Consider the following 576716-nt stretch of genomic DNA (forward strand, 5'->3'; position numbering starts at 1 on the left):
TCAAGGATAGGTCATCTATACTTTGCCTTTAATCCCACATAATGAAGAATTTCTTGCTCGTTTAGGTGCTCATCAAGCAACTTATTACAGATTAGGAAAGCCTTATTCACCCAAAGGCATCTGTAATCATGTGACTCTAGTTTCTGTATTCAAAAGCATGGATACCCAAGCATGGATTCACATGTGGACCAAATACCCCAAGCAGAGCTCCAAAATGGCATATCCATGCAGTTAAAAGGGTGCAAGGTTAAATCCCTGTAATTTCAGAAAGATTTTATTTCTTTTTGCTTCACTGAAAGTAAATGAGACAGAATGACTCAATGAAAAGTCCATGAGTCCAATACCTTGTCCTTAAATTTCTGGATATATTAACCAGCCTTAATAAAATGAATGACCTCTTCATATAAACTTTCTTTAACTACTGTAACAGAGAGGGAGTGAAGGGAAGGGGTGAGGGGGAAACTGAAATCCAGCTTCTAAAGTAATGGATTGTATCTGGTTATTTGTCATATTATAATTAAAAGTTGTTTTTTTTTTTTTTTTAAATAAGCTTATCAAAGGTAGATATTTAAAGTATGTGTTTTATTTTGTTTGACCATTTATTTTAATCAGAGTTGCAGAACATTTCTAACAAAGACTAAACCTACTGTTCATTCTTATCACTGAAAATTTAATTTAAACAAGAGCTACAAGTATAATTTAATAAAAGATTGGAAGAAGGAGAGCGGTCTTCTTGAAACAGCGAAAAAAAGTCCAGAAGACTTATTGATACTAGCACAACTCTATAGTCAAGAAAGAGGGACAGTTCTGCAACACTAACTTTCCACGTAAGAACAACAGTGTTATTCTTATAGTAACTCACAGCTCATGAAAAGAGCATTCACTTGATAAATACTTATCGTTCCCATTTAGTGGAGGTATATCTGTCACATAAAAAGCAAGAAATTCCTTCTTAAAGTATGCTATATTACCTTACACACAAAATCACATAATAATAACACTCAATTTTCCTGCTCAAAAAAAGTTTCCATATGTATTTTAGAAACATTTGATTACTTTACACAAACTGCACAACTGCAATGCCATCATAAGGTAGAACATCTTGCTTCTTTTTAATACATTACTCTATATAAGCACCCTCACAAAGACAGCTTGTGAGCATTTCACAAATTATAATAATGGAACCACCTACATGTATATCAGTGCTGACAGATCTGGATCATCTTATTTTCACCTGCAGTAAGTTCAGACTCAGCTGAAAACTAAATTATACAATGAACAGCTTTGTTGTAGGAATATGCATGGCCTTATTTTCCACCAACATTTGCAGAATAAATGCATGCAACTTGGATAGATATTTAATATCAATGGTAATAAACAATAATGATTTTGCAATCTAACTTTTTTTTTCATTTGAATCAACTATTAACTTCATCACTCTTTTTACATACTACACTACAGAGTAATTCTTTTATCTGTCTGAGATACAGCTGTTCAATAGCCATTACCTGTGATAGTTTACTATGCAAAATATAAAATATTGTATCCAAAAAGATCTTATTGGTGTTAGTAGATCATAATACTGGGGTTCTCACTGAATGCCATATCATGGATTAGGTAAAGAATTAAGTAAATGAGTAATAGTAAGTAAATTCAGCTATTATACAGAATACCATTGAGTTTTGATGATCATTTGTAGTCAAGACCTCTGCTATAAGCTGTTCTTAAAGGTCTGAAATAAGAGGACTGTCAACTGAGCTGATAATGTCACTCTAATTTCTGAGCTTTAAAGACAAATATAGAATAAATATAGCCAATTTATAGCCAAATACTGGTCTTAGTCTGTGGACATTTTAGAAGAGTTTATGACAGGATGGCTTGAGTCATATAGAATATGTTTGTAATTCTTACAAGGGAATGACAGTACATTCACAGTATTTCCCTGTGTTTGATGACCTATCTTAACCATTTTTTTTTTCTAAAGAAATATAAATATATACTCTATGCAAATATGAAATAAATTTATGCAACGCTACATAATAATACATGCCTTCCCCTCCTACTGGCATCAGTCACTGTAAAATTAAATAAAACCAGTGTTCTTTGGTAAGCCTCATGAAATAGCATATTTAGCATTCCTAGCTTCTTCTACAGAAAAAAAAAAAAAAAAAAAAAAAAAAAAAAAAAAAAGAGAAAAAAAGCCCAACACCCTTCTTATTCAACTGGCAAAATGACAAATACCTCAAAAGGCAATAGATACTGTATGACCAAATTTAGGCAGCGTGGATTCTTCCTCCTTAAAAATACCACTTCATTCAAAATATGTGAGGGATAGCTGCTTCCTCTGTCATAAGAAAGACTTGATATTATTAGTGTTTTTTTCCAATTTGTATAGTAAAATATAATTCTAGAAGCAACAGGGAACAAAACCTACCTATATTATAACATAGCATAAACAAGAAAAACCTAATATGCATACATATATGGAGCTAATTTTAAATTAGTATCAAGATTAGCTAGAATTTTACTGGTAAGCAATGAAGAAAACTTAACAAATGTTCAGGAAATGAAAGAAAGAGCTGGAAGAGATCAGGAGGAGCTGAAACAACTCCTATCCAAACCAAATGACCTAGACCACATTAATATTGTAAATAGCTCACCAACTATACATGTAGCAGCAATTTGAAAACGAACTGCAATATCAAGTGTACTTTCAAATAATTGGGAGCATGATTAGTTCTCACATGGCAGGCAGTCTAATACTATCTTTCAAGACAGTAAAGACAGTTTGCATTTATAAAATTCTTTGTTACTCAAGTATTTGTTTATATAATAATATATTTTACATAACATATAGATCTAGATTAGACGACATGCTTACTGTCAGCTAGATGCAAACTTATGACAGCTTCAAATAGCTTTTTCAATAACTAAAACATTAAAACATTTATTTAAAAATGTCTCTCCTGCAGAGGGTCAAAAGACTTGGTCTCTATACTCAATTTTGATAATTGTTTAAAAAGGTTTTTTAGTAGTTTACATGTGATGGTTAGTACTAGGGATCATTTTTCTCTTACACACTTGAGAAACAAACACAGAAGAATGTATGGAGAAAATCTGAATGAGCTGGCTTTGACATTTCTTGTACCATTAAGAATACATGTTGGTGTCTTTCATAAAAAAAAAAAAAAAAAAAAAAGCTAATTTAACAACCACTCATTTGAAGAGTAACAGCTATTTCTGTATTACTTCTATCACAGAATTCTAGATGAACAGGAACAAACAAAGTCAATATGTATAGTAGAACGCAAAATTTGACCTCTAAAAATATTCGTAAAGTTTCCCTATTTTTCACAGAGATAGCCGTATTTTGCTGAGTTAATGAATTCAGATAGTGAGCATTTAACCTGGGTTTTTGAAAGTAATTAGCAGCTCCAGTTACCTGAAAGATGGAGCTAAGATGAGCAGGTAATTTTACATCAGTACATTTCTAATTAAAAATGATGTTATTTACAGCCAGTCAATTGAAGCTGTAAGCATCTGTGCCCATAAAGAAACATGTGACAATGGATTGGTGATTATTTAGAGGCTATCCACAATTGCTGAAAACAGTGAGAGAAGGGTATTGAACACAAAGGGTAATTGTTAGCTAGATGAGATTATTGTTCTTGCTTGAATTTATTTTTCAGGTAACTTGGAAATCTGTCATTTAATTTATTTCTATATCCTTGTTGTGTGGAGAAGTGAAACTTCTCAATATTGAGTATAAAACTAAAACAAAATGAGAAAATAATTATATTAGTTTGCTGGAAAAATGCTGAGAAGGGTACTAAAAAAAGGCCAAAGCCGTGGGAGTTTTAAATATGCAAACACTACTCAAAACCCCAAAGTTCCTAAAATACATAAAAATACAATTATAAGGCTCTGATGCCATAGGGCAGTTTCGAAGGAGTATAATTACTGTAAGGAAAATATTTTTCAGACTAACAATTGCATTTATACCACCAAAATTCCCTGTAGCACACAGGCCATATGGATTATCATGCTATATATCAGTTACATTGAACATTGCAATTTCATGACCTGTACATGAAAACTACTCAAAGACTCCAAAGCATTTTAAAATCACTGATCCAAATTTGCGATCTGCGGGCTAAGCATAGAAGTGCCTGTAATACTAATTCTCAGTCCTCAGATAGGACTTCTAAAGCAGTCTGTATAAGGCAATTAAGAACAGCACGTTCATAGATGTCAGTATCAATATGTCAGTCAGGCAACAACATATATCAAGGAGTCCATTGCATTTTTTCAAGACTCTACAAGTCAAAACAGGTTAAAAGGTACTGCCTTAAACTGATATAAATAGGTTGCTGAACTAAAACAAGAGCAAAAGATGAATTTTAAGGTTTTAGTGAGTATCAAACCAATTTGAATATTAACAAAACCAGACAGGAGATACAGAAGTCTTTTCTTGAACTTCAGTAACTAGTCTCTTACAGCTAACCATGAAGTTCTCTGTGCTACTCCACGAATTACATTGGTTTAACCAGGCAGATAGAGAAGTTGATAATCGCAATAAAATTTAAGACATTTTCGTACAATGTTAATTCAAATACATTGTCTTAAAAAGTCTCAAAAATATATTTAACATATTTACAAGTATGTAAACTGTCTTCATTACACTTTAGACTGTGCTTTATATTGCAGTACATTTTTACAACCATGTATGTCAGATACCAGCAATACAATAATTTAAAAAATGTAACGAATCTTGGTGTTTAACAATTTGGTTTCAGTATTTTTACTTAATTAAAACAAAGCTTTTATATTTACTTTCACTTCAAACATTCTGCTTATCTGTGTGATATTGCACTTATCTGGATCTAGTCTCACTTTTATCAGTTAAACAAAATGAAATAATCTAGGCAGTACTGTCATGGTTAACACCTCAGCAGAAAGAATAAACAAGGGAGTCGTGTTTACTCTGTTTAGCAGAGTAACTAAATTTGAAATAAAATACAATTGAAACTGAATTTAAATTAACTTTTTTTTTTCAACATAAACTATCACCAAACAGAACAAAGATGCCTGAAATACCTGATACTGAGAGTTGTATCATTAGTCCTTAGGAATCCAAAAGACAGATAAGCAAATTTTTGTGTAAAAATTTACTATGTACAAATATAATATTTGCATCTACCTTCTTTGCAGAGTATAAGAATATCTTACAGTTTGTTTATCATAGCAATAAATATTTGAAATAGATAAAGAATTACATGTCCTACCTTTGGATGAAAAGGCTTAGGTTCAATTGGTGCTTGGACTGCGCTCCAGACCTGGAATAGGATATTACAAAAATTTGTTCAGTAATTCAATCTAAAAAAAAAAAAAAAAAAAAAAAAAAAGTAGAAGAAAATCTGGAGGCATATGAATTGAAAAAGAAAGAAAGAAAAAAAAAAAAAAGGTCAAAATTAGAAATCTAGGCAATAGTAAGAGAGTTTCTTCAGATCATTTCTACAATGGAGATTCAAACTTCCACCACATGGTCCCAAATATTTAGGTCTCCAAATACCAACTGTTACAACTTATAATTAAAGTCAGTTTACAGCCTTTAATCAACGGAATCAAGATAGCTAGTGAGATGAGATAAATTGCTACTGTATTTACTTATGGCAGACAGCCAGTGTAACTAAAATAAACATCTTGTCTTACCTGAATAGTTTATTGTCAGTTGTAAAGTAATCTGCCTATCCTATTACATTTCTAACAATGCTTGTAAGGAGTTTGCCTAATCTGCAAAATAAAATCCTAAAAATATTATTTCTGCCAATTCAGGTATGACAAGAAAGAATGAAACAAGCCCTTTCTACATACTTCTAGTGTATTTATTATGATTGACACATCAAAGACATGATGACAACAGTACAAATTGTGCTTAGTCAAGAAACAATTGTGTTATTTAGCTTTTCCTTCTGCCAGTGACTGAAACTATAAAAAGATGAACTGGCTGAGGTGTGATGTATACGTTTAATCAATAAAATTACTATTTGCTAAATGAAATAAGAAGGAAAAATACTGGTATTTATTTAGCTAGCTATTCATAATTTTCATTTTCTCAGAAAATTTCCAAACACAATAAAGAGGTCCCATAAAGAGGACAAAGAAGAAAGAGCCAGGGCAACAAATGAGGAAAAATGCCATTGGGTATATCTCAGTGTACTGCAAGTACAACTGTAACCATCCTAAAGAGAAAAGATTAACATCATCTCATCAATAACTTGCATAACTCTGAAGATGAAAACTGTTAGGGAACCAAGAGTTTCATGTATAAGTAAGATAGTTTATTTTGATCCAATTAATATTTAAATAAAAAACACGTGTTCATTCACTTCCTAAATAAAAATGTAAATCACAAACAAACAGAACCTCATGCATTAAGACTCTGCAACTACCTCATTCTCTGCTGTATCACTGTGATTATTAGTGCAATCTCCACAGATTTAATTAATTTACAGAGAGCACTCTGGAGTGAATCTATGTAAAAAATCTTTCTTACTTTTTTTGTCACCAGATAATTTCCAAAATCTATAAATTGCATCCCTGTTTGTGATGCAGTTTCAGAGGAAAAAGTTCTGGCTGAGCAGAAAATCTATTTTTATAGAACAGTACCATCCCTACCATCCCTTTAAAAAGCATTATAGCTACTTTCACTGGTGTCACCATTGTTATGTTTTCCAGCAGCACAATCTTGAACAGCTTTTCCGTAGCGTATCTTCACAAGTTGAGTTGAGAGCAATCTATTTTCTGCAAAATGGCTGCTTTCATTGTATACAGGACACTGAACCTCTTGTGCGGGACCTTTTCACCATGTTGTGATTGATTTTACATTTATTGAAAACAAGTCTGGTCTCTGCCATTTGTTTACCCTTGTATTTTCTCTTTATGCTTTGGTATGCATTTTTAATTAGATGCACTCCAGTTCCTTCACCACTAGCTAACACTTTTATTTGGGAAGCAGTCTTTACTAGCCCTGCAAATATCCGCTGTTCTTTGCAATGTCAAGTCCTTTTCTCACCTTGCTTTGACTTGGTTATCACTTATATCACAAGTAATTCATCCATCTGTTAACTGCTCCAATTCACATTACTTGGCTTTATTTTAAAGATCTTAACAATGGTCAATGGTCTCATCTGGCAGCTGGTTCCTTGTAAAAAATGTGCCTTTCCCAAGTGACATTCTTGTGAGGATCAAAATATTCACTGAATGGGTTTTATCTAGCAGTTTACAGGTCCCTCAGGCTCTCCATAGAACATATTGTATATACGCAGTGCTTTGGGCATGCCATGAGTAGTAATGTGAAGGACCTCACCTTCTTCAATCTCATTTCACTTTTCTCCAGCTTTCTGACGTTTTCTTTTCATACTGTGGGTTAAGTTTTGCCACAAAGAAAAAAAAAAAGATTAAAAAAAAAAGAGATGACATGCATCTCGATGATGCATGTTTAAGTTTAGATAAGGAGCATGCTTTTAAAGCAAAACTCTCTGTTACTCCCGCTTGGGGGCTTTGGTTTGCCCCATGCTTTTAGCTCACTGGAACTGAATTCTCTTATATGACAAAATGCAGAGCAGGAACATGCCTAACATGCTTCAGCTGCAAATACTCATTCAATTCATTGCCTATACTGGAGCTATCCAAAGGGGTGGGGGATCTGACAAAAACATTGTGTTGCCTGTTTAGGCCTCCCAATTTGTTCCTACCAGTCTGTGCCACTTCCTAACACAGACATAGCCACCGAAGTGACAGAAATAGTCAATTTCTGAGCTCTTGCTACCTGCAACTGGTAAAAAGCATTGTGCCAGTTACATAGCATTTTGTAAAGGAATGTTTCAGTTCAACTACAAGAATGTCTTAAGTACTAAAGGAAATGTAAAATGTATTTTTATTGTGTCACAAACAAGTGGAAAAACTCCCACTGAATAAAGAAAAAAACAAGAAATGGGTTGAACATTGTTCCATCCCACAGCAATCCAGAAAAACAACACAGTATGTCCACTTTACATACCACCTTTCTCTTAATTTTCAGTCTTCAATTTACAGTCTTCTACACAGTTATTTAAATAATCTGTCTCTCACAGAGTAGCACCTTTGCAATTGCCAGGGACACAAACCCACTCCTCTGTTGCCTCATAAAAATTTTCCATAGACACCCCCAACACAAGCATTTCCAGCAAGACTGATTTTTTCTTGGCCTTATCTTCTCCAGATGGTTTGTAGATAGTTCTCACAACTCAGCCATCACTTTAAATAGACATAAAAAGACAAAAGTCCAGTTTCCTGTAGGACTGCATATGAAATGTGTACTGACTGGTGAATACTGAAACCTTCAATATAAACAGCACCCTTTGGCTCCATTTTTTGAGGGGAGTTATGGCACACAGTAGGAAATGCTTGCTTTCTTAATATTCCTTACCTTCTAAATTGGGATGGATTATATCCAAATACCTTGCTACCATTCTTCTCACCCCAAATGATGCTGGGTTTATACTTGTCATGATTTAATGGGCGGGTCTATGTTCTGGGAGAGATGAAAATAGTTTTGTTTGCAGGTTTTCATTAATCATATGCTTAATGAATCCTATTTCAAACCTCCAAAAGCCTTCTGCAGCTGATTGTGAAATGCTGAGAATGCTGAAAAAAGTAATCTCACTCTTATTTACTGTCTTTAACCCATATTCTTGTAAAATTTTATTTACCGTCTTTAACCCATATTCTTGTAAAATTTTATTCATTGTGACAAGGCCACTTATTAGTCTGCATGCAGCAAAGAATTGTGCAGGCATTTCACAAGCTGTTGTGGATGTCACAGAGGTCATCCTAAGCACTTTGAGTGCTCGCCAAGTATGACAGAAGAAACCATTTCCCTATATACAGGTCTGCCAAGTCCTTACGTACAGAGCTTCGGTCCAGGGTAAAAGGCTGCATTTTAAAAAACTACCATTCCTCTATTATTTTTTCTATGTTTGGCTACCAAACATAGTTCAAAGCTAAACAAACAAACAAACCAACCAGACAAGTGTGCTGCTTCCGACTCTGTTATTCCCTTACAAGATGAAGTCAGCTCTTGTACACCTCAGTGTACATGCATTCCCTGTGCTGGTTTATATGCTTAAATGTAGATGTGGTTGTCCACAACTCTAACACGCCATCTGATCCTACCATACACATTATATTCTAATCCCAGACTTGCAAATTTTTTTAAATATATATATATATATATCTTATCATAATAAAGTCCTGGACACTTCCTCCTGTCCTAGCAAAAATTGCATTCTGTTTGTTTATGTACATGATTTGCAAGAAAACAGTGGCCAATCTCTCAGTGTATTCCTTACGTTCTGTAGACAATTCTTCAATTTCATCACTCAGATCTGTAAAATTAAGCTCATTAATTACAGAGCTGCATAATTATTGCTGCTTTAACTAAATCATAAGCAGACTTGTGGGAAAACCACATTTAAGCTAAACAGGAAGTTAGGAAAAAATAGTTTGATCCCTTAGCAAGCCTGATTCCTGTTGATCACTTTGCTACAAACAAGGAAAATTCAATATGAAGAAAACTGGAAGAATGTAAGGGTTCAATCAAAATATGTTTTCATGATTTTCAAAAGCCGTTTAAGTAATAAAATAAAATAAAAAAAGAACAAATCTTGAACATTTTAATTCAGTGCTTCATTACAGCAAAATAAATAAAAATATTCTGTGGATTAATGCTGGTTAGACAAAAACAATGAGGGATTTAGTAGCATGCAAGAGAGTGCCCTTCAGATTAAATAACAATTTGGAAGTGTTTAACAACATATGGTCTCTTTTCTTTGACATATACGATTAAGAATATATCTTTTTTATATCAAAATATAAAATACCATCTGTTGTAAGTACCAACTATGATACTTGCTCTATGTATCCAATTAATTCACTATACTTTCTAATGTAAATATTTCTCCTATTTTCTTCTTTTTTCTTCTTCTGTAACTATATTATTTATAAAATTTCAATAAATGTATATATTAAAAAAGTCAATAGTATGACTTGAAATGTAATTAGGAATAACAATGAAAGTCTGTTTCACTTTGTATTTAGAAGGCCCAAATCTTCAGATGGTCTTAAATGACACAGCTCGTCAAAGTCAGTGGATACAGATAAATTACAAAAATCTACCTATGTTGCTTTTTCTTGTCATACACATTATCTCAGGAGAATGCTACATTTTCATAAAGATTTTTTTTTTTTCTCCAGAACTGCTGAGTTCCAAAACGACACAAGATTGAAGAGTAGAAATCAAAAATGAGTATTCCTCACTAAGGCATCAGAATTCCAGTCAACAGAAAGGAATAAAAGAATTACTCTCAAAAACACAGTACAAAATAAGAAAATTTATAATGCATTTCAGTTCAATTAATTAGTACTTTACCTTATTAATGTATTATTATTTTTTTTTAGAACAGAGAACATTAAAATACTCAAATGTCTCACAATATTAGTAACAAGACTATCACAGCTCAAGTTTAGCCAGGTTAAATAAGATAGAATATAACTGCCACTTTGAAGCAGGGTTCAAATTTTCTTTTGTATGAGACAAACATACACTGATATACACGCACACTTCTTTTTTTTTTTTCCCTGAATAATATGGCTGTTCCAGTGATAAAATGCACTAATAGGTTTTGCCTTAATAATATGAAATAGAAATGACAGTCATCATATAAACTAAATTTCAATTCTTTATCATTTTAAGAATCTTCCGAGAATTAGCTCTAGCGGTTCTCTCAGCCTAGTAAAGATCTGAAAAGACATGGGGGAGACAATTATGGGAATATGTTTTTTCAGAAGTTACCCCTCTTAAAATGCAGTATGTATCACGTTGAGTTTCCCTCTTTTTTTGATTCATTTTACTCATCACAGTATAAAAAACCTACGACTTCCAAGATTGCTAAAGAGTCCTGGAAGGGGTGATTGTATGTGGCTATGGTCATGTCAGTGCAATTTACAACACTATATATTTCCACTTACTTCAAGTAGTTGTTTGTGAGCATAGGTGCTGATCATCTTCTAATTTGACATTCTCAGACCTTGAAGGAGTTCTCAAAATCAAATTGTAATGCTGGTCTTGGACATTCATTATGGAAACCTTTTTGGTAACTAGATATATATGCACTATATATATATACTTCTATTGTTTCTGCCGTAAAAAGGTTTTGAGGCACTCAGTTCCAGAACAGTCACATAGCGTTTGAAAAATTATTTCCTCAGTCTCATGTTCTCCTCTTTTATTTTATTTATTTTTGGTCCTGTGTAACATAAGTGTAATAGAAAATTCCAGTTGGCTTTCTCTGCATTATTCATCACTACGCATGCTTTTATCTTATGTCCTATTTGTCTTCTTTGTGTAGTAAAAAATACCACTCTTTCCCATTTCTGCTGCTGTGATTTTTCATACATTTGACCAGCATATTACTCTTCTCTAAATCCTCTTAATTCCTTTAACACCACTTTTGAGGTGATTACATGTGGTACTGTTGCAATTCATCATTCTTTTACCAACTTGACACACCCTTTGGTTCCTCAGCCATCACACTGGGAAGTTATGAAGCACAGGGGTCATGCAGCCACGGCTTGACCCTGCACTACGGCCAAACTGAAGGCGCGGGACTTCACGACAAAGCAGTTTCAGCACCTCAGACCAGATTCCAGTCGGTTTCAGACCAGATTCCAGTCAGCGCCATTTAAAGGCCGCGCTCCTCCAGGTGCCCTTGTGACAGGCAGGGGCGTGTGGGAGCACGAGCACCGCGGGTGCCGCTGCGGCTCCCCGCTACCTGAGGGGCCCCCCGGGCCCTCCTTCGCTACCCCGCAGCTCGCCCTCACGCCCGGGGAGCGGCCGCCCTAACGGCCCTAACGGCTGTAACGGTCGCACCCGCTCGTGGGCACGTGCACCGAGCGCGGCCCCGCCGGCGGCACGCGCCGTTGCCAGGCGGGCCGCGTTGCCATGGCAACCGCCTCCCCTTCCTCCTTTTTTTTTTTTTTTTTTTTTAATGTTTTCCCCTCCCCGCCCGCCCGGTTCCGGGCCCGGAAGGCCCCGCCGCGTGCCCTTTGAACCGGGAAGCGCTCGGCGGCAGGCCTGGGCGGCCGGGCTTTGAATGAGATCCGGCTGATTCACCGCCGCCCGGCCCGGCCCCGCGCACAGGTGAGGGCCCGGCGGGGCCGCCCCCGCGCCGAGGCCGGCATCGGCGGACCGGGGGGGGCTCTGCGGACCGGGGAGGGGTCCGTGGGGGGAAGGCCGGGCCTTGGCGAGCGAGCGGGGCCCGGGGGGGGCCGCGGCGCGGTGGCGAGGCCGAGCCGGGCCTCGGGGCTCACGGCCGCGCGGCGCCGCCTCGGCAGGGGTTGGACTGGATGGGGGGCAGGGGGCGGCCCGCTGGGGGGGGTGGTGAGAAGGGGAAAGGGGCTGCAGGGGGAAAGGGGCCGTGAGCGGCAGGCCCGGCGCAGAGGGAACCAAGTTGGGCGGCGGAGCCAGGCTGTAAACAGCTGGCGGCCCCGGCAGTGCGCAGATGTCGGCACCCAGGCGGCTGCTTGCTTCCGGCACGGCCTGGACGGCCCCGGGAACAACAGCGCCCGGCGGAGACCTCGGTTTCCTTTTCTTAGTTTTTTACGTAGTTGTATTCGAAAGCTATATATAGCTGAAAGGGTACTAGGTGAGCTGAAAAGTTCTAAAGGTTTGTATTACTGTTATTCCCCCAACCCCCCCCATGAGTGCAAGACGAGCCGCCTGCCTCAAAGCAGGGAGCGCACTGGTAAGAAGCTTCTCCTGAGAGGAGCGCGGTCGGTGAGCAGCTGTTAGGAAGCAAGGAAAAGGTCTGTAGAAGCTGCAATTGCTTCCTCTCATCTGGGGTAACGCAGCATCTAGGCTGGTGGGAAAGGACAGGCAGTTTGGATACCTTGAATGATAGAAAAACTGCGTGGTAGGGAGGAAGTGCTCCAGAGCAGTGGTGTGTCTGCTGTCCCTGTGGTGGAGTTCAGGGGAGCTCACGATGTACATGCAGCATAAAGTTAAAAAGCTCATTCTGGGGCTTTGTGTGGTGGTGTGACTTGTTAAGGAATCTTCTTTTACCTGGTAGCTTGGTTTGGGTGCATTAGAGAAGTCAGTCTGGGTTACTTAAGTAACTCCAGCTCAGCAATGACTGCAGTTGAATTAGATGCATTTGTTTGCTGTACTTCTGAAAATCAGAAAGCAAAAACAGGACCTAACCTGCATGCCTTCTAGTCCAGCTTAGGTTTAGTGAGGTCCAGGTCTATACGGTCCAGAAATGACCAGCCTCCAAAGCTGAGCACTTCTTGAAACTTCAGTAGTCATGTAGCTCTGGACTTGCACTACTGAGACTCCACTTATTATATGGTTAAGCTTTAGCTTTAATGAACAAATAGCTGAGGATTATCTGTAATAGATTGTTTGGATTTTTTTTTCCCACTTTTCATACAAAATACATAAGAAGTTTTTTTTCCCCCTGCTGTCACATGAGGTATGGTTAAAGTTTTGCTTTCAGTCCATGTTTGATGATTTTATTTGCATTATTTGATCTTTTCTAGGTGAAATGGTGCTCCTCTGCAAGATAAAGTTCCTTAACTATTTTACCTTCATAGCAGTTTCTTGGATTTGTGTTACACTTGCACTAGAAATCTTAAACTACTTAACTAGCAGCAAATTTAAATTAAAAAAAAAAAAAGTTGGCGATATTGAGCTTCTCACCAGGAGGTTTAAGCTTTGTCTATGCACTTCCAGTATTGTAGTCCCCATGCAACAGGTAGAGCAACTGAGTTACTGGAGGTGAAATGACTTGCATGAAGTCACACAGAGTACACATTGCACAAACTGTGGAGTAAGTTCCTGTCACCTGAGCCTAGCCTGGTGCTCTTTCCATTATTAGGGCAGCCTGGTAGCCTGTTTCCATCTATGTCTGTGGAAGCTGATTTTGATACTATTTTTTTTGACTCTAACTTGAGCTGTCAGCCCAGTAGAATTCTCGTACGCTGGGGGGTTACACCATGGTTTGTTAATAACAGATGAAAAAATAGTGTGCTGTAGCATGAAACTCATGCAGAGATGGAATAATTTGAGATGTTCAAGTTGATTTCAGAATATGGGCTGGAACATGCCATGCACATACAAAGCAACTGTGGGTTTATACCTAATGTGTGCATACATATTATACATAATGCATTATGTTACTTCTGCCCTATGTTGCCTAAGGAAAAATACGTTCATTATTGAAAGTTGGTGTTTAAGTCAACATATATGAAGTGACCAGAAAAACCATGATCAGTAACTAAATGGTGAGCCAAAGTACTCCAATCTGACAACTTTTGTGACTTAGTTATCTAATAATAGTGTTATGAACAAGCCTTAAGCATAGGTGTTTTAAAATTTCTGTTTTTATGTCAATTCAGATATGCTTTGTGTATACTCCCAGTGCACTCTTAATATCCACAGACTTTTCGCTTAGAGGCCAGGACAATTGAAAGAGAAGACTGCAATAGTAGAGGTCTGTTTTGTTGTTGTTCTGTTTTGCTTTTTAAATACCAGACAATGACCAAGATCTTTTAGCTGAGTTGTTTCAGTCATGGACTTACATAAGCAGAGAAACTATTTAATTTTTTTTTTTTTTTGAGATCAGTGTTGTTGCTGATAGCTTCAGTGATGAATGTATGTCGTCTAAATCCTACAGTGAACCAAAATGCTCCTGATTTACCTACAAGAATGTAGTTTTTTGGCTTGCTTTTCTAAAACAGTCTTTGGTAATTATGTTTGATGGTTTGAGGCTTACCAAGCTGTGGTTCCATGTCAGTCTTCTGTCAGTGCTGAGCTTGCTGTGACCGCAGGTTTGTCCTCCACTCCGGCCCCTCAGAACTGTTGCCTCCCCTCACCCAACAGCAGGGTTGGCTGTTGGTAACAGTGGCTGTATTGTTGCACTTCAGTCTGACATTAAATCAAGCTCTTGGTGAACTGTGTCTCTAACATAGGGAGTGGCGAAGGGAGTGGGAGACCCCTGGGTGGGCGGCCGGGTAGAAGTGGGTTGGGTTGTAACTGAAGCTGGCTTCTGGGCTGGTTGCAGTTCTCTTGCAGCCTGTGCTGGTGCAACTGCTGCCTCTTGTGGGCCTGGCTCTTCGGAGCTCTCCTGGATCCCTTCCTTGTGCAAAGCTGGCAGAAACCTAATGCCTCTTCCTGTGACTTGTCAGTGGAATTGCACCCCAGCCTGTCAGCACTGAGAAACTCCGGCTTATTCTTTCTGCTCTGACTTTACAGAAAGGTTAACACCTCCTCCTTTGTTCTGGTGCCTCTTTCAGATGAGGTTCAGAATGGACTCCATTAAGTGACCTCATTTACTTTGGGGAGGGGTGGAAGACAGCCAGAGACATCTTTGGACAGTTTTAGCTTCAAGAACGGTTTACATAAATTTCTACCGTAGTCCGGATTAGCTTTAGAGCAGTCAGCTCTTCCAAGACCTCTTTTTCTGTTATGCCAAGACAACTGTTTCTGGGATGTAGTGTGAATCCTATCAGGGAAATGAACAGGGTTAAAAACAACATTTTTGTTAGCCTATCAGTTTACTGCAAGGCTGCACAAATGGCTGTCCTGGCAGTACTGAGAAAGCAGCATCAAGTTGGTAAGCAGCAGCAGCAGCTTCCCCACTGCTCCTTATGTTAACAGTGACATTGAAAAAAATGTCTATCAAATCATGGCCGCAGATCACTTCACAGATCTGTTGTAAACGCTGCACTGTAAGTGATTGAGCGGAGGCAATTAGTGGGCAGTGTTCTCTGTGGAAACGAGAACGCAACTTTTAACTCCTGAGCTGAATGTAAAGCAGTCTTTCTCAACTTGAATTCAGGCAAACCTGCCGCCCTCAGTGACTATTTAGTCACGCTGCTAGAAACAACAGCAAAAAACACTCCCCGTGCCTACAGGCCGCTGTTTACCTTTGTGCTTAGGTCATCTCAGCTGTGGCAGAATTCTCCTAAAATAGTAACAACAGACCACAGTTTCAGTCTAGTGACACTAGAAATTATTGATTGGCTTTAAATTGCTGAAACACACGTGGTAGGGTTTGTGGAGTGCTTAAGGTGATATGAAAATGCAGTTGGAAGTCATTTTTTTTTTTCACTCCTAAAATGCAGAGTGGCTTCACTTTCAGGAAGTTAATGATGTTACACATAACCTCTTGTTCCTGTGGGTTATTTTGTCTGTTTTTGTATTAAGAATAAGAATTGTTTTATTAGTGAGGAAAACTGCTTTTAATACCAAGAGTACTTAAAAATTTTTGTGTATTTAAATGTTCATTTAAACTGTGTTGATATTTTTTCTGGACGGCATAGACTGGATTGGTGTAACTGCAGTGAGTTGCAGAAAGCTTGACCACTGGATCTCCTGTTCTGCTTCTATCTGTGAAAGGCCATTTCTATCTAGAAGATGCCTTAATCACTAGAAATACATGCCAGGTAGACCCTGAATGATGTCATGATACTCGAGGAAAATTTTATTCATGAGGTAATTAAGTCATGCCTTAATCTGTATGTAATCTGTAGTTGCTGAGGCTTCTGAAAATCCTAGCTGACCAATGAAAGAGCAGAAATTCTACTTCCTTTCTGAAGAATGACTAGTGCTAAAGCAGGAATAGGTCCAAGACTAAGTTACTATGCTTAAAAAAGGGGCTATTAAAATGCCTTACCCTTTCTTTTACTTTTGAGAAACTTAAACTTCTATCTGTGTTACAGATACTTGGGCTACACAATCAATGTAAAATTTCTTATTATACATGTTACTGTTTCTAAATTTTATTTTCTTCTTCCCCTCCGTCTCCTTCATTTTTTCTTCTGTAGGAAAGACTTACTGATTGCATCTTTATAGCCTGAAAGTGGGAGTTGCTGCTGAGTTTGTTCTGCGATCACCTCTTGCTGAGTACCAGGTTAGAAATGCAGAGATGCTTTGTTTTTAATTGATAAAGTAATTGTAGTTATGGTCTAAAATTTTGCTGAAATTGTTTTCACAAACATTGTTTCTTAAACTGAAGCTATTGCTGAGATAATATTTGGGCACAGTGGGTTGACAAAAAATAAAATTGTTTTTAATTTGGATGGCTAACCTAAAATCTTCAGATGTTTACACAGAGTAAACAAATATGTTTAAATATATGTATGAAAGTCTAAATATACTCTAACCTACTAAAACAACTTCAGCTACAAATAAGAATGTAAAATACTAGTTGCCAAAACTAACCAGAGTCAAGCTGTGGAGCTAGCGAAATAATTTGCATTCCATCTAGAACTGGTTTGTGGAGATTGTCTCTCTCTGGTATTGCATTGAGAATCTAAACACCTTCAGTGATTAGTCTGTGATAGCAATATTGGAAATGTTATATCCCTCCAGTTCTGAAAGAAAATGAGACTCTTGTTCTTCTGAAACCTGGGAAGATAAGCTGACAAAAAGTTTCTGTAACTACTGAGTCTAAACCAATTTTAATGATTAATAAATGATTTACTTGCATAATTTCTACTTAAACATTTAAAGTCTTGGGTTAGACTAGAATAAATGATGTAAATAAAATACTAAAGAGATAATAATAAGTATTGCTTATCCCTTGCTAAAGTGAAATGTGAAAAGGCATAATTTTTTTGGATATTTCTTAAATGAAGGTAAGTAAGACACCTCATTGGCTTATGGAAGTTGCAGTAGTGTAGGAAAAACTACCAATGTGTTTTATGGTAACCCATTGTAGGGACTAAGGATTTCCCAAAATAAGCATACAGTCATGAGTGGTTAAAATTGTAGGTTTAGTATCTTAAGCCTACTTCTCAGCTACCTACTCCTCAGCCCTTGTTAGTGTCATGAAAATGAATCATCTTGCGTTTCAATGGAGGGTTGTCTACCCTGGAAAATGAGACATACATGGCTTTAATTTGTGCTCATGGCTGTTTCACCTAAGTGATTTACCCTGTGCTTACACAACAGCTTTACCTTTCCATGGAAATTTTACAACATGATTTCAAGTTTGTTACTTACTGGTAGCTGAGGCTGCAGTTGTAAGGTTTGCATGTGTTAGAAACATGTTTTACAAAATAAAAGAAGTGAATCAAATGAAGCTAGTAGCTATGTAGTGCATTAAAATTGTGAGTGAAATTCACCAATTAAAAATGTAGAGTTAAATTCACAAATAGTGCATGTGTTATTGATCCATATGTCATAGATATTGTTGCTTGAAATGGATGATATTTATATATCATTGAAGAGTTAAATAATCATGTTTTGTTGTAGATTGTAATGGTTCCTTTTTATTTGTTACTGAGAAGCTTAATATATTTGTTTTAAACTTAAACTGATATAAATCTGGCTAGTATTTAGTCAGTAAAACCACTAACTAATTTCACAAAATGAATATCATCATTCCTTCAACACAAGAACTTCATCTTTCATATGCAAAGCCATTTTTTTAAGATAAGCTATTTTTTGCAAATTTAAACTTAGGTTCTTGATCTGATATCATTACGGCAGCCTGAGATTATGTATAATTCTGTTATGCGTAATGTAACATCTGGTTTGAGGATGAGTGTAATTTGGAAATACCATTACTTGCTGTTCTTAATCACTCTTATATTGCTTGAACAGGCTTTATTGTATTGTATTGGGACTTGTAGAGTTAAGATGATAGTTTCTGGTATTTCACTATGTCCTTTCTATTTCATAATTAAAATAAGCTAATAAAATTTACTAATTTCTGTAAGACGTGGAAATAGAAAGGCTTGATTTGCTGAAAGCAGCTGTATAAGAATTTTCAGTAGCTTTTGTCTATTTTATTACCAGATTTTATTGTGTGAAGTCAAGAAACTGCAAAGTCAAGAAAGCAAGTAAAAGAACTGTTACACCTGGGACAAAGCCCTTACTTAGGTAGCTAGAATTAAGTATTGTTTTTCAACAATATAAAGTGAATAAACTGGAGACTAATGAACATTTGTTTAACTTTTCAGTTGGGTACCTTAACATGATTTATTCCTGGAGATCAGTACTTTAAAAAGTACAAGATAGAAAACCTCAATTTTTCTCTCCAAGAAAGTAACGAGTTAGCTGTGTTGATTGGAATAATCTTGCGCTAGAGCAGTGCCTCATGCAACACTGGAAATGTATTAAATGACTGTACTATCACTAGCGTTCTAACTATATACACATTAAATGTTTACTTTACAGTATTTCTTTTAGTATAATGAGTTCATTAAAAAAAAGCTTTTGATGCTAATTCAGAGATCCATAATCTGCTCAGTGTCTTTCACATGTAGTTTTGATGATAACTGACAAGCTGTAAGTTAATTAGCGCAGAACTTACTAATGAGGATGCTAAAATCCTTACTTTCACATTTTTATTGATGCTTTTTGAACAAATTGGAGTAAACTTGACTGTATATCTAATAAGTTTTAAGCACTTCCTGGATGTAGGTGCTGTTCTCAAGCAAAAAAACCTCCCCCAATTAATTGAATGATAGGAAAGTTTTGAAAAGTTTGACAAGAGTACTCATCTTCAGAAATGGGGATAACCCAAAACCAAAGCAATAAAACAAGGTCTGTTAATTAGTATGGAAGACAGCTTCTTGAATTAATATGTGGTGTTAATTAACAGGAAGTCTGATGTTGTGTTGTAATTACCACCAATATTTTTGACATACTGAGTGACTGAAGGTGAATTATATAGATAGCAATTTAGTAAACACTTCAGAGCCTGGGGACATTTTTTCCTTTGTTTCTGTTTTTTTTAGAAATATGGATAGACTTCTACGACTTGGAGGAGGTATGCCCGGGCTGGGACAGGTTAGTATACAGCTTGTCAATATCTTCTCTTCTTAATATTAATCAATTACTGGAATATGCGTTTAATTATGTTTAAAACACCACCACCCCCCACAAAAAAAAATCCAACCACAGAATTCATAATAATAATCTCTGACTCTAGAGATGCTATATAAATGTATGCAAATCATTGTTACAGCCTGACTGTTTTTCTTGTCAGTATGAACACTTGTGTTGGCACTGTGATTTTACAGAATGTTTATAAACCTTTAATTTGGTGTCTGAACGGTTTAAGTTTGGATTCAAAAGCAGTGAAAATGGAGAATAAAATTCAAAAATCATTTTCCTATAATAGTGTTTTTTCCGAACAGTAATTTTGTTCAAAATGGCTGAACATACTCATTTGCTATTTCAATATATCTCTTAATCTTATTTTATAGCTTTTAAGATATATTTCAGTACCTATAATGCCCATCACAACAGTTCTTAAGATACTGAGGTATATGTAAATGTCAGCATGATGATTTCATCACTTTTGGGTAGCTGTAGCCTCTTGTGTTTGTTTTACTGTTTTATGTTGTTTGCTATTGTCCTTGCTGCTGTAATGCTGCTCACAGCAAAAAGACCCCTGTGGCAGCTGTTCTGTTCCAGTGCAAAGCCCACACACATTGTACGGCCTCTCCTACCTCTAGCGCAAGACTTCCTTGCTTTTTTTTCTGGGCCGGTTGGTGTGGCCAGCAGTCTTCAAAAATAAAACCAAGCTGAAGTTATTACATTGTGGTGTGAGATTTATTCCTGGCTACTGTCAATACAGGGGGTAATTTAAAAAAACAAACAAACAAAAAAACTCTGTCCAAAGCTTCTAGGAAGAATTATTTCTTTAAAGAAAAGACAGGTCTTCAGTGGAATTTCCTTTTGGTCTCAGCTGGACACGGTAGCTGGCTTCTTTCTTTTCTCCTGATCTGCCTCAGGAGCTCGGTTCTAAGTCTGGAATCCAGGCTGTCATTCTTCTGGAGGAATCAGTTCTGCTTATCTTGGACTTTGTGATGTGTGTGTTCGTTTCTTTCTGGAATGACTGAAATTGTGAAACCCACAGCTTCTTTGGATTCTGTGTTGTGTTTGTGTCCGGTGTAACTAGGAAATGAGTGGTTTAATACTGAAGCATTTGGTGGTATATTCTAAACTGATTTCCAGCCTCTAGGTGTTTTGCCAAATAAGCTGTAACTTCTTGTGCATAATTTTTTTTCCTTTTTATAGCTAAAATTCTATTCACGCTCTCTTAGTGAATCTTCAAGCAGCTCTTGGTTATTTTTAGTTTAACTTTCTTAAACATTTATTTCTCTTGTTCCTCTGAGCTGCCAGCCTGCTTCATGACTCTTCATTTTTTTAACATCTGCGCAGTCTAATCACTCAAGCTTTCACTTCTTGGTCCTCTCTGAACTTGACGCATATCAAAGCTGTTTTTCAAATTTACAGTTAACTCTCTCGGCTGCGTTCTGAATTTCTCAGCTTTAACTTAAGGCTTGATAGAAAATTGAGGCAGACAATAGAATATGATACTCAAAAGCAGCTTGATGAACTCCTCTGGCAGCTTTGGCCTGCAAAACTGCTCTGTTTGCTTAAATATGGAGTTGTCTCTTAAATGAATTGATGAGTATGTCTTGGATTAAAAAAAAAAAGTGGAAAAGTGAATTGCTCTTTATGCAAGTTGCTGCTTGCGCTGAATCTCTCTGCTACTTTTGTAGTCTTTTTGGTTTACTCAAACAGCAGGAAGGCTATTCAAAACCAATAATCCTGCATCCTTAAGATACATTGTTCATTGGACCTTCAGAGATCGCTTCTGTTTTGAATGTTGATTGATTGAGAGATAATTTAGAGTGAATCAGATAACTGAGGTGGAAGAGAGAAATTGGGAAATTTATTGGAAATGCTTTGTCCTGCTGTAAAATAAACAAAGTTACTACCCTTTGGTTGCCCTGGAGTGTTCTAAATAATGGTATGTAACTTTGTTTTTCTTATTGCTGTGTCACAGTTGCCTTTGAAGGTTCTTCATTTAAGGCTGAGCATAGTGATAAACACCTGTTGGAAAGACCTAAGATTTGTTTATATGTAGCAACTTGTAGGAAAAGAAACACTTTCAAATGAATATTATGTAATGCAATTCATATATATATATATATATATATATATATATATATATATATATTTAGCTAGGGGTTTGATTGGTAAGAGGACTATCACATCATGTTGGATAGTAGTCCATTTGATTTGCTTTGTAACTAATGTTTGAGTAACAGCAAATGCTTGGTAAGCACAGTTCGATCTTGACCGTGGACTTGTTTCTCATTGACTTACTTCAATAGTGCTTGTCTCTTTCCTCTTAATAATGCAACCTGTTCTATTTATTATTCTGTGATTTTTCTTTTTTTCCTATTATTTCTGAACTACAATATGCTGTTCCTGCAGCTAGTTGGATTTGTTTTTACGAATTTATTTTCAAAAGTCTTTTGGTGTCTTATATTCTACTTGGGAACTGCTTTAAGGAAATCATTTTTTTCTTTTTATTGTTTGCTCTATCAACATACTATTGGAAAACGTCCAGAGATATGCTTAGGGTCAATGGAATTTAGCACTGACTATCTTCATATGGCTAATAAAAGTCTGATGAAGGCAATATGCATGCTATTGTTGAAATACCACTTTAGGAATGATAAGTTTTCCCTCCAGTGACTTATGGCTTAGAAACTTTGTGGACCATATCCTCGTTATTAGTCTTAGATGAATGAAGGAATGCCATCTTGGGGTGGGGAAAAGAGGAAGGAAGGAAAAGGGAAGGGAAAAAAGAGTTAGGGAACACAAAGTGATGTGATGTCCTAAACTAAACATCTATTAGTCCTTTCACGTCCCTTCTGTTGTTCATGGAAGTTTAGATTTTGAAGGTACCTCCTTGTGTTGGCCTCTTGTTTGGTCTCTTCTCTTCCTGACTCTGCTTCTTGTCATGTTGGGCTTTTTAGTTATCTCCCCTTTCCTGTTTCATTCTTTTCTGTATTATATCACATTCGTATCCTCATGAAACATTGCTCACCACAGAATTTCACCGGTGATTTAGTACTTGGTTTTGCATTGTACATTTGCTGCAGACAAATTAACAGGCTTTGTGGGGTACGTAAAAGCATTCTTCTTGTGCAGCCGGCATGAATTTGGAGCAACACTCCTCTTCATTTTGTATGCTGAACTATTGTTTGCTAGTGAAATCAGTTCCACATATGCCTCTATTAGGCAATCCTACTGGATACTGTTTCAGAGTGTGAGTAAATTGAGAGCAGAGCTTTTTCCCTGACATGTTGAGAACAATAACCCTAGCTATACAAGTTCTTGTCCATGCAAATGCATCCTGTCTCTTTCTCAGTCCAGGTGTGAGAGGAAGCAGTGAAATAATGATATTTTTTAATTTAATTTTGATTTCTCAAATGATTTTTTTGAAAATAGCTTACATTGCTCTGTCAGTGCAGACGTTCTACTGCAATATATGGAAAATAAAATTGTTCCTCTACTTCTGTATTAACATATTTGATGGCAGGGGAAGGGGAAAATATCCAAATGGGAAGGAAGGGAGAGAAGTGACCTGTGTCTTACAAGGAGTGTTTACACCTTGACTTGGAATATAGAAAATAGAAGTGCAGATAGCTATTTTATTTGAATAATGGACTTGCCAATTAGCCATCAAGTGCTTCCATCTGTGAAATAGTTGATCAGATGGGTTAGCTGGGATGTTTCCAGATTAGGGCATTGTAAATGGCACTTGAAAACTGTCACTTTGATTATGAGGTTTCAAGCATTGCACTGTTTGATGCTGTGGAACCTTTTCCCTCATATTATCATGGTTTTTTAGAACATACTGATCCCATTTACTAAATCTATGGCACCGTGGGAACTTGGGAGACCTGCCACTGATTTAAAGTTCTGTTTCATCTGCTAATCTAGCCAGGATGGTTATTAGAAAAGCGCACTACTACTCGTCTGGTTTTCTGAGAGGCTTCAGAATAAGAGTTTATGATCTGGCCGGCAAAGGTGGGTCAGTAGCTCATTCCCAATTATCAATTAAATGCAGGTTTCCTTGCGTTATGTCATGGGAGTAAACTGATGTATATTGAAATAAATGGTATGTTCTAGTTGGCTGATCTTCATGCTAAAACTCCCTTGTATAATAAAGCACCTTATTGAAATTTGTTTTGGTTAATTGCTTCTTGAAACAGCTTGTTCTTAGCTTGGAGAATACAGGTGTGTTCATAGAATACTGTTGTCTTTAAAATCAGGAACTGTGTTTTTCTTTGGAAAGATATGGAGTGCTTCTTGTAGTTTTTGGTATCTGTTGCACCTGCATGACTTGATTACTCCTGTGTCTCCTTGGTGTGTACACTTCATGTGGCCTGAATTGTGAGGATACACAGCTCTCTGCTTCCCATGTGTTTCCAGCTTCAGATACTCCTTTTGAGAATACTCTGCAAGAGCAGTAAGTCTGAATTACAGGTCTTAAAATACTGCATCGTTGCTGTGCCATCACTTCGATGTTTTCCACCACAAATTCCAAGTGCTCAGAATGCTGCTGGTATTGCTAAAATATCCCGTGTACATCCCAGTTGAAGAAGCTAGGTATATAATGTGGGTGGCTGACCCCGGTTCTACCTTTTTCCTCAGAAGCTATCGACCCATTTAAAGAGTAGGAAGTTTTAAAACTTTCTCAGTGACAAACAGTCACCCACTGGAAACCATCCAACATCAACTCCCATGAAAAGTTCGAAGACCTTAATCACCCATGTGATCTCCTATAGAAAGTCTCAGCTAAATCACTGAATTGGGTTGGAAGAGGTCTGTGGAGGCTGTATGGTCCATCCCCTGCTCAAGCAGGTATCCTTGCTTGATACTTGTTTTATGTATATGATTGTTTTCAGGGAGTGGAAAAAGCACCTAGAATATAGTAAGATATAGTAAATTGTTCTGTTTTACTTTGACTGAGATGAGTAGCTTATTGCATCAGTTAGTTGAACAGCCTTGTATTAAAACACTAAAACTTGCATATCAAATTTAGGGGACCAGTATGGCCCAGGTCTGCTTACACTGGAGATGACAGCTCTGTGCGTAGTATAGGCTTAATCTGAAAGTTGTTGGGCATTGCTAAAGGCTGGGTATATTTTTCCCACATTTGAAATATGGTTCAGTAATTGTAATGTTATTTATATCCAACAGTGCTAATGGGGGCAGGAGTATGGGGACATGCTAGAATCACATTAGGAACTGTCATACAATTGTCTGAGCTGATGGGTACTTACACACAGTGTGTACTTTTTTCATGGTGTAAAAGATGCCTTAAAGTGTGATGGGCCATGCTACAGTCATGCCTTACTAAAAATAACAAAGCTAGTGGGTTGTGCTTGAGCATTATCAGCTTCCTGTGATCTACTATTTTCCTGTAAACTCTGGAGACCATTTTTAGCTGTCTACTCTTGGCCTCAGATTTTAAACTTCTTTATTTCTAATAATTAGGCAATTAGCTTCTCTTTCCTCAACTTAATTGCCAGTGCAGTCCAGCTGACTTTCCCCAGAAGAGACAAAGGAACTTGGGCAAGGAAATGAATGTAGTCATAATGAGAAAATAGCAAAAAAGACTAAACAAGAGCAGTCATCCTTGTGCCTCTTGCATTATACCTGTTCACTTGTAACATTCCATTCTGGAAGCGGAGAACAACTCCTGTACAGTGATCTAAATTGCTGCTTTTTTCTGAAAACCCATGCTCTTGAATGTTGCAATGCTACTGTGCAGCACCTTTGAACAAGGGCTTGTTTTCTTCTTGTGGTAGAAAAGATTTCTCCTCAGGTTTTCCTGGAACCATATGTTAGTGTTCTTTGTGCATTAATGTCAGTGGGTCTTTTACTTTTTTTTTTTTTTTGAAAGTATTACAAATAATTAACCTTCCTTCTGAGTTTTAGTTAACCTGCTTGTGTCCAGAATACCATCTCTTTACAACAGCAAGCCCAAATGTGTAGAACCAAATACTTCCTAAGTGAAGTCTAAGTAAACCCTGCTTAACTGCTGTGCTCCACAAAGTGTGCTTTAGGATGACCTCAGACAGCACACATTGAGGGCTGACTTGCTGCATTGTGGAATTGTTTAGAATAAGATAGTGAAAAGTCCAGATTGAAGCACAACTTTCTGAAGGCAGGCAAAAATTAGTTATCTGCCATGAGGCTCTTATTTTTAAACCTCAATAGGTGCTATAATGATAGGAGTAGATGACAGATTAGTTTTGGTTCTATTCTAGAGTGAAATTAACCTTCAGTATTTTTTTCCCCAGTAGTTTGAAGCTGTGAAGAGTAGTACTTCTCAAAGATGTGTATTTTTTTTGTCCCTGTTTTTATTGCTTTTTTTTGCTAACAGTAACTCTGATAATAAGGAATGTTAATTGCATTGATGCATGCCTTCCCTTATTTTTTCTTGCTTTTCTTGATTTTTTTCTTCTTTTATCTCAATAAAATTTGATTGATACATTTAAGTGGCCTCTTTGTGTAGGAGTTGGGTTGGGAATGTTAACAGAAAATTCTGAGTATTGCAAATTGTATCAGTGGTGTATGCAAATCACTTCATATTGTGGCTACATTTTAACATTGGGTTAATAATTATGTGCTTCTGACAAAACATCAGACTAACTTAGAGTGAGTTTCTCAAGTACTATGTAGCATAACTAAGCTTATATCAAAACTCAACTAGCATGCAATCATTGCTAAATGCTGTTATATTTTCTCTTAGTAAGCTGTAAGCCTTAGTAGTCTTAAATGATATTTTCTATGGGAACATTGGAAAACAGGAATGCTGTTTTTTTTTTGTAGAAGACACTTAAATTTTATGCCTGTCATTTTGGGCAATTAGGTAAGCAAAATAAATTGCTTACTAAAGGTATACGGGAAATATTGGGCGTGCCCATGTAGGTGGATTATTGTACCTCTTCCATGAAAGTAATGTAAGAGAGAGTGCTGGCAGAAGGATGATTTTTTTTTTCTGCTTGAAGTTTTGAATGGACAGGCTAGAAATGTAAGCTAAATTTTATGGATGTTTCTATTGATTTTTTTTTTTCTTTTTTTAACTAAAATTCTGACCAGATTCTCTGGAATATCTCAATGAGCTAGTGAATATTTTTGTTTGAAGTTCTGTTTAATTTAAAACAAACAAGTCAAATAGGTAGTAAAGTTTTGACTCTGCTGAAGAGGTGTTTGTAAACTGATGATCCCAACCGATTTAGCCAACTGCTCAGAGCTATACAAAGTTGTGTTCTGTAATTTTGGCTTTTGAAGAGGAGGGAGATGAAAAATGTTGTATGTTTCAAGTCCATCTATATTGCTTTTGTTGAGTTCTGCTGTAAATATGAACCTGGATAAACCTTTTTTCCTTTTTTTAGGAGGCAAGATTTAGTAAAATATACTGAGGCAGTTTTTTCTTTGATACAGCCTGTGAAGGCTTTCACAAAGATGTTTTTAATTTAAAGTAGCAATTGATGCCATAATATTTCCCTAGTATCCCTACTCCATTTTGGAGCCTGAGACTGTCTGAGACTAAACATATTACTGAAATTTTTATTTCATCTGACATATGGTGTAACAAGACAATGTGATCCTTTCAGAAATCTAGGCTGTTTGTTGAGGCTTATGGTATTTTGTGGTCTGTTATGTATGCTTGATTATAATTGGTATAAAAATGGGCCTAAACATACAAACTGTTTAGACATAATGCTTGCTTCAAAATATAATCCTGTTGATGTGGAACTAACTGTAAAATTGTGTGTGTACTAGCTGGAGAACTGCAATAAAATTTCAAATTTCTACTAATTAGCATGTGATTCACAGTGCAAACTAATATATTTTTATGGATTTTTTCAAATTTTTTGCTCTTTATGAATTAGATCATTTGCTTTGGTGTTAATCATGACAGTGTTAGAACTGTTGAGATACGGGAATGTGGCTTATTCCCTTTTGGCACTTCCAGTGACTGACTTATTATTTTCAAGGGTATTGTCTCAGTACAGAAACACTGCTCCAAAATCACAACTTAAATAAGGTTTCTAGATTTAGCGGTGGGTAAAAAGTACTGTGCTCTTCCAAGAAAATCCTTGTGAATTCATCGTTATACCACTTCTCTACAAAGGGTAAGTAGAGAAGAGTACTTAGGTGACTTCATAAAGTCTTTCTATCATTGCTCATACTTCTGTCTACTTTGCATATTTGCTTGAATTTGTGTCATTTTTGCATGTAATATTCTGTGATTTTTTTTCCTTCCCCTTTCCAAACTATTTGCTACTGGATTTACCTTTATAAAGATGGGAGCTTTAAGATCACTTTTAAGTACCTGATCTTTCCACATATATTTTAACATGCTAAATTATTTTATTGTGTCTGTCATTGCTTTTATACCCTCAATGCCCTTTTCCTCCTTACTTCATAATAAATGTGATGATTATCTGGAACACTTACAATGGCGGTGGTTCAGTAGGGGGAGTAAAGGGAAACGGGGGGTAGTGAATACCTTTTTTTATTTAAAAAGTACGGCAAGTTTTTATGTTTTTTTTTTTTTTGGTTAATCTTTCTCAATTGTCTTCAGATATAACAGCTGAAAATATGTACTGAAGGGGTTAAGTCGGCATGAAAGAATTCATTTCCACTTTAATGACCTAGCCTTGCTGGGTTAGGACGATGGGGAACATGCTTCTGACTTGTACTCCTATTGCCAATTAACACCTCCTATAACAGGTTGCCTCAGCTAGTCATTGAAGCAGAGGCAGTAGAAATAGTTTACATGCAGCTTGTTTTTCACACTAGTTGTTTAATACTCACAGAATTAAACTATTAAAAGGTTCCTTCTTGCCTTACTGGGAAAGAAATAAACACTATAGCGGTCAGCATTTGCTTGTGTGTCCTATGTTCATGTTCAAATTGGTCCAATTGCAAGACAAAAAAGTCATGATAGCAATGGTTCTTATATTTTACACAGCAATATGTTATTTGATGCAATAAAGCTAAGATTTGCTCTACAACACTTTGCTGCCTTTTTTATTACAGCTGCCCCTGTAAAACCGGGTTTCTTTGTTGAAACTGCTCTGCTGTATTTCAACATCATCTTTTGTTCTATTAGCGTGACACTAGAACAGTATTTAAGATCCATTTAGACAATAGAAAGTGTCTCTTTGTGGAGTATTTCTCACTATTGATAGTGTAATTAATCGAGTCCACTACTTCTACAAATTTGAATAAATGTGAAATACTACAAATAAAGAGCAGTGCTCTAAAATGACACTTTAGTTCACATTTAATCAGCAGGTATTTTAATAACATAATAAAATTGGCTAAATAATTGATACCAGTTCACACTAAGAGAAAGGTGGAGTAATATACCTAAAAGTGTTAACAAATTTGCTAAAAGGCCTGAGTAGATAACACTTCAAGGCGTTAGTTTTTATCCTGTTAGAATGGCAAACGCCTTTAACACTTCGTCAACAAGGCCTGCCCAAGTAAAGGGCTGCTTTTTATATTGGATTATCTTTTTAACTGGAACAAAAATTGTATAGTGAATAATTTTAATACCTCACCATAATCTTCTTTTCTAATCTGAATGGAATTCCTTTTCCATTACAAGTCTTGGGAACACTTTTAAGCAAAAATAAAATGCACTGTAATAGTGTTAACATTACTGGTTGTTAATGAAATTGGGATTCAACCACTTTAAAACAACACAAGAATTTGGTTAGATTGTACACAATGACTGGCCTTCAGGCAGCCGTTCACTGGACTGATGTGTATAGCTGATTTGGGATAAAAATCCTTTTTCAGTAAGTAACACTACAACATTGTTCTTTGAGATTATTTTAAGAGCAGTCTTTAAATGTTAGTAATTACTGTATTCTTCAGCTTATGCAGGAATGATTAGGAAAAAGATTATTCTCCTTGCTCTTTCTAAATCCCAAAATTTAGCTCAAATCCCAAAATTCAGCTCAAAGCTGTGGGCAGGCAGAAAGAAGGCAGCATGTTATTTTGCAGTGAGAAGGACAATCTTACGAAACTGTAGTGGGAGAAATGCATGACCTTTGAGTACCATAATGAAACCAAAAATACCAGCAGATCTTCTGCACTACAGATACAAACGCTTTCTTGTTTAGGTTTCTGACACCAGTTAATTTAATTTAGTACTCTGCTTCATGAGGATGGTGCTCCTTTGTTAAAGTTGGCAGGCAGTGAAGTTTATGAGCAGTGATAATAGCACATGCTGTGGAGGGTCAGCATAAAATACTTTGCCTCCATGTAGAGATTAGCTAATAGTCTTTCCCCCCCCCCTCTTTTTTCATGATGAAGGAAATGAATAAATGTCTGTGGAGGACGAGCAGAAACAGGCCCAAGAACTCTCCAGACCTGTAACGTCAGTAGCTGCCATGTGCATGTGCTTACAGGAGCCGTGGTGCTCGCTCCAGCACCATCTTAGAACCTCGGCCCTTTGTGGAGAAGGAGGTGGTCAGAGTGGAAAGAAACCGCTTCCTGTTCCAAATGCCCTTTTTTTTTTTTTTTTTTTTCAAATGGCATGTCTTAAAGGAAACTATTCAGAAGACCCAAGATACATTTTGTTGGGTTTGTCAGTTAGATCTTTAAAAGTTTTATGTTAAGAATCTTTAAAGAACTTTGGCCTTATAATATTCTGTAGAAGGATAAGTGTATACCTGAACTATTTTGTGTGCCAGCTTACCTTTGGTAGGAAAATTAAAGGAAATTCAATCTACTGTGAAGTTAGGTCATGGACAAGTTTTGAACCTATAGACTTTTCCTCAAAATTCCTGAATCAGTACATCCGAATCAGCGCAGAAGTCTGAGAAGTTATTTTAACCTATAACCAGAACAAAGAATGGAATATTAATGTGAGAATAAATACATATGATTGGTACGCTGCAACAAGTTATTTTTTCCAATAATTACTTAGGAATTATAGTCTACAAGGAGAACAGAGTAGACAGAAAGGGAAATCACGAAGTCTTCACAAACAAGCAACTAGTTAATACACACTGTATTATATGAGCCTGGTAGCTAATAAATCAACACTATATTTGCATTGTCGATTACAATTAGGTAATTTTTAAGTTTATTTATTGAACTGGATGAGAAGAGCTGGAGCTTTAATATTTTTATGAACTAAGACGTGCTTAAAGTGCAACAGTAAAGTTTTCAGTTGCTGTCTACTAATGGTGTAGTCATTTTATTTGTGTATGCATATAGTTAAACTACATGTAGTGTATAAAACTACATTTTTACATGCATAGTTATGCTTAAACTACATGTAATGTGCAAAATCATAGAAATGAATGCTATGTCTTAAAAAAAAAAAAACAAAAACAAAAACAAACACACACACACACACTAGGCAAAGTTGGTTTATACCAGTGGAGTGTTCCCTTATGCATAAGCAATATTGCCTTTGCTGAAAATGAGTTGCTGGCTATGGGTGCTGGCAGGAGAACTTTACCATAAAGCAGTGTCTGTGTCTAAAACTTTCTAGAATGTTGAAAGGATCAATAGCAAGTATAATATTAAATACTTCTGGACTGTCACTACTGCAAGCCAAAATTTCAATTCTCTAACAAGTACAGAAATAATGAGAGAGAAAGATTAGGAAGGAGCACGTAAGGCTAATGCCCAGATTTTCTTCCTATCCTTGCTTAAGCTAACAGTATTTTAGCTGCCTTGTTACAGAAACAAAGTGTAATAATATTTGTCTTTGTCTCCTCGCTCTAAGTGTTGACTCTACTGACTGATTTTAAATAGATTTAAAAATGGGAAAAGTTATGAAGAATAATTAAACTCTAACAAGTTGTGAACACAGGTGTCTGTGTAGGGGACAGAGACATGATTAATGCCTCAGCTGCAGGAAGGGTGTCAGTGTGATCTGCCATATTAACAGACATTAGAGAGTACATGCAGGAGAGCCAATTTAAATGTCATAATCTGTGGAATAAACTTCAGTTAAGTTCCTGAGTTTTGAGAAGCCAATCTCAAGCATGAACATTAGATTTTCAGAAATCGCGGCTTTTCAGCTTAAAAAAAAGTGAATGTTGAAATGCACTGCTTGCTTGCAGATAAAATCTAGGAAGAGAAGAAATCTAGGAGAAAATATAGGAGAAATGTAGAATATTTATATGGTGATATCATATATATGGTATATAACGTAGAATATATATGTGGTCATATCACAGTGTTAATGTTACAGTTCTTCCTCGTACAGAGCCAAGGTCATTTAATTTGTACTTTTGCAATCACTTCAGACTCTCTCTGGTGTAAAACTGGTAGAAAATTGGAAAAGAGCTTTATACATGTAGAAAGTTGTTATCGAACTATTTTTTTTTTTAAATTAAAAAAGTACCCTTATCTGTGTCTTCTTCTTTGTTGTGATTAAATGGAAATACAAGTCTTCATGCTTTCCAAGTATTAAGGGAAAAGAAGAAAATTTAGGATAAACTTTAAATGAAGCAGGAAAAATACACTTAAAAATGTAAAATTACATCTTTGGATGAAAAAAACACAGTACCAGAAAACAATTAGGTATTTTAAGCTTCACCAGCCAAGCACTTTGGTTGTAGTAGATTTGGACTAAGTGTTTTGGTGCCCCGTGCATCTGGTTCTGTGCAATGTTCTAATGAACTGCTTGTAAATTTTTCACTGTAAGAGTTATACAGTATATAACTGCGGAATCAAAGTTCTAATTGAGCTTTGCATAACGGCACCATTTCTTTTCCTTCTTTAATTTAATGAGGAGCATCTTTCTTTCCCATACTCCATGGTTGCTTTGTAGCCATTACAAGTTTGTTCTGCATCACTTAGTGCAGAGATAACCTTTTGTCTTTTCATTGGAAATTTGCTGTACACAATTTGTTAACAAAGTAATGAATGTACTGCTAATTGGCTGTAATGAGGTAAGCTGATACGGAATTCTGTATGTAAGAGCAATATGTCTCGTGCTCTTCAAGAAGGGGACAGTTAAACTGCTGCCTCCTGTGTTTTTCATTTTCAGCAGTACAGAGAACCTGTTTCAACCAATCATTCACACCTGGGACAGTTGTGCTAATTTTTAAATAACTACTCGTAAGGCAAAGAGCAAAGTATTTTGTTCACAGCTTTTCCACCTAGGGATCGGAGGTCCGTTTTTTCTCTCACTGTACCAGTGCATCTGCAAAGTACTCCCATAGCCTTTATCTGCAAGTCCTCTTTAGCTGAAAGCTGATGAAGCAAAGGGAAATTGCTGTTTGTGTTGGTGCCAGTTAATCATGCTAGCCCAGCAGCATTTACATTCACACCACTGTAAGAAACACATAGTTAATTGGAGAACTGGCCATATTTTACAGCTGACGAAGGTTAGCTTTGCGGCAAAGCTGACTAATGGAAACTTAATCCGACTGTTAGCCTGTATGTCTTGTAACAGGTTTGTACCCAGTGCAATACTTGCCAGTTTTTTACGTGACTGATTCTGATAAGATTGCTGTTTAGGCTGGTATTGTTCTAGGGATGGGGGAGACGGGATGGAGGCTAAATGTTTTTTTTTATTGCAAAATAGGTTAGTGTAGGAAGGTGCTGTAAAGAAGCATTTGGGGCTTGCGCGTGCTTTTTTTTTTGTTTGTAAGAACTGCATCCAGCACACAAATTCCCAATCTTACATGCATTTTTCTTTAAGTTTCATAATGTGGAACACTAAAGGAAATGTTTAGGAACAGCTGTAACAAATGTAAAGAAAATACTTGATTATTTATTCTTTTCATAGGGGCCACCAACAGATGCTCCTGCGGTCGATACAGCGGAACAGGTTTATATCTCTTCCCTTGCGCTGCTGAAAGTAAGTGTCTTGTGTGTGTTACAGCTGTGTGTGGTGCTGAGGCTGAGTACCTGGCACCTACCCAGACTTTATGGACTTGTGCTCTTTAGATGCTGGTCAGACTAATTTTTGCAATGCATTTAATATGGAGTGGAACTTTCAAAATAAGAAAGTTATTTCTCTTTTTGTGGCTTAATTTTTACTTTCTTACAGTGCCTTACAGTTTCCAAAAGTGCAAATTATTGATAAAGAAGCAAAGGCTGGAAGAACTATCCCAGGTCAAACTTGACCCTCCTGTTAAACATATATAGTTAAACTATGTCATTTGGTCTGAATTCCAGATGTTGAAACATGGTCGTGCTGGTGTCCCTATGGAAGTTATGGGTCTGATGCTTGGGGAATTTGTTGATGATTACACTGTGAGAGTGATTGATGTTTTTGCTATGCCACAGTCTGGAACGGTGAGTTCTTGCAGCTAGGCTTTTTTTTTTTCTTTCCATGTAGTAAATAATTTTTAAAAGCTTTTCCTTTCTTCCCTATTTATTCAATCTTATTTAAGCTGTCTATACCTATTGGATATAATCTGAACATGTCTAATTCACATATTGATACCATAAATTTATGCTTAGATAGTATTTGATTGTTTGTATTTTAAGGGTTTCAATAAAAAAAAAGCGAAAACTTACGTTCTGAAGCAAAGACTAGTACGTATACTGTGCTATACATGAGTGTATATTACTGGAGATCAGTTGTGTACTTATGTGTAAATTATATTGGTATAATACCACTTAAAAGGCTTATGAATTGATAACTTTAAAAACTCATATACTAGCCAAGGGAAGGATTCAAAACTGTAAAGGTTTGACTAGAAATGTGTCGTGTCCTTAATTGTGATGATGCTATAGATACACTTCAAATTCTCTTTGACAGATCTGATATAGTGGTATATCTTAAATGGTATTTTTCATGGTGTGAAAAAATTAAGCATTTTAATTTTGAGTAAGAATATTAATGCTATGAAAAGATATTATAATTATTGGTTCATCGTCTCTTTAAAATTGGAATTGATGGTGCTTTTTCGTTTAACAAATAAAATACTGCTCTTTAAAAAGTACAGATCCCTTTGTAACTCAGAGCTCCACAACAATGAAGTATTTAAATTCTTTTGTCCTGACTTTGTGTGTATTCATACATAGTCAGTATACGTAGAATTAGCAAAAAGCTGTTAGTTCTCTTGAGAAAAATTCATTGAGCTGAAGTTGTGAAAAACAACAGGCCAGAGTTTACAGAACAAAAAGGAGGTAGAAAAGAGGAATCATAGCAGAAATTACTTAAATGACAGTTCAAAATCTTTTTTAGAATTTTAAAACGTTCATTGACATGCATTTATAAAAGATATTTTTACATTTAAGGGTGTTCTAAAGTGATAAGGTTTCCTTTTTTAACAGATGCTTGTAACATTGTGTTTAATTTTTTTTTTTTTGTGAAAAGTAACAAGTAAAAAGATTTGAAGTATTACTTCATGTACAATTACCATGATTTTTGTTTCTTTTTACATCAGGGTGTCAGTGTGGAGGCAGTTGATCCTGTATTTCAAGCAAAAATGTTGGATATGCTGAAACAGACAGGAAGGTAAGTCACACTGAGGAGACCTGAGAATAACAAATACTCCCTGCATGTTGTTTAGAAGAAACAGCTGGCTCTCTGCAAAACTAGTGAAGTAGGAGCTGCTATTAAGTTTTAAAAAGAAATAATTGGTCCAGAAAATGGGTGAGTAACGTAGCATGTAATTCAGTCCACCTCATGCCTTTCAATTGTCAGGAGGTTGTCAGTTATGTTAAATCCACATCTTTGATTATTGCACTGAAAGATTAGAATGCTGCTCAGTTTAGTAAAAGATTGATTTTTTTTCAATTAAGATTTTTAAAAATTACAACGTTTTAGCTTATTTATGAACAATTTGAATAAAAAGAAATGAGAAATTATTTGCTAAAAGATTCTAGGATTTAAACAAATTTTTATTTCACTCCTACCTCAACAGTTGTCGTCTGCTTGCTCAAATTCTTTTACTGTGGGAAAAACTTCAAAATTAATGTTAGCAAAAGGCTCAGCAGCTGAACAGAACAGTGCAAATTGCTTTTTGACTGAGTTCCTAGTTCTACTGCTGGTTTAATTGATATTTAATCCTTTCCCACCGTTAGTTCCCGTTGTCCATGTCTGAAATGGACTTTCTGCCGTGAAAATTCAACCCTTGACGCCAAGGAGTTAAAGAGTAGATATTTGCTCAAGTGCTGAAAGGGTAAAAACTGGTTCAAGGAAGGTGTGGTAACGGTGAAAAACTGAAAGCATGATCTTCTACTGCTAATGTGCATCCCTTAATGATAGCCCTCTTTTGTCACATTTATTCATATCCATGTTTTCACCATAATATGGAGAGTAATTTAAATATTTCCAATGGTGTTTCTTCACAGATCGTCTTAATTTATGCCCTGGTGTTTTATTATTTCTTCTTGTGTTGCATGGTTTTATTTTTAAAGAATCTTGGTGTTCTCTTTGTTTCAGACCTGAAATGGTAGTTGGTTGGTATCATAGTCACCCTGGCTTTGGCTGTTGGTTGTCTGGTGTAGATATCAATACTCAGCAAAGCTTTGAAGCCTTATCGGAAAGAGCTGTTGCTGTGGTGGTGGATCCCATTCAAAGTGTAAAAGGAAAGGTATAGTAGCCTTTTTATTTTTTATTTTTTTAAGGTACTTCAGTAAGAATTAGCATGGAGGCACTGTATATATATGTAAGTTATTGATTTTTGGAGGCCTATTCTCCCTTAAAAACAAATAAATAATCTCACTGTAAATGGAAAAAACATCCTTATCCACTTATTTTGCACCTTACATTAGTAGACCTAAACAAGCTGGAACTCTCTGATATTGTAAGTGCACATAACTGGTCATAATCCTCACTTCATATTTTGCTTTTCAGGTGTGACTCAACATTTTTGCAACTAATAATCTAAGCATACATTGTTTCAGAGATTTCATTTTAGCCACAAAATCTAAGATCAGTTATTAGCAGATCAGAATAGATTTAGCCCCTTAACGTAGGTACCAATAAGGCATTTATTTATAGGCATTACATATGATGGCTCTTAATAGCCTTCATATTCAAAATGCTTTCGGCAATAAAACTTTACAGAAGACTCCGTATCAAGCGTTCAAGATTTTCAGAAAGTGTGCAGATAAATGATTAAGTATGTTAAATGATTATGAAAAGAGATTAACTTGCAAAGCATATTGGGTTATAGTTGTCCTTTGTTGAAATCTCTTTTGTTCTTGTTTAGTTCTCTTTTTATTTCTTTCTAGCCCCATATGCCATTTTCCTATTTCCTGCCTCATGACAGCAGGGAGCAGCTCTATTATCACCTTCACAGAGCTGTCTGCAAATGTGAGAGGCAATTCGATTTTGCTCAACCACAGGGAGAGTGGATTAGAAAAACTACAGAACGTACAGAAATTGGCTAGGTGGTTTACTGCTTTAAAATACTGCTGAGGTGTTTTGTTTGAGCATGCACTCCCATTGTATTGTAGAATAATTATTGAAATGCATCATGGTATATATGGATGATATTAATGTAAATTTATAAATATTTAAAAAGTAAGTATTCATTTTCTCTAAAGCTGTAGTATGTTTCCTGTGAGAAATTACACAGAAGCCACTGAACAATTCCTCTAAGGTTCCCTTTAATTTCATAATAGAATATTGTGAATCTATGGTTTCACTTAAAGTTTTTTTGTTGTTGTTTGTTTGTTTTTTAATTCTGATTCTTTTATCATATTTTTTTATGTAAATACAGGAAATTGAAAAAAAATTGTTTGGAAACTATTAGATGTCAGAATCAATCTTACTGTCTTTTAAATTGCATAAAGAGTGGAAGAATATATTGGTAGTTCTTGTGGAAAAAATAATGCAGTAGAATATTTAATTAGTGCTGACTTTGTTCTGTAAGTTTTGATTTATGCTTGCTTTTATTTTCTCACTCAAGTATGAATGTTGAAACAAAATTATTTTGTCAAAATATAATTGGGGGTACTATACCAAAAATGTAGACCTCTACCTATTAAATCCATTAAGAGGAAAAGCCTCCCAGTAAGTCACAGTACTGTTATACCACACTTCCTCACTAAGTGGTGTGGTTTTTTTTTTGCCACTGTTGTTTGATACAGATGTCATCTTAAATAAGGGTCTTTGTTCTCCTCATGTAAATAATATTTGGAATTTTTATTTTGAATTTTATTTTGAATTTTTGTCCATCTAAGCTATTCTCAGTTACACCTTTTCTTATGGCATTGCTGCCAGTACTTGAGATCACTGGAAGTCTTGTGATGTTTGTTTCTAATGTGTCTAGATGCTACAGTAAGATTAAATTACTTTCTCAGGTTTCACATCTTTAAAAAAAAAAATAAAATTGTTTCTGGCAAGTGCATCACCAAAGTTTAGAAATAGAAAGAATCCCCCAAATTTTGAATAGTACTTCAGATTAATTTCTTGATTTTAGGGGTTGAGATTGGGCTGCGGGATGTATATGATCTTTATATGCTTGGTTGGCAAGTTCACTTGCATTCAAATGTATTTCGATTTTAGATGAACTGTAAGAACAGATTTATAAGAGCTGGGGAGATTTTTTAGGTCAGTTTTGACTGTTTTATTTGTGTGGCTTCCTTAACGTGCTGTCTAGTGCCCCTTAGTATCACAGAAAATTTGAGTAAAGCCTATTTCAGGGAAGTACCTGTGTTTTCTCAGCACCAGCAAAAGAAGAAATGCTTGTTGCTGCAGTAATTTTGTTGCTGCAGTAGCCACTGTACTGGTGGGCTTTTGCTAGTGCATGTAGCTGCATGAGTCCAAGATCATTACTCATTATACCTTTTACCAGCATAACTGTCTGGCAAAAACTATAGTGAACATGTGGCATAGAAGATTTTAATGTGGTGTATTTTGACTGAGATTAGAAGTATTTAAAAACAAAGTCCAAAATAACACATTAGCTAATTTTAAACCTGCCTGAGGGCAGGTCCATGCCCAGGTAAATTGCTATGGCTTGTAGTCAGTGAAGCAGTAGTAGTGGTGCTAGTGAGGGATAAAGCAGGGCACAGGTTATTTTCATGTGTCAGGAAGTTGAAATGAATTCTGGTGAGGAGCCTCAGGTTCACCTCGTCTAACCAAAGCATTAGAAAGCGGTTTGCCCCTGTCACTGGTAGAAAGCTGAAACTTGTTAACTTCTTTGTTAGCTCTCCTAATCTGGGCACACATCTTCTGATTCCAAGTATCTACTAGGACTGTGGTTTGGGACTGCAATTCAAAGATAAAAAGACATAATTCTCATTGTTTAAAAAAGACATTTCTTGTCTTCTTAAAGCCCTTGCACAGAATATGAAATCCACATATAAAAATTAAATTCCCAAATATTGTAGGACACAAGAAATACAGGAAACTCTAGTACTGGTCTTGTAACTTTACACGTATATATTTTTACACAAGCAGTATTCTTTTCCATGACTACGTACCATATATTCAATATTTAGGCTAATAGATTTCCAGTTGCTTGTAAAAACTCATATGTTATACAAAATTTTAACTCAGGTCAGTGTTAGCAGAACCCAGAGAGAAAAAGCATTGTTTTGTCTTTTTTTTTTTTTTTTTGTAATTGATTTTTGTGAATAAATTCAAAGTAAGCATGGTAAAATGTGGAGAGTGGAGCAACCTGTCTAGCTGTCACTTTATCTTGTACTTTTTACAAAACCCTTTTTGTAAAAAAAAAAAATAAATATATATATATAAAATAAATCTTCAGTTTTCCAGTCTGTGAAATGGGAGTTATAATACATATTTAGAATATTCCACAGAAGTAATTTCATTAAAGATCTGGATTAAAGCTAAATATTGACATTTTATATTTCTTTCCAACATACATTTTGAAATCTCTGTACAGAGAACTATATACCTTTGCCAAAAGTTAAAAATAAATTTTTTTGGACCTTAACTTAGCAGCTGTTCCTCACCTCTTAAGGAAAATATAAGTACATTAAATCCACTGTAATGTAATTTCTTTCACTCTACAAACATTATCTATATGTTAACACTCATACGTTAAATATAGCGGTGTTTTCTTTTTAAACTATTTTAAATTTAGTGTTTATTTTACTTGTTTAACTATAGTAGAAACCTTTATTTAGAAAAAGTCACCACTTAAAATGGTTTGCTTTTCTGATAGGTAGTTCATTGGTTTCCCTTGATTAATAATTGCTGACAGGAAGTTTTGTGAAATACAGTCTACAACTTCCTCGTAAGGGGGTGTCGAGAGGCAGGAGACCTTTTCTCCATTAACACCAGCGACAGGACCCGCGGGAACGGGGTTAAGCTGAGGCAGGGGAAGTTTAGGCTTGACATCAGGAGGAAGTTCTTCACAGAGAGGGTGGTTGCACACTGGAACAGGCTCCCCAGGGAAGTGGTCACTGCACCGAGCCTGACTGAATTTAAGAAGAGATTGGACTGTGCACTTAGTCACATGGTCTGAACTTTTGAGTAGACCTGTGCGGTGTCAAGAGTTGGACTTGATGATCCTTAAGGGTCCCTTCCAACTAAGGATATTCTATATTCTATATTCTATATATATCTAAAATGGTCAGGAGTCTGTTTTCTACATCTGAGAAGTTTGTTGGCACATGTTGGTGTTTAGTATGGTGTGTAACAAAATCTCTTGTTCATACAGCAAATTTCATGTCAGTTGCACTGTTACTTTTCCCAGCAAAGCTCTGTCAGAAATATTGGTAGGAAGATCTGTTGTTTCATGGCAAAAATCTATTTTCAAAAATATTTCTTTTCTGAAGAAGACCGGTCTTTGTTAAATTTTTATAAATTGTACTTTGCATGTTTGTCACCTCCTGACAGATGAAAACAAACATGCTGTGCATCTTAATCCTATGTGTGGACTGTATCCTGCCACCACCATAAAAGAGGTTTTTGCTGTGGTGTATCTTAATCTCATTCAGAGAATGCAAGAAGAAAAAAAAAATAACATTTGGGTAGCCAGGTAACAGAAATCATTCAGGTCAGAAGTAAACTCAGAATATCATCTAGTCCAGCTTTGTGTGCAACAAAGGCTCCATTGAGTTCAGACCCAAATCACTTAGGGTTTTGTCTACTTGAGTCTTATGATGCCACAGTCTTATGGGGATATCTGTCCCAATGCTTTATTAGTCTGCAAGTGGCTTTTTTGTGTATGTGTGTATGTTTTCCGGTGGTTATTTTTGTCTCTGAATATAGTCAGCAGCTCCCTATTTCAGTTGATAACTGCTATCCCTTTCTCCTTCTACATCAGTGAAGAACCTGGTTCTGTGATCTCAGTAGCCACCTTTTCTGCAATTTCAAGGTCTGATGCTTCAAACAGAAGCCAGAATGTGAGCGTTAGACTAAAACCATTTTGTTTGATTTTTTTTTTTCCAGTGGGACCTCTGAATTGCTTACCTTGGTTCAATTTATGAAATCTTTTTAATTTAATTCTAAAATGAGTCTAACAAATGTGATGAACAGTTATCATTTATTCTTTTATTTGTTTTTAAAATGTGAAATAAAAATATCCTTTTTGTGCTCCCAGAAGTCCCAAAGAGGTACCATTTTACTGTCTGTATACATGTATGATTTGTCCTGAAATAGCAAATTTCTGGAGAGCTTAGCTGAACTGCTGCTGGAGATCTAGAGCAAAATGGAGTTTGTCCAAAGTCAAGGTCATCTTGAGCAAGGGCAAGGCTTTAAAATCCTTTTGAACTGGTCATGGAGAAAAATAATGCCTTTTAAATAGGTATGGTGGCTCAAATTAGTTACTGTAGAATTATGTAGTGTTCCAGTATATTTTGAATTTTATTTTCCATTATTTGAAATGGACAAAACTTAAATAGGCATAGTATGAAAGACTAGAATGCCACTACAAAACTGATGTATCATACAGTTGAACAGAGGCTTGTTCTATTTGCTGAATGACCTGTTTGGGTGCTATCTTCCATAAAGAAATTCTAGATCTAGGTGTCAACTTGTGTATCAGTGATACGGTTTTGTCAATACCTGATTTTAGTTTTTAACTCTTTGGAGGAATAGAGGGACTTTGTCTGATGTTGAACATAAGAATAGTGGTTTTGTTTATGATTTGATAAAAAGTAGTCTAAAAGAAGAAGCCAAAACCAAGCAGAGAACTAACGATGATTCTTCTGAATGCTGGAATTGCCATCTGTCCTCAAGAATTTTCTTCAGCTGAACATAAGTCTTATACTAGTTTCTAATAGTTTGCATGCTTTCAGACCTCCATTCTTCTCCACTACTATTATTTTCCTTTTGTACCTTTCCTTTTCCCTTGATTGTTTAGAGGAGATAGTGGCTGCTTTTAAGGAGGCAGAAAAAAACAATTGTTACAATGAGATATGTGGAGAGACTAGTATAACACCTGAAATTTGACATTGAAAGTGGCCCATTAAGAATTAAACTTGTGAGAACTTTGAGTAAACACATAGGAGCCACCTATCAAGTTTTTTTTTTTTTTTTTTACAAGGACAATTTTCCCTCCCTAGTTGATGCATTTGTCTTAGACATTATGTTAATAAATCTTTCTGAGAAACAAGGCAAATTCAAGTCATTAGCAGCTTGAAATTATTGGTTAAAAAATAAATGAAACCAACTGTATTGTCACTGCTGCTTTGAGACATGGTTGCTTTGTATTATTATGCAGATAATATTTTTCGATAAAGTATCTTCTAAAGCATGTAATACCTACAATTTTATGTCAGAATATTTTATGCCTGAAACAGACCATTTTCAGAATTGCACTTGCTAACATTATTTTCTAAAATAAAAAAATAAAAATAAAATTCTAAAATACGGAAGGGAGCTTTATGCTGTGTAATTTTGATTACAGCTGTTTGAGATCACGGATTATATTGTCCTGTACATTTTGTACAACATTTAGTACATTGAGATACTCTTACAGTATGTATAAAAAACTTTTGTCCTTGAGTATTGTATCATTACTGGTCATTAATATTGACATATTAGTAATTTGTGAATTTTGAGATTAAAGTGAATAAATACCGTAGCTGAGAAATAACACTGGAGCACAAAGCTTTGATACTTTTCATTATCACAATTTGCATTGTAATAATGCAAAGGAAAGAAAGGAAATGTCACAATTATTGTCATAAATAATTACAGGAACACAATATTATGCATTTGTAATGTGATTGTAGCCTTTTAGTTGCCAAAACTTGAAAACGAAGTCTGCAATTAATTCTTAGAAAAACCTTTTATGGCAATGTTGCATCTTTGTGCAGTTTTCCGTTCTTTCCATCTTTCATCTTTGTGTACTTTTCCATTTACATTTGTCACTAAACCCGGTCAACAAAAGAGTCAACTGATATAGCATCCTGTGATATGGATGGCAATCATCCTTGGCAAGAGCAGGATTACGTCTTCCACGTAACAAAAAGCTAAGTAACCACCAAATAACTGTAGAACTCAACCGTGGCACTTCTTAACATGGAGTGGTGCATTTGGTGTAGTAGCCTCCATAACAGGGACTGAAACTTCCTACTTGGATGTAGTCAAGAACTGAGCCATATTTGGAGAATAAGGAAGTAGACAACATTTGTGTTGGTTTTAATTTACTACTCATTCAATAAAGACTGACGCTTTTTTTCGTGAAGAATCATTTGTAAGAGATGCGTTGCATCTGCACAACTGTGTAGGACACTTGGTGTTCATCTGTGCATTCAGTTCAGGATACGAGTTTTCTAAACCTAGGCATAAATGACTAAGCATTGAACTGCCGTATTACTGCTGCTATACCACTCGTTTTCTACTGTTTTATTTGAAAGCCAGCATTTTAATTGTAATTGCATGAACTCAGAATAACATGTTTTGCATATGTTAATTCCTTTTTTTTTTTTTTAGTGGGATGCTAAAACTGTTAGTATCAATGCTGGTGTTCTAAACGCTGGTGTTTGTTATGCAACATCCTTTGGACTTGCTGTGTTTAAATTAGCAACGTATGCTTACCTATTAAACCATTTACATAGGTTACTTCAGTTCATGCCCTTCCCTAAAACAAAAAAAAGTTCCAAGAAGACTTTTTGTTGAAAAGTATTAAATGTTTAATTTCCTTTTGCCATGGTGGATGTAGAATAGTCCATTTATCTTCATTAAGGCATATAGCTTTAAAACTTGTGGCTTTGCTGCTTGTGAGTTATGGATGCATGCCCTCACTTGTCAAGATAAATGTATTATACTGTAGTTCTCTCCCCTCCCAGTATGGATGTTCAAGTTGTACAGCAGATTTGACCACAAATAAGCAATTCTCTAAGGATAGAGAAGGAAAATGCACATACTCCTAGGAATATATTTTCCAGAGCTAAAATCGACATTTTATAAATAATTTCCATGTTGCAAACTTCAAACTCACAATCACAGCAATTCAGTGATATGCATTTGGCATGAGTCAGTTTCAGTTCTTAGTGCTTTTCATTGGAAATGGCATAAAAAGTAAGATTTCTTTGAATTTTTTATGTTGTGGGCTTACAGGGGACAGAAGATGTTCTTCACTTGTAGCTGTCTAACAGTGCATGGCAGCATAAATAACGAAATGGTCATAAACCTGAGCTGCACTTCTCAAGTCACATGTTCCGTTTCATTTTTAAAGAATCTAGAAACAAACTAAGCAGTTGATAACAGGTCAGTTGCAGGTGATAAAAGATATTTTAGATGGGACATTACTTCTTTTTCCACACCTTGCATAACCATGTTATATCTTTTGCATAGTTTTCTTTAAGCACTAGTATGTTTGTTCATAAACATATGGCATAAACAATACATTGCTATTTGAATTCCAAGGAAACAATACATTTTTAAAGATAGTCACCATATGTGATACATTCTTCACTGGAAAAAATACTGATGCTAGATTATTTTTTTTTTTAATTTAAATAAAAAGGATGGCTTACTTCTAACTGAACCTTATCATTAAAACATAGTAGACCTTGCAAAACAAGAGTGTTTCTTTAAATATTATTTGTAGATTTGCAATTGGACTAATTTAATAGAATCAAGCATGTAAAGTACTCTTGAAATTGTCTTGATTTTTTTCACACAAAGTTATGGAGAGTGTTTTCGAAAAAGTGGTAATCTACATGGCACACTGTCAGAAGAAACTAAAATAAGTCCGGTTATTAAACATTCTAAATTTTAATCACACCATTATTTTTAATAACCATGTTCACTATAAAAGGCCAGATTTTTATCTAGTTACCAATCGAGGAATCCAGCACTTGTGAATAACCATGAATCATATTAATTATAGCTATCCTCAAATTTATAAAATAAACTAAAGATAATTGTAAATTTTGTTTCTAAAAATCCATTATGCAAGTTCTATTCTGGGTTGGTGACCTCTGGGAAATGCTTGAAAAATGCAGTATAGTTATTGTTTTTTAGATTATTATGCTTTTTTGAAGCTAAGACAGATGTACAAAAAGATGCAGTTTTTATTTTGTATTGGCAGCTTCCAAATATTTAGTATCTATTTCCAAGAGCTGCAATTAGTAAAGCATCCATGGTACTGAAATCCACACATCCCACAAGCTAATTATATTTGCAAGGTCAGATTGAATACATATTTTCAGAAAAATAAAGGGTTATATAAATGTGTCTTCTACTTGGCTGTTATATCACAGTTTGTTGATCTGGAGTATAATGTGTACAATTCACAAATTTGTCTGATAACAGAAAGTGGTGTGTGATTGTGTTTATTTTACTAACCAGTATATTCACAGCAATCACTTCCAAATATCTCTCCAGTAAAGATGTGTTAATTACAAAACAGACAAGGTCTTCTATTATATTAAAGCTACTAACAAGAAGACAGCAGGAATCACACATGTAAATAGCATCATCAACCCCTATTTTAGTCCTCTGTTTTGATCTGTGAGTTGCGCATAGACCAAAGGTGCTATTAAAGACTCAGTATATGAAATAGGCAGCATTATATGAACAAAATTTATTCAACAAGAAAACAGACCTTTAACATGAATTTAACAAGCCTGAGAAATTATAAACTCTCATATGCTGCAGATTCATGCAGTGATAATAAACAAAAAAGGAAAGTAAGAGGTTTCCTTAAGCTAGCCAAACTGCTAATGGTTTTGTTATAAGCTGTCTGCTGTTGAAATGACCTCTGAAAAGTCTGAAGACACTTGTACTCAGAGAAATTAAATGGTCAGAGTGGTGAAAGAGTTGCACTGCAGAAGTGCATTTGAAAAAAATCCTACCTTCCTATTTCTGGAAAATATCCCAATCCAACAGACTTTTGTTTAACTTTTATGTCTATAGAAAGAGAATTTAGCATGAAGCTTGGAAATTGTACTTTTTACTAACAGATCACAAGATGCATCAGATAATTTAAGTGTAATGACAACTTAAAATTTTTGGATGAGAAATACCAACTTCTTATCAAAAATCCATGTAACTAAGAGTTTTTTTTTTTTTTTTTCTTTTAATTAATCCTTACAGGTTCTTTGTTCAAAATACCATATCTAAAGTTTCCATCATAACATACAGGATGACCATGTTGCTGTCATCTGATTGCATCATGCTTTACTTCAAGATATGCAAAGATACAGGGCAGACTTCAGCTTGTGTGCACCTACAAGTGCTTACTGGGGCTTAATTAACACGTAGTTCACCCATTGCTCATTAGTAAACTGGACATTAATGAGTCTATTTATTTTGGTATAATCCTCTAAAAGAGGAACTGATTTGTTCTCACCATGAAAAAAGCAATTATATTTGGTAGAAGCCAATATGTAGGAATTGTTGTTGTATTTATGCTTTTATTGCGTATTAGGTCTAAATTTAGCCTCCAGGTTGTTGAGCATGTTAGTTTCTTTAAGATGGTTGCTATAGTGATAGCAGCAAATTCCTTTAATCTTAGTGTAGTTAAAATATTTAGTTATCATTGGTCGTCATCGTGCAACTCAGACGAGAAATACCATCCACCTGCGTATTCGTGGTGCCCTTCTGAGGTTGTAGGAATTACGGTTTGACCTCAGTAGTACCTACCGCTTCCTGTTAGTGCGGCCTGCCCAGCTGAGGAGATGTGGTACTTCAGGCCTCACGCCCAGGTAGAGCCCAAGGCCTACCAGAAACCACTTGTGGTCAGAGGGAAGACACTAGCTTGATAGTCACTGTCATTCTCAAATATTTCAGCAGCTAGTTCTCATGTTTTTCTGTGAAATATATCTGAACATAGCCTTGAGAACACTTGAGTAAAATGTTGAATTTATTATCAAAAAAAGTTTAATCTGTTGTTGTCATTATATTTTCCTTCTTGTTTCACATGGCTCTAGAACCAAACCAAATCCATGGTTTATGAAGCTATTCGTTTTTGGATAAGCTCAACAGTATTTAGTGAATTTCTCATTCAAATTCAATCAAGGAGCACGGCCACTAAGAACTCAAGTTATAAAGCAGCTCCTCACAATTTTGGGATAGTGCCCTGCAGATGTTTCTTGCTCCTCAGGGTAAATTTTTATTTGCTAGATTTTTTTCCCCTTGTCTAGCTTGTCCCTGGAGACCTGCGGTGTGGATTTTTTTTTTTTTTTGCTTGACTTTTTAATTTATACTGCCTGTTTATTATGGTTGGGCATTTCCAGGTGTTCATAAATTGGAGCATCTGGTTAAAATGGAACATGGAGAGATAAATACAATAGCTTGTCACAGGCATTTTGAGATAGAGAAAAATCTGTTAGTAATAAAAAAGGAAAAACACAATTACTTTATATCTTTCAACAATTAAAGTATAGGTATATAGAAACTATTTAAGATCATTTTGAGAATTAATTTTTTTTAAATAATTCGCTTCATCAGCATTAATAGAAGACGGCATTTTTTCTTTACTGCATATTAAAAGTAATTAGTTTTTATTATTTTTCAAAAGGGATTGCCACTGTTAACTGACATTAATTGGGTCGCTATCTAATATTTTAATAAAAACATGTTTTGTACACTTTCTGCAGGCTTTTTTAAGACATGATATATGCAGAATATATATATCATATATTGGGCAGACACAGCTGGCGAGGTAGCTGAGAGTCTGCTCTGTAGGCCATAGTGGTACTGAGTTACTCAACACAGATGAAATAGTTTGGTCTAAAAAAATAACAGTGATGGGTTACTAGTCTTTTTGAGTTTAAAGTTGGATAAATATTAATTTTATTTAAATACCTGCCTAAACAATTAACTTGCATTAATTTTATTTACACATGAATAACCTCAGTGACCTCAATAATTCTATTATAGTCTTAATCAAATTGCATATGTATTTAGTTAACATTGCTGTAAATCAAGAAGAAAATGCTAGAATAATGTAGGAGACCTGATGTCACTTTCTCTGCAGACTTCTAGTAGCAAACAGTGTTTGATTTTGTGCTTGTTCAAGACAAAAGATTTGATTCAGCTCTAATTCCTCAGAATATCAAACTAGTCATATAAATGTATTTGTCGTTGGTCATAGTATGGAGAGGAAGAGAATAAAAATGAGTGCAGTAAAAGCACTAAAATGAGATTTAAACTATTTAGCTAAAAGAACTGGGATAACTCCTCAAAGCTAGACAGAAAAGATGTCTGCGAGTATGGTGAGAGCTATTTGTGGGGCGGCATACAGCTGTGTTTGACCACAAGTCTGGCTTAAAAGACCAGGGCCCAAACAAGAAAGGTCAGCTTGAGGTTAATCTGTAATGGCGAGTACCCAGCAAGAGTAGCTTCACGTGTGTTGCTGGTATGTTCTCAGCTCCACCTGACATAGACATTGGATAGGTGATTGGGTTTTATTCTATGGGCCATGCCATACTATTTCCAACTATTTTAATAGACAAATTCAGCACAGGACAGAATAAAAATCAGTGACGGCTTTCATTTATTTGCAAAGAAATAGCACTGAATGCTACCTACTGTGTACCTTTAAATCATAAATGACCTTGGTTTTCTTTTACTCTATTTTTTATTCTTGAGCATGACACTGACAAGGACTTTTTAATCCATCAGACAGTTTATAGACCCTTTCGTAGTCACAAGAAGCAAAAAGCATCTGACTAGAAGGGAATACATGGGGCAAGTTCCTTGCTGGCTATAATTTTGTTGTCATTTCAAGTATTGTGGTAGTATAATTGATGTGACAGGACTGGGCTTTAGACTCGGTCCCTTAGCTTGTGCTCACTTTCAGTTTTAGTCTCTCTCTGTCATTCATTTTGATTGGATAAGATTTAGGTGACAAACATATGCATACCTTTGAAGCTTAGAGTAAGCATACATAAAAATTCAATGTTATCTGATTATATCATGTATATAAAACTTACAGCTCCATGGAAAAGGTAGTAATTGGTGTCACCTTACAATACAAGGTAGTATAGTGTGCTGATAGCATAGCCAGCAGGAGGCTCTTTTTTATTAATATTATAATTAAATGATTTTCTGGATAAAGGCCAAAAACAGATGAGAGTTGATTGTGCCTTGTCCACTGTTGCTTGGCACTATTAGCTGCATTTTCTAAAAAGAATTGACTTGACATCTTGTTTTTACAGGTTGTTATTGATGCCTTCAGATTGATCAATGCTAATATGATGGTCTTGGGACATGAACCAAGACAAACAACTTCAAATCTGGGTCACTTAAACAAGCCATCTATCCAGGTAAACTCAGTGTTGATAGTCCTGTGAATTGCAGGATCTTTCCAGCAATTTTGGGGGAAGGTGCCTAAAAACAGTAAGCTATAAATTTATTGTTCTCTCTTTAGCATTTTTCTGCAAGCATTTGGAGTTGATGTGATTCATCAATAGAGTTATATATATGAAGAGTTTAAAGTTGGGCCCTAAATTAACTGAGCGTGAATGCCTGTATAATTAAATACTGCAAAGGTTAAAGTACTGAGTTATCAAAATGCAAACTTTTAAAGTAACAATTGATGCCATACTATGTGAGGCAAGATAGGTAAAAGATTATCCATTTTCAGTAATGTAATTTAAAACATTCCTTATTAGCATGTCCGAGCTTTCTTAAATATAAATTATTCTGAAGCAAATTATGTAAAAAGTTTATTATATATTAATGATGTTGCCTTTCTGCTGTATGCATATAAAGTTTCTTGCTTAATATGTAATCTAGATTTAACATTATTATGTCTTAAAAAATCATTTTGAGATGATACAGTAATTTGGAGAAAAAATGGTGGAGTAGGAGATTCAGTGGATTGTTTGGTTGTTTCAACTATAATGCTTTCTTTGAGAATATTGTCTTGTATTTCTCTGCAAGCATTTGTGAAATTCAACATTCAAAGTTTGGTTTCTAAAGTTGATGGTTTGACTAGTGAGACAAAAATGTTGGTCTTCAGTGAAGCAAACTTTTGTTTCAAGAAAAAGCTTCTGATCTGAAGAAAGTATTCTCAAGAGTGATTTATGCTTTTATCTGTGTCATTCTTCTGCCTCAATGTCTTATCCTTTTTTCTCCCCAGAAAACTTTTTTCCCTTGCTATTCCCATGCATTCTAAAAGGCATGTGTTCTGGCACACGAGTCAAAATTCATAGAATCAGAGAATCGTTTTTTGTCTTCTGATCTATTACTTAAACAATCAAAGCAATATCTGCTAGATAAACATTTTAGGCAAAAGACAGTATGTTACTCATGGTAGGACAGACATAGGGGCTAAACTGCTGTAAGAGAAATGTCCTCTGGGAGACTCACCATACCCCTAGCTTTCAAAAGATCAGTTCCTTTTTATTACTTACACATCGAAATCCTTTTTTAAAATAATGATAATAAAATCCAATAGATAACAATCTTCTGAAGCAGAAGTTGTTTGTTTTACTTTTGATTTTTGAATTGGTAAAAAAGTATGAACAGTAATGAGTATGAAATAACCAGTTAATACTCTTGATTGGATGTAGGCAAGCCTGTGCTTGCATATTTCAGGAGAATATCCTAACTGGGCTTTTCTGGACCATGTGTAACGAGTCCTCTTGTAAACCACTGTAGTATTGTTCAGCTTCATTATTTTAAGATCACTGTCACTGTAGCATGGCATATTTTGGTCACAGGAGTTTTGGGTTTCTCTTGTTAGTGTTTTTTTTGTTGTTGTTGGTTGGTTGGTTGGTTGTTTTTTTAATTTCCAAGTTGGTAGTGAGCTGTTGCAATGTCAGTGTTAGGCTAAAATCATGGCTTAAAATGAGACTGTCCTTAAGCACACACACACACACTTTTTTTTTTTTTTTTTCCTTTAAGGACTCAGTTAAGTTTTGCTTTTGTTCTGAGGTCATGAGTGCAGTTCTGACACAGTTGAGCTCAGCAGCAAACTTAACAGAAATTTCAGCTAGGCGACAATTTCTGTTTCTTTCTCTACCGGTAGTTTTAAGGTATTTCTTAATATCTTAGAAATAAATACCCCCTTCATATCCCTTCATTCCTTTTTTGTCTTTTTTCTTGTTTTAGTTTATCAACAGCTTTTTACTTGCTTTTTGTCTGTGCATACAATTTGTAAGTCATGTTGGAATAACGGTTTCCATTCGAAACAAAATGCACGAAGAGCAAGGTTTACTTTAAAATGTAGAGCAAGTGTTTATTTTATGGGCTTCAATTTATTCTGTTGCAATTGCCAAACTACAACTTCTGTTCAGGGTTGAAGTGGAATGATTGTTTACCTTTTACATTTGTCAACTCTTTAAAAGAGTGATTTAGGAAGAGGGGAGGAAAGAGACAGGACAGTTGGAGAAAGTAAGGACAAATTTGCAAAGCTGAAAATTGGCTGAAGCTACTCTCTTTGTACTGTAGCTCAGAATATAGATGTGGAAAGGTTGGCAGTGGTTGTAAATATAAGCACTCAGCATTCTTTTATTTGTAACAGAAAGAGACTTATATTTTAGTAGATGAGATGGCCAAATTTACTGAGAGAGGTAAGATTTGAGAGAAATACCTGCACATATGTATCTGTCAAAAGTTTGAAGGCGGTTAATCACTTTCTTCTATGATGGTTGTTACTTGTGGAACGAGTCCGTGCTTTAGAAACAGAAAGTACAACTGCCAGTTGACAGACATTGAAAGATAGAAATAGGAACAGGTATATTTACCTGATACGTACCTATAGTCCGTGTTGTGCTTTTTTTTTTTTTTCTTTCCCTAAGTGATCTGAAGGTGGCTGTATTTAAATGAACTCTTCCTTGTGTTTCAATGGTGAGTAGATTTTATACAAACTTTCTCTGAATTTTACAGGCACTAATTCATGGACTAAACAGACATTACTATTCCATCACTATCAACTACAGGAAGAATGAACTAGAACAGAAGGTAATTGTTTTAGCTTCTATTCAGAGGACAAAGAATGCTGCTCAAACTACTTAAGAATTGTGGTAATATTCTAATTTAATTGCTGATACTTTCAGTAGTTGTTTTAACTCTACTGCAGTTCGTGGCTTTTCTTCCATAAGAAAGCACTTAGATGTGTAGAATGATGATGAAACCTTTCAAAAACACATTCTAATATTCGTGTAAGTAGTTTGACAACATTTTTCTCCACATGTCTTATGGGAAGTTCTCATGCTGTTCTCCACACTTAACAGGTTTGTGCAAAGTTTAATTTTCAGTGATTTAGGCTGAAAAGTACCAGCTCCATTAGGTTCTCACAGGCTGGAATTCCAGAATACTGAAGAATGTGTTTTCTGAAATGGATTTGTATAACCAAGGAGTCTCAGGTTTTTTATTGGCTATAATCACTTCAACAGTGCTTCCGGTTGGTATGGATAGAGCTCGCAAAGACTACACTGAGCATCAGGAAGTAGTGATGTCCTGCTTAACTCACAAGACACATTTCTTACTTTACACAAACTTTACACATTACACAGAAAAAATACTGTTCAGTAACTGACAAAAAATACTCAGTTACTTTTTTATCAGACTTCCTTTGTCACAAGTAAAATCCTCTAGCTTGACAGTCTCAATCAGGAAAAAAAAGTTTATAGTCTACAGAAGTTAGTTCTTGAGAAGCCAGATTATGTCCTTAGTTATGACTATGCATGTTCATGGCTTTGTTACAGTTATAAGTTGATCTCAGAGTTGGAATTCATAATGCAATGGTCAGAATGGTTTTCTTACTTAAATTTTACTTTTATAGGGCTAAGAATAATAAAAATAAAACCAATTTTGAATAATGGAAGAATAATATTGCAAATCAGGGAGCTGAAAGGAGTTTTCTTTGGAAGCAACACATAGGATGAAATACCTGCTTTCATTCAGGTAGTAGGAATTGCAGGGTTTATAGGTTTTCAAAGACTTCTGTAGTAAATGTTTGCAAATTGAAGGCAAGCTGAAACTGTTTGCTGAAAGAATCTTCCCTACAGTGCTTGAGTGTGCAGAAAATAGGCAAAATAGGCTTTCCTTATGCATAAAAATCAGGAAATTACGTTTGTAGTTATTTCTTCACTTTTTCAAGACTGTCAGAATGTCATCAGAGAGCCAAGTACGTTTCAGATATTTCTAATAGTCCCTGCACTTATCACCATCAAAAATCTGTTTCATTTTATCATGTGGTTTTTAGGGCTCTTTACTTTGTAGGAGGACAAACACAAGTCATTCTTTGGTTGCTTTTGAAGTTCACTTCTTCACAACTGTGGCAGCTGCTTGCATACAGTTCAGGATAATCAGTGAAGCCTAAATAAATACCTCATACATTTAATCAAAGCATTAAAATATTTTTCAAGTTCATCAGAGGTCAGATCCTTTAACCATTCCTTATGTGGTAGCTAAAATATTCACCTTCCTGCTACCTCTTCAACAATACAATTGTGCATTCTCAGCCTCCAGCAAAAATACTGAATTACAAAAGAAAAGCATTCCTGTCAGAATAAATGTGACCCTGGTGTATATGCCACATTTTCATGTTTAGAGTTCAAGAAGTTTGGTCTTTAAAAAATTAAAGAAAGCCTATTGTCTGCTTTAGCAGAATATTTGATTACTGTTGTTACTTAAACATTGCACAATCAATAATTTTTATTATACTCTTACTACTATAAATTAGACATCTGTGTAGTATTTTGAATGTATTTTATGATGCATGCTCTAAACAGTTTTTATTTTGCAGATGTTGCTAAATTTGCATAAGAAGAGTTGGATGGAAGGTTTGACACTGCAGGACTACAGTGAACACTGCAAACTCAATGAAACAGTAGTGAAGGAGATGTTAGAATTAGCTAAGAATTATAACAAGGTATTCCTATCCCATAATGATTTAATTGTAACTGTTTATGAATTGAAGAAAGTTATTACTTGATTTCAGAAGCAAAGATAATTATTACAAGCTTTACTCAAAATTACTTGTAAAAGACTAGACGGTAAGAACAAAACTATCACTGCAGAACTCTTTTTAACCTTGGGGGTTAATCTGATTTGTATAATCTGCTTTCTGCAAAGAGTTTCTTGGGATTTGTTTAAATTAGGCACAAGCATGGCTTTAATGGCCTTATGAAGATTGCTTCCCCCATTTATTAATCAACTACATGAAGTTGCCTATTAACTTTTTTAAAAATACTATGATAGCTCTTCAGGTGTTTTCACCAAGGTTTTGCCGCAAACTAGCAAAATGTTTAATTATGTGTTTTGCTTAGTAATTGGAGTAATCACATTGATTTTGTAGTTGTGCTTGGTGAAGAGAATTTCAGATTCCCTTAGCTCAAAATTGATTGTATTGTTCATTCTTCCGTCAAGGACTACTTGACCAGACTTCAGTATAACAGAATAAGGTTGTTTATCAGTATTATTCCAGTAGATAGGTGGGTAGTAAATATTTAGAACTCATTCTGATGCCTAATTTCATGTTCTTTTTAAATAAATAAATTATTATTGATGTTGTAAGAAAGAAGGATCACAGTTATTTGTGGTGTTTTAATACTGGCATTTACACTTAGAAATATTGTTTATAAATCGTAGATATCTGCAACTTTTCAATAAATAATAAGCTTGTCAGTCATTCTTGATAAATGGTATTTTTTTTAACTTCCAAGAAGTCCTTAAAAATAAAATTCAGTATTACATCCATTAGGTGAAGTTACTGGATTTACATAATACAGACTGTGTGTTTGAAAACAACAGGACATTATAAAAATATATTGACTCTAAACAGTATAAAATGTACTAGTGATCAAACTTCCAGTAGTTGAAACAATGTAGGTGACTTTTTTTTTTTGCTCTACTAGTTTAGTTGTCTTCAATTATCTTTACTGTCAATACTCCTCACTTAGGATTTTTTGCTTAAAAGTTTTATGAATACATCTTGCTTATCTGACAATAAAACCATTCATGAGTATTTACCTTCATCTTTTGTGCTAACACTTAGTAATTAAAACCATGTCTGCTGAAAACCTGAAGTAGCTTTCCTTTTGACTTCTGAAATGTGTTGCTGTTTGATTTTTCCTTTTTTTCTTTTTTTTTTCTTTTTTTTTTTTTTTGTGAAAGAGAATTATATTTGAGAATCTTGTGGTTGGGGGGAAAAAGTAAATGAAATCTGAAACACTGACCTTTTCTGTGTTTCGTTCACAGGCTGTTGAAGAAGAAGATAAGATGACACCTGAACAGCTGGCAATAAAAAATGTTGGCAAGCAGGTGAGGTGCGATGAATTAGAGTGAGGTGGAACGATACGCTTCGTTCATTCTAAATATTAATTTTCTTACATGGGTGTAGGTGATTTTAGTTCTACATGCAATATATTCTCAACTCTCTAAATAATGAATTTATTTTTGCTGAAGATTGTTGTGTAAGGAACAAGGCTTTTGACCTTAGGTAATCTGCAGTATATCTGCAAGTCATGTTCTACATGTGTTTATATTAGATACAGAGGAATAGTGTTGAGATTTCTTCCAATTTTTTTCCTTTTCCAAGGAGATACATAAAGATATCCTAGTCTGTTGTACTGTCAGAGAGACCAAAACCATGACGACTTTTAAAAAACAGTACTACTGAAAACAGATGGGGGTGTAGTTTCATACATTATCATGGCTAAAGAGCCAACTCACCCCTGTCCTTGGTTCACGAAGATACTGTCAGTGTGTAGCTCCGGTATGCACATATGCAAGTAAGCTGCATTGCTTTGTATTGCTGTTGAAGCAAAACAGTTTAGGACCATGGCTGAAACTACTCAATTCATTCTGTCCCTTTGCAAAGTAAGGATGTAGAGGACTTGACAGAAAACCATTTCTACATATCATTTTAACCTAAAGGTTGAGGAAATGTGCTTTGGTGGAGGAGAGAACAAAACAGCTTGGTAAAAGGTTGTGTTCAAAATTCAAGAGGGGCAATGGAAACAAAAAAAAAAAAAGGCTTTAAAAATACTAAGCATGTCATTGAAGAACCAGTATATATTGTATTGTTAGTGGCAGTAGAAGAATGTAAAGGCTTCTGGATTGCTCTTATGTGTCAGCTACTAGCAGCTATGTCATAACACATCTGCACTATTGTTCAGTCACTCGTGTATTTCTGTAGCATTCAGAACAATAAAGTTTATGCACACCTACACATACATAAATATATATAATTAAACATTGCAACAAGGATTGTATTTTAAGAGTTTTGATGTCATCTCAAACATAACTGGAGTTTCATTCGTCTTTTAAATAATTACACGTATGTGGGGGAAAGTACCTATTTTGATGCAGTTCTTTATAAAGAAAAGCCATTTTTTCCTGATAAAATTACTAAATAATTTCTGTTTTTTTTTCTCTGCAACTTATATAGAAAATTTTGTAAACAGACAGCTGCTCGCAATAGGTATATTATGTTATTAGGATGCATTTGCTAAGAACAGAATATTGGAGAACTACATGATCTTTGAAAATGAATTATTTAAGAAAGCTTACATTTGATGGCATTCCTCACACGTTGATTTTCCAGTTCACTTTTACATAAACTCAAATGAGTTCATTAGATTTTGACAATAATTCTTTTAAAGTAGTAGATAAAATTCCCATATGATAGCCTTCCATGTTTTCTTTACAAGCAAGAATGCTACAACAATGCAGCAGTAAAATTTAGAGATGATTTTTAAACATGCTTGATAATTTTGCAGTATTTTCAGATTAATTACTTAATCTTGATTCTGAAAGTTATTTTAACCGTTTATGAATATAGTTAAGTTTTCAACCAGAAATAATGTAATTATTCTATATGAATGCCCACAAGTGCGCACTCAATTGAGTAATAGTGTGTGGGAATGTGTATTTTCAGAATACTGTTCAGGTTTAGCATTCTGTTTGTCAGAACATTTGAACATCTCATTGTGCATTTTCTTGATAGGTATAAATATGTTAATTTTCTCAGTCGACACAACTATTCAAAGACTGTGTTAGATCATGCTTGAGGCTTTACAGGATTAGAATACATATTTGTACAAAGATCTGAAAACAAATTGCAGTGTACCAGAACTGAGATTAAAATATTGGACCTAGTGAGATATATAATGAATTCCACGTGTTGTGTTTTGTCCTTAAAACTCACAGCTGTCATGGTTACTCTTCAGATGCTGGATAGAAATTTCCTTCCTAAACCTATCCTCTGCTTCTCTGAGTGATAGTATGGACTAATTGTTTGGCAATTTAGTCATTTGCTAGGTCTTGTTAGAAAGGAAGATCTGGGAGCTTCACTGGCCTCTCTTCCTTAAGTCACAGCCTTCTTAGATATAAATGAAGTAACTGAAATCCTTCACAGAGATATGTTTTATTCATTTCTCGCATGCTATCCTTTTTATTTCAGGACCCCAAACGTCACTTAGAAGAACATGTGGATGTGCTGATGACTTCAAACATTGTCCAGTGTTTAGCTGCTATGTTGGATACAGTTGTATTTAAATAACCATTTTACTGTTTGTGATGCTTTCTGTGTATATTTGTTTATGGTTTCTAATACTCACAAAACAGAGACTGCTGGGGCTATATTTGATTAAACAGAGACATCTGACTTCATTTGCAGTCTAAGTGCAGCTCAATAACACCTTTCAGTCTCTAATTGTGCAGTTGCTTCATTTTTTTATGTCAGGGTCTTTACAGACTCCAAATAATTCAAGAACACGATGTGTGCAAAAATGTATTACATTTTCATTTAATATTTTGGGAGAAAAATCAGTAGTACATATATATTTTGATTGTTGCAACATAATAAAAGTACATTTACAAGCCTGTCAAGTTCTGGAAGGCCTTTTTTGTGAAAGTGGGGGGGGGGGGAAGAGGGGAATCAATGGTGTAGGAAAAGTGCTGGTAAAACATATTTGTATCCACTGTAGAACTACTGAGATGTTAGTTGCTAGGACAGCAAAAAATCTCTAATGAAATTTGGCTTCCATTGATTGCCAAATACTCTTTTTAAGATTTTATATATACATATATACACACATATATAAAAGCGCTGAATTCCAAGGATATACAAAAAGCAAGTGCTGAAAATTATGATGACAGCTCCCTTTCAATATTATTCAAGCTGTAATATCCACAGAAGACAATTGACCTTAAGAAAATGAATTCAGTTATGCTGATAACTGAATCACACAACTCTCACCAGCGGTGTCATAAATAGCACTATTCTGAGAATAAACATTAAAGTGATGGGGGCTGCTGTAGGGTTATATGAACCCTCCCTCCTGTGAAAGAGGAGGTACATAAGATACAGATATATGGAAGGAGACCCAACTGCAATGTGACATTTTAAACCTTTTCCATGGACTAGAAATGCTTACGGAAGGGCAGGTGGGTTGGCTGCTTGGTTTTAAGCAGACAAAGCCAAGTAACTGTGGTTGGGGAGTGACTGGGTTTTGGGCAGGGGTTGGGGGGTGCGTTTTAAGTATTGGAGGTGCTTAGGCAGATTTGATTCTTTTGTCTGGGTGGAAGCGTTCTTTCTGTATCACTCATTCACAATATCTTAGTTGCTGGATTTTTTTTTTTAACTGCAACAGTTGTGACAGATAAATAGTTTAGAACTCATCTTTGTGTTAAAGATTTTAATTTATTTGACTTATTTGCATCATAAACAAATGGACCATAAATTTATGTCTTATTGTCCACATTGTACCCAGTACTTTCCTATTTATTTGTTCATTACCATTCAAACATTTTCTTTTGTTTGGAATTTCTTATTTAGGCCTTCTACCATTTTAAAATAACTCTCTCTCAAAGTATATTTAGTGTGCATTTACTTCAGAGGGGAACATGCAGATTTTTGCAGCTGCCCTCCTTATGGCCTTCCCTCTGCCCCCACAGTAGGCAGCAGAGTATCAGACTGGGAAAATGGAGACGTACCAAACCATGTTTGATCTGCCTGCAGTTAAGATAAGTGGAAATGTTTCTGGCTGTTTGCACCGAAAACCAGCGTATCACTGAGGAAGGTTGTATTTGGGCCCTGCCATTGTCCAGTACATGCTTCCCTGCTGCACCTTGCGGAAAGACAGGGCAGGAGCTGAAGGGAGCCCGCAGCGGAGCTTTGCATCCCTGTGCTCCTGTATCACCAGGAGAGACACAGATATTTGGGGGGGTCATAGGTAACATGGCACTGTGGAACTGGCAAGGAGCTATCGCAGTGCTGCAGTGTACGCATGCGAGAAAGGCCAGTGCAAGCTGAGAGCCAAAACAGTAAGTCTTGCACATTTTTCTAAATTTATTTTAACAAATGTACATCTTATGGAGGATAGCTGAAGGAAAGCTGCTGGAGATGTGGATCTCCTTAGTATGAGCTTGTGCTGTAATAGCCTGCTTTCTATCCAGTCCTTGGTTTGACTTGGAGGCACAATTTTCCATTTACTAAGATGTTTCATGAATAATCAAAAGGCTGGGTTTTGGGGCATCTTATTTTTGTTCAGTCCTTTAGGAGCTACACAGAGGGATTTGGAAGCGTGCACACATGCTGTAAGCTGAAAAGCAGCAGCCCATATACCATCCTGGAGGAAGAAAGGTTTTCAAGCAGCCACCTTCTGAGCCTCCAGCCGCAGCGGAGCAGACCTTCATTAGCAGCTTGACCCCTCATCACCTGTCAGCGCGAAGGATGGGCATATTGTATTAGCAAACCTCTCCTTCTTTCCATGACGATTCTGTAACACCACCTGCCATTGCATATCCCCCTATTATACCAGTTTAGGAGTTGTGCACTGAAGATTTTTGGCATATATTAACACTTCCATGTGATTGGCAGTACACCACTGAATTCATTGCAGCTCTGCATGTATATGGGTGTAGCAACATAATTCAGGGCAGCGTTTCCCAGGGTTTAGCTGTGTTTCGACCCATCTCCCGCCCATGTATCTAAATCCATTACCTTTTTATCGGTTTCAAGCAGAGAAATGCAAGGGTGGGCATGCTGGTGAAACAAGTGTCAGAAACAGTAGTTAGGGCTGATATTGATAAAACTATTTTCTTAGCACTGAAAGGAGAAGGTAGAGTATGGGAAGTTGCCCGCGCTGTACCATGAGCCTGCGAGTACGCTTACCTCCTCGCGTTTTGCCTAACAAAGGATTTTATTAGAATAATTTCCATGCAGAGGCTGTGTATGCCGGCCTCCCTGAAACACCACATCATTGAACTAGCGCACAGTTTTAAGCAACAGAAAAATTACAAAACGGCTGTGAGATTTGGGAGCATTGAAATACGCATTCTGACAAGCCAGCCTGCTTTCTGCCTTCTCTGGATTTGACTTTGTGAAGTTTCGGCCTGGCTTCAGCTGATTACGTGTCGGGTTTGGTTTTATTATGAGGTGGTCGGGGCCGCGCTAACCGTGAGCAGAATTGGAAGCCGGCTGCTGGTGTCAAGTGGAAAGAGGTGTGCCCCGTGACATACCTCAGGTCCACATCGCTAAGGGGAAAACACTATGAAAAATGAAACAGGAGAGCTCCTCCCGGAGAGGAAAAAAAAAAAAAAAAAGAGAGAAAAAAAAAGGGTGATTCTGGAAACTCATCATCTCGCCTGGGAAGGGGCACGGCGGGCGGCGGGGAGGCGGGCGGCCGAGTGCCCGGCGCGGGGCTCGCTGCGGGCCGCGCCGGGGCTCCCCCCGCTGAGGGCCGGCGCTCGCCGCCCCCCGGAGATCGGGGGCCTCGCCCCCTCCCCTAAGCCCCGGGGAGCTCGGCTCGGCCCTTACGGGGCTGCCCCCGGGCCCCGGGGCTGCTCCCGCCGCCGGCCTCGATCGGCTCGCTGAGGGAGGGCCGTGGCGGCGCCGCTGCTGCGAGGCGAGGCAGCGGGTGAGAAATGTATTACAAAAGCGCTCTCCCCTCCCAGCGCTGTCTGTGGGACTGAGTCACTGAGGGAAAACAGACACCGAGTGGAAAGCGATCCGGACCGGAGGGACGCCTTCTCCGCTGTTTTGCTGACGATCTGCGGCATTACAGCGCCCTGCTAAAATATTTATTTACGGGGGACCCGCAGACAGCACGCCAGGGCAGCGCGGCCGCTGCTTACTGCGCAACTTCCAAGGGGAGACCCGCGGCCGCCGCGCTGGGGGCTCGGGAGGGGCGGGGGGCGCTCGCACTGACGGGGGGCTCCCGGCGAGGGGCTCCGGGCTCTCGGTGAGGGGCTCCCGGTCCCCGGTCGTCCCCGGCAGCGGGGCGAGCGCGGCGCCGCCCGGGTGAGCTGAGGGCAGCGGCGCCCGGCCCCGTCGGCGGCCCCCGGACCCCCCAGCCCGGCCCTCCCCCGGCACCCAGAGGCGGGGGACAGGCGCGCAAGTATTTAGAGAAACGCGGGGCTTTTGGTTTATTTTGCAGCCGTAGTCAAAAATAAATAAATAAATAAAATAAATGAAAAATAAAAATTATAAAAAAAATGCTGGAAAGGTCACATAATAATGAGCTCTTACAGCAAACACACTCTTCCCTTCCCCCTTCGCCTTCCTTCTATCTCACAATAAAATCATCTCCTTCAATTTGCCATGATCGTCGCGACCAGGAGCCAGGTGATTATCCTAATTAATGTCTATCTAATTAAATTACTGTCAGCGGTTAACCAATGGCAGAAGCCGTTTCATCCTCTCCGCAAGCAGCAAGATCAAAAGTGAGTCTTTCCTGATTGCTGCATAGTGTCAATTGGCCAATCTCTTCTCCCAGGGAAGGAAAAAAAAAAAAAAAAAAAAAAAAAAAAAAAAGTAAATCAAACGTTTGGGAAGCATTTGGTGGATGAAGTGCTTTCTGTCTAGTGAGGGTCCCAGGATGTCTAGCTTCTGATACTGAGGAGCCCTTTCAGATCCAGGGACTGAAGGGTTATTACTGTGGTGCTAGAGCTATGCAGCTGGAGCATTGTCTTTCTCCCTCTATCATGCTCTCCAAGAAATTTCTCAATGTGAGCAGCAGTTACCCACATGCAGGCGGATCTGAGCTTGCCTTGCATGATCATCCCATTATCTCGACCACTGACAACCTGGAGAGAAGTTCACCTTTGAAAAAAATTACCAGGGGGATGACGAATCAGTCAGATACAGACAATTTTCCTGACTCCAAGGACACACCAGGGGACGTCCAGAGAAATAAACTCTCTCCCGTCTTGGACGGGGTCTCTGAGCTTCGTCACAGTTTCGATGGATCTGCTGCAGATCGCTATCTGCTCTCTCAGTCCAGCCAGCCCCAGTCTGCTGCCTCTGCTCCTAGTACCATGTTCCCTTACCCCGGCCAGCATGGACCTGCTCACCCAGCCTTCTCCATCGCCAGCCCCAGCCGCTACATGGCTCACCATCCTGTGATCACCAACGGAGCTTATAACAGCCTCCTGTCCAACTCTTCGCCGCAAGGCTACCCCACGGCGGGCTACCCTTACCCCCAGCAGTACGGCCATTCCTACCAAGGGGCGCCTTTCTACCAGTTCTCCTCCACCCAGCCGGGGCTCGTCCCCGGCAAGGCTCAGGTCTACCTGTGCAACAGGCCGCTCTGGCTGAAATTCCACCGGCACCAGACGGAGATGATCATCACGAAGCAGGGGAGGTAAGCCGCCGCGCGGACCCTCTCCGGGCGCCGGGGCTGCTCGGCCGGGGGAGCCGCCCGCTGCCGCCGCCGCCGCCCCGGGGGAGCCGCCCGCCGCCGGGGCCGGTGGTCGCCGGGGCCGGTCCCCTCCGGGGCAGCCCCCCCCCGGCTCCCCGCGCCCCTTCCCCGCGGAAAGCTCGACGTTTCGGGAGGGAGTTGCTTTGGATTTTTGGTTCCCGGTCGCTACCGGGAGCCGGGAGGATAATGCACAGCGGGCTGGCTCCTCTGCGTGTGCGTATCGCTGCCGCTGGCTTGCTTTCCTTCTTTCCTCTCTTTTTTTTCTTTTTTTTTTTTTCCTTTCCTTTTTATAGGCGCATGTTCCCTTTCCTAAGTTTTAATATTTCTGGTCTCGATCCCACGGCTCACTACAATATTTTTGTGGATGTAATTTTGGCGGATCCCAACCACTGGAGATTTCAGGGAGGCAAATGGGTTCCTTGCGGCAAGGCGGACACCAATGTACAAGGCAAGTTCCTCCAATTAACACTTTTCCCGACACATATGTAGGTGAGAATGATTAATTAAAGCCTTTGTGGACTGGCTCTAGCGACTTCTTAAACGAGAAAGGGCCAACGATGCTTTTTAGAAAAAAGAAAAGGAGGGTGGTGGAGAAAGTAAGAGGTGATCGGAAAACGCTGCTTTAATCCCGCTCGGTTAAATGAAGGCGGTTTCCGCAGAAAAATAGCGCTAACTTTAATGGGGTCCTTCGACCCCGCGTGCTGCTGCAGAGGCAGAACCAGGCTACATGCGAGACCCGTGATGTGGTGGTGTTTTTTGTTGTTTCGCTTAGGAAACCGGGTGTACATGCACCCCGACTCCCCCAACACGGGAGCCCACTGGATGCGCCAGGAAATCTCCTTTGGGAAACTAAAACTTACAAACAATAAAGGAGCATCAAACAACAACGGGCAGGTCAGTGGGGGAACCGCAAACGCTCCGTTAGGCTTTTTTTTTTTTTTTTTTTTTTTGCTTTGCTGCTTCAGGCAGAATCCTGCACTCTCCAGTCGGATGTGTATATGCATTATATATATAGTCCTTATTTTTAAAGACCGTGTCCCCAAACGAGGATAAAGGGGCGGCGGGGAGGGAGAGCCCTCGCGTCCTTAGCCGCGGGCATCACTGCCCCGTCCTGCTGCTCTAACCCCGCGGCCCCCTCCCTCCTCTTCCTCTGCCTGACAGATGGTGGTTCTGCAGTCCCTCCACAAGTACCAGCCCCGCCTGCATGTGGTGGAGGTGAACGAAGACGGGACGGAGGACACCAACCAGCCGGGCAGAGTGCAGACCTTCACCTTCCCCGAGACCCAGTTCATAGCGGTCACCGCCTACCAGAACACCGATGTAAAGAGCTCCCCGCTCCGGCCCCTTCGCGCTCCCTGCACGGCCCGGCCGCTGCTCCCGCTCCCCCGGGGCTTCGGCACCGGGAGACCGGGGCCTCCCCCCGCTCCCTTCCCGTTTTGCCTCCGCGTTGTGCCCCGGGGCCGGGCGGGGATCCCGCCGGGAAGCTCCCGCTCGGCGGAGATCAATTGGCGAGGCCATCGATCGCACCGGGGCGATGGAGCAGCTCCCTCGAATTAAAACCTCGTTACCGCCTTGGCCGCGTTTCGGCATGGCCGGGTGGCGGTGCCCCTCTCCCCGGTGACATATGTTCGGGCCGCGGTCCCGGGTTAATTATTTGGCTCGCCGCGAGCCTCAACTCTCAGCTACCGCTCTGCGGGGCGTTTCGCCTCGTTTCTGGGTTTAAATACATTCACGGCCATGCGCTACGCGTAAACACACTTTTGAAAACATGGGGTTAAACGCGAATATTTAGCGTGATTTTTAGAATAAAACGAATCTTAAGATTCGATTTTTGGTATCTAGTAGCATGCCGCAGCTTCGTTTTTCGTGTTTCAAAGGCAATTTGATCGACTAGAGCGAAGCTCGGTGCTTTTAAAAGCGCGGTGGCTGCAGCAGAGTGCATTCTTCGTGCTTTTCACACCGTGTGCTCTGCTCCTCTGTTTCCCTAGATCACACAGCTGAAAATAGACCACAACCCTTTCGCCAAGGGCTTCCGAGACAATTATGACACGTAAGTAAAACCGCATTTTTCTTTCCCTTCTGCCGGCTGCGGGCACCCGTCAAGGGGAGAGGCTGGGGGGCGCGGGCAGCCTCCCCGCCACGCCGCCCCGGGCGAGGCCCGGCCGGAGCCCACTGCTTCTCTGCTCTCCTCAGGGCTGCGGGCACACAGGGGCTGCCCCATTTGGGGCTCAGCACATGCTGGGGAGCCCCCGCACCCGGCCCCTTTCTTTGCGCCCCTTTCCAAGTTCGCGTTGAGTTGCGCGCAAGGGCCCCGCGCAAGGCGCGCTGTGCGCCCGCCGGGTTTGAATAAGCCCGGGCTCCGCAATCCCTGTGTCCAGAGCAAATTTTCTTTTCCGTCTCGTTTTGTTCCCCTCTGGGGTTGGAGAGTTTTTTTTTTTTTTTTTTTCCTTATATATATTTTTTCTCCTTCCTTGCATCTGGGTGGAGCTAAAGGCTGCGAAGTTTTAATCGCGGTTTGTCCCCGCGCTGCCTCCCCCGCTCGCAGAACCGCCCGGGGGCTGCTGCCAGGGCCTGGCTACTGTGGGGAGGCCGCCCCGGTCACCGGGAGCCGAACGGGGACAGCCGGGCCCGGCTGCAGCAGCGCTGACGGCTGCGGCTCGCCTCGGCCCAGGGCATGGCCGGCGGGCACCTCCTGCCCACACACCCCCACAGCCCCTTCAGGGCTCAGGGCGGGCGCAGGGCGGCTCAGAGCCCCGAGGGGGCGGGCGGCCCTGGAGCTACTCGGTCCCTCTGCAAGCCCCGGGGCCGCAGGACGGGGCCGAGCCCCTGAGGGAAGGAGGAAACCTCCTCCTCCCTCTGGAGGCTGCAGCCGGGAGCAGCCTCCCACCCAGCGCCCCAGGCCGCGTGTAGCACCCGCGCCTGCTGAGGCCTCTCGCAGGGCTCCAGCTCCCCCCGGCAGCGGCATTTCGCTCCCAGGGGGGAAGCGACGCCGAGGCCCGAAGCAGCTCCAGATGCTCCCGGGGCCGAGCAGCGGCTCTCCCCGAGGGGACCGCCCCGTCGGGCGGCCGCTGCGAGCCGCGAGGGGCCGGGCGCCGTGAGGGCAGCCCCGTGATGTCGCTTCTTGTGCGGCCTCTGCAAGACCCGCGGCCTTCAGAGAGGGTTCGTGGCCTTCGCCCCCAGCCTCAAGTGCTTTTCCCTTTTTCAGAGGGGAAAAACTTTATAGGGCGTCACTTTACAGGAGACGGGGGGAGGGGGAAGCTTCAATGTTGTCTAGCACGTTGGATTTGTTTAAGGGCCAAGTTTATTTTGGATAAGAAATTCCAGGAGGCGTGGAGGGTTAATTAAAGCACAGTTTTAGCCTGAATTAAATACAGATAGTAGTTATTCATCCATTAAAGTTTTTATAATCGCAAATTGCAGCCCAGCATGGGAGAATTATATATAGGCCACGCAGGGAACACTAGATGCGTCTGGTTCTGCATTTCCTCCAGTAGGTGTTTAAAGATTAGCCTAATTTAAACCCAGTAAAATGTTGATGGTTCGTCTGCGACTCTCAATAATAAGTGTTAAACAGGCGCTATAACGCCGCAGCCCGCCGCTCCCGCTGCTCGCTGCACACGCCCGGGTTGCCTGTGGCGCACACGGCGGGACCGGTCAGCGTGTGACGGAGCGGGGATTTCAAGCCCTGGGCTGAGAGCAGGAAGCCCCTGGGCTAAGAGCAGGAACCCCCTGGTCCCAAAGAGCAGCTTGCCGTGCCCTCCCCGGCTAGGGCCCTGTCTCCCGGCCCCACCGAGGGCGGCGGCGCCCGCCCGTGCCCCCGACGGCGGCGCCCACCCAGCCCTGTCCCCTTCTCTCCGGCAGGATCTACACGGGCTGCGATATGGACCGGCTGACGCCGTCTCCCAACGACTCGCCCCGCTCGCAGATCGTGCCCGGGGCCCGCTACGCCATGGCCGGCTCCTTCCTCCAGGACCAGTTCGTGAGTAACTACGCCAAGTCCCGCTTCCACCCCGGGGCAGGAGCCGGCCCGGGGCCCGGCGCCGACCGCAGCGTGCCCCACACCAACGGGCTGCTCTCCCCACAGCAAGCCGAGGACCCGGGGGCCCCGTCGCCGCAGCGCTGGTTCGTCGCCCCCGCCAACAACCGCCTCGACTTCGCCGCCTCCGCCTACGACACGGCCACCGACTTCGCCGGCAACGCGGCCACGCTGCTTTCCTACGCGGCGGCCGGCGTCAAGGCGCTGCCGCTGCAGGCGGCCGGCTGCGCGGGGCGGCCGCTGGGCTACTACGCCGACCCGTCGGGCTGGGGGGCGCGCAGCCCCCCGCAGTACTGCAGCAAGTCGGGCTCGGTGCTCTCCTGCTGGCCCAACAGCGCGGCGGCGGCGCGCATGGCCGCCGGCAACCCCTACCTGGGGGAGGAGGCGGAGAGCCTGGCCCCCGAGCGGTCCCCCTTGCCGGGCGCCGAGGACTCCAAGCCCAAAGATTTGTCCGACTCCAGCTGGATCGAGACGCCGTCGTCCATTAAGTCCATCGACTCCACCGATTCTGGGATTTACGAGCAGGCCAAAAGGCGGCGGATCTCCCCGTCGGACACCCCGGTGTCCGAGAGCTCCTCGCCCCTCAAGAGCGAGGTGCTCACCCAGCGGGACTGCGAAAAGACCTGCGCCAAGGACATCGGCTACTACGGCTTCTACTCGCACAGCTAGGCGCGGCCCGCCGCCGGCCCCGCCGTCCTTTTGCACAATAACTCCTCCGCGGTTAGCGCACTGACCCCCGCCCCTAGCTGCCCCATCCGTTCCCCCGGCCCGGCCCGGCCCGGCCCGGCTCGGCACGGCCCGGCCCGGCGGGGAGGCGGGCAGGGAGGCAGGCAGGAGGCCGAGCCGCCCTCCCCGCCCGCCCCGCGAGGCCCGGCGGAGCCCCGGGGGCGCGGACGGCCCCGCCGCGGGCGCCCCCCCCGCGCCTCCGAGCCCCGCCGGTCAGTAGGATGTGTAGACTCTCTCCAGCCGTACAGCGCTTCCTTCCTTTTACCACGGATGGATACTAGGGGATGGTAGTAATAGTGGGGAAAAAGAGCCTGTGAAATGCCTGTACATAGGGTTCTAATTTATTACTTTCCTTTGGGTTTGTTTCCTATTTGTTCGGATTCTTTTTTTTCTTTCTCTTTACTTTTGTTTTCACTGTTAAGTCGCAAAACTTAGATCTTGTTTAAATCCCCTCACTCTCCCCCCGCCTCCCCTCCCCAGGTGAACACTCCTTCTAAACGCCTCTGGAAATGCTGAGCGCCCCGTAGCCGTACAGCGAGTAATGGGTTTCTCACTTTCCCCGCAACTCCTCGCATGAAATAATTACGCACTGCCCTGGGCTAACACAGCTACGGAATAGCTGAGCTTTCCCTTCAAAAGACCAGAAATACGTCTCGTAGGAAAGTCGATTAAAGTAGCATGACGCCTTCCAAAAGCAAAATTAACTGCCTCTGTATTTTTTTCTTTAAAAGGAATAGCTCGACATCAGCAATATTATTATTTTTGTGGTATTCCTCCCCCCCCCATCGCCCCCAAGTGCCAAATCCATTACTGGTCCCTGCAGGTGCCAAATATGCTGACAAACTCCTTTCAAATTTCTTTGCAGTTTTTCCCCTCTTTCTTTATATTGCTGTAAATCTTTGTAATGAATAATCTAAAAAAGAAAAAAAAAAAAGAAAAAAAAAAGATATAGACGACTGAATTGTTGGTAACCATAGTGTAGTCCAGTGAAGATGAATTGTGAGTTGTATATTTTACTGCATTTAGTTTTGGAATTGACTTTTTCATAAAGTAGCTAACCGAGATCTGACTTCCTGGGGAATAAAGTGCACATCGAAAGTAAGAGCGCTCTTTCCTGTAAACCTCTGATTCTGGCAGTGACGGAGAAGTAATATCCCTCCAGGTCTCCCCCCCGGCGAAGCAGAATAGTAAGTCTTCGAATTTTGAGTAGCAAATCTATACGATTAACGCATTTTTATATGAAACACAACTGCAAACTGAAATATGCATCGGGCTAAATATTCAGTCTAGGTTACACTCGACGGGGAAGTTTCCTAATAGAAATTCAGGGTCATAAACGTGTGTATATTTTTGACTCTTCTGTAAATCGAATGTTGTGATTTTTATATTTGTTCTGTTATGTCCGTGGAACTGAATAATTTATACAAGTACCTGCTCCATTGAGAAATGTTTCGGTTTTTGCCCGTTTGTATCGTCTGTGTATAACAAGTAAAATAAACCTGGCAAAACGCTCACCTCGTCTCGGGACGCCGCTTGGCAGCGAGGGCGCCGGGGCTCGCCCCCTCCCGGCCCGGCGCTGCCGGCCGGAGGAGGACAAGGAGGAGGAAGAGGAGGAGGAGGAGGAGGAGGAGGGACGGCTCGGGGGGTGCGGGTCTCCCTGCTTGCCCCGACCGCGCCCCGGAGCAGAGGTGAGGGGGGCGGCTGGGTGAGGACCGCCGCTGCCCCCTCAGGGAGAGGCGGGGAGACGGGCCGGGTGAGGCGCCTTCCTCCCTCGCCTGTGGGGGCCGGGACGTTAGGGCAGGTGTGAGGGGTGACACGGCGAGTTTGGGAAGCCGCCGCCGGGGCCTTTGGTGCCGGTATCGACCCTCACGGCCCGGCCGCCCGCGCTGGGCTACGGCTGAAGTGATGGCGGCGGCGGCCTCGTCGGGCAGGGCGGGAAGCGGCCGGGCCGTGAGGGAGGAGAGGGCCCGCGGTGAAGCGCTCCCCACTTACCCCCCCCGCAACTGCTCCCGGGTCCCGGTGCCCCCTCGGCGTCGCGGCGAGGAGCCGTCCGAGGTGTAACACACGAACAAAACTCGTCCCTCTGTCCCCGCCGTCGACCGCTGCCCCCTCCGTCCCGTCACGCAGCCCTGAGGGGCGCCTCCGCCGTGAGCCCCCCGCCGCCGGGCCCGCAGGAGCCCCCCGCCGCGGCCCCTCAGCCCCTGAGGCGGGGGCTCGCTGCCGCCTGCCCGGCGGGTTGCGGCCCGGGGGGCCGGGGCGAGCGCCTGGAAGGGCTGAGCAAAACCCCCGCCTGAGAGCCAGTGGTTAACGCTGTTCCGTAACTATCTCGACAGGACGCTATAAATCACTAACTCTTTCTGCGGGAGAGTGGAAGAGGTAAAGGCTGCAGAAGTAAAAAAGGCTATTTCCTGTCGGTAGGTCCGTTTATTATTACTTATTTTTATTATTATCGCCATCATTAGAGATGCAGGAGTGTATCTGCCATACACGCGTTTGCTAACGCGTTAAAATACCTGCATAAACCTAGAATCAAAGCTGCGGTTTTTGACCCAGGGTATGTAAGTGATAATATACTTGCGGCTTAGTTAAAGCAAAACCCCGAGTTTGAATTCGAGAGACCAGCAACTATTTGCATGAATTTTACATGAAGTATAATTTGTGTTATTATTCTAGCCGTGCTGAGCGGGTTTTTAATTTAATTATTCGGGAAAATAATCTACTCAACTGCCCTTTCTTTGCGTTACTGAAATTACACAAAATCAAGCTCCGAGCAAGACGATCCCTAGAAAGTAATTCCAAGTTCCTATCGGTAATACTTGCCATGATATTTCCCATTAATGCTATATCCCATGTAATACGGTGAGTTACGCTCTGCAGATTTTGCACGAGTACTCTATGCATATTTGATGACACATTGCATATTTTAACAAGGTTTTTAATGACTGATTGAAATGTTTGCTAAGATATTTTTTAAGAGCTGGAGGAGAAATGGTTGCGGAAAATGTGTGTAATAGAATAGTGATAAGGATGGGAGGGTTTTGATTGACAGTATGAGGAAGCAGATGGATGACTAGGTAGGTCAGAGGTAAAGATGCCTTTGACAGCTTTTTAAGTTCCTTTGGCCATTTTGGTCCAATGAATCATGCAAAACATGTGTACATTACTAAACTGATGTCTCTGCATCGTTTACTGTTGGAATCCTTATCTCTTCAAACCCACCCTAACCTTCTTTCATCACCACTTGACGTGCTATGTCTAAACTAGATTGCAAGATCCTAAGAAGGCAAGAATCTGTCTTGTATTACTTGTCAGCAAAAAAAAAAAAAAAAAAAAAAAAAAAATCATGTAAACCTATGGAGCTAGAAGAACAACCGCGACAGATTGGCAGAATAGGCGTAAGGTGGGACACGTTCTTCTTAATTTTCGCTGTCTGGTCATCACTCCCCTCCCCTAGGTAGTGCTCGAGGGAACTGTGGTGAACAATGATTCCCCCCCCCCAATTGGCATAAATCTGAATAAGTCTGATAAGAGACCTAATTGCATAATTTTACTTATAACATTATGCAGTGAGTTCTGTTGCTATAGTTAAAATGGTTTTCTTTGCAGTCCGCGTTTTCAGGTGCTTTGTATGTCCCTCATAAATTATTTTGTCAGCTGGAAATGCTGTGGTTTATCCCTGTGAAAGGTTACTGTTTTCGGAAGTCTTATTTAAATTACATAGGAGAATTTTGAAACCACTCAGACACAAAAATAGAATGCATGTGTATTGGGAAAAGCAGAAAAAAGGATTTTGCATGGAAGTATGCTTTCCAGGTACTGCTTCTGTGCAAACTGTATGCAAGGTTTCGTTTTAAGTATTAAAACTTGTCATGAATGTGGTCTCCAGTGGGGAATGTGTGACTAGCTAAGATACAGGGACAAAGTCAAACGAAAAAAAAATTGAAATAGCAGAGTGATAAGTAGATGGAAGGCAGCAGACTGTTCGCATTCAGTACCCTGTTCTTTTCAGCTAATATGTTTGTAGCAGGTCTAGAGAGCCACGCAGCTTAGTGATAACATTTCATGGATTTATCAGAATGCATATTAATTTGGGAATGCACAAACAAAAACACCTCTTATTTCAAGACCACAATCACTTGAGAGCCTTCTATTTGTTCAGATATGTGTATCTGAAACATATATATCTCTTTGAAAAGCATATATATCTCTGTATCTAGAAATTTTAATCATAGGTAATATTGTCCTTCTTATAAAGGTAGAATAATCATTGATGCATAAAGATCCAAAGCTGCCGTTCCTGATTAGGTATAACTTTTGGCCTGATAAAATATGTTACACAATAAAATCTGTGATGTTTTATTCATGTTACCACTGCAATTCCTCCGGGTTGCTGTGTTTCTAACACTAAGGGGCTGATACATGTACGAATGATCTTGTTGGTCCTAAGCTGACTTTTTTAGGTGATTTTTTTTTTTTTTTTTCAAAATTAAAGGCAGAATGGATGAAGACTTCAGCTACATTCCTTCTGTGTAAACTATAATATTAGACTGTATTAACAGGCATTTATTTCTTAAGCTTTAAATAAGAAACAGCTGGTAATGACTTTGAATCTGTTTTAAGAGACATTTTAGGTAAAATGTTGATAGCTTGTAAATGTGTATTCCTGCCTTAGTCTCTGATCGTGCATGCAAGTTCATATGTGTGAATAACGTAAAGTAAGAGGTCAGTCCTACAAAGACTATTCACTTGTCTAAAAATTCACAGACATAAATGTTTTCAGGATCAAGGCCTTTTTCAATAATTGTGATATTCGTGTACCTTGAAGTGACTGACTAATTTAGAATACACTTAATAATTTGATTTTTTTTTTTTTTAATATAGTAGAAACAGTGCGTTGATGAGTTACCAAAGCGCATCAGACAAGCTTCCACTTCAGTCATTTGTAATACCTTTTGGGGGGGCTTGTTCAGCTATTTTTTTTTTAATTAATTTTAATTTTCTAGTGCTACTCCTAAATTAAACTTATTTTTAGAAGTCACATCTTAATTTCTATAGGCCATGCTACAGAATTCACTTTTTTTTAAGTAGGCTTCTTCCATGGAGTGTATTTTATCCCAGAGCAGATAATACTGGTCTGGGACTGAAACTTCGAATTGAGAGAAAAATTTAGGTTGCTGCAAGGTGTCCTAGTTTAGATGGAGACACCCACCCACCAGGAATTAAACTGAAATCACAAATGTAAGTTAAGGAACACTTTTAGTGATTGATTAACACCCTGCTTACAGCTTACTTACCTTTGTGGAAATGTTTGCTGAAGGGCAGACATTGATTATTGGGGATAGACAACAACCAGACCATCTGATCTCCATCTTCTGCGGCTCTCCTGTTGGAGATGCTGAAGAAATGTGGTGGTCACTCCTTGGCTATGAGGAAAGCTGGGGCTCATCCACACATGCTGCTGTATCTCCTGGGAATCCCATCTCAGCGTCTTGCAGCAGCACTGCCCTTCTTGCCCATTGTTATGTGAGTGGTGCCCACATTTCATTAGGTCAGATCTGTGGTGTAATGCCACAGAGAAATATCTGGTCACCACACTACGTCTGTTTTCAGCAAAGTATTAAAGCATCTGCCCCTTCTTGGTGTTTCCACCACTTTATCCCTGTACTTCTAAAGCACCTTAAGCTTGGTGGAAGCTCCCTTCTGGTAGCTCAGTTTACTTTTCTGTTGTGTTAGCAGAAAGGGGCATTTGACTTGGATGAGATGCAAGGTACTGAGTAAGAGGTGAAAGGTTTTGCTTCATATTGACAGCTCATGAGTCAAGCTATTGAAAACACCGCATGTAAGTGACAAGGGGTAGGGGCATTTTTCAAAGTCACTGAATTGTTTAGTAGCCTACGTTGAGAAATGCTGCACGTTTCACCAAGAAACCTGCAGTGCTTCTGAGTTTGGAGTTATGCCCACCCTTTTGACAGTTTAGGTCTTGGACACCTCATTGAGCAGTTATTTCAGATATTAATTGAGGATTGGGGTTTGTTGCTGAACTGTGGGCAGAGTACCACAGATTAAATCCTCAACTGGTGCAAAATTATGTTATTTCCTTGGTTCAGTAGATCAATACTGATTTGTGTCATCTGATTGTTTCCTCTCGTGTTGAGATACAGCCCAAAGCAGGGGCGGTTTGATGGAATGAACAGGGCCAGGTATTACTTTGATGTACGTATTTGTTTCTCCTATATTAAAAGAATTTCAAAAAAAAAAAAAAAGACCAACTGCTATCTTATTGTACTTGCATTTTTAATTACCTCCGTTTTGATTATAAGAATAATTGAAGCTTTATTTCTGCTTATTGTCAAAGTTGATTTTGATGCCTTAATTGTCTTCATAGATAGATCAAAACCTGTTTGGCTAGTGCATGTTATGCAAGGATTTGTCCCCTTTTTAGGGGCAATATTTATGCCAAGAGGATTCCTTTAGTACTGAAGAAATGTTCAGAAGCTGAATGGAAGGAAATTAATCAGGTATTTTCAGTCCTTCTTGTATCTGTCAAAAATTTGGTAATGTCCGTATCTTTTTTTTCACACATTTTGCAGTCTTATCTAGAGTCGCTCTTTTTCTTTTCTCTTAAATAGGATAAAAAAACTGATACTAACATTCAGTGCTGTATTTTTAAACATTTCAGTGTTCCAGCTGATGTATTTCCATATATTGTTCACTTACAATTTTTCTCTGATCACTGATATCAATTAAGAGTATTTAAAACGTGTTTTTTCTTATTGCAGTCTGATTCATTTTTATAGGTAGACCTAAACTTAAGTAGCATGAAGTGTAACAACAGAAATGGAAAGTGGGACTTGAAAATTCAGTATAAAATTTACTGGAAGAACATATGGATGAAAGATTGTTTCAGGAGTTTATTTCCCTGTACGCCATTTAGATGGGTGTAACTTGAAAGGCCCAAATCCACAGTAGTCCATTAGCAGTATACGCTCGTTTTCCAAATACTTTATAACCGGAGAAACAACACAAATAGTCCTGTGACAGTGTAAAGTTTAGCAGATAGATGCACAGATGTCTTTGCAGGATGAGGACCTAAGTCTGTTTTTCTTTAGTAGTGTTATCTGTTGTGGGTTTTGGGGTGTTTTTTCCCCTCGGTAATGAAAATACAGTTCTGTTACCATGGTCAGATTTCCCATCGATAGCGGGACAAGGGCAATGCCGGTGCTAAATACACACTCTGCTAAACAGTAATTGTATTTAATTTTGACTATAGCTTGATGTCTACAGCTGTCACAGGGAGAGTGTGCAGCTCTGTGTACCCGACCCTTTCCCCAAGGCTGGGTTTGCTCAGCTAAGCACCTCAAAGTAGCTTGGATGGGAATGGTGCTGTTGTTGGGGAAACTGCCCGGTGGTGCAAGGGCAGGGCTTCAGCAAGCCAGACGGTCCCTCTTGCAGGCAGTGGGTTGACCCATAACACAAAACCCACCCCCAGAGAGTTGGTTAAGATGGTGCGTGCACTGCTGCACACCTGAGAGATGAAGCAGAAGCTCTCCAAGCTGACGCACACACACCAGTAGTCCCCTGGTAGCTTCTGCTCTCCTTCTCTGGTAGACCTCCAGAGCTTCATGTGAGCTCCAGCCTCTGCCTTGCTCTCCTCTGCCCTTTTCCTCACTGCTCACCCCAGAGGTGGTTTTGTTAAGGGCTTGAGCACATCGGTGAGCTCTCTCCCTTAACTCCTTTTGAGGAGATGCTCTGACAGGGGTCTTTTCTTGCTGAGGAATAGTGAAAAGGAAGAGATTCATTGAAGGCTGCTTTATTTTGTATCCAAATGTTTTTATTTACATGTACCTAGTTTCTTACAGTTTCAAAGGATTTAACTCAAAATACACACACACACACACACACACACACACACACACACATATATATATATATTTTTTTTTTCTATGAGGGTGTCAGTTTATGGGTTTAACCTGAATTAAACAGGGTGTCTGTTTATGAGTTTTCTCCTAATTGGCAAGTAACAGATGAACTAGTTTTGTGGGTGCTGTACTGCAATTTATAGGGCCACTTCTGATCTGAGCTTGATTCTTTACAGCTTATTTATTTTTACATTTTAATATAATTTTCCAAAAAATTACTAGCCAGAAGATATCTTAATAATCTATCTTAATCATTTTTAATATAAAAATATTAAACATTTCAAGAAATTCTAGTCTATTCTGTATTTATCCAATGTAGATCTTATTGAATGTCATTTTCTAATAATGTTATTTCTGAATAGTAGCAGAATATTCTAGAAGCAATGTGCATTTTCTTTTCTGGGTTACACAAACATTCTGTTTTGCCTTAGAAACCTTTTTATTTTTATTTTTTTTTCTCCATTTTATTTATTTATTTTCCCACTGAGAAGCTGCCAGTATAATGCAGCTTTAGTGCATCTTTTGTATTTTTCCACGTCTTGGTGTCCTCCTATTTTTCATCGGAGGCTTAGGTGCAACTCAGCTGGCGTTTTATTCTATGTCTTTACATTTTTCTTCATTTTATTCTGCAAGGCTGGGTATGTGTTGTGCAGACAGATGAGCATTGTTGTTATATTTGCAATATTTTTTACAAAATTTTATCTTGTATTATAATGATTGCAGTGACAAATCACAGCTGGTCAGAGTCTGGGAAGATTTTTATTGAGCATCTCCACCATCAGATCATGGGGTGTGTACGTCAGTTGGGCTGAAAGCTTGGATGGGGTGTCAGCTATCATTGAATCTCACCTAGATTTATATCCTGCTGTAAATCACACAGCTGTGTGAAGAATAGCCTCTGCAATCTAGGAGATGCCTCCTCTAGATTCTCAGGGCTGTTACTAGTGGCTTTGTTTCTGACAGCTTCTAATTTTCTGTATACAGTACAATCAATTATTTTGCACATATATGCTAAAGCTAGAGGCTGTTTTTTGACTGTGCATGCTACAATTAGTTATGTAAATAGCAGCATATGCTTCAAGTTTCCAGTGATCGCCCTGCCTTTATAGGAGTGTTGGCTCAGGCTCTGCTTTGAAGTTAGCTGGCAGAGGTGGTTGGTGCTTCGTGGCACAGACTCTGAAGACAGTGCTTTCTTCACCAGTTCCCTCTTGTGCTCAGTGTTTTAGTCTATAGCAGTTGTTTATACACTGAAGCCAATACATGACTCCCAATGTGCTAGGGATTTTGGTAGTCAGACTCCTGTGCTTCCCAACATCTGTTTTGATTTATGTATAGAGGTATGCTGGCAACTGCAGGTGTGCTGTTGGACACCTCCCATCTGCATTCATTATTCCATTTCTCCCCATTCCATTTAGGTTACTTCTTTAAGTTTGAAATTTTGTTTTTCCTTAATGAGTTCTAAACCAACCCTTTACAAAAATTTATTTATTTATATATTTATTTTTTTGGGGGGGACATTATTTAATTAAATTACATGATTAGTTATTTCCATATGAAAACCTCATTATTGTAATCTCTTTAGCATCATCAAGTATTCCTGTGTCTTTTTTTGTAAAATGCTTCAGCTGCAGTGTAATCTAAATGGTAGGCTGGCAAAGCAGCAAATTCCAAATGGTGCTTTAGAAGTGCTCACATGCAAATTGTTGTTTTTTTATTTTTCCCTAAAAGATTCTGCTGGAGCCGTGATGAAGCATCCAGTGTGGTGCAGCTTCTGGCACTTGGTTTGTCAGTAGGACTTTTGAGTCTTAAACCACAAGCTAGAGAAACTAGACAGGCTTGCTAAACCTTGCTATCTACTACCTTTGTGCTAGCTCTCTATATGGGAGAATATTCTTTAATGATAATTTTGGTTTGTAGTATTTTATGTTGTGGCACCTACTAATACGGCGCATTTGTTGGATATAGAAGCTTCTCCAAAATTCACTAACTCTTAAGGTAAGTCTGTGCCAGTACTTTTGAGAATCGTCATGTATTACTTGTATCTATGTTGTAACCCCTTATTGCCAAGGGCATATAATAGTAAAGCAGCAACATTATAGTAAACGGGAGCTTAACTGGTATGGTGTTGAATCTGGATGCTGTAAAAAGCCTCTGAAAAAAATAATTCAAGCAGATCTCAGGTGAGAATCCAAGACTTCGCTGTGGATTGATGAAAAAAAGACCTTGGATATTTTAAAGAGTGTGCAGACTAGCTGAAATACTCATTACTAAAGAGCAGTTCAGAGTCTGTTGGGTACATAGACTAAAAATAAAATGTGCTGAGTGGATATATTTCCTCATAGATGAGGAAAGTTCCTAAACTTAAGACTGCAGAAGAATGAATTTATTTCTTCCCCCCTCCCCCCTTTTTCTAAAAAATAAAAAATATATATTAAAAATAAACAGACAAAAAAACCCAAACAGGTATAGCCTGAAAGGTGGGAAAGAAAATTCCATAGCACAGTATAACTAATGTACAGGGTTGGTAGAGAAGACACACCAGGCACCACTTACTGGTAGCACAAGCAACAAGCTTTCATCAGAATACTTCGGCTGATGTCTTCCACCAGGACCATTAATAAATGATCATATGTATAGGACCTTTTATTTTAGGGAAAATCAAGGGTTAGTTGAGTGGGAAGATTTTAATTCCAGTGTATTTCTACCTAGTGTGTACATTAGGCTCTTAGGATACAGAGGTTCATTATCACATGCCTTCTATTTTGTCAAAAGTAAAATATTCGTGGTCAAATTTCTGAATGTGTTCAATGACTTATGGAAGAGTAGATTCCAGTGGCAAGGTGACCTGGTGGTCTAATAGCAGCTGCCTTTAACTGAGATATTGATAATTGCACTTCCAAAAATTACCTTTGCAACACTCTGTGCACCTAAATTAGTCTTTTAAAACCAATTTCTAATAAATACACGTAACATCTATTTATAGGCAAATACTTTGAAATGAACTGTATTTATGATAATCATACCACTGATTAAAGTGCTGAATGTAGAAGCAAGTAGATTAGTTTGACCTGATTGATGGATTAAAACGCTGCTTAAGTAAGTATTTTTTGACTTCAAAAGTAAACCTATTCTCCAAAAGTATTTAAAATGTTAATAAACTATTAAATGAACAAGTAACACTATATTCAGCATTTTTACACCATTTCTACAGTGGGTAAAATTGTAGTATAAAGTTGGTGTATACTCGATAACAATTTACATGTTTATTTTACCATCTGGTAAATGTGTAAATGATATTTTGAGAAGCACATTTCAAATTCACTTTAACAACTTATCCCCGACAATATGTATCCTATCTCATGTACTGACTGGAATGATTTTGAAAACCTCTCAGAGAAATGCAGTAACAAAACATATTATTTTTTTAGTGATGTTTAAGATCAAGCTTAGCTTCAAGTGGAGGTCTTTCACTATTCGGGGAGGATTTTGTTACGTTAGTGGTGTTAAAGAAAGATTTCAGGCTATTTTACACACCACGGTATAAAGATATCATATCATCTTCCCTAAAGAAACCATAGGGTGCATAGGTAGTAATAACAAAACAAATACAGTTTGCTATGTTGTTGTATAACTGTATTGCATCCTTTCCAGGGGGTTTGAATTTGCTATCTCTTGTGTCTAAATATGGGAAGCTCATTATTAGAAGTGTTACAATGAACCCCAAGTGGATTGCTTTTCTCATGTACTTTAACAGCACTTTGACACTGCAGCCTTCTGCCTTTTTATTTTAGTCTTCTGTTTATTGGTCTCCCTGGATTAAGTTGCAAGCACTTTCTTAAATATAACAAACTAGAGAATATTCTGTTGTAGCTTGGCTTTTATGCACCCTTTCCTAGCTGTTACTAATCTTAACTGGGAAAAAAAAAAAAAAGACTTCTTTTTCTCCTCCCCCAACCCCAATAAAATTTAAAAAACCCTGCCCTGAAAGCGAGTCTGCCTGGAGAACACCTCCACACTAATTACCATCTGGCCAATCTGCAAATGAGGTTTGAGAGCAGATTTCAAATGTAGGCTCCAGCTAGTCTGTGGCTTGTATTAGTCTATTAGTATTTATTAGGGGAGTTGAAAGCAACTGAGGAGAAGGCAGGTGTCTTAACTTTTGTAAATCCAGTCAGGTGTCTATTTGCTCCTTCTAGTCTGTTTAAAAAAAAAAAAAAAAAAAGCCTGTGACCTGGTACCTGATCAGCAGTGCTCCCTTAATGTTTGTAGCAGCCAGTTTTCCTTGAGTATAGATTTTAAAGGTTCATGTTTAGAAGAAGAACCACTGGGCAATGGTCTTAAAACACCTGTTTAAAATGCATTGTTGAAAAAAGCTGTGTATGAAATAATTTGTATAAATTCTGGTTAATTTCTATATTGAAGTTAATGAATAAATAAATTAATTTTTTAGTTTTAGTTTTTAGTTATGTGCTATTTCAGTATGTGGGGAGCAAATAGTGATAATAATAAAAATGCCATGAAACTGCATTTTTAATCTTAAAACATATGTTTGTATTCTTTTACAGGCTAATTAAGCACACTGAAATTAACAGTACTTATTTGTTTAATTTAGACACTAAATGCATTTCACTAATGAATTTCAGGTTTAGCATCTTTTTTCTCTTCCTTTTCCCTTATGGAGATTAGACGGGGCCTTTCTTGTTTGTAAATCAGCACAATCAAAGATGATTTAATTGTTAGCAGACTGTTAAATTTTGTTTTTCACCTGTCTTCCCTTTGCTGGCTGCCTGTTCTGTCTCAGCTCTGTGAAAAAGTGCTGTCAACCTTATGTAAACAATAATTTATTATTTTGTTTTTAATGAAAAGAATCAACCCACAAACCCTTTCAACAAAAGAGCAGTAGCTGTTTAGGACACCTGCTGATATAAGAGATCTTCCTACAGTAGCTAATTAGTTCATAGGTAAAGTCCCAGCTGAGAGCACCTGGAACATGCAGAACCGAATCTGAGTTTTGTAGAGCCAACAGCACTTTGTAATATGTAGTGAAAATATCGTTCTCTTCAGATTGGCTGCTGATAACTGTATGGCCGAAGTGGATGTTGAAGAAATTGTTTAAAGGTTTAAAATGGCTTCTCATTGGAATCACTTGGAACAAATGGACGACACTTGGAAAATCTGCTTGATAGCAATCTGTAGAGGTTTCTTGAAATGGTACAACTTTGAAGGTAGGTAGTTTGTGGGCTAGGCCTTGAATACTGGGTAGCTTTTTTTTTTTTTTTTTTGTATCGTATTAGAATTTCACTATAACATTATTTTCTCAAAATACGTTGTTCTCAAAGTATTTGCTGCCATACGTGGTTGGTGCTTGCAACTAGGAATGCCAGCACCAGGTAGGAGTCTGTCCCTTACACCATGATCATACTTACTTGGGGGGAATAAGTTCTTCTGGCTTGAAAAATCTAAGTTGTATGATGGCTTAAAATAATATTTTCTTTTTAGTGAAAAATATCTAAGCCCACTTAAGAAAGATTAATTAAAAAACTGACCTTTCAAAAAAGTGAGTTAAAATTACATATTTAGTTCTCATATTGTTAATAACTGGTGCTCCTTGGCCTCAGAAGCTTCCCCCCTCCCACGCTTTTATGTGTGTCTGCATATTTCCAAAAATTGTAAATATCAAACTATATATTCAGTATTCTAGCTTTTAAAATTGTAAAATGAAATGTGATTTTTCACTTTTATAGATTTTGGTATTGACTAAAATGGACCTTTTTAAAGTGACAAATACATTAATGGAGATTGATAAATTTATTTCAGACTACCATATGGAAAGACTTATTACAAGGGCATGTGGAGCACAAAGCCAATTAAAGATATTCTTTCTTCTTACTGTGGACCATTGCCTTCTTCCCTATATTTCCTGGAAGTTAAACTGAGTAGCATTTAAGAAAAATATTAATCTAAGGGTATCATCATAAATTCTCTCTTTATGTAGTTCTGTTCTTTATTGACAGTCAGATTTGCATCAAAGAACATGACACCAGTGACTTGCTGGCAGCTTAAGTAATTGGGGAAAAAAGTGGTTATTCATACGGAAACAGGAGTTGGCTCATTACAGCCAATCACCTGAATAGCAAATGGTATGGCTGCCAATAGATGGAGAAAAAGGCAAGTCTAGTGGAAAATAGGAGCATTTAAAGGCCAAGAAAAGACATATGGTCTGTCTATGCTTGCCTTATACGCCTGGAAATTATAAATTAAGCTACAATATAGCCCACCACCTTAATGTGAAAATTCTCCATTTTTTTTCCATCTTCATCTTGAGAAAATTAGCAGGCTTGGTTAGTAATAATTGACTTTTGCTTTCATGTCAGTGTTAAAATTCTATGTAAAAATGATACCTGTATTATTCCTGTCTAAAATTTGGCTGTTCTGGCCCTAAAGGACATATTTATGAAGTAAGTTTGCTTTCATAGAAAATGCAGATGTCTGTTCTGTCCTTTACAGGTGTTTGGATTTTCATGAGGGTAAACAAGAGAGAGAATCATTCTTGGCAACTATTTTTGTAAGGTAATCCTATGGTGATGGTGTTGAATGATTTGTGTCAAGAACAGTAAATGCTTTTATGATTATCTCATTTGCTTTTAACTATTCTCATAATTTTAATTTATTGTGGTAAAGCTCTCCTATACTCTTTAAGGTATATAGTATTATTCCTTTCATGAAATAAGAGTCTAAGTCCAAATTGGTTTATGAGTTTCAAATATGCTGGACTTCCTGAGGTGGCCACCTGATCACCTTTCTCTTAAGGCATTAGTAAAAGTTGAGGATACAGTCTTTTAAAATCTAGTTCTCATATAGACATGTTTCATGTGAGAGATCAAATTCTGAGGCAAGGGAGGGCAATTTGAATTTAAAAAAAATAATAAATTATGTGGCCTAAAGCCTGTGAAGGCTCATAGCATTTCTTTATTTATATATATATATATATATATATATATATATATATATATATATGTATGTATATATATATATATATAATATAATATATATATATATATATTTTAATTTTAAGGGCCATACTCTGAAACTCTAATGTTTTCTACTTTCTAGGTAGAACTACTGATCCAGTAACTCACATGGAACTCTGATAGAAGCCTCGTGGCCCTAAATTCTCAATTTTATATACCTGAAAGAGATACTAAAACTATTATTTCAGGTTTGTATTCATGGGTTCTAGAAATATGGAGTATTTTACATATTGCAAAATTTATCTGAAAGTAAAACAAAACAAAACAACAATCTGTTTTGCCTCTCTGAGTAACTCTTGACTTGTTTGTGGTGTTACAGGAACAATGAAATTTTAGATATTCTGTTCTGAAGCAGATTTCAGAGTTAATGGAGGAACAGTGGATGACAAAATGGTGTATTATAACTAATGTGTATGTAAAATTCTACATGTGAATTCCGAAGATATAGATGTTCTGAAAACTGTAGAATTTGGAGCTGTATAAAAATGTGTGTATGCTTATCTGACATAATTTCATCTGTGGAGTTTCTAATTGGGTCCAGTGACATGGTACACTTGCAGCTCTTCCCTTACCCTCGCCAACGTTAGGTTCTTTCACAAGTACTTCTGTTCTGCTCATTCTGACCGCTTCTTTGCGGGTGAGTGACCTGCTGGCTTCATTTCACTGTCTCATTTCTGCACATGCACAATAAAATCATCCCAACTGGTGAACCTTCTGACAAGGAGCTGCAGAAGTGCAGTTATTTCATCCACTTTGAACCTGACACGTCCCCCATGGTTATTTTGGGATGTCTGAGGTGCAGGGCAAGGAAAAGTAAATGTTTGCACAATTCTGAAGAAATGCTGCTAAGAAAAGTTCTTATGAAAATACTGCTTTATTCTGGGATCACCCTGTATTTAAAGGAGTACAGACTATTATTTCAGGAGGTTCCATCTTAGTGACCCTTTTTCATTCACATCCAGAAATCACTCTGTAACTCTTCAATAAACCCTTAACAGGTAAGACCAATCCTAGGTAACAGGAGCCTTTCCCCACCAGTGCACATGGAAATCGCTCGTTTACTGTAGCTCCAATTAATGGTAGTAGAAGTTACACTTGTAAATTCCCCCACGCATTAATGAGGGAACAGACCCCCTCAGTTTAGTTAACCATCTTCCAGTTACCTGGCACTTTCCCCATCCCTTGTGAGATCTCAAATATTTAATTAAAGCCTTTCCTTTTTTTTATTTTTATTTTTTTTTTATTCCTCCCCCCACCCCGCCTTCTCCTTCATTCAGTTTGTTGAGTTGTAATTCTTGTTGGCCTGATGCCTTGGCAGCGTTCAGCAGTTCTAATTGCCTGTATAGTCTGGCCTAGTCATGGAGCCTTTTAACTTTCATTCAGGCTTCCAGCAATATCAGCCTCACTGGTCACAAGCTTCCCACTCAGGTTCCGTTCGCAGCCCTTTCGCTGATTACTTGTTATGTATTTAAAGAGCTCCATACTGTTTATTTCATTTCCTATTTGAGATAGTCTGTTTGCTTAATTTTTTTCTATGCTAATTTAATTTTAAACATATAGGGCTGTCTTCCTGGTCAAACAAGCCAGAATTTTGCATCCATATGTTACATTAAATAATAATAATACAACAAATAATAGTCAGTGCTTTCTACTTCTATAACGTCTACCATTCAATGATCTAAAAGCATTCTTATTTTACAAGTGGTAAAATGGTATCAAGAGACATGAACTACTTGTTAAACATTATGTATGACATCTGTTACAGAGACAGACATAGGACTGAGTAGTTTGGTTTTCACTAATAGCAGTTAGTCTAATAATTGCAATATGCTATAGCAATTGTTAGGTTAAAATGCTCTTGGATTGAACAGGGTGTACCCTTTTGGAGATATGTATTGCAGAGATATTTGTTCTCAGAATATCATATTTGTTGGTGTATAAGATACATAACAGAATGGATATTCACATGGGCTCCATAAAGGTTGTTAGCCCCTGTAATCATCATTTGTGTTGATTTTAGAGTCATTATTATTAATCACAAATAGACAAGACTGGTTATTTTTTGTCTCATTTTGTTTTCTGTGTGAAGACCTAGCACTCTCACATTCCTGGATTTCAGTTTTACTATGGCTATGATAATTCTTCTATGTCTCTGCAGGAATAATATGATAACATTATGACCTATGAAAGTATGATTTAAATGTATCCTCTTTCGATGGTAGGCAGCATACAGAGATTAACAAAAACAAAAATGGGGACAGGTCTTTTTTAAAGGTTGCCTGTACCCAGCAGCTAATAACGGCTCTAGCTTTCAGAGACTACCATGACCTCATCCAAGGTTGCATTACCATATATGATTGCTCTTTAGGAGTCAGTAGCTGATCCTTAATGCCTGCAGTTGGCTTTTAGGATGTGCATGCTTATCTTAATTAGAGGAAATGATTCCATACTTGTGTTCTTATTTCCAAGGTCAGACAATGGAACACAAGGACAAAGAAAAAATACGACAGTATTGATACGTGAGCAAAGGTCAACCAACCAGAGAGAAGCAGATATCACTACTGGATGGAGAAAGTTCCCTAACATGGTGGTAAGCTTAGTGAAATCATCTTTCATAGTTTTCAGGAGTGAAATTAGATTGAAATCTGTATTGTGATAAAAGGTTTACTAGGGTCTTCATAGGAAAAACAAGGTGAACTGGAAAGGGAGCAACTGAGGTACATGGAAGTAAATGGTTATATCATATCCTTGGAAGAAAAAGCTTAGGAAAACAACCAGATTCCATTTTAAGACAAGAACAACTCCAACTGTGATCCTTTCTGAAAAGCAACAATGTAAAAACCTGTTTGCTACAGATACAGGATTTCTTTTGTAAAATAAACTTATCTGGTATGTCTGATTATTTTTATATTTTTTCCTTGTTTGATCAGCGTGTATTCTGAGCTCAGTTTTATGCATAAGTTGGTGCTCATGGATGCGTTTGGGCTTCTCTTGGGTAAGGACTGTGTGGGCTTTTGAACAATAGTCTGCCAAGCAATGTATCATGAATCCTAATTGTTTGAGAAAACAGTTGTTCTTTTTCTCCAGCAAATACTGTTGTATCCACATTATTAACATAGTTATGTATAGTCGTTTTGAAAATCATTCTCGATTTGCAGAATTCTAATGCTTCATACAGTGATTATGCAAAAGTCTCATGTATAAGCAATACCGATGTTACTGGAAGCGCCTCATATAGAGTCCAAATATAGCAGATCAAATCAAAACTGTGCTACATCTTAAGCAACTGTTGACCCATTTCCATATCAAATTGGTTTCTGTCATAGAAGACTTTGCTTTTTCTTTTAGAGATATTTACTTGTTCTGTGCTGCTCAAATACTGCAATGGCGCATTTTATTCTAAGGTCACTTAATTATGGGTCAATTGATTTTTAACTTAGTTTGTTTATTAACAACTTTCTATTTAAGGGACTCTCATGATGAAAGGCTTGTTCCTGCTTTGTAACATGCGACCATGTCACTGACTCCTGTAAAATCAGTCGCCATGATTCAGCACACGCAGAGAGTCAGCATGAGGTGCCCTGCCGTGTGCAGGATGGCTGCTGGTTGGCTTCATCAGCACAGTCCTAAGTCTCTAACTTACATAAATGGTGGGGAGAGGAAATTCTATTTTAAAGGTTTCGCTTTGTTCCTTGTTTATCCTACTTTTTTTTTTTCTTTCTTTTTTTTTTTTCCTCTCTTTTGGGGAGGGGGAAGGGGAAAGGAAGGGGAGAAGAATAGCAGAATTAATAGAACGTGGTATATCAGTAAAATTTCAGAGATTGCTATAAATACCTAGAGTAGGAAGAAGGTGAGTTGTTAGCGGTGTGACTTGTTTGTGTCACTTTGTTAGAACATTAGCGGTATCTTAATATAGATTTCTTTTTTGGCTTCTAATGATACATTCCTTTCACTGGGGAGGGGATGGGTAAAATTTGCTACTGCTGTTTTTCTGGCATTAACTGCAACTCCCTTCTGCTGCTCCCTGCAGCTCTCCCTGGCACGGCCCTGGGCCCTCTAGTGGACCTGCGCTGCTTGCAGCGGTGTCTCTGCCAAAACACTGCTTCTGTTGCTATGTTATTTGTTAGAGCTACGCTATTGTACGTGAAAATCAATGTAGACAACGTTGCTGAGAAGTGAATCTGAGATTCATACGTTTTGTAAAACGGCGTTTATTTCTTGCACAAAAAGTGCCTAACCTCGGCTGTAGGCAGCAGGCCATCTGGGGCCGCAGTGGTCCTGCCAGTGCCCTTACTCAAGTAATCTGTGTGCTCCACAGTGTCAGGCTGTGCCTACACAATCAATTACATTTCAGTAGTATTTGAACATTGTCACTTCAAAATATCTGTTATTTACCTTTTTCCCAGTGATCCACTTGTTTTACTGTTTGTGTGTGCTATTGTCTAAAATTTAAGCATCTTTCAAAATATAAAAATTACAAATATATATATATATTTGAAGAATAAATGCAATAGACTTGTTAGGTGATTTTGATACCTTAACAGCAGCTCTGTGCTGTGGTCATATATTTTTGGACATCAGTGACTATACAGATGAATCAAGTATACAAGAATATAATTTGTAATCTTAGTGGACTTGTATTTTTGTAGTCTTTCCTTTGAGATGTGGGGTCTGGTCACCTGGGAGAACAGTGCTGTTAATATAACGGTTTTCATTAAAAGCCAAACTTCTTCTCTGAGAGAATTGTTTTACATGACACCTCCCAAAAGAAATTTCTCATCTCTGCTAGGGGAAGCTACTGGGTCCTCCTGAAACTCAAGGTCAGTCAGTCAAAAACAGAAACACCAAACATGCGTGGTTTTATATCTCATGTAAAAGGATATGCCATTATGAAGTGCAGTGATTTCCATTACAGTGCCAGGGCCCACTACTCACTGAGAGATATGGGAATTTTCTGTTTATACATTTTCATAGATTAGCCTAAATCATGCTCTGTGACAGCCTGCTCTAGATGCCGTGAAGCACCTGGTCCTCGGTGGTGTTGAGCGATGTGTCTTCCACCTCTGCATGTAGAGGAACTCTGGGAGCATGAGGCTGTTCAGGGGCTGGTGACCCATGAGATGAATTTCCAGTCCTAACAAGTCTGGACAGTAACCTGTAATGGAACATTTTCATATCAGAGAAGGCAGATTTGTTGAAAATTGCAGTCGTAATGGAGGTAGTTTGACTGAAGAAGTAAGAAAAGCCAAAAAGTTTCCCAGTTCCTAGATGGCTCCTTGCCAGCCTGGTATTCCCACCTTATTCCCAGCTTCCATGTTTCTGGTAACCTCTGTATCAGGTTGATCTCACAACTGGAGGGCTTTAGATCCTGATTTCCTCCCTGCCTCGCTGATAGACCTCTTAAGGCTGAAGGGCATGAGTTGATTGTGGCTTTGGTCCCTCTCAGAAGCCCTGGATACTTGATGGGAACTTAAGAGCTGTGAGGCTTTGATGTGATCATGATGGCAAAATCATCAGGTCATGTTTTAACTATTGTTTGCTGTGCTTAGTTATATCATTGTAACTGTAGTTTTAGAATGCTACAGAAACAAATGTTTCCTTTGTCATAGTGTGTTTTATATTGTCTTGATGGCAGACTGTGATTGTGCATCTGTAGTTGAGAATTTTATGGTAAATGCTGGTTAAGGGAAGCAGGAGTTCAAGCTATGTTACTGAGCCTTTCATATCTGTGAGTTCCAAATCTGTCTGAACGGAGAAAAAGCAAAACAAACATTTTCTTAAACTGAAGTAGTATTCTCCAGCTGGAGTCCTGTTAAACATCATCAGATACAAATATTGTGTTCAGTGAACACCTCAAATCAATGGCTATTTTTGAGATGTTCCACTGCACTTGGCAAAATGAGCAAAAAAAAAAAAAAAGTGAAATTAAAATTTTCTTTGGAATAAATAAGACATAGCTGCTATTAGCATTTAGCTCTGTATATGATTAAAAAAAAACAACAACAACAACAACAAAAAAAAAACAAAGCAAAACTATTTGTGTTCAGGTTTGGTGATGATGCAACTTTGAGTCATTCTTAAACCAGAGACATGGATCTGAATCACAGCTAAACAAGTCACATTTTTTTCTTCAGGGATCTTCAGCCTGGCTTTATTCAATGAAACTGAATATGCCACATTAGAGCACAAGCAGATGATTACCAACAATGTTTATTGATGCTACCACTAAGAGAAAATGGCAGACTGATATAAAATAAAGAGACTTAGCAGATGGGATATTGGCATTTGAATTGGTTAAAATAGATTACTGATTTTACCCCAAACCTGCCCTTTTATGAACACTTCAGTATTGTTGCTTGCGAACTGTAAATTGTGGTCATCCTTACAAGGTTATTTCCAGCTGCAGACCTCGACTATTTATTGTTACATATGCAAAGGGTATTTTATTATCAGGGAAATCTAAAGCAGTGATTTCTTGTTAGAGCTCCTGTCAGCACTGACTTTAGACATAAGCTGTTAGCATAGAAAGTTAGGTAAAACATTTACTGTTTCTAGGCATCCCCTCTCAATAGAAAAACAGCAAGAATAGATCTGCAAGCATAATTAGACACATAGCTTTGATTGAAATCGATGGGAATTAGAAACAGTATCACATAGCTGGCATTTCACTGAACCCTGTAACTGAGCAGTGCAGAAAACTGCCTGAGCCTGGAGAGGGGACTCAGAAAGATCAAGTAAAGGGCAGAGCAGTGACCTGCCTCGAGCTGTCTGATTAAAAGCTAAATGTAAATGAAGAATAGGCCTAGGACGGGTGTAAGAACTTAGTGAAGTTCAGGCTACTTGAATCTGGCTCTAGGTGCCTAACTCACGCTCTAAGCTTTTGGCCATGATAACTCTTCCAGACTCCAGGCTAGTGTGAGGAGGCACACAATGCTTAATTAATTCCTTGGTATTAAGATTTTGTAGCATTTTGTGCTGTGAGTATCCAGCAAGCTCTGCAGCTGCTATCTTCATTATTGTCATTCTTTATTGTGGGTCAAGGCATGTCCTTTACATGTAGGTCATCCAAACAGTGCTAACTCACCAGTACTTGCTCTGGTGGCTTTTTGCACTGGATACAGTTCTTATGGGTTGGAAATAACAGTGACCCTTAGTACCCAGGATGATTCATCACAATTGCCAATGCATATTTATAGCAGCAAAAATTCATTCAGTGCTAGTCAAGGAAATCATGTGTGAATTTAAGTCCAGTTGGCAAGGTAGTACAGTATCTGAAATGTTGGCTGTGCAGCAGCTGTCATTCTATGCCAATCTATTCTATCATACAGTAAGCAGGTGGCTCACACATATTGTTTTTACTACATATCATTTTAATTTTGCAATGTCTCACTGAAATAGGAAATGTGTGCTACTGATTTCAATAAGATTTTCTTTACTGAAGCCAGGAGAGCATGTTAATAGCATGCAGCAATTTACAGTGTAGTTAGAGTAATACAGCAGCTGGTGAACCTGTTTATTCCCTTTGGCTGTGGTTGTATATCAGTCTTAAGTGTAGCTAATTAACTTCTATTCATTAGCGATTTTACATAAATTCAGGCAGAACGGAAAATACAAGCCCCAAACAGTTTGTGTTCCTGCAGCCCCCTTTTGTGACGCCGTGCTGCAGCAACCTGCCTCCTGTGTTAGCCACGCGTTGTCCTGAGGCCAGCCCCAGGGACTCTCAGTGCTCTTCTCTGTTTCTGAGACGGGTATTTTTTTGAGGGCTTATCTGCTGAAGGAAGTGTCTTTATTGTAATGTTATGTGCTAGCTGTTGCACGTGATAATGATATCTTGACATATTTTAAATAACAGTTGTCACGATACAGCCCTTTGGTGTTCATCGGCTTATCAGAATTAGTGTTTGTCAGACAAGGCAGGGAGCGACAGCGTCCAACTAGGGACAGTCACAGCATCCTGTGCAGACTGTGATCACTCTGGTATTTTATGATCTTGTTGGCCTGCTTGATTCTCAGTATATTGTTTAGCTTCATCATATTCTGGTTGGGCAAATAACCTTTTATTCCAAAGTAAATGGCATCTCCTACTTGATTTTTATTTCCATTTGAATTTTTTAATTCTGTGGTGCTTATTGGCCTGGGGGGATATCTTGTTTGCTCTGATTATAACTCCTATTCATATTACATAAAGCTCTTGGAAGATATTTCTGTTTATGGGAATTACTGTCAGTAGAACTGATAATTTGTTAAGATTATATATTTTCTCTGTGGGTTGATTGCTTTTGATTTATAAAGGACACAGATAGCAGAACCCTTATTTTGGCAAAGTGCTTCAGAAAGTGTATTCTCTGAGGGAATTACTAGGTTAAAAACAACAATAATCAAAAAAGAAACAAAATTAACAGGAATAATTACTAAGAATTAGGAAGGAGAAAAAAGGACACTAAAGGAATATAGTATATGGAATTGCCTTAGGCTGTAATGTCTCTGAATTCAAGATCTTGCATTTCACTGAAGGTGAATATTTGCCCACATGAGCCAACTGTTAGTTATAATTTACTTGACTTCTAATTGTTTGCCCTTACTTCTTTGTCTCATTTTCTTTGCATTCACTTTGTTCTTTTCTCACTTGCATGTATTTGCTCAGCATCTCTTTTTGTTCCCTCTGACTTCGGTTTGTATTTATCTTGAAAACTTATTTCCCTGTCCCTTCCTCTCTGCTCTAGATTTCCTTACTTCTTATGGCTATGACAGTTTACCAGTTTGTGCATCATTTTATGCTGCTCATCCAGTCTCTCTGAAAACCCCATTGTGACTTGACCAGAAGAGAATCATTAAGGCTGAAGATGAGATCAAATAAAGGATCAATATCGTCCTCTTTTCTAAAATTCACCTATTTTGACACGAATCAACAAATACCATTCCACTACATAACACAATGCTCTGCTACAGCAGCTCCCTGCAGTTGTGTGATTTGAACACTGAGTGGCACTAAAGCCCATGTCACTGAAAACAGAAGGTATCCAAAACAGGGTTTGTAACTCAAGGATGCAAACTGCTAGATAATATATGAGGGTGTCTTTTTTTTTTTTTTTTTTTGTATGGCTGGAAAGAGGGGTTTTACATAAGCAAACTTGTAACAGGCATTAAATATCTGAGACATGTTGCTCTTCCTTTTTTTTTTTATTTTTGAGGAAGAATTTATTTTGAAGGATGTATGGTACAGTTTTGCTAGGGCTGATTCATGACTGACAATTAAAAAAAAAAAAATAATCGACTTTAATTCTTAGTTTCAAGAAGGTTCAATATACTAAAAGCAAGCAACTCTTTTGCAACTCCTGCAACACTGTGACACCCCACTCCCAAGCCTGTTTAGCTCTAAGATGTCAAGAAATACTCTAGGTTGTAAGTGCTATTAAACCACAACCCTTTCTAAAAAAAGATTTTTGGGCAACACAATTTGAAAAATCCCATTGTTCTGATTTTGTGCGGTTGAAAGTTAGTTGAGATCGATCTTTTACTTACTCAAAAGATATGGTTTGATCAGAGGCTTCAAATCTTCCTCTGAAAAAAAATGGCTCAGTAGTATCTGCTTGTATTGTAGGAAGTCTGTTTATTTGTGACTGGTGCATGACATGAATATTTAATTCAGTTTTCTTAAGAGTTCAAGATCATCCCTGCTTTATTTGGAAAGTGTGTCCATTTCACAAGGTTTTTATTTAGTGTTCACTTGAACAAAACACCTGGGACTTGACCTTAGACAGCTGCACTTTGACCGTTTTTACTGGAGCTCATGCATGTTTCACATTTGGCACATTGCCCTTGTTACTTGTGCTAAGGACAAGACCATACCCACTCTGACCTGAAATGGTGGAGGTGTAGCTGTACTATGTACTTAAAAGTGAAACTCTGGGGAAAACGACCAATCTCAGGTATAATTTAGCCATCCTGTTTCAAAGTATGACTTAGATGCAGCAAACGTATCAGACAAATGAAGTGTCTAAAAAACTCCATTACATTCTTCTGCTCACTTATTTTTCTGCTTTTCCCTATGACACGGTGACCATTGAAACTTGTTTAATCTCTACACACTAAATCAGTTTCTTAGTTTCCCACAGAAGCTGCTTTGGCTTTTAATCATTTCCAGTGAGTGACGGGATACATGGTAATATCAACACCTTACTGTTTTCCTTTATCAAATCATCGAATTGCAAATACAAGTGGCATGCCCTATTAATTTAGTATGAGTGAACTAACCAGAATGTGTAGTCCTAACCAGAGTAGTACCTTATTTTTCTTCGCAGATGGTGTACACAGATTATTGTTGTTAGGTAGAGAAGGATTTTAAGTGAGTGGGGGAGAGTTCAGTGCCATGCATTACTTTTTGCTGCCTTTCACCTGTGCACTGCAGCACTGCCTCACTTTTTCACACCACTTCGAGGCAAATAGCAACTTCTGTCAAGCCCTACAAGGTCTGGAAAAGCTATGGTTTCCATAATGACTTGCCTCCACCAAGGGGGGAAAACCTTATCACCACAGTTTAAGGAGGAATCGTAAGTACAGAAGTCTACTGTGTCCTGAGAAGCTTTTTACCTAGAAAGGTAAATACATTTTAATGTGCCATTGGGTTTCTCAACTCTGGTTTGCATTGCTTTCTCAGTGGTTCTGAATTTGAGATAAGGGAAGGTGAGATGTCAGGATTTTGATTAGACTTAAGGCTTGTTTCCCCTCTGAAAGTGGATCTGTAATGTCCAGCAAGTGTCATAGGCACAACTAGTGACCAATAGATTTTCTGTTGAGAGCATCCCATAATAGTCCCATAGAAGAAGAACAGTTTATAAATTGATTCCTTGCATTCATATGCTGAAGAGACTGCATTTTGCTGGGAAATGCACAAAATATGAAAGAAATAATGATATATTTTTAACTTAACTGTATGTTTCACGTTTAAACAGGGGGGGGTCTGGATCTTAAAGAGATGCCAGATAAGGTTTCTATTCCAATGTCACTCTCTGGAAAAAGTTTCTGAATCAGTTCTATACGATGGATATACTCATTCATATGTTCTTATTGCATGATGGTTGACCCAGGTTCCTGTTCAAAATACAGAGTATTTGCTGCTTCTGCAGTAACAGATGAGTTACTACAAATACCCTTATGTCAAGTGTTGTGGACTAGACCTCTCTCTGCCTGCGGTTACATGACTAAAGTGTTTTTGTTTTAACTGTATGTCATGTTTTGGATAATTCACCAGTGCATTGAGTTTCAGACAAATATGGAATTGCCTTTTCACCAAGACTCCAAGGCTCTATTATCTAAGGTTTGTGGCTTTGCATGGTTGCCAACAGCTGTGCAAATTGTGTTTTCTGAATTTGGGCAAGTTCTATTTGTGATGTAAATCATCATTACTTTAAATGACCACAGGTGGTGGCAGTATCCACCTCAGAGATTCCTCATGCTCTTTCTACTAGCAGCATTTGGATACTGCATTTGCTCTTTCCAGACAGTGAGTTCTGCAAATTCCTTAGGAGCTGGAGAATCTTTTTTCTTTTTTTTTTTTTTTACCTTCTTTCTATTTAATGTCCCCAAAAATGTATTTACTGTTCCATGGTATGAATGGAACATATTATTCTCATATCTAAGCCAGCACAATGATACATTGTTGTTTCTAAATAGTTCTGCCTGGAAAATGGGTAATTTATTACAGACACTTCAAAAAGTAGAGAAAAATGTCTTTCATTAAATTGTTTCTTACTACCTCTGGGCTTTAAAATATATTCTTTTCTGATTGATGGTAGCCCTGTGATTTGGACAAACAGCAGCAATCAGTTAAGGTGAAAATGTACTCCTCTCACCTGAGGGTTTGTTCATCAGCTGAAAGCAATAGCAGAACTTGTGAGAATAGTATTCACAAGGGTATCTTGAGATAGATATCCCCTTTGAGATACAAACTTCTTCATTTTTTATTATTAGAATATCTGTTTAAATTTTGTTATCAAAATTTAGTATTAAGTATAATATTAATGATCACATATTGCCCTATCCTTACAATTTTTCTTGTAATGGAGAAATGGGAAAATTTCCACACTGAATTTGCTAAAACCACTTTCAGAAGTTTTTGGAGGTTTTTAAGCTGACCTACAGAACTGTATGGAAATACATTGTTGTGATCTACATTTTGTTTGCCCCTTTTGAGTGATCTTGAAACATAAAGTATCCCAAAAGATCTTACAGGCGAGTGCTCTTCACATATGTTCAGTGTATCTTACGTCTGTTATTCTGTCAGAGTCATCATTAGAGAAATGGAAGTTAGACTTCCAGTACTGCAAATTCCTCCAGAGAAACTATTAAGCAAACTTGCAGTGTACTTGGTGCTACTGCAGTTCCACTGCCAGCTTTATTTGTAGCTTAGTAATTTAAGGACAACCCAGGAATGACCATGTGTGCTGCAGCCATAGCAGTGTAGTTATATTCTCTGAAATAATATCAGAAAACAAAATACCGTGTATCTGGTAGGAGCCGTATAAGCATACAACAAAATACTCTTTACCCTTATCGGGTTTTCCTCTTGTCAACCCTGAATCCAAATCAAGTGATCTATCATATTCCAGAGGTGTGGTTGTAGCTTAGTAAAAAGATGTGAGAAAAGCAAGTCTGTAGAAGGAATACCTCTCCTGGTGTGGTGGAAAAAATGAATATACTTCTGAGCTTGTAATGTTTTCACTAGATCTAGTAAGAGGCAACAAAATTCAAGTAAAATGTTGGCTTCATACCTGTACCGCATGTGTCAAACCTGACATTTGAGCTGTGAATTTCTTGGATCTGAGAGCTGGAACATTATCCTTATGGCCATTGATTCTCAGGTTAGAGCAGAGTGATCTGTTCTTGTGAGAAGGCTCTGGACTCTACTCACTCACCGTCTCTCTGTATCTGGAATGAGCCCTGCACTCCTGGTGCCCCACTTGTCTTGGCTGTAGTGCACTACAGCTTCCCCAAGTCCTAGTTCCCTTTTGGTGGGGATCAAGGGTGCAGAAGGGGACATGGAATAAAAATGGTCTTCTTTTAACATGACTATCCAAGAATGGGAGCTGAGAAGCAGTCTTAAGTTGTTTAGACATTAACGTCCCACAGCCTAAGTTGTGCAAGATGTTCACCGCAGTTTATGATGTAGTATTTGTTAAGGTTTTGATCAGTCTGTTGTTGTTTTCAAGACATGTGGTGTGACATCAACATCAAAGTACACAACAGTGCCCCAGTGCACGTTTCCAGTGGTGCAGTGTAGTCAGTGTGATATTTGTTTGATACTTCAGGTGATCCTGATAATCTCACACTTTCACTCCAATGGGTTTTAAGTTTTCATGTGTGCAGTGAGAGTATTAGAAGAATCCTAGAAGTTTTGACAGCTTCTGGTCCTGCTGGCAGGTGGTAACATATTTTGCATGTATGAAGACTTGGCTCTGTTTTTGAGGAACAGGCAATGATTTCTCATATTAGAGTACATTCCATGTATTGTTGAGCCTAATGCAGTGGCTAGGGAGTGGATTTACATCTGTGTCCTTACGCTTACAAGTCTGGGAATAATGTGGTATTTGCAGAAATGGCAAACAGATTACATGTACTAAATAGCTTGTGTGTCTTTTTTTTAATCTCTTAATGGGCTTAAAGACCCTATAAATAGATAAGAGACAGAAACCCCACACTTGTAGTCTTAGGGATCCCACAGACATGCAGATAAGGTTTTTTGAGAGCTCTAATAAGAGTTGCCTACTGCTCTGGTAAAAGTTTGCACAAATAATTCCTTTAATATTGGTATACTAATACTTCTTAATTTTCTCTTCATACTTGGAATTTTAATCTTATGTCTTCTCATCACAAGGAGGAAATTACAATTGTATTTGAGCTTAATTTTCATACCTTTTCCCAAACAAAGGTTTTGAGCTCAGTTCTGTGATTGCTGCATTTAGCTTCAGTCAAAATTAAATCAAAAGGGGAGCTCAGACTTTACACTGATATTTACTCTGTAAGTGATCTCTTCTTTTTTCATGTATAAGGCAGGGCACCTTGGGAGGTTACTCCAGCCGTGTTAGATGTGTCAAATGTGGTTGTTGGCAGCTAAGCAATTTTTGTGAAATCCTTTTGAAGTCATTGGAGAGGAACAGATGCACCTAGGTCATGATTCACCTTAAATGTACCTTTGGGTGAGATAAATTATAAATGAGAATTTACTTTTTCTCTTTATAAACTACAAAATGAGCCTAAAGTGCTCATGGAAATTCAGGTGGTCAGTGATGCAAACGTATAATTTGAAGAGAGTCCAGTTTGACCTTTTTCTTTATACTGTGGGCCTACAACCAGAGGCATTATTTCAGATGTGGTCTCATGAGCCCCAGTCAGAAGGCAATAATTGTGTCCCTGCAACCCACTGGATGTGATCTTGCTGATTCAGCCTGTGGAGTTGATCCGCCCCAGGTAAAGGATTTTGCACTTCTCTCTATTAAACTTCATGAGGAGTCTGTCAGCCCACTCCTCCTGTTTGTTGAGGTCTTCTCAAATGGCTACCCTGTCTTCCATCATATCAACAACTTGTCCAATTTGAGTGCCTCCATGGATTTCAGGAGGGTTTGTTCTGTTCCATCATCTAGGTCATCAAAATCAAAAAACTTTGGGTGTTAGTGCCAAACTTGACTGACTGGAGATGGGCACCCCTTGCAGCTGACTGCAGTTAGATTTTGAACCACTGACTTAGCCTTTGGGCCTAATAGACCATCCAGCTTCTCAATGGCTTTGTGGTTTACCCATCCAGCTAGTTTTCTTCCTGGTTTCTTTGCAGGGATGCTATGGGGGACTGTGTTGAAAGCCTTTCTAATGGTAAGAGGGATGATACTGCCCTCCTACTTCCTCCTACTTGCCCTCCACTTGACCACAGATAGGGAGGCATCTATCATGGAAAGCAATCAGGTTGGATAGATCCAACATGCTTGATCGAGTTCTGAGCTTTAGGGCAAATGTTGTGAAAGTATGGTAGCAGCTTGCAGAATGTATGTTACTAACACTTGATTCCCAATATATTTTTAAAATGCCATTTTTACCATTATCATACATAATGAAACAGGACTCTACTTTGTAATCTTTGCAAGTGAAATGTAATGCAGTCAAATTCCCAGGGATTGCCCAGGGATTTTTATTACTGACTTCAGTGGAGGCAGTAATTCAGTAAACATTTCACTTTCTACATCTTAATTACATCCCTATCAGGAGGTATAGATTTGGTCTCTGCAGAATTTGAAAGCTAAAAGGAAAAGTATTTCTCTTTAAAGTTTCTTTCCTTTGTAGTAACTATAGCAAATGTATGAAGGAAAGCAATTGCAATTCAGCAGAAATTCTTTCCAAATCCCTATTTTTGACTAGAGTTGGCTACTTAAATAAGGAATGTATGTTCAGCTGACATAGCCCGTTTGACTATATTGGAGCTGTGCCAGTTTATAACAGCTGCTGGTCTTGTGAAATCACCAGCCAGTCAAGATCCTGGATTCTGGATCTCAGGTAAGAGATTATTTTTCCACTATGTGGAAGACTAAAAGGGAACATATATTTCTATTTTGTTAGTAAATCAATATTATTTTTTTAACAGCAAGAAAACTGAGGCTCAACATGTGTTTTTTCCTGTATGTTGTGGTTAAAGCAGCAAACTGACAAAGGTGGTATTTTGAAACAGAGGAAGCGCTACTGATGTCAGCTCTGTCATCTTTGTCAATAATGTGTTAGATATGGATATGGTTGCTTTGTGAGGAGCCACTAGAGAGCTAGAAATCTTGAAAATAGTAAAATGTACTTAAAATGAACACTTCATATTACATGATTATGAAAGTAGTTGTCATAAAAATCTTGTGAATAGCAAGAAAGCTGCTTGGGCTGGAAGTTATGTGTTGATTAGAAAATGCAGTAAGAGGAAGTGTTCGATCATTTGTGTTTGCTATCTGAGTAGGTTCCCTGAGGGAGGAAGAATAATTATGTTTGATAAAAGAACACTGTGATGCTAAGGCCAGGTTTCTGCCAAAAGTGATGGGTAGAGAGGAAGCTAAATTGAGCTCTATAAATTAACTATAGTGATGGTTTGATTACTAAGGAACTTCAGTGTTACATATAACCTAATCTGTACAGACTTAAAAAGAAAAAAGTTTTCAGACGAGATCCTACTGCAACAGAATTTGGTAACAAAATTTCCACGGACTACCTAGAGTCCAGACTTAATCTTTTGTTTGTTATTGTTAGGTTTGTCTGGGTTTGCATAAATTATTTTAATGTATTTTACATAAATATTTTCTTTCATTGTTTTCTTTTGCTTGAAGCTTGGAAATTGATTTGTGGCTTTACTTGAAATACAAATACCTGTAGCAGGTTGCAGATAGGCCATCTTTTAAAGGTTTGTCTTCACTAAAGCAGTATCTTTCTGATAAACCTGTGCTAATACCGGTCTTCTCACTGTCCACTTATGATTATTGTGTGAAAATTTATGCTGCTGATAAAGTCCACTGGCAACCTTCTGTGTGCATTTTTTTGTTGTTGTTGTTTGTTTGAATTAGGAAGAAGGTGAGAGCTGCAGAGTATCAGAGACACATAGATGGCCAAATGAGGTAGATTTCAAACACTTCTACTGTCGGGACAATTTGAAATGTGGAGACAGTGCTTTATTTATTTTAGCAACTAGGATATCTTAGCTCTGAATTTCTGATGAGTTTTTGAGAATCAGACGTCAACCACGAGTTAATTTGGGTATCTTTTTTTTTTTTTTTTTTTTTTTTTCCTTTTGAGACTGCATGGAAATCTAGAGTTTGCTCATGTATCCAGAAGTTAAGTGTGCCTTTGGTGTGAATCTCATTGCTAATACCATGCTAATCTGATTTTGGAGCAAACAGCGGAGACCCTGGCATGGGACCAGGCAAAGTTAAAGTAGGCAGATCATCCTGGGGGGGATGTGTTAGGAAGGGTGAGAAGAGCCTGTACCTGAGCATCAGTTAATGACACCATGTTAAATAAATAGTATTCTGGTATTTCTTTCACATACAACCTTAACTTTCTAAAGCCAAGTGTCGGAGTAACTTCCTTTTCAAAATCTGATAGCTCAGGCATGACACCATATAAACTCTGTACTACATCAAGGACCCACGTGGTTTGGGTGCAGATAAGCCTAGTTCTCACGGCTTAGAGCTTCTGTTTCTGGGATTAGCACAGATAGCTTTTGTGTCTTTAGATATACATGCCAAATATTACTGTTTATATATTATATACGTGTCGAGGCATAGTTCTTTTTATAGTTACATGAGTACATATGGAAAAGCTACTGGCTGAAGTTTTGTGCCGGTTTCTCGAGCACAGTAAGGCCACGTGATGAGTGTGGTCTGTTATAGAGGCTGATAGACCCCCTGCTGAAGTGCTTATAGTCTAAAGCAAGTGACAGACAAAGGATACGATTAGGATTTAAAAGGTGAAAGGAGGAACATGCACTTCATAATATTTACTTTAGTATGTATTTATGAGTCTGAAATATCGCAAACAAATAAAAACACAGCCAGTCTCATTCATCTTTCATTGGTCATTATCTAATCCTTTAGACTTTATTAGGAATTCTCCATGTGGTGCAGTAGTTAAGGGAGGAGTTATCCTGTTCCATGATGTGGAAGGCAGGATGATCCAGAGGTAAAAGGCCTATAGTCTGGCGTCTGACTGTTGTGTTGTTGACCCAAGTTTAGAATATTGTTGTGTTCTTGTGCCATATAAGAATGGTGACTTCAAACAGGTAAGGGAAGCTATATGACAATAGTGTACAGTCTTATCTTGCAGCACGGAATTAGAAGCACTGTAAAGGAAGAAAATTACTAATGCAGTACCTACCTAAAGACTTCTTGGCCTAGAAATAAGAGATGTAGCAAGATCCAACGTCTAGAAGCCCAATCTAAGCAAATGTTGTCTTATGTCTGTAAGATACATCTTCAATTATAATTTGCTGTTAGAATAACTGAGCAAGAAACAGGGAAACCTTCTCCCTCCGTTGTGGGCTTAAAATTAAGATAGCCTAATCTTTATGAAGGATTATTTAGGTCAGTGACTAATCAGGGCCTGATTCAACATATTTTATTTAGAAAGTCGGATTAAATGGATGATATGTCTGAGGAATTTCTTTCACTTGAGAGAGTACTTGATGAAATGTAACACTAGAAAGGGTAGCTACCGTAATAATTGGCAAACTAATATATTAATTCATTTTACATACTACTTTATCTGTTAGTCTTCACAGTTCTTAATTTTATTTTACGTCTTTAAATAGCATTTCCTAATATTAACATACCAAATAGCAAAAATCAAAGGCCCAGCTTAGAATTCAAACACCATGAAAATTATCACCTTTGGCAGACAATCCATTCTGGGGAGAATTAAGGAAGTAACAAATATTTGGTACTCTTCACCAACACAGATTGTCTCACTGTGTTGCAAGAGTTGTAGGATTGGGCTTGTGGACACAGACATATTTCATTGGCATTACTTTTTTGGCTCAAGAATGTGAGAAGTTATATTAGTGAGACAATTATTACAATACTTTTTTTTCCAGTTCTGATGCCAGCCAACAGAAAAAAGAAATTGTCGCCATTGAAGAATGTATCCCAATCAACACTGAAACTTTTTGGATCAGATTTCAGATGAATTAACTTAGAGTCAAATAATTTCAGATAGAGTATATTAGCAGAAGAAAGAGTCATTACTGCTTTCCAATAAAATGAGAAACATAACTGAGTACCACCTGTCACAAAGGCAGTACAATGATCCAGATGGTTATTTATTTTCAGATAGAGAGGAATAATGGAGAGAGGGAAAAGCTGCTGCCAGATTCTTTTTCTTTCTTCCCTCCCCTTTGTTACCTTCTTGTCAGAATAGTTTCTCTAATTATAGGAAAAAAAAAAAAAACTTAGGATTAGGATGGATTGATGGGATGTTCCTTTCTAGTTCACTTTTTTTTCTTTTTTTTTTTTTAGGTCAAAACGTAGTTTGAGAGGTACAGACATTACTTTTTCATTTTGTATGATCAGCTATACAAAAATAGAAAGGAATTCTGAAGCTTAGAAATAAATTAATTTTACTTGAAATACAGGTACCTTGCGAGAGGATGAAAATAACCTGCAAATTTTGTAAAGGTTTCCCTTTGTTAAAGAAATACTTTAATGATAAATATGCACAGTACAAGCAATCAGAACTAATTTGTATTGTGTACATGCTATTTACCAGTATACGTGAGGCTTGAAATCAGGTGGGCATCAAGAGGGCGCAAGCCGATCAAACTCCATTCCTTTCTGATTCCAAATTTTGTGTGAAATTGTTCACTGTGCTGCTAAAAGCTACTGGTGACCTTGCTAGGTCTGACAAGAGTACATGTTCTTTTTGGAGTTAAGAAGATGGTGAGAGTATATAGATGTAAATGAGTGAATTAGCTAGGCTTCAAGGATATTTCTAATGTGAGTACAATTTAAAGTAAGCGATTGTCATGTTCCATTTTGTAAATAACAACTGTGTGAAAATCAGGAGTTCATTCTTCCTTACTAGCGATTTCTCTCCCCCTCCCCCATTCTAGTAGTGACATATTTTATGGCTAAACTGGGAGAAGAGCCAATATACCCAGGACGTCTTCCTAGAACAGGAATTGTATCTTGAGAAATGGTTTAGATAGAGCATTCCTTTTAGCCATATTTTGATCATAAAATGAAAACTGACAGAAAGGTATGGCAGTAAAAATGTGAGTAATACTGGGCCAGTAAGTGATACTAGGCTCCTGTAACAGCTTTTGTGCATGCATAAAACTAAATAAGTACATGAATAGCATCGCTTATTTATATCTGAATACCTTATTGGGACTTAGGTGAGGGAAGGACTCATCACTCTTGATGATCAGGGAGTACTCCTTAGGTTAAAAAAAAACAAACAAACAAACAACAAAACCCACCACCACCAACAACAAACAATAAAAAAAAACAAACAACTTTTATTACAAAGATACAATAGGAGAAGTACTGCAAGACCTCTAATAAGATTAAAATCTGTGATTTTGGAGCTCTTCATTTTGGAGCAGCATGTTACCACAAATTTGCATGTATACAGGCTGTGTTCAAGTGTTCAAGGCAGTGAGAATTGTTTAAATCCATGATCATTTTTTATGTTAAACACGTAGTTAAGCATATGCATTATGCTTCCAAAATGTATGCTATATACCTACAAAGTACTTTGAGAAGGGATTGTGCCCTTTGAACATATTTCCCCTTTTATAGAATACATACCTCCTGTGGACAGATTGTAAGGAACAAAACCTCTGCTCAGTGGTGTTTAAAAACATTGATCGTGGTTCAGGAGAACATTTGACTAACTGGCTTGCTGCAGGCCCAAGAGGTGAGAGGTAACGTTAGGAAAGATAATAGAAATCAACTTCTGCCATCTTTTTCTTTTGAAACATGACTCCAGACAGGGGTCGGGTCAGTTTCTGACCTAAATTCAGAACATAACAGAACAAGAAAAATTCTTTTTCTTTTCCCTGCTGAAGCTTGTTTTAAGAGTTTTATCATCATAAAGCTAAATGTAGAAGTCTTCCTTATCTCATTTATATAATCATTATATATTATTATAATACATGTTTTATATTTAAACTTATATAATTATATATAGAAGATGATGTTAGTCTGATGTATATTTCACAAAGGTATTTGAGTAGCATGTGCTAGGTATTCTTAAAATCTTAAAAATTCAGTGTATCTGCATGTTGTGATTTCACAATACTTGTTCTTACATTCAAGTTTATTGTATTACTGATGACTTGAGAACCTCCTCTTACTGTTCCCTGTAGCCTTATACAAAAGCTTGAAAATATGACCTGACAGTACTCTAAAATTTTGAAAACTATATACTAAAACCTACTCTACCTCATTTTAAAGCTAATGTTTGTCAGGGAGAGAAGCTACCATAAGACTGCCTGGGGATGGCATTACTACTGTGATAGAGTAATCTGCAAAAGAGAAAGTTGCTGCATGTGATCAGGAGTGTGGTTCAGATCAGATACAATCATGAAAGAAGCCACCTTGAAGAACAGAAAAACAGAATTTAATTATAAACAACTAGAGAATAAATATACTATTTGCTCTCTGTTGTGATATACTGCTAGGATGTTAGTGGAGTGGGGGAAGTATCATCTTAGCTATGTGTGACTAAGAATAATGCTTTCAACCCAGTCCTTTACGTGCTTCCATTTGTGTGTGTGGAAAGCCTTTGGCCTTAGAGCTTTTCCTATGGATCCAACATTTTGCATCTTTGTATTAAACTTCTTTGATACAGCTGCTGAATGACTTGCACTTAGACTTTGGCAATTTGTGCCTTTATTGCCATTGTGGCCATGGAGGTCTTGAGATTTTTGCATGGGATAGAGTGGGATGCTATAGAATAATTTGAGGATGTCAAATAATTATTTAACACAGTTTTTCCATATTCATCTAATATTCAATAATGGCAAACTCCTGGCTCTGTAAAACATTGACAAAGAACCCTTGCAAAAGCAACTTTTAACTCTCTTTTGGGGACCCATTCAGTAACTCATTTGTAGCTTCTGTAAATGGTGCTCATGGTCTTGATCTTGTTTCTCACTGTGGAAAGTTAGTGTTGGAGGAATAACATCATGTATGCCATCAGCTGGTGCCCCTCCTCACCTGGTAAAACTTGATTTGTTTTCACTCTTTGCTTTTAGGTGTGAATGTGTGTGTTTTGGGGCCATTTGTTGGGGAGTAAAGATGTGTAAATGGCACTGGGGTTGATGGATTGCAGTACCTTATCCTCTGGGACGCATTTGAGATGTTCAGGCAGAGAAAACTAAGGATGCTTACACTAACATTCATTTCCAGTCTTCCCCACTTCACAAGTGGTATCTTTAAATCCTTTTTGTTTTGTTTTGTTTTAAGAAGGGAAATCACTTTTAAACACATTCCTTTCCAAGCTTCATTGTGACGTTTATAGCTTAATTATAAGCTCCTGCAAATACGGTTTTACTGTGCAAATGCTGACACAGCCTTACCTCTAGTGACCTGAGTGGCCTACTGTGTTAATTACTGTAAATTAGTAACCGTTATTGAAATATACATTTCAGATCTGTCCCAGAATCCGGACCATAGTGTTGTTTGTCTTTCTGTAGAGTGTTACACGTATCTATAACTCTGTGCAAAGACCAAATTCTCAGTCATCACTCAGAAAAACAGCCCTCTTTCTCGTGAGAACCAGCTTTGACTCTGCTTTCTTTATATGTACCTACTGCATGAATAAATTAACTTGGACAATCTTTAGGAAACTTGACAACTGTGTCCCTTGCCAGAGGACATTAAATCAGATTTAGCAAAATTATTTATTGATCTACTTTTAGGCTGCAAAGGATATCCCAAATGTAGGGCACGGCCTGCTGCGTTGCAAGGAAATCAGCGTGAAGAGGGAGTCAGAGGCTTATGCGGTAGCTTATTTTACCTAGGCAGGACTCTGTTCATCTTGACTCTCAAGCCCTCAGCTTTGGGTGGGCATGTTTTGCTGGGGAGCTGGGCTGGGAAGCAGTGAATACAAGAATTTCCATCTTGGATGCGTTGGTAGGCAGTACTGTGCCTGTGTCTGTAACACAAGTGTCATGGGGGCTCATCTGCCCTATACGGGCAGCCAGACCTAGGCTTTGAGAAGCCGTTTGAGGAGCTCTTCGGGATTTTGGTGTGGCTGCATGTAGCCACTGAGAGGCAGAGGCAGGTGGATCAGGGGAAGCTCAATGTCTAGCAGCGATAGAATTGGGTGAAGGAGGGGGTAAGCCTCCTACTAAATTAGCTGTATCCAGGAAGATACGGCACGTGGGTATGTTTTAATAACTTTCAGTTAAAAGGAGAGGGGCTGTTACAGGGGAGAACGGGACAAAGCCCTGTGGGACGGCGCTCCCCGCCTGCAGGCTCAGAGCCGGGGGGCCGCGCGCTGCAGCTCCCAGCTCTCCGCTCGCCTCAGGCACCGGCGCTGCCCGGGGGTCCGACCCCCCCCTTCCTTCCCCGGGGACCCCCCAAAACCCTCCGGAGGCGCGAAGCCGCGTGAAGGCTCCCCCCACACCGCCTCTCCCGGGCTCCCCCTGCCTCCCCAGCGGCCGGGGGGCGGCGGCGGGCCCCGGCCGCATCCCGCAGGTGGATCCGGGCCCTGCCTCCCCCCGCGGCGGGGCGCGCAGCCATGTGACCGCCGCTTCCTGCCTCCGCGCCACCTGAGCCGCGCAGCCCCGCGCAGCCCGGGGAGGGCGCAGCCGCCGCCGCCGCGGCCCCGCCGCCGCATGGAGACCCAGGACCAAGGGGCGCAGATGGAGCCGCTGCTGCCCACGGTACGGCCCCGCCGCCGCCGCCGCCCCCGCGGGAGGAAGCTGTGGGGGGGGGGGGGATTTGCGGGGTGCGGGGGGCCGCCTTCGTGCGGGTCGCAGCGGGTTTCTCGGGGCGGGGGGACGGCTTGGCTCGCTCCGCCGCCGGGCGATGCGCCGCTGTCCGTCCCAGCCCTCCGCGGCCCCTTGCTGAGGCATCCCCCGCCTCGGGCATCCCCGTGCCGGCGGCACCCCTCGCTCCGCATCCCGCTGCCTCCCGCATCGCCTTGCGCAGGCTCCCCCCTGCCTCCCCCGGCGGCTGAGGGGCAGCGCTGGGCAGCGAGCACCTGTGCGTGGGGACCCCGCTCCGCGCTGGGGCTGGCTCGGCGGCTCCTCGGCCCTGCCTGGCTCGCAGGCAGCAGAGGAATCCGCTGAGGTCTGGCGCTTGCACGGCGGGGTCTGGCTCCCTCCGGAGCCCCGCTGGCTCCTCCACGCCGCGGTGTCGCAGTTTGTGGCGCTCAGGGTTCGTGGCTGGGGGTGCGCGGTGCATCCGTGCCTCTGAGCACAGCGGTTCCCGCAGCAAGCATGGAGGGGATCAGCTGGTGGGGTACTTTTCACGCTGTTAAGTCAGCGGGGACCCTCTTTCCTGCCTGCCTTCCCCCAAAGGCAGGGTTTGCAGACGCACACAAGATGTATGTGTGGGTGTCAGTATTGCTCTCGCGTCGAGATGCTGTTTGTGAATGGAGGTTCCTGCCTGGCGCTGGAGATCAGACTGTCTGGGGCAGGGAGAAGTCTCTCATGTGCATACACAAGTGTCTGCTTGCGTGCACACATCCCCAGGAACGCACCGCATAGGTCTGCGGAGGATTCTCTGGCTCTCGAAACGGTTCTGTGTTAGCACGACAAGCTGCACAGCGTTGACAAAGCTTGAAGGAGCCAAGTCTCAGCTGCCGTAGGTTGATGAGAGACACTCATGGCAAGCCTGTTTTTTGTGGGGTCTGTTCCCATCATCTGTTGAGGTGGTCCATTTTGCAGTCAGGTGGCAGGTTGCTACGCAGTGTGAGGTTATCTCTGGCATCTCCTTTTTCCTTGTGGCAGGGGAACAGCTTTTCTTGTTGCTTTCTGGATACCTTTTAGGAATCCTAATTCCTGTTACTTGCCACTCTTACAGCTTATGACGCAGGAGTAGGAAAAGGTCTTGCCTTTTTGACTGACAGACCAGTTGCCCAGTTCCTTTCCATTTAGAGACAATTCACTGTCAATCCAGTTTCCATCTATGATGTTCATGATCACTGATTCTGTGAAGTCCTCTGTGTTTCAGCCCAGCTCAATAGTCCACAGTTGGTAGCAGACTGGCTCTTGCTTGTACCCTGCTAGCCTACGTGCCGCTTGGTCTCGCTTCGTGAATGTGCATCGCCTCCGCTTGTGTGACAGCGGCTGCTCAGGGACTTGGAGGACTTCGCTTTTGGGAAGGGCAGTGTACACAGTTACCTTATTCCACCTGGCTTTAAGTTTGTTTTTCTAGGGCTATACAGAGAGAGAAAGGTGGCTGCGGTTTTTGGGAGGATCACAGAAATCGCAGTATTTCTTGTGTGCCAATATGGGAAGGATTATCCCTTGTTCCCTCTGCAGCCCTGAATGGCAGAGCCCTCCACTGATCAGCACCTGCCCGCAGAGCTGCAGGTCCCCAGCAGTGCTTGTTACGTCTGGGGCTTGGGTCCCACCTCCCATTTACTACAGCTCACTAGTTCAGCAGCTGTTGTGTAAGCTTCAAATGGGGAAAGGAGACATCTGTACTTTACATAATATTTATTGTGGTACTTGTCCTCAATCCTTGCTCTTGCTGTTTCCAAGAGGGTCTCAGTGGTTCCACAAGGCAACCTTGCTTTCCTGCCACAGCAACGATGGTAAAGTCACAGCTCCTGCAGTCTTGGAGATCCCTCTGTCCTGCTGGCGTTTTCACTGTGCATCAGCAGTGAAGTGTCTAAATGTGCTTTGGCAACCTCAGTCTGGCTGATGTCTAGAGCCCTGCATATGGTATGGCAGAAGTGGCTTTTGCGTGGTGGGAGACTTGTACCTGGCTGGCATCAGGGCAGAGTTTAGAGAATAGGAATCGGTACTAACTTCAGCACTTTTAGCCTGGAAGGTAATACCGTGACACAGCAGTACCTTTAGAGTGCTTCTGGTTTAGGGATCAATCCTCATCTTGACTGGAAATAAGTGGAAACAGGCACGAAAGCTGCAAAACAGGTACAGTTCTGTTTCCAAGCTACGTCTGAGTTTGATGGACACTGGGTATGAAGAAAAAGGCTCCTGGCTGAAAGAACTCGCTTCCTTCAAAGGCTTAGTGTTAATGGCTTTGGTATGTGGAACAGAACTAATAGCTTTTTTTAATCTTTTTTTTTTTTTTTTTTTTTTGTGAAACTGTAACACACAATACATTATAATTGCTATTCATAGTGAAAGATAGCAAATGTAGTCTTTGATTAATTTTATCTTCTAATGGTGCTCAGAGATTGTGAAACGTCAATATCATTTCTCATCAAATCCCACAGTGTGCACAAAGTGGAATCTTTATGTTAGTCATACGTTCTTATTGATTTATTATACAAGCTTTTAATTAAAAACCCAACCCTCAGCACTTTATAAAGTGATATAACACATTGTTACCTGTGGTTTTGAGGACTTAAGTGAAAGTAGGTTTTCATTTGCACACTTTTAGTCTATTTTTATAGACTCCTTTTGGAAACAGTTCTTACACAGCTGCAGCACCTCTATTAGAAATTAGGCATCTGCTTCTGGTTTTTTTCTTCCTACTCAATGTGGGCAAATTTGTGTGAAAATTATTAGAAATCTATTGTGAATAGTCTATAAGTGCAATATTGTAGAACTAAGTTAAAAATATTTTTTTTTCCACATGGGGACAGTTTATTCAAAATTATTGAAAATACAAGTTTTGTCTTGCTTCCATCACTCAATATGTATACTAATATGGTTACAAAATGCAGACTCCCGTGCTTTCTATATCATCATCTAATGCTATATTTATCAGCCATCAAGTGTATTTTTATTCAGAATGCTTTAAAATAGTTGTGAGTAATTGAAAGATTGCCATGGAGTCATCATTTATTTCCAGAATGGGAGACACAACGTTCAGGTCTCTATGAGGATCATTTATGGATTTCTTATCAGAGCTGCAGATACTGTTGTCTGTTGAAGTATATTTATATATACTTCAATGCATGTAAACTGACTTGCAAATTGTCACTTAAGACAGTGTATTTATATCAAAAGCTGTTTTTACAGTGTTTACTTCTTCTGGTTCCAGAACTCACTTGTTATGCAAATCAACATCGGCTTTCAAAATGGGGTTGTTATCTGACAGGGGTTTGATGCTTCTCACATACATAAGCGTGCATTGATTTGGTGTGGAGACTTCTGTTGATTATGTTTATGCATAACAAGTTGCTTTCCTGTGTTATCTGAAGACAGTGGTAACAGTAAAACCCATGCATGTAAAACCAAACAGACTCTTCCAATTCCAAGTTCATATACTCTCCTTCCTCACTCAGTCTGTCCAAGGACTTTTTTTTTTTAGTAGGTATAAGACCTTAAAGCATAACATTGCTGATATGTCCACAGATACACATAATAACATTTGTGTACTATGCTTATAGTAGGTAGATGCTGTTTATACCCAGTACTCCAGTCACTGCTGCAAATGGCACACAGCTATCACTAGTTAGGCCTGTGTATGTGGGAGAATGGTATAGCGAGATCTTGGGGAGTAGCTATTTTTAATGCAGCAGGTGAGTGTGGGAAGCTACAGACAGTAACAGGCCAAATTCTTTTGCTTTTGTTAATGCTGAGTGGGACCTCCAGCAAGACTTGCAGATGAAATGTATTGCTCATTATGAGAGCGGATGGCAGAGCCTGACCCAACAGTTTGTGTAACAGTACCAATTCCCAGTTCACTTCCCCAAAATTTAGCATTATAGCAACAGTTAAGGTATTTTTATTGAATGTTGTGGTTCCTATGGAAAATTACAGAGGCAGTGTTACGTTTCCAAGACGAGTACTGAGGTAATGGCACCATTGAAAATAAAACCCCAAAATCTAATTAGAAGAATAAATTTAGGATTAAGTTGCTGGTTTGGGTATTTTTTCTCTTACTGCCTGATTCCCTGTTCTGAGTGAAAAGAGAAAATAAATCTTTTTTTTTTTCTTTTTTTTTTTTTCCCCTAACAAACAAAAACAACTACAAAAAATTTTATTTGCCAATATCATGATTAAAAAAGATTTCTCTGATTCACATGTTGTGCTGTGGTATTACTGTTTAAGAATAATTGGCAGCCTGATATATTTGTACAAAACCAAGGAAAAACTATTAATACTGTGTGGAAATCATTCTGCTTTAATGCATTTCTGCCTGGTTTGAGTTGTTGGCACAATTTCTACTGGTTGAGTATATGTTTCTATTTCCTCTGCTAATAATTGCATCTTCCCTTTCTACTTTTTCCTTTGGAAAAAATACAGAATCAATTTTAAAACAAAATGCTTCCATCAACATCTTTTAATGCTTCTTAAACAAGTCATGTTTACAACCTCAGGGGATGAGAGGTTTTAAGCAGGTGAGGAAAAGTTTAATCTGTTGTAAATTGTCTTGAACAACTATTTATGTATGTGATAAAAGAACAAAGCCAAAGGCATAACATGTTCCTTTCATTTCAGTAATATATTGTAACAGATGTCTTCAGGTCTGTATTCAAAACACACAACCCCAAAACTTTTGAAGAATCATGTAATTGTGAGTGCCTCTGTGATAGTAATGGCATTCGTATGTTGTCCAACTTAGTCAACAACTGAATGTGTTCAACACAATTTTAAGGGAGGTTTAAAAGGTATTCTCATGAAACAAAAAATAAGTGTTAGATATGTAAAGGTGATTGAAATCCACCCTGCTTCTACAAAGTTGTTGATTAGGATAGTTGAGGTAAAAGTGAGAATAGATGCAGTTGCTACAAAAGATGTAAAGAAGTGTTTTGGGTGGGGGGAATCGGAAGGTGAGATAAGGGTAAAAAGGGAGCATGGAGAGATTTGTGCAAACTTGGAGAAGTGAGGAATGGAAAGAAAGAGGGAACTAATTAAGTTGCATGAGGTTGATTTGGTTGATTTGGCACAGGGAAGAAAATGGAGGAACAGGTGGAAAGCCAGTTCACGTCTTTGTATAGCTGGGACAAAACTGGATCATTAATCCTGATTCTTCCCTATCTTTGTTAATTTCTCTGGCCACCTACTGGAGCCTTTTCACTTTGTATAAGTAATCATTTATGAGGCGTTGAGAGGTTAATTACAAATAGATTTTAGAATTCAGATGAGATGCAAAAGATATGTCAGGATTTGCAAGTTCTCAGTTTTAATCAAACAGAGCAAGGACTTGCTGCAAAGAAAGTCATCATTAACATATTTAGGGAGAAATGGAGTCCCCAGATATATGAGATAATATTTGGCACTTGTAAGGTCTTAACTGATTACTACAGTGTTACGTGTAGTGCTTCCAGAAAAGAATGGCAATTGAAGAACAGTAAAAAGCATCGTGAGACTAAAAAATATGAAAAAAGATTTGAAGGAACTGGGACTCCCTAGCCAGAAGATGGAAAGGCAGACAAAATTTTAGTGCATAGAAGGCTGCTGCTGCAGCAAAATAGAACAGTTTCTTCTAAGAAGTCAAAGTTATGGGACAATATTGAAAGGATGTTAAGAAAAACTGACCTGTGCTAAGGATAATGAAACAGTGGAACAAATTGCTTAATATATGTGTTGAGTCTCTGTTACCCAGCTGTAACAACAAGTTAGACAAATACCTGTCAGGAAAGAAGCACGCACGGTTATCCCTGCTTAGGGCTGGGTGACAGGAAGGCTTCATGAGATCTCTTTCAATCCTATCATTCTTTGACAATGGCTCCCTCTTGGCTTTTTGGAAATACTATTTCTTAGATGGATTATATGTTATACTGCAAACAGAGGAAATAGGAGCAGTTTATCTAGGTTATAAATATTGATACCTTCAGATAAGCTAATCTTGACATCTGTGTCTTCAATTACATTAATTTTTGGCACCTTCAAAGAGCATATTAAAAAGATGGGTACCTAACAGTCAACAAAGTTTGAGATCAAAGGCAGGCTTTAAAACCATGTGTGTTTTTAAACCATACAGAAATCGTACATTATTTAAGGATTTCTTTTTGCAAAATCACAATCCTAAACACAGGTTTTTAAGCCTTCATGCAGTCCTGTTGACTTTTTAAAGAGCCTAGGAGTCTGTCTACATTGGTGGAACTACAAGAAGTTCCAGGACTTGTTTCACTGGGAGCAATCAACTTATAGCTGTCATGCTCAAAAATGCTGCACATGGCTAGGTTTATTTTATACCTTTTCTGGGAAACTTGCACTAAAAGGAGACAAAATCTTGTAAGTTAAGAAGTGATCTGAAGCCACTGTTCTGAATTGTTCCACATAACAGTCAATAGCAGTTGTGCTAGATTTTCTCTAGAGGCATTCTTAGTCACCGAAACTATGTAAAGATGGAAAAAAGAAAGAAAGGAAAAAAAAAAAAAAAGAAACCCTGCTATTAGATTCTGGCAAATGGAAAATAGATATTTAAACTATAATTAGTCTGGCAAACTGTGTAATTAAATTCAATAGTAAATGCCATGTCAGTTCCAGAGAGGAAGATCATATGTACATGTAAACTTCCTTTTCAATAGATGAGTGTTCAAGAGTTTTATTTTAGAAATACAGAATCTATCACCAAGAATGAGATTTCATGTCTAATCTCTCCCAGTGAAACACCGAGAACTCTTGCAATTGTGTGGTGTTATGGATGTGTAATAGTGTTGTAAGCATGGATAAGAAATAAAGGTACAATCAGAGAGATTGTGTATCAGACCCTAACTGCTCTGGATATTTTTATTGGTACTAATTTGCCATTGTATTTTTTCTTCATAGAATCAAAGAATAGAATCCACAGGGGAATAAAAAATAATGCAAGATTGTTCTCCTCATGGATTTTAATTTTCAGGTTCATGAAAAAGCTACTGATAAATTTGAATAATTGGATTTATGCTTATAGAATACAATTTGAGAAAAAAAAAGTACTGCATTATATTGGTATGCTCAGTGTTTGCAAGATTCAGTAAAATTTTTAAGTTTGTGTTTTTGAAACATCACGCTTCTGAATGCTAAGGTGGAACTGTTTCATTCCGTAATGCTGTATTTTCATTGTAAAACCAAGCAGGGGAGGAAAAAAAATAAATAAATTCCAGAGTGAGATCCTACTGTCTCTTGTACCTCTGATCAGACCAAAAATTCTATCTATAAGAGTAGGTTTGTCCTGGAGTGTTTTTTTTTCCAGGAGGATTTTGTTTTCAGTGTCTGTCTGTATCTTTGACAGTTTTCCAGCAGCCAAACGGAACCCTATCAATAGCATTATTAAAATTCAACTGAAGAAAAATTTGTGTGTTTCCTCACAAGTTAAGAATCTGATTTTTTTTTTTTTTTTAATGTATACTGGAAACAGAGAAAAGTATGAAAGCTTTCTATTTGGAATCAAGCAGTGTAATGATGTCTAAAACCAGCTTGAGGAAATTGCCAATATTCCGTGACAATCACTAAAGTCTAATTGCAACTCTAGAGATATGATTTTTTTTTTTTCAAGGCTGAATTTGGTACAGTTGAAGACATCATTCTCATTCTTGTTGAATTAATTCATCTGCTTATGTCATGAGACAAAGCCTATTACAACAGCTGTAAAACAGAAGTGAACCTTGAGCTTTCAGCTAACTCCAGAAATTATATGCTCTGCTAAACATAGGAGGCAGTTATTTTTCATTTGATCTGCAATTAAGTGATGATAACAATAAGATGAGAATTTGAGAGGCAAGATCAGCCACTCAGTTGCTCTGGAGATTTGTTCTTTACTCTAAGGTTCAAGGTTGACCTTACAGATGCACTGCTCCAAGAAGCGCTGAATAACATGTGGAAAATGGTTGAATCACTGTTGCCCACATTAACGAAAAAAATTTCACTAGTTCTGCCCAAGTTCAAGGTGAGGAAGTTTGGTATCATCTGTGGAGAATGCAGAACATCTTTTTGTGAGATTGCACTGCAGCATCTCATGCGTATTATTGCAAAATTGAAAAGACTGTAAATTTATCTTCTGAAAATTCATATGGAGGAGGGTACATTTTCCTGGTCTGCTCTGTAGTATGAAGACTACCAAAAATTATAATCTCAAATTGCCTGTGGAAGAGTGTACTTCTTCTCCTCCCTTTCGTTTCATGGTAATTTAGTTAACCTATATCCCTTTTCAGGAAAAATTATCATGCTTTAAGAATTTCTTTTAATCATTTTTGTGACCTATTTAGGGAAGTACCAAAATAGAACAAGAATGTCCTAGAACAGTGCATTATTGTGCTGACAGAGGGGATATTATATGGGTAGATACTTCAAATGATTTTATAGAATAAGAAAGTGCTGTTCTTGCCCCTGCAAAAATCTAACATGCTACAACGTATAAGCTCCAAAGGTATCATCATCAATACAGATGTTTATGTTGTCTCTGCAGATGTGCTGTGTTCTGAGACTTTTCAGAATTCACTCCACTTCTGTGTGGAAAAATTCATAACTCTAGATTGTAACCCGTATTACCCATCTCCTTCAGTTACTGGCATCATTTCCCTTTATTAGAAAAGATAATTAAAATACTTGAACGTAAGACTTCACTGACTATAAAATTACCTTTTAGAAAGCTTCCACATCGTTCTGTTTCTCCTCTTAATGATTGTGTTACAGTGAAATACATAACTATGTCCACTTGTTTTTATTGCAACATTATAATAGCTTTTGAAATTAAATGTGGCAATGAGCTGTAAAAGCACTCAAAGCAATGTATCAAACTTGTCTGAGACTCTCTTCATGTGCAAATTCTAACAGTAAGTGAATTCCCTATCTTTTTTAAGAGAAACATATTGATGAATCCAGAATAAGTTAACGTGTTTTCAGAAATAATAAGTAGTGCAGCAGTCTTCATGCTTACATTTCATAAAATGGATTTTTTTTTCCCTGTAACCATTCAGCTTGCTTTCTCCATTAAAATCAAACTTACCTTATGTTTTTGGAATGACCTGCTACAGTCCCCATCTTGTAGAGGAATGGCTTCAGGAAAAACCCTACTGTGGAGGTTTTCCCCATATTGAAAACCCATGTTCCCCATATTGAAAACCCACAGGACTTTGCTCAGAAGTGGTATTGGAAGAAAAGGTTAAGGAAATTCTAAAGTAACTTTTAAAGAAAAAAAGAAACTTTTGAAGGAAAAAACAGTAAGCATAAAAATTAAATTTATGGGTACACATCCTGTCTGGACTGATAGACTTTGTAGTGAAAGCCTTTTTTTGTTTTGTGTGTGTGTGTGTGGACTTTTAGTTACCTTAAAAGACACCAGAGGAAATGCTGAGAAGAAGAGTAAAGAAGTGTTTGAGATGAGAACAAGGCAGGACTTGCAATTGTCCTTAAATTTGAAATGTTCAGAAATAGAGAGGCTAGCTTAGCCGCTTGTTCTCAAAGGTTCTTTATTCTGTTTAAGATGTTTCTCTTTCAGAAGAACGTGTTTACAAAACCTTCTTGATGCTTGTGCTGTGAGGCTCTGATTGATGCAAGCTCTGAAGGTTTTGTGGCTTGCACTTTATATTCTTCACACATTGTATGCTGCAGTTGGTACAAATCTAGCAAACCGTATCTTGCATTATCAGTAAAGTTGTTTTTCTTACTAATTGGAGCAGTATATCTCACTAACTTAGAGGGTCACAAGCAAGGTGAAATGGAGTCAGTAGAGAAGTAAGCTGCAAGGAGTGGAAAAAATGTTTTAGTGAAAAATCAAATGGGTACAGAGTACTTAAGGGAAGAGGCAGTAGTTTCCCAGGCTGCCCCTTTCTATTTTCAAAAAAATCCCAACCAACCAAAAAAAACACCCAACCAACCAACCAACCAACCAACCAACCAAAAAAACCCAAACATATGCTTGGTTGCTGCTATTGGGAGAAAGGTTGTGTATCCTGCAAAAAGCTCAGACAGCTTCCACAAAGTGCACAGATTGGAGTATATAGCATGGTTGATGAAACTGGTCTCTATACCTAGTCAAAATCCCATGGTTTACTTGAGATATGCATGGTAACAGAATTATAGCTCACAATCCCTAATACATTTCAGCTGAAAAATAAATTTAAAAACAAACAAACAAAAAACAAATTCAAAGCAACCCAGTCCCCTTCTTCCCCCCAGATTTATCCATAAATATGAAAGTTGTTAGTATATGTATGTCTGTGAAAAAAACAGCCGGATAGTACAGGTGGATGCTTCTTCAAAGATCTTTTTTAAAAATATGGAAATATAAAAGGGAAGGTGTCTGGTATAAGTTATTTACTGAAATGGGTAAGATAGATGATATTTAAATATCAGAAAAAACTTCAATTTTTTTTTTGTTTGACTTTTATTTATTCTTATGTCAGTCACGAAGGCATGTACAGTCCAGTCTTGTGTATGTTTTTTGCCCATTCTGTGTCCTGGTTAATTCAAATATAGGTTTTGATGATGCATCAGTGGAGGATCTGAGAAAGTCTGGTGGGAAAGCAGTCTTGTGCTGAAACCATTTTTTTGATCTTAAAGTCTAGGAATTACTGCTTCAGAAGTGGTCTGGTATTTAGAGGAAGGTGTCACATAAAAATGCTGAATAGAGCCTTGGTGACAATATTAGAAAAAGATAATTTCTATAAAACCAGTTCTTAATGACTTTTAGGCTGTTTGCTTTTTGTTATTTCATGTTTGTGTCCATCTGTCCGCCCTTGTCTTGCATACAAACAATGGCTCTACAGAGAAAAAAAAAATCACTGCAAGGTAGGTAGCATCAGAGCCTTCTCTTCTCTTTCCTTAGCTGCATCCTGTGACATAAATGCGAAGTGGGTTTACCCTTAATAAAATGTGCTTTGTGCTTGTGATCACTCAAGAACAAACATAGTAGTTTATTACAGTGTGGGTAAGATGCTATAAATAAATGATTTTTTTGTTTATTTGTTTAGGCAAAAAGTGTGAACTTTTGGAATGACAATCATGTTTTTGTTTTATGGATTCATGGGCTGTCATGAAGGGGTCCTGGTCCATGACTGGCCACTTCAGGTGCTATGACAGTACAAATAATAATAGTAAACTTCCGTATTGGCTTGACTGCAAATGGGTTTCAGGCAATACACAAATAATAAAAATATACTTCTTTTCTCTAGATTGTTGTTCTCCCGATTGCTCCCAGAACTTAGTGAGCTATTGCAGCATAACCATTATGACTGTCATCATATAAAACGTGAGCTGTAAGAGTACAAAATAATAATTCTGAATTATGAATGGAGAGAATTAAGAAATACCTTTTAGCTTGTGCTTTTATTTCTAAATTTGGTCTTTTAGACTAATAACATTTTTAATTTTCTTGATAGAACAAACAGAAAATTTTAGGGATTAGAGGAAGTGCTCTTTTATGGTTATGAAATTAAAAAATTCTAGAGGATTATGATTAATGTAGTTTAAATACTGTAATCCAGATACTGTTATCCTGTTATCTGCTAAACTTAATCATTGAGTCTCAAATTTTTCGTTTCATGATGATTGCAGAAATAACTGTTTATATAGTACTTCCGTCATGAATATTCATTGAAAAGTAAGAATGCCATTAAAATAAATTTGGCAAGATCATATTGAACAAAAAGAAAAGAATTGATAAATAGTCTGCAAACTGTAATGCAGCATTGTTAATGCTTTATAGTTATAGGTTTTAGTAAATTATTTTATTTTTAAAAGAGTGGGTTTATTTCTTCTGGATACATTTTATGTAGAAAATAATACCGATTTATAATTATTTTGAATTATTTCAGGATTCTGATTTTATTTTATACACAATGTAACTGATTATGTTTCTGCAACCATTTAGTATTTTTTCCAACAGGCTTTTCTTGTATGTTAAGAAAAGGTGTGGTTTTGTGTTCATATATATAAAACCATTAAAATCTGTTTCATTCCAGTGGAAATCTTTGAAAATATTTGTGTGGTGGCAAGTATTCAATCAACTGTTTGCTGTGTCTAAGACTGTATGAGTTTTCTTTTTTGTTTCCTAATTAATACTTCTTAATTTTGGTGACAAAATTGATAGGAGATGTATGTTAAAAATATTTTAGGCCTTTGTGTAAGACGTTTCTTCTATTTTGAGTTCAGTTGTCTGCAACAAAATTAATTTTGTATGTGTGCTTTTATGTCAGCATTACAATTAAGTGTTAGTGTCTGTTTAGTACTGGTAATGCTACATTTGAATTATCTAAAACCAGGCTTTGCATTGAGATAGTAGGTGCTCAGCATTGTCTAATGACCAAACTTCTTCAAGGCATGCAAACTTACATTGGGATTTATTACAGTACTCTAAGCTTTAAAGCAGCTTCCACAAGTGCCTTTAAAAATGTTTTTGGTACTTAAAAAAAAAAATCATTTACTTATTAGGAGTGGGAAAGTGACTTGATCCAGAGGTAGTAGCAGAATTCCTTCGCAAAGTCTCAATTTTTAAGTGTTTCATTTTAGATATCATGATTAGAAGGGATAGGAATACAAGTGTTAGAGAAATTGTTATCATTTGGAAGTGCTAAGGTTACAGATGGATTATGAACGTGAGAAATCCAAAACACACGCATTGAGAATAACGTAAAGAACAAGAAATGGAGAAAAAAAAAAGAAGAAAATTCAGTATCAAGTCATTATTGCTAATTTCTGCTCCTATCATAATCTTGCAATCTTGTAGCTTCAACACCAAGAAAACACCTACATTCTATATTTTTATTTAGAAGGTAAAAATAAAATAAGCAAGATTTCATCTCTTATGGTAAAGATGTAAAACGTGAAAATATCAGACTTGGCAATCCGAAATTGTCCTGTGTGTCCTTCTTTTAGTTTCATCTCTTGAGCCAAAGTCATGATTTTTAGGTGCTACTGCTGTCTCTTAGTAACCTTTTCTGTAACAAATTTAATCTCTCCCTAGGATCTTTTTCTGTCCGCTTTCCATGATATTCATTGTTCAGTTTGTGCCACTTTTTGACACTCTACATGGGCATTTCTTCCTGCCATTCTGTTGCTTGTTCTTTACGCACTGTATGCGTGTGTTCAAAGAGGAGGTGAGAGTTCAGTGGCTGCTGATGTGGACATGGTATGAGATGGCTTGCCAGGGCACCTTCTCTGTATTTATTTTTTCTTGAAAAAAGAAAAAAAGTGGAATACTAAATGCTATCTAGCCAGTCCACAGCTTTCTTATGGTAGTGCCTGAGTGGTCTCAGATGATGTCATTGATGACAGCACTGAGTGCTGGCAACCTGAGGCCTGAACTTTCAAGTTCAGGAGTGTACGTTCTGAAACATACTTTGAAGTCGTGTCATTCAGTGTTTCTTGCTAGTGAGGACATAGTTTGTGTTCAAATTGAAGCTCTGTAACTTTGGAGTTGTTCTGGAAATGAGGTCATTCAGGAGGCAGGATATTAAAAGTAAAGAAAAGTGGATACCAAAAAAATCCTATTTCATTATAGCAGAAATAGGGATGTTCAATTAAAATCATTGATCAGTAAGACAAAAACAAAAGAGAAACACTTTCTCACAATGGGTAGAGTTGCAGTGTAAAACTTGGAGTGATGTAGGATATTATGGAGGCCATAAATATAAATAGGTTAAAAAGGAATTAGGTAATTAAACGCAACGATCCTAATTCAACTGATGCAATCATCGGCTTAGGAAAACTTTAAACTGCTGATTACCAGAAAGTGGGACTGTTCTTTTTTTTTTTTTTTTTTTAACTTTTATTAGTAGGAACCAAGGAGTGGGGCAGTCTGAAAAAGCAATTGTGATTTCAGAGATTTCTGCAGTTCTGTTTTTGGTTTTATTCTCAGGGTCTATAAAATAGCTTTTGTCAGTGTCAGCTGGGCAGTGACAGGTTATGTCTTCAATGTTTTTGATGTTTTTGTGGAAAGAGAACTAATTGTTTGCCCTTACCAATGGCAGTCTACCTGGTCATCTGTAGGTGAGCTCATTTAAAACAGCAGCTGATCCAAAATGAGTTGGGGTAGCTCATGCACTGTCTTTACTTTCTTGTGCCAAAGGGTTCATTTTCTTTCTGGTCAGTTACGGTTCTTTTTGTTTTGTTTTGTTCTGTTTGTTTCATTGTTGTTGGAATGGAGATTTCAGGAGAAACATACTCCTGATCAAGGGATTCCAAACATAAGAGAATGTAGCACTAGTCAAATGTTTGCTGTTTTAGCAGAGGGCAACATCAACTTGGAGCAAAGGAAGGGTAACTTTCTGCTCTGTCCACAGATTCTAATTTCTTTGCAAGCAAATGAGCTCTGTAAATGCAGATGTCTTCACAGGCTTGTGCACTGCTGTCCTCCTTTCTAAAACACCTTCCTTTGCTGATTCTTTAGAGTTTTGTTAATGTCATTGTTCTGGCTGTGATCACAGATCTGAGTTTTTAATCCAGATTGCTTTCAAATAGTTTCAGCAATCACTGTAAGTGTGTTGCCAAGCAATTTATAAGATGCAGCTTGGCAGGACATGCAAAGTACTTGTTTTTTACAATGGGCAAGCAGTTGTGTATGCTTTTATAGATTCAGTTATGAACTTCAAAGGAGGGCAGAAGGCTGCCACTGAGCCTGGGAGAGCCAGTGAAGGAGCTGATGATGGATGCCCAGTGCTTTCACTGTAATTGTATTAATTATAGACTGTTACACTTTGTTGATTCATTGTGTTACTAGCTACGTGTAATCTAACTGATGGGCCCTAGATGGCATCTATTCTGTCCCTTTGCTGCTGCTCTGCACACTCTCTTTGCATCTTTATTTCGTGCTTTGGCAAGCAAAGAGAGCTCATTACCTGGATGGTGACACCACATGCCTGTTGTAATGTAAGAACAATATCGCAACATATCTGGGAATTAGAAAATTAATTGTTTTGAAAGTTTTGTTGCTTTGGTCTTTGGATACTGATAAATGATTTTTTTTTTTTTTGTGTGTGTCTCCACTTACTCTGCAATTTCACATAAGAGAATACAGGTCTCTAGAATCGAGCAGTGTAGTTATGCAGTATGCACACTCCTAGTAAATGTTTGTGAGAGGCAGGAAAACTTTGTATGTTGGAAAATGAGCAATATATATATATTTTTTTTCCCCAGTTTATTTGAGAGTACCACTGTATGCAAAATTGATGGTTGTTTCACACACACATTTCAATGGATCAGGAGAGACATGAAAACAGGTTTTCAACTTACACCACTGCAAATATTTAAAAGGAACGTCTATAATGGTGTGCAGAGGTGCTACGATAAAAAATTGAATGCAAATACCTGTAGAATAGAGATGCTTGTGAAACATCTTCCTTGTAGGACTAGGTAAGACTAGATCCTATGTTCAAACATCAGTAAGAAAGAAACGTAAGAAAATATTCTCTGTATCAAGATTGAGGAACTGGTTTTTCAGTTTTGGATTGTGTTGAGAAACCAAGCCTGTGTTCTATTTTAAAGGTTAATGCTCAGGTTTAGATATTTAGGCTTAAGTATATTGCAGAAATCTTTAAGATTATTTCAAACTCAGTCTCTAGGCTTGGATCTAATCTAGAATAAAGAAATATTCAGACTGTAAAAGTTTTTCATGCACAGTTTTTGTTTATATGTATAGTAAGCCTTGTCCAAATTTTACTTGGGAAAGTACAATGCATTATAAATTTATTGAAACCGGTGGAGTTGCCTAAGATTATTATTAAAAGCTGAAAATGGGATCATAATCCCTCCCCATCCCCCGGCACAGGTATTGCCCCCCCATCCCCCGGCACAGGTATTTCTATAGTAATTTTACAGCTTACACAAATGTGTAATAGCATCCTGTTCTAATATGCTAACATCTTCATTGTTTCCATTTTGTTTTTGGTTTTCCTCTTCTTTGGTTCTCTCTTTGTCCATTATGATACACCATCGGGAGCAGGTTATCACTTGGTGTGATTGTGCATATGGTTCTATACAATATTGGCTTTCTAACCCTGACAGCTGACAGCTACAACAGCAGCAGTCTGAAATTAACTTACAAACTCAGGATCCTAATCACTGGGTTTTGTGCTGCTTCAGCTGTCTGTACTTCCAGCCAGCTAAACCAGGACTGTATTACTTGCAGATGTAGAAGTGTGATAGAGCTGATTGATGGGTCAATTCAGGATTCATTCAAAGTTGAGAATCCAGCTGGGAGTTGAAAAAGCAAGAAAGCCTTTCATCCAAATATATACATGGAATATATTGGAGAAGATGAGAATTCCTAAGTCTGGAAATTTAAAGGATTTGTACACATTTTCAAAGACATTTAGATGTCAAAAATTCATGGAAGTTCCTACTGAGATTAGGTTTAGCATAGTAGTTTTATAGAATTAAATTCCCAGGCACTTTATCTGAATTTAAAAAAATCTAACAAATGTAATAATTTTCTTACAAAATAATGGAAAATTAATACTGAAAAAATGTTAATAAATATACAGTCACCAAAGGAGTTATATAAGCAGGCATTGAATCCTCTTGGCTATTAAACACCGACTAGATATATTTTATTGTAGTTTACATAGAATCGTAGAGTATCCCAAGTTGGAAGGGATCCACAAGGAGTCGAGCTCATGGCCCCACACAGGACCACCCCACAAATCAGACCCTATGTCTGAGAGCGCTGTCCAAATGCTTCTTGAACTCTGGCAGGCTTGGTGCCATGACCGCTGCCCTGGGGACCCTGTCCCAGTGCCCGACCACCTCTGGGTGCAGAATCTTTCCCTAACCCCCAGCCTGACCCTCCCCTGTCCCAGCTCCATGCCGTCCCCTCGGGTCCTGTCGCTGTCCCCAGAGAGCAGAGATCAGCGCCTGCCCCTCCACTCCCCTCACGAGGGAGCTGCAGGCTGCCATGAGGCCTCCCCTCAGCCTGCTCTGCTCTGGGTTGAACAAACCAAGGGACCTCAGCCATTCCTCATATGTCTTGCCCTCTAGACCCTTTGCCATCATTGTTTCCCTCCTTTGGATGCTCTCTAACAGTTCTATGTCTTTCCTATATTCTTGCGCCCAGAACCGCATGCAGTACTGGAGGTGAGGCCACACCAGAGCAGAGCGGGACAGTCCCTTCCCCTGGCTGCTAGCAGTGTTGGGCCTGACGCCCTTTTGGCTGCCAGGGCACGCCGCTAACTCACATGCAACTTGCCATTGACCACAACCTCCAGATTCCTTTCTGTGGGACTGTTCTCCAGCCTTCTGTCCCCTGGTTTGTACATATAGCTGGTGTTGTCATGTCCTGGGTGCAGAATCTGGCACTTGCTCCTGTTAAACTCAGTATGCTTCCAGTGTTACACTAAGCAATGAGAACAGATCTCCGTTTAGGAAAATACCTAATGATTTAACTGCAAAACAAGATTAAAATAGACTACTAAACTAGAATTTCCTACAAGCTCATTTAAATAATGTTCGTATTTGTTTTGTCTTAACTTGATCTGCTTTGCCTAGGATGTAGTACAAAAGGGCAGAACCTGGAGAGGGCTACAGAGGTAAGGTGCCTGTGGCAAAGTCTGCTGTGCATTTAGTTAGGCAAGTGATTAAAGATGTTTGCTTCTCTAGGTACATTTTAGCTTTTGTTCCCTTCAGCAATAATGAGTCTGTTCTCAAACTGCATTTTCTTTGTGATCACTCTAATGGGATACTTTCTGCTGACTGGTTTTCATTTAAAAAAATACTATTTTCTCATTTACTTCTTTGTATATGAAGATGTTTAAGTTGGAGGTAGGAAAGATGGGCATAGACTAAAATACAAGTGTACTCTGGAGTGTCCGCTTCTCGTGTGAGAATGTCTTCTGGTTCACTATATCCAGAATGGATCAATATGAGAGACATAAAATTCTAGTCAATTAGCATCTACATGTATATTTCATAGTTCTTATTCTTTATGAGGAGTAGGGAAATGTCAATTCATACTGCTGAAATAATTTTAGAATTGCTGCTACAATTTGTTCTGATGTTTCTAAAATTTTTGAGACTTCTAATCTAAACAAGAAAAAAGTAGTGTGACTGTTTTTTACCGTAGAGTACTCTTTTAAAGCATAAGTGATCTAGTGGCAGTTTCTCTTCAACAACTGTGAGAGCCCTTGAACAGGTGTCTTCCACTTCCAAGGTGAATAATTTCACCCCAGTGAATCACAGGTGGCCTTGCTGGTGGACCTGCATGATACCATGCAGAAGATGGAATTACTGGTGCATTGCAGAGGTTTCTTGATGTTATATAATGCATTGGAAAGGTTGCATAATGGATTACATGAGAGTTGGAAGTTTTTTTTTGTTGTTGTTGTTAATTTGTCTAATTAATTGTCACGGAACTTTATCCAGTTACTACAGTAATTGATACTTCACTGAAATTTCAGCTTTACAGCGTAATATATGAGTGCTTTCTGTACATACCTTCCTGTAAGGTTTTGGTTTTTTTTCTTAATTTAATTTTGCAGTATGCTTCTTGATGGCAGGGTTTTATTACATAAGGAGGTATAGTGTTATGACCATCCTTTTTACAGAAGAAAGGCTTTAGAGACCCCACTGCAGAATTTCTTAAAAAATCAGGATTTGGCTGATTTACTGTGGAAATTCATCGTAACACCAGATTCTCTCCAGAAAAAAATGTTTTTCCGCCTCTGTCTCAAATACTTAGTGACCTGCGGTAGGAAAGCATGCTGAAGCCTTTACACTGTTCATAGAGTGCCATTCAGTTTTTCATGTAACTATGCTCTATTTCTTTAGGATCAGGGTTTCTAGTTAGAGTTGGACATTGATTGCAGATATGTTGAAGATATTGGTCATGGGCTTGGGATGCTCAGGATGGACTAAATGAGGATTGTAAGAGATAGCAAAAAAGGAGGATAGCACCCCTGCATCACTGGTTGCATGTACTGTAACCTATGTAGGTGGAGAAGTAGGTTTAGTATTAGGTTTAATAATTAGGTTTAATTTGTCTGTAGTCAAATTTTGAAATGGAAGGACAGAATAGAAATTTTGAACTGGAAGTGTTTCCAATTTATTAGTATGTAGTTTTTAAATGCTTATCTTGCTCATAATTGGATTTTTTTTTTTAGGTGATTGTGATTTTTTTGCTGTTCGTAATTTGACACCAGCTAATTGATTGGTGTTTCAAAATAGGCATGAAACATTGGCTTGGTTATTTTTTGCATTGGGAAAAATATGGTTATTTTCATAGTATAAATACCCAAGCTTTAAAGGAAAAAAGATTCTACATACCAAAGGATTATGTTCACTTAAGGAGACAGAGTTTTCTCCAACTAGTTATGATTGGAAAATAAATTTAATAGTCTTTCTCCCTCTGGAAAAGACTTGTTAAGGCTGAACGATATACAATTTCTGAAAATAGGGCAACTGTTATTAGAACAAAATGACAAAAATGTAGTGAAAGACATTTATCATCTGAGTAATGTATTTTTGCTTGGAGGCTTACTTATATTTAGGCTCAGTGTTATAAATATCACAGTTGTAAGTTTTTGTTGGAAGAATCACAACAGTAATTGTTGTGATACATTAGTAGCAGATATTCTGGCATATTCCCCAGCACCCCATTGTAAAATTTAGAGGATGAACTATGAAGACAATTTTTTTTTTTAAAGTGATTTTCATGCTTATTAATTTTTAATGACATTTGAGAATGTTCTGAATATTTAACTTTATCCCTTTATTTTTGCAATTTATTTATGACCATTCAAAAATACTTCTGTTTAATTTTCTTGTTGAATTATTAGTGCCTTATGTAAATCCTTGCAGTACCTTTTTTGATTTCCATTTTTTAATCTTGCTGATAGGAAAACAAGATTGACTTTTTAAACTATGTCACACATCAAGGAAGTTTTTTTTCTCTCCTTATGTGGTTATATCCTGCTGACGAATGAACATAAAATGTATGCTTGATTATTATTTAATTGAGTCTCTTTATCTGATTCCTTTAGGTCAGACATATTCTTACCCTTTTAAATTAAAAGCTAATTTATTTGTGAGCCGTTATCAGGAAAATGAGTAAGATTAGTGAGGATATTTATTTCCTGACAACGCAGATGATTTCTTTATTTCTAGTAATTGTACAAGGAAACAGTCAGCTGTTACTTTGTGTTTTGTCTAGCACTTCTAGGTGTCTGGAAAGTTGGGTTTTCATTTAGTATGTTCAGTTTCACAGTCTTACATAATCTAATTGTTTGAAAGTTCTTGCTGAAGTTTAATCTGAATTTACAGTGGAAAATTATTGATGTTGTTTTGAATTATGTTTGCTTATGCCATTCTAAATAATTCTCTAAATAATTCTTCTCAACCCTCAAAGAAGTACAAACTGTACTTTATCATCATCTATCCTTATACCATTTAAGCTTTACGTTTGCCATCTTTTCCTTTTTTAAATGAACATATTTGTTGAACACTTAACAGTTTCATGAAATTAAGATGGTTGCAGAGTATTCGAACATACCTTCTTTACCTGCTCAAGCTCTTTGAGCCAAATTCAAAAAGTAAAATTAAAGAAATTTAAGTTCTGGCCTACAGGCTAAATTATACAAAATCATAAAATTCTTTTAGGAAACTTAAAAGCAGTTAGTTGTCAAAACACAGTCATTGGTAAAACATGATCAGAAATCTAACTGTGAACAATCTGTCCTTTTGCTAAAAGATTATTTGCCATGTTTTTAATTTAAAGAGTATTGTAATGCTTGTCATCTTAGTACCTGAGCTCCTTGCAAGGATGAGGTTACATCATTGTCTCACAAAAGCAAAGCCATCATTGTTCATTCGTCTACTTGGCTTATTCCAGAAATTATGTTATAATGATGGCGAGAGACTCCTTATTGAACTCCTTATGAACTCCTGGGTTCTTGTTGTTAAAGTCATTTTTAAAAATAATAATAAAAAAAATCTCTTGCAGTTATTTTGCGCAGTTGATTAGGTCCCCCATCTCTTCTTTGTGGTTCAAGAAATTTTTGTTTTCAGACGTCTATGATATTTTGTTTCCTAAATGGTTAACTTACTGATACAAATGTTTTCATTTGTAATCTTTGTTTACAAATCTTAAATACTTTTTAAACTATCCTGCATACTGGCAGGCTTCCTCCTGTTTTCAGGAAGAAACAATAATTTATAAAGAAAGGGACTTCCTTGTGTTTGTAATTATTAATTTGTAATCATTAAGAGATGAAACCCTTTGAGTTTGTGTATTTTAATCTTTTGCCAAGTGGTTATTTCAAATTTTGTTTAAATAATATACGCATACTGTCATTGCCCTGTTTCTCCCTTCACTAACTTCATCAAGAATTGTAGTATCCTTAATCCTGTCACCCATTGCATTTTAGTCATATTTCAGTGCAAATACAGCAGGGAAATACATCACATAGAATTAGATCAAGTTCTGCTTTTTTTTTTTTTTTTTTTTGTTCGTTTGTACTCACAGGGTTTCATTTAGATCAGCATCCTTCATTGAAAATAATTATAGGCATAATTAGACTCGTTTGTAATAAATCCTTTTCAGGTAACTATGTTCAGGAATAAACCGAACTGCATGGAGAAAAGATCAGAAAGGATTCATGTGCTGAGGGAAATAACTCATCCAGTAGAGATACATGAATTCTTGCAGAGCAGTTTGATGCTGTTTATATGTTACAGAAACATGTTACAGGAAATGCTGCAAGCTTCTCCTGGCAAAAACTCTGCAGTTCCAAATTCATGAATTCTTCTGAAGGACAAACTGTAAACAAAATTAACTGCTTCTTTAGACACCTCTGTTAATTCTTAATATAAGAAACTGTATATAACAGTGGTGAATATTGTGAATGTGCATGTAACTCACGTTAATATGGTCTGCCCTTTGTACTTAGCGTGCTGTCCTCTCTAATTAGGTGTTAGTCCTGGGCAGTGGTGTGCTGTGTTCTTGAAGGAAGTTTACTTGAGACTAAATTTTCTCAGAAAGGTCATAACTAGTGAGAGGAGAAAGACCTTGCAACTGAGTGCTCAGAAATTGGTGTTAATAAGCTTACACTTAAGCAGTGAGCATTAGGGATAATAATCTTGTGGTCTGTTGTGAGCTTGAGTCCGTTCCAGTAGTTCTCTTCAGGCCCTCCCTGAGGGGTGGCCGCCATTTTGTGGAAAACGGTGGTAGAGCAAAATCTGCAGGTGTGACTGCGCTGTTTTCAGCTGTGTGTGGTTGGGCTAAGGGGAGGTGAAGGGGTCGGGGGAAGAAGCAGATCCCATATTCAAGTGTACCAAAGAGGGTGGATGGTGTTACAGTGTTGCTAGAAAATGAAGCAGTGGCCCTCTCTGTATTTTAGGTGGTGCTGGATGTGCAGACTGTTTTACAGAGAACTACGGAAAGGTGAGTGGGCAGCTGGGAGGCAAGAGCAGTGCTTGAGCCCAGGCCTTGGCCAGGTTTAGGATATGGTCAAACACTGAATTTCTTTGCCCTGTTAAATCCAAGATATGTAGCAGCAGAATTTTAGCCACAAATGGAAATTTAATATAAAACAAAAAAGCCTGTAGGACTAGGTGACTGTTGATTTGCCTAGATCCGAAATATATGTTGCTGAGCTTCACAAAGAAATTAAGTAGTTTACTTTTGTCCTGAGTAGTTTATGAAAGCCAGCATCTCTCTCCTTTGTTACTGTAATTGTTTCAGTTGTCTCCTGATGAAGTACAGACCTTAATATTATTGGGAGGACTAACAGGATTTTTATTTTTTTTTCCTAATCACCGTACATCAAAATGCTTTCTAAGTTTGCTCATGCCCTTTCAAATCACATGAAAAGCAGAGGGATAAAATATGAAAGAAAAAAAAAACATTGCTTTAATGTGGGCCCAGAGTAAATTTTAATTGCATATAGAGCATTCTGTGGGTCAGAATGTGCCAGACATATGTATATATTTTTCCCATCAACGTTTACTCCATGTGCTTAGCAGTATAATAAATAATTTCTTGCTTCTCAATTGTTTTGATAACTAGACTGTGTTATATGAAAGCTTTAATCTCATTTTTCATAAAGTAAATTAAAAAAAAGGAAAAAAGTACTTTCATAGTACAGGGAGAACAGATAACTTGTGCAAGTAAAATCATTTTTTTGTAACTTTATTGGCATCATTAACAATGAAGTATTGCTTTCTGGAATCTGAATATGTAAAATTCTCAGTGACAGCACAGTGTTTATGGGTTTTGAAATGATACTTTCTTTGTTAGAGTGCCAGTTCCTTTGGTATGTGTTTCCTCTGTCACCTGAGGCTATTTTTCCAACACGTAACACATGTGATTTTTTTCTGCTTTCTGAATAATCAGCTTTTCCCTTTTGCTCATTAAGCATAAAAATACAGCCAAGGTATTAACACAATGCAAGGTATTAACAGTGACCAGTCTCTACCAAATAGTAAGTTCTTTTTGTCTGTTACCTAATTAACATACTTTAATTACTTCACTACATTTAATGAACATGTTATGTAAAACTCAACACTTTCTACCTTTAGGATAATCATGACATTCAATCTAATGTGTCGGACTGGACTGTATGAATAATTAGTACAGTTTATATTTATTAATTTAGTATATGGAATAGCTGACAGACTGCATAGAGAGGTGGTGCTCAATACGGGGGGTCAGGCAGAAACCTTCTGGTAAAGGAGCAGGAGGAGATACCCTGGGAAGTCCTTGGATGGGGCAAAAGAAGGGATGAACCAAACAGAAATCAGGACCCTGCTGATGTCAGGTGTCACTGAGCTCTTCTAGGGTTCCACACTGGGAAGGAGCAAAAGAAGTCCTGAGGCTCTTTCTCCTGCTTTTTGTGCCCTTTACCCACCTTCATTGCTTCTGTGGTAGCACTGATTCAAACCAAAACTGCTTAATAAGAGTTCATATAAAATGCAATGCATGTATTTCTTAAACAAACAGCAAAAATCTGCACTTGTGCTATTAAAATCAGAGATAACTATTGAATGCTGTTTTTTCAAGCTGCTTGAAAAATGGTTTTTAAAAAGAACCTGCTGTTTTAATATGGCTTTTGATAGCTGCTTGGACTTTTTAAACATCATGTTATAAATGAAATTATGTACAAGAAAAATGGCAGAACAAGAGAAAAAAAAGATTTTGCTGAGAAGAAATAGACCCTTCTCTTGTCTGGCCAGTGTATTTTCTGTTTTGCGTGACCAGAATGGCCCATTATGCTTGATTGCGTGTAAGAATTTTTGGCTTGCTGAACATCTGAGAGGTTGGTGGTCAGCCTTTGACATTGTTTTGTATTCTATCTGGGTAGTGTACCAGGTGCTCAAAAACGTTTTGTGTGGTTAACACACATGAACATGTCTCTAAAAAGCTTCGGATTGTCTAGAAGTTATTTTTAGAAGATCAGAAGGCTTTACCTCATTGGTAACAAAAGTGATAGGTGGTATAAGTTTCGATGTTAGCACAGTGCCAACTAGGTATAAAGACCAGTGGCTGTAAGGCATTGCACAAAAGTCATCTCGATGACCTGGAAAATAGGCTTAGACTTAGGAATGTCAAGTTGGTAGAAGTGCATGACAGCACAAGCAAGGAAGAGCAACGCATTTTTCTTGAAATAGGTTATGATGGTGCTAGAAATGAGAGGTTTAGATTTTTACTTACAGTGTGGGTTTAGGCATTGTATGCTTGGGAGAGGTAATCAGGTAAGTATATGGAGCGTTTGTTGGAACAGAGAACACATTTCTCTGTGTCGGACTAACTCTTTTTCTCCTGATGGTGAAAGATGTTTTTTGTCTTCAAGCTGAGAAAGAGGCAACAAGCTCAGGTTTATACTACCTTAAATTCAGGCCATAATTTTGTTTCACTAGTCACCTTTCTTTCTTGTTTGCCAAGTGAACCAGCAGCTTGTGATGCGTTAGAACAGGCTATATATAAAATCTATGGTCTATTGAATGCTGGAGGCTAAGTGAAGTTAAGAAAGTAATTAAACAAACAAACAAAAAAACTCATGAGATTTTTCTTTTTCTGTTATGGTCTGAACTGTTTCTTTTGGCTCAGTGTAAAGCATGGTCTTTTACATTAGCATGAATTATTTCTATTACATTTATTCTATTTTTCTTGCTAACACTTAGTGAACTGTTGTTGCTAATTATTTAAATGAGTTATTCATAGGGATTCATACTATAACTGTGATATTTAAAATGCTGTATGATAAACTAGATTTTATAAATTACATGAATAAAAACTGTAATAATGAGGAAGAATTTATGAAATAATAGATAAGAGTTCTCTTATCACCTTGCTACTAAGTGTGTGCTGGCTGTCATATATTTGTTTTTAATATAAGTTTATTTTCTTTGTAGGGTAGGGAGGAGGCTGCAATTGAAATTGACGTTTTTCTTGGCCAGCCAGAGAAAATGAAAGTACCATAGTTGAAATGTTCAAAAATTTTACTGGTGGTATGTGTCAGGTACCATATTTGAATGATTCTTTTCATGATTCTTTTACATACTGTTCCCCTATGAGTTTGCACACAACACTGAGCATGTTAAAATGTACAACTTATCCTCAGAAACAAAAACTAGGTTTACGATTCAAAGAATCGTTATGTACTCATACTGTATAGGGATTTGAGGGTAATCAGATGAAATAATGCAGGTATTCTTGGATTATATATGGGATAGCATCTATTGTGTCATATATTGTCTTGAAAAGTAGTCAAGAACTTCTTGAAGTACAGATTTGGGAGGAACTAAGAAAAAGACCGTTCCTTATATGTACTTAATGAATTTAGAGTACCACTTATTTAAAGTTAACTCAAAACTTCATGTTTTTTTTTTTTTTTTCCCCATATATTCTGTCTCACTTCTGAAAACCTTAATTTTTAGCAATTTATCTGAAAACTTTCCAAATAATGAATGTAATAACATTTCATTACTTCATGTTTTTTATGTAATAAGAGTAGAACTTAGTCAAAATGTAGAGGTCATCTGTTGGAATTTAATTTGGAAGCTTGGAAAAACAAGCTCAATAATTATAATGTTCAATGATTCTGTCACTAGTGTCTCCTCAAGATTTTATTAACAACAAAATTGCAAACAGTAGGCAAGTTTCCTAGAAGTTTTTTTTTTATGGTAAGCTGCATTTAAACACTTCTTTCCTTAAGCTGTCCAAGAATCAGAATAATGTAGAGACATATCTGGTTTGATAGTGTGATACTGATGTAGTTACATATTTAGGTAAGGTGTTTTAATTACCTGATATTTGAGGCATGATATGGCTGAACATGCTAAGAAGTGTGATATTGACTACAATTTTTTAGTGCACTGATAACAAAAGATGGCTTTGTGCAGGAGATTAACAGCATTTTATTCAGCTGAGTTTTGAATGTCCCAAATAGTAAAGTTAGCACCACTTCTTGTGCAGACTGTTCTGACAATTCAAAGTCAGCTTCTAATCATCTAACTCTGGGGATTTCACAGTATTAAATGTCAATATTTATTTCAGTAAAGACAAAGGAAATAGAATAACATTTTTTGCATGAAAAATTGAAACATTTTTTACAATAATGAGAGCATTTATACCTCAGTGATATGCATATTAAAAAGAAAATTGGGTAATGAAAGGAAAAGTGGAAATCCTTTCACTTTTTTTAAATAAAATTTTTATTATTATTTCTCTGGTGGATTACTGTCACATCTTTCCATCGATACAAATTTGGTATTGCTGCAGGCCTTCATTTAGTTCTGGAGTCTGGTCTGAGAACTCAGTGATCAGATTTTAATCTAAGCACCTAAGATGATGTCTTTTGAAACATTGGATATAGCACAGGTTAACGCCATGTGCCCTCTGCTGTACAACGAGGGTGCTGGACAACTGTCTTGTCGTGAGAATGACCTTGCTTCGTAGTTACCCTTTTCTCTGAATTTTTTATAGAACCTGGCTCACAGCTGTAAAATAACTGACAGTTTTAAAAAGGGTTTCGAGTAGGGGAGATTATCAGGCAGTATAATTAATACTCACTTGCAGAAGCAGACTGTCATCTCGTACCACGCAGCCTTAGATTTCCTTCAGAACTTGTCTGTGCTTTTTTCTCCCTGACTTCGAAAACAGTTAAGTCTTTAAGAAAGCAAGAAAGTGGAGGATATATGACGGTCCCACTGATGATCACTGGAGGGAAATGAAAGTAGGAAAGATATTACCTAATTCAGGAACCTCCTATCAGCCATCATTATTCTTTAGGAAGCTGTTCACACCACTCTTTCTTTCTGCCTCTCTGAGGCAGAGGAAAAAGGAAAGGCAAAGTTGATTGCTGCTGAATTTTTCTTTCAGGACAAAGCAGGAGGTTCATTATCATTATAGGTCTGATCATTTAGGTTTTACACTGTCAACCAATAGCTATGTTTTCTGTGTAATGCACAAGAAATCTGGTAGGCAGCCCAAAGTCATGGAATATTTTAGGATCAGTAATGGTATACATTCCTTGTGTGTGTATATAGCATATATGTACCCAGGAAAGAATGACTATGGAGAATCATGGAAAAAAGTCCTTGCACCTTTGGCTAAACAAAGTTTTAACAGTCACACAGTGCCACAGTTAATATTTTTATTTAAGGATAAAGAGTCTTCACAATAGGTGCTGTTCAAGATCTGCTATTGCACTCCAGGTATTACAATTTCACTCTGGTGTTTGCAGTATTCTCTTTTCTTACAGCAGGAAACAGTGTTTAATGTAACTGTGTATTCATTTCTTTTGAATAATATTCACAAGAATTGACTAATTTATTTTTCTTGTTGTTGCTTACCATCGTAACATAAGCATATATGAAATTGCCAATCCCCCTTCAAAAACAAGGAAGTCCCCTTGACTGGAATGTGTCCCTAAGTATTATGTTTTCTGCATTTCGCTTTTCTTTTACCTTTCTCTGGCCTTTCCACTTTGCTTCTTTAACAAGTATCATGTACTGAAGTAGTTAGCTGAAAGGCAGTTTAACTTTAAAAGCAGGCAGTGTCTGACTTTTGAAGCTCCTATGGGAGACTCTGTATCTTCCAACAGGCATTTGTCCTAGTTTTCTATCTTTGAAGCAACCATTAGCTATTTTTCTTTCTTGGTATCTTAATATTTTTATTCTTACCCTTGCATTACTGGGTGTAAATTGTGTTTTAAATATTAAAACAATGTGTGGGCAATTACAGTTTTAAAGCATTTTGAATTGTTGTAGGAAATAATGATTTTCTTCCCTTTTATCCATCTATGAATTTGTCTAGTTTCTATAGCCTATTTAGTTTGTTTCTCTGATTTTGTGATTCAGTCCAGTGTCCTAATGTTAGCATCCTTTGGGCCTACTCCAAGTTTGGGGGACTTCTCTTTCTCCCCTGTCTTCTTCCTACACCAACAAAAGGGGGACTGTCCCTAACCCAGTGCCAAGTTTAGCTTTTAGTTAGGCACGTACTGCTTGAATAGCTTTTCTCTGTCTCCTCCCAGAAACGGATGGAAGGACAGAGCTGGTGCAGTTAATCTTAGCCCGTTTGCTCTCCATGTGCACCATTTTGTTATGACAAATAATATTCAGACATTCCTAATGCTTAGATGTATAGGTAAACTAAGGAGAAGTGCACAGCTGAGTCTGTAGTCAAAGTAACAGTATGCCAGTATTTTTATATACGCTGAAAAAGCTTGTACAAATCTGTCTTATGTTTTTTTTTTTTTTTTTTTTTTTTTTTTCACTTGTGGAATTGAACCACTTTTACTGATTTAGAGCTGTTTCTGTGTATTTTGTGAGTGGATATAGTCTTTTTAGAGGTCTTCCTTTAAGAAAAATGGCTGGGTTTTCTGCTCATGAGTGTATCGGTGTCGAGGCTCAGCAATAGGTCATGGTAATTATACACAGATCAAAGAGATTGAAGAATGCACTTTTTTTTTTTTTTTTTGTGTGTGTGTGTGTGCTGAATCTGAAGTGGAAGGGGCTAAATCCCCAGTGGGTATAAGTTATATAATTTGGTGATGCTATGCTGATTTATGCCCCTTGAGAGTTTGCCTGCAGCAGAAGCTGGAGGTGATGAGAAGAGATTGAATTGAGAGAAAGACCATCCAGGAAAAATTCATCAAATTTGTCATTCTTGAAAGGACCATCATAACATATGGTAAGGCATATCATTTACCTCAGGCTCAGAAGAAAATGATTTCTGCTAGGAGAATATTAATTTTATTTCTTACAGGATCAGCTGACAGGGTAGGCTTTCTCCTGGCTGGTCTTCCCCTTCTGTTTTCTCTAAAGGGAAGGATGGAAGCTTGGAAATGTCTTATCTATAGCAGACAAGCAAGTTGGCATTTTGCCATCATTTTCTGCCAGCAGAGAGGATAATGGTAATTATATGTCAAAATTTAACATTTCTTTTCCTTGAAAGAGAACTTTTTAATGCAAAATATTTAGAAAAGTCAGATCTCTTCTGAGGCGCTTAAGAAGCTAGAATTAGTGAACTGACAATTTTTTCTTAAGAGGAAGGAGTTTTTCTTCGTCTTCAGGGACAAGGGAGAAATGAAAAGGGTTGAAATTGAAAGAAAGGTACAAGTTGTGCAATATAACTAGGCTGCACCTTTGGTAATGCGTAATATTTGGGAGATATGCAGAGCATCATCATCTGTTCTGTTCCTTCTGTAGAAAGGCAGGCAGCACTTGCTTTGTTAATCAGATTCCAACATTATTGATCAAATTGTTATTTTTTTCTTTTGTGAGGAAAATAAATTTATGTTGCCCGGTACAACATGGAATCTAAACTCCACCCTCTGCTTCTGAGGATAGAAGAATGTTTTCTTATGGTCAATATTAGCTTCCCTAGTGGTTGGAGGTCAACCATGTCCTAGTTGCTTAATAAAAGGAGAAAGTTTTTCACAGGCTATGGCATAAGTTAAAATACTGTTGAGGTGCTTAAAAAGGTAAAAACCTTTGCTTTCTGCAAAGTCTGAAAGGAAAATCATGGTCATTTTATATATAACCTTGTAGACAAAAGTTTAAAATTTATCATTTCACAAATTTTTTGTTCTTACAAATATTTAAATCATACAGTCTAGAAAATGATAATATTGCTAGGAAAGAAAACATACAATTGCGAACGATGGAGAGATTTTGTTTGCATTTATTTTTTGTTTCTCCAAGTACAAATGTAAGCACCTATCTCTTTTATGTACACTGCAAGCATAGCATTACTAGTATATGTCTACACCTTTAGACTCTGCATTCATCAACAGTCTGAAACACAGGGGATCTCTGCTTTCTCCTGCATTGTTTTTTGGGGAATGGGTTGCCAGGCATTTTCAAGATGTTTTTGAATTTAAAATATTGGTAAGAAATATTTTCACTTTTTTTCTTCTTTTTATTTTTTTTTTCCACTGTTTGTTATACATTTATTCTAATTTGTCAGCAGCAGTGACCTGGATCATCAGAGAGTGATTACAGGCTTCAGTTTTAGTGCCAGGGTGCAGAAACATTGATTATGGGGTATTTGGCGCGTCAGATTTTGATGCTGCTATATTAACTGTTAGGAAAAGTTGGAACCAAGCAGTTCCTTTGTACATTTTGACTACGCAGTGGTGGTTCAGGTCTGTCTCTGCTCATTTTCTATTTTGTTTTATAAATACTTCAAGTTTCCTTTAAGCACAGTCATGGTTATCCGCAGATGAGCTGATTAGATTTATGTAATGCCTGTTGAAATAATCACAAAAGGAGAGTCTTTGAACAGTATTTCATTTAAGAGAACAGAGCAAGCATATCCATAAATTATCACAAGATTTCACAGAGTTAATAAATTTAAACTTATATTTTCTAAATGGATTTATTTTTTGCCTAGAGAAGGGTTTTTATGTTTTACAACATGCCCCACTCTCAGTAATTTAATGGGAACATTAAGTAAGAGGGAAATATGTAGACTAAAGGAAGGTAATAGAAACAGTCCTTTCATTAGGATTAAAGAGGAATGGGCTATCGTTAATTACTTTTGAGCTTATTCCACTCAAGTACAAAGATATTTTTGAATCTGTGTTGATGTAAATGATCAGCTGAAACTTAAGATCGGATGAATTATTTTGGTTAAGAGAAATTATTTATATTGCTAATACCATTCAGTGTATCAAGAAGAAACCTTGGTGTCTTCAGTACAGAAGCCAGCTGTTGCTGAGTCATTTGTGTTTATTTAATTTTTAAACTTTGATTTATTTATTTTTAATTTGGTTCAGGGTTCTAAACTTATTTCCAGTAGGTTTAGTCTCTTGAATTTTCTCAGTACTGCTATCATTACTAATCCTGCTGTTGATTAAATTTCAGCTTTTTTTCTTCACCCCTGCATTTTCATGATCCTGTCCTGCAAATATATAGGAAAGAAAAGCATAGTCTTGGTCTTTGATTTCTTGCTCTTGCAGACCTTCAGCTTCTGATAGGTAGTGAAAACAAAACCCAAAACAGCATTACAAATTTTATGTATTTATGCTTGTTTCACAATAGTTTTTACCGAATATTTATGCTTTTCCTTGTCTCTGGCATCTTCACAGTTACATAGACCTCCCCTTTAGTCTTTACTTTGTTAAGCTAAGCAAAACAAACCCTTTCAGTTTCTTCTCCAAATTTCCTTGACCTTTGTAGAAGTCTTTATCTCTTGCAGTTTGAATTAATTTTTTTAAGCATAGATGATCAGAATCATGAACAATATGCTTTTAATAAGCTTCATATTATTGCATTAATATTGATATCTGTATATGAGAAATATCTTCTCTGGTAATTTAAAGATTTCATTTCCTTTTCCATAGGGACATCACACTGGTAGCTCGTAATTACTCTGTGATCAGCTTTTGCCCCCTCAGTTCTCCCACTGTGGTTTTCAGCTCCCGAGCTCTCAATTTCTAGCAGAAACTCAGTGATCTTAAGTTCACATCATTGCATTTTGCATTATTAAATTTTACCTCAGTTTTATTCTTGTGGTCCTAAAAGTAATCCAAGTCTTCCTGTTAATGTTCCATTTCTCTTGTATTAGCAGTGTTTTCTAATACTGTCATCAGAAGCTTTTTGAACAAACCCGAACTGTGATTTTTGGCATCATTCATATTGCTTGTGCTGTAGCCACTAATACATGTAGTAAAGTTGTTTCTTCAAAATGTTGCTGAGGAATATGTGTCCGTGTTTTTCTTCCAGCTTGTTTGGTACAGCACTACATCATTTCACCTTACTTTTATAATCTGCGATACTTTTAATTGATCTCAAATGTTCTCTGTCATGATTGCTAGTACTAGCAAATCTGACTTAAATTGAATCTCAAAAGTTGAGTGATGGATGTTCTGCTGTCTACTTGCTACCTGCTTTTGTCAGGTCTCTGACATAAAGCTGGTTTGTGATGGATTCAGAGTGACCATTGTTTCATCTTGCATAATCCATAGGAACTCTGAATTTGCCTTTTTTTTTTTTTTAATTCTTGCTCTTTTTCTCTGAAGAAAAAATAAAATAAGATCAAACTGTATATTGTGAGTAATGCTTCTGTATGCTGTAAAGAGATACCTGTTGATTCTCCAAAGGGAATGGATTATCAGCTTTTTGCTTTAACATTTGTCAAATAACTATAAAACGTTATTGTATTTACACCTGTCTATACCCATTGCTAATGAAATGTTAAAATTTTCACATTTGCAAAATGGTAATTATATTGCCATGAATTAAAATATGGAATATCTTTTGGGAAAAGCTTCTGCAGCTGCGATAATATGCACAAAGAAATACTGTATACTTCTAAGTGCATTTAGAATTTGTACTGAGATTTTAACCTAATTCAGGGAGATATTATTCTATAATGTCCCTTATTGCCTCATGAGTTCTTCACATCTCCAACTGCAGAGAGATTTTGTAGTCCTTGTGCATAGAAATTCTAAATTATGTTTCTGACATCAGTGATTGTATCTCCTAGCTTTGTGTGTTTTCACTCTTTGAAGGGAGATCATCATATAACAGATTAGCATAGAGAGAGCCTACATAGTATTTATGAGAGGTGAGTTGGCAACTTCCAATTTTCTTTATTTGGTCATTTGTTTTTTTCATATCATGTTGCTGGCCTCTGTATCCTGGCTGTGTGGCATGTGGGGTCTTAGCACACATGCTAAGGTTGTCAGCAGTGCATGGACTGTACTCCTGTGGTTGTACTCCCCTATGTAGGTGTAAGCAGCTACTGATCTGAATATAGCATTGAAGATCTGAGTGTTTGCATAGGAATAAATACATTAATACTTAGTAATGATGTATCGACATTTATTTTAAATTATCTTTTGAAATGAAAATATTAACTTGAGATATATTCCTATTCCACACTGATCAGGGAAAGCAATTTTCCTCTTCTTTTATTGCTGAATCACTCCAGTCTATTTTCTGAAGGGCTTTTTGTCTGCTTGCATATGTATTTATATCCAGTGCACATAATTTAGTAATTTTTTTTTGGTTGAAAGTGGATTCATTAATTATTCTGGAAGAACTTTGGAAGTGTCAGCTTTCAAGAACATTGCCAGTGTTTGAAGCAGCGCCCTGACTGCCACTATCATCAGCATTGAAATAGTAGCATCAGGTTGTTAGGCCTCTAGGTTAACTCTCTTGGAGTATAAAAAGCAGTGTCAAGTCTGGCCTGATTTGGTTCCCTCATGCAGTTAAAGCCTCCTGGGGCTTTGCTAACTAGCATCTGTTACTGAAGATGGCTACCTTAGCCAGGAATTTTCTATACCTAACCACATGTCAGTGGAGACCCTCTAGGAATGTGTGACTAAGTGAGTTCCTTTCCCTGTAGGTGAAGAGTCCTTATGTTGAGGCAGTAGCATGCTGTATGAAGTGAAACAATTAAAAATTTATAGAAGACAATTTCTCTCTCTAAAGGGAGATACGTGGTATTCATGGATGAGACCAGTTTGCTATTATCAGTGTCATAATGTGAATGACTGTAAGCCAAACTTGATTAACTGTAAGTTGCTCAAAAGAGCAATTACTACAAGTGTATAATAATAATGTTAAACTAACAGAATATGATCTGGGTGAATTAATTTAGAACCATTTGCTCCTACTTTCAGCTTCTGCTTGTATTTCAAAGTAAAGAAGGACATCAAAATTAATTTGAAAACATGCAAGCTATTTGAGCCAATATAGTTTAATTAAGGATGATTTCTGTCTTTTTCCCCAAGTTTTATTTGTCTGTAAAACTCATTCACTAGGAATATGTGTTTAGCATGTGTTGAGGTAATGTTCCTGTGTGTTTAATGTTATGGACAGCCTGTCACTAGAGGACTTTCTCACTGTGCCAGTGCTAGTAATTTTTCATTGGGTCAAGAATACAGAAGAGTTATGAAATGAAAACTTTTCTAGTTTATTGGTTGCAATATTTCTTTCTAATTCTGTGTTGGGATTTTTTTTTGTTTGCACAAGTTTGTTGCTAGAATGATAGCAAAAATAAATATAAGCAATAATTTTAAGTAAGGATCTATTTTGCTTTACAATTGTATCAAACAGGTCTTTGAATAAAAAGTCTGGTTATTACTGTGTAGTCCTAACTGTTTAAAAATTACTAAGGAGGATACTGTGCATTTGTTAGCTTGAAAGGTCTCTAGTATCAGAAAAAAACCCATGCATGATTGCTTTGTTTGATATCAAAACACATTTTTGCTGTCATAATACTGGCACATTTTCAAGGCATGCTGTTTTCTGGCTGCTAGCAGGGAGTAATGGAAACAATGCAGTGATCATGCAATTTCTTGAAAATAAACACCAAAATACTTAGGCAAGCAATGTTTTCAATTTTAGAGACTCAGATTTATAAGGCTGCACAAAATAGCTGTTTCTGTACCTCAGAGGTATTTAAATGCCTTGCTGCCTGTAAATTGTTTGTAATTTCTTTCTGGTAATTTTCCTTTGGATCAGATTGTGATGCTGCTTCTGAATGGTGATACTGCTTGTTGAGGAGTGGTCATGCAAGCAAAATTTGATAACCTCGATATGTCATTTCATCTGCTGCTTTTCTTTTGTTAATGCAAAGCTGGTTGCATAATATCTAATTTCTCCTTTAGCTGACCACAGATGAAAACAAAATCTATAATGGCAGCTCTAGGTTTTATAAAAAAAAAAACGCTAGTGAGGAGTTGAAGGATGTGGCTTGTTCTGTTTGGATGATGCAGGATTGCTTTAAGCAGTAAGCTTACTGTTTTCAGATGGCATTAGCAGCATCAGTGATATAGCTGTGTCAGCCTCCTTGACTACTGGATGTCTGTAACTGCACGGAGGAAACTATATTTAAGATCTGATATCTTGAGGGTAATGACTCCAGCACTTACTGATGGACAGAATGGCTGTTAATGCTTTCTTCACTAGCCCAGAAGATTTTGAAAGATAGATAGGTCTGTGATGCACTTTTGTGAGACAGGAAATGCAATTTTTGGGGGTCTCTGGAAATAGAAAGGTCATGCAGCTTGGAACCGGTGAGACATTACAGTCTTTAAGTCATCAGGTATGACCTCATAGTTTACTAATATTTCTAACACAAGGGTTTGTTTTACAGTTTTAGGTCATTTACAGTCTCTTTGTCTGTGTAATTGCTTCATGTTGGATTTGCTACAGGATTTATAGGGTAGACTGTTTACATAAGCAGAGCAATGTATATCTTGGAAATCTAATGTGTTGTGAATTGCTATTTGAACAATGTAAGGTTATTGCATATATATTTTCAACCTGTTTTTATTGTGAATATGATTTCTTTTAACTAAGTCACGGTAGCAGGTTATGCCTTTGCTGTAAAGTAAAATGGCAAGGCTGTATTGCAGTTTTATTTTGCTTTGTCTTTACATGGCAACACAATGCTATTGTGTGAATGTGTTTATTTTTCAGATGAAGCACAGTGTAGGGCAACTCTTACCTACAGTGGCAGGTTATTTAAAAGAACGTATCACATTGTGTAACAGAGCTGAGCTATTCTGCAGGCACAGATCTTACTTCATTTTGCAGTAGTAGGTTTTTTTTTTCCCCTTCGTTTCAAATCAGATTTAAAAATAGCTCACTGAACATAACGCTTAAAGTTTGGCAAGATAACTCTCCACTTTTTAATTATTATGCTCAGTGATGCATACTAATACTAATGGGTTGTAAAATGGAAGATTAATAACTTAAATATTTAGAATGTTGTTCAAAACCAAATTAATTTTTACTTATCCTTTTTGTTTATAATTGTTGCCAACTTTATTGCAAGGCTGGTACTTTGGGAGCTGCTAATCTATTGTGGTGACTGATAGGAAAGTCCAAGAACATAAAAGAAAACAAGTATATGGGTATTTTACATAGGAAGATAGTGGCCTAATTTCATGTATGAAGGACAGAATGGTATTAGTTATACTGTTATCACATTAGGTGTTATAAATGGTAGATAATAGCCATTGAAGAGTTCCTATTTTATTGCCCTTGAATACAGCATACAGCAATTATATTTCATAGAATTTGTAGGAGAAGTTTATTTTCAAAAACGATGTTCAGCTCCATCTTAAGAAATTCTAGATGTATTTGCAGAACATTTCCATGGCAACGTATTTGGCCATGTGTTTTAAAAGCTCAGCTGAAGCCTGAAAGTAATGTGCAATATTTCTGTTGCTTGCTTTATTCTTGTGAAACAACAGTTTGCACATGTATCTGGACTGCAGATTGGCAGGGGTGATTAGTACTTCCTGACCCCAAAGCTCAGGGTTAAGTGATCAAGGTTTGAAAATATTTTCATATTTTCACCTAAAAATGTAAACATGGAAAAACACGGATTTGATTTTGCATTTAGAACTGCATTCCAGTTTCATCCCAGTTTAATAACATTTTATTGGAAATGAATATGTGTGGGAGACCACAAAAGACCAAACTTGAGAATGTACAGCAAGTAGTTTCAGTAAAAATGGCTGTCTTCTCATTTTTAATTAAAAACATATTTCTAAAAAATGTTTTATTACTCTTACTGCCCATAATTTATAGTTTCCCAGTCTACTTATCCAGCTTACATTCTTAATAATAATGGGAAAAGACTTCCCTACTCCTAAGCTTGATTAGGTTTGGAATGATTTCAGTATATCTTTCACTTGTTACAAGATCTTTTTAATCTGTTAGAATTTATTTTCAGTGTTTTAATGCATTAGTCACAATGAGTACATTCTGTTTCTTGGCATTGGAATGAAATTCCTGAAAGTATTGGTTTCATGGTATTTTGCTGCTTTGCGGGGTATTTGAGGCCTTTTTAAAAGGACCAATCCTCCCCCCAGCTTCTTTGGTTTTCTTATTCAAGTATAATTTAAAATCTTGACCTACCTGTGTTTTGAAGTTCTTCCTGGAGTTTCCTTTGCTCATTAAAAATAATTAGATCTTCCTGAAATTTTGCATAAGTGGAAGCTATAACAGTATGCCATGTACTTACCCTGGATTCTGTTTTATCATTTATATTAATTCTGCAAATTGTATTCTGTTTTCAAAATGTGACATTGGTAATCCCAAAATAATGCAGTAGACATGCATTGTGGCAGGCTTAGTATGGAAATTATCTACAAAGCAAAATAAATTGGCAAATAATGTTAGCTTGAGGAAGTCTGCGTTTAGGTCATTTCATTTTGAAATACCAATGTGACCAACTGTTTTAAGTGAGTTTGAGTATGTTATTTCAGTCAAAGGGCATACTCCCATTAGATGCTTCTTCATTTGGGGAGACAGTAGAATACTACTCCTAAGGAATCTATGAAGGAGGTAAAGCTCTTGTAAGAGGAGGAATTGTAGCCAGGTAGAGACGCATGAGGGAAGGGAATTAGAAGTTATCTGGAAACTTGAAACTATAGAAACTGTTTTGTTTGTTTAGCTCTCCATTATCCAATGGCAGTGTAAGTGGCATCACCTAACACAAGGGTTTTTTTAGTGCATTCTTTAAAACTTTACCTCCCCTCCTCAGACCAAGTTGATTGCACCTGTGTTTGAAAGTGCACTTTGTAGAATGCTGTGTTAGAAAGGGTCTCACTAACTAAAGAACTCCTTCCCCTTGACCATGAATTTTGAATACACATCTGTGAGTATAGTGTGTTTCCCAATCTTTAAACATTCATATTTTCAGAACTTGATGATAAAGATCTTATGAAGGATTAAAGCTCTGTATGGAAGTTTTAGGAACTGTGTTAACTAGTGGGTTGTGTGAGAAGCCTGGTATTGGTGTCATTTACCAATTCTAAACATGAACGCTCACACACATGTACATACTCAGTTGTGTACGGCCATGCTTTTGCCTACTTCTGATTGCCATTTTAATTCCACACTACTGACTCTTTTCATGCCTAATAGTGCCAATTTTTAAGGACACGATAACACTAGGGCAAATGAGAGATTGCGGCCAAGCTTTCACAAATGGCAAAAGAACACTAGAAACAAATAGTAATTTCAGAGTGAGAATTCAGTTCCTCTTGTCCTACATCAGTCTTCCTCCCAGGAGATGATCCTGTTCCCTAGTCAGATTCTTCTCATTTAGTACTTTAATTCATATAGCCCATCACTGGGCCTAATGACCTGTTTTGGGGTAGACTTAGTGTAAGTGTATCAGAAAGCCCTAAACAGAATGTAGCATAAAATAAGTATGCAATAGCTGCCTACAGGGTCACAAAATACATTGCTCAATGACTCTATCAGTTTGCACTCCAAGAGTATCACCGTGTGATCATTCTGAGGGAAGACTATTTGAAGGAGTTTTGCTGGGACATATGAAGATGTGGAAACTTGCTGTGAACACATCACAGCAATAATGCCCCAGTAATGTGTTCCATTTAAAACAGTCATAGTCCCAAACAATTCCTGTAGAGCTGGAAACTCCTAAGAGGGAGTAGTGGGGAAGGTTACAGATTAATGCAGTAAAAACGAGTGGTTATGCATTACACAGAATGGCATTTGGGAGAAGAAGCAATGGTCTGTCTGTCTCATACCCCTTCCCTGCTCTAGTAACGGTGATAGGAGTTGCTCATCCTGTTTCTTGTTTCTTTGCAAGACTGTGTTTATTTTGATTTATGTAGCTTATCTATAGAAGTTAATAATAACAATAAAAACAAACGACAAGCCAACATTAACGTGAGTGCTGTTTCACTACTGTTATCATGGTCTTTTCCCTCATGATAATTAAGCTAAGCTTAAGTAGAAGCTGAACCATAATTCTGGTAATTTCTGATAGTTTGTATTGATTTTTTACTAATTAATATACAGAATAATCTACATAATGCTTTCCATTGCACCTTACTGATTTCAGTCTGATCCTGAAAGGAAGACCATCACTTGAATTGGTTTTAAAACATACATACCATTATTACAGGATTGTAAGGGATGGTAAATTGGAGAAATACTATTATTCTCATTTTACTAAGGGAGCTTTGTCCCACATAAATAACATGGCTACCCCAAAAACAAACAGAAAATAAAAATTTAGCCTGGCTTGCTACTTTTTGTGGATCACTGGATTGCCTTGTCTGTGAATTGGGGTCTTGGTATTGGTGACAGTCTTTGTAGAACTATTTATCATTTTAGATTCAGACACTAGTAATCTAAGTACATTAAATCAAGGAAAAAATATAATTTTTGCATTTTATCAAGGGGAAAGTTGATAAGAATAAAAATGATTGCAGAATCACAGAATTGTTGAGGTTAGAAGGGACAGCTGGAGGTTATCCAAGCCCCTGGAGCCTAGGGAACTGGAGTCTACCCCCTGCTCAGAGCAGGGACAGCTAGACCACGTTGCCTAGCACCGTGTCTAGTCGGATTTTGAGTATCTCCAAGAATGGAGACTCTGCAACTGCTCTGGGTAGCCTGTTCAATCTAAGTCCTGTCTAAGCTTTTTCTTCTCCAGGCTGCACAGTCCCAGATATTTCAGCCTCTCCTTGCTTGACAGACGCTCCAGTCACTTAATCACCTTCCTGGCCCTGTACTGGGCTCATTCCAGTATGCCTGTGTCTCCCATGTAAGATGGGAGCCCAGAACTAGACAAAATACTTCAGATATGTCTTGACCAGGATGGGTAGAGGGGAAGGTTTGTATTATCTGGGAAGGAAATTTGGATGATCTGTGAACTAGTCCATCAAATATAGGAGATTTTGGACAGGGATCTTTGAACAATGAGGGCTGAAAGAACTGAAAATTATAAATAGTAATATTTTTTAGTAATCCTTTGGAGAAGAAAAGCTTAAAAAACAGCTTTATTTGACTCATAGTAATTGTGTTAGTGATGAAACCTGCTGTTTTAGAATTTCTGATGTATGGAATCAGTGTCCCCAAATGCCAATTGAAATGAGCAGAGAATTAATTCTAAAGGGAAAGGTTGAATTTTAATTTGTTGAAGCTAAGTAAATATTAATGGAACTGTAAAAAAAATATATAATCTGATATGATATAACTAATAAAAAGTATGATATAAGTAATAAAAAAAATGGTGAACTATGGGGAACATGAACTTCAGGGATCCATAAGCTGTGTCTTTAGTCAACTTGCCAAAAATTATTTCTGTTGTAACCTCAGAACATTGACAGAGCTTTCAAATGTTCTCAACTGATGCAGCAAACATCAGCTGGTGCAAAATATTCAGCTGAGTGCATTGAATGAAAAAGTAAAACAGCGTTAAGTTACGTGAGAGAGAGTTGAAGAATTGTAAAACTTCACTCCTCTTTAATAGCTTGCCCTCTCTCCCCTCAGCTGCCTAAATAAAATAATGTATATAGGAGCCATCAGTGATTCAGGATTCTCTCCTGATAACATAATGAGTTTACTTGTCTGAATTGTCTTTATTAAAAATTTTATGCAAGCATACACACAGTCATTAAAATACATGCAAGAAATCATACCCATGTGGTTTGCATCCATGTTTAATGCAATTAAAACTATTTTAATGAAAGTAGTATTGGTTTTATGCCCCAATCCTGTGACTAAAATTTTCCAGCAAAAGCAGTGTCATTTTTCTTTTTTTACTTGACTGAACCCTGCAAGTGAAACAGCAGAAAAATACCTTGTCCTTGCATTTGAGCAGCAAAATGTTTTCCTATTTTTCTTCCAACTTTTCTAGTCCTATTCCAGGAAAATATTTATTGAATATAAAATTTTAGATTTCATAGGTGTGTGTTTGTGTGTGTTTATGGGATCATTAGAAAAATCTAATGTATGAAAAAAATACAAATGAATAGTGTTGTAATACTAGCAGTAATATAACATAGTGATTTCTTATTGCATTGTATATTCTGCTGAAGATAATTACTGGATGCTTAGATTCTACATGGCAGATATAGGCCTGATGGTGTGGTTACTCTTGAGGATGAAGCTCAGTGTCTGGTAACTGTGATTTTATCTTCAGAATATCAGTTGTGGTAGTTGTGCTAATACATGTCAAAATATATGACTTAGATGACCGGGGATTTAATGGAAGGGACTAGACATTGCCAGTAAAGTTTACCTAGTGTATGAAATGTGAAGTGTATGAAAACCCAAATCTGTCTTGGCATTCTTGTTTTGTTCAGGAAGAAAGTGATGACCACTTTCTCCAGTAACTGATTGCCTTGTTACATTCAGCAGGTTTGTTCCCTCTGCTAGATCTCAGTGTACTGTCTCTAGTCCTTCTGCACATAGTCATAAGGGGATTTCTCATTACTGGTAGTGAGTGTCTTGCAGTGACTCACTGGGCTCAGTTATTGCCCAGTCTGCCTTCTGCTCTCCTCCTCCTCTTTCCTGAGTATTTTTCTGTTTTGTAGGGTGCAGATGTGCTGAGATTTCTCAGTCATCTAACTTCTAATGCAAAGATGCATATTTGCTGTGGATGTCACTGAAAGATGTAATCTGTGCTGTCAAAAGTAGTTACAAGCACTGCCTTGTGTCCTGAACATCTATAGTAGCAGCAACCTCAACACAGATCTGGGACATGCTCTGTCCTTTTCTTGCCTGCTTCAACCAATAAGAAGTGTTAAATCGTTTCCTTTTTAGTGTCCTTTGCAATTGCTGAGACAGAGATTAAATTTACATTTTTGGCAATGTCTGTATCATCAGCTATAAACAAATTTCCCTGGTAATCACTTAGACTTGATTTCCCTCATGGGCCTCCTTTTACGTCCATAGAAATGTCGTTATCAATTTTTAGTTTAGCTTCCTTTTAATTTTACTGTCTTTACTTGACTACACTGTACACACCTGTAGATCTCTAATTTAACATAGAAACCTGCAGAATAGCACCTTTATCTGCTACTGTGGATAGTGTAAAATTTCCTAAGGTGAACTGCTTTTTTTTCTGTCACAGCAAACGACATTCAGGCTCTTTGGCTTTGGACACTTCTGGCACACACTTATATAGAAAGCTGGGCAGCAGTGATCCTGTAAAATAAATTGGCTAAGCCCTGGAGCTGATGCTAACCCCATAATGGATGTTCCTGCCTTCCTGTCATGCTCATTGCCAAATCTGTTCCCCTCTTGGTTCACAGTTTATCTATATGGGTTACACATAGTGATGTACACTGATGTAGCACATCACTGGAACAACACTGCTCTTTTCATAAAAGAGCAGGCAATTTCATCATTTCCAAGACAAGAAGCACCCAATGCTCAGTAACCCTCACTTTGGAAGATTATCTGTGTTAATGAAGGCAGGGTTTTGTTTGCTTCATCAGGTTCCTAGTGCAATTCTGATCAGTTTGAACTGATGCATATTTATAACTTACTAGTCTCTCATCAGAGGGCCTCTTACTCTCAGCAGGGACTGCAGATCTTCTTTAGCTACCTCAGTTGCCATGTCTTTCCCTGGAGCATAAGGACATAAAAACAGCTGTGCTGGGCCAGATCAAAAGTCTGCATAGCTCAGCAACTCATCACTGTGAGAATGGCCAAAAACCTAGGTAAGCCTGTAATAGTGGGGCAATTGCACGATGACAGTTCATACCTCCAGGACTTACTGTTCCAGAAATGGTGTCCTTGGATTTGGTACCTTTGATAGATTGCTCTTCACTGAACTGGTTTGCAAGTTTCTTCAACTCATCGAAGCTGCTAGTATCCACTGGAATTCTACGCACTGGACTAGCATGCTGTGTGAAGAACTAAGTATTTTTCTTGGTTTTGAATATGGTTCCAATTGTCTTCATTTAATACTGCCATCCTTGGTGCTATGTTGGCAAAGACATTGAACAGTAATTTCTCTATTCAGCCTCCAAATACCTATCATGTTTTTATAGACTTCTAATACAGCTCCTTCATACACTAGGTGTTCTTATTCTCTACATCTGAATCCTCTCCGTTTCCACTATATCCTTTTTGGCAAATAGGAACCAAATAAACTTGACATTCAATATGTAGGTAAACTTTAGATGTATATAGAGGGAATAATGATACCCTTATTTTGTTCCCTATGTATTTCCAATTTATAGTATTCTATTTGCCTTTTTTTCCTACTGAATTTACTATTACTGAATTTTGATATATGTTCATGGAATTTTTTACCAAAACTACAAGACCGCACTGCTATGTGGTGGTGCCCAGAAAATTTCACTGTGTATGTGAAACTAAGATTGTTTTTCCCTCTGGTGCATCAGTTTACGATCCCTACTGAGCTCCAACAACAGTTTATCATCCTTAACACATTTTGTGTGCTAAGGGCCTTCTGGAGATCTTCATATTCAAGTTTAACTTTATGAATTCTTTATGGATTTTAGGAAATTATCCCTCATTAGTGAACTTTGTCGCCTTGCTGCTAATCCAAAATCATCCATACATGTGTAAGATACCATATGTATGAGTGCAAATCTCACCAGAATTCAAAGTGATGACTTCTGCACTGGTGACCTCCCTCTGCCAGAAGAAATGATGATTTCCTTATGGTTTCTGTTTTCTACATTTTATCAGTTCTTAACTCCTGCAAAAAACTTCTCCTCATATCTTATTGCTGCTTATGTTCTTATAGTTGACTCTTTGGAGGACTCTTGCTGAAAACCTTTTGACTATCAGATTAGACTTCGTGAACCAATTTGTTTTATTTATAGAGTTCTTCACAGAATCACAGACTCATTTAGGTTGGAAGAGACCTTCAAGATCACCTAGTCCAACCTATATCACCTAGTCTTTTCTACTTCAAGGAATTAAAGGAGGTTTGTGATACCACAGGATCAATTCTTTTTCCATCATATCACTGTTACTCACGTGCCCTGTAACTTTATTCTTTATAATAGTTTCTTTGAATCTGTCAGCAGCAGCAGGCTTACTGGGTGATTGTTGGCAAATACTGTTTTGAAATCTTTGTAAAAGTTGATATCATACATGTTGTCTTCCACTTCAAAGGCACAGAGTGATTTCAAATAAGGATGTTACACGCCAAATTCAGTGTCTTACTTGTAGAACTTGGAATATGAACTGGGCTTTGTTGGCTAAGATATCTTGGGAGTACTTGTGTTGGAAAGGTATCCAAATTTAACAGCACTTCTAGGCTGGTTGGATCTCCACAGAAATGTTGTGCAGCGTAACAGCAAAAGGAATAACTGAGGAAGCAGGAACATTAAGAAAGGGTTTAAAATACAAGAAAGATCAATAGAAGTTAATAATGTCAGAATTTCCGTTTTTCTTTTTTTTTTTTTTTATGGTCAGATTGAAAAAGTCATCACGCCTTTGGTAATCTTTTATTATTCTTTGGGATGTGCATTACTTGTGATTACCCTGTGATTAAGGGTGATGAAAAATGAGGAAGAATGAGAATTACCATGAATTAAATTTTCAAGTGAGTAACAGCAATGTCTATTGCAGGGACTATGCACGGGATTTATTGACTTGATCTCTATGCTATTGAAAAGGAAATGTTTCTTATCTTTTACTTAATCATTAAGTGTATCAGTTGCCACCTTTCCCTTTCCCTTTCCCTTTCCCTTTCCCTTTCCCTTTCCCTTTCCCTTTCCCTTTCCCTTTCCCTTTCCCTTTCCCTTTCCCTTTCCCTTTCCCTTTCCCTTTCCCTTTCCCTTTCCCTTTCCCTTTCCCTTTCCCTTTCCCTTTCCCTTTCCCTTTCCCTTTCCCTTTCCCTTTCCCTTTCCCTTTCCCTTTCCCTTTCCCTTTCCCTTTCCTCCCATTTAGCAGACGAATAGGAAAGTGGCATAGACAGAGTGCTAGTTATGTTGAGACTGGCTGCTCTAGTGCCTGTGAAGTTTAGAGGAATGGGCAGGCGTACTGAGCGCCCTGTGAAAGTCAGATCCACTGCTAAAGGCAGAAGTAGGGACGTCTGTTTATTCTGGTTTCTCTCCACTTTTTTCCATCTGTCAGAAACACTTCAGTTTGGATGTAAGCTGTACTGGGAGAGGTAGTTTCAGTCTTTACTGGCCTTAAAAAAAAACTGTGGGCCATTTTGTTTTGATAGGCGGACAAAGGTTCAAGTGAGATTTCAGTTTTGTTCTGCTGACTTCTCATTACTGCTTCTAGTCTCTGGTTGACTTTCCTATGCTCTGTCCCAGTTCAAAATAGATCATTTTGTTTCTAAGCAGAGGAAAGCTCTTATGATGCATGCTTTTTCAAGTGTTCTGTTTCAGTCTATAGCAATGCTATACTTTAAAATAAAAATGATCTGGAATCTTATCTCGCTCCTATACTGCTGGGTTCTCATTGACTAAACTGGAGTTGTGCAAAGTGCAAATGAATATGGGATTTCACCTTTCTTTTTGTGGAGTTACATCTTTATTTGCCATGATCCTGGAGGAGGATTTTGTGGTTGAACCCCAACGTAAATAGAAAACCTTACAGTTTACAAACCTTCTTCCATGGGCGGAATTCTGGTACGTTTAGATCAGGAATCAATTTGAAACTGTAGATGTAATCACACTAGAACATAAATGTTGCAAAGAAAATAAAATTATCACACATAACCCTTAATTCTTTTCCAAGTGTTTATGCTCGTTGCTTTTTAAGTATGCATTACTAGCATAAGTTAGCGTATCGCAGTGACAGGGAATGAATGAATTTCAATTCATTTTTTTTTTTTTCCTCTTAGGCAGATCAGTTCCTAAAGTTTTAACATGTTAGCTGACATCTGTGGCCCCCATATATAGACCGCACCCTTATCTGGGGACTTAAGTCCCTGTGTAACTTGCTGATTTAAAGCAAAACATAAAACATGAGCTAGCCTAGTTCTGTTCACAGTCCTTAGCCTTCTGAAATATTTTGCTTGAAAATAATTACTGGTAAAGATAAGTATCAGATATATCAGCTGTGGTATTTAGCATGGGAAAGAATGAGCAGGCTTAAAATAACAAAACAAGCTCCTTCAAAATAAATAATAGATAAAATCCACAAACACTTCCTCCCCAAGAACCCAGACATCTGTATGCCCAAGGATGCAGAAGAACGCTTAACCAGGGATGTTTTTTACTCTCTTGTGTACTGCATCATGAGAAGAATTAAGCAATCAGAATGCTATTCGGGCAAATGATTCATAAGTGCGATTAAAATTCCTAGGAGAATAGGGCTCAGATTAGTCCAGTTCTACATTGCAAAAGATTTATTGGCATATGTTGGCAATGAATTTCTAATACAGTTATGGAGTACCAGTTTAAAATGCCTCCAATACTGTTTATATGGACTTCGTATGCAATATAAGCTACAGGATGTAAACTTTTCCTGGTATAGCTATGCTACAGTAGATCACCCTTATTAATTAGCATTTTTAATCACCATGTAATTTGTTGAAACAGCTAACGTGTAGAATATGTAGAAAGTAATGTGATAGCTTCAGATAACAGGTTTTAGGAAATATGAGAGCAACAATTGGGATGGCCCAGTTTCTTTTCTCTTGTTACTTTTGATTGCTTTATTGGTGCTTGTTTATCTCTGTTCTGTCAGATGCTTCTCATGCTCTTATGTTCCACGTGCAGGTTACACTTCTATGTCTTGTCTTTCTTGCTTTAAGTGACATCTGCCTCTAGTTCAGCCTCCTCTGTATAGCATTCCTATCACATACTTTTTTTTTTTCTTTTTTTTTTTTCCTTCAAATGCAAAACTCCCTATTTCCTTCATTACTTGCTCTTCGTTTTATTTGTTGAGGTTTCTGGAATGTTCCCGGTCTCAAAGAACCTGGAGATTGTCTTTGCCTCCTGCTGTTCCCTCCAGCCCACAGCACTCTGTTCCCTTGTCTGTTACACTGGCTCATCCATGGTGTTTATGAAGACTGCTCCCTCTAGTAATACTTGCTTTGAATTTGGGCCAAAGAAGTTGGCACCTAGCATGCTCTGAACATAGGTATTTGTTTCTGTTTCCCTCTCTGACATTTCTACCATTTGGCATGCACACAACTCTACCTATTCCCCGTCTCTGTCTGCCTTTGACTTACAACTTTCTTTTCTTAAATTTTCATAATTTCTCCCACTTTGGTTTCCACATGGATGAATTGTCCAACTTGGTAGCTGCCCTGGGGCTGTTTCTCATTTGAATTGTATCCCATGTGTCTAATCAGCGGCACACCTGAGCTGGTCTCTTCTAAGCACTGTGTTCTCTGAGTTCCTTTTCTGAGATAACTGTTTAAACTTTCTCAACATTTTTATTCCCTCACTCCAGAAATGGAACTTTGTAAAAACTTTTTTGTCAGTCTTGATGACTTCTTTTCTGCTCTTATTTCCTTTATTACTCTATGCTTTGCTTTCTTCTGTCAGCATATCAGTTCCCTTTAGTTTCTATTTTCTTTGTTCTTCTCATACACTTCCAAACCCTTCTTAAAATTCATGGTCCTGGCTGACTCCCAGTCTGCACTTCCTCAGTTCCTAATGCCATCTGCCATGCTGCAGAGATACTGCTGAGTATCTCTGGTGAAAATCTTTCAATTCTCATGACTTTCTGTGCTTCTTAGGGATTCTGTTCTTCTAGGATTTTTGTTATGACATGAGTATCTTTGCCTGCAGTTTTCCCTGTTTTGTATTTTTTTTTTTACTAATTTTATAGGCCTCCATTTAGTTTATCTCTTTCCCCTTGTTTCCATGTGAGCTTTTAAAGACTAATCAACCAAGGATAAAATTCAAGCTTCTTCCTCTTCATCTGAAATAGATGTGTGTGTGTGTGTGTGTTTTTTTTTTATTTTATGTTTTATTTTTTATTTTTTTTCTGGTCTTCAAACCTGTTCCCCTGACCCTATACCTGTCCATGCCCACCTTGTGCAATTCTTTTTAAATTGTCTCTCTCGTCTTGAATTCCTTTCCTTACACAAGAAATATGCTCAAATCTTTCTATAGTAAAGACACCAACAAACAAACCAACCTTAAACTTCAGTAGTTTCTTTTCCCCAGTTTAATTTCCTATCTCTGGGTCTGTTTGAATATCTCCAGAGAAAGAGACTCAACAACCTCCTTTCATTCTCCTTTACCCCATACTAAGGTATGCTTTGTATAACTCTCCTCATTTCTTGTCTTCTGCTGCCTTTCTAGAACTGCTCACTTCTGGTTTGTCTTTTGCACTGAAATTTATCTTACTAATGTTCCACTTGACTTCTTTCTGGAAGATTTCCAGGCTAGTCCTTTATTCTCCTCCACTCCATCTGTCATCTCTTTCAGTTTATATGCTGTAGTCTTCACTAAATTTTGTTGCTCTTAGGCATTTGTCATTTTGTCCTTGTTGATTCTCTTTTCAGATCTATTCCATGTTAGGTAGGTCTTCCTCTCCCTCTTCTTCTTTTTGTGTATGTATGCATGTGTGTGTTCAGCTCTCTCAGGGATCCATCCTCAGCCTTCTCATCTTCCTCCACACCTTAACTTTGGATAATGTAGCCATAAACATAATCTTTATGAAGACATCACTGCTATATTTTTTAGTGGTCTTCCACCACTCTGGTTAAATTCAACCTATCTCAGAAAATCTTCTTGGTCTTCAGTGGTCATCTGAGTATAATAATGTCAGAAACAATTCCTGGATTCTCTTTTCTTTCCTGATGCACTCTACTTGCTCTATGCAGCTTTGAGGTCTGACGGTTCCTATTTGTCCTTGTAGCCATAAATCACATTGAAGGCCTGCTCATCTCAACACCATGACTGTTATGATCTCATCTTTCTGTCTGACTTCAATACTTACAGCTTTGATTCACTTGATTAGTGGTTTTAATACCATCTTAGCTTATTCCTCTGCCTACATCACTTGCTTTTTAAAGTCTGTTTACTCATCTTCTCAAATACAAACATACAGTCTTTATTTTAAATGCTTTACAGCTTCCATCCTTTCTCTCCAGGATAGATAATGCTGTCACAAATTTGAACTTTGTATTTGCTTTGCTGGCCTTTGATTTCTTAATTGTCTATTTCTCTTGTATTCATTTGTGCATTTTCTCTTAATATATCCTGTCTTCATTGAAACTCTTCCTCAAAAGTCTTCTGTAGTCTGTAGAAGTAAGTATAACCCGTTAATAACTGGGCAGGTGTGTGTTTGCATCTTACTACACCTATGTTGCTATGCAGTCTTAACCTTTATGCTATTTATTGCTCATATACCTCTAAACTATAACTTGTCTTTTGAGTTATATGACTGTTGAAATAGTTATAAGTAATTTATTTCAAATCACTATCACATCATGTATATATTTGCAATGTGTATGTCAACGGAGCCCACAGATGCTATTCTTCTTTCTCCACTTGTGAACAAATACATATTTAATACCAATACTAATTAAAAAAAAAAGTTGCAGTTGTAAGCAAGGATACTTATAAGACCAAATACAGATTGGGTGATTATTATTATTTGTTTAGTATCTGCATTGAAATCATGCCAAGAAAGGGACCTATTGTACTAAGCCTGGTACAAACTTGTATTAAATGTAAGAGTGGTCTGAGTAGCTTACAGCATAAAGTTTAAATGATAAAGATTGTATTTTTTGAGTATGTTCACCACATAAAAATAAATAAAACCATTCTTTAATAAAAGAAGATGGTGTTGTCTTGGCAAGGAAAGGTATGAAGAGAATACCTACCATCTGCTGAGTATTCTTTTTCATCATCATGTTTATAACTGTTTTTATTTTAGAGCAGTATCATGAAATACAAATAATCATATGTAGTTCAAAAAATGTATTACTTTTGTTGAGCCAGTAAAACTTAGTATTTAGTTCACTTCTGTTTTATTCTCAAAATACCAAATACTGGAGACATCTAGGTCAAGTTTGAAAGGTTAAATATAATGTGATATTAATAATATAGTAAATACATAAACAAGTTGGTAAATACTGTCTCTTTGAAGGGTTGAAAAAAAATTTTTGCTTTTGAAAAGTTTCCCTACCACAGCTGGAATGCAATCCTGACAGTCTTTCTATTTCAGATATCATAGCTATATCCACCAAAAAGACTCCGAAATTCCTAAAATAGGCAATAGTTTGCTTGTGCCCTTTTAAGCTATGATTGAGATTACTGTGTCCTCCCTTGCTGTTTGTGGCTGCATACAGATCTATTGATTTAATGACCTTATGAGAAAATTGACAGTGAAAATTACAAAGCTATCTTCTAACAATAAAATTCCTTTCATATAGATCTCAAATCTGAGTATTAACAGTCACCTCAGAGCCTACTTTATACCTTAGAGTATTTCTTGGCCCATTTATGGAACAAGTTATGTTCTGTAATTTTGATGTAAAGCTCACTATTAAGGTCATATGTTTCTAACTTTTAGCTTGTTTATTGTCAAATATCTTGACTAATCCAGAATAACAAGGTCATAGAAGTGATGATGTTTAAAAATTCCGCATTAAAGCAGACAAGCAATTTGTATGAGTCAAATTCTTAGATCTCTGAGAAGTAGGAAGACCAGTTGAACTACTGTTTAAAATTCATACTTATCTTTGGCAGCACATTTCAAATTCCTGAAAGTATATCTTTTATATCTAGACAGCACTTTTGCTGTCTAGACTTTTAAAATGTACAAATCCCTCATTTTTAGTCCACTGTTACAGTGTATTTTGAGTCTTTGATAGGAATGTTCTCTTTCCAGTGATGTATTTCATTCCGTTGGTTTTCCAGGCACAGCCCATGTATTAAAAAGCGATGTGCAAGTAACTTCAAATTAACTTCAAAGTTGGTATCTGAAATCTATTTATTTGCTGCATTACTTCTCAGAGCATGTTATCAATTTCATTATCCCACATTTCTTTTCTGGCTTTCCTTTTTTTTTTTTTTTTTTTTTTTTTTCTTTTTTTCATTGCTTCTACATTGTTTTCGTAGTTTTTCTTTCTTTCTTTTTTTTTTCTTTTTTTTTTTTTTTTTTTTCCTGATAATGGATGAGAGAAGGGACATAGTATTTGTAAAGTAACAATGATACCAGTGTTGGCTAACTTATTAGGAAGGTTAGAAATGAGTTTGGCTGTGTAGGAATGATGACAGTCAATCTAACAGTCCATCTGGTTTACTGTCTCCAGATATTCCCAATTAAACCGTCCTCAGTCTTGATGATTTTCAGCCTATCTTCAGTGATGTTCGAGCAACCTAAGATGTTGCTTTTCCTTGCGGAGTGGTGGTTGTTTTGCATTGACTATTAGAAGAGCTGAGGGTGATACCATCTCTGATTCAGGCGATTTCAGTAAGGTGCCAAACGTTTTTCGGAGTTAATCTGAGTTTAGAATCTCTGTCCTGGAATATCCTCCCTGCTGCTTTGATTAATAAGGATTGTACTGTGGTTGTAGAGAATATTTGTTTACTGCATACAATCAAAATAATTTGTGAAGGACTGAGAAAGGAAGAACCTCTAAGCATTATACCAATGTTTTTGAGAAAGGTAGGCAATTTATTATTGATAAGGCTGGCTTATAAAAAAAAAAAAAAAAAAAAAGGATATTTTGAATTATGGTTGGCATACATTTGTATATAGAAGATACAGATTCCAGACCAGAACACTTTTGTGGTTGTAAAAGAAGTGAAAAAAGTCCTTTCTCTCCTCCGTGTTGTAGTTGCTGTTGAAACAATCTTGGTAAGTTGGTCATGACCTCCTTTCTTCTTTGTACTTGCTACTTCCACATGAGTAGCTGCTGCAAGAAGACTGACTTCTATGATTCTTCTGTCTGACCCTGTTTCTTTGGAAAAAAATCTGGAGACACATCTGTTTTCTGAGGCTGAAAGCAGGTCCCTTGAGATGGGATGTGGATCCAACTTAAAACCAGTATATCTTACTGCTGATTAAGAATCCAGCAGTAAACATAATTTACTTTTTTTTCCATTTGCTGTCCAGGAGCTAATACCTTATTGCATAGTGGGCTAAACTTAGCACATTTAACTTCTAACTACGTCTAAATACTGTTATCCTGGATGTATCCTCACCTGGCTTCAAGCCAAGAGGGAGCCCAGACAAGCTAAAAATAAATCTCATTTAGGCCTTGGATAAGTCTTCACATCCATCTTCATGCTGCTGGACTTCTTTGTCGTAGTTGACATAGCCATTGCTATGAAGTGAGAAAAGAGGATTTCTGCTAATGGGACTGCATTAGGATGACATAAGACATTCAAATAATAACTACGGAGGAGAAAATAACTATGCCTGAGCTTGAAATCTGTGCTGTTCCTTACCTTGATAACTTTTAAGTATTTTGACAGTGTAGTAAAGAAAAATACAAAGCAAAGGGAATAAAATCTCAGTCATACAAATGTGACCCAACTTCTATACCCCTTCACTAGCAGCGAGGAACGCTATCTTTCATTTATTCAGAGGTCTTGACTGAGACTAACGTTTGAATAAAGATTAGCTTACAAATCCATCAGATACGATATGATAGGAAGGAAAGAATGGGAAAAGTTATAGGAATCTGAACAAGACTGAAAATGTTCAAAGGAATATGGTACTGTAAGTGCCTTGTTCAGGTTTTGTAAGGCTCTCAGCATAATTTAAAACATAACTGATAACTTTACTCCAAGGCACACAAACCATGGCAAATACAATTGCAATTAAATGCAGGTGCTCAAAGCAGGTACCAGAATCCAGAAAGAATTCAACAGTTCCTTGCTTCATTAGTATAACCAGTGCTCTAACAGGTTGAGTGGGAACTCTTTTTTTTTTTCTTTTCTTTTTTTTTTTTTTTTTTTTTTTTTTTTCTCTCCTTTGTTGCTGCAGCCACTAGAACAACAGAATCCTTTTCTGATGGAGAGTGCAGAGAAAGTGGTGCATCTAGGTCCCACTGCAACAAAGCAGGTCACTATTTTACCTCGATGATTGTTTTCCCTATTTTTCTCTTTAAATAGAAATCTTGTCTTCAGTTGCACAGGCATACGAAGAATAGATGTTGCAAAGTAATATATTTGCCTTGCAAATGCAAGAAATGCAGTACTTCTCCCTAAAATGTTTATTCTAAGGAAGACCATTACTTATTAAATAATAAGGAAATACTTCAGTGATTATGCATTCATTTATGCATCAGCACATAGTTGGCTTGTGCATAATGGTACTTAACCAGCACAGGGTGCTTCAGGGTATATAGACACAGGAATTACATGTGAGCAATGTGAGCTTTTAGTTGTCTCTGACTGCTTTGTTTGAATCGTATGTGTGCTTTCTGCTTGTGTATAGTCTAGTTTACTTTGTAACAACAGTATGTGCTTGGATTTAATGTCTGAAGTGATTATCTATGCTTATATGTTTCAGGAATAGCATTTATTATATTAGAAGTGTGCTCAGTCTCAGGTAAAGAGCAAACCAGTTCTTTGGAGCCAGTGCTGATCAGCACAATTTTTAGCAGTGTTGCAGAAGATGGTATTTCTTTATTGAGTCATACTAAACAATTTGTGGCTTTTGCTATAAAAAGAGAGAAAAGAGGGAGAAAGAGAAAAATGCCCTTATGCATATGACATGTAGCCCTGGGGAAGATGCAAATCTGGAATGAAAACTAAAATTGCTTTCTACTGTGTTGCATAGGTTAAACTATGTGGAGTAAGCTGACTGAAGATGTGCTTCATGTTAACCAGTAAATTGCTGCAGAAAGCTGCCACAAAAAAAAAAAATCACCACAAAAATCCTACAAAATAACAGTACAATTAAAGAGAGACTTTAAAAATAATTCTGTAGACCTTATTAAATTATAAATATGTTTTGATGGGTCATTCTTGATAGGTGAATAGGGGTGAAAGTAGAATGGAAAAAGCAATTATATTTCATCAGAAAGATTAGATTCACTGTCCTTTCCACTTCAACAGATTGTTAAATGTGATTATACATAATATAAGCAATTAAACAGTAATATTGAAGGGAGAAAAGAATTATAGCATCTAAACTGTGGGCATACACGTTGTGCATTAAATCAATTTTGTGTGACTGTGTGTTTTCAAGGACAGTTTAAAGGACACGGCTGAACATGGCAGTCACCAGTGATTTGCCTTCTTCAACAGTGAGGCATCCATCTACATCCAACAGCTTTTTTGCCATTTAGGTTAATTGTCTTTACAAGATATTCCCTATATGCTGTTGGCAGCTGTTGAGTTCAAATAACTCACTTTTCTTTATTTGCAATAATGCCATCTTTATGAAATGACAAGCTTAACTTAACCAAAATGATCTTAACAATGCAAATGTTAGGGAGTGAAATAATTACAACACACAGATATATAAATATATATATATATATATAAATAATATACAACTGGAATCTTCACACTGGGAGGGCAATCACTGCATGTATGTGATGTCTGGATAAATGTTTAGAATCTCATTACAGACTATTCAAAAGGTGAACACGGTTTCTGTCACTAGCTTCTTGATAAAATATATAAACTAAAATTAGTATACTAAAATTTCTTCTCCAAAGCATATAAATACACAAAATCACTAAAATTATTTTATGTTACAGCTTTCTATTTTTTATAGGAATGCAGCATGTAATATTTTATTCTGACAGGCATTCCTTAGTTCCAGATGGCATTTGAGAATTATGTAGGGTGTCTAATAATCAATAAGTGGCTTATATGGAGAAGTAATTAATATCATGATTATTTTCCTTATGAGTCAGCAGGTGTGTTATATGCATAATTTATAGTGTGGAAAAAATCAAAATGGCTTCTGCTCTGCCATATATTTTTATAGAAGGAAAGATGCTGAAAAGGATTCTTGGTTATGTTGAAATTTGCACTGAGTGTATTAAGAATGTAATTAAAAAGGGAGAAGTGTTTACCTGAAGGTTTGAAAATCCCAAACTATTTTCTGCAATATTAATGCTCTATAGCTGACTTCTGTTTACTGTTTAAAAAAGTAATAATCCAATTTATTGAAAAGCATGACCAAAAATCAGAGAAGGGAAATGAAAATAGCCGTATGCAAAGAAAATGTAGGGAAAAAGAAGGATAAAGAAAATAAGTGATTTCTGGTTTTCCATGTAAAATGATTGGGTTTTGTGCTATCCATTTTGACTCATCCATCTAAAATATTAGCACCTAATATACAATTAAAGCAGAGTACTAAGGGAAGGGCAGCAAGACATATTCATTGAGACTATTTAACTTTTTTTTTTTTAATTGTCATGTATATTTATTGTTAAACAATCATCTGTGCTGATTGCTACAGTAAACAAGATAATATTCAGTAAATGTTTGTGCAATATTCAGATTTTATAATCTGTGCAACAGTGTCATTTAAGATCATGAGTTTGGTTTTCTTTTTTTAGTAAATAAAATAAATCTGTGTATCGTCAGCAAGACTTTAATCTACTTTCTTGTCATCCAGAATATAAGGAACATATATTGGGACGATGGAACTCCATCATCCAAAAATACCCTGATTCATACAAGTGTATGCATCTGCCTTAGCACATAATGTATTTTAAAATGTTTGTCATGTGCCTTAGTATGGATACACCTTTGGAAGGAGTCACTTCCCTCTTCTTTCCATTCAGTCTTCTACCTTATAACAGAGATATTATTGCGTCTTGAAAGCATGTACAATTTATAAGTGCTGTAACTAAAAAACACCAATGAACATCTGTTATAAAATGATGTTTCTCTGCTTTTCTAAAGGAGTAGTTTCTCCATTAATTATATTGATCTGTGGTGTGGAAGGGCCATCCACAGTTCTGGCAGGCACCAGGTTTAAGGATCAATTGCATTGCAGCACATGATAAATAGCAGCTAGGGCTGTATCAGAGCTAAAGAGAGTCGATTTGGAAGGCTCTCCAGGAAGTCATTTTTCCAGCTTTGGTAGTGAGCCTGTCAATACATAGGTGGAAAGGGCACTTCAGACATTTGTTTTGGGTTTCTTAACCATGAGCCTTTTTATTTCTCCTAACGAATATACCTATCCTGCAACTGTTGCTACAACTTGACACTTCATACTTTGTTATACAAGTTGTTGAAATAAGGGTTGAAAATCTGTATTCTAGAACTCCTGATGACCATCAGTCTTCGTGACTGCACTGAAAAGAAAAAACTGTTTTTTAAGACAGTATAAGACTTACAGTATAAGTAAGTTCAAATACATAATGCAATATGTATTCATATTACAATGAATACAATATGTATTCATATAACAGTTCAAATACAATATAAAAATGTGCAGTTGCACTGTAATGATGCAGAAGACTACTGTTGTCTGTTTTTCTTTATTGACTGTATTTATAAGGCTTTTTCATTAGAATAGATTTTTTTTTTCTGTGAAATATGTGCAGTGGAAGATGCTGTGGTGAAGGTCTTTTCAGCGTTCATCTGGAAAATGTACGAGGCGAAATCCTGGACTGAGTAAGGTTGCTGAGCCTTGGTCTCTAAGGAGCTTGTGGTTTCCACATGAAAGCCTCAGCATTTTCTTACTCTTTTATCCCAGATATGTTATTTGTTCTACTGTGTGTGTTTGCTGATATCTTACTGTTTCAAGGAAATAGTTTTGTCCTCATGTTTTAGGTAAACCATTGTGTGATAACACAGATTATAATAAAATTAAAAAGAGAAAAATGTTAGGCCGTTTATATAAATATATTACACGCTGATTACAGATTCAGCAAAATGTACTTCCACAGGCTTCAGTAGCATTACTCTTGAATTAGACCAACAGAAAGCAAGCGTGGTATATTTATTTATGTTGTAACCTTTGTCCAATCAGTTCTCATAGCTGTGCACTATAGAACTATTGCAAAGTATTAGTATAAATTGGTTTTACTCAAAAAAAAAAACCAACAAAAAATGCCTAAATGTTTTTTTTTATCAATCTGTTTTTTTTCTATCATCTCTTTACATGTGTAAATTGTGCACTTTCCTAAATCGGGTGATTTAGCACTTCAGCTTTGAAATGCTATGGGAATATTAATTATGGCACAGAGCAGTCCAGTAAGGAAGGTAGATAAGTAAGTATTATTATCCCTATTTTACAGATGGGGAAGCTGAGGCACAGAGATTAAGTGACTTTGCCAACACAGCAAGTCAGTGGCAGATCCAGGATTAGCGCTTGGGGAATTCCTGGATCCCTCTCCCATGCTTTAACAGTAGACCACAGTGTTCACTGGATTCAGCGAGCAACTCATTGCAATAATGGACAGTTCCAAGGACTCATACCTGGTCAGTGTGTCCATAAATTTGTTTGCAGACTGCTCCAGTATGTCGATATGGTTTAAACACCAAAGTCCTAGCAGATTTATGCACCATATAACATTTCTGACCTTCATCATCTTCAACTGAGGTGAAAGGAAGAAGCTGCAGAATTTGGTATAAACATGGCATGACTGTGAAAAACATTTAGTCTTTATGCCCTGCTCTGATCATGCTGAAATTGGTGGGCAAAACTGCAGTGGAGTCATGGCTTTAATAAACTCTTTGAGGATGTTAATGTGGAGGTTGGTGGCTGCTTGGTACATTAAAAATCACTCAGAGCATGAATTCTGTCTTCCATGACTGTTATGGTTATTTTTGCCTATACTTTCAGTTTCTTATTGCAACATTTAATAATTTCATAGTTTTCATGACATGCTAATAGAAAGCAGAGCATTATCAACTGACGTTAATCACCATGTGAAAGTGGAGGGGATCTGCCACTGTTATTACTTGGATTGCTGTGGTGCTTACCTTAAAATGAGATTAAGATCTAGTTGTGCTAAACTACTGTTGAGCCCTTCCCTCCCAAGTCCTATCTTCCAAGGAGGCAGCAGCACAGGAATCACAGAAATTACTTCTGGACTAAATTCAGTGTGACTTTTTTACTGGTGAATGCAAGGTGGCCTTCATACCGCTCCCTGGGAAGTGAGAGTGCACAGTGCAAGGCCTGTTTAATTGGACTTTGCTCAGAGTTTGACAAGTGGATTGGCAACAACACAAAACTCCCAATTAAGCTGTTTTTCCCTGTAATATTAATGGAATAAACTCGCTTCTGAGAATGAGGCAAGTCTGAGACTTGCTGTGACATTACAGGAAGAGGAGGCAGGGAAGGAAAAGATTGCCAGAAGCTGAAAATTGAACACATGGAAAAGGAGAAGTCAAAGTGTATGAGCATATTTTGATAAATATTAATGAATTAGTTTGTATTTAGTTTACTTATATGATCTGTAAAGGCTTTAAACTACCCAGAAATGTAATATTCTCCCCATTACAGAAATTCCCCTAACATTGCTTCCATAAGGCCTCTTCAGTATCAGTACAATTCTGGTGGCTATGACTTGCACTAGAATAGCACTACTGACATGGCTGTAATACCTGGCCTTTGCTATCCTGCCTGTCCGTTCACCCAAGGACATGGCATTGTGCCAGCATGGCATGCACGTGCACACACACACAGTTATGTCTAAATTCTTAAAATAATTAATTTTACCTAAGATGATCAAATTGTTTGTGTGATATTATACTGCCCTGATGCATCTTAATAGGTTACTAGCTAATTCTAAATTATTGAAAGACAAAGCAGTTTCAATACAAAGCCTTTTCTCATTGCCAGATTTTAGTTAATACTATTATCTGCTAGAAAGCTCTAGTAAAGGCACTGTAATGCTCTCAGTCTCTTTCTTTAACAGCCCAGATGCTTGCTGCTGACACATTCCTAGGATTTTTCTATATAAGATAGCTACAGCATTACAGCTATCTTAAAAAAAAAAAAAAAAAAAAAAAAAGGAGTCTGAAACAAAACAGCTCTAGAATTCGTGACATCTAGCTCTAGATGAGAATCTTTTTGCCTGGGGCATCTGCTCTTTAAGGAGAGGTGCTCATGTGGTTTAATTTCTTGTTATGTTCTATTGCATTCTATATATAGATATATACTTTGCATGTAACCCTGGTATTTAAATCCCCTTGCTTCAGACTTTCATTAAGATACCAATTTTATATATTGAAATCATGTGGTTATAGTTCTAATATCACCTACTAAAACCCTTCCACTAATGAAAAATATATTTTAATGGTATATTAACTGAATTTTTTGTATAATTCATCATTTTTTCTTCATCATCATATACTCTGTGGAGTAAATGGAAACCACTCTAAATCACTTTGTGAATTACAGGCTTTATTGAGCATGTTTTTTACAATTGGTGATGTCGCACTCATAGGAAAACCAATATTTTGTTCATCCAGTGCCTTGTTGCTAGATTGCTCCCAAAACATATCTATACTTAGGGAATTGTGATTTTTTTTTTCATGCCTGAAGTGACTAAAATGACTAATTTCTATAGTAGTTTTTTAGTCTGAGGACAATAAACTAATTCATCACATAGTACATTTACAGTGCAGTAGAGAATACAGTTAAAGTGCACAATATGACCACAATATAAAATTCAACACAAAATGTGAATTCCTAAGGAAGAATAGCTTTTCTATTTTATTCTAATAGTGCATGCTATTTGCCTTCCTTGCCAATACAGCTTGGTGTTGTAAAGTAAAGCAAAGGCTTTGCAATTCATCAGTAAGTGAAGCCACTGGTTTTCATTGGTATTTCATGTTTTCTTTCTCATCATATTGCCATTGATTATCATTCTCTAGCTTTGCCAAAGTGTAAGGAGTGTTAGTGCTAATAATCTGGAAATTCTGTTTGTGGTTCAGGATATATCCTAAAAACAAAAATAGATGTACTGTCTCTTTCTTCAAGTGCACAAGAATAGAGCTGCTTCAGCCAGACATTTATTTTCTCATTTCTTTCATTGTCCTATTGACTCACGTTTTTCTTAGTTCCTAGTTACTGGAGTTTACTCATTATCTTGCATGTTTTAACAGAACTTCTTCATGTCAAAGTTATCTGTAGTCATACCTCAGTAAAAACTTACATATAAGGAATAGGTTTTAATAATAAAAATGAAACTTAAAGATGTTTGGTTTACAAATGGGAAGAGTAAATAAATAAATAGTAAACACATCCTTGTTTCATAGTACTATTAAGTCTTTCTAATAGATTCCAAATGAGAAGTGGCTGACCTGTTCTTTTTTCTGTTTTGCAGAGAAATGATGAAGAGGCTGTTGTGGATAGAGGTGGAACTCGCTCCATCCTCAAAACTCATTTTGAAAAGGAAGATTTAGAAGGTGAGAGATTATTTTTCTGAGTATTACATTGTCTCTTTCTTCTGAGAATACTGAAACCAAATTCTAATGTGTAAACTACCTGATGGGGATGCAAAAGTGAATGGAATAACTGATGAGTACTATCTCATCAGTTATTTTAAAAAGAGAAATGGTAGTTATTTCTCACAGCAGACAACAGTGGGAATTTGCTAGTTTTCACGGTGCTCTTTAATCAAGTCCTACAGACTAACATGATCCAGACAAACTTTAGATAAGTCTTCTTACCTTTAATTTTTCAAATATGCAAATGCAAGTAGGACTGATAATTTAGTATTTATAATGGCTTCTATACTTTACAATCCTCATGTACTTGCCTTGTCCCATCTCTTGCTGAACAAAAACATTCTGGAGTGTCACAGATGGGACTGATAGATACACTTAATGATATACACTTCAGAAACTATCTAACATCACCAAGTAGAAGGAAATTGGATGTGGTACTTAGGTACGTGGTTTAGTGGGTAATATTGATGGTAAGGGTACAGTTGGACCAGATAATCTTGGAGGTCTTTTGCAACCTTTATGATTCTATGAAGTAAGCGAGAAGTTGTGAAAACTGGTTTATGATATTGGCCTAATAATTCAGATAGTATCTGAAAGAGTTTCATTTCAGTTTATTTACTGGATCCTAAACTTACTCTGGTTATGAGTGCACTTACACTTGAGGTATGTGACCCCAAAGTTGTAATTATTGGGTGACAGTGAATTGCTGTTGTACATGAGTCTCTTTCTAGAATCTTGCTCTTTTATCTTCTGTAGTCTTCAGTCCCTTGATTATATCCTTGGACAACTTAATACTGTTGTTTCTGGTGTCGTTAGAGAAACACTTGGTAGAAGAAGTAGGACCCTCTACCTTCCTTTCTCAATAATCCTGAAACACAGATACTTGTGGTGGAGCCTACCCAGAAAAATGTCCTTTTACTGATGATGATGAGGTGTCATTTTAAGAATGTACAGCTTTCTGGAGAATAACTTAGCTTAGTCACATTGGTAAACTTTAGCATTATGGCAGTCAGAATTACTGTGATGTGTATCTAAGGTTCCACACATAGTTTGTGGAACCTAAAACTCCATCTCAAAATTTGAACAAGTATGTCATTTAAAAACTATGTTCAAATACTATTTTTCACCACCATCCTGTACGTGTAGAGTTGCTCCTGTGAAATATCACTGAAAATATTCTTTTAAAAACTTGATTTTACGATGTTATCAATAAAAATCAGAACACAATAACCTCCAACCTCCCCTTCCAATCTTTCCATCAATTTAAGTTGTTTAGAACATTGAAAAATTCTTTCACTGGCCAATGAGTCTGTTTTTCTTTAAGACAAATCATGCTGCTCCACGGTGTTCTAACAGAACAATTACTCAATGTAAAATCCTTCTTAATGTGGTTAGCTTTCTCAGATAAATTTCATATCCACTCCGAGATCAGATCAGTGTGTCTTTAAATATATAATTACTGAATCTAGAAATACCAAGTGACTTAAAAAGGGTTGAAAAGATTGTAAATTTTAACAATCCAGTTGCTGTTAATAGCATGTCCATTTGTTTCACAGCACATCTAGGCACTTTTCCATCTGGAAACAGTGGATGTGACTCACAAATGTCACCGTCTTATTCTTACCCAATGTACATTGTGATGTGTTTTGCTAAAAATTTACCTTTTTCCTAATTGCATAACTGACTTCTGCTATAAAATATGGAATTACATAGTCAGGTGCTAATTGCAAAGCTTGGTAAAATCATATAATTAGATAATTAATATGTATTATGCAATTAGCTCTTTGGCAGACATTTAATTGGGTTTATGTTTTAAAAATGTAAATAGCTAGTTACTGAATATTCTAGCAAAGACTAGTTTTGACAGGATTTAAGTTTCAACAGCACTGTATCAGCAACATTTCAAAAACTACAACCTGTATGAAGAACTAAGGGTTGTTTCAATCTGAAATTCTGGATTCAATTTCCTCTGCTTAATTTTTTGAAATCATAAAACTATTTTGCTATATATTTTTTTTAAACTTTAGACTATCAGCATTCAAATGTCATAATACAGACTTAAATATGTACTAAAATTTCCAATTTAAATTTCTTGGCCTGGCAGATACTTGCATTTGCCTATTTTGGGGCAGCCATTGTGCAAATATGTTGCAAGTACATATCTTGCTGAAAGCACGAAAATATCATCGTGATTAATGCTGCCTGGAAGAACATCCACAAGACCAGAATTTTACCCCAGTCTCTCTAGATCAGTGTTTTCTTTCCCTGAACAGCAGTTTTTTTTTTTTTTATTTTTCTTTCTTTTTTTTTAAAAAAAAAAAAAAAGGGAGATATGAAAGTACTGTAATTCCTGTTCTATGGGAGCAGAAGAGACACAGTGTTCATCTTAATGCCAATAATGAGACTTGCAGTATATACTTCAGATTGTATCTTTTTGCTTCAGCTTTGTAATGCTTCAGAAGTAGATTGTGTGCAGAGCTCTGGCATTCAGATTTTCAGCATGAATGATTTTTCCACGTAATTCATTTTTACTGAGTTGTCAGCTCAAGATCAGTCACTAATACAGAACAGGTCATTCGTCTGATTGTCGCATTAATAAAGGGACAGAGGAATTGTTCCTAAAAGCAAAACAAGAAGCCTATCTCCCTTGGTTATAATCGCATATTTTGCATGTTACCTTTCAGTGTGTGTACAGAATAAAGTTCCTACTGTAATAAATATGGTCCTATTTTTATCAGTGGTGGAATTCTTAAGTGGGAATTCAGCATTGATTCTGGATACTGAAGTATTTAATTGTAGAACGACAGGTAGTATAGTACCTGTACGGAAAGCAGGTAGGAATGATTTCATTAACAGATGGACACATCAAGAGAGTTGCACGCAGCCTACTCCTTGTTGTTATCTCTGGCTCTCTGCAATTGCTTCAGTTGCCTCTGACAAAATGGGTACATGTACTTCATGTTTCTATCAAAGATGAAAAGTATTTAGATTGATCTGTATGTGTTCGCAGATTTCAGATGCTTTGAGTTCATCTGCTTAGACCTGCTCAGACTTTAGGACTATAAATATATGCAGAAACTGCATAGATATACAAAAGAATTGGCACTAAGTGCACTTAGGCTAAGATCTTTTGTTTATGCTTGCCATATTAGCTAAGAGTGAAAAATGACTGTTCCACTGTTGTCCTTGCTATGGGTGGTCAGCTGCATATCCCGGATCTTTGCAGCAGGATTGCAGAACTGCTGTGGGTGTTCCTGTGGCCTGGTTTGAGAAGCAGCTTTGACACGGAGATGGCTGGAGATGGGATTGTTAGGTGGAGGCCCAGGTGTGAATCAGGAATGAATTCTGGCTCTGATGAAGCAAATCGCAAAATGGTCCTTGACTCAGAGAAGTCAAGATTTTGCTCAAGCTGTTTTTGCCTTGTACATTTTATCTGCCTAAGTATTATGAGAAAAATTTGTCTTGTGGGAAATCAAGTTTGCCTTCTTTTATGTCTCCCAAGATACATAAAACATGGTATCTAGTATATAAATCATGTACATGAGAATATGCATTCTGACACCTTGGATAATGTTTAGATTATGTGAATTGATTACCAAAAGTCACAAAAGACTTCAAGCTAAATTAGGAAATAAACATCACTAGAACAACGCTGAATATGATGCAGAAGCCGATGATTTATAAACCAAAATTTAATTTGAAAATTTGGTGTGCATGTAGAGATCCTTTGTAGAGAAGCAACATTCATGAAGATTAATTTTGATAGTAGATGTCTTGCTGACCAAAAAAAAGAGAAGTCTGAGAGGGTTTCATTGTTCTCTTTTGAACGAAGATATCATAGTTCTTATTTCTTTTTTTGATTTCTTCTAGGTTGTGACAGTGAATTAAAATCATTTTCTTGAAATTTTGATTATGTACAGTTAGGGTTTATGTACGAAAAAAGTCATTGTGATTGATCTCTAATCTACATTTATTATTTAGTAAAAATCAGAGTGGTTCCAGAGCAGGTAAGTAGGTTTCTCAGTCTCAGAAACTGGTTGTTTTTGTAGAAATAACATAATAGTGGACCTGTTTGCCACTGACATTATTTACCTGCAAATTAATGGGACCTAGCAGCTCACAGGACTGAAAGAACATTAATCATATTAACCTGCTGGCCTTACTTCAGCCTTGCCCCTGCATGGAAGAAAGTCAGCTACTAATTCTGCTTGGCTGGACAGGAACACTGACCAAGGTCTCCCCTACCGCTGAATTCCTGGATGCTACAGCCTATTGAAAATAATTTGTTATCTCATCAGTACAGATCCCCTGCTTCAAGCCTCCTTGGCCCTGTTTCCCTTGGGTGCTCTGTTCATCCTGACGGTCTGATCTACCTCGTGCTCCCTGTGACAATGTTGATTATGCTTAGAGGAGCAGAATATAAACCTTAGAAGTAAAAAGTCTGAGAGAGATTTGGGTTAGTCTGCTTGTAATGTCGGATGTGTACAGCTGTAGCTGTCTATGAAAAGGTCTCTTAGAAAGAGCCATTTTACCTTTACAAGCACAGAATTCTTTCACTACAGACTCCAGCTTGTTCCTTTGTCATTTCCAAGGCATGTCTTTCTGTAGTACCTCTCATCTAGTCATCTGCTTTTACCTATGTCTCAAAATATTCCTCAAAATCTCACTTACTTTTTTCTCTTGAGCTGTGCTTTCATTGTTGCCTAGGCAGTTGCCCAGTTTGGTCCCTTTTGGAGGGTCTCTTGTCACTTCCCAGGTGTTCAATGTCCATGGGAGGGGGATTCACCTCACAGATTAGTGAATAATGCTGCTGGACATTTTAGCAAAATCACTTTGAAGGTTCACATGAAGAGTAATGAAATAATGAAAGCAGAGAAGTTACTACATAGTGTTGGCTGAAAGTCATGGTATGTTGTTGCTTTGGGTTTTGAAGTTTGATTTTGCTCTGAACTTCACTGAAAAGAAACCTGCTCAATATTTGTGGGAGCTAATATTTCCAAATATTTCACCCCGTAAAATTCCAATAAGTGAAATTGACATAAAACAACTAATTCCATAATAAAAAGCTATCTATGTTAATGGAAGATGTGTGAACAGAGAAAGGTTGAATTTGTTCTGCTTTGAACTTTGCATAATCTTGTGGGTCACGATCGCAACATGAGGACATTTGTACCTACAAAATATTCCAGTGAAATTTTCACAATCTGTTAGTAGAATCTCACTCTTTTTTACCAGACCATTCACCATTATTAGAGAATGCTGCATAATGTGCATGAAAAAATTGAAACACCACGAGAGAAATATTTAGTCCTTTACATAGCTATTCTTTTTGTTTGTATCTTCCTTACTTGTAACTAATAGAAATATAGGTCACTTTCTTCCTCAGATAAACAGCGGTGGAATGTGCACGCATGTCTGAGGAGATCCTTTTACATTCTGTTTCTGCTGACTTTTTTTTTTTTTTTAATTGTCTGGAAGGTCTGAGGTCTGATCTTGTCATAGGACTGTGCACGCAATGTCTCTGGACTCCTCTGGAGCAACATAGGGAATTAGGAAGTGGACTTCCTAATGCAGTTAAAAAGATGGTTTTTTTTAGTCCACCTACAACCTGGAAAAATGTTTTGTTAAAAGGATCTGTTTGTTGGGAAGGCAGTGATCGATCGGTGTCCTTTAAAAATGTCCTTTAATGATTTTAGAGCAATGCTCTCATGCTCCATATTCAGTATGTCCTTAATGCTTTCTTGGGCCAGGGATATGGTTTTAGAGATTTCTGTATAATTTCTGTTGCATTTTAACCTAGAACATAAGTTGCACATATGTTCTAAAAAAAATGGGGAGACTTTGTCCGTTTCTCCAAATGACAGCATGGCAGAAAGGTGAAAAATGGCCCCTGAGCAAACAATATCCACAGACAGCCATGTAAACTGTTGGTTTAGGAAGCACAGCTTTTGTCTTTTCTGCTTTCTCTTTAGCTCTGCCTCCCTGCCGCACTACAATAACGAATAATGAGTCATGTACTCTCAACTCCTACACAATTCACCATAATCACTTTTTCTCCTATAGTTTTTTTTTTTTTTAACTCTACATGGACTGCTGGTTTTCTGTCTCTACCTCACTGTTGGTTTTGAGTACACAGAACACTGCATTTGGTTCAGCTTTAGCTGGCAATACATAAAAGATGCTTCAAGGCTGTGAATGTTTTATAGAGGAGTGAGAACCCCGCATTCTCCTGCTGAGGTCAGTTGTCACTGGGGACTTGAACCACTGGCAATATTCTCTCTCAAGGCATCTTGACTTTGCAGTGCGTTTCCTTAGTAGGTCACAAAAGCCTGCCTTTGCTCTCTTTCTGGAAATGTTTCAAGAACCATCTGCCCCTGCCCATTGTGCCCATGAGCAGCGACCTGTAAGCCTGGGTCTCAGCAGGGGCCCAAGACAGAGCTGAATCATTGCTGGTGGGAGGAAGCAGAGGCAGATGTACCATGAGCACCAGGAGCTCGTGAATGTCTAGATCCAGAACAGTCCCCTTTTATGCAGCAGGCACCAACTTGCCTGGTTCACTGAAAGAACACCTTGGATGCATGGAGACCTGTGGAGCCTCTACTGATGGGGAAGCAGGGAGGTGAAAGTGCTTTGTGTGTGTGTTCTGCCTACCAAGAGTGTGCATGCGTGTGTGTTTTCTGTGTACAGTTGTTTGGAAGGAGAATGAGCGGAACTGGGGCAAAAAAAGGTCACACTCTTAGCATTCCATTAAAAAGATCTTGATTTGTCTAAATTAAAGGAAGCACGTAAATTCCTTTCTCTCCATCTGTATTTTCTCTTGCAATGTCACGTCCATTCAGACAACTGTAATGGGATTTCCAATTCCCACAAGTTCTTGAGTTAGGCCATCAAACACCATTAATTACAATGAGATATATGTTTTCAAAGCTTTACAAGTTCCACTAAATTAATTTCCTTTCCATTTGTTTCATGAGTAAGCCTAGAACAAGCTTCTGTTTTGAAGACCCAGAATGCCAAGTTTTGAAGGTGTTTTTTAGGTCTGTCATTTTCAAGCACTGTGCTAAAAAGGTTTGCTTTTCTGAAGTTGCCTTCTTGCATAGTTAATTTGCTACTGGTTCTTAAAATAAAATCTAGGTGTAAGGAAAAATTTATTCTGTGGAATACAGTAACCCTAAACAACCCTGTACTTAGATTTTATTTTGAGAAATGTCTCTGCAGGATGGGTTTATATTAATAATGTATGTTTCATTTTTGTCTTTTCTAGGGCAAAGATTTTATACCTCCATGTGTTCACAGTACAATACCCTTTTTCTTCAGAAATTTAGAATAAATCCCAATTTTACATGAGCTTATATGTGCTTTCATCTGTCTAAAAATTAAGTATAGTTAACAGGATCCCTTTAAAATCTTTTATAATATAATTTGGATTTATTAATCCTGTAAAATTAAAAAAGCACTTTATAACAATGTTTTTGTTTCTCTAATCTGTAAAATATTTTTACTTATGGAGTGTTTTAATGCTTTGAAGGTAAACTGCAAGAGGCCAAAGCCTCTTACGCTATCAATGCATAGGTTTAAGTTAACACTATATTCTGAGTTTTGTTCCCTGAGTATGTGCAATTTGATTGAGAATAATCTTTTTTTAATAAATTATTTATACAATTTAACAGTGGATTTGTAGAATTATATAAAGGACATTGCAGAGCATATTAGCCTATTGCATTTCTTTAATAAACTTTCAGATTGTATATTAATTCTATTTTCTCAGATATTTATATTATTTCCATTTATGTAGTATATAAATAATATATATGTAATTTATACAATACATATATTTTATTTAAATGTATTTCAAAACATTGTTTTGATTTTTTTTTCTACCTAAGGAAGCAAACAAGAATGTGTTGAGTACTACATTCCTGTTGTCCTTTGGTATCATTTTAATGAATTCTTTTTATGGAATGCATTTTTCCTCGTTTCATGCACTACTGATTGCAATACATTTGAAATACACTAAAGGCAGCAGTTCTTTTTAAATAATTCCTTGGGTTAAATGTAATAAGTAAGAAGAAAGAGGTATGTTAAATAAATACATTTTCAACTCATGGCCTTTGCTTCAGAAAAATATCCTGACCATACAAGAATAGTCCCCAAAACTGATGTCTGCTTTCTAGTTACCTCTACACCATCCCACGTTGAGGAAATAAACTAGTGTGGTGTCCAGAGCCTGGTCTCCAGCTTCTTTAGTTCTGCCTCTGCAGAGAATTCCTGTCGGCTTTGAATTTCTTTGATGTATTGTGACAAATAGCCGCCTTGCTGTGTTTTCTGCCCCCACTGGAGTCTCCATGGGATTAGAGATCACGTGCTACCTTAGCTTAATGTTCTTGACCTTTTTCAAATGATTGACACTGCTGAATGATTGCAGCAAAGCAGCAATTATCCGCTAGCTGTGTTATGCTCATTTCAAGGAGAAAATAAATGTTATTTGAGATGAGTAATCTGGACTATGTCTTTCTGCTGAGTAAATGTAGGAGACCTGCCTATAGTGAGTCATGATTCCTTTCCCATTTGTTCTCTTTTTTGGTACTTTCTACATGTTTCCCCTGTGCTCTCCCCCTTGTGAATGCTTTACTGTGTGCTCTGATCCTGCTAGCCTACACAGCTAAGGGAGCTAAATCTTCTGGGCTTGATCAGCAATATAAATTCCTCAGGCTCAAAGATGGTGGCAAGCATAGCAATGTGTACCTTCTCATTTACTTTTTGAAATAAAATAGGAAAAATGAAAGCACCCTAACCTACCAGCTATGTATTTATGATGTAAATATGATGTCAGTAAAATACCTTGCACAGGGATTTTGTAGTCTAGCTTCCATGGTGTTTCATTCTTTTTTCAGTCTTTTTTATTTTTATTTTTTTCCCTTCAGTGAATTTCCTACAAGAATTCTGTCAAGGTTTGGCTCATAAATAGCAATGAGTTTTGTAAAGTTCCTGTACACACAAGGCAAACAGCAACTTTACCAAATGTTCAATGCAAAGAGATCCATGTGTCTCTGTGATATTACTGTTTTGGAAGACATTTTACAGAACACCTGTCTGGCTTTAATCAAAGTTCACACACAGAGATGCAGTATATATATATATATGTTTAAATCTGGCACTGTATCACATGGACTTCAAAACTGGGATTTTGTCCTGTATCTGGAAGTTGTATATGTGTGACACTATAGTATCTTTATTGCAATTAATAATATTACAACTACTAACATAATGGTAATTAATATTATTACAATTATAACAATCACATCATCAATTATATTATAGTTATTAATATTTTTATTTTTTTGCCACAGCCTCTTTTTAAAAGGTAACTTTTTTTTACCTATAGGCCATCGAACGTTGTTCATTGGAGTTCATGTGCCACTGGGTGGAAGAAAGAGTCACAGACGCCATAGGCATCGTGGACATAAACACAGAAAGAGAGACAGAGAGCGAGATTCAGGATTAGAAGACGGGAGAGAATCTCCTCCTTTTGGTAAGTTAAATTTTATTTCTGTGTCTTTTAGTAATAAACATCAGTACAACTATGCACGGTCTATCCTCCTGTTATTGTTGTGATATCATTAGGAGCAGAGTTCTGGAGAACTTAGTAGAGGCTGTGTTGTCCCAGCTGAAGAGACAATATTTGTTCCTCTGATGAATGTCAGCAACCAGGGGTGGTTAATGAGTGACAAACTTCAGTAATTCCTATTTCTGTAGGAGACTGTCCATGAGCGTTCACGTAAAGGTAGAGTGCCATGACCACTGAGGTGGAGTAAGTGCTTTATGGCACCAGTAGTGCTCAGTGAAGATTCTGGAGTATTTGCCCCTAAAACAACATAAAGGAGTTGTGTTTTTTTACAATTGTTTTTGTAACAATGCTGGTGTCACTGAAGCTGTAGTGTTTTAACAGACCTAAACGATCCAGATGGCGTTTGCTTTTTTCCTTACATGATACTGTAAGGTGCCGTTATGAGATGAGTCTCTTAAGGACTTGAGAACAAATGGGAAAAAATACCTTTCAATGAACAAACCTTAAAATAACACAAAACTCCTGAAGTTCTCAAAATTTTAAATTCAAAAACACTATAGAAAGCAGAAAAAGGTAGTAATGAATAGATTAGGCAAGCTTTGTCTCAAAATATACAAATATTCTTTGCTATTCATGTGTACTGAAAATGTGTAAAAGCATGTGTACTGAAATGTCCAAGGCTATAATAAGTACTAAAAATAGAATGGAAGCATGTATAGGAAACCCTTTGTCAGTGAGCAAATGAAGAATGTTTTTAAATCATTAGAGAAATATGCAAATGTAGTTTTAGGTTACAGAATGGTAATTATAAGATAATATTTTAATCTTAGGTATATATTATGTGTGTTGAAAGCTTTAGACTAAGTAGATTATAAATGCTGATGGTTGTGTATTTTAAAGACCTTGAAATACTTAGGTATTTCACAAGGATCTTACATTCATGAGAATGAAGCAGAAAGACTTTTCCAAACTTAGATATGAGAAGTTTTTAAGAGTGAAGAAAAAATTGGCTGAATTGGTTCTGTCTGGAATGTATTTCAAATGTATGAAGACCCTATACTATATTGAAATCAGTTTCTTGGAAAACAGCAGAGTTCATAAATTATTAAATAGCTTTCAAATAGAATATGCATATATACATATAATGTCAGAGTAAAGAGAAACAATTGAAAGTTACATTAGCCAAGAAGTGAGATATCTTACTCTATGAAGCGATGTCTTCTGTTGAGTCATCTGGTTTTATTTAAGTGCCAGTATGTGACACGTTTTGGCTGAAAATTTAGCTCTGTTCTTTCAACTTCTGGAGACCTAGGCTTGTGTCCTTCTTAATGTCAAAAGTAAAAATGAACTACACTGGCTCAGTTTAATAGTATTTGACAGTTGTGCAAACAAGATGTGCTCTTCAACGCAATCCTGTGTAGAGTGAAAATCAACCTATATTCAAGTGAGCTCCAAGAGCGGAATAGCAGTAATACAGGTATACTTGTTTGAAATAAATGCAAGACTGCACTTTTGTAAGTCACATTTTCACTTATGAAGGAATTATAGCTACCACTTAAAGGGTGTGTGAATCTTGGCACATAAAAATATTACTTTTATAATGCCCAAGACAGAAAAGATACAGGCCAGAACATCTCAGTCTTCTTCAGATCCAGAATGCCAAAGATAATCTTTAAAATGCTTGAGTGATTACAATTATTTTTCTAAGGGAGCCAAAGACAGAACTATCAAACATTTAGAAAAATCTGGAAATATCCAAATTTTCCACCCTGAAATAATATCTAAGTAGTAAAATTTGAGGATTTTTTCCCTCAGCTATTTGGACTCCTGGAAGCTTGGCCAGAGAAAGAGACTTTGAGCTTTGATACCTGTCCATCCAGGCAGAAACGTGGCATCTTCTATCCAACAGTGAAATAGATTTGTCTTTGTAAAGCTTAAAATTATACCAGAATGGAGGGGTTAATCACAGTCATAGCAGGCAAACAAAACTATTCATTGTTGGTAGTCTACATCCACATCCTTGCTTTTGCTGAGGATTTTCCTTACAGGAGTTATAGGCAGCTTGCTGTGCTGTCAGGGGAGAAGCATCACCTATACAGAGAAAAGAAGCATAGTTTTTCTATAATTTATTTATTCAGAGGCAGTAAAGGATAATTCTCTTACTAAATCTGAATCCACTAAACTGCAATCATGCTTCTTATCTCTCGTTCCCCATGACCCCAAGGTTGTAACAGAACCCAGAGGCTCAGGGAAGTTGCAAGGAGATGAATGAGCTTCCTCTCCTCAATGCATAACTCAAGATGAGGAACTGTGCTACCTAAGAGAACAGATCTGAAATAATCCCTTAATTCACGAATCATTCTGACTTAATTTAACATGCAGAAATGTGCTTAGCTCCCTCTCGCCATAGAGCCCTTTTAACGCATTTCTGCTGAATAGTAGGAGGCTGCATTCTTGGGAACTGGGGAGGAGGATGATAAAAAAAAAAAAAAAAAGCATTTCAACAAGCAGGTGCAAGAAGAAAGATAGAGAAAATAAGCACTGTGCAACCAGCTGATGGAAAACAGTGCTTTGAAGTAAGTCAGAAAAATACATGAGGATTTTTGTGTTACAAGAGAATAAATTAGCAATGTTTTGAAGCGGTGAAGCATGAAAGGAGGTATAATAAAGACAAAAGATGCAAGAACTGAATAATAGAGATGCTGGAAGAAGTAAAGGCCTGAAATATTAAGACATGAAGTGCTCCATACTGCTCAGTTAACCAAGAATGGGATAAAGCTTTTTTTGGTCATAATTTATAGCTGCATAATTTATAACTTCATCTGTGAAGTTTCTGTAGGTGCAGATCTTGCTTTGCTATCACTCTGCAGACAGGGAGCTGCACTGTGCACATGGTGCTGTGGGGCTGTGACTGCCCCCACTCAGAGTGGACAGGTGCACACCTGGTTCCAATCTAGTGAAAAACAAGTTTTTAAACAGCTTTCTTTGTATCAAATGGCTGGAAAACACCTGTATTCAATGTAATACCTATGGTTGGAAGCTTCCTGGTAATCCCTCTGAATCCTGTCTGGGAAAGCTATACCAGCAACTGTCTGAGAGATGGTTTCTGCAGATAATGTATTTGGAACATTCTGATGGCTGCGCAGAAGCTTTTTTTTTTTTTTTTTTTTTTAAATCTCCTACTGTCACTCTTCAAAAATAACCCAAATGTTCTCTGTGTGCAGATTCAGAGTTTGTAGACAAGTAATATGTGGAATATGTATTTAGTGGAAGAAGAAGGAGTGAGCCCTGTCATTTGGGGGTGCAGATTACTTAATGAAATTTTATGTTTGTTTTCCCCACATCTGTGTCTCACTGTCTGTCTGTTGCTTCTTGGTGGGATGAGGTTTCTCAAGAGGTTCCCATTTTGTCATAACAATGTGCCTTTGCATAATTTTCAGATTACGTGGCTTGTTCATGGAGAGGCTTTTTTGGGTAGAAAAATTGGAAGCTAAGCAATTACAACATCTTGACTTCTACCATCTTGTCTTATAATTTCTGGAAGGAAAAAAAGAGAAAAGAGAAATCTAGGGAAGTTACTTACTCTAGTTAAAATGCAGCAATTCTGTTCACTTTACTGAAGAGGGCTATTGGTACAGCTGAAACGTTGCTGTTGTATTTAAGGCCCCAGGTTCATGCTTTAAGCTACCCTCCTCCACAGCTTTCCTGTGGTGCAAGTATTGTGGCTGCTCTGTGAATTAAATTAAGGAATTGATTCAGATTAAAACTAATTTGGCAAAAAAGCTGTCTCTAGGCAGTAGCAGCTCCCCAGTGCTATTTCCTCGGAGGACAATGGGGGCCAGCGCCTTCTGATGCGAGGCTACAAGCTAACAGGGACAGCTCTGTCAGCTCTGCCAGTTGTGGTGGCAATGAAAGTATGGTGCAGATTTCCCTTTGTCTGGTAGGTTTACACTTGGTATGCACGTGGATTTTAGTGTCAATTTTGAGTGGTTTCTGTTTTGGGATAGAATGGGGTAGAATAGCAAAACATCAGCTCTCTTCAGCATGTCTTTTTAAGGACGGGTTTTGTGAAGGTAAAGTGAACGCAGCTGTGAGGGTTTGATTTCAGTATTGTGTGGTGTCTTCTAGGACTAGACAACAGCAGGACTTATGCAAGGTTTTTTTAGTTTTTGTATTTTATTTATTTTATTTTTAACCTGGCTTTAATATTTCTCCAGTTTTAAAGAGGCTTAAGTTTGTAATTTATGATACTAGATGTAGCAAGGGAAGCTGAGCCAGCCTGGAGCTGAACTGAGCAGAGGACTGTACACATGAAGGTAATGCAGGCAAAAATGTGAATTGCAAAGGGGGACTTCTCTAGAGGGGCTAAGGGAAAGTATAACCAAAGGACTAAGTTAACTATGTTCAGTAGCTGATCTCAAACCTCAAAGGGATATTAATGGGGAAAATCAATTTATCTGTGAACAGTACAGGTGTAGGAGAATTCCCCTACCCTTAACTATATGCTTTGTCTGCCAAAGGATGAACTTGGAAGTTTGAATCTCTGGGCAGCTAGGGAACAGATTGCAGTACATCTGGATTATAGAAATGTATCATAACAGCAGTTTAAAGAGTCTAGCTAAAAGAGGAGAAATAGAAGCTTGGGGATTGTCCGTATTGTGAGATACAAAAGATAAGATTATTTGTCACAGCCCTGAGGTAATGGAAACGATTAATGTGAGGAAAATGTAGTTTCCTGAAAACAGAGAAGCAAGCAGGGGAATATAGTTTCTCCCAATCTAACACAGTTTCTAAGATCTTTTGAAGAGATTTTCAGATGTGTGTTGTGTGTTTACTATTTTATAAGTACTTTAGTAATGTAAATTTTCTTTTAATTTCCCTACCATATTTTGTAAGTAAAAAAAATAATTATGATCCCTACATTTGCTGACTGGGGCAAAGTCTAATCCATACTGGATGGAGATGGGGGGAGAGCCCCCATCCGTTGCTTCCTTGGTGAGCACAAGCAGGAGGAGAAGGAATGTTTGTTTGTGTCTGAGGTGCTGCTGTCTTTTCTGTGATCCTTGGAATTTTTCACTCCACCTCCTCTTCACCTGAGGTGAACTGCTGTCCGTGTCAACTATGTTACACCAGTTCACACCCTGTCTGCAGCCTGTCATATGCAGAGAGCAACCAAAAAAATGTTTGTGTGTTTAATGTTGCTTTAATGAGAACGCACAAGGGCATGAGGCAATAACTAAATCTTGTCTACAACGTTTACTATCTTATGCAAACTTCTGTAATGTAAACTTTGTTTCAATGTTTAGTGTGTTTCCTAGCTTAGAAAAATAATTTTTCGTTCCTCTATCTACTGACCCCCGATGGAAAGTATTAGCCTGTTAATACTGATCTGGAACGCAGGTTCCCAACAGGCTTAGAAATGCTGAATCCTATTCTGATAAGTGAGGTAATAGAGTAAGTATTCCCAGAAATACATGTTTGTACCCTTTTTAGAGTTAATCAAGAGTAGAGGACAAAATGTGGAATACATGTGGTATGCACCCAAAGCTGTGTTTCTGTTTGTGGCATGGCTTGGCCAGAGTGCGTGCAGTTCCGCTCTGAGGAGGAGTTCACTGAGAGGAGAGCTGGCACAGGCTCTTTCTGGGCTGGGCTTATGTGGAGGGGTTAAAAATGATTCTTTTTTATCCCAACCCGAGTCTTGCATTCACCTTGTTCCCTAAGGCAAGAGGGAGCTGTGATGATCAAGAAGTATGGTTGTAGTTGGGGTGGCTTAAAAGAGGAAAATGCCAGTCATGGTTCTTTCCGATGTGTGTTTTATGAGGCAGGATGGCAGTACAGGCCATTGTTCCTCCTGGCCTGCACTCGGTGCTGTTCCAGGAAGCAGCTTTACTTGTTGTCGTCTGGGAATTAACTTATTAGCAGTTCTGGCTTTCAGCTCTGTTCTTTTGGCATGTCTGTATCTTCCTTTTGGCTTAGGGATGTTAATGACTTTACATTGAAGGTAATCAAAGTACTGAGTGGTATGTCAGGTTCACTTCCTTCCTGCAGTACTGAATCCCAGCATGAGTGAATTGGTGCTTTTGACAATCCTGTACCCACCTCTTAATTTCTACGCTTTTGATAGGGCTGTGAAGGTACAGATTTTTAAACTTGGAATTCCTAGGTGTTTCACGTGGGTTTTGAATTTGAGGTATCGGAGGTGGTTTGGGTGTCTGTGTGAGTGCTACGTGGGTGATGTGAGCATTAGCAGAGGGCTCCCATGGGCTGGTGGAGCAACAGCAAATAGAAAGCTGCTTCAACTTTTCCTGACTGAGATGGCTCAGACTGCTTTCTGTGCAATCCTAGCAGGTTCTGAAGGATTTCCTGAGCTGGTGATGAGCTGGTGATGAGCTTACTTGGGAAGAACCACCAGCTGCTTATTGTTCAACTTCAAACTCATGTTGATTCTTATTTCTCTATGCTCTGTTATAAAATGGCTAGTGTTAGAAATAATAATTTAACAAATTAGTTCCATTCATTTTTTTCATTTTAGCTGAGTCTAGATTACTTTCATTTCTTTATAAGAGTATGGTTAATAAAATGAAGATTTTTTTCTAACCTGGCTTTACAACTTGAAGGAGTGATGTATTTAAACCAGTTTCTGTTTTCCTAGACTTGAAAAAAATGAGTGTCCTATTTTGCAAATATTTTGCTTTTACACCGAGGATTAAGTTATCACAGTTTGACAGTCAGCAATAGAAGTATCCTTTCATATTGGTTTTGAATCACGCATTACTCATTTTATGTATAACACATTAATGACATATTTGATATTTATTACTCCCATGAATAAGAGCCAAATCCATCTGGCATTACTCATGTGTAATCCTGTTAACTCAGTTTTAGAAGTAAAACCAACAAATCTATTTTTTATCATGTTGCTATTGTTTAATTCTGTTAGAATTTTATCCTTAAAATACAATTATTGTATTACAAACCTAACTTCTTTTTCTCAGTTTCCTTGTCTGAAAACTAAGCTGTGGTTTGCACGTTTCAGAAGCAAATACAAATTGAAGCAAAAATGATATCCAGAATCTAGCAGTTAGTTTCATTGATGTGTTAACAAGGAAAAGAGAACTTTGTGCATTTTTTTAATTTATGTCAGTTTTTAACTGTAGTCAGAAGAATTAGCTATATGTCAGAGAAAGATGCAGAGCAAACCACAGCAGTAAGGTATTGTTGCTACTTACCAGAATTCAGAAATCCTCTGCTTTCCTTCCCACATTGAAAGTGTGCCTTTGCATGAGTATCACAACTGTCATAAAATGGCAGCTCTGCTATACAACTCTACTCATTTATTAGCAGTAGCTGTTGCTGTAAATTAGTTCCTAGTGCTGATTTTTACCAAGGGTACGGGATGTTCTTGGCAAGGCTTGTTCTCATATTCTCACTGCAGTCCAGCTCTTTACCAGTAGCTTGCTTTCTATGGTCTGTCACTAGTCATATGTGCTTGTCCTTTGTACGTTCAGATCTCATTGATTTTTTTTCCTTCAGGGAAATGGTAACAAATTGCATACTTCTTCACTAGAATGCACATCCTACTCTCAGATCACATCTTGATGTTTGCATTTACTTTTTCCTTACCTAGAATGTACCAACATGTGGATATGAATATGTATCCTGGAGGATATTAAAAAAAAAAAAGGTAGAGGCTGGAAAGGGGGTCTAAAATACTGGGAAGCTTGAAATGTTGTTAAAGAAAAAAGGAGAGAACAGTGAGAGAAATGAGCAACAGAAGAAAGGGTAAAGTGGAGCTTACTTCCGATTTTTAATGGTTTTACCAGAAGTTAATTTCCATCCCCTTAGTTGTCCCCCTGCAGCTCTGTTCTCTAGAGCTTTTAGTAGTATTTGAGCCTGTCTCTTTCTTTTCCTACTATCCTATATCTCACCCTGTTTTTTCCATTCTTTGTTTTTACACTGTGCTAAGGAGAATAAACCTCAAGTGAAAACCATTGTCTTGTTGGTGTTTCATTGGTGTAGTAAGTTTACTTCTATTACAAAAGAGGTATCTTGTTGAATTTAATCAACAAGTTGATTGTTGGACATTTAATTGTTTTTGATTAGTGCTGTATTTGCTCTTCAACATTCAGCGAGTTCTATCATCTGAGTTTTTCCAAAATACAAAGACTTGGAGTGTCCTGTTCAGAGATGCTCTTCGCTGCTGGATGGGAAATAGTGTAGCTTGTCTTACAAATATAGTTGTAAAACAGAACGTCATTTAGACAGTGTTCAAGGAATTGCTGAGCTGTTCTGCTGCATAGTAATTTTCTTGGTTGACTGGCAGCCTGGCCCCTATCAGCTGTCACAAAGGACTTCTGGTTCTTCTCAGAAATCTAAAATTTATTAGCAGTAAAAATAACTGTATTTCTAGAGAGAGTGGTTTCCACCCTGAGTTTCTTAGTCTAAGATTTTCATTTAAATAACCAAATAAGTGTTCTTTGTTTTCCTTTTAATTATTATTTTTTTTAGACTTAAAACATTTGAGCTGTGAATGCTGAATATAAGGAATATTAAAGTATTCTGTGAGCTCTGGAAATTTACTGAGTAATATGAAAGAAAAATAGTATGTCTTTGAAGTGGTCTGAAGTGAAGGATTATAAAGTAAAATAAATAATGATAGAAATGTAAAGGGAAGACAGATACAGGAAGAACAAAATGGGGAAGTTGGGACTAATAAACAGCTTGTTCATCTGAAACAACCATTTTAAAAGGGTCAAGTGATGGTTGGAGTTCCCACTTAAATATTGACATTAGAGAGGTTTCTTTAGGATTCTTTCTCCTGGTAGGTAAAACAAAGAATGCAAATGTAGTAGGCCAGGTTTGTGTGCTCTGCTAGGTCTATAGATACAGACTTACAACGTGGCTTTTTTTTTTTTTTTTTTAACAATGGAGTAAACTTCTTTAATCAGCTCTATGCTGATTTTTTTTTTTCTGAGATACCATTTCAGCTTCTGATACTCAGTACTTCTGTACGTCCATATTTAGATGAGTTTACTTAATTTGCTGACTAGACCATTACAGTAAATAGAGATCTGAATCTGAAAGAGTTTGTGTATAAATATTTTTATAATATAAGTCTAATCATGTTTAGTGTGTAGCAGCAAGTCAAGTCAGAGAGAGTCTCAATAATCTTATGAGATTTTAGGAATTTGCTTTCTCTGAGGAAAAAAAAAAGGTGATACTTTTATGTTTCTCCCAGATACTCCATCACAAAGGGTGCAGTTTATTCTTGGAACAGAGGATGATGACGAGGAGCACATTCCTCATGATCTCTTTACTGAGCTTGATGAAATTTGTTGGCGTGAGGGAGAGGATGCTGAGTGGAGGGAAACAGCAAGGTAAGTGTTTACATGATTTGTTAAAAATTATCTGTAGCTATTGGCTGCTGGTGTTCTGAAGAGTGATTTCAAAACTGTGGCAACAGATTCTGGATATACAGCTTAAATAAAACCATAATTTTAATCCTTAAACTGCTAGTGTTATTACAGCATTTGTTGTTTTTCAGAGCCAAATGTTTTCATCTGGATTTATTAAATATAGGTCAGAACAAATATCAAGGGAAAAAATCAAAATAAACATACTATGTATACAAATAATGAATTATTGATTTTATTCATACTTTAGCTCATTATTTTAATATATTTCTAAACTTTATATTATGTTTGAATCCTCAAGAAGCTGATGAAAGGTTAAAGCAGGAATAACATTACTTTTGGAGCAACAAAACTTTCACATATTCTAACAGTGAACAGTTACTTTTGAGATTTCGGATATTCAATGCTGGATTATTTTGCTTCTGCCAAATTATTGTAACAAGACTGCTTAGATTGCATTTTTGCTAAAAATACATTAATACTGGAAAATAAATTTGTTTTTGCATGCTTATTTCCTCAGACATCTAAATGGGGGTATCACATATACTTAATTTCACTGTTCTTCTTAGAAATTTAAATACCTCATAAAGTTGCCCAGAAATCTGTGGACCAGACCTTTGGCTACAGTAGGATAAAAATGTGGAATTGCTGAAAGGATTTTGCAAGATAATATGTATGTGGGCTGTTCGCTTTGCCTTTAATTTTACTGCAAATTCCTACTTTCCCAGAGGGCCACAAAATTTTCTATGACCTTCTCTTCCCTCATGTGTTCATAGGAGGGATGGACAGAAGCTAAATATAAATCTTTATGTGTAGAAAATCCTCATGTGGGGATTGTGCTATAAAATTAGTGTAGTAGTGTTCCTAAATAATCTTATTAATATTCAGAGAGAGAAAATCTAATCAAGGTAATTATTTGCAGTATTCTCATACAGATTAGGGACATATAGGACCCCTTCAAAGAAGGGTATCAGTTTATATAGTGATAAAAAATACCAATGGATTATGTCATTTTTAACATGTAAATAACAGTTTGTTTAGTGTAACCAAAAATTCCTTTTGCAAATTACCAAAGAACTGTGTTTCGGACAAATTAGAACCATTTTCGTTAATTTAAATAGCTAATGAAAATAGAGCTTAAAAGGTGAGAGCCTTTTAATAGAGCTTAAATAGGTGAAATAAAGAGATTTAGATTGATCTATCTGTAAGGATAGCTCTTCCTATTGCAATTTGGCAAGTAAAGAATCAAGATTTGTTAAACAGAAATAAGCTAAGGTTGTTGAAGAAGGAGAGGAAAAAATCAGCCAAGAAAACTGTATTTTGGAGCTCAGAAAGTGCATGATGTACTGAAAGTTGGAGGACTGGCATATAGACCTTGAACATAAATAATAAATAAACAAGGGAAAAAAACTTTAGCTTTACAAATGAGATGAAGAGTGGGGCTGCCATGCAGAAAAAGCTGGTCAAGATAAGTGGTCTTCTTTAATTTGGATCCAAAAATCTTGGACAATATTTGACATAGGGTGGCTTACTGTTAGAAAAGTAGGATATGGCAATGAAATGACCAAATTCAAGATGGAAACAAGCATCAAGGTGCCTTATCTGTTCAAGTCAGAGGGTGCGATAATTTCCATTCTAGAAAGATGAAAGAACACAAACTTCATGAGTATTGTAAATTCTGTCTTTCTGCGAATCTGTCAGGTGGGTTGTTCTACTACAGCAAACACAGCAACACTCTTAAAGAAAGCAGAAAAGTGGTCTGAACAAACACAGGCCTTTTAGTTGGATTTCAGAAGTATGCAAGGCTTAGAACAATATTTGAAAGAAAGAATAATTATAGACTTGGATCTGAATGGAAAATTGCATAAAGTACAATTCAGTGGTGTATCAAGTCAGACTAAATAATGCTTTTTAATCAAATTTTTTTTTTTTTACAAGAAAAACAGTAGATCTGATTTATTTGTTTTAGTAGAGCATTTGATGTGATATAGCAATCAGAATTTGCAATAAGACAGTTTAATAAAAATTATATTAGTGGGTAAGGGGTTAATTGAAGAGGTGCAGCAGGTTGTGCTGAAAGACGAAACTGGAGGAAAGTGACAAGGAACAGAAACAATTAGTCTTATTAAATACAAAGAATGGAATGACTTCGAGTACAGTAGTAAAAATGAGATTGTGTTTAATATGCAAGATCATATACGTAGCAACTAATACATTGGAGATGGGAGAAGGGGTGGTGATGTACAGAGTAGAAAACAGAATAACAATGAGGTGCCAGTACAAAAAAGATAAATAATCTTCTAGTATGCATGACAAGCAGTGTTTCCAATACAGGTAAGGAAATATTTAAGTCTGTGTAGGACATAGAATTGAACACTCATCTGGAATTACCTATGCTATTGTAAAGTACTTTCAGTAAAGTATTTTTGGTAGTAGTGCTTGATCCAAGACTTGAGAAATACTGATTTGATTAAAAGCATGTTATGGAAAGGATAAACACTGAGTTTGTTGCTCTACCATCTTCATTATACTTTGTCCATCTGCATGAAAAATACCACTAGAAGTATTTGTAAGTTCTGTTATGTGGTTTTGGACAGGGTTCCAGGTAGATTAATTCAAAGGCAGAGGGAGACTCAGTCATTAATTGTGTTTAGTGAGAGTGATGTTACTAAGTGGTTCAATATTAATTTCACCAAGTGCTGCTGGAACAAGGGGTTGGATCAACTCTGATGCAATTAATCCATATGTTCCTCTTTTCTGTTTGATTGAAATTACATGAACAATTCAGCCTTAAAATATATACATATATATATATATATATATATATGTATCTTGAGCAAACTTGTAAAACTATTTGAGACATTTTGTTCTCGCTTGATCAAAATAGTAACATATCAAAGGGAGCTGTAGATAAGATTTGACTGAAACTTGGTGTTCTTTATGTAAATGTGCTCTATTCCTATTTCATTTGTTTGGAAGAGTAAGTCCTTTTGTAGATTTCTACCCCACCCCCAAGCACATGGGAGTATCTAGGTTTGACATTCTTCAGTTTCCAATTCTTGACTAACATTTCTAATGAACAAAAGTATTCCTGCAGGTGAATTAGTAGGGGCAAAAAAAGTACGTCAATGCTATAGCCAACGCCATTCAATGATCTGATTTAAGTTGTCCCATCCATGGAACTAGTCATAAAGCACAAGGAAATATCTTGGTTCTATTGGTATAGAGGTGGTAAAATTAGTAAGTTCTTCTGTATTAATTGATGTTAAGATAGAGGAAACATAAATCTTTTAAAATCAATAGTCAATCTTACTGATTTAATAATTTTATATATTGCCCAGCTGTATGATTGTGTAGAGAATGCATGATGTATAGTGTATATCCTTTATATCCTATTTCCAGTAAGTTTGTAAAGAGACAACGGTTTGTCTTGTTTTGTACATACAGTAATGCAGTTGAAAATTACAGGCATTAAGAAAGAAATTGATGTTCAGACCTATCCTATGGTTGCTTGCTGTCATGGCTGGAAAGTAATGGCTAATTTCCAGCAAGTTTTACCCAAACTACTGTGTCTCAATTACCTGCTAATATCAAATGAAAATTTCAGGAGAATATCACTATATTTCCAGAACAGACATGAATATGTTGCAATGAGGAAAATAGACACATTGGAACAAGAAGAAAGGCTTGTATTTTAATGAAGTTGCAGAGTAATTATGAAACTAAACCTCTGTTCATAGTTTAGAAACTAAACTGTTCAGTAAATTGAAACTGATCAGAAAATGGATGAAATCAGGTGTACGAAGTGAAAAGCATCTCCAAACGGAGCAAAAATTCCTTCCAAGGTCAAAAAACCCTTTGGTTTGTCACTTCCGCTTTTGTTTCTGACATTCTTGTTTATTTGGTTCATTTTCTAGTAGCCTACGCAGGGAAAAGCTTATGTGGAGGTTGATACAGATTGTAAGGTTACGCTACTAGCATTGAGTCTTGAGAGGGTTTTAAGTGAATGCATACTCCAGCTCTCTGCTGCAAACATAACAGTCTATTAAATAGGTTGTGTTCAAACTTCACCCACTTCACATTACGCACCAAAATGTTGTAACCAAGTCTACAATGAAGTATGCACGCTCTTTTATTGACTCTTGAAAAAACAGTGGAGATGACTGTAGAAGATCCTTTATATGTATACACACATATGTGTTTAATATTTTTTCTATGATAACATACTTTGGTGAAACTCCCGTGGAATGCTTTGTTCCAGCACATATGCTAACAGAGGAACTAAACCTCATTATTGGTATACCTCTACGAGACTTCTGCTGATGTATCTCTATGAGCAGAAGACATCATATGAATGAAGCTAATGTTCCATGATCAGACCAAATCAAGATAGTTCTAAATATTTTCCAAGCACGTGGTATACATGACATGAAGCTCAATATACAGATGGGATTTTCTGGAAAATTATAAAAGGCTTTTATTTATTAACCATATCAATATGTGGAGTTGAGCTGCAGAAGTAAGTTTTTTTTTTTTTTTTGTCTAAGAACTCGGAAGAGTGGAAAATTGTCAAACTTAGGATCCATATCTGGATTTGAATTTCAAAGTCATTTGTATTGTAGAATCTTGTGCATGAGTTCAGAGAGTTGTTGAAATGTTATTCTGATTAAAAAAAACAAAACAACAAAACAACGCAACAGAACACTTGAACACTTAGTATTGAATGACTGTATGTAATGTTAGAGATTTATTTACTTTGCTGCTGTTTCTCATTTGATATGTTAAAAAGGATTATCTGACATAACAGGAATAATTCTGAAAAGCTAAAAGGTGATAAACATGATTTTCACTTGATGAATAAACTTATGTAACACTTCTTAAAATAGGTGTAGTCCAAATGTAGAATTCTCTCAGCTGGGTATGATTTATGTTTCTGTATTAGACTGTTAGCTCATTAAGTAAAAATGTAGGATTATGTGTTAAAACGCATTAAGTTTTAGTAACAGTAGGAAATTGGATGCAACCCATCCAAATAAAATTAATACTCTTCAAATCGATTAACTGAGGTGGATTTGATCACTATAGCAAGAATAATTGTTTGAGCAATAGTAATAGTTCCCTATGGGTTTTAATGCAGTACTTGAACTTTCCTGTTTGATTAACACTACAAACTTTAAAGTTGTTGTCATGATTTCAACTTTTCTTGTTACGTGAGATATGAGCTCTGGTTATAAAGTTGAACAGGTTGCCTGTTTTTGTTCAGTCACCTGTTTTCAGGAAACTTTTAAGAACATGTTTGTCTTTTATCTGTCATTTCAAATCTACTTGGCATTGGTCAGTATGTTCAAAATAGGACAGACTGTAGTGGTATAATCAGATAAGCAGTGTTAAAGACTAGTTACATGAACAGAAGGCAATGACAGTAGGAGATTCCTGATCAGATTCTGTAAAAATCTATGCTTGGATCATTGTTTTTAGTATGTATGTAGCATGATTTTTAATCTTTTGTTTGAATCAGCATAAAATGAAATGATTGTACACTAGAAAGAATTGGTTATACCCGAGAACAAAGGCAGTAATCTTATAAAACTCCTAAAAGGATTAGAAACATAGGAAACAGAGGGATGAGAAGGAAAACTATGGATGTTTTACAGACCCTTAGCAAGCAATTAATCCATCACATTTAGAATTTTGTGGCCACAAAGAGGTCTAGCACAATTTCAGGTTGGAAATGTGGGCACCTTGAATAAGGTAGGAGCAGTCTTGTCTTAAGAAGTTCAAATGCAACTGCAAAATGAACACCCTCCCTCACCACCTGACTTCTTTGTAATTCTCTTGACTTGACTTGTTATATCTCATCTCCTCAAATCATGGCTTTGAGTTTGGTAGCAGTGGGGTGTATTAATGTGTGTTTAAAGTAGTGATGTTGCTTTTGAATATCCATGTGAAAAACCTTGTTTGCACATGCATATTATAAACTCAATTTTAATTTCATGGTTCAGCTCTCCGGAGGCAAATTTTTGTGTGTGCTGTGTCCTTCTTGCTGTTTCTCTTGCAGAATGGAAAAGGTAAAGGAGGTAGCCCAGCTATGTTTGGAGAGAGAAAAGAGATTGCAGTGAAGAAAGTGGAGAATAGAAGTCTGATGGAGAGGAGCATCTTATGGGCAAAGCTGAGAGAGACGTGGCAACTGGCCAGTACAGACGAAATGGAGAGAAAAATGTTTAAACATGAAGAGGAGAATACAGCTAGGAACAGGAGATAGGAGATTTTGTAGGAGCAGAGAAGAGGGCAAATGATGTATGCACATGATGGAGAAATGAATCACTTGGAGGCAGCTGGTGGAGTTAGAAGCAGGGGAGCACACGAGCAATGTAGCAACCTGCTGGTGATGAGTGGGTCACAGAAGTGGTAGCTACTTCCAGGTTAGCAACAGAAGGGGAAGATTCTGGTACACAGTGACTGCATGAAGGAAAGTATAATATAAAAATAGGGGTACACAGGCAGATTTTAGAGGTAGGAGCAGAATTAGGTGGGGCAGGAAAGGTAGAGGACAGATGTATCTGCTGTCACCGGGCTGCAGGGATTGGAACACTAGAAATTGCTCTGCTTTAGAGGTCTGAAGGTCTACACTTCCCTGCTGTCTAGAAACAAGTGTGAAGGTACTGTCAAGCTGTGAGACTCTTCTCTAGTTCTCTGCTGCCTGGTCCACATAAAATAAGCAAGTGTTGTTGCTGTTGTCAAATGAAAGAGGCTTCTGCTGTGGCTGCAGCTGTTTAAGCCTTGCCAAGCTGGCAGGCTGCATGGTTCCATACAGCAACATCTGTGTAGGCTTGAAAGACTTAATAACTTTAATTTAAAACAGTTTTGCATATGTCAACCAACTTCTACGGGTTTTGTTTGTTTGTTTAGTGTTCTTTGAATATTTTAAGTGCAATTTTTATCAGTAAACAATTAAAAAAAATACAAGAAAGTTCATTTAGCTGTCTAATAACAAAAGACTGATCTCATTATGTGAGTTTCATGTCTCCTTTAACTTTATTGAAGTCTCTCCAGATTTACACAGAACCTGAGAAGAGGTAAATGAGACTCAAAATAGATATGATGATATTACTGGATTCTAAAGTGCTATTTCAGGTATTCAGGTGGCAGTTTTAACCAAGTAAGGCACATATTTTGGGGCTTGAAAGACACACACACACACAGAATCTCTAGGTTGGAAGAGACCTCAAGATCATCGAGTCCAACCTCTAACCTAACACTAACAGTACCCACTAAACCATATCCCTAAGTTCTACATCTAAACGTCTTTTGAAGACTTCCAGGGATGGTGACTCCACCACCTCCCTGGGCAGCCCATTCCAGTGCCTAACAACCCTTTCAGTAAAGAAATTCTTCCTAACAGTACACAAATGTTTACACTGTTTGTGTTTGTGTATGCATGTACGTGCCTGTGAGGTTTTCATTTTAACTGACTGAACTTTTAAATGAAAAATAGCCTAAATTATGCGTAGTATTTTACTGCCTTTGGCTTAGCGCAGTTAAGTAACTAACAGGCTAACAGTTCTTATCAGTGTCTTTTGTGAAAAGCTTATGGTGGTGATAATAGATTGAGTTTCCATGAAGTGTCAATATGTCAATACACATTACTGTAAATGAACAATATCTCTTTACTCTGTTGTGATTAAATTAGAAACTTTCTTTTTGTGTTTAGTCCCAAGTGGAAACTAAATGGAGAAAGTTCTGTGTTTCTTATGCATAGCTTTTGATTTTTTCTACCAGAAATTCTTGTCCTCTATCCTTTTCATAATTGTTCCATCATAGCATTATAATTTTTTGCTGGAGAATTACTCAAAGGTTTTGTAAAATACAAGAATTCTTTCTTAAAATGCTTCTCTTTTTGTCTCTATGACATGTTTAACAGTGTTCTTACAGTACCCATGGCAGTAATGTATATTACATTTCTTATGCATAGTAGAGTTATAAAATTGATTGTTTGCACAGGTGGTTAAAGTTTGAAGAAGATGTAGAGGATGGTGGAGAGAGGTGGAGCAAACCCTATGTTGCCACACTATCACTTCATAGCTTGTTTGAGCTGAGAAGCTGTATCCTGAATGGCACAGTTTTGTTGGACATGAGAGCTAACTCCATAGAAGAAATTGCAGGTATGTATTGATGCTACATTTAATAGTTATGAAAATTAACCATAAAAGTCAAGTAATATGCTGTTTACAAGAAAGCTTTGGCATAAGCATCAGTTCAGTTTAGAAACCCTGATGGATTAACTTCTTTAGGTGAAGTTGAGTACATATTTTCCAACGAATTTGGCAGGTGTGTTTCTAGAGCTGTTGAGGATAGCAGAAGCAGAATGCAAGCAAACATAATGAATGAGCCTTATATCCCAAAAATATGAGATTGAGATTGGTTGCCATTTTCTGTATTCCTGGTGTTTTCCACAAAACTGTAACTAGTTACTGCAGGGAAGCAGAGAGCTGTGCTATTTTATTATCTGGAATCTCTGATTTTCTGTTTATCTACCTTTAGTAAGGGCTGGTCTTGTACTTCTGATGGTTATTGGACTCCAAATCCTCCAAAACAATAAGGAGGATTATTTTATTTGTATATCTTGCTTTATGTCTGCTTAAAAGTTTTACCTTGCCTTCTACATTACTGTGTTGCACATTTCTGAAAATGGTGCTGTATCTGTAAATCATATATTTGATATTTTATACAAATTATACATTGTATTGGTATTTTAGACAAAAATTTATGGTGTTCTGCATACTAGAAACATTGCTTAAATATCGATCATTATGTAACAGATGTAAAATAGGGAAAAGAGAACATGCACAGAGATACTGTGTGAGTGGTTGTTGGGGCCTTATTGTTGCCTTATTAGAGGCACAAAATAGCATGTTAACTGGAAATATAATTATACCAATAAAAATAGAAACCTTTTAAGGTAAAGTTATGAAAGACAGAGCAAGAAAACTTTAATACTCAAGATTATGAAGACAACTGCATTACTGATGATATGAAAGTCTATGTAGGGGTCAGATAAATTTATTTTAGTTAACTATCAGGTAAGAGAGTTATTGTTCAGTGGGTTATGTTTAACAGTGGATTCAAAAATCATTTAGCTGTTGGTAGCTGCTTTTTGCATTTACCTTTCCTAAATTGTTTCTGTCAAACTGACGCAAAATATTATTAATCCAAATCTGCAGTAATTTGTGTGGGTTTCTGCGCTGTGCTGAGATCTGATTCTGCCATGAATCATAGTCTGAATCAGAGCTTCGTATTTTTTCTTGATGATGATAGAAGCTAAACATGAAGGACAAAAAGCAGCTGATTTGCAAGAACAAAGGTGTTTATCAGTATATGCTGCTTTATTATTTATTAAAAAAATGAAGAAACACTCAGATGTGCTTTTTGATGTTTTTTATTACTGTTTCCTTAAATAGTACACTAAGATTTTCAGGTTTGAGCTGTATGGTTTTAATTCAGAAATCACTCAGCAACTTCCACAGTCAGCTAAGGCAGATCCCTTCCAGAATTGTTGTTATTTAAGTAGATAAAAAGGTAAGGATTATCGCAATAAAAATAACTCCAGCAAACTTCCTTCTCCCTCCCTGTCCTCCAATAGGAAGATACTGCATAGTGAAACCACAATAAATTCATGTTTATAATCTCTTAACCCCTAGTTAGTTGTGCTCATTTAATTTTTATTTATTTGTTTACTTAACGTGTCCAAGAACTCCAGGTTCACATTACTAGTTGTGGTTTGAAACTCACGACAGATCGAAGTTGTCCCTCAGTGTAGAATTTCATGAGTTACTGTAATGATGTTTTGAATCAGTCTTGTTTCTGGGATATCTTGATTTGTTGGTTAGGAAAACTTTGTTGTTATTTTGTTTGTTTGTTTTCTGAGAAGAGGTTTAGAATGACTTTCCTGAATTAGCATGTACCATTTGAACTTTAGAAGTATCTTATGTTGTGGCACGTGTGAGTGTATTTCATTGGTTATTTTATTTGATCTGAGGCACAGGCATGTCTTTCTAATAATTTAATACATGATAGGGTTTACATGTGTCTTTGTCTTTGAGAAAGGATTTTTTTTTTCCCACTGCAGATTCAAAAAGCAATGAGTTTTTGTTGTTGTTTTTTAAGCAACTTTTCAGCAGGTTCTTATTGTGAGTGAGTCATTCTCTAAATTACCCATGTTCCGTCTCAGGTTCCTCTGAAGATATTTCCCTAGAAGTAAAGTTGCTATTCCACTTGCTTTTGTCTATTATTATTTGTATTGCTTTCCTCTTCCTCAGTCATGTTCCTTTGTAATTTGTTACTATAATACTATGTATGCAGTTCCTTCTCTCCAGTGTTCACAAAATGTTAGAAAGACTTTGGTACAAATTAGGCAACACTGGTAGGAGGAATTACTTTAATGGTGGTGGTGGCAGCCATGCCACCAAGAAATGTGTATGTTAGAAATGTGACAATTCCCAATAATGTGATGGTGTGCTCTTTTTCCTTATGAACAACTGCTGGACCTGAGCTGGATCTCTCAGGAAATCCTTTCCTGTCTGTTCTACTCAGCTGTTATTCACTGTCAGTAGTTACAATCTTATGTATTATGTACTATACAATTCAAATGTTTTCACCATGGTGTTGGTGTGTATTTCAGTTGTATATGACAGTCCTGACCATGAGAATTTAAAGAAACTAGCTTCTTGGCTTCAGTTATCAACATTCCACTCCCTAGATTAACTTCAGTTCTTGTGCTTCTGATTAACAGTTCATTACCAGAGTTTTGTTGTTGTTGTTGTTTTAAAAGTAATCTGTTGATAATTTTCTGCATTACTGTATTTTATGATATCTTTTGGGAACAAGTATGTTAGTTGGTCACCTGTACCTTCTTTTGTTTTACTTGCCTTAATACTTTGATTAAGGAAAAATGCATGTTGTGTATTTGTATTTGTCAGTAACATCTTGCTATCTGGGCTACATTCCAATTTCAAATTGTACTGTATCAGTATCAGTCTTTGTATCCTTGAAAGAGTTATACTTAATCTACATTGCTAAATTGAGACAAAGAATTCCTATTTGTTTTAGTCAAGGCTTTTAATCTATAAACACTTACTAAAGCATTAAACCCCCAGCACTTAGCCCTTGAAAGTTTCTTTTATTAAAGTCTGTGTTTTAAGACCTTAATGGGCTTGTGGTAAAATCTACAGATGAAAAACATCTTTTATACTGTTTGTATGGCTTTCAGAACATTTTGTATTTCATCCCTGGAAACTTTGATAGTTCTGCGTAAGGATATTTTGGCACCAACGACGTGGTGAAAATTTTTAAATCATCCTGTCTTCCAGCTTGTCCATTCTTGATTAGATTCTTTTTCATTCCAACTCTTATTAAAAAATGACTTGATCTACAAGACTGTAAATTTCTTTGGACAGACACCCAATTTTCTGTGTTGATAGAGAGCTTATTCATACCTATGACGCTAAATTTACAGACAATAGCTTATTGTAGTAGAGACTCCTGAGATGAATTTCCAACATTGTCATCAAACAGGGAAACAGCATGACCATTTCTGACATTTCTCAACTTGTTCTTAAATTTTATGTGACAGTCTTTATTTTTTCTTTGTAAACAGCTCAATTCCCCTGCAGAACCTCCTAAAAGTGCATTTTTATTAAATGTATATTAGGTTGTATTTATTACTGTTCTTAATAACCGACTCTTTTTTCATATGTCTTTGCAGTGGCTCCTGTATCAGTAGCACTGCAAACACAAGGAATTCCTTTGAACATTTGATGTAGTAATATTTTATCGATCACTTCTGTATAGAACATATGCTAAAAGGAAGTCTGAAAAATCTATGTAATCAAAACAATTTATTTTGGAACTTGTCTCTTGAGGAGGTATTTGCCAGAATCTGGCTGCACCATTAGAGAGCAGCTTCTCTGTGTTGTTCAAGTTGGCAGATGAAAATGTTCTCTTTTGATATTTTCATTTAGTTCCTTTGAAACCATGTAGATTCTCAGATTACCATCTGTTTTTTTTTGATTGTAACCACTGAATGAACCCAAAAGGTTCTTCCACTTAACATATGATGCCATTTTGTTTCGTTTGGTTCAAAAACTGTTTGGTCCAGCCTTTAATGGCAATACATTCTCTAAAATATGAATCACAGATCTCGCGTTTTCTTCTAATTGTGCAGAGTGTACTATGAACAAATGTGAAACCTTGTAAAATACAAACTGTGGCCTCAGAGTTGCATGGTGGTGCTTTGGTGACTTGCATATATTTGAAATATTAGCTAGTCCTATTTATTAATGAAAAAACGGACATTTAAAAAAATAAATATTTTCATGCTTCCCAATCCAGATCTGACTGTTTTTTTCCCAAGCAGTCTTTTGTTTGCTCCTCATGACTGAATTTTCAATCTGTGTAACAGCTTAATCTTGTGATTGAGGTCACTGGACTCTGTGCTCAACAACCCAGGGCATTACATCCCAAGTGTGCATCTTCATTGATTTCGGTAATATCACGTTAAGCTTTCAATCTGAAAAAGTCGTCTTTTGTCTTTGTTTGCTTTAAGCTATATTACTCCATCATAGTGATGTATTTAATACTTAAACTGGCTCCAGTTTAGATTCTATTTCACTGTTTTCATTTGTTTCAGCTGTAACACTCATGCTTTATTATGTTTCTGACAGTGCTTTTATGGTAAACTTAGCTTTTATTGCAAACACAATAACAAAGCAGAGGATTGCCTGTGAGCAGTCTGTTTCTTTCAGTTTGACCCTCCACCTCTCTTTTGTTGAGCTTTCACCTTCTCACTTTACACAGGTGTTTGTGTTTGCTTTATTTACAGTTTACCATGTTGTGATTACCTCTACAGAGAAACCTTTGTCAGGTTTTATTCCTTTGTCTGTGGGTGAACTGTAAAGCTCTTACCAACATCTAAGTTGCATGGCTTTTTTTTTTTTGTGTTTTCCCATGTTAACCGCAAATGTGGGAATGTTTCACAAGTCAATTTCATTTTTCATTGTGTGTATAGACAGAACCAATGTCACTCATGACTCACGCTCTACACAAAGATGCAAAATATCTTGTTTTACGAGGCTTCCATTGTTCTTTTGGTAGCATCCATTGTGTTAGGATAGTTCTGGGTTACAGCAGTGCTTGCTCTCTAAGATGCGAGTCGGGAATATTAGCCTAGTCTACTGTTTACAGTTTTGTGAACATGCTAGCCTTTGTTCTTCAGTAAAATTGCAGACTCTTTGTTTGAAAAGCAGACATTTTTCACTGTCTGTGTAACTTTTCAAGTAGTTGAGTTGAGAAGTTGAACAAAGTACATGTAATTTCAGGTAGAGTTGAAAATAGAACCTGGCACTCAGTGCACTGGAACATGCTGCTTCCTTAGCTGAACAGGTTAAATGCACTGGCTTAGATAGCTCACATCTAATCACCCTTGTAAACACCAGAACCAAGAATCCCAATTGTTAGTTTTCTATTGCTCCTAGAGCCTAACTCACTAGGTAAACATATGTATTAGGTTGCAGGTTAGTATAAAAACCAGCATTTCAGCTTCATGTCCTGCATAAAACACTGCTTTATGGTTGCTTGTGTTTCCTCTCCCCTGTCTATAAGGGAAAGAACAACTGAAAAAAAAACCTTGGATTTTAAATTAGGTTTTGTAGTCAGCTGTCACTGCAGTCATGACGCACAGAAAAGCCCATGTGTACTATTCTTTTATCATTAATCTCTCATTTTGTCCTGCAATTGCAGTTATAAAATTTGGAAGATTGAGAGGTGTAAATACCAGTAACCTCACTGGAGAATGTTGAGTTCAGTTTCTCCTGCTGTAAACTGTGAATGCCAACCTATATCAGGAGAATATCAGGATATATCGGGCCCATGAATTCTGAACTTGTATTTTCTCTGGTATACAGCTCAAAAGTAAGAGCTCCAGATCTTGTTTATTTACTCGCCACTGCAGAAAACAGGCCCAGTTTAGCTTATCTGTCTGTCAGATGCTACTTGTAACTTTGCTACTTGTAACAAAATACCTCAGAGGTATTTTGTTACAAATGCAATACTCCTTATATAAATTTATTGTGTTTCACCTCAGAGTTCCCTGTAGTATATGCACGATGTGATGGACATGCTGTGAACCTTGAGCAGCAGGGAGAGAGGTGTCACTTGAGCGTTCTCTTAACTTCTCTTATTTGTTTGGACCTGGGATGGTTCCACATGAATCTGGCTGTGTGTCTCTGTACAGCACCCATAATGAAACTGTGGTATGTACTAGTCATCTCCACAGTGAGTGAAAGAAGCCAACCTACTTTTACATCCTAGCTGACCCTAGGGGTGGGGTAGATATGGTTTGCTGTGCTGAGGTTACAGACGTGAGCCACGCTGTATTTGAACTAATTTGAAGTGTCTGCACCCCTGATGCATTAATTTGCAGTCTGGGTAAATTGTTCACGGATGATGAGGAGTTACATTTGAGTTAGAAAAATATGTTGTTTAGGTGCTCACATTAAGTACTCACATTTGCTTTCAAAATCAATTTTCAGATGGGTACGTTTTATGTAAATAATGTATTGTAATGGAGTCTGAATGGAGAAAGCATTTTTGAAATTACATGAAACCTCAAGTTCCTTTGAATCTTTTTAAGTGACTAGGGCAGGAAGAGTATCTGTCTTTAAAAGCCTAAGAAATATATATCACAGTCCCTTATAAGTCCAGATTCCTTACTGAAGAAAAATTCTGTTTTAGTGTTCCTAATGTCAGAAGAAATTGTATGATAGGAGCAATTAGGTTGGGTAAAGCTATATTGCTGGATATTCCACACATTGTCATGTTGAAAGTTGCTTATGGTTGTGAAACAACCTTGAAAAACATTATGGTGATCTGTATCCCTGGATAGAAGGGCTCACCAAGATTTTTTCTCGTGAATGTTCTTTTAAATTAAAAGAAAAAAATGCCCATACCTTGTTGCTCAGCACAGAAACCCTGGAGAGTCTTTGCTGTTACATAAGTATATAGCTGAGATACATTGCTGCAAAGCTATAGGTCTGTTCTCTTTTCTCTCTCTCTCTCTCTCTTTTTTTTTTTTTTTTTTTTGTTATATGAGAAATGGTCATGTGCTCTAGATACAAAAGTGCAAAACCACAACTTTGGAAAGCAGGGGAATTAGTAATAGATGCTAGGAATTAGTGTCTATTTTGAAAATGAAATGTTAAAAACATTCTTTTTTAACATTTACTCTCAGATCTTAAACTTTGTGGCCCGTGTTTTCAAGCTTAGCTTTGTATTCGAGAGAGTTATCATTGACATTGCAGAGGCTAGGGTTTTTAAAGGATATATTGAAAAACTTGTGAAGAAACTGAAGTGAAATCCTATAATGGTAGGTGTTAATGGAGTCAGTCTTCTTATTACTATTTGAATCTGTTCAAGTTAAAATACAGCAATCTGGCAATAATTTACACTAAAACTATAGCTGCTATTGCAAATAGATTTGTATTTAAAGGAAAAACAACTTGGGAGTATCAAGGTAAGAAAAGTAGCCTTCACTGTTCCCAATTCTGAATTCATCTCCCATTTTTTGCATGTGTCAGACATGCTATAGTAAAGGGGAAGTTGTGAAAAAAAAAAAAAAAAAAAAAAAAGAAAACTTGAGGTAAGCCACTTTCTTCTCAGTTTGGAAGGAAATACAAGTTGTTAGTCACCACACTGGCATACAACACTACCTCCCTCCATGGTTTGTGTGGCTGTTAGTGAGTCTGGCAGAGCATCCACGCAAGGAAGAGGAGAGTGATTTTCTTTTTCCTGGCATTTTCTCTCCTCAAGTGGCAAATCTTATATAGTGACATCATCCTCAGAAATTAATATATATCAATATTTAATATGGAAAATACTGCAATTCCAGGAATGACACAATACAAGTGGAGTTCCACTGATCTGTAAGAACGATGATGACCACAACCGTAAATTTGACTGTTCTAGAGAAGTCCTTTTTTTCAGCTCTTCCTTTTGATTTCTGTTTTAGAGCAACTCAAAGAAGGTAATACTTGTTTATGCATCTTTTTACAATTTGTATTTTGGTCAGCAGAATTAAAAAGGATCTTTTCAATTGTGCTTTAGCATTTATGCCCTAAGTTATATGATTATTACTTACTTTTTTTCCTGTGAAGATGGCCTAGCTCTCACATTACAGAAATTACTGGCCTGTTTTGGGAAGTGTGATATGCCAGTTCGTGTACTATGCCTGTCTAAAAGGGAAGATATTCTTAACTTCAAGGCAGAGGCTGTTTCCCAAAAAGTCATAAAGTTGAGCAAGAAAATGGATACCTTTCTTGGAGATGGTGCTTTTTTTCTTGTGTTGCAAATCTGTCCTTATTCTTGCCTCCTTCTGCAAAAAAAACCACTACTGAAGGCATTCTCTTGAACTCATGTTACCTTCTCTTTTGCCTGTCACTCTCTTGTTATTGTAGTTTTCTCTCTTTTCTGTGGCAGTCTAGAGTAATGGTAAAAATGTGTTTGTCTTGTCTGGGGGTGCAGAGATACCTGACCTGGTGGCATTTGAGTTAACCCTGGAGATAAAAGTTACCTTTAGAGACAGGTGAAGCACTCCAAAAATAAGCTGTATTAGTTTAGGCACAGCACCAGGCAGTGTTACTTCTGGGCATGAGCTGCTTGGTGAGCACAGTTGCTAACACTGGGCAGAATGTAATTGCTGGAGAGGGTCAGAGGCAATGTTGGAAAGCTCTGCACTGCTCTACATGGTGACATGCAGATACATCTCTCATGTTTGCATCTGTTGACAGCTGTATTTGTCTATGGACCTAGTCACGTCTTTTTGTGTGTTGTCATAGAGCTGTTGGTAGCCCCTTCATGTTAAGTGAAACGTGCAGTTAGAGTTCAGTTCTTAAAGTAGCAATGTGTGACACGTTGGATTGTTATGGGGATACTGAGAACTTCAGAAAAATGGTTGTTGGTTTTTTTTTTTTTTTAATGTGTATACAGGGGGTAGTTGTTTTAGCAATTAAACTCTGCATTTAACTAGTATAATTATTTAATGCTTTATATTCTCAATTGTGCTCTTGGCAATTATCAGAGACCTGACATTATTTCTCTAGTGATGGTGCATCTGTGTTTTATTTTTTCTGTTCTGCTTGCTTTGCCACTGATTTTACTGGTAGATATGAATCTGACTCCAGCACAGAATCATGAGCTCTCTGAATTTTCAGTACAAGAAGTTTTTGACTCAGCTTTATTTTATCACTGTTTTTGTGCAGCACAGTTTATTCTAATGAATGTGCAAGGACATTGTGTACTTCAATGCTGTTTTACTTGCTTTGATACAGATTTTTCTTTTTTTCCCTTTCCTTCTGTTAAGCATTATTACTAATTGCTAATAGAATTTCCCAAAACAATGATAAAATGGCCCTACAAAATTCTCAACAATTCTTTCCTATTCAAAGTGTGTAATGCATATTTATCAGGAGTTTTGAATGTGAATATGTTAATATTTTCTGTCAGTGGACTGCAAAAATGACTGATTATTTTAGCAGCAGAATCAGCTTGACTGACACATCCATGTAATGATTCTCTTGCATGAACATAGGCATCGGGCAGTAGAAAGAGATCCTATTAGTTATTTCCCAGTAATGCTTCAAATTTTCCCATATCATCTTACCTCAGGGGAGATACCATGATCAGGCAGGTGGTTTTCCCAGAGCGAGGCTCATTCCCTGCACTCTGGGTGTGCTGAGCCCTGCGATTTCCCCAAATGCGGGAATCTTGACTGCATATATATTTTTTAATTGTATTGAAAGTTCTGTAACTGAACAGAACTAGACTGTAATCTTCTGTGGTAAGTATAAAAGGAACCAAAAAGTTTTCTCCTCACAGTAAGCCGGTCCTTTGTAGCACATAAGGTATTGGTTGTGGGGGTGGTGGAGAGGCACTTTATATACATCATAACCTTGGGTTTAAATACATTGTCTATGGGAATGCTTATAACTCTTCAGAGTTATATAGGTGACCTTAGTATGGGAACGACATAACTTGCAAGGAATTGACTTTGTTACATCAATACCATCATTTATTTATCTATTCATTAATTTATGGGAGTGGAACACTTCTAGATAAAACTTACCATGCTTTAATACTTGTCACATTAAACAAACAGATACCTTTCACTGGTAATCCCATAGGGCAATTATTGTTATTGCAACATCTTTAAGCAAAGTTTTTCTTCTTTCCCCTCTCTTATTATGTTTATGTATTTATTGTTCAGATATGATTCTGGATCAGCAGGTGGGCTCTGGGCAGCTCAGTGAGGATGTTCGTCACAGAGTGCACGAGGCGTTACTGAAACAGCATCACCATCAGAACCAGAAGAAACTGAGCAACAGGATCCCAATTGTGAGATCCTTTGCTGATATTGGAAAGAAGCAGTCTGAGCCACATTCCATGGATAAAAACGGTAATGCGTTGCTTTATTTTGCATTTTGAGCTTTTGATAATATTTGTCTGCCCAGTGTTGTATGTGCTTTGTACCCACAGCTTGAACTCAAAGTGATTATACTCTGAAAAGTTCTTGTGTAAAAACAGTACCTTTTATGTGAGAGAGTGGTTCCTCGTGCATTCAGTAACATGCTTGTTTAAGTTTGAAATTCAGGAATCTGGAACAACTCAGTGCTGTGCAATATGTCCAGGTGAACTAGTTTGGTTTTGGAAGCAGGATAGCTCTGTAAATGTGGCATTCTGTCCTATACAATTGGCATAATACATTGTCCCTAGTGCAGTACCCCTCAACTACATGCATGGTGTTTTAGGCAGAGTGTTGGAGATTTTGCAGTTGAGTTCACAGGGTTAAAATGAGAAAAACATTCTCAAGGCAACACCGTTGGAGAGAAAACACAAGAACTGTTCATTATTCTTTGAGAAAATCACTTTTTAGCAAATGATATTTATGAAAATGCAAGAGCAAGTCTGCAGAGTTGTTCTGCAGTAAAATATTGGCTTAACTTTTTTTTCTTGCTTGCTTTTATAGAAGCCATTATATGCGATACTGTTATTATTGGTAATCATAGTGAAAGATCTTTTCTTATTCCTCTTTCTTATTAACATGAACACACGCATGTGTAATGAAACTCACAGCAAAATTTTGGGTATATGTACAGTTAATTCACTAGAATTATGTACTGCAGAATTACTGGGCCTCCACGCACAGTGCTATTACAACACCCACAACATTTTTGTCTGAGCACCACTGGACTGAGTGACTCTTATTCCAGAAATGCCTTAGCTTTAGAGAAATCTCAATCCGTTCTGCTGTGTCGCTGTTCAGTGCTGTATTGAGCTCACCTGTCACCTGGAGAAGCGGAGAGTGAGAAAACAGCCACAGATACAGGTGCTGCAAGAGGCACCTATATGTTGTGAGGCATAGGACAGGAAGGGGGAGTGAGAAAGCCATAGCGAGGTTTGATCTGGAAACACGAGGCTATCGACACAAAGATTATCTTTGTTTTCAAGGAAGGATCATTTATTTCAACCATTGCTGTTTAAAGTTTTAATAGGTACTTCTAAATCTAGCTGCCTGGGAGAGACTGTCAGATCTAAAAGGCAATATACAATCTCATATGAAGATTATATAAAGTAGAAATATATTTATCGTGCCACAATAACATTTTAAGAGTAAGGAAAAACTAATGTATGTGAAGATGTGATTATTTGTATAGATACACAGAAGTAGTAAAACTAAGTTGGATGCTTGTCTGTCCTTTTTAAGGAAACTTTTCTGTTGGTTTTGTGCAAATTTTGCTGATGGCCTTGAACAGATATTCTAGAGTAACTTTTAAGAAAGCTGATGCTATAATGTTCCTATTCCTCAGTTTCCATGGGAGGAAAGACAGATGCTTGCACTTCTTAAGCTTTTTACAATAGGTCTTACGTAACAAATAGGTCTGCTTAAAAAGGCCCCTCAGGACAAGCTGTGAAAATATAAGATCAATTTCAGTAACCTTCTCTGTATGTTAATAGAACTGATGGATTAGTTCACTCCAGAAACATCTCACTTTCTTCTAGGTTTCTTGTGGGAACCTTCATATCTCTAATTCTCAAAGAAATAGATTCCAATCAGGACAGCATATTGAAAATGCTAGTTTCATATACCCAGTGGTTAAGTGATTCTTTAAGTTGGGGCGTGCATTCTTAAAGGTTTCCATCTGTCTGTGCTTATTTTGCAAGAAGAAAAACTACTGAATTCCAGTTCATCTGCTTTTGTAGAGGTGCCTCAGAGCACTCTAACCCCTCGTTTAAAAAATCACCCAATCACTTCCATTATATTATTTAAATTAAGTTAAATGTACTGTAAACAGTAAAAATCTAAACAGTTGTAGGAACATTTATGGAAAAGTAAATCAGCTTCTTAGCTAAATTGCAGTGAAACTTTCCAAAAACTGTCTTTTTGGACACAGATATCTTCTAATCAGTTTGAAGCACTGCTCTTCTACTTGCATTCCATAAGTGTTAATGCACATTTGGCAGTCTCCTGTACTGACCTCTTCAAAATAGATGATGGCCCTATGATAAAGCAAAGAAGGGTTGTTTTATTTTAAGTTTCTATCTTACCATCCATTACCCTGTTACATTAAAAGGTTTGAATCTTATTTTATTACCCGAATTCTACTAAAATTAGTATTAGCTTTAGAAGAGGAAAATTCCATCTATATTTTTGGTTTTCAAAAGAAACATATTTTTCGTTTTTTCACTTCAAGTCACCAGCCAATCAGCATCCCATGGGCTTAAGAGGCAACTGTTATCCCAGCACTCCAGGATTAAAGGAGTGGGGACTGCTGCCTCTTCTAGCATAGCCCTAGTTACTTCTTTACCCTGGCTAGCATACATGGCATGTAAATTATGCAGGAATCTATGCTGAGATGCTCAACTCTTTGGAACTCTGCTGTCCTTAGAAACTTGGTCAGGGGCAGGAGAGAGTTTTCTGATAATTTTTTCCTGGCATTGCCCCATGATCCAAATGCTTGAGTTCCACTACAGTGTTACGCTCACTGCAGCTATATGTTTCTTTTTTGATTGTCATGAAGCATGCGTACAAGCTTCTCTTCATAACACAAAGATGTGTTGTTAATATAAAGTTTTGAATTAGGTGAAGGGGTGTGTAAAAGAAAGCAAAATAGAGAGTTAAAACCTGATATTATCATCAGGAGTGTGTTGTGAGACACATCATTGTTCCTTGAAGACTAACTGGTAAAGTACAACTGAAGTGTTGTTTTAGCTTGCTAGTTACCCATTTGTGCACAAACATGGTATAGAATATATGAACAAAAATATTCCATGTATTGTCAACAGTAGCAGTGGTGTTCTCTCTTTTTAGTACTAAAGATGTATTAAAATAGTAAAATATTTTATTTTTACTTTTTTTTTTTTTTTTTTTTTTTTTTTTGGATGGGAAGCTTAATTCATAGAAAACTGTAGGGAGAAAAATAAGCAATCTTAAATACTACTGATGAACGTACAGTCCAGAGATACATGCACCTTTAGGAAGGTGAATGATGCAGGGGAAGTTAGAGAATTTTTCTGGCTATAAGAAAATTCTTAATCTGGTTGAATTTGGGTTTAGTGAAGGCAGTGTGACTGATAAAAATCAGTGGTCAAAACAAAAAGTGATCTGTAGTTCATGACATAGGTTGTTCAGAGGAGTAAGTCCCTGCCATCTAGGCTGTGAGGTACATACAGTGGAGGATGTAAAACCCCTTTTTTTGTCCAAGTTCTTGACTATGCTAGTTTACTGGTGTCTCCAATTCCAGATATTTAAGAATAAAGTCTGAAAATGAAGACGTAAACTTGAATTCCATATATGGCTGTGCTGCTGACAGGCCCTTGTGATATCTTTGTTGGAAGATAGTTGTACATATGTTCTCCCTCCATTTTTTCTTTGTTTAAGAGTCTGTCAGGCCATCTAATTAATTTGCTTTGTATTTAGTAGTATTATCTTTTGTTTACAATGGCTTTTCTTCACATCCTCTGCAGGGCTAAGATGTCAGGGTGCTATGGATTTACCATGCATTTTTAATGCTGCCATGCTGTGTTTAACTTTCACTTTTCATTAAGCATCAAAACTGTGAGAATTAAAAGCCTGCTTTTGATGTTCCAATAAAAAGCGACAGTCAAATTTGGCATAAGAGCAGCAAAAATGATTTATTTTTTTAATCCAATTTGACACCAAATGCCCAAAATTATTAGCTATGAGGGTAGCAATAATTTTAGCATAAATGCTCTAAAAGGCAGGTAAAAAATAGGAATCTTTGCCATTAGTAAATCAACTTTAGAAAGTTTGGTTTGGAGAGCAATTTAACTTCTTTTATTGAGATTAATAAGTTTTTCACTCTGATATCTCAGAACTGTGTCTGAGTTCCCACGACATGGTCTTAGAAGTCAAAAGAATTGCAAATACACAACACCTTTCTATTGTTACAGGAATGCTAAAATAATTTTGTAAGCCTCTCCACTTCTATAAAGCATTCTTTAATTCAGAATTTAAGTGTATGAAGCACAGGAAAGTAGTGGATTTGATGATAATGAAGTTATGAAAAGAAGTTTTCATGGTATAATTTTTTTTGACTAGCTATTTCACTTTTATTATAGGCTTCAGAGTGCGTGCGTGTGTGTGTGTGTATATGTAATGGAATCTAGCAGACCTTTGCCGATTAAATTTGAAGAGGAAGGAACTAGGGGAGTGGTGCATGTCAGGATTAACGACTTCCAAATTGTATGTCCATGCACGCTGTTGAAGTGTTCTTTACCCATAATAATGTGATCTTGTGCATGTTTTCTGTTCCGTTTCTGTATGCCATTTATAACTGCTGCTTCTCCCTTGGCATCTGAACACATTTTATTAATGTAAAAATTGCATTATACCATGCATTATATTTGATTTTGACAAATTTTGGAATTCTAAGGGGATGTTTATTCAAATGCCAAAGAACCTGAAGAAATCAATGGCATATTAAATTAGGGATCTTCATTGTTAATGGAATGAGCTGCTGGAGCAGTTTATTTCGACAGGTTCTCTTTCAAGCATTTTTCTAGTTACTTCAGTTAGTATGATTGGCCAGTTTGGACTTCTTCATTGTTTTATGGAAATATGAGCGCTTGCAGAGTTGTTTAAGACTATGCTTGGGCATCTAATTGAGGACAGCATGTTTTGGTATCCCAATTAAATCTAAATTACCAGTTCTCTGATGGCTTTTGTTACTTTCCTCAGTTTCCTAATCTCTCCTAATCATCAGTCCAAGCACTATTGGCATAACTCAGTGCCATCTTACAGCATGTGAAGTTCAGATGATGTCAATACTACCATATGGAGACAGATGGACAGTACTTGGAGCCCCATGAAAAGGGGAGGGAGGCATTCCTAGGTATGTGACCGGGTTCCTTTGTTTTGGGAATAGGTCGCAGTGAATGCCATATGTATTCCCAAGTTCTCTGCCAGTGGTGATTTTGGATCAGGTGAATTGCTCCTGCTTTCCTTGCAGGGAAGCCAAGCCCAATGATGGTTCTAGTTTAAACTAATACTTTATATTCTTTTCAAATGTATGCATTTTAATCAAAATGTATTTTCCACAGGTTACTTACTATATTACTAAAATATAACTTATATTTAAAAACATTTTCATTTGATAATTATCCTTTCTCCACATTTCCTTGTACCCATGATAAAATGTATAATCTGTATGTATAAAACTGTATCATTCATCTTTGTATTTCTTTATTTTGCTCTGTCTTTGTTGTGTCTGTCTCTAACAGGCTCATCTCATCTCTGTATCTTCCTCATCTCCTATCCTTTGGGTTCTGTAAACTCCCTGAAGGTTTGGAGGTAGTATAAATACCTATTCTTGCTTGGGCTTCAGATCATTTCAAATGTACACCCATGTCTTCATCTCAGTTTCCTGACAGCATGCAACTTCTTGCTATAGTGATTAAAATACACTTCAGGCCTTTGTCAGCAGCTGTGGCACATTTATGAGAAGCTTGTGTGGAATAATGTTGTTTTTGGGGGAAAAAGTAATTTTTGATGCTATTTCTTTGTAAATCCATTTTCTTGCATCAATTTGTAAAATTGCAAATCATAGCATTTTAGTTAAAACTGCATGACTCCGTGTGAATTATGTTAGAGGGTTGAGGCCTACCATTAGAAAAATGGGTTAAGTGACTTCTTCCATATCCTCTTTTATTATGTATCATTAGCAAACACCAAATCCTGCTTGCAGTTATATGGGTACAGTGGGAGTGAGATCTCCCATTGTGAGATCTCCATTGATTTAAAATATTATCTATCAAGATACCTAAAAATATGTATACAATTCAGGGTGCAAAGATGGTGTCACTGCTCTGTTATATCAGAATTTTAATATGTACTTAGGAGAACTTAGTGCTTTTCATTCATTGCTTTTTGGCCTAGGTGGACAATGAGTCCATTTAGATTTGGCAAGTTGGTTACCAATTACAGTGAAAAGCCTGAAGGCTATGATAGTTGGCTTGCAAATCAGACTTTTTTTTATTCTGAGTGGGAAATATATATATATGCTTTAGAAAATGTAAACTAATTTTTTCTGCCTAAAATTCCTTTGATGTGTTAGTTGCATCCAATTTGTATTAACTGTGATTTTGTCTGAATAACGCTGTTCTTCGTTTTTGTCCTTGGCATTCTAGAGACCTCTTGGATATTGATTAGTAAATAAATGTCTGAAGCCTTCAATTTTAGGGACTAAAAGTATGTTGTATGTGAAACTAATTTACTAGTATTGATTTATTTTTTTTAATTTGATAAGACTAATGGTCTCAAAATGTTCAGTTCTGTATCTGCAAATGCAAACTTCAATTAGTGTAACAAATATGGACCTGATGGATTTTACATGGCTTGGCTTTGCATGACATAATTGTTTTGTGTGAATTTTTCCTCTATTCGAAGCTCTGGCAATTTCACATTATCTGAAAAAAAATAATCACTTTTTATGTATAACAATTTAGAAGATAATTTTGAAAACTTTTATAAATTGTGTTGATATTAGCTTTTTATACATAGATAAGCCTTAACATCCATTTTAGCATGGTTTTATCTGTTAGGTATTAAGTTCCTTTGTATGTAGGCTGGGTATTTCAATGATACCACACTGTAGATTAGTACTTAAAAAAATCCTAATGGCTCTCTGATGACATCTCAAAGAAGGCAGCTTTTCAGATGCTTTATGTAGATTGACCTCAGGATAAATAAAGGCTTTTAAACTTTAGATTTTATAAGGACTTCTGTAAGACTTGGATTTAGTGTAGCTGTATTTAAGAAACAATTTGATGCAGTGGTGACTGCTAAGGTTTTGGTGGAAGTCAGAGAGGAAATGCATATTGCTTGCTCTTTTTGGTCAATGTGTAGCATGGCAGTTCCCCTTTTCATTCACACAGCTCTTTAATTGGTTGGTGTTTCATGGAACTACCATGATGCCAATAACCATGTCCTTCATTCAGAAAAAACAATCAGCTGCTGAAATTGAAATACACCTGAGGATAAAGCACATACATACTTTCCAACATGCATTTGAAAGCTGAATAATAAATGGAAAACCAGTGTAGCATGGTGATGCACGTGGTTTCCGTCAGTACTTCTGGTCCTACCCCACAGAGAATTTCTCATGTGCTTAAGAGTATTCACCTCAAAAGTCTCCTCTAACATGAAATTATACACAAAATTAAGTTCAAGCCATCTTTGTAGCTCTGGAGTACAGGAAGCTACCAAATGTGAAAACGAGTAGTCTCAAAGTCTTTCTGCAAGGGGGAGGACCACCATGGCACAGCATCTAACTGTTTGAAGTGCAAAATATATGGCCATATAATAAACTAAACGTGTGTACAAGTAAAAATCTCTCCAGAAAAGCAGTTGCTTTCTGCCTTTCCTTTTCTGTTGGAGGGCTGCACAAAGACCAAGTTGCTGATTCTCATTTTGCAGACTGTATTGTTGCACTATGAACACGTGTTCCTGCAGCGTGTTTGATAAACTTAAAAAAAATTCCTATAGATAGTAAAAAGAGAAATTAACTATCTTCTCTACCTTGTATCTTTTGATTGTTTTTCAATCCAGTGAAAAAATGAAATTGTTTTTCCAAGATCTAGAAAGCTGTCTTTTAGTTACAGAGCTATTTAAACGTCTCTTACTGCCTCAAGGTAAAACTTGTGTTCTTTCAGATTACTTCAGCATATGGGAAAATCAGAGTCTGAGGTCTTCTGTTGGCAGAGAAAAAGAACATATGCTATTCTTTAAACTTTACATACTTACTTGTTGTGGCTTTTATTTCCCACCATCTATATTTTTACTACCTAAAGGAAAAGTGGACACAATGTTTAAAAGTTAGCCTTTGGACCATCATGGTAGTTGCTTAGGATGCTTTCAACACCTCAAATTATGGGGGTAAAAATTCAGTAGTATAATAGGTGGTCTGTCTCTTTTGTTGGTCAGAATCTTTTTCTCCCTGGCAGATACCCATGCTCTCATTTTCTTGAAATTATGGGTCCAGAAAAAAGTTCAAATGTAAATCCGTAATTAGCAACAGAAAGACAATGAACTACTACCTCTCTTGCTTTCCTGTGGATAACATCTTTATAACATAATGTGTATATTGGTATGACTAATTATTACAAGTATTACCATTCATAGAGTTCCTAGATTATAGAGGAGTTTCTAAAAGGAAGAAAGTAAGAGTTAAGCAAGTCTAAGGCTTCCTGGGAATAAGCTAAGGTAGAAATGTTCCCTGTGTATTTTATGGCTCCTATTTTAGAATCACTGTGAGGGTTTTTTTGTTACATTATAATATACATTTTTGCATATTATGTACATTATCATCAAAACAATAGATATATGCTATTTTGAAAGTTATAATACTACAGGATAGTTCTTGTAAAATTTTGTAAGACCGTCAAATAACAAATACAGAAAAAAATTATGGTATGAGATATAGTGTATGGGGATACTGAGTGATGATGGTGGAGCAGTGATAGAACTCAGTGGATCTTCTGAAAGTTCTAATTAAAACAGAAATGTTGCATGGCCTTTTATCTTGCATATTTAAGAATTGCTGGCTTCTAATTGGCAAAGGTTGTCCCATGCTAAGCTTAGGAATTCATAGTCTTATTTTTATGTAAATTCTTTTAAGTTTCATTAATATATTGCCTTCTGAAGTTAATCCATAATTTTTGTCATATGAAAATACTAATCTTGACTTATTTTTAACTATGTGGCTAGGTTAACATGATAGTAATGTCTGTTTTTCTGCCACTTTCCTGTTTGTTTCACTGTGGTGCTGAACAAAAGCCCTAATTTCTAGTCTTGTTTTGATCTTTGTCCTGAATCAGAAAGAGAATAAAAGAATTTACATTTTAAAGATTGATACGTTTAATAATAAGATTTTTACTAATACCTTTTGGAACATTCTGTGCCTGTATTTAGTCAAAGTGAAATCTCTCTGGCTAAGCTACCAGGATGCAGCACAAGTCAAATAAATGTTTTGTGGCGTGGGAGATTTGCCTAATGGAAAATGAAATGTTGATTTTCATGGAAATCAACCTTTTCCTTGAGCAAGTTTCTCAACTTGATTTTGCTCAAGCTCAGTTCATGACCAGAGTTAGCCAGGGATACTGCACTGCTCAGCTGTGACAGAAGCTGGACACTGTAGATTTGTGGCCATGGTTGAGATACTTCTGTGTGTCTCCTGTTCTGTTAGGTCTGGATTCTGCAAAGTGCTCCATTTCCCAACTGGCTGAAGATATGCTTAGACTGCAAATGGATTTAACAAAGATGTGAGGGTGGACACACCATGGCTTTTTGAATTGCCCAAACAACACGCCTAGCTTAGGACTGTCTTTATCTTCATATGTCTTGAGCATATGGTCTTTGTTACTATGCAAGTTTAGGTTGATTTTCACCAGAACCAGTGTTTTCACATCATCATTTCTTAGTCATATGAGAGACTATTTGCTATGGAAACAAATATATGCTGGGCACAAGATGCTGATTCTGGGCCAGCTGGACTCTGCAGTTATTCCTGGGTATGTGTTAGGGCAGTAAGAGATAGTTGGCTCATACACTTAGCACTTCTTTCTGTACTTTGTTGTGGTGTTCAAAGCTGTGAGCAGGTCTCTCATGCCAGGGAGAGTGTAAGAGTAAAGGCAAGCAGGGAATGTCCAGTTAACCTATGGGGTTTGCATGATGCCCTACTGCCAGCCCCACACCCTCAGTGTGTGTGTGGTGTCTTCTGGCTATGTACAGGAGCATTAAGTAAATATATGCTTTATGTGACCTATATTTGTTACTTCTGTTTTTTCTTTTTTAGCTTTTATTGACAAATTTTAGCTGGTCACAAGGCTTACTGTTTGCTACATGAGACTGAGACATGTTTAAACTCTTCTCATCTTGAGATGTTTTTAAAACTTCTAAAAAATCCTATACTAAATCCTCACAGAAATTTTTTGAAAATGTTTGCTGAAACATTTGTTTTATACATGTCAATATCCCATTGTTCAATACTGAGATGAAATCATCTTAATTTCCAATATTACTATTTTTATAGCATCCCACTCTTATGCTAGGTTTTGTGGTATATTTTATAATCAGAACATTCTTTTACACGAGTAAATTTATGGATATTAGTAGTCCTGTTTTATTCAGTGAGGAGTAGTCTTGCAGACAGATACTGCCCCAAACTTGGCAGTTCCTCAAATTACTTACAAAAATTATATAAATGCAGGACTTTCTTCAAGTGTAATATCTTAAATATTGTAAGCTTTAATTGGCACAGAAGGTTCGTCTTCCAATATTCAAGAATATGTCTTCCAATATTCAGGAGTATTTTCTAAGTTATGTTCTCCCATTTGTAGCTGCATGTGATAAATGTTCACTTTTGAGAATGTGTTACTCTAACTAAGTATTTAATTAAAATGCCATGTTTGGATGTTTCATTATATACATATGATATGGAATGTGTATAGTTCTTTAATTCTACCAAATATTTCATTGAATATTGCTTTATTTATAGAAGTGAGTGTTAGTATTCTGTAATGGTATTTTTTGTTAGCAGGTCAGATTGTTTCCCCACAGTCTGCTCCAGCCTGTATTGAAAACAAAAATGATGTGAGCAGAGAAAATAGCACTGTTGACTTTAGCAAGGTAAGTGTTTACTGACGGCAAAGAGAGTTTCCTGACTACCAAACAGATCTTTTTAATTAAAAAAGATGAATCTATGTGAATTAGGAAAAGCTATGAAGTGCAAATTTTACTTGAGCATTAAAATTTTTTGTGGCTACTGCAACACACAGTTTGTATCTAACAAAAAAGAATTCTTTGTTTTCCTGATAAATTACTGGTAATAGGAAACCACAATGTAAGAACATAGATACACATTTATTACATAACAATACAATAGGTATGTAGCTGTAGGGGGAGTTTTTAGAAATGAACAGAAAATTGTTTAATAAGGAAGGTAATTCAGAATTCTTACAATTTGGATTTACCTCTCAGATTTGTACTTTTGTAGAAGTAATGCCTGAATGCAAACTATGCTTTTTATAACCTGCACTCGTGGATTCCAGATGTCTCAAACAGAATGTGTTTCTGTAAACCTATAACTTAATACTTCTGGCAAGCCAAGATATTTCAGTACACTTCACAAAAGATGTTAGCTGTTCAGTAGTGGAGATTGCAATGACAGTTCAATGTTAGATAGCAAAGAAAAGCAAACAGCTTCTCAGCTTTAATGTAAAGGAGAATCCTAATTTGTTTAAGAAGTCTGTATGTATCTAAAACAAACTGTCACGTTAGATACAGATGACAGACCTGACAGGAATAGATGGCTTCAACTGACACATTAATACAACAAAGGTTGAGTAAGTGAAGAAAGGTAATTTAAACCAAAATTCTGAAGAGCAGCACTTTGTGTCTGTTGAATCTTAATGTTAGTGCAGCTGAGCTAAAAGTAGAGTTATGTGATTGCTCCATCTGGTGCCAGAGATATTTCCTAGCAGCAGTAGCTATTTGCACCAGTTGAATTCTTGACTGAATATGCCAGACTAGGAATGGTATATGGCTGAAATAAAGATGGGAAACAGATCTTGTTGTCAAAGATGGTGCGAAGAAAGGAGGAGGGCCGGGGATGTATTGTGGACCATGTTTCTTCAGAGGTAGCAAATTGATCTATAAACTGTCACATGCTTTAAAAAAAAAAAAAAGGCAAGCTAATTCTTTAAAAATACTTAAGAATATAGAAAGTCAATTATACTTTTGGTTTGCTGGTATTTATTTTAAAATCATTAACAAAAACTAATTGTTTTTGTAAATGTTCTATTATCAAGGTATAACATTTTAATAAAGGATATCAAATAGAGATAAAGCTGGCCATTCAACATTAAGCTGTGCAGAGATGATGCTCACAACAACCTATTGTGAATGACACGACTTTCAGTCATGCTTTTTTGCATATTTTCACAATTGCTTTGAGTCTTGTTGGATCAAAATCCTGGTCTATTATCTATATGCATAGTTTTTATTCAACAAGAATGGAGCTGCATCATCTGATCCTTCAGCCACTAGTTGTATAGTGCTACAGCTTAGCTGATCAAAAGAGCTCTCCCTATTTGAAGTGTCATGAGAAGAGATCAACGTATCTTTGGGCTAGCTTCAGTAGTGTTAGATAGCCACAAGGATGTCAGGAATGTGAAAGAAGCTTTTATTTGCAGGAATGAAATAACAGTAAAGAATTCTAATCTAGATACCTTTTCTGACTACCTTTAAATAGATGCATGTATCCTTTTGAAGATGCATAAGTGAAATACAATTCCCCCTTGAAATGTGCATTGGGAGTTATTGCAGTAACTCCCAATGGTTATAATTGAAATTATATGCACAGATTGAGAGGAAAGTAGAGCAGTACACTAATTTTCTTTTGAGTATTGTGATTTCTTGCTCTAATTTTGTTCCCCATATTAATTTCATTTACCTTCTACCGCAAAGCACCTTTGACTACCTTGCGCATTCTCTCTTTGCTAATCTGTCTCGCTTGGGCTACTTCTAATATTCCAAATTCTGGAGTTGATTCAACCATCAACAACACGAATATGGCACTGATACAGTGTTGATTGTATTGGTATCTACTTTTGAATTACATGAGACATCAGGAAAAGCAGTGTTGAATGTTACTTCAGTAGCATAAAGAGGAAGACTTAGTTTCTGATGTTTGTACTTATAAATGTGTTGCTCCTCTTCCTCTGGGAACAGCGTGAGGACTTTGTATTCCCAGGGTAGTATGAGTGTGTTCTAAATGGTCTGTCACAGCACTACTTTATCCTGTGTCTGTGAGCAGGATGGGGATGGCAGCTAAACAATTGCTGGTCTCTGCTTCTTCTAACAGAGGCTGACATAATCTTCAACTGTCCTGAAATATGAAATGCATGAACAGACTGCAGCCATGTCCCTTCTCATGGCAACATTTCTGTTTTCATGTGGAAACAGTATTTCTGAATCAAAACTGCAGTTCCAATACTGATAGAGTTTGGTCTTTCAAATACCATGGGAAATAACTGACTTGTTTTTGAACATTTTGGATATGAACATTTTGTTTTCAATAGCTCTGCTTATAAGTAAATTTGATGAATACTTGTCAGGGCTTTCCTAAAGAGTAATGTTGGTTATTTTCTGTTTGTCTTCATGCCAAATTATATTTGGTTTTGTGGGAGCCCTTCCCCTCCTTCTTCCTTCCTCGAGGCGGCCTGGGGGGGAATGGACTCCACATTGGTCATTTACTTTGATGTTTTAATAGGAGCCTTCTGGGGCTATTAAATGCCAAGTCGTGAATGTGGCTCAAGTAAGGGTTAAGATTAAGATGTACATGATGTCTCTCCAAATAAAGACTTCTTGCAATAAGAGATGAATGGTGGATAGGTTAGAAGGAGTGTTTACAGAATGTAACTGCTACACTTGCACCAAACTCACTTGGGGTTACCTCTGTGCTTGTTAAATAGCAGAAGTTACACCTCAGGTTTGCATGTATTTACCCAGTTTGATGCTTTTCTTTGCTTTTGACTGGGGCTCAGTTCAATACCTTAAAGATTTTTGACTCTCGAGCTATCAGTAGTACTAGAAATGTGTCTAGGAATACTTTCTGGTAGACAGTGGATTGAGTTTTGCTTTCAGGTTTGAGTCTTGGTCCTGTGATCTGTATGTTGATGGGACCTTTGGGTGACAACTGTGGTGCACAAGACTTTATTAAATGCTAAATCCATTCATAAAGTAAAATCAGTACAGAGTGCACATTGGTACATGTGCCTGGAAGATTACTTGCTTTCTCTCAAGTAGAAATGACCTAAAATGCCACCAATAGATGCGGCGTGAATCTGTTTGGGTTTTGTATTTAACCCTGGAGAGTCATTTTGTGATTTGAGTGGGGCACAGAAAAATTTATTTCAGTAATACTTTGATGAAGTACTTGGACTCCAACCTTTCAGATTGATTTGATATTTGTCTCATAGCTTAGAGAGGTATTTGTCATTCTAGATTAGCTTATGGTAGCATCTCTTTGTGATCTTAGAAAAATAAGATTTCTTACAGAGGGAACTGTATTATATCTGAATTCTGATTTAGTGCCAGAGCCATTTGCAAGAAAACAATTTTCTAAATATTACCAAAAACTATGCAAACTAGTACTGACAGATGGCTGTAAGATAGACATTAAAATGGTCCACTTTAACAGTTTATATTGGATTTGGTTGCTGTTGTTGTGTTTAGATTAATAAAAGGAAAGCAAATGACAAAATTCATGCATTTTGAAATGTAGGCAATACTGGTGTATAATGAAATCAAACATACATTATATACTCCATTATTTCATGTCGATCTTTGTTATAAACTGTAGGTTGGTACTGAGAAAATAAACACAAATAAACACATTCCTTGGCAAATACCTAGAGCTTACATAGCAATGTTGTAATGAAGCTGCTTCTTTTCTTTTCCTACCTGCCCCCTGTGAAAAGTAAACACCATAGCCTTAAAACTCCAAAATTTTTGTTCTGCTTTGTTCCTTAAGTTTTCTCTCTTGAGACAATTGTGGTGATAGCTTATTTTCTCTTGTTTTCAGAGGTCTTCCACCAAATATGTAAACAAAAATGGATCTCACTTAGAGCAGTAGAAGGAAAATTTGGGGTGGTGGAGCCTGTTCTTTTTCTCACTTATATTATAACATGAAAACTATAAGATATGAATTCATGATCTCCACACTTGTTAATTATGGAAAAATGAGGTGTCTTAATTTCTTCTACTGCTTTTAATTATTCTATTATGAATTATTGATTCTGCTAAGATGTTTGTTAAAATTATTAATAGGAAATTAATATTGGATTCTTACCAAGTTATTTGTTGCCTTTATTTCTGGAGTACTTTAACTATGTTTAAAAGATAAAATTAGTAAAATATCAAAAAATCAGTTTTTGTTTTTGAGAAACATTCTTATTTTTTGAAACATTACATGACAGACAAGAGTAGTAGAAACTGAATAATGAAAAAAATTGTAAATTTAAAATATAATGCCATCATTGGCCAAAACAGGAGAAAAAAATATCCCTGTAAATAACTCCATGATAATTTGATATTGTTTTCCCAGGTTGACCTACACTTCATGAAAAAGATACCTCCTGGAGCTGAAGCATCAAACATCTTAGTTGGCGAATTGGAGTTCCTGGACCGTGCAGTTGTTGCTTTTGTTAGGTTATCTCCTGCAGTGCTGCTTACAGGACTAGCTGAAGTTCCAATTCCAACTAGGTACAGTTAGATTTATGTGTCTTTGTGTTAGATTTCTAAGTATCTTGTGGAGACAGGGTGATATCACCTTCAGTGAGTTTCACCATGTATTGGGTTATGAAATTTGCCACCTGCCCTTTAAATTATGCATAAGTATATTCAGAAACATGCTGTTGGTATGCAAAGCAAGTCATTCCTCACAGAAGTAGAAAAGATAGCTTGTCAGGCTACAAGACAGAATTTATCCTATACAAACAGGTAATACTGCAGATGAAATATTAGGAAGCTCAAAGCAATGTTGTAGACTATTTCATCTGGAACTGAAACTACTTGTGTGATACTGCAGAATTATGTCCAGAAGAAAAAAAAATGATACAGGAAATAATTAAAGAGAAAAAAAAACACTTTGTGATTCGGTTAACTAGGGATAGCAAATGGATGAAAAATATGCTGTAAATACCATGCTCCTCTAAAATTTACTTTGTAGATACTTTCATGAAAGTGAATGTGACTTTTGACCATAAATTTTTACTAGATTATCTTTTTCTTGGTTGAAACCTTTTCTAATAAAGTACTTTGGCTTTGAGAACAGTTTATAAGGAATTATTGTCATGTCTAAAATAGACTTTGGAGACCAATATGAAGCTTTTAAGCAGATCTGCAGATATATTGTTTCCTGCTGGGGCTGATTGGGTTCAGAATTCCAGTCTGATTCTTCCATGTCTGAGCTCACTGGTTTAACTGTTATGCAGGCTTTCAGTTTTTGTTTGGTTTTTATTTTTTGTATACATATATTCTGTGTCTTTCTCCTTCCCTCTTTTTATGTTAAAGTAGAATTCTAGCAGACAACAGTACTGTATTCCAGTTGTTCATGGCGCTTATCTAGAGTATGATATACTGAGAATTAAATCCTTGCTCCTAGTCAGATAGTATTAGTATAAAATAATAAGTATAGTATATAATAATGAGTATTGTATAAAATAAGTATATTTAGTATATATTTAAGTATATAGTATAATATCAATATAGTATAAATTTTGTTTAATTTGTAGTTACATTGGATATGACTTTTTTCATCTTCTCTGATTCATGCATATGTAGAAGGGACATTGAGAGACTTAGCTTTGAAAAAACTTCCAAAGCCTTTCTCCATTTCTCCACTGCCTCTCCCAACCTCCCACTTGGCCTAAAGAAAATTAAGGAATGAAAAATTAAGAAAACTACTTTCAGTGAAAAGTTTGGTTTTAAAATAATTTAATAATATTAAACAGTCGTTTTTTTTTTTCTTTTGCATTTAAGCAAACCTGGAAATTATTTCATTTGAACATATCCTATGCATGTTAGAGAATCCCAAGCACAGAGTAGAGGCTATCTAGAGTCTTCTTAATGGGAGGAAAAAATGATCTTAGAATTATTTTTATTCAGAGGTAATTTCACTACCCTGATATTGCAATAATACTACCATATAATAAAGTAATAAAATTTAACAGAAACAATGAAGTAATTGGCTCTGTTAAATTAAGAAAACTAACATTAAATTTATGTTAGAGTTTTCTGTATTGAGATTATAACTGCATATATTTATTTTGTAAGATAAGGTTTCTTATGTAAGGAGGTTTTGATAGTCTCAAGTCAAGTCTGACTGTGAAGCTTATGACATATTTCTGGAAGTTATTTTCACATTTTTTCTAAGTAGAGCTTCATGTTTAAATATGTATGTGAGGATCTTGAAGGATCCTTACATCCTTCTATCCTTCTATAAATAATATTTCATAGAATGGCTTGGGTTGAAAGGGACCTCAAAGATCATCAAGTTCCAACTGCCCTGCCATGGGCAGGGATGCCACCCACTAGATCAGGTTGCCCAAAGCCCCATCCAGCCTGGCCTTGAGCACCTCCAGGGATGGGGAATCCACAATTTCTTTTGGCAGCTTGTTCCAGTGCCTCACCACCCTCCATGTGAAGAATTTCCTCCTCACATCTAATCTAAATCTCCCCTATTTTTCCAGTTGCCGGGGATTTTGCCTCACTGCCATGACTTCTGAAATATGACATAGAATGTTTTTTCAACTACATCAGCCAGTTCCCTTAGGGCCCTGGGATGCATGTTATTGGGCCCCATAAACTTGTATCTGTGTTTCTTCTAGTCCAATTTTAAATAAGTATTTCTGTAATGTATGTATGTATGTAGTTGCATCCATCTGCCTTATACAGTATTTTTATTTAATATTTTTATTTAACTTGCAGATTTTTGTTTATTCTTCTTGGACCATTGGGTAAAGGGCAACAATACCATGAGATTGGAAGATCAATTGCAACACTAATGACAGATGAGGTATTTTTATTCATGAGTTGGCTTTAGTAATTTTGTCCTGACTGAAAAGGTATAATAGGGAACCTTGTGGTGATTGAAGAGGTGTAATAGGGAACCTGCAATATGTAATTGTCCAGTTGAAATCATGCACAAATAGATTTTAAGTTCATTTCATTGGCCTATAACTGTCCAGGTTATGCTGCCATAAGAAGGTAACAAAATGAGAGACAAGAGTAACATGCAAGGGTATCTTCACTGAGAGGATTCCATTTTACACAGTTAATTTCCAGGGGTATAATTGAGTTTTAAATTCCTTGGAATATTTAGCACCATTTTAGCTGAAACTGCCATGGAAACTATGTACCAGATTTTCTAGTCAGTTGGAGCTGAGACTTCAACTTCAGAGGAGTAGGGGCCATTGTGAAATATTTTATGGGTGTTCCTCTCCCCATCTCTTTCTCTTCTTTGTTTTTCACAGGTGTTCCATGATGTTGCTTACAAAGCAAAAGATCGCAATGACTTGGTGTCTGGAATTGATGAGTTTCTTGATCAAGTTACAGTTCTCCCTCCTGGAGAATGGGACCCAACAATTCGAATAGAGCCACCTAAAAATGTTCCCTCTCAGGTTTGTACATTGTAAAAAGTACTTTTAAAGGTTGTGATGAAATGAAGTTTTGCTGAGTAGAATTAAGTCTCATTAATTTAGCATTTAGCAAAATCACTATATAGACATTTTGCATTCTTTTTGTTGGTTACTTTGCTTAAAGAGAACTGTTTTCTTGAAAACGTAATATAGTGATGACAGTCCATGCAGTTCAATGCTAGGTCTGTCCTGAATAAAGACAGATGGATCTTAAAATTGAGGAGTAAGTGGTCATAAGTGTCTTTGATCATCACAAACAGCCATGGTTTGCTTTTGTTCTAAGCTTATGGTATCCTAGTTTTCTGAAACAAAAAGACAAACACAAATTCCAAATATTCCATTGCATGTGAGTGTATATCCTCCTACAGGTGCAGTTTTCCTCAGAAGATGATTCAAACAAGCAGAAAAGGTTATGAAAAAGGAATCCCTTTTTTCTTGATGGCTTTTTTATAGTATGACATGATTGAGTCTAATTACTCAGCATGGGTTGTTACTGTACAGTGACTGTTCACAAAGATTTTCCATCGTTTATCTATTCTCCCATTCTTTGATGACAGTTCTAATCCATTTTGAATTTTGCTGTGTATTTCAGACATATAGTGTAAGATTTGTTACTCATAGTTCTTGTCAATAGATGCTGCTGGTTATGCTAAGTTGCTAGTGAAGTCAAAATGCAATGACCAGGTAAGAATAAGAAATGATCAAAGCAGTCTGCCTTGCTGTTCTTAAAAATGCTTTCTGATAATAGGATTTTCTTCGATCAATTCTTTAAATTTCTTTTAGGTCACAGTTCCTTCTACTATTTCTGGTTACAGAACTGTTTATGAAGAGGTTATGTTGGTGAATCTAACAATAAAATTTGGATGTTTAGTCTTTCAACTCTCAAAGTCTGTTTTCTTTACCAAAATTGTGTTTGGTTGTAAAGAGCTAAGAAAAGTATCTTTTCTTTCTGGTAGGAGAAGCGTAAGATCCCAGGAGTGCCAAATGGGACTGCAGCCCATGGGGATCCAGAACAACCTGGAGGGCACTCTGGACCAGAATTGCAACGCACTGGAAAGTTAGTGAAATTATATTCAAAATTTTAAGTGTACTAACTGGTATACTTTCAAAGACAAAATAATGGTCGAATTCCCTCTTAAGTAACTAGCTTGGCATATGATTTTTTTTTTTTGAGGCCTTATTCCTGATTTGCATACCATGTAGTTGAAAAAGATAATACTTGCTAATTTGTAGAGAGGACAAGAAAGGTCAGACTGCTGTTAAAATCAGTTAACATTTCTTATTTCTGTTTGAAGGAAAAGTTGGAAATGGTCTTGTCACATATATTACGAATGCTTACAACTATTTTGTTGTTGAATTTTCTGGGTTGTGCAGTAGCACTTTTTTTTTGCCTCAGTAAGCACTGGTATATGAGACTATAATTCCTGTGGTGGCTACAGCATGCACACATCTGAGGGAAGAATTTGTTCGAAGGAATACTTACATTCTCTTGTCTAATATGGTGTGGTGTAAGCCCATCAGCTATCAGGAGTTACCATAGTGCAGCATCATCATGCTGGTAGCTAGTTAGACATTTCCTTTTCTTTGCTGCCTTTTGATAATTAACTGTCATTCCTACCTACACAAGGCTAAACATGCAGTGTTGCTGTACACAGTGCAGCAGAGGTGCGTAATGGTCAGTCTGTCTGTAAGTCATTCTTCTTCTGGTGAATCTGTTATTGTAAGCTTGAAGGATCATTTTAGTGTTTTGGAGCAGGTAACACTTTGTCTCCCCACTTTACCTCAGCACCATCTGATACGGTGTGCATATGAGAAAAAGAGCATTGTGGGATATTTGTTTTAACTTTGTTGTTTATTGTAATGGACTGTCTGTTCCTAAATATTTCATCGTATTTACCGTAGCGTAAATGACAAAATATGACAATTCTTGTTCTTGGAAAGTTATGGCCTAGATTTAATTCTGTTACCAAGTGTATGTAGGAAGAGGTTCTCAAATAGAAAATGTGATGTGCTCTACATGTAGAAGTGTGGGCAAATGGGCACTGTAGTAGCTCTCTCATTAAAGAAATGCAAAGAATTATTTCACAAAAATACTAGAGTTGTATGCGTGGGAGCTAACAACTATTCAGAAGTTGGGTCTGGGTGATTACAAAAAAATCTTAAAAACAGAACCATGCAAATTATTTTGTTTTAAAAACAATTTCTTATTTTGTTTTAAAAACAATTTCCTAGTTAAAGTTACCAGAACAAAGTTCCCAGAAACTTTCTTCTGGGGAGAAGGATGAATTACAAGGGGATGTATCACTTGATGAAGGGAGCATAGCTTCTCTGCAGCTACTAAGGAATATTATGGAAAAAAGTTCAGTAAATTTTTAAAATTAGTTTTCTCTCTTTTATTTTTTAGATTTTTTGGAGGATTGATTTTAGATATAAAAAGAAAAGCTCCGTTCTTCTGGAGTGACTTCAGGGATGCTCTCAGTCTACAGTGTCTGGCATCATTTTTATTTCTCTACTGTGCTTGCATGTCTCCTGTCATCACATTTGGTGGTCTACTAGGAGAAGCAACTGAAGGTCGTATAGTATGTGTTAAATCTGAACTTTCAAAGCAAACTTACATTTGTAGGTTTGTGGTTAGTATTTTTTTTATTATTACTGTTGTTGCATGAGGGTGCAACCTTTAAAACACTTGTGTTTCAGTGTTTAGAAGATGACAAATCAATACGTTGCTAAAAGAACCTGATTGAAAATTTATAGACACTTCAATCTGTATCATTTTCAGAGTGCAATAGAATCGCTGTTTGGAGCATCCATGACTGGAATTGCCTACTCTCTCTTTGGTGGACAGCCCCTCACTATACTTGGCAGCACAGGACCAGTATTAGTGTTTGAAAAGATCTTATTCAAATTTTGCAAGTAAGTGGAGTAGAGCTATTTAAAGTTTCAAACGTATTTTTAAATGAAATGGCTAACTGTGTATGTCCAAATACCATTTATGGAATCCTTATATGCAAGGTAAAGACTTACTCCACTGACTTACTTGTACACAAACATGTTTGAGATGGGTGAGATCATGATATGCATCATTGCTAAGGTGTTTTTGGGTAAAATTAGAAACATTGATCACCAAATTCCAAGATCTGAAGAAATAAGATCAGGAATTTGTTTTGGAGTGGACTGCTTAGGCTTTTGGAGACTGAAAATTATTCAGTGACTGTGAGAAGTCTATTGTTGGTAATGCAAAAAGGGTGGGTTGGTTCTGCTCCCCACCCTCCTACCTGGACCTTGCCTTTCCTCTGCTGCCCCCCAAGCTGTATCCAAAATAAACCCATCCCTAGGAAAAACAATTTTGGACCTGCTTCTTCTACATCTAGGAAACTGTGGCTGGACAGAAGTTAAACTGTATTTATTTATTTTTTCTTTAGAGAGTATGGATTGTCATACCTTTCTCTGAGAGCTAGCATTGGACTGTGGACTGCAATCCTGTGCATCATCCTTGTTGCAACTGATGCAAGCTCCCTAGTCTGCTATATTACACGGTTTACTGAAGAAGCTTTTGCTTCTCTTATCTGCATCATTTTCATTTATGAGGCCTTAGAGAAGCTATTTCATCTCAGTGAAACATACCCAATCAACATGCATAATGATTTGGATCTTCTGACTAAATACTCGTAAGTACGATTTCTTCTCTTACCACTGGGGTTTTTTCATGGGTAATGATGTTTCTGATGTCTAGTGCACAGCAGGAAAAGTTTGTGTTGTGAACTTAACATGTAGAAGCCATTGAGTTAGGCATGATTCTGGCAAATGGAAGTAGTCATTACTAGAGGTATCAAACTCTAATCTTAAGTAAAAATATCTTGACTTGGAGTTTTGGAAGGGTTACATGCATGAAAGTTGGGAGTCCTACAATAAAAGAGAATCTCAGAGCAACTTCAGCTTTAGGTTTTTATTGACATTTTTATTTAACCAGGTGCAACTCAATGAACTCCTAGTATAACTTTGTACTGGTGCTTCATAATATTTTATTGAGCATTCAGGCATATTTTTATATCATATTTGTTTTTTTCTTCAAATTGAGATATTCACCTACATAAAAATTTGATGTACCTCCCTTTATTTTAGACTCCATGGCAGCTGAGGTTCAAGCTCCGAGAACTGGAGAGGATTCAGAGCTGTTAGGTGCTTCTCAGAAGTGATTGATTTTGTCATAATCAATTTGTTCTTAATAAGATTTTTAATATGACTCCATTTAAGCACCTGTGCTTTACTATGTATGACAAGGTTTGACGAGTGTTTTTTTGATTAGGAGTGTTAATAAAGGACAAGATCCTAATCTGGTTTGAAGCCAATTAAGCCTAGTCACCCCAGCAACTAAAATGTCATTAAAAAGCATTTTCGGAGAAGATCCGCCCCCATAAATGTCTTTGTTATTCCACTGAACCCATTTGAACCCTCTGCATGAGCAGGGTGGGGCCCAAAAGAAACAATGCTTGAACAGTGCCACGTCTTCTGTTCAGTGGAAAAACAGGAGTGTCTCAAACAAATGTCTCATTTGCATTGTAAGCTGAGAAAAACAAAACACAGCAACAGAGAAAATATGTTGTCATCACTAGTAAAATAGGTAGTAGAACCTGAATCTGTGTGCATATCTTAATATAAAGAACAAGTTAAAATATAGAAACTGTAGTTAGTTCTGCTGTGACATGCTCTGTCATCATGCAGAAAAATAGTATTTTTCTCTAAGAGTTTAATTGGTAGACAAAGAAATCTTAGTTTGAAGAGAAGGCAGTAAACATCAAGAATAGACCATGAATGCAGTTAGATTATATCCTGATCTCGTTTAACTTAATGAAGTTGATGTTTTACTCTAAAGAGCCTTATATAGAACAGTATTTATGGATTTTCTTTTCCTATACCACTTCAAAGTAGCTGTGTCAGAGGGAAACAGAATAAAATGTTCTCACATTGTTTTGACAAACAGATGTTGAAATACTATACAAAGACAAAATTTTATTCAGAAACCATTTAGCAAGCAGAGCTTAGATGTTAAAATATGTAATGAAAAACAAAAATAGGGATGTTATGTATCCATGGTAAGCTGGTTTTATTTGTTTTTAGCTGCAAATCTATTTGAGATTTCAGAAAGGTAAATTAACAGTCTTGCTTTGTATAGGGGTACAGTGATAGGTATCTCTACATTTTATGATAAAGTTTTATCATTCTCCTTCTTAGATTTAAAATCAATGTATTTGTTTTTATTTAAAATCCCATTCACTGATCAGAATGCCAAAATGATTTTTGATGAGTGCTCTTTACTCGCTGCCTGTTGTTAGTAACTGTCTTTGAATACAGAACATGCAGAGTGGGCACGCACTCACACACACACATAAGAAAAAAAAAAAAAAGAAGAAAAAAGGCAGCAATTGTCACCCTCCAATTGAGGCTATTGACCTGTCCTCTAGTGTTGGAATACCAGCACAAAAGTTTTAGAGCTTTCCAAATGCAATTACTGAAGGACAAGCATCTTCCAGATGTTTTTTGACTACTGCCTGATGATTTCAAGCAAATACATAAGTATCTTGATCAAAATTGTATGATAAAATGGTCATGTACAATTATTTATAGGGTTATCATTTCAAACGTAAATTCTCAGTTATTCATTCACCCTGAATAGTGCAAATAAATTGACTTCTCAGCTCTTACATTATCTCAGCACTTATGGCATCTGTTATATCTTCTACTTGCAGCAACAGCCTATTTATTACTAATAGTATGACCATGGCAACTGACCCCTCTAATGTCAAAACGAGTAGCTGTAGGCATAATTATAGGCAGCATAGTTCTTAAGAGATGTGGCTTATATATTTTTTACATTAAACCTGATTGTTGGAGACATCAGTATGCATATTGATTATCTTGCATCTAATTCACTGTCTGCTCTGCTGTCTAAGAGCCCATCTGCTTGTTCCAAGGATCTGTGCACTGAACATTGCGAAGTGGTAATTCCAGCCTCTTCTGTTCCCTCCCCTCCCCTCCACCATGGTTTGTCTTAGTTCTTCAGAACTGGCCCCAAAAATTGGGAGAGCTGAAAGATGTGCTGTGTTGGAGCATTTGCACCTCAGCTGTCCAAATTACCAGTGCATTCACAAAACGCTGGGTGCATCCTGAACTCGACAAGTCTGCAGCACAGATATGTGCATATTACTCTGTCCAGACACATTGTCCATTTGCCCAGGATGTGAAGGTATCTCAATTATCATTTGCATGTGATCATCACAAGATAAAAAATAAACAATTCAAATTTCAAAAATTCCTGAGTAAAAAAGACCTGTCAGTGGAAATGTCGATATAACTGTACCTATATTGCTGAGGCTAACATTTGATTTTTGCAAGTCATGTTTGGTCCTTGAAAAACTGAATTTTACATTCCTTGATATATCTGGAGTGTGTGAACACCCAGCAAATTAACTGTCTCTGTGATATACAGTGTTTGATAGCGATGATGATTCATCTAGCTAATACTGTGATTTTTTTTCCCTTTCTTTAAATATTCTGGGAAAAAAACAAACCAAAAAAAATTTTGAGGGAAATAAAATTCTAATTAACAAAAATCATAGAACTTACATTGTTACATGATTGCTTTTTCATTCAAATACCAAGTCCGGTTTTCTCAAATGTTATAATAATGGAATGGTTTGGGTTGGAAGGGACTTTAAAGATCATCTGATTCCATCCCCCCTGCCATGGGGACACCTTCTGCTAGACCAGATTGCTCAAGGCTGCATTCAAGTTGGCCTTGAACACCTCCAGGGATGGGGTATCCACAGCTTCTGTGGGCAGCCTGTTCCAGTCTTTCACTCTCATAGTAAAGAATTTATTCTTTAAACATCTATTTGAAACCTACCTTTTTTTTTTTTTTTTTTTTGGTTTAAAACCTTTACTACTTGTCCTATCCCTGACAAAAAGCCCCTCCCCAGCTTTCCTGTAGGCCCACTTGAGGTACTAGAAGACTGCCATAAGGTCTCCATGGAGCCCTGTGGTGCAGTCAGAGAAGCTTACTGGCAGAGCTTGAAACCGTACTGAGATTGAAAATAAAAACATTACATTTTTTAAATTTTATATGCTTAATACTTTCTTTTGGTTCAAGAATTTTTTAATTGATGTATTTAAATAATTCCAAAAGCACTTAACCTATTTGGACCGAGACATTATGATGGTAAAACAAGTATACAACTTTTCAAAAAGGAAGTTAGTTAAAATACAAACAGTCTGGAATATGATTTCAAAATAACGTTCAAGGAAAACAAACATTCAGTCTTGCAAATCAGAGTCAGCACCATATTTCAATTATGTTACCGGGCCATTTTTCCTAAGTTTCAGAGCTATATTCCTTCAAATTTCATCTGAAAAAAAGCCATCATAGTCCATTTGCTTCCAGGTAAATGTAAAGACCTCATCTTCCTTTCTTCAAGGAAAAATCTCTCCCTTCATTCCATATTCCAAAGGCTAACAGTGTTTTCTTAATAGTCTGGTTCCTTCAGCACACATTGCCAGGAGGAGTTCAAGGGACTGATTTCATTTCCCTCACTGTTAAAACTGATTTTCCCTTTTCAGCATATCTGTAAACATTTTCATCTGATGCCAGCCTTTTCCATGCACCCAGTTTACCAGTGAAAATGGGTGCAGAAAGTTACTGTTGCTGCTATGGTTCCTTCTGCATAGACAGCCAGGAACAGTTTTGGCTTATCCTCCGGACCTGTTTGAATAACTCTACATGTCTTTATCAATTCCAGAAAGATCCATAAGTTCCAGAAGGATCTTACTAGAAGACAAGTAAGCTCAAAAACTTACTTGAAGTAAAAATCTCAGTTTTGTGGACTTGAATTTGGGGACTTTCATGTGAAATGAGAAGACTTTTCTGCAGCATCTGACTCCAGTCCTATTTGTAGTTCAAATGGGTAGCAGACTTGAACTGAAACTGGTCCTGTCCTTAAAGGACCAGCATACTCTGTTACAGAAGCTAATTAGTATCTGCTGTTTTGCTAATTAAAACAGCTGTTTGCATTTTTTATCTTTGGGGATTTTAAAGACAAGTTTTTAATTGTTAGTAAAGCCTTGGCAGTTCTTTAATTAGCAATGGGTGAACTTCAAAAGGTTGAGCAACTCATTTCTCTTTGGATGCTTTGCCAAAGCTTATGTAAATCTTTATCTCAAATCTGCAATTCTGTACTAGAAAACTCAGGTTATACTGTAAAATTCCTGTTTTCTGTATTCTCACTGTTGTCTACTAAAAACAAAAGAAGAAAAATAGGTCAGGGTAATGAATATATTTGAAGCGTTGGTCTAAGCTGTGGCCTAGCCCTTCTCCTGTATCATGTGGCCTTTCTAAGGATGCTCTGATGTCCATAGGTTTGCATCCCAGTATTGTTGCCTTTGTCTTGGTGAAGAAATGACTTTGACTCAGGAAAACTCATTGGTGTGCTGCTAGTATCATCTTTTGGAGTACTAGAAAGACAAAGAAAACATTTTAAATGGTTTGTATTTCAAACAGATTGTAACCATATTTCAAGTGAGAAAGACGTATTTTGGGTGGGTTTGACTTCTGTCATAAACAATCTCCATTGCAGGATTTTGATAGAAAAGACTTCACTACATATATCTCCTCTTGCATTTAAGAGCATAGAAATCATTACTAGTATCTGCCATAATAAACCTTAGAAGACTATAAAAAGAGCATTTAGAACAGCTTTGTTTTATTTTTTATTAGATTGCACATTCCCAAATATTTGAAAATCAGCTCAAATTCCTCCTAAAAGTATTCTTATTTATTATTTTACAACTTTAGGTAGAATATATTAATTTTTTACAGAATCCTATCAAATTCAAAAAGACAAAAGTATCTTTTGTTGCATGATCTAATGAGCGTATAACTAGTCCTGATGCACTTTTTACTCTTTCTCTTTGTTATGTTTGTTTGTTACTTTGCATTAAAATGTTGGTCATGATCCTCAGATGATCTTTCAGGAAAATCGGTTAACTTTTTCTTAAAGTGCCATCTTTAGACTATAGGTAATAAGGACTTAAGGACTAGATCAAAAAAAAAGGACAAAGGCAACCTGATTTTCAGTTTGCTGCTGAGGTGCAGTTTTTTTCCCTTAAGATGCATTTTTTTAAAGGAATTTAAATACAGTAGCTGTAGTGTTTATTAAATGAAATATGCATATTTTTTGGTCTGGGCTTTCTATTTTTTCTTTCTTAGTATTTTTTTTTTTTTTTTTACTGTGACCTTTTTGTATTTGTCATGCCATTAGCATTTGTAGGTTGGCATAGCAACTCTTATTTCTGCATTCTCCTCCTCCTGCTTTTTCCTACTCCCATAGCAAATATATCTCCAGTTAGTGAATTCTGTCTGTAACACTGATGCACATCAGTTTTAATGTGTACGTTAAATATTGCTAGGAAAGGAGACCTCTGTTACTGAGTAGATCGAAAATAGAGGTTCTCAAAAGGAAAACAAAATGAAAATCCTGGATGAAAGTAATCTCATGATTTAGAAAACAATCCAGTATTCTTTAAAAGACAAACATTTTAAGATAGCTGTCTATGAATACAGAAGATAAATTATTTCTCTGAGCGAGGTTCAGATCTTGGGACTTTATATACCTTCTGTTTTTTATCAATCCTTTTTTTCAGAGAGGTAGATTCATGTTGTTTTTAATAATTCTTTACCAGAAGTTACTCAATTATTAACAGATTACATTGAATAATTTTAAAGTGATTTCTTGGCATAGTAATATGCATATTACAATCTGTCTTGGTATTGACATGCACTTAAGAATTAGGAGTAGAAAATCCCACTCTGATGTAATTAAGGAGCCAAGATCATGTCAATCTCAGTATCTTTTGCAGGCTATAGAAAACCATTGCTTCTAGAAGTCATTGTGAAGATCAGCTTTGTGCATACCACTATCTGCACAAACAAGCTTTAAATCTTTCAATGTATATATATATATATAGAGAGAGAGAGAGAATATATTGATATTAATCAAATACATTATTACTGGATACAAATTACATTCTTCTTTGTATTCCTTGAGTTGCAGGTGGAATGAGTAGTCACTAATGATGAGCACATTGGCTTCTCATTGGGATCCCAAACATACCGTTGAATTCCAGTTCATGTAATGATTTCTTTGTAGGCAGATATGAATATAGATTTTCTTCCCCCATTTGTAACTTTTTTTCCCCTACAGTTAAGTAACTGTGTGGTATCCTCTGTTTCTTCCCCTAAGAATGTCCCTCTTCTACCCAGAACCATGCTACTGTCATCACCATTTTTTAGTGCTGGTTCTCTTCTGCTTCCTAACAAATCCTGGAATCCAGAAATAATTTTGCTTTATTCTAGGACTTCCCTATCTCTCCTCAACCCAACTGACTTGTTTTATTTTCTCCTTCTGTTGAGTCCAGTAGGTGCTCACCTAGCTTCATTCTTTCCTATTCCCTACGCCCTCTGCTTTGGAATAGGATCTCTGTGTTAAGTAATTCTGCATGGCAATCATCTGGTCTATACAATGTTGTCTTAATCTGGAAAAAATTATGTACAATCCTTGGATTACATTTATAGTATATTTTTGTATTGGAACACTACATTTGAATGATCAAAAATTAATGTTAATCTGACCATATAGTTTGTAAATCTCTTCTCAGATATAAGTGATTTATTTTTTTAACTTTGGAAGTGGGGCGAGATTACAACCTAGAACTATTTCTGAGTGAAAACTTTCAGATGAATAATGAAAATGAGAAATGTCCCACATAACACGGATTTTCTTCAAGATAAACTCTCTCCATAGCAGTTACATACCATAATATTGCTAAGAATGAGTGGACTGCATTCTGCACCTGGCAGCTAATAAAGACCAGTCTTTATGACTGACAGACAAGTTTAACAAAACTGCAATATAACTATAAATCTGTTTTCTAGACTTTTCCTTCGGGATAACAATGTTCTTCTTAGGAGCTGTCCAAAGAAACCCAATTCTTTGTGATTTGTTCACTGTGACACCAGTTGCGTCATCCTCCCCCACCCCCCCCAATATATTAATATAGATGTATTTATGTGTACATTAATTTGTTGTGCTGCTGAGTGCAATATTTAGATACTTCTACGTTTTTTTTTCCTCCTCAACTTCACCAACTAAGCTATATAGACTTCCAAATTTGCAGAATATACTTAGATGCCTACTGATTGTCAGAGAGGGGCTACTTAACTTAATGACTCAATGGTCTAATTCAGGATGGCAGATCTCATTAATAAATGAAAAAAAAAATCATCTTGCCGTGACAGCTGTGCCTTGAAAGGATTTCATGATACTGAGAATAGAACTCAACTGACAAGTCTATTTCCCATCAGTATTAATTATTTTGCTTCCAGTTTCTTTTCCACTGAGACCTTGGTTTCATCGTTATGAATGTTGACATGAGAAGGAGTATGGTAAATATAATGCCAGGGATATACAGGTGTTGTACATATGGGACAGCAGAGGAGATGAAGTCTATGATGCTGTTGTCTCTTTTTGTGTAGCAGCTGGACAAACAGAAGGACTCTTCAAGTACTCATAAGAGTCACATGAAAACAGTATATTTGGAGACAACCTAAACATGCGTGGCATTCTGATACTGCTGAGCTTTCCTTCAGCCTTGTAAATACAATATTAGCAATGCTTATGTGTATGTTATAATGCATTACTTTTAAAATGAAAATAGTGATGTTATCTTCAACTTCCTATGATGTTCTTACTCTGCTATGTTATCAATGCACAGCATACTCATAGAGCATAGTCTGCTTCTTAGGGGAAAAGCTTCCTACTCTTTACCAAATATGTGTTCTGATATTTTGTGAGACATGTTGTTTAACCAAACACATTTTGGAGCTTATTTGTCATAGTTGTCTGTATTTTTTTTTTTTTATAAATATAAATATTCATATAAAGTAAATCTCATTCTCTATATTAAGTGAGCCCAAAAGAGATTTTTCCCTTCCAGGAAAGGGAAATAGTGTGTTAGCTAATCATGAAGAAGCTCCAGTTGTACCTTTTATAGAGCTGAGCCTTATCTAGTATTAATAGATGTCGTTTTTAGTATGTACATGCTGGAAATACAAGAACTCTAAAACAGAACCTTATGAGTTGCATAAAATACTTAGTAGGAAGTGTTTCCCAGCCTTGAAAAGAACATACTGTAAAATGGCAGTTGCCTAGGGATGAGTGGCTGTGAGGCTTCCAAAGGAGCTGCACCATGTAAGGGTTATTTATTTACTCACAAAAACACCATGCAAGTTCTTACATTGTAATGGCAGCAGAATGGGCTCACACCATGCTGCACAGCGTGGGGAGGAGGGTGTGCTCAATGGAGCTTCATAAGCACATGGAGAACGAGCTTGAAGAATTGGGGATGAGAGGTAGAAATTAGGGATTCTTGCACCAGACTTACGTTAATTTTGATCAAGTAAATAGGCCTAGGGAATATGTTTCTTGTTTTGTAGTAAAAAGGTACGCTCAGGATTGTTTTAGTACAGAACCTTTCACCTGACTGGTTACTGAGCAACAGTGATTTTATTGCTGATAAAAGGGGGGGAGGGGACAACTTTACGTGTAAAACAACCAGTTTCTAATTTACCAACCCATATTCTTTTTCCCATTGTCCAAAGGAAGAGAGGTCATACAGACAAGTCTTTTCAGTGCTAATAGGGTTAGTAATGACTGTTCCTTTGGGGGGAACACTAATAGTAGTTTGAGGTGTCCTGAAGCTGTGGTTGTCAAACCCTAGCTCCGATTTTTGAAAACAGAACAAGATACAGAAAATGTCATGCACAGTGAAGTTAATGATGGTTGCCTAAAATTAATGAAACTTAAGAAAAAATCATCAGATTGGCAGCAGAGGGTTTTATTATTATTATTATTATTATTATTGCTATTATTTTTTTTTACTGTAGTGACACCTATGCTTTTGCCACCACAACTAATGTCAGATTCTTTCCTGCCTATATTCTAGCCATGAAAAAAGCAATTTCTTCCTAGCCATGATGAAAAAGAATCAAATTAATCCTTCTGTATCTTTTGGCATAGCAAAGGTGATTGCTGGCTTGTTACCACCAATAGGCATAGCAGTATATGGCTTAGTTGCTACTGTATTTGGAGCTGAGTATGTTGCTTAGAAAATGTACTAATAGATGTATGTACAGTCTCTTGCTCATTGGTAACAGCATAAACTCCACATACATCTCTTGCAGTGGGCAAGTGCCTATGCCTAGCACCTTAAACAATTTTAAAAGGATTTAAGCACATTTGAACCTTCAAGAAGCAATACAATTTTACTTAATTCCACCTTCTGAATAATAATTTATCAAGAAAATAGGAAGATGTGTTAGTAGTTATTAATTCAGTGTATTTTACTTTTTCTCCTGAGAGTTGACCTGTCTGTTAGAGTAAAAATGATGATGAAAGAGACTAATAGTTTTAAGAGATGAAAGTAGAAAGCCTTATTTCTCTAATGTGAGTTCCTCCTTGTCGGTCAGTTGTTTTGGGAAATAGTCATCATGCAGCAATTACATCTCTTATGAAATGCCACATTTTGGTAGTTACTCTTTTATGTTCTGGCACTGAATGGCACTTCCAGTTGTGTATTCTGGGCTGGAGGGGGATTGTCATTCCATCTCCCATTTCTGTGATGCTAAGCAAAGATCTACTCTGACTTCAATTTTACCTCTTTCAGTAGGAAGCAGGATCCGATCTTTACAGTTAGGGCCTGATTCTGCTACCATTGAATGGCAAAAGCTGAGTGCAGAGTAAAGTTTTTTGTCTGTATGGGCAGAGTTTGCACAAGTCACTTCCAGAAGGATGATCTGCCAACAGTAAATGCCAACAAAACTTGGTACAGGCCAGACTCGAATGCTGTGAAGAAGGAAAGTGGTATTGATCTAGCAATGAACAGAGTGATGATCTCATCCGAAGGTGAATTACTTGAGTTGTATTGAACTATGCCTTCAACGGCCAGGTTTCTGAGTTTAAGGAAATAGAAAATTCTGGCTTCTCTATCTTCTAAATGGAACTTTGCAGTTTGCAGTACGTGTAGTTGTACTGTATAGTGTTGGTGACATGCACAGTCTTCCCTTCTAGTGATAAAGTGACTGTGATTGAACAGCCCACGTCACCTTGGCCTACTGTAATCAAATTCCAATGGGCCATCACCCAGAGTCTTCCCAGTCTGCGATCAGCGATGGACCACAGGGGGCAGGGAGCTCCTGTGCTCCCAGGAAACAATAGTAACCTGAAATAGCCACACTTGTATTGTTGCATGAACGTCAAATACTCCTTTGCAGTAGCATAGACATCCCATTTATTGACTTTATTATGCTACCTTAACTCACTGTTATTGATGTGCTTCATTTAATTATTTTGTAGTATTTTAAACATGCATTGAACACGTGTTCATTTTGCACTTGAGGCCTGATCCAAAGCATATTGTCTATTTGAAAGATCCAGTCTTCAATGACTTTTGGCTCAGGCCCTCTGTTTTTCTGAATGCCATTGCTTTTCTTTTTTTTTTTTTTCTTTTTGTTCATGGGCTGTAAGACTTTTTTCTTTCTCTTATAAATAGCTGCATTTATAATAAAAGCAAGGACTTGCACAAAGATAACCTGCATCTCTCCCACTCTCTGTATTAAATGCAGCTGTTTTGTCACATGTATAGTATTGTAATGGAAATACAATAGCACTAATCTGTACACATGATGTAGATGGCAGAAAGCCATATACAGAAAATATCACAATTTTATGTAGGAATCATCATCCTTGTTTTGTGGAAAGACAAATGTCCACAGAGAAAATTGATGGCTTAGCTAAGTGAATAAAGTGATACTCTGCTAGAATTGCAATGCAAATGTGTGCTTAATGGCTCTCTACTGTATAGTTAGATTTTATTCTGTACCCAGTTACTCCTGACACCTTTATCAGAAAAAGGAGTACAGAATTTATTTGCAGCTGTCATAAGCAAGTTAAAATATGAGCAGGATATATAGTACTATAGATTTTTGAAGTAGGATTAATTTGAAGAGAACTGCAAAGCACACTTGACATCTCAGAACCTAAGGAGTATCCTGCAGATTTTGAAGTCTTTGTCAAAGAAAAAGCCTCCCACAGTTGCTTCAGAGGCTTTAAAGACTTAATTTTTGTTTTAAATTGCCTTTTTGAAGTATTGTCCTCCCACACTGCCTCTTCACCTTTATGTATGTTAGAATACACAATTTAGAATGAAAAGTATGCTTTTAAAGTAGCTGTGGGGAAAGGAAAAACAACAGACACAAAAGTTCCCAGAGCCTTTGGTGCTGGTGATCTTGCAGAGATCAGTTGACCAGGTGCTTTGTCCGTTTTTCGCGCTAAGGTGCTCTGGTAAAGAAAAAGAAACAGAATACAGACAGTTTGCATTTCAGAAACGTGTCAGCCCTGGAACTGTGCATAGTGTCTAATCCCATGTAGGGAAATACTGGTATAAGCTAGTGGAACAGGACTGGCACATTCTTAGTGTTAAAAACTCTGCTCAGGAGTATCAGTTGAATAGGAGGAAAATAGATGGAAAAACATGCTGTGGACAGTGGTTTAAATATGTCACGTTACGTACTATATATGCATATGCACCTCACAGCAAATTTTACTCTAGTAATAGCACTAGCTACTGAACTACAAATGGCTTTAAAGCATGCATTTACTGAATTCATTTAAACGAAGATTATATGGCAAAGTAGAGCACAATTTTAATATGTCATGAAGTTGATAATTTGGATTTGTATCAGACACATCTTTTATTATTAAAGAAAAGATACTGTTTTGTCTTTTCAGATGCAATTGTGTGGAACCAGAACACCCTAGCAATAAAACCTTGCAGTACTGGCAGGACTACAATATATCTGCATCTGATGTGCCATGGGGGAACCTCACTGTGTCAGTAAGTGAAATACTGGAATTTAGTAAATAAAGGTATAAGCATAAATAAGCATTTTTTCTATTCTTAAGCAACATATGTATAGGAAAAGTACTATGTTTTTTTCTGATCCTACTTGTTCAAATAAAGCATATAATATGCTTAACTGAACAAAAGTTAACATAGACTTCGTAGAATTCTCTCTTTTTGTAAACATTTTGGTAGATCATTATGCAGTCTTTGATAGTACACATTAAAGCAAGTATGTGCATTTTGTGCCCTGCTTTGGAAACTCCTTGACACACTAGCACAAGAGTTTGACTGAGATTAAGTCTAAACATGTCAAATGATAACGGATTTGTCCTAAATTCTGCCAGATGGCAAAACCAAAGTTCCCTTGTGTAGAAAGACTCTAGAAGCATTTATTTCCCCTAAAACATTCTTCCAGCTGTTCAGGCTATAAAGGAAAGGAAAGGGAAAAATTCTATATAGCTCCTGTTCAGTGGCCAAATTTCTCTTATCTAGGTCTTCAGTCTTATGGATTTCTTAGTTATGCAAATTATTTTACTGGGAGGAAGGACAGGAAAAATATATAGTTTGGGTTAGGTCACATGGATAAGTTGTTTCTAAATGGTACACTTTCCTACATTTAAAGGATTTACTATTTTAGATTTTACTTCTTTGAAGCAACTTTTGCAACCTGATTAAAGTGGCATATTGTGATCTAGCCAACAGTTTTTCTCGCAAAAATATAATTTCATTACAAAGCAAAAGAGAATTGAGTGATAAAGGCATAAAGCTAAAGGTTCAAAAAATAAACCAGAATTAACCCCATCATAAGCACAACCAAATGAAGTGCTTAAAGCCCAATCTGTCTTGACCATCTCCCACAGATTTTTTCCTTCAAAAGCAGGAATGCAGAACTGGTGTCTTTCTATCATGAGTAAGCAAGAGCATTCTTCCATGGCTGTTAATGTCTTGATAGCAAGGACTGCTCCTCAACTCTGTTGGTGTAGCAACAGCAGAGAGAAAGTTGAGAACTGCTGGCCTGAGGGATTCCAGCAATCCAGAATGAATATTCTCAAAACTGCAGCACACTCAAAGAGCATCTGTGCAGGGGCAGACTCCTCCTCTCACTTTCTCAGATCTCTGACAGTGTTTTTCAGAGTACATTTGCAGCTGAGGAGATTTAAAATAACAGATTTTGTTTTAACTATAAATGTAAAAGACCAGCTGCATTATATAAAACCCTTCAAAACTTCTAAAAACCTTATTACCAAAATTTGAGTTTACATGCATAGCAATATAACTGGCCAACTTTTCCTGTGAATCCCTATAATGGTCAAAGAAATATCCAAGTTTTTTCATACTTCATGCGTTTATTTCTTGCAAGCATCATCAGGATACTTCAATTCTCCTATCCTATAGAAATGCAATAAAAGGTTATACCTAGTTGTCTATAAATATTTGGTCAGCCTTACCCCACTGTCTTTTCTGCTGCTCAGTTCTTTTTGTTGTTTCTTTTGTCTGATGTATGAGTTCTAAATTTTTGGAGATTTAGGTTGGTCAGGAAAGACAAACACTTCTTAAAAGCCCACAGTAAGACCCACTAAGAACATTATTTTTATTTATTTATTGTTTTTTTTGCTGTCTAGGACAAACTAAACATGATCTGAGTTTTTATTCTGATGGTGACGAAGTCCTTTCGGTAGGTGTGTAGGTGCCTCTTCTTACACAAGGAATGTGTGTTATGCCAATGTCAACGTCTAGCTCAGGCCAGGATATGTCTTCTATTTGATGTTCCAAAATCTTGAGAATTTCCTGCTAAGTATTTCCTGAAATATTTTTTCCCAGCTAACGTCAATTTCATCAGTCAAAAGTACATCACATTTATCCTAGATATTATAAGAGGGAAAAAAAAAGAAAAAGAAAAAAGTTTTCCACTCCTTTGTCTCATGGCCTTTGAATAGAAATGTTTTGTTTTGTTTTGTGTTGTTTTTCAAGCTAGCCTTTGTTCAAAGACAAAGTTTCTCATAACATGGCAAGCCGCAGTATTGTGATGTGCATTTGATGAGCCAATGACCCAGTTCATTTGAAACAAAGAGATCCTGATTTGTCAGGATATGGCTGTATGGAATCTCTGATTCTGGATGCTGTGTTTTTTTTTGTCTTAATATGCATGGAGGGTTTGGGGAAGGAGAAGGAAAGGATTGCAAGTCCAGAGCTTGCAGCTCCTATTTTTATAGCTACACTCTATTTCACTGCTTGTTAAGAAGTCTTGTTAAGACAAAGAAGTATGATTTTTAACAGCTAAGGATGCTACTGCAGAATTATCAGACACGTTTTCTACTGCACAGTTGATCTTAAATTATATTGGAAAAAATAATGCAGATTTTGGGTTCTGATACGTTTTACCTGATCACATTTTAAAGCAAAAGATAATTTGTGGAATGTGCCGCCCCCGTGTGGTATTAAATGTATTGGTCTCCTTTTAGATTAATACCATACATTCCAAGTTGCTTTTTCCTTGCTTGACCTGTGAAGTTAAAACAAAAGTCAATTCTTGAGAATGAAGCAGGAATTCAGGAGCAGCCTTTCTCTTGGTTGTTTTCAATCTTTCCTTTATTGGAAGGAATTAGGAAGAGCAAACCTGTATTTGAAACAGAAAATAAATGAGTGTGTTCAGTTTGAAATAAATCTGCTTTTAAATTAATGACTTTCTTTATGGTATATTTTAGTCATATACTTTGTCATGTAATAGTTGTTAAAAAGGTGATTCTTTTGAGCGTTCGAGACTTTTCCACATAGACCATATAGAAATACTTGCAGTCTTACTTTTTCAATGAATAAATACCTAAAAATGACTTTACTATTTCTGTTAATACCATCTAGATTGCTTGTAATTTAGGAAAGTAATTGGAAAGAAAGTATCAGCATAAGCATACTTTTCAGAACAATACTATTTTGTTCTCCCTGATAGGAATGTAAAAAGTTTCATGGAGAGTTTGTTGGACGAGCCTGTGGTCATCATGGCCCTTACGTTCCAGATGTCCTCTTCTGGTCTGTCATCTTATTCTTTTCTACAGTAACTCTGTCATCCACACTGAAGCAGTTCAAAACTAGCCGATACTTCCCAACAAAGGTGTGTGCCATTTGTTTAATTCAAAAGTTGTCATTAGTAATGTGTAAGCATGAATGCCATCTGCACTGCAAATTCAATTTGCTGCTGGTAAAATGGACACTGTGTCTGTTCTCTGTTAAAAAATTGTACCAGAATAAATATGATTTTAGCTGTAAGCAAAAAATGTCTTGAAACTCTGAAAAGAAATGAGTCCTAATAGATCCTAAATGACATGAGTGCTTTTGTTAAAGTTGTCGTTTCTCTTGATAATCATAGGTGCGATCTGTTGTCAGCGATTTTGCTGTCTTTCTCACTATTTTGTCCATGGTTTTAATTGACTATGCCATTGGGATTCCATCACCAAAACTTCAGGTTCCAAATGCTTTTAAGGTAATTTGTTGATTAGTTGCACTGCCTTACTATTTTGATAAAATAGTGCACTATAGCAGTTTTATTATATATTCGTAGTCAGGGAGTAGTGATACTATGAAGAATTTGTTGTGCTCACCATATGCTATAAAACTGTTCTGATCAGTGGCCTGTGTAGTTGGGTGGGTCTCTTTCCAAATATAACCAAGTCTGCAGTACCCTAGATATATAGCTTCTCCTTTTGATATTATAGGAAGTTTAGCATTTTTTTCTGTCATCCTGTATAGAGAGATAATTTATTAATTTTAAAGGAAATTGTATCCTAGAAATGTTTTTGTGTGTGTTCTTGTGTAGATAATCCTTGGATATCCTTAGTCATGCATGACTTTCTTTTTGTAGCCCACCAGAGATGATCGTGGATGGTTTATTACTCCTTTGGGGCCTAATCCTTGGTGGACAGTCATTGCAGCTGTAATTCCAGCCCTGCTTTGTACTATCCTTATCTTTATGGACCAGCAGATCACAGCTGTCATTATAAATCGAAAAGAACACAAACTAAAGGTATTCAGTCAAATAGTTCATTTTATTGTCATTTCCTGCCTCAGGTTATGTAATTTTATCTACTTATGTATTTTTATCTACTCGAGGATGCTAATTTATTTTATGCTATGTAGCACTGTTATTAAGCATTGTTATGCATTTTTCCATCAGTCTATGAAGTACGAGTCTTTACTAGTGTGATTTGGTACAGAGATTCTGAATCAATAAAATGCTATCCTCTATACTTTATTTGGAATATGATACCAATTCACCTTAAAAAAAAAAAAAAAAGTTAATCATTTCCTTCGTCACTGTTATATTACCCCTTTAAAAGACAGTGTTTGCCTACTGGACTGGACTTTGAAAAATCAGGGGTTATTTTGCATTACAAGATTTTTTTTCCTTTCTTCATCTTTCTCTGCACTTCTACCCATCTATTTTTTCATATGTCCTCCCTCTTAAAGAATGGAGGAGAATAAGACTGAACTTTAGAGGCACAATGGGTTCTTAAAACAACATAGGACAACTTCCTGCTCTGTTCTCTAACACTTTAGTTGCCTACAGATGGAGAGAGAAAAAGGGACATCACCCCTCTGAAAAACTGTTGGGCAAAATCTAGCAGCAGGTTTCTGTACATGTATATGCAGCGAGCTTAGGCTTTTTTTTTGACATACTTTTAATAAGCAGCAATCCAAACCCAAGTTGCTTTAGCAAATGCATTTGCAACCTTCACTCTGCACTGCCTCTTCTTGGATGATTGTGACATTTGATATGTTCTTTTTTTGCCCTCTTTGTCAGCCTGGCTCTTCATGTCAATCCATAGCATTGCATGTGGTTAACTTGACAGATGCAGGAATTTGCTGCCAAGCTTTGGAATGTGTTTTTTCAGCACTGGCATCTGGGAGTCAGATGGTCCTCCTGGCTGCCCCCTTGTCTTGCTGCGTTTTAGTTTTGCTGGGGTCTGGTGTAGCATCACCTGTTGCTATGCTTCCTTTTCTTCCCATATGTCAGGTTCCTCAGATCATGTATGAATGTGAGGAAATGCTCTCGGATTCTGTATGCATTAGCAGATACATTCCTCATAAATGTGTCAGAAGGTAAAAAAAGGTGTCTCTGTTAGGATTTAGAATTAAACTCTTTCTTTGAGTGCATTGTGCATGTAACTAATATCTTTGTTTGACACGTCTCTGAGCTTGTCAAGATGTGTCTTGGAGATAAGACTCACGAGTGCTTTTGGGGAGTGAGGGAAGGCCGCTAGAGTTGGTTCTTTTCATTTTCTGTATTTTATATGAATTCCCCTTTTCAAATAAAGTAAGTAAATAAGATGGCATTTTCATTTTGATGTGGCTTGCATTTTCATAAACCCAGACACTTCCCATTTTAGAAATTAAAGTTGTCTTCAGAAAGATATGACTTGTTTGCTTCCAGCTCGTTCTTCCCCTCTTTTTTTATACTTCCCATAGCAAATTCTAAATAGTGCACATTTCAGCTTTTGGCAGTCTCTGTAGCAAACCTTTCCAAGTTTAGTTTAGTTACTTTTTTTATGTCAAAAGGCATTTGCATGGGTTTACAGGCAAAATTATGGTTCAACATATTCATTGTTTGCATGAACATCACTGCTTCATCAGACCATGACATTGGATTTGTTGCCATATTGAGGAGGTAACTCACTACCTGACTTTTTTAAGGAAAAATAGCTTGATTTGTTGCTTGCAGCTACGTAGTATTCCTGGATACTTACTAAAATAGAAAAAGAAATATTCCTTCTGTCTATGCTAGCAAACATTTATATCAGTAAGCTTGATGAAGATCACTGGTCGTTTTCAAATATGTAGGCTTTTAAATGTGCCTGAGGTCTGACCAAAATGTTGTGTCCACAACTACAAAAGCAAAGTATAATGCTGGTAAATTGACAAAGCATTTAACTGCTACAGAGATAGTCCAAAACCAAGGGTTTTATACTGGCTTCCCATATGAATGCTTATTATATTACTTCTCAATATTGAATAGGGAAACCAGCACTTGGTGATGATTATGATTATTTTGTAGTTTAATGTATAGTTTAATTATAGCTTAATTTCTCTTAATATCTACCTGCCTGTTCTTAGATTAGATGGAAGTACATTAGGGAACACTTATTACTATGGTGTTTACCATTTATAAAGTCTTTACAAGTATTGATGTAGTTTTCTGGCCATTTAGAGCATAAACGGATTTTGTAAATGTTAACTGGAGAAGTTTTGTATAGGAAAGAATCAAAATTCATGTTTTACCTCCTCTGTAGGGGTGGATATCTATTAAGATAAGTGCTATGGAAAGTTGGCAGTGCAGTTGGCTGTTCTGTACACTAGCATTTGTTGTCATTGAGAGAAGAGATTTACTTAAAACAGAAAAATGTCAGTATTTTCCATTGTCTTACTATTATTGCATTTACAAGCATAAAAACTATTTGTTGCCCATTATTGTGGCACCAAATTATTTTGGATTTATGATATATACACTTACAACAGAAGTGAGTCTAATAAAATTAATCATACCAAATGAACGGTAGGAATTCCCCTTAGATAACCGGTTTGCCACCACTACTGACCCAACCTGGATACCACATAAAAGACAATGTAGCAATTTTCTGCTACAAATCACATAATTTGTAATTGTCTCTAACTGTTCATTAGAAATGCCTGCCAATCTTCTTATTTCAGATGTCATTTTGTAACTTCTTGCTGTCATTGCATTTTTTTTGCAGAAAGGATGTGGATACCATCTTGACTTGCTCATGGTGGCCGTCATGCTTGGAGTGTGCTCTATTATGGGACTGCCATGGTTTGTTGCAGCCACTGTCCTCTCTATTTCCCATGTGAATAGCTTAAAACTGGAATCAGAGTGTTCTGCTCCAGGGGAACAGCCAAAATTTCTTGGAATCCGGGAGCAAAGAGTCACAGGGCTCATGATTTTTATCCTGATGGGCTCATCTGTCTTTTTGACAAGTATTCTGAAGGTAATTTGGGGGAAATATGGAAAAGCTAAATAATAGTGCAGTACACGGAACGTTTCACTGCTGTTACTATATTATTTAAGGACTACCCTTTCCAGGCACATTACTAACTATAATAATTTTGCACAATGATAATCTAGAGTGAAATTTTAATTTCATCTAATAAAATCACTAGGAAAACCTAACATTTTAAAGTCAGAAACCTTGTAATGTAATCCAGTCTTGCTGAAGTCAGAGTGAATTCTGCCATTCACCTATGGTGTATCATTGTCAGGAACCAGTCTTGCTCAGTTATACAAATAAGTAAATGTATTTAGATAATTTAAGAACATTTTCTGAATTCTGGATTATTAAAAATACCTTCACAGTTGCGGGAGACTTTTTGTGGTTAATTCTTGGCAATGAACACAAAAATTCTCTCATGCTGCCAGCACGCTCTGCACTGCTCACCAGTGTCCTGAAACTGGGTGTCTAGTCATATGCTTATGTAATACCATCTATATGCGTAATACTGTTTATAAGAATTGTCAGGCCTCAGTGAAATCAGTGAGTCCATTCACTGCCTTCAGTAAGATCAGAATTTAGACTTGCATGTTGTCACAGTGAAGGCAATAAGCCCTTAGAACTTGAAAATCCCAGTAGTGTTTTATTACGTACATCATAAAAACTTATCTTTGTTGAAACCAAACTGAACATGTTATATGCATTTAGTATTTAAAACAAATACTTTTCTATGGAAATATCCTGTAACCTACACACTTTATACTTAGAGCTTGAATATTTACTGTGTTCTCTTACAGTGTCATTCCATGAAAGTCATTCACCTTTTATAAATGCTTATAGCACAGAACATTTCCTTCAGCAACATGAAACAGTTTGTGTGTATCTTGAATAGCTGTTTGAGGATTATAGTTTTACTATTCAGATACTTTCTCCTGAGCAGTCTTTTAAGTAAAAAAAAAAATTAAGTATGAACCAAACACATTTTTCTTGTAGTTCTGTTAATTTTAATATTGAATAATGTACATTGTCCTCAGAACTGGCCACGAGAGAAAAATAAAACTGTAGAGACAGATTCTTCTTTTGCTTTGTGATCTGAGTAGCATTATTAATTTGTAATTGAGTGAATCTGAGTTTACAACTTGTCTGATTAATGCAGGCATATGGCACTTTGAATTTCAACTGTTTAGCATTTAATATTGTTAAATGGTATTTAATATACTCTTCCCTTTCTCTGCTTATTTGTGCAGTTTATTCCTATGCCAGTACTTTATGGAGTATTTCTTTACATGGGTGCTTCATCTCTAAAGGGAATTCAGGTAAAATGGATATAAGTAGAGTATGTTACTGATGATGCTTTCGTTTAAATGTGTAGCTAATTTTATTATATTATTTTATTCTCTTTTGAATATAATCTTAAAGGGACGTTGCCAGCCTTAAATTCTTGAAAGTGACTCACTTAAAAAGGAAAATGAATTCCCTCTAAATATAGAGTATTTCCTTTAGGTAATGTGCTCCATTTTTTCTTTTTTAAGGTGCTTATTTTTCTCTTCTCCCTTGGTATGTCAAGGGAATTTTGGTTGTGCCTAAAATCTGAGTAAGAACTATCAAGATCTCTTCCATCTCTCCTGCCTACTCATTCACTTGCTTGCCTACTTCCTTTTTAGCTTCCAACTTAGTGCTTTGTAGTGGTGCACTTGATCTTGAACTTGTCTATATGAGGCTTTTGGCTAACTGCCATAAAACTGATACAGGTGAGATTCTGAAGATATTTCCTGTGCACATAAATGCCTCAGGTAGGGAGGTGGAACCACTGCAAGACCTGTGCTACTTAATTTCTGGTCTCAGGTATGTAGGGCAGGCATAGAGAAAGGGCAGCATACCTGTGGTGGCCTTGAGTATGAGCCTCTGGCATGAGCCAGGTGCTTCTGTAGTCAGGTAATGATATTGTATGAACCATTTCTGCTGGCCTACAGCAGTATTAAATGGCACAGTATTAAATCCTTTAGCCCACCTGACACAAACACACTTGAAATTTCAAGTGTGCCTTTGTTACTGAAAGTTGAGCTGTTGATACACATTCAAAGACCACTGAGAAAGATCACACGACAAAAGCACAAGTTGTATTGTGCAACAGGTTGTTGAATAAAAAGAATATAGAAAATGCCCGATTTTTTTCTTTATTTAAATTTTCAATTGTGAGTTTAAAATTACCTTTTTAACCTATTATTCATAGACAAAACTGACAACATATCTTGCTTTTTGATTGGTATTGTCTATTCAGAGACTATTCTTTTATAACTTTGCCTAGGTCTTATTTGGGTTGAAATTCTAAAAAGTGTAGTTTGGGTTTTACTGAGGTTTATAGATAAACTTAATGTGGTTCAGCTGTATCTCAGAACTATGGGCAAGTACTCTATTGAGAAATATTTTTAAGATATGCTAAAATCTGGCTATCTCTACTTGGAAAAGTGCATTCCCCCTCATTTTCTTACTCCCCCAGGTTGGGACAAGGAATTGAGATTTGAAAAGATGGCTTTTGTGGGAGGATGTGCCTTTTGCTGTTTCTGTGAAAAAGAAATCTGCTCAAATCTGGCCAAATTATAACCCTTTAAAAATGCAGTTTTACATGCACAGTAAAAATTCCTGAAACTTAAAATTCCTAAAGATTGTGTGAATACAGCATGGCTCATTCCCCCAGGGAGAGATGGTGCATCACCATCATCACTGAGCTATGGTAGCTGACATGAAGTTTTGGGTCAGCATGGAGACAAGCAAGTTGGAAAAACAAGAACCTTTCTTATATATTCCTAATGGTATTGTAGCTGACTTTCTGGCTTATCTTTTTTTTTTTTTTTTTCTTTGATTTTGTGAAGAAAGAGTGCAGTATGCAACAGAGAGCAGTTTGGGATAAAGTGTTTAGTGAAAAAAAATGGAGTTGCATCTACAGGAGATTAAGACTGAAAAGATCCCTTAATGATCAACATTTTGTCTGCTTAAGGAGCAGAGCTCAATTCTTGGAAAACAAATTTTGAGTATGTAAGAAAGGCAGCGTAATGGTGCATATACCTAATGGGATCAGCAGGCTTCCATTCTTTTTGATTCACAGTAGATTCATATCTTCTTTGAATTCTGGCTTTCTATAACTTTAAGAGTTCCTGACCTGAAATCCTATCAGTAAGTTTTTAAAGTAACTGTTTTCTTTCTGTGTAATGTATTGCACAGTAATGAGCAGGATTATTCTTGTAGGGTGGCTATACAGAATGTAATTTAGTGGACACTGGTACCTCAGCACGTCTACAATCTAAGGAGACAAATGCATAGTAAAAGTGAAAGGAACCTGAGAAGTATGACTAACCAAGTAATTAAATTTTACCTAAATAATATGATTCTCATTCTTACTCAGATAACTTTGGCTCAACCATAGAGAAGTTGAGTCTTTTACCACTGTTGGACTAGCACAGATTCATGGCTTACAGTTGTAACTGATGTAGTCCCTGTGCACCTGAACTTTTGCAGTTTTTGCCTGATTCTTAGGTATTCGCGGTATCTATAGGTAGTGTATGAATAACTGTGTATTTTGATGCTTATTTTGATGCACACTTTAAAAAAATTCTCTTAAAGCTTTTTGACAGGATAAAGTTATTCTGGATGCCTGCAAAGCATCAGCCAGATTTTATTTATCTGAGGCATGTTCCTCTTAGAAAAGTCCATCTCTTCACTGTAATTCAGCTGAGTTGTCTTGTACTCCTGTGGATTATAAAGGTTTCAAGAGCTGCCATTGTCTTTCCCATGATGGTATGAAATATTTTTATTTCCACTAGAATTCCATTTACTTCTCACTTGTGGGTAATTATTATTGAATTAAAAAAAATAATTGTGGAGGGTAATTACAATATTGCTTCTCTTCAGTGTGTGAGGATAATTCACACTTTATAAGCAAAAGTTCTATGTATAAACTCTAGTTTGAATCTAGTTTGCACTTAGTCTATATCTGTGGATAGCCCTACTGTATATTTCATAGAGAAAATCATTCTGAATTTTTTAAAAATCAATTTGATGTTTTTGTTTAAGGTGTAGTGCTTAGTTGTTTTACTGAAAGAAAATTCACTCACTAAGGAGGATTGTTTATTGCATAGAGAAACTTTACTTATAGTTCTGTGTCTTGCTGGGAAAAAGAAAAAATATTCTCTGCTGCTTAACTAATCTTGCCCTGATTATTTCACTTATTGAAAATAAAATTTATCTACTGAACCTCAGTCGTTGTTAAGTCATGCTCTGTCTGAACAAAGGAAGTACAGGTGTTGACATGTCCAAACTAAAATTCCAGGATAAAAGGATAAAATTACAGCTGTAAATTGTGGTCACTTTTGAAAGTGTTTCTCTACAAGTGTAAATATTAGTTTTACTTGTTTAATTTCCTAATTCTTTGAGTAAATGTCTTTACAGGTCCTAGCTTTGGTATTTGTCCGAAAACTCATGGATTTCTTTTTTACTAAACGGGAGCTCAGTTGGTTAGATGATTTGATGCCTGAGAGCAAGAAAAAGAAACTAGAAGATGCTGAGAAAGAGGTGGGTCATGGTTTAAAATCCATGGATTTTGTTGTGTCTTGGGGTGGGGCTTTGTTGTTGTTTTGAAACACAATATCAATATTTCCTTCAGACAATTAGAGAAAGTTCTATAATTAAAGCATATTCAATGCAAAAAGTAGATTTGCTAACAGTGTCCAAACTGCAATATTTTCATATTTTATATGTCATTTTAAGCTTACAAATCTAATAGGCTAAGATGTGGAATCCCATGCTGCTATAATGTAGATAACATCGTATCAACAGCACTGTTGGGGATTCCTCCTGAGACCCACTCAGCTGATGGTGGAGCAATGAACTTGTCTGTAGGATAGCTCTCGGGTACTTGGGGGTACTTTGATGCTTCGCTGGGACTGGTCTCACCCCTGCTGTAAATACTGAGGAGAGCACTGCTGCATTTAAGTGTCATGACATGTCCCAGCTATTTCTGAGCCATACACAGGTTGCATGCCATCCACCTCTGCCCTCCCTGCTCATAACCCTGTAGCAGTATCAAACTGTTACACCCTGGACCAGAATTTCTCTTCTGCTACTGCAGAAACAATTTACTTTCACTTTCTAATGAAAAAAGGACATTGCTAACTCCTGTTAACCAAATATTTTAGTTACAGCCTGTGGCACAACCACCCAGGGCCATGAATCTTTCAGATCTGGACTCCTTGTCTCCTTTCAAAGAATGTACATGAACAGAGGACAAATCCTTAGGCATTTCCACTTGGAACATTCCTGTATTCTGATAGCGAAATGCTGATAACTACTTTATGAACGTAGTTTCCTAATCAGTTTTGCATCTGATAGTATTTCTCCGTAGCCTGTGCTTCATGAATAACTTACTTGCGTATCTCACAAAACTGTGGTAAAGTAACTTTATATGTAGGGGACTGAGGTTTTTCTCCTGTGTCACTGGTATTTATAGCTACCTGGTCAATGTTACAGGACATTAGTACCATGTCCCTAAGTCATGGGTCCAAATGAATGAAGGACGTCTTGACAGAGAAGCACTAACTGCAGGAGCAGTAAGAAGAATATGTCAGTGCCAGGTTATGAGATGTCAGTTGTGTGTCCTGCTCTACCACAGTTGAATAGTAGTTGCTGCAGTGGGAGGTGAAGGTGCAGACTGTGCCATGTGGTATTGGCAGGCTGTGGGCTTTTCAAGCAGGAGTGCTCTGGGAACAGTCAGGGAGACAAACCTCTAAGGTTCCCATGAAGACCTCTGCAAAGACCTGTGACCAGTGAGGCATAAGATTTTGGTGGTACAAGGGTACCGCAAGAACGAGACAATGTGAATGGGTAAATCTGCAATTTATCCTCAGGGGTGCCATGAGGTATCTGAGACCAGTGAAATGATATGGGTAAGGATTCCCCCTGGTATGTCTATATGCAGAAATAGGACATGAGCTAATAAGTTGAACATATAACCATGAAAACTAGTTTTCTCTCCCTTTTGCGTTCTTTTGTGACCCTTGACAACTCACTGCCTCAGCTGTAGCTTGGAGAACTATAACTTTACTTTTTTTGACATATGCACCATACTAATAGAGTACATTTTTGGAAAAAGTTTCTACCTAGGTGATAAGTATCATGATTATTATTTACTATTTAATATGTGTCTGTAAAACTACTAGGTTGAAGTTCAAATGCATGGTTTGTTTTCTTCCCCCTTGAACTGAAGAAAACCAGAGTGTTGTTTCATCACAGTATTCAGCTGTCATAACAATTCACAGTAACCAAAAGAAACCAAGGTAGCTCAGTTCTTGTGGGTCTGGTTATTGGAAAGAATTATTTATTATCCTTATGTTTTGGTTATATGTCACTTTCCTTCCCGTGCTTGATAGGATTGCATCAGAAAACAAAACTGGGAAAATCTACTGGTGTTACTTTATTTCATTCACTGTCTATTTTGAGAGGCTATTTTTACATATTTTGGCATTTCTAAATATTTAGAGCTATTATTAAAACTGTTCAACTGTCAAAAACTTATGAAGCTGTGAAGCCTGGAAATGACAAAATTAACTAGTAATAAAACTTCTGACATGTAGCCTAAGGAATTAATTGGAGAGTTGCTATCACACGGCTTTTAAAAATAGAAGTATTCTACCCACAAGAATATTCAGAAATATAGTTGACAAGATCTGAAACTTATTTGATTGGATCCTAATTTCATCACTTAAGTTGTTTTTATATTTTTAGGCCATGTTTTTCTGAGGCCTTGTACATTTATAGTGGATATTGTATGTGCCTTCTTCTCATAAGTCTTCCTTTATTAGCCACTTTGTTTTAAATCAATTATGGCTATCTGAGACAGGAATGAACAAAAAGAGACTTTTCCTATTTGGAGAAAAAAAAAAAAAAAAGAATTTTTAAACATAGCTGTAATAGTGAAACATGGAGGACACTACAAAAATTCTGTCTCTTTCAGATTATGCCAGTTTACCAGTGTGTGTGAGGAATGTGGGATGTTCAGTGCTATTCCAGAAAATGGCAAGCCTCTCTTTTTGTGAGAGTCACTGCCACGCTTTCCAGCAAACATGAGGGTAAACTGTTACCAAGCCATCTAATAAAGGTGAAGAAGAATAGGTCTCTGGCATCTGCCATGCTCACACACACAGTGCGACAGTTTAGGGCAGGATTTGATGGTTACATCCGTGTGATGGCACATTTAACTTCCTGGGAGCTGCCTCGCTACCCATGTAGCAATTTACTTTGACAGTTCATGACAAGACCTGGGTAGGTTTATGTGGAAGTCTGTGGAATTACCTGCCCACACGGTTGTCTGTTATTTAGACTGTAAGCCACTGTTATTTGAGAGGTTTTGCTTCAGAGATAATCTCTTGTAAAGGCTGCTGCAGTTTTCCTGGCGTAGTGGTGTTGGGAGCCTTGACAATCCTCTTTTGGCACATGCCTGCAGAGCCCTGGGGTGTTATGGTCTGAAAGACAAGAGACTTGCTTTCCTTTGTTCTTGCAAGCAGGACATGGTCCTTGAGAGATGATGTTTTGTTCTCCCTTCCTCCTAAGATAAAGATTTCCTGAAGTTGTCATTATGGGACAAAAAGACTTTTGGTAGATATATCTAATTCTCTCCACTCCCTGTCCTCATAGAAGCCTTTTCCCTGTTTAAATGAAAACTAATGTTGGTGTCTCGTTTTACTACTTTTCATTGCAATAAAATTTTTGTCAGCTTTAAAACTATGTTGCACAAACTTAAATTTGGCTTCCCTAATTTTGGCATGTTAACATTGCTGTGTATATGTCCAGTTACGCATGATTTTTAAAAATACACCATACAGTTGCTCACTCAGTGTAACTAAGTGAATTGAAGATACAACTTTAAAATTTGAGGCAGTTTAATCACAAATATTTAAATTAAGGGTTGGAAAGTATGTTATTACAAGAACTATTAATAAATATGTAAAGAAAAGGGGGCAAAGGTTTAAAGTACATAAAATTTACTTTTCACAAGATCATATCCTGTTTCACATCTAAATTCCTTCTTCCTAGGAAGAGCAAAGTATGTTAGCAATGGAAGAGGAAGGGACTGTTCAGTTACCACTAGAAGGACATTACAGGTAAAATATACGTTTCCTCTTTTAGGTGAGTTGCAATTAAACAAATAAAATAAACATGCCACCATATTTATACTTAATGGTCCCTGAATGTTAGGAGAATGCATGTCTGATAGTAGAGTACAGCCATGTGAACTGAACCATATACTGCAGCATTTAAAAAGCTTGGTCCCTTTCTAGTATTTCCATGTGATCTCACTGTCCTACATCGTTTTCCCTCAGAAAGGACTTGGGTCAGACCATTCATGACAAACCTCAGCTTCTGACAAGCACAGTGTGAAAGGAAGATGAAAACTTTCACTTGCTTGTGAAAGCAAGTCACTTCCTTCACCCTGATGCTAGCAGAGACCAGCAATGGTCTTGAACACACTCCAAAAAACTAGAATCTTAAACTATCATGTTTTAGAACGTTCTAATTAAGATCCTAGAAATGTGAGATAGTAAGTGAGTTAAGAGCTGTCTCGATGAGGCATAATTCAGGGATGGAACAACTGGAAAAGCATGAAAACCTATGTTATAGGTCATAATAACACACCTGGCCAGTCCATAAGGACTTACTCTCACTTACAGTCTTCAGAAAGTTCTTAATAAGGGCATGACACGTCCCCTGATTGGAATCTCTGCAATAACACGATTTCATAGGAACACTATCTCAGAGTGCCCATCTTTTATATTTTAATATGAAGTTATCTTAACATATCCTAAGGCAAATAGATGTATTTTACTACCTGCGTGTCTGAAAAATCACAGCCTATTTCCTGTTTTTGATTCACCAGATTTCTAATGTTCTATTTTTTTCTTCTTCTGTCTATACCTGTTTGTTCCATTTTATATTAACAATACTTAATTTATCTCGAGCTGTGATCTTTATTAATCTGTAGTGTGTTTACATAGGTAAACTTGCCTGAATAGTCTGTAAATTTCTGTACTGAAAGGGTTACAGGCCTACAGTGAAAAAGAACAAAGACATTGGTTGATAAAGTGGTCGTCCCCTCCTTCCCAAATGTGAAAACAAGTTTAGTGAGGTCTTATGGACATTCAAACTATATATAAGCCAGGAAGTCAGGAATAATGTCACACTCATAAAACATTTAAGGCTTTGTTACTCTTGAGTGTATAAATACGTGTTTAGAGCAGTCCAGGTAAAGCTAAGGGTGTAATGGCTACACAGTGCTGCTCAAAGCTACTGATTGCCTTGTTTAATCAGGGAATTTTTATTTTTTTTTTTAGATTGCTTATATCTTTGACTTTCTCAAGGTTTTTGATTACTTTCAAATTGTTTTCAAAGCAGCTGGAATTTCAGAACATAAGTACCTTAATAACTGGAGCTCATAGGATTCTTGTTTAATCCAGCTGTGCCAGTGGCACACTGTGACATCTTGGGCAAATATTTAATTTCACAGAAGAAAAGAGGGAGAGGGATTGGCACCCCATGCCTGTCAGTGTTCAAGAGCCAACTGAATGTTACGCTTCATAATATGCTTCAACTTTAGATTAGCCCTGAAGTCATCAGGCAGTTAGACTTGATCTTCGTAGGTCCATTCCAACCGAACTACTCTAAATTCGGATTTTTTCTTTGTCTATTAGTTGTAAGTGACACAATATATCTTATTGATGTTACTGTGATTAATAGCTGTTGGAGGAGGAAAATACTGAAAAAAAAATTGCTAAGATATATTAAAAGACTATTTCAGTAATTGTTAAGGATTCCTGAAGTTTAACATGATTTCTCAAATTATATTGTGCATTATTTTCATCGCTATCAGTTTTCAAGGGCTTATGTAGAGTTAATAAGTAACAAAGACTAATTGCATATTGCTTTATTGTGTATTTACTTTTATTCTTCTCTAGAGATGACCCATCTGTGATAAACATTTCTGATGAAATGGCAAAAACTGCTGTGTGGAAGACATTGTTGATATCCTCAGAGAATGCAAAAGAAAAGGAGTCAAGCTTTCCTTCTAAAAGGTTTTAAATTTTTTTTTTCTCTACTACATTATGCTTTATATATTGGATTCAAGCCAATATTGGAACATTTTGCTAGGGATTAGAAAGATTTCTAGTATCTTGCAATTTTGATTTTTGAGGTTTCCTTTTACTTCAATTATTTATAGTCAAAATATTCTAAGCTGAAAACACAAATTCACTGTGTATATTTGTAAAGAAAATCACAAATACTTGCATGCTACTTAGTTACACTACAGTGGAAAATGAAGTTGAGCATGCTTGATGCTTGTGTAATGAACCACCAGCCTACACCTGGATATTGCACAACAGCTGTTGTGTTTGTTCTGCCTGCTTTTAGTTTCTTCTCTTGAAAAATAAGTGGTCATTACTGCCCTGGAAATATCTTTATGAAGAGCCCAGTTCTCTGAATGCAATCTACCAATATTTGGAGTGAAAATAATTTAAAGATTGCATCGCTTCAGGTCATTTTGTATGCCTATTTCAGCTGGACTCAAACCAGATATATACCTTTAAAGTTTAATCCAGACAAACGTAAAATGAACCAGTGATGTTTTGTCTGTACTAGAGAATTGTGATGGGGATAAGGAAATAGAAAATACAAGCACAGTGCTGTTGTAAAAAAGATTTTCCCGCGTTTCCATAAATTTTAAATGTAACGATACTTTCTACTTAATTGTTTCATATCACATTTTTGTCATAAGCTCCCCTTCCTAATCACTATAGAAGCTGATTCCCCAAAGGTAAGACCCAGTCCCCCAAACTCTTCCTTTATTGTATTTTCCAATTCAAAGTGGTGTTGCCTATACAATTTGTGTTATTTTTGGGGAGACAGAATAAAAAGAAATTTCAGATAGGAATACAAACATGTTGACTTCAAAGCCTTTAATATTAAAATTTCATTTTTATTATATTAAAAGTAGAAAATGTATATGTATCATATTTAAGTGCTAAAAATAATTTATTAGCATATTCTTGTTAGTGATTTGGTGACACTTTAAAATTCAAAATTCTGTCCATTTGTAATTCTCATGTTCAAAATAAGTTCCATGTTTGAAATATCTAGTTATAGTTTTATGGTGAAGGGATGCATTGAAGGAAAAAAGATACTTTTTTTTTTTTATTTTTAATTTTGTCACCCCAAAATGGCATGCTGCCTTTCAATGTTGTTCCTTTCTCTAAACAGCATAAACAAGATGAACAGTTCATGACCAGAACATCTTCATTTTAAACACCCAAGAAGCAGACCAATCATTTTACTGCTATTATAATGACAGTCAAAATAGCATTGTAGTTCTGATTTATCTTCCACCCTCCACATGGGATGAAAAGGATCCCATAACAGTGAAATCAGTCTGGTGCATGGGCAAAGGATGTACAGTATGATTTTCTTACCATATGTGCCTCTGCTGTGAAAGTTGGGAGACAGAGAAGAAAGTGATATGGTACATTCACAGCCAGTGGGTATGCGGTAGTCTTATTTTTTTCTGGTAGATATTGCTTTCTTTGATAGTATGAATGATTATGTGGACATGTATTTTGTTTTAACCTGAAATTTTCAAAGATCCTTTGATCAATGAGCATCTGCAAAGACTGTGGCTCAGACAATATATGGGTAAAAGATGATTTGGCCTTTATGCTGCAGCAAAATAGCAGATACACCTTTGCTCACATCAGCAAGGACTCAGGTGAAAAAGAACTAAGGGATCAGGGTTTTAGGTTAATACTAAACTACAAAGATCTCAGAGATCTTAGGTGAGAAGGGGTTATACAAACAACTTCTCAGTATGATGTGAGTATCTGTCATAAGCCCCACCCCTGGCTCTTTGAAGTAGGGGGGAGAGACAAAGTGGTATGTGGTAATTTTTACATCACAGATTCATAACAGTATTAAGTCTCTGAAGGGTGGACTTGCATGAGATTTACTTACTTAGCTGTTACCTAACAATACAGGCACATGAAATCTCCCTTAATACCTCAGTTTTTCAATATCAAAGTGTCTTAGGGAGCTAAAAGTCTGCTTTTGGGTATGGCCTTGTCTTGATAGAATTGATCACCAAGGCTGAAACATACCCTTCTTTGGTAATATGTAATTAAATAGTCCTGTCTTTGTCTATAATATTAGGCCCTTCAGATAGTTTCAAAACACACGGAGAAAATCTGGTCATATATAAACAATGGTCCTAGCTGCCCTTTTAAAATATTGGAGGAAAAGCTATTATGTTGTAGCTGGCACGAATTCTCTTTTCTGCCTGAAGCTACCAAGCAAGTCTCATATCCCAAACCTTCTTTTTCATGCTTGTTAGAGTACTTAGTGGGCAGGGAGGAAGAGTGCTTAAATACCTTTGCAGCTCCACCAGGTATGAATTTTAGTAGTAAAAAATTGGACTTGTCCTTTTCTTTTTATTTTCCAAATTACTCTAGGCATTAATTAAAGCTCCCATCTGCAGGAGATGCAAAGCTTAAATAGAAGGAGACTTTCCTGGTATCAGTACACATAAAACCTTGCAATAATACAGACTTTAAGACACACTACGCATGCTTAGTGTTTGCTTTACTAAGCAAAGGTACTTTCTGCTGGCTGTACTGCTGCAATTTAAATTCACCCCCTAGGAATTTGTTTGCATACCCTTTGTGTGCAGGAAGTGTAGCACACCCAATCCTATCACTGTTCTACAGAAGGTGACAGATTTGGCAGTTGAAGTGGCAGAAGTTGGTATTCTTTAGCTATTTCCATTAACACCTCTGGAAGCTGCCATAGGCATAGAAGCAAGCTTTGGCTGAACTGAATTGTATCCTTAAAGCAATTTTTATGTGAAGAAAAATGTCGGATGATTGTAAAATTGTTCATGAATCACCTTAAGAATTTGAGAATTGATCATGCTTTCTTTTAGCCTTGTGTAACTCAGCCTATTTCTTATTCATTCTAGTTAAAGAATTATTCCCATGAAACCTGGTAGGTTATGTGCTTGGTACAGGTTTGTTCTCAGAAACATGTTTAGATACCCTGCCACTCTTTGTTGAAGGCTTGATTTGCCTGTGTTGTGGAAGCCTCTTTGCATTTTTGTAGTGTGATTAAGACTCATTGCAACAACAGGACTTTAAAAAAAAATTATTTATTTACATTGTTGTAAATTAGGACCCTCTTCACAAAAATATATAAATAAATCTGCTTTGCACATGTATTGTTTTCTGTAGGCAAATCAACATTGTTTTAATTGGAAAAAAAGCAGAATCTAAATTTGAACTCTGCTTCAGAGTTCCTGGTAATATGGCTTTTATGGGATCTAACTTTCAGGCTTATTTAAAAAACAAACAAAACAACAACAACAAAGGAAACCCACCAAATGCGTTATTCCTTATATGTATACGTGAGCAAGTATACACTAAGCTGAGCTCCAAGGGGGGAGTATTGTCACCCCCCCTGCCCCTCTGCTACTGCCATTGCCTGCTCTCTCCAGTGAAAGGTGAAAGCCAAATATTACAGTTATAAATTGGCTTGCCCTTCTTTAGTCCTAAAACATTCCTTCAAAAATGTATGTTGAGCAATGTAATACATGTTTAAAAAAAAGTAATACTTACTGTAACCTCTTGTTTGTGCCATTAAGAAAATGCTGGTATTGTCTGGGAACTGTATGTTACCATTACTTAATTAACAGTTGTATTTGCCAAAAACAAAGAAGTGTCTATCTTTGCTTGCATGCTGGGCTGACTTGTCTGTCCGTACGTCTTAAATTCTCTATCTATCTCATCACTAAAATGCTGGCTGATGTCTTCTGCACCATTCAACACAGCAACTTTCACTTGCTTCCCAGTTTGTGCTATGCCGCATGAAAAATTAACCAAAATACCAGTGCAGTATCGGTTTTCAGGTAGATCATTAATCTGTATGATACTGCTGTTGCAACCTTTTTTTTTTTCTTTTCCCTTTTTCTAGTGCTGAAATCAGAAAAGAGAAGAAAGCTGACTCAGGGAAAGGTGTTGACCGGGAGACTTGTCTATGACTTGTTCTTCAGTTAATTTTTTTTACGAATGAATGAAAGGAGTGCCACAACCACTAAGTATAACTGATTTGATCTTGTAACTTTTGTCTTTCATCTCAAACTAGCACAGGTAATGTAGTGCAATATTTATCTCATTACCCTTTGTCTAAATGTCTACATTGTCTAGTATTTGTGCAAAAGTCTGCAGTAGCCAATGCAAAAAATCTTGATTTCCTTTGCTAGTGTTGGCCATTTATCAGTATTCATATCATACATTTAACAAGCAAAGTTTCTTTCAAATTCAACTTTCTTCTTAATAGATTTGTACTGTATTTTGCTACTTTTCCTGTGTGAGAATACTTAATCTTCATTCAAGATGAACTTGAAACACTTGTTAGATTTCTTTTTTTTAAAATCACTTAATTGGAGGAAATGACTTTAGGAGACCCAAGTTGACTAGTTAAGATTTAAGAATTTTTTTTTTTAAGTGAGAACTGATCTGACTCATGAACAAACTACTAAGGATAATCCTTTCCTCCTCAAATTGTCATTTTGAAGTCATGGATCACTCTTGCAATGGAGATTGCAGGGTCAGATTCTGTATTTGTGCAGTTTTCCTTGATTTAATACAGTGTATTTAATATTGAAATTTGTATGTAACTGGAACATAGTCATATATATATAAATAATATATATATTAAAGTATCTATTATAAACATTCTCTCACTTTGGTTGAAAAACACCACCACATCCTTTGATGTGAAACATTGGTACAGTATTTGTTAAAATGCAACCTGTGATTACAGTATCTTGTATTGTACGAATGTTGCTGTGGTAGGCCAAACAACTCCGTTATGTCATTACTGAATCCATTATTTTATAATAGGGAAAATTTTGTAGATACAAACTATACCGCCCATGCAATTGTAACACCTGCCCAATGGTTTTCTTCTTTATTGCCTAACATACAGCCACATAAAGTGCATATTTATATTGTTCTATTAACAACTGTAAACCTGTTAATTTCAGAGTTTGTGTATAATACTTAAAATGGGTATCCTGCTATTGGTTTTGTTACAGCTCTTTTCACTATTCTATAAAGTACATATTGATTAAAAGATTAGAAACAACATTGCTAAGTAAAATGTGGCTTTAAAGCTACTGCAAAGACATTTGTCATTAACAGTTTTGTTATTGCCTGATCCTTCAAGCTGTTCTTTTCTGTAAAACAAGGACTATGAGATTAGGTATTGAATTAATAGAAATGTGGAGCAAAAGTTTTATGGATTATTTGAAACTTACTAATTTTTAAATTTTTTTAAGATAAATTTTTAAATGATTAAATGAAGGCTGTCACTATTGCTTTGAATCCTAAGAATGAGCATCTGCAGTCTCATAATCTTTCTAAGAACTCAGCTACAGGGCTTTAACATCCCTAGCTTTCAAAATAGCTAATCTTTCCATAGTCCTCATGTGACTTACTTTTCATCTCCAGCACATTTAAAGTATTCCTTCTGATGTTTTTGTGTGTGTGTGTGAGTGCGTATGTATGTTTTACTACTTCAGCCATAAATGATAACTGTGTTTTGCTGCAAGCCAGTAGGGTCACTGTTCTAAATTTTACTTGACATTATCAAAGCCCATTAAAGACCATTTCTATGGGGGTGGGGGAAAGACATGTAACGGACATAAGGAAGGATTTACATTTAATTAAATGTTTGTATTTATAAATTTAGGAAAAAATGCCAACGCATTAAGGTTAAATGCTTTGTTTTTGTGTACTTGATGATAAATTATAATATTCCAATTGTTTTAAGGTTAGTATAGAAGTTCAATACTGGTTCATCCCGAAAGCAGCCTGGTGGTGTTTTAATATGTTGCTGGCTTTGATGCAGATAATGTATACAATCAAGATGTATTAGTTTCACTAGACCAACTCTTAGAATATTAAGAAATCACTGTATTCAATGGCATTCTGTATTTCTGTTCAGTATTCCAGGGTGTTTTTTTTAAACAGTCACTCTATTCTTGTGTGAATTTAAATGCTATTCCAATGTTAATCTCAACATTCTGAATCACACAATATAAATGTAGTGCTATATTTACTTCTAATTTCATATTCCTGGTCAAAATTACTCATTTCTTGGATGTAATTTATTACAGAAGTTTATGTGTACATGTGAATAGACTATTGTGTTTTTCACAATTAAGAAATGTTACGTGAAAATAAATATTTATCCTAACTAATTTTCAATTTTTATTTTCACACTGCAAAATATGCAAGTATGCAACGTTGTACAGTATTTTAAATGGCTACCTGATGCTTGAATATGCCTCACAAATATCTGAATTATATAACTCAGTCCTACTTCATTTCCAAGTGGGATCTTATTGAAACATGCACTATAACTAGCATTGGCTAGCTGTGTGTAGTTGGTGGTGGTGTAGATGGTGTGCCTCTAACAAACAGAGTAAGTGTGCCATCAGGGATTGCATATAACTGACCTGTTCCAGGAAGAGAGTGGGAATTAGATTCTGATTTACTGGTCATGAGTTGTTTCAACTAGCTCATGGGAGAGATGATGTGGAGCAGGCAGCAGTAGTTGGGTCCTTTAACAGCTCATGAGGTAAGTTCATACGGCTTAAAATTCCTCAAAGCAATAGTACTTAAATTGTCTAATGGTTGATCATTTGTTCAGCTACTGCCTATGGTGGGAGCTCCTGCTATTCTTAGAGCCCCAGATTTCTGCTCCTGAAAAAATCCTGTACCTGTAGGCCTTAAAGCCTACTACTTTTGCCAATCCCCAAATACTTAAATTATTAACTCTGTCTTATTAAAACACCTTTGAGCTTCACTAAGTTCTGAACCAAAGAATGGAAGCCTCCCAGACAGAAAACTTTAACTCATGCTTCAGGCTTCTGCTGCCTCTTAATATTTTAAAAAGTGTTAACTAGCATATAGGTGCCTAACTCTAGCATGTGATAGTACTTTGGCCACAACCAGTTGACTCAGAACAGAGCTTTGTATATTAATGAAGCTAGCTGGCTTTCTTCTGGGGCTTAAGTTTTAGGTATTTTACCTGTGCTCATGCATTTTTAAGTTGAAGTGCTATTTGTCAGTTCCCTGAGGTAGCTCTATTATCTTATTGTCTGCATTATTCTTGGAGCTGGGGAAGATGTACCAGACCAAAGAAATTCAGGCCTCCCCATTCTTTATCTCCCTGTATGACTACTTTTACAGTCACATCATTTACATCATGATACATACATACATGCAATCACATGCTAATCATATCTAATATCATGATACCATGAAGCAAAAACAGAAATTTCACTGTAAGTCTTAGAGTTAATGTATTTTTGTAACATTCTAGGAGTTATTTCTTAAGTAGCATTTTCAATGCCATAGAATATACATCCTTTTGTAACTTAATGACTTATTATTTTAAAGCAGCACATTTTGTAGAACAGATGCAACCTAGTTATATGATTTATGTGAAATTAAGAAAATATGAGTCTTATTTTCAGATGGTGAAGCCTACCTGGAGTGCTGAAGGTAAAGCAGAAGTTTACGGGTAAGCTGCAAAGAAGAGCAGGTTTGCTAAACAGCATGTTCATGTGAGACCTACAGTCTACTCCTCACTTTAACTGACAGGTCATGCAGTAGTGCTTTATGCTAGCCTACTCATTGGTAAATAGGAAATTAAAAAGAAAAAAAAAAAAAAAAAAAGAAAAAGCAGTTTCTCTCCTAAAAAAGAAACAACAGTGAGCTGCTAGAGTTCCCAGATAACAGTTTACCAGAGCAGAAAGAAATTCAGTGCTGCTGGTTTCATTTAAAATCTTTAGTGAAAGCTGGTTACAAACATTCCTTGCAAGATTTTTTCAGCTGTAATCTAAGAGTTTGCAGAGAAAATACTAACTTAAGGAACTGCAGTTAACAAAGTGTTTCCGTCTGCATAGAAAATACTAACATTGCAGCATTCATGGTACTATTTCTAAAGTAATCATTGATCATACATTAAGGTAATTTCTGCAAAACCTGTTCAAAGTTTTATCTGTGTTTTCACAGAAATAATCACAGGGCTCTTATTTTGGAAAACATTGTTTTTATTCCTCAAGTGATGATCATTTCAATTCCTATTTGATGTTATTTTCACTATTCATTATACCACATAGAAACTGTTTTTTTTGGTTTTCAGTTTTAGACAAATAACAAAACAAAAAGTACTGATTCAAGAAAGTACCATGCTTGCTGGAAGTCTACAACTTACTTACATCCTGGTGATGTTAATGACCTGATTAAATGCAATCAGTAATAGTAGCTTAGCAACAGAAATCTTTATAAAAATTAGCACTTCATCATATATTCAGGTATCCCAAAGTTTATACTGGCTCATTGTCCATTAACTACAGAGTTTTATGGAGAAAACCCACGACTAACCACCAAAATGCTGGTGCCATTCCTGTGCTAGGGCAGTGAGAAACATTGCTTTATGAAATGGCTCATGTGAGTATAAATATGCTTATGTGCTTGACCGGTGATGGAATGGTCTTTGTCGGTATACCACTGCAGGAAAGAAAATACATAGAGAATGTTACCTCTTGCTACACCCAAATCATACAAATCAAATGTCATAGACATCATTAAAACAAAAACAAACAAACCAAAAAAATATTCAGCCAGCTGTTGAGAGGCCAAATTCAGCATTGAGGCAAAGGGGTAGGAAGCCACTGTGATTTCTGTTCCTGATTTTTGTGGGATACACCAGCTAGTCATGCTAAGTACAAAATATATACATTACTTGTCCATATGGAGGCTAGATATACAACCTCAGTTCAGAGGGTTGTCCACTCTCACCACCTCAGCCCTTCAAGGACAGCTCATATACATTGGTGCACCTGCCTTCATTCTGTACTTTATCTATTGTTCCCAAAGTCTGGGAAAAAGTAGTAAAGGAAGCACCAACACCTTATTGTGGGAGTTCCCATGCACAGTATGCTGGCGCAACTATGCGGTCTTACAAGTTTAGTAGAGAAACACTGAAAATGATGGACAGGATATGTTGGGTAAAGAAATGGACTTAGCTGAAGTTACCATTTTCTTATATAGTAAGATAGAGTACACCCACAGTTGGCTGAATAGTCTCTAAGATTGGGACTAGCCTGACTGAGAACACAGAAAAATTAACAAAATGAAAGATTAGGTAAACAGGATCAAATATGAGAAGCAGCTGCTTCATTTTTTTTCTCTTATGCAGTAGATACATGGAAAGTTATGTTAAGATTTAAATTACTGAAGGTGAAATGCAAGTATGTAAGCTTTCATTTAAGATGGCAATTGATTTTGTATGTAACTACAAGCAGCTGATGGCACCATTCTTGTAATATAAGTTCATTTGTAATATGATAAACAAAACACAGACATACCATTGCCTGAAAATCCACTTCAGCTTCCACAAGAGCTTTGGCTATCTGTGCTGCTTGCTGAAAGTGAACATTATCTGAAAAAGGAAGGAAAAAAAGGAAAAAGGTAAACAAAATTTTGATTCTGTACTACTATGGGGGAAAAAACAAAACAACGAACACAGAAGACTCCCCAGCACTGCTGCCTGAAACACAAATTAGTTGCAGAAAGCTGTATTATTTTATTGACGTAAATGTAACAGCCTTGCCCCTTCATGCTTTTGTTTTGTCAGTAGTAGAATTGCAAACCTGTCTGTAATACTAAAATGTCTAATTAACTGCAACTCACCATCTGCTGTTCCATGAATAAGGAGATACTCAACTTCCTTGAATTTTTCAGCTCTGGCCATTACTGTTGAACTCTGAAATTAAAGAAAAGGAAAAAAGAAAAAAAAAAAGGTGCTATTTGTTAGAAGATGATTTGCTACCAACTGACTGATTCCTGTTGACACAGTCTGGGGTTCCTGAGATAAAAGCAACAACCCTTGCCCACCTCCCACAAAGTAGCATGTTCACATACCCAACAGCACTGTGCTCACACAAACCATTCTGCACTGGTCTGCAATTATTACCAAGGGTTATGTCTGAAAAGTAACAGGCAATTCCAGAGGGGAAGGAGTTTTGTGAGTGAGATAGACATTTAATGCATTGCTAACACGTTGTTAGCCTGCAGCACACCACTTGCCATAGGTTTTCTGTGATACTGCAGAGAAGTTAAAAAATGTTGCCATGGCAACAGTGCACCCTATGATAGTGAGGAGAAGATATTACAGAGACTACGTCCATTATCTTCCCCACAAAGATGTATACTACAGACTACCTGTAGCTAAATTCAACAGAGCCTGTATGTCCTCATTCTCAAGTAAATATGGCCGAGAAGTTTTAAAGAACACTCTCCCCCAAGTGTGATACAGACATGCCTGACAGAAAAAAACCACAAAACACTAGACCAAATCTATAAATAGAAGTCAAGCTGCATTTTAGGAATTAAAAGATAGTATGGCAATGAAAAAATAATCAGCAACTAACTCAATAAATTCAAAACACTTACTTAAGTGACACACTTACGAGGGCCTGAGCACTATAAGCAGGTGTACCAGGTGCTAAAGAATGAGGGAAGTAAAGACTTCAGAGACTGCATTTGGACAAGGAAAGGGAACAGGACAGTGTTTTGCCATGAGGGTGGAAAAAAGAAAATGGACAATGTAAGATAGTGGAGGATTGATAAACTACCCAAAATAATGGTACAATACGCTGATGAAATTTCCTTCCACTAGCACTATTATATGGGTTCTCTGCTGAAGATGCCTGAATCCCTGTGGAGGTTCTCTCTATAGTACTGCAACTTAAAAGCTACTATGACAAAGAAAACAAGTAAAAATTAGAAACAAAAGAATGCATAATTTTTTCCTCATACAAAGGCTGTATCCTTGTGCATGAATTTGTATTTAGTACACAAAAATGTCAAATACATTATATACCAAGAAACAGAAATGTTTTGCTTTTCTTATATAACCGCACACACGCAAAATATCTTTAAAGCAAAGATAAATATTAAATCCCTTTTCCCTTCTGCAAAAATAGCATACTTCAAGCTTTCATAAATGAAATTTGTTCTCTGTGATGATTATTCAACCACATTTGAAAAACAAGTTCATCGGGAGAAAAAAAAAGCAGCAACGAAACACCTCCAATCCATAACACTGTATTTGCTATCTTTTGATAAAGGAAGGATGCAGTTCAGCAGAAGTCCCATATAATGTATAGAAAGCCGTGCACATTGGAAGCATAACACCATCCACTGAAACATGTTGGGATCATACAGTAGGAATTGCTAGGTAAGAGCACCAAAATCTGCAGAGGGGATTTTGTTTCAGCAAGAAGCACTGGTACAGCAGCCAACCAAAAGAATGATTTACAAACATCAGCCCAGTGATTAAAAAAGAAAATGACACATGCAGTATCCTTTGAATGAAACAAGTTGCCTTGTGCGCATGTGCAAAATGATGGATCTTTATAAACTCTCTTCCAGCAAATAAACGCTGGCATAAGGGACAGCACACCTTCTGACTGGAAGGCCAACTTGAGGTACAATTCTGGGAATCTGACTTTCCAAAAGCAGTTTTAAAGAAAATGTCACTTATTTTCCCCTTCCAAGCATTAAACAAGCAAAAATACTTTAGAAGTAAGGTGCACATAAAAGAGATACTTTTTTTTTTTTAATTACTTTCAAATGATTTACGACTTGCTGTACCCATACTCAACACAGAGAGTCCCTTCCCTAAAATGCACTTTAAGGACATAGTATTTCTTCCAAAAAAAAAATAAAAAATAAAGACGGTAGGGTAGGGAGCAATCTGAAGTTAGACACAGTTAACTCAAAACAACAGCTAAAAAACAAACCCCAAGTGGACTGTATGTAAGTACAACTTAATTTACCCTTTTCCTTTTCATAGTTACACTGTCATGACAATGGTTCTGAAAAGGGACTGTGTAAAAGTGCTGAGAATTAGGCCCTGCTGAGTGTAACTGGCTTTTCTAAAGATCACACAGCAGTCAACATTTTATCAGCACTCAACAAACAAGTTAAGGTTTGGCTGAAACTGAAGGTCTCTCTCCCTTTAGCATATTCTCAGATAATAGAACAAATGTCAAATCAGTACAAGATGGCATATTTACAAAATTGTACCCTGTTTTGCATAACCTAATGATGCAGCAGTTCTTAAGGACTGAACATTTCAAATCTGCTAGAAAAGGATTGCCAAATCTATGACTGTTTCAAACACTTGCCAAAAGCATATCAAATTCAGAGTGAACTGCAAAATAATCTCACAAGTTGAACAGTCTCTTTGGTATGCTTAACGTGGCTACTGCATCTGACCTCTGTAGGTCTGGCCCGTTTTAGTCTCAAGTCCTTTACGTCAGGGACGGTTCTTCCTAAGCAGAGTTTTTTTCTCCCATTCAGCCTAGGTTCTGTACTGATGTTTTCACAATTATATTGGAAGCTCCACCCATGCTTGCTCCTTTCTTTTACAAAGCTCTAACTTTAATACCCTACAACTCACCTAGAAGGCACTGATCACACCTAATTAGCCTCCTCAAAGGATCGCGAGCCATCCCTCAGACTGTTAACAAGCCAGACTTCTCATCTATCAATGTGCACCCTACCTAATGTCATAGTAACACAAAGGTAGGGTGTACCTCTCAACACCACTAGATATCATTTCTTGAGATGATATCACATCATGGTCATTAGCAATACTCTGTGCATTAGGAAGGCACCAGCAGCACACATCTGCTCTAAGCAGATGTGTACACAGTCCCATTTGTTTTAAACCAGGGCACACAGTGCAGATTTTATGCAACCTTTCAAGTCAGGTTTACACTGGATGCAGTAGGATAGACAATATATGATGCAGCATGCAAACCTGACAGTATGAAGTTAACAGTTCAAAAAATGCTTTAACAGGTTCAGCTAGGAGAGCTTTTCAGTACATATTTTGCATCAACTTGCTAAACAAATTCATTTCGGGAAATAACCCTTAGCAGTGGGTAAGGGACCAGGAGGCAGGCCAGGGGTCTGGGGCACTGAAGAAAGGGGCTACAGCCCAGCACATTCCTTGCTTGAAGTCAGTAATGATCTTCAGTAACAACAAAATCCCATGACTCTTCCACTGTTGTTTTATGAAAAGCAACAAACCCACCTCTCGAGCTACCCACCCACCCTTCCAGGTTTAAGTGGAAAAGCAAATTCCAAGTAATGCATTATTTGGGGCTTTTAGCAATGAACGAAGACTTCCTCAAATTGCATTTTCCTGTCTCTAGAAGGAGCAGTGAAGTGTGACAATCTGATCTGTGCAATTACCCCTCCTCCATCTAACCACCATTCTCCCCAATTAGTCCTCTGAGTAACACATTTGAAACCTTTAGCTCTTTGGTACTGGCAGTTTCAACGTGGCCATTGCCAGCAATGAATCCTATGCCAAGAAAATCCGACTCCTGGCTTGAAAGGATTAAACAGTCCTCTGTTGCCATCTGTGCCGTGAAGCTGGTGAATGACTTTGTGCACCCAGAGCGTTAACGTTCGTTCTACACAACGACAGTAACTTCTATTTACACTGCTACCTCACAGACCTCCTACTGTTCCCACTGCCTTAAAGAAACACATTTGGAAAAAGGCAGGCGGGCTGCTGCAGGCTGTTGGTCAGTCCCCAGTGGGTCTGAGCAGCTCGTTGATTCAGAGAGACATAGTACAAAGTCTCCCAGCAATCACAGCTGATTTCCTCAGTTTTGACCAGGGCTTCTCATACAGCAACTGATAAAACTAGATCACTGTAGCAATATGGCAAAACAGGCGTTCCAGTCCGTATTTCATCGCATATATGCATATACTTAAATGTTTTACCATACTTTCAAGTCAGCGCAACAACCTCCAGCCTTCCCCCCCAACCATGACACTGATTTCAAGCCCCCCCCTCCAAGACACAATCATTCCTAAGCTGTTTTCTAACCTATTTACCAAGCTAAAACGAGAGAACGCCCCCATCTCTTTTGCTTTAGTATACGTGTTTGGTTCCAGCATCACCAGGGCTAAACCTCTCTGAAAAATCCCAATGACAAAGTACTCCTCAGATCACTTACTGTTCTCCAAGAGCTGCTGTATTTCGACCTTGGGTTGAAATGTAACACTTTACAGAAGGCTTGGGCAGCTCTGCCCTACTCTCAGCTTCCTGGAATTTCAAAAAGCCCTTTAGGCAACAAAATGCAGCTACTGCAATGGTACACAGAGGAGCAATGTTACTCCTCTTTAATGAACATAAACAATCAACAGGTATTTTGATGATGATGTTGGCTTCCAGCTGGTCTGCAGTTTGGGTATGGGATCAGAGTACTGACAGATTTGCCTACCTGTAAAGGATTCCTAAGAGATTTTTTTTTCCCTGACTGAAGTTTGCAACATGGATATGATGTGAACTTTCCAATTTATGATGTTTTTTAAAATAAATTTCAGAGAAATGCAGTGCATTTTTTTTTTAAATAAAACATAGTTTTCCCATGATCATATTAAATTTTAAAGCAAATTTGTTTCCTGGTGATTAAAATAAAACTGTTTTTACAGCTAGTTTTACAGTCTGTAAAGTAGCCAAATGGAATTGAACTTAAAAAAAAAAACAAAACAACAAAACAACAAAAACATGACAAAAATTACAACAAAAACCAACACAAAAAAAACAACTGAAAAGCCACAGCATACAGCAAGAGGTAACTGCCTTGTTTGAATCCAAATGCATGAAACTAGAGCCTCTAAAAGCACAATGCAACAATTAACACTGGAATGATGAAACACTTAATTCTTCCCCTGGGGAAGAAACAAGATTGTGTAAAGAACAACAGAGTGGCTTAGAAAAGAAACAACACATAAAAATGAAATTAAGTGACTTCTTTCTTACATTGTAGTTTTTCAGATTATCACTTTCTATAGGAAGGCCCATGTATCGCTCCGTGTATATTGAATCTGTAATAAAAAAAACAGAATATACTACTTAGTTTTTCAGTATTTCTGCCTACCAGAAATTTCAGTCTGTTACACATAAAAAGAACGCATACTGGAAATTAAGAAGAGATAGAAGATTTAAAACAGATTTTCCACAATGAGCCACGTAGGTAACCATCATTATTCAGAATATTTAATCTTGTTGCCATGGTCACCTGAATGCTGAATATTAATAAAGTACTTTGTGTCAATGTTACCTTATTGTTATTCTTTCAGTAAGCCTAAGAAAATAGCTGAAAATCTTTCAGTAAATGACTGGCATTTGAAAAAAATAAAGCTGAGAAATTTTATGTAAATTTTTACTAGTTAAAATCTATGAAATGAAAATATAGTAGATTGGGACTCAGCTAGTATCTATCATATATATATATATAGTCAAAATTTAGTATTTGATTTTCCACAGATTTTTCAGCATGATATCCTATCACATTTGTAGATCTGCTGCTTTATTTTAAGTCATACAAACCGACACTATTTCACCATATTCTAATATCCATTGGATTTCTTACCAGTGTTGTTACAGGTTTTTGGTGTTGAATATACATGCCTCCATAACCCTTTCTTTTATCTAATCAACTCAAAATGTATTTTAAAGGTACTGATCTTTATTTAAAATTAAAATAAATAAATAAATAAATTCCCTGACATTCTGTAATATTCATGTCTAAAACACTGAAAACATCTCTACATCCCCAATAGACTACTAGAAATATCCGTCAGTATGCTCTGAGCTGCTGACTTAGCCAGAGCACACAATACAGTCTTATACAGCCTCTGTGCTAGATGCAGAATAAATTATACCTTTATTTAGCATAGATTTGCCATGGAAAGCTTTCCTTTGAAAGTTTTTGGATGCATCAAAGCAAGAAAAATATCAATATATAGTCACATTGTATTAACACATACTATATTGTCAATTACATATTTTTTTTTTAATCTGGGAGGAGGTCCTCTACAACTGTTTTTATAGCCTCATGCAATATACAACCTTACACAGTATAAGCCTGAGGCATGTATAGACTAGTCCACTTGTTCAGTTTTAGCTCACATCAAGCTATGCATAAGACTAGATTTATAAAATCTGGATTTTATACTCTAAAAAGAAAAATACAGAGGACATTCAAATTCTGTTGTCATTTTGAGAGACAAGTTTAAGGACTTAAAATTTGATGTTAGGTCTCACAGTTCTTTTTTAAAAAGTAGCATTTTAAATACACAAAGACTACTATTGATGGATTGCTGACATTTAGTACTGGTCTCAGCTCCTCAGAACACGTAGCAGCTTTAGAATACAACTGCAGACACATTGTGGTATTACTACAAATATTATAACAATTTTGCATCGTTAAAGGTCATAGAGATTACACGGAATTGTGGATCTGACTTTTTAAAATAAGAAATAAAATTTGAAATGCAATTTTAAAATAAGAAATAAGATTCTGAAATGCAATACCCATGAGTTCATAAAAACAGACCAAATGGCATTTACATGGCATCTAGTAGATAATCAAAGTTCTGCACTATGAATCAACACTTTGCAGCATGTGCACTGCAAGACATATGGGAATCCTTGTAACAAGGAAGCCATCACATACCATAATATTGCCAACGTGACACAGGGGCAACCGCTATTCCACACTTGAACACGCCGCTTCCAGAGCCAAGCACCATGGAGGTCACATATCCCCCATAAGACTGAGAAGAAAACATTGCTGTTATTTTAGTCAGAAAGAAAAGGATGGGGCCCATCTGCTAAACGGTTCACCAGACATTTATAGGCTCAGCATTTTTCATATTAATGAACTCCATTCTGAATTTGGGTCAGATCTCACCCAGCCTGCTCAGTGGGGGAAACAGGCATCAAACAGCGCATGGCAGCTGTGGCTCTGATGAATGAGTGCTTGCTGTGGAAAAGGGGTGCAAACGCCACTGAACTGTGACTCAGCTTGGAATGACAGTGTTTGGTAGCACCGTAGGCAGCAGCGAAAGACAGGAAACAAGACACTGCTGAACCGCTGTGTCCCTCTCCATGCTGGTGAAGTGGGTGGAAGCAGAGCAGAGGCCCACAACACGCTTGATGAGTAGTTGCACCAGGGCACCCAAAAATTTACAACTCCCTCAGAGTAGGCCTATGGCAGCTCACTTGCTAACTCTCCTCCAAAGCGTCAAGAGCAAGACTGTGACTGGGGAGTGAAGGATCTTCTGCTGAGTCTGTGGGAGGAACTGTGCAGCAATACACTTCTTGGAATGCACAGAAAATTCACTTGCAGTCTATCCTGATACACAGATGAGTAAATATCTGACACACTTGAGCATTCAGGCAGCAAGATACCTAAACAATGTCACCGACTGCCCAAATGACTGCCCTCACTGTAGTTTGAAGAGGTTATTTAAGAAAATGTGACCACCCACATTCAAAAAGAAGAGTAATTTTTGGATCTCGTTCTTCTCTTGTAAATAGATTACAGGCAAATGGTAACTTTAGTTCAAAACCGCATGTTTGCTCCAACTTCAATACTCAGGTCCTCTCAATGAGATCAGCAAGCTAACACATGTACTTACTAATTATCCATGTATGGGTAATTACATGTACTTACTAAAAACCCACATATGAATACGTTATCTAACCTGGCAAAATGAATGTACCTAGTGAGAGGCTGACAATCCGAAAACTCAAGAAAAAGAAATTCTGTTGGCCCACAGGTTTGATACCCAGGATACGTAACCCCCAACCTAGCCCCAGGAGGACTGCTCTTCAACTAGTCATCCTGAGACTCATAAGGAGTAAGATTGGAATGCATTAAGTCCTCCATTTCCGCAGAAAAAAAATCCCTCCTGCTACAGTTCATTACACACTTGACTTCATACAACAAAGTGGTGTTTATCCCCATAAGAAAAGGCATCACTGGCATCATCTTGCCACCAAGAACTTATTCACTGGTGCCCACCATCAGCAATTTAGTTCAAAATCCTGCATGCAGTCCTGCACATACTTAGAAAGCATGCAACAAACACACCTTGACACCAGAAAAAATGTTACAATTAAATAATAAGCCAGCCAAACTAATTTGAGTACTTACCCAACCCCAAATAGCTATTCTGTCCTTATCAACAAAGCTCATTTCAGAAAATTTTCTAAAAGCAAACAGAATAATTTAATGCTTAATGGATTGCAGGTCTCTGCCATGATACAGATGTGCCTATTTTCCATCATGTTGGCCCTTTTCACCTCTATGAATAAGCATGTCCCACTTCACAATGACTGTAAAACCTGGAAGGTCTGCAAAAACACTTAAGCACCCACTGACATTTGTATCATTTGCTGGAATTAGGTTACATCCCTCAGTTGTCGCTGTCTCCCCACACACATACTTCTCCCCGCCACTTTTTTTTTTGTTTGTTTTTTAAGTAAAAAAGCTACATTCAAATTGCAGCAGTAAGGGACATCAGCATCTATAAATCCAAGTGAGGGTTTAAAAAAGAACAAAAAAAATCTGAAACACTATTTGTTTAAACTCATTAACATTTTAAAATCCCCAAAGGCAAATCCCAGAAGTTGAATTCTATATGATTAAGAGTCATACTGACACCATTAAGTTCAGTGAGGTTCTACAGCATGGATCAAGTGCTGAAGATCAACTACAATATAAATGCTGAGAACTATAGCACATGCAAGTCTCACTCACAACAGAAACTTGTAAAAAGCTTGGAGTAAAACTTTTAGCTACCCATTCATTCGTAGTGTGCTTTAGTTAATGATGTGACAGTTACCACCTCTATAAAAACAGCAATATGGTAAACTTGTTATTAAAGCCTCAAACTCCTTTCTTTTTACGCATAAAATGATGGTTGGCCCATAAATGACATTCTAAAAAAATGAATGTAGAATTTATTTATGTTTTAGCCAGTAATTTCAAGAAGTCCATTCAAAACATTCACCTGTTTCCCTGCACAGTAAGCATGGAAAAGAAGGAACACTTGTTGACCATTTCACTGTAACTCACCTGGCTGCTGAAATTTGATCTTCCACTTCATAGGTTCCCAGTTTTCGGTTTATTGCATGCATGATTTCATCCCCTTGGTATCCACTTCCTCTGCCATCGAAGGTTGCTACAATGATCTGCTCTGTACTTGCAAGATATGTAGCCCAGTTAATCCGGAAGACATAATCAACTTTCTGACTACAAGGTCCTGCATACCTGGATGAGAAGTCCCAGAGAATTCAAGCATTTAGTCTTCACATAGTCTCTCATGGAGCATTTGAAGCACAGTTATTCCTGACAATTTTCAGCAACCAAAGAAGGGCGAACTTTTAAACTAGACTGAGTAAAAAAGAAAAGCATCACCAACTGACCCCACACGCATACTTGCTTGGACATTAAAAGCAATATGCTTTTTGAAATTTAAATTTTGTTTTATTGCTTTTTAATGTAATAAGAAACTTTATTAATTTTGACTTTAAATGGCTTATCAGAAATCTGAACCAAATTCTTCCTTGTGTGTGTTGACATATCTGAGTTTCAACGTGATGATATTCAGCTATTTCTGTTCTGTTTACTCATTTATCTGGTTAAAGTCTGAAGTCAGCAAACAGCTTTCCCTAAAGGAAAACGAAAGGAATCTATCTTCTGCATTTTTACTGTTTCATCAGTGAAATTAAGTGTTCCTTTCAGTCTAAGCAAACTACTTTTACACACATTGTGAAAAAGGAATAAAAGATCTAAATTTTAACTTTAAAATAAAGTACTTGGAAACACTTGAGCACTATGAAATCAGACTAAGTACCTGGATGGTAAAATTATGTTTGCAATGTTGGACTCTCTAGCTGCTGTCCAATAGAAGGCCCACCAGAGTAAGAAATGAACAAGCAAGCGGCTCTTATTGCTCTACAACCCATTTTTCCCAGTTTTGAAAGCAAAGAAAAGCTATTAGGAATTCTCGATATCTAACTTTGTTTCTGCACAGTACAGATCCTCTCACTGCTGCAAGAATTTCTTAAGATCACTATGAAGCAGAAGCGATCCTGACAAAGGCAAGGGTAAGTTGATAAAAACAGAACCAAAACCAAAAGAAATCTTAACAAGCAAAGAGCACTAACTGCTCATTAAAAGGTTAAATAGGCAAAAATTATATAATATAATTTGGTAGCATTGTAATAAAGATGTATCTAAAAATTAACAGCTGCTTTCTTTGAGGAATAATCTCTTGGTAAACAAAGGAAAAGGTTAACATTTCTGTTGTAATTAATTGCTAATTTTCAGTAATTTCCAGTTAGAAGAAAACATACCACCAAGAACAGAAATGCTTGAGGAAGAATGGGTGAAAAAGCACGTGTTTGCAGTTTGACACATCTTGTTTTATGCTTTTAGTTTGCTTCTCAGAATAGAAAAAAAATGAGTAGAATAATGGTCTGGTCATTTGTTCACCTAACTGCAAATAACTCTCACATCTTAAATTCAGATTTAGCAGCTTTCCTTTTCTCGACAAAAAAATGATTTTGTGAAATTTTTTTTCATCGTTTTAACACAGGGATAGGCAAGCCATGGTAAAGTTTGTATTAGCTTATTTACTGGCTTGACCTGACATGCCTTATCTCACTTTCTTCTCTTACTCCTTGAATTTGGTAAGCTGCAAGACAATCACTTTACCAAAATGTAGAAGGCAGATACAACAGATATTTTGCAGAGTGAGGGGGTGCTCCAGAAGCAGTCACAGACAAAAGACAATGGTTCCTGAGCTACTCACTTCTTCCTTACAATGCTGCTGCACAACTTGCTCATACAGTAAACAAGCAGCAAAGCCAAAGCAGCTTCTTAGGTTTGCACCCTTCAACATTTGGGCAATTGCTGATGAGCATCCATGCTTGCACATCATCACTCACCTCATACAGGACTGGCACTGAAGGTACACTTACGTTGTTTATTAAACCTACATAACTTTAAAGTTAAGGGCTTAGCACACTTCCTCCAGACTTCACAACACTGCTTATTGACTAATAGGTTCTCCCAGGATTTCACATAATATTTTGAGAAAGTGAGACAAGCCAAGATTACTCGAGTTGATAAAGGAAAGGCTGTGCCCAATATTTGAAAGAAAAAATAAAAATACATCTTTGCTTTTCATCACAGACAAAAATCTAGTTTGGTTTTCAGTTAGCAGATATACTTGGACGAGGAAGGGGCTAAATCTTAAAACCTTATAATTATGACTTCTAAGGTCTAAAATTTAAGAAAAAACAACAAATACAATTTTGACCACAGGATGCAGTTTGTCAACAACAGTCGACTGTCAAACATCACAGAGAAAATGCAATGCCATACTTATGACTTTACCGTTCAGATAAATAGCTTATTAAAGGTTTAATTTTGGAATGTAGTTTCATTCAAGATTATTCCTAAGGAACTCTAAGAGCAGAGAAGGTGGTAAGCTAACACTAACATCCTGGCTTTTAAATAAGATACAGAATATACCTGCTTCACTGCCACCTGCAAAATAGGCACTTGATAAACATTACATCATTTCAGGGTACGGGAATCTATCACAAACTGGGATGCACCTCATTTTCATTCTCTTAAAATTCCTTCAAGAAGTAATTGGCATGTTTTCTTATCTTACTAAGAGAATCTGAAGTACATGAAAGTGATTATTAACATGAAATTTCCATGTATCTCGAATACTCACACTTCAAGGAGCAGAGGGTACTTCTTTGATGAATCAAAATGGGGAGGCAGTATCATTTGATACCAGAAGTCTGAAAATGAAGAGTGTGTGACTTTGGTCAGTTCTCCAGTGAAAAAATTCAACATGCATTGTAATTTATACAAGGACACATTTGAGTCAATTAAAAATAGCTTTGTCTGAACTGTCCTAACATATACAGATAAAGAAAGGTTCCTAGCTAGTCAGTAATATTTTACAGCAAAGTTAGCAGAAAGTCTATAACTGGAATGTTTAAAAAAAAATATATATATATAATATTTAGGAAATCAACATGCTGTCTTGTAGCATTATACACTTACATGTAAAATTAAGTATGTCTGCAGTGGGAAATCTAACACTAGCTCACAAACGTTTCTCTACTCTAATTTTTCTCCCAGCACTAAATTCTAAATATTATCTACCTTCCAGATAGGTTTGCACAATAGTTTGCAAACCATCACAGAAACATACCCAAATATCTATTTCTCAGGCAACATTTTTCTGATTCCATCCATGTTACTTTTTCTACCAAAGGTGTCAGTGAATTAGCTTATTATTCTAAATGCACACCAGGTAAGTTTTGCAATTGGTTTGATTGATCTGCTCATTTTTTGCTTGATTGATTGGCTCATTGATCTTAAAATGATGGATACTGAAAAGGAAGCATGAAATAACGATGATGCACTGCATTAATGGCTAGAGTGCAAGTATTAAAGGAATTCGTCCTGATATGAAAATACAAGGCATCAAAATGATGAAAAAAAAAAAGGTAAGTCTTCACCTAACTTCTTTTCCATCATCTGTGTACTCTATAATCATGGGAGTCATCTTTAATTTTATAAGTACACACACGGATTTGCAAGCAGACTCAGAACTTGAAATAGGACTACATAAATGGACTATTTGTGACATTAAAAATAGATTCCCCTTACCCAAAAGCTTCTACCCTGAAGAGATGAAGTAGTAAGAACAAAGAAGAATAAAAAGATGAATACACAACTGACAGCACGAAACCTCCTCTTTAAACCTCCATCTTGCCTGGAAGATTTCATCTTTAGCCCTAGTAAAAACGTGACTAAAATAAAAGACAGAAAACACAAAGATAAAGACAGTTATTAAATAAATAAGATAACAGTGGAAGGAGGGAGGCATCAAAAAGAACAGTTCACAATCATTGAGAGAAATCAATACAGTTTGTAAAATATAATTTCATTAAGAACATTAATTTATCAGGAAGAAGTTTGTCATGAAGAGAAAAGCTAGCAGCAAAGGCTGGAGCAAGAACAGTTAAGACAGGTACCAGGCCTACCACTGCCATTCTATCTGATGTTCCTCAGCCAAGGAGCATGCCAAGGAAGCATCTGTACCCAGACATGCAAATATTAGCACTATTAGCAAAGTGTTACTGGTTCAGTTTCTAACATTTCATTATTCACAAGTTGGTGCAATCTTGAAGCATGAACATGCTTTCAACAATGTGACTATTCAATCAAAATATTCTCCAACAGAAAGTCAAAGGTAATCTTGAAGTGTAGCCTAAATAGTTTTGTAAGCTTTCTCTTACATTGCATGTTCATTTTTCAATAATAACTGTATTTCTTCTCCACTGTCCCCACCTGCTGTAACCAAACAAATATTTGTGCCCATAAATTAAGGCTCACTTGAATACGTAACTTAATTGAACATGCTTATTAACTTTGTGCCCTCCTCCCCCCCCCCCTCCCAAAAAAAAAAAAAAAAAAAGTTGGTGGTAAAGGCTAATATTTTTCAGGTAACTATCATTGAAGAAAGGGGAGCTAAGCCACATCATGAAAATTTCCAAGATACTATGCTATGGGAAAAAAAAAAGGAAAAAAAAGATTTTTTCTTTTTTATATTTTATATCAGGATGTTTGGGGATTTAAAAAAAAAAAGAAGTCTTGTCTTAAGTACGGAGTAACTGCAAAAATATTTGTTACACCCATCTTTTCAGTCATGCTTTCTAGCAGAGGAGCTTGAAACACTTGGAGCAATGGGGAGAAAAAAGTAAAGTGTGTTTTTTGAACTTACTGTATCCACCTACAGTAATGGAATCAGTTTTTTTTGAAGGCATCTGAATATCTTTCAGTGAATTGTCCAGTTCAGTGTTATTTTCCAAGTACCTGAGGACTAAACAACAGACTTAGTAAGAGTCAAAGAACAAACATTTTATTTTCAAATACATTACTCTCTTATTATGAACCACTTTAAAATTCAAATTGAAAAGACGGCAACCTACTTTGCAGTCTCAGTTTACTGCAGTTTTTGTTTTTCTTCTCATAATTCAATGTTTACAGTATAGTTTTTCTTCAGTAATTTATCAGTTTCTGCATTTTCCATCTAACTGCAGTTTCACAAAAAATGAACAATTATGCAGTAAATAAGACATGCACCAGTTACTGTTTTCTAGCACAATGTAAAATAATGTTAAATAATGTACAAATAAATGCATGCTGAGCTATATAGTTTATCCTTTTGGTAAACAATAGTAGAGAAAGAAAGGGTAAATTTCATTTCAGACAAAACTGAGATGTTTTAATTATTATACTAAGCAATGAGAATAAAATCAAAATAAATTTTCAGTGCAAGTTCCTGGTTTAACACAAATCATAATTTAAGACAATCTCACACCTTGGTCATCACTGCTTCTGTGCAGAGTAGACATGGGCAGGCCAGGACCTGTTAACAAAACACAAAACCTTAATGTTTGCACGCTGTCTCAAAATAAAACTCTCAAAGTAATTGGAAGTCGGGGAATCACAAAGGCTCAGGATGCATTTCCATCCAATCTGCAGAGACTGCATTTTCAGTTATTGGGGCCCAAACTCAAACCACAGCATCACATAAAATACCCAAACAATTTTGCAGGCAAACCGTGTGATAGTGAGGTACCGAGATACATATTTTTCAAGAGGAAATTTCAAGGAAGATCTTATTTTTGCCCACCTCCGATTAATTTATCCCTTTTACCTAGTACAAACACACTGGGACTGCAGTCCCAATGCATAACATATGTTTATACTCACTGGATTCTTTGAACAGTACTACCTATCTTAAGTTTGTTCCCACAGATAACTTCACCCAGCCTGTTGCTTGCCTTGCCCTCACATTTCCTCCCATTTGCTTCTACCAGCAGAGCTCTCCATGCACAGCACATTCCCTCAGATTGCACAACTGTGTGCAGTGCTCTATAGGAACAGCCTGCAAAAAAAGAAGCAAATCTTCCTGCAGAGCATTACCACTAATTTTCAGTCTGCAAATGCCTCACTGGCAGAGAAATTTCCATCTATTATCTGGCCCTGAAGTAAGGCTTTACTTCCCTTTGTCACAAAACAATTGTGATAAAGGAAATTTAATCTGAAGGATAGGCTGGTTTTGCTCATTCAACATGCTCTGTAGTAGATGCAGTTCACTATCATTTTTAGAACATTGTACATGGCACCTATTATAAGGGCAGCTCCTGAGGAGATTCAGGCTTGCACAAAGGACAGGAATGTTTTGTCACCCCTTTCAGGTCTATTAATGGATCGGACTATCATTTTTTAACCTTGTAATTGTTATTAAGGTGCTTTTAAGCCTAGGAGGGAGTATGTTTTTCTGCTGCCAATGCATCTATCCAACAATATCAACACACATAATTGTTACACAGCGTGTATCAAGATCTTGAAAAAGTGAACTTCCCCACCCAACTAAACAGCGAGTCATTTTTATGTCAATTAATTCTGGATGTACTCACCATGACAATTTAACTGATAATACTGTGCATCATTGCTGAAGGACACAGAATAATACTGGCATCTTTCTTGATTCAGATCACAGCTAACACATTTAGTAGGATTTGGACTGCTTTCCAAGAGCACTCTGCAAAGTAGATGAGCTTCATTTCAGAGATAAAATACTTCTTTTTAAACTGTGCTCAACAAAAATATATGTTTTTAAATAAGATGACAATGAACTTTGATACAATTCAAAAGCAATGCCCTTATTGACATAAATAACAGATAGAGCAGTCTTTAATTTTTTGTTTTTAGTTAATACTGGAATTATCATAGCAAAAGTAAAAGCATGAGAGGTTTTCTTTAGGGGCAGGTTGCTTAAGGATTGTTGCTTCTTTTCACAATTTTCCTTTATCAACTAAATTTACAGAAAAATACTACATTTTTCTTTTTTTTTTTTTTACAGTTCATACTTCTATATTGCTTTTAATTAAATATCATATATAGAATCCCACATTAGACTGTGAACATCCCAATCTTTTACTTCATAATACTTTTTCTTAAAATTTTCACTAACAAGTTTTTACTCATACTGTAGAACATATTTCTTACTTATAAAGATTTCTTCCTCCTGGAGCCCCACCATTTTCATTACTAATGTAGTACCTAGAAGAGCAAAACATTGGTTTTGGTAAAGTATTTAAAACACATTGCAATATTTAAAGGATTATCTCACATGTTTAGATCAGATTTTTACTAAATTAAATAGCACCTTCTTGTTCTCCCTCCTACTTCATTGTTACAAGACCTCCTGATAAGAACCCATATATTACTTACAATACTTACAAAAAGTTATTGGTTACAGCTGCTATGCTGATCACTTCCCATTTTCCTGTAGTAATAGGTAGTGGAGCCTGGACAGGGAAAGAAAGGCAAGATAAAAACTAGAACATGAAGATCCTTGATCACCAGCAGAAACACCAGTCAGAAGTGGCAGTCCTACAACTTCTAACTTACCTCTGAGCCATTTATGTAATGGATATGCTTGTATCCTTCTGCATTGCTGAATACTCTGTAGTAGGTAGTATTGTCGGGTGCAAAGTAAGGGGCAGATGGCTGAAACTTGAACACCAGAGAGATGTCTATTAAAGCAAACAACAAAACTCCAAAACCAAAATGATAAATTTAGGTTTTGATATCTCTAAACAGAAGTTTCAATACTTAAAACAATATTTCATTGAGATATTTTGCCTGCTGACTTAGTAGGTAGAACCTGCAGCTAATATCCTGACAGTAAAAAACACTTAAAATATTTCCTAGCACCTTAGAGGCAGAATTTCCCAAGTATTAATTCTCTGGTAATGATGGATGCCCTTCCTTCTCTTGAACTATAGCTGTTCCTAGTTTCCTAAAATGAAGGAAACAATACACGCTTCTACCGTTAAAGTCATTGCTTTATTCTGTCCAACATGAAGCTGTGACCTGTAGCAATGTAAACACTGCGAGCACATTTTCTTTGAATTTCCATTTTAAAACACACATTTGTGAACACATCTCTGAACTTTGAAGTTTTTTTTTTTTTTTGTAAGCTTGACAATGAAAAAGTTCCCCTCTTTTTCAAAGACAACAAGATGCTTTTCAAGAGGATCTAGGAAGTAGGTGAATACAAAACGCCAGAGGAGCCAAACTGGAATGATATGTTCATGAAGGAGCTATCCAATTATCAATTTGGAGGGATGAAAATGAATTAATTCTTTCTACTGACTGTATTTTGGATATGCTCCACATAGTAAAGAGAAAAACAGGAATGAAACTGAGTCAAGTGAAATAAAAGCTATTTCTGTGATATGTGTCCAAAACATCTAAACATTAATTAGCCAACAGAGTCATCACAATCGCTCTGAGATGTTATACCCATTTTTGAAATGAAAAGTGAAACAGAAAGATAGTCTCTTGCCTCCAGTCACTCTGTAAGCAATAACAAAACTTGAGACACCCTCACAGACATTCTCCAGATAGTTTCACCTTCTTTCCTAGCAATATTTTTGCACAAAACACCCTGACAAATACTTCGCTAGTTTCTCTCCTACCACGGTCTTGCTTTTTCACAGGGTGACTTTCCTTCAAGTCAACTAGCAAGCTCTTACTTAGCTCATGAACTGGAAGCCTTACTGCAGTAACACAGGCTGTGAAAGTTCTGAGTGTTCTTAAATTAAGTAAAATTTCATCTCTATTTTATAAAAAAACATAATACTTGTTATATAAAGAAAGAGAGAAGTACATTTTCATGCATGTATACATAAATTTGTACATAAAACATATGAAACATATATAAATACATGTGTATATACACACATGCATACATATATGTTATATATTTTAAAACATGCCTTATCAGTCAAGTGTCATTTTATCATCTGTAAGTAGAAAGAATAGTAAAGCCATAAAGATATCTTTCTTATCCACTCTTCGATCCTCCCTACTTTCCGCTCCCTTCTCAAATCCAAGAACCATACAGTGAGATTATCTTTTCCTTCCAACAGCTCCTAAGATGTAGGCTGTCTCTTTAAAAGAAAGAAAAAACCAACAACCTAGTTTAATGGCACAGACTCGCATTTTGCCCTCTCATTTTGCACAACTGTTTACAAAGTCTGCAGCTTGATCATCACATTGTCTAATTGTGAAGCCTTTGCTGCAGAGAAGCAAAATGTGTCAGCGCTAAGGCCTTCCTTTCCATATCAAATTTGACAGCAGGTGGGTTGATCTCTCATCTTCATACTGCGGATGATTTCATCCCTGCTGTTGCCTCCCTCTTTGCATTTCTTTAAACTTTCATTTTTGACTTCAAAAGTGAATTAGTGACTAAAGCATAATCAGTGTGTGGAAAATGCGGGAGTGGAAAGTGTACTCTGTGTTCTCATCAAAAACTCTAAAACTCATTTCTCCCTCCAAGTCTGAACTTTTGCATCTCTGCTTCACTTCCCCCAGATCTTCTGTGTAGTTCATTAGGTGCCTACTCTCTACCATGTACAAAAGGATTGAGAGGCAGCTTCGAAAACATCATCCAGACAGTAGCAATTGCTTTGGCAGAAGTGTATGAAAGTCTTAATCTGGTCAGCTGTATGCATCTTGTCCCCAGTTCTCTCCAATGGATATTTGGGGTTGAGGAAAAATATAAATAAATGTACAAGCAAACAAAACAAAAGAATAACAAAAATGAAAACAAACACACGGAGAACCTGGAACTGCTTGTTCCTGAACAAACCAGGGAGAACCTGAAACACTAAAATTGATTCTTGTCCTCTAAACCTCCCCTCCAATTCAATTTGAAGGTTATGGGATACATTTCTTAATGCTTTATCCCCTAGATCATTCTGGAGGTGGCAGAAAGACTGGATAGCAGCCAAACCAGCATAGCTAGCAACTCCCCCATTATAAATGGAATTCTGAATCGTGGCTCCTGTATTCTCCTAACTACCACTACTGAAGTAATAGGTCAGAATCAAAAAAGTGTCTGGAAGGAGCACTCTGCTTTTTGACAAACTGAACATGATGCACAGGTCACGGAGGATGTTACAGCTTGAGCCCACAGCGCACTATCAGCCCAGACTAGGGAGTTCTGAAAGCCATACCCACAACATTTTAAAAATGGAAATGGGGATGTGTTATGACTCTGTTTAAGACCATTTTTTCCTAGGTGGGTAAAATGAAATGAGTGAATGGATCAGACCTGCACACAAGAACATTGCAACTGGTAAGAAGCTCATAAGAAAATTTCTTAATTATCAGTGTTATTTAACATGTTGCAGTTTTAGAAATTGAACACTCACTCTGCCAATCCAGCCAGTTGTACTTTCTTCCGTACGTTGTTTTTCCTAAGAAAGATAAAACAAACAATCCCACAACATTTATGTTTATTTTATAGCAGCCTATGTTTCTACAAAGATAAATATACAGAGATACTCTACTCCTATCTAGTCTCATTTATCAAACATTGTGACTCTCCCACCTCAGTTTTCTCACCTGTGGACATGTCCAATTTCTAGTAGTATTTTCAAAGTCACAGACTGTGAGGACTGAAAAATTCTGAATTCTTCTGAGCCACTGCAAACAGATCCTTTCATCTGTCACCCACGTTACAACGCTCAAATAATGATCCCTAAAAACAGCAGTAGCATTAAATATTTAAAATCCTGTCTGTAATAATATATCATACAATAACATTCAGTAATTCAGTGAATGAAACTCATCTGGCTATTTTCATTTTAATGTATTCTTCCAAGGATAAACACTGATGCAAACCTAATTGTGGCATTTTTGTTGTTGTCAATTGTTTTTGTTGTTAGCAGATGCATTGGTTATTATTACTCATACAAAAAATGCAAAAGAATTATAGTTTGTACATACACACTTCCAGGAAGACTGCAATTAAATCCTAGCAGCCAGATCACTATTCTCTGGTGCATGAAATAACAGCTACTCCAGACAGTCCATACATGGACTTAATTCAATGTACTGTGTGTATCTAAAGGAAATTCTTCTTAATATTAAGTTGTATGGGCCTTGTATCTTGGAATTTTAATCTTTGCTGCATTAACTTGATTGCTGCTAAGCACTTGAAGCAATACACATCTTAATTCAATTTAGTACTTACTTCCATTAGTTAGAATTGGAAGGAGAGATTACACCAACAACAGATATTACTATTTGAATATTTTGCTTTCATCTTTAGAATACCAAATAATTGACATGAACTACTGGACTATCCAAAAACAATAATAAAAAAATCATGGATCATTTTCTTGAATATTCTTGCATATTATTTTTAAAAAAATACCACATAAAATTTAGTGATTTGTTTACCATTACGATCTGTTAGATGTACTCTTCTTTTCTTATTTTAGATCTCTCCTATCTCCTAGAAGCCTTATGAACTAAAATAAAATAAACCTCCCCTCCAAGGCAAGTATGCATTTTCAACCAGAATTTGCACATTTGACTTAGTTCCAAGTTCATGTTCCCTTTTTCCCAAAGTTAGTTAACAAAAATGCGTGGGAAGTTTTGTGAGAGCGAATATCTTCATGATCATAAAATGGGGGAAAGAGAGAAGAGGGAAAGAAAAAAAAAAAGGAAGTGGAAAAAAAATGTGGAAAAGACTACAATTAACATGGATGGATTAAAAATATATGCCAACCAGTTACCAGCCACTTTTAGGTTTATTTCTAGATTGCAGCTTCAAAATCATGTTTGAAAAAAAGTCTACTTTTGCATTTATATTTGACTGGTAAGTTTATAGGACATTTAACATGGCTGCTGTCAGTGGCTTCAATGACAGTAACAGACCAGTAATGTTACAAAAGATCTCTGCAGGAGCTTGTTTGGAAATCAATCAGTAGCTTCTCTTGATTTGTAAAAGGGGAAGTAGCTGCACAGTTTTTGTTGCTTCAAAGTTAGGTAAGTTAACATTTATAGATACTAGTAATCGTTTAAAAATAATTAAAAAAAAAAAAAGTAGGTTTAGATTAGATATTAGGAAAAAACTACTCAGAGGGTGGTGAGGCATTGGCATGTGTTGCCCAGAGTAGGTATGGATGCCCCATCCCTGGAAGTGTTTAAGGCCAGGTTGGATGGAGCTTTGAGCAACCTGGTCTAGTGGCAGGTATCCCTCCCCATGGCAGGGGGGTTGGAATTGTATGAAAATGTGTATTGTATGGAAATGTATATAGGGTCCCTTACAACCCAAACTATTCTATAATACTAGAAATCATCCATCAAATAGGATGAACAGTAAAAGAAAATAAACTAAAAGAAAACAAACAACAACAAAACACAGAAGGAGAGAAATGCTTGTAAGTATAATAAATATTTAAGTTTATTACAGAGATTAGGAATGCACCTTCAGTTTTCAACAACCCATGAAATATAAATTTTCAATTACGTTGAAGAATACATTATAGCAGTTTTGCATAGCCCTTCCTCATTTGCTGCTTAGAAAAGATATTCCTGCAATCACCACCCAGAATTCTTTACTCTGATTACTTCTTATTTTTAGGGCAAATCATTTCAGACAAGCAGCATTCATTGCCTTCATCCTCATGTTTACCAACAAGAACCCCCTGTACCCATGATGCCAAATGGTATTTAAATGCTGCATGGGTTTCATGCTGGCCATTCACACAAAAAGTAACAGGTTTCATCTACCATCCTAAAGCAGCAAAACAAAGCCATTCCAGATTCTGGAAGCTTTCCTTGTCAAAAAATAAAATATCCTAATAAGGGTACAGAACAACATTCATAGAAACTTGTGTATTTCTATTAGTACAGAGACATTATACTGGTGAGGACTGATATGAAATACCATTGATATTCCAATTATAACTTTTTTGTCATCTAGTACAAAACGAAGTTTCATGCACTACCTAACAGGCCTGTTCCCCCCTCCCCCCCGCAAAGTTTATCAATATACCCTGTGATTGCTTCCACACCAAACATCTTCATAAGTGCAAACCTCTAAAAATCACTATGATGCTGTTAAAAAGAGAAAATAAAAACCAAGATCTAGGATACCAATTCCCATATGCATGCATTTTAAATCAATTTAGCTGCTCTTTACAAAATACATTTATATCATGTTGTGCATTTCCAGTGGCATTTTGAGAAATACAATTTTCCATTTACTTTGAGAGGTGCTGGTTTTCACCATGTTTCCAAAGAAAACAAACATTTTAAGTATAAATCAGAAGACAACCATGATACCTTGCCTCAGCAAGAAGTCTGCTTCCAATGAAATCAAATCTTCACTTTCCATTAAGTTTTTTTTTTTTTTCCTCTTTCCAGTGAATTGGAATACATACATTATAATTTGATTATACCAAAACTTGCTCACATTAAAGTTGTACTGTGAAATGACTTCACCATAGTTAGACTCCACTGAGTGTGATGAGCCAAGAACTTGTCACATTCTGAATATAACATACATGGAATATGCCATCTATATATAATCACTAGAAGGATAATCTGTGTGCACATTTTCTCTGGTAAATCTTGTTGCTACCAGAGCCTCATGACTGGGTCAAATGACAATATAAACTGAAGGAAGATAGGGTAGTCACACATAAAAGCTCCTCCTCTTTCACCAAAGGAAACATGCAAACATTCAACCAAAATTTCTTACCCTGATCTTATTTCTTCAGGTGGAGAAATTTCAACAGAGTCAAAACTAGGAACCAGCGTATTCACAATGAAGAATTGCACTGTTGGATTTTTAGCTCCTGCCTAAAAATAAAATATTTCATTGTACTTTCAAAAACAGAATATTCCTGACAAAAAAAAAAATAATTATGTTTGAAACTATAGACAAAAGAAATTACTATAGACAGTCAGGTAGAATCAACTAACTTCAAACACATGAAAAGATGAATTCCCAAATGCAGTTTTTAAAGTAAATACATAATTTACTTTTATTTAAAAAAAAATTAAAGTGCTAGCTGTGTGACTCTAGGTAAGGAAGACTACTACATTTAGAAACATTCATAATTACACAGGACTTGCTGTACCCACAGCAATATTTGACCGTGTCTTGTCTCACATGCCACACAGTATCTAGCAGTGAATTAAATGTTATGTTAACAGACAGAAAAGTGATTCCTCATGGAGACTGATACCTTACGTTAACTGATTATATAATAGCCACCTATACCATAATCAAAGCTGTGGCTGCAGCATGTACCCCACTATTTTTAATGTAGTGCTAATAGGTTCTAACAGCGATGTAACTGTGTCACTAAGGGCTTCTTCTCTAGAAATGCAAGTTAGCTAGTGAAGTTTTCATGGTAACAGTTAACTAGCTGTAGTTGACCTATGTCCAGAAGTCAGCAATACTTCAAACAGTAAGGGCTTGCAATAAAAGGTGCTACTTAATTTGGCAGTTCATTCCACACCTGCTACACCTACATCTCTTCACAGGTGGCATGCTCAGGGCAGAATCCCTGTGGTTATCAGTAAGCCCAGCTGCTTGCTGTGACCACCAATGACTCCATGTGGAGGAGGCTCCAAGGAGACAGGCAAAGGCAACATGATCATGAAGACTGGGGAAGGCTAGGGAGAAACCTAACACAGTTGCTACAGAGAAAGCTGAATTCAACGCAAAGGGGATTGGAGGGTCATTTTTACTCCAGATAAACATCTGAATCAGCTGAGTGGATCAGCTGCCTATATCAGCTGTTTTGCCCATTAATCAAGAGTGCAACTATCCTCCTGAGCTGGCCAGACCAGCACAGCAGGAGATACATAGCTATCTTTCCCCATCACAGAATAGAAAAAATGTGGTGAGCAGAAAATGCTGAACAAAGAGATGGGCTTGAGCTGGTTTCAACCCATGTATTCCTTCCTGGCAACTGGGGATGCCCAGCATTATAGCAGTGCACTTACTTATTATAAAGACCAGTAATAAGAACCCTATTTGTGTTGTGATTCAGCAGTGCAGTGCAACTGTTGTACTCAAAGTGAAGTTTGTAATTGCATTATGTCTTAAGTGTATTGCTGCATCTCTCTGCTAAATCAAAATACCATGGAACATCAAATAACCTCAATAGGTAAATGTTGTACTAAACATTAAGCACTCCATGTGTGGAATGTCTGAAAGAACCCATCTGCAGCATATTGGACTCTGACACTCACACCATTTAGTCCAGTGCCAACTGTGCCATGAGCAATGAGCACAGTCACATGGAGGGAAGAAGCAGCTGCATGCACAAAAGTTTTCACTCACAGCAAGAATTGAAAGAGTTTTAGATATGGGCAAAGAAATTTGGTAAGCAAATTCTTCCCCTTCGTCCCAACATACAAAGCATATAAGAACTGAAAAAAAAATGCATTATTTGAAGATCTCATTCTCAATACCATGCGCAACACGAATATAACATTGAACTGCCAAATGCTTTTACCTAAGATATTTCATTATCTCAACACCTACTTGCCACCTCTCAAAATTTTTGTGGTGAAACAACAAACCATTATTAATATTATTATTATTTGCTTTCCCCTGGAGATAATAAATACTTTAATATTGCCAGATGCTGTTGACTTCAGAAAGAGTAATCACAGCAAGCTGTTGAGGAGAGACAGACAATATTTTCATTAGCAGAAACTGATTAAATGAGACTACTCCCTTAATGAAACTGTTGAACAACTGTGTTAAATAAATAACACAGACCTTGGGATATGGAATTCGAATAGTCTTTGGATACTGCAAGGTGTCTTCAGAATAAAAGGAATACTCTATAACAGGAACTTCTGTATCATTAAATCTTGCATATGCCACAGAATTGCCATTTGGAGACCACCACAGAGCAGAATGCGTGCCAAACATTTCCTCTGAAAGAGATGCAAATGCATTTAAATTACAATTGATAAGTTTGTTCTTATATCTGAAGAATTGTTCTCATTAGTTTTTAATGGGATTTTTTTTTTAATTGAAGTACCAAAGCACAGAATGCTTGTTGGAGTTCTGAAATGAGAAAAAGATCAGTGCTCATAATCTATCACATGAAGCTCATTCACACACTACAATTTTTAGTGACCTGCTGCAAGTTAAGCTAACTCCTTTCTGTTCTTAGATATGCTGAAGAGATATAAAGCTCAGGTATGGACACATGGTTCTGTGAATATGCAGACTTGCATTATTTTGAACTTTTCAATTATAAGAAATGAGATATAGCAGTTATAATAAAATAGGTATAGCAAAACCAAGTTTTTGTATTCATATGCAAAGTAAATTGTGCTTGATGTAGTTACCTTCATAAACCCAATCTGGTATTCCATTGAAAATTTTATTTTCTTCTCCATCGCTAGTGATTTGCACAGGTGCTGCTGTTGGTGAAGCTTTTATATAAATATTATTATTCCAAACATATGCCTGCAAAACATCATTGTGATAATGATTTCTGTCACAGTTAATCTGCTCCCCACCTTTGCCACATTTAATGGGCTATTTACTTTTACTTCAGATGGCAAAAACTGTCTTTTGAATTTGCATTTGGCCAAACATCACTGATACTTAACAAACATTAATTACTAAAACAAAGCAAGTATAGCAACCTGACTTTATGCCAAGATGGAAACAAACAAACAAACCACACAGAAGACAAACAACCCCACACCAAACCCACCCCAAAAGAGCAAACCATCTTGTTTAAGTGGCACTATTATAGTGTCAAGAAAGCCTTCATATTAATTTCCTTTTGAGATACAAGCTTATTTCAGTAATTGTTTGTTTGTCTTTACTTATTTGTCCCTCCATCAAAAGAGTATTTTGGTAAAATATTGATGAGAGTCTCAGAATCACTAATAGATCTCCAAAGATGGTCTATTTCTGAGTAACACTCAGAACTCCTTTATATTTTTGGCATCTGCCTCTCTTTCCAATCCATTTTTCCCTAACAACTGAACAACAGTGTTTTATTCTAGAGCTTCCCTCTGAGATGCAGAAAGCTCTTTTCAACAACCTTTGCTGCTGTGACTGGGCTCCATAATTCCTACACTACAAGCAATAAGAATGTATAAACACCTCATGACTGCTCTTTAGGTCAGATCCAACATCCACATAGGGAATGCACAAGCCTTAGAAACACGGTGACTATCAAAACTACTATGGATTGGGGTGGAGATTAAACAGAAACGGACTGTAAAATAGAGTACATTTTGATCCTCTAATCCCTGTTACATTCATCCATCAAATAAGGTTTCATTGTTTTAATTAGGAGATAAAAGTCAAAATGATGAGTAAGTAGACAGCCATAATGCTTCTGTCTTTGAAAGGGGTTAGCTACTGTCTGCCACTATAAAAAACACTAAGTTCCTATGTAGACCATGGGCCACTATCAGTTTCAGGAATGCCTTTTCATCAAAGAACAGAACACACAGAGGGATATTTGAATATTTCCAGCAACTGTAGCCAGTCAATTTGGAATCTAGTTCAGCTACTTCATCTAGGAGTAGGTAAATCCAAAAAGCCCAAGGGCACAGTTGATGTGAACTTTTATGTCATGGATACAAAAATAAACAACTGTGTAAGTTTCACTTATCCTTACTGACCAGTTTGTGACCAACAGGAGACCAGGAAATATATTGTGTATTATTGTGCAGTAGTGTTTCATCTACAATGGAACTGGAAAAAACAGAAACAAAACACAAATAGGACAAATCAGTAAATTTTCACTTCCTTGAAAAATACTGTTAAAATTATATCTCATGGAAAAATTACTAACCTTGTATTGAAATCATAGATGTAATATGAAGCTGTGTAGGAATGCCTCCACAACTGCAAAAGAATTAATTTAATATTAAGAAAACAAAAATGTCACCAGGGCACAAATCTCTTACAGCTTGAATTATCACTGAAATCTGCCTCACATTTCTGCTTAAGACATATATAACACAATGAAACTACAAGAGTAGTAAGTCTCCATAAGGCTTAAGAAAAGACAGAAAAGAATCACTGGTCCTCTGGGGTCATCACTTCAAGTACTATGATAGAGGCCACTGACTGATTAAGTGCAGAAATACAGAGGCCAGATATGCTGAAGATTTTCAGAAATTCTTGTAACTATATGGCAGACTATCAAGACTATCCACAGTTAATCCTTCTCCTTCTGCCTTACTGGCACAATTGTCTTCTGCCTGCTTTTACAATAATACCGAATTATTTAACTTAACATCCTATTGTTTAGTAGTCCTCACAAGTTCCAGCAGTATTTCTGTAGCAGTTCCTGGGTTCCTATTTCCATTCATATTGTCACAGAAATAAACCCTCTCTCTCAGAAACCTTCTTCTTGAAGTCTGTATCACTGGGGGCACTTACAGAGACAGATGATGATGATGATAACGCAGACACATTTAAATGTACTCACTATGAGGAGCTGAAGAGGTTTGATTTAGCCCACGGTGTTGACATGCTACAATAATGCTACCTTCTATGATAGTTCTTCAAGATTTGTAAGAAGATATAAAACAATATCTCAGTACTACACAACCAGATGGCTATTACATAAGAAGTGTCCACATCCTCATGATTCATTTTGTTACTCTCTTTTCTTGCAATAAATATTAATAACAACATAACTTTCAATCCTACTACTACATAAAGGTTAAATGACGGTTTCAGCATTAAAGTAAAATTAACTCTTATGATTGCAACAAATAAAATATAATAGAACAATAAATCATGAGTGGAGGGGATGTCTAGGGTAGCTGGAAAAGTATAAGACTTTTGTGACCTGCTGTTACATTGCTGTCAATGTAACAAGTATACACATATATAGCATATATATATATATATATATATATATATGCTATACACATATATAGCATATAGATAGATAGATAGATATATCTACAAGCTTATGCATGCAGCCTGTCATCTCTCTGCTTTTCCTTTACCCACACAACTCCTTGGACACTCACACCTGTCTTCCATTCTAGTTTATCCCCCCAGATTAACCCTCCAGCTTCACTCTCTGTATATCTTTCCATCCACTAACTTTTTATCTGGCTTTACTCACACAGTCATTTCTCTTCTGCCAAGCTCACAGGTCTTTGATACCCTTCTCTTCTAGTTTCCAAGCCTGATGCCTCCAGCCAGTCACTATCAATCTCCTCCTCCTCTTGTCTGTTTAGACTTCAGTGTTCCCCTACAGACATCCATCTTATTCATCTAAACTCATGCATTTCCCACACACTCTTTCAGCCTCCACAACCCCTACTTCCAAGACCATCTTCTTGCTCAGTTGTTCCCAAACTTTCACTTCCCAGTTTCATTCTCAGAGAATTATAGTCTATTTGTACCTTTGTATAGCTGTACTGCAGAAGAGCAAACCTTTGGTCAGGGGACAATATAACTGTGGTTGCTTTGTACTTGTCCTGTCAACAAAGTGCAAAGAGAACATATTAAGCACTGATTCCAGAGAAAAGTGTAGAATAAAATATTAAATTTAATACCTTCCCCAAGTCTGCATATGTTAAATATAAGTCAACATACTAATGTTGTATTTGACAAGATTACGGAAGATGTTCCTGTAGCAGCATCGAAAAGTTGGATGTCCCCATTAGCTGTTTTGTGAAGATACTGATTTCCTAAAAGAACAAGAGAGATACCAATAAACAAGAAGGAAAACATTCATCAGTCATTTATCTTTTTTGTTGTTGTTACACGGGAAATAAAATTTAATAATCTGGTCAAAATTTTCTTTCCACCTTTTGTAATGAAAGGATGCTTATAGCACAATAATGTTCACAAAATTGGGCTGACAGCCTCAACTTTTTGGCACCTCTTTCCCTTGGGTTACGAGGCATATGCAGCAGGAAAAGAGCCATGTATGTCCCTGTTTCCTGATAGCCTGCACAGGAAGCTGACACTTCACAGTATAACACACTTATATGAATATACTTATACACAGAAGTAAATATGAGTAAATATGTTTTTTTTAGCAATACAAGAAAATAGTTCAACATGAACACTATCTGGTATTTAAGGAAAAGAAATCACAACTCTTTGAGCTATGCACCATTCTGTAAAAGTACCATTAAATAACTGAACATTTTTTCAGGATATAGTAGTAATTTCTGAGTATTATGTGTTTATGGTAGTATATTTTATTCAGATTCATGCTATGTATAGAAATAAATTACCTGAAATCCACTGCAAATCATGTGTTTTGTACTGATAGTCACTGTTCAGGTAATTCTCTAGAGTGTATGTTTTTCGTGAATCAGTACTTTCTGAAAGAAAGAAAGAGTGATAGAAGAGAGATTTGGTATTATTACAAATTGTTCCACCTCAGCTTCCTAACCTGACTACTAAAACAAGTGTCTTTTGTTGCTGGTTATTGATGTGTTTTAGCTGATCAGGTGTGAAGTACCAACACTGAGGAGGCAATAAAGCTTTACTGCAAGATAAATTAATCAATTGTAAACTAAAGGAATATTGATGAGATCACTGAATAAACACAAAAATTATGAATGCCTGTTCTCTGTTGGTATTTTATTTTTGGATACACTAGAGCTGTTATCCTTGGATTTAATAAAAATACCTTTTTGACAGTGACAAAATAAACAAAAAATGCTTATCCTTCTTATCTCAGGAAATACATACATGTACTCCTCAAAAATTGAAAAGAAGTGATCTTAGTGCCTTTCCCCTCTATGCTCACACATTGGAACTTAGCTGCAGAACCCAGACTGCTAATACTTGCATCAGACATTGATTGTGGGGTTGGTTGTGTACAGCAAAGATGTACATGCTCATCAAAGAGTGGTGGACAGGCATGGCCGTCCAGTTCAATATGTGGCATCCATGGGAATAGATGTACAGCTCTTGAACGATATATTAAAATTAAGTGGTTGCTGTACTTTATTACATAAGACTTGCTGTTTCTGGTCCCAAATTCTTCCATAGTGAATCATCTATCATGAAAATTAAATTTGAGAAATATCTCAAATGAAAAATCATTAAAATTGTCAATTACCATCTGATTAAAGAAAAAAAAAACAAAACACATTAATGTATACTGCTAAGTTTATAATGAAATAGCTGGTTAATATTTATTCCTGTGTTTTTCATCAAGGTATCTAAGTATTTTAATGATTGTTGTGACATCACTATTTTGACTGCAAAATTAAAGCTAAGTAACTGGATTACTTTGAAAAGACTAGTGAAACTGAATGCAGTTAAGTATCTGAGATTGGTCATCAGCTCCAGTGTGCCACCGTCATTTTCTATATTTATTTTTTACTGGCTGTAGTGCAAAAGCTACTTATTCAAAGTCTAAAAGGTTTGAATAACACATTATATACACATATAGTTTTTGAAATTCTTGCTTCCCTCTCACTCTATTATTATTATTAACTGAAAAAAAAAACACACTGCTGTCATACAAATCTACTCAGTAAAGAAGGGAAGCACTCATTATTTCAACTTGCACTATCATTCCATTTTTTTTGTTGTTACTATCAGCGCAAATCAAAATATCCAGGATAAAATCAGTTGATAAAAACACTCCAGTACAGGTGTTCTGACTAATCAGTCAGGGTAAGAACCTGCCCCCATCAATTTTGAGATTTCCAGTATTTTAGCTACTTTTCAACAGACAGTCTCTTCTTTCAATATGCTGAAGAAGAAAAAAGAATACAAGTCCTTGGGGGGTGGTGGGAACAAAAAATACTTCAACAATTGCTGCAGGGTATCTTTCTGTAGGTTGAATAAATATGACATATGGAACATGACAGAAAGACATTTATATTAGCTATTATGGTTTTATTTTTATTTCCAAACAATAAGCATATTACCTATATACAGCACAGACTGCACAGCTATTGCTGCAGTAAAAGAGCCTTAACAAAGCTTTTAGATTAAGACTGCTCATCAAAGGTTAAAAAAGAAATGCTTGCTCAGTTCCATGTGAAATTTGCCTGTTCTAAAAATCACCAGTCTAGATTTCCTGCTCATGATGTTTCCATGAGAATATTAATTTCTCAGGTTAATTATTCTATATTAACTGAATATTTAATTTGATGGATTATGAACAAGTGTGTATTTGAAATTCATGCACAGTTGTCTAGTTGGGAATATCACTTCTCTCCTTCCTAATTGAGTAAGTGTCATTTTCAATTAGAAGGGCTTCAGAAAGCAACAAAATTCTCTCTTGGAAAAGGAGGAGCAATTTAAGACAGGTGGCTGATGAACAGGTTTAGGGATTTTTCCAAACTGCTGAATGTTTTTCTCCCCCGGTGACATACATATTTTGCTGAGGTCTCATTACTAAAAATCAGGCCACAATTAAGATTTGTTGGCTGTGTACAAAATTAAAATTTCATTTTCTGTCAACACCTTCCACATAGTAACTGAATATGAAAACATACGCCAAGCTGTAAGGGTATAGTCAAAAAGTTCTACTTGGAGTATTTTCTTAATTTGCAAGATAGACCACTACCAGTATATTCTTACTTATCCACATTATGCCACTGACTATATATTGCATTCTGCTGCATTTTGGTTCTTTTAGTTTAGACTCTATTTGAAAAAAAAAAAAGGTGTCAAATAGGCTTATTTTGACAAAATGAAGTACCTGTTGACATTCAAAAACTTATTAGTGGCAATTAAAGATTAGATACAGGTCAATATTTGTACATATTTTAGCAAAATGGCTTCTTTCACTGCAGTTCTTCAGAGAGTCTGTGAAAGCTGAATTTTCTTGCTATTTTGCTTTCTTGTCTAACTCATATGGAGGCTATTTTCTGCATTCTAAGCAACTAGCTCTTTATATCTGCCCTATTCTCTCCCTCTTGCACCTCCCCCCCCAAGAACACATACATATTTACCGTTGTTATAACGATATACTAGAAATAGTTACCTCATAATACCTGTCACAACAGGAAAAAACTTAAGGTTTATTTTTTATTTTTGAAACCATTTCACCTTTTCTCACTAGAAAGATTGAGTTGGTTTCTGTAGGTGTAAGGGATTAGGAAAAGAGTTAAGGAAATACAGTTAACTATTGTATGAAGTTTGTGGTGCAACACAGCACAATACCCAAAAATTACTTTTGGTGAATGTATTGTTTATTCCCCTGTGTCAAGACACATTATTAAAATTTCTATATACCATGCAATAGAGCAAGAAATCACGTAACCAGCTAAAAATAGAAATAAAACTATAAAAGTAATAACACCGGAAACTTTACTCACATTCAGTACAACCAAGAAAGACTTGAAGAACCACAAGGGAAAGATGAGTACAAGCACGACAACAATAGTGAGAAAGAAAGGGATAGAGAAATGATACAAAACAGAGAAGGTGAGAAAGTATCAGCATTTTTACATGACAGCAGAACAAAGGCTAGAACTATCTGAAATCTAAGAATGTAGTTTAGAAGCAGTGTGAGAGATGCAAGAAGAGAAACCTGATGCAGGACACCCAAGAGAAAACCAACCAGTCAATGCAGTGACACCAACCTAGGGCAGTTCCCCAGGTATCACTGAGGCTGTGGAGATTGTCCCAGAGAGGGATAATCAATAGCTCTGGTATCCCTCCCACATTTGCCCCATCTCACGCAAACTAAGGAAATAAAAATAGCAGAAGTGTTCCATAGATAGCAACTAACTGCTGGTAAATTTGTTTATATGCATTACTCAACTCTCAAATTAGGGTAGATAAGAGAGTTAAATGACAGCTAGAGAAGTCAAGGTCATATAGCAGGAAAACATGTCTACCTTCCTTCAGAGGACAAAAATTTCAGATGAAATTGAGCAAGCAATTGTGTCTCTCTCAAAACAGCATTCAGACTAAGAGGATCCTGTAATGCTATGCAAGGTGTATGAATAAATGGGGAAAAGGGAACAGCTACAACAATCAGATTCAAAATAAGAGACTGTTTGGTCAGACAAATCTACAGTATGTTCACAACAGACTGGCTTATTAACCTACTGTATCTTCCTAACAACTTTGGAGAGCATTTCAGTCATGATTTTGACTAAAGTCATTTGAAGCTACGTTACTGGAAATAACTTCTGTTCACTGTTTATATAATGCTTCCCTAAAAACACACAAACTCAAGATTCTTGTCTAAACCTTATTTTTTGAATCTAGACTGAAAAAAAATTCCACTTCAAAGATCGATTTCTAACCCACAGGTTAAAATTCATTTACACATTGTTCAGCTTTCTCCCTGAACACCTTTAAAACAAAGGCCTTTCACAAATCATGGTAATACAAGACTCCTTATTCCCAAGAAAACTGGGACAGATCACAGCTACCAGATTAATTCAACTTGTGGCACAGGTCTTCAAATATGAATCGTGTACCAGCCAGACATCTCTGTATTTTTAAACATCCTTTTCAGTTGCAAGTAGGGTGTTGACATAGGCAATAGATACTCCTCCACACCATCCAGTCACAAATCTGCTTAGCATAGGACAAATTGCAGATAGGATAAACAGGGTAAGACTGTTGATATGTGACCATCCCCAAAAGAACAATAAGAGCTATTTGGAGGCTTCAATTTCCTCTTCTCTCAGTTATACATTAAACTAGCTGTGAGGAAGATCTGCAACCTCATCTCTCTCGAGTCCTTGAACCGAGAAGCTGTCTCAGCAGTCCCAACATTTTTCAAATCCGGGATGACAGGAAGAACTCATTGGACTTTTGCTGCCAGTAATCCTTATCTCTGTATTTTTTTCCAGGCACTAGTAAAAACTAGCTCACTAGTCAGATTTCGAATTCATGAAGTTTCTCCTCTCACACACCTCAAAGTCATTAACTTTCCCAGAACCCGTTACGCTTTTTCAACCTCTTCTAGGCATATTTCCTCTCAACAGAGCACAGCAGCCCATGCACAGTATCACCTATCACAGTGATAAACCTTCTCATTTAGTCAATATCTCACTCTCTCACAGTTAGATGTCTGGGTAAAATAAACTGATTTGTGACCAGACAGTTGTACACGTCTGCATACTATTTGTGTTGTTTGTAACTTTCTTGTGGCAGCAGAACGCTACTAGATATGACACTGTCTCCTTTCTACTCAGCATCCTCTCTCACTCCTGGCTTTTCCTGAGCAGCTGGCCACCAGAACCACTGCTAGAGAAGAGGTAATGGCGTATGGCCACTGGATATTTTGAACTGCCTTTTGTATAAAAAGTTAGAGTAAGAAAAAACAGAAGTGTAAGTAAATATAGAAATGAGTCACGAGCAGACAGGCCACGTGTTTTAAGAAAATATTCATGCCTTAAGGGTAACCAGTTGCTACAGTAGTCACCTCTTGAAGAGCTCCTCAAGGCATAACAACACCTTCATCAACAGACTTCAAATATGACTGACTCCTGAAGCTACTTCGAGATTAAACTGTTTGATGCAAGCAGTCCTATATTTTATTAAATATAAAAATAAGGTGGCAAAACAAGACCCTCAAGATAAATACTGAAGGGCTGCTGTTCCCTAATCAAAATTAGGGAACATTTTTGCAAATATAAGTATGAAGTACTTATATTATTAGCCCATGCCAAATGGCTTCAAGAGAAGAAACAAAAGTAACACATTTCATTTCACAAGCCTATCATCCAGCCAACAAGCCAGAACACCTCTGGAGTGTCAAAATTCCATAAGCTTTCAAAACACTGGAGCCCATTTATCAAACTAATTTTGTGCTGCATGACTAATAAGCTTATGAAATTAAAGTACATGGAGGAGTATGGCAAGGCAAAAACCAAAGGTAAGAAATCTAAACTCAAAATATCTATGTGTATCAATAATCATTTTCACTCCCAGCACAATTGCTTGAACCATTAGGATGAAATAAAGATTTGACTGCATTTACAATTCCTTTTATCAGAGCATGCTTTGATTTCACACAGTCACAGTCATGCAAGCTGCTGCTCCTCCTTCCAGTTTTGCCACCTTTCATTTTGTACTCCGGTCAGTTCCTGTACTGACCCAGAAGACATCCTCACCTGACTTGTGCATCCTCACTTCATGCATAGGAACAGTGTAATCAAAGTGCACTAACATATGAAGAGCTATAGTTATAAGCGTACTACCTGTATACTCTCAGCTAACAGAAAACACAGGTTTAGCACCTTTCAGTCAAAAATTCAAAGTTCCTGAACTTGCAGTAGTTTCAGTTATTATTCAGATGTTACAACTGACCTCATTTGGGAAAAGTCAGAACTTCAAGTTTTCAAACTGGCACCTCTCCGTCTCTGTCCTTATTTCAGACAAATGGACCTACTGAATTACCTAGATGTGCTAGATAATTTCCCACTCATTAATTTCAGCCATTAGCAAAAAGACTGACACATTGCCTTACTCTTTCGCAATAGACAAAGTGGCACAAGCCAAGGTTGATGGTATGGTAGGATTCTGTATTTCATACAAGAGAGGTGCTTCTTTAATTTTTTTTAACTATAGAACTCAAAGACCAATTCTAAATTGCTGCCACTTCTACAGGAAAAGGATTCCTGTGCTACAGCCTATGAAAGAAGACCCATTTGATTTTCAGTAAGATAGAGCATTAATATTAAGGTAGACTAGTAGTAACCCTTCAGCAGAGTAGAGGCCTGTACGCTGAATTCTTTGGCTAGGCACTATGTAATGATGTACACATGCATCTGATAAAGTATTAAGATCTTTTCAGTTGTGATTTCCATAGCTTCTTAAAGTATTTTCTGTCACCTCGAAAATCTGCTTTTTTAGATTAGTGGCAAAAAGCACTCAAAAACTAGCAGAAAGGAGAGTGCATCCACTGATGCAATTTTAAGCCCAGAAGATAAATAAACCAGATATCTGGACTCTGAAAATCTGGTTACTAATGGCTGTGATATTATTAATTACAGAGATGAATCGCCAAAGATTTATATGTAACCTATGCCATATGAACAGTACAGTGACACAAATTTTGCTTCTTTAATTGACATAAAAATAAACACCAGAACTTTCTATACACATAAGCAATTGCTACATTTACTTCTGAACACACAAAAAAGATCAACATACATATCTTCATACTTTCTGGGATCAACCTAACAAACTTAAGACTACTAGAGGTCTGATCTAGAAAATACTTTGACTTCTTAAAGTTTGCAATGCTGAATTCTACATATTATACAGCTCAGCTGTTAATCATGAGAACATAACGAGAGTCATTAATCTGCAGCCTGGCCATACCAGGTGGGAGCAATGTATTGCTGGATGAAGATTTAATGCTGTTTTACATTAACACCAAAGCTACAATGTCAACCTGGAAAGTACAAACTGATCAGAGTCCAAAAACACATTCCAAATCTTTTCCTACTTTTTTTTTTTTTTGACCTCTGTAACAGCATTGTATAATTTCATTCAATAAATGTTAACAAATAAAAAGTTGTGCAAACAAAGCAAGTCAGGAGGAGTATAATCTTATCTCTTCAACACACCCTAGAGGACTTAACAGTTTGCATTTTACTTTCTGTTCTACAGCTTTCAGCTGTGCTAGGAAAAAAGTGCTGAAACTCGTAATACTTGTAACTAGCATTTTCTAAGTTTACACGGGAATTAAGCGTCTTTTTATTTTCTCCCCCAAGCCCTCTAGGTGAGACACCTTCTTGAAGTACCTCCCAGTTTCACAGCGCCAACCCTACCAACGCACGAGTACAAACTTTCCGCAAAACTCCAACCGCGAAGCCCACCCCCGTGCGGGGGCAGAGCCCCCCCAAGGCCGGCAGAGACCGAGCCCCGGCAGTTTCGGGGACCCCTCCCTCCCTTCGTCCCAGCCCGGCGGCGGACTTACTGCCGGTGAGCAGAGCCACGGGCACGGCGATGACCGTGATGACAACGGCAACCCCCAGGAGCCCCAGCAGCCACTTCAGGAGGGTCTGCAAGGAGAAGTCTCGTCAGGCGGCAGCCGCACAGGGCCCACGACCTGTGCCACCCGCCCCGAGCAGGGGGTGCCCGGGGCCCCCCTCTCCCGGACTCACCTTCATGGTGCGATGGAGCAGCGCTGTGAGGCGGCGGGCGGGGCCGCGGCGGCAGTTCTGGGCTCGGGGGCGAGGCGAGGGGAGGGGAGGCGAGCAAAGGGCCTGCCTCGGGGCCCTGTGAAGCTGCTGCCGCCCGCGGGACCGGCCTCGGAGCAACGCTGGGTGCTTGGGGCCCGGGGCGGCTGCCGCTTGCAGGAAGCGAGCAGAGGCAGGCGCTGGGGGCTGAGCGAGATCACGTTTTTCCTGCTAGCTCCGCAGCTTCGCGGGGTTTCTCAGAGCTGTGGTTTCGCCTTCGGTTCAAACGCTGTGAGCGGGGTAACAGAGCTATACGTTGGAGAGGAAGGACCCTTGACACTGAAAGGATTTCTGTAGGAAAGCAGATAACGCCCACGCGGAGGTCCCAGAAGTGAATTGTCTTCAAACGCCAACGGCAAAGCTCTTAATGACATAATAACACCAGCATTTCAGGTTTCTACTCTTTGAACTTCTTTCTCTCGAGTTCTGGAAAGACTGGTAAAAATGCAGTAAAGAATATTACATTCTTTAGTACTGGTTCTTGTCATAAAAGGTAGATCGTTGTGTAAGTCTGCAAAATGGAAGTTTAACAACAGAAGACAAAGTTTGCAACATAGTATCTAACGTGATGGAAATTCACAGCTTGCTTATTGCTAATTTTGTTGTACAGGTGAGCCCACGGTGGACTGTTAAAAAGTAAAATTATAGTGAAGTGGCAGTCTTTCATATTAGATAGACTTTCAGAAGTCTTACAGGTCCATTTGAATACTCAGTATCTATCTAGTACACTGTACCATTATGTGCCTGACTCACTAACAAGAAAAACCAAAAAACAGAAACCAGCCAACCCCCCTAAGGTAAATTTTCCTCTTCCCAGTGAGCAGGAATCAAAACATGCATATAACCAGCCAATGTATGCTTTGTTTTCTATGTTCAAAGCATTTAAACGATGACCATCCTATGTCTCAAAGAGTAGCATGGTCAAGGTATAATCTCAGTCCTCTGGTAAAATGCACCCGAATACTCTCAAGCTTTTCTTAGCCAAGTTGCAGTTTAATAATATATTGAGAGATTATCTGCAAGCTTTTAGTGTTTCTCAGTGATTATTTTAAGAAGGAAAAGACCTCCACTGACAAAACATATGCCTAGCTTCTGCTAGCTCCAGTGGGTACAGAATTTTAAATACCTTTGCAAATTTGGATTTATGTTTCTAAGACCAAAATGTCTATTAGTCTGCTGTGTTTCTGACTCTGGTCATCCTAAGGAAGTTTATGGGACCACATTGTGTACCGAGAACCACCTGAATTTTCCATCAAGAGTAAAGATAGCAGAATATGCTTTCCATTTAATTGCAATGGTAGCTAGCATTTATTTTCTACACCTTGGAAGAATCTTAAGTTGCTCTTGTTTAATCAAAATATCAGTGATCCCAAAAATATTTGTAATGGTCGTGCTTCTGGGTGCTCTGTCGGATTGTCTTTTGGGATAGCCTGAGACCTAAAAAGTGTTTCCAGCCAAATATTTCAAATTCCTTTCTACTATGAAGTTCTTTTGCAATCAGATGTGTTAATATGATGCCAAGAGATTAATTAAATGAATATTCAGCAGTGGCTGCTACACAATAAAAATTGAGAAACCATAGCTGTTCATCATACTGTATGCTGAACACAAAAGTATTCATTAAGAATAAGGTTAAGCAAGTTGTATAACTAAGAAGAGCTACTTACTAGAAAGAACTAAAATGCAGCTTTCAGCCTTAAGGCTGGCTTCCCTAAACACTTGGTGGACATGCCAGATGTGATATCTCTTTCAGGCTTCTAGCCTCAGTAGAACTCAAGGCTCTGATATTTAATTGAATCTTCCCTCCATAAATATCTGGAGAAGTCCAATAGGAAAAACAGAAAAAAATAAGCTCTGTTCTGCAGAACAACAACAACAAAATTGTTTGGGACTAAAATATATACAGTCTGTTTTACAGATGCAATAATGTATTCCAGATGTCTCAACATGTGGCTACAGGAGACAAAGTGAGTGCTAGAAAAAGTTTTACACTAATTCCATAGCTCAATTCAAACATGCTGTGAGGAAGAGAAAGCAAAAATGCTGTTAGCACTGAAGAGTGTTCATGCTCCAATTGAGTGAAGTGTGTCTTTTGGTAACAAATATATATATATATATATATTTTTTTTTTCTTTCCCCCCCCAGGAATTTCCTTTTTATGCTGAAATAGCATAAGGACAGTTCGGTAATTCATCATTACAATGAGAGTACTGTGAAGAGAGTTAACTGTAAATCAGGAAAACAAATAAGAAAACAAAACAAAACAACTTGCTTCCTGTGGTTATTATCATTGGAACAGTCATTTTGATGTGGCTAATAGCAGCTGTCGTTTAGTTCTTTCAAGTTTATGTATTTTTCTTTAAAAAATGAATTTCCTGGCAACTGAAAATTCTTGTCACATGCCCACAGAGCACAGTTGAATGGTTATAGTATCTCAAGTTTATGTTCTTTTTTTGTGTGTGTGCGTTCAGAGGAAAAGAGTTTAAGAAAAAAGGGAAAGAAAATTGAAATATGATATTTAATTACAATTTTTTTTGTTTGTTTCTTTAACATGCTTATTTTTCCAGATACTTAACAAATAGACTGGAATATAGGAAGGAAGCTGTAGAATTAAGGTCCAAATATAGTTAATAAAGGAGAAAATACTGGGAACACTTTTGAATATAAAGTCACTGGAATTCTGGGTAGCACAGAGGATTCTAAATATGTGCATGAATGCACAGAATATGCAATTTTAGAAACTGCATATACACAACGAAGTCAAAGTATCTGGTGCAGTGGTACTGTTTCCATACATCTTAAAGAAGGTATAAGGTTCAGTTTTCTAGTAGAGTGAAGAAGTCAGTGGGGAGAGAATTAAAACAAACAAAAAAAATAGTTGTTGTACCATAAGCTGCATCTATGATACATTTACAATGTGTTTCCCATAAGATGGGATCCATAGCCTAACTCTGTAGACATAAATCTTACTCAAGGTGTAGAGGGGCATCACAACAGTGTCATCCTTCGTAGCATAAAAGTCAAGATCCCTTATGCACACCTGATTTTACACACATTAGATTTTAACAAGCTGTATGCAGTTTTGGTCCTTGACTGAAAAGGGTGAAAGAAGGATTAATGTTTCTGAGAGTGGATGAGGGCGTATCCCTGTATGTAATGCAGCAACGTGCTCCTGAGCAAGATTCTCTTAGGCAGTCACACTTCCCTTCCTTTACTTGTACAGAGCAAATTGAAGCCCCCCTCATACAAGCAGAGGACCACAGGGAATGCAATCAAAATAATAACAGACAGCTGTTGCTTCATTGCCTGGAGACTTTGAAGAACATTTATTATTTAAAAGCAGTCTCAAGGCCACTCTCAAATTCCTAAATTTTTCTACAAATACACCACTCACAGCAAAAGGCCTTAGAAAGGCGAGATCTCTCCCTTACTAGAGTACAAAATTAAGATTAAAATATAAATAGCAATTCTCTGTAGCCTTGACTGCTGCAGCTATTCTGCTTTCTATCAGCCTGAAGACGTGAATAGCTATTGTCTAGTACAGACATTTTTTGAAGAAGTGAATGCTACTTATTTACATTTATACCATTAACTTAATTACATCTAGTATGTACAAGAAATATTTGGCACATACCTTGTGCTTGATTCCAAATGACCTTGTCATTTCAGGGTACTTAATTCGTAGTCCAGTTCTGCTAAAACTTGTGTTTGGAACTTCTGAAGCTTGCTTAACTTCATCTGATTTCTGAAGAAAGGGTGTCTTTTGATTCATGCTCTAAATTGGGACTCAGAAAATTACAGTTTAAATATTTTTGTTGTGTTCCAAGCAACCTGCATAACTTTGAGAAAGTTATTTATATCCCTTCTGTTCATAAAAACATAATTTGTAAAAATGTGGAAAACAGTACTTACATAGATGACAAAGCCATCATCAGAAGATACTCAAGTACACTGGGGACAGACATAACAATTGGTAATTCAGGAATTGGTAATTCAGGAATCCTGACCTTCAGAATACAGAATATCCTGGACATAATGGAGTAAAACATATTAAAGACATTTTCTCAGTCTATAGAAATAAGAGTTAATTGTACCATTTCAGCCTGGACCGTATGGATCCAGCCGTGTATAACTGTACTTGGTATCAAACCACTTTATGCAAATTAGGTTAAACATACAACACATTTACATTCCTCCCTCCTTTCCCCCTTTTAATCTCCAATGATATTTTGGATGCTCTGATAGTTTTTTTAAGAGCAAAGTTCAACTGAGTTTTAATAGTTTTAAATTGGGTTAATAGAAATAGTATCTGTTACTGTCAAAAAACTGTTCTAGGTGCAAAGTTGGGTATGATCAGTCCTGATGTGAAATTACAGAATATTGGTGCTTTATAGTACATTGGGAGGATTCCAGACTACTACTGAAAATTGTAGGTGTATTTGAAAAACAAAGGAGACTCAAAGCAATACTAGTAATTCTTAGCCAAATTTATAGGTTCCAATTCTGATCCAACACCTGTCGATTGGGGCATTTTAGTATAGATACCTGGCATGCTGCTATTATGGCAAAGGATGAAAAAGGAGTTTTGGGACTCATAAGAAGTAATAGGTGCATACAAGCAACTGAGTCTGTTAAAGAGTTGCAGCTACTACTGTACTTACAAAAATGTGTCCTGGCCAACTGAGAGTATAAAAGAGTTTGGACTGCTAGAAACACTGAGACCAGAATGAAGGCATAGGTTACTGAAATAACAGTAGTTCTAATACGTTTTAGTGCAACTGCAAGAGATGATGGGCACAATGGTTTTCAGAGGAAGAAGGAAGAAAAGAATACAACACAAATAAGAGTGATCCCAGGGCCATTTAAGGTGGTTTTACTTGGCAATCATATAAAACCTGAAGAAACTGGGTGGAAGAGTTTCCACTCTAAGAAAGTATATTGCACTTAGCATCTTTCAAAGCTGTCCTTCTGCTTTTGCTGAGAAACAAAATTTTATGCTAATGAGTACTGTTCAGTCTTGCTTCCACCTCTAGCTTTATCTTACATTATTTCTTTTTTAACTAAGGATAATGCAAAGTTCATACATCTCTTTTCAGGAAATCATTATGGAGAAAAAGTGACAAAACAAAACATTGGTTTTGTTTTATGATTCCAAACAAACCACTTCCAAGATCTCAGTGACACTAACATATTAGAATAAAATTAAAATAGGCAGAAGGGATATACACATTAAAAGTCAACAGAAAAGAAGCTTGAAAAAATTTATTTAAGGCTATCATTTAATATCCTTAAAGCTTAGCCTTTTTATAACAAAGGTTTCAACAGGGATATTCACTTCTCAGACATTTGCAACTGCCAGACCGTTAAAAATATCGCATATAATTGAAAATTGAATCATTGTATGTCAGCTTTTTAGAAAAATAATTTCATAAGTAAATATAAATGGAATTATTTCAGTCATAATAAATGGAAAATATGAAAATGTGGAACTTTCATAGTCTTAAAGCTATTAAGACAGCCATCCCTCAGACAACAGGCATTCCATATATATAGTCTTTTGGCAACACTAAACAACACTACAATTAATTCCTGGCATGCAAGGTGACATAGCTTTGTTACACTGAATGTAAATGACAATACAGATTTCAGAATCTCTTAATAACTGGCAGTTGATGAAGATCTTCATTTATCCCATTTTTATTCTACATTTTTACTGGTATTCTTCCAAAAGATCCCTGGGGAAAAGAAGAAAAAAAAAAAAAGGCAATTAGAACATATTATAAATCTCCCAAGATGTATGAAATACCTGTCAAACATTTTTTCTTGTTAAGTTAGTAGATGTTAGTTCCACAAACCCCTCAATGCCTCTCTCTAATTACAATTAGAGACAACAATTACTCTGAAAGGAAAATCTTTTTAATAGTCCCACATAGATGATTATCTTAAACTGTTTCAGTGCTTAACCACAAACAAACACAAAAATATGAAAAAGTTAGTCAAAAATGTGTTTGAATGATAACTTCTACATTTTTTGAGACAGTATGTCTTGTATCAGATTTTCAAGATCAACTAGTGATTTTGGGTCCTTTAGGAGTCAAAAGACTAAAAGTAATAAACTTTTGCAATGGATATCCAACATTTTAGAAAATCTTGCCATTCATAAGTGCCTCAAGTGAGCATTGTATTATTTTTTTGAAATCCTTTGCTAATGTTAGCAAATAATCCTAAAATATTAACTTGTTTGCAGAGCTCAGATAGAAAATGTTGCTTTTCCATCAGCAATTACCTATTTACAGGAAAATTAAAAAAGGGTTCTTAAGTTGTTAGCCATCAGGAACTCATATAGCAGTACCTTATTCCCTAATGTCAAGCCACAATTTAAGGCAGTTTTACATCACAGTCTTTAAAGAATAATGAACTTGGTGTCATTTTCCCAATAAACATTTCTGATTTTATAATGCCCATGGCAAAGGAGAATTTTATTTTTCAGTAATTTAATATGACCTCACTTCTGGTAAGTGGCAAAACTCCCCTGAAGTTAAATAGGAAATTATCAAATAGGTTCACCAGGTTCACCACTGATGCAAAATACAATTTGTATTTGGAATGGCTTCTGCTTATCGTGTCTTATCATTGTTCAGCATGTCTGTAAAATAAAGTTTGTAACATGTTTACACGTATATCTCAATAGTTAAGAGAAAAATGAGCTGTATTTTCCCTACATGTGACAAATACATTTAAAACCCCAGTATATTAATATAAATATTATCAAAATTTAAGCACCTTTGGGTAACTTTTGTGTTAATCAGCCATTTTAGGAACTCTTTGGCAGCCATGTCATCCAGGATTTTGTTGATATCACTTGTGAAAGTGCCATCTGCGTATCTTCGGCCCATTTCTTCAGCTACAAGAGTTTTTTCTGGGAAACTTTAAAGGGAAGAAATTATGAAACAATTTTCAGATCAAAATAAACAAACTGTTTAAGAGGGCCTTATTACAGGGTCTTAATACATTTCCTGTGGTTTTAAGGAGTTAAAGGTTGAGCCAGATGTTATGGCCAAAGTATAGCACGAAGCACATCAGAACATATTTTGAAGCATTATTTTAACAACAGAAGGAAGAATAAAAGTTTCTCTTTACCAGGCAGGACTCTTCATTTAGGTAAGTCTAGATTCCTCTCTATCATTTTTTTGAAAAAGCCATACATGCAAAACCATAACTCAGTCTACACTAAGTAGACTAGGCATCAATAAAACTCACAGTAGATTTACTAAGAACATTTTTTAAAAAGAAATATCAGTACTAAAACATTATAGTCAAATTTTCAATCTTTTTTTGTTTGATTTACAAAGTCTTAGTTTTATACTTACAATTATATTTCATAAACGTTTAGACGGTAAAAGCAGCAATTTGGGAGGGTGTAAAATACCTGAATTACAATCATTATATGTATAAAATCTATTTTTTTTTTTTCCACAATTGAATTTTGTATTTGGAATCAGATCCTGATTCTTGCTCTCTTCCTTTTTTACCACTGGAAAACTGTTGTGCCAAGGGCCTTATTTAGAAAGCTTGTTTCAACCCATCAAATAAAGGGAGATTTTAATGGGTTCCAATAAGGTGTGCTGATACTGAAGCACACTATGCTCTGGGATCAGTGACAGGCAGACCGTCTCTTTTCATTAATTGATTTTAGGGAAAGCTATATGCAAGTCTGACTACAAATAATGCTAAATACTGGGAAGCAGGAGGCTGCTCTGTGTAATTGTCCATATAGGTTTCTAAGCTCAGTTCATTAGCTCAGTTGTAATCTCTTTCTTACAAATACTAAAAAACCCTATCTCTGTTCATGAAAATGAAAAGTACAGAAAAAACAACTGCAGATCATTATGAAGTGGCACCAGCCTTTCCCTTATCTGTATAGCTGACCTCATTCATTTAACCCAGGAAATCACTAATTATTTTTTTCAGGAAATCATCATTATTTCCAAAATTTACTTTTACCTAATTAGACTTCCTTGACTACAACACACAATCTTGTCTTACAGATGATATTTTATTGTCATTGTTATTTATTATCTTTATATAGAATGAAAGACTTACATAATACTTTACAGCTAGTAGAATATATAATTATAGGATGAAATCCTTGCCCCGAAGAGCTTACAGTCTAAAGGCACATATAAATACAGAACAGTTAAAAAGTGGGCAGTGTCATTTGCATGGTGTAACTCCTAACCCTGCAGAGTAGGAACTATGATAAGACAGAAAGTGCCTGAAGGAGACTGAAGTTAAGGCTGTTGCAAGTGTAAGACTAACACAAAAAAGATACAAGATCATGAGTGAGCTAATGTAGTGAATAGGTTTTGAGAAATATGCAATATGGAGAGCAAGATAAGCATGAAAGAAAGCAGAGATGTAAGTAAATCAAAACTGTGGAGCTGTGAGTCCTGGAAACTGTAAACCACAGCAAAAGAAGTGTCTTAAAAATGAAAACAAGATATAGTTGTAGGAAATGATGGTTACTTTGGCAGCAGCAGCTTGGGGAGAGTTTGTCAATCATAGGAAGAGGAAAAGAAGACATCAGTAACTGCTGGGAATAATCACCAGAGCACGGACTACAGCTGTGGTGGCAGTGACATTGGCAAAAATTTAACCTTGGAAATACTGCAGAGTGAAAATTGACTGCAGAGGTTGGGAAAAACAAACAAACAACAAAAACAACAAAGGAATTTAAGATGACAGTGACTTGAATTATCTCAATCAATGAGAGCTGAGACTGTAAGCAATCTTGTGTGAAGTGGGAAAGGTGGTAAGTAGAGGAAGGTCTGGTTTAGTTTTAGATATGTAGACCTTAAGTATAACTTGACCTTTCAGAGTGTAACAGCATACTGAAATGGTTTGTTTCAATGTGTTTGAACATAGTAACTTAAAATGGTAGTCTAACACCCACAGAATGTCTTCTATTACAAAAGGGAAACATGAAGTACAGCAAGAATCATCAAAAACACATCAAGATTTCATCAGACTTGATTTCTAACCTCGAAAGCAAGGCAAAATTTAGTAATAGGAATGGATGGATTCTTACTCTCTTCTTCCTCGTCCATTCACTAACCAAGCAATGAATTCTTTGGCAGCTTGACCTTCCAAATAAGAGGTGATATCACTGGTGTAGGTGCCCTCAGCATGTCTCTCAAATTCAGCATGACGCTTGGAGATTGCATTGCTGAAAGAAGAGCAGTACTGTAGCATCAGACTGTATTTTTTAACTTCTATTAATTTATATTCCCCACTAAACCAACATTTCTTATTAGAGAGAGGGGTTTTCTTTGCTTCTGAAATTACTCTTGCTATTTTTGTCTTTCAATTCTAAAAGCAATGCCTGTGCTATACAGTACAGTTTTGTGTAGAAATAACCGAACTAGTTCTAAACAAATCAAATTAGGTGCTGAAAGCTTAAAGAGCTGCATTGGAAAGGCTTTTTGCTAGACTAATTAGCTCTGCTCAACAAAATTTATAGTATTCTACAGATATACTTTTTGTTACCTCAATAAGACTACTCAATGAGCACTCACCTAAAACTTTCTTTAAGACTGTCCTCCTGTGTTCAGCACAAACAGCCAAACTGTTCAGATTTAACCCCTTTTAATATCAGTCCGCTGCACTTTGAATTGCTTTGTGGACACACATCATTCCAACCAAGCAATAATCTTGGAACAATTTCAAACCTGATCATCTCCAGCTTAATAAAGAAAATAACCTCCCCCCCAACATGCTTTTTTCTCTGATATAGCAAAATTATGTCACACTGGCCCTTAGGAAAACAAACTACACTGAGAAGTAGACATATGTTGGCATATTTTTCCCAGATAAGTTCCCTTGAATTTCTATTTCAGAATTCGCTAATTTCTGCCCAATTTTCAGTGCCTCTAGCACTTTCTATTATATTTTGTCTTCCTGAGATTTCACCGTTCCTCACAATTTGGTACCATCCGCATTTTCCATCAGCATGCTAACTCTAGTTTGGAACATTTTTGATGAAATGTTGATTTTGTTGATACATGTTTCACTGAAGCTCAAACATTATCACAGATTTTGTATTATATTGACAGTGTTTTGAATGGAAAGATCTTTGTGATCCAAGCTGCCCTCTCCGGATTTTCTAACAAAAGGTAAAATGAATATACGTATTTAAATCTATTTTGCAAAAACACGTAGTGTTTTGTAGTTATTGTTTGCTCCAAATTTTGAAAACCTCAAACCTTGTCCCAGAATCATTGTCAGGAAACAAAATTTTGACCTCCAGCAGGTCTTGTATTCTCCTTTTCTGTTATGAGCAATTTGTATAAAATTTGACAGAATACTGAGGGCCAAACACTGTATCATGTTTTATCAGCCCCCCAAAAGTTGGTGCCTGGCAATTTACCTTTCCTTAGTATCCTAATTGGTTTTCTTTCCCTTAACACAATGATTTCTGGCAACCTTTTTTGTATTTGTATTTTTTTTTTTATTCTCTACTCTCCTTTATTACTTGGTATGTTCTTTGCTAAAATCTGTTGTTCTCATGCCATTGCATTCCCTGAAGCCATTGCACACAGCTATAGCACAGAGGTACAGGAATAAATGCCAGACGCTTTCTTTCCTCATAAAAAATGGGTGCAGAAAAATTTCTTTTGATAGGTATTTCTTGTATTATGTTAACATTGTAGAGAATACTAGTTTTCTTTCTTGTTTAACAGAAAATGAGGTTGACTTGTTTTTGAGTAATGAGTTGTGGCAACCAGAATACCTTGAGAGCTGGTCCGGGAATTTGTCATTCTCTTTGTCCTCCTGTCCTTGTTGGCTGTAGTGGAATTCCAAAATCATTAGATCATTATTACCAGTACATTGCAGAGTATGCATGAGCATGATAATTGGTTATTATTTAAATATTATCATAAACAACCAAGACCGATGGATGAATATAAATACTTGCAGACTTACACATTTAAGGAAGAAATTCTTTACTATGAAGTTAGTGAGGCACTGGGACAGGTTGCCCAGAGAAGCTGTGGATGCCCCATCCCTGGAAGTGTTTAAGGCCAAGCTGGATGGGGCTTCGAACAACATGGTGTAGTGGGAGGTGTCCCTGTCCATGGGAAGGGGGTAGGAATTAAATGATCTTTAGGGTCCTTTCCAACCCAAACTATTCTATAATTCTATAATTTAAATTAATACAATATCTAGAAATTATTACTTTATATTTTAAAGGCTCCCACAGGGATTTAAATGGATTTTTTTATTCTGTGGACAGATCTTTTCTAGAACACAGGGCATAGAATTACATGCTCTTACATTATCCTTGCTCTCAGCTTGTTAGCTTGTGTTTAAGCAAAGTGTATCTTTAAAAAGACACACCAATTTACACCTTAATGGTATATCTGTAATCCAGCAGTCAATAAGGATTAAACCTTAGCTCCCTTTTCACAAATGAAACTTCAGGATTAGAGTAACCATGGAAAGTTTTATTAAGGTCCAAAGGTGACATCTTTATATTATCTTTACTGACATGATTCATATTGAACTAAGTTGGTTCACTGAAACAATCTGTCCCAAAGAAGCTGATACAGTCTCAGTTTGAGTGGTACATCAGATACACTTGATTTATCCAAATCCTTTTGACTGATTTTGCATATAGCTCTCATTTCTAATAACATATTAATGATATATATAAATTTTCCTTAAGCACATTAGTCATTTGATGGTTATACATGACCTGTGATGGGAAGCTGAAATCAAGAAACTGAATTCAGACAGGTACTAGATTTTTGGCTGTTTTCTGTATGTGGAGATCTATAGCAATGTGAGCAAAAAGGCTTACCCATTTCTTTTAGTGCTCATTAACCACTGCACAAAATCCTGAGCTCGTCTGGTGTCCAAGTACTTGCTGTAATCACTGGTGAATGTACCTTGTGAATGACGCTTCACTTCATTCAGCTGTCTAGATTCATCTAATGGTTCAGACTGGGAAGCTTTGAAAGATCTGAGAAAAGTTTAGAACCTGTTAATAGACAATGATTATAGTACATTCTACACTGACTTTTCTTTTAACAATATCAATATAGTGGATTGGATACGGCACAGTTACAAGGTCTTCTTGGATAACTAAGGCAGCTATTGTTTGAAGTAGCGAAACTTCTGTGCCTTACTTTGCAGGAATAGTAGATTCCTGCAAAGGATTGATAGAAATCCAATGGTAGATAAAGTACTTTGAATAATATATGTCACTGTATGTTTTGCTTTGAACTATAAGAAAACAAAGTTAAGGCCAAGGCTTTCTAGAAGTTGATCAACAGAATTTACCTTGATTTCTCCTCTGTATCCTGAAGAGGATTTTGCCAGCTGCCTTGAACTATCATTAAAAGGAGCCCAGCAACAAAATAAACACTTTTCATTTTCATTGCCTGTAAAAACAGAAATAAGGCAACAAAGAAAAATGTAATCATCTTTACATACCACTAAATCAGTTATATCAAAAAGATCCTTAATGCTGATCTAAACTTGAAGATATTGAGACCTTGTGTAACTGGATGGAGACTACAGTGCCTTGGGTAGGCATTCAAGATGTAATATCTATTCCTATCTTTAACCTTTAGTCTGTGTTCCAGACTGCAAGGTGAGTGGAGACTAGCTGCATCCTCAGTTTCTTCTGTAATATGAGTATAAAGGTCTGTATCTCCTCTGCTCTGCATTCTTCTGATGGTAAATATTGGATCAGTTTCTGTAATATTGTTTTACAGAAGAACTAGGGTATTGCTGTGACTTTTATATTTTTCCATCTGATTTACTAGAAAAAAAAAAAAAAGCAGCAAATTGCTGTCAAGAACTTTGTCACATCAGCAGATCCTCATTCGTTCTTCCTGACTCTCCACACTCCTTTATTTTTTTTCCTTTTTGGAAAGAAAACCTATTGCAGTAGTAGGCCTCTGGAGTGAATGATTTATTGATAGGTGAGGTGTCTCTTTAGTACTTGAATTAGTGACTGGTTTACTCATACAAGTAGTGCAGTTCACTTTTAGTGAATAGTCACCAGTGGGAAAAATGTTCTTCTTAATTCCCTATGTGCTATTATTTTCATTATTTAATGTACTAATATTAGCCTGTTGACATACAATCCTGAAAAATGAAATGTTATTCATTTTGGGCTCCCAAAACCCTGTGCAAAAAGGACTACGAGCAGCTAATGGCTAACAGTCTCATAAGTATTTTGCACTGAGGGCATCTGTATAAACAGGAAACAAGAGGAAACCTACTTAAAAAAATCAGTTAGTATTTATTGTTTATTAGTTTTGATCCCTTAAATTTCTGGAATGACTGTATAGAAAAGAAAATGAATTTAAAATGTTAGCTGCTTTAGACCTTGACAAAGAAATTACATATACCATTCATTCAATGAGTAAATGTCAATTAAATGAATGATGAACAGTAAATCATTCTAACTTGAAAATCAGTATAGATCACATTAAAAGCAACAGAAGTTGCAGTGAGTTCACAAGAGCAAAATGTCACTGGAAATAATATCATCATCATGCACTTGGACTGATACTTGAGTATTTGAAAGAGCCTTTCTGCCATCCATGACATTTTTCTATGGAAGTTTATGTTACAGCCTGAAAAACATAATGATAAATGAAATGAGTGCACTGAAGTAAAGCTATACGTGGCAAACCAAGGCCCAGCAAAAAAAATAATAATAAATAAATCTCCCCAGTAAATGTAATCTGCATTGAACTCCTCCAGCTCCAATGTCTTTGTTCGCTTAAATTCAATGATTTATAAAATACGGCAGCCTGAGAGAAAATATGTCTATTCTCTGTGGTAGTGCCTTGCTGCAATAGGCTGGATTTAAATATACTATGGGCTGGAGGAAGCCATGTGGAAGTTTTGAAGAAATTATATGTAGAGAAGGTATAGATTACTCTGTTTTGAGATTTGAACATGGTTCTGCAATAAGCCATGCAAAAAGTTTATTCCAGCATCAATAGTCCTGCTGCTGTAGGACTTCTATTCTATCCCACTAGTATGCCCCAGCTTCAGAGAAGAAATTTTTTTTGGAAGTTTGTTTCTTCCATCTATTATAAATGAAGTTGTAAGTCTCGACTGTTGGCAGACATTTTATCTATGGTTAGGAATACATTGATTTTAGTATTTTGTGAGATCTAATTTTTAAGATAGTCTTAATGAGTAATATAAATACTATAATACCTCAATGCCAGTATCAAAATACTGAGGTATTTTGAATCTAAATCTTAATAAAATCTTGATAAAAAATGGGAAAATAAATTGATCCTGGTGGATTGTACTCTAAGCAATGGAGAGGATTTCCCTGTCTCCATCAAAAGCTACTGACAATATATTTGTTTGCTTGCTTTTCCTAGTGTGTATGGTGACTTTTTTCTGCCTTCTGTAATGCCCTGATATATGAGATTTAATTTCTACACCTACATATATCCTGCCTATAGTACCAACAAATAAAGCGTAATCATTCCATCTTATTATAACCCTAGCTATAGCATAGAACTCACTTTTTGCTGTTTCATTTGGAGCTGTAATTTGGTGGTGCAACACTGACATCCAATGTCAATCCCACAGAATGCATAATTTCACATTTCTTAGTCTTCCAACAATGGAACAAAAGCTTTGCCTTATTCTTTGTGAGATGACTTTGTTATGATCACAAAAATGGTTTGGTTGCAATCTAATGACCCCCCCTGCTATCTGATAGAGCTATAAATGAGTCTAGACACCAAATAGAGTCTGGCTATTGCAGCATACATGAGTAAATTTCCCATGCTTAATGGTACACAAGCAGACTGTTATACTTCTCCTTAATCTGATAAACTAGAAAAAGTTGGGTACATTACAGCTTCCTGTAGCATTGTTAATCATGATGCAGTTTTATTATTTACATAAATTATTTACATAAATGTAAATTACTGACATAGAATGAAAGAAATAGCCTCATCATTAATCCAGTCTGTTTATAATAGTATCAGACACCAAAAGCTATTCTTTTATATAAAACTTAAAAATAAATATTCAAAGCCCATTGCAATCAGTGAACAGATTTTCAGTTCTCTTACACCTCACTCCTACAGAACCTGAACAGTACTGTTCACTGGCTACCATTGGCTACATTATGCCTTAAGAATATGTTTAAAGTTAAATGTATGTTTAGTTTCTTTTCTAATTTTTTTTTCAAGAATCAAAATCTGAAGATATATAGATGCAGTTTTTAGAAATTATTAAAATATTCAAGTAAGAGAATTCTGTCCATTAATAAAATAAGCATTTCAAATGCACTGACCAGCTGTTAAACTTACGTCAAATTATTATCTCAAAAGTTTAGAATCAGTTTTGTTTGTTCAATGTTTAATACTTGTTACTTGTAACCCAAATCAGCAAGAGCAGTTTTCTACAAGTTAAAGGAAAAACAGTATTAAAATAACAATTTTGTTATTTTATTATTGGGAACAGAAACATATTTTATAGAGAATGAGATTGTCAGAAAAAATATTAATTTTTTTAGTTTATTCCTGTTAAAAAATATTTTCCAGATAAGATATTTGTTTTTAGTTATTTTAGTCACTAGTAGATAACTGCCAAAATACACATGATCTTATTGTCAGGGTGCAGGAAAACTAGCTAATCTTACCGCCCCACCACCAAAAAAATAATAATAAAAAAACAACAACCAAAACCAAATAAGTTTATTCCTATGCATATTAAACTAATCAAATTTTTTCTTTTCTTTTTTGATTAGAGATAAAAAACATAACATACCACAGTTTGAACTGCCAGAAAGTATATAATAAATGTCTCTCAAATATCGATCAGAAACTTGTAGTATTGAAAATATTGTCTTGTGATATCTATTTTGCATTTGAAATTAGAAATTTGTATTATTTCCTTGATCAATCTGTTTTCTAGTTTTTCCCATATATTTTATTGCAGATATCTTTTCCACACTACAGTTTTACATTATTTTTGTACAATTTTAACTAGCTAAATCTTGCTGAGTTTTCAAAAATGAATCTTTCAAAAGCCAGATTTGTTTCTATTTCCAGTTTAAAAATAAAAAGTATGGAATTACATCAGCAAAAAAGGGAATAGTTTCATATGAAAATGTATGAATGAGTAATGTAGATTTCTATTAATATGAAAATTGCAGATAGCATTTATTTCTAATTATTAATAACTTTTCCAAGTAGATGTGCTTTACCTACTGCATGCCTTGTGTAAAGTTCTGTAAAAGATAATGGTTCTAGTATAAGGAAATCCATAGCAGGCCAAAAAACTTAATGAAACTTTATAAAATAATCACAATAGCTTTTGAAAGGTTTTAGCTTTTACTTTTATGCTATAAAATATCTCTCTGAGATCTTGTAGTGATAGGAAAATTACAGTTGTTTGAGGCAAACCAATCTGTAGCTAGGGCAATGGAGTGGCAATCTCTCGGGTGATGGAGTGGCAAGCTGTCTTGGACAGTTTTCAATCAGTGTCTATATAAACCCATTTACTTTGTTTGCATTATGCCAACTTAATCCCTGTTGATTCATATTTAGAAAGTAGCTGCAAGGAATGAATATTTAAAGAATCTAAATATATGATATAAAAATAGATAAAATAAATATGAGATAAAAATATAAAAATCAATAATTATTATTTCACATTTCAATTCTTATTACAATGCCAGTCTTTCATTTTTACATGTTTACTCTTCCTTCCTTCAGTTGCTTCTGCAGTCCTAGCTGTTGATTTCCCAATTTGGGATCATTCTCTGTTGAACTAATTCAATAGATTAAAAGATTTAAATGATGATGTCATTAACTTCAAACATTAATGAGTATAACCACAGAAGAAAATACCAATTTGTTGAAAGCCCCTGGACCTGTATTGTATTGGACAATGCAATACAGAAAATGCACTCAGCTTTCTCAAACAAACTGTACTAGTATTTCACGTAAATCTTACCTTTTTATTCTTTGAAATGATATGTAGCAGTTAGAGTGGCTACTCTCTCTTCTGGAACTATGGAAAGCCTTGAGGATCCTGAGATCTGCCTAGCTGCCTCTTTTGCACAGACTTATATATATACTGTTCAGCTCTAGTAAGCATTACCAGAGTGCATCATTGCTGACAGTTTCCTTATTCAACTTAAAAAAAAAAAAAAAAAAGAAAAGAAAAAAAGTCATCATATTTGCTATTCATTTCATTTGATAATTTTACAAGCAATTTCACACATTCATTCTGCTTACTTTATGACATCAATGCTAACATGGATTTGCAAAAGGAGTAAGGTAGCTATGTCCAAAGAAGTAAATATCAAGCAGAAGGGCATTAGGATGATAAACACTTAGCTAAAGGTGCATTGGATTAAGGTAGCAATTTCTCCAGATTCTGATTTGCCACATTTAACATTTAGTATTGAGCAAAATCCTGGTCCTGTGGACATTACTAATATCATTTAACCTAACAGTTTTATCAAGATTTATAAATTTAATACACTGTTAACAATAAACAGCTTTACTACCCCAAAGTGCTTGGTTAATCCTTCAAGTAATCCTGTGCCAATATAATAAGCATGAAGAAATGTAAAGTACAACAAGGATGGCCACTCACCATACATAGACATGTATGGACATACATGACCATGGACAGGTCAAATTTAATGAAAATATTTGGTTACCCTTAGATGTATTATGCCAACTCTATTATATTAAAATTCATACTCACCGAAGAACAGTATGCCAAGCTTTCATTGTAGATTGAGTTTCACACTGTGGCCTACGGATTTATACAAGATAAGCCTTTTGCTCATGTGTCTCCAATCCTACAAGGAAATAATAATAATAAAATACAGGTGTAAGTTTTGTGGCGTGTATGTTCTGTACAACTACTATCAAGATCCTAAAATATTCAATAATAAATGGGGGCAATTTCATGTCTGTGATGGGGCAGCATTGCTGAAGACTCTGTTCAGTGATCTGGTGACCACAGGTAGGAGAGATTGACACAAAACTCGTCAGTTGCCCTTGCAGCTGAAAAAAGTCTGCCACTCATGAATATGGTGATTTTATCCTGTCTATGAAGCAAAAAGTGAGATATCCCCCTTCAAGAAATTCCTATAGAATTTTAAGGACTTTTTGATATATCGTGATAATCCTTTATAAAATGAAAAAGGGCACAAAAAAAAACGAAATATAATTATCATCTATGCATCTATACAATGCATTCCAGGAGAGATATTAAATATGAAGGATTCAACCTTGAGTTTCACTTCTGCTCAAAAGTGGGAAGGGTCTGGAATCATGGTGGACATCTCACTGAACATAAATGACAGCTTATGATCCAGTCTAGAGTGGCCCATTGTCTAATCGTGACACAAAAAATACATACTACAGTACACCCTCTTATTTTCCCTAACACTGCTCCTTGCAGCCAGCAAAGAATCTTCTTCACTGAGGTAATTTTCTGCTGGTTGACCATAGCCAGATTGGCATAGCCCATATTGTACAGCTGAAGCAGTATATAAACATAATAACCCTATCATTACAGTGGCGAACAAAATTAAACTGATCCTTCCTAGAGTTCTACCCTAAACGCCTTGTTGTATTACACACTCCCAGTACATCCACACTACAGGTGTAGAGAAACACTAGGTCTTAATACTCAGTCTACAAAATCAATTTTAGTTTTTTGGAGTGTTAGTGTATTTTTTTCTCTGCTCTTGGATCCATGTACTAAGATTCATGGTACCATTTTGTCATTTCTAGCTAAAAAGCAAGTGACTTCTGATGCTGCTAAAAAGTTGAGAGCACTGCTTCTGAGTCTGTCATCATTGCCTTCACTTAGTTCCTTCAGTCATTTCAGAAAGCCTTACTTGCCAATTTTGTCAGCCTCCTTTTTAATTACTACTTCATTTTCTCTATTTTTGACATTCTCTTCCCCATGTCCTTTTTCTCCCTGCTTGTTATTGTATTATTTTCTCTCTTCCAGACGTTCAAAGTCATGGAACCCCAGTTATTGATTAGCATAGCATATACAAATTTGCATAGATATTTATCAAATTTGGCTTTTCAGACTTTTTTGTTTGAAATGATCTATTAACAACCCATCTCCATATAGCAACCTTCCCTAGGCAAATACCAGTGTAATATCTAAGACGTGGTACCAAAGGAACCAAAATAAGCCTGGAAATTACCTCATGCTCAAAATCTAATTGTCATCATGAGATGTCAATCTTACTGAGATACTTTTTTTTCAAAATTATGTTTTTAATCTGCTTTCGATTTCCAATGCAAAAGCATATTTTGAGTGCAATTCCTACACTAAGTATTAAAAGGCACTCTCTCCACTTGGGCAGCTTTGCGTGTCCTGCAGGAAGGCATGTTCCCCAGCTCTGCAGTACCCCGATACGACAGCAGATGGTGATCAAAGGGCCGTTTAGATCGTGTTTTTTTTTTTTTTTTTTTTTTTTTCGTCAGAATATGACACAGTTATTTGTTGAAATGGACTGCTACAGATGTTATCTCATTGCATGTTGAGTTAAAGATGCATGGATTTCTAAACAAAGAAAGAAAATAAAAGTAAACAAAGTAAGAAAATACCTTCCCCTCCAGGAAACAGGCACTTCTTTTCTTTTATCTCTGTATATTTTCTTGTGTCAGTTAAAGTTCCTTGTTCACAGTAGGATGATTTCAGGAAGAAAACATATGAGACTCAGTGCACCTCATTGGGCAGGCTATAGCATCTAGCAGGTCATCTAGCATCTACAAGATAACTGCCTGATTACTTGTTTTTCAAGTGATACACATACAATAAAAGGTACAGGAAAGAAGCGAACTGTCATCAAGAACTATGCACTTGTCAGTTGCCATAACTGAATCTAGAGAAATACATATTTCAAGAGCACAGCAAACAAGAAGATAGAAAATTGTAATGACTCTGTGAAACATGCATATGTACACATCCTGAACTAAGTTTTTTCCTTTCACATCATAAAATACAAGTTTGCTCCTCTGGGCAAAAGTCAAGGGCTCAATCCCTTCTGTCTTTTAGTTCATGTATGAGACAGTACTTGCAAATGAATCAGACTAAGAGACAGAACCTAAAAGTAACCCGCCTTCAGGAAAGTTGCATCTTAATGTTTTTCAGGTGTCACTTGGAGACATTAAAAAATTGGTACCTTGGGTTCACTGAATTTGGAGGTGATCAAAGTTTCCTACACCATCATCTCAGCACAAGGTAATGACTGCTATTAGGGACAGCATACTGCACTTACTGGACCAGAAATCGGGTGGGAAATTACAGATGAGGTAAAATGAGAAGACTTCTTACCACTGAACCTAATACCCTAGCAGCAGCAATTCCAGCTGGCATGTTTTTTTTTTTTTTTTTTTTTTTTTTTTTTTTTTTCCCATAAAAATAGGACCAATACACTGGCTAACATACTCTGAATATCATACTCTTTCAAGGATGTTTCTTTTAATTCTTTAATTGTTGGTACAAGAAAAAAATATTTAAAAACATTCAAGATTTGAACGTTTTAATGAATTAGGAAGTTGCTTTTTGAAGTGAAAAAAAAACAACACTGCAAAATGCTTAAAAAAAAAAACACACAATTTCTCTCTTTTATTTTTTTTCCTGTTTGTTATTGTTCTGTTTGTTTGTTTTGTTTTGTTATTAGCACTTTTACATATAAATCTAAAGAAGATAGGAGAGAGGGGGCTGTATCTTGGGGTGTGACTAAAGGCCCACAGCCTTTTCTTTAGTACATTGCACCAAAAGCCCTCTCTCCATGAGTTCAAAAGCCTTCTCAACCATGAGTTCAGAGGCTTGAATGTGAAGACCTTTTTGTTTTCTTATCTTTGCTACATGATAATCAGGCAGAATGGGCCTTCATTCTTCTTCTGGAAATTAGTACAACCTATACATGTAAACACATACAAACATAAAACATATGGAGCATAAATCTTACACACACATGTGTGTGTATACATGTATAACACAAATGTGTACAATAAGTGTGCAACTCCATGGCTACACTTTGGAGAGCAGGAGTGGCTTTCCGAAAAGAGAGATTAGTTTAGGGTCTCCACACCATACCACAGCATGCAACTCTATGCTCACTGCCATGGATATCTATGAGTTTGTACCTCAGGAAACAGAGTTATTGTAACTATGCAAATATCCCATACTGTCTACTGACAATAAATTGGAATCGCTCCGTTTGAAATCAATGGAGCTGCATCAATTTGCGCAAGCAGAAGAGCTGGCCAAGTATGTACTAGTTACTTTACATTCTGAGAAGACAATGTTCATAATTGAAAGTAATACCAAATGCTCTTAGCAAATACTATGAATTATTCACATTAAATATAGAGCATTCAAATGACTATGAAATGTACTAAACAGCTGTGCCTTGTAATTAGAACTGACTGGCAAACTGGAAAATATTGAATGTAGTCTGAATTTTACTTGATATCTAAGTAAAATGAGACACTAACCATGTTCTGGATCCTGGCTGGAGTTATACTTGATCTATTAATGATGTTTTCTCTTCAAACTTTTTCTTCTTTGCATACGTAGCAATCTCAAGTGAAGCAAATAATGCAGTTCCATGTTTGAGGCATGAGAAATACTATATGTTCATTGATACATACAGCATGATATTGTTCGTTGATGCATACATACCCACAACATTAGGTAAATGATGAAAATGCAGGTTTGCTTTGCACCTCTACTGTTATTCTGTAAAAGTTAACCAGGATTTATAGTGGAAACACTATACTGGAGTATATATAACACTATAGTGGAGACTTGTAAACAGCTCTGTCTGTGGCTATTTTTTCATTCAGAGAAAATACCAATGCCCTACCTTTAGAGGCTAGTATACCTTGTTTATAAGAGTCTCAAACACAAAGTTTCTTTGTCTGAAGTGATATTTTTGGGTATCTTGAGTGTGAGAATATTATTGAAAAGGGAAAAGAAAATAGGGAAGCGCTCAGCATTTTCTGAAAAATGGATCCTCTAAAATGTCCTAGGGTAGAAGGCAATACTTTGAGGACTGTCTTTCATCAGCTTGGAAAAACTTGTGAAAAGCTATCGTTTCTTAATTTCAAAGTAAGCTGTGTTCCAGCATTGGCTTTTACATAACATATTCTATATTTGCAGTATACACATATACTTTCTATTCATATATAAAACCAACCCTTTGTTAGCTTCAGCTTAATTCAAGACATAAGAATAAGTGTGTAAAGAAGACAGAGCCAGGCTGTTTTCAGTCATGACAAGTGAGAGTACAAGAAGTAATGGGCACAAACTGAAAACAGGAGGTTCTGTCTAGAACAACTTATTTACTATGTGAGTGAATGAGCACTGGCACAGATTGCCCAAAGAAGGTTGTGAAGTCTTCCTCCTTGGAGATATACAAAAGCTGTCTGGACATGGTCCTGGGCAACCTGCTCTAAGTGGCCCTGCTTGAGCCATCTAGATAATCTTGGATTGGACAAAAGGTCCTTTCCAACCTCAATCATTGTTTGATACTGTAATGGTAGGTTAGAAATGCCCTGCATCATTTCTAATGAATGACTGCATCATTACCTGTTATTAGCACAGGACAGCTACTTTGACATATGTTGCATATGTTTGTAAGTTTTTTTTTTTTCTTTTTCTTTTTTTTTCTTTTAAGCACTCACAGTATCCTATGACATTTTTTCCCAGGTCATCTGTCCTGGTTTCAGTTAGAACAGAATTTTCTTCCTAGTAGCTGGTGGAATGCTGTGTTTTGGCTTGGGATGAGAAGAGTGCTGATAACACCCCGATGTTTTAATTGTTGCAGAGCAGTGCTTATACCAAGCCAAGGACATCTCAGCCTTTTGCTCTGTCCTGCCAACAAGCAGGCTGGGGGTGCAGGAAGAGCTGGGAGGGGACAGACCCAGAACAGGTGACCCAAACTAGCCAAAGGGGTATTCCATACCATCTGACGTCATGCTAAACAATATATAGGGGTGGCTAGCCGGGGGAGGGGGCCAGACTGCTCGGGGTTAGGCTGGGCATCGGTCAGCGGGTGGTGAGCAATTGCATTGTGCATCACTTGTTTGTACATATTATTATTAGTAGTACTATTATCACCATTGTATTATTATTATTATTATTGTTATTATTATTTTCCTGTCTTATTAAACTGTCTTTATCTCAACTCACGGGCTTCACTTTCCATTTCTCTCCCCCGTCCCAGAGAGGAAGGGGGAGGGTGAGCGAACGGCTGCATGGTGTTTAGCTGCTGGCCGGGTTAAACCACGACATCATCAAAATACATGGTTGCTCATTCAAAAAGCTTTCAGGTTCTATATTATTCCAGCAACTCAGTGTAAACGTCACACTCTGCTGAAGACATATTCCCATTCTTTGGCAAGAACACTGTATAAAGCAAATAAATTAACAACATGAAAAACAAGTAAGCAAAGATGACAGCAGCATGATGCACTGATTTTTTTATGGTTTATCCCCACAACTGCTTCCTACAAGCTAAAGTAAATGTTGGACAGTTTGGAAGATGTGTACTCTGATTGCCTCAGGAAATAAATAGACATACGGGCAAATTAATGATGAAATAGCTAACACATCCCTTGGGAAGGAGGTACCTTCTGTTATTTTGTTTGACACATTTTCCAGAAACGTCCCTTATCTCAAATGCTTCCAGAAGATTCTGACTACCCAATCTTCTGTGACCCAATACAATGCACTGGTCACAAAGACCTGTGACCAGTGCATTGTATTATTTTATTACTTGTAGTATCCACAATGGGTTGGTTTATCTGGTCAAATTTCTAGGGCTTGCAGGATTTTCCAGAAGTATAAATAAAGTATAAAGGTGCAGAAACTTAACTATAACTTAAATATAAATTAATATATTGATATTAATGTGAGACTGATACCATGCATTTTGAAAATTGCTCTGGGTACTAACTGACATATTCAGACATCTAAAACCTTTAAGCATCTGCTACAAGAACCTGATTTTCCTCTCTTTCAATGCAAATTTGCAATGGTTTCTGTAGTGTTGTATCAATATTACAAACTGAGAGTTAAATCTCAGTAATTTCAACTGAATTGTATTCCTTATTTGTAAAATAATCACATTATTGAGAGTATTGTTGTTTACAGCAAATGCACATAGGACCATGTAATCAACATCTAATTAGCCCCACTTCATGTTATATTTGCTTAACATTAACTTTCTTAAAGCTATAATTTTTTCCTTTAACCATTATAGCAGTTGAGTTTTAATTACATTACCAACAAAAAGCTCATTAACGTCACATAATTGGCAGTGTTTCCAAAAAAACCTGAACTAATTGAGTATTTTCTGAAGAGTTCCCATCAAAGTATAATTTAACCATTACAAACAGCTTGGCAACTACATTTACATAAAGATGTCTGAGGAATGTTCTCATGTGCGGAAAATCAGATTTGATATTGCCATTAACAAAATGAAAGAATCCGTTACATAGCAAATCATTTCTACATTTTAATGATGTTGGCTAAACCCCATCTTTTTGTCAAGAGGGTCAAATTAAATGCCTTGCTCTTCCACAAACAAGCAGCAACCAGTCTCAAAGAGTTAGGAAGAAGCTTTCTTTGTGTGAAGGCTACTCCACAATCTTTTTCAGGTTATTTTGTACCCTCACTAGCTAATAGCAAAGATGAGATACTACATTAGACAGATGACAATTCTTATGCAGTAGGCTAACTCAGAATTTTTAAAACATGTGACCAGAGAATCATTTAATCTAAAATGGATCTCCTGCCAGTTATCTTGTTCATACTCTTATATTATGACAGGACTGATTTAATTACTAATCAAAAGGATACATGTGTTCCAATCACTATTAGCTTCTAAAGTTTTTAAAAGACTCCCTAAAAATTTTTTTTACTGGAAACAAAGCAAAGCAAACATGCAAAATCCTTTGATTTTTTCCCCTCAGTCTGGGATGAACAATATTAGAATTAATGTGAATGACAAGGTGAAGATTAAAAGCAGAGTAATGTGGCTCACATAATTTGAACACAGGCAGAAAAAAACATTGAGATAAAATAGCTATCATGAATGTCCAGCTTCCATATTTAAACCTGAACAGAGTTTAGCAGAATCAGGGTTTCAAGGAAGAGCTTAATAAAATTTGAACACAGCATTCAATATTCTGGCTAATTATCCATACTTCGGCTTCAAATATTGTGTGTTCCTATCCCTGCTTGGATTCTTTCCAATAAATTGGAAATATAAATGTATTTTGAGAAACTGGTTCTTATTAAGAAGTTAATTAGGTACTTGCACGACTTTCATTGTCCTTGCCCATTTTACAGTTATAGTTAACAAACGCAAGTGTATTCATTTGGCAGTATGCCTTCACAACGGACCACCTAGCTTTGGAATGCAGAATGTAGTTTAAGCAAGATGGCAATAAATGCACGTACCATGTTACATTCTGATTTTATTTTTTTCTATCCAACAGGTGTTAAATGTGCCAAAACATGTATTAGCACAACATCTGCTAATATACAATATAAAAAATGGATGTAAACATCAAGTTTTTAACTTCAGAGTTCCTGCTATCAATCCACCTAAAAACTACATAACCCAGGCACTGTTATCATTGCATTCTCCCAGAGATGTATCAGATGCCTTAGCATGCTCTGAAGAGCTCATCTATTCTGACAAAGAAAAACATTGTTTGAGGAAATGGGTCATATGTGTGTAGAGGTGTTTGCTGGAAAGGCCTGGAATTCCATGGTTCTCATCAGTATACCACTGAAAAAGAAGAAAGAAAAAATCCATAAAGCCCCTACGTTATCTCTTCAATTCTGTAACGGTTAAGCAATTCCACTATTTCATTGCCATATAGAAGAAAGTACATGCCTCAAGTAAACAAAGAGAGGGACCTGCTATTTTTTTTTTTCCTTTTCAGTAGATTCTACTATATAGAACAAAGTTTCTATACTTTCTGTAATCTAGGAGTAAGCATTACTGCCTCAATACTGGCAATTCTGTTGTATAAAGTTGGGCAAAAGAGTTTTGAGATGCCTTTAGGGATCAAATGCCCCTGCCATGCTACGAGGCCTTGGCAATATAGGAATACTGGGCTCTCAGCAACAGCTTTCACCTAAATGTTATGCATTTCTGTTCAACACACCCTGCATTACAGCAGGACCCCAACCATTATGACTGATTACTGCAAATAAGATATGAATTTTGCTAACTTCTTAAGAAATAATGGTTAACACCTAACTACAGCAGGATGGTTTGCTATTGGAGACTTTTCCATGTCATTAGAAACAGGAAGAGCAAAAATCATTCGGTCTTCTCATTTAAGGAGTAAGAGACACCTTTGGGTTGCAAAGTCTGATCCCTTTGTAGTGAATGTACTAACCTGAAGCTTAAAAGTAGGTTGCTTTTTGCCATGCTCCCCCTTTTTCTGCTCATTTTTTTTTTTTTTTCCCCCTCATCCTGGATACAGTATTTGGATACTTCATTTTTTCCCCTATGTTTCACCTCCTGCCTGTGGCAGGCATGTCCAGGTAAAGAGAATCCATCAGAAGCACTGATGGATTTGGTCCCAGAAGCCAGCTTTTTCATCTTCTCTTTTACTAGCTATCAGCAGCTTTTATAAGAAGGCTGGATTATCATTCTTCTCCCTGGCTCATTTTAAAAGCCTCTAAGTTATTCTTTATGAGAGAAATTTCATTAGCATACAAAGGGGAAGAGAGAAAGAAAAACAAATAAACAAAAAGAGCAGGAAAATACTCTGAAGAAGGAATTACTTATAAAGAGTAACAAATGCACTAACAATTACTAGATTTTGAAGAATGTTCTGTTGAACTGGGTTCTTAAAAATGTCACCAAATATAATATCAACTTATTGATAAAGCTATAAAACACTGTTCAAAATGAAAAATAATCTGTTATTTACCATTGCCTGGAAATCCACTTGTGCGTTAACCAGAGCTTTTGCAATTTGTGCTGAGTTCTGGAAATGTACATTATCTGAAAAAGGAAAAAAGTGATTGGCTGTTGAAACGTGTAAATACCACAAAGCATAAAATTCTAGTGCATTAAATTGTGTCCAATAATTATCGAGTGATACAGTTGACATGACTAAGAATGACTAAGCACCTTACAATATGTCATACTGAAATCTAACAAAGATCTAAGTAGTCATCCTAATCTAAGGCACAGAAAAATGCTTAATGTTTTTCAAACAAAGTGATTCTGGCTCTGTATTTGTACTACCATTTGCAAACCTCACCATCTGCTGTTCCATGGATGAGGAGATACTCCACGTTTTGGAAATTCTTTGCTCTTGCCATCACAGTTGAATTCTGTTGAGAGGAAAAGTGAACAGTTCAGCAGCTTCAATTTAAACCACTCAATCACAGAGCTGAAAGGCTTCCATTAACCAGTATAACCACAATCAAACAGTTGGACTGGCATAATAATGACAGCAGTGACTTCATCTCAATCTGAGATAGATTACTATATGTATATAGAAACTATATACATTTATGACCACTTCACAAAAAGCATAGTACCTACCATGTGGCATTCTCTGAACTCTGCAATTCCTAGCTACCTAGACAGCTCTACTAGAGCTGTTTGGTGTTGAGCATTTCTGCAGTAGGGGTTAGGATGGATGATAGGTATTGATACAACAGCCTTTATTGGGTTTTGGGTTAAATTCTTTGGGCTTAATTCAGGCCTGTCTGTATTCAGAGCTGGTATGTGCGCTGCTAGACAAAGTTACAGATTTCCTACCAATGTGAAGAAAATCAGAAATGCAATCTGTTCCAGGTAGGGGAGGTTCTGACTGTTCACTATGTAGATATTATTATCAGACAGCTAAATTTGAATGAAGCAGCTTGAATACCATAGTTAAGGGTACAAACCATCTTAACCTCTCTCATATAAGTTCTTTCCTGAATTAATGATTTGCACTGTCAAATCAATGAGAAAATAAAGATCCTTCAGTTTATTATATTTACAACTGATAAATACAAAACCATGAGGAACTACAGAGATATGAATTTCACAGCAGCAGCTTTAGCTGTTACAGGGCTGCCACTAAGAGAGCTGGCTGGTCATTTTATTTCTTTATTATTCTGGTTGTCCCTGGAAGTGTGACTCAGGTTTAAGGCAAATGAACAAAGAGAATTCTCACCTTGTAGTGCTCAAGATTATCGGACTCTACAGGAAGACCCATAAATCGTTCTGTGTAGATAGATGCTGTGATATTAAAGAAGAAAAAAGCTAAATATATTTTTGTGCCTCCAGTGATACATAGAAAATCGACTGTTTATTTTAACTATATCTGTTCCGCTTGGTTTCCTCATAATACACCAAATCTAAACATACTAAAAATATGGTTAATTAATACATTATAATTAATTAATAAAATATAAAATTATTAAAATATAATTTAATACATATGTTAATTAATACATGTTCTCCAAACAGTCCTTGTAGAAATAGTGGTTCAATAATCTATGGAGTTAACATTTTGTGGATAAAGGTAATTAACCGATACTGCTTTATGCTACTGGTTTGAACTCCAGAAGTCAGTTGAATGAGCCAATAAATGTGTGTGGTAGAAAGACAACATACACTACTGTTGACATCTTAAAAAGAAAAAGAGCAGAATTCCAGCCTGGGATGTGTATGAGTATATATAGTTAATATGGAAAAAACATTGCCCTTATCCCATTGAATGAATATAAACAACAATTATGGGGGAGCAGGAAATGATATAGGCTTGTGCTTAAAAACTTGCAATTGATTTTCAGGTATCTGTCCAGCTCCTTTCTCTAACGATAACAAAGACTATTAATGGATTTGAAAAAAACACAAGCACGAATAACTGAATGATATCTAACACCAAGAAACCGTTAGGTTTCAGCTATCTTTAAACTGCCCGCATGTTTGTAATTTAACTAACAGTAGTTATGAAAATCTGTGGAAAATTGATGCAGCAGCTGTCACTACAAGTGCATTACTTTCTTTATGACTTTTCCTTGAAAGAGTAACCAGCACATATTGAGCGGTCAAGCTGCAGTATTACAGGAATTTTATTTATTTAATGGAGTCAGAGCTATCTGATGAAGAAAAGCTGGCATCTTTCCCACCCATATTTAGAGGTGATGGCCATCGTAGTCAGTAAGGAATCGAGATTGTCTACAGAATCATAGACTAGTTGATGTTGGAAGGGAAATATGGAAGTCATCTGTTCCAACCAGGACCAATGCAGGATCCTCTAGAACTAACTACCTAGAACCATGTTGACCATGTCCACACAGCTTTTGAATACCTCCAAGGTGGGAGACTCCACAACCTCGTTGTGTCAACCTGTGCCAGTACTTTCCCCATGCAGTAGTGTTTTCTGATGTTGACAGGACATCCTCTAAGTGAGTTTGTGCCCATTTCCTTAATGTATTTATAGGCATTGATAACATCCCCCCTGAGGCTTCTCTTTTTGAGGTTAAACAGTCCCATATGTCTCAGCCTTTTCTCACAGGGGAGATGATCCAGATGATCTAGTCCCTTAATCATTTTCGTGGTCCTTTGTTGGACAATCTCCAGCATCTCCATGTCTCTCTTGTACTAAAGAACTCAGAACTTGACATGGCAGTCCAGGTGTGGCCTCACCAGTGCTGAATAGAGGGGAGGGATCACCTCCTTTGACCTGTTGGCAATACTTTGCCTATGAAGCCCAGGGTACTATTAGCCTTCTCTGCATCAATGACACATTGCTGACTCATGTTCAACTTGGTACCCACAAGGCCCTTCAGGTTGTTTTCTGCAAAACTGCTTTCCAGCTGGGTGGCCACCAGCAAATATTGGTACCTGGGGTTGTTCCTGCCCAGGAGCAGGACTTTGCATTTCTGCTTGTTGAATGTCACGAGGTTCCTGTCAGCCCATTTTCTAGCCTGTTGAGGTCCCTCTGGCTTGGAGCATCACACTATAGTTTATCATCCACTCCTCCCAAGCCACTAGTTACTGGCCTCCAACTAGATTTTGTGCCACTGATCACCCCACTCTGGGCTCAGCTGCTCAACCAGTTTTCAATCCATCTCACTGTCTGTTCAGTCAGCCCATACATTAACAGTTTGTATTTGAGGATTTGTGGGGGTCAGTGTCAAAAGTCTTACTGAAGTCCAGATAGACAATATTCACTGCTTTCCCCCTACCTGCCAGGCCTGTATCTTGTTGTCCAGTTTCATATACTGCATTAGAATATTTTTGAGAAAAAGTAGAAATGAGAGTTCCCCCAGGGATGGAAAATGACTCAATATAGCCACGTTCCCATGGTTTATTATGTATCCTTTATATATGTTACCACCAAGTGCTAAAGATGTGTACTGTGTCTCCCAGATCAGCCAGGTAAGGCTCCTTAAGAAAATTTGTAATAAACTAAATACAGAAAAATCTAAGTAGTCTATCTTTTATCAAAATTCTTTATCATTCAATGAAAACAGAAAATGTGCAATATCTGTTGTCAACACAGTGTCAAACAACCATATTGGGCTTGAGTTTTCAATAAAATAAACTCTTTGAATGGCTGGCATTTCTACAGTATTTTGAGCCAAATTCTCCACTCTCTTCTACCAGTATAGCTACAACAAGTCCACTGAGGTCAGCAAGAATTGCATTATAATGACTAAGTGGAAGATTCAGCTTGTCAATTACTGAGGAAGAAAAAGGAGATTTAGAATTTTAATAAAACAGTCACATATTTAATGCTTTTAACTATACATTGTCCCTGAATGCAACTTTCCTTATAACTGTTCAGCTGCTATATTAACTCTGACAGAAAATGGAGGTGAGTGGGAGGATTTCAGAGAAAAGATTATGCTGCAAACTCTGATCTGTGCATATAAAAGAGGGCAGGACAAAACTTAGAAGCTCTAGGGACCAGTACATCCTCTAACATACTGACCCTGCTTGAAGTCTCAAATATGTAGCATCCTGTAGTTTTGCCCCTAACAGAGTTCACCCTAATATTAACTTGATCTGTTTGCCAGAACTCATGACTCATTGCTTTGTTATGCTTCCTTCCTTCCTTCCTTTGGGGAGGTACATTTGCTTGTCTGGATTTTACAATGTGCTTTTAGCAAGATTTTTTAATGCTCTTTTGAAAAATCAGCTAAAGTAAAGATTGCAATGGTGTGGGTCTAATCTGCTTTTACTTAAAACTTCATACAATTTTTAATGCCCAAACAAATGTTTATAACTCTTCCCTTATTGAAGTACTTTTGCAAAATAGTGCTTTATGCCTGCATTCTGGAAATAATTTTGTGATCATGAGTGAAAATGCCTTCAAAAATGTTCATGCCAGTGAAAACATGAAGATTATGCTTCCTGTGTCATACAAATGTTTTTCCCTTTGTTTGCAAAACACCATAAATACAAGGAATGTCTGTGCTAGCAGTCAGGGAAGCAATCCTTCCCATTTAACCAAAGAAATTTCTTATAACCAAGACTTCTTAGCAACGACCATATGCTAAGTAAATGTGTTCAAAGTGTTACATTTTGCTCATTGAAAACATGCATGGCAGGATTCTTTTTTACACTAAGGTTCCTTTACACCATGCCAAAAGCTTAACAGGTCTGCAAGTAAGTGCGTATGTGCCTGCTTTATTCACACAGCAAGGCCCTGGGAGTACACTCTCAGAGTTGTTTCCTCAAAACAGTTTGGAGTCTTAGTCAATAAAGAAAAATATGTCTTGTAACACGACAACACTGGAGGTGTGGTTGAGAAACATCTAAAGGCAAAATATTTAAAAATAAAAAATATCAGACAGAACTGAGTCCCTCTATTTTCCACTGCTTTTGGAAAATAACTTTGCAGTCATCAGAGATACTGATTCCTGACAGAGGCCATCTGCAGTAACTGAAGTCGAAGTGCACTGTGATTACATTATGGGCAGAAAAACATTTCAGCTGTTTCTGAATTCAGTTTTAACAAGATTTTTTTTATGGAGATAATTCCTGAATATAGTGTTTATCAAGAGGACTTGATACAATCAACAACAATCAAACCTGATACAATCAAACAGATTGTTACAGATGTGCATATAGAATTGTCTGTGCATACCTTCTATGTAACAAAATCCGTTCCAAACTGACAGTTCCAATCAGTTATTTTCAGCACAGAAAATATTAAACTTAAGGTCTTAAAAGTTTTATGTCTAGGTAATTGCACTAAGTTTCGTATTGACATTCTCTTGCAATGATTTAATTTAGAAAGTCATTAAATGCTACCTCTCTTTCCAAGTCAGTGTTTATGACAATTTTCCATACCGTAATATTCCCAGCTGGAAACAGGAGCCACAGCCATTCCACATTTAAATACTCCACTGCCAGATCCAAGTGCCAGAGAAGTTACGTATCCACCATAGGACTAGGAAGAAATCACTGAGTGTTTAAAATTATTGGTGAAATATCATTTTGTTTTCCAAATCAAACTCATATAAACTGATTCCAAAGTAAAGAGTTTGCTTTGAATGCATGAAGGACAAAGCTTTTTTTTTTTTTTTTTTTTTTGATTTCAAATAGATCTGATGTGATTTCTTGTGACAGAGATTAGACGGCTTTATTGAATCACTTATCTTACTATTTCTTCAGCACTTATCACAGGATATTGCTCTTGTTAGCATTTAGAATCATAAAAAAATTAAGTTGGCAGTGTCATTCAAGGTAATCTAATCAGTGCAAACTATCTCAAAACAGGGTTAACTTCAAAATTAAATGATGTCAATCAGAGGCACATCCAAATTCCACAGCCTTTCTAGTCAACATATTTCAATGTTGAAAACTGTTGTCATATATTTTTTTTTTCCTAATACCCATTCAAAACTTTCCTTGTGGTAAATTGTGTTCATTGCCTCTCATCCTGTCAGCGTGCCCTTCCAAGAAGAGTCATAGGTTTTCCCACCCTTAACAAACTATCTAGCTTTTTTGAATGTTTGCTATATTGAACCATCTCCATCCCCAATACTAACAGGGTCATATAATTAAGAACTTGAAGTTGGAGCAATTTGTCTCTACCAATGGCTGCTCTTCTGGCCTGATTCCTCAAACTGGGACCCAATAACGAAGAACAAGTTCATAGATAGAATCTAGGCAAAGTAAGTCTAGATATCAGAATAGACATGCAACAATTTGGGGCTAGAAGCTGAGAAAGGAGAAGATATTGTAATAAAAAGCATTCTGTTTGATTGTACATGGGATATGGAACTGGGGTTGGAAAATACTTGTATAAGGTTTTGGGAAATAATGGGCTCCTGTTTATTCTGGAATAGAGGGATGGGTGTGTCATGCAGAATTTTTTAAATTATTAATCTTATCAATAGCGTATTAATGATTAAGGGCAGTATGCACAGATCATTATTTAGTTAGTTAGTTAATTTGTAGAGAATTAAGTTAGTCCCTCTCTACTGTTGAGAGTCATGCTTGAAACTACAGCGATGGATATGCTTAAGGAAATAGTAACTCATAAAACCTTTCAAGAGCATTTGCTTGCTTCATTTGATATTTAAAAAAAAGCAGTCCACAAGGCTACAGAGTAAAGGATTAAGATCAGGCAGGTAAATCTATGTACTGTAAGAGTTGGAGAGGTGGAGTTCAAAACCTGAATTGCCTTAGTGGTCATTTAAGAACTTTTACCATCCAAAAGAGTTTGGTGAGTCTGAAAGTATGATGAGTTCATGCATACCTATCAAATTGCATGCTATAAATAAGGATACAGCTTCCAAATCTATTCAAAGGATATGGACCAGGAAATGGTAATAACAAATAAATAAATAAATAAATAAGACAAAAAATAAAAAAAAAAGATTGACAGGTTTGGCAATAGTGCTGTTATTTAAATAATATATCTGCTACTGGAATACAATGCTTTAGATGTGTGAAATCACACTTAATTGGTTCCAGAAACACTGTAGTTAAATACAATATAATGTGATTAAAAAAATTGCATTTTCACGTGGTCTTAACATGATTGATGTCACTTTAATTTCACCTTATGACAGCACATTTTATCCTAGTTATAGCTGTGTCTGGCCACAGTAATTTAAATATTAGATTAATTGAAAGATTTTAGCAACCCTGCTCATGTGCTGTCTAAAATCAGGCAACGCCTACAATTACAGTTGCCCAGTGTTTCTGGGCAAGCCTCTTACAATGAAACTGGGCCAAGGAAAACAAACAAACAACAGCAATGAAAAAGAAAGACAGAAGGAAGGAAGGAAGGAGAGAAAGAAAAAGAAAGAAAGGAAGAGAGAAAGGAAGAAAAATTCTTTCTGGATATTGCATTCTTAATCTAGTCATTCATGACAAACAATTGAGCCAGATAGCTTGAACATCTTAAAAATCTTTATAAAGGGGCTGTGTGGCATTTATGCTATCTCTGAAGTTGTCTTCAGCCAATCTCTTTATAGAGATTTAGGACAGAAAAAGGAAGGATTATATAAAATTATACTACAGGATTATTTAAAGATAGATATAAAACAGATGAACCACTCACCCAGCCCCATATTGCTATTCGTTTCTCATCAATAAAACCCATTTCTATAAATTTCCTGTGGAAAAGAAAATCACAGAAATGAATGCATTATTGCAAACCAAGATTACTAGTATTTTAGCCAATTAGCAAAAAAAAAAAATTTCACTTTTTTTGAAACATCACAGCAATTTGATCAAACTGACAATCAGTGTAGCATGTCAGATTTCTACAAAGCATCAGTTATTCAACTCAAAGACATTCAGAGGAAACGAAGATTTTTTCTTTAAAGAATAAACACTGCTGAAATTAACACTTTCTTAATAATTTTTGTTCCAGAGGAACAACTAGCTTCATGTAAAAGAAGTTGTTTTTTCTTATACTTAATATTCACCTTGGTACACTGTCCAGACCCTCTCTTTAACTTAAACATCATACATAAGCAAAAGACAACATTGGTTCAAGAGCAAGAGATAAAATATCTTCAGATACATCCCAGAAAATATATAAGCAGCTGATAGCATTTTTTTACAAAGGCAACCACAAATGACAGACAATACTTAAAATGTCCAGTACAATATGGGTGGGACAAAGTTAGATAAGCCAAAAAATGATTCAGATTTGAAAAATTACTGTCTTAACCCATGGGGTTCCTCCTACAGTAAAAGCTCCTCCAAGGTTTCCCACTAGAGTATACGATTGTTTCTAAAAATCATTCATTTTAAACCATGTGTTAGATCAGTAAGATGGAATGCAATTCATTTAACTGAATAAAAATTTAGTCTAGGTGCTGACAGAATATTGGGAAGTGTGAAGTCTGAGGTCATTTCTTCACAGCCCATCTCAGCAAATTCTGCAACTGCAGAATCAGTTTAGACTCCCTCTGTCTCCAGCATTTTATGTTTGAATGATGATTCAGAGTAATAAAAAAAACACTTCTCTGTCCTGTGATATTTTAAAGCATGTTGCTGCTAAGAGTTTCAGGAAAGAAAATAATAGATTATATTGAAAAACCTGACATGATACACAGATATGCTGTTTCGTTTATCACTGAAAAAGATAATGGTGTGTTTATATCATTGAGGTGGAAATGAATTATCACAAAGCAGTAATGGGAAGGAACAGATCCCCTCCTCACACACACTTGTAAATACAAGCACCATTCACAAGCAAGCAGAGAAAGTTGTGGGAACCTTGACTTGTACATCCATTTTCTACGTTTTCTTCTCAGAATCAGGTCCATTACTGAGGGAAAGGATATTGCACTCGAAAGTCTATCCATGCTCTGATAGTAGTGATTCAAGATCAAAACCTAGACTAGATTTCTTAATCCTGCTTTGCATTCATTTCTGTGGGGTTCAAACTAACACTTCATTAAATGCTCACTTTCGTAATGCTACTTCATCTGTAAGCTTAACAGACAGACTTTCTTTACAAAACCTCAGCATTCTCCCCCTTCCCAAAACTTCTGCTTAGGGACTTGTTTTTCCTTGGAATACATTAAGTGTTTGATGCAGAGGTGCAGCCTGTGTGGGAAGAGGAGATCTACTAAAGGACCTTAGTCACTTCCTGTTGTTTATTACTATTTTAAGAAAACATAGAGAACAAGTTTATGATTAACAACACTGTTGAAAAGGTAGCGTCAGGATTCAGTTTTATACTCCACGTTTGATATTTAGCTAATCACCATGGTCCATCAGTATGGATCTTTGGCTAATCAGTATGGTTACTACCTATGAGGTAGGTTTCCCCTTCAGGAAAATATTCATAATAATGGAAAATATATTAGCTTACCTCTCACCACTGATGCACATATTTATTTAGGCCTAGGACTGAGGCCTCTGATAATGCCCTTACAAAATAGAAGTGCTGAGGTTCAAATGTGAACTTAGTAGTAAAAGGACTTAGTACACCACACTGACATCAAGCAATATTTTATTTCTACAAGTCTTAAGCCTAGTCTTATTTCCTGAAGCCCTCAGCTCTACAGAACACAGGCTCAGGAGAACATTTAATATTTTTTCTTTTTTTTTCACATTACTTTTTGTAGGTGTGTAAATACAAAAATGTTATGGAGATATATTCTACTTACTTCACTGCTGATATTTGGTCCTCAACTTCATAGACTCCTAGTCTTCGATATACTGCATGCAAAATCTTGTCACCTCGATATGCTGTCCCTCTGCCATCCACTAGGGCAACAATAATTCCCTCTTTGCTTGCAAGATAGGTTATCCAACTAATGCTAAACGTGTCCTTTACATTCTGACTGCAAGGTCCTCCATACCTGAGGGTGGAAATTTACACATTTTCAACTCAGATGTATAAACAGATACTGGATTATAGATGTCTCACATTTTCTATACAAATATTTTGCTGAATGGCTGTGGTTTAGAAATCTCAGTAGACAGAAGCAGTCCCATTACTGTTTTCATATATTTGAGAGATTTTGCTATCTAAAATTCACTTAAATCCTTAATGTCTTATGCCTAAAGCAAACCATTAGTTTTAGCTCAGACGAAGGAGTACAGCATCAGGTATCCATTGTAAGGGGAATTCTTGGAGGAGGTATGTCTCAAAGTCTCAATTTCTAATTCTCTCCAAAATCCTTGGGTACAGAAATGAGGTGTAATAGCCCTTTTGAATTCTGTTTGTTTGTATTTATTTGGCATTTGATCTCCACACATACTATGCATTAACAAAGAAAACAGGAAAAAAAAGTATAGCTCCTTACGCTTTCTGGCCATCACCAAACCTTCTTTGATTCAGTAGGGAATAACATGCTCTGGGAGCTGTGGACTGAACACACCCCACATAGCTGAGCAATATGGAGACATGCCTAATACAAATTACGTATTTGACCTTGAGGACATGAATTACTTCATCTTCTGCTCTAAACTTCAACTAAACATACTTAGCATTGTTGGAATTTTGGATCATCACTAGTTAATAAAAGACAATATAATGTTTATCACACCCATTACTTTTCCATCTCTCTCTTTTTTTTTTTTTTTTTTTTTTTTCACCAATGCATTTTTTCTTGCCTTTCCAGACAGCAATAAATTCAATTCATCTCAAATGCTCTTTAGAAGGAAACTTTCAAAGAAACTAGGCTACATGGCTTAGTTTTTTTTGTTTGTTTTTCATAAGAAAATTAAGCAGACTCATAGTTTACATATTAACAAAGCTGAAATTAATAATTTCACATTGAAAACATGTATGTTTAAATTTCAATCTCAATATGAAAACATATTAATATGTATATTTAAACATATTAAATGAACAAACAGAAAAACAAAATGCTTTTTGCTTTTGCTTGATAAAATGTTACAAATATCCTAGGTTTCCTTAAATTATAATAAACATTCTTTCAGACAAAACAATGAAATTGAAAGAAAGGAAGTGTTACATACACCTGAATGAGTAGTGGGTACTTCTTGGATCTATCAAATTGTGGGGGCAGAAGCATTTTGTACCACAAAGCTAGAAAAGACAAATTAAAATTACATTGTTAATGGTTAAAAAGATTCCTCCAAGCATAATCCATAGTTTGATGTAATAGTAATGAAATAGTAATAGAAAAAGAATCAGCACAGAGTACATGAATTGTGAACAACAGAAGTAATTGTTTATATTAAACTGTTTAAGAATAAACTTGAAAAATTGAAGTGTCCATTTTAATTTTTTTTAATGAAGCTATGTATTCAATTATTACTTCACCAAAATAGATCTGCAGTTTTCTAGGTGTTTAGAAAAACACAATTAGGAACACAACTGTTGTAAAGATTTTGAGACATGGGTTTTTGAAAACATTATACTGATTCACTACTATGGAATATTGTTTGTAAAGTCACTAGGGAAAATAACAGTGTATACAAGTCACTATTATGTTTAACACATTAATGGCAGTTCATGTTTCACACTTCATTAGTACCATACTGTACTATAAAACATATACTGTGCTTTTATGTGATAGTTAAACACTTTACAAATATTATGAAAGTATTTTTTTAATTGTGTCACAAAGAAGAGGTGTGTTTCAACTACTATTTTACTGATAGACACCGTGAGACAAAGATAAATTAGTCACTGTCAAACAGGGCAAAATGAGGGCTCTGATTTCTAATCTGGCAGGCTAACAAGTTTGATCTACAGAAAGACTATAGTCACTACAACAAAATGAAGGCAAAATATGAGTAGTAAGTATATTAAAACTGTAATTCTTACTTATACCATCCACTTCAAGTTTGTTAATTTCTTCTTTCGGCAGTTTGATCTTTTGCAAAGAAGACTGCAGTTCCCAGTTGTCTTCTAATATTCTGAGCTCTACAAAAAAGAAACGCCCAAATTATTAAATAGCTCATTTGTTAATTCCTCTTCGTTAATTGAGATTTCTTTATTTTATCTTATTAGAACAGTAAGGAAATCTGTGAAAAATTATAAGCAGAGTAATGAAATCAGCTCAGCCAGTTCCATTTGGTCTTGATCATGTAGCTAAATAAAAGCAAGGCACTGGTATTATGATGCACAAATATTTCTTAGATTATTATAGAATATACATTTTGCAACACTAATCATCACATATTGCCTGTGAGCATTAGAGTTCTGGACATTAGGAGGAAACTCCTTTCTCCTGCAAATAACTTTCTCCAGTTTTCTTATATGGCAGAAGCTGGAAATGTAAAATTCACCACAGAATGCAAAAACCAGTTCTGTGTCTCCTCTCTTCCTTACCACAGTATCTTAAGTTTAACTTCTGAGACTCTTGGGCAGCATGGTTAAGCCCATATATGTTTGTGACTACCTTGTTTCTGGACAAACATGGAAAACTCAATTTCTTAAGGGGATGAGGCAAACCCTTGGCTTATCTACTGTATAGTGTATGTCCATAAAGACACTAGACATACTGTATAACTGTTCTTATTAATGTATTGCTGCAAACTTAGACAGCTTCATATACATACATACATACATACATACATACATATATATATATATATATATATATATATATATATATATATACTTGCCTGGGAGCCAATTTACTTTATATCATTTTAAAATCACTATTTATAATTTAGTTATTTTCCGGCACAGACCACGGAGCTATATATTATGAATTCACTGGGTATTGTTTGCATATGCATTTTTCCAAGAGTATTGGTGGATTAAGAATATTGTACATAAAAAAAAAAAAAGAAGCTGTACTTTCAGCTTATTTTTCCAAATGAAACAGAACATTTATAGACTTCAGGATATTTATTATTATTATTCACAATCCTAAATATTGCATTAGGGGATTTGCATAGTGAAGATAAATGAGAAAACAAGCATCCAGAAACAGGCAGGATATTTTCAGTACCTCTATCACCCTGGTTCTCAAAAAGAGTGGAAATAGGAATCCCAGGACCTGTCATAGGAATGAAAAGAAGGTTGTTTACAGCTTGAAGCCAGAATTTGGTGGTAAAGTGTACATTACATTACTATTGGAACTGACAGGAATTAAAGAGTTGAATGCAACCTTCTACCATTCTGCATCTTTTCTGCTGCAAAACCCACTAGACCCTGCTGTACAAAATACATAAGGTACTGTGTGTAGACTTGCATATATACCTACATAATTTAACAAACATAATAGAAGTAACATATCAGCCAACTCTTCCTCCTTAGAGAAGTGACATCTAGTCAATACCTTAGATGTGATTACATAAGGTGAATGCAGAACTAACAATGTGAAACATTCTTCTGAGAACATGTCAAATTGTATTTGTGAAGGTGACTGGCTTTCATATGGTGATGACCTTACTGACTATTTTGTACAGGAATGATTGAAAGGTGTTGTTATTAGCTACATTTGGTCCTCTGCTTAACAGAGGACCAAAGAACTGTTCAGCTGATGATTCAGTGCAGAAGAACAGTAAGCTTTATATGAAGTACGCAAAAGGAAAACTTTGGACAGCTTTTTTCCCTTTTTTAGGGAACACTGTTTCTTAACTGTTCTTTGATTACAGTAATGGATGAACTCATCACTCATACTTCTGTGTTATAAGTGGTTTCACTAATCATACATCTTGATAAATTTTTCTTAGTTCTGTTATTAAGGATTTTTAAAGATTTAAAAGTTTTTTTAAAGCAAAATTTTAAAAAGTCTTTTATTTTTTATTTTTTTTAAAGATGTTATTAAGATTTTTTCTCAGGTAGTAAATATTCAACATTTTGAGGCTGACCTAAGTTTTAATTGTTTCCATTTGAGAATTCATCGTAGTGATTTCTCATAGCTAACTTTGATCATGTTCTATGGAAATTGGCGTCTCTCACAAAATCCTGCTCTTGCTGCTGCAAGAATGACTTTGTTGAGTCAGCTTAATATTTGTTTTGTGTCATGAAGGACTCTCAAAATTTTGTTTTTAACTCTAAAAAGCATTTTTTTGGGGGGGGAGGGTGGTTAAAAAAAAAAAAAGTGTGAAAATATTTATATTCTTGAAGCATTTTTCCAAGATTTTAGGACATGAAAAAGTATGTGGAAATCTCTTCTGATTACAGTGAAATTTCTATGATTCATCTAGCCATCATTTGTGGTAATTTATTATGTATGCTGTAATAATATTATCTATGCTTCTGATATGTCCAACAGAACAACTGGTTATTTGTTTGTTTACATGCTATACATACCATAACAGATCAACGCATAATACTTAGAACGTTCACTGAACCTTGCTGTATAATATTGGCATCTCTCTTTCCTTAAATTACAAGTAATACACAGTTTTCTGATAGGTTTACTTCCAATACTGAGTCTAGGGGAAAAATAAAATAAAGCAATTATTTATTTTGCTACAACTGACATCAGATGAGTCTGCTTCATGTTCTGGAACACAGGCATTCTACTTTCAAAACAGTTCCTTTTAAAAATAGATGTTTTCCCTTTTTAGCATATTTTTCCTAACAGTTTATTAATCCTTTAGATAGTTCTTGTCCTCAATTCCCAGATATAATGTGAAGTAAAGTTTTAGTTAGAATAGCTCATGAAATTACACTTAATGGAATTAAATAAATTATTTGGAAATTAAATTATTTGGAAATTAATTATTTTGTTGACAAATCTACACCCATTGCCTATTAACCTATTATCATTAAGATAACGTTGATAGCACTTACTTGTAAATATTTCTTCTTCCTGGATAGCCTTCAAATTCATTACTTGAGTAGAAACTGTAAATTAATTCGTATATAATTTGTAAATAATCCATAAACCGATGAACTATGAACCAGTATCAAGACAAAAAGATATCTTGGAAGTTAACTTATGCTTTTTGAGATTTCTGCATAAGATGGGAGAATGAGTTAAGCTTACATGCCTTTCATCTTAATAAATCTTTGCTCAGACTCTCATTAGATGACAAATACACCATATAAATAAGAGTTCCATCTTAATTCGCAAGAGCTAATCACTCAGTCTCTCTTCCAATTATATATCTATATATATAGTAACCTGAATGAGAAACCACAGCTCATATTCAACAAAATAAAAATAATTTCTAGTTGTATGTGGGATAACCACATACTTAAATTTACATATCCCTAGAAAAGACCATCTAAGACTGATGATGACCGTCTAAGACCGATGACAATAACCAAAAAAAAATGAAGACAATTAAAAAGAATCTCCCACAGGTAAAAGAAGTTTGCAAAATTGAGCATACAAATTTGTTGTGGATGCATTCAGTTACGAGATACATTGTAACTAGCTAGTTATAACTTAATGAGTTGACAAACGGCTGCTGTGTGTCAAATGATTAAGTATTACTCTTACATGTACTGACAATACTCACAACCTACACTCTTCTGTGTGATACTTACATTGCATCATTTGTTACTCTGAAAATGTATATTGCTTCCCATTCTCCACTAGTAATTTGGATTGCATTCTCCTGCAAAACAAGATATATAAATTAGTGAATATAGCAGAATTATTTCAAAAATTCACAGTAAAGTAGACCACTTTGCTTGACTTACCACAGAGCCATTGATGTAATGAATATGCTTATAACCATTTTTGTCACTAAAAATTTTGTAGTATGAACTGCTGTCTGATGTAAAATATGGTGTAGATACAAAGAACTGGAACAAAGAAACACGGTAGGTGAGACAAAAGAAAGAAAGTCCAAACTGTTTAGCAGGTTATAATCTACATATTAAACTAACAAGACTCTCTTTCAATGGTTACATTCAATTTACACTATATCATGTCAGATTTCTTAAATTGATAATATAGATACCTGAAATACCACACAAATACAAGTTCTTTATTTATAACTGGAATATTTTGCATAATCTGTATGATATGTACTTACTTAAAAATATGTAGAGGTTATTTTAAAAATAATGTTTCTGAATGAAGCTAATGTTCATGAACAGTGCCAATCTGAAAGTCTTGTGGACCACTGAGTTTGGCTGATTCACTCAACAGAAATAGCACTAAGCAAAATGGATATCTAATCTTTACCATACTAATGGGTAAGAACCGATTATCCCAGGTAAGACCATTCAACTTTAGCTTTCTTTCAAACCATCACCTCTTTATTAAGATTGTCATCCAGCTACTGCAACTGTAAGTTTTATTTTCAAAATATGAACACAGAATAATGACCTGCAAGCACTTCAAACACCAAACATTCCCAATTACATGTGACTTTTGAATAATATTAACCCAAGATCAGCTAGAACTTGTGACCACAAGCTAAATTGTTCTGGACCCTCCTTCTAATATTTCTAATCTTTGAAATCCCATACAGGCTAAACAGGAATTTATGCATATGTGCAATTTTATTAGTTCTAATAAAAACCCTTCATCACAACCTCAAGAGCAGAGATGAAAAACAGAAAGGGACCAAGGCACTAATCCTACCGAATGCATAATCTTTACTTCAAATAAAAACACACCTCTTAAAGGATAGTGTACTGAAAATTGAAGGTCTCATTTAAGTCTACTGCAGTATAATCAAACACAGCATGAGGTTCCCCATACTTAATTCTAGTAACTTCGCCTGCCTGAGGAGTAACATAAGCATATGCACACGTATTAATTGCAAGAATATATGAATGTGAATACTGATCTCATGCTCTTACAACTTCCTTGCAGCTTGGTTTTTACTGCAAGCTCCCAAAGAAAGGTGTCATGGCTCTTCTAGGATAAAAGATATTAGGTAGAGAAAATTTCTTTTGCTTAAGGTAACTGCAAAGAAGCATCAACTACACTTGTAAGAGGGGTGTTTTACCTTGAAAGTTCTTCTCTAGCTTAAGATGAACAGCACATGGCACTAAAGCTGTGTTCTGAATGAACAGTTTCTATTCTTAAAATGCTATGGTATGACTAATCTTATCTCTTGCCCTAGCAAATCAGAGGTTTTTTACATTATTGCTTTGTCCCCACCCAGATATTTCTAAGAATTACTTTGCATTATGAATCACTCTCTGTTCTTGGCTTCCCTCCCTTCAGTATAGCGTCTGATCATTGCAAAGAAAGGTAGAAAACAAAGGTTTTTATACTCAGAAAGCTGGTAGCCAGCTACTATGCCTAACAGCATAAAAAGTCTCAGCCATACAGTGCAACAGGTTTGAGGCAGTAGCATTGTGTGACTTTGAATAGTGTTTGATGCTTCAAAACACCACTGTGAAGATGCAGAAAGCTGTAAGTTTTCATTAAATCAGAAGAGAACAAAAACAAAACCTACTCCGCCTGCCCATCCTGTTTGACTCTCTTCTATGTGCTGTTGATTCTGAAAAACAAAATCAAATGTACAGTCTTTAAGAAGATTGGGTTAATGTAGAATTAAAAATCTTCAAACAAAAAGTCTGCAACCTCCTGTAAAAGAGAACTCTAGAATACTTGCTATGATGATTCAGGCACTTGAAGACTGTCTGAAGTAAACAATATTCCTGCATTAATATCATTATGTTAGTTAAAATATTAGTATTTTAAAAAATATATTTAGCTCTATCATCAGAGCTAAATAGGATATAAAGCGATTGTTTTAACCTTATGAAACAGTTTCACTGAAGCAAGAAATAATACTTGATCTCATGATTTTTTGATGGAAAACAACCAAAATAACTTCAGCCATAATAATAATCATAATCTGGGTAAGATTTTCAGTTGGTTTGACATATTCATTTCAAAGTAGTGATGTTGATTTATAACAGTGGATAATATGACTATTAGGTTTTAAAGTCTACTTTTAAATGTAAACCTTAAAAACCTTACAAGTACAAGCTAAATACATTGGTATATAACCTTTAAAATTCACACCTAGACAACTGCAATGCTAAAAAGCTTGTTGATTACCATTTCCTTTGGCCAGTTGAGAATTCTGGTGAACAATGAGAAAACATTTTGCTTCTCACCCTCTGAAAACAGGTCACTCTTTTGGACCAAATTATGATTTCTTTTATTTTAATACCTATATTGATCCAAGATACTTTTTTTTATCTAATAAGTAATTCTGGATTTGCACCAAGATAATAGGCATCAGAATTTGGTGCAACCTCCCAACAGCATTCTGTTTTTTTCTGTCTGAAGTTCTATACTGTATTGTAACAGCAGAGACATACAGTCACATCAACAGTCTTACTAAGTCAGGCAAAACAGATATTTATATTTCAACGTACTTAATACCCACATGATGAAAAATAAATTGAACTAAGTATAGTACGAATACATTTGGGCTTGTCCGTTTTGTTGTGTTTCTTAAGGGGCATTTAAAGGCCCAATTTTCAACATTGTAAAAAATCTTACAAAAAGGTATTTAGAAGAATTAAGGATTGACAAAAATAACATAGGTACCAAAAATCAAGCAGATTATCATATCCTGAGACTATGAATATAAATTAAGTAGGTACTAACTCCTTGAAACATTCTTAGAACTGATTTTTAGAGTTATACTGAGCATAAATGGATCAGTGTCTCCTCCCTAGAGATGCTTTTATATTTTTATTTATTTTTTTACTTACAGATTTTCTAATGCATTTTCAATATTTTCCTATGGCTTTTTCACTGAAGAGACCATGTTGAATGGGGGAAGTGATTTAATATTTATCAGTTCTCCCTTCTATAAATATATTTCTTTTGTTATCTTGCAAGCTTCTCTTTATATTTTTTTATTTAATAAAATATTTCTTCACAGTTTAAAATAAGTTTGGAAAATCTGCTTTCTAAATAATATGTTTTGTATTCGTTATTCTCAATGTAGTTAATTAACATTCAGAACCTCACTTTTTCCTTTCAACTCAGTCCATGCAAAGTGATTTGAGTGCAAGATGCAGATATTGCCCCTTAGAATACCATTCAGTACTTCACAAGTGCTCCACTGAGCTATTAACTTAGCAGTTGGATTTTATTTCTTATCAATGTAAGAAAAATGGGAAATATTGTTTTATATCTGCATCACAGATTTATTTACCCTCCTTTAAATTAAGGCTCAGATCCCGATGACATAGTACATTAAGAATATATTCAACTTCTCTCACATGAGTAGTCCCATGACCTCTATGGGATTTTTCTGTTATTAAAGCATTTGTAGAATTTAGAGATTTTGCATATTTATAGTAAATTCCAGTTACATGCCTAGCTTATAGTTATAGGAATAGTTCCAATGAAGTCACACTGGCTCCTGTGGTTTATTCATGTAAGCAAGACTTGAACACTTGACTTGAAATGAATATTTTTGATGAATCAACACTTCAGGAACATCTTGTAGATTATATTTTGTTATTATTTTCAAGTACATAAATCCTAGCACATTTATTGTACATTACAGTCTCAATTTAACTGAAATCAACGAGAGAACTATTTTTGCTGAAGGAAACGCACAGAGATATACTTTCTAATGGCAAATAGAGCTAATGCAGCACTCCCATCTGTTCACACTCCTTCAATTGGCCATTTGTGCAAACTTTAATGTGATAAAAGCATTGTATCACTGTATAAATATAGAATTATAGAAACGTCAGTAGTGACTCCATAAATAAGGTTTCATGGAGAAATGCAATCAAACAAGGATCATGAACACAGTCCTGCAAGATGTTAATTGTTCTGGTCTGGTTCCAGCAAAGCAATTAAGCACATGCTTAATTTTAAACACATAGATAGACCTTCTGAATAAATAAAACTGCTTACTTGCTTAAAGTTATGTTTGCGTTAAAGTACTTTGGTGGATTGTGGTAGAATCCCAGATCCCTTGTTTTTTTTAATGTACATTAGAACATTGAGTTATTTACATGCGGTGAGTTATTCTCATGAGGTGAGATTCAGTGTCAATGTACTTGTAAATACAAGGAATGACTTAGGGAACACATAAAATGCTGCAGTAAATATATATTTTATCCTTATAAACTGAGGCTATTTCTCTGTGGAAAATTAATTCAGTAGTAACATTTTTGAAAGAACAGGACTTTACCTTCCTTTAAAATTTGTAACAATAACCATATCACAGAGGAATAAGTATTTTCAGCTTGGAAAGACTATGTTAATGAACTCTGAATTTACAACCTATCAGTTATACAAAAGACTGTTATAAGTATTGCTTTTTATTTAACATTAATTCAAGGTTTTGGCCTAACACTAATTCTTATAGGTGCTCTGTACCATAACCTCTAAAAAACAGATATGCAAACGGCATCAATGCTAAGAGACAATAAAGGAGATCTCTGTACTAGTTACTGAAATTCAGTGTTACACCTTCCTTCCTTCAGGATCCATGGGATATATATTGGTCAGCATGTACAGTCTTCAAGCTTTAGAAGGTCTTTCTAAGAACTTTTTTTTTTTTTTTTTTTTTTTTTTCCCAGAAAAGCCTCTGTGTGTTACACCTATAACTATCTATGTATGGGGATAGATAGCTAGGCCATATGAACTCATGCGTCTCCTCAACAGAGCAAGGTTTTCCCTCCAAATTGTCTTATTAATAGTATGAGGTGTTTAAATAAAATGTGGAGTTACTGTTGCATTTAGTTGGAAGTTTTCTTTTTAGATCTGAAAAAAGGTATTCCTGAAAACTTGTCTGCTTTCTCCAGCTGTATGACTTAATAAAACAGGACAATGTCTCCTTCTTACAAACCTGCCTTACTTTTAATCTACATGCTATTTCAACTAATTTAGCATTAATCATAAAGGACACAATTCAGTTAGACTTAGAATGAAATTTCTACATGCTATAATACAATAAAAAACAAACAAACAAACAATCAAACAAAAAACAACGAGTATCCTAAATGGTTCCACTTTTGAAAATGAAGAAGCAAGAAGGAACTAAACAGTTTTGAAACCTGGCCAATACCATTCTTGTTGTTTTTCTTGCTTTGATTGTCACTTAACCTCACAAAAAATATATTTTTGTGATATTTTTTGCTGATGCAGTTAATTTTTTTCTCACTTCTCAGCCAGCATTTAAAATATTGAAAAATGTATCACTATTAGCTAAAAGAGTGTGATCAAACACTGGAAAAGACAACTATGGCAGCGACATAATTATTTTCTTAAAAAATGAGGGAAATATTACATACTTCTGTGAGTAAGCCAGAGCAACCTGTGTATGATGAGTAGGTATTAAAACAGGATAATACAATGGAGATTAGCAAATGTTAATTCCAGCAATGTATATTTCCAACTTTATTACCTCTGGACAGTCCCAAGTATTTGAATGTTCTTTGAAGTCACAAATAGCTAAGACTGAAAAATTCTGGATTCTCTTCAGCCATTGCACACAGACTCGAGTATCTGTTACCCAAGTAAGCCAAGTAAAATAATGATCACTAAAAAATAAAAGAAAGAGAAAAAGAGTGGTCATTAAAGAACAAAAATATAGAAGCATTGCTACAGACTGTAACCCCCATTTTGATCTGTGGAATACAAAAACAAAACTTCTATTCTCTTAGAGATGTGTTTTGTCCTTTGTAACAATACATATACGGGTATACAAAATACAACATTTCTAGTTAGCTTCTGACCAATCTCCAATTAAGAGACTGATAGGGTACTACATTGTTAGAAAACAATTCAGAGGGTACTACATTGTTAGAAAATAATTCAGAGTTTTAAGCATTTAAAATAAAAATTAAAAAACAAAACCTAATTAAAAAAAAAAAATTGAAGACTTATTTGAGGGCACACTACCTTGATGCTATTGCTGCAGGAACTGGGACCTCTTTAGGACCAAATGCTTCAGTGTTAGTAGTGTCTACAATAAACACTTTAACAGTAGGATTTTTAGCACCAGCCTTGAAAGAAAATGCATCACATTATTCAAATCAGGCTCTGAAAAAATCAGATCTAGGAAAATTACAACACTTTTTGTAGGGATAAGTTACAAAATATTTATTCATTTGAGTACAACAGTACAAATATGACTTTTTAAGATCTCAGAGTAGACTCTACACGTAGGACGTTATTTAACTTTGCATCATTTTATAAATAAAGAAAAAACCCTTTTGAACAGCCAAATTCAGTGCATTTCTATACTGAAAACATACTGCTTAATGGGAACCAGTGCTGTATTTGCAGTGTGTATCTCTGCAGTACAGTACAAAACCCAAACCTTCTTGCTGTAGGTGTGGCACCTGAAAACAGGTAGTTTTTAATATCTTCAGACCCCTTGAGATCAAAATGTACGATGAAGTATGTAAATAGACTGAAGCTGTCGTAGCCTTTATTTTGCAAAATAAGCAACATCTCATAATTGAGGTACTGCAACGTAAAATAACAAACTATGTAGTTAACACATCACAAAAAGTAAACTGAATTAGAAAAAGTACGGCTTGGCCATAAAAACGTACTTTTGCACATGCTTTTTACTTACATGAGGAATTCTGTTTATTTTACTACATTATTGAGCATGGCCATACCTTTTCAGAGCTTATCCCAATTTTTTTTTTTTTTTTTTTCATTAATTTAGGCCACAATGGATTTAACCATTTAAATACAAATACTTTTAAAGCATAGTTAATGTTACAGTTATCACATCTCAGGAAATATGTCAAAAGAATAAGAAACATACCTTTGGGTATGGGATAATTATTTTTCTGGGATACTGGTCCTCACCAAAATATGAATATTCAATAACTGGTATGTCGGAATCATTAAATTGTACGTATGCTAAATACCTTCCACTTGGAGACCACCACATTGCATATTTTGTTGCTAGCATTTCCTCTGAGGGAAAAAAAATCACTCTTGATTGCTTATCAGTGTAATGTATCTTCCGATCTATTACATCATTTTACTCTTGTCAACCTAGACATATAGAAAGACTTCTACTAAACAAATAACAAGATCCAATCCTGCATCAAGATTTTGCAATGCATTTCAAAGAAAGGTGTAGAGAACTCCCAATAAGTGCACACAAATCCCTTTTGACTCAGTTGGGTTTTACATTTTTTTTTTCTTTTTTTTGGATGTACTGACGTGCCAAATAATGAGCCAACATTAAATCTTCAATTAAAGCTTAATGCCCAGTCACCACGTATGCAGCAGAACAATGCCTAATTTGTAAAGTTCTGATATAGTTTCAGTAACCATAACCAGGATTCAGTAAATATAACCAGGATTTCGGTCATACAGTATGAATGCAAAATGCAGTCACTGGCAGAAAATGTATTTCTAGTTTGTATAGCTACGTGTGCTCTTAAAGATGATAATAGTTTACTTTAAAATAAAGCCATGGCACACACTTCCAAGTGCTCTCATTTTGGTAAATCCCACAGGTATTTATTTACTATTATAATAAATTGAATCCTTTGGAAAATCCATCTCACCCCTTCTTCAGCTTTTGTTTTGGGAATAGCTCTCCGTACACTGGGATAATCTCATCTGCAAACACATTCATCTACAAAGTTCCATTGTGTATAAATTTCCACATCTCTCTCTTTCTCTGTAACTCCCTAGATTCTTCTCCCTTCCAAGCCAAGATCTAATCCTGTCTCTCTGCCAGTGCCTCACACTCCTCTATGGCTCTAAACAATGACTGACTCAGCCTCACTAATTCTCCTTTTTTTTAATAGCATTAAGCAAATCATGTTCCTTCTGTTCTACAAACCTCTTCATAGCTTGCTTGTACCCCAGTTCTCCTCTCTCACTGTTTACAGGCAGGTTAACTCCGTAATCAATTCATTATGCCAATTTCCATCGCTTACTACATATACTTTCAGTATCATTATTCAACATTTTATCTCATGCTGCCTCCAACCTTTGGAAGACCTTTCTTAGGAGCACATGAGCAGTGCTTATATGTGCAGTGAGGACATGGATAAAAACAAGAAAACATGTCATAGATAGGGACTAATTATATGAAATAAATATGTGAAATGTATGAAATATGTTATATGTGAAAGAAAAAAAAATCTTCTAATTTGTATTTGTAAACTTCAGTTTCTGAATGCTCCTTGGCTGCTTTGTAAAAGGAGGTAGTGATTTGTATACACCTACTTAAAACAGTTTCAATATATGTGATTCCCTTCTCATTTTCCCTTTCCCCAAAATAAGAAGTCATTGCCAGTTCCTAGCAACCCTAACATGGCAGAAAACAGAGGAAAGTAAGTAATCCTTAGGGCTCCAGAAACAGTGCATCATCACAGATGGTGTAGAATGGATCTAGAAAATTGAACAATTCAGACAAAACACTCAACAAGTTAGTTGTTGCCCTTTGAGATGTACTTACCTTCATAGACCCAATCTGGAATCCCATTAAATATTTCATTCTCTTTTCCATCACCAGTTAATTTAATTGGTGCCTCTCTTGGACTTTGTTTCAAATATATATTATTCTGATAAACATATGCCTAAAGACAAGAATATATTTCTTATGAGTTCATGCACCAACAACAGGAGTTTTTGTCTGGGTCAAAGATTTTGCAGTCAACACTACTAATTATACCAACAAGAAGACATAATCAGTGAATACAAAATAATAAATATTTATGTTAGTAACTCTACATTAAAAGCCTTTGCAAATTGCACAAGAGTAAGTACTTCTGTAAATAAATTTTACATTACAGAAAAAATTCTATGTTCAAATATGCCAGAATAAATCCTGAACAAATCCCTTGATCTTAATAAACTTCAGAGAATTCTGTGGCTAGCTTTGGTATGGAAAAGCATGAAAATAAAATCTCTGAAACTCATTCAGGTTGCTGTGTCTACCCTCAGGTAGACAAAGTATCCTTGTGACTTTTCCTTCTGGTGCCACCAAATCAGAAGAAAAAAACAAATTCAAAAAGACTCAGAAGAAAACAATCAAACTTTTCTAAATCTGTCAAGAGGCCTGTGTGATGTAAGATGAGAAAAAGATTAATCTGTTTGGGCTGGTTCGGGTTTTTTTTTTTTTTTTTAGTCACTAAAAGAGAGTTCTTGCAAGAAGTGCTTGCAGCCCTTGCATATCTCTACATTTAAACCAAATGAAGGGATTTGTGGTTAAGAAACTGAATCAGAAACATGATTTTCTTAGAAAATTATTTGTCTTGAAGCTATAAACACTAGTTAGCAACAAAAGTGTAACACTTTAACTATTTGATTATTTAAATGAATAATAAAACTCCTAAAACTCTTGAGAAACAATATAAGGGGAATTGCATAAAATCATTACAGACTATAAGTACTTTATCAGTAAAATATTATCACTGTTTTGTTTTCAGAATTCTCGACAAAGGAAATAGCAATATTTCATTTAATAGAGAGACATAATACTCCTTCCTTACCCCTCCCCCCCCCAAAAAAAATCAAAAAATATATTTTCCTAATACATTTTCCATTCATATTTTGTGTATTTTCTTGTGAGTTTTCTGAAATTAATATGATGTTTAAATGTAATTTCAAGCACAAATATTTAGTCAATACTGGGCAACTAGTTCTGAAACCACCAACTTGGGCTGATACTTTGGAACCAAGAATAACTAACATATACAAACTTGTAACTATATTCTTTAGGCAATTTAAAATTATTTTAAAATACTATCAAGTAGTTATTCAAAAAATATGGGAACATTTTTGTAATACTTAGAATCTGATAGATATTTCCTACAATAAAAATTTGAGAAGAGATTTAAATATGGGATCTTTAAATCTCCAAATTAAACTAATAATATTGCATGGTGTCAAAGGAAAGCACATCATTTTTCAGGCTTTGAAACTGAATTTAATCCTATATTATGTTGGTCAATGCTTGATAAGAGACTAACTAGCCAACTAAAACTAGCCAACATTGTAGTTGAGGAACATGTATTCTTTTATTGAAACACAGACAAGTTAATATTTAGCAAGTTAAAACCATCTTTATCGTTCTTGTTCAACCAAGGTTGGTACACATGGGCTTCTCAAAAATATGGCTTAACAAAGCAATAACCAAAGGCAAATAAAAGTCTTCTAGTCCCATAAAGCAAAATGATTCTAGAGCTTTGTTATCTTTACTGACCAATTTGTGTCCAACGGGTGACCAGGATATATACTGAATTTTATGTGGAAGCTGGTTTTCTGTTACAAAACCACTAAAAAAAGGAAAAAAGTTGAAATAGCTTTTTTGCTCACAGTGCAAATGGATCATTATACTGTACATTCATGTAAAATTCATGAAGAGCTATATTTTCTAACAGTTTTTTGTTTAATGAGCAATGCAAAATTAAAGCAGGCAGTCAGACATGCAGCAATGTGATTGTGTGCACTAGTGCTGGCAAAGGGTAACAACTCGACCCTTTGAAAATATATGCAACAGCCAAAGAAGGCAGCCTTATCTCCTCCTAAATACCACGTAGACATCTACAGGCATTTCCTCTACTTGCAATCTTCATTATAGTCTCAGCAAGTCATTGGGAAATGTGAACTCAGTGGTCACATGATAGTTCCCAGGATATAACATGCTGAAGCAAGAGTAACAGCAGCAGTTAGAACATTTGTTAAGGATCACAGAGCCACATGCAGTACCTCTGTACTTACAGTAGCTAGTAGTAATCCTGTCACCTTGAGCAAAAAGTTTCCCAAGAATGTAGCAGCTCAGTGCAGTCCCTGTTGCTCAAAGCTAAGAAGCATTTGGTCATGCTACAACTTCTGGCATAAAAAGGTGACTGGGGAGGCAGATGGCCTCCTTCAGACTTCGGTAGAAAGCAGAAGAGGAGTGGTTTGCGGAAGATCTTGGGAAAAAGACCAAATGCCATGGGAGGAGCTGTAAGTTTTGGGGGAACCCAAGACGGACTGTTACAAGATCACTGAAGAAAATGTGAGATTTTAGGAAAGCTGAGCATTAAATTAACCAGAATAAGGATGAATTAGAAAACAGAAGGGCAAGGAGACATCTGGTGTGAGACTGAAGTGGACTAAAGCAGCCAAGACAGGGTGGGAGAAATTTATGCAAAGAAGAAAAAAAAGATGAGAATCTTGAGCAGTCAAAGTTTTAGGGCATAGAATATAAACCAATGCAGATACCTGGATGAATAGATGAAAGGACTGTAAGATTTTCCCAGAGGCCATTTATTTCAAAGAATTTCTTGATTTTGCAGAAGTAATAGGTAACAATCATTAAGCAAACAAGTAACAAATTCAAGTAAAAGCTAAGCAGTGAGTAGGCACATTGATAGAATAGAGTTTTTCAGTAAAATGCTTCCAAACACATCACTACAGAGTATTTGCCATAGCTCTCTGTAAGAAATATCAGGCCTTACCCATAAATGAGATCATAAATGTGGTATGATGCTGTATAAGAATATCTCCACAGCTGCAAGAAAAAAAATAGTATTATTAAACTGGAAAAGGATAATCTAATTAAAAATCATCAGCTGTCTGTTCACAGCCTTCCACTTTATTCAAGAAAAAAAAACAAACACAAAAACAAATATTTATACTTAGTAACCACAATCAACAAAATACTGAATGAAACCAAACATTTCATTAAGCAATATATTAAAATAATTACCTTTGAATAATTGCTCTCCAGAGCCATGAAGTATTTGTCTGATGACAACACATAATTTGAAGCATTAACTTGTTTCTGAAAGATTAAGAAGTAGATTAGATTCTAGTAAACACTTTAAATAAGGAATTGATGAGTCAGTTTTTAATCTACTCACTTCTAAAGAGATACTTGAAAAAACTGCATTGTGCTGTCTTTTTATTCATTGAAAAGGTACATACCATTGTGCTATTAGTCATGATAGTAGTTAGGTAGTTCAGTTCAACGTTGTAAAGAATAATATCATCTTCTGCAGACTGATGAAGATATTCATTATCTTTAAAAACAAGATAAACAAGATAACTTGCATAGAAGATACTGCAGAACATTTCAGTTTATGAAAGTATTCACTGTTTTTGTCATTAATCGATTTTGTCATTAATAGATTTTGAGCAAGTATCTTTTGGCATCTACATTAAAAATGTTTTTCTTCTATTGATGCCAAGGTACAGAATTATACAACTGTCTCAAGGGTTTCAGATTATGTGCTCAAGATCTTACACTGCACACAGAATCATCTAGTTAACTTCATTATACAATGACATTTTATTCTTAGTAATATCTAATCAAGATTATCAGGGACAGACACATTAGAAGACTAGTATCACCATGTAAAAACTATAAAGAAAACATTTAAGGTCCTTGCTTATAATTTCACCAGCACATTCTCATTTGTACAGAGCTGTACCATGTAACTGACACTACATAAATGACTCTGCCCCTACTCACACAGATTCTACATGGTGAAGGTGAGTGGCCTCCAATGAGAATTGAATTTAACCTTACCTATGCTCAAGACATGAGCCATAGTTTGGCAGAGTGTGAAGATCAGAATTTTAGTTTCACATCGTTGTTTTCATTACTTTAAACAGAGATAAGAAATTACGTATTTGGTGTAGCTAAAGAGAGATAGTCTTTAACAATTTAAAAGCAGCCTGAAACATTGTATAAGGTTTTAATTTGGAGGAAAATTAGATCACCCTCAGATATTTAGAGGACGCTTATGTGATTTGAGTAAAAGCATTTGAGGTGATCTCAGGCCCCCTTAGGAGGAGCTATTCAATTTCAACTCCCTGCTTCAGTAGGAAAGTAGGCATATGGAACGCTGTAGGCATGACTATCTATGGAATCTATGGCATGACTTTTGTGTGAGTTTTGTGAATGTTGAGAGGAAAGATAAGTTTAAGTGACGAGGATATAAAGAGGGAAGGAGAATATCAGGTTTAGGTGATATGCTGCCTACATACTTCTGAATTCAGACAGAATTCTAACAAATGGTGACCTAATTTTTAAATCATGTAAGTGATGGTTACATACTTCAAATTGCTAACTGTGAAACTTGAACTGCTGCTAGCAATGTCCTGAAGAGCTTTAGTTCAGTTCTAAAATTGTGGGTTTAAACTAACGTGATAAGATTCTATGTGAATGGGCATTTTGTTTCTTGTCTCTACTCAGAGAATAACTGCTTGAGGCAGTGCAGAGATATGAGCAGGAGTGCTGCATGTACTAGAATGTAACCCATTCTAGCTCAAACTTTCTGGTGCTGCTGCAATTCAGTGATAACAAGAGTCGTATTTCAGCTATGCGCTGACACATATGTCAGCAGCAATTAACTTCATGTCTACCTCTACTTGCTTAGAAAGCCATCTTTAATTTCTATGCATTGCCTTGTAACTTGGAAATTTCAGCAATGTCTGCATTTCCATAAATAAGAGACAAGAACAGCTGGGCTCACTGCAGAGTTAGGTACTACTGAAAACAAGAACAGGGCCTGTAAGACAGGCTACCTCAATTATTACCAATGGTAAGAGAAAAAATGCTGTGACAAACACAAAAAAAAAGAGAAATGCCTTGAACATGACTGACACATTGACATATTTACTTCACATGCTGCAGTAAGTATGACAGTAAAAGAAATAAATCACCAAAAGCCTCTGTAAAATGATAGTTTAGGCTTAACTCAAACGTTTGTGTTGAAACATCAAATAGTGGGAATTTCTAGAATGACTGACAGAAGAGTAAGCTTGACTTTAAGTTTTGACTAGCAAATTGTTTAATTTTATATTTAGCATTCATTCACAGTCTGGAAGAAAAATACATTTATTCGTCTGTATAAATCAGCCAGGAAATACATATTAGAAAGGCTTATGTATCTTTGAGAAAAGGTTTTACTTACCTGACACCCAATAAGGAAAAAATGTCTTATATTGAAAGTTTCCATTTAAATAATCATCCAATGTAAGAGCTCTAGGATCATCATCTGTGTTGACAACTGAAAAGGAGACAAAAAGTTTTTGTTAACACAATGCTGTGAAGTGAAATTAAAAAAAAATAAAAAAAAAAGATTACTTGACAAGCATTTCCTCTTTTCTATAATTTAAGCACCAGAGAATATTGAGGATAGCGTAATCCTGGAACCATGCAGGCAGCAGGCACAGCAGAAAGGAAAATTCTCTGTTTTTGTTCTGATAAGGTTCTTCAGCCTCTGAAGGAGTCACCTTTAGGGACACAAAATTAGCAACTGGATGGATGAATTATTTTCACCCAGAAATTTATTCATTGAGATATATTTACTTTTAGATCCTGGGAAAACAAGAAAAGCTACTTATGTACATAGGACATTTTTTTTTTTTTTTTTAAGCATAGGTTTTGTGAACTTGTGTGTACCTGTGAACAGAAACAACTATTTGTCTGAATAGAGATCTACAAATATTCAGCAAAGAGTCAAACTGTATGTACATACAAGTCCCTACTGCCAAATATCATAAAAGCTTCATGAACCAGTGTTAGAAGATGGACATAAGACTTTCAAAATGATCATCATCCACATGTATTTCTTAGGAGTCACATGAAAGAAAAAGACAAATGTGCACAGGTTAAAATAATGTTGAAATGTAATGAATGACTGTGCCCAAACTTTCACTTTTTATTTAGTGCTTTAAAAGAAAATTGTTAATAAATCTGGAAAGAAGACAGGTGCTCTGGTATTTGATCTCTAACCAGATCAGATAGACATTAAAAAATATACAACCATGTGGCTGGTTTTGTTACTTTTCTTTTACCACATTTCTTCCAAAAACTAAAGCACCTTAAATTAGGGATGGGGTCCAGAACAAAAAGGACGGACAATCAGCCCAGATGAGAAGAGGTAATGCTGAAATGCTGGCTTTCTAAGTACACAGACATGAAAAAAAAATCATTGTAGAAGTGTAATTAAAAGCAAATAATAATGATAATAGAAATTCCATAGACTTCACAAGAGAAAGATTACTCAAAATATTTAATCTTCAAAAGACACAGGTACATTTCTGAGAAAGGCCAATTTTAAAAATTTGACATCTTTCAAGTCTAGGCATTCTGGATTTGATACTTTTCTCTTTTAAAGTCAAGGTGAATTGTGCTATGGTCACCAGAGGTAGAGGGGATGACCTCACACATGGTCTAGTAGATCTCTGCCACTCAGAAGACAGCCAGAAACTCAATATGACTCATTGCCCTCAGGTTTCATATCATGCTCCATCACTTCCCCATTACAGCCTCTCTCAGCTAAGATCACACTCACTTCCTGGGAAACATTTCTTCATATTCTCTCCATTACTTTAAAATGATAATTCATGTTTTCTCCAGCTACATGACTATTATTTACTGTAGAATACACATGTCAGGTTGACCACTGACACTAGGCTTGTCTGCACTAATGCAGAAGAAAGCTGTCGTGAGAAATAAAATGGAATGTCAATCCATGGGCAAAAACCTATCAGTATAAACTCTGAGCTATTGCTATATGTAGAGAAAATATTCCAAAAAGTTCAATATAAAGAATGTCTCTTGTTAATCCCATGATTGTACATTATGGATCCTTGATTAATGACAAGCACAGAATATGGCAAACTTAAAAAAAATACATAGAAAGAAATAATTCCAAAGAAGAATCCAAAGCCACTATATTTATATTGAACAATGATTACTTATCACCAACTTCCAGTTTAAATTCTCTAACTGAATGTCTATTAACTATTAGAAATCCATGGTTAAGATCTGTTTCCACAGTTGTGTGTAAAGGAGCCTTAGATTTACTCCTGTTGCTACCTTAATGTGGTAAAATTTCTCTGTTCCTTCTCTCAGGTTAAGAGGAGTTTTTACTAAAAAGAAAAGCAGCATGACAAATGTATCATCTGTCCTCTAATTTTCACAGCTTTAATTTAAACCTTTACTCTGTTCACCATCTCACCCTTACATACTTAATATTCTGTGATAATTTATTATGACTGCTAATGATTTTCAAAATGTGTCCACTTCTATCTGAATTTCTACCCATGGACTGAAAAAACCTGAACACAACTTTCACTTGATTACTTTTGGTTTTGAATGCTTGTTTCTAGGCAACTGAAGACATATAGCAATGCTTTAATTAAGAGCAGCAGCTTTAATTGTTTGCTGTAATTGTTGCTTCTTTTTTCTGTAACTAAAGACTAGTTCAATAATAGTGTTTGAAACCTCAGAATAGACCCTAACAAGAAAAGTACTTTACATGTCTGCATCACTATATGGACAGTGATTTGGATGCTTGTTGGTAGGCTTTGTAAGCTATTTTGCTGAATTTAATTTCTTTGTGAAATAACAAAGATGAAACCATATGCCAAAAGACAAAAAAGAAGCACATATCAGAGCCAACCACAGAAATGAAAGGTTACCAGATTTTAACTTTGCTTTCTTCCCTTTACTGCCCCACCATCTTGATTTTAATGGTTTGTGGTCCATTTGCGTTCATTTACAGGGTGCCATTCTGTATTTCTCTTGTACATTTCAAAAAATCAGAAAATGCAGAATAATTCTGTGCACTGAATAAATTAATTTGCTTCACAGTGTAACTTGCTTTTCATATTCCATGATTGTAATTATTCATGCATTTCAGTGTATTCCATGTACATGTATAAAATTGGTGTTAAAAGCCTGCAAGCATCTATTGTCACCGACTTTATGCAGACACCGTCTCCTTTAGTGTTCATTTTTTTCTTGTGAGAGAGTTTAACGAAACACAGAAAACAGAACTTCTAATCAGTAAGTAATCACTTGACAAAAGAAAAACTGGTAGTGTTCTGGGACAGCAACCTTGCAAATGGTGTTGTATTCACTACAATATCACAGAGCCAAGATCTCGGTCTGTGTCACGTCAAGCATGCAATGGGAACAGAAATATTGATCAATCAGGATTCTGGCTATTCATTAAAAATAACAGAACAAAAGATGCCTGTGGTTCTGTTACTGCTTTTGAGGTACAAACAGATATTTTCTTTCCTGTTAATGCTGATGATGAACACAATTAGTTACACCAGTGTACAAGTGAAAATAATCTGAAATGTTTAGAGTCAGGTTATCATAGCTGTGTTATCAAGGTAAGTTGCAAAACACATTCCTAACTCAGTGAAATGTAAAAAAAACTGTCATCAATTTCTCAGTCATCTGCAGTTCATGATAATGACATTGCTCATGGTACTCTTCTCAGACCCACAGAAATTGCGTAATATAAACTGCTAAGTATTTATCCCCTATTTCTCTCTGAAAAGAAGAAAATTATTTTCCAGTACAACTTTTAAAAGGTTTTCACATTTTGATATGCTTCCATGTATAAAGCAAAACCAGATATCATATCTTGAGAGGTTTGAAGAACATGAAATTACTAGAAACTTAGCAGACAAAAACACAACCAAATTATATCTTCCATTTCCTTCAGGATTAGAGATGACATTTTTCTTTGCTGGCGTCTTCAGCAGAGATTTAGCCTGTGTCTATATAATTCTCATATGCAATTAATCTTTCCAGATCACCACATCCTTTCAGTAAAGCAGTAGTCAAGGTGGAATGTACAAATAACATTCCATCTCTGTAGCTACTTCCTGTCTGTCTTTGACTTGCAAGATTTATAATCACAAAATTAATTTATATTTCTTCCTTTTGCAGCTGATCAGTAGATTATACAAAAAGGTTTAGGCATGAAATAGATAACTACAGCATTTGCAGTTCCATTTGAGAATACGAAGCTATAATCAGACATGTTCGACAAAATTATGTGTTCCATAATTGTCTGAAATGCTCTTTCTAAGAGTATTCTGTAAAGTAAGGTAAATTCTATTTCATCCTACTGGATCTAAATGTGATGTTTGATATGATTAATTACCAAGTTGCCGTTCCAAGAAACTATAGATGAAAAGAATTCTTTGTAAAGGCTGAGGAAGCTCAGACCAGTGAGCTGGTATGTGATAACTTCAGAAGGAAAAAATACATTCATTTCCTTTTACAGTACCTTCCATGATCTTTAGTAACTTCTTCAGGCTACCAGCCTGATCCTCATTCTCCCCTCTTTGTCTCCTTGCTGCTCTTTTTTATTTAGATTTCATTAAGATATTATATCCTTTTTAAACATGCAGATTTGGTATGAGTAAGTTTGGCTTGATACCACACCTTTATCTAATAATGAAAGCTCAGATTTGACCATGCTTCAGCTAAAAAATCTGGCACTCCATCATAGGACAGTAAATGTCACCACAATTCAGAGGTGGTTTCTCTTCACAGCACTACCTCCTGCTGATATAATTTATCCTCACATGATGCATAACAGAATTAACCCTAAATGCTTCACAAACCTCCATTCTTTCTCTCAACACAAATATTACACTAAGATTAATCACAGGAAAAAAAAAATCCCTTTAAATACTACAACTGGAATTCTACTACTACTCGTTGGCATAAATGACCATTAGGTCAGTGCCACTCAGGCTCTGAATATAAAACCACACTCACTTGAAGCTTTACCAGATCACTCAGCAGATCACACTGCATCAGCAGTTACACACAACTGGCATAATACTAGAGCAAACTCTGCACTCCTATTTTATCCAACATTGGCTTTAATTTTCAAATGCAATCTTAAATATGTTCACAAACAATTCACCATATCCTACCAACAGAGAAATATTTAACTTGTAATTGGGTAGAGAAATTTTATAATTGTTATGATACCATTGAAAACCAAGTATATGTTCATCAAGCTAAAGAAAACTACTAACAGATGAGTCTTATAACAGTGAGTCTTATAACCCCTAACATATAAAATAATATGAGGAGATCTGAGAATTACTTTTGTAGTCCTGTCTAAGAACATTATATGACATACACAATAAAGTTAACTCAGGTACTTTTCACTTCAAAGAGTTCATTGTTTCAGCATCTGCTGGCATTTGATCATACCTTCAGGATATTTCAGCTGTCAGTATGTTTCTTTATAGCAGTAAAGCCATAACAGTACTGACACAACAATCCTAAAGATGATTTAACAAACTTTTATGAACTTTAGAAGCTACTGTAGCTGTAGATGTTGTGTTTTCTACTACATTAGATTACAAATGCCTTACCTTTTGATGGAAGCAGTATAATACACATAAGTAATAAGGAAAGCAAAAGGCATATAACCACGCCAAATATTACTTTTAGCCGGGTCTGCAGGACAGAAACAAAGAATAATTACATTTCTAATATTGCCTGAAGTACACTTTAATGGCTGATAATGTAATTAAATCCTCCCGTTCTCGTTAACTGCTGAAATCCATCCAAATAACAAACAAAAAATGTCCCTGCAGTACATTTGAAAAGACTTCCCTTTCCTTTTTCTTTAAAGTAAATACTTTTACATCAGAGCCTGACCTTGTACAATAACCAACAGTTTAAAACAACAGACGTAAATGTTACGGAAAGCTAAATTGAGCTGCATACAGACCTTCATTTTCCTGCTGTATTCTAAAAGAATGCAAATTCTCTTTTCTGGGTGTTGGTCAGTGGATCTAGGAGAGGAGTTTGAGAAGGCAGTGTCTGTTTTCACAGTTGGAGGCCAAACCTCTGGCAGACTTTTTTTTTTTTTTTTTTTCCTACATACTTGTGTAAACTGTGCCAAATTTCAAAGGGTTTCCATAAAATTAGAAACAGGCTTTCGGGGAAGTTCTTGAACCAGAAATGGACAGCGGGTGGCTATAGGGGTGGTGATTATATACTTCCCATCGATGTAAGCTGTAACCAACATCTGCTTACACTAACTTATGGGTTTTATGACTCAACAGTTACTTGATATGTACTGTTTTTCTCTGAAAAGTATCTACAGTATATTTTGGCAAGCTTCACATTCTCGGGACATATTTATGACCTTATTTCTACTTTCTACTGAGAAATTAAAAGAAAATTCAAGCACATTGTTATTGTTTATCTATAACTCTTGTATGTTTACTTTCTGAAATAATAAATGATGGCATAAAAATGCAAAACAAGAAGCAAAACCACAAGTTGTTTAATGTCTTCCACATGTAAAGAGAACTACTTTTTTTCCTCTGAAAACAGTAAACTTCTGTGGGCTAAGTAACAGAGGTTGGGCCAGTAACTATCTACTGGCCCTGTGCACATTCTGAAATAGCACTTAAACCACCAATTGTACGTATTTTATTTAGCTCACTGAAATGAGGTCAACTGAAAACAGAGAAAACTTCTCTTGAGACCGCAGCGTCAAGTTACATAAGAGAATCCTCAGCAGAGAGAAGAAACCCTCGAAAAGAGAAGTACGTCGTGTTCACTAGCCTGACTTTGCACAAATATTCTTACTAACCCCTCTCAGACCTGCTCTGGAAGACGGGGAACACGCATGGAGCCGGGACGCGGCTCTTTCCCTTAACACAGATCTCGCCATCGGCGCTGCTGTGAGGGGAAAACCGCGCGGCGCCTCCTCGCAGCGGCCCGCGAGGGGGAGGGGGAAGGGGGGGGGCATAACGGCCGGGCGGGGGCGTGGAGAATAACGGTCGGCGCGGAGGAGGGAAGGCACGGCCCGGCCCGGCCCGGCCCGGCCCGGCACGCTGCCTCCTAGCGGCCCAGCCTCAACTGAGGCAACGCGACGTGATCTGCGGGCTGCTGCCGCTGCCGCTGCGTCTTGGTGGGCAGACTTTTGAAAAGAAATTCAATTTATTCGTGCGGAACAACCAGTGATGTGAAACATGCGTTATTTTTACAGAAGCTTGTGTTCTCTCAGTTCCCTTCTCTATCAGTTCTTGATACAATAGCAAAGAACAAGTTATACACGAGAACATTTCTGAAAAAGATACATCATGTTGACATAAGCCATGAAGGAAAAAAGGCTGAGAAGAACAAAAGACATTGTTTCTGATACACTGTATATAAAGGGCTGAACTGAGCTCAACCACAATAGCATTTCCTAACAAGATAAAACCACAACGACTCACAAATTCCAAAACAGAAATGGATTGCAACAAAAGATACTTTTCTCCATGTAACTCATGCTCATTATTCATATTTCCAAACTCTTATTTCCTAGCATTCTGTGGTTAATGCCGTATGTATTTGCAATAGCGCAGTTTGCAGTGTTATTGCATTCCGTTTCTTTCCTACCAGCACTGGTAATTTCTAACAACCAGAATATCACAAAATGGCAAATGCAAGTTTTGATCAGGCTAGTTTTCATTTCCAAACATGCAGCTTCCTCTGAGGAATGAACATTTAGAGAATGCCTCAAAGGAAATGATTCAAACTCACATGATCCAAATGACTTTGGTAAGTGACTTTACGCTGCATAGTACTTCTGTAATTTGGAAGTCTAAAGACACATGCTTTGGTAAGATTCACAAACACTGCAGCATTAGAAACAAAACAATATTCACCTGGCAGAGAATGAACCTTACAAGCTCCATACACCTACTGCTCCTGATATCCTTCCTTGGACTGTTTATACCAGTACTGCAAAGAAGCAAATACCAATTCTTTCAATAGCTAAAGCTCTTCCTAACTTCTGAAAAATCAAAACCACATAAGGCAAGATAGAAGTAAAAGTGGAAAAAAAGATACAATAAGGAATCCATTGGAGAAATGGAGGAAGAAGCAAATTATGGAACAGAAAACATTCAATTTGTACAGCAACTATCCAGCCAGTTATGCAACTACTCTAAGTTAATAAAATATTTACATTTCCCAGATGAGGAAATGTCAATTTACCTATGTAGGTTGTGCATGACATCAGACCCAAAGTAGACAGAATGATGAAAAGACAACTGAAGTTGAAGCAGTTAAGTAGCCATACACGCAGCTAGACAAATCCCCAGTGACTAATAGTTTTTCTTCTTTTCACATTTATGAACAAATAAAAGATCTAAGTAGAAAATGCAATCAGGATTTGTCACAGTCCCTGGAGGACTTTGAGTCCATAAAGGCAATAAATGAAGAAGCAGCTAGCAGATAAAACATGGCAATTTAGCTTGTTTTTTTATAACTTCACACTTCCTGGATGAGCAATATAGGCACGTTTTACAACCCCATTCAGAGACAATAACTTGAAGTGGAAATCCTTATCCTACAAGCCAGCAAGATTCATTTGAGGTTCATTACCCATTATGCTGAAGTGAGATTGTGTAAACACCCTTTAAGCTTTGGTGACAATGTAGCTGAGTCACACTAGGAACGGGGAATGTAACAGCAGCACACAAGTGGACTACAAGAAGCCCAGGCACGTTTTTGATACGGCCCTGTTGAACTCAGCTATAAAAGAAAAAAGAAATGCTGTTGCATAAGTTTTTGCTGCTTCAACAAAGAAAAGTACCAAAATCTCAGTGTTCACAAGATCTCCTCAGCATGAAAAATTATTGATAGAGGACCCAGCAGCATATATCTAATGATATATCTTATCAGGGTTTTGCACTTCTTCAAAGTATTGAATAAATGACTTCAGACACTTAAAAGTGCTATGTATGCCTTATATTACATTTACTTTCTAAACATCTCAGAAAACTTTTCTGATTTAAAAGTATCATTCAAAGAACCATAGCAACTCATTAATACAGATATCCAATGATCTGGATGATATTTATTTGCCAAGAGAAATCATTCTGATCATTAATTCTTATTAATTGATTCTTAGTATACTTTGTAGCATCTTATTTGTTGGATACAGACCACACTAACAAAATACATCTTAAATCATAACGTGTGTGATTTCCAACATTTTTAAACAGTAAGATTCTCAGATCAATGTGTAAAAAATGTAAAATGTGGCCTGCAGTTAGTGCTCAGTTAAATTTAAATTTTGTGACCGAAGTCACAAAAAGCTTCATTATTAAACATAATAGTAATGTACAAGAAAGAGAATAACTTGGTTCTAAGAACAATATATGAGTGAAATGGTTTCATTAAAAAAAAAATAAAATATCTAACACTAAACAAAGAAATTGGAGATTTCATATTTGTTCTGCATTGCACAATATTTAAAGGTAGGAATAACATTTTATTAAGATATAAACAATAAAATACACATATGCTATGAACTGTTTACACTTCCTACCTCCCACTGGACTTTCCCATTTATTATATCATTCAAAGATACCCATGGAATCACTGTGACTTGAAAGACCTTTGCGTGTATAATCTCTGAACTCTCACTACACCTACTACACCTGACACCATTTTTTTTAAACAGTCCTAAGGTAGTACTTTATTAATATAAATCACTGTAGTGGAATAATTTCAACCTATAAACTAGCTACAATTTCTGTAGCTTAAGCATATTGTAATCAACAAAAGTTCTACAGTGAAAACTCTCAGATGCATATTCATTTTATGACACAATGATCTGTTTATAAGTAGCTATTCCTAAAATGACCAATATCAATTTGATCATATCTGAAATGTGCCACTCTTCTCAGTTAGAAATGAGACCACCCCCCAAAAATAAAATCTGATTGGAAAAAAATTAACCTAGTATTTCTATTCCTATTAAGAATGTAGATCAATTACAGATCTAGGTGTAATAAAATACTTTTTGCTGGGTTCTATTTTTCAGCTGTTGTACTTAGAAACTTTTACCTGGGTCTACTGAAGTGTTTACATGTCTATTCAAGTAAACATACCACAGTATCCTGAATTTAGAGTTGACTGTTGTAACAACAAACAGAGCTTCCATGCTTCAGTATCTCACTTGCAAATAGGAGAAAATACATGTAAAATCTGTCAATTAGATAATTACGGAGACACGTGATGCTATTTTTTTTACAGTCAGAATAACATTATCCTTTAAATTTCTATAGTGAAACTCTATTCTCATTGTCACAATACTTACAGTGAAAGAGAATGAACAGTACCAAAGTTAGTAAAGGTTATTTATTACACTCATTTATTGAAAAAAAATACATACCTCAATGGCTATAGCCAGTTTAACAATCCTGTGAAGCTAACACACAAAAGGTTAATTGTCATTGTCCTTCTTGGACATTAAGATAATCAATTTAAAGTCAACTTGAGGGCTTGATTTTTTTGAGATTTCTTTTAATGGAAACAGTCTGTAAAAATTAGCTTACAGGTAAAGGTAGGAGAGAAAGCACTCTGTCATGAAAACACAGAAGCTACAGTGACTCACAAATTACCTCATGTAATCTGTTCTCTTTACATGGTTTCTTTTTTAAGACACTTTATCTTCATAAGGGTTGTAGCAGAAAGCAAAACAGAAAACAGTCACCACACCAAGTGTCAAGATGACTGTCTTATGTTCTATGCTTAAAGACAGGTCACCAACCACACTTTTGACAGCATTGCCACCCCACATTTAAATATACTGAGAGGGGAATTTGTTCCATGGATACACATCACTGCAATGTATTTGGTCTTATTTGTCTTAGAGTGCCACTGCAAATCTGAGTGCGTACAGCATGACTTTGTCCTTCTCCCTTGGGTCTTTTCTCCTCTTCAAGGCAGTGTCTTCATGCTCAGGAGCTTTCACAGTGTTTAGGATGCAGCACTCTCTATAACACTCTATAATCAGTAGTCAGAGAAGAGACAAAAAACACATTTATTTTCATTCTGAGTCCTCAGTCTTCATCACTTGAAGGACAATGAGCTGCATAGTCAAAACTGGGGAACCTGATGGGCAGTTCTACCCATTTCTTAAAAATTTCCTTTGTTGCTTTCTTGTCTTCAAAAACAACCACAAAATTTCTAATCTTTAGACAAGGCAGGTCAAGACCTCGGTGAACCATCATATTTCCCCAAGCCTGCAAGTATAAGGAAATCAGAAAAACAGTCATGTCATTAGACAAAAATAAAGACAGACACCAGCAATATAGAAGTATGAAAAGAAGTCATTCCTCACTTGTCCACAATCTTTACATATAATTTCCACATTTGTCTGGTAATCAGCATGTTTATCTTGAAGTGTCTTATTTTCTCTTGTATGGTAAAGATGTCTGAAAAACAGAAAACGTGAGTCAGAATACATTGGTTACTGGCTACAAATGGCCCTAAATGCAAAGTGACTACCATTGCTGAAGTCAGATATGAAACCTAGAAGGCAGTAACCTCTGTTGTGCACATTCAGGAGCCAGAGAAAATGCAAGGTCCTATTTCATGCTCCTAAGTAACGTTGAAATGTAACTATACTTCATGTTTTCTTTTGTAACATTTTAGGAGGTGCATCCTCCCTCATTAGCAGCAGCAGGCTTTCAGTTATAGAGTTACAGTAAGGGATAGCTTTTTTTTGTTGTTTTTGTTTTTCTGAAGTGCCACTGAGCTGTCAAAGACAATGTCTGAAAGTTAGAGGTTTTATTTTACTCCCTGTAGTCCAACTTTACCCCTTCACAGCATCATTTCATTCTGTCTCTCCAGAGATGCAGAATATATACACATTCTTATATTATTTAATTTAGGGAGTTCTTGATTTCGTGAGTTACTATCATTATATCAGCCTGTGCTGAGAGGTTATAATAATTATTACCTTATAGTTTCAATTATAACTGTACTTCGACTGATAGCATTATGTTGATGAGACAATTTCACAGTAGAAGCAGTCTAATGTTTAGGTCTGCAGCTAAATTTTCATTTTTTCAACATATGAGTACTAATTTCTCATTAAACTCTTCAAAACTTCTTCATTAAAATTACAAATTATACCAGTGATGTGTCACAATGAAAGAACTTTGGAGGGCCTGTAACTTGGTAGGATGGTGTCTGCTACATAACTGGAGCAGACTGATTTGCATGTACATGCATAACAAAGCATGACTAACTTGTAGTGTACAATACCAATTACAAAGTTACTGTAGTAAACTGAAGTTGAATTAAAACATTTTCTTGGCCTCTTAATTTCCATTATGACTGGGAAAAGAAAGTCACCTCTTTCAGCACTAAAAAGTTAAACAGTTTAATGGAGGTAAATGTTTAACAAACTAGATGGCATGGTATCTCTTGCAATGAAGATTCGAAAAAGCAAGAACACTGGGAGAAATAAAGGAAGTGTGTGACCAGTACGAACATTCTCCGCATGTAGAGCTGTCAATCACAGATGATTAATAAGTTGTTGATGAGTCACTGGTCATGGCTCACACTTTTATCCAGGGTCTGTTACTGGTGTAACAGTGTAAATGTGAGACTCTGCACTGGATAACTGGTATTCAGCTTCAGTTCTTGTTTCTCTGTGGAATACACACCACGTTATATAACAAGTGACCTAGTTAATATTACCACAGGAACTATATCTTTTTCTGAAGTTTCACACCCTGGTCACCTTGAAATAAGGGGAAGAACCAACATTTCCTTCAAATTCATTAACTGTAAACTCAAGAGAATTTATGACTTGAAAATATTGGAAAAATATTTATTTATTTATTTATTTTTTACTTACTGGGCCTATAGGGTTACAAGTCTTGCTGAAAAGAAATTCTGTTTCTGCTTGAAAGAGACAAAGTAGTTCATAAACACTTACTGGAAATCTTTTTTCACGCTGACATGATGCATGTTTTCAATAACTTGTATATCTTCTCCTGAACATATCAGCTTGTGGCAATTCTTGCATAGGAATGTTATTAGTGAAGGGTTTTTCTTATATGTTTTACGCTGATCTCTTTTTGCCTTCATTTGTTTTTCCATTATACTCTGCAACTGGAAGCTCTCAATCTAGAAACATAACAATTAGAGCACTGTAATATTCTAGTGGAATGACTGTAGCAGACTAATAAATGTAAACATTTATTTCCATAAATTCCAGAGCCTTACAAATAAAACTTATTCTGAAAACTTAAAATTATACTTTCATAAAAAAAATATCTTTCTGCCTAATAAGGTGTGACTTCTAAAGGAAAAAAGATACTGTGAAAAAGCAATTGCCTTTCTCTTTATTTTACTAAGTACACTAATCAAATTTTTAGTCAAATTTCCCAACTTGTGTGTTTCTCTGCTTTCCTACAAAAAAGCAGACTTCTCCAAAGGTCCAGAAACATAGATTATAAAACAAGTATTGGCAGAAGGATTCAAGGCCATATTAGCTAATACTATTTTGTATTTCTACCCTTAAGTAGATTTCAGGTAGAAAGTATTCGTTACAGTATGCATCAGACTTCTTCAAATGGAAAGTGTAGAGCTGCAGTAGATACCTTATGTAAATATTCTTCCTGCGGCATCCTCTGGACACGCTGAATGGCCTTATACATCATTTTCTCACGGTAAATATTTACGTCTTCACGTTCAACAGCTCCTGAGCCACTCGAAGCCACAAGTGCATAGGTGCTCTCATCAGCTCGAGCTCGACCACGGGCCTACGATTTGCAAAGAATATAACATTAACAGCGTAAAGTTCCCTAAAACACCAAGCAACACTTGTTCCTATTTTTGTAACAGAAGACATGTACAAGTCTTACTACAGAGGGACCCCACGGAGCAATTTTTTTTTCACTTAGGCAGATAAAGAATTAGTATTAACAACATTCTCTTTCTGCATTAACATTAAAGATACCTGTGAGATAGTATTCAGGAGATTTGTGATTAGCATAACATTTTGTGAAGCAGAAACTTTATTTTGTCACCAAAAAATTAAGCATGCATTTAAATATCTCAAATGTGCTTACAAAGTAACTGAGAACATGAACAAAACTGGTATTATGATATGCAGTTATATTTTTTTTTTAGCTCTCAAGAGTACAAATGTCTTTAAATTTACATATTGCCTTTATTATAGAAACTATCCTCTCTTTTTTTTTTTTTTTTCTTTTTTCCTTTAGGGAATGTGTGCATTGTCTAGTGTTTGTAAAGTGATAAATATATTGCTGATTGATCATAGGCTGGAAACACGTGTGGGGAGGTTGCAAGTAAGATAAAAGTCCATCATCATACACAAGTACAGAAAGTCAATTTCAACCAGGCCTCTGATCATACAAGAATACCTTTTCTATACCAGGCATAAGACAGTTTACTGGTTGTGTAGAACTTTAAATGGATTTCACACTGCACCACAGGGATGCAAATTTTATATAACACGCACTTCATATAGCAGGAGGCTGGTACCTGGAAATGAACTTTGTTGCAATAACATTTTCTTTTAGTCTGCAAATATTCCAAAAGTATTACCAAAGCCCAGGAATATGATTCACCATTTGCATATTCCAAACAGAAAACAACTTTAAAAAATAAGTTAGGTATGCAGTAAACTCTTACCTGCAACATAGCAATTTCATTAGTGACAAGGCCATAGCGAATAACAATGTTGCACTCTTTGATGTCCAGGCCTTCTTCAGCTACAGTAGTAGCAATAAGTAAATTTACACTTCCACCTCGGAATTTATCAATGACTTCCCTTTGCTCATTCTGTAAATTAAAAAACATTGGTCCATTAACTTTCAGTATTAGTTTCTGACAGAAGTTTCTTGTAATGAAGAGAATTAAGAAATCATAACCCAATCATTCCAGAATGGAGTGCCAAACTTCAGTCACTTCAACCACTGCATTTAACACCTTTCAAGATGACAAATAAGGAGTTTCTTCTGAACACACTATGCGTTCAGCATTTGTGAGGGAGTTGGGGGCAGTTTTAAATGTAACTGAACTTGGACCTTTTTACCTGATGATTCCATTTCATAGACACTAGGAGTTTTGATAATACAATTCTTTGCTCTATAAAGTTATTTAAGTAGTTACCCAGACATTATGGATATCTACTACTTCAGTATTTTCATCTTTAAGTACAGCCTTCAGTACTTTCAAGTCAAGTTCCCAAGTACTTAAATTTCCTCAAAATAATGTATTTTTTTTAATCTGCGGAGCACCAAAAACCACGGAGATGATGTACATAAAAAATAAATCATCCAAAACATGCAATTTTGAATTAGATGAACATTTCAAAGACACTTTATCAGTAGCAGAGGGACAGAAGCTTCCTAAATACTGCATTCAGTTTCAAAATATAGAGGCTATTGCTTTGTTTGTGCAATATGGTACAGTGATTAAAGAACGTTTTTTTTTTTTTTTCAGAAAACAAGCTTACTTTGTACAGAACAATTCCTATACATTTTTTTGAAACTGAAAGGAACTGCAGTAAATAGACTCTGCCCAGCAAAAAGTAACACCATTATTGTTTAAATACTGAAGTGGCAATTTTACAGGGTGTAAAAAGCAGAACAGAGCATTTAGTATACTGAAGCACTTTATTTTGAAAATATTAAATTTGAATGTATAAATAAATTGTCAGAGAGATGTTGTGTATGAAGTGAACACATTGATATGAGAAGAAGTGTTGAGTTATCAATCAGAGTTTTCATGGTTTTGGCAAATTCTCTTTCAATGACTGTGTCAGTATGAAGCATGCATATAAATTGGAATAAATTGATTAAATGATGATATCAGGAAAAGACATTCATCCTTAGCATTGTAATTCAGTTTATCTTTCAATTTGTCCAGTAAACTATAATTTGAATCAATGTTGTCTAAGTAAGTGTGACCTTATTTAACTATCATACTTTCCTACTGCCATTTTGTTCACTTTTTTTTCTTCCTATATCTCACTACAACTTGTGTCCCTTTTTGACTGCATATTCCTCTAGGAAACTTTTTTCCTGTTACTCTTGCTGTCATGGAATACAAGCACCAATAAAAGTTGCATCTTGTGGAAATACAATTAAAATACTGTTATTCACCTAAGCTACACTTTATGATTGTAAGATGCTGGCACATTTGAAAGTAGAACTCTGGGCTCCAAACTTCAGTCCTTTGTTCTAGTACTAAACCAAACTGTTTTCTCAAAATAAGTACAGGATTTTAACACCATATTGAATAGTTCTGTACCTGAGTCATGGGTTTAGTTTCACTGTTGTGTCCAGCACCAATAAGATAATGAGCCTTAATCCCCACTTCTTCAAATTTTGGGTTATCCTTAATCCACTGGAATAAGGCAAAGGCACTTTGCCGAGTCTTTGTGAAAATAATTCCTCTAGGTTCTTTAGTCTTTGTGAACTCCTCCATTAAAGTGTTTCGCAACTTTACCAGTTTCTCATTTTCATATTCTGGCTTTCTAGCCAACTCTTTTAGCTGTTTCTTTTTTGCTTTAAAAATAGAAAATGTAAGTTAAAAAACAGTACTATGTAAAATAAAAGCTCTAGGAAAAAAAAACAACAAACAAAACAACAACAAAAAAAAGAGAAAAACAAAGAGCAGCTTTCTGTATAGAGGTTGAATGGTTCAATGAATGACTCTCTTACACAGGCATCATTGACCAGGGAGGATTTCTCACACGTTTGTTTTTTTTTTTTAATTTACATTTTTAATATTTAAAAACTTATGTCATGGACAGATGATTACAAAAAGACAACACTAATACTTTAAGAAAGGAATGGGGGAAGCTTGTGTGTTATTACAGCCATATTTTACAGCCACTTTAATATCAATTTCCTGTGCAGGTTATCGTGTGAATAATCCACCTTGTCCAGTGCAGTGTAGTCAGTTTATCCAAAACCAGTACTCTGCATTTGCAGTAGCTTTCTGACTACAGTCTCATTCATATTTTAGAATGTAATCGCACATAAAGCTACATACTCATAAAGCTACACATATCTACAAAGTAGATATATGTAACAAACACCTATAGTTTTCTCATGTATTTAAACCTACACTAAGAGCTTCAGTAACTTTACCTCCCAAAGATAAACCCCATTCTTAAAAGTTGGAAACAAATTCCTTAGATTTCCTTCTACTACTCCTGGCACAATCAGTGATATAACTGGAACAGATTGGACTATAATTTCCTTTTGGCTATCAGTTTCTCTGAACTTCATTTACATATGGAAATGAAATCATTCTAGAAAACTAAGTTTAATTTTTAATTAGTTTAACTTTTTAGTTCTCAGCAGCAATTCAATACTGAAATTCTAAGGCAGTGGGCACAAAGACAAGTATGGATGGTGAGTAAAAAACACAATGACATTACCACATTAATTTGTCTAAAAGTTTTTTTTTTTTTTTTTTTTTTAACATTTCCCAAATTTCTTAATGGTGGCATTCTAAATTTGTAGTTCATGAAGTTAGATTTTACTACAGTATGAATCCCATTTTGTTTTGCACCACCCAGGAGCCAACCTGTCTACCTCTTTCTCATTGTGAAGGCAGTAAGGGGAAAAAAGAGGCAGAAAATATTATTGTGTAAAGTACTGCATTAATCCTAGTTCCAAGGCGAATGATCAGAAAAAAAGGCAACTACGGTTGGTCTCTGCAATTTAACCAGCTGTTTAATTCTCTCAGTAGCTGCTCTTTACCTGGAACTTACTCAGGATCATTACTCCCATCTCTTAGTATGCAGTCAATGCATAATAAGTATGCATACTTAGTATGAGAGGTCTGGTTAAAAAAGGGACATTGCACGTTACTTTGGTGTTCCATTTGCTAAACTTTTGGTCCCTCAATAGTATCTAATGGAATATACATTCTGTCTGCCTGTCAGAATGTCCTCAGGGTCACTTCATTCTAGAACAGCAGAGAACAATTTTTACTTAGTATTGGAAAAAAGGAAGTGTCCTTAGGCTAAAATCAAAGAGCATCTACTGCATGTTGGGACATGATCACACTGTGACATTGTTTAATGCATAATAAACAATACAGCAATCTCTACAAAGTAAAAATTAATGAGCCCATGCAAATTATACCATTAGGTTCTATGGATTTTAAATATTAAAATTCACCATGTATTTCAAGCTTACCATGAAATAAATCTAGTAGAAATTCATCTGTTTCATCCTGTTTTGATACTGCTGGTTCATCATCATCACTTCCTACTGTTTTCTTGCTTTTTTCCTCCTTATAAAAGTTATTTAGGTGATTGTATGCATCGACCATTCGGATAGTGTCATTAATTTGCAAAGCATCATTATATTTCTTCAAGTGTTCTGCACAGACACGTTCCTTGCGTTTTTCTTCCTTTGCAGCTGAAAGTCAGCAAAACAAACAAAAACATGTCTGCATATAAAATAAAACAAAACAAGAAACAGACAAATTCAAAGTCAAGATATTTTCCCTATACAGTTACCTTTTTTCTCTTCTCTAATCACCCACTGTTCATATGGCTGAGATCCAAACTCAGATTTTGGATAGAGTTTGCAATACTTTTGAATATCTGTCATGATCTCAATAATTCTTTCTCTGAATGGATCCTAGAAAGAAAAGGATTACTAAAGTAGGTAAGCATCTTCAAGCAAAAAAAAAAAAAAACTGGACCGAACTCTTCTGGCTTAAACTACACTAGTTTAAGCTACTACAGCATTAGTCAAAAGTTCTTGACACCATACAACATTCTTTCAAAGGGAAATTAAACTTTAATACCAATTTGTTTGACAAAACATACCTTTCTTTTGTCATCTGCAATCACGGTCTTCTTAAATGGCTCCTTCACCTGATTTTTCAGTTGGGAGGCATGTTCTTCAACAGTCATGATTCTACGTGCATCAAGATTGGCACAGATCTGTAAGAAAATCAGGGGTTGCAGATTGGGGTGAAAAATAGGTACATTGAAAAGGAAAATATACCATCAATACTTTAGAAGAGAAAATTTTGGAGCACAAAACAAATAAATAAAAAGAATGGTGAAACTAAATAAAAAAAAATATATGTTAGTGACTAATTCTGAAAGTAAAAGCTTGTCACAAAATAAGAAAATAATTTGAAATGATCTTTCTTGGAAGAGAAATAGATGGAGAAAATTTCAAAACTAACTGCACAACTAAAATGGACTTTTCTGCTTTTGATCTCTCCTGAGAAGATAATATGCACATTTCTGTCAGTGAATATGAAGTAATAAGGGGGAACTTTAAATTTATTATGAGCAGATGAAAAAAAAAAGTCTGGCAAGCAACCTTTATGATGTCTGCAGCAGTAGTTATCTATTTGAGCTTGTATATTTGGATTACATTTCTTTACATAGAACCACCATCTTATCATTAAGATTTCACAGATAATGAAAAGGAATTCTCTGTTTTTTCCACTGCTAGGAAGTTTTTGTCCCAAAATACCTCATAACCATATCTACTTCAATAGAGCATAACAACTTCTTGTACGCCTCACATATTCATTTCACATTCTGTTTCTCACAAAATCACAGAATGGTTGAGGTTGGACAGGACCTCTGGATATCATCTAATCCAGCCTCCCTGCTCACGATGTGTCTGCTATTCTTGTGCAAATCTTACTAAATAGGAGGTTTCGCTGCAGTCCTGTGTTAAATTCTCCTTTTGTATCAGTAATAATATCCATTGAATTTTAAGTAAAATAGTTTCTTTATAGTCACAGATGTTTTAAATACAGAATTTAACCAATTATCTCCAGTCAGGCATATATGCAACCACACATACTACTCCCTTCTCTATCGGTAACTAGCTGCTGTAAACACATTTGCCCGCTACCTGTATCTAACAGGTACATTGTTTAAATATTCAACTTCATTTTTCACTTTCCTGAATCCACATGGAAGCCCAGCTTAGTTGCTCTAGAAATACAGACATAAAATACTGTGATCTCTCTAGGACTTAAAATACACAGTAAATTCTAATCCAGCAACATAAAGAGAAGATTTTTATTAATTAAAAACATCACTATTTTCTGGATTTCTTGCCTTTGATCTTGGATTGTTTTGTTTTCAAGTGAGGCAATCTTTTTACTTCCCTATTTATGTAAGCAACCTTTATCTGTACAGCAATGTCCATTAATTAGTAGTGGGACAATTTGCTGAATGGCTCTGAGCTGAATTTCCATATACAAAAGAAAAGAATCAGATGATATAATTGAAGCCTTACACTATAAAGATTTACTTTAACAAGACACTGTTCCTTTAGTGATTTGCAAATATAGGGGCTATTTACTTTTAGAATATGTTCTTCAGCTTTTTGGTTGGAATTTGCACCTCCTACTCCAGGTGATGCTGTAAGTCCCAGAATCTGAGGCTGTGGAATCAATGGTTTGTTTTCTTTCGCCAGTTTTCTGTTCTTCATCTTTTCTTTTATGTAACGTCGCATTATATTGTTGTAGACACCTTCCTTTTGAGTGTGATGACACTCGTCAATAATGATGAGTGAAAAATCTTAAAAAGAAAAAAAAAGAAGAAAAAATAATTATGATTAATTTTCTTTCAAAGGTAGAACTGTGTGAGTAAATCTTTGTACAGGTAAGCACAGTGCTGAAAAGATCCAGTTTGTTTGTTTGAGTCCTAACGCATTAGAAAATTTACAGAACTGGAGGAAGGGGTGGATGGGAGCTGTATATATTTAATGAACTTTGGAATTTTTGCTGCACTCCTGATGTATCAAGTAGTTTTTATGTAACGTAGAAAGCTTTTCTATTCTTGCAAAAACAATCTGATGGTATAAAGAATTTTGGACATGTATTTTTAATAACCAGTATAGCAGATAGTAACCACTAGTAGGAACATATTATAGTTCTACACTATCTATGCTATCTTTTATAAGCATATCCGTAAATGCATTGATAAACTACATACATATCATTTGTCTATGTGAACATATGTAACATATTAGAAGTCTTTCAGACACTCTAGAAAGTCCTGTGCTGATCAAAATATGCTTCAATTTTATAGCAACACAGAGATTGTCCCCCTGTTTCTGCCCAATTAAAAGACTTACATTACTCTGTGGATGTGTCATTGGGAAAAACAAACAGATGGAGAGAGCACTACTGATCATCTCGCTTTTGTAGTTGAGGAAACTGTTGAAGATTCAGACTCTGATTTTGTGGTTTTTAGTTAGACCAAATTTACATGAAACAGGTAGAGTACAATATGATAAAGAAAAGTATTTTTTCTTTGTTTTAAATCTTTCACAAACACAAAGAACATCTACATGTTTACATATGCAGATACTGAAATATATTTTAAGGTTCTTATTTCAAAGACTCATAAACTCTTTCTCTAGCAGCAGAACTGGTTTATGGAGTTCCCACCCTTCATCTAACTAGCTAGTAACTCTATGTTGAACTCCCTACAAAACTGTGGCAATGTCTGTAAAGCAGATGACTGAAATGATTTGGGTTAAACTCATTTTTTAATTTAATTTTTAATCAGGCAATTTTCATGCCCTTGTTTACACATTGGTGTGCTAACACTGCTGCATCGCTACAAATGATTTTTGTGTCAACCAGCAGCAAAAGTTGGAAACTAACAGAGAGTTAGAATAGTCTGAATGGGCCCTTCTGCTGGGGAAAATATCATGTAATATCTTTTCAGGTCTTTGAAGAACCTGAAGAAAGGTGGAAAGTGAACAGGGGAAATTTTATTTAGATATTAAGCCAAAGAGTACCACTAAGAAAGCAAACTATTGCTCCATGTCACTGGGGAAATGTGACTGTTTTCACACAAGTGGTCTAGGAAGCTATTTTCGACTGGAGTTGTGTGGTTTCAAACCAAATTTTCTGTTTATTTCTAACATTTCTACATTATATATATAGATCATATGTATTATAACTTTCTATGAAGGAAACTTTGCAAGGTGTGAAACCTCATGACACAAGCTTGGGACTCAGCCCAATTAGGCCAGCAGTTTCTGTAGAAGCATTTAGGCACCTCTATATGGTATTCTCAAATAATTCAGATTTGGGAAGGTTTACTGACTTAGTGGAGGTGTAAATTACATAAATACAACAAAATCTTTAGAACTCTACCTAAGATAACGAAAAGGTATTCTGTGGGAGGGGAGGTAATTCTGGGATACTCGAGTGGCTTTATTAGGAGTTGGTTTGGATCAAGCAAGTACTCCAATCAGCACTAGGCACTGACAGACACCATGCTTCCCTGTTGTCTCTGTAACACTCAGACAAATTCTTGTTTTACCTTAATTCCCTTATTTTGAACATTGTAGCTCTCCCATCAGCTATCTCCTATCCCATCTAGAATAGAGTTGACTGCATGCATATAGAGGGAGAAGTCAACTTTCACAGAGGAGGGTCACTGCAGCCCAAATCCTGGAGCTGCAGTCATGTTTTGTTCCATCACTGGCAGATAATACAATTTCCTTTCTGATCTTCAAATAGTATCTCCCACTTTAGATTTCTGGGCTAACAATATAATTCATCTCATCTTCTACTTTTTGTGCTCTGCAACTTCCTGTATCTGTTGTAGGAGACCATTGTAGCTGCCTATCTATATGTAGTTAGAAGTAATCCTATCTCCATGTGTTAGCAAAATGGTAAAATTTTAAAGATTACAGCTTTTATAACAGATTGGCTTCTATCCCATACTTCATTGTATTTCTCAAACTACTTACTGCATTTGAGTTTTTAATATTTTTTCTACTTCTATTCATGGCTTCTACGTGATATAATTCAATGTTCTACCAAGCCTGTAAGCTGAAATCAGTATCATTGTATTTGCACAAGGTTGTGCTTGAGCTACATAAAATGGGATGCACAACAGGTGCACTGCAAAAGTCTAACTTGGCTTCAAAAAATTGCAAGCACATTAAGATCTGGTTTTGACTCTCAGAGTACAGCTTGCATTTTTAAAAACAGTCAAATGAACTACATTAACTACTGAGTTTGGCACATTTTTAATCTGCAGTTTTCCAGAACTTTTGACCTTCTGTAAAAATTTCAGAATGAAAATCTTGCCTGATAAGCGGACACCTTCTTCATCTTCTTCAGTTGCATTTAACAGTGAATTCTCAAGAATCTGTGCTGTACTGATGATCACATCATATCTTCTGACAACTTCAGGAAATGAGATTTTCAGCTGAGAATCACCACTTAAACCAATAACCTGATACCAACGTTTCAGGAATGGATTAAACTCTTTTCGTAAATGCTGTTCCACTAGCGGTACCTGAAAAAACGTTTCCAAATAATTTATACCAGAACATACATAGGATTATAAGGATTATAAATATATACCTATTTGCCAGAGGTGTTGATAGGTGAATATACACTCTGTGCAAAACATACTTTTTTTTTAAAAAAAGTAAACAAACCCTTATTCACTACACAATAGGACCTGAAAAAAAAAGGAAAAGCAAACACTAAAAATCCACAAAGCAATCCCCTCTCATTCTCATCAACATTGTTCTCTGTCCATTGAAGTATTTATATGTCTGTACTTCTTTTCATTCCACAGGTCTTTTCCCAAAATGTTCATAACATTTTCCCAAAATGTTCATAAAAACATTTTCCCAAAACGTTTATTAAAAAAAAAAAGTTCCTAAGAAAAACTTTTTGCCCTAAGAACTTTGGCTTAACTGTGTCTTGGAAAGAACAATGAATGCTCTGGCTCTTTGACTAAGCTTATAACATACTAACAATTTTATTCTCATAGGAGAATAGGGATATCTTTTAATCTTTCAATAAAATTCTTAAATGTATTTACACACTTTAATATTACCATAGAAAAACTTTGGTTTAGGTTATATGCTCTGAATTTAACAGTAAAAATTGCAGGTCTTATCAGAAAATCTGACAGAATATTACCTAACTATTTTGAGACTCATTAGGTGGCCTTCATTACCAGATCCAAACACAGAATGTGAAAAATATATTTTTAAATGTTATTTCATTTTTAATAATCCTAACAAGAAATAAAAAACTTTTTCCGATAATGTAGTTAATTGGCTACATGCAAATACTCACATGTGCTGCATTAAATTAAAATCACTCATGTTTTCAGCAATATAATGGAGATGACAGTCTATAGTTGTGTGCCTTTAAACATACCTACATCTGGAGAAGCTGAAAAATGTATTTACATTCATTTCACAAGTTCTTTACTAACATGTGGTTTGCAAAACACTATTTTTTTTTTAAATGTACCAACATACCTTATTAACAAGTACTATAACTTTTCCAGGTTCTGATGCTCTTTTTTTCTTATCCAAATGATCTTTGGTAATGTAAACAGCCACTCTGGTTTTACCACTGCCTGTAGGGAGACATATTATAATATTCTCCCCATTCAGTGCTGGCTTTGCAACTTCCATCTGGTAGTCTCTCAGGATCAGATCTGGTTCAGGTGAAGCTCTGCTCTCCATTTCATCTTCATCTAAGGGTGCAAAGAAATATAAATATCAAACAGGAAGCATTTATCAGAATATTAAACAAGTGACAAATGGAAAATATAAATTTATTATGAGATACATCTGCTGAATAAAGAGAAACATGGCGTGTTAGCATAGGAAATGCTGTTCTGTGGACCTGTGCTTATACCCAGTTGCCTAACAGGGTAGGTGGAATAAGCCACAATATGACTTCATTCATCTATGTTAATATGATTATTATTATGTATGAATTCAAATGATACAATTCAGTAGCACTGAGAACAACAAAAGTTGTGTTCAGAGCTGTAGTATGCATAATCTAGACAATCTTATGTGATGCTCTCTTTCATCGGTACTGAAATTTATTTGCTTGCATGTGAGCTACCTTTTTGAATACTTCCCAGAGGAAGAAAAAAAAGAAAAAGATGGAGCCATAGAAAAAGAAAAAGAGATAGGGACTACTTAAAAATAGATGAAGGGAGTTATAAAGTATAAAGATCAAATAGATAAGAAAATTCAATCACCCATACAAGACAGAGCTAGCTGCAGAATGTTACCACCTATTCAATGCAAATTGTGGTGCCTCCAGACTGACTCATACATAATGCAGTCTGAGCTGTTCACTAAAAGGCCATGTGCATTTGCCACCTAAAGGCCAAAACCTTCCATCTATCATGTAAAATGCAATGGCAGAAAGTTCATATTTACTTCTCACAGATAAAACAAACAACATTCAAAAGTTAAAAGGGATGTCACAATTTCAGGCAGTGAGAAAAGCATGTCAGCTCTCTGAGTTTATACATATTTAGGAAGTCAGAAATTATCTATATGAATGTAAGAAGTATTTACATTAGTGGGGTTCTGCGCCTTTTTTTTTCTACAGATATGTTTGTTTATCCTGAACTATTAATTACCCTGAACTTGTACTGTTGTCAGCGAATAAGAGGCAGAAATCCTACTAGGCTAAAAATGAGGAAAAAAACCCTCTAGTTTTATTTCCTGATGATATTAAACGAAGAATCATGGGGCTTTTATTATCACTGATACATCATATGAAAAATAAGTGTATTTTTCTAGTAAACCTTATTCCATTAAATAAAATTAAACTAACAAAAAGTAATGAAGCTTGATAAAATACTGCTGATGGAAACACCCGAATACCATTCCTAAGTGTTTTTTGCTTGTTTTGCCTTTTAGCGTGAGTGCAGCACTATCTGGAACACAGGGAAATTTACACCAGAGAGTACTTGCTCTTACTTATCTGACTTCTACTACTCTCTTTTGAGGAAGAACACTGTTTGCTTTCTGGTTGACTAAATACAATAGTTCAATCATATTGAAACTAGCACTTTATCACCCATCTGTTTAGTTAAATTTCAGTATCTTAACATCCTCAACTAACCATCCATGCCTAAAAAATATTTAACTTATCTCTCTCCTAGCTTCCTCGGCTCCTGGTAAGATAAAGGCTAATACAGGAATCTTTCCACAGGATATGATTCCATTAAAGAATTTTCATCATGCACAGTAAAACTTTAGGGAGGTTGTCTGCCTTCATACAAGGCTCATAAACTGCTGCTCTGTGCTAAAAGAAACATGATAATTATTCTTCTATTATTCTAATTCCAACATTTTTCTTAAATGTAAAATGATCCTTGCATTGAAAAGGGCAACTAAATCCATAGGACTCTTTGCTTTAAAATCAAACTCCTATTAGTGCATTAAGATCTATCCAGACATCTAATACAACAGCCTTACTGCAAAAATTCAAATTATAAAATCCAAAAATATCACCAATTCCATCTGTATCTCCACTATTTTTCTCATATTTGCTCTCACTGAGTTTAAGCATTAATGTTTTTAAAAACTTTTCAACTATTTTTAAAGCTCAAATGTAAACAGAACATGTAATAAATAACAAGAAAAAAAAATCTGTTCTGCATTCTTCACGTAACTGTAGTGATTTATTTTTTTCTGCTGGACTACTGGACATAGCCAATGTTCAACTAAATGTGAGATTTTTCAGGAATATTAAAGGCTCAGGCCATATATTTATGTATGTGCTACCACACACCAGTAGCCTGTATCATCCTGCCCAACGGATATAGTGTGTCTGCTCACAAAATGGAGAAGTTTCTGTGCCCTGACATTTCATGTGACACAGTGAGGAAAAAGTCCAGTGTGACTGATGTGTCACCTCAGCACAGAAGTGCTAAGTATATTCCTCAGAGTTAACAATACATAGAATAAAACCCTATCTGTAGGGTAGCAATTTAGATTTGAGGGGTAGCAATTTAGATTTGAGATATCCTGAATCTTCTGTGCACTTGTAAAATACAGGATTTTTAGTTTTAAAAAGGTTGAAACTATTCTAAAGCATTTTCAGTAAACACTTTGTAGGCTTAAGACATATTACAACTTTACTTGACTTTACTGATCTAATACTAGTCTCTTTAGGCAGAGCTGGCTTGTAAAGTAACCCAGATTTTTCTTAGTCCTTGCACAAGATATAGGCACAGAGCAAACTATATACATGCTAGTTTCTAGAAGTCAATGGATTCTTGAATTCAGTGTAGGGCAAACAATATCTGTTCACCACGGAAGACAGCTGCAAATTCTTTCTGCCTGAGGTTAAAAAATAAATAAATAAAAGTGGAGTGTCTTTTACAACAGCAGTGTTTAATTGGTTTCAGAGTTTATACATAGCAAGTTCACATCTGTCTGAAAAGTGTTATCTAAACACAATCTAATATTTAGTTTAATGCTACACTTCATTTAGAACTTGCAAGTATTCTTAAATGTGAGATTTGCAAAGGTCTTTGGATATTAATCTCCATTGATTAGGTTACTTTTGCAAACAGTGCTATTAAATTCTTTAGGTCCAAAGTAGATCCTCATTATGGTTCTGCAAGTATGCAGGAAATGGTGCTCCTCAACTTCTGATGCCTCTAAAACCTTTCCAATTTAATCCCTCTTATCTCCCCAGTACAGGGTCCAGACACAATTTAGCTTCTTCATCAGAGCAAAAGAAGCACAAAAATGTGGCATTATTATGAGTATCTGTACAGATAACTTCACTGGATGACTTCCAGAAGTTCATTCCAGTCTGTGTGATTGTATTCTGCATCACTGACCATTTCTATGATGGCAATGTTTCGAGACCTATTCAGAGGATCCCAGTAAATCTGCTCCTTTGGGGCTTGAAGTTAAGTCCAGACCCATAAAAATGGCATCTGTTTACCAACAAAATAAGAGGAAGTTTGGTATATAAATACTGTTGTTGGAGTTCACAGTAAACGTTTTCCATTTATTTTTGGTTTAGCATAGTCATAGAGGGCTTACCCTCCAGAGTTTATTTTGCAGTTACTCAATAAGAGAAGGGAAACATACCTGAATTACTGGTTGTACTGCTCTGTCCCAGGTTTTCATTCATGTTACTGACACTTCTATCTTCTGTAGCGACATCTGATTCTAAATGAAAAAACAGAAACAAATGTAGTATAGTATATTTGCTATACAAATATAAATAGCCAGTGTATCATTTACTCTCTCCCTTAGTTGTCAAAATGGGCTAGACAAATGTCTGGCAGGGATGGCTGAAAAATAATTTCCTTTCCTACGGAAGAAAAGATGGATAAGATGACGGGGTTCATAATTTAGTGCAGTCAGGCATCTATTTTCTGTTTGCTTAGAAGTAAGGGTCCACACAGGACCACATGCATGATCACCTCTAGTCCTGTGTTCCTTTTCAGAAGGGAAAAAAAGAAAGAAAAACATGTTTGACAACTGGACACAAAATAAATCTTCCAAACTGATTGCAAGTAAAAGCAGAGACCGACAATTCTGTTACACTCAATAGAAAACTTGGACGCTGGTACAGAAATCTGGCAAGTTTCCTGCAGATATTCTAATGTTAAGATCTCCCTCTGCTGGGCAATCAATATATTGCACTGATTTTTATTTTTATTTTTTTTAAGCCACAAGTGTAATTTATACAGATTTACCAAAACACGGTAATTCTAACATCTGAAGAGATACACAGAGTTCTTCTAGAGAAATCTTCTGCAAACAGACTCATCCTCCACTGTTTGTCAGCTTGCCTGCAGCACTCTGTAACTGAGCTCATAGTGTCCGTGAGAAACAGTCAGAATAATAACAGTGACATACACGTAATTATCTCATAGAACTTGTGTTCAGTTTTTCCTTATCTATTTTACTTATTGTCCCCAACAAATAATTGGTACAGCAAAACCGATGCTGTGAGAGATTAGAACTAACAGGGAAGTCTTAGATCATTACTCCTAAAGTACATTACAAAATCTTGTAATCTTGAAGTGAGGTAGAAGTTTCACCTTGTCTGCATTCAGTAAAAATGCGAAGTTTTGACTTCCCTTTTATGCAAGCTTTGGTCTCCTCGAAAGGTGAATGACTAAGTGAAACTAAACAGCTATTTCATGAAAAAAGCATAATATAGACAACTGAAATGAAGCTACCTTAGCCACCTTAGTAGTCCAGTATTTGGTTAAGTCTTATTTTCCAGTTTACCTGACATAACCATTAAAGAAGAGGCAAATATCTGTCTTGCTGTCCTCAGGTTTCTTTCTTTATTGCTTACAAACCTCAAAATCAAATTCAGCTATGAATCTCCACCACACTTTAAGCACATAAATTAAAAGGCTAGTTTCCCAGAAATCAATGTAATCAAAATAAAGGCACTTAAAAAATGCATATTCACAGCAGGACCCTGATCTAAATAAATATTCCCTACTATTATTATATAATAGCATGTATTTAATATCACACAAAAGACAGTATTGCCCTGAAAATAGAAGAAAACATCACCAGTTATAAACCATATTCAAAGATCTCTGACAAAATATTAAGTAGCTTTAGTAAGAATTCAATTTCTGAAAGTGACACTGCTATTGCTCACTTTCTAGTAATCCATGCAATTAGGAAAGAAAAGATGGAATTATGGTCTTCCTTCAAAAATGACCTACTAGAAGATGTGTATGTAACAGAGAGTATGTATTAACAAAGTATTTTATACTCAGTTATCCAAGTTACAATCTGCAGCATGCATTACAACAGAAAACATCAGTGGTAAAATGAAATGTGCAATACTCATCTTCCAAATTAAAGTTGAATAGCATAATATTCTCCTGTTTTGATTGTATTAATCTTCTTGAATTATTTTAAAAGCAAAAAAATTAATCATTTCCAAAACAATGGAGATAAAAGGGCTGATATTCTAACAGCTGTCACTGTCACTTTATGTCACTTTGCACTAACAAATAAGTATAAAGACAATGGAATGCAATGAAGAACATCGAAATATGCATTTTTTTTTTTTGTTTATAGTCTTTCTTTCCTGTCATGTGATTGGAAACTGGTCAAAACTGTCCTACTTTCAAATTAATGGTTGTTTTTTCCACTCTGAAGCATTAAGGGGCACACTTTGTAAGACATTACTGAAACTTCCACTTAAAAAATCAGTCATCACCTTATAGTATCACCATCAGTTATCACCTCATAGTAACCACAAGTTAGTCAGATTTTCATGGAACTTTCATTGTGAACTGGAACCAACAGGGGGCAAAACACTCTTGGAATCATGGCTTTGAGCATGATGATAAGGATGGAAACAAAACACATTGGCTTCTTTTTCTATCTGTATTTTTCCTACGATATAATTATTCATTCCAATCTACTTCATTTTATTAAACAGATCTTGAAAAACACAGCTGCTATTTATTTGAAGTGCTTTCTATACAGTTAAGAGAAACCTCAATTCAAGTGCTCCAACTCTGACCTTGCAAACTTTAGTGTTGTATTCTGTGGATGCAGCGTCTTATCTGTATTCTTGTACAGGCAGTTTTCTTTCTAGTTTTCTCTCAGACTAAATTGTGTATTTCTACTCTACCTTTATGACCCTATGGCTCTGTACTGGGTCTGGCTGTGATGGAGCTTCTTTCCAGCATACTTTCTTCTCCTCCTCTTCATCTGAGGAGTGAGAGAGTGGTTGTGGTAGAGTTTAGCTGCCCAGCAAGGTAAAACCACCACGGGCTCTCTTACCTTCTCCCTGACTCACTATGTCTTATCTACTGCAATAAAAGGGTCAGGGGAGTCTTCAGATCCAATGCAAAATGCAGGAATATCAAGTGATTTGAAAACAATTCTTCCTCCTTGAAATTTGTCCTCAGTATATGGAGGAATGGTGGGAGTGTACTGCAAAACTGACAGATCAAAGTGCAAATTAGGTGGGTTTCTAGCCTACACGGAAGTAGAATCTGGGGTCCAGTTGTACTTTTACCTGCCTGGTCTAAAAATAGTCAGGTAAGATCACACTAACAGCAGTGAAAACCTATCCAGAACAAGGCTACAATTAAGAGCCTAACTTGCCCTGAAACAACCCTAAGAGTAAGGATAACTTAGTCGGACTCATTCTGAATCATCAATAAATATTTGGCACCTCTGTTTTATAAGGCAAAATTATGTTCTAATGCAGGAAAACTAAGCTTATATTTCTGCTGCAGTCAATAATCCACTAATTGCTATAAATCATTGTAATATGCTGTTAAGATCACGCTAAATGAAAAATAAGCTACTACTGTTACACACTGAACGGCCACAGTTTTCAGAGCCAAATTTTTCTTGACATATTCATGTTTGATGAAAAAAAGAGCAACTTTAGTTGTCTTACTCCTTTGTCTGAGTAAGCTCACTAAAATCATTTCAGGCACGATTCATCTCAATTGCAACTATTGTTTGAGCTGCATCTGAACTTGTAACAGATACAAATGGTTCCTTAATCATACAGCATATGTTTGAATCATCAGTTCCTGGCTATATCTGGGAATTGCTGCTGGTAGTTGCTATTGCTCATGATCAACTCCACAGGCACATTTTAAAAAGTGAATCCATACGAACATGCCATAACAATTTCTTGGCAATGTCCTTCTAAGCCGTTCTGCACTGTGCTAGCAAATAGGTTTCTGAACTAGCTTGGTGTAGTTACTTTAGGTGAAGCTTTTTCATACCTTTCAGATTAATTAGTTCAAATATGACAACAGTTTTTTTTGAGAGCAACTCCTTTGAAGTGAAGTAAGCAAATTTAAAGATCTGTCCCCTAAGTTGGTACTACAGTTAACTGATAGGAAGAAGTAGAATTTACTGCTTCCAAGAAATCAAGATTTACTTTTTTCATTAATTCCCTTCACATTGAACGTAGCATATGTTCCCGAATATTTGAGCAAGATGGGAACTAATAAACTGAGAATATTCTCTTAGTTACTTCCAGTTACTAAAGTTGAACTGGTACCAGAACACAATACCAATTAGTGGACGTACCCAAAACTACAGAATTCTTTTCAACAGATGTTTCCAATACACCATTTTCACTGACAGAACCACCATTCAGATTTTCTTGCTGTTTCAAATCCTTCACTACAGAATGTCCTGGTTGGCTTGCAGCTTCTGTTTCGTTGTTTGTACTGTTCTTCACCCCGTTTCCTTTATTCTCTTTTCCTATAAAGTAACAAAAGAAATAACATGGCACTATAAAAAAAAATATTCTTTTACTGTGTAGCACAGAAACCAAAGAATTAGTCTGTATTCAATATGCTTGTCACATCAGCACATCAGCATGACATATGGTCTTGACAAACAGTAGTTTTGAATTCTGATGCTTTCATAAATATTTATTTAAAAAGTTATTGATCATAAATCTCTTCTGAATTCTGTAAGTTTTGTAAGGTCATTAACAGATGTACCTTAAAAGAAGACTTCAAAACCTTCTCATAAAACTGAAAACCTGTGAGAACTTTCCCCAAATGTCTTCCTGCCTTCCGTTTCTTTGTCTTATTCCAAACACAAAAATGATTTCTCTCTGACTTCATAGAATCACAGAATATCCTGAGTTGGAAGGGACTCACAATGATCATTGAGGCCACCTCTTAACTCTACACAGGACCACCCAAAACTCAGACCATGTGTCTGAGATCTTTGTACAAATGCTTCTTGAACTCTGGCAGGCTCAGTGCTGTGACCACTGCCCTGGGGAGCCTGTCCCAGTGTCCAACAACCCTCTGGGTGCAGAACCTTTCCCTAACATCCAGCCTCACCCTCCCCTGTCCCAGCTCCGTATCATTCCCTCAGGCCCTGTCACTGTCCCCAGAGAGCAGAGCTCAGCGCCTGCCCCTCTGTTCCCGCTCCCCTCGTGAGGGAGCTGCAGGCTGCCATGAGGCCTCCCCTCAGCCTCCTCTTCTCTGGGCTGAACAAACCAAGGGACCTCAGCTGCTCCTCATATGTCTTGTCCTTTAGACCCTTCACCATCTTGTAGCCCTCCTTTTAGTAATTAGTGCATGTACTATGCATTTATTATTTTTTTACCTGATAGCAAAGTAACGAAGACAAGAATTTAAGCCTGACAAATGTGTAACAGAAAATGAAACTCAGGACCACAGTAGTTGCTGATCTATTCCCACCATCTGACTCACTTAAAAAATTAATTCTCAAATATCTTATACAACCTATGCTGACTGCAATATAAAATTGGGGGTTGGGGTCTCCTTTTTTCCATATTTTAGCATGGAGGGTGATAATTTTACAATATCATAATCACTGTACAGGAATAGAAAGTGGTAACCAAAAACCTCAACCTCCTACTTTCATTTCTGTAAATAATGTTTACTAGTTTATTCTACTACTTCCAGTAAATGTTATGCAATATATCTTAAGTCCTATCAATGTGTTATCCCCAAGGAGATATGCTCCAGTCTACTTTAAAATACCAAATGTATTTGTAAACCATGCTATAAAAGAAACATTAATCTTTGTGGTGAAAGAAGAATCCAGAAAAGGCTTGTTTTATTTGTTCAAAGTAATCTTCTATTTATTATTAATGATTATACAAATATCATATTGAAAACCAATGGGTTACAAAAGGTAAGTATTCAGTTTAATTACAATTTTGGTCATACTGTTTTAAGTTTGAAATTGCTTAATAAGGATTTCTAGTGTTTAAGAATCTATCAGGTTAGCTGTTAAATAACTTCATTCTGAAATCCTCAGACAACTGAAAGCATTTGTCTTTTCACTATTTGTCTATAGTGAGATCAATATGGCTGGAACCCTGCACTGTTTCCAAAGAAACAGCTCAAAAAGAGATGTTAAAAAAAAACACACATTATTATGGTGTAATGAGATGATTACCTCCTGTATTTCCACTTAAATCATCTGCAAGGTCTTCATGTTGTGTTTCACGCAGAGCAACCAAGAAAGGAGAGAACCAATCCTTTTTCTGCACTATTCTACTCAATAGCTCTCTTGCACCATCTCTGTTCCCACGAGTTTGAGTAACAGCACTGATCTGGTAAAAATAAAAAAAAACAACTTTGAGACAGAATTTTGGAACAGTTTAGGGAAGTTAGCAAGAATAGTGTAACTACAAAAGTATTTCCCTGTCATCACTAAAACATAGGAACAAACATATATGGTGGACCTGACAAGAATTTTACTCACCAGCAGAGTTTTACTGCATTTTTGTCCAACATCATATAGTTTCTGGTAGTATACATAAAACAAGAGATCTGAGATTTAATTGGAGAGACTGGTGGTACTGGAAATGGTTATAATAACAACCATTATATAATAATCTTTTTTAAGGAACAATAATTGGTGTTCACATTGGTTTAGGAACTAAACCAATTGCTTCTCCTTGCTTAAGGAGAAATAATGCCCTACAGCATATTAGAGCTCACACTTCATCTATAGCATGACCTCATATTTAGAATTGAACATTTCCCTTCTTAAACACTGGCTTCAACTTCCCAGTTCTCACTTAAAGATATGATATAAGCACAATACAATAATACAAGATACAATACCCTGTTGAAAGTGACTACTGCCCTCAAAGAAGCTATAGAAAAGTGTTCCAAGGATGTCATGAGCAGAAGTGGGCAGGTGTTCACAACAAAGAAAAGCACTGTTTCAAAAGTGATTAAGGAGGTATTGGGGAGGCATTGGGGAGGCAAGGACAATCCCCAGACATGGACTGTATATCTCGAAACAAGACACTGGAACTCATGATAAGGAAGCGGCAGACGGACAGAGAAACAAATGTAAGGACTATAAATCTCAAAACTGGACATTGGAATTCATTATAAAGATACAACAAATGGAAGAATTAGCAACAACCAGCTCTCGCAATTAAGAAACGTGCCAATTCAGCAGATTCCTGACCAAAGGTGAAAAGTACACTGTGAGGAAGACTCAGGGTCTTCCTCCCAAAGACCCCTGCCCACGTCCCAAAGACCCCTGCCCACAGTTCTTGGGAGGCTCTACGCAGGCGCAAGGTGCCAAAAGGCTAATTAGCATGAGAAGCGAGGGAAGGCGGGGATAGGTAATGCATATGTATAGGTGCTTGTAGAATACTGATAGATTGATTGTATAAATTCAAGACTGCTTTCCGCTTTGGGTATGCACGATAGGTGGAGAGATCCCCCGTGCATCCAGCGCTGCAATAAAGAATATACCACTTAAAGGAATTTCGGCTTCGATCTTTGAATCAAAAGTACTGCTGCTTGAGACAGGTGTTCAGTCTTCAAGGGCAATTTCCTCAAGGCTCAAGAATCATCCATACTGATATGCAAGAAAATGGGTAGGCATAGCAGCCGGCTCAAGTTTTGCCAAACAGGGTGAAAACCCCCTCACTGAGGCTGAATACAAAAAGAAGGTGTGTGGGCAGTGGGAAGAGAGAAGAGTTAAACAAAGGTGGAATATAGCAGGACCACCCTGGGATGTCATTCATTAAGAAAGCCTAGGCCCTGTCAGAATTGAAACTGGCAAGGGTCTGAAGAGTAACACCTTAAGCTGAAATACAAGCAGCATAAAGATGACCAGGGAACATGTGCACCCATTAAGGAATGGAGCCAATAGCTTCCTAAAAGATTCCTGTCTCCACCTGCTGCATTACCATGCTTGGCTCCCCAGCTCTTGAGGTGCAGCTAGCCCTTGCTGCTTCCTGACAGTCACCAATCAGATGAATTGGTGACTTACATGACTCTCATTTAACTGACATGAGCATTGAAGCACCTAAACAGTTGATGCAAAGTTCAGAGTTCAAGTATGACATAATTCTACCGTTAGTTTGTGAGCTTTTTTCTTATTTCTACGCCAAATTTATCTCTCTCTCTCTCTATATATATATACATTTCTTCTTCTAGTACTGTTTCAGGATATCAGCTTTTTTACTTTTTTGGTTTCAAGTAAGTTTCACACTAGTCCAGGCAAGCCATTCTTGGCCCAATGGAGTAAACACTGGCAAATGTTTTCGTCAAAGCCATTACCCTTCACTTGCTCTTTCTTGTCAAATTGCTATTTCTGCTCAGCTTCATAGTCTGCTGCTGGGTGTGATATTCCTTAGTGAACCTAAGGCAAAAAATAAAGGTGAGGGAAGGTCTTGTTTTACTTCAAATGTTCCCTAGGACTTTATAGGCCGGCACAACTTTCTGGTATGGTTCATAGGCCAAAAGACACTTAATTATCTCCTGAGCCAGGTGTCTGTCAAAACGATAAGTCACAGTAAAGTTGGCCAGACTCCTTCCACTTACATACTGGTCTATTCTAACTCTCTGCTCAAGGTATTTACTGTCTGCCCCTGGTTGTTAGCTGGCATCCCATCTGCTAGCCAACCTCTTAAGTGTTTAGCAGCTTACCTGGAGTACCACCTGTCTTCTCCCCCAGGTTTGGGTACCACCCTTTAGCTTTTTACACTTACACGAGGCCACTTCTTGCTGTGGTGCCCCACAGCTCCTGGGGGTGGCCAGAGTCTGTGGGACTGCCTGGTGCCCAGCCTGACAGAACGGGCCACTTACCCGTTCCAAGTCCTCCTCCTGGAAAATGTTCATCTGCAGGCACATCTCGGCCACCTGCCTGGCCCGCATCTTATCCACCAAGGTGGCGTGGAGAAGCTGCACCAATTGCACACAGAGGTCGTGGTCAGCCTCCTCGGTGGGCGAGGGCAGCTGGCTGGAGTTCAAGTAGCGGGCAGCCAGGTCGCAGCCGCCGTACTCCAGCGCCTGCACGAACTCAGGAAACCAACCTGGGCCGCGGGGGCCGCGCTCCACGGCGCGCAGCAGCTCCTCGGCCCCCTCCACGTCGCCCCGCTGCTCCGCCGCCACCCGCACCTTCTCCCTATCCTCCCAGCTCAGCGAGGGCAGCCGGTCCAGCACCGGCATCACCCGGATGTATTGCTTCAGCCGCGGCCTGAAGCAGGAGATCATGTAGAGGAAGCACTCGTCTCGGCACTCCGTCGACATGGTCGCGCTGGCGGTGCCCGGGACAGGGTCGGGGGGATACTGCAGGGGCGGCCGGGGAGCGCTGCAGCCGAGGTCCGCCGGCAGCCCGCCCGCAGGTCGCCGCCCCGTAAGCCGGCTCCTTTCGAGCCCTTTCGGTTTCGTTTGCGGGCAGCTGCCGAGTGCGGCTGCCCAGCCCCTGGAGGGACGGGCACGGGGAAGTGTCACTCCCAAATGTTTGGAAGGAAACTTTGAACGGGCACCGTGGGTTTAAAGGCCGAGGTTTCGCTTTCCAGACGGGTTTCTAGCGCTGCTGATTTGTGCAGCTGTGCCTTTCCAGGCTCACACCACGGGAGGCGCTAGACGCTGAGGAAGTGGGGGCCCCAGGCGATTGGAGTGGTCTGCCTTCACTGTGCAGAGGGACTAATCCCTCTGCACAACTCAGACTCGGTTATAACTCCTTAAGCTTGTGAACGACACTTCAGTTTACAAAACCCGTGTATCTGATCTTATTCTGTCTCTGGGTCTTCGTCCTCCAGGCTGAACCCAAAACCCGAACTCCAGAACAGGATGAGCTGCTGCAGGCGCTATGGGTGCAGCCCAGCAGGACAGGTTTGGCTGCCTGCTTCTCTTGCCCCACCCAGTTTGTTGCTGTGAACTGTATCCTACTCAAATGAAGGCATTTAATCTGTGATTCAAATTCTGCCAGTGCCCCCAACCAGGCAAAATTAGAGGTTTTGGGTATCTTTTTGCTGGTATCCTTTGGGTATCCTTTCAGTAAAGAAATTTCTCCTAATATCTGACATAAAATCTCCCCAGCACAACTTGAGGTCATTTACCCTCATCACTTGGTGCATGGGAGAAGAGCCTGATCCCCACCTCATCACAACCTCCCTTAAGGTAATTATAAAGTACAATGAGGTCTCCCCTAAGCCGTCTCTTCTCCAAGCTAAACAACCCCAGCTCCCTCAGCTGCTCCTCACAAGACTCATTCTCTAGACCCTTCATTAGCTTTGTTGCCCATCTTTGAAGACACATAGGGTTTTAATTCTTTCTTATGTTGTTGTATACTCATCTTGCTCCCTTAGTTTCTGTTTCCCAGTTTGTTTTACTTTCATTTTACTGCTTGCTATCCCTTCTGCTTCTCTCAAGTTTCACTCTTCATAATTTTTGATTACTGCTTTACCCAAGTTTCATCTGAAAGACTTTCGGAGAAAGCCAGTCTGCTTTCTGCCCCCCTGTACTTCTTCTGCTGTCATTACTTTCTTTAGATGACAGGCCAGGGTTTTGTTTCACATGTTGCATACATAGCAGCGACAAATAAGGCCCTGTGTATTTATACCAGAACAGTGCTTTACAGGCTCAAGGAGTTTGCAGACATCAGAAGGGAACTTATTTGGATTTAGAGGGACAAAAAGACCAACATTACTTGATGTCATTCCTGCTGCTAGGCTGAACAAGTAATGTCTGACCTGCCCTTCTGCTGTCCCCTAGCTGGATGCTTGCACTCCTGCCCGCTTTGGCCATTGCTGAGCCCTCTGTCCCTTCCAAACTGGGCTGATACCAGCCACGGGACTGATAACCACAGCCTCCAGTAGAGTGCCATGGGCAGCTCCCAGCCCAGTGGGAAACCTAACCCACGGCTGGGGGGCAGCCTCACGGCAAAGCTTAATCCTCACAAGGCTGGAGCACCTCTCGATGAAGAAAGGTTGAGGGAACTGGGCTTGTTTAGCTTGGAGAAGGCTCTGGGGAGACCTCATTGTGGCCTTCCGGTACTTGAAGGGGGCATATGTACAGGAGGGGGAGCTCCTGTTTATGTCTGTTGTTAGGACAAGGGGGAATGGTTTTAAACTAAAACAGGGGAGATTCAGGTTGGTAAGTAGGAGAAAGTTTTTCATTTGGAGGGTGGTGAGGCACTAGAACAGGTTGCCCAGAGAGGTTGTGGATGCTCCATCCCTGAAGGCATTCAAGGCCAGTCTAGATGAGGCTCTGGGCAGCCTGCTCTAGTGGTCAGCAACCCTGCCCAGAGTAGTGGGGTTGAAACTAGATGATCTTAAAGTTCCTTTTCAGCCCAGCCCATTCCATGAGTCTACGATTAAATCGCGAGCACAAATAGCACAGCCCCTTCCCCGCCCCGCTGAGGCGGCCGCAACGCGCCGAGCTCCTCCTCACCGCCCCAGCGGCAGCGCGCAGGCGCGTATTGGCCAACAGCAGTGGCCGAGATGGCGGTGGGCGGGCCCGTCTGCGGGTGTCTGTGAGGAAGGAGGGAGCTCAGTGCTTGCGCTGCCGCGCCTTGGGCCCCGCTCAGCCTGGGAGCTCGCGCACGGCGGCTCCTCGCCTTTGGGCCTGGGAGAGCTTTGCTCGCCGTTCCGTTTTGTTGCCCTTAGGCGCTGCTTGCGGACCAGGGCAGCCCTAGCTCCGCAGAGGGGCTGCAGCAGCGTTGTGGCTTCGTGTGCCCGGCAGGGGCAGTGGGCACGAAATTGCCTTTTTTAAAAAGAGAGTTTTAGGAAGGGTGGATAGTACGTCTGAAAAGGAGTTGTAGTGTTTGGGAAAGCACTTCACAGCGTCCATTATAGCACAAAGAAGCGTGAAAGGCTTGGATGCTGTTTGCATTACATGTCCTTGAGCAATAGAGCTGAAGAAGGGTACTTGCGGCTACAACATAAGAAAGAAGAATAAATATTTTTTCTGTGTTATTTAGCTGCTCAGCCTAAACACAGTTGCTATAGGGCCTTGTCACTTAGTTTTCATGACACTGGTGCTTAGCAGCTTCCAGACTGCTCAAATAAACCAGGCCTTTGTATGTGTCTCCTTTGTCGTTAGTTAAAATTAAATATTTTAATAGTAATGCTGTGTATTTAGGGATCCAAGCATCTCATGTTGTAAAATGCTACATCTGAAATTTACTCTTAGAAAACTGGCACAGGTTGTACTAGTGGCAGTGAGGGCTTTGCTTTTCTCAGAAGCATAGATCTGAGGCTGCTTTTGAAATGTAATAAAGGTCCTTCATGTGATCCACAGGAACCATTTGCAGCTGCATTAAGGAGTAACTCAACACTTGGGGCCCAAACCAAGCCTCTTTCCTTTCTGTTTTCCCAAGGGCTTTCCTTGATCCAACTAGTTCAGTGAATAGTTTTCAGTGTTTATATATGTATATATGTGTATATATGCACTCAACTTTCTAAAGTGTCTTAAAGTATTTCTGAGGCCAAGAGGAATCTCTGACTGAAGACATGTTCCTTGTCAGGGTTTTGTGACTATCAGATACAGTTGTTTTACACTGTGTAATGTGGAAAACAATGTGTTGATTTGTTGTCTTAGGAGTGGCTTGCTTCCATTACCAGTGACTGGTGAAGTAACAGACCTATAGAAATATGCCATATATCTGAGAGAGGCCTGTCCCTATGGAGACTTTATAACATGGTTTGAATATGGCAGGATCTACAATGAGCATCTAATTTTTCATTGGAGTTAGGGAAAGTGTAAATGAAGAGCATAACGTTTCCCTGGGTATCACAGAATACTATTAATCCTACTTTATCACTGCAGTGATGAAATCTGGCTTTGTATTAACCATTGCAAATAGCGTATTTCGCTTTCTTCAAAAGGAAGATGATTTCTGTACTCCTTCATGACATGCGTTGTGTAAGCAAATTATTCTTGGTACAAATGAGGTAATGTGGCCAAGGAATTTGTGTGGGTCTGCCTGTCTTCATCAATGTGGCTTATTTTTTCACAATTTTGAAAAGACTGTGAGAAGGGTAAAAAATTAGGTACAAAATCTTTGGAGGGGAAGGGAGCAGGGCATAACTTAGACCTTTTCATGGAGCAAGTTCACCGAAATTGGTGAGCTTTTAAATCTTTGACTTTCTCTTCGTTTTTCAAAAAATGAAATAGTTTAGTGAAAGGTATAGTACTGGAAAGTTTGAGTTGTGTTCTAGATAACCATACTTAAAGCTTTATATGAGTCAGAAATTACTGTTTTTCCAAAATCTACTTAAGATGTGGGTTCGCTGAAAATTCTTTTCTTAGGGGTAGCCTTGTCATTATATTTATTAATATATAATATTTGAATATGTTTAATTACATGCTTACCTGTTCACTGCCATCAGTATTTAAGATGAAAGTTCTGCTTACTGTTTCTGATTCAGATCAGTTTTCTTTGGTTACAGTGTCTTGTTAAACAATGTAAGAATGTTTCGTTATCATTACAGATAATGTAATGCATTAATAATCACTGCTATCTTTTGCAAGTTAAATGAGAGTTGTCAGCTGTGATGAATGTGTGCATTTGTTCTAGAGCATGGAGAATTAGATGCTGAAGAACTACAGAGATAGATAATCAATGGAATCTATTCTGGGAAGATAGTGAGCGTTTTGCTGCAGCAGGCAGGCAGGTATAGCTCAGTGCTGGAGAGATTACCACCACTGCCTTGCTGACTGCCTTTTGAGGTAAAAAGTGGGAGGTAAAAAGAAGACTGAGCTTTTATACCTCATCTAGTTCTGTCACCATTCAAAATTAAATCATTATCTTAAGGAGGCTTCTCTAAGGTATTAATTTCAGTTGGTTCCCTAGTAGGCTAATGTAATTTAATGTAAATACCCTGTATTTGGAAAAGTGAAAACTTAAGATCATATAAATGTAGGCCATGCATGGTAGCTAGCTCGCTTCCTCAAGGATATTCTAGGTAAAACTTGCCTCCTACTCCTGCTTTTTTTTTTTTTTTTGTTCCCCCACCCTGTGATGCAAGCTGAGATAATACTATTTGAATACAGCTGGAATTGCCTCCAGCTGATTGTATTTTAATCCCACCTCAGGCTTTTCCCCAAGGAAATCTTTTTTTTTTTTTTTTTTTTTTAAAGAGCTCAGCTTATCTCAAAATATTTCAGTGACTCTTCATCTAGATCAGTAAAATCACTGAGTAGGCCTTACATGATAAAGCATGGTAAACCCACTCTATGTTTCACTGTAAATTCTCTAAAAGAAACTGTCTCAGGAAACAGAAGTGTCTGATGTGAAGATAGGTATTTCAACAACACTTTCTATCAATGTAATTTGTGAAAATGTGGCCTTAAATGGAATAAAAATTGTCAACTTCATTACCCAGATTTTGTAACTGGGTGTTATTTTAGATTTTGAATTCCTCAACCAGTGGAGTTAGAGGGACATACCTTACAGTTTTACTTGAGGATGGAGTTCAATATGCTACATGTAGTTTACTATGTACACAGGAATTTTTGAAGAGGTCTAATCTTGTGCTTTTATTTTGTGTGCTTCAAGCCAGTGAGAGGTGTTCTGTGTAATTTGTGCTTTTATGTTTATTCCCATGGTGATATAAGTATATTAAATATTAAACTATTTTTTGAATTACGACAATATAATTTTGACACTGAAATGTATTCAAACTTTTGGATCCCTGTTAGTGGTGCTTGCATTGTAGTAAATAAATTCAAGTCAGTCATAAATGAAATATTCACATTCTGTTGCTCATGACTGAAATAAGTGTAATACGTTTATTTGTGCATATTTAGACTTCTTGCAAATATATTTTATGGTGATATAAAATACTGAATATGTGCAGTGTACAAGTGCTTTTATTTGTACAGTAAACATTTTTCCAGGAAATCTTTTCTGAAAGCAAAATAAAACTTATATTAACTGTATTATATAAAAACCTGTTATACAAACAGGATTTGCCACAGTTCATAATAGTGAAGTATTTATCTAGATTAAATTTTCCAACTTTTTTGTATTTTCAGCTTTACAATATCATGAAGTTTCAGTATAGAAAATGTAAATAATACATAAAAGGGGCAAATCCATCCAGCAGGAGACTTTAATTTGGTCCATCTAATTTCCATTCCAAAGAGAATAGCTACATTCTGTATTCATTAATAATCAAAACTTCCCAAGTGGGCATTAAAAAAAAAATACAAGTAGCTAGATGAAGAAAAATGTTTCCTCATTAATAATGCATTTCCATCTACTACTCATACACAGATATACAATGAGAGAAAGTAAGCTTGCCATAGTGATGCCTTCATGCAATTACAAGGTTTAGGACATGCTCCTTTACTATCGTTGATAAAACTGAGCATGGTGATGATTTGCATAGGTGATCTATTTGTGGATTGTGTTTATTTTTCTCCTGTTAAGCTATTTGTTGGTTAAGTTCTCTAATAGTCTTCTTTTCAAGCTTAGAAAAAAATTGATGCACGGAGGAGATGTAGTATATGTGATGCATTGACTGCTGTATGACATGAGTACGTTACCATTCCAACTTAAGGGAACTCTAGGTTCAGAATAATCACATATAAAGGACATTATGCATGCTCTTATCTAAAGTAGGTAAGAGGCTACTTAAAATTTATTTATGTCAATGGCTGCATACCAAGTCTGTTTCAGGTCTGAAGCAATTTTACAGTTTAAAATTAGTATTTGCATTAGATGTTTACATTTGAAGCATGTTAAATTTGAAAGTGAGACTAGGTTCCTTGGTATTTGTGCACAGCTGCTAGATACTACAGATAACAGAATTTCATCCACCTATATTCTTAGTGGGCTTTGCATTAGCGATAATGAGGTAAGAGAAGTAAACAGATAAGGAACATGGAGTTTGCATTTTCTTTTCCTGCATGCAAAAAGAGGAGAAAGAAAGGCAACTTGGGAAACTTTGGTAAACATACGATTGCAACCATTTGGAGTAGCTGCAAGTAATGATGCAGGTTGGAATAAAGTCTCAAATTACTATCAGTAAAATATAGTAAAACAGAAAATGCAAACGAGTAGTCAGTACTTACGGCAGACTTGGCATACAGGCCTTTCCTTATCAGACCTATTTTAATTAACTTTGCACTTGGTCTTCTTAGTGGAGATAGGCACCAGATTAGTACTTGCTTTGTCAGTCACTGTAATGCTCTTAGTACAACATTGTTAGTTAACTCATACTGAATCTGGAAGCTCTGCTTTTTAAGAGGTAAAGGGCAGATACCTCTTTGACTTGAATAGAACTAATCTGGACTTGATTGAGGATAGTACAAGAGGAATTTGTCAGCAGGTTTCTACAAGCAAGTTCGTTATTCTGCAGCAGATGTAGCGCAGGGTATGTATAGCCTGAATGATAACTCTTGTAGTTGGAGTGATTGTCCTGATTACTTTGATATTTCAGTACAATAGCTATTCATGAATTATCAGGATATTACTCTGCATCTGTGGGTTATAATGTATTATGTATTTTTACCAACACGTTTTAAATATAAATAGCCAAGATAAGTCTTCTTAGGCTCAAGCATAAGCAATACCAAAATCTCCTAAATTTTTGAAAGATGCTATGGATATGTTAGAATAGCTGTGTATTGATGCATAGGTATGCAAGCCTTGTGTTATTCCTAGCTTTATTTGGGTAACACAGAGCAATTTCTACGTAGTTAGAAATGGACTGCATTTAAAGGGAGCCCTGCCCAGAAAAGATAAAAATAAAAAATAATTTTTGCTGTTCCTATTTCTAAAAACAGTGGTTTGTACCTGTCTCTAGAAGAAGAAGGCTTGAACCAGTGGGTCTTCATTTATTTCACTGTACTTAAACAAGAAAAGAAGGTATCTGAGAAGGCAGGTCTGTCTTTGGCAAGGAAGGGACAGATAGACTACCGCTAATCGAGTTGTCATCTGTGTTTTGTTTCTTCGCTTGTTGCCAGATATCTAGGGAACTTAGAATTTCTGTAACTATGCAGTCTCCCTTAGTTGCCCCCATTTCAGATTTTCCTTTTGGATAAACACAGACAAAGAGAAGGAAAGAAACAAAGCCTTTTAAAGCCAATACAAGGATGGAGCTTTTCCTTCACTTGGAACAATTGTGGCAGTTGTTGCTTTTCCTCTTCCCCATCTTCTCCTTCCCCAGTTCACCTGTTTTGCTCAGTCTCTTGGCATAAATATGAAATTCCAAATGATGAAACTGGGCAAAACGCATTTAGTAAAGTAATGTTCATACATTATACTCTTTTCATTCATTTTATTTTTAATATTCCAGACCCTTTAAATGTGGCACAACCACAAATACTTCTTTAGACAATATGCTAACTTGTTCTTTGTAATGGATGTTAGTATTAGCTACTAGACTGAGATACAGCAGTTGTTGCTAATGCTTGCTATTGAAGGAAAAAAAAAAGCGCTATTTGACTTTGTTATTCAGCACTCCTCTTTTAATGGAGTATATGCAGGCGGAGATTCTAGCTGGCCCAGTGATGCTATCATGTAAGATCTGATCCTGCACTAAAGGCACTAAAAAGTGCATAACTCCCATCATTGCAGTAGAAGTAAGAGCCGTCAGCATGTTGTAAGATATGCACCTATCAACAGTCAACCAATGTGAGGCAGAAGACGATTTGATCATGTATGAGAAGGGTTGGGTTCTCTTAACTTAGAGATATTTAGTTAATTTATTTTGGTATCTTTATATGCAAAGATAAAGCAGAGTGTTGCTTGGTATTTTGACACTAATTTTAAATGAGAGAAGATGCAGCCACCTTGTGTTTATTGACTGTGAATGACTAAGTGTCTTATGTATTATTCTGACCCTAACACATGATATAGGTAATTCTTAATTTGAGGGTCAACCACTATAGAATTACTCCACGCTGGTTTAGAGCAGAGGGATTTTTAGTTAGAATTTCACTGCTCACCCACTAACTGGGTTACATTCTTTTTTGAATTCAGTTCTCTTCCTAGAGGAATTTCATAGTAAAGCTTTAAGATTACAAAATCATGTGAACATTTTTTAATATTTAAAAACAGTAATAAAAAGATCAGTTCCTTCTAAAATAAACACAGCATTTGAAGCAGAATAATATTTTAATAAAATTAAATCTAAGTATTCACAAAGCATTATGCATATACAGTACATACTGTATTTAAAGCCTACAGACCTTAAATCATTTTATTCTAATGTAGTCAGCTTTGGACACAAGCTAAACTTATTTCTTTTGTAATAAGAAAGTTTACAATTGTTCCTCAGAGTGATCTTACATATATACATATATATAACTATATCTATACTCCTACATGTAAGTGTAGGTATATACACACACTTGTGTATATGTTTGTATATAAACATACACACACGTACACACATGTACATAATGTACATATATAATATACACACATGCACACATCCGGGAATGTGCGTGTGGTATGTGTGTCCACATACAGCTATACCCTATCTAGGATCATTGTAGAGGGGCCAGTCAGTAAAAAGAGAGAACTGCAAACAACCACCCTTATCATTATAAACCAAGAATTTAAGTATTTTTTAATTATACAGGTTGTTAATAATTTGTATTGAACAAAAGGAACACAGTCTCTGTATTATATAGAAATTAGATTTATTGCATTTGATTATGTTTGTGTGACACATGAAGAGTACCTGCCTGCTCATGATAGCTATCTTCTTTGATGTGAATTAAAAAAATAATAACACTGGAAACAAACTATTCAATTAATATACGTGTTTTTATGGATGCAATTTATGGTGATACCTTCCAGCACATGGCTGTTTTCCTATCTTGTTAAAAGTACCGTGTTGCTTTAACTGGTTTGGAAGGAGACTGGTTTCTATGTCCTAATTGTTTTGAACCCAGAAGACTTGGTTACATTATTTGTTCTTTCTTTAGATGCAGAATCATTGCCACTTATAGTAAAAAGCTCACTACAAGAAAGATAATCCAATTTTCAAAAGTGAGCAGAAGATTTTACTTGAATTTTAGATTGGTCAGGTTGGAGTTTTTTCTGTGTGAATTATTGTTATTGGTCTCCTATTTGTTCTGAAAACATATCCACAATAAAATACTGTTTCCATGACAGCAGTAAATAGTCATCTCCATGCAACGTAAACTGTAATTTCAGAACATGCATGTTATTTAAAAAATAAATAAAAATATAAGGTGCCTTGAGAATGCTGGCAGTTTTACGTTTAGAACATACAGTTAGTGTGTGTGTATGTATATACATATATTTACATCAGAACTGCTCAACTTTACCTTACAAGCTTCAGATTTAGGAAAATATACAGTACTTTTGCATATAATGGTATATTCCTTGTAGCCCCTGAGTCAAGTATAGAGGATTTAAATACAAAAAAGGAAAAACAGCCATTAAAAGCACTTACATTTTTATGTGAAGTAATAGTATAAAAGTATTATTTCCCAGGAAGACCAGGATCGGAAACATGCCTATGAAGACTCAAGATTCCTACAGTGCTTAGTGAAGATTCTGGCAAGGAAGGGTGCCTAACTGGCGGGAGATAAGTTTTACAACGCTGTGGGGGATGCTCTACAGACCGGTCACGTTCTTGATCTAAAAAGGAAGCCAGGTTGTCTTCTGAGGCAGTGTTAAGATGCACTCCACTTGAGAGGGATTCTTTGGATTTAAGTTTTGATTTTTCAAGGTCTAGAAATTCAGGACACTGGAAAAGAGAAGAAATAAGATGGCAATAATTGTATCAGTCTCTTCTAGGCTCTTATTTCTCCTCAAAATGAGCACAATCAGATCGTTGGAAAACCATTTTTGATAATTAAGCAGTGTGCTGAAATATTTTTTACATGGTACTGCATTTGCTTTAATGTAAGTGAATGCAATTCTGTTGATTAGTTATAGAATCTGGGAGTTTTGTCCCCTTCTCTGTCATGCTCATGTGACATGAAGAAACAAGTGTATATCCTTTCTGAAGGACTGAATACTCTTGAGGCCTAGTCTAAGAGTGGATTTCAATATTCCTGAATTTGTAGTTTCAGGCTGCACCTCTGGAATTGCTTCAATCCAAACACTAAAACCATTTGGATTCCAGTCTCAGCACTCAGTTCTTCACTTTTAAACTCAGAATCTGTGCAAAGTGTGCAGTGTGCCTGCTGATGTTTGTTTCTAGAGGGTTGCTAGATTTCTGTTCTGACAGAGATGTATTTTTTGTGTAGGTGCATACATGGTGGGTAAATGCTTCTGAAAACTGCTACATGCATGCTTGCTGCCCTGATAATCTTTATGCATGTGAACTGATGCTTTCTGGATGCATTGGACTTACTGTGCCTGTATGTGTTTCAGCATATGCATGAGGAATCTGGCACATCCAAGCACGCTGGATTTACTAATTGCATGCTGCAGTGTATCTGCAAATAACATGCCACATCTCTGTTCAAACTGTTAAATTCAAGAAATGCCAAACAAATTTGGAAAATAAAATTCTGCCTGAACAGAATTGGGGTGGAAAACATGTATTGGAAAATGTAGGTATGCAGCAGCTTTGTATTCCAGCAGTGGCAAGGGATTGTACATAAGATTTTTTCTCCCCTCATGCTTCCATATGTATATAACCACCCTACTGCCTCAGCTGGACTTCTCTGGCCTCTGCCTTCATGAAAACAGTTACGGTGTTTCTCAGGACTTCAAGAACTGGACCTATAACAGATGCTCCTGCACAGGCAGGTCTGATGCTAGGAGAGCATTTGTGCTAGCACTTGCATCTAATATTTGTTGTTTCTGCTTGTTTTTGTGAAATGCATGGTAATTAAGTAAATTGGTCTGATTATAAGATCACTTTATGAATCTCTAAAACCCTCACAGAAAACGCGGCCTCTGAAAATACAGTATCAAAGTCCACTGCAGAGGTGCTGGATCAGAATAAGAATTTCACATTCTTTAATGAACAAGCAATTAGATTAGTATGCGTTTCTTCCATCATAAGCTAACAAGATTAGCAAGGCTCATGATTTTTTTAAATGTGTACATACCTGAGATGAAGGACTGAAACTTCTGTCTGTTTTAATTGATGCTACAGGATGAAGCTTTTGTGTAAACCGAATTGCTGGCTGTTGATATTCTGCCCCTGCAGTCACCATGCTATAGGCAGGTGGAATTAGCGTTGACTGCCTTTGCAGAAGCTGCAGGATGGTTTGGATATCAGCAGTCATCTGGGATTCAAGCCTAGAGAAGTTACATAAAATCAGTTAATATGTGGTCAGGAATGGGTATGTTTTATACGGGTTACATACGGGTTACAGATGCATTCAAGAAGGACTTGCAGCTTATTAATAAAGCAAACTATTGCTTTTTATGACATGACCATGCCTTAAGTAGGAAAGAACAGAAGAGGGAGTACTGAGCCCTTCCAAAGCTTGCTAGCTCTCCCTTTCCTTTGCAGAATGAGCTCATTACTGTCCTTTATTTTTGCAACAAACAGTAACACGGGGGGAACAGTTCTTTAGTTGAAATCAAGAGGAATAACTGTACTCTCTTCATTGAAACTAAATTAATTTGTACTGGCTTAGGGTGGGACTCTTGTTCTGGTGTATTTGTCAATTAATTTTGACGTGCCAATGCTAATAGAATGCACCAAAATAAGCAGAAAACTACATTCATGTTCTTCTGCACTTAAAAAATTAAAGATACTTTCAAGAAAATATCTTTAAAAAACACAAACAACACAACAACTGACCAAGTTTCTTTACTGTGAAAATTTATACAAACCATAGAATTAATTTCTATGTTTCTTATGTTCAAACTCGGTAGCTTTTTTCTTTTTTCCAATTTTCATAAATTGTTATACGACTTCTGAAACATTTAAGCTGCTTATGTTCATACTTAGAATTGCATAGCACTGAATTGATTTTCAAATGGTCTTACCAGTATCATTGACAAGCTCAGCAATAAGGAATGCATGTTGTTCCTCCCCAGTTGCTAGAAGGCTACAGACATGCTATGATGGACTGTAATGCAGATATACAGCCTTCTGTATTGCAACTCATCCTCTGACAGAATAAGCAAATCTTTGTCAGCAGCCTTTAGCGTTGTGAATGTTACTACTTAGGCTCTCTACAGCAGCAGAATTGATCCTGCTGCTGACAGATCTTTGTGTTTACCAGGATTTTTTTTTTTAAATATTGAAGTAGTCCATCACCTTTGTCACTTATTTATAAATGCATCTATGAAATTAATCTGAAAGGTATGCCCAAAGGATTTAGGTATTTAGGATGCTGTTTCTTTCTTTACTGGGAGAAGCAGGCTCTGTGGCATCAGCTGCTACAATGAAAGGCCCAAACCCCGAGGTTAGTCAGTTCACGTGCTATTTGCCTTCTTGGGTTGCTTGCTACTTGAAAATATGCTGATCTCACACAAGCATGATGCTGATGCCACAGGGGAAAATACTTCAGCAGCAGCATGACACCATCCAGAGAGCTTCTGTCTGCTAAACTTGAAGTTTATTATCTCAGTTGGTAAAAGGGATTTAGCATTGGACTTGTATCAGCAATTGTCTTTTGCTTTGAATTAATTCTTAAATGGCTCACTTCTTTGTCAGCACTTGATAGGGATTTCCTAGCACTTCAAATCAAAGAGTACATCTGGCACTGTTTATTCATCTTTTTATTATGGCATGTATATCTTCTCCCTCCTTTCTTTAGAATTTAAAAAAAGGTCCATGTCATGCCATCCAAATGAAAAGGCATGAGAACTTTAGGCATTGGCCCAGAGTCTCCATGAAATTCCAATGGCTAAAAGGTGAAAAATGGAGATAGTGCTAGGGTCATAGTCCTGCTACAGTGGCTTTCCAGCCTTCTATGTCCGTTTAACAATTTGAGTAGCATGCTGAGCTTGGAAAAGGACAGGAAAATGTGACCCCCCAGCAGGTCTGATCTGACATAAGCCAGACAGAATATTGTCTGTTACATTCATAGAAGATCCAGCAAGGCCCCAAATCCTGAAAGCATGAAAAGCTTTAAAAACATGTAAAGAGTTAAAGTATAAAATGATTTAATAAAATTCACAACAATTTAAATCTTAGTTTATCAATAACAATGGTATTCTCTCACTCCAAAATATTGGGAATTTATGTAAGATTTTGGTGAAACTGTGGGTAAACTAGAGATATAATTTCAGTTTTAAGAGCTTAAGTTTTCAGGAAGTGTAACTGAAAGACTGTTAATTCCCACTGTTAATAGGGAACATGCAGATATTTGGCTACATGACATTTACAGTTCCTTGGATTACTTGACTACTGCAATTAGAAATTACAGCAATTTAGGCTTGCATGTTAAAAATGTCTTTTTAATGTACTTTATAGTATTCAGAAAAGAAAAATACTGTGTTTTGATTGGCTTATAGTAGATGAAGGAAGCACTATACCATTAACCTGGCTTTAAACTGATTGCTAAAATATACAGCACAGAATGCCAATGAAGACTACTAAAGCACAATTGGGGCTGAGTGTGTCATAGTACTTGTCATGGAAAAATATTGGAAATAATAAAGAAGCTAAAGACCTGAGCATAAGGCAATTTAAAATTAAGTGAAATTACCTGGTAAACTATAGTGTATGATGGATCAAAGTTCTGTAACTGTATTTTTAATATGCTATAAACTATGCTGCTTAGCTGCCAAGCAATGTATTAAAGATAAGAGAGAAGAAAGAAGAGGCATTTTATTAAGTGAGGTAATAATGTATTCTGATGAAGCAAATGTCCATTTTCTGTTGTAACGGGTGTTACGTATTTTGCCTTTGCATACTTCCATATCTTACTTGTTCTGCATTTCTAGGTCAGTCATAGGTCACTTGTAATACTAAATGAAGCTTCATGATAAACAGAGATAGTTGCAAAAGAAGTTAATGCACCTAAAATGAAGCTGGCCTGTAATGTAAATGCTTTCTTTTTAAGGAAAGCAGTTGGTTTACTTTGGACTTCAGGAAAGAAAAAAAAATGCTTCAGATACTGAAGATGTTGAAAATTGCTGTTTTGTGGACATGTGAAAAACTTAGGAATCAATGCTGAAGAAAAGGCATTCCAGCTGAGATTTACATTTAGCAAGTTTAGGTGCCTCATTAAGGTTTCTTGGTTAAAAAGTTGGACTCTTAGGCTGCCTGTTAGTTGAGGAGAAAGTTTCTTCAGCATAGCAATTCAGAGTCACTAATGCAGGTACCTAGAGGTAAGTGACATTATTCTGGCAGCAATTTAAAAAATTTTTTACTTATCATTCCCATTTTTTTCCAAGAATCTAAAAGGTTGAATTTAGGTGATTTTATGAATTCCTATGAATTTATATGGACAACAAAGTGATATTCCCATCCCACATATTTTTGTACTTTTGAACTTCCAAAGACATAAATGATTTTGGAAACTTTCTGAGCAAATTCATTCCTCCTGTGGTATCATTTGTATCCATTAAATTATGTACCCTTTCACAAATATATTTTTATCATATCTCTGTTTTTACCTGTTGAGTTGTTCTTGAAGTAAGTCTAATCGATTCTCCACTTCCCCATATACATAGTCACTTTCAGTATCGCAGATGCCCCATGTAACATGGGGTAATGCTGACTGACTTGGGGAGTCTTGGTACTCCCTGATGTTCTCCTCCCAGTTTCTTTTATCAGCAATATCTGATGAAAACAAAACAAAACCCATAAAAAACTATAGATTTATATACATGCTGTTAGAAAGGATTGGCACTCATCAAACATTCCACTTACCAGTGTTTCCCAAACCTTGGAAGTCAATTTGGTATGGTGACAATTTGCCTGAATTGTCTTTGTTCCTTACCACTGTTTAAGGAAAGATAATTGTGGACACATCCAAAAATTTTAAATTTTTAACATAAAGATAGCGACATGCTAATACTTTAAAGCTGTAGATAAACAAAGTAGCTTTGTATAGTCAACATTAGAGTTCTGCCAATTAATGCCTCCTATTTCATTAGTTTTCTTTCTATTATTTTACCAGTGAACCCCTAGTTTTCTCAAGATTTTTAACAATTCATTTTTCATTTAAATTAGAAGTGTTTGTTCTAAACTAACCCTAAATTATTTACTTGAATTTATTTTTGTGTTTCAGAGACCTGTCTAGAACCTCTTCTCTTGCCCTTGAATGTGCTACTGAAATGTATTTACTGTTTAGCTTTTTGGTTTAAAAGGAGAACTTGGTGTGTTGCATTTACAGCATTTGATATACATTACAGTGCCTTGGAATGTCTCCCCTAGAGACCTCTGCTAGCTGCCTTTCTTACTAGTAATTGTAACACTGCTTCTCTTAACAAGGTAAACGAAGTGTGATACATTTTCTCTGAGACAGAGGCCATCTAATGCAGCTCATAATGCTTGCAAAGGGATACTGGTTATTATTTTCAAAAGGAAATTGATTTTTGTTGATGTAGTTTTAGCATCACTTTTCTCCAACCCAACCCTTACATTGGTGTGTAAAGCATGTTTCAGAGACTCTTATAGTACTGTGGTGTGAAAGGTGCCAGTTCATTTTGTTTAATAATCTGTGGCTCCTAAAAGAACGAAATGTTCTGCATTTCTAGGTCAGTCATAGGTCACTTGTAATACTAAATGAAGCTTCATGATAAAAAAAAATAAATATTTTTTAAGTACAGATAAAAAATGATGATGACTGTTCCAGGTCCCAGCCTATACTTGTTGTATGCAAATTCCATCCCTCTTGTCCCTCCCATATTTTAGGTCTCTGTTTTCAAACACTGCAACTTACTATGCACGCCTGCTTAGTTTTCTGGTTTGAGCTATTTTCCCTTCTTCTTTGCTTAATTTACACCTCTGTGCATTTATTAATTAGTTTACATTCCCAGTTTCAGGCTTTTTTTCCTGCTCACCAAACTGGTGAAATGTTAAAAATTATTTATTGTGGGATATATTAGTACATGCCCTTATTTGATATAGAATGAAGATCTTGCTGTGAGCTTTGCAGACCCTACAGGTGGGGTTTATTTAGGACGAACAGTGCTTTCTCTACATATATTACTTCCCATCCTCAGTCTTTGTTACTTTGATTCAATCTGTTCTCACATAAACAGTCAAAAATTGCTTAGTACCACTCAGATTCTCCTCTGCTCTGGAAAAAAAGGCTGTTGAAACTTTAATACTTGTCCAGTACAACTCCTGTTAGGTTCATATTTGTAATTATTTAACCATGTGAAGTTATAGAATACATTTAAAGTTCTTATTGGGCTTGGACTGGTGCTTCAATGTACAGCTGGAGAAGAACCTTGACTGCTTACAAGGCAGTAGCTTCAGTCGTATGAGCAGTTGGATGTGAATCCCACATGTCTCAGTAGTCCCTTAATGGTTTGCTCAGAGCTTCTCCTAACACTTCTTTTGGCACTGCATGCTGATAACTCTGCATAGGTTACATTCATTTCTCACTCGTGATTTTTTTCTAAGCAACCATAGAAGCCAGGGACATATTTCAAAGAAAAGAGGGAAAAAAACAACAGTGTGGGTGACATGTGAGAGTTTTGTCTAAATGCTATTAGCTAATCCTTTTCAAACACATCTTTAAGCAGTGTTATCTAAGTAAAGAAATAGGGGAAAAAAAAAAAAAGGAAAGGAAAAGATTTCCTGCTCAGATTTAGTATTTCAAGTAGATTTAGTCAGGAAGGGGAGCTCTTACTACATGATTCCAAAAGGAGGAAGAGACTTTCTCCTCTTTTTAATCAGAGAGGTGCTTACTGCATTATCTGCTCTTTGTTTAGCAGGTGGTAGAAGGTTTCCTGGAGCTGTCAAGAGTGTTTGGATTTCATGTGGCATGACCTGTAACTGATTTTATGCACTGAACAGAAGGAAGGGGAAAGAGATTTCATCTTGGCTACACAGAAACCTATTCAGGTTCTCAGCCCACTTTAGCCAACAGAAAGAGGAAAACAATGTCAGAGAAGCATGTAATTTGGATTTAGTGGGCACACATGGCACCATTTACAGTGTCCAAGGAAGCTGGAAAGCTCTCAGCAAAGTGAATGGAACAAACTACAACAAATTCAGGGGTAAATTTTTCAACTGTGGTTGTGGATGTTGTAAATCCAGTGGAATTATTTTTAAGCAGTGATTTTCAGGACTAGAAACTAAAATTATAGGCCTTACATTTCGCTGCTTTTTAATGGCCTGCAAAACCAATTTGTTGGCTATTTTACACAGTAAATCATTCAGTAAAATCTCATGTTTTCCAATGCTTTTGATTATCCCAGGGAAATCACGGATAGTTTCTGTCCCAGAATATGTATTTGTAGACTGTTAAACATTAAATTTGTGACAAAGCAAGTGATTTGGCACTCAAATTATAAAATTAGTTCATACCCTATAAGCAAGACTATTGACTTATCTCTTGTGGGATACAGAATCATACTGTTCTAAGCATATTTTCAGATACTTCCACATACACCCATATCCTCAGAAAAACTGAACAGCAGTTACAACTCTATAACCAGCTGTGGTCTTCTATGGCTTGAAGAATTCTGGACTGAGAACTAAATCAATAAATGTGTAACTTGGTTCATCTGAACAGTTAATGTTAACCAATAAGTTAACCAATCTTATGGCCTAAATAATGACTGAGTGAGAATAGAAATAGCATCTTTCTGCAGTATTTAGATTAGCAGCTATGGAAAAATTATCAGTTCTCCTCAAAGGAGGCATATGTTTTAATCATAGTTTTCAGGATTATGAAAGTTTCTGTCCTCATTATCTGATATCAATTAATTATTATTAGTTGTCTTTCTGTTTGTCAACAGTAAGGAATGGAGCTTAAAACAAAAGCTTAAAGCAAAACTAAAGATAACTAAATATGTATCAGTTACAGTAAATATGTATCAATTACAGGTGCATTTATATTAAGGCTACCATAGTATATGTAGATTATAAAGATGCATACATATAGTTAGTGTTTATTTCAAAATTTTATTATATTTATAACTACTTTTATTGTACTATATAACCAATCTCTTATAAGAGTAAGAATAACAATTTAGTTTAAAACATACATCAATAAAAGCTGACCTTGTTTTGTTTTATTGAAGGTTTTATGAAGGTTGCAAGAAGGGTAACAAGGTTCCACACATGTTATCAGAAATGCTAGAGTACAAAATATGTCTTAATCAAAACATGTAACCTATATACATGCTAAATTTAGCTCAATTAAAATCTGCAATAGGCTGCCTTGGAAAACATTGCTATAGCTACAAGGACACGTTTCTGGCTACTGTTTGAGAAAAGGTAAGCTTTCAAATATCAGTATGTATGCAACAAGTTTATGAGGTGCACATTTATATAGTTCTAACTTGAGAAGAACAGGCTTCACATATTCATACCTTTAAAAAGAAAAACAAATACTGTTTGGCCTGTTCAATCATTAGGATACTTTAATTTTATAACTTACAAGCTTAAAGTTTATTGGTTAAATTGCTTAAATAAAGTTAAATGGTTAAATTGCCTTAAACGGAAACAAACTTAGAAGGGAGGTAAATATGTAATTCTTTCCTTCAGACTGAAATATCACAAGCAAACTTTCAATAACACTATAGCTGTATATTAATCTGGAGCTTTTCATTAATTTCCCTTCACATCACTGAGACAATTAGTATTTTAATATATTAAGTGTAATTTTATGTAAAATTAACTTAGATTGCTTAATAATTTTTGACCATATGTCATATACAAATGGCCAACTATTCTTATATTTTACTTAAGGAAGTCAGGATTTGTTCTGTGATGTGATAGCATTCTTTTTAACCAACATGTAGAGCCAAATGGGATAGAATTCTTTCAGGCTATTATGAATTTTTTTCACTAAATTTTCGCTGTGCATTGTCAATGCGGAGAATGGTAATAATTATCTGAAAACAATTATTTTTTTGGTGTGTGTGCATGACCACCTCTAGATTTATTTAACCCTTATGTAGGATTTTGTGCTGCCACCCAACTCAAGAACGTCAAACTCCTTTGGAAGTACTCTTTACTGCTCTGAATGTAGTTTTCATCCATGAGCACTTAGTGAGGTCTAGTACTAGTTGACAATTTTGAAGATTTTGTTTAAAAATCTTTTCTATGGTAAGTCAGTTACAAGATGAATACGTGAACCTTTGGGAGGTTCTGTAATCTGGTCCCACAGCCATTGTATCAAACTATAGCAATCCTCTTGGGAAATAATATTTTTGATCTAAAATAGTTTTTCTTAATCTTTTGGGAAACACAAAAGTAACTATTATGTAAAGAAGCGTTAGGACCATTAAGAAAATTATTTTTGATAATCAAGCCAAATAAGACGTCTACTCAAACTCTAGAAAATTGCACCAATTATATTACCTTTGCAAGAATTACTTCTTTTGTCAATAAGAATTTCTTCTGTTGCATGAACCATTTCTTCAAAGTCCACCTCTGTCGTTTTCTCTGTTACAGATGGGTAGTCAGCTATTCCAGTGAACAGGGGTTTTTGCTCATCTTCAATGGAGGACACAAAGGATGACGAGCCACTTTTTTTCTCCTCAAAGTGTTTCTTAATAGATTGATAATATCTGTTGTTGTCCCCTGAGGGTTCAGGATCATTCTGATCATTCTCTTTGAAATAATCTGTTAGATAGAAATAATTGTATATAATATGCAGTTCATGAAACTAAATATGCAGTTTCGTGAAGCTAGTGAAACTGTTCTAGATTATTTTGGTCACAGGATGGAGATTATTCATATATCAGTCACAAAGTTCACCACCTATTAGAATAAATTATGTTAATTTTTTTTATTCCTGTATGAGAGGAGATTTATATTTATCTTAAATTCCCAGAAGACATTTGCATGTATCTGTCTTCATATGATTATCTCAAAGTAACTTTTAACATTAGCCCAAATTCCTTAACCTTTTGAATGAATTGCAATTCTCTGATTATCCAATCATATGAGTAAGGTATACAAGCTGTGATATATATGGTAGGAAAGTAACAATCATATTCAGAATGAATCTTTCATTAATTACATTCAAGGTCTGGAGTGGGGAACAGCAGGTTCAGTAGTCTTAAAATGTGGTAAATAAAAATATAGGTTTAAAGCCTTTACAAAACACGTTGTAAAAATTAAATAGGATTTAAATGCAAGAATGATCATTTGTGAATATAGAAAACTGCCGACCTCTTTTCAGCATAAACTTGAAGCTAATTTCAAATTCAATATTTGGTCTTACCTATTTTTAACTGAAATGTCAAGATAATTCTAGTTCTGTTATTTATTTAAAACACATTTTAGCAGAGTAGTCTCAACAACGTATAAATACTGTATCTAGTTTGCATTAACTTCCTGGGGAGACAGCATGATTTCCCATCTGCTTTGTGCTAATTACAAATCAACATATTTCTGGAATGTGTGTAGTCTTTACAGACCACAGTAGTGGTTAATACAACATTTAGTATGTTCTCTAGGTTTCTTCTCTCTTTTGAGACCATATGAGTCACTTTTTTGGTGACTATAATGAAATGAAACTGTGGTATTATCTAATTCTCTTTATTGCACATGAAGAGAATGCCATATCTGTACAGACCACTCTGCAGGAGTCCAGGCATCTGTGAGCAGTGAGGGCAGGTAATGGTCAACAAAATAAAACCAATACCAAGGCAGGTCTCTGTAACCGTACCCTCTGGAGTCTCCAGGAGCAATTAACACAACCCTGGACTGAAGTAATTTTATTTGGCTTTTGGTAAACAGGATTACCAGCTGTAAGTGATACTGGTGATACTCTGATACTGCAAAGGCATCAACACAAAAGCAAAGCAGCTGGCAGTGTAAAATACTTGGGCAATGTTCAGACTGTGTAGTTGTCCCATGTTCCCTGCATCTCCCTTCTCCAAAGTGGTACAAAAACAAAAGAAAGCTTAATAAGAAAATTCTAATGTAGATGTCTCCCATGGCTTTTCTTGTGGGAATATATGGTGAAATGCATACAGTCATGCTACAGTAAATTGTCTTAATTACTTACTGCTTGACTGACTTCAACCTGTGAAAAACACCTTATAATGAAAGCTTGAAATTGCCATTTTTAGGGTAATTTTTATGTTCATGGGATTTTGTGCACTAACAGTAGCTGTAATGAGCACCCTGTGGAATACAAATCAATCAAATCATTTTTAGGGGAGGTCATTGAGACTCTAATGAAAAAAACTGTATAGTAGCTGAAGTACAGCAGACTGTCTTATCTGTTATACTCATGGAATACTAAAATGCTATCTAGAAACAAGAAGCCAGATTTTGCTAACAATTACACTGCTGTAAAAGCAGGGTAATTCAATTGATGTCCCTGCATTTAGTCTGCATCTCTTTCAGAACAACAGAGCATATTCTTTTCCAAATGCTGTCCTGATATAATGAACTCCCTGGCATTAGAAAGACATTGAAGATCTGTTGAATGTAAGGTCTTGCCCATTGAAATCAAGGAATAATTTTTAACCAGATCATCTATTTCAAAATATGCATCTTTTATTTTATTGCCATTGCTTTATCTGCTAGCCATCTGGATATATTCAGAAAGTCAAAAGTTGCATTCATTTTTTAAAGACTCTTATTTGATGCTAGAGATTCTTCTGTCTGTAGAATAATCCCATTATACTCTGCAACTAGAACAGGAATTAAAATAGAAACTGCTTTTTTTCATTTGACTCTTCAGGACCTGATGAAGGTGCAAGCTCAGCACCTCAGATCAACCAATTAGCAGTGCTCAGTGGAAAGATATTACAAATAATGTCTAGGCAGTGCTTTATTCCGAGTGTGAATTTCTCTATTTTTTCCTTCATTTTCTAATGAAATCCAGTCATTGGTTTGGAATGAATTTTCCAGAAGAGAATAGTTTTGTATCTGTTTATATGCATGTATGGATAAGTTCATTTTCTGTCACACAGACATGAAGTTTCAAAAGGATTCTTATTTTTTTCTGTGTCCAAAAAAAAAATAAAATAAATGTGATAATTAAAAAAACTCCCTCATACTAGTGCTTCCTCTTTCCTTTTCTAGTAAGACAATTTTCACTCTCTAATTCTGATCACTAGGAAAAACATTCTGCTGAAGCTGATTCTTTTGTAACTTTCTGCTTTACCAAACATGCACAAACATCATTTGCACTCTTTATGAGACTCACGTTAGCCTGTTATGTGGTTTGGGTGCCTGCCAAATTTACAGGCAATGTCATCTGACATTTGCTGCCTGGAAATTCCAAATCCTTCACAGTAATTTTTAGAAGGTCTGTGTTCTGCTTTTTGCGCTTGTACTAGCAAAGGAGGGGAAGAAACAGGGTTGTCATGAGGGCAATGAAATGCAGCTATGACATAGACTTATAGAAATATTGGCATAAAACCTTGCTTAGTTCGATGGTTACCAGCGATCAAAGAAGTTTCATATATGTGCTATGGTCAGCCTGTAGTATTGCAGTTTCATGTTATTCAAACAGTTGCAGTCTCCATGAACTTAGATGACTTTCTCTTAACATATTACTCTGCTACAAGTGATATTGGTGAAAGTGTCAGTAATCTATTACATGCGGAGCAGCATTGTTTAATATTACTGTAATTTCATTAACTGGAATTTGTCATACTTAATTAGGCTGGCTATGTAGCCTAATGTTTCAGAAGAAGGCAAATTTTAACTCCTTTTTTCAGCCGTCCAATAAAAAGCCCCATAATATGCCTTGACAAATTCAATTTTGCACAGGAAATGAGGTGAATGACTTCCTCACCCCTGCAGAAAGCAATTTATATCCCAAACCATAAGACACACAATCCTTATCATTAAAATTATCTGTATAACTATAAATCTGTTCAGCAGACATGACATTGTCTTATCCTTTTGAAAAATCCTACCATATCTTTTTACGTTACACCAAGTAAGTCCCTTGGTAAGAAGAAATGCATGCTGTGACTTTGAAGGAGAGATGGTTGATTGTACAAAAGAATTCAGATCTTCAGATTCCCAGCAAGTATTTTACTTCAACTGTTACTAGCTCTTTCTTTGTGATATTCACAAATGTTCCTGTGTTGGACAATCTGTTTTTCCTATGTATGAACAAAATATTTGCTAGTGAGCAAGACTGCTCGTTGTCTGTTCTTTAATTAAAAAATGTCAGTTATCTTGTCAGAGAGCAGAAAAATTCTTTATGTGCCCACTCGTGCACCAAAAGCAGGAAATATTTGGAGTGAAAAGTCAGTGACCAAGCATTTCAGATAGTGTATTAAGTACAACACCACAAACAGGTTGAAAACGTACAAAATCTCAAAGATGTCCAAAAATCAAAAGCTGTTGACATACAATTTGAACACTGATGTTCAAATCATGCCTGTCATACTGTCAGGAAATGCAGATGATTGCTTGATGTAGATGGGGAACAGCCTAGAATCAGACAAGGAAAATGGTAATCCTAATTCCTGGAATTATTATCTTTTTGCAATTTATGAATTGCTGAGTAATAACAATATAGTTGGTAAGTAATATTTATGTAATAACAAAAATTAATGATACTGTGGAGCAGTACCAATACATAATGCAGAGCAATTATAGAAAAGTCTGCTCAAGCTGCATTCAGGCTGCAGTGCTCTACAGAGTGCCAAACAGGGATCTTATGATTACTAAACTGTTAATTAAAATGCTTTTAATTCATTTTTCTTGCTGTTTACTTCATACTTATTTGAATATGACTGGAATGAAGTACATTGCTAAATATGACTGTGTACCTTCTAATAGACTAGGTATTAGAAGAATATAAAAAGGAGGAAACTGCTTGTGTACATGAAAACTAAAAATGACTCAGGGTCCGGTCATTCCTTTTGCTGTGCTAAAGGTATACATTTTTGAAATCTTTTTCACATATCTAACAAAATAAAAAATTAAGATTAATTTGTATTCTTTTAAGATTCAGTATTATAACAATGAAATCCACAGACAAGATGCCTGGCACTATTGCTCACGTTGCCATCCTTTCTTTGACTTGGGTATTTCAGATTGGTTCTTAACACAATCTGCGAATAGCATTTTTAGTTATATATTACATTCATACAGGGCCTTCCAATGAGATACTTCAAAATGTTATTTAATCCTTGAGTTCCATTAAATCTTTATTGTTTAATTTTAGTGAATTTAAAATCTTCAGAGAAAAAAATGTATTGAATTGCAAACATTATTTTGGGAAACAGTAAAAGAATGTTAGTGGATTTTTTTTTTTTTTTCCAGTGGGAGAAGGATGTGATGCCCACAAGCTTTACAAATGCATGACAAGCATAGATAAAATTCTAGGCTTCGTTTTGCACGCAACATTTCAAATGAGAACTACTCCAGATTTGCTAGTAGAAGCTTTATCTGAAAATCAGTTTTGGCCTTGTCTATAGATTTAATCCCTTTCAACCTTCAAAAAGTACTATAACTTACCATGAATCCCCTTAAACAAACCTAAGGTTTGTTTAAATCTTAAATCTTTGTACAAATCTTGACTGCTTGAGCTCTTGCCTTCTCAGAACTGACTGGACCTACATTCAGAGTCAGAGTCCTGACACTGCATATCGTGACACCCATGTCTATGTCAAAACCAGCCACCAACTCGTGTCCTGACAAGGACCATGTCCTAGGAAAGGTTATATGAAAGTCAATTCCAGATGAACAACTTGAATAAACCACTCTACCATTTTTCAGCTGATGAGAAATTTGTCCGTTGTCAGGACAGAGTCTTCTATTGCTGTCATGAACATCTCAGGTCATGTCTGGTGATCAGAGAAACTGAGAACTGATGCCCCCATAAACATTTTTGAGTATTTGCAGAAAGCATAGCTTGCTCCAACATCTGCCCATTGCCAATGTGCCAAACATCCCTAAGGACAAAAAGCAAAAACTTTTAAGGGAATTTTAATCATAAAGTCTTCCTAACTAAAACTTGAAGTGGTCAGAATGCTTAAAAGTAGTATCTCTAGAAATCTTTACTGCTCCTCTGTGCTCATCATTGATTATAGCACTGTTCAAGTTACCTGAATGTATAATTATTTGCATTAGAAAATTACTTTTTGGATGGGTTTATATGCATGAATGCTGAATGCTAAAACCACAGATTTGATGTGCATGAAAGAAGAAAAGTAGTTTGAGCGCTGTACAAAACATGTATTGAAAAGCCTAAAAATTCAGATCTAAATATTGCCCAAATAGTCTCAGCTGAAAAAATAGAAGTTGGGTATGGTCAGGAAAATTATCTGTCCCTAAGGCTTTGAAAACAAACTTAAAATCTGTAGTGTACTTTGTATAGAAAATCTCTGGAAACTTATTTATATATTACATATAACAACATAATAATGCTTAGTACTGTGAGAGAATTAATATAAAGGCTGCCTTTCACAGACACTTTACCTGCTTTTGCTAATGTAAATAATTGCATAGTATTCTAATATGATGCTTACTTGCATTTGAATTCACTTTTATAAGTGGAAAGTTACATTTGCAGCTTTTTAGTTATAACTAAAGGAAGTGATAAACCATGCTGCCTATTTAGTGGCAAAGATATTGCTTCACATTTGAAGACCACAGGATTCTAAATTTCAGAAATAAAAAAGAGCAATGTAATGAACCGTGAAGGCATCACATATTCATTAATAATTTAATTTAGCAACAGTTCCATATTTTTATGATCAAATGAGGACTGGCTATTTTACCACCATTTTCCTTCTGTGACCATCATATACAGTTACACCCTTCTGCACCATAATTTTCCAAAAACCTTAGGTGAAGCAAAGAATAAGTGAAAATAGATTCTGCCCATCAGAGATTTTTTAGTTCAAAAGTAAACCTTCAAAACAGATACAGTTATATCAAAGCTTGGCCATTTTCAGAATGTGGCAGAGACAGGAGTTTTTAAAGGCGCACGCACATTCCTTAAGGTATTTCTTCAGCTGGCAGAAAGAATTTATCTGAAGTTCCACCAGGAACATGGATTTGTGTATCTATAAATCCTTGTTCTTCACCTAGGCACAGTGGATGTCTGTAGACCTGCCAGACCCTGAAATCTAAAACAATTCCAGAGACTTACAATGGTTCCCGAAACCTGAGGTAAAGCAATCATAGAATCACACAATGTTCTGAAATGGAAGGGACCCACAGGGATCACTGAGTCCAACTCCTGATTCCACACAAGACCCGAAAACCAAACTATATGTCTGAGAGTTGTCCAAATGCTCCCTGAACTCCAGCAGGTCACTGCCTTGGGGAGCCTGTCCCAGTGCCCGACCACCTCTGGGTGCAGAACCTTTCCCTAACCCCTGGCCTGACCCTCCCCTGTCCCAGCTCCATGCTGTTCCCTCGGGTCCTGTCACTGTCCCCAGAGAGCAGAGCTCAGCACCTGCCCCTCCGCTCCCCTTGTGAGGGAGCTGCAGGCCACCACGAGGCCTCCCCTTAAGAGACTTATTTCAGTCTCTTCTCTGGGCTGAAAACCAGCTGAAGCAGCAAATCCTGCACAAGTTCAGGGTTGGCTAGGAGTTTATAATTCCTACAGTCACAGTCCAAATCAAGGCTCTAGGGATCCCAAGGTTCTTCATCAGTGTTAAATACAGAGGGAAAGAAGGCACTAAACATCTCTGCTTTGTCCCTAATTGTGAGGTGACCATCCTCATCCAGTGTTATTTCTAGTCCTCCTTTTGCTGTTAACATATTTAACAAAAAAGCCACACACTTTTTATAGTCCTCCACAGTAACAGCCAGCTTCAACTCTAATTGAGCTTTGTTTGCATGAGTTATCTCTATACAATAGTGAACAGCAACTCTGTAGTCCTCCCACGTTGCCTAACCTCACTTCCAGTGTCCATACACTTTCTTTTCCCATCTAAACTCTAGAAGAGTTTACATTCTTTACATTCTTACATTCTTTACATTCTTTACAGTCTTACATCTTTAGCACACACTTGTTTTTCCTCCTTCTTCCTCATTTCTACTTATTATGGTTCCTCTCAAATATCTATCTTTAGGAACCCCCTATTTACAGAATGTATTGTGAAATCTCTGTGTGGTTTTTGACCAACAGTAAAGAAAAAAAATGGTATCTATTAATTCATAATTTAAGTATTAAATTATGGTATCTATATGGTATCTATATGGTATCTATGGTATCTATATATGGTATCTATTAATTCATAATTTAAGAACTTCTAAGTATTCAATGGTGAACCTAAAGATACAAACTAGTGACATTCTATCATTATAGCAAATCCTGGCAATTTTACTGAAAGGTTCCAGTAGATTGTATAGTCACAATAAAGGAACTGAAGTATACCGGAGCTATTTGAGTTCCCGGACTGTCTCGGTGCTGCTTGTGAGAGTTCGGTAAATTAATGTATATATTGGTGTGTTTCCTCTCCAAGCTATGAAGGTTTGGATGATATGAGAAACAGGGAACAAAACAAAATACTGAAACCTCCCACTATCCTGAACTAAAGATTGGATAACCATTCCATAAGTATCTATGTTCCTTATTTTTTTTAATGGGCTAAGATAAGAAGGAAGGTAGTTTTGAATAACTGAATAAGAAACACATTTAAAAAGCCAAGAATTTTAAAGTTAATTTATTATTTTGTGCCATTTCTATTACAAGATAAATTAGGAATGGAGTGACAGCCCTGTGTCTGAATTTCCTTCCTGTGTTTTTGTATCAACTTTAATGGTATTTAAATAATAACATAAGGACAATTTTTGATTTATACTTCAGGAAATAATGATCAACTTTAAAAATCAGAAACAAAGGTGTACAAACACGTCTGAAAAGGAATTCAGGGCAAAGGCCAAAGAAGTTCTGTGAAATTTAGAATCCTCTTCTCTTCTACAAGGTACACAGCTTTCAGTATAGGACTATTACTATTTTTTTTTTTTTTCAAAGGATGGCTACTGGTATGTATGACCGCATACGACATTTTGATCAGATTTGGCCTCTGGAAACAGCCTCTCTGGGAGCAACTCATGGAAACAAGGCTCTTGTAGAAGCTCCCTGAGGTGGCTCCTAGGCACGGTGGTAACAGCAATAACAATAACAATAACAGGAGCAGATGGAAAACTGCAGTGATGAGCTCTCTGATGACCATACACTTTTTGTTAGGGGGTTTGTGCTGAAGGTAAGATTTTAGGGACATGAAATCTTGTTCCAAGCCATATGCTGCTTGCCTAGATATCAGTTGCTCCCTGCTCATTTAACCACCTGACACTCTGGCTGAATATTAGAAATTCTTTTCTAATTAAGCCCAAGTGGACTTCATTAGCAAAATGCTAATAGTTTAACACAGTTAAGTAAGAGCTTCCATTTTTGTCCAGATTCTTACCCTACTTTCTTGCTGGGGACACAGAGCATAGTGCTTGGCTGAGTCATCTATTCGTAAAGTAAACATTTAAATGTCTAAACTGGGGGGAGGGGATGAAAATGGGAGTTAACAATGAAAATAAAATGAAACATTTGAAAATGAATAAAGTGAAACATTGCAGAATGCATTTTATATCCAATTGCTACAGATTGTGTCAACATGGGCAAGTGCATAAGATTTCATAAGAACGTTCTTTTGTGAGCTTTTAAAATCACATCCATGGAAATAAAAATTCCTTGTTACGAGTTCCCTGAGCCAGCTGGCAAGAAAATTCAAGATTAAGTATTGTTAGCTACCTGAATCTCTGGTTCCTAATACAACAATATAACTCAACTGGAGACCATATCATTGTCTCAGCTAGAGTCTTTGAGATGATGTTCTTGTCTTTGGATTACAGCTAAAAATCCAGAGTTAGGGTTTATTTCAATCAGGTCAACATTACATTCCTAGGTAGTATGTCCATGCTGGTTTATTTAGCCAGTTTTATATTACCGTTAAAGTATTTTATATGCTCTGTCAACAGAACAAAGGGCAGATGTGATTTGAGTTTATCACTAGTGTAGTTTCAGCCTCAAATCAGTTTTCTCCTGGGAAAGGATTTCCTATCTGATTGTTTCTAGGGCTTCACAAGAATTATGTGTGAGTGCTCAGAATAGGTCCAGGGTTTTGATAGTTTTCAGCTATGGGCTTTATAAATTAAAGTTAAATGTAAAGAATAGTTTTTCATGAGAATAACAGGAGACAGTCCCAAGAAGGTGAAGCTTTTAGAACAAGCATTAACAAAAAGTTAAACAAGGCACTAATCAGTATCAGTGCTTGAACTCCAGAAAAGTCTTTTCAAAGCCTCAAGTTTTCAAGCTCTCAGTGAGCTTACTTTGCTAGGGTGGCACTCTGACTGTTACTTTTGCATTTTTTCAGCTGTATGTTTGGATTCCATATTGATGAAACCAACTCTAGTGATGCCCTGTTCAGCGTGGAATATCAGATCTGCAGTCAGAACTAAGGGAGCTAAAGAAACTTCTTGCCTCTATGTAATGTTCTCAAAAATAGCCATCTCCCACTTAACTACTAGAAGAAAATGAGTAATGGGCAAGACAGGGCTGTATTCTGCACTGCTAAACAAAGCAGCTGAATGTAGATAGAGCAGTTCATTGCCCCTCAGTTTTCAGCAGGAGACTAACTTGCCAACCAATCTGAAAGCTTTGGTGGGAGCTGCCAGGCAGGAATACTGCTTATTTCAAGCAGTCATGGAGAGAATTTCTTGGCTGACTGTCAAGCATCTATGGCAACTGGCTGAGGCTGCACCTGCACCTGTGCAAGGAATATTATCCATTATCCTAAAAGTCCTGAAATGAATTTATTTTAGGTGAGAGCAAGAATAAGCTGCTATGTAGTGTATGTGTTAATTTTTGCAAGGGACCTCTTGTGGTATTGCAGTTGTTTCTGGAAACCAGAGAACAAGCTGCCTCCTCAAGTGGCCTTATACCATACAAATCCTTTAAAAGCATACTATAATAGAGCTTAATGATAGAGCTAATATCAATTTTTGTTGACACAAGTAAGAAACGATGGAAATACGTACAGGTGGACTGAGGTCTTACTTGGAATTGGAAAAGTAGTGGTACTAACTGCAGATGCATGAGCTGTGTTGATTTTCTTTAACCCCTGATAAAACTCCTGCAGGAAGAGTTGTCATGGCAACAAGGTCCAAATCAGGCTAGCATGAACTAAAGGCTGAGATAACACAATCCCATTTTTAGCACTCCAAAAGGGAGAAAATCACTGATGATCATACTAAAGATGAAAACAATACATTCCCCAACTGTGTGATATGTTAGGGGGTCAACAACTGAAATTAAAAATGTCATCAAGAAGTCAATTTTCATGAGCAACATTCTCCCCCATAATAATTACAAATAAATAAGAATTTGGTGAGATGCAAAATATCAAAATCTGAAAGTGAGAATGCTGGATGTCCATTTAATTTGTAGTCTATTCAATTACAGTTCTAAAATCAAAATATGATTGTTATAAGTCATCATATTCTGGTCACAGAATACTGTGACCAGAAATGCATTTGCCAGTTCAGGAGCTCAGTCTTTTCTACTCCAGTTTTCTAAGGCAATCTGCAGCTTTATGCCCAAATATTTATCAGTTATAGTCTAACTATGTTGGATCAAAATATGATGCAGTTCCCTTCTATTGGTAGTAAATGTTGAAATAAATAGAACTTTGCAATCCAGTAGTAACCTCTAGTACTCCACAACCTCATACAGAGTGTAGGATGGGACACAGAAAAGTGACATAGAAGGTCTGATGCCTCCTTCAGTTCTGGCAACTTTCAGAGAATCTGAACAGGGACCAGAGAGGGCCAGTAAAACAGTGGGCCAAAAGCATACTCACACCTTGGCAAAAGACTCTCATGCTACCATCTTCTCAGGTGGACTACCAATGTACCACACTTCTGTCTAACTCAAAAATTGCCAGGTACTATACAATGACTACCAGGACTAAAGCACTTATTGCCAGTTTTGTCCTTTTTTTTTTTTTCCCAATGGTGCAATTTTATTTTATTTTCAAAGACAAAACTGTGTGAAATTATATTCTTTCAAAAGTAATGTAAATAAATGTCTCCAAGAGGCTGTTTAGCATAATCTAGTGTGCAAGAACCATAAAAGCCTGGGGCCTTGGCACCACATTAACACCTGAGGAACCTATTTGTAATTCTGCAGCAGGCACAGCATGGAAGATCTCTTCCATCTTATCTGGGTGTTAGCATATGTTTTCTCATAAGAAATGTGAAGGTTGTTCAGGCAAAGCACCTCTGTCAACAGATTCTTTGTGAGGAGCAGATTGAATATTTCATGGGGACATTTTCCTGACAGATTTCTTGTCAGTCTTGGCTTCCTGCCCTAAAGAAGCTTCTTTGATTGAATGGCAATGTCATTGTTCTGAGTAGCCATGCTCTGGATTAAAGTCTTCCTTCATAAAGCATTATACCTGCTATGTACCTCTAAAGTATTCCCATTTATTATCAACTACTCTGCAATGATAAAATTGGTTTTATGTATGGGGTTTAACTGCAGAGTATGAAAGACAGGCATACCAGAAACAATAATTTGTCATACAAATCATTGGACCCTGAAACTATAAAATTATTGAAGAAATTATGCTTTCCCTTCATAAAAATGAAAATCTTGTGAGTATCAATTTAGCTTTCTTCATGACAATTACTGTCTGACCATAGCAACTGTCTAGAGTTCCTGGTATTTAGGAGTACTGAATACTGTTTTTACTCCCAAAAAGTCTCTAAGGTGAACGTAAGCACAGAAAACCTGAACTGTTTCCAGGACAACCATTTACACATTGCCAAATTAATCAAAATCTGACTATGGGAATCTACTGTGTCCTGAAAACAAGTATTTTAATTCCAGGGAGAAACACTACCTAGCATCAAGTTCAGCAAAGCTGAAGGTAAGCTATTCCCTTTGCTGAGGATATAAAGTCAACACTGCTAATAAATAATCCAGTAGGCTAGTTTTTCCAAACATTTTAAAGCATGGTGTCTCAGAAAATGGATATTGCTTAAGAGGTGATATACATATATATGTGTATATATACACACACATATATGTTTATCACAAGGACAGTGAGGTAGCTTTGTGTTTGAATAGCTCTGCACTGATGGGTGTGAAGTCATAGGAAGGTGAAACTGATATCATCTAGTCATATATAATCATGTAGGGGACAATGCACAGAATGTTTCTGCTGCTCAGCTGGATTCTCAAGACCTGCTACAGTAACAGCCAACATGGGACCCTATTGTACCCAGCATTACCAAGTGAAATACCAATGAATAATGAAGCAGTACTGTCTAATGTAAGACATGAAGTTAATTACCTTTCTCTATTTCACTTTGAAAGGACAATTTCCGTCTTCGTAGTTTGCAGTTCTCTCCATCCGTATCATTAGTAGTTTGTGATCTTATTACAAGGTCAGACTTGATTAATGAAATATGAAACATAATGACAGATTAATTCCACATAAAAAGAGCAGGTTTTCAATAGCTGATTGACTGTTCATGCTTTAAGAAAGGCAATATTACACAAGTCAGTTTACATCAACCTCTCCATCCCTATCTAATGGTATTGGTCCATGCTAATGCTAAAAAGTTTTTGCAGATAGTGCATAACTGGCAGTGTTGCCACATGATGGTGAAACAAAATTATCTTGATAAATTCAAATGTAGAGACACATTTTATCAGCTTTCTGTGTTTTAAGTAAGTTTAGAGAAACTAAATAAAAAAGACAAAAACAAAAACACCTCCTTGCAATACTGTATACATTCTCTGATAAAGTTGTAATGTGCTAACTGATTGTAATTAGTTTTATTTTTAATTATATGGTAATAATTATAAAGGTTACATTTTACAACAGGAAATATAAGGTTGACAAGCACCAGGCACTTTATTCCTCATTATTATTATTATTTTGACCCTCCCTTCCTTTTTATCAAATTCAGTTCATTAAGAGACATATTTCATTGTGTTTCATAGCTGAACACAATGGTATCTTTCTCTATACATCTTAATAGAAGATGGATGTGTTTTTTTGTTGCCTTTATAAATACAAGATGTATGTAATTCTTCTTTCTACTTATATTATAACTGCAGAATTTACAAGTAAGCTAATAAAACACCAGTTACACTCTTTGTGTATGCACCTAAGGAATTCACTTAATCTACTTCCCTTCCCTGTATTACTGATGTTTGTACCGTACTTGAGTGTACCACTCAGGAAAACAGATTTGCATGTGGGAGAAAGGCAGAGGGAAAGGTTTGGTAAGTGTTTGCATCTTTCTCTATTCCCTTCATTGTAAACCTAGTTGGTAAGGTGTCTTAGTGGTGTCTCACTGGTAGAATAACTGTAGAAGGAAAAAGGCACTTTACATAAATAAGAGGACAGAAACAGAAGCTTAGGCAGAAGCACCTATTATTCAGATAACAAATCTGGATATGAGTGATGTTTTGAAGATCAGAATGTGTTCATTACTTCTTTTGGGGATGATTTTCTGGATTGTGACAGTGGAATGCAAGTGGAATTGCTAGAGAAAACTGTTACTCTGCAGGCTCAGAGGCATGGATGAGCGTGTCCTTCCTGTCTCTGTGAAATCTAGTGATTTTTTTCTTAGTGGCTAGTACAGCAGTAAGAAATAATATCTGAAAAATTTCTAAGAGATGTGACCAGCAAGAACTTTCTTTGTCTCTTCTACATCACAACGCAATGCGATTTGTTTCAATTTGCTCAGATCTAAAGAAAAAATGATAAAACATTGATGGCAAAGTAATTGCAGGAAATAATTGCTAAGAAGACCAAAGTCATTAATGTGAATTTATCTTCAAGAAACCTTTCAAATATGTGGACCTTCAGTTAACTTAAATTTATCACTAGACTGTAAGTTCATTGTATTGTATTTCACATGTAATTAATAATGATGACCTTTTCAATAAACACAAAATGATACATTTCAAAATAAAGAATAGGATTGGTATTTTTTCCAGATTTTCAGAACAATCTTTTATGGAAAAAAAAAAAGGCTCAGCATAAAAAGAAAAGAAATGACATTTCTTTTTGGAAGTTATTTTTATTTAAAATTTTTAAACTAAAGATCAACATGTGATTAGCAAAGAAGTTCCTGTCATTTCTAACTGAAACCTTGGAGTTCTTTGTCTCTGTGATTTTCAGACAGCCTTTGAGGCCAAATTCTGCTATCTGCTTCTCACTGAATTCCTGTTTCTCCTTTAAAGTATGGTAAAAACAAACAAACAAACAAACAAAACACTAAATGGCAGTGTCTCATAAATAATGAAATTTAAGCTGGCCATTCTGTGGGCAGTTTAGTCCATACTTGGTGGTCAGTGCTAGTGTACCCTACAGCTTTCTGGGGAAAACTTTCTAGAGCCCCAGAAGCCTCTCCTCTTTTCTGCTCAAACGTCCCCCTATTTTCCCCATTCAGCCTAACCCCCTCATCATGATATGAGGGAACACTTAGGAGAGTCACTGTAGGAAAAAGAGACCAAGAAACCCCTGTAAATCTGGAGTGAATGAAATTTTAAAAAGTCCCTTGTACACCTTTAGTCTCCCAGGAAGTAGGGTGCACTTAAGTTAAGAGAATTAACAATTCATGTTTGAAAGGCAGTTAATTTTTTTGTATTATTAGGCACAGGATGAATCTGGATAATCTGATTTATATTTATTTCATGGTGATACAATTATATTTAGTGTCAAAAGTCCCCCTTGTGGTGACCCAGGCTATAGCCATGTTCACTGGAAAAACATATTTTCCATGGCTTTAACAAAAAATCCAAAATCCCCCTGGCTAAAATTTTAATACTATTTAAATATAGAATCAAATCCTGTTAGATTAACATCATCTGGATCATTTCATTGACTTCTTCTGAGTATTACTGACTTCAGTAGGAGCAATCAGGTGAGCGTGTTTTTTTAAAAATAGGATTTGGCCTCAGGCTTTTCGCTTTTGGTTTTGCTAAACTCAGTTTTTCAATTGCTATTTTCAAGTTTTGTTACTGTGGCATAGATTCTGCCCAATACTAAGAAAAACAAAACAAAACAAAACAAACAAACAAAAAACTTATTTTATGTACCTTTGCAGTTTCATCTCTCAAATTAAAAGTCAGTTCTAGGTTGGTGAGGAAGAGATCAGAGAATTCAGGGTACATATCCAAAACTTCTAGTAGATCTTCTCGCTGTATCTTATGCAAGTCACAGTATGTTAAAGCTCTCACATCTGCATTTGACTTTCCTGGTTTTGCATAAAGATGTACCATCTCTCCAAAAATATCATTTTTTCCTGCAGAAAGAAAATTAGATATAGATGATTATTTTAAACATGAATAACCCATTAAATCGGATGGTGTATTTCTTTTTGATAACAGTGTAGAATACTTAATTTTACATGAAGTGATACAATCTCAGTACCATTGCATGTATGTTGGTTTAAATCAAAAGTATTCAATAGTAAAAGTAAACTCAATGAAATTATGCAGGCGTATAAATGGACTAAGTGAAAGGAAAATCTAGTTTCATCACAGTTTTCCTTCAGTTCTGTCAAAATAGAATGATTAAAGAAGCTTCCTTTGTTCTTCCTAAGAAAAACATAATGTATTTAAATCATATGATGACAAAGTTTATAATTTCTGACTTTCAGTAGAGTCCAGGACCTGTCTGGCCTAGAATCTCATTTTGTTAAATGTACATGAAGAAACAGACTTTATTAGAAATATATTTTCATAGAATCATAGAATATCCTGAGTTGGAAGGGACCCTTAAGGATCATCAAGTCCAACTCTTGACACCGCACAGGTCTACCCAAAAGTTCAGACCATGTGACTAAGTGCACAGTCCAATCTCTTCTTAAATTCAGTCAGGCTCGGTGCAGTGACCACTTCCCTGGGGAGCCTGTTCCAGTGTGCAACCACTCTCTCTGTGAAGAACTTCCTCCTGATGTCAAGCCTAAACTTCCCCTGCCTCAGCTTAACCCCGTTCCCGCGGGTCCTGTCGCTAGTGTTAATGGAGAAAAGGTCTTCTGCCTCTCGACACCCCCTTACGAGGAAGTTGTAGACTGCAATGAGGTCTCCCCTCAGCCTCCTCTTCTCCAGGCTGAACAGGCCCAGTGCCCTCAGCCGTTCCTCGTATGTCTTCCCCTCCAGGCCTTTCACCATCTTCGTAGCCCTCCTCTGGACACTCTCCAACAGTTTCATGTCATTTTTATACTGTGGTGCCCAGAAAATTTTAGTAGAAATTTACTAGTTCTTTTATATATATTTTTAGAGGGAATGCAAAGCTTCCAACATGCAGAAGCTGTTTTCAAGAAGGTCTTTAAACATAGCTGCTTCTGTTTTGGTACTATTACAATTCTTCCATCAATGTTGACACATTTGCACTACCTGTTTGCTGAAATTGTCATCTCTGTTTAGTTGCTTGTTTTCCCCAAATCTTCAGCTAATTGTCATAAATGCAAAGCAATCACAGACTAGTTCAAAATATGCTTTAAATTAAGGTTTGCAGGGCATACCTGCAAAATGGAGGTGAGGTTGTGTATCTAGGAAAGCACTTATGGAAAAGAATACTGGTCATAGCAATTTAGCAACTGAGCAATAGTAGGCTGCTGAGAAAGGGTGCAGGTGATTTTGCTTCTCTGATAAACATCTGTGTTTTTTTATACTGGGTATTGGATTACTGCAAGTAGCTATTGTTTCTCTCTCTCTCTTATTTTTATTTATTTATTTATTTATTTATTTTAAGGGCACTGAGAACTGGGTGAGAAAGGTGAGCAAGTAGCTAAGAGATTCAAAAAATAATTAAAGGGTAGAGTTGCTCTTAAAGAGCATGGTCTATTTAGTTTCTCAACAGGAAGATTAAAGAGGTAACTTGATTATATTGCATATATCCTTATGGAGAGGAAAAATTACTCAGTAGTAGATGAGTCTAGAATATAATGAGGAATGCAAAGCAAGAACCAATAGAAAGAAATTGAAGCAAGAAAATTTTCTATTGGAAATAAAGCATGTATTTTTAACAATAAAATGATTCACTATGGAAATAAACTGCAAAGAAAAATGATTGCTTTTTCATCTTATTATTTCTTCAGATCAAAATTCATTTCTTTTCTCAACATCATGCTTTCATCAAACAGCTCAGTAGACACAAAAGATAGTTAAAGATATGAAATGTAAAAGGAGTTTATGATGTAGCAGAAGTTAGCCAACATAACCTAATAGTCCTTCTGGTCTTAATATTTATGAATGGAGAGGTCCCTATCCAAGACATATAATACCTTCTCTGTAATATGACTACATTGACACAATCACAGTATTTTAATATCTTGTCTGCAAAGCTGAAAGAGGTGGTAGACTCTATGAGGCCAATAGAAATCATTTTTCCTAAGGACATGGAGTCTTGGCACAGAGTTACTGCTGTCAGGTCAGTACTGGTAAGACCTTAGCAGCATCAGATAATGCTGAGGAGTTGAGGAAAACTGATGGATAAACCCAATGTTTTTCAGAACCTCTGACTTCTGTGATGAAGTTGGAGTACTTATTCAGGGTGGAAATGTCAACTGTGCTATGGACTGAAGTTTTTCAACCCTGGAGAATAAAGAGGTTTTTATGTCCTTAGATGAGGAAATAACTAAAAATGTTTGGCTAAGTATTGAGAACCTTTGTTAGGTTTTGGTGAGATTGTGTTGCAGGACACTTATTTTTTTTATAAAAACAGATTATTCAGAATACCACAATCTCATTGACTAGAGCCAGCTATCAGGCAGGCTTTTGCCACATGGGCCATGTAACTGATGTAGGACTATAGTGCAGCTCCTTTTGGCTGCAGTTGTGCATGACTGTCTCTTCCACTCTGGACTCCCATTACCTGGGGGAGCAGACCACTGGCCTGCAGACCCTGGTGTGAGGAACCTTGGAGTGGAAGAGATGCAGTGGCATTGCACTGCTGGTGTTCTGCTGCAGGGTCAGGGGAGCACGAGGATCTGATGTGTATAACACACAAAACTCAGTCTGCATCTTTGGTCCACTAATAAATTCATGAGTTTGTAAACTTGTCAGTTTTTCTTCATTGTGAGAGCTATAGAAATGTACATGTATTTGATGTAAGAGAGGAAGTCCTCAGTGAATCACGCTGTTCAGAATCTGGGGAAGACAAGTGAGTAAAAATCTCACAGTGTTATACTTGCATGGTCCCTAATTTGCTTGTGCTTAAAGCTGGCCCAGCTGATGAAATGCAACAGCATGAAATGACAAATTCTCTTGATAACTCTATCTAAAAATAGGGAAGGATTGCTGTAGGCAGGCCTTTGTATTTCTGTTCAGGTATCCACTCTGCAAAAGCACTAGCAGAAAAGCAGTCACAAGTGAATTAATAGCAACATACTGCTACCAGTCCACATTTTGCTTCATCTACTTCATTGTAGCAAAATCACAGAATCATTAAGGTTGGAAAAGACCTTTAAGATCATCTGGTCCAACCATCCCCCTACCACTAGATGATGTACCCAAGCATCATGTCCAAGCTTTCCGTAAACATTCCCAGAGACGGTGACTCTACCACCTTATATATCTATTCAGATGTTCCTTGCATTCTTATTACCTGATTCTAAATTGAAGAAACAAATCAGTAGTTTTATTTAGGTAGAGTTTTAGTTATTTTTCTTTTTAAAATACTATACCTAATATATCTTATTGGTTCCACATAAGAGTCATCATCAGCTGTAGGTAAGCTGGACTGAACATTGTTCTGAGACAAACTTCATTGGTAAAGAGAACAAATAACGCCCCATTCAATACAAACAAGAACATGCTGATAAGAAATACAAGGGAAATTTCTAGTGTTATTACAATTAGGTATCAGTCTCGATCAGATTAATCTGGTACTCTCTTCCTTTTCTATGTGCTCAGGGGATAGAAGCAGACATTTCTGAAAACTTCTAGAAGACACTGCTTAAATTAGATACATGTACATGTGTTTCTACATATAGTGAGTCTATGGACCTCAGTACTCCCATACACTGTTCAGGAAAAGGATATCAAAAACTTTGACTGATGCAGCATAATCAGAACTGGAGTTACTTGACATCAACTTGTCTCAACTTGCATCTCACCATTTACCTAGGGATAAATGTGACTCACTCCTGCTCTTATATTCTAGATTTTCAAATGACTGGAGCTCTTTGGTGCACAGGGATTATTGGAGTGATGTAGACTTTGCTCCTTAAATTATTTCTCTGCTTAATTTTAAATAACAGTGACATTCACAAATTTCCTAACCCAGGAACAACAAATGTTTCTTTTCAGTCCCCTGACTTTTAACATGCATTGCAGTAATCTACTTACCAAGAATGGCTACAACAATGTCACTCTTAAGGATTTCAATGGAGCCTCTTGACACAAAATAAAGAGCAGTGAGAACATCTCCACAGTGCACTAGCGTGTCTCCAGGAGGTGCATGTGTTGTCTTAAATTTCATAGCCAAAGCTCGAAGACAGCCTTTACTGGCCCCTCGGAAAGCTTTGCAATTCTGGAGCAAATTTTGGTTGAGGTGCAGACAAATGTCAGCTTGTAAGCATTCTGGAAACCCCTTCAGGACCTGGAAAGGAAAGCATAAGGATTTCATATAGATGCTCTGAAAGCTGTGTTATACAATTGTTTATGTTTTCTTCCTGGATAGGAGGAAAGAAGTGGCATACAAATAGAGGTGGCTCTTAAGGGCTGTCGGAGTATTACAATTCAACAAGTGCATAGTGTAATCTATATTCCAAAAGTTACATGTTATGAATGTTAATAGAGTTCAAAAAGTAGTGATTCCTAAATTCATTATTAAGATTTATTTCATTGCAAAAAATGGTATCAAGATATGTATGAATGAATATACAGCAGTAAAATAATAAATAAGTATTTCACCTATTCAGACTGTATGTATCTAGTTCCTTTTTATCATCTATAAAAGTACTACTTTTAATATAAGATGATTTTGTTTCTAAAACTATGTTATTTTGTTGCTAAAACTATGTTATTTTTAAAATCTACCTGTGAAAAGCTATCTGAATGAGATCTGAGATTTTTTTTTCAGAAGGGGGAATTTTAATGAAATTTTCATGTTAAATATATTCTGTTGTAAGTGTATAATGTGTATTTTTATCAGAAAAAAACCAACGTGTCACTGAAACAACGATGTTAAACAGATTTACATAGGCAGATGATTAATTCTTTGAACAACAGGGCTAGTTGCTATGGTCCTTTTTCATCTCTACAACAATGGGAATTTGCCTGAAGTAGAACCACAGGCTTCCTCTTGGGTACCATGGTAACATGCTAATTTTGTTTAGAAGAAAAAAAGTAACCTATTTGCAAGGTTGTCATTATGTCTGAAATGATCCTAAACAATTTAGAAAAGCTTACCTCTGTTTCTTTTAGAGTCAATGAACATTTCTGGAAATGACTTCTATGGGAGTGCTGCCCACCTCACAACTCTATGTTCTCTGTTCAGAAATGGTGCTGACATTATTATGTACCACCCTTTCTGTCTTTTAAATCCTATTGTCTCTCTCAGTGATGATGGGTCATATGCTTACCCTGGAAGTACAATGGGACAGGCTATATCTGTTGCATATTTCTAAGGACAGAACATGAACTGATGCTACCAGTCATGAATAATGTGAACAGGATGTGACTTTTTGTTATTAAAGCAGATTATCAATTCATTTCTGTTTACCCTGTATCCTGCACAGAAAAATATATATACAAGATACATTAATTTGTTGCTATATTTGTTCTTACTTCAGCACAATAAAGATATGTGCATTCACTCTTCTTGCATAAATTTATTAACATCTCTTGCTAATGGAGAAGATGAATACATTTCTGATATCAGGCTTTTGTCCACGCGAGCCAAGCTATGATTTATAAATGAAATATTAGTACCTTTAACTGAGTTTTAAATGTTTCTATGATTGCTAAGGGAAGTCAATGCTGTGAAATAACAAACACAACGTTATAACACACATACATACAAAACTTTTGTGAGTCATAGGGCATTATCACATGAAATTAATACATCCTCAGAAAAAGCCAGCATTCAACAACAATAAGCAAAAGAAAACATGACAAATGAAAAGCTTCTATGTTACCATTCTGTTTTCGATATCTCTTACACTACTAAAAATATATTAGTATGGAATTACTCTGTTAATTTTAATGTACTTACATTTGAATAAAAATGATAGTAGCAATGTATTTACTGAATGATAACAAGAAACTGATAACTAAATTTGTCTGGTCAATGAGACAACTGGGGAAAATTTGCAGGTGTTTATTTTGAAATTATTCTCAAGCTATGTCAGTAAAAAAGACCTATTCTGATTTTATTTATTTCCTTATAACCCTATCTGAATATCATTTGGAAGAGCTCCATTTTTTATAAGATGTAAAATAGGAAATGCATTTTCTATTCAGAGATACTTACAAGAAATGGTATTTGAATTGTTAGAAACTCAGTTTAGGACAAGTTGTATTAGTTTTTCACATCAGCTTCTATTTATCTCATTTATCAAGGGATTTCACTTTACCATTAAGCAAAAACCATGCAGACCATGTGTGTTGGTTTATATTTCTGAAGATACTTTGGTGATATCTTTAAGAAACAATTATTTTCATAACTAATTTATGCTTAATATGAAACTGTTCTAAAATCATCGCATATTAGTTGATAGTTACTTAAATACCAATAACATCTGAAAGATACTATCCTCTGTTTATGCTTGAAAAAGTCCCTGCTCCATGGAGCTTACACTCTATAACAGTGTATATAACAGTCTATACATCAGAGAGGAAGCACATTTACTCCTTAATACCACAACTGTCAAATGTTTGGAATGGTGACAGCCACCCAAACAACATTAATTTTCAATGGAGTTTCGGAGATTACACTATTAACATAAGTTTCGAAATGCAAGAAAAAGCTGTTTTGAAGATAAATTTGTTAAAACATTGCTATATACTACATTACTAAAAGGAGCTTACCATATTGCTCACATAGTATGCAGTGATGTATTGAATCCAAGTACCATAGCTGATGATATATACAATAAGATGTTTCCAAACTAAATTTTATGTTGTGCAGTATTGACAACTTCTTGTCAATCCAAGCCTTGTACATTACCAATATTCATTTTCATTACTTTGATAAAAAAAATCTTATTAACCGATTTTAGCTTGTGTTAATAAGGAATTATCTGATTCTCAGAAATATCTTTGTCTGTGTACAGCAGGAAAAATTGCATTGAAAAATCATGTTCTAACAATGTGGGAATCAACATCAGTATATCATGTGTACATACTGACAACTCTAAATATTAGAAAATTGTCCACACATTCTTCAAAATCATGAGATTGTCTTAAAAATAATGCAAAGCTAAATACTGTATTTCACTTCTCTTTATTTGTTGCAAGCTTTTTGAATTTTTAAACATGTTTAAGTCATATTCCAGTGTAGCAAGAAAAAATTAATAAACACTTTAAAAAGAAATAAAAGCCAAAATAATCGTGAAATTATATGAATGCAGGACTAAGTGATAAAAAGAATTTAAAATTTTGAAAATTATAAAGCGAGAAATTTCACTTTAAATAACATTATTCTCAATGATGAATCCAAAGTAAATAAATCATTTGAATAAAGATTTATACAAGTTTAGGTTTCAGTTGCTCCATTCTTTCTTGCCATGTGTCTGTTACAGTCAATATCACCTTAACAGTGGTTCCATCTTGCCCTGGTGAGGAAAGTCTTAGATTCTCGTGATTAGAATCAGAATTCATGCATAACTGAAGATACTCAGATGTTCTAAAAAGAAATTTAAAAAAGAAGGAAAACATTCTCAAACCACTGCTCACCAATTAAAATAAAATAAAATAAAATAAAATAAAATAAAATAAAATAAAATAAAATAAAATAAAATAAAATAAAATAAAATAAAATAAAATAAAATAAAATGATGCTGTGACCAAAGGCTCCAGTTGTTTCTCTTTGATAGTTGTGGAGTCCAAGTTCAGTTGCCTTTTCCTTTATGAAATGAAACTTATTCCATGTCAAATAATGTTGGTATATCTATTTGGCATGCTTAGAGAGGAGGAAAGTATCACTGAGAAGGAAATAAAACATTTAATGTGGAATTAACAATTGAAATTTAGAGATGATAGTAGGGACATGATTCATATTGCCTTGAGGAATGTAGTCTTTTATATGCGAAGAGGGAATCCAGCTGCATCAAGTATTCTTTTAGAAGATGACAATTAAATATCACTCACACGTGTATCAGACACATTTGTGACACCAGAATTAGAAACATTTATATGTATTAACCTCAGACAACTAGCAAATATTTCTGGCAAAATATAAGATTCATGACAATTTTTATATTTTTCTCTCCTCAGTTCTGGAACAGGTATTGTCCCACAGAAAATATTTAGACAACATCAAAGGAGAAGTAAATCAGAATCTTAACTACAATACTCATCATTAAACATCAAAATATCATCACATCCTATATCAACAGGATCACAGAATGTTTGAGGCTGGAAGGGAGCTCCGGATGTCATTTGCCCCTGCCCCGGCAGATTGCCTAGGACCATTTCTAGACAGCTTTTGAATCTCTCCAAGGATGGAGACTCTGCAACCTCTCTGGGAAACCTGTGCCAGCACTCAAGTTACTCTCAGTAATAAAACCTGCTTCCTGTTGTTCTGACAGAACATTGTGTTTCAGTTTGTGCCCATTGCCTCTTGTCCACTGGGCACCACTGAAATGAGGCTGGATCCATCTTGTTTGCACCCTTCCTTAAAGCATTTATGCAAATGAATAAGACCCCCCTGAGACTTCTCCAGGTTGAGCAGTCCAAGCTGTCTCAGCCTTTGCTAATATTGGAGATGCTCCAGACCCTGCAGTCCAGTAGTCAAAGATATTCCTTGAACTCTGCATATAATCTTCAGCTGTCACCCATTTCCTCTGTTGATACATATGTAGGATCAAACATTAAATGCCAGGAAGCAGTTAAAGAGGGCAAAAGAGAAAAAAATGTCATGGGTCTGTTTGGGGCCTGTTGAAACTCATTTGGGCTAAGTTTTTCTTCTCCTAGGATCAAAGTCAGACTTATGAGTGGGCAAGAACCCAGCACATATACGGAAAGATAAAGTTAGACTCTCAAGTTCAGATGACAATTTAAAATGGAATAAACTGAAACCCTGGTCCTTTCCCACATTACCTCTTTATTACTGCCCTATGTTGAAATGGTTTGGGAAACTATTCCAACCAAAAACTAACCCGCCAAAAAATTGAACAGCTAAAGGTGCAAAGAAGCTGGAATAAAGACACTTTCTGTCTTCAACCACACATCATTTATTCTCTATTTAGATCCCATCTGCATAATACAAATCTCAGGACACTGGTGCCACTTACAGCTGAATTAAGTTCCTGAACAGTCTGAAGAAGAAATTTTGAGCTACTTACAGGGAACAAACCAATGCCTTGGAGAGTTCATTCTAATGAGGATTTATATTCAAAATTAACATTTTTTTTTTGTGTTCTGTAAGAATGAGTGAAATTAATTGATACTAATTATTACATTTGGTGAAATAACCTATGTCTCCAGTTTTCGTCTTTCTCCCACCTCTCATCAGAGGGGGTTCTTCACAGAGAGGGTGGTTGCACACTGGAACAGGCTCCCCAGGGAAGTGGTCACTGCACCGAGCCTGTCTGAATTTAAGAAGAGATTGGACTGTGCACTTAGTCACATGGTCTGAACTTTTGGGTAGACCTGTGCGGTGTCAAGAGTTGGACTTGATGATCCTTAAGGGTCCCTTCCAACTCAGGATATTCTATGATTCTATGATTCTATGATTTTAGTATTATCTGAAACTCTTTAGCTGGAAAAATTGCATAGATTTTGAATTAGGATCTCTGTCCTCTTGTGTCTGTCCCCCCAAGAGGGAAAGAGTAGTGCAGGGTTTAGTTCTGTTATAAAGATATGACTTTCAGATTTTAATAGCAGCTTCATCTAGGCAAAGCCTTTATGTAATTCAACCTAGTTCTATTTCTAGGGAGAATTTACTATTTCTGTGATAGCTAATTACAGAAATCAAGTATTTCTATAAGCAGAAGGCTGAAGTATTTCCAAGGGCTTTCACCATTTAGAAAAGAATAAACAAGGTCACAGGTGGTGATAATTCTGTTTCAGCAGCTCTTGGACTCCTACAAAGAATAAGAATTATTTCTGATGATTCTTCTTTGTACCAGAAAATATTGCAGAGTCAGAATCTTTTTTTTTTTGTTTGTTTGTTTTGTTTTGGCAGGATATGAAGTAGGTCCTTACAACAGTTGAGAGAGAAGAGAAGTTGTGATGATGTACTAATTCACTTTTCAATGAGATTTGATGGCTGACAACCTTATCAAGAATTAGTTTCTTCTGCTTTCACTTATTGCCATGAAAGAGATTTGTGTGAAATTATTGGAGCTGCAGTGGATCATTCTTTATCTTACCAAACTTTCTGAGTACATCTGAAAGGTGATTTCTGAGATGTTATATTGCTGGATAAAGAGGACAGAAAATTATTTCAGCTTCCTCAGAAGTTGACTTTTTAATCAAACAAAAAGGTGAATGCCTGCACAAGCTGGAAGTAGGCTAGATCCACATATTTCCAAAAATATGGTGATGATAGTTGGAAAATTATTAATTGCTCTTGTTTTGAGATGTTAGACCAAGCCATTCAGAGAGAAACTGATAAAAGATAACTTTGCAAATAGATTGACATTCTCGAACCTCATATTGTTTATATGAGATCTTCTTTCCCATAACTTGATTAAATGTAGTCATGCATGTTTTTTAAGTAGTCTTGTTACAGAAAAAGAAAGAACAGCTTTACATAAATGAACAGCTTTACATATCTCATATCTAAGGTACTTTTTGGTAAGCTTATGTTGTATGATTTCCATCATGACATAGAGGCAAGTAACAGTACCACTTTTCATCATGATTACATATTCCCTCTGTGTAACCAATTACTACTAGTTTTTGTTCCAAACACTTCTAATTTGGATTACTCTTCTGATGTTATAAGCAACATTGCTATTTTTGAAATTTGAGTTTACTTTCCTGTCTTTCTGTTTCAAAGATACTGCTGGCAGTAGTTGTATTGGTAGATTTGTTTTGGTCTTAAGAAGGGATTACAGTAGTGGCAAAAGCAAGAATTACAAAGTATAGTGGTTTCAGTGACCAGTGTCCAATTTCTTACAAAAGAAGCCTTACCAAAGCAATGATGAACCTGCCTTTAAGTTGCATAAAGTGGCATTGCTGGTTCTGAACTGTCGAGATAGCTGTGTGTCCTGCTGTACTTGTTTAATCGCTGAAGCCACAACTAGTTACAAGTATAAAAACAACCATTTGCCTGGATGCTTGCTAGATAAAGGTTCCATAAATTTATACGTAAAAATGTTGACTTGCTCTCTTCTTTCATACTACCAAAGCCCAAACCAAAAACGTATCTGTCCTGCATCCAAAATTTTAATTAACTTACATTTGGCTAAACACTTTCTAAACTTGTCCCAATTATTTACTTTGAACTTTTTTATTTTATTTTATTTTATTTAAGGTAAAATAAACCAATAAAGCTATTCTGATGTACAGAAGATCCATGGAAAGAAAGGGGGAATTTATAAAAAATACATGCATAACTTAAAAAAGGATCTCAAACACTAAATAGGTTATCTTTTTAAAGAAAGCATCACAGGCATGCTATTATCAGTGCTGGACTGATAATGCTGGAATGAAGTAGGGAAAAGAAGGCAAAGAGAATTTAGGAAAAACAGAACAGGATAATTTAAAAAAAGAAAAGTAATTGAATCTTTGAGACTGGTGAGATATTTCATGAAACAATATAGACTGTAAATAATTTTCTTGGAATTTAACTTTGCCAGTGTATACCACAGGGATATGATTTAAATTATGCTTATTCTGTAGACTCAAGATTTTTATCCAGATTAAAATAAATCCCAAATCCTGTTTATCCAGTCCATGCATAATTATGTGGAACTGTTTTTTATCAAAATACATTATGCAATGAAACATAATCAAAGAGATGTAGAAATGAAGTGGAGGGGAACAAATGTACAAATAAGCAATGTTCTCAGGATATTTCAACAGCAAATTTTTAAAGCTACTTTTAAGTTTAACCATTTCAAATAAAAAAATATATTATCTTCTGATTTTCAGTGTAAAGTGTAGGACTTTGTTTAAGAAAACACGGCTATGTAGTCTTAATACAGTATTATTCCTGAATTTATATTTTTTCCACATTTCCTGATTTCTTATGTATACTACTGATGACAATTAAAAGCATCTTTTGAAACATGTTTTCTAGTATTATTTTCATATATATATGTGTATATGTATACATGTTCTGTACATATATATATAGTAAGTTATTCATGCATTTCATATTTCAAAGGAGAAAGAGGATTGAGTTTTCTAATTTTACTCAATTTTCAGTAATGAAATGAAATGAAAAAGAAAGATTGGATCAAATTCTGCCTTCAGATATTTGTAAAAAACTCCTAGTAAATATCAACAGGAGTCAAACACATTTGTCTGAGGGCAGTATTAGCCCTTTGGTGTGTAAATGCAAATATTTCATGCAAAATTAGGTTCTCAATACCACATGCAAGTCCATTCATATGCACATGGCTTATAGCCGAGAAAACTTCATTGATGCTTGTGCTAACATGCATATATGGTCAGAACTAAGAGCATTCACACAAAGGATAATGCAGAATGATCAGCATGGCAACTTTGTCACTGACATTCCTACAGAGCAACTATCTAATGCAAACCAATATGCACATGACCTTTTTTGGGCAGAAAAGCATGATTTGAGTTGTGGGGTAAAACAGTGATTAATAAATGTGGTTAGATTAGCATTTCTTAATTCCTAATTTTAGTAGCCATTTTGCCCCACATCTGATTCCACTTGGATTATATCCCTTCGCTAACTACCCCTTCATCATGCAAAAAAAAAAATAAATAAATAAAATTAGAAAGCACTGAACAAGCTCTAAACCCAACAGATAACATGGATATTCTCCACACTTTATACTGGAATTAAATTTGATATAAATACCTCCTGCTCTTACCAGTGGGTGGTGTTATTCCATGTATTTAGGTATGAAGCAGACAGGAAAGAGATAAATCTTTCATAAGTACAAAGTAAATCAAACAATTGTCATATTATCCTTGCACCAAGTGTAATATATTCAAACTCACATTTTATGAAAATTAAGTGCCATAAAACCTGAGGGTTAGAATTGTGAACTCAGCAAGAGATAAAACATAACAAGATGCTAAACTTGATTTTTTTTTCCACATTTTATTTAAAAAAAAAGCCTCCATACTGCCTCACAATCATATTTCAGAATATGGGCTATTAAATCCATTTAGTTACTCTTTCACATCAATGACAAATCCAAGACTATTTCCATTACACCAGTTCCTGCATTACGCAAAGTTTAACCTGACAACATCCAGTTTTAGTTACTATTTCATGTGAAACAGGTGTTTGTACATCCATTAGTGCTAATGAATTAGTTAAGGCATACATGATTTTGTAATATCTTCAGAAATAATTCAATAAACTACTTTAGGCTTAGGCTGCACCCACCTGCAGCTTAAGGGCCTGATCCTACAAAGTGCTGAGTATCCCATACTCCCATTGCCATCGGAGGGAATTAAGGCCTTTCAGTGCTATGTAGGATGAAGCTACTGTTGCTGCCATTCACTGCAGTAATCCCCAGCAGAGGCTTATACAAATATTCTTATTCTGAGCTGGACATAATATCCCTCTGGGGGGGACACTTGTGGAAGTGGGAGGTGAAGCCCAATATATTTAAGCTCTTGTCTTACTTTTAAGATCTGCTTTACTTAATGGTAACCGTAAACTCAGGCTGTCATGGATTCAGCTTTATAAAAGCTTTAAACAAAGACTATAGTTTCTGCTTACAGCAGAAAAGTATACCACTTTAACAGTCTTATTCACAAATGTGCGTACGGATGCCACACGGAAGCTGTTTGAATTTGTCAAAATTTGGGAGGTTGATTTCTAGTTAAATTGTCACCAGAATTTATAGAGTTTTATTGGTTTTGCCAACTTTTTGGAGAGCTCTGCAAAGTCTTTTTAACTCAGAATAGCTCTGGAAAGTATTCCTCCAGAGACATGGATTCACAGATACTTATGATGCTCAGTTCTCTCAGTGTCTTCTAAACTAAGTCAACTTTTCAGAAAAATAGCTGCTATCTTCAGAAAAGAAACTAGAAATATAGATGCTTACTTTTGGTCATTAGAAAATTGTTATTGTTTTTTATCTGGCCAAATATGTCTACATAAGGAGCATTTGCAGGTTTTTTAATCAATCCCTAAAATCAGATCTCAGGAGCAGAAAGTCTTGTACCTTGCCATTTCCTAGAAATGAGGTTCTGTGGATTCCTGAATGATTAGTAGTATTGTGTTGACTTTCAGTACAAAATTGCATGGTTACAAGCAAGCTACTGTTTGGAATGTTTGGATGATCAGAGTATTTCTCTCAAAAAGAGCAGTTGACCCATCTGCCTGATCCTTTCTTCCATCCACCGCCAATTTACCTGATGTAAATTACATGATAGGATTTTGTAAAGGTGTTGGCTGCAGGCTTTCTATAAGGGTAATGCTGTAGATACCAATAAAGGTATTCTTGTTTTATACTGGTAGTGGAAAATCAGGCCAAAGAACAAACAAATTTCTGAATCACCTATGTATGCAGCAAGCCCACTTTTTTTTTTTTCTTTTTCCTTATCTTAAGCTTATAATAGTCCACTGCAATTCTCATTTTCCTATGCACTATAAGAGTTCAGATTTCTGTTATAGCTTGTAATAATCTAAGCACCTAAATGTTTTAACGCCAACTTTGAAATGGCTTGATTTTCAATAATTGCTATAAATACATCTTCTAAAACTCATACTGTTAAAGTTATAAATAATGAAGACTCACGATCACTTTCTAAATTCACATCCATTTATCAGCACCCATGCCTGAAAACCAGAAAAACATACCATGTTCATGTCAATGCCATTGGTGTACGTCCACGCATGCTGGAAGTATTCCTCAAGTCGCTGCCGCAGAGGATTAGGGATTTGATGAAAGCGTATAAACTCCTTTACTCTCAGCATCTGCATGTGATACCGTGCAGTTCCCGAATAGAGTCTTTGGATTATTGCAGATACGTTTCCAAAAATACTAGCATACATTAATGCTGGATTAAATAGAAACAAAATGTGCTTAAGTTCTATCATTGGGTTTTGCAGGTGATGCAACAGTGCACAATAGTGAACTTTGTAGACAGAACAGCTCAGGGAAGACTAGTAACACTTTCAGATGTGGATTTGAATTACTTGAAGCTTTTTATTTGTTTGATTATATCAGAACCAACTCTGCAGAAGAAGCATAAATATTAAATAGTAATCAAGATGGCAATATTTTTCTTTTGAGATTTGTAGCCTTGAATTTATTGTTGTAAGTTAGGTTCATCTGATTTTACAGTTTTTGGTAGAGGTAGGAATTAGGAATTAAAGCCAAGTACAAAGTTAAGAACAAAGGGCAGAAGTAAGAAAGTACACATAAATTTATATCTCCAGGTTTGAAAAGAATATTTAAAAACAGTCAGTTAGTTAGATACATGTTCATAGACCTTAAAAAATGTAGCTTTTTTCTAATAACCGCTTTAAGTTGGTTCAGCACAATCTAAGAAACATTGATACCTCAGGCTTCCTGACACTGCATGAGTCATCACAACATATTTTCACATATAACGGTTGCTTTCCTTAGGAGTTTGCCTCTCCAGCTGCATGCTTATAATTTTACTAGTTTAGAGTTCGTTAAGTTATTTGCTCAACACCACAAAATAATAATAACAATAATAATAGTAATAATAATAAACTACTTACAGCCAATCAACATAACACAGATGGAGAAGATTTTCTCTGAGTTGGTGTTTGGAGACACATTTCCAAATCCTACACTTGTCAGACTGCTGAATGTAAAATAAAGTGCTGTAACATATTTGTCCTTGATGGATGGTCCAGAGCTTGCATCACTCTTATTGTAATGCTTTCCTAATTGTTCTCCTAAAGAATCCAACCAGCCAATCTTATGTGCCAGGTAAGGTCTTTCTACATTTCCAATGGCATACCAAATGCAAGCAAGCCAGTGTGCAATTAGTGCAAATATGCACATAAGGAGCATCAGAACTGCAGCACCATATTCTGAATATCTGTCCAATTTCCGTGCTACCCTCACCAAACGCAGCAGTCTAGCTGTCTTCAGAAGACCTATTAATGTTGTTGTCTGTAAAAAAAGATATAAATTGAAAAAGATTTTCCCTGTTAGCAAACATACAATTAGTTGACATGAATAAACCAGTGCAAATTCCATTATTTCTGGGGAACAGACAAAAGCAGTAGAGTAACCTTTTTCAATGTCATCTTGATTGCATTTTCTTGCAAATTCATTGCATTTTCTATCAAATTCATTATAAAAACAGTGAAGGAAACAAGAACACTAGGTGTGTGACAATTTGATACTAACTTGGAGACTTCTTACAATGCTCTGCCATTCATGTTCTAGAAGAGAAGAGGCATAGAGAAGAAATGACCCCACAAGAATAAATATCTTATTCTGCAAATATTGTTTCTGTCTGTAATGCTCAGAACACTGTATTCAGGCAAAAAAAAAAAAAGAGCCATTATGCAAAGAAAATCATGGAAATGTTACTGTTGCCACACTCCAGGTTAATGTTCTCTACATCCTTCATTCTGCAACTTGCAAGTGTAGTGGTAGAGGTCAATAATAAAAGTACTACACATTTTAAAAAAAATATGGGTCAGATATAGGACAGGAATATTTTCCAAGCATTTAAGTGCTGATCAGCATCATGATTGATTACAGTCCATTTGGGGTTCTGAACTTTCTAAAGAAATCTAATGCTTAGTAAGGTAAATTCACAATTTTCAAATCAATCTGTGAAACTTTGCAATACTTCTAAACTCCTCGTAAAAGACATTGACAATATTGTAAATTATAACTACTGTATTTCAAAAATAACCTTACCATTTTCTTACCATTAAATCTAAGCATATATTAAAGTACAGTAAGTGTCAAGATACATTTAAAATATTTTTACTTCCTTTTTTAACATGCATGTATATTAAGTGCAATGTAATATACGTCTGTATTTTCTGAGTAAATGAGCAAGAGGATAATATACAGTAAAACTGGGTAACACTCTGGTTAACCTAACATCACAAAGAATAATTTCATAGGGGATTTCTATAAAGAAGGCTGTTTTATTGATTGTGACCTCAATAGACAGGTACACCACATATCCTTCAAAAACTTATGCCTTAGTTGAGCTTCAGCATGTGAATATTGTCATTAGGTACTTTTTTTGTAAGGTAGGTCAGGCTTTAATATTTATGATCCCTTAATGTCTAGAGTAAACTTTTAAAAAGATAATATTTGTCCTAGTGAGGCTGTTGAAACCATTCTATTACAGATGTAATTATATCTTTACACTATGCAAGATGCAACATTTTCTTACAGCATCCCTTAAAAAGATCTGTAGGTAGATTGTGAATTCCAAACAAGTCAACAATTATGTTAAGACAACATTCTTAAGATAAGACTTGTTAATATTATGCAGCCTCAATGTCAGCTGCATTCTTAGATACTGCACCCGTGTGAGATCTGGCGTATGCCAGAGGTGTATAACACAGGTCTTCAGGGTGAAATCAGCACTGAAGGGAACCAGATATGTTTTAAACTATCAAGAAACCAATCGTGAGTTTGTGCTTCCTTTAACTCAGCAGAAACTCTGAAATACTGCTGACAGTAGAGGTGGTAAGCATGATCCACAGTTTTTGGTATGCTTTTATATGCTGTCCGCTTCTCAGTGTGGATGTAGAGTTCACAAAGTACAGTCTGCCTCTGATGTGTCATTTGCACAGGGACAGACGTACTTGGTGTCAGAACTATGCCTCATGCAGCTTATTTTCCTTGGTGTGTTGGGAATACTTCACTTAGCACGGCACACAAGGAGGCAGAAGTCCCACTCTGTCTGCTTTACCCATTCAGTTCCAGCAATTAACATCTGTAAATAGCAACCTGATTGATGATTCTCTGTTCTCTGAATTGCTTGATGCCCTATTTTCATCATACCTGGCTTTATCACTTGGACAAGTTCAAGGGTTGCTGGATACCCAGCATCAGAATTTTTTTTTTTAATTATTATTATTATCATTATTATTATTATTTTCAGTAGCAACATTTACTGTAGGCTGGAAGTATATAAGAATTTCATAACTACTGAAACTGTGAATATGGAATGGTAGAAGATGGAAAAAGGTTCATTTCACCCCGGTATAATTTATTCAGTGCAAACAGCATTCCATTTACCTAAGGCACTTAACTGTATATACAAACTGGAATTCGTTAAGACCACAGAATATATTTAAGTGCTTTCAGAATCTAAAACCCCTACAGACATTGAAGAAGTTTTTTCTTTATTGGTAAGATTTATTACCAAGATGAAGATTTTAGGGTAATATCAATTTTAAATAGATTCTGTGGAAAGATACATTATAGATTCTCAAATTTACTTATTCACCACAAGTAAACCAAATTATTGAGAAAAGTAAAAAAGAGCAGCGCTCTTTTATGTTATGTTTACATATCCCATTCTGCTAACCTATATATATATTTTTTTAATCAATATAGGCAACTTAATTTTGATATTTTTGTCCTGTTTGGTTATTGCACTACCTGTCCTTTCAAAACACTTTTTTTTTTTTTTTTTTTTTTTTTGATATTTTCCAGCTATAGTACAGAATGGAGACCTGGATTAGAAGTGTATATATGTATATGGCAGTAATTCTCTATAACGATTTTCATTCCAGTTACAACTGCAGCTCTTCCCATATAAATGTTCCCCAAAAGAGTATAACACTTTTTAATTTTATTTTTTTATTTTTTAAAAGGAATGAAAAATAATAACTGATAATTTCAGAAGGGTGTGAAAAAACATAATCTTTATCTTTTTATTGTGCAGTGAGAAAATAACACAACTTCTTTAAGAAGACACACAAAGTAATAACTGTTTCAGCAATGGCTTGAAAGCAAAATTGTCCTAAATGAAAGAATCCTCATCCACGTATGTTCCTCCAGACGATCATCTTTTTGCCATATTTTGTTCTTAATAACTTTGTTAAGAACAATACTTTAAATTGCAGACTCTGTATAGTCTTACAGTAAAGACAGTAAAGATTTTGACCCTATAATTGAACGTATTCATAGTGCAGACACTATAAATATGCAGACAGAAAACCTCCCAGTAAAAGAGACATGATGTACTTGAGGAACTGCTCCTCATTTTTCAAATGGTAATAATATATAAATAGATATTTTTCCCCTGGTGTAAATTTTTTTTTTTTTTTTACTTTTTTACTCTAGTAATAGTACAAAAAATAAAAAATAAAAGCCATATGTCATGTCTACAATGGTTCTTTGACATCTACATGGTTCTTTGCATGAGTTAAATAACAGCATAGAAGACATTTCATGTGATCACGGAATACCCCGATTTGGAAGGGACTTACAAGGATCATCGAGTGCAGCTCCTTGCCCTACACAGGATCATCCAAAAATCAGGCCCTATGTCTGAGAGTGTTGTCCAAACACTTTCTAAACTCCGTCAGGCTCATTGCTGTGACCACTTTCTTGGGGAGCCTGTTCCAGTGCCTGAACACTTTCTTGGTGAAGAACCTTTCCCTAGGAGGAACCCTAGCCTAAACCTCCTCTCTGCAAAAAGTCATTTACAATTGGTGACTTTCTCACTGATGGAGAAATCCTTACTTTTGTTCTAGATTTTTTTTCTTTCTTCATAACATCCATTATCATTAATGCATGTATCTTTAATGCCTTCTCTTATTTGTCTCTTTTTTCAACCAAATAACCCACTGATGTGTACAAGTAGCTCAAACTGTCTCTTCCAATGTACACTTGCTTACATGGTATTTCATCTGCCAGGGTTCTTTCCATCTTCCTGGTATTATAAGGTCCTCAGTTTCTCGATATTTTCTTGCACCGAAACTTTTTTGGTAAAACGATTACCATCATTCTACCCTTCCTGCAGACTGCAAATAAATCTATGAAACATGAGTAGTAGAGTATCAAGTACAGTTAACTATTTTCTCTCCGATACAAATCCCTAACACATTTCAGAATTTAGCTTTTCATTTTGTGTGATGGGGGAAGCAGATGTTAAAGATCGGTGGTGCTGCAGTTAGGACTCTCAGGTTCAGTCTCCAATTCTAGAACTGCTGGACTTTTCTTTTTGTTTTGCTTTATCAGATACACTGTATAAGTGAAGACATGTCAAAACTTAGAGAGGAACGTTTGATTTATATGTCTCCCTTTCATCCAAACCCCACCTATTTTCTTGTTCTATTGCTACCAATAGAAGACACTTTCACCCTTACATTTTGTGAGTATACTGGATATACCAATATATATCAATGTATTCAATGTATTTATTTTTATGTCCTAAGGCAGCAGTTTTCCTGTTGATGTGTTTAGTTGTAAAATAGTTTTAATCACTATTATTTGTAGAAACAGAAAAAAGTGAAAACCTTCATAGTTGTTTTTTTTTTTTCTTTTTCCTTTTTTCATATTTCAGCTGAATGTTATATCTGACCTCAAATAAACAAAAAATATGAAAATTATGTTGCTGAAACCATTGCCATCATTTGTCAGTATGTTTTAGTGCAGTAAGTTCTAGATGAAAGGGAAGAAATTCTGGTTTTCTATTTTTTTTCTTTATCTGTTTTTCTCTGAGATGACCAGCGTAATTAAAAATAAACTACCAAAAGAATATAAAGTAAAAAGTCTATGTATCCATTATTTTATCTTCATAAATATCAGGAATGTCACTTAATATTTAAAACACGCACACACAAAAGGCAGTAGTTTATTACTAGCCATAAGAATTTTAAGAGTCTTTTAAAATAGAAAGTTCATTTTAAATTCTATTAATTCTCACTTTAGAAATTGGAAAGTTAACTGTTTTGCTCTGTTGCTTTCCTATGGCTGACAAAGTATAGCTCAAATGGAAGCATTCAGATAGTGCCGCATGTGGTATTTGGATTATTATCTCCTGCCCTTTCTAGACTTGGTTTGATATCAAGGTGTTTTAAAGCTGGGTGAGCACACACAGAGCTCTCTTTGGAGCTTATGCTGTTTAATAAAAAGACTGTTCAATACAATTGTTCATAGGAGATCTTATTTGAAGAATCTCTAGATAACAAAAAAGAGCTATTTCATAAAAGAGATAACCCTCATGACAGCAAAAAAATCTATTAAATGAAAAAGGCTTCATTCTAACAGTTTTACATTTGCTTCCTCTAAGTAAACTATCAAAAAGGGATTTCTGTGGAAATATTATAGTTAGCAATATAGGAAGCAAAATTGCAGTAAGTAAAGGCTTAAAAAAAGTGATCGACATATTTAATACCATGAATGAGAGAGAGAAGTCAGTATGGCATGATGAACTGGTCATAATGTGTATAGTTTCATTGCTGATTAGGTAAACAAACTATTTTTTACCAATAGTGAAACTTCAATTAACAGGTTTGGAGAGAATAAATAATTAATTTACTTATATCTGAAATACTGAAAATGTCATTACAGAATCATAGAATCACAGAATTGTAGGGGTTGGAAGGGACCTCGAGAGATCATCGGGTCCAACCCCCCTGCCAAAGCAGGTTCCTTAGAGCAGGCTTCCCAGGTAGGAACTTGGCCCAGATGGGCCTTGAATATCTACAGAGAAGGAGACTCCACAACCTCCCTGGGCAGCCTGTTCCAGTGCTCCATCACCCTCAACATGAAGTTCTTTCTCATGTTGGTGCAGAACTTCCTGTGCTCAATTTTGTGGCCATTACCCCTTGTCCTGTCCCCACAAATCACTGAAGAGTGATTACTTCGTCCAATAATTTCTGATAATTCCCGGTTTTGATATTTAGCTACTCATCTGTAGAAATGCACCTGTCTTCTACTAATATTTAATATTATCTTATGTTAAAACTATCCCTTTAACATCAGTTTAGCACCTGGCACTGTACTGTTAAGGATTTCTGTAGCAGGTGAGGGGTGGTAGGATGATTTTTAGGGTATGATGATGATCCAAAGAGCAATCCTTCACTGAACTTTGGAATTGATTACCATTGTAATTCATGCCGTTTCACACTTCCTATAGCTGAACAGAATTTTTGGCAGTGATGAGTGCTCACTGATCAGAGAGGGAAGCAGACCACTCTTGCAGGGGCACGATATGGTCCAAGTTAGAAGTAATGCCATTGTCAGTATATTTGTTGTTCATGTGCCTGCACTATCAAAAATGCAGAAAAAAAAATCTGAAAGACTGAGATATATCCCAGACAATGAATGCAAAAGGTGAGCAAACAGTTTCTCTTGAATCTCTGAGCTTTTAAGTCACCTTCTGAATACAAAAGTTTTCTTTTGGTAACTGTCAGCATATTCCCTCTGTCCTTTACTTTCTTTTTCTTCTTATTTCATTATTTTAAAAAACATGATTTTGACTGCATGGTATTTCCTACTTGCGTCTCCAGATTGCTCATTTACCTTAAGTATGTATACTCATGTTCAAATCAACAGGAATATCACAATTGATTGGAATGTTCTTATTGATTTCCATGACTTCTGAATTAGATAACTTTATAAATACAGGACACAGGAAAACATTTTCATTACAAAATTTTTGAGAAAATGAATTTAAGAAAAGCATGACTGACCCTACTTCTGAATTTGTTTAAGACTGAAAAATCTCAAATGAGAAATAATCTCTCAAGGTGTGTATAGACATGTGCCAATTGTTTTGCATTGACACTTAACTACTTTCTTAAGTTTATGTATAATTTGTGAGAATAGCTAGTATACACTCAGAATTCAGTTTAGGCTTTTGGGGCAGATGTAAAAAAAAAAAAAATTGCCTTCACAGTAAATGACTTTTATACAAAGGAATTCATTTTCAAATGGAAAAATGTTTTCATATTTTTTATATTATTACACAGACATATGCAGCCAAAGCTCATGCTAAGAATGCTGATTAATTTGGTGTTTTCACTTTTCTCTCCTCAGTTAAGGAGAGGTACATATGGTCAATAAAACTTTCTGTTTCCTGTAAGTCAATATGTGCAAAACAGTATTTTTAAAAAAATGGATTTCTGTCCTTTGAAAAGAGACAGAATAATATTTTGCTGGGTTTGCTATTTTTTATTTTTATTTTTGAAACTACTTTATTCTATGGATCATGAAAAGAAAAACTGCAATTCTCTACTTGTCAGTTCAGTTTTTATCAAAAAATATGTTATTACTTTAGACCTTCTAAAATTAAATAAAAATTCTTTGGAAGGAGGCAGAACTGGGTCAGGCTTCGAGAATACAGTGCATGTTTTATATATACCTTTGGGCAATTTTGAGATGCATATATTGGGCACTTTGTTAACCCATTCTACAGATAGGGTGAACACATTGGTCATGTGAGCTGTCAGTCTGGCAAGATTAATAATCTTTTCTTTCTTTTGGTAGTCCATATTCTTGATAAAATTGACAACAGCCAAATCTTTTTGTTAACTGGCAATGACTAGCATACTTTGCACTTCAACTACACTGTTCTACACTGAGTAAACATCTGATCTAAAGATTTTGAACAGAGGTAATTTATTTTAGTACTTAAATGCCAACACAATACTTATACATTATGGGCAATTTTTACAAAATCAGCAGCAAGTCAAAGGAACAAAAGTTCTGAAATAAAAATATTTAAGCAAATCCTTTATACTTGTTATATATGTCATTATTTGTAACGGTAGTATCAAATTTGGTATAATAGAACAACAGAAATGGAATTGTTCAACTTTTCTCCTGCCAATGAAAGGCATTGACAAGAAAATATTCCTTGATATATACAATATTCTACATTATTCTACTAAGGAGGATTTAATTTTAGCTTTAATTTAAAAGATGGAACTACTAAAAAGCTTAGTAATTGAGTAGCAAAAAATATATTTGGATACACAGATTACTGCACTAATATCAAAACTTAAGATTTAAGATTTCTCATTTATTTAAGCTTACCTCTTCAGAGCCAGAGCCAAAAATCAGCAGGTCAAAAGGTATTGCAGCAACCATGTCAATTAGGAACCAGCCTTTGAAGTAGTGAATTGCTATTTTTGCTGGGTCACTTACCACTTCTTCATTCTGGTTTACATATGTTGTTCTGAAGTTGATTAGAATGTCAATGATAAACATAATATCCACAATTAAGTCTACAACATTCAGTGGGCTGCAAGAATATCCACACTCTCTTCTCTTCCGTTCCTCGCTATCATTCAGAAGGAAGGCAGCAGAGTAAGGGGTGAAGATTGCAGTATATATTACCAGCAGCAAAATGAGCCAGTCCCAGACAGCTTTAAAAGGACTATAGTGCAATATAGTAAACTTGTTGATGCGAGGTGTCTGGAGTTTATATTCTGGTAGAACATCAGCCCCTAAGGACAGAACCTAGAAAAAGAAATATAGCATGTCAACAATCAGGACAGTGTACCTATTCCCACTTTCAGTAAACTTGGCAAATACAGTGACAAACTTAAAAGGGATTAAACTTAAATTCCTTGATGTTTTGGTAGACTGAACTTCTGTGGAATTCATTATCTCTGTCAGGCTCAATAAATTCATTGAGAATTTTACACAGTAGATTGATTTTTGTTCCCTGTACCACCCACTAAGTGCCATATCTGGGCCATATCTTCATAATTATACACATCATCAAATTCCTTCATCTACCACGATAACCTTGCCAGTCTGTTCATGGCCAGTGAGAGACTTTTCTTGCTGTGATGTAGTGTTTTTCTCTCAAAGCAATCCTACTATCATTAGCTTAAATACACTCCAAAAGAGTCTACACACATTACAAAATGCTTATGCAACCAGAAATCAAGCAGTTGAAGAAAGACCTGTTAGTATACTTGACAGCTATCTCCACTTTGAGTTTTGTGGTGTGAAAAACTTTCAAACATGGACAAATTTTATTCAGGCTACAGTTAGCATAGCTAATGGTGTGACAAAGAGGGGTTCCACAGAAGTACTGCCTTTTGCTTCACTTCAACTTTCAACATCAATGACTAAAGTTTTTATCATTCCTTTACAAGTGTGGATTTGTTATCTGTTGGTGTTTTTTAAGTACTATTTCAATTTTATTTGGAAGAGATTATGTTTGTATACACTGCTTGATTTGCTGGCTTTGTAAGTTGAAATGTTTGTTTTGTTGCAAAGAACAAATATAGTGTGGGCATCAGATAAAGTGAAATTTTTCTTGCTGCTCGTCCAGTCTGACTTAACTGACATGAAGGAATAAAACCTTTAAGAACAAAAAGTTAAATTACATTTTTGCCTCTGCTTAACGCTTGGACTAGTTATAGAGACCATCAGCAATGATGCTAATTATTGCCTTCTGTGCTGCAAATGCTTTCCAAATCCAATGGGACTCAGATCATCACTTAATTTTACACAGACCCATGAACAAACATTACATGGTGACAACCTTCAGTTACTTCCCAGTTGGTCAAGTGACATATTCAAGAAATCTTATGCTAATTTTCCACCAGTTACTTCTACTTATTCCTTTTCCCCTGCTAATTAAAAATAATGTTGTTTAGAAAATCAGACCTTTAAAAAGTAACTAAAATGAGTAACTATGCTGAAATGAAATTATGACTGGAACCTTGTCAGCAATGTTTTCTTCTTTTAGTTTTTACTTAGTAAGTAAGTTTTATTTTTTATATTATTAAGTAGTTCAGGATTAGAGATTTCTGTTTGTACAAAATTGAGGAATTTCATGCTTCTTGAACATAATCTTGTATGATTATAAGGGTCAACACACTTTCTGTTTAGCTTTCTAACAGCAAGTGTTGTATAAACCTTAGATCCTATCCTTGGTAATGCAAGTTGCACTTTTTATTCAATGAAGTTCTACTCTGAAAATGTTGTGAGAACACCAGGGCTAATAACCACTCTCGTCCTTTAAGTGTGTGAAAAAAGAAACAATTAAACCATCCAGAAGATTATATGGTACCTTCAAGCAGCCATTAAGTGCCATGCTGAGGTGATGGTAGAGGCTGTTAATCTATTTTTTATATTCCAACTGGGTCTTGCATTTAACAAAATGCAAAATGTCAGCTTTTTTTTTTTTTTTTTTTTAATTCATTAAACACACTAGCTGACAGCAACCTGAAGCAGAGACATTACTAAATCTCTTAAGCATTCTTAATATTTTCAGACCCCCACCATTCTAGTCTAGTTGACTAGAATGTTTTCCTAGTATTTGAGGGTGGTATATGTGGCAAGGCAACTGCTATTTATGAAATTTATATTCTCCTGCTGGATTTTCAAATAATGAATGAAATGGATTACACAACATGAAAAATAAAGTTTATTTCACATGTTTCTTGTAGTCATTTGAAATTTCCAGCCAGTGTGCTTCATTTCAGAGCAACATACAATGTAAACTGAACTTACTCCCCTGAAACCTGGCTTGTACTTTCAGTTAAATTACATTTATTTTTAGTTTGGTTAAGACTGAGGTAGGTGAAACAGAAAAAATATTCAGGTAAAATAAGGGAACTGCGGTATAAAAGTGATTGGGAAAAAATGGATCCAACTTTTCCATTCTGGTTTCTTAGACACACTACAGGAGAGACTGACTGGTTGTGAGTTTCATATTCATAATACAATATAGAACTTTACATTTCTACGTTGCTTACTCTCATGCAATGGGAATTAAAGACAAACACTCATTATGTAATTATTCCTGTTTGCTGGATCATGAGAAAGAAGATGGGACGTAGTTTCTCAAATAAAAAATCATAGTTACACATAAAAAAGGAGTACGTAATTGGTTTTCTTGTTGGTAATTTCAATAGAGACTGATTGAACATGAGATGAATTTATCTTTTTGCTGTTGTGTGACATCATTGCAAGGATCAGACACTAGTGTTAACAGGTCTGTATTTACTTTGGCCAGATGGAAGACTAGCGTACTTAAAGTTGTTTTTTTAACTTTTCTCTTCTGGACAGTGAAACTCTTTTCACAGGTTGGATTGTAATACAGGTGTCTTAGGGACCAAAATGTTTTTAAGAATAATGAGCAGCACTGGGACATCCAGCATGTAATCAAGCCCCATATACCGTAGTGTCAAAAGGTCACTGAACCTTACAATCATGTGATGTAAAGCCAAGCTTCCTGGCAAAGAGAAGACTGCAACACAATTTTAAGTAGTAAAAGTCATACTAGCAACACTTCTAAGAGAAATACTAAGATTCTTCAATTTTCTTTATAAAAGAGAATATATAGGCAAAACATCAGTCAAGACGTTGGATGATTGGGAATTATACTCTAGTCTCTGCCACTGAGTTTCTAAGTGATCTTAGGCAAACTGACATTTAACTTCTCTGACATCAGACTTTTTTTTTTTTTTTTTTTTTTTTAAGTTACAACTCATTGGGGGCACTTTTCCATTTTTTATTTTCTGTGTGAAAACACTTTATTTTTGTTATCTGTTATGCAAACTGCACAGTTTCAAGGGACTCTGAGAGGCCCATATCACTATGTAGCACATGTATATTCATAAGAGAATTGTGTTCTGAGGCTTTTCAATCTAAATTTATTAAAGAATGCAAATATAGACAGTCAAAACCAAAGAACTAGAAACACAAAGAAGCATAATAGAGATTTAATTAATCATAACAGAAAAAATAAATGATGAGCTATCTGTTATGAATACCACCATGAACTGTTAAAGAAATACTTCTGCCAAACTACTGCACAGGTTTTCAATAGGGTTTCCCAGCTATTGTTTAGTGCTGCCTGTGAGGAATTGTAGTGTCAGGTGGATATATGCTGGACCATGACTTTCCGAGTAACTGTAGATTTCTATAAAGCCCATGAACATGGAAACCAAAAAGCATGCCTGATGCTTTTGAGGAGCACCGAACTCACTTTGTGGACATATTATGATTGCATGGACAAGATGTTATGTTCAACTTATTCAGAAAGCGTTGGACCTTTAGCATTTTTGCTAAGAAGTCACACAATATTTGTGCTGTGTATTTCCCAACATACAGCACACTTGCTGTATGTTTACAGATTACAGTACACTTGCACAAACAATGCAAAGCACGTTTGCCGTCCAGGTAAAACCTTACATCATAGATGGAACTAATACACATTTAGGAAATTTGAACAGAGAGAGCAATGTTTCCAGGTGGCAAAATATGAGGGAGAAACAGGGCACATACAGGGGATAAAACAAAAACAAACAAACAAACAAAAAACAGCATTTGTAATGCATACAGAATGCTTCTATTCAAAAGGTGAATGTGGGAATTTAATGAGTGCAAAGCTTAATACATTAGCTTTTTGGAAAGACACTTTCCTATGTCTCATGACAAAGTGTGTCTCATATGAACTGTATATTATGTAGATTTGTTCAATACTACATACTGTTATGTCACTATTGCTTTTGTCACAAAGTAAAGCTTGTACTAAAAAAAGTTAGTTCTTACATAGCATTTCTCACTTTAACAGAATTTCATAAACATTTAATAAAGCTCAGAATATAAATAAAGCCCTACATTACTTGAGGGCTAATCCAAAAGCTATTTGGATTAAATATTTTCAGCAGTTTTCAGCTATAAACAAGTTTAGTGCTGGTGACTAGGAAATCAAGTAGCATCTCCTAAATTAAAGTAGAGTGAAGTTACTGTTCATGTTTATTCTCTGATGCAGCTCATGGTGCAGAATGAACACTGCCACCACACCACACCCAAACCCTCAGATTTTGGGTACAATCTCTTCCTTTTAACAGGTAGCTTTGAACTCAGGTTTACATGACCTCATTTTACATGAACTCAATTCCCAGAAAACTGTGGAAACAAAAGGAATAAGAAAAGAATCATGAAGAAGATACAGAAGCTAAAGCAATATTCATGTAATAATTAACCCGTTTTATCATGACCATAGACCTTAAACGTGAATGGTAAGTGCAGTTCAAAAAATGAACTAGTATTATTTCAGCTTTAAAAAAAGGTATGATTTTGCATTGGATATTTTATTGGATTTGTGGAACTCTCTTCTCTTAATGTAACCTCTTCTGGCTCTCATTTCTCCTGTGTATTAGCTCTACTGAAGCTACTAAGCTATAACTGGAAAGGACATTTTTTCCCCTTTCTTCCCTATTCATAATATTATCATGAGACCCCTACAGATTGGACCTCCTAAACAGGTCTGAATCTAAAACTCTCTAAATCTAAAAAGACCTAAAAATAAACACTACGAAAGCATTAAATTAAATCAACAATTGCTCACTGATGGCAGGCATTATCTAATTCTCCACAAGACTGTTATGGTCTTTCATATTTCAGTTGTCTTAATGACATCTTCCTTGATACTGACATGAACAACTGATAAGATTATTCTGGTACTGACAGAAAGTTGAAGTGCTTTTGATTTAGAGCTTTAGAATGTAATCCTGCATCATATTCTCCTTTCACACATCTGCATTAAAAGACATTTTTATATGTTTTCCAAAGGAGAGCTATTAAAGAACATCTTCTAAATTGAGAAATACTGATCATGGGAATATTAATAATTGTCTTTCTGGTTTCAAGGAACTTGTCTGTTTTAAATGCTTTTAATATTTTTTAAAAAACTTGTAGCACGATACTTTGGATAAAGTGTTGGTATTTACCTTTCTATATCAGAGTGTTTGAAGTATACCTGTGAGATATTATCATGTAGTGTTTTAATAGCTTTCATATTTTGAAAATTAAGCTTTTGTTAAGGAAAATCTGCTGTTGTGTGAAAATGTGTGCTCTGTATGCTTCCCATTTGGGACTTCAGGTACCAGAGGAAATAAACCGTTCTAATGGGTTCAATACATTTTTGTATGCAGGATCAGAAATTGCACATCAGATTTTTTTTTTCTTTTCTTTGTAGACTATGTCTACATATTCAGCAAGTATAATTTTAGGTAGGCATTGAAACCACGTTTCTGTTATTACTGGATAAACCTGCAAAACTTGATGCTTATCTGAGCATATTTGAATCATCTCTGTTCCTGAAGTCAGCTTATAAATGCCACTGAATAAAGCCTCTTTGAGTTAGTGAAAGACAGACTTTGTGTCATTCTCAACCTAACTGAAATACAGAAACACTGGATATTCAGTAAATTAATATTCTGGTGGGGCTGCAGTTTGGGAGGCAATGAGATAGTATGAAAGAAGAAAAAGATGGGTAAGTTTTTATTGGTAAATGGAATCTATCTGATATAGCGTTAAGCAATTTTTATAATAAATGTCCAAGCAATTTCGGTGAAGTTAAAAGTTAATGCTGTTTGGTATTAAAATTTAAGAAAAAGAAAAATTCTAACAATTCTGTTTTTAATTGCCATAAAAATTGCTAATTTGATGTTGGAAAATCAATAGGGAACAGGAATTGACATTGATTTAGACAGGTCTTGAGCACCTATAAGTGTAACACTATTGCTTTCACAGTTCAAATTATTCTTTTCATGACACAATCAAATAATTAGATAATTATATTCAGCTAAAGATAGTTAAATATGCAGCAACACAGAATCAAAAAATCATCAAGGAAAGTTATATGTACCATGACATTAAAACAGTAGAACAGGATTCTTTTCATGTTTGTTCAGTAAATTGTGCAGGTTTGATAGAATTAATGTATCTGTTGATGTTACTGTCAAACAAAATTGCTTCAACAGACTTGAATACATGTAATAATTTAGAAAACTCACCACCTCTAACCTATCATTTATTTTCTCATAAAGATAGACATTAAAAGAGAGGGAGTATTTTTATAGTTCATTTTCCATCCATTATTTCCCATGAAGAAAATTAAGAAATAGCTTATAGATCTTAAACCTCAGGAGTCTCCTCCTGCGACTCAGGATGCAATTACTTTCATGTTAGTTGGTAATGCATCATCAGAGCAACACTTGGAAGCATATAGATTTATTAAGTGTGCTTTACTGAGTTTTAAATCTTAATTTAGTGATTTGCAGATTATCAAAGAAGAAATGAGCAACTGATTTTTAGCAAATGTTAATGCCAGAATATGTATTAAAAGTAGTGTAAAGCTTTTTCTGAATTTACTAAGAGGTGTTATTCCAGAAGACAGAAAACACTACCCTTCAAAATGCTGAAGAGTTTGTGATCTCTTCATTGCTCTTCTGGCAACATAACCAGTAAGCTGTAACAAGCATTTATATGTCTGAACGACAAAACACCAAGGGTCACGTTTCTGATAAGGGCTTAAATTATTGCTGTGATTTTTGGTCACTTAAAAGATATTTTCTATCATTAGCTCATGACATGACAATGAAACAAAGTAGATTTTGTGCTTTTTGCTGTTATCTCAACTTCCTTAAAGTATTTCTGAAAAATGTACCTTCAGACAGTTTCCTCAGCTTCCAAACACTTTGATACAGTTAAAAAAGAGCAAAAAGGTGGTAAGAGAATATCTGAAGTACACAAGATAAAGATGAAGCAGCTACAAGCCATACTTCGTTTCTATGATTACAGTATTGACTGATGAGCATACTCCAGCCTTGTTCACTTTAAGTTCAAAGAGATTGTCTTAGCATTCTGCCCAGATTGCTATTTTTATGACACCTGGGAATGTTTAGTGTATTACCTAACGTTCTACCAAATCTAATCACTAACATCCCAACTAAAAAGGCATTTGGCAGGGGTAAATAGAATGGATTACATACAATGTGATTATACAGATCACATCTCATTATCAAAACCAACCTATAAAATCACTGTCCTTTTTTCTAGAGCAATCCATCCATTTCATACTGGTTATGCAGAGAAAACGGCAGAGTTGTGAGAGGAAAAAGGCCATGGGGAGCCGATAAGAAAAACTTTTCTTTCCTCAATCCATAGCTGGATCTTAGATAATATTTTTTTCTGCTTTTCCAACATAAACACATAGTTTGGTTTTGGGGAAATATGGCAAGACATGGTAGGTGTCTTATGATGCTTCTCTGCTACTCTGCCACTCTAACAAAAAGATTTTTTTAGCATGGCACCAGTGAACCAAAATAACTCCAGAAGCTCTACCTCACCTCTGGAATGTTAGATGAAGCTCATGTTTGGGAGAGCATAGGACTCTATGGATTTAACCAAGGACATATGGGAATCTTTTTACAGTATGTGATCACATGTATGGTTGCAGGTATTAAAAGCTTAAATCTGGAGAAAAAATGCTTAGGATAAAAGCCTGTCTATAAACTCTCCTGTTCCCAGTATTCTTTGTTTTCTAGACAAATTTATCGCACTGCTTAAACTGCATAATGGGTCATTTGTTTCTCAGTTTCCTTAGCTGACTTGGCATTGTTGGTGCAAAAGAGAGAGAAAATAGCATAAAATATCTAGGAAAAATTGTCCCATACAAAACTTATTTTTCAAGCTTTGTTTGAAAACCGGAAGGAAGCTGCAGTCAGCATGCTATCCTAAAAAAAAAGTCAAAATAAATTAGCTGGCCTCTAATGTGTTCTACAGGATGACCATGAGCCCCAGGCATGGATTTCTTGCTCACTTCCAAACCCAGTAACTAACATCATTAGAGTCTAAGCTGCAGCAAAAGGTGTTGCTTTCCTTCAGTTATAATCTATTGTTATCTTACCGACAAACCCAGTAAAACTAAACTTCTCTGAACAGAACAGAGTGGTATAAATAGGAGACCATGCCATGCCAGCTCTTTTGTTTCAAAAGAGAGTAGATTTCTTCATAATTAATAGAATTAATTTATAAAGTGAAACGTATTCAAAGATGGATACCTAGATTAGAAAAAAGCTGTGAAATGAACATCTTTACTTCCCATTTAATAAATGTTTCACATTCATTAGTAGTAGTATACTGAACATACCTGCTCATGCCAGTTTTTAAGATACTAAAAAATAGTACCCACTTCCCTATTGGTTCTGTTACCAGTTACAAGCTGAAAGCATTAACCAAATTCTAACACATGACAGATAATAGATGAGAAGCATGACCTTGTCATTTTGCTTATTAATTTTGAGGGCATTCTGAAACCATTAAAAAACATGTTGTTCTGACTGGGCTTCATGGTCTTTGTTTTTTCTTGCTACTTCTAATCCAATGTAAAAGCCCCAAACCCTAACAAATCCTGAATGGAAAATATTTTGCTCAGATTTCAACACATTGACACCAACCAATCCCCATGCTTCAACCCACTCCACTGCTCAAACCAAAAAAAAGCCAAACAAACCAAACCTACAAAAATACTCCTCCTCCAAAAAAAAAAAAAAAAAAAAAAAACCTACTGCTTCTCCTTTATATGCATGTTTAAAACACCTAGTTTCTAATCAGTAGCAGAAGAAAACTGCCTTATAATTATCACCAGTTATATCATCACCTTACTATCTGCAAATTGCTGGAATATTCTGCTCTCCTTTTAGCTTATTCATCAATTTCTTTCAGCAGTGATGTGTGGGAACTTAACTATTTCCTTGAGAATGTTATCCTTCAAATTACCGACCAGTTTTTCAGCTTGTGTATAAGCTAGTATTACACTACAAGGGAAATATGTTACTTGCAAAAAATACTATTAAATTGTTAGCTGAACACAGCTGCATTCCTTGTCTGATGAAAATGATTCCTAATAGGGGTGAATGTGCAATTGCAGGCAATTGCTAAATGTTGTCTGCCCACGTTATGGCATTTTGTAGCTAGATCCAACATTTTTACTATCGTGCTTACCTGTGAGGTGTCCAGCATCAGAAGAGATTTCAGAACCAAGCCTGTTTGCAGGTTAGGGCATGCAGGGAGGGAGGAAGGGAGTCCTGAGTCTGAGTTCCACAGTTTCTGCCTTCTTCCCTCCCTGCTTCTGCACATCAGTTGCTATTGCTCTCTATTGCTGGGTGATTTTATCTGGGAAAATATATGTTTATGTTGACCTAAACAGAGAAAGCATTTCCTGAATTAACACAGTAACCACCTGACTGGGATCTAACTGAAGTTAACTGATGTTTTGAGTAGGAGGTTGGGTTAGATGGCCTCTAGAGGTCTCTTCCACGCTACATTTTTGTATGGTTCTAACATTAAGTAAAAGACATACTGTGACTCCTTTCATGGCTGTTTTAAGGTAGCTCTAACTATGTACATGGAAGGTATTATTTTAGACAGTGTACGCCAAGTTGGTCAAAGGACTCTGACAGTTCTCTGGACCTTAATGGGGCTTGACAGAGGCTAAGCCAGGGCTTGACTTCTTTCAGTTCTGGTGGGTGCCAAAATGGTTGGTTTTCACTGAACAACTTACAAAGTGTAGAAACTTTCAAGGTCAATTCACCATGAAATTCACCAGTCTTGGGGTTTAGAGCTCTAGTCCAGAGAACACAGGTTTGCAAAATTGCTGCCTAAAAGTTGGTTTTGAACAGTTTTATTTGCTCCATAGGACATTAGTTCTTACACACTCATATTTTCAGAATGAACTACAATGCAGTCTGAAAGCCTATTTCCCCCATATACTAGCATCAGAAGAAGAACGTTGCTTTTGAAAATATTCAGTTAAAAAAAAATATATATATCATACAATCCATTCCACATTAGCATCAATGAACAGATCTTAAAGTGTTTGGTTCAAGACAATAATAGCAAATTGCTCCTACAAAATACTGATCACTTGGAATTGTTAATTCATGGAAGATACTGGATTCTTTTTCCCAACTCAACAAAATCGGGCAATCCCTTTCTCAGAAGAGCAGATCATGGGAGAAGGACATGGACAAATTAGGGATGATTCCAGGTTACTTGCTTCAAAGCAGCTGGTCTTTCCAACTGCTCCATTTCCACCATATGTTGTGAAATCACAAAACACTCCAGCAGTTGAGATGCCTTAGCCTACTCTGCTGTCACAAAGACATGAGGCTCTACTGGAAACAATCACCTTCAAGGAATATGTTATCATTCACAGTTCCTGTGAATCTCTAATTACATATGCCGTTTTATTACTTCATGCAACAGCAAGCAGTTCCAATGAAAATGCTATGTTTTTCTGAAATTGATAAAAACAATGGGCTTTATTTTCTGTTTCCATGCTTTGTATAGCTACTTGCTCCAGTGCAAAAGAGCCTGTTCTCCAAATGACATCTTTGCATAGGTATAAATGACTTCACTGAGACTGGGGTATTTTTATTGGTTTTGCCATCACAATGATCTTTGCTTTTCTTTTTTTTTTTTTTTCACACACAGATCTGTCATACCTTCTAAATGACAATGAAATTACACACATCTATTCCATTTCTATAACAACATCTACAGTAATTACGAAGCCTAATTATATAACAACAATAAAATTTTATTGTATGAGGTTGCTAAGTATGATTGCAAACAAAGGGAATAATTCCTGTATAAGTTATATCAATTGATCATTGAGAACAAGGATAGAAAATAATTGAATAAAAAAGATTCTCCTTTCAGCAGAATCAAATAATTTACACTTTCCATACGGTAAGTAGGGAATGTTGGCTCTGCTTAACCCCCAATTTCATCATTATATGTATGCCTAACTGAGTAATTGGAAGACATATCAAAGCTATTTGCCCTTAATTCAGAAATTTCTGCTTTATGTCAGCTTATGTTCCAAAATGAATAGCTTTGAAATAATATTTGTGTGCAAGTCATTTCATGATGTTGTAAATGGTCCAGTGTGCCAGCTGAATCAGAGTACCAAAAATGTATAGCTCAATAATTTGGTTTATTTTTAGGTCTTATGTTGCCCATCTTTGTTGTAGATGACTTCTTTTAGCCTGAAAACCTGAAGGTCGGTTTGAAGTCATGATCGTATAACAGTTCTTTTTATATCAACAGCTGAGGCTGGCCTTGGGGGACACTGTTACTTATTTCTTAATCTTCTGGGACTGACAGAACAGAGTCTGGCCAGATTAGAAAAACATGGAATAATACTACAAGGTCTATCACTTCATGTGTGACCTGCCATACACCGAGAACTCCACTTTCAGAAGAGCTGTGAACGATCAGCATGTCTGCAGATCAGAACACAATCCTCAAATCAGCCAAGTATCCAGTTAAGGTACATACTTATCATTTGATCAGCCATGTAAACAGGGTATTATATATATTTCAGGTGGGTGGACTGTTTTGAAAATTATTATCTCCAAGAAGTTTGAAGATCACAGTTCTACTTTCCCATAAGTCAGTTATTTTGACAAATTATAATCAACAGATACATGCTGAGTCTTTCAACCACATGCTGTATCTGAACAAACTGCTGAATTTCAGGGGATTGATAGTCGCTGAGCGTTAATGATGAGGGGCAACAAGACATCCTTGTTTAAAGAACACAGTAAAGGGATCAGTAATTTATACATTTATTAACTGGATGAATCATTGTTTGTTGCCAGTGTTGTTGCCAATCTATGAGTATTCAGAAATTCTGTCTTTGAAATTAAGTATAGGTACAAACATCTTCACATTGCTCTGAGTCTGTTCACAATGGAGTTCTCAGCTTTGGGCCATATATCAGCATGAACCAGATGTGTAAGAGCACTTTAAAAAAAAAAAGGTTGAAAAAAAAAAAGATAAAAATGCTAACTGTTTTGCCTCTATGTGCTGTAATTTTAAGGCCAGAAGTCCTCTTTACAAACTCATCAAAAACGTTAAAGGACAGATGTCAATTTTTTGCCCCACTGCTTTCTTTAACAAAAGTCTACTTTTTGTGCCTCTGGGAAGACTTGTCTCTTTCTAGCAATCAGTGTCAGGACCCCATCTGAACCTGTCAGTGCATAAAAGTGCAGACATGGGACTGTCCCCCTGAAGGAAGTCGAGGCTCTTCTAGAAGAGCCTCTTCTAGCCAAGCACCTCTGGAAATTATAATGTGAAACATTAAAAAAAAAGCATTTTAGTCAAGTGTAAATGGAAATGTAACTTTAATTTTAGTGGCAGGTATCTACATCGGGATATAAGAATGCCAATTATTAAAAAAGGACTATCTGGCAGCTACTGCTGGTCAACTCATTTCAGTAAAAGCCAATGTTATGCAGAAATAGGCATGCAGTAGCATGCTACTCTGCATGACAAGAGGAGTTTTGGTCAGTTAAAACCACAGGACATTCGGGACATTATGTAGATTGTAGTTACTATATAGATTGCAGTGAAGTAAGTGACAAAAGTGTTACTGCAAGCTATATAGTAACTAGAATTTTAATCTCTACATAATGTCCTGAATTCTCCTGTTAAGTAGCAAGACCCTATCCAAAAGGTCCTGACAGTAGAATTTATAACTTAGCTCTTTCTGATTAGATTTACTTGTCATATTACTTAAAAGGTATGATGTTGAGAATTTTATTTATTTTGAAAATCTCCAATGAAATCTCATTTTCTCTACCTGCATTTCAAAGTTTGTATTGTTTCACTCTAATATCAGCCACTGTCCCACAACTTCTGTTCTTGTGAAATTCTTTTCCAAAATTTTGTCTGCTCCTAATTTATTCCACTAGAACTGTGTTTGCCTGTCTCTCTTTCTGGAAATGTTTCCATCCATCTATACAGAATAGCCATGACTATTCTATTATTTCAGTAATTATTCTTCCTCTACCTTGTGAAGGTAGCTATGTGATAACCCCTCCTTTTTCACTATCTAAATTCCTTCTTCATCTTGTGAATATGATAGAAGTCATACAGCTGTTATCTTTGGAAAGAAGAAATCATTCTTGGATCCTAGGATGCTGACACTTCATTTGCTATTACTGAAATATTACATTATAGAAAATCCAGAGTGCAGTGATCCAACTGTGAGGCTCAGTGATACCTTAGTGTGGTACCAGAGTCCACATTTGCATATTTTGGGTTGCAGACTGAAAGAAGCCACAGTAGTGGACATGTGAGGTTATAGCAGCAGGAATAAATTTCTCAGCAATGCTGAGGTAAGGAGAAGGAGAGAGAGATACAGTGAAGAGTACAAAGAGAGGGATGGACAGATGTTTGAATGGAGCCATATGTGACTGGAAGTGGCCTTCCATGTCACTGAGTCCAGCAATGCCAGAAAAGCACATCATGTTATCTATCCCTTTACTACATTTCTCAGGCTCTGTCTAAAGACATTTGGAATTCCTGCTTTAAGTTCTATTGGAAGACTATTTCAGAATGTCACTACTCTGATTAACATTGACCTTTTAACTTACCATGGCCATTTTATACTAATTTTCTACTGATATCATCCTATAGGTCTAACAGGTCACATTCTCTCCTGTACATTTTTGATGCTGTTTCACAGAATTACATATCAGAGGACTGTGCCAGCATGAGCATATCCTAATTATCTCATCTGACGTTTCTGCCATATTTTATTCTCAATGCTGTGTTGAAACCTTCCTAAGCCACTTTTCCACTCCTCTGCAGATACAAAATGGATCTATGGTTCTATTACAAGTTTTAATAAGAGATTTAGATTTTAAAGACATGGGCAGACATGCAGTGGAACATTTACCGTGCTGATTCTAATAAAACATATTGAAACAACAATATTAGAAACATAAACAGCACTAAAACTTTTAATGTCTAAATGTGTTTTTTAATCTAATTCAAAAATAAGTGCTAGATATTTGACTGATGCACATAGATATAGTACGATCAACTTCAGTAGATCTACATTTCTTTATACCTCCTAGAAATTTCTTCTTGTACCTAATCCTACAGTTCAGGCCAGAGCAACAACTAAAAACATTGATAACTTAATATAGTAAGAGAGAAGGGAACAGCTGTGGGTAATTCCAATTATGATGACCGACATTATCACAATTTGCTACACAAATTGCTACTCTGCATATTGGTTGATATAGTTCTGGAAAAGGACATAAAGCAATGTCAAATTAAATTGGAAGTGTTTTGTGGCATAAAGATTTTATAGAGTAATTCAAATTCAATTTCAAATGTACTTATTATCAATGTTTTGATAATATGTTTTTGAGACGTTTTAGCTGATCTAAGCAATTTCTACTTGATGTCTCATAGTATGAAGTTTGGAGAATAAAAATAGATTTTAAATATTTTTTTCCCATAATAGTGTCATTAGTAAATAGAAGCTTGGCACTCTGGCTCTAAATATCTAGTCAGAATTTTGTGAAAAAACAAACCAAACAAAAAAAAAAAGTTTGACTCGTGCTTATATAACTTATAAAAATTTGTCTTTTTAATGTAACTTGACTCTTTGTCATATTATCTGTGAAAGTTTTCTATGTATAACTGCAATGAATAATTGAAAAATATCAAAATGGATCCAGAAGAGATTAAATCTTTCACAATTGACCAGGGAAGAAAGTACAATGGTTGCAGATTCACGTTGGCTATCACAGGCAAAATATATGAAAGATAAAAATCCAATTACATTTTAGGTACTAACTGATCTCAAGATAGAACTGATAGAACTTTTTATCTTCTCTAGGAGGGTGTACAATACATTCATTTTTGTATCTGTCAAAGGGAGAAGAAACACAGAAACTATCTGGCATAGCAGTAATATCAAGAAGCTGCAGTTTGGTCTAGGGAAGGCAGGTCAGTAGCAAGGCAAAAGGTATTTCTAGCAAGATTTTCCTTATGGAATATCTACCTGCATTATATTAGAATGCACTTCCAACCTTCTTCAGTCTGTCAGCCTATTGACAGACTTGAGGAATGAACCTCTACTTACTGAGACTGTAGAAGATTTTTGGGATATAGACTGAAGTATCTTAATTTGTATTTTTTTTCCTTTTTTTTTTTTTTTTTTTTTATTGGCAGCCTGTCCTTCTATATGTCATTACATTACTAATCTAATACTGATTCTGAATTTAGCTGAATAATTTGCTTAAGATCAAGCCCTTAAAAATGTAGTTGAAAATTAGGTATTCAAAAAATATGCAACCCTGAAATCTTTTCCCTAGGTACACAACTAAATAAAAGGTTACATTATTTATACCTTAAAATTTCCATCCACTTAGAAACAGACCTTTCTGTACTTCAGAATTGCCACAGGCTTGATGAAACACATGAAGGTGATGAAATTTGGAGCTTAGCTCACACTTAAAATCGATTTGAACCTTTCATTTATATCCCCAGAGCACTCTACCCACTAGGTATATCAGAGGACATCAGCAACTGTACTATTCATATAATGTAAACCTGTGGAATTTGCTTTGATTAAGACAAAGTTGCATTAGGCTGTCCAAGAAACCCTCCTGGAAGCATCTAAAGAAAAGCTGCATCCATCAAGCCAGTTAATAATACTATACGCAATGTGTAAATATGTATACAGCTGATAGACATTAAATATCCTTGTGATATTTTAATTTCATTAGTAAACAAGGGAAAAAAACAACAACAACCAAAACACTGAAATATCCATTGGATTCTTTTGTTTGCTTAAAGAATAAAAATCCACTCCTGCAAACCACTAGCTAGAAATGAATGGCAGTATGTCTATGTTGTCCTTTATGTATCAGAAACCTAAGTAAGTGAAAACTAACAAAGAAAATTTCAGAAAACATTGAATAGGATACTACTTTATTGTGAAGATCTTTGCACATTTTTAACTGGCAGGAATCACTGAAGTTAATAGACTTCTTCAGGGCACCCAGTGCATAATACAGCTTTTTCCTATTAAAAACTAAAACTGAAAAGTTTGATTTGTTTTCCTATTTGAAATGTAACACATATTTAAGCAGAAGTTAAGCGGTATCATCCAGCATTGTAAACTACCTCATGTGCAACTGAATTGGAGGCACAGTAAACAACAGCTCAAACCCTTCAAAGAAATCCAAACCATTTGTGAAATGGGTAACAATCTAATGACTAAATTGATAATCAGCTTCATGAAACTGAAAATGAGCACAATCGGCATTACATTACCTGGGTAACCTTCTCTGTTACATTGTGCGTTCGATCTTTCACTTTAGGTGCAATAATTGCTTTCTCTGAAGAAGGAGGAGATGAAGATTTTTTTTCACTTTTGATATCTGAAAAATTCAGGGTGAGTTGAGGAATTTTGTTGATTGTACTGTATTTGTTGAGATTTGAATCCGATGTGGATCCCAACAAACTTGACTTGATATGGTTAAAAGGCCCTGAAAAATCAGAACACATATTTAGTATTTGACAAATGCAGATAAGTTATCATTAATATTTATGTGGGATATGTTAGAACTGTACTTAAAAACTATTTTTTACTATGCTATTTTTTAATAGTAAAAATTATTGGCACTTTAAAAATAATTCTACTGCTAATGAGAATCAAATTCACTGGTGGATATTAATATGAAATTTTCTGTACTTAAAGCCTCCAATATTTTCTATAACGTCGGTGGATTGCAAAGTACATAACGGGACTGTTCTTACTTGTTTTAATGTTACCAGGTATGCCCCATGGTAATTCTGGCTGAGTATAAACACTATATTCTCATTTTGTTTATACAAGCTCAAATAGGACACACAATTATATAAGTGTCTCATCTGAGCAAAGGCTCTGTTATCACATCTGTACTGTTGCTCATGCTTCCAGGATAGTTAGTTCAAAAATGCCTTTTGGTAAACTGTAAAACTAAGTAGACCCCTATCCTAGTCTTGTTGATCCATCAACTCCATATTAACCTATGTCTAACACTGCCCTTATAATTTTGAAGTATCAGAAACTCACAAAATATATTGGTTTAATTGTTATGAACAAAAAATATTGAAAATAATAGCAACAAACACATGTAGCATATTAATGGATTATTTAATATACACTTAAACATCTTGCATTATTTTAATGAGACATGATAAACAAAAAATATGGAGTGCACATACTTCATGAGGTACATATCCATTATAATTATTCTCTTCAATATTGTACAGTGATTTGTACAACAAGTATGCGATATAATTGAACAGTATACTTATTTTGTACTTTCATCATACAGTTTATCCAGAAAACAAAAATATATTAAGGAAAGTTTGGTTTTGAGAAAAATACTGGAAAACGGAGCTGCATGTATGTTTAGACAATAACAATTAATTCCAGTTATGGATTTAAGAAAAACTCCTGGTCTTGCTGTCAGTTACACTGTCTATATTATGGTATTGAAGGTTTTTTCTCAGATCCACACGAGAGCCTCACTGTATTATAAATCTTTTATTTATTTATTTATATTTTTTTTAATTCCTAGGAAGGAAACAAAAACTGCTGCTATAATTCATGAACAGCCAGTGGGACAGAATTAGGCTATGGGGTAATTTTGAGTCAACAGAGGAACAGCTGGATTGTATATGCAGTGTGTGAAGGAGTACTATCCAAAGCAACCAGCTGCCTGAAGCTAGCTGTAGGGAAATCCAGGCAGCGCTGCATTCTGTACCTTGACCGCCAGAGGTTTTACTAGGGACTCAGAGACCAAAGGCTGTTTTATGAAGGTCAGTACCTATGTTTTATCTTTTCAGTTACTAAGAAGGCCTCTTTTTCTTTTTTGTTTGTCTGACAAATTCTTCAGGTGAGGGCTGGGCTTCTCTTGAACCTGGCTGAGAATGCTTGCTGAGGAAGCTATCTTTTCATTTGCTTTCCTAGCTTAAAAGAATTCATGTACATGGTTTCTACCTCCTAAATTCATGATAATTTAGCAATCTGGGCCAGAGAAAAAAAATCCTTCGCTATACCAATTCAAATTGTGACACTGCGCAGAAAAATTTTCAAGATTACAAGGGGAGAGCCCAATGCCCTAGGTCAACAGTTAAGGTGCTCCCCTTGGGAGAGTTCAATCTAGTTTTTCTGCTCTCACGATTCTTTCTGTCTAATGATCATTTGATGTAGGATAAACAAAATTTATGGGTGAGTGCTCTAGCCACTAAACTACAAAAATCAGTCTTTCTTTTCATCCTTAGACCAACGAACCTCGTTTATTTTTTGTAGAACAGCTTCACAAGGAAAGGGAAAGGCTAGAAAGGTTTCACTGCCTTTCTCCCATAAGGAATTCTGGAAAGCCTGGTACTGATGACACTATTAAGGAAATAGCTAAGGTAGGACCTGAATCCATCTTTCCACCATCTAGTTGTTTCTATTAAAAAGTGGTCTTCAAAATAAAGCAGTCACAGTCACCTCAGAAATTAGCAGAGGGGCTGGTGTGTGATGGGCAGCGCTTGGTTGCATTTCTTCAACTCTACTGCTCTACACAACAGTAGCAATTAATCCTTTCTGAATATTGAATTGGCTTAAACATTAGTGGGGTATCAAGTTGGCCAATCTGTAAGATGGACAAGATTCTTGATTCCTAGAGAACCCTAAGATAAAAAGGAAACTAGGAGAATTAGGTGCACGCATCTACAATTAGATAGCAGATTTTATTTTATTTTATTTTATTTTATTTTATTTTATTTTATTTTATTTTATTTTATTTTATTTTATTTTATTTTATTTTATTTTATTTTATTTTATTTTATTTTATTTTGATGGTAACTTTAAAGATGCTTACATTGCATTGAAGTTTTGCTTTCTGTGATTTAAATCTTTAATTGCTTCTTTTCAAAATGGAATTACTCTCTCCTTCTCTACCTAATATCCATGCCCTAGCATTTAATACCATATTTAAGTTAATTGCACATGAAAATAGAACCTTTAAAAAAAACAAAAAAGAAAAAAGAAACAACAACACACCTTCTTTTGCTTTAAAAAGTAGTGAAAGATATATGTACCTCATTGATAATGGTAATTAATTAAAAGACATTACTAGCTTAAGTACAGACCATGATGCCAGCAATTGAGCTGCTACTTGACAGCTAGTGGACTTTTCCTATATTCTCATAGCAGGAAGCAGAAAAAGAGGGCCATAATAAATCACAATTGACACTAATTGGCACTCTGATTGACACTTTCAGTGGAGCAGCCAAGAACTGAATAAGCAGGGAGAATGACAGGCTTCTGCCTACAAAGGAGATTCTTTAAGGTAAAGTCTGAGCTCCCCATTTTTATGGTTGTATTCCATTGTTCCTGCTTACACAATATACTAGGAAATGATTTCACTCTGAGCTGTCAATCCATCATCTTTCACCAGCAGTAAATATAAAAGCTGTTTTACAGTTCAATGACTGCATTTCTTCCCCAAAATTTTGCCAACATACACGTGAAACAAATGCAATGATTTTGGAGTCCATGACTTGCTCTACAGAATCTGGCTCATGCAGTGCATGCAGTTTAGAAAGACAACTTTACCAAGTACACACACTTTTTGTTTCATGCATGAAATCACAAATCAGTTTTCAGACATAGCTAAAATATCACAATTAAACTGAACACTTTTTTTTTTTTTTTTTTTTTTTTTTTAGAAATGGAGTAGTTACTGAAGAATGATATCCAAAATGCTTTTAAAAGATGTATCAGTGCTGGTGAAATAGAAGCAATTTTGTAACTGCACTAAAAATTATTTAAACATGAAATTGGCAATGAAATTCGTGCATGCACATTTTAATACTACAGGAAGCTTGAAACCATACCCCCTGCCATCCAGGAACGTGAAACTGGTTTTAAGGAGACAAAAGAGGAATAAGTGAAGATACTTCCACAAGGCTCCTAATTACCAATTATTTTATTTTAGAGATAGTTGTCTGAAAAGTAACCAACTTATAACAATAGATTATTTATTACTGGACCAGCCCACCTTTACATCCTGTCACAGGTAAAACTCCTGATTGCTTCTACAGAAGTTTTGCCTGCTTATAGACAACAGCACTGAGTTAAACAACTTGCTCTATGTCCCTCCCTTTAATTTTGAATTAAAAGATACTTAAATTCAGTAACTGTTTAACTATGCCTTCACTTTTTCCAGGGATTGGTAGTTAGTACTTTGAGACAATAGTTAAGGGAATAACTACATGTTCAACATACATAATTTCACTAATGCAGCTAGCCCTTGGGAGGCCAATATGAGAATGTTGCATTTGAACATTTCATAGAGCAGGCAAAGTAACATGCCAAAAAGTGTGGCTGTTGAAACACTGGAATGTCTAGATGTATACTTTACCTTTGACATTGCGACCATTGTCTGGTTTTCAGCATAATAAAAGCAAAGGAAAAGAGAGAAAAACAGACAACTAAAATCTGCATCAGAAAAAAAGCAGAAAATATTGGTTCGAAATATGCGTGGTTGGAATTAAAATAGTTTTGCTCCTCCTTGATTATATTACATAAAGTTTTAGTCAAGATGAAGTCACTCTGGCAATTGAAAAATAACCTTTAAAACTGTTTGGAGTTGATCTTCTGGTGCTGCAAAAAATGCATAGAATTGGCCCTAACTTAGTTGCCTTAATAGTTAAATGCTCAAATAGTTTATCCACAAGTCTAGCACTGGGTTGCAAATCAAAATAGCCAAGCCACTGAACAATAACTTTGCACATGTAATTATGTGAGACTGAGGCACCCGCGGCTGTGGGTGGCCCAGGCTGGCTGCACATGCCGATGGGTGAGCAGGCAGCCTAGTGCAGGTCCTGTGCCCACCCAGGTCTCAACACCGGAATTAAGCTTCCAAGAACTTGTTTTACCATGGCAGCAAGGTGAGAAACACCTTTTCTGAGTAAGTACTGAGGAAAGACTGAGGAGAAAGATGTATCTTAAACCTTTCTTCAGGGCTTAGGTGCCTTTGCGTGAGGTAACAGTGACAAAGGTATCTTCATGAGGTACACCTGAGAGCTGCTCCTCACAAGCACACCCAGCACTGAATCCTCATCTGAGAGAAAACCCCTTCACAGAGAAAGCAATGCACCATTTATCATCGTTATTATTAAAAGAAGCTGCATGTGTCTGTAGGTAGACACCACCTCTACCTACTCAAGGATGTACATGACCCACAGGCTGCCCTCCCTTCATGGTAGCTCACCCTTCCTGGCTGCAGCGGCTTGCTGGGTGTGAGAGGCTCTAGGGGCTGGCAGGAGAGTGGAGCCAGGCCCAGGGTACTGCCATGCCCCCGTGTGCTGCTGTCTGCCATGACCAGCTTTCCAGCTTGCACATATCAGTGGGCCTCAAGCTGACATTCACGCACGGTTTCCCCCCTCTGAGAGGCAGCCCCTGAGGCCTCAGGTTGCTCTAGCCCCGTCTGTCCTGTCCATGCTGAGAGCCTGCTCAAGAGAAAGGCTGCGGCCTTCTCCTGTGAAGGGAATTGGAGGTGACGTCCTGTGTGTGTGTGGCACCGTGTGGCACCTGCTGCCTCTCTGGCTTCCCTCAGCTTCCCGAGAGCCAGGGAGTGTGGGACACAGTGCCAGGCTCAATGGGGGTGTGGGTCACTGCTTTTCTTCTGTCAGCCTGATGCCTGTGCCAGGAGTCCACAGCAGCACTGCAGGTTTTGTAGGCTGAGTTAGGCTCAAAACCATTTTTTCAGAAGGCCGCAGAGGTGTCACTGAGGACCCTTTCTGAAGACAGTAAAATTCCTGAAGTGCATGGCCTGCAAAATGTAGATTGATGGTGTTTCAGATGACAAGAGCTTGGCCAGGTTTCAGGCACAGGGTGGAAGTCCTGCTGCTTTTACTGTCAAATAGGTAAATTTAAGATTGAATTCAATTGAGTACACTGAAATGAGTATAAAATCCTAAATTATCATTTTTAATGTAATACCTTTCAGTGTATAATTGCCACTAGGCCACACTGGGACCGTAGTTTGCTTTTACTTACTGTAATTACCTTTAATTAGGGCTTTACCTTCTTCAGTATAGTATCTACAGCTTCTGCTCAGAATCTGTGAGTCCAGAGAAGAAGATTTAGGCTGAATCTTGGTTGCCTAACTTACACAGATAATTTTATAGTAACAATAGGGGTTTATGGCATACTATTCCTTAAGGCATATAGGATGTTACTTGCTAGCTAAATTTAAACATCTTTTCAGCATAAGGTGCCAAATTCTAATACGGGTTGAAGCAGATGGCATCAAAGATGGTTAATAATAATAGTGCAATTCTGAGAACAATCCTCTCTTCTGCTGTACTTTTTTAGAACGTGTATGTATGATCTAAAGTGAGGGACAGATTCTCTACTATTTTGTAGTTTATGCAAAGTGAAACCAGAGTGGCATTATTTTATCTATTGACATTGTAAATGATAACATCATGTAAGAGGCTATAGGAATTCAAACGGAATGTTTACTTCTCACAATAAAATTTCTTTTACTCAGTGTAATGGAGCTAGAAATTTTTGCTTCTCTATGAAGCCAATATTAAATTATATGGCAATTTCTGCATGAGCTTTGTATCATCATGACCCAAGAAACTTAATAATCAAACTTATTTTTACACATTTTCTTAGTATAATTAATAACCAGCTGGGAAGTGCTTTAATTAGAATAAGTTCTGAAAATAGAAACTGACAAAATAGATATCTTTAAATGTGTTTTATTTGAAAGGCTGATTTATATATCTGGGGAAGTTAAAACCAAGATGAAGCATATGTAATGTTCCAAAAGACATGCCTGAACTTTGGAGACTTTTGGCTCCAGATCCTTATCTTGAAATCTTGGCTTCAATGCGAACGTGACATATAGCAAAGTGGCATGGTTTGGAATGGATTTAATTGAATTTTCAGGTTCATTTGAGCTGAAAAAATCAGAGTCCAAAAGAAACAAAAAAAATGAGAAAAGAAGCATTTCTGAATTATATTTAATATAGGAAGAGTTTAAGGAATAATCAGTTCTGTTGTTGTACGAGTTAATCTAGGTGGAAGAGGAGCATTCAGATTTATATTTTGGGAGATGTACAGAAGCAATGACCTCTTGCTACAGACCTTCCAAAAGGCAGGAGAACTTAAATGAATTTTACACTTGGGGTTAATAAATAGGAGAAAAACCCATAATCACTGAAAATAAAACCCAATTTTCTTGCTATTTTATGAATCTGTACAGTCTTCCATGACATGTTTCTGAATTCTTAAAAATATTCCACATACATTACTTGTCATCTAGCTTGAATAAAAATTATGCAATTTAATAAATTATACTATCAGTAGCTCTAATAGCATTGTATATGTGGCACTTTTCTGGGAAAGCCAGTTTCAAAGGTGCTTCTCCATTCACCACAGGGCTTCCAAACCTCTGTTGAGCTGTTTTCCAAGTTTCTCAAACTCTATCTCCAACATGAAGAAACATGGCCCATGCTCCATTATGCTTTGCATAATTAGGTTGCAAGAATATACTAACACAAAGAGAAAATGACACATTAATTTTACACTAAATAATTCACTAAGTATTTCACCAAGCATTGTACCAAGTATTTCACTGGAGTTGCTGAGAAAATTTTTCTCCAATGTGAGAGAAAAAGTATGTCTCTGTGTTGAGTTAGTGAATATACAATGAGCATATCACAGTTTTAAGAAAAATAAACTTATCAAGTTCTGAAGTAAGATTTCATACAATCAAAGATATTCTAATTTACGTGAGTAAGGGGCCAGAACGTGCATGCAATTTAGCTTGATCAGCTGATTTGTTTTCCCAAATACAAAAATTAGCTTTACAGATGTTGGACCCAGTTTCGCTATATCCCTGTATAGAAGGTTGATTGGTACTCATAGAGCAACCCCATGATTTCATTGGTCTGCTTAGACGTGAACAGCAGTATTTAGGGCAAAAAAGACCTGGCATATTTGGGCCCTGAATATTTTCAGTTTGACTTTGAATATGTATAGATGTTTATATTTAATTTTGCTTACAAAGTAATCATAGTTACTACGAAAAATTGTAATAATCCCTTTCTTAGGGAATCATAGAATACCGACTGATTTTTCTACCATACCTTCACTTGCATGACGGTCCCTAAAAATGTTCTTGGGATGGACGTTAAAGCCTTCTATGTCATGTACTGAAGACGCTCTCCGTATGCTACAAATGCTTTCCTTTGATCTGGAATGGGTTAGTGGATTGCTTGTCTGTATCATGTCAGGGTAAAGTCTGTCCCATTGCTGTTTAGGCGATGAATGGTCAAGAGGTCCTGATATATTAACCAAAGGCGAACATTTAGTGGGCTGAATCAGTGCTTTTGTGTCATCCACTTCTGAAGGACTACAACTTTCTTTTGTAGGTGATTTAAAGTGCTTCATAGCTACTGAGTCATCACTGTGCTTGGATGAGTCGATTATCACTGCATCAGGGTCCTCCTGTGGTAAGGACTGCTTTCTGTACGTTAAAAGTCTCAATCCAGGTAACCGGAATCCAAAAAGTTTGCCTATGTGTAAATACATATAGAAAAGAAAAGATGAGCATTAGTTTCTTGTCATGAAAACCTGCTTTTTCACACATAGAGTGCATAATGACAGCTATAAATGATAGATGTATTCCTAATAGTTTTGCAATGGAATGTTTAATTGTGGAGGTTTGTTAAATTCCAGGTTTGTTAAACTCATTTTTTAGAGGATTTCATATTTCAGTCAAACCTAAGCTACTAAGCTCTGAATAAGGATAACAGCATTGATTCTACAGTCTGTTTTAAAAGAGATAAGGTTATCTAATCTCACGGTCCTTTCTGACCTTCTGAAGAGAAACAAAATGCAGGAAAAAACAGCAACATAGCTCTCAACCCTCAGTTGCACCTGTACAATACAAGCATCTTTCATGCATTTGCATGGATGTAGGCTTAGCTGGGTTGGTATATTAAATGATAAAGCAGGCTATTCTGAGTTTATGGAAAGTGCACAACTTTGTGTATTGGTAAGAAATAGCAGCAACTGAGAGGAAGTGTCAAATGCAAATAAAATAGCACAAATAAAGAAAACCTAGGGGGAGAAATGTAAAATCGACAGACCATTTCCTAAACAAAGCAAAAACAGTCAGCAAATATTGTGTAATACAACTCAGATGGAGGCATAGGCTCTTCTGATGCAGAGAAAACACAGTAAAAGACTTAGAAGTGCTGAAGAAACAATAACAAAATAACGTAACTAAAATGGTCAGATGTCATGTAAATGGTTTGACTTAATACATGTATATCCCTTCTTGTCACTTATCACTCTGCAACATGAGTGTTTTCTACAGTGGATTGATATCAAAATGATTTCTCAAAGGATGTCACAAATGTCTTGTTGTTTCCTCTTTATCTTATTCAGTCAGTTTTAATCACCAGTGTTTGAAGCTAGCTAATGTTCATTAATATTTAGCACTGAGATTTATCACTTCATATTGAAATGTTTTGAAATATTCGTTTATTGATGCCTGTACACAACAGCTAAAACAGAGCAATTGATGACAGCTAAATCATTTAATATTTTCAAATGAATATCCTATGTGTTTGGTATTGAATTTCTTTTGAATTTTAAATAGATAAAAGTGAGAGTGCCCTGCTCTTAAAGTAAAAGCTGTATAAAGCCTAAAGTTGTTATACTAGATGTCACTGCAGGTCCATGTACAAGACATTGTAGGACCTCTGATAGTGTAGGATATGCCTGTAAATCTCATATCATACTCATATCATATTCTGATTAATTTTATGACATCAGTAAACTCTCACTTTGCCATTTTCACCTTCTTTCTCCTAATATTTGAAAATGTACTTAAGAGTAAAGAGGGGGTGGGGTTAGGGGAGGTGGGGTGGGTGGGTGGGGAGGGGCCTACTGACACCATCTTGATATTGAGAAATCTGGCCATTTATTCCAACCTTTTTTTTCCTGTGTTAAAATGTGATTCCATGTAACAATCTTCCTTTTATCTTCTTGACAATTTCAGTCAGGGATTTTCTGAAAAAGCTTGTTGTATTCCAAATGTTTAGTACTGAATCTATTACTCTAATGCATAAACTAACACAACAATACAGTGTATATCAGATTCGCAAACAGCACCTAAAGGTGCCAATTTTCAATCCGCACATTGATATTCAGTAGAGTGCACCTTGGGAGCATGCATATTTCTTCTGACTATTCTTAAACAAATTGCTCACAGTTGAAATCAGTGAAGTACATACAAAATGATTTTATTATTTTGAATGTACATAGAATTGAGTTGTGAAGCACTTTATAAATCAGTTCTGCAAGCATATTGAATCAAAGGTGAAACAAATAGTAAAACCCCTTTTTTTATCAATTACATTGATCTTAAAAATACCATTCATAAGATTTTCTGGCATTAGACACTGTTAAAGGCTTTTTGCTGGCACTCTCTTTTAGTTATATTCATGGTGGTGCAGATGGTCTTTTCTGCTTCACCAAGTTAATATGACCATGTTATACTGCATTACTGATTCAGCTGTCTAACTGCAGTTGAGCTGGAAACAATACTCAGTGAGAATTTTGCTTCTTGCTAAGATTCTTGGGCATGAAATAGAAAACTTAAATGAGTAACTTTTTGCTACTCTTCTGTAAACGCTAATAAATGCTCTAAAAATTAACATCCCTAGTTCCTGCTTTTTAACTTGAATATTCTGTAGGGGGGAGGAGTATTGCTGTTATTCTTCAGGTTATAGGTAATGAACTCATTGATGTGTTGAACATTCAGTGCTCTCCTACAGCTCTGCTGCTAAAGCTGTCAGGAGGCCCATTCAGAATTTATCTAATTTACATCACACTTCCTTGCTTAGCTCAGTAATAATACAATTTGGCATGAAGCAAAATTCATGGCCCCAGGCCTGATGTCCCAGTACAGACCAAAAGGCTCAGCAGAAGCTTTCCCGTCATATTGTGTATAGGGTAAAATATTTTGTTTGAAAGTGGACAACACCTGCACTCTGTAGGTATGATGTCAGACCATATATATCTTAGCTTATAAGACAAAAATATTTTTGAGATGTAAATTCTTATGTATTATTGAAGTTGCAAACTAGATTGCCAAGTTCTTCTTAATGCTGAATCAGAGATTTGTATAATTGTGGCTTGCTAAAAGCAATTGAAGAAAGCTGTTGAGGCTGAGTCACAATTCCAGGCTTCCACCTCCTCCTTTCAAACCTTGCTTCACTAAATAAGTAATTTGCAACTGACTTAATCTGCTGGTTGTACTTATTCCCTGTGCCAGCCCAGCTAACCCTTAGACCTTCTAAATAGTAGAGCTTGGTCAAAAATACTTTTCCGATAAGAAAGGACACTTCTAAACTGTTGGCAGATGTAGTTATTTCCAAAGCCCCAAATTCAAATAGACTTTCCTTGCCTTCTGAAAGACTTTTGTATTCTGTCTCATATTTTGGGAGCTCAGAGGGGAAGATGTTTAGAATTCATGGAGCCTGAAATATTTAAGCTCCTTCAGCATTTTCAAGGTATAAAAATTTTTATACTCATGACATATACTCATACATGTCATCACTTGATTTCTCTGCCAGGAATCTGAAGTCTTTACAGAGATAGGGAACTTCTTATTCTTAGAAAATACAATAATCTGTAACATCAGACCTAAAGAATGGCACTGAATGAAAATATCTTGAAAATATTTGTTTCCATGTTAGAAAGATAAGATGAACTTGATCTATTAAACTAGTGCTGTGTCTCCTCTTACATTTAGGACTAATTGGACTTTCTACCCCAAATGTATTTTTGAAGAGGTGTTATTTTATTGTTCTCAAGATTAAGACAAAAGCTTAGTCTTCAAAATTGCTTTGCTTTTAATTTTAATTTTTATTTTTTATATTAAAGAATTAGAAATAAAATGAAGGTTTCAAACTGATAAAAAAATAAAATGTTTTGATAGTTAAGAGAAAAAAAAGTGTAGGAAAAAGCTGTCCTTATATGGAAAAGCAAGACTATTGTTTTTTGAAGTGTTGAAATCAGAAATGTTAACATCAATGAAAAATGTCACTTTTTAAACACTAAATACTGTCATAATAGAATTTTGTGGTAGGGAAAAAAGGAAAAGAGAGAAAGAAAGACAGAGAGAAAGAGAGAAAGAAAGAGAGAAAGAGAGAAAGAAAGAGAGAGAGAAAGAGAGAGAGAGAGAGAGAGAGAGAAAGAAAGAAAGAAAGAAAGAAAGAAAGAAAGAAAGAAAGAAAGAAAGAAAGAGAAAAAGAGAAAAAGAGAAAAAGAAAGAAAGAAGCTTGGTCCCAAAAGACTTTATTACCAGCTCTGATTATGGTTGCAAATTCCCTGTCCCATGAATACAAATTACATTGTGAAAATGGTGTACTCCAGCAAAAAACATATCTGAAAAAGAATTTCTTTCATAAACCAATATACTTGCAAGGCAAATAATTTTCCTATTTATTCTGTGTAGGCATTTTGTGAGGGGAACTATTTGGCCTGAATTTTGCCTTGCTGCAGTGTTGTTTCTTCTTAAAGTTCTAGTGATGGAAATGCTTGGTTACATACTAGACGCAGTAGTTAAGTCAAAGAAACACCTCCAACTGAGAGATCTTTAGTTTTGCTGTTATTTCTGCAGTGGCTTTAGGGTTACTGGTAGATGCTAGGTTCTGCTACAAAGTCTGTTTATTCCATGTCAATGCACATGGAATTTCCAGTTTCCTACCCTGAGTATTGCAGAAGAGTAGCCCCAGATAGCATCTGGGAGGTCATAATGACTCCTCAAAGGGGTTAAGCTAGATTTTTTAGTATCTCTAGTATTATTGTTACTTTCTTGCTGACGTAGAAAGGTAGAAAAGTTGGCTTCAGGTAAGTCAGCAAAAGGGAAAATAAGTGGCACCATAGCTAGATTTAGTCTATTATGTTCGTGGCTTTCTCTAGGTTTACACTTTCCAAAATCAAATCAAAGGAGCTCAAATGCAGAAAAAAATTGCACAAGACAAATTAAGTTGTAGAAACTGTCAGAACTGTTTTCTGGTGTGATGTACAACTTGTTCTAGGCTGAAGAGCCAAACTAAACTCTGAGCTGCCCATGTTAAGGAATAGCATGATACCTGTGGTACAGTGTATTTTACACTGAGAGAATTACAGAAAGAGTCAATTATGGTACTTTTTTTTTGTTTGTTTGTTTTTGTTTTTGTTTTTTCTTCTCCCCAGTTCTTTCCCCCCAAATGCAGGGAAACATATAAAAATGGACCATTTTCTTACTCTGCTCATTAATCTTTATAATTTTTATAATTTGTGTCTCTTTCTTCTCAGGAAGGAAAAAGAAGGAATAATTATTAACTTTAGAAGCATATATTTATAATTCTCAGGTATTTTAGACACTTTTTTTATACATTGGTATACATTTTATACATTGGTTCTACTTTAATTTTAGCATTTCAGTTATTATAGTTTTCTCTAAAATTTAAGGTTGCACTTGAACTCTATCTGTATCAGTAACAGCAATCTTCTTCATGTTCCCTTGTAAGTGAGAAAAATATTTTATCTTTGTGATGGTGATACCATATTTTTGTCCTGATGCTGTACTTCTGAAAAGTAGTATTGAGAATGGCTACAAGAATAATCTGATTCCAGATCCTCCTGCTTACAAATAGGCCTATGAAATGGCCTATCAAAACATGACTGATAAAGCTAAAAATGGGAAAGGAATGAAGTTTCTGGCCACACACAGGGCTATGCTTGGTTGGCTAGTGAATCTCGTCTGAACAGTGTTCTCAGGGTTTTTCTGAAAAGAGAGAATGGTGACATCCTTGGATACTAACATACATTTGTATATTTACCAGTCTGTTTTTCTTCACATTTGTTAATACAGATATCATTATAGTAGATTTTATTCGTCTAGATGTTAAGCTTATAGGTATAGGTGTTACAGTGGTTTTGTGAAAAAAGCCATATGAAAATATAATTTTGGGCCTCTCAGAGGTTTTACTTCTTGCATTTTTATTTCTTAGACATAGTTAAAAGTGGAAATGAAGAAAAAATTAAATAACTATAAAGAAACAAAATAGCAAGCATCACAGCTAGCACAGTGTTTTGCTGTCTTGCTGTGAGAACATGGTGGTTTTTGGTAGCTGGAAGAATTCATTTCATGTATTAAATAAAGTTCTCCAGAAAGTCTCAACCCTTTATCACGTCACTTACCAGACTTCATAGAACAGATAATGTTGTTTTTGTCTGAGACAGGAAGCCTGAAGAAGTTCTCTTGTTTTAATAGTCAATTTATATACCACTTCCAAATTCCACAACGTATTTTGTCTCATACATTGAAAGTTCTTGTATTCGGAGCATAAAAAAATTTCAGTCAGTGGTAATAAGCTGAAAAGTATCACTACATTTGAATTTTATATCTCATATAATTATACTAAATTTAATAGTTTAGCTGTTATATCCATAGTTTTGCAGAAATAAGTATTCAGAGAGTGGGAGCAAGAGCCACATTTTAACTTGCACTCTTCTAGAATTATGTAAAATGTAATGAGATCTTGAAGTAGTAGAAACAGAACAAAGCAATAAAAGGGCTTTAGTAGATAGAATTTTAGAAGGTAGATTTACCTGAAGAAGAGCCACTCGAAAGGTTGTTACCATCTGAAATACAATTAAACTAGATTTACAAAACGCTTTAGCTTTAAAAGAGACAGGTTCAGAAAATAAACAGACTATTAAGAAAAGAAGGTTGAATATCAAATTTCCACACATTTTACAAGCAAACTCAAGTATCTTGAATTCACACTCAGTATAGGTAATCTGCAGAAGTAAAAGTACATTGCCTTTTTATTTGGAAAACTTAAGAACTACTCCATAAAGAAGTATTTGGATAATTACTCAGTTTTGTAACATAGATCAACATATATTTCCAATTACCAAGTTTTAAGGTTAGCTAATACAGACAGAAAACTAAAGTAGATGTATCCAGACCAATGTGCTATTTCTCATGAAACAGAAACCTTATTTCTTATGGAGCATGTCTTTTCTAGGAAATGCCTGTTTTGTTTGGAAGAAATTTACTAAAAAGTTGAATAATTCAAAATCTCCTTAGGGAGAATATGCTTTATTCACTGACACTTGTTCAGAGTTTGACCTCAGAGAAGTTTCATATCCCTGGCAGGGCTCACTTATTTCATCTCTTCATGGGATGAACTCTTCTCACTACACATCTCATGTCTCTGCCAATTGTTTTCAGGTCTTTGAAATGCCCAGCTTGTCTGTGTACTGTGCTCATTAATAGAGTCAAGTAATCATGGTAGGAATTCTACATATGAGAAATAAGATGCGATGGTTGTAAAGCTCCTCATTTTTATCTATAGATTTATTTTGTTTGCTTACCTAAAAATATCATCTCCTCCATGTTGAATCGCTTAAATAACAGAACATATTCCTTATAACTATATTCCATCTGAGAGCTTCTCAAATCCTTTTTTTCAAATCCAACTTTTTTTTTTTTTCCTACCTAGTAGTACTTTTAGTCTAAGCTTGAGATATGCTGATAAATGTTAATTTCTTTCTTCAAGATTAAAATATCTAATTCAATTTAACAAAATGCATAGATGTGTTAAGTTCTCTGTACTAATTTTTATTATGAATAATAGAGAAATATGTCTTAATTTAGTTATTCCATCAGAGAATGATACAAAACTGACTACCTTTATACGTTTTTGAGGGCATGTATTATAATGGGATGATTTTGTAAAATCATTATCCTGGCCTTCAAGTTATCTCACAGAACCCACCTGTTTTCAATATCCTTGAAAAGAACAAACAGGACATCTACTAAAAATATAGGACTGTAAGAGACCTCCTGGATCTAGTTCAATCCAGGAATCCTTTTCATGCTCACTTCTCATACTTACTACTTATCTATTTACATAGCAAAAGGAAAATTTGCAAGGTCTCTGTGCAGCCTGTTTATTGTCAGTTTGTGTTCCTTTTCCTGTCATCCAGGCTGCACAAGTCACCTCCACTGAAGGCTGTGTCATTCCCTCTGTTTGGTTTGTAATCTCTTTAAGCAGAGATTGCCTGCTTTTATTGAATGTTTGTATAAGATACAGCACAATAGGGCTGTGATCCTAGCTGGGAGAGGCTGTAATGCAAACAGCTAATTACAGTGACTAGAATATAGTGAGGCTTCCTTTCTAGTCTGAATCCCAAAAATAACCGCCATGAGGAAAGGAAATTTAGCCACCGCACTTGTATTTCTCTGTCCGTAAAACAAGACTTAATACAATTTATTTATCTTAATGAGCGTTCTGTTATTAGGTATTTGTGGAGTACTCTGAAGGTGAAGGTACCAAAGGACCTTCTGTCCTTTACTGCTGATAGCTGTTTGGCTATATTCCTTTGCTAAGTGTTCCACAGTGCCTCAGTTCACCTAGCATTCCCTGTAATTTACCTTGGAGACAAATACACGTATTGACATTGGGTTGTCAGAGCTATGCTGCTGGTTGGCTAGATAGAAACCTTTGTCCTCCTGGACACACTTTTTCTTGACTAGCCCTCACTTATGATGAATTTGCTCCCAGTGTTGCAGCTAAAAATAAGACCCTAGACACATTTCTCATCACATTTTGGGCAAAGTCAGGGGGTTACTATTGCTTATACATGTCATGTTCAATGTGGCAAGTGCCTGTGCATCAGACAGTATACAATATTTCATGACAATTTTGTTGTCCAAATTTGTTTAGAAAATAAATATATGCTTAACTCTCACTAAATTGCTATGCTTACTCATACAGCAGTGTTCTGCATGGAGAAACAATGTATCTGTTTTTGAATTAACTCTTTTACTTAAAGAAAAGGCCTGATCTCAATTTCAGTTGTGCTTGTTTTATTTGTAACTTCAGTGACTGCATTGAGCATCCTTCCTGACATGTAGCTCCATTGCTAGGACCAGAACAGAGACAAATTTTTCGAGTATAAGCACCGTTAAGGATCTCATTGGTTGAGAAGTTTTACTAATCATTACTAATAATATTTTAAGCTGTTTTTAGAATATTATTAGCCTTTTCATTTTGTTTGAACTTGATCCAAAAAGTAGGCATTGACTGGATGTATTACAGATCCTCTCATTTGCATAAGAGGAAGAAATACAAAAAATTATTCCAGGGTGTTTAATAGGCTTATAGATTTTGAAGGGATAAAATGATAAAGGAATCCCCAAATAACCATTCTTGGCAGAATGCAATTATGTGCTTAATCAAATAACTTTTGGAGCTTTCTCCCATGAGGTAATGAGCAATGTATTGGGGAACCAATATTTGCTTTTAGGTTAGTACTTCAAACTAGTCAAAAAGTTTGGAAGCTAATTTTACACAAGTTTTATTCATTTATCTTATCTAACTGTGGTTATTTTAACCTACGTATTAGAAGGATTTTTTTTTTTTTTTTTTAATAGAAAGGTCTGGAGTAAATGTTAGAAAAAGTGCTTACAAGTCATTAAAAAAACAGCGTGCTCTAGGTGGGGCAGAGAATGAAAACAACTCAGAACTAGGATTCTGAGAGTTTTTTCTCGTCTTGTGCACGTGTGTGTACATTACAATCCCACAAAGGGTCTACTCAGTAGAAAAATTGCAGTTACATTCTTCATACTGAAGTCAGCCCTCAGATCTATGGCATGCTGTCAGTGGGAAATGGCTGGAGATTTTCTCTGTGTCCATTCTGTGTCATGATTGATTTTGATCTTTTGCAGTTACTAGACTAGCTTTACAGACACAAAATATTCTACAGCTGTGAAGAACAGAATCAAATGCCAGGAGCAAATATTAATTCATGCCACTGGCTCCTTAAATTTCTGTAAAAATTCATGATCAAATTGATGGAGTATATGAGCAGGCCAGACTGGAATGTTTGACAGATTTGGGAATAAAATTGGACACTTACATTCTCTTTCCTCAATGGATGATTTAAAAGCAACATTCATATGCAAAAGCTATCCTAGCTTAACACTTTATTGAAAAAATATTTTAATGAAGTCTGTACAACACACTTTACAGGAATTCTTATCTCATTTTGGGACTATTTTGGTTAGCAACTATTACTAGTAGACTTAAATTTAAATGATAATGTAAGTGTTCACACAGGCTTTTTGCTAAACTGGTATATAATCATATATCTTCTTGAATTAGTCCATTCTAGAATATCTACAGAAAGGACTGTTTTTCTTTTAAACAGGGAAACTAACAGGAGCAGGTTCTCTTTCTCTGGAAATGTCTTGCTAAATATCCTACCTAATTATTTCAGTAGGAGTTGAAAATAACTTTGTCAAATGATTTGATTCATGAAAATTTATGACCAACAATTTTGGGATTCATTCTTACCATTGTAGTGACAATCAGGCAAATGTTAGCTTATCAGTTGTGGCAGGAAACAGCCCATAAGCACTAACTGTTACAATAAGAATGAAAACAATTTTTTAGGGCCTATGTAGCTCAAAATGTTGATTTTAATGCTCTAACAGGCTAAACAAATATACAGTCACCTAACAAGAATGTATTGATGTCTTCCAGCACTTCACAAAAATAGTGAGGTGGGATAAAGTTATGAAGTGTCTCTCTCTTTGGTTACAGAAATTAATTTCTGGAATTATAAAACATTTAAAAACATGTTCTAAGAAAAAAGAACACAAAAAGCAATGAACTCATTAAATCTGTGAAGTAAGAATCAATAGAATTCTCATATCTGCAAATGAGACAAATATTAGACAGAATAATTGGATGATGAATGGACATCTATAGCAGAAATCAGTTTCTGTTAGTCTCCCCTTAACTGCACATTGTGCAGAAACACCCTCACTGGAAAGAAGGATGTTGTTCAGTTATGCATTAAGTACTGACAGAAGAAATTTCCTTACTTCTCTGAATATAATGATTGGACAGATAGAGCATTAATTTAAGTTGGTTAGAAGTTTAAACAAAAAGATGACTTTTTTTTTTTTTAAAAAAAAAGGAGACATATGAAGAAAAACTTCCTTTGTTTTCTTAGTGAAATAGCATGCATTGAAAAGTAGAATTGTGGCAAAATGCAGAAACAGTGAAAGAGTGAAAAATCAGTTGGCTATGAATCCTGGCATGCCAGGATTTTTCAAAATTTAGCTATTTCATTATGCAAACACTGGTCAGACTGCCATAGAGAACTGACGATAAATTCTTGCAAGGAAGAATAAAGGGAATAAAAGGATCAGCTGAAAGGATTTTTTTGTTGCTATTGCTAAACCAATATCTTCACTTTTCATGTTACTCCCTATTCAGCTTTTTGCTGCATATGAGATAGGAGCTCTTGAGCACCAGACTAGAAAGAATTCTATTTATACTAGATGTGGTCATCAAACTCCTGGAAATTTAGCCTACTTTTGAAAAAATAATCTATCATAATCTGCCAGGCCCAATGGTGAAGCAGAATTTAGCTCTGTTAGCCATCAGACTGGCACAAAACAAAAGACAGGATCCCAGTCCCAAATAATTTTTGAACACTGTTTAAAATATTTGTTAGTATTCAGCTGGTAAATTTTCAGTTTTCTGCCCATCCAGGACTAAATACAGCCTCTTTGCTCAATATAGTAAATGTCAGCTGCCTTCCATTGGTCTTTAATTTGTTCACAGAACACTTTAACAAACTGTAATCCTTCTTTTCTGTGTAGCAACCTTCAAAACCAGAATGAACTGTGTATATGGCATGAAATGCTTTTTCTTAGAATGTATCAGATTTCAACATGAGGAGCACTGTGATAAGTGGTCTTGTTCAAAATGGTTGTCTGCAACTGGCAGGACAGATGCTTTTAGAAAAAGGAAAAGTTTTCAAAGTTGCACTTGATAAATTTGATGTCAACTCTTAATAAATCAATTAGAAGAGGAATGGTAGTATGGAAGAGTTATTTTATTTTCTAGGGTCAGGAAAATAACGGATTTTTTTTGTTTCCCGTACACTTAGTTCTTCTCTCCTGCAATCTGACTCAGTCATTTTTATTTTCTCTCATGTTGAAAAGACACTCTAATATGAGAAAACTCAATCAACGAGCTCTGGAAAGAAATCTTTCATGATCTGTGTCCTTCTGGGTGGTAGATGCTAATGCAATCTGAAATCTTTTGTCTTTTGTCATTAGCTGTTGCTTATCTTGGTCGATTGTCAGAGATGCATTGCACTTGTTATATGGCTGGTTCCTTCTCTATTTTTATTCTCTAAATTGGTTGTTGGATTTGAAGGGATTTTGTTTCTTTTCTTTTGTTTTCCCCCTGAGAACCAGTGCCCATTACTGTCCATTTTGTGTGTCATCCAATGAAAACAGATCACCTGCTTTACCTGACGTTGTGTGTTCTAAATAGAGTAAGATGAAATATGAACTTCATCCTAGAATCTGCTCTTTGCTTTTCTTATGGTGGGAACACAACTGAATTAAAGAAAAAGAGCAGAGCAGAGCAGAGCAGAGCAGAGCAGAGCAGAGCAGAGCAGAGCAGAGAAGAGAAGAGAAGAGAAGAGAAGAGAAGAGAAGAGAAGAGAAGAAAGGAAAAGAAAGGAAAAGAAAATAAAAGAAAGGAAAAGTTGTTTTTTACTAGGAAATGATTCACTTTTTTTTTTTGTTTTTGTTTTTTTTTGTTTTTGTGACTCCTTGTATTGCCTCACTGGTCTGCCTCTTGTATTTTCTGTATTTCAAGGTATTGTCTTTGTTTGTTTTAATTCAAATCTACCATTGGCCTGTACTCATCTCCAGTTTTTCTGGATAACTTGCATAGATTGACCTCCTGAAAATCCTATCAGCCAAGAAGAATTTTTGGCTATGTAGCAATTGTGTCACCATCCTGCCCACATAACAGTCTGCTCTGAAACCACAACAACTAGGTGGAAGAGCAGCCATGTGCCTGCTCTAGTTTATGGCAGTTTCTGGCATCTGGCTGAACCCACTAGCTGGAAAATGATTTGAGTCACCTTTTTTCCCTCCTTTTAAACCTTGAACTTTCTCAGTTGTGAAAACTTGGAGCCCCAACTATACATTTTTAAAGAACTCAGCAAGGAAATTCCCTATGCATGTCAGGCATAACTACTGGAAAACAAGAGAATGTCTTGACTAAGTGTTTTTTTTGCCGGTGTCCTCTTTAGCAGCTTTTACTTTAAAATATGGCAAGTGTCAAGACTTGAAAGTGTACACAGCAGAAAAAACAGCTCTTTTTCAGGACATGAAGCTCTTTTTTTTTTTTTTTTTTTTTTTTTTCCAATTGGTATGTTACATTATTTTTGTAAATAGTACCACATTATTTGTATTACAAAATTGTATTTAAAAGCAGAAGTGTTGAAAATGCACAAAATTGTGGCAACCTGAAATAGAAAGAGAATATGAGTGGGGTTTACTTGGTGTAAGTTATATATATATATGTATATTCTTCTTTTTTTTTTTTTTTTTTTTTTTTTTTTTCCCTGATTGAATTGATTATTTCTTCTGATAAGTGTATTTTTACCATAAAATTACTGGAAGAATAAATAAAAAATGACCATTTAAAAAGAACAGAATACAGAAAGGAAGCATAAAATAAAAAAAAATAAAATATGTATTATGAAGAATATTAAAAAAGTCTTTTTTAAAAGCTTGTGATATTTCACAAACAATAATTATTGGCAGTCTGCTAGGTTGTAGTAGTAGTAAGTTTTCATAGTTTTACATCTACAGCCACTGCAAAGTTAAACAGATGTAACTGGGATGACTTTGGCCAATATAGATTGATTTGGTCAGAGCTCTTTCTCCATACTGAATGTAACTACTTATTTATAGGCCATCACCATTAATTATAGAAGTAAACTAGAATCTTTTAAAAATGTGAATTATTCAGCAATATTTTGGGGAGGGGGATTTTTTTTTTTTTTTTGACCACACAGAGCTTTGAATGAAATGTCATGCATTTTGTCGAGAGAATACACTGCAGATAGTCTGTATTATGAAGAATAGCAGAGACCGCTTTAATCGAAAGGAACTTAGTATTACTGTTATGCGGTGCTGCAGCCCTGCTTCTCACAATCTCCTCAACATAACTGAACTAATAACTGCATGTCATCACTTAAGGTAGTGCCTCGTGCTTACATTGGGAAAGTTTTCCCCTCAGTTCCTGCAGTGAAGTTGGTCTTTGTCTCCTATCTAGAGAAAGCTGAAGTGTTGATTTGACTATCAGAAAATTTAGGTTCCAGGTCCCTTTATCATACTAACATTAAAGATTATTAGAGTGTGAAAAGGCATTTTCCAACTGTTGTATTTGCCAGCCAGACTCTGGGGAGAGCGTTAACATTCACTGTTAGATCATGCTGCGCTTTACTAAGAGCTTAGACAAATGGGGATGCGTTCCGGGAATTCTGGAGTAAGAGCGGAGTATGTGAGTGGAGATGCAAAGCAGAAAAGATCATGTGCTGTTTCTGCACAGAGTGAAGGTCAACAAAAAAAGTACACATTCCACATATACAAAAAGCTAAATAGTCTAACTGCATAAGAAGAGGACTTTTGTTTTGTGGAAGGATTTCTGACTTTAACAATACTTACAAGTAGAATAAAAACAAAAGCATTTCCTGTATATCCAAAGAAACCCACATCCTTCAAGCCCATCCAAATAATTCAATTTGATAAAATCAAGATGTTTAATTTTGCTTCAAATATATATTTTTAATTTATTTTGTATTTTTAAATCAAAGTTAACCAAACCTTATTATTTTTTTAATTGGAAAGGAAAATAGAAATATTCCATTTAAAATAGGTTAAGGTGAAATATTTTGCCTCTATCATAATGCTTTTTTTTTTTTTTTTCCGTTCATTAACATTTTGTCAAGGGTAATGCACTTCAGTGAAAATGTTTTCCTTTTAATGAATTTTTATTTTCTAGCAATACACATAAGATCAATGGTGTTTGTACTACCAAAGATCCAATAGACTATCTTACTAACTTTATAACAGGTTTGCTAAATTTTATTTCCTACTGTCTTGAATTCTATCTTAAATGAGTCAGGCAATGGTGACTGCACTGAATTTTTGTTTGTTTGTTTTGTTTTGTTTTGTTATTGATATTGCTCAAGTTAATTATTCTCTATGCTAAGAGTAGAGGTAAGCAGAGAACTTTCAATGGGTAACTTACGATTTACAAGTTTGGATGGCAATATTGGGTTGCACTTCTCGGGAGACGCAACATTCTCTTCATCTGTTACATACTCAAAGTTAATAATAAACATCATTGCTACTCCCTCTTGATTTTTCACTGGAATTATGTGGGTGTTGCAGATGAAGGTAGATCCTGCAGATAGACAAAAAAAAAAAAAAAAAAAAAAAAAGAAAGAAATGCATAAATGAAAGGAAACTTAATTATTTTTCATTCCAGTAATTCTAGTTACACCAACAGATAGTGAAGAATATTTCTTTGAATTTAATGATTGAACATCAACCACACTATTCTTTAAATTAAACAGGAGCATTTTCACAGAAAGAAATACATCTTTCAATAATTTATCAGATTATTACCTCTTCCAAAAAATCTCATATTTAAAATGTCAAAAGTAGCAATGCAAACACCATTCCAAACACAACACTAGTGAAGAAAGCAGAACCCCATTCTTCTAAATGTCAAACATTCTTTGAGCTTTTGGTTCTCTTACAACAGGCTGAATCATTCATTAAATATTTATGGGTGTAAATATATCACTATTCTTATTTTAGCTCTCATTCTTTTGGGGGCTGTATAATGTTTAGGTTTGTGTTAACAATTATATTTGTTATCAATCTGATCCTACAAAGTTTTATATTCTATCACACACACACAAAAAATAAATAAAATAAAAGTTGTAATAATTTTCAATAATTTTTGGTAGTGTTTGACTTAAGTGTTACATACAAGTTAAAGCATGATTTAAAAAGTACCCTACTTTGCATAAATATGGAGCATACCATGTACTGGAATGAACAGAAGGTGTAATTTCTTAACACCTCTAGTACTCAGGGTGTTCTTGTTCAAATGCCTAATTAAAGATTTAAAGAATGTTTTGCGTTAATTCTTCCAGTGTAACTTTTTATAGAAGTTTCATTTGACAAGGTCATTAGTTTTGATTTAATTCCCTCTTATACTAACAGAATATAGTGGTTCCAAAAATAATGTGATTGCTGTAAGCAATACGATAATGTGCTAAAAGCTTCATGCAAGCACAACTGTGAGATGGTGTCTTTGTGATAAATGGAGACTGGTTTAATGTACATCATCTGCAATTTATCCATTCAAATGCGGTAATTGCTAAAACTTGACAGGCAGTGCAGTTTGACAAAAACAGATCCTGATCTGGGTTGCACATAATTTTTTATTATCATTATTATGTATTTATTTATTTATTATTTTTTGATAGTGAAGAGAGAGACAACAAAGATTTATATGATTATAGCCAAGATCGGATTCTGGCTTCTCATATCTAATGTAGCTCTTGCTATAATGTGGAATGTATAGCAGTTTGAGCTATGTATAAAATTGACGTGCTGGCCTTTCAAGTTTTGCAGCTGTGCCTTCAATCCATTTAATAAAACAGTTAAGCTGTGGCACTTGCCACAGTTTCCATGGTAACAAGCTCAATGTCTTTAGTAAACAGAAAATAGGCAATTTAAGACTGTTCCTTCAGAGCTAAAAATAGAAGTGCTGCAGGCCAAGCATTGCAACATATACTGGTTAAACAGAGGGTCTGAAGAGAATTTAGAAGTAATCTTTGTGCTTCCAGCTAATTGATAAAAATACATATTGAGTTTAAGCAGTCAAAACGATATTTATTTAATCACTTGGAAAGAAAAGCTAACTTATGTTTAAAAAAAGAAAAAGAATTCCTGATATGGATTGTGTTTTGACACACAGATTTATAGGTTGAGCAGATAACCCCCGACACAACAACCTTGACACAAAGGGCTGGACGTGGGGATAGGCTGAAGAGTGCATGGATTTGAAGAACATTGAACTCCACTGGAAGAAATGTTGATTAATTTTTGCAAACAAGGATGAGAATAAGCCACACACTTCTTTAAAAGCGTGCCTGCCTTTTGAAGGCAAGGATATTTCAGCTTTTGAAATGCTTCCCGCAGTGCTAAATAATGACAGTATCTCCCATTTATTTAGAACATTCTGCACTCAAGCATTTACAAATTCCATTTGGAGTGGACATAGGGATTTGCATCTCTGGACAGATACAGAAGCTGTTTAACAGCCCACAGTAAGAACATGACAAAAAGAGCACAGGGTTAAAATCACAGCTGTATGTAAAAACATTTTGGGAAAAAAAAAATGGGAAGAGTCCATATCTGGTACAATTCAGGATGGTTTCTTTGAAGACCAATTGCACCAGCAGGCCAGTGAGTCCAGCGTAGCTCATTAGGCTGAAGTTTTTCCAAAACACTTAGGCTTTTAAGTGGCATGGAATATTTATTTTGTGTGAATAATTGGAATTGGAATTCCGCAACTTGAGCAAAATACAGTGCCTGTCAGTCTTTAGTACTGAAGTGATTATCTCCTATACACTTATTAATGTCTCTCTCTATTGAAATGGCAATAAGGGAATGTAAAATAACAAGGAAAACCTTAGTGACTGAAATATAAGTTAGATATAGAGAAAGCTTATTGCTTTCTGTAGTTGGATTTGATGACAATAAATATTAAAAAGTGGCCTGTTTATAAACAATCTTATTCTGCATTTGTACTCTGCCATTCAATAATTCTTCATTACACTGACCATGTTTACTCTGTTTTGTCTCTATACTAAAATATTTCAAGGGTAAGAAAGGCTTCTGATAAGCAATAAAAATTATAATGGAGTTTCTGAAATTTGCATTTCTCATGTACTTGCACAGGGCAAGTAGAGAATATGATCACAATAATAATGAAAATTATACCTTTAATCAGTACATTTAATATCCAGCAATATTTCTGGATTTTCTGAAAACTACCATTGATAAGTAATCATGAAATGTTCCTGTTGTGCTGACTTGACATCATCATTGGAGGCGATGAAGTAGAAAAGCTGGATATATTTATGTCAGCTTGAATTCCATAGTTATAAGGGCTTGTTGTTTTGTTTTGTTTTGTTTTGTTTATGACACTTTAAAGACTACTCTTTCATCTAGTTAATTTAGTGGCAAAATACCAATTTGTGAAGAAAAGGTTCTTCTTCCCTATATTCTGTGTGGACATGGTTCTGTAGTTCTATATACAGTACTGTGATTTCACAAGACCATACAGGGGCTGTTATAAAACAAACATCAGCAATGATATATATTTAACAAACAAAGGATATAAAATATGTTAGGTTTATACAAGGATATATTGCATTATTTGAGCAGTTCTGGTGAAGCCAAGTCCATTTAAATATCTGGCTGCTTAGTGTTTAAAGTTGATTTGCTTCACAGAAGCAGTACAAAGCAGGCACATCACATCAATTAATCTGGCTCATAAAGTCTATGTACCTTTCCAGTGGTTTTCTATAGAGCATTTTAGGACAGATTTGTACCAGGATGCATCTTCTGGATACAACTGCAGTCATTTATTTAAATTATAATAGCTCCCATTATAAGCATTTGGGAGAGTACAATACAAAAATACAACAGCAAAGGCATTCCAAATTAGAAGGGCCTGCATTCTTATATGCAAAACTGTGACATACAAACTTTGAAATGACCCATCCTGAACAAGTGTTATGATTCAACCTTCCTGGGAACAATGTTTTTACAGGCCATTACATATGCCAAGTTCAGAAGATCTCTGAAAAATGAGATGCTGTGCCTTTTAGGTAATTGTCCTAATTCTGCAAAAGCCCCATGTTTTCCATAGCCAGCACCCTTGGAAGCTTTGTTTGTGTAAAACAGGCAAAGCCTTGTTTTACAAAATGAGTCTGACAGTTCCTAACTGCATCCTCCCCCCGCGCCCCCCCCAAAAAAAAAAAAAAAAAAAGCGCTATGTTTTGGAACCACTTGGCACCCTGTGCCAGAGCATTTATAACTTCTCAGTTGTTTTTCTTTTGCTTGTTTGCTTATGAAGCTGCTGTGGACAACTGAGGAAGGCTATGAAAAGAAAGATGTTGAGTATGTCCTCTATGTGCATATATGTATTTCTGGATGGGATGACCTCATACAAGAGTTTGCTAGACATACGATAATGTTTTACTGCTGCAACCTACATATAGTCTAATGTAGTTAGCCATACAATCTCTAGGTACTTCTTCTCATTTAAAATTGAAGGTGAGAAGGAATACATCAAAGCAGAACAGAGAGAGTTGACAACAACAGCTTGTCTACTAAGAAACAGGATCAAAGATGGTTAAAAATTACAGGCAGAGATACTGTGCATGTTTCCAGAGCTAGACAGTCCTGTTCTTGTTTAAAGACAGATCTAAATGAAAAACATGGGTGAATCTTGTATAAAATCTTGTAAGAATTTTGCAGTGACAATTTTATGATAGGAACAGGTGAAGGAAGCTGGATATTCTTGTATTTTTATGAAATAATTAGCATGTTTATTTTGGAAATAACTACTCTCCACTTCCCCCAGTATGATCTCACATTTTGTTATCAAAATAAATGCTTCTCTCAAAGGCAGAAACTTTTAACATATCAATTACAAATGTAGAGCCTCTATCTTACAATTTAATTTAAGATCTTAAACTATCAGTTATAGTAGAAATGCTATATTCCCTTTAAGAAAGGGCTGACTTCCATAAAAACAAAGAATATCATGTAACCTGTTGTACTGTTACCAGTTCTCTGTTATTCACAGCCTTGGTCTCGAGTCCTTTCCTTATAGCATGGATGATGGGGATTGCCCAATATTAATAAGCAGTTTGGGGAAAGGAAAGGGAGATCATCTGGGGGAGAATGTGGCAGATCAGAACTTCTGTTGGTTTTGCCTGTCCTTCATGTAGTCATTGTCTTTGGGGCAAGAAGCCAAGATATGGCTCTCTATCAACTCCTTAATTCCCCAAAGCCAGTGTCATCTTCCCTCCAACACACTCCCTCTACAGACACAAGGAAGCATCTCTTCCTACTTCTAGATTGTGATTCATCTTGGAAAGTTATCTTTGTTTATTCAGGTCCAGGGCAATACTATTCCAGCTTTTTAAAGTCTAGAATATTTAAGTGAAAGCCAATTTGTCAAATATTGAGGGATGATGTGTATTGTGATGTGTGGGCTAACCTTGACCAATCAAAAGCTGAAAATTTATTTCTTTGTGTTTCTGTTCAAGCACAAGCCAGGAAAATTGCCACACATAACAGGCAATCTTACTTTTAGTGGATTTGCTGGAAACATTTACTACCTTTCTCAAATGAGACCAAGTACGTTATTATAATAGTGTTAAGCTGAAACCAGTGATGTGCAGATCTTACCAAACTTCACTAAATTTTATGTTAAAGGGCCCCAAATGCTTTTGCAAGACTGTTTCTGTATAAATTATGACTAACTTTTTATTAACAGATTTTCACTATGTAGTCTGCCTGTTTGTATAATAAAAATGAGAAGAGTGACTGAATCTGCCCTGAGAAAATTGCCCAGCCCTTAGTGGTGTAGAATCAGATCATTGGAGATAGATACCACATAAGTAATTGCTCAGTTCAGTAACAGTTCCATGAAAGAAACTTCAGATAAATATTTTTGCCTGTTTTTACCTTCATCTCTTTGTATCTTTGCACTCGATGTCATTTATTCAGACGTTTGGAGACGTTTGAGGTCTAAAAAACCCATGAAAATTTTGGCTCTAACAGAAAGAACCACCCTTGGATGTCAACCCCTCCCTCTCCCTTCATTTGTTATGTAGTTGCTTACATGAGATATAGAAGAAACTTAATGCTAAGGCTAAAAATGATAATATTTGCAGCTATAAAGAGCATCTATTCTAGGAAACCCATACTGCATTGCAGATGTTGCCTGTTGTTGCTCTTCAAATTGTAGAGATATTATTTTACTTTTTATTTAAGGTGGTGGGACTGAATCATAAAAACAAGTGTCTTATCCAAAGCTGCATCAAAAATGAATGAAGATAATAAGGGTAACACAAAGATTCTCTAAATTCCCTTTTCACAATTGAAATTGTTGATACCAGCCCTGTGCTATTAAAATGTGTCTAGTGTATTTCCACACAGAACTTTGGGTAAAAGGTTGTACAATCTACTTAATTTTTTAATTGTATCTTCTGGTCTATGTCTTTATGTCACCCCTTTCCAGTTCCATCTGACTAAAAATGAACTACTTGTGTGGCAAGAATGAGGAATTCACAAGCTTCCCGTTAAACATACTGCAGATGTATCTGTATGACTGACTCTTAGATTTATTGCAGAGTAGCAACTAAAAATAGATGGCAGGTTGAAATGTATTGTACCCCTCTTCAATTGAATAGCTATTTTTAAAGAGGATGGGTAGAGACAAGGCAGAGTGCATTCGGCTGATATTTATTAGTGAGATTTCAGTGATTAAATGGGACCTGTTCCCTTTGACATTTCACTCCACCCTCCATATCAAATAGGTATTCCATCACTGAAATGGTTGCTGATACTAAGATATGATTAATGCACTGACATAGGTTTTGTAAGATATTACCTTATAGTGTTTAGAGATGAGTGAATAATTTTTAAACTAACAAACACCCTCTGGAGTCTGTGGACAAGTTCATACACAATTGGAGTGTGCTATATAAATCTCATTTTCTCTCCCTGTAATCGCATTTGTAATATAATTCAATAGCTAGATAAATACTATTCAGCTCCTTACTCCAGCATTTCTTCTATTACTGCATTGGCACAATTAATGCTAACCTTATAATTATAATATCTACACCTACACTAATAGAACTGTGGTCATTAACTGTAATGCTGTACACATTTTATATGGGAGGACAGTTTTCTAGTGCTTTATTATTTAAGCCTATATAAACATGTACAGAAGATGCAGAGCAATTAAATATGTGGAAAATAAAGAAAAGTAAAATGAAAAATAAACAGAGATGTTACATGCCCATGAAGTAGAGACCAAAAAGAACCTAGAGTGAAAAATGTTGAAAACAATAGAAGAAAAGGTAAAGACTTATTTAAGCACCACAGTTAATGCAGCAAATGCAAGATAGGCTTTTTTCTTTCTGCCTAGTTGACCTCAAAACTATATTTGAGTTTTTCCAGAGTGGGTATTGCTGGAGAACAGACTGAAATCAGTCTTGAATCCTCTCTCAGACTGACCTTTCTTGTGTACACTCCTGTGTACACATAGTGGGGTGAGACTTGGTTTGAAATTGTTTTCTGGATGGGTTCTTCTCCATAGTTTACAGAGCAGGTGTGTGACTTGGAATTGTTTAGGCCCTAATTTTAGTTTAGAGCCTTTGTTATGCATTGGCATTTTCTTCCAGAAGAATATAGCAAGTAGTGCTGCTTTTGAAAAACAACATTTCTGACTTGTTAATGAGAATGTTTCTGTCTCTGCTTATGCAGGTAAGTATCTGGTGCCTGATTCCTTGCATCCCTGAGTGCTCCATACGTGTTACCACATGTGTTACCAGATGCTAAGCAGTTAGACACGGAAGGTCTGGGCAGATTTCACAAAGGGCTACATCTCCGAAAAACCTTATTCATTAGTTAGTCTGTAAACACTTTGCAAGCTGAATCTTGAATAACCAGGGAAGATTTTTTATTCTTTCGTGTTATATATTACAGACCATGAGAGTTATAGAATGGTCTAGATTAGAAAAGACCTTCAAGATCATCAAGTCCAACCATCAACCTGACCTGCTGAGTCCCATCAAAAAAAACATGTTCCTTAGTGTCATGTCCACACATCTCTTAAATACGGGATGGGGACTCTACCACTTCCCCGGGCAGCCTGTTCCAATGCTTAACCACCCTCTCCATGAAGAAAATTTCCCAGTCTAAACCTTCCCTGTTGCAACTTCAGACCCTTTCCTTGAATTCTGTCACTTATCACTTAAGAGACCAATACACTCCTCACTGCAACTTCCTTTATGGTTTTCATCTTGTTTTCTTAGCGTGAATGCTTGTATACTTGCAATATAGTTGTGGCGATTGCAGGATATACTACACTTGGTGAATTTCATAACTGAACTTTTTATGAGGAAAGAGTGCAAGTAAGAGTGTGCTATTCATGAAAAACAGAAATGTTTCAGACATTTTCAAAATGAAATAATTAATATTTTTAAAAGACTATTTAAAAGTGGACAAAAAAATCAGGATTAATGGTAAATATAAAATCCATTGTTTGCTAACCTGCATGATACACATTTGCTGAGAACATATTAAAATAAAAGTTTTCTGTTAGGTACTAAAAAGTGAATATTCTTGACTACAGTTTTATGGCCATCAACAAGAGAAAACTTAAAATGTTATGTGGTAAAGCACAGAGTATCCCAACATGCAATGAAAAAAATGACCAATGTACAAGGTCATTGGACATAGATCAATACCACTTGAGAATGATCAGTACCACTGACTGATGAAATACCAGATTCTTTTCTGAAGTTGAAGCAGTGGATGAAAAATTGATATTATCTTAGCCCAAGTAATAATAACAGAACATAATTTATCTATATTATGGAAATGGATTTGTTATACTGTGTTCTGTTGTATCAACAGGCATTTACATATCACTCTAACTCACAGTTTAAGTCATTTCCATTCATTCTTCAGTATTTGTCTAGATAGATAATTTTTAATTAGGAAATGTCATAGTGTTAGAGATTACATTAAGTCATTTGAATTACATGTAATTAAAATAGTTTTGAAAACAACTGGATTTCATAGTGAAAATAGGTTGCTTTGACTTTCTTCATTCACATTTGTAGTAAGCTTATTTAAAGCATAGCACTCAACAAATACCAGATGTTTAGCTCAAGGTGAAAATCAGCATTAGGACACATTTTCTCTCATGGTTTTGTAGCAGAAAAATAAAGAACTGCAGAGCTTTGGATTCTGTTTACAATATTAAATGATGATTTTAAGGTGAATATATACTTTAAATATAAGTAATTTTAGAAAAAAAAAAAAGTTATCCGACAAATAATGATTCTAATTATTGTAGCTAGTTTGCTAATTTATTGTTTATTTAATTGTACAAGCTAAAATTAAATATACATTTTTTCTTTCTTTCTTTCTTTCTTTCTTTCTTTCTTTTTTTTTTTTTTTTTTTCTCTCTCTTTCTCTCTCTCTCTTTTTTTTTTTTTTTTTTTCCCCTGTAGCTATTCTTTTCTAAACCCTCATTAGAAGCTATGCACTTCTGGGCATTCAACTGAGAAATGTCTTATTATCTTCATGAGAAAAGGGAGCTCAGGTTTGTTGAATATTGTCCATCTTGCAGAAAAAGTGCAGATTAAGACATTTGTGAAAGTAACCTCATTTTTTTGCCCCCAAACTACATAAGCTATTTTAAGAATTAATTGAATAACCTTACAAAGCAGAATGGAAAAAAAGTCAGAACTCAGCTTCAGTAATTTCATTCATCCAATGTGTTAGACTAGAATACACCATGAAGTAAAGGATTCTGTTCTCACTTACACTGAATCATTCCAGGGTGATTAAGGTTTTTTAGTTTTGTTTTGTTTTTTTTTGTTTTTTTGTTTTTTCAATACGGTTAATAGATATCAAAAAGAAGGCATTAAATGGCCATACTGTACAAAGGGTGATACAGAAAAACAGATAGCAGGAGCAGGTCCTGAGGCAAAACAGAAATCCTGTCATTGCTACAAACTTTCACAATTGCAATATGTATCCAGCTCCATTGGCCAAGTGGAAGGAATTGCATTTTATAAATATAGATACTTTTCTCATGGAGATCATACCCTTGGAAAATCATACTCATGCAAACACACCTTTCCAGATGTTTTATATGGCAGAGATGGTTACATTATAATTATTTGGAAATACACAAATGCCAAGTTTGTAGGGAAAAAAACAGGAGTCATCATATACTGATTGTAATCCTGCATAATGTTTCTGAAGGAAGAGAATAGGCAGACAAGGAATGAGGAATTCTTGCTGTGATCATGAGATCTTGGTAACAAACAAAGCAGATGACCTGGAAATTCTCATCAGTGAGAAGGCCAATCCTGAAAAGTGATAAAGTAGTCAAGCTACTGGGATTGTAAAGCAAGTGGATGCAACCTCCCAGGGAAAAGAGGGCAGATAAAAGAGACATGCTAGTTAAAGGCATGAGGTATTTTGGATTTCTTAATAAAAGGTATTCTGGATTTCTTAATAACTCAAAATCATGGAATTTTGAATTCATATTAATAAATGTGGTGGGAACTGTATGTACTGGAGGCTTGTCAAGCACGCGAGTGACATATTACTATTTATTTTTATTTTTTATTTTTTAAAGAAAAATACATCATGTTTTCTTATGGAAAGACTCCATACCCCAAATGATGTGTTTTTAATGTAGGATCTCATTAGAATGGATAAATATGAATAACTTACTGGACCAGAAGTTCGTGATGCCTTAAGGGTGGTTTTCATGACCTGATTGCCAACAATATAGGCAAACAAAGAACAATCCCAAGCAGCAAAATAGTGCTTCTTCTAAATGGGTAATTTTCTATGGATGAGAAAAATGTAAGTAGAAATAACTGGGAGGAAGGATCAGACAAATATATGAATGAATATCTGGAATTCTTAATGAAAATATTACCTAACAAAAGAGTAGTTATTCAAAGATGCTGAAAATCTTAGATGCAATTCCATTTGGTTTCAGTACAAAAGTGAAGCAGATAGGAATTAACAGGTGTGTAGTGTATAGTGAATGGAGAAAGAAGAAAGTAAATACACATGTATGTGTTGGAAGAAGCTGAGAGGTATGAAATATAGGTTGTTGACAGAAGAATGTGACATCAGAGCAAGACTAAGGAGCATAAGTAGGTATCTAAGTAAGTTAAGCCTGTAGATATATGCTTATAATAATTGCAATAGTAGTGAAAGCCCATAAAAATCCCAATGACAGTTGCCATAAAATTGTTAATAATTATGCAATGATAATTATGAAACAACCAGACAAATCCACTAGTTAATATTTTTGTTTTGTATTTAAGAACAGTTTGAATAATGTATCACTATAATGAAGTTTTACCTTGCCATTGTAACTATGAAGTGTGTCAATTCTTTGCTAGATTCAAACATCAGCAAACTTGTAAAAGTGTAATTGAAGGTCTAGGCATTGGTTGAGCAGTCTACAGCTGGTCTGCAACCTCTTAACAAGGCTTGCTGGGCAAAGTTCAAGAAGGTTAGAACAATGGTAATACCATGCCAACATTTAAGAGTGATATAGTTAGATATAGTGTATATAGTATCTCTCTCTCTACAGTATCTATCTATCTATATAGTATCTATCTATCTATCTATTTAGATATAGATATAGTTAGACATCGTATAGTGATTGGAATGACGGTATGGCAGTGAGCCTAATATCACTCCTAAGGAAAATAATGAAATGTGATATTAGATTACTTTAATAAAGAATACCTGACAGGAATATAATTAATGTCACTCTGTATGGTAATATAGATGTTGTTAAAGGGCAAGAAGTCTGATTTGATGGTTATATTCTTTCTAAATAAAAATGAATAAGTAGCCATCACAGACATATATTTTTGTAATGATTTCGCTATATAATATAACTAAACAATAGCATTGCACTGATAAAAAACAGCAACAACAACAAAACTGCATTACATGGTTTACAAATTGACTGAGATATTCCAAAAAAGATTCCAAAATATGTGATCTGGAGGATCACAACTCAGCGCCAGATTTTCTAGTGAAAGTCCACAGAAATGAATATGGTGGTATTCATTTGCTTTGAAAATATCTGGAGACAAAATAAAATAAATTCTGTGAAATATTTGGATGTAAAGTGGCTAGTGCCATACTAAGGAGGTAAAATAGAATACTTTGGATAATTCTGTTAGAGGGATATTAAATGCAAACAAATGCATTCTAAAATGGTAAACTTAATCATACAGTTGAGGAACCAGGGCATGTAGGCTGACACTAAAAAAAGGTAGCTATATTGTGGAATGGAATTTCACAAAAGAATTTATAGGATATATAAGAATGACCAGCATGGTTTGCATAAACAGGTAGAATAAGTTGTCCTTTCTTCATGTATATAACACTGGGGAGAGTGAAACTGGAATATTGAATTCACTTTGTGGCATCTGAATTCTTAAAGGATACTAAAAAAATTGGAGAGAGCATTAAAACAAAACAAAACAAAAAAGCAGAGGAACAGCATGCTTCAGCAAGTTCCTTTGCTGTGAATCTTACAGATGTCAATCTTTGTTAATGAGAAGCAGTTTGATAAGTGACTTACATTAGAGTCAGTAACTTCATGGAAAGAGAAGTGAATACTAAGGAGCTGTTGAGTCTAGCAGAAAGAACCTAAATGTCTGGAAGCCAAAAACAGATGATTCAGGCTATAGCCTTCTGGAATGAGCCATCAGAGCCATCTCTTTATGTTTTTGGATCAAGCTGGAAGAAGCGGACAAATTGCTTTTATTGACATAACCTATGTGCTATTTGACTTCATAAATTTTTAATGTTTCTTCCAAACATTTCATTTCAATTCAACTGGGAATTCAGTGCTACCTGGCCCAGCTCTGCTGTGGATACACATTGATCTGTAAACCAAGATTCTGTTTACCTCTCCCCTGTACTTGGAAACAAAGTTTCATGTGTTCTGCCTATTCAGCTGGTAAAATTTCAAAGGCCCTCCATGGTCTGGTGTGATTCCTATGGTTTGGCCTTAGTAATGGGTAGGGTTACACAGCAGCAGACTTTGGCCTGTCCTTGAGCTATGGTGTTGAATTAAATTCCCAAGGCACGACTCCTAACCTCCTCTCTCCTGCTGATGGACATAGCCTCAGAAGGCTGTAGGATGTGCATGCTTCTACTTCTCTTAGTTGCATCAGCAATGCTAGATCAGTAGATGGGCAAGTTGTCTGGAGCTGTTGTTCCTCCTTTCTCATTCACTCCTCATTAGGAAAGGGCAGCAGTTTCCAGCTCTAATCCTTGCAGTAATGGATGCTGGAGAATGCATTTGGCTATCTGGACTGCATCTGCTGCTCAAATAGCTTTTTCCTCTCCTGTTGGGAAAAGTCACAGACCAGATGGTGATGCAGGGTCAAAGCATTGCTGCCAGTGCAAAGTCATTATCACTAACTAGATATCCCCCCAAATAATACATATTTTTTTTGTGCATGACATCTGCCCTGTGAAACATTAAAACTCTACCTCATAATCATAACTCTCTTTAGCTACTACCAACTCCACCTGATTAACTAAGAACATAACTGTTACCGGACATGGAAGTGGAATTTATTCTTTATTTTTGAAAGTAAATCCAGCTTAACATCTCCTTAACCTTCACAGAAAGCTCATGTTCTTAGGTTGGAATTGTGCCCTTAGTATCCATACTTGATGGCTTCACATGATGTCCTGACTACCCATATGTATGTCCATCTGTTAGGTTGGCATGGTGCCCTCCCACAAGTCACTGGACTCCTGCCCTAGGACATGGCTGGGGACTGAATGCTTACTTAATACTTCATGTGACTTCCTGTCTGTGTGGATGTGTGCGTGTGTGGTGCAACCCTCCTGTTTAAAATGGGCAGGATAGAATGTATTTGCCCAATTCACTTCAGGCAAATAATCTAAGTGCGATTCAGAACATCTTTAGGTAGGGGTTAGAAGAATGGTAAGCAATTCCATGGAGTGAATCAGATTTCTAAGCCGAGCATGTAAATCTGAACAGTTTAATAGTAAAACATTGCTTTTTGTTGGGAAGAAGTTCAAATACTACAAAAAAGGATCAACGCTGAATAATGATAATGAGGCATACCATTACAAACACCAAACTAATTGTGTGAGGGTTGGAAAGGTATCCTAACTAGAAGGCTGGATTTTTGAAGGTCCTCACATAGTATTTCAGCTTGTCTTGCATGATTTTATTTTTCCAGTTTTGCTTGTCAAGTGAACACAATTATTGACTAAATAGCTGAATAAAACTGATCTTCTGTTATCAACTGCTTCTGGATGGCATCTAGTTCAGAGTCTACAGAGATGACATCCAGACTCTATCCACTTCATCAAAATGGTTGATTCCAAAATTTTGTCACTGCAGACCCTCCAGCTAGTGACTTGTGCTCTGCCCAATCCAAAGATGCTCGCATGCTGCATTTCTCTCCTATCACTTATGTATTCTTTCTCAGAGCTTCTATTAGACTGTAGATCCCTTAGCAGCTCATGGAAAATCGCTCCTGGCTTCTTATGTAACAACATAGGGAAGGAAGAAATATAGTTTTCTAGAGTAATTTCTAAAACACAGTAAGTTACAGAACAATTAAAGCCTTTTGCAAATTGACCAAATTATTCCTAAAAAGATGTCTCATAATGTTACCTGAAAGATGAAAATTTGTTTGCTGCTCAGAGAAGGACTGTGCTCATGCACTCCTCTTGAAGGCTCTGGCATATTTACCTCACCCATGAAGTTTATGTAGACAAACCTAATACTTCAGTGAACTAGGATCCGAGTTTCTGTAACAGTCTATCTGTCTTGGGCATCTGTTTCAAATGTGTTCTAATAACCTGTTTGAGACATAACCTGCTTCAGGCATAGTGCAAAATGGAATTCATAATTCAAAATAATGCAGTGGTTATAGCCACAGCCCACTCTTGTCAAATTACATGTTCACTATTTTTGTTCTTAATACAACTTTCATCATTTATTTAAGTATTTATTTGGAAAATGAACTCCACTTACAATCTTGCTCAGATTGTATGGCCTGATCTGCAATGAAACTCTGGCTAATAATCAAGAATAAAAAGGGTTGATGCTAAGTCATCATGTATCCAGTCTTGAAAATATCCTTTAGCAGAACCCTGTCAAATATGTCACAGTGTATTTCTCTCATAATAGTCTATTTGCTGCAGTCAAACCTTGTTGATTTTGAAGCTTAATAACTCTAGGCATTGATTATCTTTCAAGTTTGTAAATTGATGACCCTCAGTAGCTGAGCAACTTGTGTCTTATTAGTATTATCCAAACATTTCATTTTAGATTTGTTGCTTCTATGGAACTTTGTAAGAAGTATGGATATGTGACTTATATGTAGTTAGCTGACTCATAAATTGGTGAATTTAAATGCTTTGGTATCTTAACTGTACAGTTTCTGAAGTTTATATATACAGAAAATATATGTAGCTCACACATACATGTATGTACAAGCATGAGTATTCTATACATGAAATATTGTCATCAATGGTCAAAATTGTCTGACACCTCTTCTGTAAAACTGTATTGTTATTTTATTTTATTTTTTATTTTTTAAGCTTCAGCTATTCAGCTTGATTTTTCATATTGGCTATTTTATACCAAATCTATAATTTTATGGGGGTTTTGGGTAGAATCTACCAGTTATTTAGGAAAATAAGACAAGTGGGCATTTCTGGCAACAGACTGCAGATGAAACTTCAGGTGTTGTTCTGAGTTTTCTGTTTCTCTGCAGATTGTAGATGCATTTTAGGGAAACTTGTCCTTTTAGGCAATAGTTGAATACTCTATACAGTTTCTCAAATATTTCATTCATGATATGCATCATGTATAGCATATATAAAGTGAAGTATAGTAAGATAACATTAAGAAACATGAATGCAGGAAATGACACTCAAAACTTCACAATGTAGCTTCATTACAACAGTAAGTTTGGTAGATGGGAAAATGAATCATCAGACTAAAACTCCACATTCATTTTCTTAAACGGCTGAGTGATATTATTTTTGTGAAAGACTTAATGAGACTGACAGATTTTATAGGCTGATGGTGTTACACTTCAGGAAACTAAAATGTGAAAATTGCATTTTATTCATGTTACTTTTGATGTTAATGCTACAAATTTAAAAACGGTCCATTTATTTAAAGAGAATCATTACTTTAATACATACGCTATGCATTATTCGGTGAAGTGCAACCACTACAGTCCATTGTAAGCTCATCCTTTTCTAATTGCAGTTGTTAAATCTGTGGTAATCTCCTTTGCAAGTATGGCACGGAACCAGTTATAAATACCACAAGAAGGGCAAAATTCACTGTGCAGTAAAGGTCAAAATGATAAAACCCATAAAGAGTATAATGAAGCCTATTGGCTAAGATTCAACTGGGCACTTAAGTAGATGACAATTTTTAGCTTGTGAGAAGTCCCGTTGACTAGCTTAGCAGCTCAGGTGTCCTGCTGAATATTGTCATTTATGTGTGATTTGCGTATTACTTAATTTTCATATTGCTTGGACACTACAGTGAAATTAGTATGCTTTGTCTAGATATCTGAAATGACAGTGGAAGAACTGAGATAGTTGATAATCCCCTAGTCTATAAAAGAAATTAAGTGAAATGGAATAAATTTTTAGGAAAAAAATCCATCCATACAAGCATGTGATTTGACATCAAATAATATGAACTCCTGCCCTGATTTTTTTTCTACTTAAAAAAAAAACAAACAACTTATTAGGAGTTCTCCCCTCATATTTCTATTCTACTTACAATAAGACATTGACTTTGAGAGAGGCAGAGAATGGTAGCAGAAGCCCTCCACCTTTTTGTTGCAGTAGCACAGCCCTGTGAGACATACTCTCTGAATCAGTGTCACAGCTAGATCCACCCCAAATTTCATTGTGTCATTTTGGTCAGAGAGTACCTGAATTTTATCATACACCTATATATACTAGCTCTGACTGTTTTTCTTATCTTTATGGGAGATATCATATTCCATGTAAATCTGGGTATAAGGAAACTGTGGTGCTCCCTTAACTTAGAAGCAAATCCAGCTTTGTACCCCTGGGCAAAGAGATATCAAAACAAGTCTGCTACCCTCTGTGCTGCAGAAAATTGAATTCAGTTCAAGGTCTTTTCAAATGAATTTCAGTGTCCAGGAGATGAAGTTGATTTTCTTTTCACTAACACAGATCTTGAATGAGTTGTTCTTAGTATGCACAAATGTGAGAGATGCTTTCACACACACATTGTGCATTTTCAAAATTAATTTCACAATTCCTTTGTATTTGACATTTAACGTTCTAAATTGAACTAGAGACTGGTTGAAAAATTGTTATACAGAGAGTTTTAACTAACACAGAATTTCCATCAAGTTATCTGGGGAGAATTTTTGCCTTTTTCTTGGAGAAAGAACTGAATAAAAAGAGTAAATAATGCAAATATTTTATTTTTTATTTCATATTATTATTATTATTATTATTATTATTATTATTATTATTATTATTATTATTATTATTATTATTATTATTATTATTATTGTATGTGAATACTTAATCTTTCAAATGGGAAATATTAAACTGCCACAATGCCAGTTGTGAGTTGTAGCTCATTTATTGTATACTCTCCTTGTATTTGCTGAATTCTCTGGCCATGCTGCATCTACCATGGTAGCTTATAAGTAAGTAATTCTAAGAATAGGCAAAGTACTGTAGAAATGTTTCAAAACAAAATGTCAAATGGCTGAGAAAGCTAAAATAACTCCATCTGCATTGATTTGATTTCACTTCTTCTTAATGCTGAACTATCATTTTGGTATTTCATTATTAACAGTCAAAATATTCAAAATATTAAATTTCTCATCTCCAAACAGCTTTAAATTAGCTTGCATTACATAGACCCTGTTTCAGTGGTGCATTGTGCTTTTGAGCTTCCTTCAGGTTTATTAACTTTGCATATCAGAGACTAGTTACAAAATACTGATTATAATAGATTGTACCTGTGCTATATAGTTCTAAGTAATGTATCCAAATTCACATACCTCAATTAGGGAAACAGTTTTGGTGAGGGTGAAAATACTCTGTTTGTAATGCTCCCAGGTTGTTCTGTTTTCCTGGGCAACTCTGAAGTCAGGCAGACTCAACTCAACTGCAGTATGACTCTAGAATGAGTGCATACCCTTTGGAAGGAACAAATGATCTTTACTTCAAAGAGTGCACTTTGTCTGTGTACTTTTGAAGTTGTGTGATATTATTGTTCCTGTATTCAGGCAAGTTGTGAGTTCTGCATAATCATCTGCCGTTACTACAATGGACTTCTGAAACTCCCTCTCATGCCAATGTTGACATTTGACACCCAAGAAAAGGGGAGGCTAACCTCAAAGAACCATAACTGCAAAGGGAACTGAAGTGGTGGGTGGAAGCAGAAAATAATCCAACATAAGGAATAAAGCAGGAATAGTATATTTTCTGCAAGCAGTTTTCAGGCTTAAAGCAAAATCTAGCCATCATTCCAGATTGAGATGTCTCTAAACGTCAGTGGAAAGAAAGGAAATTCCCCTCTCTTCTTTGCCAAAGCCTGTTGCCTAAAACTGTAAACATTAACCAAGATTAAAGTGTGTCTGAAAAATAAGATTGAAAGTCAGTCTAGATCCAACTAGGAGTCTATCCAGGAGTCATGTTAGCATACTAGCATATCCAGCTCTCAATTTTTATGCCTATCTGGAATGTACTGTTGCAAATTATTATTATTATTACTATTATTTTTAACAAACCATTTTGTACCTTGATTTTTTTTTCCCTGTTTAAAGAAAAAACATAAAATCCCACTAGGGAAGTATCTGAGGAGTGGTACAGTAGACCACAGCAATATCTTCATGGTTATTCCTCTCTACAGAATCTGAAAAGGATATTATTTACTCATGAGGCTTTCTTTACACTGTTAGAAAATATGTATTAAAATCCTTGGACACTTGCTGATGCTCACTTGTTGTTAAATTACCTTTTTAAATAATATTTTTCTTGTTTAATGACAAGTTTTTAATTGTTGGTACATTAGACTGTGTTATGTTATTGTTCTTTTTTCATGGTTTATCACAGAGGCCTTTAATTGCCTCATGGAAGATTTTTCTTTTTATATTCTCTACTCAGGACCCAAACACAACTATTAGCAGGAAATTCTTCTCAGTCATAACAGTAGAAATCATAGAATAAATTCACATCTGTACAGAGGCTTAACATGAGACCTCTAAGTTTTGAATGGCTGGGCAAAGATGACTTTCATACTCACAGAAGGGAAAATGTAGGCAGATTTTAGCATCAAACTATAGTGATTGTGTAAACAAATCCTTAGACCCTCTTTCACAAGGCTAGCACAGTGCTGGCCAAGGGGCTCTGCTTTTGTCTCTGCAGAGTTGCTTTTGCAGAGTTCTCACTTATGTGGTAACAATACACTTCAGAAGAATGCGAAGGTCATTTTAGCAGTTGGGTTAATCCTTATTAACCCAATTTAGTAAAAGCCACTTTTAACAAAGTGTTGTTCTTATATTCTACTTAGATTCCTTAGGTGGAAACTGAGTCTTATTCCAGTTATTGAAACCAAGATTGTTTATTAGTTTTGTGAAGTATGTAAATAAGTCTCACAAGACTCAAGAACAATCATATATATAAAAAATAATCTTCTGCAGGGAAAAGCATCTATAACTAAATCCTACCATAACGTTCAGGAAAGCATCCTTACCATGGTGCACATGCTGTTCAGGACATGCACTGTGGTAGGTGTTGAGCAATTATTCGCATGTTTCCAAAGAATGCCCACAGTGAAGTAGGATGAAAGCAGCACTGAGCCCCTGGCAGAGATCGGATGCTTTCCTTGTCCTTAATGGATCTGTCTGTTTTTCTTCGGCACACTAAGCTTGGCAGTAGTAATCTGGAGCATAATGAGTTAGCTTTGTCTAGAGCACTTTCGTTAGATGAAGGAAAATTTCCATACAGGGCCTTCAAATGGAAGATTCTAGTTTTAACAAATTCTGTCTTGCTGACTTTAATGATGGATGGGTGCAAAGCTCAGTTCATGTTACTCTGTAAATGTTGTTACAATTTAAAATATGTACTTTCTTGTCCACTGTAAGTGCTATATGAAGCACTAGTCCATGCCAAGCTTTAACAATGACTGAAGTACTGCTCATGTCAGTGACACTGCAGACGTGCAACTTCAGGCTGCAGTTGAATTCTTTTTTCTTTAAAAAAAAAAGATGTCCTGAACAGTGAAAGCTACCAGAGGCTCACAGGTAGATGTTGGCATGAGTTTATTTTTATTCTTTTTAGCTGACTGACTTGACAGGAGTGTGTAAACACAATGGTATTTAACAATTGAAACCAAAGACAAAAAGTACTATGTGCTGCCCACAGTGTAGGCTGAAACAACATTGATTTTTGGGAAAAAAACGTTCATTATTTCCATTTTTTTCTACCTGATCTACACTGTTGGAATACACTTACAGTTGAAAGGATACCATAAAATGCTGAAGTTTGTAAGCAGGTGGTATGAACCAAACTCTAGTTTTAGAAACCTGTAAATTAGAAAATCAGGATCTGTATTGCTTGTACAGTCTAAAAAGATTATTTATAAATATTTTGTTAATCAAATATAGTAGAAGTGTTTATAATAATATATTTTACAAAATCACTATCAGATACTTTATCCAAAAATAAATTATTTTTTAAAAATAATAATTTAAAAAATAATTAAATACTCTTAAACTGGAATATATAAACTTTGGTTTGGATGTCATGTTTACTGCTATAGCATTCTGCAACATCTCTCATAATTTATTAGTGAAATTGTCTATCCAATACTGTATTATTTGATAAAGCTTTTATATACAGACAAATCCAATCAAGCAGCCCTATTATTCTGATATACAGTGCTGTTAATGTTCAGAAATGCTGAGAATAGTCTTAACACTTGAGGTGTAATTTTTTGTTAGACTGTGATCTTCAGACCTGTCCCTGCAGAAATGTCACATGGGTTATGTCTTGATGTAATACTCTAGAAAGTAGAGAAGTGAAGATAGGAATACAATACTTTGCTAAAGGGTTTTTACAATATCCTATCCTATTCTCTGGAGCAAAGTTCATGCTTTTTATTTTTTTTATTATTATTATTTTTTTTATTTCCCACCCCCACAAAGAGCCAGTATTGCTGTTTTTCAGTTATAAATAAAGTGTTATTGTCAGAGCTCCAGTCCAGTATACCGGCTCTGTTCCAGTTTGCAGCTAGAATGCTTTGGATTCGTATAATCTGATGCATATTTCTTTTCACAAGGCAGAAGCAGAGCTCTTTCTAGTTTCTTAGAACTCTGTGGGTGTGAAGCGAAAATGTACCCTTGAAATGGTTTAGACATGTACCTAATTTTGAGAGAGCTGGCAAGGTAGCTAATGCAGAAAAGGACAAATTTACATTTTCATAGTAAACATTCAAGTATATATAACTCCTTCTGGTCCTGAACTAGTCAGACTTTTGTGCCTGTATTACAGCATAATACTGCAAGTCTGTGACTGTCGTGGGGTAAAAAAGAGTAACTATATGCATTCCCTTTCAGAATCACACTGGGCTGTTGTACACCATCCAGCACTATTTAATGCATCATTATTTCTTATTTTTCCTTTGCAATTCTCATATACTGGAAATGTTCAGCTTTATTCAATGCTTTTTGCACCCTCAGGAAGCACAAGTAGACAGTTCTATGCAGTCAAGATACACTGAAATTTTTCCTTATATGGACAGAATATTTCCTAAGGGACAGCGTAGCACCTGTGCTTTCTGCCAATGTGAGAAAACTGGTAATGCTACTAAAGACCAACAATGGTGGCACAGGCAAACTACCTTAGCCTCTGGACCATTTCCATGCTACTGAACAAGGAAATTAAAATTATTTTTTAAATCAGTTGACCTAATCAATTATCTCTTCTGTTAGATGAGATAAAGTTCAAGATATTTTCTTTAGCTGTCAGAATAAGTCCTAAACCTTGAGAGGAGAGAGTATTTTAGAATAAAAGTATATACTAGTCCTCAGAAAAGTTAGGGTCATGCCAGAAAATAAAATATTCATAAAACTAATAACAGTGCCTAGCCCCTCAAAATCCTACATGTGCTGATACAAAGTACAAGGTAGTAGCAAAAGCTTTAAATTACATCCCTACTACTTGCATAGATAATTTGGAAAGATAAAATATCACCTCAGTTGAAAGAGCTCATAGTATTTCTAAATCCTAGAAAATCATTAGAAGTGATGTTTTTGTGAAGGGTATAGTTACCCAAGGAGATTCGCCTGAACATATAATCTCATTACAGTTGAATAATTACCATTCAGTGACCAGTTGTTAACAGGCAAAGTGAGTTACCAGTTAGCTGGTAAAGTCAGCTGACATCCTTCTGTTGTCTTAAATTCTTAAATATTCTATGCATTATTTTCTACTTTGTTACACAGCTTGACCCTCTTCTAACACGTTGGTCTTAAACAGTCAATATCCTGCCTGCATGAATTTCTGCTGTGACGTAATATCAGATTTAGCAGCTTCCACAGCACAGCAGATGGTTTGAGCTGAATATATATAAGCATATGTGACTGTATATTGCCTTCCTTTAGTTCTGTTTAACCCTTCATCAGCTGTTTGCCTTTGCCATTTAACAGTCTTGTTTGGAAATGGGAAGGAATTCAGACTGAATATACCAATATTTTTTTCCTGCTTACACTAATGTTTTTGTTTGTTTGGTTGGTTGGTTTTATATATATATATATATATATATATATATATATATTATCATGATAGTTAAGGGTAATCTGCTTGACTGGTCAGAGGATATAAAAGTCTGCTTTGTTTCCAGCTGCTTACTGCTCTTCTGTGTTTAACAGCAGACAGATATGGGAAAGGATGGTTTGGTAAAGTCACAACACATCATTTGTGAAACAGTCCTTCCAGTCACAGTTACCAAGCACAATTTTATTTATTTGTAGGGTTCTGCCCAATTTCACTCCAGTATTACAGACTCTTCCTGTTGCTGATAAACTAATGATTTATTTATTTATTTATTTTGTGCTAAATGATTTTACTTTGAAATGTAAAGTACTTATCAAAAGTACTTATCAAAATACTCCTGTTGGATTGTTTTGACATTGCTTTGTGTCTCAGGTATTCCTTTAAAGTGTCAGAAGCAAACAGACATGACTTCTGTGAGCTAGGCTGAGTGCTTAGCAAGAGAAATAAGGGTATATGCTTTCTACCGCTCAGGAACTGACCAGATTTTCTCCAAAAGATAACAGTTGTGGAAGAGGAGCTGCCTGCCATCTTCATGCTGATTCATTAGCGCTTTATTGCAGCCCTTATGAAATGTGAGACATGGCGCAGACACACCATAATGTAGGGTAGATCTGTCTCTCTTTAACTGCACTATAAACCAGAACATGCAGTTCGGCTTCTCTTGAACTCTAGACATTTAAACCGTATCAGAAGTTGGCTTGGAAATATGTCTAAAATATATTTGGGGTTGCTGTTGCCTTCCGAGGCAGATACTTGTTCATCCTAATCCTGTATTTTCGGATGAGACCCACACAGGCAGTAGCTTGTCCTCCCTCCCTCCCAGTGCTCTGGCTTCCATAGATGAGGAAAGGAACTCTTTGGTTCAACATGTAGTCTGGGTAAAGATAGAGTTCCTGACTAGGGCACAAATTTAAATAGCCTACAGTGTAACAGGAATAATGCCAAAATGTAGCTTTATGTGGAAAAAGATCATGGTTGGTGTTAGTTGATTCCTCTACAAATACAAGAGCTCAGACCTACAGTAACTCAATGAAAGACTTGCATTACACGGTGATTTGTATGGCAGACATAATTATCCTTGTTCAGTTTTGTACATACAGGAATTACCTCCCAATGTATGCTTCTCTGTAAGTATATATTTGCATTAACTGTCTTCATTTACTATATTTGAGCAAGTGATAACTGTTTGGTAAATGCTTAGTTTTATAATGATTAAAATATACAAATAGCTTTCACCAATCACTGTTAGCCTCTAAAATAGTGATCATAGTGGAAGTGTAGCCAGCCAGATAGATAGTGCAATATTTTTTGAAAAGATTTTTAACACCAGCCTGATTAGCTGCCTGGATCTAATAACATCTGCTTTTAAAAAATGCTTTATACATTATATGAAATATTTCTGACTCATTTTACATATTCATTTACTGTAAAAGCCTGTACAGAAAGAGAGCAACACTAGAAGAGTTTTTTAAAAAATGGTAATATTAGTAGATTAAATGGAATTTGTAATCCTTTCAGACTGCATGTAACTATTCAGAAACCATTGGTGCTGAATGACAGGAAGGAAATCCCTTTTAACATTTGCCTGTCTCTATCCACCTTCACATCTACCCCACTATCTAAATACTACCCCAAAGGCATACTGGAGGAGGCTTTAAATGACAGAAATGACAATTAGAAATCTAATTATCAATTATTTTACTCCAGAAGTTGAAGAAAATTAGACACCAAACTGCTGCTATGTATTTATAGCTGTTCCTGCCTGTTAGTGTATAGAATTCAGTGAAAACACATACTCACAGATTGGGCTAACAAATTAAATGTCATATTTTCAATAGACTTCCTTCAATGTATTCCAGTTGCACAGGCTATTGTAATGAGCTGTTATTAACCACAAGATTACTTAATTTAATATACAGAATATTGGGTATCTTCAAATAAAACTAGAACTATTTTCAACAGCAAGCATTTACAGAATTGCTTGGCAGAAGAGGCTTAGGAAACAGCACACTACTGAAAAAACTAACACAGGAGTTTGCCACAAGAAGATTAATATAAATTGATTTTATTTTATTTAAATGCTGTATAAAAGAAGGGCAAGAGCATTTATTTTCATGTTGAATGAAAGATAACGAAAAAAAAACCAACCAACTAAAAGACATTAAGTCTTATGTCAAAATACATATGGTAGATATTGCGCAAGAAAGAATAAAGTCACGGTCTACATTTTTTCTGTTTAACCTTCACTCTAGTGCTGGAGCAGCTCCATCAGTTAGATGCTACTGAAGAACAGCAGCCTGCGTCTTATCACTGTAATTTATCTCAGTGCTCAGAACTGCCCTGTACAGCAAAATGAGAAACCCCATGGCTACAATTGCTACATCAGCTAGGTGCTAGGTTGGTGGGAAATTTTCACAGAAAAATTGATGATTGAGGGAGCCATTGCTGAAACTGATGTTGAGGGAGAAAGAAATGTCAGTTTGGAAGACTGACATGCAGAAACTGAGACTTTAAGGATTTCATTTTTATTATGACGTTTCTCCTGTGATGTTCCCACCACAGCATAGCCTAGATTTACTTTTTTTTTTTTTTTTTTTTTCATTCAGTGCCATTTTTACTTTCTTTAAAACAGGTTTTGCCATTGGTCAAAACTGTGAAACTCCAAGACCACTCTTAGATATCCTGTTTGTCTCCTGTTATGTGTAAAAGCAGAAATAAGATTCTAGATACAGATTAATAAAAGAATGAAAGGGAATTCAGTACCCAGGGTCTGCCAGTACAAATTGCAGCCATTCAGGAGTAGGCAGGCTGGTGAAAATGAATGGAGGAAGGAAATTTCAGGTTGCCTATATGCACATGCACTTATACTGACAAAGCATTAGGATACTCAGTTATCAAATTCAGTTATCAAGTGCATGAGACTGTATGTGAAATCCTGGCATACTGAGTTGAAATGATTTATGGCTTCATATAAAAGCTTTACAGAAGTGTTAGTTTCAGTACAAGTTTGAGAAATTTTAAAGATAGCAGCAAATATTTGAATGTTTGATCAAGCCCTTTTTTTATTATTATTTTTATTTTTTTTTCCAAGGGTGTTTTCACCTTGCAAAGTGCTAAAAATTAAAAGTGTAGGATAAAGAGATGAAAAAAAAACATTTCAAAAAACAAGTCACAACAGTTGTGACTTTTCTCACATAAAGCTCAGATTCATAGACCTATTTAGGTAATTAGGTACCTAACGCTCACTGTAATCGTTTATAGTTATATATCTAGAACACACTTGCTTTGCCAATTTCACTGAGGAAAATTTCCTTTCCGTACCCTTTAAAATCAGATCACAAAGCTGATGGCACTCTGATGGCAGGTGGGTGCTATGGGTCCATGATGAAAAATTTTCTGCTTGGGTGAGGAACGTACAAAAAATACAAAAAAAAAAAAAAAGAGCAAGAAAAAGTTTGAATAGATACAATTTTTGAGGGAGACTTTTATTCCTAGAAAGTATAACTTTTACAGCTTGATTATTTTTTTTCTTCTTTTTTTTTTTTTTTTATTAATTTTATTTTTTCAAATAAGTCTACATTCCAAACATTCAGAGTCCTGACTGGAATTTCTGTCCCTACCATTTCTAATAATTAGAAAAAGGTTGTATTTGTTTTCCAGGGACAAACAGCATGAAAGTATTTGACTGACCGTGTTTCCTTTGTGCTAGGACAGTAAATATTGAATTCCTCAGGCTACTGCTTCTTAGAACATGAATTAGTCTTGCAGCAAAGAAATGGGTACCACACACTCTTTCTGGTGGTTAGTATATGATAGTTGTCACACACAATATTTGACAGGGAAGGAATTAGATTTGGTGAAATATGCCAGTTGTGCGCATTTGTAAGGTTTTTGTTAATGATATGTAAAAAACTTTTAAAATAAGCATTGCTTTCTATAATTACCGTTATTATATATGAGTACTTGCTTAGAAATTGATGGCAATTAATACAGTTTCTCATCTTCGGAAGCATTTTCATTACTAAGAGATTTTCCATAAATCAGTTTTTTGTCTGCTTTACAGTGTTAGCAATTTCAAAGAGCAGACATTATCTGTATGAACAGCAGTTTGAGGCAGTGCAACCAAAGGCTAAAGTTTTGCAGAAACTTTTCATCGGCATATGTCAATATTTTTGTGAACAGAAGCAGTCATGCCTTGTCTTGAACTGCTAATTTTCACTGTTTGCAACCCCTTCCTTTGTGTGTTTACAGATAATTTTATGGCTATGTGAAACTATACTGAACTAAAATTAAAGAGTTTTTTTTCTGTCTTGTATTAACTAACCCCCCCCCCCCCCCCATCTTCAGAGCACTATGGAGACACGTACCCTTTTGTTTAAGGGTATAACATGGGGTCAAGAATGAATACTTGAAGCAGAATGAGAACAATACTTTTTCTTTCAACATCAATGACAAGTTGTTTATAGTTAAAAATTCATTTTCAGAAATAGTCCTAAATACCTTATTAAATAGATTAAACAGGGTCAATTCTTTTGCCAGCACCAGTCATTTCTTTGGCAGTATGAAACAAGAGAAAGCTCAAGCTCAAAATTTGCCTTAGTGAATGAGCTTGCACCTACAATAGGATTCCCTTTGTTTTGTTCAAGGCAGTGCTGATTTTTCCTTAAATGATAATATTCAATTAAAAACCTGAACTTGACAGGTTTCTAGGCAAGTATAAAACTTTCACTTTCTAACAAAGCTATTAACATTAGTCATGTTTTACTAACAGAAGAAAAGTATATGTTTTGAATTAAACTTTGTTTGCTTTCCCTGTAAAGGAAACCTAACAGGGACACACAAGTTATTCAATGAAATCCTGTTGGGTTTATGCAAGCCTGAAACAATGCTACTTACTGTAGTACAGCAGATTTTGAAAACGGAACATTTACAGCTCATACTGTGATGCTGTTCAAAGATGATTGACTGTGATAGGTACAGACTGGTTGAAATGCATTACAGGACATGCATTATGTATCAGGACTTTATAAATGATGAGAAACTGTGCTGTCAGGCAAGCAATTATGGTAGCTCATCATGCAATGCTAATTACAAAATGTCTGGAAAATACCTTATCTACATTTATGAAGTTTCGTGCATTGATCAATGAAGTAGATACGACAGTGTAAAGAGGGGTGCTACAATTACTAAAACCTCAATTAAATGGAGATCTAAACGGCACTGGAAAATGATTCCCAAATTTTCACTGATATTACCCCGACCTAAGGAATAAGTGGTGTTTGGAAGTAGATTTCATAACCTTGGAACAACTTTTAGATCCATAAAGTTTTGCTCAGGTCCTTTGGAATGAGAAATATCTTCCTTCGTAAATTGATGATGATGATACTCATATATATTAGGTAAGTTAAATTTTAGGAAACAAGATGCGTAAGAAGAAAGATACTAAAATGCATTTTTGAGGTACATATAAATGCTACTTCACAAGACACTGGTGATGCTTTATCTGAAATACTAGGTTACAGAAGGTTAAGAGGGCAAACAAGTCATGTACAGAAACACAAGAGGATGAGTTAAGAAACATTTGAGCCAAAGTCAAACCAGCTGCAGCAGAAATCACTATTAATATCTCAGGTACACATCTCAGATGGAGATTAGGTAAAGATTCATAATGATTAAAATAATCAAGTTCTGAAACAGACTTTCAAGCAATTGGTCCAAAACCCCTAATTGTGTGGAACTTTAGAAGTTTAGTAAATATTTGATTCCCTACAACAGCAGCAAGAGGGACTTGATGGCGTAGAAAGTTCTTCCAAGTTTCATATTACTCTTGTAACTGATTTCCCTACTAAAATCTGTCTTTCATTCAGCTTTCCCATCTCTTCCAAAGCTTTTTATCAAGTGAAGGAATTATTTTTAACCTTCACTGTGGTATTAATAGTAAGGCAATGGTTATTTCCATCTACCTCCTCATCAGTGTGTCAATGATGATTAAATGTATCTGCATTGCATTAGGCAATATCTCTGCTGTTCAGGCTGGAGTATTCTCTTCTGCTGTAATGATTTGATTAAAAAAATGAAAAGAATTCAAAACTTGTGAAAGAAAATTCTATTCATCTGTACAGTCTTTGGGGTGCCAAAGAAAATCTACTGTTATTTAGATGCTACAGGCTATATGTGATTATGAGGGCAGCCTCTGTAGATCCACAGCTTCCCTTTCTATAAATAGGAGGGTAAGAGTAGCTAAAGCCATGGCACCACTTAGAATTGACATAGAATAAGTAGAAGTGAGCTACTCCTCATGCATACTACTAACAGATTAATTCCCCCGCAGCACAACAAGCAATTGTACGTTTCCTTCTTGAGGCTTAGAGTGAGCACTCAGTCTGCAGAACTGTAAGATATCCTGGCATGAAGCCCAAGATTTTTGGGGTCTCTAAAGGGGGTAAAGTTAGAAATTTTGGAATATGAAAAATTAAAGCAAATTTGTTAGATTTATTTTCCCTCAGAATAGTATATTTTAAACCGTTAGTCACATCTCAAGATTATTTTTTTTTTAATTGGTCTTTTTAGTTCATAAATGATTTCTTGGTCAGATAATCATACCTACAGAATACATAGATTTTTAAAAAATATGTGAACAGGAGGGGTAGTACAGTACTTGAGAATTTTTTCCATCTCAATTATTAACAAATCTGTCACAAACAATATTGGTAAATAAAAAAAAATGTTTATTTGTTTATTTTGCACTTTATCTTCTACATTAAAATATTTGCTAGCAGCAGTTGCTGGAAGGCAAGGGGTAGACAGTAACACAGTATTAGCTGTTGGGAATTTGTCAAGAACTGTAAAAGTACCCAAGTGTCATTAGAGTCACAGTGCCATATTCTAAATTACCTGTAATGTTAAGCAAAGCTAGTCCTTCTGCACAGAAATACGCTCATGTTCTTGTATATGTATAATCTTTATGGTAGCTCAAATATATTTCATCACTAATTTTATTTAAGCATTTAAATGCAATTATTTTCCAGGAAACAATGCACACTTTGTTCTCTACAGTTAGAATACTAAAAATAGATTTATTGACTCGAAGAAAATATCACAGGCTTACAGGAGATAAATGAGTATCACGACTGAAAATCTTTTCTGTCACTTGGGGTAGGATATATTTTTAGCTCTGGGAGAAAAGCCAGAAGGTAGTTCAAAGCCTGACCTTTACTCCTCAATAATCAGACCTATATATAGCATTCTAACAGACAGAACTTCATAAAAGAACTCCAGGTTCTTAGTCTGTCTATCCTGCTGATTGAAGTGAAAGGTTTCAGTTATTGAATCTAGATGTGGTAAATGTTATTCAAAAAGTGATCATTCCTCATCTCATGCTACATAAATTTGCTGGTTTTAGGAAGAAGGTGTATTCAGATAAGTAAGCCTATTTTGCTTCTGTCAAAACAGTGTATTCCTGCTTGGGTGTATACTTTTTGGCATACCATGTCTACAAGTGAAGCATTTGCAGCTTGTACCTGGCTGTATTTCTTCTGCTCCTCTTTTGAAAAGTAAATACTTTATTCTTACTGGAAGGACTCGAGAAAATAAGAATGCACCAATCTCCTTCAGCTGTGTAACATTACTCTGACTGAAAAATGCAAAAATCATTAATTGTCAGAAAGACTCCAAACATGTTCTCTTTTTTAGTTTTACTACACCATAAAGAGCAACATGTACTTGCCTCTAGGACTTACTTGAGCTATGTGCTAAGTTTGCTTGCTGTAAATGTGTTATAACTCCATAACTGTCTAAAACTAGAAGAAATACAAAGCTCTGTGGTAGAGTGGAACACAAAATTTCAGAAATTCTCCATTTCTATGAGTAGTTTCATTACATAGTTATCATTTCCTGTCTCTCTTTAAAATTTCTAATAGTGAGCTGATACAGGATATACTTGGTTTAGAAATATAGAAGAATTTTCTGAGTAAAATCACCTATCTCATATCTTTGCTCTTCCATCTATGGCATGAAGTCCTTTGGCTGGAATTAATGTCAAAGTAGAAGCACAAGGTAGTCATGAGTCAAAATGGATAAACCTTGATTTGACTGGCTCTGGATCCATGGTTTATAATTCTATACAAAATAAATCATAAGATTATTTAATAAATTTAAAGAGAGAAATAAATAGTCAACCTCTTTCATAGGTTCAAAAAACAACTGCAATTCTAAATTATACTGTGTTTGTGTATATAATATGTTTTATAAGAATTAAAACATATTTACAATACACAAAGCACTTGCTCACATGGTAAAGATAAGGAAACAGAAAACACAGACATGCCTACTAAAAGGATTGCTCTGTTTTCTGAAAATGTTAGCTCTTGTCCAAGCATAATTTCTTTTATTACAAAAGTATGTTACTTGTAAATAGGATGGGCAGATCAACTTTGTTCCACTTTGCCGAAGAGAATTTTGCATTTTCATTAAAAATACATAACTCATGGGACTCATCTGACAAGCATGGCCATCTTTAAAGACTGAGGATTTGCCTCTATGTCCAACCTGGTGTTTGTGTTCTTTGGCAGCTCCTTCTTTCATCAATAATTTACGTTGGTTCTCAAATGGTTTGAGAAAGTACAAAGTTCTAATCATACATTAAAGGAGAATCATATAACAGCTATGGTCAAATTCTAGCACCATTTGTAATAAAAATGCTTACAGTTGATTAAACATTTTCATGATCTTATAAAACAAAGATTTGTTTTCAAAGTAATCCGTGCCTGATCACCTCAAAATTTTTATTACAGATCAACGTTAATAAATATGTAAGTGCTGTGTAAACAACAGTAAGAGTGGGCTAATATAGAAACATATGTCTGGACAGGATCTTTTGCTCCACCTCCTCCAAAAGAGAATGACATCTTAATTAGAAATACCTATGTTTCCTGAACATCTTTGCCAATGGAGATGTGTGACTACTCTAGTTCTTGATAATAGGTATTTTCAGTAATACCCTGCCCCTAAATAATCTTATTTTTAAAATTAAATTTGCATATATATATATTTTTTTTTCTCTGTGTTGCTAGAGTGCTAGAGGTTATATCAAGGACTTAAGAGGAGACTTCCTGATGTCAGTTACAGATTCCCTAGCAATTTCATAAACAAAACTGAGCAAATAACTCTGCCCAAGTTATTCAAGCTATTCATGACTCTGAATCAGTTCATGTGTTTTGTTTTGAACTCATGTAGGATGGGTGCTTGCCTGGCTTTGCTTCTATCCAAGAATATCTTGTAGAAGAGGATGTTCTAAAGACTACTGTGGCCACCCTGCTAGCATGATTTACTTCTTGCTACATACAATATCAAAAAAAAGATGCTATGTGGTTGAGGATCTGACCCTAAGTATTCACAATGCAATATTAAGACAGGATACTTACAAGAGAGATGCAGAGATAGAGAACATTAAGAAGATGGTGTTAAAGAGTCATACAGTATCAGACCACAGTTCATCTAGTGCAGTATATTGATAGCAAGAGCAGGAAAAACTTTAAGACCAGGGCAAATTGGTAGGGATAATTACTTTAGAAGGGGTAAGGCAGTAGGCCAGGCATTTCTTCTTGATGTCTGGTGTATAGTGATTTTTATCATGCTGGGACAAAGCAAGCAGAACCTTCACTTTGGGACCTGGGGCTCAGCACTGAGATATTGAAGTTAACCATTGCTCCTGGAGGGTCTCTTTAGGAATGTAACCCCAGTATGTTCCTTTAGCACTTGACCCTTAACTTTATTTTTACATAGGCTTATAAATATATTCCTATTCTGATCATTAGTTTTCATATGCAAATCAGTCTTGAGTCAAATTTTATTTTTCTACTTTTTCCACTGAAAAATTCAAATGATATCCTGGAGCACTCTGATCTCTTAAAGACAGTTTTCTTGCAAGTTTTACAGAAAACATAAGCTTTTGTCTGATATGTCATGTATTAATATTATTGGTTCACTGTTTGTATGTAATAAGCAGTCTAAACTCTATACCACAGAAAGAAATTTGCAATTGGATGTACTTTGTTTGTCCTTGAAGAAAATGTAGAATTTTAAAACTTCTGACTGGTTTCTATCTTGATGCTTGAAAAAAGACACTATTACACAGCTGTGACCTTTCTAATAAGAAAGGAGGATGAAAAAAAATAGTCAAACATGCCATGTGCACACTTTTAAAATAGACATAGAGCAGTATTTGTAATTACGCTTGAAAAGTGGATGCAAATGACAAGACATTCCGATATGGTTATTGTATCTTGTCAACACAAAGAAGACAAAACTACGAATAGGGAAATGTTAAATAATTAAAAAAGATGATGCCCTTAGTTTCCAAATTAACTCTGTAATATTCAATTATTTTATTTTTATTTTTATTTTTTTTTTCATTTAAAACTTTTTAAATGGGGAATCTATGTGACTGAAAAGAATAGAAGATACTTTTAAATCCCAGCATTCTGATTTTATTATTAACAAGTCTTGGCTTTTAGTTATTTTTAAAACTTGTTTTTATAACTGCTCTTTACATTATATTTGGTTGTGACAATCATGCTGAGAATCAGCTTAATAGAAGGATCCATTTAGATATGCGTACATCATTTTAGCATATCAAACAGAGCCCATGTTTTTTTTTAACTATTTGTCATAGTTCAGTATCTCTTTGACATGCATTAAAGACATCATCATATATTTCAAAATGTTATGACAAATCTTGTCTCTGTATGTACTTTGTGATAACTTAAATGCAAACTCTTTTTGGCAATATTGCCCAATAGAAAATGGTGTAAATTCTTTGAACTTTTATTCTGGAACATGAAAGACCTATTCCATCATAGGCAATCACAGTAACAAATGCTGAATTTTATTAGTTCATTTTTATTCAGCACTATTTCCCCAAATCTGGCAACCTGCTTTGTCCTTCAGGAAAACAAACCTATTATGCCTCTTTCCTGCCTGTGAGATGTATTAGCTGGTATTAAAAAGCTACTCAGATATAATGCTCACAATTGAGTTGTCTGTATTCTTGTGTTGACAGTCTGAATTGGATGTATTTTTCAGTCATAGTACCTTATCTGAGTTAGCTTAATATGATTGAATAAAAATAGTCAATATTCACACTGTCACATCTGATGTTCTCTAGATCTATTTTAATGTAGGGTGATCTTTAGCATTTGTGTAGTTCTCTATTGTAGTTCTCTGCAACATTTTCTCCCTTTTTCTTGCTATGAACAGTGAAATAGGCTTTTTAATTATTGTCACTGGCCTCTGCCAACAAAAATGGGAGTAGCTTACTCCCTTGTCTATGGCTTTGTAGTTTCTCTGGATTTAGGAAGATAAGTCTGAGATATGTCTGCATAATTTAGTCAGGATACATTAAAAAATGTTTTCCAGTAATCTCAACAGTTAAAGACTAATGAGGAGAAGAGAGGGAGAGGAGAGGGAAAGGTGAGGGGAAGGAGAGATAGAGGAGAGGAGAGGAGAGGAGAGGAGAGATAGAGGAGAGGAGAGGAGAGGAGAGGAGAGGAGAGGAGAGGAGAGGAGAGGAGAGGAGAGGAGAGGAGAGGAGAGGAGAGGACAGGGAGTGCTGTGACTCTGGGAAGCAAGGAAGGACCAATCTTATCAATCCTACTCAACTGTGTGGTCCCTTGTTCTTCAAATTTTGTAATTGTCTTTGCACAGGGAAAAGTTTTCAAAATTTTACCCACTGGTTTCTTAAACATTGGCATCACACACCATTATTTCTTTGTAAATGAGTAATTCATTTAACTGTAGTTATATCAAGTACATTGTCAACACAAATGCAGCTTTATGTTGAATGTTAGGCATAGGAAACTGTCACAGGCACAAGCATGCATGTACTATTTGGGATGCTAACAGAGACCTTCTACCTTTGGTTCTGTTTTACCTAAGTAATAAGAAGAACCCATTGTACCTGACCTGTCTGTAGCCTAATAGCTGGAAATAAAAATGTCACAATACATTTAGTTCATAGACATAATATGGAGGTGAGTCACCATCCCTGGAGGTCTTTAAAAATATGTTTAGATTTAGAGCTTAGTGATATGGTTTAGTGGAGAACTTGTTAGTTAGTTAGTTAGTTAGTTAGGTCAGTGGTTGGACTCAGTGATCTTGGAGGTTTCTTCCAACCTAGATGATTCTGTGATTCTGTGACACTGAAATTCAACACAGTACTATTCTACAATAGGCTAGTATAACTTAATAACAGGACACAAGCTTCCTATTAACTCTGTACCATTGACATCAGCTGACTTTAAACTTAAGACTGAGTTTGCTGCATTCAAAAATAATAAAAGAAGTTTCCATTTGCTTCAAGCAAAGTGAAAATTAAAGCAACAGGATAAAGCATCTTATGCACGAAGAAATACATGTATATATACTAATTTAGATAATTAATCATTTTATAATATTTCTAATTAAATGTACTTTTATGTAATTAAGACTTTTCAACTAGGATACATTCATTTAGAACAGATTTGGAAGGACATCTTACATCACCATGGCTAGTTTCTTTCTATGCAGGCAGACATGCCCCACAATTTGTTCTATTGCTCATGTTCACTTTTGCAAATGGAATCCAAACTTTTCAAAAATATTTTTTTCCATTTTATTTTTACCAAAAAATGACATTGTTCTTCCTGCCTGCTCTTTCTTAAATTAGAAAAAAAAAAAAAGCTCAAATTAACCAATAATTGTATTCTCAGAAAAAGTTTTCCTACAGGAAATTATTTGGTGTGTGCTATTCGAAAGATTTATTGTGATGCTGATTGCAGAAATGTGCTGTGTATTCAGGTATTCCATCACAAAGGAAGGTTGGATGATTACAAAAAAATGCAAGACAATCATTTAATTCAGTAATATTTCAGAGTTTTCACTACTAAAACACCAAGTCCCCACATGCTAAACATATTTTTTGACAGAATCCTTGCTGGGAATTCTAAGTGCTGATCATCAGTTAGAAGATAACTTAGCATTAATGAGTGAAAAAGAAAATGTATTTATATTCATTTGACAAACATTTAAGGATTGGATATAATGTTTTCATAACAGCACTGTATTTTGGAGAAATTCAACTTCAGATCCCCTTTCCCACACATTAAATCATCAAATCCTCTACATAAAGATAAGCTTATATAACTAGTTGATCGGTGTTAGATGTTGGAATCACTGAAGATACAAATCTGCTACAATTCTTGGCTAAAAACAAACCTTTTATTTGAAGCTTTAGAGCTTCGGTTGTAATAAATCCCCTGTTCAGCCTTGCTGTAGCAGTCCAAATGACAGCTGCTATACTTCTAATGTAAGAAAGGTATAACTATGAAGCATTTTCTGAAGTCATATGAAATGCACAGTCATCGTGTTACAGATTAGTGAGTCACAGGGCAAGGACCCCTGCTCCACACTTAAAAAAGACGCAGTTTCATCCTGAAAGAGTTTTTGTGCATCAAAGCCTTACCTCATTATTTCCAGCTACAGTAGTTGGTCTAATACACGGTATTTCCTTCCCATGCAAACCATGATTTGCTTGTATCTTTAGATGAAGTTATCTTGGACAATAATTGTATGAAACATTCCTGAAATGTTTTTTGGCCAAACTCTTTTCAAAGATTGCTAGTGCTGGACTCTTCAGTATATTTGTCCTGGAAGACAGCTGAAACAACATACATTCTTGTATATAGAAAATATTCTTGGAGCAATCTCTGAACTTGAATAAACGGGAGAAGATTTTGTACTAATAGGGCTGAAGTCCCCCCAGGCTTAGGGACACTCCACTGGTTGGAGGAGTTTTATAAGGCTATCTTACGAGGCTAGCTTGACTTCCTGTAACCAGTGCAGCACTCCCTGAAACATCCTTTTCTTCCAGCCATATGTTCAGGTTTGGTAACTGAAATGTTGTTGTCATGGCAACCACTAAGAAGACTTTTCATTGTCCAGTGTCATCCTAAATAATGGAAAATATCATCAATAAAGTCTGAAATAAATTCTTACTAGAATTCAGGGAGACCTTTGCTCCAGTGGGGAAATGCATGTGAAAGAGAAGATGCGCTGTAAAAGTCTCTCCAGTCGTGCTGAAACATTGAAGAAAAGCTATTTTTGAGTAAGGATGTAAAGCTAATAGAAAAAAACGATACTTAAGTTCAAACAATGAGAGATGGTGTTTCTAAATCAGAAGCTTAAGAGAAGATTAGTATGGTGTCTGGGTATGTGTCCTGCAGAGGTAGTTAAATCCACTGTTTTTGCCTACCAATGTGGTCTTCCAATTTGTTTCTAAAAGTTACCGTGCTTTTGCTAGTGGAAATTGCTTTTTGCCTTCAGCAAAATAAACAGATCTGAACAGATGGAGCATCACAACACCAAACCAATGTAGTTGTCTAATTTATCTTTACTTATGGAACTATTATGTACAGTCAGTCATGTCTCCACACAGGGGTCTCTTCTGCTGTTAATTCATAAGCAAAACACCCGGGGAAGCCAGTCAGCACTATACACATGAATACCAGGGAAACTAAGAGACAAATATTTAGTAGGAGTGGGCTAGTTTGGGTGAGAAAAATTTTAGGTAGATAATGCGTCATTTGGGTTTCTTTCTTTCCAATGTATTGCTTACATTCTTTATTTGCATGAACTATAGGAGGCAGATAAAGGAGGCATTGGACAGATAAAAGAGGATTTACAAATACAAATTTATTTAAAAACTTTCAGATGAACATTTTGAATGCTAGATTTCATGCAGTATCTGAAATAGAAGCCGCCATTTTATTATTATTTTTTTTCTTTTTAAAAGTAGTTGCAATGTAGTTTATGTTGGTTGGATTTAAAATACCAAGGGAAATTCTATTCCAATTAATGTATTCAAAACAAATTTGAAAATTTAGAGAATGTCTTGCTTTGCCCTCCCCCTCCCCCAATGATTTTTTTAATGTTTCCTTTTTATACTTCTATTACCTAGATTAAATAGAAACCTCTTTCTCAGCCTCTCAGGTTGACATCTCAGTTTTCACTGCAGAGCTGGTCTAAAAATCAACTCCTTCACCACTTTTTTTTTTTAAAGTACACAAACTTCTAATTTTATTTTTATTTCTTTTTTTTTTTTTTGAATATGGATATGTAATGTTCTGAGATTGATCAACAAAATATCTATATATTAATAGATGATGAACTGCTTGCATCATCTATCGAGTAAATTTTATTTCTTAGGATTGAATGATTGTGTTATGGTATTACTTTTCCCCCTTCCTGCTCAGATGAAGGTAACCATTAGTTTTATAGATTAATGAATCAAACAGCAAATAAAGATTAATGAACAATGAAAATTAATGTTCTTATTTGAAACCAGATATCACCACTGGCTTATATGGATGCAATTATTTGTAGAATATATATTTTCCAAACATTACTTGTGAATAAAGCCAGTTTGCTTACTACTAGGAAGTAAAAAGCCTACTCATGTGATTTCATTTATGTTTGAATATTACTTCTGCATTAACCGCTCTCTTTGAAAAATAAATATGAAATCTGAATCTTGTGAGCACCCTTTTTAAGGTTATAAGCTATAAGTTATAAACAGAAACCCCACATATTCAGCATGATGAACTAAGCCAGATATTCTGTGCAAATAATGATTGCTGATTCGTGTAGTATGATAAAATACTCTGCCACATTAAATGGTTGAGGCAAATAAATTGGCAAATTGCTTTAAAAATCCTTTTCAAGATTTTCAGAAGCAAAAACCGGGAATCTTTTTTTTGATTCCTTCATAGTTTGCATTATATGTACTTATGCATTTAAAATACCTTTTACACATCAAATGGGGAATTTGAACTTTTATTTTTTAAATTAAAACAATAATTACTTAATTTACAAATAAAAGATATTATTTTGCGATGGAACAGAATTTGGTTAGGGCAATAATAAAAACATGTATCATAATGTTGTTTGCATTGAGGAATTTAAAGATTTTCCACTACATACTTGCTGATTTTGGCTGGATAACTTCCAATTCCAATTCATAATTCATAATACAATTTTAATTTATTAACGGAATTAATATAAAATGAAATTCATGTAACACAAACAATTTGAAATTAAAATAAAAAAAATATTGTGATTAGGCTCTATGCAGAGAGTATATAAAGCACATGTTGCCTGCTTCTTGTTGGAAGCTGGCTTTTAAATCTTATTTCTTTCAGAAATATCTATATGAAAATATACTTATCACATTCAGATGCTGATGTTAACACAGTAATTTTACCTTTATTTATTTATTTATTTATTTATTTTTCAGAAATAGATGTTATCCTTGAAATCTGGACCCTATTTCGGTTTATCGCAGACACTCCTGCTTCTGATGAAATGCTGGGCCATGGACACATATACAGTATTAGTCAAGCTCCATGAGTGACAGGGGTGAGTCTCCATTTTGTTAAGTATAGGTAGATAATACTATTAAACTGCATTTTGGTTTACTACTAAAACAGGGGGCATAAAATAGTTAACTACTGTCATATTGTTGGAAATATGTGATTTCAACTTCCTTAATTTTGATATGAGATCTAAATTGCCAATGCACATGGTGTGATTTGATTAATATTAAAAACCTTTTATGGCTCACAGCCTTCAAGTGGGACATCTTAAAAATAGTAGATATTTTCTGCAGGCACATTTTGATTTACTGCATTTACTCATTTTAATATTGGATGTTCTGTGATAAGGCTATGAGTTAAGTCTAAACGTTTATAAAATGGAAGTGTGATTCTTACCCTCTGATATAACACTGTACAACCAACTGTGATGTTTACCTAGGAATCAGAAAAATTATAAGAGTTTTAATCATCTGCCTTACTGTGTGTGACTGGGAAGAATGCTCAGGTACAAGTGCTTGTTAAGGTTGCATTTTTCATCCGAAGCTTATGGAGAAAAATACTGAGAGACTACTGAATGCTGTATGTCCTGTAAGGAGATATTTGCACCTTATGCATAACAGATGCCCATATGTTTCATAACAGAAAACCAGAATTCAGGGCTATAGAAATTGATGTATGTTATACTAGCATTTCCCAATGTTCCTACTACAATTACGAGTCTTTACAAACATAAAGAAAATGCAAAAACAATTCAAAACAACTCTGAAAGTTAAAGAAATTATATTAATTGCTACTTTACAAACTGCATTTCATTGACTTTTAGTGAAAACTATATTTCTGAGTGCAAATATGGTCAGTTATGACAATGTATTAGAAGATGGCATGTAAATGAGCATTAGGGACTAAACTAACAAATTACTTTGAGTGCAAAACCTGTGTTAATGCTTATATTGCTAACAGACCAGATGTTAAAAACAGTATTTACAAAGGGCTAGCCGTATTTGTTCTAATATGACAGTTTATAAGAAATGCTAGGAAATGGTTGTTTTCAGTGATGAACCTAGTACTTGTTCAACAGAGTCTTTGATCAGAAAATTATCCTTGTTTGTGACATAAAGAGAGGATTAACTCTAGGAGTGTATAATTGATTCGAGTAAGATTTATTAAAAATACATGCATGTTCTTTCAATTATTTGGAATTTTTACGTATTTAACTCTTTAATTTAAAATTATTTGTGTAAAATAAAAGGATTCATTTTAAACTTTTGATTTATCCACTGTTATTTTTTTTATAAGAACAGCATAAAACAGTAGATTTTTTTTATTTTTTTTTCCCCAAGTATTATCTCTTTAATCTTAATACTGTTTTTAAACACATTCATAACTGAAAATAAAATATGAAATTTCCTAGGTTGGCATTTGTGGCAGGATGATAAACCAAATTAGAACCTTGAGAACTGAACTTGCTCTATGTTACTATACTAACCAATGGGCTGTGTTCCTCTTCTGATGCAATTCTCCCTAGAAGGCTCTCTGACTTGCTTTCAGTTATATTCATTCACTCAAGTGGCTCTGCTTTGTTTAGAGTCTGTCACCCCAGAACCAGGATATGATCTCTAGTTCACAACTTTATAGATTGATAAGTTAACTTTTTGCTTGTTTCCATAGTAACAGAGTAGATGAACCAGGATTATGCTGAACATATCTTGTTTCAAGGGTATGAGGATATCTTTGCAAAATCGTTTTTGGTGTGTTCAATTGTAAATTGCATTTCTATCATGAAAATCTTGTTTTGTCAACCAGCTGTTTTGTACATTGTGAAATTCTGTATTAAATTTCAATGCTATTCTTACCTCAACTTATTCTGATCAGATACATGACAAATCTGTTTATTTAAATGCAGTTAATAGACAATGCTTTTTTCCACTTAAGGAAGTCATCAGCCAGTCACTTTAAAACAGCCTGTTAGATCAAAGCTAGTTATTCTAATTCAATTTCTTTCTACATACTGTCTTACTTTCCTTTGCAATCATTAATACTTCAGATCTTGTATAGTCTTCTGTTAAAATGTGTTTTACCATGTTTTGGTCTTTTCTCTCAAGTTCTGTTAAGAGACATACTACAGAAGCCTTTTTTGTGCCAGTTCTTCGTAACAGTTATAATAGCAAAAATGTTATCAATATTGCAGTTTTTAGGGGGACTTTATTCCCCTCAAGGGCTAACCCTTTCAAGTTTTCCACAGTATGCATTTATAGCTTGTATTCTGGTGTACACATATTGGTGTTCCAATAGCTTTTTACATAACAATCTTTTTTTGTGCATAGTAATGATTCACATGTAAGCCCCTGTTCATTATTTGATTGCACATTATATTACAAAATGTATAGATAAAAAGCTCCAACAAAGAGAAGTGTGGGTGGAATATTCTCAAGGTCATTCATTGTTATTTATTTTCATCACCACCAGTTGTTGCTACCATATATAATTAAATCTCTCAAATTTTACAGCATTATCATTTATAATATTTGAAAATGTCAATGGAAAAAATCCTCTCCTAGATTTTACTTCTCAAATTTTCTTACCAATTTATCTTCTCGTATACTACAGATTTGTTATTTTAAAAGACAAAATTTCAATATTTGTACTAAATAGTGACTAGAAGGCTGTCAGAACATCTATAGCCCTAACACCTTCAGCTTGGTGTCAGATCATCGGATTACACAATGGAAATAATGCCATAATCTCTTGCAATTTAAAAACAAATATAAATTCAATGAGCATTCAAAATTTTAATTGGAACAATAACAAAAATGAGTCTTGCAGATACTGTTTTTCTTTTCTGTCTCTAGAGTAATAATGCCAAGCATTGGTAGTCTCTCCTGTTCTTCTGCCACATTCATCAAAACAACACAAACAAACAGAATCCAAAAAACAGTGTGAATATTCACTGAAACACCATTTCTGCTTAAATATCATTATTCTCAGCTTTCAATTAGGAAATTATTTAGGCTTTTTTTTTTTCTTTTTTTTTTTTTTCTTTTTTGTTTTCTTCCTCAACATTTAAAGGACTTAGGCAGTAAAATCATACTGAAATTAGGTGGAAATTGATCCCTTAATTTGGTGGAGTGTGGAGTCTTTCCCATTCATTCTTTCAAGCCTTTTATAGTTAGTGCACCATTATATATAGGCAAGGTATATTTACAATCGTAATCCCATTTAGCTATTTTTCGGATAAAAGGAGTGAATATGCCTGTTTTTTATGAACTAGTGAATTCTTGGCACATTCAATTTCCATTGTGGGTTCTGTTTTTTCCCCAAGACTGAAGAGCCCTTCCCATTCTGCAGGATTTCAGAAGTGTATGGACTTCTCTGGCTTTACCAACAAAAGGAAGGAATCTGCAGCATTGCCCCTCTGTGCAGTAACATTCACAGCTCAGCTGTGAATGAGACATGATCTAGTTACACAGAGGTGGATATGCAAAGACCTAAATTATGTTACTTCAGACACTCCATTATGCACTGTCTTTAATTCCTTACTCCCATTACACTGTACACAGAATCTCAGAGCCTCTGCAGAAGTGTAGTTTCATCTGTGTGATCTGGAAGTACTGAACTATCCAGTCATGCTTATTCCTATCAAAAGAGATTTTTTGACTTCATTTTCAAATATGAATCTGTTGATAAGTAAATCATTATAACTCTATTAATATCAGTGGAGCTAGTCTGGTTTGTACCAGCTGGGCTCCTCTTAAGAAAGTTCTCCATTTAGCAGGGATAGTAAAGGAGGACAGGACTTTGCTTCTGGCTAGAATTTCCTTACCTCTTAGATATGGAGAAAAGACTCAGTCACTCTGAAATATATTTGCATACGGTTAAAATTAATTTTTTACACTGCGTGTCCTGAAGTTTAATTTCCACTATCTACAGGATAATGCTGATACATTCATTGAAAATGAATGAGAAAACACTTCAATTTGCGCTTGATTAGCTGTATTTTGTCTTCTGATTTCCTTCTGCTGCTTCCCTGTTTCAAATTATTGATCCTTGGATGTGTCCAAGGAAAACTGATCCAGTACCTAAAACCATTTCCACTGGTTTTGGTAGAACCTGGCTCCTCCGCTTTTGCAGAGAAACGTCTTACAAATTTGTATTCTACAAATGTATATTTCTCAGATTACTTTGCAAAGGGCAGTGTAAAAATGCAACTCTAACCAGAGAGGTTGCTGGTGTAAATGCCAATAAATATGGCAAATGGCAAGTTTATTCTGAAATGTATTCATTCAGAGTGTTGATATGTGCTCTGATCATATTGTAGATATTATTGTCCACACTGGCAGTTTTTGTGAACTCTGTAACTTTAAGTACTCCATACTTTATCCTGATTTGTCAAAGAAGCATAGTTTATACAACATTGCCATCATTATACAACATTGCCATATACCCTCCTGAATATGTTTTTTCTTAATCCATTGGCTAATTTCAACCAAATCTGACAGAAAGTATGAGTCTTAGGTATACAAGATTCATAGAGTTGAAATGGAAAAGGAAAGTGGAGCAAGATGGGAAAAGCTTGATCCTCTAGAAACAGCCAGGAATTACAAATGAAGGACAGATGTTCTTGATGTGTCAATCTCAGGAAGAAATTTCAACTAGACTAGAGTTTTCATGTTAAAAGAGATTTCAGTCAAGAGTCTACAAAATTGTCCTTTCAAACATTCACCATTTTTGATTAAGGAAGTTTATTCTTCAACTACTTCTCAAATCAGAGAAACCTTGTGCAAAGCATATCGAACAAGGCCGTATAAAACCAGTCCTTTCTTAGGCACAATGAAGCATCATTTTCAAGCATATGCAAAAGTAAGATATTTTTACTAACCTAAACTGACATCATTTATTAAAGATTTGGAAAATGAAAAATGGAAAGGAACTAGTATCAAGATATTTCTCTTTTCAAACATTTTAAAATAATTTCTGCTTTTCTTAAAGCAGCAAAATGAGAAATTCCAATTAATTTTTTTCCAATATTGGTGAAAATATTTTAACTATGAAACTATGTAACTATGAAAATATTGTCATGATTAACTATATTGTAAATATGAATATGAGTACTTTTCAAAGGAAAAAAAACCACATTGTCATGCTCTATATGAGGTCAGAAACTGAATAAATATTCTACCTACTATTAAAAGTGTATCAGATGCACTTATATTTGATTTGTCATTTCAATTACCAAATTAGACCACTTGTTTCTTTTCCAATGTATGATGTTAAAAAAGATAGCTGTGCTACTACTTCTATAACGTTTGCTAGATATTGTGTATTATTTAGTGCACCATTTAAAGAAGGAAAAATTACTTTTATTCATGCTGGTATACTATATGAAATTATATTTCAAATTTACTTCAGTGTCCCTGATCTGAAAGGAGCCAGACTTAGTAAATTTCTATTCACCTTAAGAAAGAAAAAAAAACAAAAAACAAACAAATCTGTGAAGTTTTATGAATATGTGGAGGCTTTTGAGTTCCTTTGGTTTTAGCTGTAGTTTTTCTTTTAAGCACCGTTAAGGTAATTGCATTCCCTTTTTTGCTTATAATGCTGACATTTCCAATTTACTCACTTTACTTCTGACCTCCAGATGCTTGCCACCAACCTGGTAGAAATGGGTTGCATTTCAGTTCTGTAATAGATGTACGTGCTGTCGGGTGTATTTTGCACTTGGAATGCTTCTACAGGGTTCCTAATTCTAGATTAAGAAATGTTCATGTTTTCTAGTGCTTTCTGGAGTTAGGAGTTTCTAGAAGTGCCTCAAACAAAGCAATAAGAGATACTGAAAAAGAAAACACCTGACTATTTTGGCATATAAAGTATTTAAATGAACTGATTGGTCAAAAATGTTGAAAATATTTTTTATGACATTTGTACACGCACACATACATATTGTTGACATGCAAGTAATATAACCGCTACAATAACTGACTGAGGTGTTTGACTTAGTATAAATATTAGAGTAGACTATTGATTACTCAGGGTAACAGGTGAAGAATTATCTCAGTAGCAACCTTGTGTAGTCAGCCATGGAAGAGCTTCGCTGTCATGGAAAATTAAACGCAGCTCTGAGATCTCTGTGACTAAGGAGGTGTAAAAAGCTTGGACAGAACACCTGCTGATATGGAATACAATATTCACCATAAATTGTGTATCTGTAGTCACAGCTGCACTGTTGTAAACCATATAAAATTACTTTTTGTATGACAAAACTGTTACAAAAGTTATCATTACACTAAGTCGTCCGGAAGTATTTGATGTGACTGCTTTAAAAGATCTGTTTCTAGAGGCACCTGCATACTATTAATCCTACTGAAATCTATGAAAAAAATCTGTATATGTAGTAAGAGGGTGACATGCTTGAAGCCTGAAATTAGATGAGAAATACTTTATTAGGAAACAACAGATTTGTTTTTCTCATTTGTACTTCTCAATTAACTTATTTCTAGAAAGATGGGATGCTAATGGAATTTTGTGATACGAAATGTCTGATTGAGAAGAGAAATGATTATAATGGTTACAAAAATATATGCTATTTTATTAAAGTACTGTCTGTTGCAATCAAATCTCATTATCTGCTCTTACACCCATAGAAGATGTGGGAATAAACCAGTTTTATATGCGGTCCAATAAGAGATTCAAAAGCAATGACTCTCACAAAGTGTATTTCATTAAGCAGCCCAGTATCAATTATTGCTATTATCCCAAACACTTGACTGTTTACAATTTAGACTTTACAATTTAGACTGTTTATAAGCGTATCTTTTTCAACCTCCTCATGGCAAGTATGTAATACATCCATTTTTATTCAAGATAAATTATATAACCATACAAGGTATATGAAACTGTAGTGTTTAATAATAACAACATTAGTGCCTGTTTGAATTTAAGAAGGCTCAACATCTGCATGAGACTTCTTGTATGATATAGAAAGAATAAAGCATGGGCACTACAGAGAAATCAGTTTGCTCTCATGCGTTGGGAGTTTCTGTCTCTATATATTCACTTTCCAGCCCCAAACAATTTAAATAGTAGGGAGCAAAAGGGTTGTGGGAAGTTTGGATAGGAGTAAGACCTAGGTTCTATGCTTGTTAGGAGGGTTTCTAGCAGCAGCCCTTAAAAGATTTGCGAAGAAAAAGATGAATATAGATTGGTACATTCTGATTTTTCTTCCATAGCAGGGCTCATCTCTAATGGTGCTTCCCTACCTGCTTATTCTGTGTGCTGTTGTTGAGGTATACAGCCCCTATGCATACAGCCTTGGCTTCTCTGTTTCCATTGGGATTTTCAGGGCTTTATCAAAGAAAAAGTGGATTGGCTGTTTGTATCAAAGTAGGGAACTGAAGGAAGCTGCCAAGTCAGGTATTAGCAGAGAAATGAATGGCAGTATATATAGAGTTCATGTTTCTGGATGATGGAAATTTCATTAGAGTCTATTTCCACTATCAATTATTAAATAAATTCACTGGAGTCATTTCCTTTCTTGCCTTACTGAAGACAAATACACTCTGAGGAAGTGTGTACTAACCCTTGTTATGCATGAGCAGATTTGGAAATAAGAGGTATTATATCCCTTTTGTGCTCTGGGGATTTCCTGGAGTGCCTCACTAAAATTCCGTGTCAGGTACTTGTTCATGCTTTTCAGGAATGAACTCATGTCAAAAGACTAGAAAACTGCATTAAACTTCTCAAGAAGAGCTTCAAAATAGTTAGTAGGGTTTCTAGCAGCAGTAGCATAAATACTTCAATCCTCAGGCAGACATCTTAGAGAAGTGCAACTTAGTAAAAGGTATGAAACTGGGGATATAAAACTATTGCAGTCTCTGATATTGGGAGTTACAGTAATTTTACTGCCTAATTGGAAGGAGAATATTAACACTGAAATAGTCTTCAGATGTTTTTTTGTGTAATCCTGAGGCACTATGCGCTTTTCTGAAACTTCTTCAGTGTCTGAAGACAGGCCTGTCTTCGTTTACTTGGGTTTATACAAGAGCATCAGAACTGAGCTGTATGTGATAAGTAAAAGTATGGACAAAAAATTTATCCACAACTGGAATACATACCTAGGAATTTTTACTTGGAATAAGTCATTCATTGAAAGAAACCTTATGTTGTCCTGTGTAATTTTATCATAGAGGCTAGTCATTCTGTTTCTAAATTTTATTTTATTTTGAATATTGTACATACCCACTGCCCTTAGTGCAGTCAGCTAACATAGCTGTATAGCTAGTAACTGTAAATAGCTTTGAAAGGAAGAAGAGGTACTCTAGGATTGAACCCATTGCCTGCAGTCATTGTAAGAATCTAGGGGAGTTATCTCATGGCTGTGATTTGGCCATGACTCATGCTGTTCTTTATAACACTGCAAAGTTAGAAAGTTTTCTCACAAATAGTCTACAAACAGCCTTGATTTCTTTTAACATAATAATAAAAGAACTTTCAAATAGTACTTAGGGAACAGTATTCTCTTCAGAAGCATCAGTGCAGGTCTTATGAAGGCAGTGGAAGCATTCAGATTTAGACCAGTTTAATTTGTAATTACTAAGTAACAGAGATCAGCAGGATTAAAATCAGGCAGGCTGAGACACTAGGTTGTATGGCTGTAGAGTCTTCTCCACAGGATGTTATTCAAAGCAATTCATTTCAAGCCTTTAGCAAGCTGGTACTTTGCATAGAGTTTTAAAGAACAATACAGTAGAATTTTACTCTGAGAGTAAATACTTGCAAGGATTCCAAACATTTACTGCTGTCATAATTACTGTATTTCTCGGGAAAAATGAACATACATTAATCTCCTTAAAAATATAAATAAAAATAATTATGATAGGATGTACATGGTCCCTGTATCAAACAGATTTCTAGGAATTCCCTAAATGTTTCAACAATTAGAAAGTAAGCTATGGTGTGAGGGTTCACATACATTCTGTGCTCTTCATGTGTTAATATGTTAATGCACTCTACAAACACCTGTTTGAATTTTTGTAAGCTGAAGAGTCCTCAGAGCTCTGACAAACACTTGAAGACAAGCAGGCCAAACAGTGTTGTTGCCTAACAAACAAATCGTCAGAGAAATCAAATGCCAAAGTCAGTCCTTTAGAAGTTTAGAGAGTAGCATGGGTGATTTTTTTCACTGGAGCCTATACCAGCTCATCTTCTAGCTTGTTGGCCTAAAAAAATCTCTCAAGGTCCCCTGCTGTTAGTGATACTGCCCACTTTGTTGCTGTAGTTCAATAAGGTATCAAATCACTACAAGGAAGCCAGAGAAAATCAATATAACCCCAAAAGACAGAAATGCTGTAGCCAAAGGTCACTAATACTACCGAGACTGTTGCTATTTGGGAATGAAGTTTTAAGAGACAATCTAGAGAAATAGCCATAGATGGGAAAAGGAATGTCCAGTTTGCAGTTTGTTTTCAGACATATTGTACATATGCTTATGACAATACATATCTTTCACTGGTGATCTTTGTTTCCTCTCTCTCTTAAACCAGAAATGGGCTGAGACTAGTAGAAAACAGTGGTACTAGCTACATTGACTAGAGCTAGACATAGCTGCAGTTAGGATGAGGAAAAGAATACAGTTCTGCTTCTACACTAACTCTCGGCCTGCAGAACTCCATGTACTTTGTTCTCACTTGCTGGGCTAAGGGCTTAAATGATACTATGACAGATATTTCAGATATTTGGAAATCCTGTGACTGCAGAAACTTTTGAGCTGTGTTGTTGCAAAGAAAATGTCTGTGGAGATGGATGGAGAGGATCACCATAAAGCTGCATTTGCAAAGTTTTACTAGACACATTGACAGTCTTTTCAGCTGAAAGCAACCTGTGCAGGACTTTCATTTTAAGATTGCACTCTATTCTAACATTAATCAAATATTTCTGTCTGAACTGTCTAGACTGATAGGTAGACACTATAGTGCCTATGTCTTTTTGAAGAATTCCAATGTAATCTTCAGATGGTTTTCAATTTTCACATGGAATGAGCTCAGAGCACATTGAAGTTTCTGATATATGGGCAATATAATGAATTGCTCCAGCTTATCCTCTAGTTGTGATTAATTGATGTGGCAGAGATCTGTGTTTTTACCTCTTCAGACCCAAAACTCAAATCCCTGTTGTGCCAGTGGGGAAACTTATATTTAATAATAGCATCCTTTCTAGTGTTCATCAGTACAGATTTATCATAAAACCACTGTTCAATTTCATCATAACATCAGCATTGCTACACCATTATTTGGGGTGCTGCTTAATACCAGCGAAGTATTGTAGCTGAATGGACCTCAAAAACATCTGGTTTGTCTTTATCTCACCTTTCCTCTATGATGGAATAAGACATATATCATGTATTTCATGACCAGTCATGGTCACCTCTGAAGTCAGTGGGAGCATTTTGGCTGATTTGACTTGGTACAAATTATCCCACTGATTCTCCCATTTCATCATTTTATACATTCCCTGTTGTTAGTACATTAGTGCCACTTAGCAGAGCATGATTGTCATCTGTCAAATCTGTTCTCCTGTTCTGGATTTATGTCCCATCCAGGCTTCTTTGAGTAAAGTCTGTCTCGGAAAAAAGCCTGAATTGGTCCTTTTATGTGTTTTCACTATGGACAGTGAGGGAAACAGTGCACCCTAGCCACTGCAGGAGAAAGATACCATCACTACCAAGTAAATAGAGCTGTCACATAAGGAAAAACAGAGTAAGCGCAATGGCTCAAGGAAAATTACTTTTCACTGACTTAATCTGAACTCTTTTAGCATATTCTAACTTTAATTTATGTCCATCAGCATGTGAAACTTAGTTCACCAGGTTCTGTTAAAAAATAATCTTTGTTATCTGCAGTACCTTGGTTAACTTAATTGCTTACAAAGAAGAGCTGAATTCTAAACTTGTCCCAACAGGCTATATTTCCTGTTGGAGAAAATCATAGAATCATAGAATCATAGAATATCCTGAGTTGGAAGGGACCCTTAAGGATCATCAAGTCCAACTCTTGACACCGCACAGGTCTACCCAAAAGTTCAGACCATGTGACTAAGTGCACAGTCCAATCTCTTCTTAAATTCAGACAGGCTCGGTGCAGTGACCACTTCCCTGGGGAGCCTGTTCCAGTGTGCAACCACCCTCTCTGTGAAGAACCCCCTCCTGATGTCAAGCCTAAATTTCCCCTGCCTCAGCTTAACCCCGTTCCCGCGGGTCCTGTCACTGGTGTTAATGGAGAAAAGGTCTCCTGCCTCTTGACACCCCCTTACGAGGAAGTTGTAGACTGCGATGAGGTCTCCCCTCATCGCAGGTATAAAATAAGGTATACTCATCAAAAGGAGATGCTCTTTATTGTACTTTTAATGCAATTTGTATTGATTAATACTGAAGATGAAGATCCAGTCCACACCTTTGGATCAAATTGTGCATATACCAAGTGAAAACAGGAGAGTGGCCACTGAGCAAAGCTTAGTGAATGCTACTGCCAAGCAACATACTCAGTCCCTAATTTTCATTTTTACTTCTTCAAGCACTTATGGAAGAGAAAATTGTGAATGACTTATTTTCTCTCTTTAAAATGAGGCATTTTCAAAAGACCCAGAAAAGGAGCTGATACGATTTTTGTCTCATTTTAAACAATGTCAGAGAAAAAGCCTTGCAAAGTTATGTTTTGACAGTGAAGATTGCTGATTATTTGGGAAAGATGTATTGTTTCTAAATGATTCATTAAACTGGAATTTAACTCTCATTTTATTCTCCTACAATTCTTTAGTGTCATGTCTCTGAGTGCAAATCACAACTTCAGTATCTAATAAATTAAAGGCAGTTTTGACTAGGAAGAATTTGCTCTTTAGGAATATGAGAAAAGATCAGATTCTGCAGTTCTACTGTTAAGTGGCAAAATATTTGCACAATTTGGAAAATCTTGAAGAGTATTTGCCAGAATAAAAAAATGAATCAGCATATTAAAGGAACATTTTATGCATATATTTCAGAGTCCATTGAATGTCCAGCATCAGAATTGATATCTATGTTAAAGAAAATCAAAATAGATTATGAGAACAAGAAAACAATGTAAAATGAATGCTCAAGGAAATGAAAAAGCAAACAAAATACAAGTGAATCTGTGTACTGCAGTTGAAAGAATTGGACATTTATAATGTCCTTATTAATATGTCCCTATAATTATCCAAACACATACAGGAAGAAAAAGACTAAAGAAACTGAAAGCCTCGAAGAAATACATGAAAAATGCCCTGTTTCTGAAGGTAAGTAAATGTAGAAAAAATGTCCATTCAGCCTCATTATTTTTTTGTGTCATTTGAAATTCAGAGTTCTTGATTCTTTATATTCTTGATGGGTGGTAATTTCTGTATGCACACCTAGCAAGGACTGATTTGAGAAGAAAAAAATGAGCATTTATATCAAAGACACATAATCTTTTACTGGAAAATGTCTTGTAATTAATAACTTCAAATGTATAGAGAAACTAATTATTATAAACAATAAATTTTGAGTATCTTGGTGAAGGATGTTCATGAGGTAAATACTTATTACTTTGTGGGATTTAATGAGCATTTGGGTTTTTACAATTCAGCAATGAAAGCATGGAACATTCCCAAACTGCTAGTTCCTTTAGAAAACATGTTCATAACTGGCAAGTTGTTGGCCTTGAGTTTGTAAATATGTAAAAGAGAGGGTTTTCTCTTCAACACTTCCTACATGTGCCCATAGAGCACACTATTTTATGTAATTTTCCTGGTAAACCACTCTTTGAATGGAATTCCGTTAAAAAGCACTGACTACCTGTGAAAGCAACTTCTTACCCAAGGGGAAGGTGAAATTTTTTAGACTTCAAATCTGTTTGAAATCTTGCTGAGATGTGATCACTGTGCGTTTACTGACTTCAGCAATTATTAAGTGCACTGTCCGTTCAGTTTATCTTTTATGTTTGTATACATCTAAAAATGTCATGTCTGTTGCATGTATCATACAAAGAAATGTCTTAAACTTGTTAATGAAATCAATCTCAATAATGATGGTTATTAGAGGAAGTACGCCTAAAGGTTCTAGTGGTTTCAAACTGAAAAATAAGAAGTAACTGTTTTCAAAGGGCAAAGCAAAACAGCTTGCTTTAGAATATTTGCCTTTTAAGTTTTTGTGAGGTTTTGTTTTCCTTGAATAAACTTCATCTGAGATGTGTCTCAGACATGTCTCAGACATGTCACCAATTGTCATGTTTTTAGTACAAGAAATAGTTGGAATGTAGAATTCCACAAAGTTTCATCCATGTATTTGATACTGTAATTAAGTGACAATTTGTCTCTTTCACCTATGATCTGTTTACTTTCCTCTAATTTTTCCATTTAAATAATGGATGGTTGGCAAAGATGGGTGGTCAAGCTCATGAGAAGCCCAGAGAGATATTCCTTGGTTTTTTTTTAAGAAAGCTCAGGAGAGAAAAGATGTTTGATTGTTTGTTTTGTGGTGTTTTGGAGTTGCTGTTTTGTTTTGTTTTGAAATGCTTCATTTGTTTTGTTCCTTGCTGGAAAGCCTTGAGTTGTGAGATACGGGCAAAACAGGAGTTCAGGAACTGATTTGCCTTACAAAACAGACAAATTAATGACAAGAAACAATATTGCTTGCCTTTATAGGCAACCTACCAGCAAAAAGTAAGGTGAAATCTGAGAAGAAATGGGAGGTGAGATTGTAGTTTACAGCTTTGATATGGTCTTCTTAGAGAAAAGATTTCTTTTTATTGCCTTTTATACTTTTCCTGCTACAGGAGTCTTAAATTAAAAATTGGGGATTTTAGCATTTTAGGTTTTTGCTTGATGAGTGGGTATTGTTTTTTTTTTTTCTTTCCTTTTTTTTTTTTTTTTTTTTTTCTGGAGAGATGTCAATTAATGTAAGAAAGCTCCTGCTCCAAAATCTGCTAAAATTAGTTTCACATACTTCAGGTGAGAAACAATGCCTGTGTGGTCACTGATTGTTATTTACTTTATGAGGAGAAATTCCTTAAATCATGAAAAGATTTTTCCCTCCATGGAGAATTATGTTCTATTTCTCCTTTTTGTCCTAGCAACTTAATTTTAACAGTGTGGATGAACTAATTTAGAAAAGAAAAAATGTTGGTTGGCATCAAGTATATTGTTGAACATGTCTTCTCTGGTGGAGAAATAGTTTATAATAATCTAGCTTCTTACTAATATGCCGCAGACATTGTGAGTGGTATGTCATCTATATCGGCTATGGGTACCTAACTGCTTAAAGAACAATATGTAATGTTCTATAAAAGAAAATCAAGTCACTTCTCTCATAGAAAATTTGGGACCAATAAAGTCCTGAATTATTGCTACTAATCAAATCATGAAGATGACCTTACTCTTTAATATACTTGATTAAAACAAGAGCAAAATGTGTTTGCATTATCTTAGTTCTGAGAAAGTGACACATCAGTGGCGGTGTAGAAGACTAACGGAATTTACCCTTTGTTTTAGAGATATAATTGAGGTCAAAACTTGTCACGTTATTTACATTGGAAGAGGGAACAGGTTGATTCTTTTTCTTGCTTTCTACTATAAACTGATTCAGGGCTCTAAAGTTAATGTAGTGCTTTCTGATTATTTCTCATGGTTTGAGTGATTTGACGTTTCACTTTGCTGAAAAAGGGCAGTCTTGAAAAACAAAGAACCTGACACAGTAATGGCAGTGAATCAATGAAAGAGTAAAATGCTGTGCTTGCTCTTTTTTTCTAACTTGCTTATCTATATTTTCTAAACTCAGAAAAGGTTACACCATATATAATGACTGTGCCTATACCTACGCACTGCTGTTGTGTATATAAGGATTGCAATGTTGTGGGAGTATAAGCACAATTCTGTTGCATGATTTCATAGTTTATCTTTAAAGTGCTTAAAAATATTTTCCTTAAGTCTGCGTTAATAGCATTATACAATATAAAAATATTAGTAGTATTTCAACAGTGTGCTGTACTTGAAACTGGACTTGGTGCACTGGCCAAGGGAATTAAAATCTGATTTTCATTCTAAGAATTTTGTCTGCATCATTGGCAAAATACTAACATATAGCTATTTCAACAGAAATCAACTACTTGGGTATCTTGTATCCTCTCACTTGCTTCTGAATTTGGTGCCCAAGTTGTCTGTGGAAACAAATGTAGATCTGAGGGAAAAACTAAACTACATATGTGATTTGAGGACAACAGATGGTCCAGAATGGGGAAGTCAGTATGAAGATTTTTTTAGATCTTAAACTATTGATATGTTAACACATATCACACATGATAGCACCAGGAAGCTACAGAGAATTCACTAGAATGGAGATCTGCAATCCTGGAGTTATGTTGAGTCCTGGATTACTTACAGAAATAGATCCATTAAATTGATGCCCCATGGTCAAGGTTGTCCATTAAAAAGTAAAACAGAACAAATGACAGTATTTTATGTCCTCTCTCCAGCAATGCGACAATACAAAGAATGTTTATGTAAGCTATGAAATATCATGTGTTAAATTTACATTATATGCACATTATTTATATGCACTACTTACATTATGACCATAAAAATTTCAAGCAAATTTTTGAAATGATAAAAAAAAAAAGTCCTAGTATTTTATATCACTTTGCAAACTTAGAATGAGTTTAACTATGGTCACTGGAAAGAAAATGTCAATAAAAAGTCAAAATAAAAGTTCGTTAGATTACCAGAAGCAAGCCTAAGAGAATCCAGAAATAGACACTATGGATTTATGGAAATGTAAAAAAACTTCACAGAATCTGTATGTGGAGGCCTTATGGTTTATATGTCCACTATTGTCAAAATATTTGAACTAGGAATTTTGATTCACGTGTTTCACAAAAAGGCCAATATGTTTTCTGGCAAGGGAAACTTCAAATGACCCACACATGAGTACTCAATCAAATCTACATTTACTTGACTTTCAAATGAACATGTTTTACTTTTCTGGAGTGGCGTAGTGTGTTTGAAACCAGAGAAATACAATGTAGGGGTTTCAAACCAGATTGTATTCTGACTGTGTAATTTTACTGGTGATGTAAACTTCTGTCTAATCTATCTGCTACAATAATAAGGTCAGGGGAGCAAAAAAGGAGCATATATGTTCTGGATAGAAAGGATTAAATAGTGGCCTGCACTCAAGATCATTTCAATAACCTCCAATTGAAATATTCTTATTTTCAGAATACACCGAGCTTCTGGCTGATCATATCTTGCAACCCACACAGAGAATACATACACCTGCTTTGTCAGCCTCTGCTGGTTTGATTCATGCAATTTGTTATGTCATTTCATGTGTTAAACAAGAATTTTTTTTGGGGGGTGAGGAGAGTGAGCGAGGGGGGAGGGTGAGAGAGAAATATGAAGTCTAGTTTTTTTCTACTTTATTAAAAAACACAAATTTAACTTCTCCACAAGTGTTTTTTTTTTTTTTTTTTTTTTTTTTTATATGAAGTCACATACAAAACATGGACGTAGCTGAAGTACTTTTAGGACCACTGTAAATGTAAAAAAAAAAAATAAATTCCACATCTAGAAACAACATACTTTTAGTTATTAAGACATATTTGAAGAATTTCTCTCTTCTAGTGGAAGGACACATTACTTTGGACACTTTAGACTACCAAGAGCTTTTAGTATCATTTTTCTACATATGCTCTCATTTTTCTTTTTCTGATTCAAACCCTAATGATTGGGTCATCATATATAAGTAAAACTCAGCTCAGCTAACTTTTAGGACCAAATTAAGTTATCAGAATTGAAAAGTATTCAGCTCTGGGAAAAAAAAAAAAGCATTATTGAAAACCTGAACTTAATTTATGTGCCTGAATATGAATACCTGAAACCAACCCTAAATTCCTTGCAGTGAATTTCGTGAAATATCGCGAAATATAAGATGATCACACAAATAAAGGGGACATTGAATTCTAGATAGTTAAGGTACATTGGATCATCTCTGGTATTATTAAACACATGTAAAATGTGAATATGGCCTCTCTTGTTGTTGACCTTTCAAGAATCTTACATAGTATTATATTCTCTTTGCTTATTCTCACAATCCATTTAGTGTAATTTAGGATTATTGCAGTGTCCACTTAAGATACTTAAGACAATTTAAGAACTGTATGTCTACTGAGCAGAGATTTTCATGCTAGATGTGTACTTCTGGCTTTCATGATTATTACATCCTAATTTTTTATAAGGCTCATTTACTGGGGTCTGTAGATACTCATGGTTTCAGTCCTAGCCTCCTGGTTCTAATCAGCATATGGAGAAGAACTGAATAATACTTACAAAAAAATAATCAGTGCTTCACTACCTATATTCCAGTATTTCATAGGCAGCCTGAGTGTGTGAGCTCTTATTATCAGTTTCACAGAAGTTAGCCTTTATTTTATTAAGGATTAAATATTTGCAAGCTGCAAACATGCCCAGCCAAAGTATTTTTCTTACCCAGAAACTGTCCATCTTTTACAGCTATTTTGGGCTTTGGGAAGCTCACAAATTGAATTGAATGTGATCTATTATGAAACGTGCTGTTAAAAATAAAACGTTAGAAATAGCACGTTTCTATCTAGCAGGGAATGATTGATTATTGCAGCATGTAAAAATCAGAGTGTTAGCAGGATAATAGTGAGGAACGACATTAGAGTTACTGCATATAAAATCTTCTATTACTTAAAAGGATGTAGACTTTCCAAAACATTGAAGTGGCTGCCTAGAAAATATTTTAAGATGTAAGTACATATATGGTGATATTTCTTATAGCATATCAGATTCATTTGTCATTTTTAGACATATTTACAGCAGTCAGTTTTTCAAATACGCTGAGGAATATCTACTCTGTTATTTATCACCTGCTGTTGTGAAACCTTTTGTCATCTTAGAAGTGTCTGCTGACAAAATGCTCAGAAAATGATTTTTAAAAGCCAGTTTTCTTACCCTGATATTATAGTAAATCTGTCTTCCTTTCCTTGACATTAAAAAAATGAATTAAAACAGATAGCACAGTTATTTTTAGCTGGTTCAGTTAATACCTGCCTTTACATCTGTGAGGATAATTATGCTCTTTATTACAATTTGTTTGTTCTAACTCTATTCTTGACATCTTAACAATATCCCCAGGACAAAATCAATTTAATACTGGTGCATACAACTATTAGAACCTAGTACGACTGAAACTTGAATTTAGGTATTCTGCTCTGCTGCTGCTCTTATAGTGATGTTACTAAGATCTAGATGTGAAAAACTAAAATGCAGAAAAGGTTCATCATGGAAGTGAAAAAAAAATACAAAACACTAACATCACCTGGGTGGACATCATTTTACACTTACTTCCATAAGGACATCCTGTCTTCATTTTTTCTTTATCTGTACTAGCTATACTATTGTTAAATATACATCTCAGAAATATCTATGTAATATTTGAAAGAAGCAGAACATAAAGAGTGAAGAAGCTACAAAACCTGACTTTTACATTATCTACTGTTTCCGTAATGAGAATAATAATAAGTGCACGGTCTCTAGTATAGCTGATCAAAACCTATTGATTTCAGTCAAATATTTCTTTCCCAGGTGTATTTGACCTTTTATTCAATATGTGACATTATGCAGCCACACAAGTCGTTGTAAAATGCATATAGACAACCATGTTGACTTTCTGTTAGACAACACTCATAAGCTTTTTTTTTTTTTTAATGGAATTTTATTTGTATCTTTCTTTACTCATTTTTTTTTCAAGTTGTCTAGCACAGAAAGTAATGGCTAGGAGAAAGCTTTGTATTTTCCCCAGAAGTATGGGATGAAAAAGACATTTGTTATTCTGATCTGAAATTGTTCTTCACATATCTGCACCTATAGACACGGTTCAAAGATCAAATTTCTTGCCACAATCTCTCATGGGCATTGTGATATATTTTATCTCTTTTTAAAGTTGAAAAGTAGGCACATGAACTTATTCAGTTTCTACTGTATCCCTTTTTGCCCATGGATTTATGAAACAAATGGAGCCCAAGATGTGGAGGATTCTACTGTGGCTATTTTTAAAATTGAAGCTACCTATGTTGGGACCATAACATCTTGTGTCTGATGTCTGTGATCATGCATATTAATCTTAAAGGAATCTGAAGAAGGAATGTGCTTGGATCTGTTCTGAGAGAAGTTAGAATATTCCAAACAAAACAATAGTCAGAAAGCCATTCTTCAGTAGCAAAGGAAGAGCTCATTCTATTCATTAATCCAGCACATTTTAGATTTCTTTCCACTTGACAGAACTGTTTAGTTAAAGCCTTTTCAAGGGATGAGGAAACACAGGAGTGACAATAGTCACATGTTATGAATTACTGTGAGACACTTAGCTACAAGTGTGTTGAGCACAATCTAAAAACCATGGTAGAATAAAACAGACTCAAGAGCTGATTGTAATAAGCAGGTGGCCTTTAAAAATATAAACCAAAACAACTAATCCAGAATTTGGGAAGTGAGTAATGCCTATGCACTCAAAGTGATAAAACTTACAAAAAGGATTTTCAGAGCACAAGAAATGAGAACTTTATTAGTCTGACACTTTCAAGAAATGTAGAAGCTCTTCAACAATGTATTTATTTATCTTAGCAATCATCAGTATTAATATTATCATAAGGACAAAGGTTTCATCAGTGTTCTTTCACAGTGTGCTTTCTACCACATTGCACCTTCTGAGTCTTTTTTCCTAACTTGATTACTCCAATGTGCTGCATTTTTTTTCGCTACATCCTCAACAGACTAAAACAATAGTAGCTAGAGATGGATGGAAACTTCACATGCAAACTCTTTCTACTGAAAAATGTTTTTAATTGGAATTGAAATATTTTTCAATACAGATGAGGTCAATGTTGCTAAAGTATCCATTAAAAAGTTTGTCATTTGAACATATTCTAAATTGCAAGTTACATCTGTTACTCTGGAATGACTTTTCATCTCAAACTTTTAATGAAATATAGTAAAAAATATGGAAATTAGAAGCCTGAGGTTGAACCAAAGCAGGTCAAAAATAGCTAAAATGTTTCTACACATTTACACTTATTTGAGATTAGCAGTTTTTGTGAAGATCTTTACTTTTTGTCCTGATTTATTGTAATGATTTTTTTTTTTAATTTCAAAAGTGTTCCAGAATTGGAAAAAAATATTTCCCACTTGGTTCTAATAATAACATGTATGAGTGGGTTGCGCTTACAGACCTACTGTGTCTGAATGCTTTGTCAACAGTTAAATCAGGGTAACCTACCTTAAGTACTTAAATTGCCTAACTCTTGTATAAGTGCACCAGAAAATGATGAAAAAGAATAAACGCCACATCTAGTGAATTGTCCTCCAGTGGCCAGACAGGACTGAAGCTTACTTTGCCCATTAGATTGAGTAGGGCATTTTGTAAAGCCATGGCAGATGCATATGATCCATGTGACAGGTCTTTCTTTTTCTTTCTTTGTTTCTAATTTCCATTTTAAAATCTGCTGAATTAGGCACCTGAGTTTCTTATGTTTTACAACATTGCAGTCTAGCCATTTCTGAAGTTTCTGGAGTTGCCTGCTCAATGAGGAGTACAGAATATTTTATGAGAAAGATCTACAAATAGAATAACTTCACCTCCAACTTGAAGACATAGCTAGTTGCTGAGCAAAGACTCAAGGTTGTGTGGGTGAGAAACAACGGGGCTCTTAAACTGCAGTAGTGGCTCCTGGTTTTATGGTTTTATGGTTGTACTTGTGGGTACTGAGTGGTTAAATAAGAGGATATATGAAACAGAGAATCCTATTGAGCCTTCAGGTCTGGAAGATGTCAATCAAGTGCAGATCCAGTGTCACTTTCTACTTCAGAAGGTCAGGGACTATTTTGTTGTGGCAGAATTAAGAAATAAAACAATTTGGTTAGGGAAATTAAAAAATTAAACACACAAACTCTATCTCTTTTTCATGTTGATATCTATTTGTGTATCTTTGTGAGAGAGAAAACAAACCTTTCCAGCTTCTCTTTATTAGCTAACAAAATCTGTTTCCTGATGATGGTATCTGAAGTATTTAAGCATAAAAAAGAAAACTGTTTCTCTCTTTTTTTTTTATTTTTTATTATTTATTCTTTTCCCAGCATTTGAAAGTCTGTTTCTTTTTTGACTCTGTCAAAGACTTTTGGGGAAAAAATTAAACTCTTGTTCATCTAAGCAGGTTTTATTTTATTTTATTTTATTATTTTATTTTATTTTATTTTATTTTTTTTTTTATTTTATTTTATTTTATTTTATTTTATTTTATTTTATTTTATTTTATTTTATTTTATTTTATTTTATTTTATTTTATTTTATTTTATTTTATTTTTCTAATTTCTATTTTAAAATATGCTGAATTTCAGGTCTCAGAGCCTGAGCCTATTGGACAAGAATCTTTGACTTCCAGACAGGGAACTGAATGAACCTTTCCTAGAATCCCAAAATCCCAGAATGGGTGAGGTTGGAAGGGACCTCTGGGGGTCATCTAGTCCCACATCCCTGCTTAAACAGGCACATCTAGAGCAGGTTGCCAAGGACCATGCCCAGGCAGCTTTTGAAGATTTCCAAGGAGGAAGACTGCATAACCTTTCTGGGCAACATGTGCCAGTGCTCCATCACCTCTACAGTAAATTCTTGTTCTTACAGACAGAATAAAAAATAGGCTCCAGGAGTGACAAAAAACATAGTATACTAGCTAGTCCTTTCTCATTGCCTGCCATATGTTACCTAGAGCAGGTTTTTCTTTATATATGAAAGGAAAAGTGGATTTGAGAAGCATGATTTAAATGCTCATCCTGGTGAGATCTGAGGGAGTTTTAACAGTGTTATAACCTATAAATTTGTAATTGTGTAATGTAGCCATGGACCAGGGCCTCATTGCTCTGAACATTTATTTGAAGCTGGGTTTTATTCTTATAGTGCACTGGCCAATTGTCAAAAAATTTTACAAACACTCTAATAAAAGTGTTTGGTTATTCCTTCAGATTTATTTAGAAATTTTATTTGTTAATGAGCAAGCGTATGACAAAAACTCAGGACAGAGGAACTTCAAATATATGTAGACCCAGATAAGCACTTCTGGGGTTGCTCAGTGACACTCCGGTATCACACATGGAATAGATTTTCTTATATTACTAGGGTACTGTGAGAAATGCACTGTATTCTTTTAAAAACCTAACTTTCATATTGCCTTTTCTTGCTACAGCTGTGGCCCTCTCTGACACAGTATTAAGTAGGAATTTAGCTTATTTTGGGGTTTAGTGTTAATTTTTATTGCATCTGTCCCATTTTTTTGTGGAAGGTGAACATTTTTTTAACATGTCCATCCACTGAAATATAAATTTTTAGTATTATATATTGGTAAATTACTGCAAACTATGAAAAGCACAGAGATTTCCCTTGAAATTATTTAAGACACGTTGATAGGAATCATCAAATAATATAAAAATTACTTACGTTACTTACTCTTATAACCAGTTATCAGTTCTTGCTAGGCCTAAGCTTCATGTATTTGTAATCATGCTCACTCCGTGGAAATGGAGTTTGTCTCTGTTATTTGTACTTTTCAAGGTCTCAGAATGAATAAATTATCTCTGGGTTTGCAACAAGTTCATTACACAAGGTGCAACGTTCTACCAAATTTCATCTATTTACACATTTCTACCAGGAGAAAAAATATTTTAAATAAGCTGCCCTATATGTCTATATGCCTTTATTTTAGAGTAGTAGATGTTGGGTAAATATTTTTCTGTACATTTTTTTTATAGAAGGACAATCTGAGAGCATTTAAGAACTTGTCTCATTCAGCTCCCTGCTGAGGGCAGGATCAGCTATGTCAAATCATTCTTAAAATTGTTTGTAAAACATGATTATCCAGTGCTGAGGGACCCACAGTTTCCCAAGGAGCTTCTTTCCTGGGTTAATCTGTCACAAGACTTACTGTTAGATAGTTTATTTTTAATGTCTAACCTAGATCTTCCATAGCACTTTTGAAGCCTGTTACAACTTCTGTTATTACATCTTTTGCTACTCACAGTCTACATAGAGAATAGCTTATTACATGTCTTTGTAGCAACTTTTTACATATTTGAAGTCTGCAATAATTTATCTTGAGTGAGTGAGGAGAAGAATTAGTCATCCTCTTTCTCAGGGACACCATCATTTTGTTATATTTGTTTTAATTTCCTTTGTTTTTCTTGATGCTTTAATTTTTCTCTTCATTGAAACTTCATTGAAACTTGCACTGGCATTTGCCTCAGGTCCTGTAGCCTGGTGTGAACCCTGGGAGCTCTGAAAAATCTTGAGGAAACACCAGGCTTACTCACATTGAGGCATAAGCCCATGGGCCTGTCCTGCTCCACAGAAAGATTTTCTGCCTTGGCATGTACTTCCAATATGACAAGCATGCTTTGCCACACGCAGATATCACAAACCAGAAGTGCAGCTGATGTCATCAGAGATACTGAAATGTGAAGTCTGACTTTTAAATCAAGACCATTTGTGTTGAGTGTGTTTTCTTAGCATTCTAATTTTATCACAAGATTAATTCCCCAGCTGGAAGCAATGTCTGACAGTTGATTTGAGGAAATTTTATTTTATTTTTAAACTCAGAACAGAATAATTGTAGGCCTTCTCAGCCAAGGTTCTCATAAAGATTTTAAAGACAATATTTATGGAGGGTTTTAAAGCTTAAATAGTTCTGAATCTTGAGAGTGTGTGGTGGTGTTTCCTGGGAATGCTGTTTCCTACGACTGTTACAAATATTTGGTGCAGTGTCCACTTGTGTCACATTATCTACACTTTGATTTAAAAATGATTAAGTTATTTTAAAATCATAAAAAATCATATTCTGAAAATCATATTTAATAAGATTTTTAAATTTATTCTAGGTCATGATTATGGAGTCTCTCAAGGCACCAAACAGTAGTCTTGGACAAAGATTACTGGAATAATGGATTATCTACATAGTATTTGTTGAGTTTGTCTAGTACTGCTTTAAAAAGTACACTTTGTTCTCAGACTATGGATCACCAGCTTGGAAGCTGAACTTATCATTTAGGACAGCTGGATTAAAAAAAAAAAAAGAATTATAACACTCTCCCTGAAATAAATTACCTAACAATTAATAGTAATCTTCTACAGATTATGCAAAGTAGAGCTCTAACACAAAATGTTATTGATATTATCTGAACCTAATGTTTTTAATGGATACACTGGGTCACACTGAGCTGTACAGGGAATGAAACTGCAGGGTTTATACCTCCAGAAAAACTCAACATAAAACAATGTATGTAGTATGCTTGACAGAGTCAGTGTATATGTAGAAATCAGACTGCAGTGAACCACCATTTCTACCTTTTTACTTTAAGGAAATCCCCATTTTTTGAAGTTGATCTCAGTTGGCAGTCTCTGAACAACTTTGTAATTGTCTTAAAACCTAACAAGTTGTCAAATTTTCTAATGGATTTCTCCCCAAGGGCTGTTGACAATGTATTTCTATCCATTGCTGCTCATCGAGGAAAGCTATTTTCCCCTATGGTAATTTTTTTTTTTCAGACCACTGTTTTGGAAAATGATTGATTCTTGATTTGTCGTGGTAAAAATATAGAATTAGCATTGTCGTAGTTAGTGAAATTACTCTGCGGTAAACACTGCAAATGAATGGAGAATCAGTTCCAGTTCAACATTTTCTTTTAACTACTAAACTTTCTGCATCATAACTCTTGGATGGTTTCTGAGTTTGGGAACATCCTAGTCTATACTTTGTCTTGTAGCTTGGACCACTACCATCTTGGCAGGAAAGTTTTACCATTCCCAAAAAAAGTATCCACAGCCTTGGCTATAACCTCCATCACTTCTGAAAGATAAAATGCAATTACACCCTGAAATCTCTCCTCACTTAATCTTTCCACTCAGCTTTTCACAAAACTTTGCTATGGTTCTTTTAACAAGTAGGGGCACATTTATGGAAGGACTAGACTAAAAAGGCTCCTAAAAAAGCCATAAACTTACAGAGCTACATGGAAACACAATGCTCAGTGTGGTGTAAATTGTAGTAAAAAACTGTGATTCAAGAAAGTATGTTGTGCTGTTCCAGCATAGCATCAGATTCCGTGAATATTAACAGAACTACACTCAAAATGAGAAATAAAATAAAGTAGAAACATAACATTTTTACTTTCTTTCACCTTTTTCTTTATGGTAAAATTTACATAATACTCAAGAAGAAGTCTCAATAATGACTTAGTGAGGGAGCAGTGAAAGACAGAAGGTACTGTACAGAATGTTTTATTTGCTAGCAATTCCACCTCTGGATTGTCTTGAAAAGTTCACAAAGATCAGAACAGTTTTCTTTCCAGATACTGCATGAAAACTCTGTTGAAAGCTACCAACAATTCTATACTTTAACGTATAGCCTGTTTTATCTGACTTTACAGCCAGTCGGGAAAAATATAGAAGAACTTCATAGCCAGTTCTTTCATTTAAAGAAACTCTACAATTCCTGAAGCTCTTAATTAGAATCAGATGAGCACTTTAGTCCTTGTAGAAAAAGAAAAATTATGGAAGCCCCTTCTACATAGAGGCTTTACACTTCGTGTTCTGCTAGCCAGTCTCATTTTCTCCTAGTTATATGTGAACTGTGCTGCTGTTCTTTCACACAAGGGCGTAGGCAAGCTTTGCTTTCTTTCACATGTGCAATCTCTAAGCATATGCCAAGGAATGGTCACTTTTGACAGAAATTCCTTAATACTCTCCATCTCATCCAGAATGCCTGTGAAATCTCATCCACAACTCCTCAAAATACTTTATTTATGCTCCTGTCTAATACTAACTGGCAGATATGTGTGCAAATGTGGGGAGGGAAAGGTCATTCCTTTCACAAAAGGAAGAGAATCACATTCTAAAACACCAATTGGTTTTGGGGACAAATGATTTATAATATGTAAAAATAAAAATAGAAACAAGATACAAATACTAATAGAAAAAATCATCAGGATTGTATGTAATTTTGCATAAACATTCAGTTTACTGCTCACAGAAGCTAAATGAATCTATGACTTTGTAAGGATTTAGTGTTCTATCCAAATGAAATCCTTAAAACAGAAAAATGATCTAATGGACTTTAGCTAGAAAATGATAATCTTGGTACTCATATATATAAAAGGTAGGCGAGAAATTAAACACTTCTTGGAGGTAATAGCAGAGTTAAGAGATGAATTATTCTATATGAATAAAGGTAATCAATCTATAAACAGTCACACACACACAAAGCAGAGAGATGAGAAAAACGTGTAGAAAATTAGAACGAAATAATCTGCTAAGGAAGGTTTCTTAGGCAACAACCCTGAAGTGCTCAAAAATGTATTAAAGAAAACACCTAAAAGAAAACACTTCTAAAGACTTTAATTTCTGTTCTGAAATTGAGCTCTTACCAGTCTTATCTGCTGTACGAGTCTTTAAAGTCTAGAGTACCTTTAATTGCATTATTATATATTTCAAAATGCATATTTGTGTGCTTGGATATTAACAGAGTTTCTTTAAATCTCTGTTAGAAAACTGAATTGGAATGACAACAAGAAAAAGTTTAACAGGCATATATAGAAAAAAAGAATTTTCATATTCTAGTAAAACTCACAATTCTGTGCTTGAAGAAATGGCTTTTGTATAATTACTAAAATACCTCTCTCAGTGGAAACTAATAAGGCAAGTATATCTAGTTTGACAACAGAACCCATAAATAAGGTAACAGTATTTTAGGATAAGACCTGGCTGAAGAATGTAACACTTGCTGTAGTCACAGATTACTATTATGTCTTTCAAGATCAATTAACCATCACCTATGGACGATGTTTAGCCTTCCTAACATTTAGGTCATGGGGCCAGAGTTCATCAAAACTCTGAAATATATGGAAATGAAAAGCTCTTCATGAGAGCTCCCCAAAGCTTCCACTTCCTTCTGAATTCTGCTATAGGTGAAAATCTCCAGTGACAGGTTCCTTTGAAGACAGCCTTGTGGGGCCCACAGCACAAAAAAGATCTGGGGACAAATAGGTTCCCATATTGCTGGGTGAACTGGACAGAGGCTTTGACCAAAACTAGTCTAACCTTTACAGAATGTTGACAAAGACAGGATGTCTTTCAGTACCACTCTACTGTGGATCATTTGTTGACTGACCTTGCTGCATTTTCGTTGACTCTGGCATGTGTTCAAACTTTTGAAAAACTAGATGTAAGGAAGAGTATTCTTTTGCTACTTTGTCCTCCCTTTGCAAATGTCTCTTGTACCTTCCACACTTTGACCTTAAGTATGTGTTGAATGGTGACTGATGTTGGCTTACCAAATAGCTGCTTTTAGAAATGGGAGACAATAGTTTTCAAGATGATAATGACACCTACCAATTATGATACAGTCCCTGTGAGTTAAAAAAAATAAAAAGAAAAAAAAAAAAAAGGAAAGAAAAGAAAAGGGCTGATTCTACTTGCTTGTCTGAAAATATTGCTTAGAGAGACCATGTCTATCTGGAAATGTTCTGACCCAGCTTTGGGTCTGCTTTTGACAGCTGACTTTGACAGCTGCCCCATGTGTACAGAGCTCAGTCAGAAAAAGAAAGACAGAAGAGCCAATGGCAGGGTGCTAACCATAAGTTTTTACTACCTATATACTTTGGAACTAGTTGCAGGGTTGATCTCTTTGGCAATGCATGAAACAAAGTGAGTATACAGAGATTAAGGGTTTAATGGTGGGACTGACATCAATGCAGATACATGGATTCAGCATCTGCTGTGAAAGCAAAAAATACACAGAGATAGAGGCAGAGTAATTATTGACTTAGCTTTTATATTTGAGAACAGGAAGAACTGCACTAGCCTGATTCTGTGATACCCTGTTAGCTGGTGATAGGTAGACAGGCTAGGTGTGTGATTCACTTCACACCCTGATCAAGACAGTGTTCAAATGCAAAATGAATTCTTAATGATGTGTCCTTTCTCACTGTTTAACAACCTTGAAGAAATAATATGTGCTTAGCTCAGTTTCTCAGATCATATACTGAGCCTGGGATTTGCACATTATTTGTATTTTTCTAATTAACATTGCAAATCTGCAGAGAATCTAATAGCTCACTGACTCTTTAGGATATGATTCCCTGTGGGAAACTTAGCAGGGTGCTTCTGAACATTCATGTCATTTAAAAAAATCTGTTTGTTGCCTAAGTCCAGTTTTGCTGACTTAGTTAGCAGCTTTGCTTTATTGTGCAGATGAGAATTTCCCCTTCTGTTTTATAGGCACACTGACAAAGGAAACAGAGACAACATGTCCTGTGAATCCAGCCACAGTTTGAGTCTCATTCAAGTCATGAAGTGCAGCTTTGTAAGTTTAGCGTTTCTAGTAATTCTGGAAACACTGAAGTACATAGTGTAGGAATTCATTGAGGCAAATGTCTTCCATACATTATAGTGAGAATGATCCCATACATTGGTTCTGGATCTGAACCTGTAGGACTTAACATCCAGATGGACTCAGGAAGGACACTGGAGAGATCATATGAAGGTGAAGTAATTATAGTAGCTTCAGTATTTCATGATCTTTTGTGCAATCTGGTATCTGAATAGCACATAGTACCAGGAATAAAAACAGGCTGAAGAAAATAACCTAAGAGAAAGAATGGTAGATCTAAAACTTCTGAGAAACACTAAATGTGAGAGATTAAATTTAAACTCCAGTAATGGGAGACCAATGGAAAAAAAAAATACAGTCCTTTCACTCTCTAACTGCAGATAGAGTTTGCCAGAAAGAAGGTAGTCTTAGTTTGTTAATAGAATATGAGTTTCACGTATTTCAGTTAGCCTAGGCAGGAAAGATGGTTGCAAATTTATATTATTACAAAAACATAGTCTGTGTAAAATGAAAATACACAAGAGAGTTATACCTCATTATCCTCATTTTCATGAGCATACAAAGTGAAAATGAGTTTATACAAATACTTTGAAGAGAATGCTAACCAAGTCTCTGGTAAGATTTGGATTTGGGTCTGGAAGTGAAGTCAGAAACTGTCAGATTACTGGGAGATTCTGACATGAATTTTTCTAATAGAGGAAGTATTTTGGATTTTTAATCTGAAATTAGATAATAACAATGTTATTAATAAGAAAAAATACTAAAGATAGTCATGAACAGTGTAAGTTCACAACCCCAAAAGATATTGGCAGACTGTGTTTACGCATAAATAAGAAACTACTGAAGGCCTTAACTAGTAAACACAAGATTTGCAATAGTGCTGTTGAAAGAGAACTTGTTATTAGATTAAACATGCGTCCACCTGTGATTCATCAGGAGCATGCTTCAATGGCTTTCAGCAAGGTACAGAAGTGTGGGCAGTGAACTGTTCTAATACAGTGACCCTGCTCCTAAGTACAGAAGTGCCTATTCAGTGATAGCGCATGCATCTGTAACAAGCATGGTACAGATATACTTGTTGAGTGAACAGAGTAATAAAAAAGATGGTTACTGGAGAAAAACATGATAGATCCTTTAGGTTTCAATCCAAAATAATTGAATAAGTATGTTATAATAAATACTATTTTCTGCTGTTTGAAAAGACAAATATTGAAGACTAAAGGGTGGTGTGTATTTGAAATACTGCCCTTTCCCTTACAGTCTATTCCAACAGCATTACTGACAGATGCGCAGTTTATTCAACAAGCAAACATTTTGATTCTGAGCTTGACTGCACAAGGCAGTGGTGTTGCCAGTATAAAGAGAAATCTGTGTCTCTTTTCTCCAACTCTGAATCAGAGATAATATTGAATGTATTTGCATACAGTATGAAAGGTGTGAGCAGGAGCTGATTTGACTTTGATGAAATATTTCAATGTTCTGGTGGTAAAAGATTATTAAAAAGCTGTGGAAGAGTAAATTACAAACAATAAGGAAAATGGAAAATTTTCCTTCATATTCTTTTCCAAATATCTCATTTTTACTGTTTTCTCTTTACAGTAAATTTTCAAAGTGAACTACTTTTACTGCTTGTCTTTTCTGGGAGGCTATGGCAAAAAGAAATTTTACTGACTGTTGCCCCCATATCCTCATATATTTGTACAATACCAAAACCAGGGAATTATCTTACATTGTTTAATCTCAATTGCATTATATACCTCAATACTACTATTTTAGTCTTCCCATGCAGTACATTTTGGGGAATATAGATTTGACATGTATATTTCCTGCCCTAATTGCAAGCCCCTGGGATCTCCCTATTAATGGAATATTACAACCCAAGACTGGTTTCAGAAAGCAAAGTGTTAGCAGGTATGAAACTCGTTGCTACTGTGGTACTTATTCGTGTTTCCTTGTGAAATCCTCAAATGAGCTAAATACAATTATGCTTTCTTTTTGATTTATACCAACAAATAAACTCTCTCTAATTTAGGGAACATAAAGTCCTATTGAAGGTTTCTAAAATAAATCTTTAATGACAATTATAGCTAAGCACACCCCCAAAAGAGTCAAGCAGAATTGTCCAGAGGACATCTGTTAACCAAATGTTTGCAGGGGTTATTTTTAAATAGGAATCTCTGGGTTAGTCACTTAATAACAAAACATTAAGGCAGCCTACTCCTTTTAATTATTTGGTTATTGATAACTGTGCTTGTAGATATATCCTACCTGAATTTGCTTTCAGTGCTTCCCCTCTCTATACTTGGTAATAAATAACGTCTGCATATGTGGTTTGTTACAAGGCCATTTATATCATTCTCTGAACTGGTGGATATTTTTAGTCATGTTTAAAATACTAAGAGCTGTTGGCTACTGCCAGGATAAGTAAGCAGAGAATACTGTCACTGTAGGGTTTACTTAATCTGTTGCTGCTTAGAAAACAGTCACAAGTCAAGCACTGATTGACAGGATCTCACTGCAACTCTTGAAAACTATTGGGAGGGTTGTCACATAGTAAAGATTGCTTGCATAAAAAAGGACCAAAGAATGGGGTCTCATTATTCAAAGCTCTTCTGCACTAATAGTAACCTTTGGGCTTTCCAGCAAAACTCATAATTAAGGCTGTGGAATTTTTCCTGTATTTATCCAAACTTAACAAATCTATAGAACAGTGAACACATAACTATTCTCAAAACTGATATTAGGAAAAGGGATCAAAAATGGTAGTAAAAACAGCATGGTCATAGGCACTGGTCCAGAAAAATGAAGGAGATACTCCTGTCCAATTTTCTGCATATCCCAACTTCCACTTTAAAATCATATCTAGCTTGGAGCAATTGAAGCTAGTGCTTACTCTAGACTCATGCCTCTATAGAGTAATTCTCTTTGTCTTGTTGGGGAGACACTCTTTAATGTTCAAAAATAAAAGCTAACACTCAACAGCTTTCTTGGCCATGAGACCTATCCACTCCCACAACTGGCAGCACAAGCCTGCCAAAGGCATATGCTGCTCATTTTTGGAGTGAAAGAACAGCATAACCCATTCTGTCTTCAGTGTTTCCCCATGGAACCCAGCTCTGACTAACAGAGTTCCTGCAGAGGAATAAAGTTTCCCTGGTCTCTGTAGCAAAATATGATCTAAAAGGAGTGATGTGCTGGTGATATTTCACTGATTTGAAGGCTGGTAGTACAGTTTTTTTGTAGCAGGAGGCAGACTGTGTAGCAGCAAATAGCACTTAGTGAACTAAACCCAGAGTTCATCGATTTCAAGCTCATAGATTAGAAATTTTAAGAATTGTTTCTTCTAGTTTGTAAGATGTGATTGAAAAAGTGAACTATAAGATAGTGATTCTCTGTAATGCACAGAAGTGCTGTTTTAACATGACAAACTGTGAACGAATCAAATCGTAGCATATTTGTGCCCATTGTATATAGTACTTTGATAGACCAATAGACCTTAAATAGACTACAGATAGAAATGAATAAATCAGAGTCACTCACTCCCAACTAGCTTTTCACTAACCTTAACATGCAGATAAAGCTATCATTAGGAGTTCCTTCAAACAGACATTTTCTGTTGAGCCTTACTGCACCTCAAGAAAGGAAAACCACATGGAAGCAGCTGGCTCCCAGATCATTGTAGTCCCAGAGGTACATACCATGCCTGGCTGCAACAGATGACTAACTACAAATAAGTTAGCTAGTTACTTCTCCTTAGCAGGGCATGACTATATTCTGAAAACTCACAAGATAGAGAAGCAAAAGGTTTCTGATCTTAATAGCAAAAATACATTATAGTATGAAAATAGAATTAGAGGCAGTGAAAAACAGAATACTATAAAGTACTGCCCTTTAGGAGCTCCAAAATACACCTTTATTTTTTTTGTTTTTCTTAAAGCACATTAAACCTTTTGATGCTCCAAGTACCTGGTAAAGTATTTTTCACTTCTTATTTTGCTCCATTCACTAACTCAAAACTGCAAAGCATTTCTATCAGAAAAAAAGAAAAAAAAGAAAAAAAAAGAAGTCTTTATTTTTTTTCTGAGTGAAATCAGATGTGAAGGATGTGAAGATGAGGTTCTCAATCCAACTTTGAACACCTATTAGGTTTTGATAGTTATAGGTTTTAGGTAAATATCTAAATCAAGCATCCTTCCATTAGAGAACCAGTACTCTAATAGGTACTCTACTTATAGACTTTATGCCTTTTCCAGTTAGTCAACTTCTTTTTAGCCCTCACCTTCTACCCTTATGATTCCAGAAGTGTATGAAGCCAACAGGTTATGAGATCAGTAAGTTAAGACATGATTAAAATATTCAGACATTGTAAGAAATGACAGAGACTTTTAGGTTGACAGAAGCTATCACAAGGATCTTTTTAAAAGTTGTATTTTATATCAGATTTTTCTAACTCACGCATTTAATTTTACCTAATTCTATCAATATACTTACTTGAGAGCATTTTTATTACTTTCATAGTTATATCTTATATATGTCACAGACCTTTTAAATAGAAATAGTGCAAGAATTAGAAAGGTTGCCTTGTGGAGAGTTTGCAGAATTTCTCATTCTTTTTCTAGTGTATACTTAACGCTTTCTCTGACCATCTATGTTAGTTATTTGTATCCTAGTTGTTTTAAAAAATCTTTCTCATTTCTGCAAAAGTTGCTGGTGCTAAATCAAAAGACAGGTAATTATTTCAGTGGACTTAAGAAAGGTAATAAGAATTCATACCAAGTCAGATAACCAAAATGCCTTTGAAGCCCTTGGACATCAGATGCTTTTGTTCTTGAAGCTGTATATGAGTCGCACATGAGATGTTTATATTTATTGAACACAATACTATCAATATGAATGTGGCTGCTTTTTTTTTGGGGGGGGGGGGGGGGGGGGTTGGGGGGAAGGGGAGACACAGTGCTTCACATATGTGGGTAGATATGACAAGAAAGGAGAAGGCAATAAAATGAATGCACTAGCATTAACTTCCATTAGCTCACTATTCTTCTCATTGCTATAAGCACAGCAGCATACAACCCGATCTTACACACCAGCCTCTGGTGCTCCAGCGAACCTGAAGCATGACTTGAAAAGCCAGTAAAAATTGTCACTATTGAGAACTAGAACTGTGTATGTGTATAGTCACTGTGTGAAATGTGTGTATACTTAGAGGAAGGGCATGGAAAGACTAGTATCACAGAATTTCTAGGTTGGAAGAGACCTCAAGATCATCGAGTCCAACCTCTGACCTAACACTAACAGTCCCCACTAAACCATATCCCTAAGCTCTACATCTAAACGTCTTTTGAAGACTTCCAGGGATGGTGACTCCACCACCTCCCTGGGCAGCCCGTTCCAATGCCTCACAACCCTTTCAGTAAAGAAATTCTTCCTAACATCTAACCTAAAACTCCCCTGGCGTAACTTTAGCCCATTCCCCCTCGTCCTGTCACCAGGCACATGGGAGAACAGGCCAACCCCCACCTCGCTACAGCCTCCTTTAATGTACTTATACAGAGCAATAAGGTCACCCCTGAGCCTCCTCTTCTCTAGGCTGAACAAGCCCAGCTCCTTCAGCCGCTCCTCATAGGACTTGCTCTCCAGGCCCCTCACCAGCTTCGTCGCCCTTCTTTGGACCCGCTCAAGCACCTCGATGTCCTTCTTGTAGCGAGGGGCCCAAAACTGAACACAGTACTCGAGGTGCGGCCTCACCAGAGCCGAGTACAGGGGGACGATCACCTCCCTAGCCCTGCTGGTCACAGTGTTTCTGATACAAGCCAGGAAATTATATATATATTAATATATTAGTATATAGTATATATATAGTATATATTAAAGTATATATATATATATATATATATATATATAGTATATATTAAAGTATATATATATTATACTATATATAGTATATATTAAAGAAGTGGTAATTCTGGGGAAATCTCCCCACAACCTCTCAGCATTTGGTGGTACATGATTAGCACATGACAAAACCACAGAATCATGGAATGGTTGGAAAGGAGCATATGAGATCTTCCAGTGAACCCCTCTGTTGCAGAGAAGTCAGCGAGAATAGGTTGCACAGTTCATTGCCCATTTGGTTTTTGAATACCCACAAAGATGGAGAAAGCTCCAAAGCCCTTCTGGCAACCTGTTGCAGTGCTTGACCACCCTCCCAGTAAAAAAGTTTTCTTTTGATCAGATGGGATGTAATATGTTTAAATTTGTACCCATTACCTCTTGCCCTACCACTAACCATCACTGAAAAGAAACTGGTTAGCTCTCCCTTACTCCTCCATCTGTTGTATGTACACACAGATAAAGTCCCTCTGAGCCCTCTCTTCTTCAGGCTAAACAGTTTCAGCTTTCTCAGCCTCTCTTTGCATGTCAGATGCTCCAATCCCTCAACCATCTTCTTGTTTGTTTGCTGGACTCATTCCAGTATGCCCATGGCTCTCCTGTACTGAGGAGCCCAGAGCTGGACACAGTATTCCCTGATCCCTAAAGGCTTCTTAAATCGATTAAAACACAACAATTGACCTAATTTTTATGACCTAATAACTATTTTCTTTAAATGATATTCCATGCAGTGTGTGTAAACTGAGCTGAGATAGCTACTCTCTACTGCTTGCTTTGCTACTTGATTCTTTTTCTAATTCTTTCCTGTCTCTTGTATTCTTAGAGAGCCAATAGTGACACCAGAAAGTAGCTTCAGAAGTAAGATGAGTAAATCTCCACTCAAGAAGAGAGAATGCAAGGCATCAAAAGGCTTAGTAAATCCTCATGAGTGCACCTGGAACGGTGCCAGGAAATGTGGTTATCAGTATCACCTGGAAAAGAGTCAAGGTTTTCTATACAAGTAGGATGGTTGGTTGCAGAAAAAAGTATAGCTAGTGGGCCTTTCCTGGAAAAGGCAGTGTGATAGGGAGAAAGCTTTGGTGCTCTTCTAGAGCACAAGCAAGTCTGGGAAATGCTCAGGTTGGAGATCAAAATTCAGATCTGGAGGAAGCTAAAATTCTGTGAGTTCATGGAAATTTCTTAGGGTTCTTAACACTGGAAGATCTGTTACCAAGTAATTCAAAGGAGGGAACACAGCAGACCACGAGAGATTTCAGGCAGAAATGGTATCTAGAAGAGGGTAAACATCTGTTATGCTGGAGTTCAACAATATTTATAGCTTTTTTTCTCTGCTTTTACTGTGAAGGAAGTCCTGCGTGCTGTTGCTTGTGATAACATCTGTAGATTCCCTACCAAGGATGAGTCCTAAGAAAAGGCAAGTCAATTGAAAAGCTATTATATCTTTTGACTGGGGATATCACTGTAGTAGTTACACAGTGCCTTACCATAAGGAAATATTGCATTTGTTGTGTTAAATTTCTATAGCTGTCTACTGCTAAACATATTTTATTGCAGTAGTCCGTTTTATTGTATAGAATTCAAGTGAAATGTGATTTTTATTTCAGTGTCATGTCTGTAGTCCATTAATGAAGTCTTCAGGTGGCAGTTTTTATTATGCTTTTGTAAATCTCCAGGAAATGTCTTTTCTTAGAGCCTTGAGCTCATAGTTGTCTCATAGTTGTCTCTTTCAATCAAGACTGAAAGATTAAATCTCAGGGAAAAATAAAAGGGGAGGAAGGGGGGAGAGGGAATGCTGAAACCATACATTCTATGAGGGCCTTAGTTTGTTCCTTGACTCATCAATTGACTTTCATACAGAAAGTTTGAAATGTGAAATGAGTTTTTGTGTTGTCCCTGAAGATCTAAGCAATTTACAACAAAACAAACAAAATAACAACAACAACAAAAACACACCAAAGTGACCTCACGTTTCTCAGCCAAAGAGAAGCAAAAGATCCTGATGTCACTAACATCTTACTTTTCCTCTGTCTCCTCCATAGTGACTATAAATATTACATAATAAGAATGTACATTAGGTTCGATGTGTAAAATTTGCCTTTGCCCCGCTGTTTCGAGAGATTTTTGGTTATTGTCACGGTGGCAGTTCAGGGAAAATGATCTCCAATTAGTCAGAAAAATAGAAAAAAATAATGGTACTTGCTGTAGCACTGTGAATAACACTGGATGAATCCCTCATAATCAAACAATGCTTGATTACCTGACCTTGTGAACACCTGGCTGCACAATGGACTCCTACATAATAAATGTGTAAGCAAACATCTGTATGCAATGAATTAAATAGACCTGCAGCTGGTCAGCCATCTGCAGAGGAATTGTTCTGAAACTGCCTGCTTGTTCAGTTAAATATTTGCTTCTCAAAAATCTCACAATTGTGGCGGGTTTTGTATGTCTACCTCTTAGTATACACTGTTTATTTTATTCTGATATTATGGGCTTCCTAACTGAAATCTTGAAATGGAGGTAGGGAGTGGAAAAGGAACGGAGGGCCAAATCTTCAAGGTAGATCCTGTGACCCACAAACACTAAATGCAATCAGAGTCTTGGGCAATTGTTCCATCTGGTTTTATAGATGTATTTCTAGGCTAAAGTTAATGAGATACTACTAAATATTTGGACTATAGTACACAGAATGACAAATATTTGCAATGTTTGCCATTTAACAGTTTAATTTGTTTGTATTGTCGCCTTTGTGACATGTTATTGTACATCACCATTCAATTTTCTACAAAAGATGTGAGGAACCATTTTAAATACATATAGATGGCATCACTGGCAATCAAATCAGATAAGAACCTGAAATAGCTATGCTCTGCAAATCCTCAAAATCTGTTTGAACACCTATGAACTGGGAGTTAACATTGGCATTCATTTCATGGCTTGAATCCACTTTATTGTATAAAACATCTCAAAACTTTAACTGGTTAGGACTTATGGTGCCCTTATGGTACATGCAATGTATTTTAGAGTCCAAATAAATTGTCAATGTACCTTTAAACCAGGTTAGACAGGAGATCTGAGAGAGAACAGCTGTAGCATTACAGTTACAGGAAACAACTCTTTTCCCAATATTTCCATGGGAGGTTTGCCTGTTGTCCTAATTTTCCCATACATTGTAATTAAGCTCTCCCTAGGTCAGCAATGCTCCCTTATGAGGCAGTTATTCTGAATTTCACAAATGCTAATTATCTTGTTTCTCTTGACAACTCTTTCTTCTATACCTAGCATGCATCTGGGTTTTAAGAGATTTCATAGTTTCAACTCCCATTAATATGAGTTAAACTTTTACATGTTATGTCATAAGCACTGCAAACAAGTCTTCAAACTCCGATTTACACTTGGGACCATATAGTATAACTTTAGTGCACTTAATAAGATTAATTCTTAGTCTCAATGGCTATGGCTGGCTATCTACATATTTTTTTCTGCAATTCCCTAATGGAAATGTATGCATTTTACCTTCTTTCAAGCTTGTTAATATAACAACAGTCTGCAGTGATCTACATGTTTTATCTTCATTTTTGACAAATCTACATTTTACATCGGTGGAGAAGCAGAGAGAAATTTGGTTTAGATAAGCTTGCCATTCTAAAATCCTGCATCTAGGATGTTAATCTAAATAACTTGAAACAAATCTGAGGCATGTGGATGCTAATCTTATGTTGGCAATATAGACTTTTCAAAATGTCATTCATAAACTAGGAGCGAAACTGATAAAGCATACTAGCAGATCCAGCAGCAAAGTCAAGTCTCCAGCTGAGTGAAAATATGCTAGGTGATAATTTCTGGTCTTGTTTCTGAGCCTGTATGGAAGGACCAAGAGGTAAATTACTATGACCCTTGCTTGTAGTACAATTTCCTTAGTAACTGAATCTCTGAAGACTCATCTAGAAATTGGTGGTGTCTGCCCATTTCTATTCCGCATGTAAAGCACCAAGAATTGGCAAAACAAGTGGTGGAGGCACAAACAGTGCATGGCAGCCTGAATCCACTGTTTGTTGAAAGTGAAATGTGATTTTCATTTCAGTGTCGTGTCTATAGTCCATTAATGAAGTCTTTAGGTGGCAGTTTTTAATATGCTTTTGTAAATCTCCAGGAAATGTCTTTTCTTAGTGCTTTGGGCTCATAGTTGTCTCTTTAATCAAGATTGAAACATTAAATCTTGTGGAGAAAAAAAAAAAAAAGAATGCTCAAACCTTAGCTGATCACAGCTAAGTGGTTTAAGTCTGTGCTGATCCATCTCTTAATCTCATGCATGCTTGGAAGTGTATACTGTAATGTACCCTTTTAATGATTGTGTGCTACACATGCAAAAGAGTGAGGAAGAATGTTTTTTCCTCAACCGGCTTTTGTGCACCAATTCTATTGGCAGAGATTCTGGGGCTCCCTTTATTGGAATTTGATCTTCACTTTTTAGAGAAACTTTGAAGTACAGAGCCTTCTGTTCTTGAGAATGGGAACTTGACACTTTTCTTAGGTCAAACCTGTGTTAAATTTTTGCCAGGAGAATTCTAGGTTAGGATTTTGATTACATAATTGTGTACTGGCAGAAGGCCTAGTATAGCAGCACCTACAGGAGTGAGCTGAAAAGATTTTTACTGTGATAACTTTGTTTGCTTGTGGCAATAGTCAAAGTTACAAACTACTCTGAGGGAAAACTTTGCCAGGAAAAAGAATATCTTCACTTGAAGATATCAGGCTATGCTTAATACCTTGTAATGTCGAGCAGGATTCCCTAGTACCTGGAGGAGGGAAGATGTTTGAGTACATTAAAAGCTGGAACACTACTATAAGTAGTGGGAGTACATCAAAGATGAATTTACACATCTGTATATCCACAGTTGTTTAAAAGCTGTGGACTGAGATAATCAATTTATAAGTGATAGGTAATAAGAACCCGAAGGACAAAGAATTGACACTTTTCAGAATTACATGCAAATTTGAAGACAAAATTGTTAGTAACTTTATTTTCTTACAAATGCTGATTGTAAAATATTTGTCTCTTTTGTATTATGTAATTTAGTATTGAGAACCTATGGCTTAGATTGACATTCTATAATTTATGATAAAGCCAGCAAAAGGCCTTGCAAGTAAAGAAGATACTGAGAAGTAAAGTGATTCATTATGAATGCAGTTGGGCCCATTAAGTCTGAAAGGTCAAGCTGGCAAAAATCTAGACCTAGAAAATCTGCTGAAATGTGAGAAGACATTACTGGGAGGAAAACAAGAGTTCAGTCAAAATATTCTTGGAAAAAAAAATTGATTTGGTTAGTGAAGCAAACAGTATTATTATGCTGTAATGTTCTTATTTCAGAAAGATTCCTGGTGAGAGTCTCTATCGGGTTTGTGTGGCAAGGCTTTGGTAGTGAGGGTACAGCAAGAGATGGCCTCTGAGAAAAACCAAGAATCTACCCCATGTCAGACTAGAGCCAGCTCCAGCTGGCTCAAAAAGGGACCTGCCAATGGCCAGAGCTGAGCCAGTGAGTGATGCTGGTTGCACCTCTGTGAGAGGAGATTTAAGAAAGGGAAAAAACTGCTGTGCAACAGCAGGTGGGAGAGAGGAGTGAGGAAAATGTAGACAGAAACAGCCTTGCAGACACCGAAGTCAGTGAAGGAGGGGAAGAGATGCTCCATGTACCTCTGCAGCCTGTGGAAAGGTCCATGGTGGAGCAGGCTGTCCCCCTGTAGCCTGTGGAGAAGCCCATGCAGGAGCAGTTGATCTGGTGGGAGCTACTACTTGTGAGGGACCCATACTGGAACAGTCTGCTTCTGAGGGACAGACCCCATGGCATTGGAGCAGTCCTTGAACTGCACATTGTGGGAAGCTCGTGTAGGATCAGTTGGTGAAGGACGGCATCCCATGGCAGGAATCCCACACTGTACAGGGAAGAGAGTGATCATAAAGTAGTGGCAGATAATGAAGGGTTATGGACTGACCACAACCTCCATTCCCTTGTGCCATCTGGGGAGGAGATAGGAGGATGGGGTGGTTTATTTGCTTTCAGTTTCTTACTCTTCTGCTCTTAGTAATAGGCAATAAATTATAGTGACCTCTCTATGCAGAGTCTCTTGCCTACGATAGCAATTGGTGGGCAATCTCCCTGTCCTTATCTCAACCTTGAGACCTTTTCTATTTTATTTTCTTCTCCTTCCCTTTGAGGAATGGGGAGGGAGAGAGCAGTTATGATAGTGTTTAGCTGTCCATCAGGGTGAAATCACCAGTCTCTTCTATAGAGAAAGGGCTGGAGAACTCTTGATGTTTCTGAGAAGTCTGGAAGGAGGATTCCAGTAAGAATCAAAATAAAGCAAGAGACCCGTTGCAGAACAACTAATAACAGTAGTGAAGATATTCACTATGATAGAATACTATGTTCAAGACTTTCTTCCAGGTTAGGTATGGCAGAAATTAGGAACCTTGGTTTCCCATCTATAAAATGAGCATTTCTGTTGATGGAGGAAGAGGGAACTGGAAGGGAGGGGGACTTGAAAATCTGTTAGATTTCAGAAAGATCTAATGGGCAAATATGGACCTTGTCAGATGATTTTCAAATGTATCAATAAAGACTTTGATTCTTCTGATTCCTTGTTTTACTCCTATAAATTAAGAATACTTTTGGAGGAATTGGTGGGTTAACATAAAGCAAGGAGAAAATAAGCTCCAAAAGATGTTTTTATAGGTTTATAGAGATTATAGAGACAGCAAGAAATTAGATGTTATAAGTGATTATGGAATTTGTTTCCTTTAATTCTGCAAATAGAAGATTTAAGATTATTTCCATAAGAAAACTTTTCTTGTTTGTAAATAGAATTTGTTTTTAAACTTAATATTCATTGACTAGAGTTACTCTTCCTTTTAAATTCCACTCAGAGCTCACAAATAACCCGTTTAGTAAAACTGCACATTTCTTGGACTTCTTACAAGTTGCACAAGAAGCTGTCACCCTTAAGAGTTAAGTTTTCTATCATACACAGTGGATTGTTCCATGCCTAATGTGTAGAGCATCATGGGAATTGTCTTGAGGTATGTGCCTTGGCTAGGGGGACTGGAGTGTATCATCTGACAGCATCAAGGTCAAAATGACACTATACATTCAACTTCCTGCAAGGATGGTGAAAATGCTCCTTTTTATGATGGAAAACAAATTGTCAAAACCACAATATGAACTTGTTCATGTCACTAGTATTTGTACTTGAAGCCTTAAGTGGAACATTTCAGCCTTCTATAATAAAATAACTCAATAGACTTTACTTTTTGTTGCTTTTTTAAGCTTTCTTTAAAAGTTAAAAATTAAAAGGTGGAATAGGATGGAAAACCACTCTATTCTTTAAGCATACAATAAGCACAATAATACGTGCTTTCACTGGAACAATATCACTTATTTATGTAAAGAAATGATGTGCTGAAGTGCTAAGTGTGTGTTTAGAATTGAGATGTGAACAAGTTACCCTATTAGTTATGGAAATACACCAAAAAGTCTGGGCTAATAACATAAATCAGTAAACTACATGAGAAACTAGGCTGTGCATCTTCCTCTGTTATTTAAACACAAGGGCTTGTCCCTGCATTTGCAGTAATGCTAATGATCTAGTCAAGTATTTGAGTTGAAGACATCAGACCTAGCTGAAACAATTTATGGGTTGTACTCCAGCTACATCTGACCTTTTGTAGCTTGTCTGTGTGCTCTTTATGTAATCATCAGAACAGCATGTTGTTTAAATATGCCTCACAGATAGGAAGCATGTTTGTGTTCCTATTAGTTTTATTTGGGGAAAAAAATATATTCCCAGT

The 576716-nt window shown here is 36.2% G+C and overlaps 8 protein-coding genes, 1 long non-coding RNA gene and 1 other non-coding gene across 28 annotated transcripts in view; 5 read left to right on the forward strand and 5 right to left on the reverse strand.

The window, feature by feature from the left end:
• The first annotated feature begins 12083 nt into the window (after window positions 1–12083).
• PSMD14 (proteasome 26S subunit, non-ATPase 14) lies at window positions 12084–58051 on the forward strand. 5 transcript variants are annotated; one of them, XM_068687685.1, is made up of 13 exons: window positions 12084–12241; window positions 16927–17012; window positions 18905–18988; window positions 19849–19900; window positions 33714–33785; window positions 34106–34225; window positions 35326–35396; window positions 36327–36477; window positions 49427–49534; window positions 52104–52178; window positions 53968–54093; window positions 55422–55484; window positions 57628–58051. In XM_068687685.1, the coding sequence occupies exons 4-13, from the start codon at window positions 19853–19855 to the stop codon at window positions 57724–57726; spliced, it is 933 nt and encodes a 310-aa protein (XP_068543786.1). In that variant the 5' UTR covers window positions 12084–12241; window positions 16927–17012; window positions 18905–18988; window positions 19849–19852; the 3' UTR covers window positions 57727–58051. The 5 variants fall into 5 exon arrangements, with proteins under 5 accessions (XP_068543786.1, XP_068543782.1, XP_068543787.1 ...); XM_068687686.1 differs by having other exon boundaries at window positions 12094–12241; window positions 16932–17012; XM_068687681.1 differs by lacking the exon at window positions 18905–18988.
• Window positions 58052–62007: 3956 nt separating this feature from the next.
• Window positions 62008–68954, forward strand: TBR1 (T-box brain transcription factor 1). Of its 2 annotated transcripts, XM_068687688.1 has the most exons (7): window positions 62008–62812; window positions 63163–63317; window positions 63642–63763; window positions 64031–64189; window positions 64858–64919; window positions 66731–66848; window positions 66954–68954. In XM_068687688.1, the coding sequence occupies exons 1-7, from the start codon at window positions 62121–62123 to the stop codon at window positions 67572–67574; spliced, it is 1929 nt and encodes a 642-aa protein (XP_068543789.1). In that variant the 5' UTR covers window positions 62008–62120; the 3' UTR covers window positions 67575–68954. The 2 variants fall into 2 exon arrangements, with proteins under 2 accessions (XP_068543789.1, XP_068543788.1); XM_068687687.1 differs by having other exon boundaries at window positions 66731–68954.
• A 635-nt stretch (window positions 68955–69589) lies between these two features.
• On the forward strand, window positions 69590–87287 carry LOC137859047 (uncharacterized). Of its 2 annotated transcripts, none has more exons than XR_011098129.1 (6): window positions 69590–70045; window positions 80615–80775; window positions 82058–82120; window positions 82664–82769; window positions 85051–85171; window positions 86050–87287. It is a non-coding gene; the product is annotated as an uncharacterized lncRNA (long non-coding RNA). The 2 variants fall into 2 exon arrangements; XR_011098128.1 differs by lacking the exon at window positions 86050–87287 and adding an exon at window positions 85264–86043.
• Window positions 87288–105829: 18542 nt separating this feature from the next.
• On the forward strand, window positions 105830–261732 carry SLC4A10 (solute carrier family 4 member 10). Of its 8 annotated transcripts, XR_011098126.1 has the most exons (27): window positions 141243–141605; window positions 166452–166533; window positions 175961–176107; window positions 185382–185520; window positions 193558–193718; window positions 203870–204058; window positions 214716–214807; window positions 219288–219445; window positions 221672–221759; window positions 222217–222363; window positions 223338–223438; window positions 224786–224960; window positions 225161–225294; window positions 225804–226049; window positions 238278–238383; window positions 241340–241501; window positions 241757–241870; window positions 242249–242410; window positions 245136–245387; window positions 246635–246703; window positions 249009–249182; window positions 249834–249956; window positions 253473–253540; window positions 255389–255505; window positions 256207–256245; window positions 258433–258458; window positions 259440–261732. XR_011098126.1 is itself a non-coding variant. In XM_068687695.1 (26 exons), exons 2-26 carry the CDS (start codon window positions 163570–163572, stop codon window positions 259504–259506), a joined length of 3300 nt encoding a protein of 1099 aa, XP_068543796.1. In that variant the 5' UTR covers window positions 105841–105985; window positions 163413–163569; the 3' UTR covers window positions 259507–261732. The 8 variants fall into 8 exon arrangements, 7 of the variants coding, with proteins under 7 accessions (XP_068543793.1, XP_068543796.1, XP_068543795.1 ...); XM_068687695.1 differs by lacking the exons at window positions 141243–141605; window positions 256207–256245; window positions 258433–258458 and adding exons at window positions 105841–105985; window positions 163413–163596; XM_068687694.1 differs by lacking the exons at window positions 256207–256245; window positions 258433–258458 and adding an exon at window positions 163413–163596 and having other exon boundaries at window positions 141242–141605.
• On the forward strand, window positions 203259–203423 carry LOC137859054 (U1 spliceosomal RNA). Its single transcript, XR_011098134.1, has one exon. It is a non-coding gene; the product is annotated as a U1 spliceosomal RNA (small nuclear RNA).
• Window positions 261733–263571: 1839 nt separating the features above from the next.
• LOC137859045 (dipeptidyl peptidase 4-like) lies at window positions 263572–302918 on the reverse strand. 2 transcript variants are annotated; one of them, XM_068687698.1, is made up of 26 exons: window positions 302437–302907; window positions 302250–302334; window positions 294622–294711; window positions 293972–294066; window positions 293779–293853; window positions 292203–292255; window positions 292030–292102; window positions 290731–290851; window positions 290150–290310; window positions 288110–288210; window positions 284959–285094; window positions 284766–284810; window positions 281953–282057; window positions 281782–281849; window positions 281548–281601; window positions 280956–281080; window positions 279851–279898; window positions 279251–279349; window positions 277184–277253; window positions 274507–274701; window positions 273583–273637; window positions 272098–272197; window positions 270399–270463; window positions 265238–265310; window positions 264913–264986; window positions 263572–264052 (listed from the first exon to the last, which is right to left on the reverse strand). In XM_068687698.1, the coding sequence occupies exons 1-26, from the start codon at window positions 302440–302442 to the stop codon at window positions 263954–263956; spliced, it is 2271 nt and encodes a 756-aa protein (XP_068543799.1). In that variant the 5' UTR covers window positions 302443–302907; the 3' UTR covers window positions 263572–263953. The 2 variants fall into 2 exon arrangements, with proteins under 2 accessions (XP_068543799.1, XP_068543800.1); XM_068687699.1 differs by lacking the exons at window positions 263572–264052; window positions 264913–264986; window positions 265238–265310; window positions 270399–270463; window positions 272098–272197 and adding an exon at window positions 272217–273397 and having other exon boundaries at window positions 302437–302918.
• Window positions 302919–307758: 4840 nt separating this feature from the next.
• Window positions 307759–327893, reverse strand: GCG (glucagon). The gene is made up of 9 exons (XM_068687700.1): window positions 322161–327893; window positions 320287–320383; window positions 319525–319706; window positions 314854–314954; window positions 314372–314533; window positions 313301–313354; window positions 311600–311737; window positions 309295–309438; window positions 307759–308246 (listed from the first exon to the last, which is right to left on the reverse strand). Exons 4-9 carry the CDS (start codon window positions 314949–314951, stop codon window positions 308222–308224), a joined length of 621 nt encoding a protein of 206 aa, XP_068543801.1. The 5' UTR covers window positions 314952–314954; window positions 319525–319706; window positions 320287–320383; window positions 322161–327893; the 3' UTR covers window positions 307759–308221.
• Window positions 327894–328031: 138 nt separating this feature from the next.
• LOC137859044 (prolyl endopeptidase FAP-like) lies at window positions 328032–365834 on the reverse strand. Its single transcript, XM_068687697.1, has 26 exons — window positions 365739–365834; window positions 364504–364588; window positions 359268–359363; window positions 357274–357368; window positions 357056–357130; window positions 356805–356857; window positions 355565–355637; window positions 353816–353936; window positions 352157–352311; window positions 351277–351380; window positions 350780–350915; window positions 346841–346885; window positions 345123–345227; window positions 344967–345037; window positions 344265–344318; window positions 343779–343903; window positions 342469–342516; window positions 341334–341432; window positions 340520–340589; window positions 339199–339393; window positions 337131–337185; window positions 334907–335006; window positions 330771–330835; window positions 329862–329934; window positions 329526–329599; window positions 328032–328366 (listed from the first exon to the last, which is right to left on the reverse strand). The coding sequence occupies exons 1-26, from the start codon at window positions 365817–365819 to the stop codon at window positions 328265–328267; spliced, it is 2355 nt and encodes a 784-aa protein (XP_068543798.1). The 5' UTR covers window positions 365820–365834; the 3' UTR covers window positions 328032–328264.
• Window positions 365835–369276: 3442 nt separating this feature from the next.
• IFIH1 (interferon induced with helicase C domain 1) lies at window positions 369277–395978 on the reverse strand. Its single transcript, XM_068687701.1, has 16 exons — window positions 395325–395978; window positions 392662–392818; window positions 390799–390975; window positions 386839–386919; window positions 383233–383453; window positions 382037–382247; window positions 379282–379499; window positions 377772–377888; window positions 377457–377580; window positions 377131–377355; window positions 375227–375483; window positions 373604–373753; window positions 372547–372708; window positions 371880–372070; window positions 370272–370365; window positions 369277–370173 (listed from the first exon to the last, which is right to left on the reverse strand). The coding sequence occupies exons 1-16, from the start codon at window positions 395766–395768 to the stop codon at window positions 369991–369993; spliced, it is 3012 nt and encodes a 1003-aa protein (XP_068543802.1). The 5' UTR covers window positions 395769–395978; the 3' UTR covers window positions 369277–369990.
• A 5259-nt stretch (window positions 395979–401237) lies between these two features.
• KCNH7 (potassium voltage-gated channel subfamily H member 7) overlaps window positions 401238–576716 on the reverse strand; it is a 224188-nt gene continuing 48709 nt past the window's right edge. Inside the window, exons 3-17 of one of the 5 annotated variants that reach the window (XM_068687706.1) lie at window positions 495584–495739; window positions 487044–487076; window positions 480515–480943; window positions 476243–476266; window positions 472637–472851; window positions 455876–456190; window positions 447502–447901; window positions 446611–446810; window positions 435825–436077; window positions 431568–431773; window positions 428803–428902; window positions 415868–416131; window positions 410995–411160; window positions 407520–407712; window positions 401238–406201 (exon numbers count right to left, since the gene is read on the reverse strand). In XM_068687706.1, coding sequence (XP_068543807.1) covers window positions 405935–406201; window positions 407520–407712; window positions 410995–411160; window positions 415868–416131; window positions 428803–428902; window positions 431568–431773; window positions 435825–436077; window positions 446611–446810; window positions 447502–447901; window positions 455876–456190; window positions 472637–472851; window positions 476243–476266; window positions 480515–480943; window positions 487044–487076; window positions 495584–495739 — 3221 coding nt within the window. In that variant the 3' untranslated portion in view covers window positions 401238–405934. Of the gene's footprint in view, window positions 406202–407519; window positions 407713–410994; window positions 411161–415867; window positions 416132–428802; window positions 428903–431567; window positions 431774–435824; window positions 436078–446610; window positions 446811–447501; window positions 447902–455764; window positions 456191–472636; window positions 472852–476242; window positions 476267–480514; window positions 480944–487043; window positions 487077–495583; window positions 495740–576716 lie in introns of all 5 variants that reach the window. The other 4 variants (XM_068687702.1, XM_068687704.1, XM_068687703.1 and 1 more) reach the window with 4 other exon arrangements.

Source organism: Anas acuta, chromosome 6, assembly GCF_963932015.1.
Source record: "Anas acuta chromosome 6, bAnaAcu1.1, whole genome shotgun sequence".
Taxonomy (NCBI): Eukaryota; Metazoa; Chordata; class Aves; order Anseriformes; family Anatidae; genus Anas; species Anas acuta.

Coding starts and splice junctions, on each gene's coding strand:
- PSMD14 (XM_068687685.1), top strand. CDS start 19,853: ATGGATAGACTTCTACGACTTGGAGGAGGTATGCCCGGGCTGGGACAG. Junction 33,786..34,105: donor CTTCCCTTGCGCTGCTGAAA/GTAAGTGTCTTG, acceptor TCTGAATTCCAG/ATGTTGAAACATGGTCGTGC. Junction 49,535..52,103: donor TAAACAAGCCATCTATCCAG/GTAAACTCAGTG, acceptor TGAATTTTACAG/GCACTAATTCATGGACTAAA.
- TBR1 (XM_068687687.1), top strand. CDS start 62,121: ATGCAGCTGGAGCATTGTCTTTCTCCCTCTATCATGCTCTCCAAGAAA. Junction 62,813..63,162: donor ATCATCACGAAGCAGGGGAG/GTAAGCCGCCGC, acceptor TCCTTTTTATAG/GCGCATGTTCCCTTTCCTAA. Junction 64,920..66,730: donor TTCCGAGACAATTATGACAC/GTAAGTAAAACC, acceptor TCTCTCCGGCAG/GATCTACACGGGCTGCGATA.
- SLC4A10 (XM_068687690.1), top strand. CDS start 141,525: ATGCAATTTTTGGGGGTCTCTGGAAATAGAAAGGTCATGCAGCTTGGA. Junction 193,719..203,869: donor CTCCATAGAAGAAATTGCAG/GTATGTATTGAT, acceptor TTTATTGTTCAG/ATATGATTCTGGATCAGCAG. Junction 242,411..245,135: donor GAAAAGAACACAAACTAAAG/GTATTCAGTCAA, acceptor TTTTTTTTGCAG/AAAGGATGTGGATACCATCT.
- LOC137859045 (XM_068687698.1), bottom strand. Junction 270,464..272,097: donor GTCACGTTGGCAATATTATG/GTATGTGATGGC, acceptor TTTTTATTACAG/ATTCAATATACACGGAGCGA. Junction 264,053..264,912: donor AAGTGGATTTTCAGGCAATG/GTATGTCTGTGT, acceptor TCTTTCCTGCAG/TGGTATACCGACAAAGACCA.
- GCG (XM_068687700.1), bottom strand. CDS start 314,951: ATGAAAATGAAAAGTGTTTATTTTGTTGCTGGGCTCCTTTTAATGATA. Junction 311,738..313,300: donor TTCCCGGACCAGCTCTCAAG/GTATTCTGGTTG, acceptor CTCTTCTTTCAG/CAATGCAATCTCCAAGCGTC. Junction 309,439..311,599: donor AATGGACGAGGAAGAAGAGA/GTAAGAATCCAT, acceptor TTCCCTTTAAAG/TTTCCCAGAAAAAACTCTTG.
- LOC137859044 (XM_068687697.1), bottom strand. CDS start 365,819: ATGGCGAGATCTGTGTTAAGGGAAAGAGCCGCGTCCCGGCTCCATGCG. Junction 355,638..356,804: donor ATTTATGATCTCATTTATGG/GTAAGGCCTGAT, acceptor TCCTTTTTTTAG/TGGTTTTGTAACAGAAAACC. Junction 352,312..353,815: donor TCCAGATTGGGTCTATGAAG/GTAAGTACATCT, acceptor TTTTTCCCTCAG/AGGAAATGCTAGCAACAAAA.
- IFIH1 (XM_068687701.1), bottom strand. CDS start 395,768: ATGTCGACGGAGTGCCGAGACGAGTGCTTCCTCTACATGATCTCCTGC. Junction 386,920..390,798: donor AAAGAATTCTGTAGTTTTGG/GTACGTCCACTA, acceptor TTTTTCATTTAG/AATCAGATGTCGCTACAGAA. Junction 370,174..370,271: donor TATGTAAAGATTGTGGACAA/GTGAGGAATGAC, acceptor TTATACTTGCAG/GCTTGGGGAAATATGATGGT.